The sequence below is a fragment of the Sciurus vulgaris genome, assembly GCF_902686455.1.
Source record: "Sciurus vulgaris genome assembly, chromosome: 5".
Taxonomy (NCBI): domain Eukaryota; kingdom Metazoa; phylum Chordata; class Mammalia; order Rodentia; family Sciuridae; genus Sciurus; species Sciurus vulgaris.
The window spans coordinates 23,823,852-24,392,917 of record NC_136465.1 but is presented as its reverse complement, the minus strand read 5'-3'; the positions used below and the strand labels follow the sequence as shown (position 1 = coordinate 24,392,917).

The 569,066-nt window shown below is 36.9% G+C and overlaps 3 protein-coding genes, 1 long non-coding RNA gene and 1 pseudogene across 9 annotated transcripts; 3 read left to right on the top strand and 2 right to left on the bottom strand.

Annotated features, from left to right (window-relative positions):
* The first annotated feature begins 190,693 nt into the window (after positions 1-190,693).
* Positions 190,694-212,497, top strand: HPF1 (histone PARylation factor 1). Its single transcript, XM_079140599.1, is given in 9 exon segments — positions 190,694-190,759; positions 195,383-195,493; positions 195,495-195,543; positions 197,528-197,717; positions 198,860-198,958; positions 200,086-200,236; positions 205,586-205,673; positions 209,975-210,147; positions 212,215-212,497. Coding segments are annotated over 9 exon segments (1,044 nt in total). The 5' UTR covers positions 190,694-190,708; the 3' UTR covers positions 212,347-212,497.
* A 3,553-nt stretch (positions 212,498-216,050) lies between these two features.
* Positions 216,051-300,364, bottom strand: CLCN3 (chloride voltage-gated channel 3). 5 transcript variants are annotated; one of them, XM_079140594.1, is made up of 14 exons: positions 299,794-300,364; positions 288,141-288,316; positions 249,705-249,862; positions 244,223-244,322; positions 242,797-242,984; positions 241,542-241,664; positions 240,140-240,346; positions 236,642-236,722; positions 235,025-235,570; positions 232,167-232,353; positions 228,060-228,458; positions 225,263-225,479; positions 220,705-220,780; positions 216,051-219,025 (listed from the first exon to the last, which is right to left on the bottom strand). In XM_079140594.1, exons 2-14 carry the CDS (start codon positions 288,298-288,300, stop codon positions 218,867-218,869), a joined length of 2,601 nt encoding a protein of 866 aa, XP_078996720.1. In that variant the 5' UTR covers positions 288,301-288,316; positions 299,794-300,364; the 3' UTR covers positions 216,051-218,866. The 5 variants fall into 5 exon arrangements, with proteins under 5 accessions (XP_078996720.1, XP_078996723.1, XP_078996722.1 ...); XM_079140597.1 differs by lacking the exon at positions 220,705-220,780 and having other exon boundaries at positions 299,794-300,363; XM_079140596.1 differs by lacking the exons at positions 288,141-288,316; positions 299,794-300,364 and adding an exon at positions 266,115-266,615.
* On the bottom strand, positions 250,281-263,610 carry LOC306661575. Its single transcript, XR_013763901.1, has 2 exons — positions 262,598-263,610; positions 250,281-261,155 (listed from the first exon to the last, which is right to left on the bottom strand). It is a non-coding gene; the product is annotated as an uncharacterized lncRNA (long non-coding RNA).
* A 10,198-nt stretch (positions 300,365-310,562) lies between the features above and the next one.
* Positions 310,563-551,314, top strand: NEK1 (NIMA related kinase 1). Its single transcript, XM_079142970.1, is given in 39 exon segments — positions 310,563-310,822; positions 311,013-311,135; positions 319,736-319,884; positions 320,459-320,555; positions 328,925-328,981; positions 328,984-328,999; positions 329,001-329,019; positions 331,121-331,204; positions 346,847-346,879; positions 346,881-346,915; positions 347,048-347,134; positions 348,209-348,263; positions 350,296-350,496; positions 354,067-354,127; positions 357,479-357,630; positions 373,036-373,095; positions 373,325-373,384; positions 373,479-373,526; positions 373,772-373,846; positions 393,208-393,371; positions 393,452-393,583; positions 410,366-410,468; positions 443,213-443,296; positions 443,732-443,815; positions 444,563-444,640; positions 445,220-445,315; positions 456,462-456,593; positions 458,820-458,885; positions 459,143-459,371; positions 486,327-486,479; positions 507,552-507,728; positions 511,340-511,457; positions 512,332-512,420; positions 513,027-513,274; positions 532,572-532,723; positions 536,529-536,734; positions 537,685-537,815; positions 537,969-538,101; positions 550,107-551,314. Coding segments are annotated over 37 exon segments (3,846 nt in total). The 5' UTR covers positions 310,563-310,822; positions 311,013-311,135; positions 319,736-319,767; the 3' UTR covers positions 550,121-551,314.
* Positions 551,315-564,711: 13,397 nt separating this feature from the next.
* LOC306662819 (ribosome production factor 2 homolog) lies at positions 564,712-565,766 on the top strand (annotated as a pseudogene). Its single transcript, XR_013766647.1, has 3 exons — positions 564,712-564,871; positions 564,934-565,170; positions 565,241-565,766. The product of XR_013766647.1 is annotated as a ribosome production factor 2 homolog (transcript).
* The last annotated feature ends 3,300 nt before the right edge of the window (positions 565,767-569,066 follow it).

The window sequence follows — 569,066 nt, the reverse complement described above, 5'->3', positions numbered from 1 at the left end:
ACCCTGATCCAAACCCAAGGAAGGTGCAGGGGGCCTATTCCTGTACAGAATCACTGAGTAATGTTTTTATTATGCAAAGGACCTAGGCCTGTGATCACCATTAGCTCCTGTCATGAATTGTTAGCCCTTAGGATGAGTTGTTTTCATGTTAATATTCTACCTGACCCATTAAAATGTGAGCACTAGAGAGACAGGGCTGTTGAAGAGGGCAGCGAACAAGAGCACTATTGACTCCCAGCAGAGGGACAGGTCTGGCCCGCGGGGAGGTCCTGAGTGGCCAGAAACACCACAAGTGCTGGCTTCATGGAAGACTGAGGCAGGAGCTGCCCACTGGAGGCATGAGAAAATTGAAAGGAATCTTCTTCATACTGTTACCCAGGACCTGCCATGCCAGATATCAAGGAATTGGCAAACATGGCATTAGCGTATGTCAATTAATTACTAAAATCACAGTACTCATTACCTAATTTCTAGTTAAGAAATGTCTTCAGTCTTACTCATGGTTGTCTCCTCGATGCTCAAAGCATTTGGATCTAAGTTAATTGGTGTTCTGGTTTAAAAATCAAATTGTCCAATCGTTTTAGAGAAATAATTCCCACTAATAGTGAAAGGCAGACTTTCAGTGGAATAGCAATATTAAAGCATCTTTCAGATGCTCATTTATTCTGAGTATGATGAATTAATTAGGATACTTCATTTTCATCAGGTTCAAAAATGTTCTTTATTCATCACAGAATCAGTAACACGGCTATTCTATATTTTCCACTCAAATTAAACACAAAAATCTATACCATACTCCAACTAAGAGGTTCAATTTTCTGTTTATAGTCTAAGTTTTATGCTATTTTCCCTGCACATGATGTATTTCACAGTCTTACGAGATTGTTTCTACTCATCAATAGCAGCAGGAGGTAAATATCCCATTTTTTTCTCTTTTCTGTTTTTTTTTTTTTTTTTTTTGGGGGGGTACCAATGAATATTTAGATAAAAGTCTTTGATTCCCCTCCATAAAAATACTCACTCTTCTTCCTCCCTGTCTCACAGGCACTTTAATAACTCAAGAAACAGAAGTAATTTTCCCAAAACCATAACAGCAAGTCCACACAGATTCTACATGGACAAGACAGTGAGCTCTGTAAAGACCAGAATCATATCCACAGCTGCATAGTACTTCCCAGGAAACCCTAAAGACTACTGGCATTTACTAAATAATAATTAAATGAAAAAGGTGTATCTTCCAGCTAATTGGGATTTATTGGAATTAGATTAAACATTTGGTTCCAATGAAAGATCAAAGAGTACAATTTTTCTTTGTGCTGGCAATAGAACCAGGCCTCCTATATGCTAGACAAGCACTCTACCACTGAGCTCTACCACCTGTCCAAAAAGTACATGTTGAAGAATCTCTTCAAACCTGAAACCATACCTGTACAGAGCCCCGTTCCCAAGATGGGTGCTACAGCCAATGTTTCTGTCCTCCTAAAATTCATATGTTGAAAACTAATCCTCAGTGCAATCGTATTTGGAAGTGTGGCCTTGGGAAGTGATTAGGTTGAGGATGAAGCCCTCATAAGAGACCCAAGGGCAGGGCGCCATGGCCTTCAACTGTGATCCCAATAGCTCTGGAGGCTGAGGCAGGAGAATGGCAAGTTCAAAACCAGCCTCAACAACTTAGGGAGGCCCTAAGCAACTTAGACCCTGTCTCAGAATAAAAACTAAAAATGGCTGGGGTTGTGTGTGGCTCAGCATTTAAGTGCCCCTGGATTCAATCCCCAGTGCAATAAAAGGGGATGGGGGGCAAGAGAGTTCTTTTGCTCCTTTCACTGTGCAGGGACAATGTGAGAAGGTGCCATTTATGAGAAAGCAGACCCTCACCAAACACCAAATCTGCTGTAACCTTGATCTTGGACTTCCCAGGCTCCAGAATTGTAGAAAATAAATTTCTGTTGTTTATAAACTATCCAGTCTATAGTATTGTTATTACAGCAGCCCAAACAGTCAGAGACAATGATTTTTCTTGGTAGACTAGTTTTATTCAAGAATAGAATATAGAGGGAGATTCAAGATGGCGGACTAGCGGGTGGCTGCGTTTCATGTTGCTCCAGGACTCAGGACTCAAGAAGAGGAGATATTGAGAGACTTGGGACCAACTCAAAGCTGCTGGGTGAGTCTCTCCCATTGGGGAGGCATCCCGGATGGGGCAGTAGCCCCGAACGCAGGGAACTTTGTGAAGTAGATTTGCCCGACGAAGACACCCCTCCCCCCGCTGGAGCAGTGAACGCGAACAACTGGGAGCATCGGAGAGGAGGCCGCTGAGCACAGCGCTTGGACTCGGAGCAACCCACTGGGGCTCTGGGAGGCTGCCCAAAGGAGGAGGTGCGCGGTGAGCTGTTTGGACTCAAACGACCACTCCTGAACACCAGGCGCTGCCCAGAGGAGGAGGAGAGGCAGGGGCACAGCATGTTGCTTGGACTTGGAGCAGCCACACCAGGGCTCCGGGAGGCTGTCCGGAGGAGGAGCGTGGTGAGTGGTTTGGACTCAGAGCAACCACTCCTGAACACAGGGGGGCTGCCTGGAGGAGGAGGAGGAGCGCGGCAGGTCACTTGGACTTGGAGTGGCCACACCAGAGCTCCAGGCGGCTGTTGGGAGGAGGAGGAGGTACGTGGTGAGGTGTTTGGACTCAGATCGACTGCTCCTGAACACCAGGGGCTGCCTGGAGGAGGAGGAGGAGTGCGGCGGGGCGCTTGGGCTTGGAGTGACTGCACCAGGGCTACAGGTGGCAGTCGGGAGGAGGAGGTGCACAGTGAGTTGCTGGGACACGTGGCGAACGCACCAGAACTCTGGGTGACTGCCTGGAGGAGAAGGAGGTACGCGGTGGGTCACATGGACTCAGAGTGACCTCACGGAACACCAAGCGGCTGCCAAAGGAAGAGGCGTGTGGCGGGTCACTGGGACTCGGAGCGACTGTAAGGGGCTCCAGGTGGCTGCTCAGAGGAGGGGCCGCATAGCCAGGCGATTAGGTGAAGAGCAGGGTCCCAGGACCTAGGCGGCTTCTTGGTGGAAGAGCCGCACAGACTGAGGGGCGGAGCGAAGGTTCCAGGACTGCAGGCAGCTTCTCTGAGGAGAGGCAGCCTAAGGAGACTCGTCTGCAAAGGGCAAAGCTTCCAGGCCCAGGAGATAGGTCCGGGTCCCTGGGAACATTGCAGAAGAAGGCTGCCCAACCCAGGCGGTAGTTGTGAATTGAACAGAACCTCTACGAGAGGAACTGACCAGCGAGACCTCCCCACCAGGTGAGTCTTCCCTGCCGGGTGAGGTTCTCCCACAAGGACTGTAAAACCAGAGACACAGGCCCAAACTGGCCTTGCCTCAGCCTGTAGCCTAGTTCCCCTTTGGATGACCATTCGTCAGCAAGTGGAGGTGCCTCTGCCCACTAGCAGGGAATATACCCCACCAGAAGGCCACCACCCCTAGAGAGGCAGCTTCCTTGTGGAGCACCGCATTATCAACTTCCTCCAAGACTTCAGGCTACTGAAGGCTAAGAGGGGATATACTAGAAATCTTCAGGGACATTATAAGTCAATAGAGGAAATCTGCAATATCTCAGCAGTCCATTGATACCTGAACAGTATGAGAAAACAAGGGAAGAAAATGTTCCAAACAATCTAGATGCCACATCAATAAAATCCAATGAAAGCATGGCAGAAGAAATGACAGAAAGGGAGTTCAGAATGTACATAATGAAAATGATCAGGGAAGCAAAAGATGAGATGAAAGAGCAAATGCAGGCACTGAATAATTGCACCAATTGACAGTTAAAAGAGCAAACACAGTAAGCAAAAGATCATTTCAATAAAGAGTTAGAGATATTGAAAAAAAACCAAACAGAAATCCTTGAAATGAAGGAAACAATAAACCAAATTAAGAACTCCATAGAAAGCATAAGCAATAGGATAGAACACCTCGAAGACAGAACCTCAGATATTGAAGACAAAATATTTAACCTTGAAAAAAAAGTGGACCAAACAGAGAAGATGGTAAGAAATCATGAACAGAATCTACAAGAACTATGGGATATCATGAAAAGGCCAAATTTAAGAATTATTGGGATTGAGGAAGGCTTAGAGAAACAGACCAAAGGAATGAACAATCTATTCAATGAAATACTATCAGAAAATTTCCCAAATCTGAAGAATGAAATGGAAGATCAAGAACAAGAGGCTTATAGGACTCCAAATATACAAAATTACAACAGACCCACACCAAGGCACATTCTAATGAAAATACCTAACATACAAAATAAAGACAGAATTTTAAAGGCTGTGAGAGAAAAGAACCAAATTACATTCAGAAGGAAACCAATACGCATATCAGCAGATTTTTCAATCCAAACCCTGAAAGCTAGAAGGGCCTGGAACAACATTTTTCAAGCCCTGAAAGAAAATGGATGCCAGCCAAGAATCTTATACCCAGCAAAACTTACCTTCAAATTTGACGATGAAATAAAATCCTTCCATGATAAACAAAAGCTTAAAGAATTTACAAAAAGAAAGCCAGCATTACAGAACATTCTCAGCAAAATATTCCATGAGGAAGAGATGAAAAACAAAGAAGCAAATCAGCAACAGGAGGAACTATCTTAAAGGAATTGTCAAATAAAGAAGGAACCAAGTCGTGTCAAAATAAATAAATAAATAAAATGAGCCAAATGACCGGGAATACAAATCATATCTCAATAATAACCCTGAATATTAATGGCCTGAACTCATCAATCAAAAGACATAGACTGGCAGATTGGATTCAAAAGAAAGATCCAACAATATGTTGCCTGCAAGAGACTCACCTCATAGAAAGAGATACCCATAGACTAAAGGTGAAAGGATGGGGAAAAACATACCAGGCACATTGACTCAGCAAAAAAGCTGGAGTATCCATCCTCATTTCAGATAATGTGGACTTCAAGCCAAAGTTAGTCAGAAGGGATAAAGAAGGACATTACATATTGCTTAAGGGAACCATAAATCAGCAAGACATAACAATCATAAACATCTATGCCCCAAACATTGGCTCATCCATGTGTGTCAAACAAATCCTTCTCAATTTCAGAAACCAAATAGACCATAACACAATAATACTAGGTGATTTTAACACACCTCTCTCACCACTGGACAGATCTTCCAAACAAAAATTGAACAAAGAAACCATAGACCTCAATAACACAATTAATAATTTAGACTTAACGGACATTTATAGAATATATCATCCAACCAAGAGCGAATACACTTTCTTCTCAGCAACACATGGATCCTTCTCTAAAATAGACCATATATTATGCCACAAAGGTAATGTTAGCAAATACAAGAAGATAGAGACACTACCTTGTATTCTATCAGATCATAATGGATTGAAATTAGAAATAAATGAAAGAGTAAAAAACACAAACTACTACAACACCTGGAGATTAAACAATATGCTATTATATGATGAATGGATAACAGAAGATATTAGGAAGGAAATTAAAAAATTCTTAGAGGTAAATGAGAACAAAGAAACATCATATCAAAATCTCTGGGACACTATGAAAGCAGTACTTAGAGGAAAATTTATTTCATGGAGCACATTCAATAAAAGAAGTAAAAATCAACAAATAAACGACCTAACACTATAGCTCAAAAACCTAGAAAAAGAAGAACAGACCAGCACCAAAAGTAGTAGAAGACAGGAAATAGTTAAACTCAGAGCTGAAATCAACGAAATTGAAACAAAAGAAACAATACAAAAAATTGACAAAATAAATAGTTGGTTCTTTGAAAAACTAAACAAAATTGATAAACCCTTAGCCACTCTAACAAAGAGAAGACGAGAGAAAATCCGAATCACTAAAATTCGGAATAAACAAGGAAATATCACAACAGACACGATTGAAATACAAAACATAATTAGAAGCTATTTTGAAAATCTATATTCCAACAAAATAGAAAATTTCGAAGACATCAACAGGTTTCTAGAGAAATATGAATTACCTAAACTGAACGAGGAGGACATACACAATTTAAATAGACCAGTTTCAAGTACTGAAATAGAAGAAGTCATCAAAAGCCTACCAACAAAGAAAAGTCCGGGACCAGATGGGTTCTCAGCCGAGTTCTACAAAACCTTTAAGGAAGAGCTCATTCCAATACTTCTCAAAGTATTCCATGAAATAGAAGAGGAGGGAACCCTACCGAACTCATTCTATGAAGCCAATATCACCCTGATACCTAAACCAGACAGACACATCAAGGAAAGAAAATTTCAGACCAATATCCTTAATGAACATCGATGCAAAAATTCTCAACAAAATTTTAGCAAATCACATACAAAAACATATTAAAAAGATAGTGCACCATGATCAAGTGGGTTTCATCCCAGGGATGCAAGGTTGGTTCAACATCAGGAAATCAATAAATGTCATTCACCATATTAATAGACTTAAAGTCAAGAATCACATGATTATTTCAATAGATGCAGAAAAAGCATTTGATAAAATACAGCTCAAAACACTAGAAAAAATAGGGATAGTGGGAACATTCCTTAACATTGTAAAGGCCATCTACGCTAAGCCCATGGCTGATATCATTCTAAATGGTGAAAAACTGAAAGCATTCCCCCTGAAAACTGGTACAAGGCAGGGTTGCCCTCTTTCACCACTTCTATTCAACATCGTCCTTGAAACGCTAGCCAGAGCAATTAGACAGACCAAAGAAATTAAAGGAATACGAATAGGAAAAGAAGAACTCAAACTATCCCTATTTGCTGATGATATGATTATATACTTAGAGGAACCAGGAAATTCCACCAGAAAACTTTTAGAACTCATAAGTGAATTCAGTAAAGTAGCAGGTTACAAGATCAATGCTCATAAATCCAATGCATTTTTATACATAAGTGATGAATCTTCAGAAAGAGAAGTTAGGAAAACCACCCCATTCACAGTAGCATCGAAAAAAATAAAATACTTGGGAATCAATCTCACAGACGAGGTGAAAGACCTCTACAATGAGAACTACAGAACACTAAAGAAAGAAATTAAAGAAAACCTTAGAAGATGGAAAGATCTCCCATGTTCTTGGATAGGCAGAATTAATATTGTCAAAATGGCCATACTACCAAAAGTGCTATACAGATTCAATGCAATTCCAATTAAAATCCCAATGATGTACCTTACAGAAATAGAGCAAGCAATCATGAAATTCATCTGGAAGAATAAGATACCCAGAATAGCTAAAGCAATCCTTCGCAGGAAAAAATGAAGCTGGGGGTATCACAATACCCGAACTTCAACTTTACTACAAAGCAATAGTAACAAAGATGGCATGGTATTGGTACCAAAATAGAAAGGTAGATCAATGGTACAGAATAGAGGACATGGACACAAACCCAAATAAATACAATTTTTTCATACTAGACAAAGGTGCCAAAAATATGCAATGGAGAAAAGATAGCCTCTTCAACAAATGGTGCTGGGAAAATTGGAAATCCATATGCAACGGAATGAAACTAAACCCATATCTCTCACCCTGCACAAAACTCAACTCAAAATGGATTAAGGACCTTGGAATCAGACCAGAGACCCTGCAGATTATAGAAGAAAAAGTAGGTCCAGATCTTCAACATGTCGGCCTAGGACCAGACTTCCTCAACAGGACTCCCGTAGCACAAGAAATAAAAGCAAGAATCAATAACTGGGATAGATTCAAACTAAATAGCTTTCTCTCAGCAAAGGAAACTATCAGCAATGCGAAGAAAGAGCCTACAGAGTGGGAGAATATCTTTGCCAATCATACTTCAGATACAGCACTAATCTCCAGAATCTATAAAGAACTCAAAAAACTCTACACCAAGAATACAAATAATCCAATCAACAAATGGGCTAAGGAAATGAACAGACACTTCACAGAAGAAGATCTACAAGCAATCAACAAACATATGGAAAAATGTTCAACATCTCTAGTAATAAGAGAAATGCAAATCAAAACCACCCTAAGATTCCATCTCACCCCAATTAGAATGGCGATTATCAAAAATACAAACAACAACAGGTGTTGGCAAGGATGTGGGGAGAAAGGTACACTCATACATTGCTGGTGGGGCTGCAAATTAGTGCAGCCACTCTGGAAAGCAGTGTGGAGATTTCTTAGAAAACTTGGAATGGAACCACCATTTGACCCAGCTATCCCACTCCTTGGCCTATACCCAAAGGACTTAAAATCAGCATACTACAGAGATACAGCCACATCAATGTTCATAGCTGCTCAATTCACAATAGCCAGATTGTGGAACCAATCTAGATGCCCTTCAATTGATGAGTGGAAAAAGAAACTGTGGTGTATATATATATATATATATATATATATATATATATATATATATATATATATACACACACACAATGGAATATTACTCTGCCATAAAGAATGATAAAATCATGGCATTTGCAGGCAAATGGATGAAATTGGAGAATATCGTGCTAAGTGAGATTAGCCAGTCTCACAAAACTAAAGGACAAATGATCTCGCTGATAAGTGGATGATGACACATAAGGGGGGGTGGGAGGGGTTCGAGTTAGGGTTAGGGAGGGGGGCAAGAATGGAGGAAGGAAGGACTGTATAGAGGGAAAAGAGGAGTGGGAGGGAAGGGGGGGAAGGGAAAAAATAATAGAATGAATCAAACAATATTACCATATGTAAACTTATAATTACACAAATGGTATGCCTTTAACCCATGTACAAACAAACAACATGTATCCCATTTGTTTACAATAAAAAAAAAGAATCGAATATAACTTTAAATTTTTTTCCCCATTTTCTTTTCTTTGTCACTTAAACCCAATATGTGAAAAGGCTTTTGTCCACTCTAGTTCTAGCATGGTGAGACAATTTTCTACAGTGAGAAATCTGTGGTGAATTCAAGAGAAATAAATTGTGACATTAAAATTACTTCTATGCTATCACATGTCATGTTCTCTGCAAGTACTTAACAGTCACTGGAGGATCAAGCAGAGTAAAACCACCTCCTTTCTACAGCACTGACAGTAAATGCATCCCTGGTATAGGTGAACACACTAACTGTGTAGAGTGTCCTGGCTTTATTCCAACTTTCTTTTCCCTCAAAGGAAACAAACAAAAGGAATTCCAGTGAAAGACAATTGGAAAATCTGGTCTCTGGAACCTATGCTACCTTCTCTATAGTCATCACCAAAGTAAAATTTCCCCAAATGAAAATTTGCCCATGAGCAGTCAGTGAAGAGTTTAAATTTTCCTATCCTAAATGAGAAGGTGTGTTTATCTTCCCTGATTTGCTTGTAGGGTAGTGCTGCATATGAATCTTCTTGTTGCAGGAGCAGGAAAATATGACTCATGAAGGCGGGAATCGTTTCAAGATTGAGACTGGAGAGAATATAAACCTAAGTGGCTTGATACACCAGTTTACATTTGTATTGACTCTGAAGTCCCAGGCCTGCGCTTTGTGTGTGGCTCATATACATTTGCTTTTCCCAGCCCTGCCTGTATCTGTGAAGGACCACCATTCACTCCACTTGTGGAGAGATGAAAGACTTCTGCAGTTTGCTGCCACTTCATTTTTCCAAAGTCACCATTTCCTCTTTTTCCTCAGAGAAACCCAGGGTCTGGTTTCTCCTTGTCTTTCTGTGCCCCTGCATCTTGATCTTGTTATGGACAGGTTGAGCCAGTTACCAGGCTTCTGGGTAATGAGCACCTTGTTTTCCTCCAGTCTGAAAGTTAGCCAGATGCTTATGGGTAGACTGGTACTTGAATTTGCATAAGCAACCATACACCCCAGGGGGTATTGACTTTTATACAGGTTCTCATATTTCTGCCATTGTATTGTCAGGGTTCTTTAGAAGAGCAGAACAGATAGGATGTATACGTACTTATAGGAGGATATTTGTTAGATGGCGCACACAAAGGCCGGAGAGTTGCACAATGGCCATCTGACGGCTGAAGGGTCAGGCAAGCCAGTAGCTGCTCAACCCAAGAAGTTGGAGCCTCAGAACAAGGGGAACCAGTGTGCAGCCCCCGGTGAAGCCTGAAGGTCTGGAAACTCCCTGGAGAGTCGCTGGAATGAGTCCACATTCAAAGGCTGAAGAACCTAGAGTCTGGTGTCCACCAAAGAGGCCAGCAGCCAAAACTTACTGCTCAGGAAGAACGGCGCGTGCACAGGAAGCTTCCCCTCCTCTTCAGGTGCACCCAGCTCCCAGCCTATTGGACAGCGCTGCCCACATTCGGGTGTGTCCCCCACTCATTTTCCTGACACACATATCAACAGTCTCTGGAAACACACCCACAGACACACCTAGAACTGTGTTTTATCAAGTCTCTAGGCATCTCTCCATCCTGTCAAGTTGACAACCAGGATTTACCTACCATCTCAGCTCGGAATATCTCTGGTCACTTTCAGACATTTTTGGTCACAGTGCACATCCACCAACACACATAAATTACCCAAATATTAGTTGTTTTCAAGCTGGGGTTCACTCCCCACCCCTTATTTTATAAGGGTCACTGAAAAAGAAACATGTATACTTCCTTAATTCCACCTTTCTTTCCAAATAACAAAGTGGTCAGGACTGATTTATTTCCACTAACCTGACTCCTCCTTGCTACCCTGATCCCTGAATTTCACAAGTCCATTTTCATTCCCTCTCTTTGCGGCCACCCTCCACTGCCGCGGACCTGCCACTATTACCACCACCGGAATGTTATCTGCTCACCCTTGTTCTTCAGGACGCAGATCCAACTCATCTTAGAGGCCTCAAGCTGTTGGGTCAGGAATTGCTTCCCTATGTGACCAACTGCTCACACACCCTGCACCCCTCCCCATTCCACAGGCAACCAGAGGGGGGAAAGGAGGAAGAAGGGCCAACAGGGTCATGATCCTTTCTGATCATTCCCAGAAGCAGTAAGGATGGGAAAATCAAGACGGCTGATCTTCTACTGGCAGAACCACACCACCATGTGATCCACAGAGATCTTGCAATGGCAAAAATGACATTTGCAACCATGAAAATCTCCCTATCCTTCTCACATGCTCCTTGTCACCTTGCAGACAGAAATGCCCTCAAAACCAAAGCAGCCAGTTTTTTGTCTTGATCTAACACTACCATTCTTTCCTGAAGTTTAGTAATGTTCTAGAGACCATGGGTAGGATGGAACTCAGAGCCACATCCCAAACTTATTTCTGCCGGACGTTCATTTATGGCTTCTGTGTCAGACTCTCCTGGAAGGCTGAGCTCTGAAATCACTGCTTCACAAATCCGAGAATGACCCTGGATCCCAGAGCTCTCCACTGACCCCGTGTCTGGCAGTGAGGCCCAGCTGCTGCCTTCTTATGTAACAGCAGCTCTGTTCAGCCTCACCGTAAATCCTCTTTTCCAGGATTTGCACAATCATGAGAAGCTGGACTGTGGGTACTATTTAAGTGGTAGAAATCCTGTTGAACTCTCTTTGCAAATAACTTCTCCTGACTTATTTACTATGTTTTCCTGAGCACCTCTTGGCTTTTTTATCACAACCTGATAAAGGACCTGTTAGATCCAGATATGGGCAGAAAGTTGGCTCTCTTATTTTTTAACTTCAATAAAACACTGTGCAAATAAAATCTTCATTGTTCTTGCTAAATATTCTGAAACTTAATTTTACCAGTTATGAAAGTGTGTATTTTCTGATAAATTTCTCTGGTCAGAGTTCAGCCACAACCCTTTTCTTGCTTATAAAGACTGAGGGAAATCTTCCTGTCATGATAACCCCCAGGATGGCAGGTCTTGACATGCAACTAAAGCTTCTAGCTGTATTGTCTTAAATATGAAAGTATAATTTTGTTATAAAGTGGTTGGTTTTGTCTTTGGATGTTTTTTTCTGCAAAGTGCTCCACAGAGGCAGACGGGAAGAGAAAAGGATAGGAAAAGGAACATGATCAGTTTTTTGCAGACATAAAAAGTGATGAGCAGTGGTTCTTGAAAAATTACTCTTAGGACAAAGAAAGTAAACAGTGTGAAGTTTCTTCTTTCCATTGAAATTTTAAGTTTTTTTTTTTTTTTTTTTTTTGCAAAATATCCTTTTTCCTTGAGTGGGTAAAACTTTGAGTCATTATATGCATTGAACCAGTTGACCTCTAGTGTCTCTGAAGTATTGGAGCAGCCTAATTACTCCCTAAATAAGCCAATATGCCCTAGATGCAGAGAGGCATATCTGTATTTGCAAATTCCTGGGCGGATGAGGCAGGCTGATGTCAGGTTTCCAGTCAGCCAGGGAATATACAAACCTCCTGTCTCCAAATTTAAAAAAAGGTCTGGAATTTGCCATATATTCATGTCCCTGGGAATGAGCACCAGGCTGACACAAACAACAATAAAATATTTCAAACAGCATAAGCATTCACCAAAAATGAAGCTTAATTTAAAATTATAAAAAAAAAGAAAGTGTGTATTTTATAATCTGTCCTTAAACTAACCAAGTCAGAAGAAATCCCACTGCAGTATAGGGTTTATAATCTTCTTTCCCAGTAAGCAGTATGTTCATGCAAATGAATATGGCATGTTTTCCTAATCTAATAACCTCTGAGTTTACTTCTGTTTTACACTATGTATTAAATTTAAGATAAACAGATGGAAAAAAATTTAAAGATAAGAGAATGTGGAGCCAGGCATGGTGGCACTCACCTGTAATTCCAGCATCTTGGGAGGCTAAGGTAGGAGGATCATAAGTTCAAAGCAAGCCTCAGCAACTCAGCCCCGAGCAACTTAGTGAGACCCTGTCCAAAATGAAAAATAAAAAGGACTGGGTATGGCTTCATGATTAAGTGCCCCTGTGTTCAATCCCTGGTAAAAAGAGAGAGAAGGAAAGGAAGGAATGAAAGAAGGAGGAAAGGAGGGAGGGAGGGAAGAAGGAAATATGGAGAGTAATTCTAAGTATATCTCAGAATTCCTGCATACCTGAGTGTGTGTTGTACCGTTTATCTAAAGACCAGCTGATTTCAAGATTCCTGAGATTCGGGGCTGGGGAGATAGCTCAGTCGGTAGAGTGCTACCCAGCACCCGATCCCCAGCACCCGAAAAAAAAAAAAAAAAAAAAAGATTCCTGAGGTTCAACAGACTTCCCTATTTAACTGATAACAAGAGAATCATATGACTCATAAGGATTCCTCAAAGGAACAACCATGCATTAACCTTGATAAGTCAAGTCAACCAAGGGGAAAAAAATGACATTTGTTCTTATGAAAGTCTGTGTACTTTTGATAATAGTACATATAAAGTCTTGGTTCATCAACAAGTGGTAGCAAACTGAACAGACACTTTACAGAAGAAGTACAATCGATCAACAAATTTATGAAAAAATGTTCAACATCTCTAGCAATTAGAGAAATGCAAATCAAAACTACTCTAAGATTTCATTTCACTCCAGTCAGAATGGCAATTATCAAGAATACAAGTAACAATAAATGTTGGCGAGGATGCGGAGAAAAAGGTACACTCATACATTGCTGGGACTGCAAATTGGTGCAACCACTCTGGAAAGCATATGGAAAATTCCTCAGAAAACTTGAAATGGAACCACCATTTGACTCCAGTTATCCCACTCCTTGGTTTATACCCAAAGGACTTAAAATTGGCACGCTATAGGTACACAGCCACATCAATGTTTATAACAGCTCAGTTCACAATAGCTAAACTATAGAACCAGCCTTGGTGCCCTTCAACAGATGAATGGGTAAAGAAAATTTATGGTATATATACACAATAGAATATTACTCAGCCTTAAAGAAGAATGAAATTATGGCATTTGCCAGTAAAAAGATGGAACAAGAGACTATCATGCTAAGTGAAGTAAGACAATCCCAAAAAAACCAAAGGTTGAATGTTTTCTCTGATATGCAGATGCTAATTATAATAGTGTGTTGGGGAGAATGGAGTTACTTTGAATTAGGTAGAGAGGAGTGAAGAAAGGGAGGGGATATGGAGGTAGGAGGATAGTAGAACGAATCAGACATTATTACCCTATGTACATGTTTGATTACATGACCGGTGTGATTCTACATAATGAACAAGAAGAAGAATGAGAAGTTATACTCCATTTATATATTATGTGTCAAAGTGAATTCTTCTGTCATGTATAACTAATTAGAACAAATTAAAAAAAGAGAGAGAGAAGTGGTAGTGTTGAGTAAAGCAAAATAATCTTTTTTTTTTTTTTTTTTGTAAAGTTCAAGTAATAATCTTAAGGTGAAAGCCCAGAAAGAACTTATAAACTTAGATAATAATCCTGAAGCATTTGTTGGTTTTTCAAACTCCTTTTCACATTCAGGGTATTTCTTGAATAGATAATTTAAAAACCTATCCTATTTTGCAGTTGACATGATTCTGAATTCATCATCCCTTAAAGCCTTCTCCCTCAGGTGGTCTCTGACTAATCTGCTGAAACAAATGATTTCCCTTTTATTCCAAAATTTTATTACATTTAATTTAATCATAGGATGATAATGTTTGAACACAAAGAAGATCTAATGGCTAACACAGAGCTAGTCACACTTCAATAATTCAACTTTATGTTTTGGGTGTTTGTGATGTAGGTACCAAAGAGAACACAAAAATGGTTATCACCCTAGAGGGTACCACATTTATTTTGTTTTTGATTAATTAATTTATTTTTTTCAACTATACATGATAGTAGAATGAATTTTTTTATATATATTATTTTTTTGATTCATCATACACAAATGGGGTACAACTTTTCATTTCTCAAATTGTAAGTAGAATGTATTTTGACATATCACACATACATCATACATGGAGTATAACTTCCCATTCTTGTGGTTGTACATAATGTGGAGTTACCTTGGTCATGTTTTCATATATAACATAGGAAAAGTTATGTCCGATTCATTCTACTGTCTTTCCCATTCCTATCCCCCCGCCCATCCCCTAACTTCCCACTGTCCAATCCAGTGAACATTTACTCCCCTCTCCACCCACCTATTGTGAGTCGGCATCCACATATCAGAGAGAACATTTGGCCTTTGGTTTTGGGGAACTGGTTTATTTCACTTAGCATGATAGTCTCCCATTCCATCCATTTACCAGCAAATACCATAATTTCATTCTTCTTTATGGATGAGTGATATTCCACTGTATATATGTACCACCTTTTCTTTATCCATTCATCTGTTGAAGGGCACTGAGGCTGGATCCACAGATTTAGCGATTGTGAACTGAGCTAATATAAACATTGATGTGGCCATGTCATCTTAAGTTCTTTGGATATATGCCAGAGTGGGATAACTAGGTCAAATAGTGGTTCCATTCCAAGTTTCCTGAGGAATTTTCCATACTGCTTTCCAGAGTGGTTGCACCAATTTGCAGTCCCAACAGCAATGTATGAATGTACCTTTCTCCCCACATCCACGCCAACATTTATTGTTGCCGTATTCTTGATAATTGCCATTCTGACTGGAGTGAGATGAAGTCTCAGTGTAGTTTTGATTTGCATTTCTGTAATTGCTAGTGATGTTGAACACTTCTTCATATATTTGTTGATTATTCATATTTGACACCATGTTTTTGTAGCGTGCATAAGATAGTAATCAGTAAATGTTAAGGATGGTAAAAAAAAATGTTAAGGATGGTAAAAATGTTAAGGATAGTAAATGCCCTCATTGAAGAGATAAAATCCTATGTGAAATTTAAGGGAGAAACAGCATACTTTTGACTTGGAGGAAGGAGGAGAACTTCTATAACAAATTTCAGGTAAACTGTGAAGGGCTATCAATCAGCATGTGAACAGATAAAGGAAAGGAAGAAAGACTTTCCAAGAAAGAGACTGAATCTGAGATAAGGGGTCAGGACAATAAAGGACAAAGGTTACACAGAATGCAAGCCAGGTGACAGGAATCCTGGAGGCTGGAAGGTCCACAGGAGCCAGCTCATGGGACCTCGAATGCCTGTTCTGGTTGTGTCCTTGGACAACATGGCCTCACTAAAGAGAGGACAGACATGACAGGTTCTGCTTTGGAAAGATGAATGGAGAGGAAGTGGAGACACAGAGCAGTTCAGGGGCTTTTTTTTTTTTTTTTTTTAAGATTACTGGGCTATGAGAGTTACAGTTCATTAATGAGGGTCTGAACTTAGCAGAGCAAAAGGAAGGGATGTAAGAGACATTTCCAAGATGGCGTCATCAGGGGCCTGAGACACAGGGTTTCCAGAGCAGAGGGGGAGGAGCCAAAATTACACTGGGGATTTTAAGCCTGGAAGACTAAGAATGGGAGTGCCATTAGCAGAAATAGGGAGGAGAACACAAAGATGAGGAAACTTGTGGAACAATGATAAGTTATTGGTTTTGATTTTGAAAAATCCATCTTAGCTACACTAAAACTGGCATATATATGAATAAACATGCAATGCGATAGTAGTGTTTTGTTTGCTCTCAGTACATTTGGGATTGTGAAATATCTTCTCCCTGGACTCCTTCAAGAACTTTTAAAACCTCTTGAGATATAAAAATATGAAATGAAATTTTATATATTAAAAATAAAATATGAAAACACTGAAATTTCTAGCACTGAAAAATAGAATCGATCATCTTCTGTTGGAAATAGAGACTTGCCATCTTTGATATCATGGCACAGAAATTATTAGAAAGTCTAACTGTTGTTCAAAAGTCCCCAAACCAGCAAAGAGACAAGAATTATAGAGACTTCTTGGGCAAACCAATAGAATGGAAATGGCTTAATTAGAATGCTTCCAGCTGTCAGTCGGACAACCCAACTAAAAATGATTTCAATATATTAGGATTGTTTCAATCTTGCATAAGAACTCTGGAGGTGGAGAGGTTCCCAGTCTGGTTAAATCATCAGCATCATTAAGTCCCAAGGATGTCTCCAGTCTTGGACAGTCGCACTTGCTCCCTGGTCCTTCAAGTAGATTCCCTCAGGACCTCCAGATGGCAAAGCAACTGCACATCATCTGTTCACACAGGCCATTTGGAAACAGAAAACATGAGAGGGCTATTTCTTCTTGTTCTTGTTGGTTTGTTTGTCTCATTTTAAGGAAGGGAAATCTTTCTCCTGAGCACACCTAGCAGACTTCCCTTCACATCTCATTACCCCAACAGAGCAAAACACCCACCCCAGAATCAGTCACTGGATTATACCAATCATAATAAACATCCTGTGGTTAGAGTCAGTCTCCCCTGAAATCAATAGCTACTGAGAGGATGAACAAAACCAGGACTATATTAGAGAAGAAGACAGTAGGGATAAAAGAAAGTTGGGGACCAACCAGTGATACTGGCTATAATTCCAATGGTAGGAGAAAGGAAGACACACACAGAAAGAGAGAGAGAGAGAGGAATCAACTTGAGAATAAATTTAGAGCATGGATTTTTAAAAAAAACAAAACATTTCATATCAATGAATTCAGAAATAAAGAACAATCTACCCTTATTATCTGTCACTGTTTCAGGGCACTTTCATAGCCATAGAAACTAGGATTGATCAGCACAAAGTTCTTGGCCTCTCCAGCCACAGTCATCATTTGGAAGGGAATTCTAAGACACCAGCGAGCTAAGGCTTATTCTTGAGCAAATGTGAGAGCGAACCCTCCTCATGCTGCCAAACTGGCAGAGGATCACCAGCCACTCTGCAAATAAACAGGACCCGATAAAGGAGGCGAGGGAGAAAGCTGTAAATTCTAAATGCCCTCTCGAGGGAAGCGAGAAGGCAGTTCCTGGGGATAGTGAACAACTGCTGTCAGAAAACGGAATCATTGATTTCTATCTTGAATGATAATGATCATGATGGTGTGGTTTAGAACAGAAATACAGCTTCTGAAGCCCAGAGAACTGCTGGCCTTGTCTCCGGCGACATTCCATTTACACTTGCTTGATAAAAGCATCCTAATAAATTAGACCATCTTGGGTTTGTTTAAGCCCATCCATCTCAGATTCATGAAGTATTTACGCATGAATCCAATTTCCATGCCCATTTGTCATACCTCCAGGATTGGCTGATGCATGGCTAAAGTTGGGGTAAGAGAACTATTACACACACAGCAGAGCTTGGTATCTTCATGTCAGCAATGCATATGGTATTGTTGATGTGCCAATTTGATTGATTTGTGCATTTCCCATCACTAGGCAATGTAAGCACCTTGACAAAAACCATGCCAAAATATCTAAAGCCAACTGATCGTCCATCCATCCTTATCCAGAAAATGGACAGGCCATCTCATTCTGGATTCTCAATTCGCTGTGCCATATGCAAGCACTATCACAGCCAGGCAGTCAAGGGCACCTTGGACCATTTTAGCATTGTTATCCATTCTCCTCTATCCATATTCCTGCAAATCAATACGAAGGATGTGTGTGTGTGTGTGTGTGTATAGACAGAGAGAGAGGGAGACATATATACACTATCATAGCAAATGATAATACTGATGATGAATAAAATCATTATTCATTTGTTGTTGATGGCTTACTTATGTACATGCTAGGTACCACCCAGGTACCACTCTGGTTGCTGGAAATGCAGCAGTGAACAAGGCAGAGTCCCTGCCTTTATGGAGCTTATGATAGTCAACATAGTAAACACATAACCAACTAAAAAGATAAGTTTAGAAAGTGATAAGTGCTATGGAGAAAACCAATCAGTAATGCGGTGTAGGGATTTATAATAATAACCGTGGCATAACCTGTTGTGGGTGTGTGTGTCTTGTGTCTCTTCTTCACCTCACACATAACACACACAGACTTGTTTAGAAATTCTTACTAGCGACCCTGTATCCATCCACACAGAAGCCTCCCACGTTAGCCACAGGCCAAGGCCTTCTTTTACAATGATAACAAGTTGCACCAGAACAAAGGCATTAAGGCTAAGGATTCTTAAACTCAGTCAATAAGTATTTACTCACTGTTTTGGCACTAGAGATAGTGTCTGGCAAAAAAAGTCCCTCCCCTCAAGTAGCTAATAATTCTAGGAGGATTCTAGCTAATTCTAGGAAGAGGAAACAGACAATAAGCAAACAGATAAACATGTAATATATTGATTGGTGGTAAGTGCTAGGGCCAATCATGATGCAGGGCTAAGAGAAAAGGTTGCAGGGGTGGCCTGTGTAGTGTCTTATTTGAAGGCCTCCATAATAGGAATAAATAAAAAAATCCCTAGAGAGGAGAATTCTTGGGATTTGTCAAGAACAGCAAAGATCCAGTGCAAGTTAGGGAGAGAAAAGCAGCAGAGATAAGGCAGGGGGTGGGAGAGAGGTTGATCTTTGGGGCAAGGTCAGCACTGTTAAGAACTGAGCCATCAAATTGAGAGGAGCAACCTTTTAGAGGGTTTTGGTCATGAGAATGACATGATCTAGAAAATCTGCAAAATGGAGAAGCTTAAGTACTAAGTCCAAGGATTGAAATGGGATGGGGTGGGGTAAGGACCCCGAAGTCTTGCCTTCGTTACACTGGCCCTGTAAGAGGATAGCCCCTCCTTCCTGGGACTCCATCCCTTTGGATCAGTCCTCAGTCTGTGCCATCTGAAGAGTCTTGCCAGGAGCAGTGCCCATTTCCACACTGGCTTTGGCAGTGCACCCTGTGATGGACATTTGCCACTCTTTTAGGCAGCTCAGTATCTAAAACCCTTTCCCATGTTTGAGAAACCCCCTCTCCCATGAGACAGAGCCTATTTCTCACTGAGAATGCCAAATATTCCAAAAGTTTCCCTTGCAGCTCAGACAAGGCTCCACAAATAAAGCACACCCTCCTCAGAGGTTGACCAGGAGGACGGTGACCTGGGAAGCAGGGGCCATGCACATCCATTCTGCCAAGGGGGTGGATTGTCAGTGCCTCCATTGCTCCTGGGCCAGCAGTGGTAGTGATTCTGTCATCTGGGCTGGCATACGTGGTTACGGTGGGACTAGCGCAGGGTCTGTAGCCAGCCACTGAGGCAGCGCAGAGTTCTGGTTTCCTATTGCTGTATAAAAAAACACCTGTATCAACTATTTTATGATATCCACAGATTCTGTGGGTCAGGAAATTGGACAGAGCCCAATAAGGATGAACTTTTGAACAGGATTCTAAACTGGGGATAACTAATGTCTGTGGATTGGAATCATCTGGAAGTTTTTTCATTCACATGCCTGAGGCTGGGTGGGATGAGTCAAAAACTAAGAATTCATGGAACATAGTTCTCTGCATAATCACAGGACCTCTCCTTATGATCTCTGCAAAACTGGGGAAGGTGGACCTTGTTCATGGTAGCTCAGGGCTCGAAGACTTAGCCTAGAAGTCACAGAGCGCTACCCCTGCCATATTCTATTTTTCAAAGTAGGAACAAGCCCACCCAATTCAAGGGGAGGGGACACTTCAATTCTTAATAGTGAGTGTGTCAAACAATTTTCAGCCATCCCAGGTCTGGACAAGACAAAGAACTTTTTAGGAAGGAAGGGAAAGGAAAGGTACTGGGGAATGAAACTGATCAAAATGGGGCTATGTGCATGAATGAATATGGCATGATGAATCCCACTGTTCTGTAGAATTATGATGCACAAAAATGTGTGTATTTTATGTGACCAAATATACACATATATGAAAATGTATATATTTATGTACTTACGTGCATATATGTGTGTGCGTGTGTGTATGAATTTGCAGCCATGTTTTAAATTCACTACAGATGTTTTTACGAAACCGTGAGGTTGTCCTTGGCTGAGCAGTCCCCAAGCCTCTAAGCTGGCTATTTGGCCATCCTTAGAAAGTCTACAAGCTACCCAATATCCATTAAAAAACTCTATGGTGAGATTATCCAGTGTTTGTTTCTATTTCTAACTTCTAACAATTCTGATGGGTACAAACATCAACCTCACCTGAAGATTTATTCTCCACCCCCGACAATTCCATAAAATGAAAAATTAGCAAATGACCTGAAGGCAATGAATCATAGCCTACCCCCTCATGTCGGGAAGATGAGCGTGCACGCGAGCCAATCTGACACCTTTTCCTTTTCCTTCTATTTCCTAAGTGTAGCCCCTCTCTTCTCTTAGCTCCCTGCTTATCATCTTGAACCTTTCGATTCTGTTCTCCAACTTGCTCTCAAAAGATCTACCAGTTGGCTCATCTGCCATGTTTTCCTCTACTTGAAACCCCCCTTACCTGGCCCTACAACGCGTCCAAGCTCTGGTCTACAGGCACATCTCCTTCCCCATGCTATCTCAGTCTCACCAAGCTTCTCTCCCTCTCTCTCTCCTTAGCCTTATGCATTGCCATTCCTTATCAGTTTTATGCTTCAAGAACAACAAATAATTTCCTGCTTGTTCCGTTCATGTCTTTGCTTAAGGGAATCTATTGGAATGTCTTTCTTCCCCCATTCCTTTTGAACCTTCCCCTACAAATTCCTGCCTAACTGCTATTCATTCTGGATCACCTCTGGAATCCTTTGCCTTCTTTCCACATCTGCCCCACCTCTGTTGCATATTCCTGCTGCTGCAATTAGCATATTGAATCTGTCCATAAGTCTGGCTCACAGCATTGTAAATCTATGAAGATAAGAGGTGGACTTTGGGTGTCTATGGGTGCTCAGGTGTTAGGGCTCATATCAGCTCACGGTAAATTAATTTTGATTAAATAAATGAAATAAGTAGGCCATGAGGGTTGTTTTTTTTTTAAATTGAATTTGTGCTCAATTATCTCAGATTCCTTTATGATTAAACAGAAGCAAAACACGGTGAAACTACCAAAGTCCTTGTGTCTTAGTCTTTTTTTTTTTTTTTGAAAGATAGAATATGATAATGACAGACAGAGTGAGATTCTACTAAGCAACAGAATGTTCCTTATATGCGGAAACCTTTGCTAAGGCATACAAGGGATTCATTTCATTCCACTGACTTTCTGCTATGTACTTGAAAAGACTCAAGTTCTCTCAACCCAAAGCATTTCTGTTGTGATTGTCATTTCTGAAATCACCTTATGTGTTCTGTACCCCTACAGCTTTGGGCACATTAAAATTATATGTCCATTTTTCCTTTTCTCTGATCTAGCATTTTGACTGCTTCAGTTGCTGTGATGGAGAAAAAAATTTCCGTAAGTCTCTGCCAGATTTGAAACCTCCATCCATCTTCAGTTGGTTCAGCCACATAAGCAAGACTTCTCACCAGCGCTGTCAAACAACAATTATTTTCCAGGCTACTAAGTCTAAGGGCATGGAAACTGACAATTATTAGCTGAAATAACAGGTCTATGCTGCTGCACATTGTGACCATTCATGGAATTTACAAGTTGAGAGTCGCCCACATAAAAAGCAACGTTTTACAGGGAGACAGGATTTTAGATCTTGCCTACCTACAGACTTATTATTTATGAATACCTTTCCACTTAAATGGTCCATGTTTTGTCTGGGAATAGCATCTTGCCATCATCTCTTACTTCTCAAGAATAGTGACCTTAAGATCAGTGAGCATACCACACTCAATCATCATGAGCTCCCCAGAATATTACAGGTATAAAGCATTATCAACCCCAATTGAGGCCATCAATATAAAATGCTGGAAACATGCTCTTTGTTGGTTTCTTTCTGTGTTTTCCAATGAAACATATAAATGTAGAATAACAGGGCAAAATGTACTGATTCACCAGGTTGAAATTTCTCAAAGGTAAAATACATTTCCAATGGTTTCCCATGTAACTATTTTAGACCATAGTATTTGTCATAGATTGGACTCATGCCTAATCACACAATCAGATTGCTTCAACCACTCAGATGCATAGGGGCAAAAATAGTAATTCCACCCAGTGTTATTATTAGCTTTTGCTGCCTGAATCATGGCTAAAACCTATTTGTTTTTGGAGGTGATATTGACATAATCAAATTATGATCAATTTGAATACTTTTTCCCTAGTCCATGCCCCTTTTTAACTGCTCCCGGTTAAAATCCTCTAATAAATGAAGTTCCCTTCCCTGAGCCTTGTCAGTTTACCCATAAAACTTGGAACTGGAGATCTAGTCTGATCTCCTCTGTGTTATAGTAATGTGATTTTCCTTGGCATCAGACAAAGCCACTGTTTATTATTTTAGGTCTTGGGCTCTGAAGTTAAAGCCAATCACCCAGCAGGGTAAGAGATTCTGAAATGGTAAGCATGACATATTGTGCAAAGCACTAGAGTTGGAAGAGTCAAATCCATAGTGATAACATGGAGATGCCTTTTATCTCTCAGGGAGCATGAAGAACAGGAATCACTACCTAAATGTGAGTGTGTGTGTGTGTGTGTGTGTGTGTGTGTGTGTGTGTGTGTGTTTGTGAGTGTGTGTGTGTGTACAGTTGAACAACTGCAGTGATCAGCTGGGAAGTTTTGTGTCGCACTGGTTTTTGTGCTTCATTATCTCAGACTCCTTTATGATTGAATGGACACAGAACACAGCAAAACCACCAAAGTCCATCTAGTCATTAGGTCTTTGTCTTTTTTTATATATAGAGGAAATTTATTAAATAATGACAATGAGTTTATAACACAATGCCACCTTCCTTATATGGGGAAACTCTGCTAGAGTACATGAGGGGTTCATAATTTCAATTGGTTTGAGATTGTAGGACCCCCAAAAAGGAGACCCCAACTCTATCCCTTGGATCGACGGCAACCCCAATCAACCACAGGAGGCGTCACTTGATGCAAACCGCAAGAGGTGTTTATTCCAGCGTGCTGGGACCCAACTCGTGACTCACGCAGGAGTCGAGGAGTCGAGTCCCTAGCAGAAAATCTTGTAGGTTTATAAAGGCAGAAACCACACATCGGGAGGGGTTGCACGTGAAAGGGAGAAAAAGGGGGAAAAAAAGAAAAAAAGGAGAACAAAGCTGCCAGGAAATTTCAAAGGGGGTCTGGGTTTGCTGATAACATACAACATGTTTCACAATGTTTTACAACAGGGCGTAGATTCTGGTCAATAGTTTCTGGTAATCCTACTGTTTGAGCACTATCTAGCTATCTGGCCCAATTTACTCTTTTACTCTCTGTTTGGGGCTGTTTCCTGGAACAGCTTTAGGGGCTTTGTCCCCATTACTGGGAGGGAGACCTTAGGGAGTTGAGATAAAACAGCTTAAAAAAAATGTCCATTCTTTCAAGATAATCTTCAAGATCTAATGTAGCGATCTTAAGATACCTACTAGTAGACATACTACAAGTGTATTAATTAGAAATATAGCTATAATATCAGTAGGTACTGCTTTATAAGAAAGGTATGAACTGGGTTCTACTTTTTTTTAATTTACCAGGGACTGAACTCAGGGTTGCTTTACCACTATGCTACCTTCCCAGTTCTTTTTATTTTTTTATTTTGAGATAGGGTCCTGCTAAGTTGCTGAGAGACTCACTAAATTCCTGAGACTGGCTTCAAATTTGCAAGTCTCCTGCCTCAGCCTCCCAAGTCACTGGGATTCCAGGGGTGTACCACCATGCCCAGCATGGGTGTTAACTTTTACAAACAACATTTGATGCTTTCCCAGACCAGCAGTTCAGGTTTAACTAAATGACTAACCTAATTAATCCCTTGTTTTGAGGCAGCTCTTCATGGAAATCAGGACTAATCTAAAGAAAGAGAGAGAGAGAGAGCAGTGAAAACTACGTAATTGAATTCATAGTTCAACATTCAGGGATTTTGTGAATTTTATTGAGCAACTACTGCAAAAAAAATACTGTCTACATGAGAAGAATAGAATCTAGTTACTCTATTTACTGTTTTCCAACCTCGCCCCATGGGATGTGTGATGGTAAGCAGAAGTCATCCAAGGCTCAAGTAGATTTAACTTTTCTCCCTTCCTTTTCTTTTTTGATTTTTTGATTCATTGTACACAAAAGGGGTGCAACTTTTCATTTCTCTGGTTGTACACAAAGTAGAGTCTCACCGTTTGTGTAGTCATACTTGTACATAGGGTAATGAAGTTTGTCTCGTTCCATTAGCTTTCCTTCCCCCCGCCCCCACCCCACTCCTCATTTCCCTCTACACAATCCATCCTTCCTCCCTTCTTCCCTTACCCTTACTCTCCATTATGTATCATCATCCACTTATCAGAGAAAACATTGGTTTTGGGGAATTGGCTTATTTCTCTTAGCATGATATTCTCCAACTCCATCCATTTGCCTGCAAATGCCATAATTTTATTCTTCTTTATGGTTGAATAATATTCCATTGTGTATGTATATATATACATATATATACACATTTTATATATATATATACACACACACACACACACACACACACACACACACACCGCAGTTTCTTTATCCATTCATCTGTTGAAGGGTATCTAGGTTGGTTCCACCATCTAGCTATTGTGAACTGAGCTGCTATAAACATTGATGTGGCTGCATTACTATAGTGTGCCTTTTCTTGAAGCCAATTATTCCCTAGCCTGAGGACCAAGTCTGAGGGGCAGTAGGAGGAGGGAAGGAGTGTTTGGTTTTGCCTGTTTTCACCCTCCCTTTCATTGCTCTCCTGAACCCCACTTCTACTGAGTCTCATACTCACCTAAGTACTGATCCCTAAGTAAGTTTGAATCTGATGACTTATTAGCATGATGAAGGGGATATCCCTGAGGGTGGAATTTCAGGTGATGGTGATAAGCAACTGAATGCAGAAGGGATGTCTGGGGGAAATTTGGGAAAGAAGTTTTAACGCTTACCATTCTTCATTTGCCTTCTCTCAGCTAGTTCTAAGAGTCAAAGGTGAAGAACATCTTAAAAATCTCTTGGTTCCTGTTTTTGCCATTATAAACTTCCACTACACCAACCCCCACCCCATGCCCTTAAAATAGATAAGCCAGACATTGGCTCACGCTGATCTATCGTTCTTCTGTCAATAAAACATTTTTAATAACTATAAATAACTTAGAACACAGTTACTGGAAAACGGCAAAGAGCTCATTTTACAGTGACAGATAAAAGTCACATTTTAAATCAGATCAGATTGAAGCACTGACAACATTTAATAAAATGTTTCTAAGCAACAGGATAGAAGAATCAAAGAGTTTCAATAGAGCTGACATTAATAGAATTTTTAAAAATCCAAAAATAGCCTCTTTTTCTTATAAGCAATTCTCTGGAAGGTAAAATAAACTCTTTTCCCAAACTCCTTCTCTTGAATAATAATGTTTTTCCAAACACTCCATGTATGGTCTCAGCATGGAAGACCATTGTAGTAGCCAAGGTTTGATACTCAGGACACACTGGGAAAGTAAGTGCTCAGAAACAGTGACAACTGAATATCTTGGCCATGGGACACACCCTTCTTCAACCCTTGGCATCAATGTAACTTACAAATAGAAAGGAATTCTCAATATTCCCTTTTTGTATGCTTTGGGCCTATGTAAGTAGAAGTTTTCTTATCCTATTGCCAGTGACATACTTGCTTTAGCCGGAAAGACTTTTTAAAGAGAAATGAGTGTCCATAATAGACTCAAATAAGTATTTAGTAGATTCTGGTCTAGAAGAGAATATGGGATCTTTTGATGTCAACTTAATGCCACAAAACCAAACACCCTTTAATACTTGTAGGAGGCATGCCGAGCATTTCATCAGAGAAAAAGAAGTTCGTGTAAAATACATAGGTAATTCAAATATACATACATTCAGGAAGACTTTAATATATACACATATATATTAAAGATAATACATATATGCATATGATATCTATTAAAGATATTATGTATAAATATATGATAAAGATATTACAGATACAAATATATATTAAAGATAAAGATATATATATCTCTTAAATATATTTGCACACTTCCTGCCAAAATCCTCCCAGGCGGTGTCTTTATGTACTGCGTATCTCAATTCTAGAAGTACTGCTTTGCTCTTTAAACCACCCTCAGTTCCATGAGCGATCCACTTAACCCACTTCAATCTTTTTTCCTGAGTTAGCTTGATGGGCATTTCTGAGACAAGGGTCATTATCGTTTTCATTATTTCTCCTATCTCTAGTCCTCCCACTTTCTAACATGTCTTAGTGAGAGTGCAAAGTCATCCCAAAGGAAAAGGTTTACATTTTTTATGGAAAACCACTAGCACGATGTCCATTTAACATTACTTCCCCCAAACCCAAAATTAAGCTGCCAACCGTCCCTTTTATTTTTCTGATGCAGCCCCTCCCCTGTCCACACACACTGTCTTTTAACCATATGGCTCTTAGGTTTCATGATAAGTGCACACAGGAGTGTGAGACCTGAGGCGGCGACTGGATGGGAGGTTAATGTTCCTTTGCTCGCGCTCCCTCCCCTGTGCTTCATCTGCTGACACAGCCATCTCGTACTTGGATAATGGTGTTTCCGTCAGTCTTATTGCTGCATTAACCCGTCTGTCCTGACTGGGTGTCAGCTTGTGTGTTTAAATGGCACCGCACCGTGCAGCAAAATATTACATCAGCTACAGCTCCCGGCAGTGAAAAACAAGTTGGATTGATGGAGAAGTTAAGTTGCTTCTAATTACCTACCGTGTTTCATCTTGAAAGTCAAACTGCAGCAGTAAGCCTTGCCTGTTTCTAGCTTAGCATTGAAACAATTCTGTACGTAGGGCAACTAATTTGGCTTAACTGATTTTGGAGGACCCTGCAGATAAAACCGAAGGGGCAGGCCATGAGTTACCTCCACTGCTTGATTTTTTTCAAGAGTCCAGGTCTTATATCATTATTGAAGAGATTCAGAAATGGTATAAAACCAGAAATACTATCCAGGAATGAGAGAGTCAGGGACTAGTGAAGGACACTGAACCAAGAAGCCGGAGACTAGTTTTCTTTTTTGTTGGAACCCAGAGACATTTAACCACTGAGCCACATCCCCAGTCCTTTTTCATATTTTATTTAGAGACAGGATCTCACTGAGTTGCTTAGCACCTCGCTTTTGCTGAGGCTGGCTTTGAACTCAGATCCTTCTGTCTCAGCCTCCAGAGCTACTAGGATTACAGGCGCGTGCCACAGCGTCCAGCCAGAGACTGGTTTTCTTACCTGGCTCGGCCAATAACTAGCCACTTGAACACAATTTAGAGTACACTAATTACTATTTGAGGTGCAATCAGTGACTCCCAACTGTCACATAGATCAAATTCAAGGTCCCAGTGTTGCCTTCCAGTTCAGCCACTGTTCTGTTCCAGTTGTCTGAGGGTAAAGTATGGCATTTGTGTGAGGCCTAGACTCAGAAGCGAGACTACGTGCCTTTGAATCCTAGATCTGCCACTAACCAGCTGTGTGACTTTAGGCAAGTTACTTAATCTCTCTGGGACTCAATTTCTTAATCTGCAATTGAACAATAACAATAGCTACCTGTAGGACTGAGTTGAAATTGTCTTGGGTTTATAGATGTTTGTTAAAGAAAAAGTAGTTCTTTCACTTTTAGGACCAATTTTAAACCTATGTGCTTCACAATGCTCTCCCAAATAGATACAGTTATGCATTTCTTAGTGATAGGGATCCGTTCAGAAAATTTCATCATTAGGTGATTTCACCATTGTGTGAACATCAGAGAAAACGTACACAAACTTAGATGGTATAGCCTCCCACACCCCTAAGCTATGTACCAGAACCTATTTGCTTCTAGCAATACTATAGCAATTGTAACAAAATGGCAAGTATTCATGTAGCTAATATCTAAACATAGAAAGGGACAATAAGAATACAGTATAAACAGGCATGTAGCACACACCTGTGAGCCCAGTGACTCAGGAGGTTGAGACATAAGGATCGCAAGTTCAAGGCCAGCCTCAGTAATTTAGAAAGACACTCAGCAATGTAGGGAGACCCAGTCTCAAAATAAAATTTAAAAAGGGCAGAGGATGTAGCTCGCTGGTAGAGTGCTTATCTAATATGCAATCCTTAGTACCACAAAAGAAAAACAAAAAGGAAGACAAGAATACAGTACGAAAGATAAACAAAGGTTCACTCATGTGGGGCACTTGCCTTGAATGAACCTTGCAAGACTGGAAGCTGCTTTGGTGAGTCATCGAGTCAGCAGGGGGAAGGTGGAGGCCAAGGACAGACTGCACTGTGGTAGACTTTATGACATTCTATACTTAGTTTACACTAAATTTATTAAAATTTTTTTTCTTTCTTCAATAATAAAATAAACGGCTTATTTCATAAGCTTTATAATTATTTAAAACTTCTTACTCTTTTGTAATAACAGGTTAAAACACGAACTCTGTGCAATTGTACAAACATTCTTTCTTTAGATTCATATTCTATAAGCATTTTATATTTAAATTTTCTATTTTGACTTTTTAAAAATTTGTGTTAGAGACTAACACCGAGGCTGGTCTCAGAGTCTCTGCACACCTTTCCTCTTGTAGCTTGAATATCAGCCTACGCCAACCAAAAAGGTGGGGTGGATACCTTTCCAGATACTTGGACAGTGGGCAGCAAGAATTTTGATGACTACCTGAAGTCACTCAGTGTTGGCATTACTACCAGGCAGGTGGCCAAGCTTACCCAATCATCAAGAAGAATGGGGACACAGACTCCATAAAACCACAGAGCATCTTCAACAACATGCAGATTACCAGGCATGGTGGTACATGCCTGTAATCCCAGCTTCTCTGGAGGCCATGGTAGAAAGAATGCAAGTTCAAGGCCAACCTGGGCAACTTAGCAAGCTTTTGCCTCAAAATAAAATTTAAAAAGGGCTGGGGACATATCTCAGTGGTAGAGTCCCCTGGGTTTAATCCCCAGTACTGCAAAAAAGAAAAAGAGGAAACATGAGGATCGGCTTTCAGTCGGAGGTGGAGCTGAATGAAATAACTGCATGTGACAGGAGCAGCAAGTCCCCTGTGACGCTTGATGGACTCAAACGTGTCGATGTGCAGAAGTGAAAGGGCAAGAGACAAGAACTGTGTGGGAAGTAGGTGATGGGAAGCTCACTCCGACACTCAGCCACCTCAGGGCAATTAGCACTTGCACTTAGGAGAAAGACACGACCCGCAGGCTCTGTCGTTCCGGGCTCCTCTACCAACAGGCTACCCCTGGACTCAGCTCCACGTTGCCTCATTTTGTTTTAATAACAGTGCATTTCCTGGGATGCCTCTTGAAGGGCCAGCCTGAGGCTGTTTTACAGTTAACCTTTAAAAATACAAGTAGAAACAAAAAATAAAAAGGCCTGGGGATGTAGCTCAGCAGTAAAGTGCCCCTAGGTTCAATCCGCAGATAAAAAATAGTGTGTGTGTGTGTGTGTGTGTGTGTGTGTGTATGTGTGTCCACGGACAGTTGATGAGATGAGTTAGTGGCTCAGACATGTTAATGCATTCAAGGTGTCTGGAAGCAGTGAGACAGACGGGCTTTCCTTTGATGCGTGATCCACTTCAAGTCCCCGTGGTTTCCTTCCTCTTGTATTTCTCTATTCCCTATGTGTGTGCGTGTGAGCCTACAATGTATTTTTTCCCATGAAGAATCATTTTTCTCCCACCTGATTTCTCCCCTTAAACTTCTCTTCCTTTTTCAAGATGCATCCCAAATAGCACCTCTTGTGCGAAGCCCCGCTGAGCCCAAGCTAGGAAAGCACTCTGTTTTCAGGGTGGCCACAAAATTCTTTGACATTCTGCCCCATAAGACTTCGGGTCTTTGTCCCCTTCCTTTCCAGGTTGGGCCTGAGGCTGCTTCATCCAATTGAGTGTGGCAAAAGTGAAGCTAGTGTCTGAAGGAGCTGGGTCATAAAGGGTGATGTGGCTTTCACCTTGCTTGCTGGAACCTGCTCATTTGGAGCTTGAGACGCCATGTTGAGAGGAAGCCCAGCTCTAAGGAGAGGCCATGTGTTTGTGCTGTGGTCCAGAGTTGGAGTCATCACGTCTTCCCAGATATTGTGCAACAAGGACAAGCCATTTCTTCTCTCTCTCTTCTGTGTCCTCACCAAGTTCTGAACCCACCAAACCTGCAAGAATAATAAAGCAGTTCCTTTGTGCCAGTAAGTCCTGGCTAATTGATTACACAGTAAAAGTAACTGGAACGATTTTCTCTAATTCCCAGATCCTTTATGCATAGCAGCATTACAGCTCTCAGTCACATTGCGGAACCATAATGTGCAGTGGTCATACTTGCTGGATGAGCAGGACCACAAAGGTAAGAGCTCTGCTTTATTCATCTTTGAATGTCAAGTCCCAAATATGGTACCTGGCACATGATAGATGCTCCGTGTATGTTTGTAGAATAAATTATTTCTTTGAGGGTACAGACATCAAATAAAGTCAGATTAAGTTATAATAAATGATAATAAAATTATAATAAAATTTAATTATAATAAAATTTAATTATAATATGTATTTGTAATCCCCAGAAAGTTTCATCCAATGCCTCAAACACTATGAACTTTCAAAAATATGTGTAATGGATGACAGGGCTTGCATATCTGCATATAAATTTAACACTTTTAAAAATTTTTTACAGACTGCATTTTGATTCATTGTACACAAATGGGGTACACCATTTTGTTTCTATGGTTGTACACGATGTAGATTCACACCATTCATGTAATCCTACAGGTACATAGGGTAATGATGTCTGTCTTATTCCATGATTTTTCATACCTCCTCTCTCTCATTTCCCTCTATATAATCTAAAGTTCCTCCATTCTTTTCTCACCCCTAACCCCCAACTCCCATTATATATCAGCATCTACTTATCAGGGAAAACATTTGACCTTTGGTTTTTTGGGATTGACTTATTTCACTTAGCATGATATTCTCCAATTTCATGCATTTATTTGCAAATGCCATAATATTATTATTCCTTATGGCTGAATAATATTCCATTGTGTATATATACCACAGTTTCTTTATCCATTCATCTGTTGAAGGGCATCTAGGTTGGTTCCACAATCTAGCTATTGTAAACTGAGCTGCTATAAACATTGATGTGGCTGCATTACTGTAGTATGCTAATTTTAAATCCTTTGGATATAAACCAAGGAGTAGATAACCCAATCAATAAATGGACCAAGGAACTGGACAGACACTCTACAGAAGAAGACTTACAGATGATCAATAAATATATGAAAAAGTGTTCAACAGTTCTAGTAATTAGAGAAATGCAAATTAAAACAACTCTAAGATTTCATCTTGCTCCAATTAGAATGGCTATTATCACGAGCACAAGCAATAATAGGTGTTGCATGGATGTGGGGAAAAAGGCACACTTGTACATTGCTGGTGGAGTTGCAAATTGGTGCAGCCACTCTGGAAAGCAGTGTGGAGATTCCTCAGAAAACTTGGAATGGACCCGCCTTTTGACCCAGTTGTCCCACTCCTTGGTTTATAACACATTCAACATACACAGTCTGTGTGTGTTTGTTCCTCACAGATACCCTGCCCCAGCCTCACTGGCACCTACCGTATATTGGGCTCATCACTTCAAGAAATCACCTCACTTGAACTAGGTCAGAGAAAGCTCCCCTTTCTTCCCTGCCACATAAGTCATGCTTGAGCATAAAACCCTCCTTGAAATTATCCCTGTTATATTATCACAGAACATGGCAAAGAGCTGGACTGTGGCTTCTGAACCCAGCAAGTAGCCAGACCGTAAAGACATTTAACAGATTCTTTCAGAAGACGAGCACACAGCCTTTAGCTAGCAAAGGTTTGCACATTGTTCCTTTGATTGTCAAGCACTCTATTTTTATGCAGTTTGAGTAAGCCGAGAAAGTAGAGAGTTCTTGTTTTCATTGCCAGCTTTCGCTGACTATATATAGATGCATATTATCCGCTCACATAGATATGTAACACATATATGTATATTCACACCAAGTTTCCTCCAACGTGTTAGCAGCCTGCTTTGGCTCCACCCTGCAGCCTGGAGCTCCTGGTAATGTTTCAGGGAATGCTGTGCACTTGCTCTTCCAAGTGCTGTGGAGGAGGACTTCGCCAGCCCTCCTAGATGCCAAGCAGAAGCTTCATCCTGACTTCATCTATTTTGCTGGGTTTCAGGTAAATCTTTGATTCAGCGTCTATGTGCAAACCAATTATGCTACTTCTTGGATGTCTAACTCTGTAAACAGCATTTCAAGAAACCACATAAGCCAGCAAGCTATGCAAAGGGGCTCAAAGTCTACACGAAATTTACCCAGAACTTAAATCAGAGTCTCCGTGAATGATAAAAGTGGGATATGGGATTTTCTGAGATTGAGAGGTACCTGTGAGGCCATTTGAGGATGGCAGTGGGCCAAGGGGAACAGGGGAAAGAACACATGGACAGAACAGCCATTGACGTGTGGGCACTGGCTTGAGAAAAGTCCATACTTGGGGATCTAGTAAATTCCATTCAGAAATATTAAGAGGTCAAACATTTGCTGAGTACCAACTAATTAGATTCGGGAATCTGCAGGTGTTTCACATGTTGCCTGTGCACTCTGCACCACCTTCCAGGCCTGGGCACCTGTTTCCTCCTCAGCGGTGACAGTACTCCCTACCAAGGCTGTTCTACTGTCACTTTGAACAACAGTCTCTTCTCCCTGCACTGAGAGCTGAACTCACTCTACCTCCAAATTCCTCACTGCCTTCACTTATCTTTGTTGTTTTTTTTCTTTTCTGACTTCAGAAAAACTTTCCACGTTTCCAGCTTGATCACAGTCTTTCTTTCTTATATGTTCATACATTGACTCTGAATTGGACCTTTTCTCTCAGTCCACAAATGTCCTCAGAGTTGGAAACATCTCAATTAACTGCCTTCTCCTCCAGAAACTCTCTTCTTTGTCTACTTCAAGAGACGGTGAGCCCCAGAGTGTGATACTCCAGTTCAAGTTCTTGTAAATATGCTTGAAAGAATTTCCCCAGTCATTTCCTCTACTTCCCTCCATTCATACCATCATTTCTGGGTCAGATTCTGTATATTGCACCCCAAAACTGCCTGAATTTCTCTGCGTCTTCCCTTTGCATATATGCACTCTTCCCTTTGCCTTCTCTGTCCACTGGAATCCTACTTAGTCCTCAAAGTAAATCTTAAATAACCCTCCCCACCAGAATATTTATTCACAATTGACAGTAAAATGAAATGTCTCTCCTCCATGAATCAATCTATTTCCGTACAATAACAAATGACTGCCCAAATCTCAGTTGCTTATTATAAAATTTATTTCTTACTCTTATTACATGTAGATCATGGATCCTTTTATTCTGGGACCCAGGCCAAAGTAGCAGCACAATCCAGGTCATTCTGGTGGCCGAGAAGAGGAACAAGGGAGGTCATGGAAATTCACACTGACTCTTACAGCTTCTGCCTGGCAGCCACACCTGTCTGGTTCTCTCACCTTCTGTTGGCCTGAGTAGAGCTGGGGATGTAGCTCAGTGTAGAACATTTGTGTGAGGCCCTGGGTTCAATCCCTGGTACTGTCGGGGAAAAATAGCAATTAAAAAAATACATGTCCCTGTTAGCCAGAGTACTTCATTTGGTCAAGTCTGAAGTCTGATGTCTAATTCTCTTCCAGAAAAGGGAGAAGTAAATAATTGCAAATATTATCTGATAGTACTTTGCTGATATGTTAATTATACCATGAAAAGTAGCATGCTCTAATACATGCTATAACATGGATGGACCTTAACAACATTATACTAAGTTAAAGAAGTCAGACACAGGCACTACCTTTTGTATTAATCCATTGCCATCAAGGGTCCAGAACAGGCAAACTCATATAGACTGAGTAGATTAGTGCTCTCCAGTGACTGCAGGATGGTTGAGAAGTAATAATTAGTAGGTAGCTTCTTTTCAGGGGCTAGGATAATGTTCTTTAATTAGAGAATTGTGTTAGTCAGCATTGTGTTGCTGTGACCAAAATACCTGATTATTCTGGCTCATGATTCAGAGGTTAGTCCTTGGTGAGCTGACTCCATTGCTCTGGGCCCAACCGAGGAAGAACATTATGGCAGAAGGGCATGGTGGAAGTAAGCTGTTTCATTCATGGTGGCCAGGTAGCAGAGAAAGGGGAAGGGACCCCAGGGGAAATGCCCTTTCCAGGACTTGACTCCAGTGACCCACGTCCTCTAGCCAAGCCCTACCTACCCAGTTAGTCATTCAAACTAGAATGGACTGATTAGATTATGGTTCTCATAATCCGATCATTTCACCTCTGAATATTCCTGCAATAGCCAAGGAGCTCCTGGCAGGGGCACCTCATATCTAAACCACAACAAGAATGGAGGTGATTTGAGGATGCCTCAACTGAGCGAGAGTTGCAGGACAGGTCTGAGGGTCAGAGCATCATCCACTGGGCTCCAGATGACCTTGCCCTCACCATTTGTAGGCTAGACATGGAAATCAGTCTGAACCTTCCTGCTCCAAACATTCACAGACATTTCTATAAAACCTTTGCTCATCATGCTTCCAATAGCCAAAGTTCTATCAGGTTCCATTTCAAGGAGATAGCTCAAAAATCTTCCTAGATTTTAGGATTTTAACAGGAAAGAAAGATCTATAAAACTAATCTGGGTAGAATTCCAGTTCGATGAGATAAGATACTTAGAGGCACATTGACACTCCTGTGAAGCTTATTTTTACTTCCAAATCAATGCTAGAGATAAAAATGCCATAATAACATGCATAAAGAATTAAGGAGGTTACATATTGTTACAATGTTGGTTGTGACCATAAAAACCACTTATTTCTATAAATCATTTGTTCAAATATAAATATTTTTTCCAGTTCATATCCCAATCTAAACACTAAAATTTGGATACTAACCCAAATAGGCAAATGAAACTATTCTTGATGTGGTCATTTAAAACACTGATTATACCAAAATATTTAAGAGTAATAGAGGCCTCACAGTAATATTCCGGAAAATGACCCACTTCTGTTTACAGCAACTTTTGCTCTGTTCCCTATGTGTTAGTCACCTTTGCATTGCTGCAACAAAACACCTGAGAAAATCAACTGAGAAGAAATACTTATCTTGGCTCATGGTTTCAGAGGTTTCAGTCCATGGTCACCTGGTTCCACTGCTTCTGGGCCTGTGGTGAGGCACAACATCATGGCAAAAGGGCATAACCATGAAATGCTGCTCACCTCATGGAGGCACAGAAGAAGAGAGAGAGAGAAGAGAGAGAGAAGAAGGGGCCCGAACAAGATAAAGTTCTCAAGGGCATGCACCAAGAACCTACTCCCTTCCATGAGTTTCTACCTCTTACCATTTCTCTTATTTTTCTTTTTCCTTTGGTGGTACTGGGGATGGAACCTAGGAGAGCTCTAACCACCGAGCTACATGCCCAGTCCTTTTTTATTTTATTTTGAGATGGAATCTCACTAAGTTGCCAAGACAGGTCTCAAACTTGCCATCCCTTGCCTCAGCCTCCCAAGTCACTGAGGTGCGAAAGAAGGATCCATGTACTAACCTGAGTAAGAACTCCAGTTCCGTGAGATAAGGTACTTAGAGGCATGCTAACACTCATGTGAAGTTTATTTTTACTTCCTGCTAAGATCCTAGAAACCAGGAAAATACTTGAGATCTCTCCTTGAAATGTAACCTGACAGAACTTTGGCTGTCTCCCATAGTTTCTACCACCTTCCAATAACCCCCGGGCTACAACTTCCCCAATGAATCAGGCTACCGAAGAGGCCAGAGTCCTCCTGGGCCAATCACTTCACCCGAAAAGTCCTACCACTGGACATGGCTGCAATGGCGACCAAACCTCCAACACATCAACCTTTGGGGACATTCCAGATCCAGATCATATTACCCTGTATTCTAGCTCACCACACGGATGTTAAATATTCTTTTTTTAAGCCTTTCTTCAATTTTATTTTTTTAAAACTGCATTTTGATTCATTGTACACAAATGGGGTACAACTTTTCATTTCTGTGGTTGTGCACAATGTAGACTCACACCATTCATGTAATCATACATGTACATAGGGTAAGATACACTATCTTCCTTTTCCCCTGCCCCCTCCCCTCCCCTCATTTTCCTCTACACAATCCAAAATTCCTCCATTATTCTCTAACCCTCCCCCATTATGTATCATCATCCACTTATCAGAGAAAACATTTGGTCTTTTTTTTTGGGGGGTTGGCTTATTTCACTTAGCATGATAGTCTCCAACCCCATCCACTTATTTGCAAATGCCATAATATTATTCTTCTTTATGGCTGAATAATATTCCATTGTGTATATATACCACAGTTTCTTTATCCATTCATCTGTTGAAGGGCATCTAGGTTGGTTCCACAATCTAGCTATTGTGAACTGAGCTGCTATAAATATTGATGTAGCTGTGTTACTGTAGTATGCTGATTTTAAGTCCTTTGGGTGTAAACCGAGAAGTGGGATAATTGGGTCAAATTGTGGGTCCATTCTAAGTTTTCTGAGGAATCTCCATAATGCTTTCCCCATGTGAAATATTCTTAAAATACCTTTCCCTTTTCATCCAAAAGCCTTTGCTCAGGGTGTCCCCTTTACCTGACATTCCCTTCTTCCATCAACATGCCTGTTGGAGTCAGGGTGCAGTACCGATGCTACTTCCTTTCTGTACCTTTCCCTATTTGATTCTCCCGCACCCTATTAATCGCTCTTTATGTATGCTTCCTGTATTTTAGACATACCTTTGTGATAACTATTCATATTGCACTTTTACTTTTTATATATATTTCTTCTCACATAAAATAATGGCTAATAGCTGTTGAATTCATGACAGTTTCCTTTTGGGTAAAAGTAGCTGTCCCCACTTATCCATTATCCCCTCCTCTCCAGTCTCAATAGGAAAGACAATGCAGGGTGAGCCCCAGAGCAAACACGTAGTTGCACCTTAATCTCCAGCTGTGGGAGCAGAGATGCTGGCAGAAAGGATGCTCTGGGGCTTAGAGGGAACCCAGACTCTTACTGAGGCTCATGTGACTGATCACTGTGAATGTAAAAAGGACATGGGATTTTATATCCTTTACTAGATAAACAATGGCGGTAGCCCAAGATGTGGGGTGGTGAAGGTGGGAGGTACCTCAGCCCTGCTCTGCTTCAGGAGCTTTCTGGAATCACATGAACCCAACCCCTTTCGAAGAAAAGCCTAGTTGGCAGCCATTGTTTTATAAGGCTGCTATTCAGGATCCTCAAGATACTTTTTTCCTTAGTCATTGTTTAAAGTATGTACCTTCTGTCCTGGTATTGTGATTGAACCCAGGGGTGCTTTACCACTGAGCTATCATCCTCAGCTCTTTTCACTTATTTACTTTTTTAAAATTTTGAGACAGGGTCTAAGTTCTGAGGCTGGCCTCAAACTTGCCATCCTCCTGCCTCAGCCTCCTGAGTCACTGTGACTACAGAAATGAGCCACCACGCCCAGCTAAAACTCTGTCTTGTAAAGTTATCTCAATAGAGAACCTTTTGTTAGACAACTAGAAAATTAATCTTAAGTGCCTATCACCTGTGGTTACTAAACTACTCAAAATTAAAAAAAAAAAAAAAATAAGAGTCTGGAGATGTATCTCAGGGATAAAGTGCCCCTGGAATCAATCCCCAGTATCACAAAAAATAAAAGAGATGGACTTATGAAAAAAGGGCATTGTACAGTGAAGTGCCACATCACATTGTTCCAGTCAGCCACTAACAACAGTGGTCTTATAAGATCATAAAGGTGCTGAAAAATTCCTATTCCCAGGTCACTGTACCTTTCCTATGTTCAGATATACCAGTATCACTGTGTGACAACTACCTCGAGTGTTCAGGACAGTAGCAGGCTGTACAGGGTTATAGCCCAGGACAGATCTATAATAAACCACACCCTGTAGGCTTGTGTAAGTCTTCTCTGTGACGTCCCCACCATAACGCCATCATCTGACAATGCATTGCTCAGAACATGTCCCCGCCATTAACTAACACGTGACTATACACTTAATGTTAAGAAAGAAAAAAAAAGTAGAAATCCCCTGCGTTCTGTCACACCAAAGTAAGTATTCTCTTGGTGGGTGGGGGGAGAGGCATGCCTTGCCTTTAAAGGTCCTCCACAAAAGCCTAAAACACTGACCTAACTTGAAGAAGTTCTACTTGGTTCTTCCCCCAAGTATATTGTCTCTAATCTGTTTTGCTGACCCTTCCTTCCCCTCTCTTCTATTCCTCCATGTAGCTACAAATCATGCTGAACGGCAGTCATGATCAATATTAGTGATAAGAGTAATCATAGACCTTTGACTTTTACAGTTGAGGAACAACTGGGCTTACTTTGTGCCTTGAAATTCAGATAAAATTGGCTCAAATCCCCTGTTTTTTATATTGTGGGAAATCATTTGACCAGACTTTCAGGACTTAGGTTTTTGTCTGGTTGCCCCTAGTGACTATTTCCTCTTCTACTCAATTCTAGCTCTCTCATTCTTTGTTCTTGAATTTGACACTTCATCTACACAGTCCAGTCACCCAAGTGGGGAATATGGCTGTTGAAGATATATTTCTTCCCCAACATTACTCTTTCAAGGCTATTTGTATTGGGGGGCCCTCCTGAGGATTTGTGGGGGACAGTAGGAGATTATGTAACCTCCTAGCATAATATAGTTGAATATTAAACATCAATTTTTTTTAAAAAAATTTATATCATTCTCCAATTATCAGGGAAAACATTCAGCCTTTGGTTTTGGGGGATTGGCTTATTTCACTTAGCATGATATTCTCCAATTCCATCCATTTATTAGCAAATGCCATAATATTATTCTTCTTTATGGCTGAATAATATTCCATTGTGTATATATACCACAGTTTCTTTATCCATTCATCTGTTGAAGGGCATCTAGGTTGGTTCCACAATCTAGCTATTGTGAACTGAGCTGCTTTAAACATTGATGTAGCTGTGTTACTGTAGTATGCTGATTTTAAGTCCTTTGGGTATAGACCAAGGAGTGGGATAACTGGGTCAAAAGGTGGGTGCATTCCAAGTTTTCTGAGAAATCTCCACACTGCTTTCCAGAGTGGCTGCACCAATTTCCAAACTCCACGAGCAATGTACAATTGTGCCTTTTCCCTACATCCATGCCAACATCTATTATTGTGTTCTTGATAATAGCCATTCTCATTGGAGTAAGATAAAATCTTAGAGTTGTTTTAATTTACATTTCTCTAATTACTAGAGATGTTGAACACTTTTTCATATATTTATTAATTGCCTGTATGTCTTCTGTAAAGTGTCTGTCCAGTTCCTCAGCCCATTTATTGATTTGGTTCTTTGTATTTTTAGTGTAAAGTTTTGTAACTTCTTTATAAATTTTGGAGATAAGTGCTCTATCTGAAGTGCATATGGAAAATATCTTCTCCCACTCTGTAGGCTCTCTCTTCACATTCTTGATTGTAGTGGAGAATGATATATAATGGGGATGGGGGATGGGGAGTGAGAGAAGAATAGGAGAACTTTAGAATATGTAGAAGGAAATGAGAGGGAGGGTGGTATGAAAAATGGTGGAATAAGACAGACATCATTACCCATGTACATGTATGATTACATGAATGGTGTGAATCTACATTGTGCACAACCATAGAAATGAAATGATGCACCCCATTTGTGTATGATGAATCAAAATGCAGTCTGTAAAAAAATTTAAAAAGGGGTTAATGGAACCACATACAATGGCACACACAAACTTAATGTTCAGTGAAAGAAGTTAGATAAAAGAGGGTAAATACTATGTGATTCTATCTATATAAAAAAAAACAAACACCTAGAAAATTAATGGATACTCTTAGAAGTCATAACTTTTGATGGGATTGTGACTGGAAGGGTTGAAAAAGGACATCTGAATTGCAGATTATGATGTTGTATAGATGTGTCCCGTGTGTATTTTTTGTTTTTTTTTTTTGTTTTGTTTTGTTTTGTTTTTGTGGTACTGAGGAATGAAGCCAGGAATACTCTAAAACTGAACTAGTTCCCAGCCCTTCCCCCTTCCTTCATCCCTTCCTTTCATGAAGTTCTAAGTTGCCAAGGCTAGCCTTGAACCTGTAATCCTTTTGCCTCCGTCTTCCAAATTGCTGGGTTTACAGGCATTTGCTACCATGTCTGGTTAATAAACTGTTTCTTCTTTTAAAAATATTTTTAGTTGTAGATGGAGAGAATACTTTTATTAATTTTTATAATGTGGTGCTGAGGATCAAACCGAGTGCCTCACGTGTGCTAGGCAAGGTGGACACTGAGCGACAACCCCAGCCCCAATATTCTGTTTTTTAATCTGAGCAACGGTTAAGAAGGGTTATTCACTTTGTGAAAATTCATGGAGAGTTTTGTACTGTTTTGCATGAATGGAAAGCTTTTTAAACGTTTCTAGGTTGGGGAGTATGGCTCAGTAGTAGAGTATTTGCCTACTCTTCAAGGTCCTGTGTTCAAACCCCAGCACAATACACACACAAAAGTTTCCATTAAAAAAATGTACACTTAAAAAAAATTTTTTTAGTTGTCAATGGACACAGTACCTATATTTATTTTTTTTAATATGGTGCTGAGGATAGAACCCAGTGCCTCCCACAAGCTTAGCAAGCGCTCTACCACTAAGCCACAACCCCAGCCCTAGACATCAATTTTTTAAATGTGAAAAAAAATTCTCAACATGAAAAAAATAAAAATAGGGAAAGGTGTGGAGCCACACAAAGAGTCACTTCTTTGAATTCCATCAATTCTTGGAATAGTTTTACAGCCAAGATTCATTCATTCATTCAACAAATATTTATTGACCAATATACCGTAGGAGGTACTTAAAAGACGTTGCAGGTACAATCGCTAAGAAGGCACAGTAGTGTTGCAGACAGACAAACGACAGGGGAACAGCATAGACTGTGAGAGGACTGTGTTTCCTAAGAGAAGTTGAAGCTGGGATAAAAATTTTCCAGCAGATTTTCCAGCGGATAAAAACTGTGAGCAGATTCTTGAAGACTGAGTTGGAATGAGCCAGGCGACGGGGGAGGAATAGGCCTGGATGAGAGCACAAAGTTCTCCAGGACCAGGTAATGATTGTCCTGAAATAGCAGGCTAACGGACTCATCATTTAACATGTAAGAAGGGAAGCATGGTGCCAGCACAAAATAGAGTCTTAATAAAACTTGTCCTCTCTGGTTTACTCTATGGGCAAAAGGAAGTCAATGATGAATTTTAAGTGGGGTGTATGTCACGGTGGGAGGAAGGGTGTTGACAGCATGAGATTTACACTGCAAGCTCCCTTTGTCTATAGGGAGGGAAAAGAAAGATTGCAGGGGATCTGTCTGAGGAGCTGGCAGAGCAGGGTGCGGTGCTTCACGTCTGTGATCCCAGTGGCTCAGGAGGCTGAGGCAGGAGGATGATGAGTTCAAAGCCAGCCTCTGCAAAAGCAAGGCCCTGAACAACTCAGTGAGACCCTGTCTCTAAATAAAATACAAAATAGGACTGAGGATGTGGCTCAGCAGGCAAGTGCCCCAGAGTTCAATCCCTGGTACCAGAAAAAAAAAAAAAAAAAACAAGGACAGTGGAAGAGAAATGGTGATAGAGTGGAAGAGCAAGACTAGACAGAGAGGGTGGTGAGGTGTTATGTAAATGGGGATGGGTGAAGGAAAAGGAGAGGTGGCATCAGAGGTGACATCCGGTCTCCCGGTTGGGCCAATGAGTAAATTGTGGTGCATTCCTAGAAATAGGGAGCTCTAGGGCAGGGGAGGGGCCAGAGGAGGGAGAAATGATGCTTTCTGGCTTTTGACATGTCCAGCTCTAAGGCCTGTGTGTCATGCAAGCAGCTGGTCATACAGTGAATCTAAAGAGAAAATCTGGACGAGAAATACAACTTTCAGAATTTGGATGCCTTTAATTAAATCCATGGGGGTGGTGAAATCACCCTGAAGCAGACTGAAGGGAAAACCCCGATGATCACCTTTAGTTGAAGGATGAACAGAAGAACAAGATGTACTGAAAAAGAGCAAAATTTCAGACAAGTGAGGAGAAAAAAAAAAAAAAAAACAAGAGTTCATGTTATGGAAGCCAAAGAAGAGAAAAAATTTAAGGAGGTAGTGTTTAATTTTCTGCTGGAAATGCAAATAAGATTAGTTTTTTAAAAATTTTATTTGTTCTAATTAGTTATGCATGACAGTAGAATGTATTTATGCACTTTGATATATCATATAGAAATGAGGTATGATTTTTTTTTTTTTTTTTTTGCAGTGCTGGGGATTGAACCCAGGGTGTTGTGCATGCAAGGTAGGCACTCTACCAACTGAGCTATATCCCCAGCCCAATTTCTCATTTTTCTGATTGTACATGTTGTAGAATCACATTGGTCATGCAGTCATACGTGTACATAAGGTAATATTGTCTGTTTCATCCTACTATCCTACCTATCCCCATACCCCTCCCCTCTCTTCACTCCTCTCTACCTAATATAAAGTAACTCTCTATTCTTCCCTAGTGAATTAGCATCCACATAACAGAGAAAACATTCAACCTTTGATTTTGGGGTATTGGCTTATTTCACTTAGCATGATATTCTCCAATTCCATCCATTTACCTGCAAATTCCATAATTTCATTCTTCTTTAAGACTGAGTAATATTCCATCTAAAATATATATACCACATTTTCTTTATCCATTTATCTGTTGAAGGATACCTAGATTGGTTCCATAGTTTAGCTATTATGAATTGAGTTGCTATAAACATTGATGTGGCTGTGTCCCTGTAGTATGCCAATTTTAAGTCCTTTGGGTATAAACCAAGGAGTGGGATAGCTGAGTCAAATGGTGGTTCCATTCCAAGTTTTCTGAGAAACTTCCATACTGCTTTCTAGAGTGGTTGCACCAATTTGCAGTCCCAACAGCAATGTGTGAGTGTACCTTTTTCCCCACATGCTTGCCAACATTTATTGTTGCCTATATTCTTGATAATTGCCATTCTGACTGGAGTGAGATGAAATCTTAGAGTTTTTGATTTGCATTTCTCTAATTGCTAGAGATGTTGAACATTTCTTCATATATTTGTTGATTGATTGTATTTCTTCTGTGAAGTATCTGTTCAGTTCCTTAGCCCACTTATTGATTGGGTTATTTGGTTTTTTGGTTCTCTCACCCTGAACCAAACTCAACTCAAAAAGTGGATCAAAGACTTAGGCACTAGAACAGAGACCCTGCGCCTATTAGAAGAAAAAGCAGACCCAAATCCCCATCATGTCAACCTAGGATCTGACTTCCTTAAAAAGACCCCTAAAGCGCAAGAAGTAAAATCAAGAATCAATAAATGGGATGGATTCAAACTAAAAAGCTTCTTCTCAGCAAAGGAAACAATAATGTAAAGAAAGCCTACAGATGGGAGAAAATCTTTAAAGCATACACCTCAGATAAAGCATTAATCTCTAGGATATATAAAGAATTCAAAAAGATTAATTTTTTAAAAATTCTCTCTCATTCACTTAGTCTTATTGAAACAACTGTCTGTCCTCATGGGAATCTGCCCTTTAAATTCTCTGTTCTTACATATGATCTTATTTCCTTCCTGACTAGCTTAGATATAATAATCAGACATTTTTGCATCCAACCTTCATTACTGACAGACAATTCTAACACAACTCATGTTAAACAATCTAAACTGAATCTGCTTTTTATTTTCCTTTTATCTCCCTATTTCCACTTATTTTTAATGTCTACCACATTTTCCACAGTACCTGCCTCAAATTTTCCTTGAAGCAAGAATCCCCCTTTAATCTCAGATTCAGCAAACAGCTCCCATCTCCTACTGGAAACATAGAGGTCCATGGACGTGAGCTCTCTTGGGAACTTTCTTCCACATCAACATTTTTCCCATGGGCTGAAACTATAGCTCAGAGATAGGGCACCTGCCTAGTGTGCATGAGACCCAGAGTTTAATCCCCAACAAAAACAAACAAAATAGTGTGAGGGGACCATTTCTCCCATTCACTCCCTTTTCCTTTATGTTGAAAGTTTAAAAAGTCCTCCTCTCCAAATTCAACCTACTCACCTAGAACCTGAACCTAAACCTAAACCCTTGTCTATCAATTGTCCCTGATCTCTCTCTCTCTCTCTCTCTCTCTCTCTCCTCTCATTTTGGTACTGGAGATTGAACCCAGGGATATTCTACTCCCAGTCATTTTTATCTTATTTTGAGACAAGGTCTTGCTAGGTTTCCCAGGCTGAGCTCAAACTGGTGATCCTCCTGTCTCAGCCTCCTGGGTCACTGGGATTATAGGTCGTGCCACTGCACCTGGCCCTGACCTCTAAGATTGATTTTGCTTCTCTAGTAGCTATTGCCTTCTAAACTTAGTACCAAATTTAAGTCCTCTGTGGTAGATAGCCAAGATGGTCCCCATAGTGCCTGGTATTCATGATTTTGTGTTTCCTCTCCCTTGAATATGGGAGGGATATGACTTGCTTCTAATAATTAGAATACAGCAATGGTGACAATGTATACCTGATTACATGTATGTCATTAAGATACAAAATGCCTGTCTCGATGGGACATTCTTTCCCCTCAATGACTTTGAGAACGTGGCCATGTTGGGAAAGCTCATGGGGTAAGGAGTGACCTCCAGCCTACAGTCATCAAAACTGTGGTCCTTGGTCAAACAGTCCACAGGAAACTAAATGCTGTAACAGCCACGTACACCTGGAAGTCAATCCTCCCCAAGTTCAGCATCAGATGAGACCACAGCTATAGAGGCACCTAGATGACAACCTTATGAGACACTGAAGCAGAGGACTCGGCTAAGCCATGTCTGGACCCCACAGAAACTGTCAGATCACGACTGAGTGTTGTAAGAAGCAAATGTGTAGTAATGTTTCATATAGCAATGAAACATTAACTCATCTTCTATGCCCCCCTGCAAACAAAAACAAACACAAAAAGCTTCCCTAGAATCTCTCTGCTCTCAAATAATCAATACTGTTCACCTTTCCCCTTTGTTACAATATTTCTTATATTGGTGCATGTGCATTCTTATCCCCCATTAAAAATGACCTCAAATTCATGACCACATCTCCCACTGAGAAATGGAGGCAATTTCACCTCCCCTTGAATCTGGGTTTCCTTTTACTAACAGAATGTGGTTGAAATGATACTACGTAACATTAGAGACTGGAACTTCAGAGATCTACAGCTTTGACTTTTAAGCCCTTGGAACACCCCCCCCCCCCTTGAGATCTCACTGCCATGCTCTGAGAAGCCCAAACCTCATGCATAAAATATGCAGGGATGACCAGGTCCTCTGGCCAACAGCCCCAGAGAAGTCCCCAGCCAACACCAGCACTGACTGCCAGTCTTGTAAATGAGCTTTTTTGTACATTTCTGTCCCATCCAGCCTCCAGATGACTAAACTCCAAGTGCCCAGGCACACCAGCCAACACCACTGGGAGCTGAAGAACCACCCATCTGAACTCACGTAACCCACAGAAATGTGAGAACAAAGAAATGCTGCTATTATTTCTTGACCCTTTGTCTGGGGTTGTTAAATAGCAATGGATAACTAAAACATGGGGCTTTTTGTCTTCACCTCTCTGGTCTCAAATAAAAATTCTAGGAGCTTTGGTATGGATTGAGCTCCTGCACTAGGCCCCACAGACCAAACCAAAATGGAGTTGCTCATGCTAGGGTTGCACATCACCAACCAAACAACTCATCTACTTGGTTCCAATCCACTGGGAAGTCAGGAGGGCAAGAGATAATAGCCAGCTCCCCAAACAAGCCAGTTTCAGCCTGCATGAGAGGAAAGGCCCCTCAGAGTCAAACCTTTCAAGAAAAGTAACTTTGAGGCACCAGTCTGCATTTCATTTTCTGTTTCTGCTTTCCTCAGCCTTTTTCTGGCTATAAATCCCATCTCTGCTCCACTCATTTTACTTAATAGAATGGGGTATTGCCAGATTCTAGAATCACAAATAAAAGCCAATTAAGATCTTTAAACTAAATTCGTGGTAATTTTGTCATTTGACACTGGTGAAGCAGTTCTTTCAAGAACATTGACAGTGGCTCCAAATTCAGTAGCCTCCTTTCTCTGTTCCGCAGCATGTGACACAACTAAAGCCCTTTCTCTTCCTCAATGCTGCCTTCTCTTTTCTTTTCTGTGACATAGTCTAGGACTCAATTTCTTCTTCTGGTGCCTTCAATGGAGATGTTGGCTGTTTCCTTTCTATTCTCTTGATCCATTCTCGTTGTTTTAAATACCACCTCTTATGTAGATAAGGCTCAATTCCTTGAAAGGCAGAATAATTAGAAGCTGAAGGTCTGGGAATGGGCCAGGCAGGGTTTACTGCCTGGATCTGCAGATCACCAGCCATTTGAGTGAGCAATGGGTCTGACCTCTCTAAACTTCCCCTTTACCCTCTTATGACGCTGGATAACAGGATTTCTTTCATGAGGGTATCACTTCAGCCTGCAACAGAATGAGTACTCAGTAAATCAGTGCTTTTCAACATTTTCCCACTAGGTCAGATAATCCAGTAGAACAGTTTTGGCTTTATCTAAGCATATGCCAATGCGTGTGTGCACTCTGCTGTAAATGGAAGAGGCTGCTCTGGTCCAAAGACGATTGGCCTGAGTACTCTGGCCTCTCCCACCCTGGCCAAGCCACCATCCCTACAGGATGATCAATACTTAGGCCCATCAGCCAGCGAGAAGCTTTACCAAAAAATGCAATTATCCTTATAACCAATTGTTGTGCCCAGATCGCGAATCCCCAAAGACCACTAGGGAGCCGTCTCCGATGCAAAAGCAAAAGGGTCTTTATTGCAAGCTCGAGCTCGGACTCACAGCGTTCACTGACACAGCAGGTACTGGCTGAGAGTCCCGTCTCGATTCAGTGGGATTTTTATGAGCTCCACAGTAGAGCGGGAAATTTGAACAAAGCAAAGTACACAGTTGGCTGATATTCCAACATGTGAGGTTTGGCATGTTTCCATTGGCTTAGGGTACCCAGGTCTTAACATATTGACATATATGGTTTGGAATGTTAGGCATTGGCTTGTTAGCTCCCGATTGGTTGTTTGCCAAAGGCCAGTCCTAATCTAGTAGCCTTCCTGGAATCGGCGATCTAGGCCTGAAATCTCTCATGCCCTAAACGTAGCCTGTCATGGCCGCAGGTTAGCTCCCTTTTCACAATTCCATCCCCAAACCTGGTGGTGGTTTTTTTTTTTTTTTTTTTTTTTTTTTGTATTTTTTTTTTTTTTTATTGTAAACAAATGGGATACATGTTGTTTCTCTGTTTGTACATGGCGTAAAGGCATACCATTTGTGTAATCATAAATTTACATAGAGCAATGTTGTTTGATTCATTCTGTTATTTTTTCCCTTCCCCCCACCCCTCCCACCCCTCTTTACCCTCTATACAGTACTTCCTTCCTCCATACTTGCCCCCCTCCCTAACCCTAACTCTAACCCTTCCCTCCCCCCCATTATGTGTCAACCTCCACTTATTAGCGATATCATTCGTCCTTTGGCTTTTTGAGATTGGCTTATCTCACTTAGCATGATATTCTCCAATTTCATCCATTTGATTGCAAATGTCATAATTTTATCATTCTTTATGGCTGAGTAATATTCCATAGTATATATATACCACAGTTTCTTTATCCACTCATCAATTGAAGGGCATCTAGGTTGGTTCCACAGTCTGGCTATTGTGAATTGAGCAGCTATGAACATTGATGTGGCTGTATTTCTGTAGTATGCAGATTTTAAGTCCTTTGGGTATAGGCCAAGGAGTGGGATAGCTGGGTCAAATGGTGGTTCCATTCCAAGTTTTCTAAGGAATCTCCACACTGCTTTCCATAGTGGCTGCACTAATTTGCAGCCCCACCAGCAGTGTATGAGTGTACCTTTCTCCCCACATCCTCGCCAACACCTGTTGTTGCTCGTATTCTTGAAAATTGCCATTCTAATTGGGGTGAGATGGAATCTTAGGGTGGTTTTGATTTGCATTTCTCTTATTACTAGAGATGTTGAACATTTTTCCATATGTTTGTTGATTGCTTGTAGATCTTCTTCTGTGAAGTGTCTATTCATTTCCTTAGCCCATTTGTTGACTGGACTGTTTGAATTCTTGGAGTAGAGTTTTTTGAGTTCTTTATAGATTCTGGAGATTAGTGCTCTATCTGAAGTATGATTGGCAAAGATATTCTCCCACTCTGTAGGCTCTTTCTTCGCATTGCTGATAGTTTCCTTTGCTGAGAGAAAGCTTTTTAGTTTGAATCTATCCCAGTGGTTGATTCTAGCTTTTATTTCTTGTGCTATGGGAGTCCTGTTAAGGAAGTCTGGTCCTAGACCAACAAGGTGAAGATTTGGACCTACTTTTTCTTCTATGATCTGCAGGGTCTCTGGTCTGATTCCGAGGTCCTTAATCCATTTTGAGTTTAGTTTCGTGCATGGTGAGAGATATGGGTTTAGTTTCATTCTGTTGCATATGGATTTCCAATTCTCCCAGCACCATTTGTTGAAGAGGCTATCTTTTCTCCATTGCATATTTTTGGCCCCTTTGTCTAGTATGAGAAAATTGTATTTATTTGGGTTTGTGTCCGTGTCCTCTATTCTGTACCATTGATCTACCTTTCTATTTTGGTACCAATACCATGCCGTTTTTGTTGCTTTGTAGTAGAGTTGAAGATCTGGTATTGCAATACCCCCTGTTTCACTCTTCCTGCTAAGGATTGCTTTAGCTATTCTGGGTTTCTTATTCTTCCAGATGAATTTCATAATTGCCTGCTCTATTTCTGTAAGGTACGTCATTGGGATTTTAATTGGAATTGCATTGAATTTGTATAGCACTTTAGGTAGTATGGCCATTTTGACAATATTAATTCTTCCTATCCAAGAACATGGAAGATCTTTCCATCTTCTAAGGTGTTCTTTAATTTCTTTCTTTAGTGTTGTATAGTTCTCATTGTAGAGGTCTTTCACCTCTTTTGTGAGATTGATTCCCAAGTATTTTATTTTTTTCGAGGCTATTGTGAATGGGGTAGTTTTCCTAATTTCTCTTTCTGAAGATTCATCACTTATGTATAAAAATGTGTTAGATTTATGGGCATTGATCTTGTAACCTGCTACTTTACTGAAATCACTTATGAGTTCTAAGAGTTTTCTGGTGGAATTTCCAGGTTCCTCTAAATATATAATCATGTCATCAGCGAACAGGGATAGTTTGAGTTCTTCTTTTCCAATTCGTATCCCTTTAATTTCTTTGGTTTGTCTAATTGCTCTGGCCAGAGTCTCAAGAACGATGTTGAATAGAAGTGGTGAAAGAGGGCATCCTTGCCTTGTTCCAGTTTTTAGGGGGAATGCTTTCAGTTTTTCACCATTTAGAATGATATTAGCCATGGGCTTAGCATAAATGGCCTTTACAATATTAAGAAATGTTCCCACTATCCCTATTTTTTCTAGTGTTTTGAGCATGAAGGGGTGCTGTATTTTATCAAATGCTTTTTCTGCATCTATTGAAATAATCATGTGATTCTTGACTTTAAGTCTATTAATATGGTGAATTACGTTTATTGATTTCCTGATGTTGAACCAACCTTGCATCCCTGGGATGAAACCCACTTGATCATGGTGCACTATCTTTTTAATATGTTTTTGTATGCGATTTGCTAAAATTTTGTTGAGAATTTTTGCGTCGATGTTCATTAAGGATATTGGTCTGAAATTTTCTTTCCTTGATGAGTCTCTGTCTGGTTTAGGTATCAGTGTGATATTGGCTTCATAGAATGAGTTTGGGAGGGTTCCCTCCTCTTCTATTTTATGGAATACTTTGAGAAGTATTGGAATGAGCTCTTCCTTAAAGGTTTTGTAGAACTCGGCTGAGAACCCATCTGGTCCCGGACTTTTCTTTGTTGGTAGGCTTTTGATGACTTCTTCTATTTCAGTACTTGAAATTGGTCTATTTAAATTGTTTATGTCCTCCTCATTCAGTTTAGGCAATTCATATGTCTCTAGAAACCTGTTGATTTCTTCGAAATTTTCTATTTTGTTGGAGTATAGATTTTCAAAATAGCTTCTAATTATGTTTTGTATTTCCATCCTGTCTGTTGTGATATTTCCTTGTTCATTCCGAATTTTAGTGATTTGGGTTTTCTCTCGTCTTCTCTTTGTTAGTGTGGCTAAAGGTTTATCAATTTTGTTTATTTTTCAAAGAACCAACTATTTATTTTGTCAATTTTTTGTATTGTTTCTTTTGTTTCAATTTCATTGATTTCAGCTCTGAGTTTAACTATTTCCTATCTTCTACTACTTTTGGTGCTGTTCTGTTCTTCTTTTTCTAAGGCTTTGAGCTGTAGTGTTAGGTTGTTTATTTGTTGAGTTTTACTTCTTTTATTAAATGCGCTCCATGAAATAAATTTCCCTCTAAGTACTGCTTTCATAGTGTCCCAGAGATTTTGATATGATGTTTCTTTGTTCTCATTTACCTCTAAGAATTTTTTAATTTCCTTCCTAATATCTTCTGTTATCCATTCATCATATAATAGCATATTGTTTAATCTCCAGATGTTGGAATAGTTTCTGTGTTTTACTCTTTCATTTATTTCTAACTTCAATCCATTATGATCTGATAGAATACATGCTAGTGTCTCTATCTTCTTGTATTTGCTAACATTAGCTTTGTGGCATAATATATGGTCTATTTTAGAGAAGGATCCATGTGCTGCTGAGAAGAAAGTGTATTCACTCTTGGTTGGATGGAATATTCTATAAATGTCCGTTAAGTCTAAATTATTGATTGTGTTATTGAGATCTATGGTTTCTTTGCTCAATTTTTGTCTGGAAGATCTGTCCAGTGGTGAGAGCGGCGTGTTAAAATCACCTAGTATTATTGTGTTGTGGTCTATTTGGTTTCTGAAATTGAGAAGGATTTGTTTGACATACATAGATGAGCCACTGTTTGGGGCATAGATGTTTATGATTGTTATATCTTGCTGATTTATGCTTCCCTTAAGCAGTATGAAATGACCTTCTTTATCCCTTCTGACTAACTTTGGCTTGAAATCCACATTATCGGAAATGAGGATGGATACTCCAGCTTTTTTGCTGAGTCCATGTGCATGGTATGTTTTTCCCCATCCTTTCACCTTTAATCTATGGGTATCTTTTTCTATGAGGTGAGTCTCTTGCAGGCAACATATTGTTGGATCTTTCTTTTTAATCCAGTCTGCCAGTCTATGTCTTTTGATTGATGAATTCAGGCCATTAACATTCAGGGTTATTATAGAGAAATGATTTGGTTTCCCGGTCATTTGGTTCATTTTTAAAATTTTGTTTATTTATTTGTTTGACACAACTTGTTTCCTCCTTTATTTGACAACTCCTTTAGGATAATTCCTCCCTTTGCTGATTTGCTTCTTTGTTTTTCATCTCTTCCTCATGGAATATTTTGTTGAGAATGTTCTGTAATGCTGGCTTTCTTTTTGTAAATTCTTTTAGCTTTTGTTTATCATGGAAGGATTTTATTTCATCGTCAAATTTGAAGGTAAGTTTTGCTGGGTATAAGATTCTTGGTTGGCATCCATTTTCTTTCAGGGCTTGAAAAATGTTGTTCCAGGACCTTCTAGCTTTTAGGGTCTGGATTGAAAAATCTGCTGATATGCGTATTGGTTTCCCCCTGAATGTAATTTGGTTCTTTTCTCTCACAGCCTTTAAAATTCTGTCTTTATTTTGTATGTTAGGTATTTTCATTATAATGTGCCTTGGTGTGGGTCTGTTGTAATTTTGTGTATTTGGAGTCCTGTAAGCCTCTTGAACTTGATTTTCCATTTCATTCTTCAGATTTGGGAAATTTTCTGATATTATTTCATTGAATAGGTTGTTCATTCCTTTGGCTTGTTTCTCTAGGCCTTCCTCAATCCCAATAATTCTTAAATTTGGCCTTTTCATGATATCCCATAGTTCTTGTAGATTCTGTTCATGATTTCTTACCATCTTCTCTGTTTGTTCAACTTTGTTTTCAAGGTTAAATATTTTGTCTTCAATGTCTGAGGTTCTGTCTTCCAGGTGTTCTATCCTATTGGATATGCTTTCTATGGAGTTCTTAATTTGGTTTATTGTTTCCTTCATGTCAAGGATTTCTGTTTGGTTTTTTTTCAATATCTCTAACTCTTTATTGAAATGATCTTTTGCTTCCTGTATTTGCTCTTTTAACTGTCGATTGGTGCGATCAATCAATGCTTGCATTTGCTCTTTCATCTCATCATTCAATGCTTGCATTTGCTCTTTCATCTCCTCGTTTGCTTCTCTGATCATTTTAATTATGTACATTCTGAACTCCTTTTCTGTCATTTCTTCTGCCATGCTGTCATTGGGTTTTATTGATGTAACATCTAGATTTGTTTGCAGCATTTTCTTTCCTTGTTTTCTCATGTTGTTCAGATATCAGTGGACCGCTGAGATATTGCAGATTTCCTCTGTTGATTTACAATGACCCTGAAGATTTCTATATATATCCCCTCTTAGCCTTCAGTAGGCTGAAGTCTTGGAGGAGGTTGATAATGCGGTGCTCCACAAGGAAGCTGCCTCTCTAGGAGTGGTGGCCTTCAGGTGGGGTATATTCCCTGCTAGTGGGCAGAGGTGCCTCCACTTGTTGACCAATGGTCATCCAAAGGGGACCTAGGCTGTGGGCTGAGGCAAGGCCTGTTTGGGCCTGTGTCTCTGGTTTTACCGTCCTTGTGGGGAAACCTCACCAGGCAGGGAAGACTCACCCAGTGGGGAGGTCTCGCTGGTCAGTTTCCTCCTAGAGGTTCCCCTCAATTTACAGCTACTGCCTGGGCTGGGCTGCCTTCCTCTGCAACGTTTCCAGGGGCCCGGCCCTACCTCCTGGGCCTGGGAGCCTCACCCTTCGCAGATGAATCTCCTTAGGCTGCCCCTCCTCAGAGAATTTGCCCATAGGCCTGGAACCTTCACTCCGCCCTAAGCCTGTCTCTGTGCGGCTCTTCCACCCAGAAGCCTCCTAGATCCTGGGACCCTGTTCTGCACCTAATCGCCTGGCTGCGTGGCCCCTCCTCTGAGCAGCCACCTGTGGCCCCGAACAATCGCTCTGAGTCCCAGAGACCCGCCACAGGCCTCTTCCTCCAGACAGCCGCCCAGTATGCCGGTGCGGTCACTAGGAGTCCAAGAAACTCACTTCGTGCCTCCTCCTCCCACCAACCACCCGTAGCCCCGGGCAATCAATCACTCCGAGTCGAAGTGACCCTCCCCGTTCCTCCTCCTTCTCCAGATAACCCCCCGGGTGTTCAGGAGCAGTCCCTCTGAGTGGCTCTGAATCCACGTGACCCGCTGCACGGGTCCTCTGGGCACCGCCCGGAGCTCTGGTGTGGCCCCTCAAGACCAAGCGTCCCACCACGCTTCTCCTCCAGGCAGCCCCCCTGTGTTCAGGAGCTGTCACTTTAAGACCAAACAACTCACCACTCGCCTTCTCCTCTGAGCAGCCGCCTGGAGCGCTAATGCAGTCACTGCGAGTCCAAAGGACCCGCCGCGCTCCTCCTCCTCCTCCTCCTCCTCCGGGCAGGCCCCGGGGTTCAGAAGTGGTCAGAGTCCAAACAGCTCGCCACGCAGCCCCTTCTCTGGCAACCGCCTGTAGTTCCCGTATAGTCACCCGAATCCAAGCGGCTGCTCCTCTTCCTCCTCGTCCTCAGGGCAGGCCCCGGTGTTCAGAAGCGTCGTTCTGATTCCAAACAGCTCGCCGCGCGGCTTCTCCTCTGGCAACCGCCTGCAGCTCTGGCGCAGTCTCTCCGAATCCAAGTGGCCACGCTCCTCTCCTCCTCCTCAGGGCAGGCCCCGGTGTCCTGAGTCCACACAGTTCTCCCCGCCACTCCTCCCCCGGGCAGCCGCCGGAGCCCCAGTGGCTGCTCCGAGTCCCAGCGCTGTGCCGAGCGGCCTCCAGGTGGTGGTTCTTGAAGTGAGGTCCCCAAGTAAGAGACATCACTTGAGAACTTGTTAGAAATAGAGTGGCAAGCCCCAACCCCAAACTCCTGAATCAGCAGCTCTGGGGATGGCCCAACAATGCTTATTTGAACAAACCCCTCAGGTCATTCTGCCGCAAGTTAAAGTCTGGGAACTGGTGACCCACCCTGATTTCAACTTTCCAAGCCTTCTCCCCCCAACTTGGCTACATATTTGGGTTACCCTCCCCACTACCATCCCAGCTACCGGGGCTCAAAACCTCCACCTCCATCCTACCTCTCTTCTGAATCTAAGCAGTCACCAATCCTGTCTTTGTGTCCCCAACCAGGTAATTTGTCATTCATGTCTCTTCCTTTCTAGGCTTTGTTCCCACAACCACTCCCCAGAGGGAGGAGTCAGCCAATGTCTCCCAAACCAATTCACTTAAAAGCCAATTTGCCTACGACCGCTTTCACTAACAGCCCGTTAGAATAAAACAAATTCATTTAAAAATTAATTCCATGCAGTCGAATCTGCCCACTATTTAGTAAACTCATAGATTTATTCAGCCCTCCAGATGTTTGACAAATGTCTAAATACTATTTTTCAAACATTTTATACTGTGATTCTATTTCATTTAACTCTTGAATTGTTTGGAGTTTGTTTTGGCTCTGGGGATAAAGTGAAGGTCAAATTGCCTTCCTGCTTACTAGGCAAAGAAGAAAAGCTCCTCATTTACAATTCTAAGTTCCCACTTACAACTTTATTTATTCCCCTTCAGGCCAAGCAGAAAGATCAAAGACAATAACCAGGAAGTATGAAGTGCCCAGTTGTTGCTTCACAAGGGGTGATTGTCCCACTTTTCACATTTGACTGACTTTCTCTGAAGGACCTCATTCTCTTATTAGTAGCTTGAAAAGGGCTTATTCGCTAGAAACTAAGGCAGAAGTGTTCTCAGACAAATTAGCTTGAAAATCTTTAAATCTTAAAAATTAGTATAGTTGGCCCTCCAGATCTGCAAGTTAGATATTTGCAGATTCAACCAAGAGAGGGTCAAAGTTTTTCACACACAAAAAAATTTGTTTTAAATGTTAGTAATATGTACTAAGTATTTAGGCCTGTGATATTTGCATCTGTACTGAATATGTGCTTATTTTTTCCTTATTATTATTCCCAAAACATTACAGTATCACACTATTAACTTTGCATTTATACATTACATATTGTAAGTAATCTAGAGATGATTTAAAGCTTACAATGAGGATGTGCTTAGGTTATATGCAAATATTATCATAACAGGGACTCCTTAAAATTGTTCTCTGCTTCTCCCTTCTGTTTGCCATTCTCCTCTCCCCAATCCTTTGGCTAAAGAGAAGCCCCACATGGCTGGTTAGAGTGTGGCCTGCTAAATCTCTCCTAGAGTCACAGAACCCAGACAGTCTTTGGAACACACTTCCTTAGTAACTAGGCACAGGAGGTCCAAGTCCATTGGGAAATTCTAGAGAAGCCACAACAGCTGACAAAGACCCCACCAGCGGTGGCCTTGCTGTACCATCTTTCCCTCCCCATAAAAGTCCTTCATGCCACTGAGTCCCCCAAGATAGGATTTTGAGGTGGAAAGACCCTCTATCTTCTCAAGATGGCCAGCTCTTGAATAAAACTGATTTCTTTCTACCAACACTTGTCCCCAGAATACTGGTTTCACCAAGCAGCGGGCACCCCAGACACTCGATCCTGGTAACACCACGGTATTCCACATAAGGCACGAGCATCTGAGGATTTTGGTCCCTGGCGGTGGGTGGGTCCTGGAAAAATCACCCTCTACTGAGAGAGGGGCGGGAAGGCTGTATAGAGACAAGACCTTCTGGGTCTTCCCTTATTCTGAAGCAGTTTCCTTCCCTGCTCCACATGGCCATTATGTCCCTAGGAAAGAAGGCAGGATGAAGAAGGAACCAGGGTAGAAGGAACTCTAGCAGATGAGAGACCACGGCAGGCCCACCCCTCTGTTCTTGTGGAATGCATAAAGGAGGAAGCAGGGACTGGGGAGAAAAACGAATAAATTTGCTTCATCTGTCGTTTAGTCCATGACTGAGACCCCTATAACAAAAAACAAACTAACGAAAGAAAACTCATACAAAATTTATTTAATATCAGTTTTACATGAAATGGGACCTTTTAGAAATGAAAGTCTATCACCAGAGTACTAGGCCAGAGGCTTGACTCTGGGAATCCAACAAATTAGATCTGGCCATTGCCCAAAAACCAAACAGAAAAGGTAATGGTGACAAACGTGAAAGGAAGTTTAAACAGTGTAGCTGCGCCCACCGGGAAGACAAGAGGACCCACATCCTTAGCCCTCCCTGGGGGGCTAAAAATGGCCCTGAGGATTTATCAGAAGGGAAATGAGAGCAAGCGTGGGGAATTTGCATAGCTGGAGGCTTTTCACAGCTGCCAAAGTGGGTGATCTATCCATCATTATCCCAGGATTGGTCAGGGGTCCTTGTCCAGAATTTAAAAAAAAAAAAAAATTACTGTTGCCAGGGGGGTAATTTCAGCTCATCACAAGATGTTGATGTGATTGGACTTCCTTTCTGGAATCCAAGGTGCCTCTGAGCAAAGAAAATGGATGCAAATAGAGGAAGAGATGCCAAGTCTTTAATCCTGCTCTGAACCACCCATAGGACATTTGCAGGTACAAGTAAGGCAAGAGTCTAAGGCCTTGTTACAGTTTGAAAGAAACAGAAATATCTGAGTTTTCTTATGGAGGATGATGCAAAAGTATGACTGGCAGAAAAAAAGGGCCAGGATTTTTTTTTTTTTTTAATTTCAAGAATGTTTTATAAATGGGATCATACAGCATGCAACATTTTAGGATTTGCTTTTTTGATTCGGTATACTTCCCTTGAGATCCATCCAGGTTGTATGCATGCCTTCTGCTTTATGGTTGAGTAGCATGCCCTGTACTACCATTTATTTAACCATTCACCCATTTTTGGTGATCTGAGTTGTTTCCAGTTTGGGGCTATTACAACTAAAGCTGTTGTAAACTTCTATGAACAGGTTTTGTGTCAATTCTTGTTATATTTTTAAGATGAATTTCAAACAGTGCACACCTGTAATTTCAGTGGTGCGCACCTGTAATTTCAGCTATTCAGAAGACTGAGGGAGGAGGATCACAATTTCAAGACCAGCATGGGCAACTTAGTGAGACCCTGTCACAAAATAAAAATTAAAAAGGGCTGGGGGTGTAACTCAGTGATAGAGTGCTAGCTTTGCAAGCCTAAGACACTAGGTTCAATTCCCAACATTGGAAAAAAAAAAAAAAAAAGAAAAATGAATTTCCCTATAAACTCAAGTTAAACACCTTTTAATTTTATAGTTATCCAGTGGCTGAGCAGCACTAATGGAATTTCATTACTCCCGTAAGAAATTCTAAACAACTCAGCCTGGATGCTGTAGCTCAAATCTGCAGTGATGTTGTCCCTCCCACCAGCGCTTTGATGGATAGAATGGCCCCTGCCCCCAATGTCCACACCCTAATCCTGGAGCCTGTGAATAAGTTACTATCATTGGAGAAGAGAATGCTCCAGAAAAGGGTCCCAAGGAGGTTCCAGAGGACTCGACTCAGGACTAACAGGGTCCTTGACATACTTGTTAGAAAAGTTTCAGCTCATGTCAGTAGAGGCATGGAGATCTACGTAGAAAAGCAAGGAATATACATATAAGGAAGAATTCAGGTCACGTGGAGAATGAGAGATGCATTTCCTGAATTCCAATTCTTCTTCTAAAGGAAATTTGGTGAGGGCTGGACTTGGGAAGGTGTGTGGGGATGACATTGATCTCTTCATACTCCAGAGCCTTGGGTTGACACCGTCTCTATTATCTGATCAGTAGATTAACACTGGAAAGTCCCCTAAATTGTAGACTTCTTAAAATGTCATATTTTTTACTTAATCTATTTATTGGTAGGCTAATTAACAGTGCACGGGGTAATTTTTCTAAGTTGGTGAATTTATGGTAACTCCAAGATTTACTGATTTCCCAGAAATTTGGGAGTGACAGGCCTGTAAGAGAGACTGGTTGGTGGAGTGATAGCCCTGAAAATGTATGCAGAACCTCAGATTAAAATTATATTGATCCCACAATATGTATAATCAGAAGAATGAGAGATTACACTCCCTTTATGTATCAAAATGTATAAATGCATTCTACTGTCATGTACAACTAATTAGAACAAATAAAATTTAAAAATTAAAAATTAAATTGCATTGCCCTCCTTTGAGGTCTCCCTTCTCCTCTTCCTCCTCCTCTTCCTCCTCCTCCTTTCCTATCTCATTACCTTCCATGGCAAAAATGACTTTACAAAATGTAACTTGAACTATGGACTTAAAATAGAAAGATTATCATGGATTATCAGGTAAGCCTTAAAAGAACAAAAACACTTCCATCTTAAAACAGAAGAAATAATGCAGAATGGGAGGTGAGACAGATACAAAGAGTAGGAAGGACTTGCCCTGCTACTGCTGGCTGTGAAGATGGTAGGTACAGCAAACCAGAGCATGCATGCAGCTCCTAGAAGCTGTAAATGGCCTTCAGATTACCTCAGTCTTACAAAGGCATGGAACTGAATCCTGTCAACAATCCAAAGAAACTGAAGGCAGCTTCTCTCCCTGCCTCCCGGCAGTTGCCAAATCCAGCCAGCATCTTGATTTCAGTCTTGTTAGAGCCAGAGCAGAATATCAGTGGAGCCCACCCACCGGTTCTAACCTGAAGAACTGGGAGCTAATAAATCTGTGTTTAAAGCCTCTCGGTTTTTGGTAGTTTGTTAACAGCAACACAGAAAATAACCCAACTCCCTGTGAGTGGAAAGACAGTGGAGTCAGGCAGGTGTGCTCCGACCTCTTTGTCACTTATGAGCTTTTCAACCTCTCTGAGCTTTTGTGTCCTAGTTGTTAAAAAAGACTGTAAATTCCTGTGTGATTTAGCTTACAGCCACTCTAGAGAAATTCCGTGTGAGAGTGTATATAAAATGCCTCATGTACAATAGACTAACCAGAAAAAACACACGGGCCACCCTCTCCCAGTCTATGCCTTTGTCTTGCCTCTGATGTTCTTACTCCTTCTACCTGCTGCCCAGTCTCCAAGGCCCAGCAGGAATGTCACCTTTCATACAAAGCTTTTGTGACCCACCAAATACATTCTTGCAGTGTGTCATCTTTATCTCTCTAAGTCTGCATAAGATTAGGGCTCCGTTTCCTGCTTTCTATGAATTCTCAAGAAAAAACAGGAGGGAAACCCAGAACTGGTAGTCATGGCTCTCAGGACCAAAAACTGTATATTAGGATTAGGAAGTGTTTATGGGGTGAATTACTTTCCCCCAAAAATGTGTATGTTGAAGCCCTAATCTCTAGTACCTCAAAATGTGACTGTATTGGAAGAAAAGGTTTTTGGAGAAATGAAATGAGGGTGATCCCAAATCCAATCTAACTGGTATAAGAGAAGGCTATTTGGAAACACAGAAACAAGAAGAATGTGTACATGGAGGAAAGACCGTATGAAGACGCAGCAAGAAGATGACCATCTGACACCTAAGAAACATCGAGAGAAACCAAACCTGCCAACACCTTAATCTTGGACTTACAGCATCCAAAACTGTAAAAAAAAAGAAATTAATTTCTGTTGTTGAAGCCATGTGTGTGTTATTTCATTATGGCAACCCATGTAGGTTAAGACTGGAAAGGATATAATTATGGAATAGACATCTTACAATGGATACTTTCTCAATTTATGAGGTATGTCTTGCCTTTGTTAGAGCTGATTTTACACTTAATTTATATTTTAGCCAGGCATGGTGGTACGCACCTGTAATCCTACCAGCTCAGGAGCCTGAGGCAGGCGAATGGCAACTTCAAGCCCAGTCTCAGCAAGTTAATGAGACCCTGCCCCTCAAATTAAAAAAAAAAAAAAAAAAAAAACACATAATAAGTTATATTTTAGTATAATATTTTTATATATTATATATCTAAAAATATATATAAATGAATATATATGTATATGATATATAATATATACATATATAAATATATATAATGTGTGTATACATATACACACATATATATATATACAGATATATACATATATATATCTTCAAGAACTACACTGAAGATTTTAAGATAATATTCCAGGATAAAACAATCTATATAAACAAATGAGGTTTGAATCTGTATCTCTTCACAGAAGAATTCCAAACCACAAGGTAGAGACCTAAGTATAAGTTAGGACATCCCATAATTCTCTAAGACATTTCTGTTTTTCAGAACCAGATCATTGATCATTGAGTAATTGCCTGTGACTGGAACTCTCTTGGAGGAGGCTGCGGATGCTCCTGTTTAAAAGTCCCTGTTAGTCTAACGATGGAAGCTACAGAATGACCATTCCGTACCTCTTCAGACTACATGTGGAGATCTCCCTGATACCTGCCCTCTAACATGGGAACAGTCGTTTGCACCTACTACCAGGCACCCTAATAGCACACATTGCCAATGGGCATGTGTTTGCCAGACGTTGTTTTTAGGTGATACATATTTCCACCACTGTGAATAAATTGACAGCAATATCTAAAAGGTGAAAGGGAGGAAATGAAAAAGAGAAAGAGGGAGAAGAGTCTCTTTGGACCATTTATGCTTCCACAGCTGGAGCTTTATGCTATGTCCAGGAGGCAAAAGGACACAGTCACATTGCTGTCCTTTTAAACATCCTGTGGTACAAATAGCTTTGCAAAATAACCCATAAGTAGTGTCCCCTCCTCTGCAAACCTTCCTCTTTCTCTGTCTCTGCCCTCATCACTAGTGTAAAAGAATTTGCCTGAAATGCATAATTTATAAATTATGCTTAAATATGATTATGAATTTATTCATGTATTATTTACCTCCTTGGAGATACTGCAAGCTCCTAGGACAGGGATGGTGATCTCTTATTTACTGTGGAATTCCAGCAATAAGCACAGTGCCTGGTACATAGTAGACAGTAACAAATATTTGTTTAATGAATAAAATCCAGTTCCCCAGGAAAATCCCACCAGATCCTTAGAGAAGAAAGGAATGCCTTTATAAATCTTCCACTTACTTCTGTAGGCACTGCTTGAATTCTTTTGGACTTTACATTTTTGAGCATTCTAAATATGCATGATGTGAGCAGAATCTAATCCAGCTTCATCCTGGCTCTCAGAGGGCAAAAATTTGACTGAAATCAATACTTGTATGCCCCCCAACTTTTCCTCTGTCCATGCCCATTCAGCTGTCTATGAAGCCCTTCTCCTCTTCTATGTCTTTTTAGATTTTCTGACCCCAGGTGTCACTTCTTCCATGAAGCTTAGCCCAACTATTGCATTTCATACTGGTCATTCCCTTCTTTAAATTCCTATTGCATTTAATTCACATAATCCTCTTGTTTGAGTCATATCATACCTCCCCACTCCCACTTTCAGGCAATATGTCTGATATTTGACACATCTTAATGGCACCTAACACATTCTTCTTAATGCATTGTAGAAAATCAACACTTGCTTATTAACTGCTTTGCCTAAAGGGAAAGGCAAGTGTTCATTCATTGCTCACACCTCTGCCTACTTTCCTCCTTATTTCTCTCCAAAAGGCAAAGATGCCAATTTAATTGGTCCTATTGCAGAACATTGAATGGGCCACAATTACCTTTGAGAAGATGAGTGTTAAAAATCATTCTTCTATTCAAGCACTATATATTGAGGAACTGCTGGATAAAGCAAACACTATGTTGGGCTCTGGGATCTAGCAGTGAGTAGACTCTGGAGCTTCCAGAGTAGAGGATGATAAGTATATTTACAAATGAATGAAATTATTTTAGCTATTCTTGGGAACCAGAGACCATTTCTTTTTTGCATGGCCACCTAAGCTGGGTGATCATCTCTCAGGTTTCATATAGCTATCCAGAGGTAAAGATTGCAGGGTTTCAATTGCTAAGACAACAAATAAGTAAAAGCCATACATTGGCCTCTAGCTTAAGCCACATTCTCCATTCTAGAAGTATGGATAATAATGAAGTGTCACTTTGATTGGATCATGTTTTAGTCAACTTTTTCGCTGCTGTGACTAAAAGACCCAACCAGAACAATCATAGAGGAGGAAAAAATTATTTGATGGCTCATGGTTTCAGAGGTCTCAGTCCACAGAGAGCAAACTCCATTCCTTGGGGCTGGAGGTAAGGCAGAACATCATGGTGGAAGAAGGTGGCAGAGGGAAGTGGCTCAAGACATCACACCAGGAGGCAGAGAGACTCATTCACCAGGTACAAAATATATACCCAAAGGCACATCCCCAGGGACCCACCTTCTCCAGTCACACCCTGCATTCCTCCCAGTACCACTCAGTGAATCCCTATCAGGAGATTAATTCACTGATCAGGTTAAGGCGTTCACAACCCAATCATTTCCCTCTAAACCATTTTGTATTGTCTCACATGTAAGTTTTTGGGGGACACCTCACATCCAAACCATAACAATCAGACCAAAAAATGTGATCCTAGAGTTCAGGTTTTCTACACTTCTGTCATAGCCACTGACTAAAGGGTTTATTTTTTTCAATTTTTTCACTGTGTGTGGTATACCACAGGAAGAACTGGAAAACATCTGTTGGTCCAACAACTCTCTCTTGAGGATTTTTTCAATATTGTCTCACTCTTTGAGTTTATGACCTTGGGACCTTCTGGTAATAACTGTTTTTTAGATAAGAACCTCTAAAGTTACCTGAATCCTTTGTACTATACTTCTAAACAAAATAACAAAAAAGAAAACTTCTATTGAATGATATTATTTGTGTGGCTGTGTATAGGGGACAGGTGCCATTTTTAGATCAGACCCAAAAAAAAAATTTTTAAAGCAACTATACTATTTCTTATTGAATATTGCTCTGTGTATGAGTAGCTCTCTTGAAACCCTCATAGGATACATCTAGCTAAACACCATCTACAGTTAGTTCTTAATCCTGTTTTATTATAGAGCTGATATTACTTTAGTATAAAATTGCACAATGTTTTTTTTCTTTTTTTGCAGGACTAGGAGTTGAACACAGTGACAATCTACCACTGAGCTACAACCCCAGCTCTTTCTATTTTTTTAGTTTGAGACAGGGCTATCCAAGAACTTGTGATCCTCCTGTCCCCAGCCTCCCTCCTTGCTGGAATTACAGACACGTGTTACCAAACCTGGTTGAACTATTTTTATTAACATGTCATGGCTAAAAGTCTCAGAAAACAAAAGAAGTCTAAAATTGGACCTGTAGTAAAACTAGTTGCAAAATAACTTTAAAATGGCTTTCTGATTTTTAAAATGACCTCACCATTAATTCAGATTGGAGAAAATAGACACAAACATAATTATCAATTTGAGATATCCTACTAACCCTTTGTAAAATATCACATTAATTTATGAACACACTAGATTAAGAATAGAAATATCATCTAGGTGCAGTTGTGCAAGCCTATAATAACAGCTATTTAGGAGGCTGAGGCAGAAGGATCACCAAGTTTGAGGCCAGTCTGGGCAATTTAGAGAGATGCTGTCTCGGAATAAAAAATTTAAAAAGGCTGGGGTTGTGGTTTAGTGGTACAGTGCCCCTGAATTTACCTACCTACCCCACAAAAAGTGAGAAATGTCAAACCAAACACAATCGTTTCTTGGTTATTAAAAATCATTAGGTCAAACACTCACAAATGCAGTTACCTCACAAAGGGACCATAAACATACATTGGATAAAAGACAGCCTCTTCAAGAAATGGCACTGGGAAAACTGGAAATCCGTATGTTGCAAAATGAAATTGAACCCCTATCTCTCACCCTGAACAAAACCCAACTCAAAGTAGATCAAGGACCAAGGGATTAGATAAGAGACCCTGTGCCAACAGGAGAAACAGTAGGCCCAAATCTCCATAAGGTAGGCTTAGGAACCAAATTCCTTAACAAGATTCTTCAAGCTTAAGAAGTAAAATCAAGAATCAATAAATGAGGATGGTATCAAACTAAAAAGCTTCTTCACAGCAAAATAAACAATCAAGAACATGAAGAGAGCCTACAAAATGGGAGAAAATCTTTACCACCTGCACCTCAGATACAGCATTAATCTCCAGGATATATAAAGATCTCAAAACTTAACACCAAAAAAAAAAAAAAAAAGAAAAAGAAAAAAGAAACACAAAAAACCCAATCAATAAATGAGCTAAGGAATGGAACAGACACTTCACAGGAAGAAATATTATCAGTCAACAAATATATGAAAAAATGATCAACATAGAAGAAAATCATCAGTATATTGTAAGAAAGAAGAGGAAATGAAATAAGAGAAGCAAGATCATGAGACAGTGTTTGGCCAAAGAGGTGAGGGCTGTCCCAAAATCCCAGTGGGAGAACTGTCCAGGTCAGCTGAGAAGAAACTTGAGTGAGAGGGTCAGTCCAGGTGAAAGCAAAGAGATCCTGCAAGTAAGGATGAAAAGGGACAGTGAAAAAGGCATCCTTCAAATCCAACACAGAAAAGTATGTGGTGGAGGAGGGATAGAGGAAAGAGAAGTGTGGGGATTGGGCACAATGGGGAAGATGGGGACAACTGCCCAGTTGTTGTGGAGATCTTACACCAAAGGGTAAGATCCATTAGGCTCTTTACCAGCCAGGATAGGAGTGTTATAAGGTGAGTTGGTGGGGCAGAGGAAGCCTTTCTGCCTTAAATCCTAGATGACTGGTTGGAACCCTAAGAGGCTCCTTTGGGGAAGAGGATATTGGGCCTGGGTTGGGTAGGATGTTGGGGCCTTCAGGCAAATGAGTACAGGCAAGCATGTGGCTACAGAGGGTGTGTGGGTGTCCCAGACCTTGGGGTCAACAAGGGAGGGAAGAAGGGGATATGAAGACTCAGGTTGAGTTATATGTTCCTGCAAGGTCATGAGAAGAAGAAAACCAGAGGAGTCTTGAAGGAGGCACATGGTGGGTGAGAAGAAAATAGAGGCACCAAATTTGATTAGCATGTCCTTCCCAAGAGGGAAATGGGGAACAGGAATTATCAAAAAAGAATGAGTGAAGCAGATTTGTCTGATATGGCAACTTATTGGAGGGGTTTGTAGTGGGTGGCACGGTTTTCCCTCTACTTGATAATAGATGATTTGGCAGGACCCCAAGACTCCTGCAGCACTGAAAAGGTGACTCCAGTATCTATAAGGAAAGGGAGCTGCCTCCCTGCCTGCCACCCTAAGGGTCACCCGGGGCTCCTGAGCAGTGATGGTTGTCAGGTGTAAAAGTCCCAGTCCCCTTCAGTCATCCATTGCCAATCCCAGTAAGTCACCAGGGGAAGGGGGCAATGGTGACCTGGCACTTCTCTGAGCACCGGGACAATCCACTGCCCAGTGTCCTGGTTGGTAGCATTTTGGACAAGGACCTAGGGGCTTCCGGGGTTTGGGGCAGGCTTGTGTCCAGTGGCCCTCTTTACCACACTTGAGGCATGGGCCTGGAAGTCTTCTGGGTGCTCGGGTACCCCTAGTAGTGGCCAGCTGGGCAGGTCTAGCTGACTGAAAGGCTTTGGCTAGCATTAGGTATTTTGTTTTTGTTTTTTGTTTTCTGCCCTTCCATTTTACACACTGAATACCACTGCTAGAACCTCTGGCTGTGGGGCTAGAGGTCCCCTATCCAACTGCCTCAACTTAGCCTTTATGTCCAGGTAACTTGGAGGAAAAAAAAAATAAGTCAGGAATAACTGTCATCCTACGGAGTTTCAGGGTCCTGGTTAGTATGTATGAGCATGGCCTCTGTGAGGTGACTCAGAAAGGCAGATGGGTTTTCAGTCTTGTCCCGTATTATTTCCTGAAGTTTATCATAATTAATAGGTATAATGGCGGCCTTATGGAGACCTGTAAGGATGCACATTTGGAACTTGTTCCGCCACAGACACCCAATCCCCATGTTATAGTCCCACTGGGACTTCCTACCTGGTACTGCTTCAGCCCCAATGGGATGGATCAGGGTCGATTGGTAAACCTCATCTGCATAATTGTGACCCTGTTCCCAGACTCTCCTGCACTCCTCAGGGGCCAAGGTGTTGGACATGATCATATAAATATCATGCCAGATAAGGTCATAAGACTGAGTGAGATACTGAAATTCTTTGATATTGTTTGCAGAGTTGGAGGTGAATGAGCCTAGTCACTTCTTTATCTGGGAAAGATCAAAAAGCGAAAAAGGAACGTGAACTCTGATCACTCCCTCCACACCAGCTACATCCCATGTGGGGGCTCGAACATGTGCATGAGACTGTGTGATGGGAGGACTAGGCAGGATGACAGCAGGGAGGGGGCGGCAGGAGCAGAAACAGAGCAGGGCAAAGGAGATGGAGGAGCAGGGGCCAGAAAGGCTCTGCCACAGGAGACTGGTATAGGGGTGGTTTGTTAGCTGGGTTGAAATCAGAGAAGGAGTAGGAATTTGGAGAGGGAGAAGAAGCCAAAAGGAGGTGTTCAGGTTTGCAGGAAGAGCAAAAATCAAGTTGAGTACACAAGAAAGAGAAAGCTTGAAAGTAAAGAATTTCTTTCCACTTGCTCACTTGTTCACAGAAGTTGTACAAATCGCTCAAAATGTTAGTATCCAAAGTGCCATAACCAGCCACCTAGATTGATTATCCAAAGGATAATGTGGCCAAATATCATTACACAAGCAAATAAGTTTTGATGGCTCTAGTTCAGGGATCAGGTGAAGGGACTTAAGATTTTCTAGTAAATATCCCAATGGTGAGTCTGCCAGAACGGAAGACCTAGATCCCATAGTGGAGACTGGAAACAGCCAAGTCAGTGTCCAAGGCATCCCCAGGCCACAGACTAATTGGCTAGAGATGAGAAGGCCGCACAATGAGGGGAGTCGTCACCCCCATCAATGTGTACCATGCAAAAGCCAAGAAGAGTTGAGGACCTGACACGTCAGTATTTTCAAGAGAGAGGAGCCTCAACCCTAAGAGAGAATCTTTACCATAAAGATTGGGGACCCACCCATCAGACAAGGTCAACTAAGGGGGCCAGTGGTAACTGTAAAAGTTGTGACTGGGGGAACTCCCACTCCTCAACCGCCTTGAGGGTGCCAATCAATGGTCACTTTTCAGGTCAGCAAGGAGTGTTTAAGTTGACCTAGGGGAAAACTCACCAATCTGAAGCTGGCGGGGGATATACAGCTGAGTGTCCAGGCAAATGGAAAGTGAGACCAACGTCCAGGGTTCTGAGGAGTCAGATGGGATTCCACCCACCTAAGTGGTGGTAGAAGAACCCATCTGAGTCACAGCACCAATGAAAACACCCAGAAACCGCTCCGGAAACTCACACAAGAAACTTTATTAGCAGACAGAGTGTCTGCTCTTAAGAGCAGAAGAGAAAGGAAGAGAGAGAGAGCAAGTGTGAAAGTGAGAGAGAAAAGAGAGCAAACAGTAGGGGAAATACCCTTAAATAGTGGAAGCCCACAAGCTAATTGGACCAATGACTGACGAGAAAGTTAACAATCTAGATTACAATATGGTGTGTGGGGAGGGGCGGAATCAGGGGAGAAATAGCTGCAGACTTGTTTCTTACAAAGGCCATGTTTGAATCAAAACTATCAGAGATTTAATGAGCACGGTTAACCAGACCAAAAAAAAAGAGGCCAGCATCTTCCTCTTCCCCCTTGAAAATGAATCAGTATTGAAGTCTTCCCTAAAGGCTTCAACAGCAGGAAGATTCCTCCTGTTCTTTTCTTATCAGCAGTTTGTGCAGCAACTCTACCTTGTATCTCAAGAAACTGGAGATTGTTCTGTTTTAAAACCTGGGCACAAAAGATTTGGCATGAATCCTCAGAGGAGTAAAACTGTCTTCTTGGTTTAGCTTAACTAGTTCCCCTGGGCAGAGCAGGTCTCCTCTTATGACCTGGAGGCTGTTCCTTCAATATGATGACAGAAGCTCATAAAGATTTAAGGGCTCTGCCAAGGCCAGTCCTTAGAGCTTACACCAACCCCATCTGAATCTGAACTACCTTGGTTGACCCAGATGTTTCTTCTCTCTGTTACCAGACACTGGTCCATGTGTTTTATATCCTATATTTTTCCTTAATGTGGCATTTCCCACTCAGTATTTAAATGGTGGAGGAATTCATTCAACAGTGTCAGCATTTAAGATGCAGACCCATGACGGTTACACCTTCCACATGTCATGCTACCTAAGGTGCTTCTGTCTGCCCCCAAAAATATCCCACCTCTTGTGTGACTTTCAGATTAAAGCTTCATTCAAGGAACGTGAAAAAAGAATGAAGAGCTCCTCTGTGTTTGTGGCTTTAGTATTTACAACTCACTGTGCAGCTTGAAGGAACAGGTGTCAAGCAGGAAGCAGAGCGTTGCTTGCCCCTGTTTTTTGTTGACGTTTCAGTTCACAGGGAGACAGCGGGATTGCCCCCATCATCTCTTTCTCTCCACCCTCTCAACTACAAATAACTTCTCCAAAAGCCAGCCCGGCCTAGCAGGGGTTACAAAATGTTGTTTTTAATGTAATTTTTGTGGAAGGCTGATTATGTAGTGGCCATCAACCTGATTTCACGGTAATTCATCATAATTGAGTATTTGTTGGTGATAATGTGCTACTGGAGACATAGGGAATTTCTATGGAAATTTCCATATGGAAGAAGAATTTATGGAAGTCCCCTCGCAACCCCGATTTTGAAGTATAGGTCTATATGCCATCATAATGGGCCATAAAGTTACCCCAGGGGAAAACAAAACAAACATACAAGAGCAACTATAAAACATTCCTTAGTGTTTATGCTATTAATAGAGTCTTCTACTTGTATAGGCACTTTACCATTAGGAAGAGATTTTTCTTCCATTCTGTATTCTTGCCAACATCTTGCCTAAGAAAAGTTAGGATTATTTTTTTATTTTCCATGAGATACAAGTATGGTTTAGAGACTGAAGGTCATATAACTGGTGAGCAGCAAGATCTGGAACCTCGGGTGGCACTTTCTCCCTGTATTAACAATGTGGTCCTCCTTCAAACTCAATGCCAAGATCTTTGCATTGCTTTTCCCAGCATTTGTTATGGGGACTGTAAGCCATGAGCATTTTGTAACTCAGTCATCCTATGTCTGGTGATGCACATCATTTAAAAGGACAGTCTCCCAGTTGGAGATTCAGTCTGTAAATGTGAACTGAACTTTTTATTTAATTGGCCTTTGTGATATCAAAACTAGGATATGGGTTATATTTGGCATGTTTTAACCAAAAATTTTTTTCCAATAATGGTAAAATAGTTGTATAGGTATCTATATACACTCCTGCTGTGATGCAAAATTTTAACAAGAACAAAAGTATAATCTCTGACCAGAATGGAGATGGCATTTCACTGGTCACAATTGTTAAATATTGGTTGTATTTTGTTGCGAGTGGGGTTCTCATGGCACTACACTCTTGTCTTGTCACCATTCATATTAGCCAAAGTATTTTATGACCACACTGTGCATTTGAACAGTCCACAGGGGGAGGATGGATTGATTTGTACTGCCCTTAAAAGGATGGTAATTGGGGGCTGGGGAGATAGCTCAGTTGGTAGAGTGCTTGCCTCACAAGCACTAAGGCCCTGAGTTCAATCCCCAGCCCCCCAAAGTTAAAAAAAAGAAAGAAAAAAAAGGATGGTAATTGATGGAATTGGGGATAAGCCATGCTCGCCCAGATTACAGAGCTGATTTACCTCCCTGGATGGTAATTTTCATTTGCTAGTGTTATGTGTTTCCTCTCACCAGATAGGTTATCACTTGCATTTCATTTTTACTTAGAATACTGACTTCCAATTTTCTCCCACTTTATATGTAGGATTTATGTGATTTGGGTATTTGTCTCATTCTAGTTGACCTTTAGGGATAAAATCTATGGATCCAAATGATACCTTTGATAACAAGATTTCTTGAACATTCCTTGGATGCCTGGAGAAGAAGGGAAGGTTACAGAATACAACATCTGGCTGCTAATTTCTCCCATCTATTTTGATACTGACTTGATTTTTATGGTGGTAGAATGAGAGAACTGTGGATGGGGAGGATGGAGAGAAAAAGTTGAAGTTTAGAAAATGTCAGAATGTATTCCTTTGACCTGGTTGTGCGATTTTACATGCTGCTCAGGTGATTCGGGGAACATGAGAAAGTCAACCACTGTTTCTAAGCATTCAAAAGCCTAGAATCCCACAAGGGTTACAGCAAAGAAAGGAGAGTTTTCAGGGATGGAAACTCAATTCCAATTTCTTCATAGTATAATAGTAGGAGAGAGAAAATAGAGAATTGTAGTAGAAAAGAAGAATTTGGGGGAAATGTAGAAAGATTCAGTACCATCTGAAAGCAAATCAAAACCAGAGCCACCACTTTGTAGCTCTGAATGTGGGAAAGAACCCATGAACCATTAAAACTCATCTTCCTTCTCCCTACATTAATATTCAGAATTATAGCTAATATGCTCCCAGCAGTTACTACATGCCCCATGCAAAATGTGTCACATTCATTTCACTGAATCTGCACAAGACTTCTCTTAGGTATCCTCACTGCCCTCATTTTAACAATGAGGAGGTGATGTTTAAAGAAACGAAGTAACTTTCCCAAGTGAACTTCTAGCAAGTTCAACAGTCCATTAGGAAGCCTATGTCTCCTGGATTCTGGAGGCTGTATCAACTACCACAAGACTTTTGCCAGAGCAAAGATGTTTCTGCTTCTGTTCCGTGGGGTTTGCCCTAATTTGCCCTAAATATTAAGGCAATTGCCCATTCTTTAACCCTTTTCAGGGAATTGGATGAAAACGAAATGTAACCCAGAAAAGGTTGAACTAAGGGTCAAAACCTTCTTTTCCAGCAGTTGCATTACTAGTCACATGAGCCTGAGCTAATCATGTGATCTGTCAGAAACTCAGATATAAGGTGGGAATATTTTCTCTTCTACTATTGTGCTAAGCGAAATGAGTCAATCCCCAAAACCAAAGGTCAAATGTTCTTTCTGATATGTGGATGCTAACACCAACAAGGGCAGGGGGAGGGGAAAAAGGGAGGTTCAGTAGATTAGATAAAGGGAGATGGAAGGGAGGGGGACGGGAATAGGAAAGACAGTGGAACAAACCTGACTTAACTTTCCTATGTACACATATAAATACACCACAGTGACTCTCCACATCATGTACAATCACAAGACTGGGATCCTGATTAGAATAAGATGTGCTCCATGTTTGTAAAAATATGTTATATTTGTCTAAAAATAACAAATATATATATTATTCCTAAAATTCCATAGCAAATATCTAACTAATGTTTCATGTAACGATATTCTCGTAACAATACACACAAATAGCTAGTTGCACATTACTATACAACCTATAACATTACAACTTATCCTGGATCCTGTCTTCCCTGCCATATTATAAACCTTTTGAGGATAGAAAAAAATGTACTTTCTCCTCCAATCTGACATGGTTGTTGAAAAGAGCAGGTGAGAGGATAGTGTGTATGTGAACAATCTGCAAAACTATGAAGTGCTACTAACCCTGTTAGTGTGAGAGTCAGAGTGGCCTTGAGGGGTGTGGCCTATTAGGTAATCTGACAGGTCATCCCTGTTGAGTGGGCAGTTTCTAGGTATTTCAAGGTCAAAACAGATTGAATCAGGAAGTAGTTTCAGAACACTAATGCACCCAACCCTCTTATCTTCCTTCTTTTCCTTAATCTTTCCTTAATCAAAATTGGTTGAAAATATATTTGAATGCTACCTTGGGCTTCTCAGCTTCTTTCCCTAATTCCCTTATCTGCCAAATAAGCATAATATTCTACATCCGAATTGTCCACACAGCATGGGCCATGTGTGCCACTTAACTGAAAAATTAAATTAAAATTTTTGTTCCTCTATCACACCACCTACATTTCAAGTGGTTACATGAGGCCAACAGCTACTGAGAGTATTTTCATCTCAAGATGTATTGTACAGCACTGGGCTAGATCATGTGTAAAGACCAGCCAGCTCTAACTCCCAATGAATTGTTTAACCTCATTCATTGTTTCTTATATGCTTTGAGCTAGGTCCTCTTGCACTAGAATGTGAATATATGTGCACGCCATGTCAAAGAAAGTATTGCTTTAGTGAACAAAATATGTAACAACCTTGGTGCATTAAAGACGTTGAATATTTTTAAAACGTATAATTAAAACAATTCCTAGGGCAAAATATTTACAATAAAACTCTGAAAGAGGGAGTCTTTAATATGTTCAGGAAGAGGATCCTTATTGATAACAACTTTTTCTCACTTCCTTTTGAACACAGAAGCTTTCTCTTGCCTCTCTCTCTCTCTCTCTCTCTCTCTCTCTCCCTCCATCTCTTCGTGTGTGTGTGTGTGTGTGTGTGTGCGTGTGTGTGTGTGTGTGTGTGTGTGTGTGTGTATTGCTAGGGATAGAAGCCAGGGCCTTGCACATGCTAGGTAAGCACTCTCTTATCTATTCTCTCCTATCTTGATTATTCATGGAACCTAATTCCATTTTAGACAAATAGGTAAAATGGACACATCTGCTAAATAGGCTTGCAGTCAGTTCTTGTATCAGTTCTCCTCTCCAAGAAGCAGGTGCTTCATCCCTGGGGGTATCTGGCATTTCAAACAGTTATGTTGAAGAAAAAAGAGTACATTAGTTTCTGTTCTTTTCCACATCAGTCATTCTTAAACTGAAAATAAGCACAAAAATCCCCTAGTACTGCAAGACAAAAAAAATTTAAAGTTTCAAGATAGGTATATCAGGTTTTATTTTTTCCTAACAATCTGACAATCCCTGAGAATATCTAAGTTCGCTTTTCCTTTATCTTCCCTCTGACTTTCTTCCTCTCTTTCTGCCCCTCCCTTCCCTTACCTCTTCTCTACTATTATTATTTTTCATTTTTATTTTTTCTTTTCCTTTCCCTTTTTATTGGTAGTCCATTGTTAGGTACCCACAATGTAACAATATAACCTGGTCAATATCATCTCTGCTGCTTCCTCATTCCCTCCCCTTCGCCCCTCCTCCTTCCCAATGGTGCCTCTCCTCTACTCTGCTGTTTCTCCCTCTGTCCTCATGAAATCACCTCCACCTTTATCCCCCACTTTGTCCTCTCTAGCTTCCACATACAGGAGAAAACATATGACCCTTGACTTTCTGAGTTTGACTTACTTAGCATTAAAGTTCTACAGATGCATCCATTATCCAGCAAATGGCATAATTTCATTCTTTATGGCTTAATAAAATTCCACCATATATATATATATGTATATGTATACATATATATACATATATTTATTTATAGATACATAAATCACATTTCTTTATCAATTCACCCATTGACAGACACCTAGGCTGGTTCCACAGTTTGGCTATTGTGAATTGTGCTGCTATAAATATGGGTATGCATGTATTGCTATAGTACGATGGATGTGAGGGCGATCTGGCTGCGACGTCTGTCACCCATTGATCGCCAGGGTTGATTCGGCTGGTCTGGCTGGCTAGGGGGTGTCTCCTTCCTCCCTCACCGCTCCATGTGCGTCCCTCCCGAAGCTGCGCGCTCGGTGGAGGAGGACGACCTTCTCCAATAAAGGAGCACCGTTCGTCGGTCAAGGGTATACGAGTAGCTGCGCTCCCCTGCTAGAACTTCTAAACAAGCTATAGTATGATGGCTTTAACACTTTAGAATAAATACTGAGGAGTGGTATGGCTGGTTTCATTCCTAGTTTCTTGAGGAAACTCCTTACTGATTTCTATAGTGATTGTACCACCTTATAATTCCACCAACAATATAAAATTGTTCCTTTCTCCCCACATCCTCTCCAGCATTTATTGTTATTCGTATTCTTGATGCCAATCTAAATGGACTGAGATGAAATCTCACTGTGGTTTTGATTTGCATTTCCATGATTGCTAAAGGTCTTAAACATTTTCTTTCATATATATGTTGGATATTTGTACTTCTTTTGAGAAATCAGTTTAGGTCATTTGCCCTATTACTGATTGGCTTATTTGTTGTTTTTTGGTGTTAACGTTTTTTGAGTTCTTTTTATTTTATGGATATTAATTCTCAGTCAGAAGAGTAGCTAGCAAAGATTTTCTCCCATCCTGTAGGGTCTCTCTTCATGCTCTTAATTGTTTGCTGTGCTGAAGGTTTTTAATTTAACACCATCTCATTTATTCATTCTTGACATTATTTCCTGAGTCTTATTGAAGAGGACTTTGTCTGCAGCTGAATGTTGGCGTATTGACCATACATTTCCTTCCAGCCATTGGAAAGTTTCTGGTCTAATTCTAAGTCTTTGATCTATTTTGAGTTGACTTGTGTGCAGCGTGTGAGACAGGGATCTAGTTTAGTTTCATTCTTCTACATGTAGATATTTAGTTTTTCCAGCGCCATTTGTTAAAAATGCTGTCCTTTCTCCAAGGTACGTTTTTGGCACTTTATCAAGGATCAGATGACTGTACGTGTGGGGGGTTGTCTCTTTGTCTTCTATTCTGTTCCATTGTTCTATGTGTCTGTTTTTATGCCGGTGCTATACAGTTTTTATTACTATACCTCTGTTGTATAGTTTGAAGTTAAGTTACGTATTATGATAACTCCAGCATTGCTTTTTTAGCTTACAAGTTCTTTGGCTATTCTGGACCTTTTATGATTCCAAATGAATTTTAGGATTTTTTTCTAGTTCTGTGAAGAACATCACTGGTATTTTGATGGGGATTGCATTGAATCTGTAGATTGCTTTTAGTAACATGGCATTTTAACATATTAATTCTATCTATTCCTAAACATGGGATGTCTTTCCATCTTACAGTATCTTCTTCAATTTCTTTCATTAGTGTTCTATAATTTTTGTTGTCGAGATCCTTCACATCCCTAGTTAGATTTTTTTTCTAGACTTTTTTTAGGCTATTGTGAATGGTCTTTTTATTTTTTATTTCAAAGTGGATTTGATGTATTTACTTATTCTCCCTGAGTTCTAGTCTTTTAAAGATTAATATAGATATACTAATACCACATTATGGAAATTTTGAAATCTGAAGGAAATTATTGGGGGGAGCATCTATAATCCTGCTACTCTTTCACAACAATTTTTATCACTTTGATCTATTTCCTTTTAAATCATTTTACATAAATACTTGTTTTATTTTTATTATACAGGTATCACTATGATATATATGCAGCTGCATACTGGTTTTGAAAAATTGCATTTCTACACATTGTAACATTTACAAACATTAGTGCTTTAGAGTATTATTATTGTTGTTGTTGTTGTTGTTATTATTTATTTTATTCATTCCTTCCAAAACTAACTATGACAGCATAATGGTTAATGAAGGAAACAAGAAGCACTCTTTCCATTTAAAATGACATTTTAGCTAAACTTGGTCAAAGTCATTAAATGAGTTTTCTATAAAGATAGAGAAGGAATTTTGTGCACAAAGGAAAGCCTAATGAAAGTTAGGAGTGGTCAAAATTCCCTACCCACATTTAAGAAAACACAAGACTGGTTAAAGACTGTGTTTATTCAGGTTCCTCCTGGGTTAATACAAATTCCATAACTGCCTAAGATGTGTGGACTGCTACTCTTGATTTTAAGAATCCTTAAAATTTTCAGTGGTTATCACTTAGAGTCTAAAACAGGATAGTCTACTCGCCTACCCCAAAGACTTCTATTATTAAGGTTTGTGGGGTTGCAAAGAACTCAATTCTGTCTACCCTAAGGGAGAAGAGAGGTGAGGAGTGGAGAGTTATTGGAATGATACTGGAGCAGCCTACATAACTCCAAGATGAGTTAAAGTCCATGGTCCTCCTCTTTTGAAAGTTGCCATCAATGTGACTCAGCTCCCAAAACTTCCACACTCTGTGCCTCTTGGGTCCAAATTTCAAATTCCAAGTTGGGAAATTGAAAAAGTTCTGTTGGATCAAGCATTAATTTGTACAACAGCTTGGGCCAGGTCATGTCACATGGGGCAGCCCTGGATGCTAGATGCTTCTCAGTATAAGCTAGACAGGGACCCACGGCATCAGCAACCATCTAGCCTCAGGAAAGAGTTCCATCTCGCCCTGGGCAACACATTTTATATTGAGTTCTTTTCACTATACCATTTCCTTAGGCTAAATGTAAGTATGATGGGGGACTGTGTGGGGGGGAGGTGGAGGTACTGCTTTAAGAGTTGAAAACCTATTTGGGGTGCAAATGCTATTCAGGAAGAAGTTAACATAAGCCTTACAGAGTTCCGGATGGAGGAATTCTTCATGATCCAGTGAAGAGTTCCCTCAGCCTCCAGCTAGACATAAAATCCTTTCTCAAAACTTTGTAGGAGCTTTTGTTCTATAGAGTCCGACATTACAGGATAGTAGTTTGTGAATCAACATGCTCCCCCTCACGATCATTAAGCCAAATGATTTTGTGTTAGTTTTCCATTGATATGACAAAATATATGCAACAATAACCTTACAAGGAGGAAAGATTTATTTTGGCTAATGGTTTCAGTTTGTGGTCCATTGGCTCTATTGCTTTTCTGCCTGTAGCAAGGCAGAAAAACATGGTAGGCCCACACTCTGCAGAAGAGCTGCTCACTCACTGTCGCTAGGAAATAAAGAGAGGTGGGGGTTCAATATCCCTGCAATGTCCTAGCTTCCTTTCACTAGGTCCCCTTCAAACATTTCACCATCTCCCAAAAGTGCCATGGGGTATGGACCAAGCCTTTAATACTTTGAGGTTTGGGGGAAACTCAAGTTTCAAACCATAGCAGATATGTGTTACTCATACATTTTCTACTACTTTCAAATATACGTCATTGTTTTGATCAAGAAAAGCATTCTTGGCTTCATAACAGATTTACATAAGTATCTATTTTCTCAGTTAAAAAATCATTCAAGTAACGATTACGTGAGGATCTCCCTAAGTTCTGATGTTAAAAAGGGGTCACTCAACGTGTTATGTGACAGGTAACAGTAGAAAATATCAGAAAATGTCACATTGCCAGCAGGACAAAAGGAACTGAGGACACAAATAGGGATGAGGCAGACTTGATTTTCTTAGCAACATCTGGCTAAGGTTTTACAAAGATAATTTATGCTGACTCTAGAACCATCCTCATATTAACTGCAGTAGGTGATATAAAGACCATGTCATATAAAACCATGTAATGGTTTATTAAAGAAATATATGCATTTGCATAGGTAGTTTAACTTTATTAATTAGTATGTTAATACATTTGATACAGTTGAATTAATAAAGTTAAATGCAACAGGACAATAAATGTGACTCATGCTCAAAAATATTTGAAAGCACTTTACTGTGTACCATTCCTGTGAAGAATATGACCTTGTAAGTCATTAATGTACATATTTTCCTTCTTATTATTCCTGGTTGCCTCTCTTTGTCTCTGTTTTGCACATAAGAAGTGCTTGATAAATATTTGCTTCTGAAAGTTTATAGCTCCCTAGGGCAAAATGAAGTAGTTGGGCAGAGCCATTGCAGGATTCCATGGTCTGGCCAGTTCTTTCTTCCCACTGTGCCTGGCCCTGCTTGGGGGATTAGCCAACGTGGGCCTCTCTGCGCTGGGCCACACCCTTCTCACCATTCCTCCTGCTCCTTCCTGCCCCACCCACTGTGAGGACTGCTCCTTCCTCCCCCTCATGAGAACATAATTTTCCAGGCTAAGACCAGTAAAACAGTGTTTCTCTGAATCCAGTTGTGGGAAACACTGAAACTCATCTCTATTTATAAAAATTTAATACACAAGGAAAGAAAAACACTAACAAGACTCTTTGCTGACCACTCTACTTCAGATTTAACCAGACATAAAGGAGATTATTCATCATCCACTGAACTAGAGGTTAAGATTGGCTTCGAGTATGTTTGGCTTTGAAGGTGGATTCAGGCTTGCCTTCCCTTTAGCTGAATTTGTTGTTTCCCATGTGGTGAGTGGTGCTAATCTGAAATTTGATTTTGCTAAGTCATTTTTTCCCCAACATGAGTCTCAAAGGATAGTTCAAATTTTGCCTAAATGCCCCAGTTGCTGAACCAAAAAACTGGCAGGGTTGTAAAGCTATTTTGCAGACAAATGACTATGCAGTGCAATGTGTGGCTGTCACCGTCTAGAGTCAAGGTGGCAGAACAGAGAGTCAGATCTTTGCCAACTGAAACACCGGCACCTAGGCTGTGCTGTTCTGCAGCACGCTGTGTTCCCGGGGGATGTCACAATTACATTTCAGGAACAACTCAAGGATCCAGCAGCACCAGGACCATCTCATTTCCTATTTCCTAACTCACAGCCTTGATGTATTGTTAAAGCTTCGGTTTCCTTTTGTGCTTCAGAAGAGAAATTACAGCCTGGTGTCATCATGGTGATTACCTGGCCAAAATGGAATTACACTACAGACTGGTAAAGCTGTACCTTCTGATTCCAGGCAACGATGACGTCAGTCCCTTCTGTACTTCCCTTCCTGGATGGCTGCATTATCTTCAGACTCAATAGAGAGATAGATGACAGAGAGAAAAATCTCCGTCTCCATCTCCTTCTGTCTCCCCTCTCTTCCTAATGCAATTCACACCGACAGGCCTGCAGGCTTCCTGGAACTCAACAATCTAAGTGAATAGTGAAAAGATGCTGGAAAACCCACTCGGAGTCAGGCATAGCTAATTGTATGCAGTACCACCATCACCCACCAAAGAAAAGACAACAAATTCAGGAAACTTCAGAGAGAAAACCAAAGGGTTTTTGTTTGCTTGCTTGCTTGTTTTTCTTTGTTTTTACTCTGGGCCTGTGAATAATGTCTTAGAATGGTGTTTGATTTTTGTTTTTTTTTTAAGTGCTTGTTATTTCAGCTCTAAAATGTTCTGCCTGTCCAATTGAAATTAAGTCACCAATCAGGTGAATGATGAAGCAGTCTGCATTGTAGTTAGGGCACACTGTCATAAATAACAACGATGATAACAGTGAACTTCCCCATTCACACTCAGCACAATGCAGTGTGCACTGTACTCTCCACCCCCCACCCAGCAGATCTGCTGTTTCTCATGCTGCCTAGCATGCAAACATATTCACTGCATCCTGTAATGTGGTTGTAGATATTGGGGAGGGGAAAAGGGAAAGAATAGAGGTGGGAGAATGATGAATAGAAAAAGATAAGAGAGGAAGCAGAGAAGCAGAGAGAAATGTGTATACAAATATACATTCTGAGTTTCAAGACGAAGCAAGCTGTACTAGCTGTGCTCTCCCTAACACAATCTCCAGGCATAGATACAGCTGTCACAGACTTTGTATTGGGTCACTTCAAAGGGTTCCCAAATTTGTTCATCCAGGAAGTAGGAAAATTCTATCAAACATTTGCAGATAAATGGATGGAATTGGAGAATATCATGCTAAGTGAAATAAGCCAATCCCAAAAAACCAAAGGCTGAATGTTTTCCCTGATAAGTGGATGATGATATATAATGGGGTTGGGGGTGGGGAATGAGAGAAGAATGGAGGAACTTTAGATTATGGAGAAGGAAATGGAGGGAGGGGGTATGAAAAATGGTGAAATAAGACAGACATCATTACCCTATGTACAGGTATGATTACATGAATGGTATGAATCTACAGCGTGCACAACCATTGAAACGAAATGATGTATCCCATTTGTGTACAATGAATCAAAATGCAGTCTGTAAAAATTAAAAAAAAATTAGAAAAAAAAAGATTGAAAGAGAATAATGAGTACTTCCAAGGCACCACCTGGGTCCTCTCAACATCCTCTGCCCAAGCTCAGGAGGGGAAGAACTAAAGAAGCCAGCAAGTGCTACTTAAAACTGTGGTGGGAGGGGAGGACACCCAACCCAGGATGTCCCAACAGACAACCATCTTGCTAACTAACACACCCTGGATAACTCTTGCATTTGCACTGAATAGAAGTTGCAGGATCCAAACTCTTTTTTTTTTTTTTTTTTTTTTTTTTTTTTTTTTTTTTTTGATAGTACGTTGGTGTATTCTCAGCTTAGGAGCCAGAGTGCTATGTGACAACCAGCAACACAGTAAAAGTAATGGAGAGGCATCTCTTTCCCCAGTCTGAACTTCGGTTCTACTCTGGAGACAGACTGCCCACACTGGCCATCACAGCTGTCTTCCCTGTCCTTCACACCACCTGCCATTCAGCACACTCAAGCAGAAAGAAGTACGGCTTTACATTGGCTGTTAAATGTAATCAGAGCCTGTCTTCATGAGTGTTCTGTACCATTAGCATCAGTATAACTATCACCTTTAGAGAACATAATCACACAGATATATGCTAGATATTCAGGGAGTAAAATGCAGAAATGTAGAAAAGACAGGTTTGCCTATTAATATTGTATGGAAGTTGTAATTAATATGGAAAATTAACTTTATGTGGGATATGGTTAGCTCGACAGATTCAACAAAGTAGAAAAACTGATGGAAAAAAAATTTATTCAATACATTGATGCCTAAAATTAAAAATTAGAAGTAATCTATATTTTTCAGGTTTAAGAGTCATTTCTAGCTGGGCACTGTGGTGCACACCTGGAATCCCAGTGACTCAAGGGACTGAAGCAGGAGGATCACAAATTCTAGACCAATCTCAACAACTTAGCAAGACCCTGCCTCAAAATCAAAAATAAATGGGGCCAGGGATGTAGGTCAGTGGTACACCCCTGAGTTCAATCCCCAGAACTAAGAAGAAGAAGAAGGAGAAGAAGGAGGAGGAGGAGGAGGAGGAGGAGGAGGAGGAGGAGGGGGAAGAGGGGGAGGAGGAGGAGGAGGAGGAGGAGGAGGAGGAGGAGGGGGAGGAGGGGGAGGAGGGGGAGGAGGGGGAGGAGGAGGAGGAGGAGGAGGAGGGGGAGGAGAAAGGAGGAAGAGGAGGAGTATGTTTAGTCAAAATATTCTAGTTAAGATATAATATCTTTGGATGAGGATGTTTATTGACTCAAAGTCAATAACTGTGTAAATATCTAAGTATATCCATTTATTTTGTAAAAGAAAGATGATATGTTGAGACCAGTGCTAATTTTTATCCTTACTCTCCATATGACATTTCCCCTCATCAACCAGAGGACCCCATTTGCCTTAGAAAGAATTAAAATTACTTAGCACGCAAAGAGGAAGAAAGTTTTTGACTTTTAGAAACCCAAGAAACACAATAGTCTTAAAAACCCGCACGTTTTAGAAAGGGATTTCTAAAGCTTTAAATATTTCCTTAATATCTATCAATCAATTCAAACTCCAAAATTGTGAAGGTGAAAAAAAAAAAACAAAACAACCTTTATTTGGGGGTCTTAGGAATTGCAATTTAGGAGACACAGGTTTAGATAGCTCCAGATCAGTGTTCTGAGGTAGGTAGGTAAAGTGGGAGCTTATATGCACTATTAAACACAGAGGAAAAAAAGGGGCTACTTGAGGAGAGAAGATAAAGAAAGAAAAGGATGTACTTAGCAAAGATGTGCACGAAACAAGAGTCTGATAACCTCTTGATCTGCATCTTCAGTCTTTGGGCACCATGTCATCATTTGGCTGCTTCAGATACCTACAGTAAAAGGTGAAGGTGACCGATGTTCACATTCCAGTCAGCAGCTTGAGACATGTATAAGTCCTGTTTTCTCAACCACCTCTTCACTATGTTTTGTTTTATTTTATTATTTATTGACTGACTTTGTGCTACTGGGGATTGTCCCCAGAGGAGCTCTACCACTGAGCTAAAATCCCTCAAATTTATGATCCTCCTTCCTTAGTCGCCCAAGTCACTGGGATTATAGGCGTGCACCACCATAACCCCACTTTAGAAGCTCTCTTAATGTTGCTTTCATTTATTTCACATATTTCACAAAAAGACTAGCAAGGCTGGTCAGAAATGTGCTGTAAATCATTGACAGAAAGAACTTAGGTGGTACCATAAAGAAAGTTCCAACCAGAAAGAAGAGTTTGCACTTAACCTCTTAAGTCTTGTGGTTCCTGATGTGGGACACATGTAAAAACTTATATTGAACAATATTCCACTTACAGTAACTTTTGGAATAATGTTTCTATTCTTAGAGTTCCATTCTTTTTTTTTTTTTTTTTTTTATTGCAAACAAATAGGGTACAACTTGTTTCTCTGTACATAAGTACAGGCATACCATTTGTGTAATCATACATTTACATAGGGTAATGGTATTTGATTCATTATGTTTTTTTTTTCCTTTTCCCTTCCCCCCCACCCCTCCCACCCCTAAAGTTCCATATTTTGGAGAAAAGTAAAGGTAAATGATAGGTGCATTTGAACTTATATGAAAAATGTATAAGCTCTGGATTATGATTTCCAACCTATTTTAATGTACCCATGGCAATTTCATTGAAATATGTGCAGAATTGAAAATTTGGCTGGGTGCAGTAGTGCACACCTGTAATCCCAGTGGCTCAGAGGCTGTCAGGAGGATGGCAAGTTCAAAGCCAGCCTCAGCATTTGACAAGGCCCTAAGCAACTGAGCGAGACCCTGTGTCAAAATAAAAAATAAAAAGGACTGGGGATGTGATTAAAGTGGTGTAGGGCCCCTGGGTTCAATCCCCAGTACCAAAAATTTTTTTTTAAAAATTAAACAAAAATTTGGAAATTAATGGATTAAGGGGAGTTTCTGATGGGGGAGTTGTGAGTATCAATGAGATAACATGCCTGAAGCATCTAGCACAATTCCAGCCTGTGAGCAATTGCCACCCTACCTAGAAATAGTCTCTCTCTCAAGACATCTGCTCCCCGCTGTTGGACTTCCTAAATGGGCTGAAGGCACAGATTCCATTTTATCCATTGCTTCACCCTCAGCTCCTGTCACAGAGCTTCATGTTCAGTAGGTATTTGTAGAGAATGTGGACCCCATGGAACTCCTAGCCAAAGAAGATGTGCAGGAAGAGGGAAAAACTGGCCTCAATCTTTGTAATTCATCTTCTTGATGCCACTACCTCAAGCACTAGGCTGCAGTTAGTTGTATAAAAGAAAATAAGAATCTAAAATTAATCACCTGAGTTTTAGACAAGGTTTTCCCAGTGAGTTTCTTTCTTTCTTGTTCATCCCTTTTCTTTTCTTTTTTACTCCTCGGATGATTAAACAATCAGATAGGCTACCAAAAAGGTGGAGGACTCTATCCTTTGTGAGCACTTGGAAGCATAAATGACACCTGTCCACCATGATTTAGACGTTCCCTTGCCTGAAGACGAATAGTTGGTCCAGATCATCTCTGAAAGCGACTTCATCTCTTTTGATTCTATTAACCAGTTAATATTTTCCTGTAATATACTCTTAGCAACCATCTAATAACATTATAGCTTCTCCCATACCATGTAATGATGTGACATTGATCTAATATCACATATTCACTCTGTTCCATCAACATCATTCACTGAGACATTGACCATTTATTCATTTATTCAAAGACACATTCTTACCTTTTTTTTGTTTTTGTTTTTGGTACTGAAGATTGAACCCAGTGGTGCTTTACCACTGGGCTACATTCCCAGTCCTTTTATTTTTAATTTTAACATAGAATTTTACTAAGTTGCTTAAAGTCCCACTAAATTACTGAGGCTGGCTTCAAACTTGTGATCCTCCTGTCTCAGCCTCCTGAGTTGCCATCATGCCTGACTACTGTTCAGATTTTACCAGCGCAACTCCTACTTAACACTCTTAAACTTAAAAAAAAAAAAAAAAAAAAAAAAAAAAAAACTTACATTCTTACCTTTTGTACAACCAAAGACAATCCTTAGGGCTTTAGAACCAATTCTTGTCATAGTACTCACTAAAAATCTACTTGTTGTTTCAGACATGTGATTCACCAGGTCTTAAACTCATCTGTTTCTTTCTTTAATCCCATTCAAATTATGTACTTTTTTGTTGCAAGCTAAGTCTATTTCTTGCAACAAGTCTATTAAAAATATGGGTGTCATCTCATTCCAAAATGTCTGAAAGTGTCCCAAACACACTGCAAACCCATATTCATCTTTCCTCAGTAGTACTGTCCAAAATCACAAAACTTCAAGGACAGGCCAGAAAAGAATCCCTAGGGTCAGAGAATCAGGATGATTAGTAGCTCATTTCACTTTCACCTACCAAACTCTTTATCATAAGAAAGAGAGATTAGAATTGATTACTTAAAGGAAATTTACTGATATAACAAATGCCATAGCATCATAATATAGTTGACTTGTTCCTTGGGAAATTTAGGACCTGTCCTTGGAGGCTTGAGTCAGTTTTTAAAAACACATAGGGTGATATCATCATCTTCATTTACAGATGCAGAGAAAGGGTCATCAGAGTAACAACTGGCCAGGGTCATACAAGTAGTAAAGAACAGAACTGGATTTAAAACTCAAAGCTGGCTATGCTCAAGAATTCTGCTCCCTGTGGTAGATTTCAAAAGTGAGCAAGTCTCCTGGACTTTAAAGTCCCAGAAATATGGTTGGAAAAAACAAGACAGAGTCATGTAAAATTAAATAGCAATGAAATATTGAAATAATGGCTCACGTCAAAAGAGTAAGTTTATCACAAGGCAAACGTGATTCATTGCTAAATGGACTATCAGGCAAAGGGGAAAGGGGGATCTATAAATATTTATAAGCTTTGGTAAATGCAGTTCATATCCTGGGAATTTCTTTCTTTTGGGGGAAGGGCGTGGTACTGGGGATTGAACTCAGGGGCACTCCACCACTGAGCCACACCCTAGCCCTATTTTGTATTTTATTTAGAGACGGTCTCACTGAGTTGCTTAGTACCTTGCTTTTGCTAAGGCTGGCTTTGAACTCTATCTTCCTGCCTCAGCTTCCCAAGCGACTGGGATTACGGGCCTGTGCCACTGCGCCCAGCTATATTGGGAATTTCTAAGTGAGTACTAAAACTAGAGGTAGCACAAAGACTAGCATTAAGAGAAAAATATGATCTTGCTTCTACTACAAAAAGCAGTAGTGGAAGAAAAGCCAGAAGTCAAATGTAGGGAAGGAGGAAGATCAAGGTAAAAATTTCAGGATTCTATAAGAATGATTTGATGTAATTTGTTTTCTTTAAAAAGGTGTGACTTCAAATTTAGTTTAAGGCCCTGGGAGCTCAATATTTTAAATATATGAATGATACTATTTAAAATGAAAATGTGATATCTGTTCTAGGTTAAATTCTATAATTTAATATAAAATAAGCTTAAAGAGCTATAGTTTTTAAAATGGAAACTTAAAGGATTTATTCTTAAGTTTAAGAGCATTATATAGGAGTTGCACTGGCAAAATATGAACAGTATTCAGGTATGGTGGCACATGCCTGCAATTTCAGCAGCTCAGGGGACTGAGGGGGAGAATCGCAGGTTCAAAGCCAGCCTCAGCAACTTAGCAGGGCTCTAAGCAACTTAGTGGAGACCCTGTGTCAAAATAAAAAATAGAAAGAGCTAGGGATGTGACCCAGTGGTTAAGCATCCTTGGGTTCAATCCCTTGTACCAAAAACAAAAACAAACAACAACAACAAAAAAAACACCAATCTGAATTAAACTTCCATTCTAGTTCTACTGGATGGACAACAATTTAAGCAACAAGTTCTTCCAAGTTCCAATCATTTGTGTGCAGGACAGACTGAAAAATACTACAGTTTTCTCTTTTAAATCTGTATTGCAGGTAACAGTCAGGTGCACTTTTGATTAGGACCAAATAAACTAAGATTTATAGAATCCCAAGAACAGAATGTCAAATTTAGATCTGGCTTCTGATTCCTTCCAATGCCCAAGTGAGGGTACTTCCTTTAAATAGTTAGTCAAGTGGTTTGTTAAGGAAACCATGATAAAGTCATGGTCAAAACCATGAGAACAGAAGAGAGTGTCCCTACATAGTTACATATGACCAAAGAAGAAAGACTAGTCCTTTATAGACCTTAGCATGTGAATCATTTTTACATGCATGTAATCTTGGAAACCACCCCAGAAGTAAATATTATTGTTTCTCATTTTATAGATAAGGAATTGAGCTCAGTGAATTTAAATTATTTGCTTTGTAATATGTGTAAATACATGTATAACAATTCTGACTCCAGGAGTTCACAAGAAACCCCTGAAGGAGACTTACTATTTTAGTCATATGTCACCATTATCACCACTGTAACTGAAGGACCCCACCAGAACAACTGTAGAGGAGGAAGAGTTTATTTGAGGGCTCATGGTTTTAGAGGTCCCAATCCACAAACAGCAGGCTCTATTCCCTGGGGCTCAAGGTAACACAGAACATCATGGAGGAGGGAAGCAGAGTCACGATAAGGAAGCAGAGAAACTTCACTGCCAGATACAAAATACATACCCCCAAAGCCAAACCCCCCATTCCCACCTCCTCCAGCCACTCCCTACCACTTCAGTTACCACTCAGTTAATCCCTATCATGGAATTTGTTCACTGATTGGGTTAAGGCTCTTACAACCCATTCATTTCTTCTCTGAACCTTCTTGCATTGTCTCATATGTGAGCGCCTTTGGGGGACACCTCACATCCAAACCATAACACTTACCCTCTTAAAAATACAAATGCCCTTTCTTCATTTCTACTTACTACTGTGGGAAACTTGAGTAACTCTTCTAAACCAATATGTCCTCATCATTTAAGACGTACAGGGCTCCAAAATGTGACTGTATCTTAATACACATAAAAAGTCAAAAGGAATGAAATTAGAGACAAGTCATTAGTGGTTTAAAAACAGTGGCTTTGGAATCATACTCCAAAATGCCAACATCGAACACTAACACTATCTTCCCACTTTTAGAAGGCATGTGACCTTCAGGAAGTTGGTTGACTTCTTTTGGTCTTGGTTACCTCATTTGTAATACAGGGATACAAGACCTAGCTGGCAGGTTAGTTGTGGTCATTAAGGAAGATATTACTTATCCAGGTGTAATGGCACAGTCTGTGGTCCCAGCTACTATAGAGACCAAGACAGGCGAACCTGGAGTTAAGTCCAGGAGTTTAAAGCCAGTGGGACATCATAGCAAAACTCTTCTTAAAAATTAGAAGACAGAGAAAGGAGAAGGAGGAGGAGGATCTGTTGGTATTGTGAACACTTAGTGAACACCTGAAATATACATGCTTAATAAGTGTTATAATTCTGCTACCATCATCTTTTTAAAATATACTATATTGATTATGTATTATGTGATGGGAATATAGGAGAGAAAATGCTTACCCTCATAAATATTATATTTTAATCCCAGTTGCCTCCACAGTTTTTATCATGAAGATCATTTTTTAAAAAGTCTGAGCTTCATTCCTAATATATGTATGTACTAATCTATAAATCATAGGCACACACTTCTGTACTGAAATTTATATACTTTATAAGACATACACAATAAATGACTGAAAAAGACTAAATAATTAAGATCCCAGCAGATTATCTTGTACACTACTTGGAATACGCACACCACTCTTTGGAGACTATTATTTTCAATCAGGAATCAGTCAAATTTTCTGTAAAGAGCCATACAATAAATATTTAGGGTTTTACAGATCACAAAGCTTATGTCACATGTTTTTTCTTTACTTCTAAAAAAATTTAGACAACTCTTTAAAAACATAAAGTGAGACTTAGCTCCAAGGCCATTCAAAAAGAAGACTGGAGCTGCAATTGCTCAACCTTGAATTAGATTGTACACTATTCTAGAATAAATTATTCCAGAAAATGAACTAGAAAATACACACATACAACAGTATGCCCTGAAAGAAATAACTTCTTAATGCAACGGAGAGGACAGGGGTCAACTCTAGCTAAGGTGGTCAGCAAAGTCTGTATGTAAACTGAGACCTAAGAATGGGCAATGAGCCAATCACAGACAAGAAGAAAATCTTCCAGGCAGAAAGAAGAAACAGAACTTTGAGATCCTGAGATGGAAAAGATCATGCTTGTTCAAGGGGTGATGAAATCTGTGTGCCTGGAACTCAGCAAGAGGGAGAAGAGTGCAACAAGAAGCTGGGCACAGTGGTGACTCGGGAGGCTGAGGCAGGAGGATCACAAGTTTGAGGCCAGCCTCAGCAATTTAGCCCTAAACAACTCAGGGAGACCCTGTCTCAAAATAAAAAATTAAAAGGGCAGGGACATGGATCAGTGGTAAATGCCCCTGGGTTTAATCCCCAGTACACTCCCTACAATATACAATGCACGCAAAAGCAACATGTGAGAGGAGGTTTGGGAAGGGTGCCAGTCTTTGAGAGTTTTGAAGATGATTTCCGTAAAGTAAGGCATTGAAGCAGAAATGTAGTTAGAGAAGATAAAATCAGCAGATTATACGTCTTCAAAATGTGGACAAAGTGTAATAACGAGCACAAAGTGGTGGGTCAAGGATTGATTTCTCAAGCAAAAATAAAAGTTAAGAAAAAGCAGTCTGTTTTGATTATATATCTAAGATACTTAAGACAATTATTAAACCTCTAAGTTCTTTATTGCCATTCAACCTTGAAATAAAGTCATCATTGAGGCTTATGCTGTGCCGATTTTCATTAGCCAAACCAACCAAGTTTAGAGCAAAGTGCTTGTGTTCTGTTGTACTCTTTTTTAAAAAGTTATTCTCTTCAAATTAAAATCCATCTTCTGTGGACGCCTACGTCAGACATAGGTAACACTGCCCACAGGGAGGGAAACTCGCGTCCTAGCAGAGGTGGGAGGGAGACACGCCATGTATCTTATGAAGTACTTCTAGAATTTTGAACCACATGACTCTTACCTATTTAAAAGGCAAATTAAAAAAAAAGTTAAAAAAAATAAAAGATACAAGAAAAAAGCAAATAAAATAAAAATTAAATTAAACATTTTAAACTATACTAATTTTGTGTCATGTCAGGAAAACGAAACAGTTCTCTAGAGATTCTTTTGACTGAGAAAAACAGACAACTTTGCCATTCTAATATTTTTTGAAACACGATTAAGGTGAGAATTTTGCAAAGAGTGTGTGTGTTCACGAAACAAAAATATGTTATTGAGAAATGTAGAAATTAATGACAAACTATAAGAGAGAATGGAAGCATTACAGGGTAGCTTTTTCGGGGTGGGGGAGCAGGGTTCTGGGGATCCAACCCAGGGCCTTGTACATGCCAGGCAAGCACTTCACCACTGAGCTACCCCTCTGACCCTCTTTATTTTTTGTTTTGAGACAGGATCTTGCTAAATTGCCCAGGCTGGCCTCCAACTTGTGATCCTCCTACCTCATCCTCCTTAGTAGCTAGAACTATAGTCATGCAAAACACACCTGGCAGTATAGGTAAGATTTTTTAAAAGTCAACTTATACTTTGGAAAATAGTTTAACAATTCCTCTAAAAATTAGTTGCCATATGACCTAGGAATTCTGCTCCTAGGTATACTCCCAAGAGAAATGATAACAAATGGATCCATATAAATTACATACAGATATTGCACACAAATATTTATAGTAGCATTACTCATGATAGGAAATCATACAATTATCCATCAACTGTTAAATAGATTTAACAAAAGGTGGTATATCCTGTAATGGAATATTATTCAGCAATAACATAAGACAAAGAACTGATAGATGCTACGGTATGTTTTTGTTTGTGTTTTTGCAGCAAATGAGATGGAACTCAAGGCCTCCTACACGCCAGGCAAGTGCTCTCCCACTGAGGGATCCACATCCCCAATCCCAGTGCTACAATAAGAATGAACCTTGAAAACATTATACTAGGTGGAAAAAGCTAGTGGCAGAAGACCACGTTGTACAATTCCATTTATTGAAATACACAGAATAGGTCAAGGTACATTCCTAGAAACAGAAAGTAGATTAGTAGTGGCTAGGGCTGATTCAGGGAAGGGAGGCTAGGGAGTAACCACTAGTGGATGTGGGGTTTCCTTTAGGGGGAGATGAAAATGTTCTGGGAATATACTAAAGACCATTGGATTTTAAATGGGTAGATTGTATGGCATGTAAATTATATCTCAATAAAATTAGCTTTGAAATATTTATTTGTAGTACTAAGGATTGAACCAAGGGGTGCTTTCTACCACTGAGCTACATCGCCAGCCTTTCTTATTTTTATATTAAGACAGGGTCTCCTAAATTGCTTAGACTGACCTTGAACTTGCAATCCTCCTGCCTCAGCCTCCTGAGTCTCTTGGATTATAGATGTGTACCACCGTGTCCAGCTAAAGCTTTTCTTTTTTTCAGGTTGACTAAGGACTACTTACATACCACATTATAATTTGAGGTATAGGTGAACTGTCACTGAAAATAAAGAGAATAATGATGTTAGTCAATATATGAACACTTGGATTCATAAAAATGAAAACCAGCCAGGCATAGTGGCACACACCTGTAAGCCCAGTGGCTCAAGGAGCTGAGGCAGGAGGATGGCAAGTTCAAAGCCAGCTCCTGCAACTCAGTGAGGCCCTGTCTCAAAATTAAAAAATTAAAAACGGTTGGGAATGTAGCTCAGTAGTAAAGCACTTCTGGGTTCAGTCCCCAGTACCAAAATAAAAATTTTTTAAATTTTTTAAAATAAAAGAATACCAAAAGGTTTTTTGTTTGTTTGTTGTTTTTACAAAAATTAATTTGGCCAAGAACAGTAATGCATGCCTGCCTGAAATCCCAGTCACTCAGGAGGGTGAGGCAGGAGGATCACAAGTTCAAGGCCAGTCTGGGCAACTTAGCAAGACCCTGTCACAAAATAAAAAATGAAATGAGCTGGGAATATAGCTCAGTGGTAAAGCAACCTCAGGTTCCATGCCCAGCATTGCAAAGAAAAAGAAAAATACATATTTGCCAACACTGTCATCCACTAAAATGTAAACTATGCCTCAAAATAGCTCTCATCAAATAACATAATTTCTATCTTCGGCCTGGACGGTTTCTGCACTCCAGACCCATTTATCCAGCTGCCTTTGTGACATCTCCACATGGCTGCCTGGCAGACATCTCTGTTAGTGCCTCACAAAGCAGCTGGATGGCAGGGTATCAGGCAGCTTACGCATGTGCCAAGGAACAAGGCAGCAGGCGCATGCGCCAAGGAACAAGGCAGCAGGCGCATGCGCCAAGGAACAAGGCAGCAGGCGCATGCGCCGGGAACAACCAACCAGGCGCTGACAGATAAACCCTAATGGCACCTAGCAATCACCTGTCAGTCAGTGGAGTCGACCAATCCCAGGAGGCCATGAGGTCCTCGGGCTTCACCTGCCCACCCCGGGCTACAAACTTCCCCAGCCCTCCACTCCCGCCTTCACCCTGGAGGACCGGTGAACCTCACCTGAGAGCTGTCCCAATAAAATTCTTTTTTTAATTACATCTGGTCTATCTGTCCTCCGGTCCATCTGATCTTACAATCTCGACCTTCACATGCCCAAAGCTCTGCTCCTACACCAGCCCTGCTGAGGCTTTCCTGCCTCAGTGAAGGACAGCTCAATTCTTCTGGTTGCTTAGGCAGAAGTTCATAGCAATTGTGACTGTACTTTTTCTGTGACATCCCACATCCAATCCATAGCAAATTCTTTCAACTCTTATCAAAATATATACAGAATTTAAACCAGATGTTGCACCACTCCCACTTCCATTTTCCCAATTCAAGCTACCATCATCTTTTACCTGAATGTCTAGACTAAATTTCTAACAGGCTCTCTTATTACTAATAGTCCTACCATTAACTCATAGAGTGTCTTTGTGCAAATTAAAAAAGACACCCTTTCCCAAGGACATCTGCAAGGACACTATAGAAATAAATGCACAAAGCTGATGTTTATGATATCATGCCTTCCTTTAGACTGTGGCACCCTGTGCAGTGTACAACCTACATAACTGTACAAAATGCCTTTCTTCTTAGCACACTATCTTTTTACTTATTTACTGTCTGCTTCTCTCCCTTTGTGAAGGCAGAGATTTCAGTGTTTTGCTCACTGTTGTAGCCCCAGGATATAAGCCATATCCAGCAAATAATATGTACTCCATCAGCAGATGTTGAGCCCAAATGTTCAAAGAACAAAAGAGCCCCTGGAAAAGGGCAGCCATTAGGATAATCTACATACTTTTTCTGAAATTGCTTGTTGGATATGCACATCCAAGTACTATTTATGTGGAAAGACTATTCAAAAACAAAATCTCTTTGGGTTGTTAGTTTTCATTGTAACAAGCATTGCTATGAAGAAAATCTTGGGTAACATATAAGCTCTGACTGTAGACTGCAAGGCATAACTGAAAGAGAACTGCCTTGGAAGCTTAATGACAGGGTCTCCAAGACCCTAAATAAGGGTGTTGTGTTGGGTGGAAATCCAATTGTTCTGGATGTGGAGGAGCAGGAAAATATGAAGACTGTTGAGGCTTCTGCCATCTCTTCTCTGTCCTTGAGAAGAGCTATCATACCTAACCTTGATCCTTAACAAATCTTTGCTGAAGGTTTCAAAATTAAGGTAGGAAAAAAAGTGCAATTAACAGTTTTACTTATGATTGCTAACAGGAAGATTTGATCTTGCAGTCCAGTAGCCCAACACAATCCTTAAACCTCTACTGAGGTCTCAGAGGCCAGCTAATTTAGCCTCACCAAAGGAATGCCCCCAAATCTCCATGTATATGTGTCTAGGTTCAACTTCCAGTCTCCTCCCAGATAAAAAGTTGCCTTATCCATTCAAATGCCCATTTTTGGATTATCTTCCACAAAATGATTGATAGTGGAAATAATCAATACCTACAAACAAAATCCTACCACTTACTCTCAAAAATGTCAAATCAGATGGGATCAAATAACATGGACATGAGTGTCCACAGGAAACTTCTCAATATTTGAGCTACCCATGCTTAAACAACACCAGTGTGTTACTTATTCTTGCTGTACTGTATTTTTCCAGTGCTTCCTCCAAAGTAACTTGAGGAGACTGAGGCAGCTTAGTTCTCCAGTCATGCCCTGGCTTCGGATTCCACATTCCCAGTACTTAGGCACACCGTCCATCAGATAGCCATATCTGATAGGTGGGAAGGAGGTCTCTCACTGCAGCGATGTAAACCCTGCTGACGTAGCAGAGGAGGTGTAACATGGTACATAAGTGGGGGGCTTTAGAGTTAGGCTGCTTGGATTCAAGTCTCAACTGTACCAGGAGCAAATATCATCTGTTAGTTTACCTTTTGTGAATACCTTTGCCTTTTCATAATGACATCACCCCAGAATAAAATTTAGCACTTAACATTGAGAATTATTGTACTTGATGTCAAGACACCTTCCTTCCTGAAAACTCTCAGGACCTGGGCAGGTGGCCAAAAGGCCAGGAGTCTACACTTGCTAATCAGACACATTCTCTGAAGGCCAGCAGGTTGAGGGGCTTGGAGGGCCAAAGGCCTCAGTGAGAAAGCCCCCTTGTGCTGGGTCCATGGCACCCATTTTAATTTTCTGAGGGCTCCAGGATTTAGCCTGACAGCTGCCCTTTTATCATAGAACCGAATCCAATTTGTGATTCTTTCTCTTAACCTCTTTCTCTAAAACATATACTAAATCAAGAATCATCTCTTCTATAATTTGCTGCCTTAGCATCATATCGTTTTTGGCCACACAAATGCTTTTTAATGTATAATTTCATTAGCAATAATCTTATTCCTGTAAAACAAGAGAAGAGCAGTGTCTTACCCAAAGTCACACTGCATCCAACCAGACTCAGCCAACGTCACACCTCGTTCACTGAGTAGATGCTTAGGGAATAACTGAATTTCAACCCGGGACTCTACCCACATACTGTTTTCATAACAGAAGAAAAAGTAAAATAAATAAATTAGACAACATGAAGAGAAAAATAAGTAAAAATGTTATTCATCAAGTCCAGAAAACCGTTATTCATTCATGTGCAAATACTATTAGCATATAATATACTCACTTATTTTTTTTTAAATAAAGCATGAATCTCATGTACGGTCATTTCTCTAGTTCCAAGTTTTTCAAGCCTGGCACAGTGGTGCACACCTGTAGTCCCAGCAACTTGGAAGGCCAAGGCAGAAAGATCCTGTCTGAAAATAAAATAAAAAGGACTGGGGAATGTAGCTCAGTGGTAGAAAGTCCCTGGTTTAGCCGAAAGAAAAAAAAAAAAAAAAAGTTTTGCAGTTCAATTATTTATAAAGTAACGTTTTATTTTGTCTTTGTTTTTCTCAAAACTACCTCACTAAAGATTTCCTTTTTATCATTTATGCTAAAAGAAAGCAGTAACTCTTATGACTGATGTGCTAGTGTCCAAAGAGCTACACGCTCACATAAACAAACACAAAGTATGCAACTCTACATGATTTTTTCAGGAAAAACAATTAATCTTATCTGGCACATACTGGTACATTTAGGGACATAAATTTTGCTTTATTTATCCATTACACTTTCTTCATGAACCTTTTTTTAAAATAGAGAAATGGTGGTTTACATAACGTAGGTCTCCACAATCATGATTTCAAGCACTGTCTCTCTAGAAAAAAGTACCCTACTATTGATTAGTTATTTTTCTTCTTAGATGTTTTTCCTTCATACTACCCAACTGTCACCATCCTCCAACCCAACCAAGAATCAAGTAAGACAGAAAATACATGTCCAAATGCATTTCCCGGGAAGGGCTGGCTCTCAGAAGGACAAGGTGTACCACAGGCCAGCATCCTCCAGAGGCTGATTAGAGACGAGTTTGCAATACCCTTACACAAACACACACTACATGTTCTTTCCATAACTGAAACAGTAAGGAAACAGGTCAAAACAACTCATCTCCTCCAGAAAAAAAAAAAAAAAAAAAAAAGAGGTGCTATTGTTAAAGAAAACCAGAGTCTTGGTTTTACTATTGTCATTGTTTTGTTCTCTGAGTATCTTACCCAAACTGGCATTTCCATCATCCTTGTGAATGGCAGATCACTACATCCTGCACTCCTGGCTCAGAAAAAAAGACCCAGAATAGGCTTCAGGCTGGAAAACCCTTCAGAATTATAGAAAGCAAGGAGCAAGTGTTTTAAAATCCTAAAACAAGCCAAAAAGCATAACCATCATTTATTGAACATCTACTGTGTGCCAGGCAGTATTCCAGTGGCTTATACATACAATATTCTTGCTATGACCTGTTGCGACAGGTTTAACAACTCAGTTTACAGACAACAAATTAGGAAGACTACGTAATCTCCCCAAGAAAGCACAGCTAATAAACAGTCAGACCTCGATTTAAAACTATATCTGTTTTGGCCATTTGTCCTACAAACACTTAATACAAGCCTGCTTGAGCCAGGCACTAACATTCCAGTAGAAGAAAAACAACAGACAGACAAAGACATGTCTATATGCACAGTCATGCACCACATAGTGAGGTTTTGGTCAACAACGGGTAGCATTTCTGAAGATCCCAGAAGATTATAATGGGGCTGAAAAATTACTATCATCTAGCATTTTACTGTACCTCATCTAGCCTTATGTAGGCTTAGACACACACGCTCACCATGGGGTTCAATGGCCTACTATATTTAGTATAGTCACACATGGTACAAATTTGTAGCTTAGGAGCATGTCGCATAGGCATGTCGTGGTCTCAGCTTCCAGGCTCACATAAGTACACTCTACGCTCTGTGATGTTCACACAATGACTCGATCTCCTAATGACCAAGTTCTCAGGCTGTGTCCCTGTCAGGAAGAGATACTGACTGTGTGCACGTGTATTATGTGTAGGTAGGTAGATAGATAGATAGATTGATTGATTGATATAGATAGATAATAGAGATAGATAATAGATAAATAGATAATGATAGATATAGATAGATAGTAGATAAATAGATAATAGATATAGATAGATAGACCAATAATAGAGATAGATAGATAGATAGATAATATAGATAGATGATAGATAGATAGATAATATAGATAGATAGATAGATAGATAGATAGATAGACAGATAGATAATTAGAAATATAGATGATTCATGGTCAGGGAGTGAGAATTAGCACAAAGAAAAATAGAAGACTGAGAGGATAATAGAAAAAGAGGAGTGGCTTGGGTGGGGTACCCAGGGAAGACCTTTCTGGGAAGGTGACATCCGTCTAATCAAGGCTCAGAACGAAGTGAATGAGAATTCAAGCAGCTGTCTGGGGAAGGAGCTTTCGGAGCAGAGGGAGCTGCAGAAGCAAGGGCCATGAGGTGGTAGGGATCCAGTGTCTTCAATCAGCAGGACAGACCTGGTTGGAACCCAAACAGAGGGAGAATGTAAGATGAGGCTGGAGGCAGGGCCAGCTGGAAGAACTCTGGATTCCAATGTAAGGAGATGAGAAGTGAGTGGAAATATTTTGAGCAGAGGCACAGATGATGTATTTCACCCCAAAATCATGACCTCTGCTTCACTTCCATCCCACAGTAGACATTTCCCCTCTTGCTTGCCCCGTACCTGACTCTGAAACCTCACCTGTTCTCTGACCACAGTCCTACAGCTACGTGGCCATTGATGGCTCGTTCCTGTTACCCTCCCTCCTGCTCTCTGCAAACGTATGGAATTCATACCGCATCTGCCAAGGGAAGTTTTCCAAGTCCAACCTGGGAAACACCAACCTGCACAGACTAGAATAGACTTTCTAAGACAAGGCTCCTCCTCACCGCTTCTGCTTCTCTGCATTTAAAGTATAACGATCTGTCCCTTGATTTTTTTCATCATGTTGCAAGATAAATTCAGAGTCACAGTCACAACCTGATCATCCAGGACAAAGAACAAACGGGATCCCCTACTAGGCTCCAGATACTTCCAGGAGTTGGGGAAACAAGATAAAGTCCCTCCCCACATACAGCATTCCACATGGTTCTCAGTGAGAAAATAGTGTGGGCATGAAGAGATTGAAATAAAAGAATGGTTTTGTTTTCTTTTCAAATATTTCAAATAGATAATATTTGAGAATTAAGTTAGGAAAAAATAGGCTCTAAAAGCCTGAGAAACAATAGAATAGAGGGCTTTAGTAATACCTTTCCTTTTTTTTTTTTTTAAAATCAATGCTTGTAATCCTCTAAAAGGGGAAATTCAAATGACAAAACAAGGGAGGAAGTGTCATGAAATATGGCCAGAGGGAGGAACTTGCATGATCAGAACTATTAGATATTCCCAGAAGATCTATTCAGCCTTTTTATCAAAACCTAATGTGAAAGGCAGGGCAACCTGGACACTTGCAGGTCATCCAGGAGAGATGTCAAAATTACCAATTGATTCATTTCCTCCTCTCCTACCTAACTTCCTATAGGCCTCTGTGTGCGTGTGATGTGTCATATAATATATACATATGGAATATTTCAGTTACATATATATACATATTTATGTACATGTGTACACATATACATTCACCTACATCTCTTATATCCTATAACAGCTATTTTTGCTGGACATATGATTTTATCTTCTGATACTGCTCATCATCATTCCCACAGATTTTTGTGCCTGGGTTCTTGTCATCATGGGACAAGATTCATTCACTGTCAAAGGCACAGTTTTAAGGACAAAGGACAGTGTTCAGACCACTGTTTCTCAGTCACTCCTTTGGGTAACAATGTGTCTCTTGGATGTTAACTCTGAATTTTGCTTCCTTGCTTCCTTTCAGAAACAAAATATTGTGAAGGAAGACATATCAATCCCCCAATCCCTGAGAGGAGTTGAGGAGCCTCTGACACTTGCCTTTAGGGGGACGATTGTGGAGAACTACCATTCCACTGGAGGAGCACAAGAGTCCCCAGCCTACTCCTGAGAGAACTCAGCCTGAAAGAAGACAGCCCAAATGGTCAAAGACCAGACTGACACTTGACAAAGAGGTTTCCGCTAGGGTATTTTTGTCCTTCAGCTGTTGGTCATAGAAGAAATCCACATTCCTCTCGCTTTCAAAACAGGTGAAGACATTTCATAAGCAAATGGTCACTGGACAGCCTTGGGCTGAATTTCTCCAACTTTTCTACATTCCTGCTTCCCCCTCCTCCTATCTAGCAATAAGTTTTTAACCCTAATTGTTCTCAGTGACTCACACCTTCCACCAGTGTTTACTGGAGAGCCCACTGTGTGGACTGTGCTTGCTGTCGTGTGACTATAAGGCATTTACCAAAGATATGGTCCTAACTTGGAATTGCCTTCATTCTAGGTGGAAAATAAAAACAGATAAGAAATATATATATGGAGTCTATACATAGGGACAGAAAGAGTTCAAAAGGTCAGGCAGCTTTGTGGAGGACAGGGACCGAAGCTGAACTTGGGATGTTTGTGTTGGTGTACCAAGTGGCTCAGAAGTTCATTTCCAATGTGTGTGCAAAGTGAGTGGAAAGGTCAGTGAACAGACTCCTGATTTCATCAGTTAAGCATGAATGATCATATTATTATATAATATTATGATATGTGATATATTAAATATTATTCTTTTGCTCCTCTCTCTCAAGAGTAAATGAATGGAAGAACACAGGCAGAATGATTCACATCTTCTCAGGGAGGGGCTGGAACAATTTAACTTTGGAGAGAGACCCCAAACCAGTATTATCACTCTCCCATAGAAAAACACAGAAACTCCTCAAAGTGAAAGACAAATCCAACTAGAAGTACATTTTACTGATTTATATCCCCACTGGTTTATTTTCCCATTTGGGCCTGCGTTTGTGGATGTCACTCTGTCCACGAAACAACCAGAGGAAATTCTCAAGATGTTCATATTTCCTCCTCTCTCCTTTCTCCCACATTCCCTGAGGTGTGGGGGGGATGTTTGACTGCTCTTTGCACCTGCTTTCTGTTTTTGTATGCCACCTGTTCCTGGGGCGTTTCAATGAAGGCACATAAACCTTGACTCATAAGACTAAAATGAGTGCCATTCCAAGAACCCAAATGCACCACGGAGATTCACAGCCAGGATGTGTAGGCTGTGCTGAAAGCAAGAACGAGTTTCTTTTGTGATCCCATTTAACACCTACATCTTCTCAACCCATAAAGGACTATTGTGCTTTTCTGGGCTCCATGACTCACCAGTCTGCACATCATGCAGATAGAGGGAGTTGGTTCATTTGTAAGGGATTTTTAGGGGTGGAGGGTCCAAAAAACCCAGGCAATTAAGGAACTGCAAAAGCTGTACAATATTCTGAAGGAAAGAGCAGCTGCCTTTACTCCCCCAACCCTAAAATTCAGCTGTTGGCAGCACCACATGGATTTCAGCCACCTTGCTCTGCTAGTAAATGATGACTGGATCAGCCGTGGCTTACACCTCCCTGACAGCAATCAGTTCTAGGCTGAGAGAGGAGGAATCGAGCTCTACAGGTAATTAAGAAAATTGACGGGAAATAGCACTTGGCCTCTTTGAAGGTGAACTACAGATTGTAAAAGATGATCTAAATCTAATTTACCAAAACCAGATGGCAAAGCTCGGAATAGCATTGTCAATGCATGAGGCTTGTATTGAATTAATCTTTCTTTACTTTTACTGATCTTCAAATTTTAACTCTAACATAAAGAGGGAAGGACTAAAATTCTGTAGAGCCTGAATTGGGGACATAGCAATTTCTGGGTCACCACTGAATATAAGATATAGAAATGCTGATTGGGAATGCATGCTGATTGGGAACGCACACTGCTCAGACTATTTCAGACTGGACTGACCAATGTCAAAAAAAAAAAAGAAAAAGAACATTTGGGGCTGGGGTTATGGCTTAGTGTTACAGTGCTTGCCTAACACGTGTGAGGCACTGAATTTCATCCTCAGCACCACATAAAAATAATTAAATAAAATAAAGGTATTGTGTCCATCTGAAACTAAAAATATTTTTTTTAAAAAACTGAGCATTCACTCACAATGCTGAAGAGTGACGTTTCTTCAAAGCAACATGCACTAAGTTCAGAAAAAGAAATAAAATTTGATTTAAGAATTTACCCCCAGTCTCCAGCCACAGGGAAAGAAAGCAAGCTACCGACCCCATCTGCAAACATCTATGGGGAGTGATTTTGTGCCTTAACACTGTTAGGGTCCAAGAAAGAATCTCATGCTCCTATGTAAGTGCTGTGGCCTGGATGTGGCTTGAGTGTCCCCCAGGGCTTCACGGGTAGAAATTTCATTTCCATGATGAGGTGCTAAGGGTCAAAACTCAAATCAACGGTGGAGTTTAGAGGTGGGTTCTTTAGGAGATGATACACATGAGATACCACACTAGATATGGTGGTCTTTATATGAGAGAGCAGAACCACACACACACACACTTCCCTGTCTCTTGCCATGTGAACTCTTGCACCACCATAAGACCAAACATTGCCCCCCAACCTTGTTCCTCCAGAACTATGAGCCAAAATAAAGCTCTTTTCATTAAAACCGATTCAGTATATGATATTTTGTGATTGGCAATAGAAAATGGATTCATACAGAATAGGGGTTACTTCTCAAAAGTCTGATCTCTATACAAGTTTGGGAATCACAAGGTTAGATTTTGCAGAAGGGTGTCAATTTCAAATATTCAGATCGAGTCCAGGCTAGGAAGGGGAAAGAGTCATCTGGTAACTACGATTACTGAAACTAGTCTCTCCACACTCCACATACACAACCTAGAACTCTCTCGTTAAAACCTGCCTCCATAGAAATGTCTTTCTGTTCTCTGCAAGGTTCAGGAGAGACTATTGAGAGCAGAGATTAGGAATCAGCCCTGAAAGACCTTCCCTTTACTAGGGTCAGGAAAGATGGGTGGGGAGAATTTACATCATTATTTCTAGGAACCAAGAGGACAGATGCACATTTACATCTTTGTGGAAGGGAAGGAGAGATGTGATTGGAATTTTGGAGGTGGCCTCTCAGGTGTTCATTTATGTATGACATTTTGGGAGCAGCAAGTAGGGAGGTGGCTCTCTTTAGCGTGCTGCTGATTGGAGCTGTCACCATCCTGGTGGGGAATGAAGGCTAAGCCTATCAGCGCGGCAAAGCTCAGATGCCTCAGCACACCGCCCTCCAAATTCTTGGCCCCTTCATAAAAAAGCAAATAGATCAGCAGGAGAAAAGAAAGAAGCAAACCCAAAGTACCTCCTCTCCACCTCCTCTGCCTCATGGAAGGCTGCGATGACATTCTCTGCACCTCTGAAGGCCATGCCCCAATTCTCCTTGTAAGTAGGTGGCACATGGGATTTTCCTTTAGGAAATGATTCGCGAACCACCTCTGATTGTACCATTCAAAGCCCATTTCTTTGAATGTTAGGAACCTCTTCTTCCAGATCTGTCTGTTAAAACTCAGAACCCTCTAGGAAAGATATCCTAAATTATCATCAGCAATTATCTTCAATGCTAGCAAGGAAAGAGTCAGTTGAAAGTAAGGAGCCGTGACACGGAAGAAAGTGTTGGAAAGTGAAGAAAGTGACCTGTAGAAGCTGGAGGAAGGCATCAGGCCCTGCAGAAGGAAGAAGCTGTAAACTCAGAACCTGACAGGCAACTGTAAAATGTTGGTGATATTTATAGTTCTTACAAAATCATTGAGAAGAAGGAATGGGATAAAATTATTTTAAGCACCTTGAATTGTGATGCTATATCTGTATTGGGGTGATTATGTTTAACTCCGAGATTGGCCTTTGTCATCTTACCTGTCTTTGTCCATCTTTAACTTTTTGGAGAAAAGATGGTGAATAAATCCAAATACTTGTGATGTATATATTGAAATATTTCATTTTAGCACATGATCCTTTGGATTAAGTTTCAATCTAATTATTACTACTTCAGGATATGTGATGATAAAACACGTAACTATTTCTTGTCTAAGTATTATAATTTTTTAACTAGATGGTTGAAAAAATGGCAACTCATCCTATTCAGGATATTTTCACCAACCATTAAAAAGGCATCTGTACAATCCCACTCTGGTGAGTGGTCATCGTTCATTCAGCATGGTCTTTCATCAGTACCATCTCAGCTGATCATTGACTTCTCACCGTAGGCAATAGCACCTACCCTGATTTCTAACAGGAATCTGGCCTGTTCAATCCCCATGGCCTCCACTACACTCTGATTCTTCCTGTGCACTTTTTATATTTTTTCAGAAATTAATAACTCCAAACATTTCTGCTTCCCTGACATTTCTCCATCATCTCTCCTACACTGAACTCTTTCCCACTCCTATTGTTCCTATAATTAAAAGAGCATGAGCTTTAGATTTTAGATAAAACTGGGTTTGAATGTCAGCATGTTTAAAACTTGTATCTATGATTTCTTAGTCAGAGCTGTGCCTTTGTGTCCCTTACCTACAAAATGCTGTTAGCGTGAGATAAGGGAGGGGAGATAGAAATAAGAGAACAATGCAAAGCTTTGGGTAACATAACTGAACAGCAGAGAAGAGCCAATACAGTTTAATTCCCTTGGTTTTCTCTGCAGCAGGCAAAGAGATATTGCCAATTGCTCCACTTAAAACTTTCTCTCCTCCTAAGCTCCTCTATCCTATACCATCTGTCTGCTCAACTCCATTCTAAGTACTTTGAGGTACAAGAAATACGTCTTGCAGTTCTTCAGGACTCTGGTTGGCACCTTACACACAGTAAACCTTCGACAACTGACTTTTGTTCTTAATGAAATAAGTCATAGGGCTGGTCTTTCTGTCCTTATTTTCTAAAGGTTGTCTTTCTCCCTGTATGGTCCCACAAAATACCACAAATGGCAACAGATGGACCGGTTAGAATCAGACCAGGAAGTAGAATGTAACTCAAGTCATCTAAAAATCTTTTTTCCCCAGTAGAAAACATTTTTAATTGTTCCTATAATTCTTCTGTGTCACTAGATAGTCTTTTTGTTTTTAATTCATTTATTTATTATATCTTTCCCCCTAAAGCTTAGTATAAAATTTCCAAACATATCTAAAAGGTGAAAATAATATCTTAGTGAACATTCATTAACACACAACCTAAATTCTACCGTTAAATTTATAATCCTTACTTTAGTATATTTCTAACCATCCATCCACCTCTCTTTGTACCTAACTCATCTTATTTTTGTATGCATTTCAAAATAAGTTGTGATATTAAATATACCATCCCCCAAATACTTTAAGATGCAACATTAATTAGAGTTTTACATTTTTGGTTCATTTTTGGCTCTTTTGAGGTAAAATTTACATAAAACAAAATGCACAAACATAAGTATGCCATTCCATGAGGTCTAGCAAATATGTACATACATACAAACTAAACCATGAAGACATTGAACACGTTCACAACCCACAGGAAATTCCCTCATTTCTCTTCCAACAAATCTCTTCCCTCAAACTCCCAGAGACAATAATTGTTCTGTTTCTACCATGATTACTTTAGTCTATTCTAGAACCACATATCGATGGAATAATACAGCATATGCTTTTTTAAATTTATTTTATTTTATTTGTTCTAATTAGTTGTGCATGACAGTAGAATGCATTTACCTTTTAAGTAAGGTTTCTTCTATCCAATATAATGTTTAGGGATTCATTCACATTGTGTCTATCAATAGTTTGTTTCTATTTATTTATGAATAGTAGTTCATTGTGTAAAGAATACAATTTGTTATTTATTCTTCCAACTGATAGACAGCTGGGCTATTTCCAGCTTGGAGCTCATATGAACAAAGCTTCTATGAATGTTGTTTGACAAGTCATTTTGTGGACCCTTGTTTTTCTTTACCTTGGGTGAAACCTGTGCTTTCCTCATGTATCCAAAGACCCTTCAAGCTGTTCAGGAGGTGCAGCAGGATGACCAGGTAAAGGATACACACTCAGTTCACTATAAACAGCATTCTGACATTTCTTCTCCACCCTGATATTTTAAAGAACTCCTTAATGTCTTAGAAACTCAAATTTAATCTGAGGTCTCTGAAGGCTGGTCCAGACCTGCTGTTCCAGCTGAGCCCTTAAGGTTTTGGACTATATGGGCAACAATAAAAAATGTATCTGACTCCTGCAACATGTCCCCTGCCCTAGCCCACCACAAGCCACAGGAACACACTGGCACCCAAAGAATGGGATATCAGGTCCCACTCATGGTGGGTGACACTTTCCTGGGAGCTTATAGAACGCCTCCAGAAGAATTACCGTAACTGTGGGCCATGTGTTTGTCCCTTTCTGGTTCCCTCCATGCCTAAAGACCCCAACACCAGCATTCCACTGGGAGTCAAAGATATCAATCCACAGATGACTGACCCCATTACTCTGGGCCTGAAGTAAGGCAGAATATCAGGGCAGCAGGGTGTGGAGGGGGGAAGCAGCTCAGGACATGGCACCAGGGAGCAGAGAGACATCTAAGAATCTTTTATAAAAGACTGCTTCTGGATGTGTGGGCAGAGCTAAGGGAACTAAGAAAGCACATTGAGATACCTAGACACTAGCAACAGCAGGTAGCCACCACACCCCTGGGGCTGAGAAGACAAGTCACACTGAAAGAAAGCAGGAGTGTGGCCATGAAAAGACACAGACACCACCAAGGACCCGGGGCTAGAGCAAAGTAGTGAGAGTCTCGGGGGAACATCTTGTCTGAACTCTCTCTCCTCCTATACTTGGTCTCCTGCTGGTATATCCTATCTGCTGAATCTATTCAGAAGCCCAGGTGATTCAATTCCCAGGGATCTGCCTCTCAACATGTGGAAAAAGAAAAAGGAGGGGAAAAAATAAATCTAAATCTAGGGTGGGAGGCAGAAGAATAACCAATGCAGAGCCACCTTCAATTTGTGGGTCTCAAAAAGTATGATGTTGCCTCACACCACAAAGTAGAAGTTAGGATTTCAAAAGGCTACTCAAAGCTAACAGCGCCAGTGTTGGAACAAACCAGCATCAAGTTCCTTCTGATACACTGCATGAAGGAGGATGTAGCATCACTTCTATGATATGCCTACCAAAATTAGAATCACAACCTAAACCCTATCAGACAAACCCAAACTGAAATACAACCTACAAAGTATTCTTCAAAATTGTCCAGGTCATGAGAAGGAAAGACTGACAGAAGAACAGTCCACATTCAAGGAGACTAAAAAGAACTGAAAACTAACTAGAACATGCCGTCCTGGACTGGATGCTGCATCAGAAATGTTTTTTTTTTCTTCTACTATAAAGGACATGAGTCAGACAATTGACAAATTTGAATAGGAGCTATAGATTAGAAAAGTGTAGTGTCATTGTTAATCTCGACTGGTAATTGTACCATGATTATGCGAGAGAATGTCCTTTTCTTGTTGGAAGGAAATCCACTTGGAAGTATTTCAGAGTAAAAATGCTTATCTCCAATTTACTCTAACATGGTTTTTAAAAAGTGGGGGTGCGGAGGCCAGGGAATATAGCTCAGTTCGCAGAGTGCTTGCCTGTCAAGCACAAGACCCTGGGTTCAATCCCCAGAATGGAAAAAAAGAAAAGGAAGAAAGAGAAAGAGAAAGAAAACAGTGGTTGCAGAATGTTCAAGCAAACAAATGCAGAAAGAATATAAAAACCTATTCAGGAGTTCATGTTCCAATCTTCCAACAACAGTAAAGGACTGTTTTCAATGGTATAGGACTACATGAGGTTATATTTTAAGGGAGAGGCAGAGTTAGCCAAAAATGAGATGCTGCTGACAGGGACTTCTCACATACATTTTGAGTGGCTCGATCCGCACAGTTTCACCAGAGCCTCATTAAACGGACGCTACTCAGACGGTCTGAGCACCCAGTGACTTCTCTCATTATAGGACTCCTATAGGGAATTCTAGTCCTTTCATTAGGATTTGTTCTGTTTTTATTTTTAAATGTCTGAACTCAATGTTTAAACATTGGAAGCTGCCTCTAATTCTTTGCAGAAGTAAAAATTATCACTTTACAATAGGAAGAAACCAAATAAATCAAAAAGCTATGGCCTGTCTTTTTTGGAGGGCTTGGCATGAAATTACAGAATTTTCTGCCACTTATGTAAGGAAGGGAGTGAATGATGAGTATAATACTTATGCCAACCTTGAAACTGGATTATTTTCCTCCTCCAAAATAGAACTGCTAATATAACACTAGCTTTCTGGGGGAACGGTAGCAATTTGCTTATTTCCCCACTGCCTCATCCTGTCCCCTGTGCAGTAGTTTGAAAAGACTATGATTACACATATGGTACAATGTACATCTTTCTGGAAGTCTTGGAAAAACCAATAACTGCAATGGTTTTTAGCACAGGGAAGGCACAACTAACCCTATTACAGCTTCAAGGCAAGTTAGAATATGGATCCAGTTGCAGAAAAATTTCAATTGTTTTGGTGGTGATCATTCTTTGTTTGGGGAATTTCAGGATGGAGAAATATACATTTTTTTTAACATGCTATCTATTTTAGCCTAGCTGATGTTGACAGAGGACTCTTAAGAAAAATGAAGGGATTCTATGATGTCATCACAAGATTATAAAAAGGAAATTTTGATCCCAAGCATCGGCATAATTGCTTTTAAGATTTAAACTGCCAGTCATATCTCATTAGCTTAAGTGGTTTTTTTTTTTTTTCCTGACACCAGAATTTCAAAATGTCCTTAATTCAACAAACAGGTGTAGGTACCTACTGCACATCAGATATCATGGGAAAGGAGGTTAAATAAGAGGACTTTCGCAGTCTGTGATTGCCTGAAGACCGTGGAGACACAAAATACTCTGGTACAACATCTCTCTAACCTCATAATTTTATAATACCCTTGTATGTGATGGATTTCAAAGCTTACAACAATATAATGCAATCATTAAAATAAGATTATCGGACACATTTTACAGTGTGGTAAAATACACAATAGAATGTTATGTGATAGCCAACCTCCCAGGGAGTCCCCAGTGCTTCCTGGTATTCACACCCTTGTGTCATCTCCCACAATGACCAGTAGTAAGACTAATAGAATGTATAGTGGACACAGTGATGACCACTTTTGAAATCAAATTCTAAAAGACTGTAGCTTCTGTCTTGGTTCATTCTCTCCCTCTCCCCACTCCAACCCACTCCCCATTCCATTCATGTGTGTGTGTGTATGTATGTGTGTGTGTGTGTGTGTGTGTGTGTGTGTTCTCTCTCTCTCTCTCTCTCTCTCTCTCTTTCTCTCTCTCTCTCTCTCTCTCTTCATAGAAGTTCGGCTTCCATGTCATATGATCAGCTCTATGGAGAGATAAGCCTGAAGAGGAACTGAAAAATCTTTGCTAACAGCTACATGAACAAAATTGGAAGCCAATTCTCCAGTCCCATTATATGACTTCAACCACAGCTCACAATGTGACTACACCAGAACCAGGTAAGCCACTCCCAGACTCTTGACCCTGCATAAGTATTTTGTTTGTTTGTTTGTTTGTTTTTGCAGTAGTGGGAATTAAATCCAGGGATGCTCTACATCCCCAGTCTTTTTTATTTTTTTATTTTAAATCAGGGTCTTGGTAAGTTGCCAAGGCTGGTCTTGTACTCGGGATCCTCCTACCACAGCCTTCCAACTAGCTGGGATTATAGGAGTATGCCATTGTACCTGGCTATGTTTATTGTTTTAAGCAGCCAAGTTTCAAGTTAATTTGCTACACACAACTGCTAAATTAAAAACAAAAATGCATGATGGGAAATTTGCCAAAATGTTAATGGCGACTGAAAAGTTATGAAAATTTTTCATTTTTTACTGTAATACACTGTTATATCACTCTTTCAAAATAGAAAAGGGGGAGGGTATTTTTGCCTTTTGCACAATTTAAAATGGATTTTCAAAATAAATAAATGAAAAGTAATTTTGATGTATTTTTAATTTTTTTTGATGTAACTTCATACCTTCAGAAAAACTGTAAGAATAGATACAAAGAATTGCTACATACTATCATACATAACAACATGTATGCCAGCATTCTTCTATAAATGGATGCTAGACATAATGTGTGTATCCTCTTAGCATTTATCACCACTGTAATTTTATATTTATTAATATAATTATTGGAGTAATTTTGTCTTTTCAGCTAGAATATAATTTCCATGACTCTTAGGTTTCTATTATATCCTGACAGTTAAAATTGGCTTGTAACAAATGTTCATTATTTTGTTTCTGAATGAAGAAATAAAGAAATAGAAGGAGCAAATAAAGGGACATAAAAAAATATGCCTTAACTCTTACACAATATTGTTCTTCTTTTCCATTTTCTCTGATACTTTTTTTGGGGGGGGGGCAGTACTAGAATTGAATTCAGGGCACTCAACCACAGAGCCACATTCCCAGCCCTATATTGTATTTTATTTAGAGACAGTCTCACTGAATTGCTTGGCACCACACTTTTGCTGAGTCTGGGTTTGAACTTGGGATCCTCCTGCCTCAGCCTCCTGAGCCACTGGGATTATAGGTATATACCACCACACCTGGCTTCATTTTCTCTGATCCTTTTCCATAAGAACTTTTCACCCTTTTATTATCCTTCTAGAATAAACTTAAAGTTATAAAAATCATTATAAAAATTATTAAAGTGTCTATTGGCTGGGAAAGGCAATAAGATTTAATATACAATGCTGAAGTGAAATTCAAATATTGGTGGGGAGTTATAAGATGCAGGAGAGAGAGTTGGATGCCAGAGAATAGGATCTGGAAATGGCATGCAAAGCAAGGAATTAAAATAAAGTTTTCCTTAACATAGTCTATTTAAAGTCTATGTATCAGACAGGATGGGCTAAGTTATGCCCCAGTAACAATCTATCCTATATCTCAGTGTCTTCAAAAAAGAAAGATTTGTTTCTGATTCACAATGTATGATGAACACATGATCCATGGTGTTGACTGGGAACTCTACTCTATCCACCTTACTCCAGGACCTTACTCCAGGACCTGTCTGTGGAGGAGACACCATTGAGAAAACTGACAGTCAAATACCGAGAGAAAAGGGAACTCTGAGAGGTCTCACATCACTAATGAGTTTCTCTGGTTTATCCAGATTATGACATTTGTCATTTCTGCTTTCAATTAGCCCCAAGTAGTCACATAGCGCCATAGAACCACAAGGGTATCAGGAACTTGATTCCCATCAGAAGCCTGAATGACACAGAACTGATAATATTGGTGAATAGCAACCAATGACTTTTGACTTTGATGCAACTATTACACTTCCTGCTCAGCAATCTCTACTACAAATTATTTTTTATAGAATGGAAAAATCGTAAACAATGAGACTATTACAGATGGTCAGCATAACGTCATTGCTTATATTTATCCAGCCAAATATTTTCTGCTCTTCCCATCCTTTCCCTTCTTGTTCTGTTTCTTCAGTGAGATTCCTATTCATCCCAGAAATAACAATTTAATAACAAAAATGCAAAGCATAGTCATTTGTTTGAACTCTTCTTAGTAGTTATTTATATTAATCCATGCATTTGATAAATTTATAGTATATCTACTATGTCCCAACAGAATAAAATTTTCTAATTGCAAAAGTTTAGTCACAACATTTTATAATCAAGATAATGCTGTAGTAAAGCAAACACCCAGTGTTTAAAATTCAGGTTTCTAGTCTTGCCCATATGTTCCAGGTATGATAGCTGAAGAAAATGGTCTTCAATTAGTATTAGATTTCTGAGGGTAACTTCTATTGCCAAAACCTGGTTACGCTGGCCAACCAAATCATATTGCACTAAACCGCTAACAAAAACAGATCCATTTACAATTGTAATCTTGTTATCTGTAGAATCATATTTGCAAGACATAACAAAAGCCACTTTCAATATTCTCTGGCTACGTGACTAAGCAGTAAACAGAAATAAGAACGAGATAATGTTTCAGATAATTTAAATAATGTGAAAACAGGAAAAGGGAGTTCTAACAAATACTCCAGGGATTTTTGTGAACTTTATTAAATCAACTGAATAAAATTCAGTTCTTCTCTGTGGTAGAATTCCTTTTACTTCATTCTGTGAGTATGCATTGCCCTCCTGCGTGTGTGTGTGTGTGTGTGTGTGTGTGTGTGTGTGTGTGTTTACTTCTTACCAAAAGCCTCAAGGTAGGCCAAAAATACCAATGGCAGTGTCAGGAAGTTAGAATACCAAATAGAGAAAGAGGATTGATCACATGGAAAATCTTTTAGAAAATTCTAGAAAGAGGAAAAGCAGCTTCTGACATTTCATATTTTTTCTCTTTCATTCATTCAGCCCCTCCTCTATACTAGGTATTATGATAGGAGCCAAAGATGTCACAGAAAGACAGGAAAGATCTCTGCCCTCATGGTGTTTATATTCTGGCAGGAGAGAAAAGACAATCAGCACATATAATTAAATATGATAATATCAGACCATGATAAATGCTGAGCAAAAAATAAAACAGGATAATAAATGTGACAGAGAATGACAATGCTTGGGGATATTTTAAGAGATGATGACCAGAGAAGAATCTGATGGATTGGAATTGAGATCTAGAGACTGGGAAGGGGCAGCTTGGGAAAAGGAGTGGAGAAAAGAAGAGCTTCTGTAAAGACTCAGAGGCAGGAATGAGTTTGACATGACAACACATACCTTGTCATATTATGATAGAAAATGTTAATTCAAATAATAAATAGAAAATCTTATAAGCTTCCCAATAAACAGGCTATCTCATGGAAAAGATACTGGGGCTGACCCTGAAGGTGGCGTTTGCTATTGAAATGCTGAAGAACTGGGGGCAACTTGCAGCGTTCTGAGGTTAAAGGCCCACGCTTCTGTGCGGACAAGCAAAAGCCATTTCAGCTCTGGAGGACTCAGAAAGCCTCTCACCTACACATGCTTTATTAGCAAAATTGCTCAAGGAGGTGTCTGGTGAAGTAGCAAATGCACGGGAATAAAGAGCTCAAGAAGTAGAAAGATATGGACTAGAAGAAAACCAGGGAGCTGTGAAAGCAGTAAAACTTCCTGTTCAGAAGGAAAGATGATGTCCTCGTGACATCCAAAACAATCGTGGTGGAAGGATTCTGAGGCAGAAGAGACCATGTTTCAACAATTTATTTTCAAACTGGAAGTAGAAATTCAGATCACTTCAACTAAACCCGGACAGTGAGACAGAAAAAGTTAGACATAAGTAATTAAAATTAAAACTCTTCTCTTTATAGCACTAGGGGAGGTTTCAGATGTAGCTTAAATTTTTACTTCACTCAAAAAATGTGTTCTAAAATTATTATTTAAGTATGTATCTATCCACTAGTGGAATAGATTTAGAATACGTAATTTCCAAACATTTAGAGGAGAAAAAAGCAAAGCATAATATAGGATACAAACTGTACGACATTCTAAAAAGGAAAAACTATAGAGAAAGAAAAAAAAAAATTCAGTGGTTGCCAGTGTCTGTCTGAGTGTGGAGGATGGATGGATGAGTACGTGAAAAAGGAGGGATTTTTTTTTTTTTTTTGGTGGATCTGACTTTATTTATTTATTTTTATGAGGGATTTTTAAAGGCAGTAAAACAATGGTACAAGACAGTGTAGCAAAGAATATGTAACATTATATGTTTTTCAAAACCTATAGAACTGACCAGGCACGGCAGTGCATACCTGTAACCTCAGCAGCTGGGGAGGCTGAGGCAGGAGGATTGCAAGTTCAAAGCCAGCCTGAGCAAAAGCGAGGCACTAAGCAGCCTAGTAAGACCCTGTCTCTAAATAAAATACAAAATAGGGCTGGAGATGTGGCTCAGTAGCTGATACTCACTTCTCAAAAAAAAAAAAAAATCCCAAAATCAAAAAACCTATAGAACTGTACAACATATGTGAACCTTAATGTAAATTATAGACTTTAGTTAATAATAATGTAACAATATTCACTCATCAATTTTAGAAAACATAATATACTAACAACAGATGTTAAAACTTGTTAAACTTCATATAGACAAGGAAAGTGGAGGAAAGCAGATATATAAGAGTTCTCTGTACTTTGCTCATAATTTCTGTAAATCTTAAATTTCTCTAAAAAGTCTGCTAATTAAAAGCAAGCAAGCAAGCAAAAAAAGAAAGTATAATACCCCAACAAAGAGCGGGGTAGGGGTGGGGGGACAGAGAGCATCATAAACAAAAAACCAAAAGTATAAAACAAAATGGAATAAGACCAATCACATCAGCTGAATCAGTATTAAAAGATTTAATAAAACCCAATTAGATTTATAAGAGGTACCTAAATGAGTTAGATATTAATACAGGGTAATAAATAAAAACATAAATGGATGCAAAGAGAAAGGAAGCAGAAGTTATTATATTAATATCGAAGTGCACTTCAAGGAAAAAACCGAATGGTTTTAAAGTGATAGCTATTATAGAGCATTAAACTCTAGGATATATAAATAACTCAAAAAACTTAACACCAAAAAAAAAAAAAAACCCCGTTTAATAAATGGGGCTAAGGAACTGAACAGACACTTCACAGAAAAAGAAATATAACTGATCAACAAACATGAAAAAAGTCACCATCTCTTGCAATTAGAGAAATGCAAATCAAAACTAAGATTTCATCTCACTGTCAGAGTGGCAATTATCAAGAATACAAGCAATAATAAGTATTGGCAAGGATGTGAGGAAAAAGGTGCACTCATTCATCGCTGGTGGGACTGCAGATTGGTGCAACCACTATGGAAAGCAGCATGGGGATTCCTAAGAAAACTTGTAATGGAATCACCATTTGACCCAGCTATCCCACTCCTTGGTTTATATACAAAGAACTTAAAATCAGCATACTATAGTGATGCAGTCACATCAATGTTTATAGCAGCTCAGTTCACAATAGCTACACTGTGCGACCAACCTAGATGCCCTTCAACAGATGAATGGATAAAGAAAATGTGGTACATACACACAATGGAATATTACTCAATCTTAAAGAAAATGAAATTATGGCATTTGCAGGTAAATGGATGGAACTAGAGAATATCATGCTAAGTGAAGTAAGCCAAACACAAAAAAACCAAAGGCTAAATGTTTTCTTTGATAAACTGATGGTGATCTATAGTGAGGGGTGGATAGTGAAGAATGAAGGAAATTTGGATTATGCAGAGGGGCATGAGGGGAGGGCTGGCGTAGTGGGGATGGGAAGAACAATAGAATGAGACAGACATTATTACCCTATATACATGTATGAAAAAAAATTTAAAATCTTAAAAAACTTAAAAATAAAGTGATTGTTATTGATGAGTTATATTTACACCAAAGTAGCAAAAGATTAATAAACTTTTTTTGCACCAAATGATACTGTATTTAATTGAAAAACTGGCAGAATGAAGATTGTGACATACCCAACTTTGTAGTTAGAGATTTTAACATGTCTCTCTCAAAGTTTGAATGAGCATTCAGATATTAATTCTGCCTATCCAAGAAGATGGGAGATCTTTCCATCTTCTAAGGTTTTCTTTAATTTCTTTCTTTAGTGTTCTGTAGTTCTCATTGCAGACGTCTTTTACTTCTTTTGTTAGATTGATTCCCAAGTATTTTTTTTTTTGAGGCTATTGTGAATGGGGTAGTTTTCCTAACTTCTCTTTCTGAGGCTTAATCAGACACAAACCCTATAAATACTAGACAAAGGTGCCAAAAATATGCAATGGAGAAAAGATAGCCTCTTCAACAAATGGTGCTGGGGAAACTGGAAAACCATATGCAACAGAATGAAACTAAACCCCTATCTCTCACCCTGCACAAAATTCAACTCAAAATGGATCAAGGACCTTGGAATCAGACCAGAGACCCTGCATCTTATAGAAGAAAAAGTAGGTCCAAATCTTAAACTTGTTGGCTTAGGATCAGACTTCCTTAACAGGACTCCCACAGCACAAGAAATAAAAGCAAGAATCAATAACTGCGATAGATTCAAACTAAAAAGCTTTCTCTCAGCAAAGGAAACTATCAGCAATGTGAAGAGAGATCCTACAGAGTGGGAGAAAAATTTTGCCACTCATACTTCTGATAGAGCACTAATTTCCAGAATACATAAGGGACTCAAAAAACTCTACATCAAGAATACAAATAACCTAATCAACAAATGGGCTAAGGAAATGAACAGACACTTCACAGAAGAATATCTATAAGCAATCAACAGATATATGAAAAAAGTTCAACATCTCTAGTAATAAGAGAAATGCAAATCAAAACTACCCTAAGATTTCATCTTGCCCCAATTAGAATGGCGATTATCAAGAATACAAGCAACAACAGGTGTTGGCAAGGATGTGGGGGAAAGGTACACTCATACATTGCTGGTGGGGTTGAAAATTAGTGCAGCCACTCTGGAAAGCAGTGTGCAGATTCCTTAGAAAACTTGGAATGGAACCACCATTTGACCCAGCTATCCCACTCCTTGGCCTATACCCAAAGGACTTAAAATCAGCATAGTACAGTGATGCAGCCACATCAGTGTTCATAGCTGCTCAATTCACAATAGGTTGGTTGTGGAACCAACGTAGATGCCCTTCAGTTGATGAATAGATAAAGAAACTGTGGCATATATATACAATGGAATATTACTCAGCCATAAAGAATAATAAAATTATGGCATTTGCAGGCAAATAGATGAAATTGGAGAATATCATGCTAAGTGAGATTAGCCACTCTCAAAAACCAAAGGACAAATGATCTCTCTGATAAGCTGATGATGATACATACTGGGGGGGGTGGAAGGGAGACAAGAATGGAGGAAGGAGGGACTGTATAAAGGGAAAAGAGGGGTGTGAGGGTGGGGGGAAGGAAAACGTAACAATGAATCAAACATATGTAAATGTATGATTACACAAATGGCATGCCTCAACCTCATGTACAAACAGAGGAACAAGTTGTACCCCAATTGTTTACAATAAAAAATACAATAAAATAAAAATTCTGGGTTCTCTTCCTCTAATTCCTCACCATCTTCATTGCTGTTCAGTGATTATGGGGAGAGATTTTCTATGTTGTATACAGATTATTTATCTCCAAAAGAGGTTTGGTCTGAAGGACCTCATCTGAAACTCTTGAAAGCAAAAGTTGCACTCCATCCTTCAACATTTTCCTGGAAGTTCTGACCAATGAAATAAAACAAGAAAAGAGTTTTTTGTGTGTTCATTTTTCATATATATAAATACATATATATGCATATTTATATATATACAAACATTTATAATCTGTCATATTTTCCCATATATATTTTACATAAAAAATACATGACATCAAAATATTATTCTTGTTTGAAATAGGCAAACCCCTCCCCGACTATTAATTACAATAAAAACATAGGTAGGCAGAAGACACAAGAGAAAACCATATTTTTTGTGTTAAGGAGTTGAATCCAGAGGCATTTGACCACTGAGCTACATTCCCAGCTCTTTTTTGAAAAATTTTTGAGACAGGGTCTCACTAAGTTGGCCTGACTGGCTTCAAACTTGTGATCCTCTTGCCTCAGGCTCCCTTATCACTGGAATTACAGACACGCACCACCCAACTGACTAGAAAAAGAATTTATTTAATTCACTAGCTTTTCTATTGAAAATCAATTATTAAAAAAATTATGAAAAACATAGAAAAGAACAAATTCTAACCTAGGTATTTCTGTGAAGTTGGCTTTTAGATGTGATTAAAATCAGTTGACCTTAACTATGGAATTGATGATTTGGGTGAACCTCATTCAACACATTGAAAGACTTTGAAAGCAGGACTGAGACTTCCAGGAAGAAGGAATTTCAGCTATGGACAGTAGTTTTGGCCCATGTTCACGTGTTCAAGTCTGCTCTTCTTGGTGGCAGTGAAGACTTAGATTGGCCTAGCCGGCCCCTATGATTGCATAATTGTTACATAATTTGGGGTAACAAAGATGTTAATATGAACCTCCTAATGGCTATCCTAATGTTGAATTCTGACATACAAAATAGATAATAAACATCAGAATTTGTGTGAAAACTTTATAAGAAAAAAATGCCAGATACTGCTGAAAGGCTGAAGAGTAGGTGAAGAAACTTGCCAAATTTCTGTACTACAAATTCAGAATATTCCAAAATGTATTGCATTTCAGAATGAAAACCCAAAAAGGCTTTTAGGAGAATTTGACAAGTTATTTCTGAAAAGCAGAAAATAGTCATAGTATGGTGGTGAGGAGGGGTGAGGTGAGGATTGACCTACAAAATAGTAAAACATGTTGCAAAGTTACAATAATTTTAATTTTACAAGTATGAAGTTAGCAGAGAAAAAGATATCAGAAAAACAGAATGAGGAACTCAGAAAGAAATACATGTAAATGAGTATTATTGGAATTTGATATTGATAAATATGGCATTCAAATCAATGCAGGGAATATGACGGACCAGTTATCTTAATTCAGAGGGCTGAAATAAGAGGCATTTATTTGGTTCATGATTTTGTGATATGACAATTGGGCAAGGGTAAACTGGGGAATCTGAAGTCTCCATGCCTGGCTGATCTTAGCTGAGCTTTCATATGTCTATAGTCAGCTACTCAATCAACTGGAGTTGATTTATTTTGAATGATCTTTGCTGTGTGTCATGATTGGGAGATTCACTGGAGATAAACCCACCTGTCTCTTATTATCCAGCAAGCCAACCTGAGCCTATTTATATAGCACCCAAATTGTAAGCACAGCAAATGGGCAAGCTCCAAAGGGTAAGTATGTCTACTGCATCGTAGCAACTGTTCCATTGACCAATATGAGTCATATGCCCAAGCTCAGGGTCAGTGGTAACTCTATTTTGGATATGGTTGAATGGTACCTTACAAGGCTTCCTGTGTTGAGAATTAATCCCCATTGTAAGGTATTAAGAGGAAAGTAGTTGGGCCCAGGGCCACATGCCTGCAGTCCTAGCACTAAGAAGACAAAGGCAGAAAGGTCATTTGAACCCAGGAGTTTGAGATCAGCCTGGGTAACAGAGAAAGACTGCATTAAAAAAAAAAAAAGAGTGAAAACTTACACTATGGTATTCGAGGTCCTTGGGAGATAGCTAGGATTAATAAAATTATCAGGGAATACAGTCCTGTGGTTGAATACCAGTGTGTTTTAGTCAGCTTTTTTGTTGCTGTGACCAAGACATGACAAGAACAAGGTAGAGGAAATGTTTATCTGGGGTTTATGGTTTCTGAGGTCTCAGTCCATAGATGGTGCATCTATTGCTCTGGGCCCAAGGTAAGGCAGAACATCACAGCAGAAGGGCATGGTGGAGGAAAGCAGCTCAGGACATAGCAATCAGGAAGCAAACAGAGAACTCTTCTCAGCAGGGACAAAATATAAACCCCCAAAGCATGCTCCCAGTGACTTGTCTCCTCCAGTCATACCCTACCTGCCTACGGTTACAACCCAGTTAATTGATATCAGTGGATTATTTCACTGATTGGGTTACATTCTCATAATCTAATCATTTCATTTCTGAAAATTCTTCTATTGTCTAACACATGAACTTTTGGGGGACACCTCATATCTAAACCTATCGTCATGTGATACCCCTCTTGGCTGCCTGGGACTCTGCCAGCAAGAAGGTCATCAACAGATGTAGCCCCTTGACACTGCAACTCTAGAACCATGAGCCCAGATAAATTCCTTTTCTTTCTAACTTATTCAGTCTGTGATACTGTGTTATTAACAACAGAAAATTGACTCGTACAGTGGGGGAAGGGCACTACCAAAGGACACGATACAAGGAGAATAAGCAAACTGGCCATTACTGCAGTCAATCCAACACCATGAATTATTCAATAAATCATGCTTGGAAATTGAACCACTTGGGAGTGAAATAGGATAGACTCCTATAGTACACCAAAACAAATTCCAGATGTATTAAAAATTAAATGTAACCGTGACCATATTTCAATAACAAAGTGAACAAACAATATTATGGAGGAAATACTTATAACATCTATATAGCAATGGATTAAAGACTATAATATTTAAAGAGATTTTGGAATAAATAAGAAAAAGATAAAGCAATAGGAAAAGAATACAAAGACAATTCATAGAAGTATAGACTTTAAACAAAGGAAAATATGCTCAACATTGACAATGATCAAAGCAATGCCAATGAAAACAAAACTGAGTTATCAATTTTTACCAATTTATTTGACAAAAATGTATTAACATCAAATGCTACAGAGTGAGTAGGAAGGAGCTGGGGATATAGCTCAGTCACAGATCACTTTCCAAACATGCACAAAACCCTGGGTTGAATTCCTAGCATGAGAAAGAGAGAGAGAGAGAGAGAGAGAGAGAGAGAGAGAGAGAGAGAGAGAGAAAGGAAATAGGCAACCTCATAACATAAACTAGCATAAAATTTCCAGAGGGCAAGTTAACACTACATATTAAAAATGTTAATGAGTATATCCTTTGACCCACCATTCAATTTCTGGAAATTTATCTAAAAGATTCAAGTTCAAAGCCATCCCCAGCAATTTAGCAAGGCCCTAAACAACTCAGCAAGATCCTGTCTCTAAATAAAATATAAAAAGGGCTGGGGATGTGGCTCAGTGGTTAAGTGTCCCTAGGTTCAAACCCTGGTATCAAATTAAAAAAGAGAGAGAGAAAGAAGCAACCAGATTTCCCATCATTATACATACTTATGATGGAATGTTATGCAGCTTTCATACGTATAAAACACATCTTCATGTATTGTTACAAAGAAGATGTCCATGAAAAATAGAAACACATGTAAGTTAAAAAAAAAAATTATGGCCTCTTTTATGTACAAAGTTTTGTCATGTTCAAAAAAATATGTAGGGAGAATATTTATCAAACTTTAAAAAGGATTACAGGACTTTGGATCTGTTTTGTTTCTCACATTCTTCTTCCTGTTCTTTCATTTTTTCAACAATAATATTTCAACAGAAATGTTTATGTTGTGATTAAATTAATTCTATTAATTTTTTCTTTGACAATTAATATTTTTATGCCAGCCATTAGAATTCTGGCAAGTTTTGGTCTTGTTTTTTTAGTGTTGGGGATGAAACCCAGGGACCCTCATGTTAGGAAAGTGCTCCACCACTTCATTCTGGTGATTTTAAACAAGTAGTTACAAACTTTATGAATTCTGCAGATAGAAAGTACAATCCTGGACTAGTGCAATATGCTACACAGAGCATTTTGAGAAGGTGCGTTTCTGAAGGTCTGAGAGTGACTTCATTAAAAGGAAAGGAATTTATAGCAGGTATAAACATAAGTCCCATAGGAAGCCTTTGTATCACAGAGCAGGAGTCAAATTGTCATTAATGAGAATCAAAGATGAATCAAAGATGGCTACCCATTAAGATGGTAAAGAAGAGACATCATAGAATCTGGTCTTTCCGTGAAGTTTGTATTCTTTAAATCTCTGTGGCATCTTTGGATCTCCAATTTCCATCAATTTCTAAATAGTATTGTCAGTTAAGAGTTACATATAGGAGCTAAACCAAAATTTATAGTCCCAGATAGTTGCTTAAAATAATTCAGCACTTCCATTAATGCAGAGGCAATCAGGGCTATGGGTGAGACATGTCTTCTCTCTCTTTTCAGGAAGATACAGTGAGCATGTCACAGGAAGGTGAGGGTTTTCACCAGAGACCAATTTCTGTAATTGCTTAGGCACAGGCCTACATTGAACAGATTATTAATTCATAAATTTGGAAATAACTGCCATTGAGGAAACAAAGACCTCAGAAATCAAGTTAACAAAAGTCCAAATTCAAAGATATTTCCTAAACATGAATATGATTTTATATATAAGGAAGATATATAAGGAAGGTGAGTTTCTTGGTCATCTGGATGAATTGATAGTGACGGCAAGTGGCTATTTCATTTTGAAGATGCATATGATTCCTTGTTCTTCTGTGTTACCATCTATCAAATGAGGATGTTGTTCATTTTCAATCTTCACAACAAATTTAGGGAAAACTAACCCAACTGTAGAGCTGTCACAGAGGAAATGTGCACCAGAAGGAGGTAAGATTGTGGAATCTGGGTCACACTTGTTTTCTCTTCTGAAAAGTGGGCAGAGTTTGATTCACTTCACAGGGTGCGGTGAGGACAAATGAGCCGATGCACAGCTGGGCTCAAGGCCCATGTCTGCAATCCCAGCCACTTCACAGACTGGGGCAGGAGGATCACAAGTTCAAGGTCAGCCTCAACAATTTAGGGAGATGCTGTTTAAAAACTAAAAAAGGGGCTGGGGCTGTAGCTCAGTGGCAGAGGGCTTGCTTAGCAGGTGTGAGGCACTGGGTTTGATCCTTAGTACCACATAAAAATATAACAAATAAATAAAGGCATGCTGTCCATCTACTACTACAAAAATAAAATGATATAAAAGGGTTAGGGATCAACTCAGTGGTCAAAGGCACCTGAACTCAACCCCTGGTACTGAAAAAATAAATACATAGGAGACAATATACACACAGGATCTGCAATATTATAAATATTTCCTGACTGGTTTTCTTTCTTTTCCCTTCCTCTGGCCATCCCCACTTTCTCCTGATGAGGTTCTTCTCTTGCCATTCACATCCTCCCTCTTCTTCCCCATCACTCCATCTCACTCCTACACAAAGTTACTCTTCCTTCTCAAGTAATATCTGCACCACATGAGTTACTCATGAGTGGAGGTGGGGAAGCTCTTTGGTTCACTTAACAGATAGGCAATGAGCTCTTCTTACTCTGCTGTCACTGTGGCTTTATCTCTTGGTTAGTATTTTCTCATGCTCTTGAGCTTTGCCTTAACTTTCTTGATTCCCCCAAAAACACCTAGAATAGAGTGATATTTACTAATTACTTGTGGGATTCTGTTGCTTAATTGACAGAGATTTTACACAAGGCAGCTAAAACATTTGGGTAAATATTTTAAAGGTGATTCATCCATCCATAATGCCATTGTCAATCACAAGCCCAACAGCTTGTGAAAGAAGAAGCCCATTTTCAATCTGTTCTCATGAAATGATATTTGTATCATTATCTTCCAAAGCTTTTTTTTTCAATATAATTTAATGTCTCAAAAAATCTTTAACATGTTTCTGAGATTTGAAATCCAATTCCATGCAGTTTACTCAAAAGGTCAATGTAATAATACTTGTTTTTCAAGTGATGTGTTGGGTATTTTTTTATGTAATTGAAATATCTGTTTTTGAACATAACATTGGAAATATTAACTTAAAAATGATTGATACAGGACAAAGTTTTTTAAAATTTATTTTCAATTATATTTTGTTACTACTACCCTAGGTAAATGTATGATTACAAAAACGGTATGACTCTACTTCATGTACAAACAGAGAAACAAGATGTATCCCATTTGTTTACAATAAAAATGAATTTTAAAAAAAAGAGAAAAAATCATATTTTGTATGAAAATTTTGTTTATGATCCAGAAATCTTTGTTTTCCATTAACTTAATGAAAAAAGCAAAAAAAAAAAAAAAAAATGAGTAGCTGAGCCAGATATAGTGTTAAGCACCTGTGGTCCCAGCTACTAGGGAAGATGGGGCAGGAGGATCACTTGAATTCAGGAGTTTGAGACCAAGCTGGGCACCATTGAAAGACTACTTGCTGAAAGAAGGAAAGAAGGTAGGAAGAAGGGAGGGAGGGAAGGAAGAAGGAAGGAAGGAAGGAGGGAGGGAGGAAGAGAAAGAAAGGCAAAGAGGGAAAGGAAAATCAGATTAACTCTGGATGGAATATTCTGGAGAGCGTCAGAAATTCGGAAAATGGAGTAGGAAAGAAGGAATGTATAAAAATGCATTACAAACACAATAATCTCACTGGAATTACCTAGATTTTGTATCAAAAGAATTAGGCTTAAGACCTCACCCTGGTCTTGCCTCTGAGGCTCTTTTTCTTCTGTAAAATGAGGGAAATAATATCTGAAGCACTGACATGAGAGGAGAGCACATCAACCCTTGTAGAAATCCATTATATACTCTAAAATATCTGTATAAAGCATCTTTGGGCTCCTAACTTCCCCTCCTATCCCTTCCTCCCTCCTCTAATAAGGGTCAAGATTAAGGACAAGAGCATTTGATTGGCTCTTGGTGCTAAGAGATGGGCTTTCCTATGAGAAAGAGAAGGACTAAAGCTGGATCAACATGAGTACAGTGAAGTGGCTACCTCCATTGATCTGAACACCATAATTCCAATTACGCATCTGAAATTTTCATTAGCTTTTTAAGTAGATAAATCAGCTTAATAGCTTATATTGAACTTGCATTCATCTAATGGCTTTCCTTTTTCTAAAAATAACTAATTCTCATTCTATAATTGTGCTACAGGTATTTAAAACCAATATGCAATCTTTTTATTCCTGTTAAATCATATCCTGTGACTGCACCTTTTAGGTTCATCCGGTTGAGATCAGGCATCCTAAGGATTAGCTTTCTCCCACAGATTTGCAATATTATCCAGTGAGAAGCAGCATCTGCCCTGAAGCAGTTTTAAAATCAAATCAAAGCAAGTGATAAACTTAAGTTTGCACAACACTCCATCCTGGATAGCAATCTTAGATATTTACAATATATATGACAATTCTGAAGGCTCAGATAATCTACAATATAGAAACCTAGTTAAATGCATTTAACCTTGTATTTCCTAATTTCTTTCAAGCATATAACACATCTTAGGAAATTTTGGTATTAATAGGGACATGGAATACTAGGTTGCAATTAAAAAGAATGAGTTAGACCTGTTTAAACTGACATGTAAACATCTTCAAGAAGTAATAAGTGAGGCATCAATGTTTATAGTAGCACAACTCACAGTAGTCAAATTATAGAATCAGCCTAGATGCCTGTCAATAGATGAATGGATTGAGAAAATGTGTTATATCTACACATGACGATTTACTCAGCATAAAGAATGAAATTATGGCATTTGCTGTTAAATGGATGGAAATGGAAAACATCATGCTGAGTGAAAGAAGCCAGACTCAGAAAATCAAGCATTGAAAATTTTCTCTCACATGCAAAAGCTAGAGCAAAATAAGGGGGAAAATTGGGGATGGGATAGATATCATAAAGATATAGGGAAGATCAGTGGAGTAGAAGGAGAACATCAAGAAGGAGAGAGGCAGGATGGGAAAGGGGGAGGAAATGTGGAATGAATTTAATAAAATCACACTATGTGCCTCTATAAATATACCTCAGGGAATTCCACCTTTACATATGGAAGACGCCAATCAAAAAATAAAATAAATGAATAAGTGAAAGAAAGATCAGTAGAGCAGAGAAAGGAGGTTGTGGACAGGGAGAGGAAGGGTGAAGGGAGAACAGAGACTGGAATGAAGTAAATCAAAGTCCATGCATACGTGACTTTGTAAAATGAAGCCAATTACTAAGTATAACACTCTGAAAGGAAAAATAAAAGAACTATTAAGTGAGAAAAAGCAAGTCCAAAGTAAGCACGGTCTAACTGTATGTCATGGTTTGAATATTATTTGGGTCCCCCAAGAGCTCCTGTGCTGGAAGCCATGGTCCCATTGTGTGCTCTTGAAAGCTGGCCAAACCTTTGAGAGGCGGAGTCTAGGAGGGGATGGAATAAGTGCTGCTCCCTCAGGAATGGCTTAGGTCTTTGAGGAATGGCTTAGTCAGTTTCCACAAGAGCAGGCTGTTACAAAAGAGGGCTCCTGGCCCCTTCTGCTCTCTTGCTTCCTTGCTCAAACCACTTGAACTCTTTCCACACTCGCCTCTCGCACACACCCTCTTGCCCGCTAATTCTATCCACTCTGGGGCTCTCACTAAAACCAATGCCATTGTCATGCTCTTGGACCTTCAGAACTGTGGACTAAATAAACCTCTTTTCTTTATAAAGTACAGTCTCAGGTATTAGTATCACAATACAAAACAAACTAAGGCACTATACTCTTAAACAAATGAGTAAGTAAATTAATGTAGTATATATGGGCATACATATATATAAACACCTAAGCTTATGCATAGAAAGGCCAGAATGATAAATACCTTTGTACTTTTCATGGTTGCATTTGAGATAGGCACAAGACCTAATGGAATGGTGAGGAAAGGAGACTTTTGTATTTTTCTCTCATATTGCCTGAATTCTTTAACATTGAGACTATATGATAAAGTTGTTTATAGTTTTTACAATTACAGGAATTCAGATGAAATGGGCCAATAGTTTAGTCAGTGGCTATATATAACAACATTTTTATTTAGTAACTACCCAAATATGGCAATAGAAATCAAATCAACATGTACTTTTTATTTTTATTTTGTAGAAAGTTTTGCTTCCTCCCTAAATTCTGAAAGTCAGTAAACAAAGCTTTATGAGACAAGTTGAACAGATTTGAAACATTTGGTGGAAAATATTTCCCACACAGTTTTATTAATACTGGCAGCTAGGGTTGTTATTGAGTCCTGAGAGGAAGAGGTCCTTACAGGGGAATTCACAACTGCTCTGTAGTCTTGATTAGAACCACTGAATCCTGAGAGAGGTAGCTGAGCTTTGGGGGCCCAGAAATGCTAATCCCAGTTCAAGTAAAATAAGAACCAAAGATTTTACACCCCCAGCAACTACAACAGGTGCATCAGTTAAGGACATCATGTCTTAAAGGATTCTTCGGAAACACACAGTATCTTCCCAGGCTTTTAGGAAAGTAACGAAATTAGTCATTGAACCAGAAGAGTGAGAAAGAATCTAAGGGGAGAAAAGGGCAAGTTTAAGACTGAGCTAAGAAGGCACAGGAGCAACACGACATAGAGGAAAATGGTCAAGGGTTCCTGATGTCAGGAGCACAAGACAAATATCACAAGGAAAAAATATTAAGGTTTCAGGAGAGGAAATAAGAATCAAAAGTTTTAAGTGCTAACTTATCAGAAGCAAGGGATTCACCTCAATTAGTGTCAAGCAAAAAGGTTGTGTCACCATGGACAGACTTGACCTTTCTGTGCTTTGTATCAGCCCCTTCCACCTTACTGCAGTCTCCTTAAAAATGTCACCCTGGGGCAATATCGAGTCTCACAGCAAGGTAAGGCACATGCAGTTTCTCCTCCTCAAAGGGACAATGGGCTTGGGAAACTTGCCTTTTGGAGTTGCAGAGAGGTAGAGCCAGGTTGCCAGGGAGACAGAGTGGCAGGGGAAGAGCCCTCCTCATCAGCCTCTGTAAATGCCTCTTGTGATGAGGTGGCGGAGCTGCCAGCACCAGGAATTCCAGCGAGGCCATCCGGGTATAAATTACCCAGGTGGAGGATTTTTCACAGCATGTTTTCAAGTGGCGTAGTCCCTCTTACATACACTTAAGCACCTGTCATCTGTGGTCAGTGCTGCCAAGGGGAAATCTCTGGGATCACCTGATTTCCATGAGCAGGGATTTTCTCCAGCCTCTCTCTACCACTTACTCCCTCTGCCCTTGGGAGCTGAGGGGATTTAACTGATTGATTAATTTATACCTATCGATATCTTAATTCCACTCCCTCCTTTCTCTCAGAGAAGCTCTTCCTTCAAGAATGTGACTTCCCCCTCATCTTTTCCCTCCGACAGTACTTATCCTGGCAGAAATCACAGCTAGAGACTCCAGTCTGGTCCAGGTTGCCAGGATCTGACTTGGTAGATCAGGCTAATCCTGCGGTTCACTTAGGACAACCATTTGGCTTCCTACTTAATTCATATCCTACAACTTGGCCTCTAGTTTATCACCAGCAGAATAGTTTTTAGATATTACATGATTTTTTTAAAAATGAATCAAATTGTTGAGAGACTGAGAGGACAGGTGCTACTAATTGTGATCCCTCTCAGATACCTAGTAAGGGTGCTCAGATATGACAAATTCATTTTAACTCTAGCCCAAATACCACAAAATTCAAAGAATCTTAACTTGAAATCTTCACATGGGTTCCAAGAAACCCATGAACACCCTGGAAATGTCTGGAAATCTTTGCATATAAGTGCAAAGATTTTCTGCCCCTAAGTAAGATTTAATAATACCCATCTAATCCAGGTGTGGTGATATACACCTATAATCCCAGTTACTCAGGAGGCTGAATTAAGGGGTTCTCAAGTTCAAGGCCAGTCTGGGCATCTTAGCTAGAACCTGTCTCAAAACTTTAAAAAAAAAGGGGGGGTGGGATGCTGGTAATATAGCTTAGTGATTGAACCCCCTGGGTTCAATTCCCAGTACCACAAAACACATACATACAACTTGGGGGGGACATTAATTATTTTCAGGGGAAAATAAAAAAATCTAAATGAGTTAAGATGTCAGACATTGTCAGCAAACATGCCCTTTTAGATTATTCTCAAAGTTCTAAATATATATAAAATTTAAAAATGTGATTCTGTTTACACTGATTATAAATGCAAATTTTAACCAAGTGCCTCTATAAGAAAGTCTCCTTCCTATTACATTCAAGCTATAACAGTCAATTTGTTGGTTTTATTTTTTAGCAATGGCTATGCGGCCAATTCATTACTATCCTAAGAATAAATACAAACTCCTTAAAAGGAGTTTCTCCTTTTAAAAGTTTGTTGGGTTTTGTTTGTTGGTGTTGTAAAGAAAGACCAAATATTGAACAGTTGAGCAGCATGCTAAAATTTTCCCATGCCAACCTGAGAATACAGGACTCCAAATCCTGCAAAATTTTGAGTAAGGGTTAACACAGAGCCTTTCTGCTATGAATACAAAAAACACTGGGTAAGGTATAGTTACATAAATGTGTGTGCCTGTATACAAAAACTGCAAACAAAAATCTAAAGTCTTCCTTAAAACACTGCAGGTTTGCACTGTTGGGCAGTCTAGATTCTACAACTGAGAAATTGATATAAAAAGTTATCCCAAATCAGAACCAGATATAGCAGCACAGGCCTATAGCTCCAGCAACTGAGGAAGCTGAGGCAAGAGGATCACTTGTGTCCAGGAGTTTAAGACCAGCCTGGGCAACACAGTGAGACCCTGTCTCAAAAAGTGAACAAAAATACTTATCCCAAACCAATGATAACTCAAGCAGAACCATTAGAATAAAACCTGTTATTCAATGAACCCACATAAAACCAAAACTAGTTTTAAAAAAGCTGAACATGAAAAAAAAAAAAAAAATGCATACCTTACAGAGCAGGAATTCACCCCAGACAGCGGATGTAACCAACAGAAGGATTATCATCTCCAAGAACTGAAGTCACCAGAACAAGCTGAGAAAGACTATGCAGTCAGTATGTTTAGAATTATTCGGGGAAAAATAACAAAAGCCAACATTTATTTAATGCTCAATTTGTAAAAATATAATCAGTGACATTAATGGAGAGATTAAATAGCTCAGATAGATTTGAAGACATTTACTATAATTTAGCACAGTAAAACAAAGTATAAGAAGTATTTTAGAAGAGTTTAACAATTGAAGTATAGAATTGGAAATTCTAATATGTATACTTATGTATTTAATTTGAGCTTCAGGAGAAAAAAGTATTCAAAATAAAGAAACACCTACTCCTCAGCTTTCAAGGGCTCTCCAAGTGCAAAACAGGATAAATACAAGTAACCCCACACCTAGACAAATGGTGAAAGTGCACCTCACCATAGACAAGTAACCAAAGAGCAAAAGACAGATTACCTGCAAAAGGAAAATTTGTCTCCCACAGAAATATTCATAATATTTTCAAAGTGTTAAAACTAGACATACCTAAATGTTCATTCAAGAATCAGAGTACAATAATAAACACTTTTGAAACAACAAAAGTGAATGAATTTATCACTTGTAGGTCTTAAAGAACAGAAAGATGAAGAAAAGTGAAGCAAGAGGGAAAGACTAAGCTGAAGGAAAAACAAAATAGATAAGAGGAATAAGTTTGAGGTATCTACGAAGTAACATGGTGACCTTGGTTAGTAACAACATATTTTTAATTGCTGAGAAAATAGTTTTAAGTGTTCTCACCATGAAAAATAATAAGTATGTGAAGTAATGCATATGGTGTATACTTCAATTTAGCCATTTGCCAACATGTTCATATTTCAAATCATGGAGTTGTACATGTAAATATGTAATACTTATTTGGCAGTTAAAATGAATAAAAGAAAATAAAATTGATGGCAAAGGTACACTATGGTTTCTCTCTGTCAGATTTCTGGTAAGAACAGGAATTGTTCTTGAGTCCCAAGGCGGGCCATCTGATGAAGGAAGATAATGGTCAAGTTCTTGGAGGAGGTCTCTTTTCTTTCCTTCCTTGACTTCTTCCTGGGGTCTTCTCTTGAGAATGAGGTCTTATAAATGGCATCCGTTCAGAGACATGAAGAGGGTGACTAGCAATCAGTTTCAAGATATTGAGTGCTCCAAGGAAGCCCTAACTAATATTCACGATCCCATCACCTAGGTAAGACATCCATCACCTCTTTGAGGCAAAACTATTAGGGAAACAAATAAGCTGACCTCACTCTCTCCTTGCAAAGCGCCTGCCTGGGGGCCGTGGCTCTGTGCTTACGCATCTGAGCTGCCTTCTCATTAGGGACATTTTCACTGTCCTTCTGCCTAACAGGCTGCCGCTAACGGATGGTCCTGATACTGATTGCTGCCACTCTGGATAACTTAGCTATTACAGTTTGTACATACAGTGCTCCCCAAAAACTCCTGTGCTAATGCAAGAGTACTCAGAAGTGAAAGGACTGATGTGAGCTGTCATCTAATCAGTCCATCCTACTTTGAATGGACAGATTGAGTGGTAACTGTAGGCCGGTGGGGAGTAGCTAGAGGAGGTGGGTCACTGGGAGCATGCCATGGAAGCCTTCATCTTCCCTCTCTCCCTCTCCCTCTCTCTCTCTGTTTCCTGATCCTACCAGGAGCTGAGCAGCTTTCCTCCACTGGGCTTTTCCCTCATGATGTACTGCCTCACTTTAGAGCCAAAGCAATGGAGTGAGCTGTCTATGAACCGTGAACTGACTTTTTTTTTTTTTTTTTTTGCGGTGCTGGGGATTGAACCCAGGGCCTTGTGGTTGCAAGGCAAGCACTCTACTGACTGAGCTATCTCCCCAGTCCATGAACTGAGACTTCTGAAACTGGGAGCCCCAAACAAACTTTTCCTCCTCTAAGTTATTCTTGCCCTGTGTTTAAGATACAGCAATGAAAAAGGTAACTAAAACATTGGGTAAAGTCACCTGAATGCCATCAGCAAGGCACAGCTGTCTCACATTGGCTTCTGAGAAGAGTCTCAATCTCCTGATCAGGAAATCCTTGATCATCTTAAGACCAGGGGTTCATTACAGAGAATTCAGGATCCTGATGTGGCTCGCAGCAAAATAAAATGAATTATATCTAAGCAGGTGAAAACTAGCTATATTAAGTTCAGACAAAAAAAAAAAAAAAAGAAACTAGTAGAAAAATAAAGGTTAAACCATAATGTTGGGCTGGAGTTGTAGCTCATTGGTAGAGCATTTGCTTAGCATGTGTGAGGCATTGGGTTTGATCCTCAGTACCGCATGTAAAATAACTAAATAAAATAAAGGTCTATTCAAAACTAAAAAAAATTTTTAAAAAACATAATGCTAATTTTTTAATCAGGAAGATATAATAATCCTAAGCCTGTATGCACATTCCTTTAAATTTTTTAAAACAAAAATTGGCCCAATTGCAAAAAGAAATTGGCTGGTTCATGGTCTCGTAGAAATTTAACACACCTCTCCAGCAACAAATAAACCAAGCAAAGTAAATGATATCTAAAAATTGAAAAACACTGAACTAACCCCCTAGGGAGAATAGCCTAATTTCTCTTCTTGCCTTAACGAAGAAACTTGCCTGAACGAGAACTGAGAAATTGCTGGACTCCACAGGGATCAGTCAAAGGATGTCAGATTTTCTTCATGTCCGAGAAAAAGCCAGACTAGAAATCTGTTCAGGGTTTAAGATACAACCTTAAAAAAAGAGAACTCCAGAACCCAGCTTGGCCCTACCAAGAAAGAACAGTGACCTCCACACTCACAAAGGGAGGTCTTGAGCTAAGTGCCCACAGACTCCAGAGAACTTAGCTTCCAGTCTCCCCAGAGCAGGATAGCTACAGGTCAAGGCCATGTGCCTCAGGCTAACTGGTCCTGCCCTCTAGGAGTCTGAACAGAAAGACCAGCTGGGGCAATCTGGACAGTGAAGACACTGGTGGGTCATCTGAGTAGAGTGGATTCTTCTGCAAAGGAGAGTTCGGAACTTCTGCGGATCTAACTGAAGCTCCCTGTCCCATTTCTTTTCCCTAACCAGGCTTGCTGGGAACAACAGTCTCTCACATTGGACAGATTTTGGTACTTAGCACACTACGACCTCCCTCTTGCCTGTTTCACCCCTTGCTATGGTTTGGATCTAAAATGTCCCCAAAAGCTCTCTATTAAAGGCTTCATCTCCTTTGAGAGGTGGCAGAACTTTTAAGAAGTGGAGCCTAGTGGAAAAGCGGAAAGAAGTTAGGTCACTGGGGGGCGTGCCCTTGGAAGGGTATTGGGATCTTGGCCCCTCCCCCACTCCCTTTCTGTTTCCCAGCTGCTATGAGGTAAACAGGCTTCCTCTAACATGCACTGTTGTCATGATTTACAAGCCCAAAGCAACAGGGCCAAGTGACCAGAGATTAAAACCTCTAAAATTATGAATCAAAATAAACCTTTTCTCCTTATAAGTTGATTGTCTCAGGTATTTTCTCCCAGTTTCAGAAAACTGACCAATGTACTTCCAGAACACCTCATTTTTACAGCCAGGAAGAGGCTGCTAAACTTTTAGAATAGTCTCTACATGCGCTGAAATTAATGACTCCACCAGTTAATTCTGTTGCCAAGGATCCCAAGGATATGGGAGGTGAGATAGACTTTCCGATGGAGGAAAGTTAGGAATTTAGGTTGAAGGCCCTACTCCCACGCACACAAAGCTGTGTCTACAAACTCGGGTTACAGGAAATGAGGGCAGAGAGAGATTTGATGTTTGGATGAGCCTGTGAGCTGCTCAGTCACGACTGGAACTCCAGGCTCCCAAGGCACTTCCTCCATGCCACCCTGCAGCCTCTTCCTGTTTTTCTACTCCAGCTATTCACCACACAAAATTTGAAAACCAGTCACCAGGCCAAAGAATGTAAAGCCTTCAGGTAATTAAGGTCGGATGTTTATAAAGAGCCAAGAGTATTTCCTCATATGTGAGATGAATAGACGTGAACTCCAGCTCTTAGGATTAATATCCTGCTTCACCTTGCATTCAAATGAGAAATTCATCAAAATTACAGATATTTTGAGCAAAGCTTGCTGAAATTTTTTTTAAATTTTAACTCTCAAAAAAAGCCACTGCTTAAAGTGTCCAGAAATGAATGAACGACATATTTTTGTCATTCAAAAATATGAATGGCATTGTAATTTTAATAACATATAATAGAAATAAGATTTTCTTTTGTAAGAACCAAGGCATTCATTTCTTCTTTTACAGACTAGATGAGATGTGTTCATTATGGCAGATGGTTTGTTCTGCTATATATTCATTTGTCCTATGTGCATTTCTGCTATTTGTTCTTTTTATGGTCTACAGCAGAGATTGTCAGACTTCGTCTATAAAGAGCCAGAGAGTAAATATTTTCAACTTTATGAGCCATACGCTCTCTGTCACAATTACTCAGCTCTGCCACTGTGGAAAAAAGCAGACATGGACAGTTGAAAACAAATGAGCTTATCCGGATTTGGCCCTGGGCTGCAGCTGGCCACCTCTCTGCTGTGCAGTAGAAGCCACACTGTATGGAGCACGGGATTGCTGGCCAAATGAGGTACCTGGTCCAGACCAATGGAGTGACATTTTTGTACCCAATTCAATTTAATGTATTTTCTGTATAACTTATTTGTATACCTTATGTCACCAAGGAGAATATCAGCTTTTTTTATGCTGGGAACAATACTTCTTCATTTCATGCTCTTTTCAGAACTTTTTGCCAGCCAGCATGTCCCTGAGGAAAGAGCAGGGGCTAAATGTCAAACAGACTGGAATTCAAATCCTGGTCTTGCTATTTTCTAGCCCTGTGACACTGAACAGAGTGATTATTCGGAGTCTCTATTTCCTCATCTGTGAAAAGGGAGATAATATCCACTTCACAGGATTGTGGTGAGAATGACACAAGATCCTATATGGAAACCACCCAGCAAGTGAGGAGTCCACTCCAGGCCAAAATCGTGTGTGACCTTTGGCCACCTGGCAGGTCTCTGGGGGAAAGCCACCCTCCCCGCACCAGACTCTTACACAGCCAGTGCTCTGTAACTGCCCAGAAGGAGTTAGGGTCGAGGACTTACTCCCCACCACCAGGCCAGTCATGCATGGGTGCTCATCTGCTTGCTGCTTCTCCTCTGGGACGTCTCTTCATTACTTCCCTGCTCCTTCCCGGCAGGAAGCCTGGGTTAGGCACTCCTCTCCACTTTGCTTCTCCGCTTCTAACCCTTCCCTCTCTCCCTTCTCCAGGCCCTCCTGGACCCACAAAAAGTTTTCTATTCCAGATTCTTCCATGGGAATGCAATCCCCCACCCCCCATGCATTGTGCCACCTGACCCTCCATTGCTGTTTTGTGAGGAAGGCTTGGGAGCCAGCACCTTCTTCTTGCTTCTTACTCACTCCACTGCACTCAGTGAATAAAACCCTCATGTGTTACTTTCAGTTTGGCTCATTATCTTCTTCGGCCACCTCAACACCTGGCAGCTCAAGAGTATCTGGAAACAAAAATTCTCAACATATCACTCTTAGAACTAGGGAAGTGGGCCCTGTATGCCACCCACATACAAAAAAGATGGGGAGGTACAATAGTTCCCACCCACAGTGTGTATAAAGGGTGTATTAAAGAGTGTTTGACGACTGTCACTCAGGACTTAGGACTCAGTGTCGGCACAGTGGGACCTGTGACCCTGAATTTCTACTTTTATCTTTACATAAACATAAATCTACTTCAAAATAGCATGTATCTATTTTCTTCCTTCTCTTTATCTTCCAATTTACAGGTTTAGAAGTCTACATGAATTAACGCAGTATGTGTATCAGTTGTACCTGGAGACTGAGGGACATTTACCATGTTAAAGAATTCATACTGCTCTAGCCAGGCATGGTGGCACACACCTGTAATCTCAGTGGCTCAGGAGGCTGAGGCAGGAGGATCAGGAGTTCACAGGCAGCCTCAGCAAAAGCAAGGCACTGAGCAACTCAGTGAGACCCTGTCTCTAAATAAAATATAAAATAGGGCTGGGGATGTAGCTCAGTGGTCAAGTGCCCCTGAGTTACAATCCCCAGTACCATACCACCACCCCTCAAAATTCATACTACTCTATAATTTTTCTATATAAATATAGATGAAAGTCTAACATACATGAAGCATGATACTGATTGTTTACTATCTGGTTCTAGAAATTGCTTTAAAAGAGTGAAAATCACAGTGTACATGACAGCATTATATGCTGAATTTAAAATATTTTGTTTTCTGCACTAATGACAATTTGTCACGTGACCCTTTTATAATATCTGAAAGCATTATATGAAATTCATAATCTATTTCTGAATCTGTGTATACTACTGAAAGATATCATTGCAAATTCTAATTGCTGTAATTTCAGAACAACAAAGTTTTTCTAAAGTGAATGAAAATTGACTAATGTGTTGCCCTCTGTGCTTCAGATACTTTATAATTTTATTTCCAATCTTTAAGAAAAGAAAAAAGTAAGAAGAGAAACCTTTTTTTTTTTTTTTTTGCCCTCTTACAGAGAGGCTAAATTTGTGTGAGTCCCACAATTAGAAGTTAGAGCCCAAACCCAAACCCAGCCTCACTCCAAACTTTGTTGCATTAGTCTGTCTCCATACCTCCTTTCCAATCCTACCAGTCTCCTCAGGTCCCAGGGAGACGATTACCTTCCTTCTCCATGCTCCCCACTTCCAGGATGGTAGGAGAATGGCTGAAACGTTATGGACAGGCAAATCATGAGATAGCAAGGTGGGAGGAGAACCCAGAACAAAGGCTGCACCTGGCAGGTGGTCAGGTGCTCAGTGAGGAACAAAGCACCTTTGTTAGTACTTTGGCCTTGAAAGTGGCTGTTGGGCCATAGAACCATCATCCAAGGAGACATATTCTGATGGCTTCACCTCCTAATTTTATTTGTGTTCCCTTTGTGCTTCTCAACCAGAGTTTCTACATCGATATTTTCAGGGTTCAGAAAGTTCTAAGAAATTTTTTTACTTTGAGCCGGGTGTGATGGTGAGGGCGAAACCCATGATGAGGAGACCAAAGGAGGAGGAGGATCACAAGTTTGAGGCCAGCCCAGGTGATTTAGTGAGACCCTATCTCAAAATGGGAAAGAAAAAAAAAAAGAGTTGAGGGATATAGCTCGGTGGTAGAGTGCCCATGGGCTCAATCCCAGTGTTTTAGTCAGCTTTTTTATTTCTGTGACCAAAAGACCTAACAAGAACAATTTTAGAGGCAGAAAAGTTTTGGGGGGGCTCACAGTTTCAGAGGTCTCAGCCCATAGAAGCCAGCTCCATTCCTCAGGGCCTGAGAGGAGGAAAAACATCATGGCAGAAGTGTGTGCCAGAGAAAAGCAGTTGAGAACACGGCACCAGGAAGCAGAGTCAGCTCTGCTCAACAAAGACTAACTATATAACCCAAAGGCACACCCCCATAGACCCGCCTCCAGCCACACCCCACCTCCTACATTTGTCCCCAAGTTATCAGGGAATTAATGCACTGATTGGGTTAAGTCATCCACTCGTTTGGTATCTAAACCCTCTTGCATTGTCTTATGCGGAAAACCATGGCTGCTTGCTGACAGGGCTGCTTCAAGCGGCTCGCCGCTTGGCTTCTTTGTCTTTTTGCTTACCAAAAAACCGCTTGCGGAAAACTGCCGCTCCTCGAGCTTATGGCCTGACCAGCGGGACAGAAGACATGTACTCTTTAGAAGTTCATGAAGCAGCTTCCCCTTTATTCCAATAACACCCTCAATATATAAGCAGTCTCACGCATAAGCAATTGTAACCAGATATGTCCATCCAATCCTGTTAAAGGTCAAGCAGTCACTCGCTGGAGCATACGTGTAAAGTATATCTGTCCCTGCGCTAGGCGGCTGAACTGATTATCATACAGCCAATTGTAAACACATTCTGCCTTTCTCCATGCATATTCAGAACGCCATTTGCTCTCTACCAGTCGCCATCTTCGAATGCACGTGGCATAACCCTGGGCCCCGGTTCCGCCCGCAACAGTCTTACACATGAGTTTTAGCAGGGACACATATCTAATCATAACACAGGTACCACAAAAAATAGAATTTTTTTACTTCATTTTTCCATTTTGATTTGACTAAAAATCTTACGTTTTTACATAAGCATATTCTGGATCATTTGGATAAGCATATTATGGTCAAATACTCCATGAGATTTTTCAGGCGTGGGTGTGTGTTCACAGTCCCATTTGTGTTGCTAAGTGATTGTCCAGTGACAACATTTAGGGCTAAATGCACTGCTTCCCAAGCCATGGGGCCCGCTGACATTTATTCTCAGACTTTTTTAAATTCTCACATGAGCCTGTCAGTTTTCTTCTCTATCTGGAGGCAAGAACGATAATGATTCTCACCTCAGAAGCATGAGCAACATCAAAATTCTTTAAAGGTTTCTACAGGATCTTACAAACACAGTAGCACTCTCTCCCTGTATCATACACATTCTCTATTTTAAAACTACATGAATATTTTTCATTGTCTGGGGAAAGGTAAAGTTTAAGAGGTGCCAAATTAACTGCCATGAATCTAACTCTTATGAAGGAGTTAACCACTGCGGGTGCAGGAAAGATTTTTCTCTGGTTCTGAAATTTCCCTCTAAGTGGAGAGCAGAGGGAACTTCACTGGAGAAGGACCCTGGGCCTGTGTGGGTCACATGGAAGGAGCCCTGTGCTACCCCCTCCTTCCTACTCCGGCCCATCTTCAGAGAATTGGGTTGTGTTCTATTCCTCCTTTATGAGGCAAGGCCTGGAATAGGGTGCTTAGGTCCAATCATCATGGTCTCACTATTATTTACTTATTTACTTTTGAATCCAGGGCCTTACACATGCTAGACAAGTGCTCTACCATTGAGCTACACCCTCAGGGGGACTAACTACTATTAAGTCCACAGATATAAGATACATTCTCTGCTACCAGTAGATATCCAGAACTCCCATCTGCCTTATTCTTTTATGTTTCTCTGTTGAGAAGGGGGCAGCCTTTTTTTCAAACCCTCTCACAACCTAATAGTCACCATTTTAAACTCAAATAATATTTATTTTAGAGATACTTTTATTAATACTTATTAAAATAATATTCTAAATAAATTTTTGAATATTTATCTTAAAGTATTTTAAATAAGATTCTTATTTAAAATAGCGTTTTAGGTTAATGAATATTATTGCACTTAACAAAAATGTTCAGTGTAATATAGATTATTTTAATAAAATATCAAAATATCAAAAATCACTAAACGAGTGCACTCGGCCAATTACAGGCCTCATGTTTTCTCCACCTAACTCTGCTAGGGATGATGCATGAGAAATGCTACAGCCCTGTTCACAGAGGATGGCAGAACAAGTTCTTGTCTCCATTCATTTCCATACAAGGCATTTGTTTGATTGCTGAGATGACATGACAGATACAACCTGTCACTTTTGTGTAAATCGCTTGTTCAACGTGGGCTCCAAGGGTTGATACAAGCTTAAAACCTTACTAGTCTGGGATGCACGTGCTTAGCAATCCAGAGTTGAGGGGAATTTGCCCAGTGGTGATTACTGTGCTTTATAGGATGTTGCCAGTGTGTTTCATAGAGTTTATGACCTCAGTTTTATAAGGTAGGAAGCAAGCAATGGTTGATCCAAGCTTTATTTGTGCGCTTGCTGACTAATAAGATTAAAGGGCATTATGTAGCTAATATTTCTTCCACTTAAAATAAAAACAAACAAGGTACCCTCTAATATCTAAAGCATGAGAGGGATATTAGTTTGGTTATGACAATGATGATCTAAACATCAGGTCACATAGCGGAGATCAGAGGTCATACAGCCAAGAAGCAAAAGTGAAGTCATTTTAAAAGGACGCTTGATCGATGCAAGCACTCTGCCAGAGTTTCATTTTTCTTCTGGATGTTATAGAAGAGATAAAGTGAAATCTGAGAAAACCGAATCTCCTGGTGCCTATGGAAGAGATACAATATGCTCTATAACTTTAAAGGGACTCATTTATGTCACTGCAATTTGTAAGCAATCAGAGGGAGAAAACTTATTTCAGTCCCACTGAGATGACAGAGCACATGAGGACTAAAAGTGAGCGATAAACACCTACAGAAAAAATGTTTCCAAAGGACTTCTTCTTTATAGATAATCAGTTTGGAGGGGAGAGGGTGTCAGTCTCACTGTGGCTGAATTTCCTGAACACGATTATTTATGGACTGTTCAGAATGCTTCAGGGCTGCCATCCTTGTCAAACAGGCCATCAGGGATTGCTAGGAAGGATAATAATTGTAGCCAGAGTGACAGGTAATTAGCAAGGTAAATTGGCTTGAGGAATGATACAATGAATTCTACATAAAATATAATTGATTCTTATAACATATATGCCATTGTATTCATTTGCCAACTCTAGCTTGAGAACTTCCAATCCTTATATAAATAAATATTGCTTCTGTCAGAAATCTACTCATAAATAATGTCTGCTGTTCATTGAACACATTGGCACTTTTATTTATCTCATTTCATCTTCATCACAGTAGCACAAGGTAGATTCTCTGTCCAGTAAGTAAATGAGGAAAGTGAGCCTCTGAGAGATTTGGAAAGATGACTAAAGACACGGAAGTAGCAAACCATAGAAACAGGATTCAAGACCCAGGCTATTGACCCAGAGTTTATGGAGTTTCAACTGTCCCAAACCACCATAATGTGAGCTAGTTCAGAGTGATTTGGACTTCTTGATAAGAAATATGCAACAGGTACATACCTATCAGATACATATTGAATCCAAAAGAAAATTTCAGTCCCAAATTATAAATATTGTATGAGAAATCCTCAAATAGTTTGCATCTGTGAAATGCATAAAAAATGCATAGAAAAAAAAGGAAACCAAGTAACTAGTGTTTTGTGCTATATTTCCTTTAGGAGAATCAGGACAATCACTGAATTTTCTTTCTTGTCATCTTCCCCATTTCCTCTCCCCAGAACTGCCTTCTACCCTCTGGTCACAGTTGGAGAAGCCTCTCCCAACTCAGGGAGATCAGTTCTAGAGGATCATTCTAGAATTTCCTCAGTTTCCCTAGAATTTCCTCAGTCCCTGTCTAGGGCAGAGTTTGTATTCTGGAAAAAAAGAGCTTAGACTAAGGCAGCAACCTCATCTGAGAGTGAGAAGTGAATCACCAGTTTACCACACTCTACACAGGAGGGAAAACACACTATTGTTTACACCACAAAGAAGGGTTAAGACCCACTTCCCAGTCTCCTTCCTGGAGGACCCCAGCTCTCACCTCCGCTCCCCTTCCTTCCTTCACCTGCAGCATCCTATCCTTTGCTCAGGACCTGACTTGTTTTTCTTGCTCAGCTATGTACAGTCCCAGACTTGTTGAGTTGTTGAGAGAAAACGAGGTCAGAGTATGTCCAGGCCCCACCCTAGGCCCCACCCTGACTTTTCTCAAAAACAGCAGCTCACCCTGAATCTAGAGAAGGAGTCATCTATTTTATTTGTTCCTCTTTAGCCTTATTTGAAATCTTTATTATCACTGCAGCTACCACAATCCCTGCCTCTTCTGTCCTCAGCTTATATATGACACAGGTGAAACACCACCAATCCGAAATCCAAACGTGAAATGCTCCAAAACCCAAAACTTTCTGAGTGTAGACATGATGCCACAAGAGGAAAATTCCAAACCTGATCTCATGTGAAAACAGATCACAATCCAAATGCAGGTGATTCAAAATGTGACATAAAATAAATTTCAGGCTATGTTTATGAGGTGTATATGAAATAAAAATGAAATTCTTGTTTGGACTTGAGTCCCATCTCCAATCCATATATCTCACATATATATATATATATATATATATATATATATATATATATACACACACACATATATAAAAAGTTATGTATCATAAATATATAAAAATTTATGTATCTCATTTTATATATATCCTATTTTATGTCTCATATATATAAAAATTGTATTATATATTTTAATATTTTAGAATACATATGAATACATATATTCACATCTGAAACACTTTGGGGCCCAAGCATTTCAGATAAGAGATGCTGAATGTGTGATGTGGAAGGCAGTGATTCGGACTCTTCTCTACCACCACACGGCAGGCCTGAGCAAGAGACTGCAGCCAGCCTGCCCGCCTCCACATAGCAGCCATGTGACCTTGACCAAACAACTGAGCTCCAGGCCTCAGTGGCCCTTCCATCAAAGGAGAATACTAATCATCCCTGCCTTACAGAGTTGCTATAAGGATGATACATAGCTCAGTACCCAGCATCCCTAGGTGTTCAAGAGATGACTGCAGCTGTCACTACTCCCAAATGACTTGTTTCTAAAGTCTGCTTGTGAGAAGCCTCAGCATCGTGGTGCTCAGGTTTTAAGGAACGTCCAACCATAACTGAGGTCTTTGGTGAGCATGAGCTGGTTTCCAAAACAAAGATGCTTTCTTTTGGGGCCTTCAGCAACAGGCTCTTCTTAGCCTCACACAGATGACCATCTTCAGCTCATAGAGATCTCCCAGTCACAATGAATCCCATTATATCCACTTATAATGCACCAATAAAAAATATGCCAACAAAAAGATCTCCCAGTCTCATGAAAGTCAATCTTCCACCTACTTTGACCCCTGAACACCCTTCATATGATGACAGAGTCCCTAATCTTCTAAGTGGAGAAAGTGCTTAAATTGCAAAAGCCTCCTTTCTTCCCCAGCAATCTGAACACTGGTGATGTTTTCCTTTCCTCCTAAAATTAGTCTCAGGACCACTAGGGTAAATGAGGAGATAGAAGCCTAAAGGGGAACAAATAGCCTCCTGCACATTCTTATCTCTCTGATTAGGCAAAGGTGATGGCATCTCTCTTCTTTGTCATCCCCCCTAAGTTAGAAGAATATCCTCCTCTTCCCTCTGTCATGGTGAACCTTCATAGAACACAAACTAGAAGTGAGACTGAATTCAAGAAGGGTGGAGCAAAGCCTTGCTTTGTCTCAGTGAAAGATCCAAGATATTCTCCAAGCCAACACTAAAAGTTCTCCATGTCAGTGAACCAGTATTGACTGGAACAGAGATTAAAAGCAGAAAGAGCCTGAGGCCGAGATGCAGGAGCCGCCTGGGCAGGTGCGGCAGGGTGGGGCAGCCCAGGAGGAAGAAAACCAGGCAACAGGGAAACAGGAGGGACAGACTCCAGGGACTCCGCCAACTCTGCACCCTGCAGATCACCACACAATCCCCGTCTCCACAAGCACACATTCTGGCAGGGTCTGATAAAGCTGCTTGAAAAGTAACTCAACTACAGAGTCCTGATCATCCACAAAAGCCAAGAGACTAGCTAGAAAGGAACAGTTGAAAGAGGTTCAGGAACCAGAACAACTGAGGTAAATGTGTACTTCTCATTATTTTTCATGTGTAATTCTTAACAGCTTTTTAACAAGGGTTTCACCTACTGGTAAAATTCCAGACACCATCTGCACCGAGGCAATGAGGCTTAAAATTTCATTGAGAGAATATTATTCTCTACCCTCTATACTTTTTTTAATTATTTTTTGCTATGAAAGAATGCATCCTGCATAGACAAAAGAATGTCCAGTGTTAAATAACAGGAAAAAGTAACAATTCCAGAGCATCTGCAGGTACAGTACAAATTTAATTAGCAAACCCTGAAACAGTCCAACCTCTAATTGTAGTTACTTCCTCTGGTTCCTTTACTGCTGCCCTTCTGCCCCGCCCGTCACCAATTTCCCTGTAGTAAAGATTATAAGTAACCGTTTTTTAGCATAAACGTTCTCTATCCTATTTATTAGATCTACTTTGCACTGGTTAAGAATTATAAAGCAATGTCAAGCTTCATTTTTTAATAAAAAGTACATTTAAATTCATTTGTCTTTAGATTTTACTACTTTGAGATAACTTTTGTTCACAGAACCATCCTGGGAATCACTGGCAGAGTGTATATTTGCTGGATTCGTTTCTAAATTTCTTCTTACAAAGGAAATTACTTTCAGAGGAACATTGTTACAGTTAGACAATCCTTGATCCACAATTTCAAAACCCCCAAATCTCTGGAAAAAGATTTATCACAACATAATTAGCAGCAAAACCTGACAGAGCTGAACTCATGTAAAGGTAAAAACCTAACCTGAACTCTCAAACGCCTCTTTACAATTTTTGTTTATCCCACAACATAACACACATGTAAATACGTTTCCTGCAGAAACATTAACAAGCCTTATTACATGGTGTTGCCCTAGACCCCATTTTACATACTATGTGGTATATATCCATTCTAAAATCTGGAAAGAATAATAATCTGAATTCTAAAATACGTCTGGCTTCAAGGGTTTCAGATTAGGAATTGCAGTTCAATAAATATTCATTGAATAAATAGACAAGTAAACTAAGGACCCAAGGAAACCATGCTTTACTATGATAACCTGTCACTTTATGGTCTTCTGAGCAGTGGCCATAAACCTTTGTCATCTCATTAGCCCACCCTACTAAATAGAGGAATTCTGAGTCTGGCATTGCCTAGAGCTACCTGGGTTTCTTGTCAGTAGAGTGATGAATGGAACTGAGCTCTGGACATCTACTGGATCGTCACCACACAGCATTTATTCACTCACCCCTCCATTTATCCGCTAAGCATTTATTAAATGTTACTACCGGGCACTCCGTTAGCACAAGAAATACAAAGATGAATGAGAGTTAGCTTCTGTGCTCCAAAAACTCCTATTTGTAATATTGTTATTATGAAATGGAATATTCTAAATCTAAAATTTTCTCACTTAGAAAATTGTCTTTCATTATTTCTAATACAGATTGACTAAATTCTACTCTGTGCCAGGCACTAAGGAAAACAAAATTCAATAGATCTTGTTAAAGTGCGCAGTCTGGAGCAGAGTGTCAGAGGCTGACACTCGAGGAAATCTTGACCTTTCCCAGCCACTCTGGCATAGTGGTGAGAAAAATGCCCATCTCGGGCTGAGCAGGTCAAATGGTTTCCCGAAGGTAGTAGTCTCTGAGCTACAGTGGATGCTTATGTAGGGAGGCATCAAGAGGAAGGATAGTCTAAAGAGAAGGCTTGACCTGCGCAAAGGTACTGAGACTAGAAACAGCTTGGCACATGGAAGAGTAGCTTCCATTTGGAATGGCCAGAGTCCAGGATGCACATGGAAATAGAGCATTTTAAAAAGGGGAGGAGAGCCAGACTACATTCCCAGCTAAGGACTGTACAGTTTCCTTCTAGACAGTGAGAGACACCTCAAGAATATTAAAGCAGTCAATTGACATGATCAGATTTTCACATGAGGAGGGTCCCTTGGAGAGGGAATAGGTTTGAAGGAGAACAAAGAAGATATTGAATTTCTGTTTCCAGAAAGTTGAGCTTAGAATACATAAGTAAGGAATCATTGTGTCTTGCATGACTTGGGCCAAGTGGAAGCAGGAAGAAAGCAAAATGGGCTCCCCGAATCTCCCACCACCCCATTTCCCTGTGCCTCACTGGCCCACAGAGGTTCACAGGTGACAGTGGGAAGCCCAAACTGATCAAGTCTCACTGAGAAAAAATGGTCTTACCTTTCCTTTAAAAAGAAGGTAATGTAGTAGGAAATAATTTACCCCGCAAATTTTTGTTCTTTTTTTTTTTTTGCAAAGAGAGAAGAGTAGATAACTCACACAACAAAAAACTCCTTTTCTCCTCACTTTTTCCTAAGTAACTGTGTTGCATGTCATACAATCTGAAAGGTAAGGGGCATCCCAAGAGACAAAGTAGTAACTCTGGATCGTTCGTATGCAGCCCCTAGAGTCAGCATGATGCGGCAGACAGTTCCTGTGGATGCTGACTGAATTAATAGAATCTAAGTAAAGGCAACAGGATAGCAATTCAATTCTTTTATTTAAAATATGGAGTAAATGTGTGTTCCTTAAGTCTTCTTCTTTTTTTTTTTTTTTTTTACTGCATGCACCTAAGGTGTGCAATATGATGTCTTCACACACAAAATCAAATGAGTGCTATTCTGGGTAGATCTCAGAAGCACTCGGGGAAAAAATGCATCCTTTGATAGGACAGTGTTCAGTAATGATTTTTCTTATTCCTTTAGTTTGAAAACTCTCTCTAGCCTGTTGCCAGCTACAAAGGATGGGGCATGATTGATAGAATGTTCCATGTCATGTAGCGTGCCCGCAGTTACACGCACATCTTAATAAATGAAGTAATAAATTGATATGGTTAGATTCGAGATATTTGCTATTTTGAATGATCTCCTGCATCTGTGTGTCCTTGAGCTCTACTGATGATAGAATCTTGTTTTCCTCATATCCTCTCTTTAAATTTAAATGCCTTAGAAGGAGTCCTACATGAAGCCTCATCCAGAGAGGTTAAGTAGGTTAAAGTAACACAGCCAGCTTGGAAAAGGCTAGAATCTAGTCTTGATTTCTGATTTTTCATTCATCCACACATTTCCTTTTGCCTGATTATAACCTCAGAAGGAAGCCAGGATAGGAAGATTTTTTTCATACAAAATCGTCCAGATGAGAAAATACTTGAGTGCCTCATTGAATACTAAGCACTATTAGGCGTGGCTGTTCCTCTCACAGACCTTTAAACACAACTACCAAATGCCAACAGCCTGAATATAATTCTGAGCTCTAGTCAGAAATCGCTCACCACCCAGTAAGAACCTGGAGAGCTCATTCGGCTGGCCAAGCCTCTGTCTCCTCATTTGCAAAAGTAAAACAAAAAGATGGAATAAACAACTTGTCAACTTTTCAGGATGATTTCATGGTTCAGACAGGGCAAATTGCAGTCCACAGTCTCGATCTGGGCCACCACCTGTTTTTTGTAAGTAAAATGTTGTTGGAAGGTAGCCACATCCATTTGTTTATAATTTGTCTATGGCTGCTTTCATACAGAATTGAGTGTTTGCCAGAGATCTTATGGCCCCAAAGCATACAATATTGACTAACTGATCTTTTACAGAAAAAGTTCGCCAACCCTTGGCTTAGATGACTGTTGTATACATGCAAGAATTTGCAATATGGCACGTGAACTTTATATCTTGTGTAGGAACAGATGTCAAGTTGGACCATACTGGAGTTTGGGATGCCTAAAACACTAACCTTTGATTCGCCTGGTAAACACTCAAGAATACATCAGGGCCATCACCCTAGACCTGGCAAGTCTTTCACACTATTCCGGTGAGTACCCACAGCATCAAAAGGGACCAGGAAGGTGTCCAGTATCAATAAGTAAATAAAAAATATTTTAAAGTGAACTTGAAAACTGTAGTGCATGAGCATTTTGTCCAACATGACACAAACTTTCACTCAGGTGGGTGCGTATCCTATGAGAATCAGGTACCTGTTGCTGAGTCAAGTGCTTGGAGAAGTTATCTGTGTGCGTATATATCAAGAGAATACTGTCTTTTAAAATTGAGAATTAATAAAGAGCACTCAAAAGTACATACTTCAATGAATCTTTGTGCATGTATATACCTGAGTAACCCATACCTACATCAAAGTATAGGACATTTCCAACAGCCCAGAGAGCTCCCCTGAGCCTTAATTCAGTTGACAACCTTTGAATAACTCACTAAATATTCTGATACTTATCACCATAAATTAGTCATGCCTGAGGTTTTTGTTTGTTTTTGGTACCAGGGAGTGAACCCAGGGGGCACTTAACCACTAAGTCACATCCCCAACCCTTTTTAGTTTTTATTTAGAGATAGGGTCTTGCTAAGCTTCTTAGGGTCTCACTAAGTTTCTGAAGCTGGCTTTGAACTTGTGATCCTCCTGCCTCAGCCCCCTGGGCCCCTGGTATGCAGGTAAGCGCCACCACACCTGGCATGCCTGAGATTTAAACATTGCATAAATGGAATCAGGCACTTGAGAGGTTTTGTGCCTTGCTTGTTTTGCTGTGGACAAGCCACATGAATTTAAAATTAGTCCATCTTTCCTTGGCTATGGAGGCAGTCAAAAAAAAAAAAAAAAAAAAAAAAAAAAAAAAAAAAATCCCGAAGGAAAAAGCAGAAATTGGGCAGCCAATCCACGGGGCCTGCTCAGATCCGGCACTGTTGATTAAAGGTACAATCTCACGGGTTCTTTCTAACCCATGCAAAAATCAGCTGCTGTCAGTTTTAAAATAAGAAATACTGTCCTGCACGCCAAGAACTAAAGACCATGGGGCTATGTTGCCGCCCGCAGCAACAATCTCGCGGTAATTTATCGGAGGTGTACTGGAACTGATCTACTTCTATTATCTTTATCTGGGCAACTTCCTTGCTTATTTGCTTGTTCGCTAGTTTATAGAGGAAGAAAGGCTTTGCTTACTTTTAGTTTTAGAGGAAGAGAGGTTTTGAGAAGAAGAAAGACTTTGCTTAGAGGAAGAGAGAATTTGCTTAGAGGAAAAGAGACTTTGCTTAATTTTAGAGAATGCTACTCTTTCAGAGAGGCTACGCTTATCAAAGGTCTACTGCTTCTTAAAGGTGGGTTGCTTCTTGGAGGTGCGGCATGGGGCCTACGTCCTACAACCTGCGACCTAGAGGTATGGCTTTAGTTCTCCATCCTGCGATCTCTCAGAGGTGCTGCTTATCAGAGGTGCTTCTTGGTGGTGCGTCCTGTGACCTACAACCTAGAGTTGTCTGCTTAGTCCTGCGATCTGCGACCCCTGCATTCTACCATCTGCGATCTTCATTCTGCGATCTCCTCCCAGGCGAAGAGAATGTCTTATATACCCTAAGGCAGCCAATCAGTTTAGGATTAAGTAGCACGGTTGGAGCATGCGCCACGGTACCAATCAAGAAAGAATGAGAAATATCTGTTGACCACTAGCACAAAGGAGACGTTAACTAATCAGGCAAAAGTAGATCACGCCGTGTTAACACTAATTATGCACCACCTCTTGGCCCAACGCCAGCCGCCATCCTAGGGCTACCCAAACATGTCTCTGTAGGGCAAGACTCTTTCCTAAGATCAACTGCTTGCCTCAGCTTTGCCTGCTTAGAGTGAAAAACACACCTTCAGCGTCTGTTGTCTACAGTCTCTGCAGATCTGATGAGGCTTGAGCATTAGCTTACACCCTGGCACCAACACCTCTGCCTCTAGAGAAACTTGACCACCTATATAAGAACAGACCTTTGCCCGTGGACAAAGCTGGCAAAAGCTGCAACCCACTATGGTAAAAATCGAACATGTTTAGTACCTGGAATGGAACTGCCAAAGCTAAAGGCAACTGCCAAGGCAGAAACCTCAGTCTTCCCATGATACTTTGCTCTCACAAACGGCACTTCTTTTCAATGACCTAAGACTCACAGCCCATGGACTCAGAGATGATTGGGTCTGTGAGAAGACCCGATAACTGAGGCCTGTCTTTCACACTGAGTCCTGAAGCAGGTGAGAAAAAGACAAGAGGCAGCTGATGGAGAGCTGAAATATCACAGGCTGCTTTGAGAAAGTTCAGGTTGAAAGTAGAGTCTCTCTGCAGGTAAACAGACTCCCTTATTTGGAGGCCTAGAATGAGACACTCACCCAGCCAGTCCCAGGCAGAGCTGCTCACCGCAGGCTTGTCCTGACAGCGTGGAGAAGCTGGGGGAATGTGTGCTCCCTACCACCAGCTTTCTCCTCTGAGGAACGGGAGAGGAAGCACCTGGTGGCACATGCTCTGTCTCTCCTTCCAAACTCACCAAGCAATTTGGATCTTTCTTTCTCCCTAAATAAGAGTGAATGAGAAAGTGTAGAAAAGGTCTCTCTTCTGAGCTTCCTCCTCATAAGAAGGAGATATCAGGAAAAAAGTATTCCTTCAACAGAAATGTAAACTATCAACAAATTTAGTTCATAGTTACTGTTAATAATTTTAAATGTTAAACAACACTAATACCATGGGGTGAATGTTAGCCAAAATGTTATTAGCTAATTGAAACCCTCTTCACTGAACACTGAGATATGAAATGTAATAAGTTTATAAATTTCACAAATGACAGGAGAGGGCAGACCAATAAAATAGCTTGCAAATGTGGCATCCGTATTTGAAATTAACTCTATTCATTTTCTGGATCCACTTTAAAAGCATAACTTTTCTTTATAAGTAACTACTGCAGAATAGGACATAGAAGCTTTCTCACAGAGAAGTTGAAAGAACCAAACTTATTACCTACAGCTTTTAATCACCAACTGTTATCTTATGCTAAGACGATGTCATCACCAATTATTATGGGCCAGAAGTAAAATCTCTAATCAAAATATCTTTTGGAAGAAAGCACTATTTCAACAAATTGACACTCCGTATCACAATGTCACCTAAATACATTGAAGAGAACTGTAATTTTACTGTCCCTAGGATCTTGTTTCACATATAGAACACTGATTATTCAAATGATACTTAAAAGACACGAATTACCTTTGTTCAAGATCAATCTCACATAGTAAATTTCAATGATTATTTTACCTTATTTATTAGCCTATTAGTCATACATATTAATAGGATTTATTGTGATATTTTCATACATGCATATAGTCTGTGGGCTGATCAAATCCAATCCCGGGCTGGGATGTGGCTCAATGGTAAAGCATTTGTCTGGCATGTATGAGGCACTGGGTTCAGTTCTCAGCACTGCATATAAATAAATGAATAAAACAAAGGTTCATCAACAACTAAAATAATTTTTAAAAATTAAACCTCCCATTAGCCACACTCTACCCCAAATCCTCACACACTACCCAAACTCTATTAATCACTATTAAATACTCAGGTTGACTTTATTTTTAGCTTCCACGCATAAGAAAGAATATACTGTACCTGTATTTCTGTGTCTGGCTTATTTTACTTAACACAATGTCCTCCACTTCCACCCATTTTTCTACAGATGACACTGTATCATTCTTCTTTATGACTGGATAATATTTCACTACATATATTTTTCTTTATTCATCTGTTTATGGGCACCTAGGCTGGTTCCATATTTGAACTAATATGAATAGTGCCACAATAAACATGGGCATGGAGGTATCCCTTCAGGATGCTGATTTCCTCTGGATATATACCCAGTAATGGAATTGTTGGATCATACAAAAGACCTCATTTTAGTTTCTCAAAGAACCTCTATAGCAATCCTCCATAATGTCTGTACTAATTTACATTCCCACCAATAGCATATATGATTTCCTTTTTTTCAACATCCTTGCCAGCATTTGTTGTTTTTTGTTTTTGCTGATAATAGCTATTCTAACTAGGCTGAGATGGTATCTCATTATAGCTTTTATCTGCATTTCCCTGAGAGCTAATGATACTGAGCATGTTTTCATATATTTATTGACTACTTCTAGTTGAAAAGGAAATTTTAAGAGCAGAGAAGAAAAGGAAAAATCCAAAATGTCTAAAATGAGGTATTAATGCTCCATGGTCAAGAGTGTCGGGAGCTGTGCCATGTTGGCGGCGCCGGGATGGCGCCTGATCACATCGGCAGCGAGGAGGTTAATAGACATAAGCACACTCAGGTGATTTTCTCGTCCACGCACACAATGTATGTGCATGTGTTCTCGAGCACTAATTGCCTGCTCGGAGCCTCTCGCCTAATCTTTGCATAAGAGGCGTGGCCCTGCTCTCCGCGTCCTGGAGGTGATATAAGCATAGGCAGAGCGAGACAGAGACACAGCAGCCATTAGCAGAAAAACAGCAGAAGAAGACACGCCACAGCAGCCATTAGCAAAAAAGCCAGAAGAAAGAACATAGCAGCGAGTAGGGGCAGCGGCGGAAGGCAGATCACGGAACGGAGAACTGAGACGCATCACTAGGGCACCTTAGGTGGACGTATGCAGGACTTTAAGGCGTAGCAAGTTTCTCTCTTAAGCAAAGTCTCTCTCTCTGATAAGCGGGGTCTCTCTCTCTCCTCTCAAAGCAAGTAAACCTCATTTCCTCTATCCTCTATAAACAAGCAAGAAAGCAGTGCACTAAAGAGAAAGATAGAAGTGCCTCAGTTTCCACTCCACCACCCATAAGACCCGTGCAAGTTGTTGCTGCAGGCGATGACAAATATCCATGGATTTTGGAACTGCAAAGAGCCAGCAACGAAGAGAATGCTGTTCTGTGGCTCCAACTGTGCCACTGACCAGTAGTGGGCTTTCAGATGAGTCACCCTCTCTTCTGGCCCCCAGTGTTCTCATCAGTAACATGAAGTGATGCCAACAAGTCATTTTAAATCCTTTATAGTTAACTTGGCAGAACCAGTTGATTATAGTAAAGTAATTCAGTTTTGAGTCCTGGCTTTAGCTATCAGTGAGCTGTGGAGTTTTGTGCAAGTTATTAAACCTCTCGACATCATTAGTTTTGATATTATTAATATGGTGGCAAAGAGCCATATTACACATAATATGGAGATATATAATGGGATTTTGGAGGTATGGACTATGGAGATACAATGACACTTTCCAAACTGAGTTCGCTAGAAGATGAGTGAGAGCAATAATTATTTTCACTCTGATTTCTCTTTTCTGCTAACCCTTGTTTGTCATAAAATCAATTTTCTGCTCTGTGGATTATCTGAGGAAATTCAGCACTTTATGCCTACCACACAATTAAGCTATGAGTCACCAACAGAGACATTAAGTTAGGAAGGTAGTGTGGGAAACGTGGAGAGCTATGAAAAAGCAGACACTTATTTCCTGAAAGCTACTACTGGACATGTATTTTTCATTAGCCCTTCTGGGAGAAAAGAGAAAGATGTTGTCAGATACAAGAGACCCCTACTAGAAACAGCCTTCATTTGGAGGATACCATTTATTGATTGACATCTGAAGGATTTAAAGTACTTTGAAGGGATCCCTCAACACCTTTCTCCTTGACCTGGTTGTTAACCACACACTTTAAGGACTTCCTGAATGGCAAGCATGGTGGTTCTTCCCTCCCAGCTTCAAAACTCTAACTGGAGGCTGCCAATGAGGCTCAGTGATGGAGCAGTTGCTTAGCATGAGTGAGGCCCTGAGTTTGATCCCCAGCACTACAAGGGAGAGAAAAAAATCAATTCTAAGAGGAAGTACCCTTTTTAAAATGTAGATTCTGTAAATTTATCCTCTTAATACAATTAATTTCAATTAAATAAGGCTGTTAAGAATTCTGGTTTATACTAGGTTACCTCTTAATGAATTAAGAAATTAATCATTCTTCTGAGCAATAACATGTCTGTATGCATAAATCTTTCTATGTGTGTGTATAAATATATATATATATATATCATGTATAGATATAAAGACAGTCATACATTCCTTGCTATGATGATGTGCTGTTTACAAGTTACAGATACAGCTTCTACTAATATCAGTTTTACTTGAACTCTATAAACAAACTTTAGCAGTAGGTATAATTGTTGTCATTTTATAGATTAGAAAACAGATCAGAAAGGCCAGGAGGTCCAAAGTCAACCATCTATGGAAACGTGTCTCAAAAACCAAGACTGTCTAGCTCCAGAACTTCTGCCTTCTCCACTCTACCAAACTGCTCCTACCATGTAGAGGTGACATAGTGTAACCTCCTGTCATTTCATAAAATCCTTGCCCTTGTGCAAAAGGCATGCATATAAAGAGGCGGATCTATTCATTCGTTGAACATAGAGTTTTGATTAAATCCAAATGTGAGCCAGACATTATTCCAGAAAATGGGTATAAACAGGTGAATAACAAACAAAAACTTATTATCTGGAGCTTATATTTCAGTGGGGAATGTTAGGCACTGAACTAAGAAACATGATTATACATCCTTTAAATTTAAAAAAGCATATTTTTGTATTCTTTGTCTTAATGAGTATTGCTGACTTTGTATGTTTCATGCTCCACAAAACCTGAATCTGCTTCTAAGAAGAACTTGTAGAAATCTTCCAGAGGAAGATGACAATAGGTTGGGTCCTACCGGAGGGAGAGGTGGGATTGATTGGAGGCAAATTAAGGATGGTGTTATGATTTGGATGTGAGGTATCCCCCCAAAACTTATATGTGAGACAATGCAAGAACATTGGGAGAAGAAATGATTGGGTTATGAGAACCTTAGCTCAATCAGTGAATTAGTCTCTTGATGGGATTAGCTGAGTGGTAACTGAAGGCAGGTAGGTTGTGACTGGAGGAGGTGGGTCATTGGGAGTGTGCCTTTGCGGTACGTATTTTGCATCTGGAGAGTGAAGTTTCTCTGTCTGCTTTCTGATCATCATGTGAGCTGCCTTCCTCTGTCACTCTCTTCTACCATGATGTTCTGCCTCACCTTCAGTCCTGAGAAATAAAGCCAGCTACCTATGGACTGAGACCTCTGAAACTGTGAACCCCAAATAAAATTTTCCTCCTCTACAATTGTTCTGGTCAAGTCTTATAGTCACAGAAGCAAAAACGCCAACTAAAACAGAGTGTCATTGGCCTATAAAGGATGCTGGTCCCAACACAGAAGGCAGCACCTGCAAAGGCTTGAAGGTGAGGGCCCATGGCCCAAATGGGACGTCTGAGAGCTGCTGGTGTTCCACAGGGCTGGCCAGCTGCAGGATGGCAACTTGAAGGGAGGCTACAAAAGTAAGCAGGGGCTGGATGGTGAAGGGCCTCACTTGCTATGCTAAGGAGTTTAGAGTTCATTCTGAGGTTTCATCGAAGGTCTTAAACAAAGGAAGAAGTCCAATCACTCTGGCAGCAGGTCAGAGAACAGGTTGAAAGAGAGCAAGAATGGAGAGCGGTAGTGAGGGCAAAGAGGATGTTGTATAATTAGATTGAGAATAAATGATGGATAACTCACAGGTTTCTGTTTGGGCCTAACTGATGAGAAAGTGATTCATAGTGATTCTGAATTTAGGAAAAGGATGTTGGAGGGTGTGAGGGAGACAGACACGAGTTCCAAACTGGAAGTGATGGTTTCCATATTCAGCTAATAAGACGTAACACACAGGCTTCTGGAGTTTAGGGGATGACTCTTGCAAGAGCAAACAGAACATGGGAGCTATCATCACATGGATGATAAATGAAGTCATGGGAGTATACATCTTGCCAATAGGACAGTGTAAGCCTGGAGCCATCAAACTTGGGCCCTCAGATCAAATTTGTCCCACTGCCTGTTTTTTGTGATATAAAGATCTATAGGAACATGGCCACACCTATAAAGCTGAATTGTTCCAACAGAGACCATATGGAAAACAAAGCCTAAAATATTTACCATCTGGTCCTTTACTGAAAATAATTTGCCAATCCTTTATGTAGAATAATAAAAAACCATAGTGAAATCCAAATCTGGAAAACACCCACAGTTAAATGGAAGTCAGAGAAAGAAGAATCTTGAAGGATGCTGAGAAGGAAAGGAAGTAAAAAAACAAAAACAAAACAGTGACATTAAGAGAGTACAAAGTAGAGGCAGTGCATCAAAAATTGCCCAGAAATTTTAAATAGTAACTGTAGGATTTAACCAAAATTAAAGCTTGATTAACTTTGCTACAGTGGTTCTGTTATACATGCTATAAACATCTATTTTACTGTATATATACCACTGAAATTGTTGGTACCACTACTCTTTCAACTATAATCCGGAACCTTGGAGTCATCTTTGGCTTGCTTTTATGTTCAGCTATTATTCATTCTTCCATTTTCTTGTGACTACCCATGAATTTGCTCCATCTCTTTTTTCTTAATTCCTTCTGTGTTCTGCCTCAGTTACCTAAGCTTCTGGCTATCTTGACTCTTCTCCATCTTCCCTTCCTACCTTGATTTTTTTCTCTAATCTTTCTTACTTATTTAAAAATGATTTTATCTTACTACCTCCTTCATATCTTTGTGGGCTACTTCACAGAAAAATAAATGATTATCTTCTAGCACACTTTCAGCTAATCGCCATGCCTATAGTTTCTTTCTCTTTTAGGGTAGGCCAAACAACAGAGGTTTATTTTTCAATCACACCAACTGTCTGAAAAAGGGCTGGGAATGTGGCTCAGTGATTTAGTGTCCCTGGATTTAATTCATAGTAACCGCCTCCCACATGTTTAAAGCCATTTTCAAGTTTGTAAGGTAATAGAAATTTTGCCAAGTCTCTGTGATACTCTTTTGAATTTGATTTTCATGTGTTCTACTATTCTGGTGAAGTGAATTTCAGTTCACTAGTTGGTTTGTTTTGTTTTGTTTTATTTGGTCAAATTCATGATCTAGAAGGGTTTGCTCTAGTATGGAGACAATTTGGGATCATCAAAAATTGTTAGATAGAAGACGTTAAAAACCTTATTGTCTTCAAGAAACCCATGAAAGATTTACAAGAAATACTTGGGAAGCAAAAAAGATACAAATAAACTTCAAAGTCTCTCACTCCGTCTCATTCTTTCATATCTCATCAGTCTAAGGCAGAACTAGAAAGAGCTTGATATTAATAGTAAGAAATCACTTTCATCTCTCAGACAAGCATCAGACGAGTGAAGGATCACATCATAGTTGGAGGTAGATCTTCTGCAACCAGCGTTCTCCAAGCCGTCCCAAGTACTTTGGAATAGATGTTCTCTTCATCTTAGACATGGGCTTTTTCCGTCTCTATCCCCAGGAACTATTTATAGCCAACTCTGAGGAGTTGCAAACCCAAAACAAAGGTTCATGTGAGCTCTAAGGTAGGCTTAGTGGGGAAAAGGTCAAATCTAATCAAGAATATGTGGACTTCCTGAAATGCTCCAAGAGGAAAGTTAGATCATTTCTTATTAAAATAATTTTCCCATTGCATTTTCTTATGTATTAAACACGAGTGGTTAATAGTGACCCAGTGAACTTTACATTATGCTGCCAAAAGCTCTCCCAACTCTGTACACTGTCATCGCTTAAACTGAGAACTAAATGTGTTTCAGTGAGCTGGAGCAGCAGCACATGCCTTGTAATCCCAGCTACTCAGGAGATTGAGGCAGGAGGATTGCAAGTTGGAAGCCAGACTGGGCAACTTAGAAGATCCTGCCCCAAAATATAAAGAGAATGTAGTGGGATGTAGCTCCATGCTCAGCAGCAAAGTGCTCACCTAGCCCACACAAAGTTCTGGATTCCATCTCCAGCACCAAATATGTGCATGCACACCCACGCACGTGTGTACATTTTAATGAAATAAAATAATCGCTACAAAATTTAAAATACTACAAAATTTAAAATAAGTTAATTCAACATCTGACCCAGAGAAATGAGTCCTTAAGAATTCCCTAAGGTCTGCATATGGATAACATCTCTAGAGACAGTCCTTTCCTATAAGGACACTCAAAGATCCTGCTAATAGAAGCATTAAATAAAATTTTACTAACAAGGGAAAAAAGTGTGAAATCTAAGGTAACTAGACCCCAGAAAATATATGGATCTTATTAAGCAATTTATTCATACTACTAGAACTAGTAGTTCTAGTTTTAATTGTTTAAAGAATCACATTTTCAACAGAATATGGATTTTTAAATATACTTATCCAATTACCCCTCTGAAAGAATATTTATTTTTACTTTTAATTGTAACAGTTTTATTGCATATACTTTACATACAACAATTAGAAAATGATTAAAGAGTCCAATTCCATGTATACACTCACAAAATCATGACCACATCAAAGGAAATGAAAGTACCCAGGACAGAGTTGGGGTTTGGTTCAGTGGTGGAGCACTTGCCTATCGTTTGTGAGGAACTGGGTTCAATCCTCAGCACCACATAAAAATAAATAAAATAAAATAGTTATTATGTCCATGTACATCTAAAAAACTTTTTTAAAAATTACCCAGGACACACCAAGCCCTCTTGTGTCCCTGCCTACCACCCCTCTCCCTAGGCTTTATATTACTATGAATTTCATTTCCTACAATGCTATATAAATTGAACAATGTTGTACATATGCTTTTTGTTTGACTTCTTTCAATGTAATTATTTTGGGATTCACTTATGTTGTAGAGTGTTCAACAGTTCACACCTTTCCAAAGCTGGACAGCATCCCATTGCCTGTGTGTGTGTGTGTGTGTGTGTGTGTGTGTGTGTGTGTCAGTTATTTTATCCATTCTGAAAACTTTTGGTACTACAGTTTACTTTCCATTAGTGCAAGAGAAAAACAAGAAAGTTTAGATCCAACTCTGGAAGGAAACATGATAAGAGAACCAAGACATTCATCTAAGACAGTGGTCCCTAAATTCCTAGACCTCACTTCCAGAGATTCTGATTCACGTTCAAAGTTCCCACTAACCCTGAAGTGGTACCAATTTGTGAACAATTAGTCTAGGGGAAAACCAGGGCAACTGTCACAGTAGACAGTGTTCCAGCCACAACAGGTGAGGGGAGGCATAGAGGTTAGGTAAGGCAAGGCCAGGTAAAGGTCAGACCAGGTTAAGTAGGATAGAAATTGGTTCAAGCAATAAGAATGGACTTCTTTCTGACAAAATGGCAAGTGTCAAAACAAGCAGAGCAACATCACAAGTATAGTGGGGTCAGACCTCCATGGCCAGCATATGATGATGGAAGAGTCCAGTACCCTGGATAGCTCCCTATTGGCAAAATCCATTCAAGCAAGCCTGAGGTCTTTTACTGTCAGAAACCTGGGATTGAGTGATAAATTCCACCCCCAGGACACCTTGCTTGTAAAAAGAACTTCATATGGCAGACATATTTCCTGTTGTATAAGAAAATTATGCTTATTCCACACCACCAAAACCAGTTGATTTATCAAATGGAAGGACTCACAGGATGCCATTGGATGATGGTACCCTTGGGAATTAAAACAGATAGTATGGGGCTCTACACAGGAAACTGATCTTCCCTAAACTGTATTCTCCTTGGTGAATGCCAAACCCTTCCAGATCATCCCTCTAGGGATTTTTAACACAGTCTGAAATATTGAAAACAGCTGCTAACTGAAGGACCAATATGGATGAATTGATAACTGGACACTTTGAGGAAAATTGATGATCATGGCCAATGATACCTTCATTTCAATGGCAGGGCTCCAACTAAATGAAAGACATCATGGCACTGAACTGATTCAATAAACATGAAGGCTACTTTTATGATCCTCCCAAGAGAAAAAAGAAAGTCCAGTTTCAGAAGGATATTGACATGGAAGCTCAAAAAAGAGGCACTTTTATAAGCAAAAGTGTTATCTTAGAATCTAAGCCTTCAAAAAGAAATGAATCATTGAGCAAAGATATTCACAATGACAGTTCAAATATGGCCTTTTATGTCATCTTGGTTCTTTTAATAGGTTGTAACTCAACCTACAACCAGCAGGCTACTTGAGAAAAATTGGATGCTGAGTCCTAGAATAGAATTATTAGTGCTAAGGGCTGACAAACACATAGTCGTTTTCACGAAATCTCTGAAGCAATAATTACTACATGGAATTTAGCTTGGAGGTAGTGAATTGATTTCTTTAAAGATGCTTAATTTAAATAAGGTGGTAATTTTCCCAGATAGTTACAATATAAAATGTTCTCAGAAAGACCTCAGAACCAAGAAAACACATTTATAACACTTTTTTAAAAACTTATAATGAAAAAACAGACCAGTCGGAAGCAGCACATTCCCTCAGTCACATTCTTTTTCTTCCATTATCCTATTAAAGTAAAAGCCCAGGGGATCCAACCAGCCTTGGGTTTTGGCTCAAGTGGAAAAAACTTAAAGAGTGAAAACTGTAATCTTTTGCATTGACTTTATTTCTTTTTACATTTCCTATGAATCAGCATCATCTGATTTGAGATCTGGCTATCATATTAAAAACTGTAAAAAAGGGCTGGGGAGGTAGCTCAGTCAGTAGAGTGCTTGCTTGCCTTGTAAGCATAAGGCCCTGGGTTTGATCCCCAGCACCAAAAAATAAAAAATAAAGAAAAACGTACAAAACCACTCTGACCCTGCCTAAAACACACCAGTATGTGTGCCAAAAATGATAATAGAATTGTAATTTTCAAGGAGAATTATGTGTATCTCTGCTACTCATGTTGTTGAGGGAGAAAGGGATAGACTTGTGTTTCCTATAAAAGATTAGTTTGGAAAAACTAGTCTTTTGTATCGTAACTGGTTTACACATTCTTACCAACATTCATTTGTTTCCTAATTTAAACATCACAGATTTATTTACTACGTACATAAGAATTCCAACTGAATTTTATATATCTAAATTTAATAAATAGCATTTTCAAATATTTTGACATCTTAATTACAACTCAGTTTTAACAGGTTTATTTTTAAGTTTTTAAGGTTGTAAACCTGTTTCCAATGTGGCTGTATTAAATTTGTTCACCATATCCAAACAGCTCTCATGAATGCAGTTGTTTGTTAATACAATCTCAGGCAGGTTTCATGTGAAATCATTATTCCACAGAGCATTTCTCAAAGAGTAACCCATGAACACTTGCATCAAAATCAACCATGACGCTCATTACGCAATGCACATTCTTGGCCACTGTCCCAAATGGTATGAAATTAGTGTTTCTGAGAATGGAGCCACATGTTTAGAAGACTCCCAGGGTGATGTATGTACACAGTAATATCTGTGATCCTTTGATCTCAGCTTCTGTAACTTCTCATTTTACTACTTTAGTTACTCAATAGCATTAACTAAAAATACTTGTAAACTGTACTTTAAGTCATATTTACCTTGGTTTTTTTTTATCTATTCAACAAATATTACATCGTTACCCTACATGCATGTATGATTTCATGAATAGTATGAATCTCTATTGTACACAACCATGGAAATGAAATGATGTATCCTTTTTGTGTACGATGAATCAAAATGCAGTCTGTAAAAATTTTTTAAAAACCACAAATAAATTAAATAAATAAATAAATAAAATTTGAATATAATAAATAAATAAAAACAAGTCTAACAACATACATTTCCCTATATAATCAGCGACAGAAATTCAAGAGAATGAAACTAAAAACACCAATGCACATCCAAATTGTTCGTTGCATCCCATATCACAAAAGGACTTTACATAGTTCGTACCTGCAGCTCTGTCTCTCAGAGAGGAGTCACTGTAATCACGGTGGCCTTGAGGAACAGAACACTCAGACCAGGGAACCTATTATTCCACGGAGTTAAACACAGGTTTAAGTGAAAAGGCAATGTGTTATTTTAAAAGAATCATCAACCGTCATTTTAGACGAATGCACACAATAAGAGTAACTAGAAAACACTTCAAAGAAAACATGGAATGAAATCATTTTGGAACTTCTGATCTATAATAGGTCAGTCCCTATTTTTATTCTGGGCTATAATAAACAACAAAGCCCTTTCCTTTCCATCCTCAGGGCTTTGATGATGTGGTCTGAAACCCTGATTTGGATTATATGCTGCAATAGCTACACTTTGAAAAAACACTGTCAACTATCACTGAGAAGCTTTGCTGAGAGGGAAGTATTTTTTAAGGACCAGATTTCAAAAACTAACTTCACTTCTTTGTTAGATCCAAATTGGATTTCAGGTTTACACTTAATGTAATTATAACAAAAAACTTTATTTAAAAAAAACTAACACAAGCTAGAAGGGAAATATATGTTAAAAAAAAAAAGTTATCACAGAATACAAAATAGTGCAAGAGTAGTCACTGTAAAAACGATTCATATACTATTCACATGCACCTTATTGTATACAACAGAGCCAAGGGGGTGTCCAATGATGCCCCCAAACTTTTCAAAAATATGCTTCTTCTTATTGCCACAGTAGATAATTTGTTATTACATTGTTACATAAAACATATATATACACATGTATACATCACACACACACACACACACACACACACAGAGTTGGCCCTCCTTATCCACAGGTTCTATATCCAAGGATTCAACCATTACAATTTGGAAATTTGGGGTAAAATTTTGTTTGTACTAAACATATACTTAACTTTTTTTCTTCTCATTACTCCCTAAACAATACAGTATAACAACTTTTTATATAACATTGACATTGCATTAGGTATTATACTTAATCTAGTTATGACTTAAAATATGCAGGACTTATAATTGCAGCTATTTGGGAGGCAGAAGCAGAAGGATCATGAATTAGAAGCCAACCTGGGCCAAACAGTGATAATCCATCTCACACACACAAAAAATAAATAAAAGGAAGGAAGGAAGAAAAAGAAAGAAAGAAAGAAAGAAAGAAAGAAAGAAAGAAAGAAAGAAAGAAAGAAAGAAAGAAAGAAAGAAAGAAAGAAAGAAAATTTTTTAGAAATATACTAAGGTATGCAGGAGAATATGCATAGGATATATGTAAATACTATGCCACTTTATATAAAGGACTTGACAATTCATGGATCTTGATACCTGGGGAGTGTGGGGGTCCTAGAACCAGTTCCCAATGGATAAGGAAGGATGACTTCATACATATATACATACATGCATGCATATATATGTATGGTACATATTTTTATTTATACACACACATTTGCCATGTATAATACAAAGAAATCACCAGTTTTTGAATAATTGAACAGTTAAAAAATTATTTCCAGAAAATTACATAAATATAATCAATTCTTCTCCTTCTCCTTCTTCCTTTTTTTCAGTACTGGGGTTGAAATCAGGGGCATTGTACCCACTGAGCTACATCCCCAATCTTTTTATCTTTTCCTCGAGATAGGGTTTACGTGGCCAAGGCTGGCCTCAAACTTGAGATCCTCCTGCCTCAGTGTCCCAAGTAACTAGGATGATAGGCGTGCACCACCACATGCTCAGATCTTATTATTTTTGTTGATGTTTTAAATAGTAAAATTTTTGATGTTCAAGTCTATAAACTGTAACATAGGCATAGATTCCTATGACTGCCATCATAAGCAAGATTTAAAAAAAACTCCAAAATTCCAAAGAACTCTGTCATTTTGATCCTTTTGCAATCAGACCACCCAGTTTCTAACCCCTGGCAATCCCTGGTCTATCCTGTCTGTCTATCATTTTGCCTTTTTCAGAATGCCATATAACTAGATCCATACAGCATTTAATCTTTTGAATCTGGCTCTTTCGCATGGCACAAAGCCTTTGGGATTCATCCATGTTGAATCCCTAAGTAGTGTTTCTGATGTCGTTTGAGGCTTCCTTCAGCAGTGTTTATAGCTCCTCATGTCACTGATAGGAACAACATTTACACATAAAGTCAAAAACATGTACACAGCATGGGAGATAGGGTACAGTTCGTTCTGTGACACCACACAGTCGTTCTTTACATGAGCTTTATATCAGCTGACTTCTCTGCCATTTGTCTCTTTCTTTAAAATGTGTTTAAAATGTGTCACATGGAAAAATGATGAGTTGTTAGACTGTCACTCCACTGCTCCACAATTTTCAAAGCTTCCGCATTGCTTATCAACTGCAGTTCAAACTCCTTCTCAACCAAAGTTCTCTCTGAGTCTTTTTTTCAGTCTTATCTCTACCAGCTCCCTCGAGTAACCTCCTTCCCAGCCAAACTGGGCTATTTGTGCACTCCTGATAAACACTTGCCAGTTTCACAGCATAGTGCCTTCTGTTCCTCAAGGACCAACTCAAATGCCACTTTCTACACCTCTTCTTTTCTAATCGCTCCCTTTCTTTCTGGAAGGCTGCCCCCAAAGTGGATTAAACCTCCAGACATATAGCATGTTTGGATACCTATCTTGTGGAGCTATTTATAGGTCACCTTGAGATGAAGGAATCTGTGTGCCTGTGTTACCCCTCCTCCCCCTACCCTCCCCACCTCTCTCCCCTCCCATGTCCCCTGCACCGTATGCTCCTTCAGCAAAAAGCTGCCTGTCTCCTCTTTGTAAAGCACAGAGAACACAGCAGAACATCTTGAGCTATTTTTAAGAAGACGCTAAAGGGTTACATTACAAATAAATGTCTGACCCTGGAAGATGAGAGAGAGAAGAGCAGACATATAAAAACTGACTAAAAAAGGAAAAAATGACAATCATAACTACAGTGTCACCAGCAAAATATTTTGCAGCCTATTCCTGGTATGACAATCACATGGTAGCAATTTCTGGACAAAAATTCTAAAATTGTGGAAAGCTGACTGTAGAGTACTAGAGTTTTGTCTTCTAGTCAATAGGAAGCCTATAGATGTAAGACTCCTAGTTTCCTCAGAAACCACACATGCCACCCCGAGGGCACAAAACAGTTTTTCTTGCCAGAGTGACTCACAGAAGCTGGTTCACCTGAGAAACAGAAAAGAAGAGCTCTGCTTCAGCTTCTGCAGCGCCACCTCGCGTGGTTCCGTGTTCGGTTGCTCTGTCTTTTCCACCTGGTTTATAAACACTGTGCAGACAGGAATCACAGCCAAGGCTTCTCCTTTATCCTGAACCATGTTACTGAAACCCTCCCTGCCCCAACCTCTTCTAACCTTGTCCATCACCCACACATACCCTCTTCATAATAGGGATCAACTGAATATCCAAATTACTGTGACTCCCAAGACAGGTCTGCATTGGAAACCATCCCAGCTATTTCCCATTGCCCCGAAAGGTGTATTTATCCCTGCAATGGTGACACATCCTTCCTCTAGCTCCTCGTCCCCAACAGACTTCAGTGCCCAGCAATTTTCAGCTTGGCACTTGTGCAAGGACAGCCACAGTCCTTTCGCAAAACCAATGATAATTAGGAGAACAAGCTTATGAATCCAGTTCCACGACTAACCAGACAGGTAGCCTTGTGGAATTCCCCAGAATGTTCTCGGCTTTGGCTTTTATGCCTGTAAACTACCAGGTTGCATTAGATACATTAGATATCGATGCCTCATTCCAGTTCTGATATCTTCTGGTTTCAACCTTGAGGCACTTACGTGCTTAAGGGGCAGATGGATATTCCTATGTAACCTTGCTCTTCATCTCCATCTGGTTTTCTATGAAGACAAAAGCCAAATCCAAAGCTCAGAGCTTTCTTCTCTTTTCTCTGGTTGTTGTTGAAATAGAACTCTAGTTCTCCACCATCATGGCCCCATGGAGCAATCTTTGGAGTACATAATAGCATGAAAAGAAAAGCCCTATTTCTTTTTGTCCTGTTTTTAGAGATTTTCAAGTTAGAAAATTGATGATAGGATAAAAGCCTCATCAATATTGCAGGCACATAGCTCTCAGTAGCTGCAGATTTCAGTTTGCACAGGTCTTCAGTAGCTCAGCCATTAATAGATAATATAAATTATTAGACCTTGAATTTATACTCAACTGCCCCTCTGACATAGCTGACGCTATGCATGAATAACTATTGTCTCCTGTACTCAAGTCCTTCCCTGGGGACTGAATGAGCCTCTTGGGAAGATTCACTGGCTCCGAAAGGGGCATCTGGGGAGCTATTCAGCTGGTGGCCATGCTCACCCCAGTGAGGGAGTACCACTCCCTCCCTTTCACACCGTCTCCTGTGAGTAGCAAGAGCTTCCATCACTCTAGAGAGCAGCCGGGGCACAGACATATAACCCAGTCAAATGTCCCAGGCAAGGAGAGACTTTTCACCCCATGCCTCAGGAGCCCTCAAGCCCAAACACCCAGGAATAAGTCTATGACATAACATGAAGTGGTTTGCCCTTGGCCAAATCATTTACTCTCCCAGGATGTAGTACCTTTGAATAAATGTATAAGCTCAATCACAAGTGTTCAAAATCAGTGTTGAGAAGAAACCTACATGCTAAACCCTATCTCTCTCCCCCGACACAGGTACCTTTCAAAAAACTATCTTCAGTAGTTGTAAGACAAGGGACCATATCTTCACCTCTACAATCTTTGAAAATTGATGAAAGTAAGAGTTTGATGACATACAAATTACAATTATCCCCAATTTTAGGTATGAAGAACATCTCAGAAAGTACCAATACCATTAATGACTAACACTGTTAAGTATTTACTTGATTACTTCTGTGCTTTGAAGATATGTGTCCATCCACAGGTTGAAACCTAATTCTCAACATGATAGTACAGGTTGAGCATTCCCAATCCTAAATCCAACACACTCCAAAATCCAAAACTTTTTGAGTGACAACATGACATCCCAAGTGGAAATTCCACATCTGACCCCATGTAACCAATCACAGTCCAAATTTTATGCAAAAAATTCAGGCTATGTGTACAATGTGTCTATGAAACATAAATGAATTTCATGTTTAGACTTAACTCTCCCCCCACCAGCTATATAATGTATACACAAATATTCCAAAATTTTAAAAGTAACAAAACCTCAAACTCTTTTAGCCCCAAACATTTCTGATAAGGGATACTCAACCTGTGTTATGCACTGATTAAGGGGAGTGATTAAGCCATGAGTACTCTGCCCTTCTGAATGAGGTGAGTTACTTTTATCAAAGAGGTTGAAGGAAGCACCCCAGTCCCTTTTCCCTTCTGCCTTTTCAGTCATGTCAGGATGCTACCAGTAGACACCATTTATGGGCAGACCCTCACCAAACACTGGATCTACTGGTGCTGGAGTCATGGACTTTCCAGCTTCCAGAACTGTGAGAAATAAATTTCCATTGTTTATGAACTACATGGCATATATATATATATATAATTATATAATTTATGAACTACATGATATATATATATTTTATATATATTGTTATACAGACCTGTACTAAGACAATGACGAAAGGCTTAATTGCATTAAATAAATGCATTAATTCATTTAATCCTGTCAATGGACCTATGAGAAAGGTAGATTCTATTAGGACCCTCATTTTACAAATGAGAAGCTAAAACACAGAGAAACTTGCTGAAATTCTTGCAGCTAGTTAGTCTTGCCAATGTCTGGTTCCATGGCCTATACTCTTAACCATTAAGTTCCAACCAATCTGTGAAGGGGGAGAGCAGTGGCAGGTGGACTTAGCAAATACAGACACAAGATAATCCCTTATATTTGAACCTCAGATAAAAAGTGAATAATTTTTTTTTCTTTTGTACTAAGGATTGAACCCAAGGGCTCTTTACCACTGAACTACATCTCCAGCCCCTTTTATTTTTTGAGACAGGCTTTTGCTAAGTTGCTTAGTGCTTCCCTAAGTTGCTGAGGTGGCCTTGAATGGTGATCCTCTTGCCTCAGCCTCCTGACCTGCTAGGATTACTGGCGTTAGCCACTGTGCCCAGCTAACAGTGAATAATGTTTAATGCAAATATCTACCATGTAATATTTGAAACATACTTACTTTGTTAAAATTATTTCTTGTTTATCAAAAATTCAAATTTAATTGAACAGTGTATATTTAAACTGACCATCTTGTGGGAAGGGATCTCTAAGATCAGAAGCTAAGCCTACTTCACTGAACCTTCTTGTTCTTTCCTCCACATTGGAACACATGTCTCTAAGGTCAAAATTATGTTGCGGTTTTAGTTCTGGTGCTGGACTTGGTTAACCACTGAAATTTAAAGGGTAACCTGAATAGCGGGATAACTATGGTTGACAATAATTAATTGTTTATTTCAAAATAGCTAATGGAGAGGATTTTGAGCAACAAAAGAAATCATCAATATAGGTAGCGATGGATATGCCAATTACCCTGATCTGATTATGACACATACACTCATGTATTGCATTATCACATTGTACCCCATAAATATGTACATTTATTAAGTGTCAATTAAAATTTTTAAAAAAAAACCACCTTTTAACCCAGTTATCCCACTCCTCAGTTTATACCCAAAGGACCAAAAATTAGCATACTAGAGTAATGCAGTCACATCAATGTTTATAGCAGCTTGATTCACAATAGCTAGATTGTGGAACCAACCTAGATGCCCTTCAACAGATGAAACTGTGGTATAATACAAATTTAAATTTAAAAAGGGAAAACAAGAAACTGTGGTATATATACACAATGGAATATTATTCAGCCATAAAGAAGAATAATACTATGAAAAATGGTGGAATGAGACAGACATCATTACCCTGTGTACATGTATGATTACATGAATGGTATGAATCTACATTGTGCACAACCATAGAAATGAAAAGATGTACCCCATTTGTGTACAATGAATCAAAATGCATTATGTAAAAATAAAAAAATAATTTAAAAAATAAAAAAACTTCCAGATTCCAAAAAAAAAAAAATTTTTTTTAATTTTTAAAGTGCAAACAACCATGATTTAATCAGCTTTTAATCATTATAATGAAATGTCTGAAACAGGCTACTTACAAAGAAAAAAGGTTTGTTTAGCTGGGTTTTAAAGGCTCAAAGTTCAAATGGCAAGGCAGAGAAAGACTCTGGCTCTGCAGAAGGGCCTATGGTCAATGGAGAAGGAAATATCACAAGTCAAGGCAGGAAGCAGAAAAAGCAATTGGGGTCCCACAGTCCCATTCACAGGCATGCCTCTAATGGAGCTAAGGATCCACCATATAAAGATCTGTGCCATATCCCAACACCAACACCCGGGACGAAGTTCCCAGCACATGAACCTTTGAGGAGACACAGACCACACTGACATCACGGCAAACGGGAAATGCAGGAATCATAAGCACTGTGATTTTTGGTTCTTCTTAAAAATTCTTTCAAGTTCTGAGCCTGGTTCATAAGAAAACCTTCAGTAGGGGCCTGACGAGACATTACCGAAGATGAAAGGATGAGAATTGGGTTGTTTATTTTTATATTTGGGAATGACATTTTCTCATAAATACTCTAATAAGAAATATCAGCAAAGTTTGCTAAGAAGACCCCAGTTGAGAGTAGGGTTAAGGAGAAGATAGAGGAAGACTGTAGACAATCGTCAGCAGGAGGATTCTGAAACCTCTGTCTCTCCATAACATATGGGCCACAGCCTCACTCTGAGCCAGAAAGATGATATTTAGAATTCTGCTAAAGAACATATTTGAATACTTACTCAAAACACACTCCCGGTCCAGGACCACTATAGTAAAATGTAGAAATTTTTAAAAAGTCATGTGTCTTAGAACATTTTGGTGGCTTCTCTTTTAACACTAAATGACGTCTGTTCTTTATGATTCAGATAAGTGTGTGTTCCCATAAGGTTTGACATCACACAAGTGAGTCAGCAGAAAACCATCATCTTTCCCACATTTCCTATTTACTGACAATCATCCTCAATAGAGCTGCCCATTATACAACTACAAAACCTTTTCTCTCCCTTCTCAGGACAAATCATTTTATGGGAAGAAGAGAATCTTGGCAGAATCCTTGTTCAAAATAAGGATTGCCATGTACAGTTTTGGCACATCACAAGGAGAGAAACATTGGGCCCAGAGGCCCCATGATTTGACTCACGGTCAAATTTGCCAATTGAAGAGAATTACATTTAGCAGCCTTCCCCTGGAGGGGGTCCAAATCCTGGCTACATCACTTAATAGCTTTTAATCTTGTGCAAGTCACTTAACCTTTCTGTTTTCTCATCTCTAAAATGAAAACAATAATAGTAGCTACCCCACGGGGTTGGAAGGAATTAATGAACTAGTTCATGTAAGGTGCTTCAAGCACAGAGCTTGGCCTATGTAAAGACACAGTGGATATTACTACTTTGGTGTCTGTTGGTCATTTGAGTCCAAACAACCTGCCCCATCACTAGCCTCTCCATAGGAAAACGCACTACTGTCCTTGGGTCATGTCCCTTCAGACAGATTAACTGCAACTCAGGGTGACCAGGAGGACTAGCAGGTTTGGCTACTATATAATTGGATTCAGAGTATGTAAATGTGCCTATAATTGTACTTCAATTTTCTTAAGAAGAGTTCTCAAGTCATTATTTTACACTCTTAAAAATATGATGATTGCAGATATTTAACCATTTAAAATCTGTTCATTAATATGTATTTAGGAAATTGATTTTGTTTGAAAGGGATTCGCATCTCTTTTTCACCTAATTGGATACTTACATTTTCCACGCTAATTAAATAAAACTTAAAGTCAAATTTTAGAGTAAAACCAATTCTCTGCCTTTAATAACACTGTTTAAAATGTAAATCACACTGCAGATAAGAAGAATTGAAATTTTTGCAGCATAAAAATAAATGGAATTCCGCAGTCAATAACATATAAATAGGTGTCCATCTGGCCAATCTTATGATTGCCAAATCTTCTCTTTCAATTGTTTCCTTGTGTAACAAGAATTTAAACAGCTCCCTCTTGTGGTCCAAGAGGTCATTAAGCAATCCAAAATTTGTTCAGCTGAATCTGTCATTTTATTTGCTGCTCATTTACTTTTTACACTATGTTATGCATTTGCTAGGATGGTGTAGAGAAGAACAGTAATGAGGGCTGGGATTAATATCATTGCCTGTGGGTTATGTGGGATGTAGCCAGCTTTGAAGTGTCAAAGAGTGCCTGGTGTGGGGCTTATCCTGCTTCTAATTCAGGGGCTTTATTTCTCTACAATGAAAGAATGAGTTTTGGCCAGAGTAGGTCATTAAGTGAATGTCTGCTACGAACATGGATTGACTGAGCTGCAAGGTGCTAAGAAATCCTGATGCCCATCTACCTATTTTCCGTTGAAAAGCTTCAGATCCAAAAGGCATGAAAGTTCCTTTTATTTATATTTCATTTACACTTTCTATTAAACTCTGACAAAGTCCTGAAAACTCTTACTTTCTTTTTTTTTTTTTTTTTTTTTTTGCTCCAGAAATATTTTTTGAGTAGTCATTAGTACCAGCGATTGTGCTAAACAGTGTAGTTTCACAGCCTAGTGGGAAGAGAAGCGTGAAACACACAGGAACCGTGGCGTTGGCAAATGCAGCGAAGAGGATGTTGAAGGTGGCGATCACCATCAATGAAAACGACAGTGAGATTAATATAGACAACTGTATCAGGGAGGTGGCTTCTATAAGTGACTGAGAAGGAATTTCCCGGATTAAGGAAGGGTGGGAAATTACTTCCAGTAGGAAAAATAAAATATGCCCAAAGTTGAGAACAGGTAAGAACTCGATCCTTTTGAGCAGCTGAAAGTACACCATGGAGCGGGGGAAGGTGTCCCAAGAGGGAGGCGGATTCTGGTAGGCATACGCCAGGTCATGCAGGACTTTGCAGGCCATGCGTGGGCTTTGGACAATATCCTAACTGTGTTGGGAGCTAAGACACGTGTCAAGGACTTGACTGAGGTGATATAACCTGTTTGTTTTGTTAAAGGTTACACTGCATGTGTAGACAAGTTTGGAGGGAAGCACGAATGGAAGTGAGGTCATCATCCAAAGACTACGGGAACATTCTAGCAAGAAGTGACACCACCAGGACCTGGGTAACACCTGAGGAGATGGCAGGGGGAGGTTAGACATTAGACATATTGGAGGACTACATCAGCAAGATTTGATGGCAAAATATAAGAAAGGGGGAGGGGGAGGAGTTTCAAAGATGACTCCCAGCCCAACAAAGACGATGAACAATTTTCATCTCTATCTCACAAATAAGGTTGAATCTCAAAGACAGTGGGAGGAGGGGAGTCAACTCCAGAAAAATGCATCCTGGTGGCATCCAGGGCCTCCCCTCCCTGAAACCACTGGGCCTGGGGTAGGGACCCAGTCTACCTCTACAGTCATGCCAAGCAGAACCACCATGGAAAAATCAAAGCCTAAGGTATAACAGGAGACAAGTACCCAAGGAAGAAAGTTATGTTGAGCACCTTGAAGTTCCAAGGAACTGCTTAAACTCAGGGCAGGGCTTAAACGAAGCACATATTTCTAAGTATTCTCTTTAATGTAACAATCTGAGCATGCTAGTCAACAGATTAAGAGAAGTAAAAAACAGAATTCGTGTATTTTCTGTAAAGGAATAACTTCTTACTGTGAAATACACTGAAAGATCTTCTATGCCACATGAAACCGTGAGAAATATTACTTTGAATTTCCTGCTTATTGTATGCCCTGTGTAGCATAAATTTCTCAGTCAGTGGTATGAAATCAAAATAGATTTTTCTGGCCTCAAAGCAGAAACCATCTTCTACTCAGTAAAACACCAGCCTTTTAAATTGTCTGAGTTAAAATTAGTTTGAATAAGGAGCCTAAGTCTTTCAGCTGAGGAAAACATATTTGAATGTGGGAGATCATCTGAGGACATTATTGAAGAATTTCCATAGAAGTATCTCACAGGAAGGAGGGAAAAAGCCTAATTTCCATTTCAACAGGAAACAAATGGAAGGAAGAGAACAAGGAGTGAAGGGGATACTTTTGTGGCTTCATTCCTTCCAAAGGTAGATGAGAGGATGGTGTTTAAATTGTTTTATTTGTTCTGTCAGTTCCACACTGAGACAGAAATCTTTATCACCTCAGTCCCAGAAACAGGAACGATTCTCTTCATTAGGACAGGAAATAAATGTTCATCTATCTGCTTTAGATGCAGTATTGACTATTTTCAGGTTTTGGTGCATTTCTCTCATTCTTCAGGTCTCCAGGTCAAAAGGAAAAGGAAGACTGGAAATCCTCAAAGAAAAGATAAGAAGACCCCCACGAGTCAGAGAGAGACTAACAAAATCATGACCCCATTTTATTTAGAACATTTACCATCACAAGCTTGAATCTATTGTGCAGTTGCTGACTTTAAAGCAGAATCACAGAAAAGCAGATCTGACACTGTGGGAAGCACCCAAACCCCCCGTCAGGACCACAGGCTTCACCCCATACCCCCAACCCCAGCAGCTAGGAGGGCTTACAGTTCACAGTTCTCATTTGACTTCCTCTCTGGAAATCATTCTCACTTAAAAAAAAAAAAAAAACGAACTAATTCAAGGTCACACCCTCTGGGAAGGTTAGAATGGGCAGTCTGCATCCAATGACTGGCCAATGTATGGTATAAAGTCAAGCATACATCCCTGCAAATGGGAAATTCAGAAGGACATTGGTTTCAGTATTTTCCAAGGGATCAGTTGAGGTCTGTCAAGACTTCTATGCAGCCTGATTTTTTTTTTTTTTCTTTACCCAATTTTTCTTCCATTCCTTCTCTTCTTCTTTTCAGGTGTAAATTCTGAAAATGCTCACTGATAAAACTTCCTGCCTGTTGAACTCCATCCCAGTCCGCTTCCCAGGAGACACAGTGAGATTACCAAACTGTTGTGCTTTGTTTATTTTCCTAGACAGAGAGCTGAGGAACAGGAGATTCTTAGTTCTGACTCCTAATCATCCTTCATCTTTCCATCCTTTGAGAATATGAAGGGGTGGGAATACAAGAGGTTCTGTTAGGTAGGAGTTCAGAGAAATCAAGATGGTGGAGGCAGGGGATAAGAAAGAAGCCACGCAACTGGGCATCCCAATGAAAACAGTTCCACTTAGAAAAATATTCAGAACCAAGCTCATGTGATTATAAACCAAAGGTAATCCTCTAATTAATCTCTATGAAAAATAAGAAGTTGAGGCATATGATGCTGTCTTCTTCCTGAAATTTCTTTCTTCCTTTGTCCAGTCCCCTAATCATTTCATGATCTTTCTGGATGAAACCACCAGTCACCTTGTCAGCATACAAAGGACACTTTTATCACTCCTGAGATTTCAAGGGTCTTAGGAGCTCTTACATCAGCAACCAGATACAGAGGCCAAATATTATAACAAAAGATGCTTCCATCGTTCAGGAAATTACAAGGGTTTCAGTGAGCTCCATCCCAGGAACTGTGGATAAAGACCAAAAATATATGGTTCTTATTATATCACCATATAACAAAGTTGTAATTTTGAAAAATGTAGTTCGACATGTGGGTGCTACAAAAATAGTCAGAAGCTTATGCTTTACGTAGTGGCCTACTTCAATCACTGTGACAAACAGAAACTAGCAGGTTTCTAAAATGCTTTTTGGCAAACAGTGCAATTCTGCCTTTGTTGAAAACCACTGATTTAATTATTTTAGAAAAGAGAAGGAGATTATTTTCTTTTTTTTTTTTTTTTTTCTTTTCTTTTTGGTGGTGCTGGGGATTGAACCCAGAACCTTATGCTTGCTGCTTGCTAGGCAAGCACTCTGCCAACTGAGCTATATCCCCAGCCCCAGGAAATCATTTTCTATGTGTTTGAAAGTGCCATCCATTTCTAATATTTTAAGATTTATGCTTAGAGTTTACAAATATTTGTTCTGAATAAAACAAAACAATTCATGGCCAAATAAGAGATTAGGACACAGAAACTGCATGAACATGTGAGGACACAATAAGAGGGCAACTATCTGCAAGCCAAGGAGAAAGGTCTCAGAAGAAACTGTAACAGGGGTCCCTTTCATGTAGAGGGGTCCACTTCAAACCTTAAACAAACTTCACACTTGACCACTGGTGGTTTATTTTAAAACTAACATGTTTCTCTTTTTTCCTCCTCCCTCTCTCCAACAGCCTAAGGGGGAAGCAAGATTCACAATCTTCCTATCCTAGGCTGGGATTCTTGTGTCCTGCAGCTAACTGATCACAGGCATGAGTGAAAAAATCCAGACTTGGGAGTTGGTACCAGTGGATCTTAGAAATGGCTGCCTCTCAAGGCTACCACCTGGATATGAATTACATCACCTGAGAAGCACACCTGGAGCTCAGCCCTTGTATCCCCCTTTTGAAAAGCCCTCTGTTCCTGGTGGCAGTTAGAATCAAGACCTCTAAGACCTGAGTCCACTGCTATCCTCATCTGCTAGCAAATCCATAAAACTTCTTTTTCCTGTTTTCTCATGATTAGATTGGCAGTGAGGACAAGGACCAAACTCGGTATCAAAACCAAACGACTGACAGCTTGATCTTGGACTGCTAGCTCCAGAATTGGGGGAAGATAAATTTCTGTTGTTTAACCCACCGTCTGTGGTGCTTTGTTCTGGCAGGCCTGGTAGAATAATGTGTACCCCTAGGTGGAAAATGGGAGGTTCCTATGGCCCTAGATCTCCTGCTCTGGACAATATAAAGTGAGAAGGAACAACACTGAGAAGGAGCACTTGAAAGGAAGGGGAGAACTAGGAGGGCTGAAGAGCTTTTGTGTTTAAGTAATCGCATTGCCTGCTTATTTAATTTAGCATTGAGTTCAACACTTGGGAAAAGGAAAGGCACAATCCTCAAAGAGAAGTCACTGTTCACAATAATTTCTATGTTGAGGCAGTACAAGGGAGCAATTGTGAACAAAAATCCAACTCTCAACTGTGTTCTTAAAATATAATGTATGTGAAAATATACAAGAGCAAATACGCGAGTAAATGTCTAATATCCACATGATTGGCAAAAGTTTGCTCCCAACGAAATGGGATAAAACGAGGTATGTTATTGTATAAATTAATAAGAATCCCAGTATAAGAACTTAGTTTGAATTTCTGCTTTCTGTTCTACCACACATTAATGGCGATGCATTAGTCTGATGTTACTTTGTCACATTAGATTATTATTGCCATTCTCCATATTTTACCATCATTGCTGACTCACACTGTATCTAAATTTAGAAAACAAAAAGCTTGCTTTCTTGCATTCGATTTTCATAAATCTTCACCCCTTATTTCAGTAGTAATGACATGGCAGCCATGTTTATCCTAGTATGTAGAAGTTCTATACCAATCCCATCCTTATGGGAGGTATGGAGAAGTGAGGATAGTATGTGGATAATCCCTCCTTAAGATTGAAACAGTGTAGGAGCAAGAAGAATGTGGAAGCTGTGTGATGTGAAAGGAGAAAACATTTATTCCCTTGCTCTATTTTTTTACATAACTAATGAACTACTAAGTTTTTATTATGTTCTAGCTTCTGCTAAACATTGCAGAAATACCAAAGAAATGCGAGACAGCCCTTGCCCCAAGAAATGATCGTCTCTCTTGAAAGACAACACTGACACATAAGAAGCAGTTGTTGTAGAGAGAAAGTAAGTGCCAAATTCTAAGATGCTGACTATAGTCAGCAGCAGTCTGCCATAGCTGACCATAGCGGCTCAGTCTATCCTGACTAAGCAGATCAATCATCAAAGGCCAAGGTTTATTCAAAAAGAAGCACATGAGGGAGACATGCCTGGGTCTCCTCATGCTTACCTAGCAATGAGATGACACCTATTGAAGTAAATTACATCATCAGCAAGTACAAAGGTGCCAATCATTGCTCTGGCATTATCTCAGCTTTCCTAGCAATATTTGCATCAGCATTCACAATAACTTTATTGTTCATGAATAACACAGAACATGGAGGACAAGAGAGGCAGATTTGAGGCAGCACCCACAAGAAAGAACCCCGAGCCCTGAGTAGTGTCAATTAGTAATGACTTCCCAGTCTGGTTCCTGGGTTTCCTGGAGGAGACCAATAATATGTTTAAAACCTAGACCTTCAGGGAACAGTCATGTGGTCCTGAAAGAAGGTAAAGAATAGCTAACAAGAAAAGAAGAAGTGAGACCCCAGGAGACTTCCTCAGAGTTAGTGGATTTCTCAACATCTCTTTTATTAGTTTAATTGAGGTTTCCCAAGGCCTTGCCAGCTTTAGCATAATGATGGAGCCTAAGGATTAAAACTCAGGTTAAACTTATTCCTACTCCTGCCTTTCAGGGTTTGCATCCCCTGAAGAGACCCTCTTAAGTATTTCTGAGAACTGTGTGCACCAACAGGCTTCTCATATTGTTTCATCTGGTTACCTTCCCAGGTACTGGCTGCCATACCAGTGGCATGGACGCTGGTCCCTCTCTCTCCATGAAATCTATACTACTTCCTGATGTTCCAAAAGAGGGAAATCCTGAAGATCCTTCACCATGCCAATGTCATGCGCACTCCTCAAGGTAACAGGCAGACATTTTCCATATGGAGGGTAGGGGGATGATTGTGGAGGGCAGGTCTGACCAGAAAACAGATTGGGGATCCCTGCAGGTGGAAGAAGATGCAAAACACAGCTGGGATAGTAGACATTGTTTATTTGGGAGAGGCAATAGGCCTTAGCCAGCCCCCAGCTCCATCTTCAGCCCCAGCCAGTCCCATAGGCCCCCAAGCCATTTCCATAGGCCTTTGTCATATCCAGGCCAGACAAAGAAGGCAACGTGTTACATCAGTGTGCACACACTCACAAGCAAATGTTTATGACCTTGAGCATATATGCTGAGTCAGGGTATTTATGACCTTGACTACACACTGACCATAACATGGCCAATTCATGGCCTTGGTTACACACTAAAAATGTAATACAACCTGCCAGGTGCTTTGTCAAAGAGAGTCTAAGTATAGCCATTAGGGGTCTGCCCCAATACCACTCTTCGGCCTTGTCTGGTTCACACATTTTCAATTAAGAATAAACACAGTGCTCCCCACGTCCCTGGATCTCAGAGTCCTTCCTATAGACCTTCTCCTCACCCATCTCAGAAAGAATTCCATCAAGAAGGGCTGAGAAACAGAATAATATTAATACCTGGCATTTACATACCACATGTGCACTACTCTAAGTAGATTAAACAAATTAACTCAAAGCATCTCTGACCATTGTATAACTGCAAATATCCCCATTTCACAAATAAAAGTTGGGGACAGGAGATTAAGCAACTTCTCCAATTCTGACCAGCAACTAAGTGGTAGAACTAGGTCTGACCCCAGACCCTTGGGTTGCAGAATCTACATGCTGAAACGCTACTGCTTTGCAAACACCAACCTATTCCTTGGCAGTCTATCTTTCCCTCAGGCACCCACAAAGAAACCACTCTCCTCCAGTCCAATACCCAAAAAGGATAAATTTCTTGGAGTTCTGGCTCAAGCTGGGAACTGTACTGAACAAAGATCTTCCGAAGTTTGTTTTCCCCAATGCAATTTAGAAATAGTTCTCTCAAGCCCCAAAAGGCATTCATTTCACCATTAACGCCAACAACTTGATTTGCATGTCATATTTCCTAGCTGTTCTCTTAGCAAGGGATGTTATAATGGAAAAACAGAAAGTCTGGGATAGGGATAGCCAGAAGAGGGAAAGAGCAGAAAAGTGGGCCAGGGCCAAGATATCCCCTTCAATGTACTTACCCCCAGTGATCTATTTCTTCCAAACAGGCCCACCTCCAAAAGTTCCCACCACCTCCAAATAGGGTCAACAACTGGGGACCAAGCCACATGAGTCTTTGGAGGATATTCTAGATCCAAACCAAAACAGGCTCAAAAATGAGGACTAACGGGATGCAGCAGGGACCAAAGGCAATAATACGCACAGAGAAGAGGGAAGACAGAGAGATGACAAAGTGCACATCCCAACGTATTTTCTAAAACTGGCCATAGAACCAGTTTTGTTGTTCTGGTACAACAACCAACCTGATTTTGTGAGTATTACCCTAAATCCTTGGGTATTAACAGAAAACAAGTCTACCCATCTTCACCGGCCCTCAAATTGCATGTTTCTCTCCCCAAGATAATCTCAGTGAATGCTAAAGTGTGAACTCATGATTTCACATGTAATGATTCGCAAGTGCCAGTTTCAAGTGGATCTCAGGTGCAGCTAATATAAATGGTAAAAGTTCAAGGACCCCAGCTAGAGGTGTAGCCTGTGAACAAACTGGTCATCAGAGCAATTTATTCCTGGATAGATACTGTGTGATGACTTCTCTGAAAGAATACTGTAGAATAAAAGGTCTTCTGTTTGCACAGAATACCATGGCAACTGACAAGTACATCCCAATAGAAACATTAAAAAAAAAAAAAATCTGATAGAGAGTTGAAAGAATCAGAACTCTCCTGAGAGCCTGGTAAATAGAGGTGCTTGCTGGTGCTATGGGATCCAGAAGCCAAACCTGGGTAGTTGCTCAGGGTGGCAGTTTTACAAAGGAGATGGGGGTGGTCTCCCACTTGGTAGGTGAGGAAGGGAAGTAAAGATGGTGGTAGAACCATCCACAGCTACACAGCAGTCAAGATGGTTGCAGAGGTGTGAGTATCCCTTTCCCTTTCTATGAGGGGCAGGTCAGTCTCTCATGACCTATACTTTCCTCTGATGGCTACTATCTCTCTCCCTGCTGTCCAGGGAGAAAGATGGACACTTAAGTCTATCTCCACAAAACCATTAGCTTAGCAGTAGGGCATCTGGGGTGAAATTAGAAAACAACTTTGTTTCCCCTCTTGACTGTCCAAATCCACTCATTTGGTCTAGGTTTTCTTCTTGTGTTTAGCTAAAAACTAGACTGGATCACATAGCTCTTAGTCACTCTCAAATAACAGAATGTCTTCTGTTAAATCATTAGGAATGAGTCTTGGTTCAGTGATGAATATGTCCAGTCTGGTACAATAATTAAAATTTCAATCTTTGGAAACTGGGGGCGGGGGGGTAGTTCAGTGGTAGAGCATGTGCTGAGCATGTGAGAGGTCCTGAGCACCAGGGGGAAATATTCAATCTTTTCAAAGCCTTCCCTCAACTGAAGCCAGCCATGGGAAAGTGGAGTTTTGAACTTCCTGATCCTTTCCGGCCTCCCATTCCCCTATCAGGCCCCTGCTCACTAAAACCCTAAAGTATTCTCCTAAAACCCTCTTTAGGCCTCCTAATCTTCTGTGCCAGACATTTGTATGCTTTTCCTGTGGGTAATGGATTCAGAATTGAAAAACTGGTGATTGTCCACTTAAATCATTAATTCATGCAACCAATTTCAATCTCATAATTATTTATGGGATATCTCCTCCATACAGAACACTATGCTAGACACTGCAATAAGACAAACTCTCTTCTATCTAAAAAGTTTCCTCCTAGTTCAGTTGGGAAAACAGAAACACAAGTCACCAGACCACAAGACCATGTATACTGAGCCTATTGTCATAAGGATAGAAAGCGCTGCTACAAATCATCAAAGGAGACTATCCTTTCCAATAAGGGTGATTGAAGATGACTTTGTGAGGAAGTGGGATTTGAATTTGAAACTTAAAAAATGTTTCTAATTGGATGCATCACAGTGGTAGAGCGCCTCCAGTCTCAAGTTCCAGTACTGCAGAAACAAAACAAAACAAAGCAACCATTCATGGATACTTCTCCTCTTTGTCTTCTCCCACCTGTCCTGGTGGTCACCAAGTGGCATGGTTTTCATGAGCTCAAGTTGCCTTATTTCACCTCTTTATTTCTTTATTATGGCAGCAGAAGTTGCCCTGATAGCTTCCTTATGAGAAGGGTCTCTATGCAGTCTTGTGGTCAGGTACCTGGGCAGATCTCCTTTACCGTAACTCAGATAAATAAAAATGCCAGTCAGTAGTCTCCATCGGGGAATGCTGCTTTGGTTTAACCTTGTGATGGGTGTGCTGGGTTGGGGAGCATGGGGGAGAGGAGGAATAGTAGTCAATACTAGGGAATAAAATACGAAGATGACCTAGATGGTAAACTTGTCAAAACACAGAAAAATTAATTTATCTGCTCAGAGAAAGAAAACTGCTTGTGATTTTCAGTGGGGTCTTATTAAGAAGTGTGATCTAAACTACCATTTAGCCACGAGAATGCACTGCTATTTAAAAGAAAATTGCATACTGCTGGTTCTCTTTGGTGACTCACAGAGTGATGTCCTTATAAAATGATGAGAATTAATGATTTTTCTTCAAAACTCAACAGGTCAGCTGGGTGTGGTGGCACACACCTGAAATCCCAGGGGCTTGGGAGGGTGAAGCAGGAGGATCACAGGTTCAAAACCAGCCTCAGCAACTTAGCAAAGCTCTAAGTAATTTAGCAAGACCCTGTCTCAAAATAAAAAATAAAGTTGGGGGCAGGAGGCTGGAGATATGGCTGATTGTTTAAATGCCCCTGGTTCAATCCCCAGTATCAAAAAAAAAAAAAAAAAAAAAAAAAAAAAAAAAAAAAAAAGAAAGAAAGAAAAGAAAACAAACACAAAAACAAAAACAAAAAAAATAGAAGAAGATATGAAATGCCACTCTAGGAGCTCACAGTGAATTGCTGATAAGTTCTACAGTAAAAACTTGTATTAATTTTGTTTCGTCTGGAAGCTCCATACTTTTATTCCTATAATAGTTACTATCCTGTAGACACATTGGGAAACACTGTTACAGATGAAAATAAAGACTTACAACATCTGGACTGTCAGATTTGATTATAATAAGTCTTTCTGGTTGACAGGAAGAAAAATAATGGATAATATAAAACTGTAAGTATACTAGATACCTGTAAGTTGCAAATTCTGAATATAAGGTGTAGCTGTGAATTTTTAAATGTTTGAGATAAAAATAAAATGGATAAATCATAGTTTATCATTTTAAGTCTATCTCTTTAAGTATGAGGGATTGAACCCAGGAATGTTCTACCACTGGGCTACATCTCCAGCCCTTTTAATTTGTTAAAATTAACAAATTTAGGTTGCTGAGGCTGCCCTTGAACTTGTAATCCTCCTGCCTCAGCCTCCTAAATAGCTGGGATTATAGGTGTGTGCCACAGAACAGGGCTCAAGCCTCAGTTTCATTCTATTTCCCACAGAAATGTACTTTAAGTTTCCGAGAAATTCTCTGGAATTTTTCTAATGCCTCTTCTAAATGTACCTGAGATACATGTTCTGGCCGTCTACTTGACTGTTATAAATAGAAAATAGTTTTCCATTGAAAACTGCAGAGATGAAAATATGTGCCAGGAAAGTACAACTGCAGAAGTATTTTTTCCCCCAGAAACTGCAGTGGAGCCCTCCTGTGGATAATTTAATCCAGCAAATTTTCCCTGATCTAAGCAGAAAAATATAAAGAAGCAGCTTTACTGCAGCTGTAACAATGACAATATGCTTTGTGTCTAAGAGTCCTGGGAATAAACAGTCCTATGAAAAATATATATTTCCTTAGAGAGGAAAAATAATGCCTAAGGATGGAAGGAACAGAGTTTGCTCTTTATTTTGCAGATAACATCTAAAGCCATTTTTATCAATTTCACAGTGTTAGTTTACCAAAGGAAATGGCCTAGGGCTCTGTTACCAATGGGAAAATAGACAGATCTTAAAAAAAAGAAAAAAAGGAAAACTGTCTTTTCGGTGACACAAATTTCCCAAAATGTTAAATGAAAAATGATTCTTCCATTTATCTAGAAATAATTTATCTGGCAGGTCTCAGTTTAGCCATAGATCAAAACTAAGAAAGTAAGAACAGAAAAAAAAAAAAAAAATACTGTTCTTACTGGACTTTTTAAATTGACGGTTGCTCCTTGTTAAGATCCAGAGGTTTCTTACATCTCACCTGGTGAGGATTTGAGGATCTACACATACATTTGCAGTGGAACTACAGTGACCAACTTCTCCCCTAACTTTCCACACATCTTTCAATCTTGGCCACTTCCTACTGACATTTTCTTATCTTCACTCTCTCAAAACTTTCAAGGACCATGCTGATAACGTCCCAGTTCTTTCCTGCCTGTGTGACCCTCTTCCCATACACTGCCCTCACATGTAATTGCCACCCTCTCTCCTGCCCTGATATAACCTGTATAAAGGTGCAAAACTGAATAATCTTGAATTTTCACCTCCTTCCTAGGGAAAGAGCTCCTGAGAAGTTGTCTTGGATGGACTGTCACTGATTCTAGATAGGGTTCTACATGGTAGCTAAATGACTTGGGGGCAACTTGGAATTCACAGTGACCTACCCTCAGGGACATACATGTAAGTGACCCCCAATGAACACATGTTAAGTGATAGCTGGATGAGTAGATGGATGAAATGTGCTGACTCGTGTTAATCATCTATTTGACTCTTATTTTTAAGCAATATCTTAAGTCATTGTGACATGCTTTTTTTTCCCATCAGCAACAGTTTATCACGTAGCCAAACCAGAATGAGAGGTGGGCTGAAAAGGAAGTTCTACCTGGTCAATTGCCTCTTGCCTACATAAATTCATGCTAAGGAAAGGTAAACACAAGTCTTTGGTGAATAGCTAGCTATTTTTTTGTTTTGTTTTGTTTTGTTTTGCAAGTTCAACCTCAAATGAAATACAAAACCGAACAATTATTTAGTTAGCAAAGGTATTTAATGGAAATTCCTGAAGTTGTTTTGAAAAGTATACCCTCACATACTGATTTTAATTGATAAAACATTTTTGTTCTAATTTTTGCCCCCCTGAAACATCTTTATTTTATAGTTTGAGGAACCACATTTTTTCAAAACATAAATGACTGATTTTTTAAGATTTCTGAGCAGAAAAATGGCACATACGGGACTAGAATCCAAGTTTGCCGATCACTTGTCCAATATGTTTTTTAAAATATGATCTTTTAGTTATAACTCTGAAGCAAGTAAAGAAAGACAAATGGACAAAGCCAGACAAGTACCTACTTTATCATCCCATCCCGTGTAGTGTCAGATGCATTTTATGTGAGAACACAGTTTTGGACCAGCTTGTTGCTCCAGGCCTCGGCAGACCACACACAGGTCCCATGGAATCAAACTGCATATTGAAGTGGGCCAGTTTTCCAGAGAAAATCCAGTCTATCTTTGTCAGTATAATAAGGAAGTCCCCTCTCTTTTAATCCTATGAGGGATGTAACTTTGAAAGAACCAATCTGCTCTTTGTTCCCTATTTCTTCTTGGGCCCTTTTCTGTCTATAAAGCCATTTCTGTTCAGCTCCTTGGAACACTCATTCTATTTTGTAGAATGAGGTGCTTCCTGATCTAGAATCACAAATAAGATTAAATCTTTAAGTTAAATTTGTGGTAATTTCATTTTTTGACAATAGGACCTTTCCAAGTAGTAGTGATATTATTGCATGTTAGTAAGAAAATAATGTGCTCTTTTTATTCATTTACTGATCTTAATGTCTTTATTTTACTCTTCTTTTTAACCAACTTTGAGAAATTAAAATTGTATATACTTAAGGTGTTCTACTTGATGTTTTCATATACACAGACCTTGCTAAATAATCACTATAATCATTGTCTTACAGTTCCCTTTTATGATAAGAAAACTTAAGATCTTCTCTTTTAGCAAATTGAAAGTGCACAATTATAGCCATATTGCTATATATTATTTTCTTCCAACTTACAACTGCCTCACTTACCAAGCAATTTGGCAATACATATCAGGACACTGTTTTTTTTTTTTTTTTTTTTTTTTTTTTTTTCTTCTTCCTGTTTTTGGACCCTGTAATTTTTCTGAGAATCCAAACACAGGTAAAGTTCCAAAATATTTTTTTAGAAATCTTTATATATAAAGATGTTGATCACAGTTTTTTATAGGAATGAATAATTAGAGAATAATGAAAACTTATCACTAAAAGAACAGTTAATTACATTATTAAAACACCTATCCAATAGTGTTGGATTTTTGGAGCTGCTGAAATATTGATGAAGTATTTCAACAATGTTTATTTGTTGCAAAGCTTGCTTTTTTTAAAGTCAACTACAAAATTGTATTTGTAGTATTATCTCAAGTATGTAAACAATATACAAGAAACACATAGAAAAATACTGATTATACCAAATAATATCTGAGGTTACTTCTAGGTGATGGGAGATTATAATTAATTTCCTTATTTTTATTTTTCCATACTATTTCAATGTTTTAAAATCAATGTATATTATAACATCTTATTCAGAAGAAAAAGGAAAAAAACAAAAAGCCTTGGAGAAGGAGGTGAGCGACCTTGACAACACCACTATTACTCAGCAGAGTATCTTTTTGGATCCTTCTCATAGAAACTGCTCCCTGCAAGCCCGTCTTCTATTCCCTTGGCTCTCTTCCCAGTTCTTGATCTTGGCTGCTGCCTTTGATGCTCCCTCTGTCATCAACTAGTAAACTCCTTCTATGAGCCCAGCTTGCTCTGCACGACCTGGCGCTTTGCTGTTGTGTCACTTTTTATTTCCTGGTATTAATGCTGTTTTCTCAGAATTCTAGGTCTGGACAACTCGGGGATGGTCAAGGAGTGACATGATTACAGCAGTTCTTTTAGGAAGTCTGCTGGAGCAATGTGTCTCGGAGATTGGAGTGTGATAAGGACGCATACTCTTATTCCTCTTTTATGTGAGTAACAGGAATAAAGACTACACACTACATTTACAGGTCTCTTTTGTCCACTGTTATTTCTTGGAATATAGCAACTGTATCTTCTTGGTCTTTCTGGTGCCTAACATAGTTCTGATACATAGCTGGCACTTAATGAGTGTTTTAAATAAATGACTGAATGGATGGAAGGGCGGGTGGGTTTATGCTTAGAACTAAATTACAAGAAATTGTGATAGAAAAAAATGAATTGGCAAATCAGCTATACTTTCCACCCAGTGTAAATCTGAAGATTTGGAAACATTTGGAGCCTTTTAAAGATGTGTTTGGATCACCCACATAGTGCTAACTAAAGGTTACGTGATCCCAGGGTTATTGATCTAGATTATACATACTTGGGCAAAACAGTTTGGTTACTGTTTAGTTGAATAAATTTTCAGGATCAAACGGTCATAGATAAGTTCAAAGTATGGCATCAAATGTTAGTTAGTGCTTGAAGATCTTCTGACTCTTAATATGGCAATTTCGACAAAAGTTTACCCTTCCTTCACAATCTTCCTTTCCTCTGGACATAACACTATCACCTGTATCTTTCAAATTAGATCTCCCTCTCTCAATAGCCTCTAAAGGGAAGTCCTATTTTACAGGATTGGTTGGGTATCTGAATGCCCTCGGGGTTCCTGGGCCTTCCAGAAGCTAAGGTTATCCTCGAGGGATGGTCTGTGGCCTCAGTAACAGGGACTTGTCTCACACCTAATTGCTAGGAGGAATGCTTTCTACCATCAAGAGCCTTATGAATTGAACTGTCTGAGTCTGTAATTCCTTACACATGTGTCACCGCATGTGGCCATCTTGCCTTGAATACACTTCAATGCTGAGAGTCTGGCTGCACGCCAAGATCTGAAATCCTAAGTGGCATCCTGTCTTGCCTTGAATTTTCAACAGCTCTCCTAACAAATGCAAAAAGAAGTGTTTGTTTAAGATGCTCCATGTGATGTCTGTGTTCTTAAAAGGATACCAAAGATTGGAAAGAAGTATTTCTTTTTAAAAAAGAAATCTCTGATCAGAACTTAAAGCTAAACAAATACTAGAATCAAACACTCTTCTGAAGACTACACAGGAGTCCTGCTTTCATTTTCTGTCTTTTATTAATCCATGTTTCATTAATATCCTGCCACCTACATATTAAATCCAGTAGCTTTTAGATCTAAAAGATACATTTCATAGCTTCATTGTTGCTGTGTGTTTGTAAATTCGTACTGTGGTTAGGATCCTTTTCTGTGCTAGCATTGTATTTGGTTTGAGAATCTTGAATCATGTCATCTTAACATTTCTTATTCTTGTCACTCTAGTTTTGGTAGCCAATGGCAGGATTCTTGTTCATTAGAATTCTACAGAATAACATTCTATGTATCTTCTTTGATGTATATTTTGATAAATATCATACTATAATCTTTTAAGGGAAAATCAGAGGCCCTAGAAATCACCAATGAATTCTCCTGTTTTCATACAGAAATTTTTTTCTACTATTCATTAGCATTATCCCTAACAATTACATCTATTTTAAAATATGTTGGTGATAATTGTGTCACCCCATATTTGGCTAAAAAGAAAAATAATCCCCAAATATTATTTTCTCCCTAGCAAAGTCAACAATCTTATACAAAGCTATGTGTATACTACAACTTAATTCTAGGAAAATATTAATTTGTATCACTGAAGAACATTTAAAAAAGTCTTTCAAATTGAAAAAGGATATCATTTATGACCAATTCACTAGAGGAAAATAGAATTGAGAAGTTAAAAATTTTTTAACTTCAAATCATTTCCTCTGAATTTTGTTTGAGAATTCTAGCAATCATATAGACATGAGAAAAGTACCAATTAGCCCTGGTGAACAAAGAGGTAAGTTTTCCCCAAAGTAATTACAAAGAAATCCAAGATCAACTAAAAGAGGCCTATAGGAAATAATAAATTGTTGCATATCCCCTTTTACTCTTTGACCATTTTGAAAATGAGAGACCCATCATTTTGTCTACCCTCTTGATTAAAGGAAGGTTCAGAGGATACAGAAGAGATGTATCCTTTAGAAATGAATTTCTTAATTAAAATAGGATTTGAAAATCATTCTCTAAATTACAGACCTTATCCAGTGTATTATGCTGACTGCTGACAGAATTCCATAGTTTCAGGAGTACTCTGGACTGTCAGATTATTCAGGTTTGACTCCTACTTCAAATGTTTGCTGTGTGACCTTGGAAAATTCATTTAACCTCTGTGACTTAGCTGCCTTAACTATAAAAATGGGATAAAAATAGAAATTACCTCATAGGATTAAATGAGTTCATTTATGTAAAGCAGTAAGAATAATGCTATTGTGTTTTATGAAAAATGTTCAACATCATTAATCAAGAGGGAAATACACATTAAAACCATAATGAGATATCACCTCACACCTGTTAGAAAGGTCATTATCAGAAAGAAATGATAAGAAGTTTGGCAAGGAAGAGGAAAAAAGGAAACCCTAGTACGCTGTTGGTAAGAATGTAAATTAGTATAACCAATTTGGAATATAGTATGAGAGTCCCTCAAAAAATTAAAAATAGAACTACCATATGTTCTAACAATGCCACTTTGTGGTATATAGCTGAAGGAACTGAAGTCAGTATATCAAATATATATATATATATATATATATATATATATATATGTATATTTGCATTCCCATGCTTATTGTGGTGGAATCCACAGTAACTAAGATATGGAGTCAAGATAAGTATCCATCAGCAAAAAAAAAAAAAAAAAAGAAAAGATAAAAACAGGTTTATTTTCCTTTAAAAAGAAGGAAAGTATTATTTGTGAAAACATTAGTGGAATTGGAAAACATTATGCTAAATAAAAAGGCCAGGCATAGAGAGACAAATGATGCATCAACTCATTTTTCCAGGGAATCTAAAAGAGTTGAATTTATAGAAGAGTAGAGGAGGGGTTCCCAGGGGCTGAGTCTTGAAGGTAGGAAAGGGGGAGATGCTGACCAAAAGGTACAAAATTTCAGTTAAACTGGAGGAATAAATTTTCAAGATCTATTGCACAGCATGGTGACCATAGTTAATAATGATGTGTTGTGCATTTCAGAATTGCTAACAGTAGATCTGAAATGTTCTCAAAGCAACAACAAAAATAAATATATGAAGTGATGGATGATCACTGGCTTGATCTAATCAGTCCACAGTATATAAAACAGCCCTCTGTATTCACAGGATCCACATCTGCAGAGGCAACTATTTGTAGCCAGGCATGTTGGTGAGGTTGAGGCAGGAAGATCACGAATTTAAAGCTAACCTCAGCAACTTAAAACATAAAAAAGAACTGGGGATGTGGCACAGTGATTAAGCACCCCTGCTTTCAATCCCTGGTACAAAAAAAAAAAAAAAAAAAAAAAAACCTTCAGGGAAAAAGTGCATCTGTACTGAACATGTGCAGAACTTTTAATTGTTATTATTCCCCAAATAATACAGTACAAACAACAATTTATATTGCACTTATGTTGTATTAGGTATTATAAGTAATCTCAGAAAACTGGAAGGATACTGAAAGATGTAGATAGGTTGTCTGCAGACATTAAAGTGTTTTATACAATGGACTTGAGCATCTGAGATGATGGTATGGGAGATACTAGAATCAATCCCTGTGACTACCAAGGAATGGCTGTATATCAAGAAACATCTGACTGCACCCCATAAATATATAAAATTATTTGTGATTTTAAAATATAATACTTTTACTTATTAAGTAATATATTATCAATATACCAGTTTAGTAAGCTTTAGGGTTGCTGGAACCAAGATACCTAACAAGAACAACTTAGAGGAGGGAAAGTTTATTTGGGGCTTGTGGTCAGAGGGCTCAGTCCACAGACAGCCTAGTCCATTGCTCTGGGCCCAGGGTGAGGTAGCATTTTAGGGGTAAGGGCCCAGCAGAGGAAAACTGCTCAGTTCATGGCAGGGTTCAGAATGAAAAGAGGCAGAGTGGAGAGAGAGGGAGAAAAAAGAAGAGAGAAGAGAGGAGAGAGGAGAGAGAGAGAGCAAGAGAGAGAGTGAGTGAGCAGTGAAAAGGCTACGGGGAAGATGAATCCTCCCAGAACATGCTCCCAGTGACCCACCTCCTCCAGTCACAGCCCACCTGCCTACAGTTACCACCCAGTCAGTCCATTCAAACTAGGATGAACTATTTAGGTTACAGCTCTCATAATCTAATCATTTATCTCGGAATTTTCCTACTTCAGCAGGAGCCGTTATCCAAACCATAACAATTATCAATACTGATATATATATATACGTATATATATATATATACACATATATATACACTGTCACTGGATTCAATGGAAAAGTGCCATACCTTTGTGTGTTAGTTATTTTCTGTCTTGTGACAAAATACCTGAGATAATCATCTTAAAGGAGAAAACTGGTACAGCAGATCAGAGTAAACTGAAACCCAAATGTTTTCAGAGGTGAGGTCTGTGAGAAAGCAGATTAACATAGCAAAACCTCACAAAGGTGCGTGAATTTCCAGCACCCTATCACAAAAATATGGGGTGTAAAAAGGTTTTTTGGAGTCCCAGAAGTAGTTAGACTCCTAGATTACCCCTCCTGGCAAAGTTGGAGAAACACTCTCTATCCCCTATTCCCAGCCTGGAACCTGCAAAAATATTTCCTTTTGGAAATACTAAATCAGGAAGACATGGATTCAGAGAAAACAGACACAGCTGAAGGCAAAAATGCCGTAACTGAAGAGTGGTTAAGTGAAAATCTACATGAGGGTTAATTTATGTGTCAACCTGACTAGATCAAAAGATGACCAAATAGCTGGGTAAACATTACTTCTGAGCATATCCGTGAGGGTGCCAAATAAAGCAGGCTCTTGGCATCCAGATGGGTAAGGATCATCTAATCCATTCAAGGTCTGAATAAAACAAAAATAAGGAGGAAGGAAGGATTCATTCTCTCTGCCAGACTCCTTGAGCTGGACCATATTTTCTTGCCCTTAGTGATTCTGTCCCAGGAGAAGAGTGGTCTCCAAAGAAGGGTTCCAGGAGTTCCAAGAGAGAAGGGGGAATCTACTCAGGAATAGTAGGGCTCTTTGCACTTAATGGAAAAGAATTTCACTGTCTATGCCAGTTAGAGGCACAGACAGAGACTTACTGAAAATAGATACATATTTAAAGGAGAATGCAAGCCCTCTCAAGAGTGAAAGATGCGATTTGGGGGTTCCTGGCTCTCCTTTCAAAGGAAACTTGGGGAAGAATGATTACTGGAAGGCATGCAGGAATGATATTAGTCCAGTGATCTCAAGACAGTTTCTCATGGTCTGGTCAATCTCATGATCATCAAAGTTGATGTGATCTTTGTTAGCTTACCAATAGAGAGTGCTAAGAAGTCCCCAAATTATGGGCTCCTCCAGATATAGTATTTCAGTGGTGTGTGGAGGTTCACATCTGTAATCCCTGCAGCTCAGGCAGTTAAGGAACAGTAGGCCAACGCAAGAGGATTTCAAGTTCAAAGTCAGCAACTTAGCAAGGCCCTAAGCAACTTAGCAGGATACGGTCACTAAATAGAATATTTTTAAAAGGGCTGAAGATGTGGCTCAGTGGTTGAGTGCCCCTGGGTTCAATTGCTAGTACCAAAACCAAAATCATATCTCTCTTTATTTAATCTATTTATGGAGGAGTGGGTGTTTGTTAGCTTTTCATGACTGTAACCAAAATACCTGATAAGAACAACTTAGAGAAGGGAAAGTTTACTCTGCCACACAATTTCTGAGGTTCAATCCACAGTCAACTTCACAGCTCTGGGCCCAAGGTGAGGCAGAAGATCATGGTGAAAGGCATGGCAGCCAGGAAGCAAAGGGGGTGTGGGGGAGGGGCCTCAGGGAAGATGTACCCTTCCAGGGCCTACCCCCAGTGACCCACCTCCTCCAGTCAAACCTCACCCACTTATCACCCCATTAGTCCACTCAAATTAGGATGGACTGATTAGGTTATAACTCACAATCCAATCATTTCACATTTGAATATTCCTCTGTTAACACAGGAGCTTTTGGGGGACACCTCATAGCCAAACCATAGTCAGGGGTTTTAGTAGTGCACAGGGAAATTTACAGATTTATTAGGATTTAGGAGTAACAGACCTGAGAGAAAGACTGGCTTGAGGAGAGACAGGCCTGGAAAAGTATATGGAACATCTGAATTAAAATCTTTTCTCCTTGTCCTTCCTTTATGCCTCCTTTCTACCTATTTCTTATTCCTTCTATCCTGCCTCAACCCTAGCTCACAGTCCTCCTGACTGGGACTAGAATCTGCACCACCATCAGTTCCTCAACAGCAACCTGGCTCTCAGAGCTTCAAACCATAGCACGTGCTTTCCTGGATATTCAGCTTGCAAACAAGCCTGTAGGATTTTGTGGGACTTTACAGATCCTCCTGTCCCACACCAGTCACATGAACTGATAATAGATAAATAACCTATTGCTTCTGTTTCTCTGGGGAAACTTAATACCATGTATATACTACAATTATTAAGATTCCCAGTTTCCTTTCCCATGGAGCTTCAAGGAAGTCATATATTCTCGAAGCAAGCAATTAGAAGAGTAATCTCTGGAAGAAAACAAACAGGCCCTTCCCCACCCCTCCATTCATCTTGCCTACCAGTTGACAAGCCTTTCCTAAGTCCACAAAGCACTGTTTCAGAGCAACACTTTTACATGTGAATTGACAGTGAAATCATCATACAAGTTGAGGAAAGACTTTAGCTTTAAGGACAGAGATCAAATATAAACCGACAGTCAATCAAAAGAAACTCAAAAGAATCAAAGCCAATGCAGTTATGTAGAAAGCATTTTAAAAACCCTGCAATTTATGTCTCTGTAGATAAAAGAAGCCACATCCATGAAAAAAGCATGTGATGATCTAAAAAGAACAGAATGAAAAGAACTCTCAAATATTGAAATATAACATTCAGATACATTTGTCTAATTAAATTGAAAAAGTACACAGAAAGAAGATATGAAGAGAAACAATAGAACAAAGAAATAACAGTCAAGGAGGTCTGACGTCTGAATAACTGATTCCTTAAAAAAGAAAAGCTTCAAAGCTGGGGACAGGATAGAGGCACTTACCAAATAACTAATAGCACAAAAGTTCCCGGAAATAAAGAACACGGTGTTTCAAGGCTGAAAACAGTCAACCAAGTGTGAACTCAATAAAAACAAGAAAAGACCCTTAATCAAGATATACACAATTTTCTTAGAACACTGGGTATTAAGAGGAGATCCTAACACTTCTTGAGGCAAAACACAGGGTATTTCTAGTATGGCAATGATGGAGTAGTGCTTCTCCAACTTTGAGGTGTGAAGGAATCAGATTCTGAGTCAATAAATCTGGAGAGGACCTGCGATTCTACTTTTTAAGACCTACCTTAAAGATGCCGATGCCGCATCACTTTAGATAGTCGGGATTTAGAGAACGAACTGTACTAAAAACGCCTGGAGGGGGTAGGGAGGGTAGAGAAAAGGGGAGAGATTGAATTATTTCTGGGAGATAATCGGGAATAAATTACTGAGAGGCAATATAGTATAGTAGGGGAAGGAGAAGATAAAGGAAAATAAAAGGTTAGTGTTTTAAATAAATATAAATGCAGGGGAAAATAACGAAAGGGCTCAAGTGAGGACAGGGTCATACACTCAACCTTGTCAGCAGTAAACATCTCAGGTCCACCTTTACCTTTTTTATTTATCTACTTATTTTTACTTTGAGACAGGGTCTTGCCAAATTGCTAGGGCTGGCCTCGACCTTGCAATCCTCCAGAGTACCTAGGGTTACAGGCACGGGCATGGGCCACCGCAACCCACTTCAGGTCCACGTCACGGGGACACAAACTCTGTAGTCTGGAGAATCCTGGAAGGTGCTGCGGCGGGCGGAGTGAAACCTGACGACGATCAGGCTCCGGTGGCAGAGTGGGCGGGGCCGTGGCCGGCGCCGGCTCCGGGCCTCCGAGGGCGGGGCATGGGCGGAGCCTTGGCTCTAAATTGGCGCGCCCGGGGCAGTGCTGGGATTCGGATTGGTGACTTTTGAACCCGGAAGCAGTCGGCCACCTTCGGAAGCAGCCGGACCTCGGGGCTCCGCTGGCGCTGCGGTTGCAGAATGGCCGGCGGCGGCGGCGGGAAGCGCAGGCCCGCTGGGGAGGGGCAGCAGGTACTGCCTGAAAGGTTGTGCGGGCTCTGCGGGGAGCTTTGGGGGTAGCCGGGTCATTTGGGGGCAGCACATTTAGTTCATCCCGTAATCATTGAGCGCCTGCTGTGTGCCCGGGAGCAGCGGTCTGCTGCAGGGCCGCTCTTTCCCGCCCTCCAGGGGATTGGACCTGGAAAGTAGTGCCTTTAGGTCTGCTGCCCGACTTTCCTTGGCTCAGTTCCTGGGGAAGCGGATTAAACCAACCAACGGTTCATGCATTCACCCAGCCACGTTGATTGGAAACCGACGGCGTCCCAGACCCTATGTGGGGTGCCACGGGTTCAGCATGAGCCTGGCGACCCCTGCCACATGTAGAGCCCCCAGCCTGGGAAGACCGGGCACAAGTGAATAAACGCTCTACGGTAACTGTTTTGCTTGAGATCATAACGCTGGCGTGTAGAAAGTGCTGTGGAAACCCTGGAGGATTTAACACGTTCCAGGAGATTGCTAAAGAAGACTTTTAAGACAACTGGTGTTTGAAAATGTTTCTTCAAGGCAGAGAAGAAAAACAAGGGATCCTTTGACATAAAAGTGTAGGGGATTTGGGGCCACATAGGAGCATTCTACCTGGCAAGAGCCTGGGAGATGGGAAAGTGAGAAGGACTGATCATAAAGGCACTATTGAGGTCGGACAGAAAGTATGGATTCTCTTACACAATTTCAGTAAGCACTGCAATAGTAACAAGGGAATTAGGAAAGAAGCGTCATTGTGATATCTAAAGTTTTACAAAAATTAATTTGAAGCTGGTTAAGGACATTGTTTGAAAGCTTAATTAACTGTTGAGAGGGCTATGGTTACAGGCATTCTTCATGTTGAGGCATGCTTTTAGGAATACCAGGCTAAGTGTGCAGTCTGAATAGGACAGCTGTCTCAGATTGTTAGTTGTTAAGGATTTGGAGATGCTGAACTAGTGTGTGATTAAGGTAAAGCTGAAAAATCCTCTTTGAAACTGGAGTGAAGAGCTGCTTTGGCTTGATCAAAAATGAAATAACAGGTGAAGATGATCCTATAGAGACTTTCAGTACTAACAAAAGAGCTAGCTAAGATTATTCAGCTTGTTTTTAAATATAACTTATTCTTCCTAACAATCCTGTGATACAGGTATTACGTATTCCTTTATTATAGATGAGAGAACAAGGCACTGAGAAGTAACTTGCCCAAGGTGACAGCTGGAAATCAGTGGAGTCAAGTCAACCCAGAAAAATCAATCATTATGCAAAATTGCCTGTCAGCAAGGCACATTAAGGCTTTTTAACATCTTAAAATTGAGCCAAAGACAGTTAAAGAAGCAGGTATCAGTCAGGACTTCTTGTTTCTACTGTTTTTATTTGTAGTTGGAGAAACAACATGATGAGGTAGTTAAGAATCTGTTCTGGAGCCAGGTTTAAACCTTGGGTTAAATCTTTGCTCTTCAATCTTCTGGTTAGGGACGTTCGGAAAGTTACGTAACTGCAAAGTCCTTGTTTGCAAAGTGTGGATGCTAGTATTAGCTCATAAGCTAGTAGTGAAGATTAAAGGAGATAATCTGTAGAAAGTCCTTAGAATGGTGGTAAGACACAAGTTCACAATAAATATTACTCCTTTTTATAATTATTACTATAAGTGTTATTGTTGACTTCATTATTGTTTTTGATTCATATTTCAATATTTTTGTTCAATTTAATAATTTAATGTCCTTGGACAGAAGCATTATAAATCTGGCTGTAATAAACTTATTGGTCAATTTCTGGTCCTCTTTTACCTTGTTTATTTAATAATATAACAACTGGAAACCCAATGCCCAGCCCAAGAACTGAAACACTGACAGTAGTGCCACATGTACATATGTTCCTCCCCATCCTTCCTGCCTAACTTGTAGTCCCTATTCAGTATAGCTAGCATCTGGAACTTTCTTTTTCTTTGCCTTTGTTTTATAGTTTATCACCTGTGAGCATATATATAATGTCTTTTTAGTTTGTGAATATTATAAAAAGGCTATCATGCATATAAAATGTTTTTTGGTGCTGGGTTTGAACCTAGGGACTTGCTAAGCAAGTGCTGTACCACTGAACTATGACCCAGTCCTTTTTATTTTTTATTTTGAGACATTGTCTCAAGTTGCCAGGCTGACCCTGTTATAGTCCTTCTGCCACTGTCTCCAGTAGCTGGGATTACAGGCATGTACCACACACCAGCATCAAACTGCATGTAATCTGGATGACTTTTTTTCTTCATTTAATTCTGTATTAAGATAGGTCCCTATTGCCATGTAACTGCATTTCCTTTTCACTAAGTGTAACATTCCATTGTTTGAAAGCCTTATAACTGCCGATTCTCCTGTCAATAGGCATTCCCTTTGTTCTGGTGTTTTGTTCTTGGAACAGTGCCATCCTGAACATTGTATCATTTAATTCATAAACATGTTATAGACTTTGATACATAAAATAACATCAGTAAACTTCTTGAACCTGTGGGAAAGTGGAAGAATATAAATATGTGAAACATCTAGGTCAGAATTTTCAACTGTAGCACTATTTACATTTGTAGCCAGATAAATCTTTGATGAGGAGATCTATCCTATGGATTGAAGAACTAGAGCAGCATCTATGACTTCTACCTCATTAAATGCTGCTAGAACCCTCCCCCCTAACTTATGGCAACCAAAAAGTTCTCCAGACATGTTAAATGTCCTTTGGCCGGAGGCAGGTAGGGGAGATGCCCCTATATGGGAAGCACTGATTTAGGTAGAATAAAATGGAAAGAACTTAATCCAGAAAGAAAAGATCTAGGTTCTTATAAAGAAAAAAATGTTTGCTACTTAGAAAACTAAAGATGGGTATCCCTCAACTAAGCATATTATCTTTGTAGAAATCAGATATCAGATATCTAATAGGCTTTGGAAAATCTAGTCTACTTCCGTTGCAAAGGCTCTAGGGAGATGTTTTTTTTAACCTACTTCTGGCATTAAAAGGCCTTTCCTGAAATAATTAAATTTTGCACCCAGAGTTTAGTGCTATTCTAACTTTGTTAGAGACTATTGATGCTTAACCTTGTTGCTCACCTTCCCTCTATTTGGAATGTCAGGAGAAAATTGTTCTAAAATGAAAGGCTTACTAATGCACTAAATAACCCTGAGGCAACTCTGGTTACACTTTGCTGAAGAAACATGTTTTTAACTGATTAATTCCCTTATATTCAGTTATTCATAGTTATTTATGATAATTTGCTTTTGATATGATAACTTTTTTATTCTTTGATACCAGGGAATGAACCCAGGGTCCAGGGCATTTGACTACTGAGCCACACATCCTCAGCCCATTTTTTATTTTTTGAGATGATCTCACAAAGTTGCTTAGGGCCTCCTAGATTGTTGAGGCTGCTCTTGAACTTGCAATCCTCCAGCCTCAGCCTTCTGAGTCTGTGGGATTATAGGCATGTGCCACCATGCCCAGTAGTGAAAAGTGCCTTGTTAAACAAAAGGCGTAATGACATTTTGATAACCAAAAGAGGCCATATTTCCATTTTTCTGCCTTTTATCCATTTTTTACTTTTATTTTTTTGTTTTCTGTTTCCATTATCTCAGAAAAATGTACTTAAAGACTTACTGTGTGGATTCCTCTTGACAACTATATAAACTGTTCTTTTTTTTTAATCTTTTTTATTTTTACAGACTACATTTTGACTCATTGTACACAAATGGGGTACAACTTTTCATTTCTATGGTTGTACACAATGTAGATGCACACCATTCATGTAATCATACATATACATAGGGTAATACTGTTTCATCCTACAATCTTTCTGTCCTCCACCCCCTTCCACCCCATTTTCCTCTACACCATCCAAAGTTCCTTCATTCTTCTCTTCCCACCTGCCACCCCACCTCGTTATATATTGTCATACACTTATCAGAGAAAACATTTGGCCTTTGGTTTTTTGGGCTTGGCCTATTTCACGTAGCATGATATTTTCCAACTTCATTCATTTGCCAGCAAATGCTACAATTTTATTCTTTATAGCTGAGTAGTATTCCATTGTGTATATATACCAGTTTCTTCATCCATTCGTCAATTGAAGGGCATCTAGGTTGGTTTCACAATCTAGCTATTGTGAATTGAGCTGCTAGGAACATTGATGTGGCTGCATCACTGTAGTATGCTGATTTTAAGTCCTTTGGGTATGAACTGAGGAGTGGGAGAGCTGGGTCAAATGTTCCTTTTTCTTGGTTCAAAAGAATTCCCAGGCTTTTACTCAGAAATACTGCTTAAAGAGTGTTTAGCAGGGGTGGGAGGGTAACACCTGTGACTCAGGAGGCTGAGGCAAGGAGGATCACCAAGTTCAAGGCCAGACCTGAGGAACTTTCACAAGATTCTGTCTGAAACAAACAAAACAAACCAAAAAATGGGACCCGGGAATGTAGCTCAGTGGTAGAATGTCATCGTCCCTGGATTCAATCCCCAGTAGCAAAACCAAAAAAAAAGTGTTTAAAAGCACATTTACACAGAGAACCCAGAGAGATGGGTGAATAAGAATGAGCAATGGTGTTATGCAGGAAAATTGCTGAAATTGCTTTTGGAGAACACAAAGTTGTATATGCCAATTTTCAGTGTGAAAAGGCAGTTGATGTGAAGAAGAGTAAATCCTGTGAAGCTGATGTCTCCAGTGACCTTCGCAAAGAAGTAGAAAATCATTATAAGCTTTCCCTACCTGAAGATTTCTAACCACTTCTGGAAGTTCTGTGAAGAACTTGATCCTGAAAAGCCAGCTGGGTGTAGTTGCTCCAGAAATTCGGCTTTCCTACAAATGAAAAGGATAATAGAACTTGGACAAGGATAAAAATAGTTCATAGAAAAAAAATATTTCCAATGTTGTTTCTGATAAGTGTTAGTACTATAATACTATGCTACTGTCACCTATTATACTAGGAGAGGCAATTTCGTGACATTCTTTCATATAAATGTGAAAGAAAACAAGCACTTTCACTTGTCTTATGAATTAGGTGAACTCAGAATTATGTTCAAAGATTTATTGAAATAAATGTGAAATAGCTAAATGTCCATCAACTATATATCTACTCAGTATATATTAATAGTTCAAAAGAATGAGGCAGATTTATATGAAATGATAAAGTATCATGCCAAAAATACATTAAATAAAAAAGTATAAATTATGCTACCATTAATTTTTTTTAAAGGTCAGGGACATACCCTCATGTACCTATGTACTTTTCATGTGCTTACTGTTTCTGAAAGGCTATACAAAAGATTCACACTGGTTTGCATTGGATCCACTTTTCACTGTACACTTTTGTACAGCTTAAATTTTTAAATTAGCACTTTCATACAATATGTGGGTAAATGTATATTGGTACATGCCCTGAAATTTGGCAATATATCAGAACATTTAAACTATGTAGCATTTTCTCTTAAAAATGGTCATGGTAGTGTGCAAACATTAGCACAGATGTTCGCTGAAGCTATTTTGGAATAGAAAAAAATTAGAAATAGTACATGCCCTTTAGTAGGAGAATAGATGGATATTTACTATTCTATGCATACTGTATTAAATCATAACATTAAACAGCATGAGAAAATACTCAAAATTTAAATGGGGACAATATGGAGGACAAAAAGCAGATTATAAAATGGCATGTTCTCACTTTTAAAATATTTATATCTGTTTGCAGTAGGGGAAAGTGTGAAAAGTTATTACTATATACCAGGCTGCTAACCTTGTTGTCTCTGGTGAGTGAGATGGGTGGTTTTGGTTTTCTTGTTGCTTTAAAAATGACATATGCTACCTCATGCTCCAGCTAAGCTGAACTTTCTCCCCACTCAGACTGTTTCCATGCTTTTAGTCACATTGTTGTCTCCTAAGGATTTTCTTTCTCTTTTGCATCCTCTCCTTATGTAACTAGATCCTGCCTGGAGTGCTTACCTCCTCTCAGAGAAATAGCAGGGGCCCATCTAAAGTTAAAAGTTGTACCTTTGCATAGACTTCATGACTTTGTGGTTTTCTTTAGCACTGTACCCCTGTGGTCTGTGAATGGAGAAAGAATGAAATCATGGAGGATTAGGGTTGGCCAAATAGATTATCAGGGAGTTAAGGGAATTTGAAGTGATAATTAACTGAGGTAAAGCAAGAAAAAAAAAAAAAAAAAAAAAAAAAAAAAAGAAAGAAATGTTTTACCATTCTTTTGTTTTTTAATATTATTTTTAGTTGCAGATGGACACAATACCTTTATTTTATTTATTCATTTTATGTGATTCTGAGGATGGAACCCAGTGCCTTACACGTGCGAGGCAAGCACTCCACCACTGAGCTACAGCCCAGCCCCTGTTTTACCATTCTTAATCTGCACCATTTGCTATCTGTTGTCTCTCCCTTAATCTATGTATTTGGAGCTGACAGCAGTGTAGTCAGGAGCAAGGTGTTTCTGGCTCTGTTTTGCCTATAGCAATTTAGAAGTCTTACTTTGGTTGAAATAAGAACCAACAGGAATACTTGAAGTACTAATCTAATTCATTGTAAATTTAAGAGGAAATCCTAAAACTCTTAATGATAATGCCTGATTTCTTTACCATGGAAATTTTTACAAGTAACATCCTTCATATATGACTGAAGCTTTTTGTTTTTGTTTGTGTTTTGTTTTACTTTAGAAGCTCTTTAAAGAAATAATCTATTTAGAAGTAGTTTTACGAATAAAAGGGCTGTATTTCCTGTTTGCCTAAATAAACTTTTTTTCTCTATAGATTCACTTTCCACAAGTCTTGGACTTCGGTTAGTGGGTCCTTATGATATCCTGGCTGGAAAACATAAAATGAAGAAAAAATCAGTAGTCTTGAACTTTAATCTTCACTGGAGGTTTTACTATGATCCTCCTGAATTCCAGACCATTATTATTGGTGATAATAAAACTCAGTACCACATGGGGTACTTCAGGTAAAGGGTCTTTTCTTTTTCTCCTCTAAAATATGGCTACTACTGTCCTGCTAATGAGTATAAATAGACATTCACTGGCATTACCAAGGTGAAAGACTTATTTCCCCCTTGTTGGTCATTATATGAACCAACTGTTTTTCTTGCTATTGTAACTTTTTAACCTACTCTAGGATAATGACTCTTCAGGCTAACACTCATGGGTTTTTCCTTTGTGGTATAAACCGCTTTTCCCTTTTGGGTTCAGAAAAATTCCTTTAGCAAAAGAACAACTGCTTTGATTTAAATAAGCCAGGTGCTTTCAGGGGACATGTTGGCAGCTGGTAGTTTAGAGTGGGCTGTAGAATTGGAAAGATTGGTTCTACTATTAATTATCTTGGTGAGTCTTTAGTGACTATGATTTTCTGTGACTCAGTTTCCACTCCTGAAACAATGGGCATAGTAGTTGTATGTACTTGATAGGAATGTTATGAGGATTAAATGAATATGTGCAGATGCTTTAGAATGTTAAGAAATAAAAGTAGCTTGAGGTGGAAAATACCTTGTCCACCTGTACCAATAGAGATCCTTTAGAGATTAAATATAAGATAAATAGAGGAAAAGATAAAATGTGCCCAGGAAGAAGTAAACAGAAGAATGCTCATGAGGCTAGAAATTGGGTCATTTGGATTCTGTTTCTGACTTTGACATTAACTTGCTAGGACCTAGGACAAGTAACCTAACATCTCTCTGTTGGTTTCCTCAATTTTACAATAAAATAATTCAATTACATACATGAATAGAATAGTGTCATCTCTAATGTTTATAATCCTCTGTCCTGTTTTTTAGTTTTCCCACCATTTTCTTAGCCTCTAAAATAGTGGCGATCAATGATTGTGTATATTTTGTGTATAATTTTCCCTATTACTTTTGACAGACCTATTCCCCCTTTCTTTGTGTTTGGGTATAAAAGTAGGAACTAAAAATCTTAATTTTAGTTTCTGTTGTGTAAATAAGATTTGTCAAAGATATTCCTAAGAAACTTGGAGCTAAAACCTAGAGTGTTTGTTTTTACAGGTAAAAATTGTTATCTGTGTACCTAAAATTCTAGTTAACTGATAATGTAAATTATGGGCAACTGAATTTTTAATCTTTTCTTAAAACAGGGATTCTCCTGATGAACTTCCTGTATATGTTGGTACAAATGAAGCCAAGAAAAATTGTACAATTGTTCAAAATGGGGATAATGTGTTTGCTGCAGTCAAGTAAGAAAATATTTTATTTCAATTCTATTCGTAATTATCTGTTAGCACATTTACACTATTGTAAAGGGGAATTATGGTAACCCAAAGTTGTAGACTACTAGGGAGCATTTCCATGACTTTTGCTTTTTATTGTTAATATAAATATATTATCTTGGAATATAGCTGCTGATCGTTGAAGGTAGGATTTAGTGTAACTGTGTGTCACAGTCAGGAGGCAGTGGTTTGGGTGGTTTGGTTTTCTTTGGCACTTGAGTCCACACACCTAGTAGCTCTTTGAACTAAGTAAGTTGATTATCCTTTATGTCTCAGTTTCCTGATATATAAAAAGGAGTGAAGAATAGCACCACTAGAAATGTTCTCTAAGCCTTTTCTAATGCTCTACCCATGGCATTGTTATAGTGAACACTATAAACTTAAAAGTAGGTAACAAATAAAAGTGTTTCCTCCTGGGACCTGGCACTGGCTACAAAGAGAGGGATCAACAAGTGTGTTCAGGTACCACTGCAGCTGTTCCTTTTACTCTTGACCTTCTACCCTGCTGATAAAAATCTTAACCTGCTTATGATAAATATAAAATTATTTTGGGCATTAACATATTGTACTATTTACAGTCTTTTTAAAACTGCTTTGGATTGTGCTTTTGTATAAACTTTCCTCCCATGTTCTCTAAATTCATCTTAATACAGATTTGAAATGAACATTTTAAAAAATCTGTTGACCCTAAGTATATAACAGTGTCATCTGACTCTAAAAATAAAAAATCCTTTTTGGCATCTATATGCTGCTTTGACCTCTTATGCCAGACTTCTCTAAGGCAGCATGCCAAGTGTTAATATTCAAGCAGTGTTTAAAACCTGACCTAATTGTGGCTTTTTAAGCAATTCTTACTTCTCTAATATCTATAATTAAGACATACTACAAACTTAAATCGTATTTGTTCTTTTTGTGACTGACATTTTATTAATATTACTTTTCTCTTGTTTGAAGAAAACTCTTAGGAATTTTGAGAGAACCATTGGTAATGATTCTGAAGACTTTGTCTCATGGAATTTGGTGTTTTTATCTTAGCTTCTTTGTACTTAGTATAGTGATCAGCAATATAATGTGGACTTTTACTTCTTTTCCAGATTATTTTTGATGAAAAAACTTAAAGAAGTAACAGATAAAAAGAAAGCTAGTCTGTTGAAAAACATAGATGAAAAACTCACAGAAGCAGCCAGAAAACTGGGGTACTCCCTTGAACAGAGAACCCTGAAGATGAAACAGAGAGATAAGAAAGTATGATTTCAATCTGTTAATCTCTGACTGCTATACTGTTAGGCAGATATTTTCCTTGGTTCTTTCCCCCCTGCACCTTCTCTTCTCTAGCCCTATCCTAAAAATGTTGGATGCCATCCTTAAGAGACTCTCTGAATGGCCTTCCAGGGATCTCCAGGAGGAGAGCACTAGGCCAGGGGTCATATGGCTCCTGTAGGTAGGTACACAGGCTAAGTACATAAGCTAAGTCACTTAACTTGTGCCAATATCTACTACTCTTTTAATCTTGTCATATTCGTTAATTATTTCTTGAAGTTAAGTGAAAGCAGCTTTGTACATAATAATATTTACTTAAATTTCTTTTTTTAATGGCTAAGGTGTGTTGATTAGTACCAGGTTTTGTTTTATTTTTGGAGGAGGCTAGTTTTATTTGCAAAGTTAGGCTTTAGAGTGACTTGGTTAAGGACCTCGAAGATAGTTGTGTTTTGAGAGAGTGTGTGTTAAGATTTGTTAGTTTTCTCCAGTTAACATCTACACGCAGTCCTTCCTCTTTCCTTATTCATCCCATCACCATTTCCTTCTGCATTACCTGCAGTGTGAGGAAAGTGTGTGTAAAGAAACAAGCACCTCTGGGGTTCTGGCCCTTTTGGTTTTTCAGTTGTAAATTTCAGGGTAAGCTAACAGATAAGCTAGCAGAATTATGCCTTCTGTAAAAAGATTCTCTGGGAGTTTCTTCTTATAACCTCTGAGGAGGAAAGACCTTTGTCACTGGAATGCACACTTTCCATTCTCCTCGGCCTCTCACTGTTGTCTACTGGAGCTGGTTCACTGAACATTCTAAGCCAAATGAAGTACTTGTTATTGGTAAATAAACTAGTACTGGTGACAAGTGTGTACTTAGTTATTAGAAATCTGCTTCACTTCTTTAAACTACAGGGGTAGTGATATTCTAAGTTGTAGACACTAAATTACAGTCTTAGCAATTCTCTCTTTGGTCCTAAAGACCAAAAATAGTTTGCTAAAATTATATTGTAATGAAACTCATTACAATATGGTGTTTTTAATTACTTTAAGATTTTATGTTGCTCTTTCACCTTTCTAATTATTGTAGGAAGTTTCTTTCACCCCCTTTATTTTGTATAAGAATTGAATCCAGGGTTGCTTTACCACTGACCTTACGTCCCAACCCTTTTTATTTTTATTCTTATTCTGAGATAGTTTCAGTAAGTTGCCCAGGCTGGCCTTGAACTTGCGATCCACCTGCTTCAGCTTCCCAAATTGCTGGGATTGCAGGAATAGGAATGTGCCACATTGCCCCGCTTCTTCCACCTTATGACTTTAAGAAGGGTAGCAATTCTGGTCTTGTTATTTTGTATTATTAATTTGTCTTGACTAAAGATAGTATCTGTGGATGTAATAGTTGTTAGCAAATTCTCCTTTCCATATATATATATATATATATATTTGGTACCAGGGATTGAACCCAGGGGCTCTTAACCACTGAGCCATATTTTTATTGGTGCATTATAAATGTACATAAAGGTGGGATTCATTGTTACGTATTTGTACATCCACACACTATAACAATATAATTTGACCAATTTCATTTCCCAGTTTTTCCCCATTCCCTCCCCTTCGTCTCCCTGGTCCCTATCCTCTATACCATTCCTCTCCCTTTGATTTTCATGAGATGCCCCTCAATCAGCTTTCTTCTCCTTTTTCCTCTCTAGCTTCTGCATATGAGAGAAAACAGAGAACTCTTGATTTTCTTAGTTTGGCTTACTTTGCTTAACCTAATGTTCGCAAGTTCCATCCATTTTCCTGTAGATGCTATCATTTTATTTTTCTTTATGACCACATAAAACTCTATTGTGTATCAATACCACATTTTCTTTTCCATTTTCCAATCTTCCATTGATGGACATTCTGGCTGGTTCCAAAGTTTGGCTATTGTGAATTGTGCTGCTATAAACATGGGTCTGCATGTGTTGCTATAGTGTGCTAATTTTATTCTTTAGGATAAACACCAAGGAGTGGTATGTATTAGCAGGTTCCTTAGAGCCTTTTTTTTTTTTTTTTTTTTTTTTTTTCTGCCATTAACTGTAATTCTTTCCTGTAACTTTAAATAAGACATGATTGGGATCTAAATTTCATGTTTATACTGGTCCCCTTGCTCATGAGATTTCTTTTTACTATTTCTTTTTTACACATAGATAGTAAAAACATAAGTACAAAGGAAAAAAAAAGAACTTACAAGAAAACCCTGATTTTATCCTCCCTGTTGGTAAATATGTTTTTATATCCTTTTTTATTACATGTATGCTTGTTTTTTAAATGCTATTAGGAGATCTTAAATTCATATTTTAAAAAAAATCCTTAAAAGTGTAGTTCCACTCTTACGTGTTAATGACTTTGTCCTTAAGTATGAGAGTAATAAGAGAACCATTTTAGTATAATACAGCACTATGTAAATGCTCTTACACTGACAGTACCTTATGGTACTTTGGAATGCAAGTCTTGATATGAGTCACCTCATTTACCCCCACAAAAAAATCTGCAAACAGTAGGAATTACCCTGTTTTACAGATAAGCACACTGAGGTTTATAGAGGCTTTTGCTTTGTCCAAAGTACTGAGAGATAAGTTTAGACTTAAGTTCACACCTTCCTTGCTGGTATTCTTTCCATTCTATCTTCTTACAAATTAACTGTATGCCACTTTACATTTTTAATGCCTAGATTTCTTCATTTTAAAAAATGGACATTTGTTAAATAATGCTATAAAATGAAGGCATCTCATTCTGTCCACATATGACCTAATGCCTAGGAATTTCACCTACCTTATACAGGGTATCTATATAGGGTTATTCCTCATAACATTAGGATTCTGATATTTGCCAATAGTTGATACCTCTTTATGGATAATTAGGTCAGTTAATCATTTGTGAAAGTATGTGTATATAATGGTTTAGTTGTGCGTCATTCAGTCTGAGTGGGAAAGAAAAGTCAGTACCACCATCATCTTTTTCTTTCATTATCACTGTTTTATGGCCTGCTTTTTACACATATAAATATATTATGAATATCACTTATAATTTTGAATGGTTGCTGAGTATGGTATTTAAATCCAAGTTTAGGTCTCTGGAAATTTTTCATGATTGCAGACAACCATGCAGTAGATACCCTTTTTATATCTTTGCACACTTATCTGATTATTTCCTTAGAAGCAAGTTCTACACATAGGACTGCCAGGTCCAAAGTATTTTAAGGTAGTTATGTGTCTGGTTTTTCTTGGCTTGTTTTGTAGGGTTTTTCTTTTCTTTTTTTTCAATCCTTTTAGCTTTTTCCATGCTGATAGTTATACTTCATTGTTTTAATTAGCATTTCTTTAATTATAAAGAAGTATTTTTTACCTCTGTCTTGCAGTTGTCTTTTTTTTTGTGACCTGCCTGACTTTGCCCATTTTTCTATCAGGGTTAGGATTATTCTTATCCTTTTGTTTTAATTTGAGTGTTCGTCTTTTTCAAGGCTCTCTTATAGTTTAGAGACACTAATTTTATTTTATTTCTTTTCTTGGTACTAGGAGTTGAACCCAGGGACTCAACCACTGAGCCACATCCCCAGCCCTTTTTATATTTTATTTAGAGACACGGTCTCATTGAGTTGCTCAGGGCTTCGCTAAGTTGCTGAGGCTGGCTTTGAACTCAGGATCCTCCTGCTTCAGCCTCCGGAGCCACTGGGATTACAGGCATGCGCCACCATGCCTGGTTATTAATTTTACTGTTTTATGTTTTGCAGTTATTTTCCATCAGTTAATTTGTCTAAATTCTTTTATGATTTAACTTGATATTTTTTTAATATGGTCAGTCAATTCTTTTCCTTCTCCAACACAATATTAGAAAAAATATTTACCTCACAGTAGTTTACTTATAGGTTTGTTGTTATATCAATCCTAAAATTCCAGCTGCAATTTTTTGAGAGGTATAAGGCCATAACTTTGTTTTTTTCCCCAAATAGTGAGCAGTTGTCTGAAAATGTCCTGGGCAAAAGCTATTCTTATTGGTGGCTTAATAAAACACAGTGTCATATTTTTTAGGGGAATTTTTTTTTTTGTCCTGGGGATTGAATTCAGGAGTGCTTTCACTGAGCTACATCCCAAGTCCTTGGTTTGTTGTTGTTTTGTTTGTTAGTTTGTTTTGAGACAGGGTCTTACTGGCCTGGGACTTGGAATCCTCTTGCCTCAGGCTCCTGAGTTGTTGGCTTACAGGCTATGCCTGGCAATAAAACAAAGCAGCAAAGTGGGCATAGGTGAATGAAGTAACATACAGAGACATAAATGAGAAGATTTTAAAATTAGAGTTTATTTGCTGGGTATTGTGGTATACATGTGTAATCTCAGCTACTCAGGAAGCTGAGGCAAAGAATGGCAAATTCAAGGCTAGCCTGGACAACACAGCAAGACCCTGTCTCAAAACAAAACAGAAAGGAATGGGGATATAGGTTTGTGATAGAGTGCTTCCTAGCACGCACGAGACCCTGGGTTTGATCTCAGTACTGAAAAAAACGTTTACTTTCGAAACATGGCCTTCTTCTGTCTTGGAAGCTCTCCCTGGACTGCACAAAGAAGTAGAATATTGAAGCAGATGTTTTAGTAAAGGAACAACCTAAAACTAACACCACTGGTGTGAATTAGAAGAAGAATGTTGATTGGAAGGATGATGATGGTGGTGGTCCTACTCGGGCCTGTTTTTCTCTCTGATGATTACCAGTTAACAAAAGCAAAGGTTATATGATTTGCCTGCAGAGAGCACCACATAATTAGAAACTGCCCTGTTTTGGGGAAGCTTGTAAACAAGCCTAAATTTTCCAGGTAAAAATAGGGAGTGATTTTTGGCAGGATACATGAGAGAAATGCTATTCTCTACCTCTCACTAAAAGAACCCTGTTCCTTCTGTCTTCCTTTTAAACCCAGGTTCTTATGCTTTCTACCTGGAAGATACATTGACCTTAGGGGAAACCCATATTCTGACCTGCTTCCTGTTAATAGAAAGCACTCGGGTTCCTTCCTAACAAATCAGATACAGATTTAAAATGACCAGCACAATTAATAAAAGTCGTTTATTTCATTCTTTTATAATTGTTTACACTTATAAAACAAGTTTTTGACTTTCAGTTAATTCTAAAGGAGACAGTATTGAATTTTCACCTGAGTCCAAATTTTCTGAAGTAAAGTATCATGAAATGTTACATTTCAATAGAAATATTCAGGGTTTGTGTGCTTATTTTAGGTTTTTCTCTTTTTCCTGTTGTTTGGTTTGATTTGGTCTGTTTGCCATGATTTAATTTCCTGTTTATCTTTTTCTTTGATTTAGGTTGTGACAAAGACCTTTCACAGTGCAGGCTTGGTTGTTCCAGTAGATAAAAATGATGTTGGGTACAGAGAGCTCCCTGAAACAGACGGTAATACGTTTTATATGTAAACATATGCAAATATGTTAATATATATGGAAGAAGGTTTTTCCTTATATTTAGAAATTAGGTAGTCATAAAGAGCAGACTCAGGTTTTAGTCAGTCATGCCTGACTTAAAACTAGGTTCACAGCAAATTATTTAACCTCACTAAACCTTGTCTTTTTCATCTGTAAAATGAGATTAATGACGTTCACTTCATAGAGGTATTTAAGTAAGAGTATAAAGTGTTTGCATATAGTGCTTGCCTCGTAGTGCTTAAAGTACGCTAATATGTTTAAGAATTTAAAGAATTTTAACCTGTCACTTATATTACTTTTTCTTAGCTCTTTCAGAACCTTTGACATTAACTTGCAAAATAGTGATTTTTGAAATAGTATGCATTTGTATAGTTCATTGTAAACATTTCATAATCTGCATGTAAAACTTTTTAACTTTCATAAACCCAAGATCCTGAACTACTCATACATAAGTAGAAAGCCACTTTAAAAGTGAACTGCTACACAAAATCTAATTATTGCTGTTTAAAAAAAGAATTGAAATCACTTCTCAGCTCTTTTTTCTTCCCCTTCACTCACTTCTTATGAGCATCCCCGTTGGTATTCTTTTATTTATCATCCTGTTTCAGAAACCATATAACTTAACAGGAAGTAAAAATTAGCACCTTCTCAAGTGAAAACAAGTGTTCTTGCCTAGCACACATATTTGACCATCCATTTTTCAGAACTAATTTACATTGGTAATTCTAGTCTCTGGTGATGGACCTGGGAGTCTGCTTTTTTTTTTTTTTTTTTTTTTTTTTTGGGTGCTGGGGAGTGAACCCAGGGACTTGTGTACCAACTGAGCTATCTCCCTGGCCCCGGGAGTCTGCATTTTAACCAGGTCTCTAGAGGAGCTGTTCTTAGACTTTGAGATTGAGATGTCTTATATGACAGGTATTCATTTGTAATCATTTTTTTCTGTACTCGTACCACGTTAGAGGAATTGATGGGGGAAATGAATGTGGCTGAGCTGTTGAGTACGGTGACCACTAGCCACCTGTGACCACCAGCACTTCAAATGTGGCTGCTGTGACAGGGACAGAATTTTTAGTTTTATTTTAATGTAAATTTATAAGTTGAACTGGCATTAGAAGTTTTTATATTGAATATATATTTAAATACTATTTTAGAAATACTAGATTAAATATTTTTAATTTCACTTTTTTCTTTAATGTGGATATTAGAAAAATATCAATTGTATAATTAGTCTGTTTTATATTTATTTCCTTAGACAAGCTGATCTGTCCCATATCTCCTCCCGGAAGCCAAAAATAATTGTTCTCTGATGGGGAAGGAGTGTGGTCCCTATCTCCTGTTGTACAGTCTCTTTCTTGTATCCTAAGTGACCTTCTCTTCTGCTTCTCTGGTCACTAGTCCACTCACAGCTTTAAAAAGCATCATTACCATTTCATTTGGGCAAAGTTGAGAGTGTTCATTATAGAGACAGCAGTACAAAACTTTTGGGGAGATTTTAAATCTTGGTGCCCTGGAATAAAACCTGTTGTCTTACCTTAGTTGTGGTTCTGGAATTTTATGTTCAATATTAAACCTGCTGTTGTAGGTATTAGGTTATTTTGTGTCTTAATTATTTTTTAATGAAAAGTAGTAGAAAATATAAAATTAAGGATCTAATATCTTCTTGTCTTGCCAAGTGTTGCTTGCCAGGAGGTGAAATTGATTGGCAGTTTAATGTGTAACAGGAACCAGCAAGTCACAATTAAATTTTTTGCTCACCAGTATTCTCTTTGAAGCTTCCTACATTATTATTTTAACCTGGCAAATAAGATGCCCTTTAATGTACATTTTTTTTTTCAGTACTGGGGATTAAATTCAGGGATGCTCTACCATGGAGCTACAATTTTATTAATTTTGAGACGGTCTCCCTAAGTTGCTGAGGCTGGGCCTTGAACTTTTGAACCCACTGCCTCAGTCTCCCAAGTCCCAGGGATTACAGGTGTTTACCAGCATGCCCAGTTTATGGCAAAATCTTAAATGTTGTTAATTCACTACACAAAATGCTATATACATATTATGTAATCCTCACCCAACTCTTTAGATTTTATTTCCATTTTCAGAAGGGAAATAGGTCCACAGTGTTTATTTGTACTAGCAAATGAGGGAATTAGATCTCCTACTTGGTCTTTCTGTTGTGTTTATACTGTTACCCAAAGTGAGAATAATTGCTTAGACAGTTACCTGAATCTTTCTCAGACAAAACCACTGTGGCTTAGCGTAAGTATTCCAGTTGGTAGCAGTGACAGAGTGCAATAGGAATTAAGTATTAGACCTCCCAGATCATTAAATCAAGTGTTTTGAGTAGTAACATTTAAGCCTTCGTTTTTGAGTCATTTAAATATTCACGTAATTAAAATTGGTCTTCTGTTCAGTGAATTTCTGTAGAATGTTTTATTGGTGAAAGAGCATGTTTTATCCTTATATTGATACTGAGCTGAATATTTTCATCTCTGTTCTTCAGTATTTTTCTAGCCTAGTAATTCTTATAAGTTGCTTCCCTTTTCCCAGCCCATATGATTTGCCAGGGACAAAAACTGAAAATACAATATCAATAAACTGTTGGTTAAAACAAATAGATCTTTACTTCCATACCAACCCTAATTGATTGCCTGGAGCACTGTGGCGAGATAGATTCTAAGGGTCCTGATCAATTAGCTGTATCTTATGAGGACAGGAAGGAACCACCTATTTTTAATCCTTAAGAAAGGGTTCTGAAGGAAGCTTATGCTTTTCCTTGAAATTATTGGCGCTGATTTTTCTGAAGAAAAAAAGATTGTGAAACTTATTTAAAATGTATTTAACTTTAAAAAGGTTTCAAACCAATAAATATCACTACCATTTTTAACTAGATAGTGAGGAATATAGGTAATAAAGGTCATTTATCCAGTGTGATACTAGATAGCAAAGGTGAGAAAGGGAACAAAGCACATTATGTCACCTCATATAACAGCATGTATTCTGCATGGTCATCATGACAGTCAAATGATATTCATATGCAGGTTAAAAATCCTGGTATATCTTCACTTCCCTCAATAATCACCATATTTTTTTAGCCAGTATTATCAGAATATTGTGCCTTATAACTTTAAATCACATGTCATTCTTAAGTGCAATTATTAATGTTTGAACCATTTCTTGTATCTCCTTGTTTAGAGATGGGTTGATTTCAGTAATCCATGCATTACTGGGTTATCCTCAAGGAAGTGCAATTTGTCAAAGTACTACAGTTTAACAAAAGGAAGTCTGATTAGATATTTAGTACATTCAGTCTCATTTGCATCCTGAGATCTGATGTACATTGGCATTCAGAAAATAATGAAAATGTTGAAAAAGCCAAAATAGAAATGTGAGGCCACTGATTTTTTTCTTATTCTTGAAATTTTTATTAGAGATTTTCTTTTCTTACTGCAAATTACACTTTCTCCATGGCTGTACTTTCCCATTTTGGTAAACATTTTGGTGAAGATTTAATTCTGCAATAATTTCTTGTCTTTTACATAGTTGTCTTTTTGTTGTTTTTTTATTCAAAAATCACTAGTTTTTAAAAAAATATATAATAATTAGGACAGGGTATTTTCTTCTTTTAATCTAGCTCCTAACACAATGCATGGCCTGGTCTGGAGCTTGTCAAGTTTTCTGTCTGGGGCTCCACAGCAAATGTTTTACATTTTGTGGGCTACAGTGTCTGCTGCATACTCCTGTTCTGGTTTTGTTTTCCAACCACTTAAAAAGGCAAATTTAAACTAACTGCCTAGTTTGAGGGCAATTAGAAGTGAGATGAAGCTGGGCATGATGGTATACACCTATAATCCTGGTGCTCAGGAGGCTGAGGCAGGAGGATCACGAGTTCAAAGCCACCCTCAGCAGAAGCAAGACGCTAAGCAACTCGGTGAGACCCTGTCTCTAAATAAAACACAAAATAGGGCTGGGGATGTGGCCCTGAGTTCAATCCCCAGTAACCGCGACCCCCTCCCCCGCAAAAAAAAAACCCTCCATTGTGAAAGTCACACTTTGCTAAAACAAGAAGTCTTTTCTCCTAAGCCATTTTGAATCCCAAGTAGAAAAATTTTAAGATTGCCATTCTAAACTGAAGCATGGCAAATTACTTAAGTGGCATCAACAGGACCAGTGTGAAGTCACGTGACAAAAAACCTCACATCCAGTCTTTTTACCTTTAAAAATGTTTATAATCTTTATAATTGTATAGATGATCTCTGAATCATTGATTTCTTTCAGCTGACCTTAAGAGAATTTGCAAGACAATTGTTGAGGCCACAAGTGATGAAGAGAGACTGAAAGCATTTGCTCCCATTCAGGAAATGATGACTTTCGTGCAGTTTGCCAATGACGAGTGTGATTATGGCATGGGGCTAGAGCTGGGAATGGACCTCTTTTGCTATGGTTCACATGTGAGTAAAACTCCACCTGCCACTCACGACTACAGACACATTTATATCCCCAAGTTCCAGCAGAGGTTGGGTATGGATTCAGCTTGTATATCAAAATGAACTTTTTGAAGTGATTTTTAAGCAGACATTCTGAAAGTATTTTTTTGAAATCTATCTTGTATTCTGGTGAAGGCAAATATCCAACATGATTTCTTTCAGATTAATATTACCTATTAGACAAATTTTAGGGGTATGCCGTTAAGTTTGGTAAGTGTGTTAGTGTGCATATGAGAGTAGGTACACACACCTTTCCTTGAGGGGTATCTGCTATCATACTTAAATTCTTAGATTTTTTTTTTTTTTTGTGTGTGTGTGTGTGTGTGTGGTAGTACTGAGGACTGAATCTAGGAGTGCTCCACCAGCTACATCCTCAGCCCTTATAACTTCTTGTTTTGAGACAGGGTCTTCCTAAATTGCCCATACTGGCCTCAAACTTGCAATCCTCTAGCCTCAGCCTCCAGTTTTGGGATTATAGGCGTGCACCATGCTATTACTATTATGAACATCAAGTATGATGTAAATATACTTTTTAGGCTAAAATATAGGAGATATCATTAATCATTAGATATCAATTATTTACTAATTAAATAAAAATTACTTCATAGCTAAATCAGTGCTTACTCAGCTATATTTGTCTCTAGGTTAAAAAAAAAAGACAGTGTGTAGTAGCTATTTCATGCTTCTGGGGCTAAACTGGATTTAAGTCATATCTTCCCAAGCTGTGTAATATTCGGCCATTTTTTCCAGCAATTTTGTATCTATTATATATAACATTTATCTGCCCATGTGTGCGTGCACACTACACACAGGCCGTTTCTTTCTCATTTAACCTCCTCTGTAACCTAGTCATAGAGGTAAAGCAGCTTGCCTGAGTTCACACAGGCAGTCTAGTTTCAAAGTCAGTGTCTGAACTGTAAGGCTCTTCATCATCTAGATATATTGTTAAAATGCAAAGTGTTTCAGTAGGTCTGGGATGAGACCTGAGATTACACACTTCTGACAGGTGATGGTAATGCTGCTCAAGGAGCAAGACTAAACCAATAGCTAACTTTAGCATGCATCAGAATCATCTAGAGGACTTGTTCATGGATTGGTGCTTCCCCATTCCCTCCCCAGGTTTGACACTGCTCTTGGGTGGGTCTTGATAATTTGCATTTTAGAAGTTATCAGGTGGAGTTGATGCCACTGATTAGAAGAGTGTATCCTGAGCACCCTGCTAAAATCGTATTATACTGCCTTTTTTTTGCCTATCTCATATGTGGTGGTTATCAATAAAAGTCATCAAAATGTTCAACAGCCAAAATGACAGTCACTGATCAACGAGGATGGTACTTAATCTGCCAGAAAGGACCTAGTCATAAATAAGTAGAGCTGTAAGATGTGACTCAGCTAAATAGCACACTTGTGAAAATAATACACAAGTAATGAAAAGGTTTAGCACAGTACTTAACTTCATGTGAAGTGCTAAATATTTGTTTACAAGTTATCAACAAAAGAATATAGCATTGCTAGTTTTTCTTTTGTATATATGTAAAAGCAGTACTGTAAAATAATTCAGGAAACCTGACTATAACTCTTAACAGGGATGAAGGCTTTTATTTGGTGGGGGTGGAAGAGTTTGAGGATAAAAGGGAGAGTGATTTGTAACCCTGTATTCGGCACACCTGTTCTTACTGAAGCTACAAAAGAAAAGAAAGCTTAATATCTTGACTGCTGAGAATACCCTGAAGAGAAGGAAAAAGGATTTAAGGGCACAGCTGGGGATGCAAAATTTTGATAAAACCTAAGGGGCTAGGGAAGCTTTTAACTTGGTTTTCTTCTGAATTTCCTTCAAGACATGTCATTAGTTTTAAGAGAGACATAATTGCTTCTTGGACAAAATGCCAGGTACCTGTCCTCGGATTCACTGTTCACTAATTGAGAGAGCAGTTCGTTATTCACTTTGGAAGTAGGCTTTGCTGAACAAGTGCTCTTTCATTGTATTGTCTGCTACTCTGAGTTTTAATGTTATATTCTTTTGTTTTTCAGTATTTTCATAAAGTAGCTGGCCAGCTTTTACCTCTTGCATATAATCTGTTGAAGAGGAATCTGTTTGCAGAAATTATTGAAGATCATCTGGCAAACAGAAGTAAAGAGAACATAGACCAACTTGCAGGATGAGTCAGTTTGCTTTGTTTGGTGTACAGTTTTTGTTTTGTTTTTAAGGAATTCAGAAAATAAATTGATGGAAAAATTAAACTTTTACGAGGCTTTTCTGGCCTACTTTTCTTTCACATGCAAATAATCGGCAGTCAGAGTGCCTAATTGGTGACACCCTAATTATATTTTGGAAGACAGCTAAAGTCATCCTCTGAATGTCACAGGAAGTCACTGTGTCCAATGTCTCTGGATGACTAGACTATCCTCTTACAGGAAATTCATTTTTAATACTGGTTGAGCATCTCTCACCCAAAACTCTGAAGTCTGAAAGTTCTTGAATGCTGACATGACACTGAAAAAGTTTTGTATTTTGGAACATTTTGGTTTGGGGTTAGTATGCTTAACTGGCAAAGCTTTATGCAGACATTACAAAATCTGAGAGACTGAAACCTGAAACACTTCTGGTCTAAATTATTTTACATATGAATTAGTTGCATGGGCAACTAAGAATTTGTTTCTTCTGAGTCCTGAGTTAATAACAGCTACAGCTTCAAGGACTGGGTTTTTGAGGGTAAGGAGAGACACAAGAGAAATAAACCAACAAAAGGCAACTTAGGACTCCTTCTGGAGTACCTGGCCTCAGGCCTAGTAAAGCTATATTTTAACAAGATCTCCATGAGTCGTGTTCTCCCAACAAGTAGTCTGGGTATCCCACTGTATGGGACTGAAAGGGGTCTCTACTGAAACTCAGACACCCTGGGCACTTAGGGGTAAGAAACGAAGGCTTTCTTTTCACTCTTTTGTTGGCCAGGTCTTCCCCACTGAAAGTTGAAAGGCTCCTGGCTACAGCAAGACCCTAGTAGAAACTGAAGTCCAGGATTTTAACTGAATTTAACGCCAGGGCCTGTTGGGGTAAAAAGACCTCTTTCCCTTCCTCTACTCTTATAGTTGCTTCTAAAGGGCACCTCCCTACCTCTGTTCTCTGTTCACTCTTTGTGTAAGCTTTCATGAATGAAACACTCTGACCCAACCTGGATTTAATAGAAAATCACTACCCGACTCAAATTTACTTAATGTGAACCTCTTGGAGGTCAACAGTGGAGTTCTACATATACTTGCAAACATGTATGTAGAATACAACCAAGGAAAGATTAAACTTATAAAGTTATCTGGGAGATAATATACATATTACTTGGCACTGACAAGACCAAGTTCAAACATTTACCTACTGGCTTAACTCATTTTGTGTAGACTACACTACTATTTTTAGTACTGATCTAGGCGATTCCTTTAATACACTGACTCAGTTCTTTGACTTACTCTTTCAATGATTTTACTAGGGTTGGACAAACACCTTGTCAGTACCAATAATGAAAACCTCCCCAATCTCAATTCCAAGCATCCTATCTAAACATCATTACCCATCTTCCCACCTTTTTTCCTCTAGTACCCCAGTAGTTTCTCAACCTGACCATACCCCATGATTCACTAATCTCATCTCCTTTTTCATTGTACCCACTCCATTCTGCTTCCTTCTTCACCCAGCCTTTAAGGTCAATCCCCTGTCATCCTATCATAGTCACACCTACAGCCTCAACTCCGTTTGATTGATACATACACACACGTGTGTGTGTTGTGTGAGAATCCTAAGCCAAATACGGAACTGCCCACTCCTTACTTGAATCTGCTCAGAATCAAGGAGCTGGAGAAAAATAACCATGCCAGCTGGTCTTATTTTAACCTCAAGGTGGCCATGCTAGATGGTGTTGATCCTGCTACTTTCTCATCTTTGCTCAAGCTTCCAACACTTCAGTTATTTTCACTGGGAAAACAGGAGCAATCAGAATAACCTCAATAAAATCTCAAGACCCATTATACTCTGCCCTCCTACATTTCTGTGAATGTCGTTTCGTGTCCTGCGTGTCGAAGATGTGTCCTCTCATCTACTCAAGGACCTCTTTCAGATCATTAGTTTTCCCTCTCAAATAGTCCCATAATTAGCAACAAAAGAAACTAAATTATCCTTAAAAATCTGATTTGTCTCAGGTTGTAAATTTTCTCTCCATTTCCATCAACAACGGCAACAAAAAAAAGCTGTAACAAAACTCTTTATAACATTCCTTTTCTAAATGCTTCACAGGAAGAATTATAGCTGTCTTTGATTCCTCACCTCCTAAGCTCTGTCACACCCAATCCAGAGAGTACGTTGCTTGCCGCCATCCCATGGACTCTGCTCTGGTCCAAGTTACGAGTCATGTTCACAATGGTCAACTTTCAGCCCTCCTTTACTTCTCTGAGCAACTCCTGAGGGTTGATGACTCCTTGAAATGGCTGTTCCCTGGGTTTAGATCACCGTTCCTTTCATGGCACGGTTCGCCACCCTCCCTCACTGGTGCCTCTCTTTCCTGGCTCTCCTCTCACCATATCTACACATAAATACATGTCAGTGCTCAGTCCTGGGACCTCTTCTCTGTCCTAATCTCATACTGTCTCTGGAAGATAATTCTCCTGTCTAGCTTTCAGGCTGGACCTTTCTGAATTTCATTCTCAAGTATACTGGTGCCTAATGACTCCCACTTGGAAGTCTAAAAGGCATTTCATATTTCACCGGATTATTCTAAGAGCCTTCTAATTGGTTTTCCTGCTTCCATCCCTGCCGCCTTATAGTCTATTCCCAAGAACAGAGAGATCATCTTGTCAGATTCCATCACTTCTGCCTCAATGGCTTCTCATTTTATTTAGAATGAAAGTCAAATTCCTATGCCTCCTACCTCAGGTTTTCACCTCTTTTCCTCCTGCCCTACCCCAACCACAGTGACTAACTTGGTACTTCTGGAAACTGGCAGGCATATTCTGCCTCAGAATGTTGGTACATAGTATTTTCTCTTCTTGGAACACTTTTCTCACAGATGCCATCCCCTCACTCTCTTTTAGATTTTTGCTGAAATGTTATTTTATCCCCGAGGCCCCTGCCTGATCACCCTCTATAAAAGTGGGGTGCATGCATGCAAAGATGCACATACCTTTTTCTCCATTAGAAAAACTAGTTAAGATGCAAATTTTTGCCCGCTTTTGTCCACATAATAATGTGTGGCATGTAGGAATCATTTTAAGTTGATGAACTACTAGTATTCTTCACCATATGACATACTATATATTTCTTTTCCTACTGGAATGTAAACTCCAAGAACACAGAATACTTCCTGGAACACATTAAGTTCAATAAACAATGAACACATAAGTGAATGATAAAAGAGCAATCCTAGACTCTTGGTGTTTTCCTTTGTACTGGAAAGTTTAATATGTTAGAAGACTACTGAAATCTCATTCAAATGTTTCTTACCACTCCCTTTTAAGACAGTTCAATTAGCAAATTTCCAAGGTAACTTTTTAAAAGCATGTAAATCATTTTACCTGTTTTCTTTTCATGCATACAGCATGATTTTTCTTAAATAATGACATTTTTTAGAGCTAAATGAAACCTTTCTGCAGAACTGCGACTTTCACTCACAATTGGGGGGAGTGCTAGCCTACTAGTAGCATGTGCTCCTGCTTTTCAGGCCAGCATCTACCCTTCTCCAGCCCCTTGCTTACAAAGCACAGAAATGGCTTTGTAACCTGAGAGAAGCATTGAGGCTGCCTGGACCAGGCGTACTGGCCTACACGGCATGGTGCAGCAGTACAGAGGGAGGACTGTCACAGGTGTAATTAAAGGCCAAACCACACGTTGTCATAGAGATTTTAATAGATTTTCTGATTAACTCATCACAGTAATCATTTCTACTGTAATGATATGCAGCTTTACTACACTAGTATAAATAAAAACAGATAAATACAGCTCTAGGCAACATCACAGATTAACAAACTAAGCATTCTTCATGAACCAAAACTGAAAACAATTATTAATTAAGAAGAGATGCTGACACCCTTGCCCATTCTCATCATACCTTCTCAAAAAGGGTACTCAAATAAGGCGCTACACTTATATTGGTCAATTAATTTGCCAATTAGCTAGGCACATGTATTTCATGGTCTCCACTATTTCATCGTTTGGTTGAAAAGCAGACAAACCTCAATGAATCAAAAAGAAAAATGGAACAGATAATACCAAAGAAAACCACTGAATGCATTAAAAGCACGGCACTTTTCCTGTACTTCAGCAGTGAGACACACCAGAGAGAGAAATATATCAAAGAAGAAAACTTAGGCTTCAATATCCACCCTGAAATGTCAGTCTCTGAAGCAAGATGAGCAATGAAAGCAGGACCTGAAATCAAAAAGGGAAATGTGGAAAATAAAATCCATATGCAGTTTAATGTACAACACTATCTGGAAAAACAAAAACAAAACAAAACTGGTTTCTCCTTCGAAGGCTTGTAACCCAGAACAAGCAAGTCATCCATTAGCCATGCAGAGGGTCCATACTCCAGCAGTGCCGTCCACACTGCAAATACACTTGAGACCACATGAAGACATACAGAACTATCATTCAGAAATGACTTCACTCTGGAGAGCTAAAAGAACTCTGAAGGGGCTATGAATAAAATTTGGAAGTCTGCCAAAGGGACAAAGTAATGAAGACAAAATACTAATTTTTGGCAGATAGCACAGCTAAGAACGTTTCATGAAATTCCTAAAATTTTTCTCAACTTTCAATCATCATCCTAATATGGCTTCATGATCTTATAAGTCTTCAAGATCATACAGATCTTAGTGATCTTACAGATCTTACAGGTATATTATTAAGAACTAGGAAGTGAAGAATCACTTTCAAAATGTAAAATGGCTCATTGCCAGTTGTGTTTCAGAGAATGTCTGTCTCCAAAAATTCACTTGCTATCAAAAATGCATAATCATGGGATATTTAGGCTAGTCCTTTGAGTAAACTGCCTTTGCCAATAGTGAATCAAGATCATGATTAAAACAGACATTTCCAAAGCCAAAAATTCCAAGCATACTCCAGTACATTTAACTCAGCCTGCAAAACTGTGCACTGTGGCTATTCAAACATTACTGAACCCTTCAAATATGGATGTGACTAACCCACAGATTCAAAGGTTATGCTCAGATTCTAATTTTCAATGCTACCTTTGAAATTTTGTTTTCATTTTAGGGTTTGAGTTTCTTAAAAAGGCTAACACTTTTGGTTTTAATCCACAAAGCAATCTGTAGTGTTTTTAATTTTCCAGTTTGTGGGTCAAAATAGGTCAGAAGACATAATCAAGAGATGGCAGTGGAAGATCAGAAAAAGGTTTATGTATGCACTGGATCACAGAGAAGTAACCACAACCTCTTTTTAACCCTTGCTCCCATTGTAAACTTTGTTCATATATCCATATTTGTAAGTCTGAATTAGTCTATAAAAATCACATTAAAAAGGTAAAATTATTTAAGTGCGATATTAACTGATCTGTATTTTATAAATTTTAATCCATAAAAATATAAATAAGAATGGTAAATTTTTAAGAAAAGAAATATACATTTAGTGCAAGTTATGAATTACATTTCATCTTCAGTGTCAGCAGTGAGATAGCTCAAGGAAAGAAAAGAATGACTGATCTAATTTCAAGAAAAAAAATTCCAGTGTTTTAACATGCAATTAATTCCAGATACAGCTAAACAGAACACTTCCTCCTTTTTACTGTCAAAGCAGCAGCATTTTGTTTAATTATGCTGAACAGCACTTGTATATTATAGAAGTAGTTTTAGAAATAGAAAATTTGCATAAGACCAGGTCACATTATCCATAAAGTCTGAGAGGAAAAAAATAAAAGAAAACTGCTTTATCCTTTAAAGTCAAGTTTCATTGTTTTTGATTCTGAACCACACAGCACACAAGCCAGGAGATTTCGTTCATGCTTCATTTGTGGAGATTTTACCTATCTGGCAGCCTTTGGTGTGGTGTGTGGGCACTGCTCCAAGCCTTTAGTGATGGTACAAACTACATGGTAATGGCACAAGAAACACTCCCTTCTTGTGATGAAACCTCAGTAAAATCACAGTACATCTCAATATGAGAAAGGACTGCTTCAAAAGGGTACACCAATTTAAAGAGGCTTTGTTACAGCTCGGGAGAGAGAGAGAAAGAAGAAATAAAAGGTCTTCTGGAATGTAGAAAGGTAATGCTTAGCTATACGATTCATGAATGAAACAGAACAGTTCTGATAAAAAAGGGCAAGACCTCGCAGTCTTACAGATGGCTCAATTCAAAGTAATCCCTGGAGGAACAGGGACCGATAGCACGTCTTCGCAACGCTGGAGTAACAGGCCAGGTGCTCCAGGGCTCCAGTGGGGTCTGGTTGAGACTCCAGCCTGCACTATCACAGCACGTCCTCAGCTGAATGCATCCAGTGCAGAACAGGAGTCAGATGCTGCTCTCCAGGTAGACAGGGGAACCTCACTCCTCTCCTTCTCTTTCTCCTCTCTCTCCCCTGACGATGCCTCCTTTCCACCAGCATTATTTGCAAACCATGTTGCAAAAGCCGGCTTTTATATTTCCTTTTTTTTTAAAGGAGAAAAAAAAGTGGACGACTCCCTCAGGTTAAAGAGTTGTGCTATTCAACAAATGAACTTCCTCTTCTGTTTCCTCTCTCTCCTCATCTATGGGATTCAGTTGAACATTATTGAAGCGGGGTCTTGGTTTGCCGTCTGGGCCATATGACGGAGGATATCTTTTTTTGTTATAATGCCAAGGAGGCGCCTGAAAAGGATAAACAGAAGAGTGCTATTAAAATAAAAGGGAAAAAGAAAAAGAAAAGCTAAGTCTATACCTAAATCCTTTTTGTTGACAGGAATAGAGCAAAGCAAGCAGCCTGATTTTGTGTTTTCAAAAGTATTTTGCTGATACAGATGATAAAATTATCTAGCAACCATCCTTTGATATAAAAAGTATTATGGCCACTCATAGTATGAGGTCCTTTCCACTGAGACTCTGAGGACTGGACGCCTCTTTGAAGTAAAGCAAATCTGGTTAACGTATGCCAACAAAAAAGTAACAAAAAAATGGTGTAGGAAAGGGAAATGATACTGATCCCATTTGAGAAGGAAAATTCATTCCCATCACATCACGACAGTAATAATAAAAAAGCCCATATCCCCTCAATACTTAATTTTGTTTAACTAAAATTAACCAATTTTAAAGAAATAATTCAAGTATTGCCCAGTTGTATGTAGAAGCTTCATGAAAGCACATACAATTGAGATAAAATACATATAAGATGATCAACACAAAACTTCACTCCCAAACTTCAGAATCCCAAGAACAAATCTATAATATGAGCCACGTTTCTAGTATACTTAGCAATGCTTTCCTTTTTTGATTTTGGCCCCAATAAATAAGATACAGTGCTTTTATGAAAGTCTTGGGTGTTAATGCTTACATTAAAAAATAGGTGAAAAATCAAGAAGCAGTCCTAACAGCTTATTACAGGTGAAGCAGAAAGCATGAATAAGTAGCTACTATATTATTCTGGTTAGTAGTTTTTTTAAAAAAGGATGCATGAAACACTTGTGAAATATTAGCATACAACAGAAATACATAATCAGTTGTGTACTAAAGCAAACGGGGACAGGTTTCATAGGACAATTGCAGGCCAAAATAATTTCAGGCATTAATTGCTAAAGCCAGACAATTTTTGTTAAATGGTAAGATAATTCAAAATTTATCTGTAGTCATGAAACCACTAGGACATAAAGCCTGTTAAAACAAATGACTCCCAAAAGCTGCTTACAGCATTCTAGAGACATCACAAAAGGGGCACATACATATCTACATACAATTCACTAATGAAATGGCAGGACACACACTCTGGGATGCAGGGTACAGCAGAAAAAGAACTGATGTTATGATTGCAAATATATACACATTATGCTATAGTTAGTGTGCCCATTTAAAAATCCATTTAACCATCAGCAATTCTAATTGCTAGGCTCAATTAAAATCACTTAGGAACTTAGATTTACCACAAGACTACCACGGACTAGGAAACATAAAAAAGAAAAAGGGTTTGGGGGGGATGGGGCAGACATTTTTAACGAGTCAGGACTCTTCTAAGGCCAGTGAATCTCCTACAATCGACAGATTTGTCAGGTTTATTTTAAGCATGTCCAATAATATTTCCTCATTCTACTACCAAACTGCAGTCTTTAAATTGTAACTAATGATTCTGATGAGCAATACTAACTTTTGCTTACTTTCTATGAATGGAATTTTACACATATCTAATTTATCTTACAGATGTGATTAGATACAAATGTAACTGGCAGCATGGTAGGATTTTTTTGTTCGGCAGGTATCTGGGAGAGAACTGAACAGTTCACAAGTTTCATGCCTCCTGACTTCTAAGGTGTCTAGTGAGGAGATCTGACACATCTAATCACCAAGGGGTCCACGTGCTGCTTTAGTTGCTCGAGATGCTCTAAAATGTTCTTCTTTGTGATGATCCCCAAGACAATCCTGAAACAGATTATTATGCTAATAACTGTGTGAGAAATTAAATTAAAAGAGGTTCCAATCATAAAGAATGAGAGAAGAAAATAAAAACATGAACCACAGGAATGCTTCTCATGAACTTTAGAAAAATAAAAAATGAAAATGATTAAAAAACCCAAGGAAATGAAAATGATTAAAAAACCCAAGTTCCTTTTGCATAAATTCTGTCTTTCAAAAGTGACACAATATTGTTTTAAAATATTGGTGGCTTATTTTCCTTTCCATATTAAAGTCAAAATTATGAAAGCTCAGAATGAAGATGACCACACAAAAGAAAAATGCTAAAGAAACTTGATGAGACACAGCTACATACTCTTCAGATTTAAAGATTCATTTCAATGTTCTCTCCTTAGAGAAACATATTCTTCTAACTTCTGAGTAAGGCAGCCCACCAGTTAATCTACCCCACCAGTGAAGGAAGGCTTAGCTTTTAAAGACTCTGAGGAGACTGAAGGAGGAGCTAAAATTAAGGCATTGTTTACTAAAAAATTAATGCTGACCAACAAAAAGTCTTCCTAATTTATAGGAACTGAATGCCACTTATTAACCCAATAAAACACATTTACAAGTAGGGATCAAAATGATATTTACTTTATAAAATATTTTCCAAAAATAGATTATCAGTTATCCTGTCATCATTATCACATCAAAGTGATAGACATGAACTCTCATAATGAGGCTATCTGAAAACTAATTAGACTGTTTTAATTATTAAAACAAAAGTCTAGTTACTGGTTTTATAATGAAAAATTATAAATTCTACTGCAATATATGGCAACACAAATAGCAAAAGTCAAAAAATAAAAACTTAAGACTTGAAATTCTGGAAGCCTACCCAAAATGCCCATCGGGATAATTAGGCATTTCCTTGGTGATAGGGTTAAATCAACTTTTCTGTTAAATAGTCTTTGAACATTCTATTTTGACTTCTTGAAGAACATCACCTTCAAAGCCATCTGGTCTAATGTCGCTTATAAAACAGTAACTTAAAATGATGGCTAGTGTTGAGGAATCAGGGGGAGTAGAGAATTTGAAAGGCAGAAATAGGTTTTCTGCTCATGTTTCCTCATTGTTTAATAAAAAATTATGGACTGATCCTTAACAATAAAAATAAAATGAAAAATTCTCACAGCATGGGAACAACTTCCCCCACCCCAAAGCTCAGAAAATACACTCTATAAAATAAGAATTCGGGCACTAAGTAGATGATCTTTCACTAAATGTTTGAAGTTTATAACGAAAAAAAAAAAAAAGCTGTCAATTCACTTGATTTTATTGTTGGAGTAAGGAAATGTGAAAATGTGACGATCTTGGGTATTTAAATAGAATAACACCAGTTTAACTCTCACTTATGCTTTTCTACCCCATTAAGTAGTTAACTGGTTAATTGCAGTTAATGTCATTTATATTAGTAAATTCTCACAAACACAAGGCACACAATAAAGAGAATTACAAATTTATAAGGACTAAGTGGCAAAGTACTTACAAAATAATCTCTGTATTTACAAAGAAATATCCGTAAAAAGGGAGAGATTCACATAGTTCCTCTCTTTAGTTAACAAAGTTGATTTGAGACTAGTAAAGCCAGGTTTGGTGCTCTTTATTAATTTTAGGAAGTAGAGGGAAGATCAATGCAAAATGCTGTTTCTTTTTGTGCTAACAAGTAACGATATAAGAGTGGCATAAACCAGCATTTCCCAAAGTATGTTCTTCTGCTCATTTTGCCCCACCAAAAACTGACTGCATTTTCAAATAAACTTGGAAAAATATGGTTCCTCTTATCCTCTATCTGGGAATCAAAGAAATCAGTATTTTTAAATTTCTGAGGAGTTTTACAATAAAGAAACCTCACCTTTTAAACTTATATGGTCACAAAGCTTTTTTTTTTTTTTTTTTTTTTTTTTAGTAACTCCTAGTAACATCCTGCTAGTCCACCAAGACTAAAAAATTTTTTAGAAATTCTGCTAAATTAAAATATAAAATGTGGGTCATCAATATTTCACTGGTATGTTCACAATTTATGGACACATTTCCCCTTGGTTCTATATTCCTTTCCCCCTTGCATCCAAGGTCCAAGATTTGTTGTGTCTCTTCCCCCAAATAACTACTTTCTACTTCTAGTTTCCACTATCAACTTTCAAACATCAAAAGCAACCAAAGCTCAAGCTCTCCACTAAAAACCAGAAGACAGGATTTCTTTTCTGGGTTTAAATCATTTAACTTTGAGAATAAAACATCCTACCATTCTGATGAAGTCCCAAAAGCTACCTCCCCAAATGATTTCTTTTCTTTCCATATATATAAATCTATTTTCTGTGAAGGACAGAAATAAGGAAAATATAATCAAGGTATCTGAATATATTACCTTAGAAAAAAATTCAACCATTTTTCATAGAAACAAGCAGCCTCAGATAAATGTTGAATTATCTACCTCTACTGACTTCACTGTTTTACACTTTCCTTTAAACATTTTTCTTTCTAAATCTACGCTGCCAAAATTCTGGGAATTAATCAACATGGCCTAATATGAAAATCAGGCCATGTAGCAGCTTTTTGCTCATAGTTAATCATAACTTAGAGAATAACATTTATATTTGTTAGTACAGCAATTGACAAATTATGTGAGGTACAGAGAATAGCTCAAAAAAATAATTTCTTGTAACAATTCAGCTTAGATTCCAACTGAGTCATTTAATAATTAAAAGGGCCCAAGGACAAGCTGTATGAAAAGTTACCCATTTAATTAATATTTATTAAGGTCTTAAATAATAAAGTTTGGTGCCATTATTTTTTAATTAAACAATTTAAGCAAAAATAGTAAAAGTAATATTGTATTACATACATCTCTTCTGTTGTATCAATATTTAATAATTCTAAACTCCCTGCCCTTAATTAAGAGTTTTATTCCTTAATGATTTATTTCATTATTGAAGTTATTTTAATTAGCACAGTGGAAAACACTAAGTGTAGATCTAATTCTCCATCTTTCTATTTATACAAATATAAATATTATTATAATATTTCTATTTCTAATCAATATGGTCTAGTGTATTGGCCAAGACAACATTTAGTAGTTTAAGAAATCACAGAGAAAGAGGGTAAATTCTATTAGTAAATTAGCGTGTAAAATAGTAGCAAGAGATTCGATTCTGTGTTAAACCTCTCTGAGCTCTAATCACTACATCTATAAAGCAGGGTTATGACAATCTACTTTGCAAAGTTAAATGTGAAAATATGAAGGTGGTCAATAAATAATTCACTTCCTGAATTGTTCTTTTTCTCTCCTTTCTCTAGACAGAGGTCACATGTTGTGCACATGCTTTGTATAAAATGTTATTAAAACAAACGCTGTGATTTTTTTTAGAAAACATTTTTTAGATGTTGGCATACCTTTATTTATTCATTTACTTATATGTGGTGCTGAGAATCGAACCCAGTGCCTCACATATACTAGGCAAGCACCCTACCACTGAGCCATAACCCCAGCCCCTGCTGTGATTTTCTAAGTGTCTAATACAATGTCAACCAGCTTATACTGATCAGGGCCATACATCATCCTGTTCATACATAATCCTAGGATACCCTTTGTTTCCCCTTTCTAGTCTTTCTATTACCTGCTTTCATGTGAAACAATGTTCTTAAGACTTCTAACGAGGATTACGAATAAAGGAAATTCAAAGGCCTAAAGAAAGAATGGTTGCAGACACAGACCCCAGGCCCAGGAAAAGAGGAGAGCAGTGACAATGAAGCGGGTGGTTTGCTGAGCCACCCTGTGCACAAAGGCCCCACAGCCCTTTGACATCTGTCATGGACAAACACTGGCAGCTTAAGCATAAAAGGCAGAAAAATAAATCACCAATGTATACATTATAAAATACCTGAGTGTGTGAGTCATTAGCAGTTTATGCACAAGGTTTGTGGATGGAGGAGGTGGACAGGAAGGAACAAAGCATTTGTCAAAGGACATTTTTAGCTTAATTTATAACTTTCATTTATGTTCTTTCATTACATGATAAATCAAATATTGGCTGAAAGAGTAAGCAGCAAATATCTAGAAGCTTATAATTGTACTAAAATCTATACACTAAAAATGAAATATTCACAAAAAGAAAATATGTTTCTACAGTGCTCCACACAGGTTAGGCACACTACTCCTTCAAGAAAGGAAATGTTCTATGCTCATGTTGGAGATGTTTCAGCATCTTTCCAATTATGAAGTACAGAATTCTTGACAAAATTTACTTTATGTTTTGGCAAATTGCAGGCAGCTGACATGTTACTTTTTGATAAGTGTGAAACTGAACTGACTGATTCTGTTTTTATAACCATACTAAGTCACAGACTTTCCCATTTGGGAGCTGCTTCACACTCTCCCCTAAGAGCATCCCACTCATATGGATTATAAATTCTGGTTAAGTGAACTGACTTCTGTGGTGCCAGACTTACCCATTGTGAGTTACAAGGCACTGCCTCAGACCCAGCTTTCGGAAGATATCCACCACAATTTCCATTGGGGTGTGGTCTGTCACTGTAAAAGGACTCATGTCAAGGATACTTCGAAGTTTTAATGGCCGAGGACTCTCTGCTGGAAGAGATGGGGTGTGTTGTGCAAAACACACCCGAGAACTGCCAACGATACCTTCTTGTTTTTTTCTGGCACTTTCTAAAAGGAGAGAAGACAAAAAATTCTAAATTGATGGGTTTTGTGTTTTTATAGACAACTCATTTATTTGGAGATAAGTAATAAGTGTATTTTATGACTTAACATTTTTGTGTCTTCTCCTTAATCAAGGAAGGAACCAACTGAAAAATTTCTTTTCAAATCAGGATCTATTCATGACCAACGATCTTCAAGTAACTCAGATATTTTTGGCATAATTATATCATGACACAATTTTCTTTCTTTTTTTTTTTTGGGGGGGGGTGCTGGGGATCCAACCCAGGGCCTTGTGCTTGCAAAGGCAAGCACTCTACCTACTGAGCTATCTCCCCAGCCCCACACAATTTTCTTTACTGAAGCTAAAGCTGTTTTCCAACCTTGGAAAACAAGGACACATGTTTGAAATATGGAATTTTAAAACCTGTACACATTCTGAGAGAAGTTCATTATAGGAATCCGTCGTTGAATCAAGTCTATGTATGCTGAATATCACTTACTCTGTATTGGAGATAAGACCAACGAGTTTCTTCCTTCCTTTGACTCTGTTATACTATCTACTCTTTCTCTTTTCTGATGTTAAAGTGTAATTTTCCAGATGACTCATAAGCATTACAGATGGGTTGAAACCATAATTATGCTTGCAATGGGTACAGACTGACTTTTGGGATGTCTTATTTGTAAATGTTCTGTTGATTTCTCTACCTATCTAGCATGTACTGCTTCCAATTCTTCTGTCCTATGGGCTTCTTCCACTCCCACCTTTGAAAGTGCTATACAAGTAGTAGCAAAAATGGAGAGAACTATAGAGACTACAAGAAGGAAACCCCAAAATGTACAGAATATGCAAAATCATTCAGCTTCATGTGTCTATTTTAAGGCAGCATTATTCCACACTGTATGTGTGTAAACATGGTATTTGTTTTAGTGAAAACATTTTGAACATGAATTTTGCTGCGAAAATATTTAAGCCAAAATACCATTGGTCTTAGATTTAGCAGCTGATACTACCATTCACAAACACTGAAATACGTTTTACTCCTTCTGATGACTAAAGGCCTTTATTTAACTGTGCCGTAATATGTCCAAGTAGCCAGGCACTAAGTGAGGAGGTTCTAATGGCCAGTACTTAAGAGGACACCTTGAAAGCATCATCATAGTATGTAAAAGGAAATGACATATCTACAAAACTTAGTGTATGGATCTGTTTTTCCAGCAAAATGTTTAAAACTTTACCAAAATAATGCTGGTAAATATTTAGGGTATGTTCTAAAAGTCATGTGACTAACATTTCTGATGGCATGTCTTGGTATCTCATATTTCTAAAGTGCCTCTACTCCCTAAAATCAACATTATCTCTCATCCAATATTTTTTTTCTCTAAAGACAATGATAAGACTTTAAAACATATTTTGACACAGTCAGCAGGGATATCAATTATTCTTAATTTTAGCACTTCTTTACCTTTTAGAAACCTGGATTTTTTTCCTTTAAATTTCCATATTAATTCTCATCTTTCTTTTCTTTAACTATCAGTAAAACCCAGAGAATGAGAAGTTAAACAACAAAGTTCTTTCCTGACTAGGTTTTGTCACCAAAAGGTTTGAAGCTAAAACATTTGAATATAGTTAGGTCTGAAAGCATATTTTGTCATCTGTGACAATAACTATTCTATTACTCAAGCAAAAGCAAAATCTTTGGAGTTACGGATTGCAAGTCTTTGAAAAATTCTTGCAAATATGTAGGCTTTTCCTAAATATGCACGTTTTCTGTAGGATCTTTTTTCCCCCTTTCCTCCCTCCTCTCTCCAATAGCTGCTACAAATTGAGTTTCCAGTATGAGTTAACAATCCCCCCGCCTACACTATCTAGTCTTCTTTTTCAAATGGCAAGAGAATTATTTTATAGTCCTTTTGCAGGGACCACAGAGACAAACTGGACAGGAGGTGACATGCACCTCACAGGGATTACGACTGAGGAAATACCAAATGCTCAACATCTCCAGGTCAGGATACTAAATAAGCAACTGGGGTATAGCAAAGCAATAGCTTAGGGTTTCCAGTCTTTATCACTTTTGGGTGTCAGGGGGAATAGGGTTTAGATGGTGTTGAAAAGATCAAAAGTCTTAGCCAGGAGCATATCTGTAATCCCAGCAGCTTGGGAAGCTGAGGCAGGAAGATTGAGAGTTCAAAGTCAGTCTCAGCAAAAGCGTGGCACTAAGAAACTCAGTGAGACCCTGTCTCTAAATAAAATACAAAACAGGGCTGGGGAAGTGGCTCAGTGGTCAACTGTCCCTGAGTTCAATCCCCAGTACTCAAAAAAAAAAAAAAAAGATTTAAAGTCTTACTGGCCTCATCAATATTGCAAAACTATATCCTTTCATTTAAATTGAAAGATAAAACCATATTTAGCAGAAATACAATCCATTAAGGCATAAATTCATTTCCTGCAGAACATGAGACTTTAAGGGATATAAATTTATACCCTTTACCCATTGCAAGCCCAACCAATTAAACTTTAGTGCTTTCCTTTCTTCAAATCTATTGCATACACAGACAGACAGACACATGTATTTCATAAAAGGGTACCTATTGCAATTGTCAAGTCTCTTCTGAGGGCAAATCCCACTAATCTCTGAGATTCTTTTGACATTATGACAGGAAAGCCATTGTAGCTAGTTTCATTAATCATATTTTCTATATCGTCCACTGTCATATTATCCTGTGTGAGGACAGCTAGAGGAGGATCATTCCTTCGAGGTCTCATGACATCCGCAGCCAGGGTGGTATGAGTGAATTCTTCTTTCGCATCCAAGAAAGGGTATCCGTTTAATCGGATGTGAGCTTCATAAATGCCTTCTCTACCAAAGGCATCTCCAACCCATTTACTGGTCATAACTGCAGCCATAAGGGGAACAATATATTCCAAGCCTCCAGTAAGCTCAAAAACAATAACCACCAGGGAGACAGTCATCCTTGTGACACCACCTGAAAAAAATGAGTACCACTGTTCAGAAAAGACAGGATCCTCACCATTGCATGTGACTAGAATTTTGCACTAGATAGTGGACACAAAATTGTAGCTAGAACTTAATGAAAAGCATCATCATCAAAAACTACTACTCTCTTAGGAAAATAATCACTACTTTTAATAAGATGTAGAGAAAAAACAATCTTTGTTTATAACACAGAAGCCTATTCAAATTACATTTTAAAACCTGTTCACCTAATATATATATAAAAAAATCGCAGATGACCGACTAAAACAATGTTGCCACTTTGGTCTACTGCTGTAGCAAAAACACAAGTTCACCCTTAGGACCATTTACAATTAACATTAATTTTTTTTTTTTTTTTTTTTTTTTTTTTTTGCAGTGCTGGGGATTGAACCCGGGGCCTTGTGCTTGCAAGGCAAGCAATCTACCAACTGAGCTATCTCCCCACTCCCTACATTTAATTTTTAAAAGAATTCGGTGAAACACATCACAGTTTCCTTATTTGTTACCAACTACAGATTAAGCTCCTTTATGGGTAGAATATCAATTTTTAATAAATTTCTCTCCTCTAAATTTTTTCAAAATTAGTAAAATATTTTGATGCCTTGGGATCTGTATTCACAAATATGCCCCCTGTAGGAAATCACCTATTCATTTACTCAAATCACCATTCTTCACTATCATCCTGATGTTGATGCTTCCCTAACCCACATCTTTCTATTTACTGTGCCTTTGTTCCACATATTTCAAATTCTGCATACCATATCTTACTGTTTGTCTTGTTTTTCAACTGTGAAGGCTCTGGATGACCCACTGTCACAGAAAACACTACACACATAATACCAAACTCCTCTTCTTCCTCAAATATCCTCATTTAAACTTCCTCACCCCAATTCCTGGCACCACATTCTTCTTAGCAACCTAAGTAGTCATTCTTGGCTTGTCCCTTTATTTCAATATCTAGACTGCCACCCAGTCCTAATTTCACCTATGAAATATCCATTTATTGGTTTCTTTTTTAGTATTGTCACTGTTACCAGCCTAGCCTAGACCCTCAAGACTTTGCTCCTTAATTTTAATGACTTTATGTTACTTCCTTTACTTCAAGCCCCATTACCTTCAATCCACTGTATAAACCACGTTCCCAAGATAGTCTTTCCTAAGTACTACTTTATACAATTGTTTCTTTGCTCAAAAACCTACGTGGGACTAACCGAGTCACACTGTACTAAATTTAAACTCCTTCTCCTCCTCTTCTTTTCTTTTTTACCCTACAAATAGAAGGAAGAAAGAACCTTCTATATATTATGTATCTGTATGTATCTGCTCTGTACCAGGCATGTCCTACACAGTTTACAAGGGTTTTTTGTTGTTGTTGTTGTTTTTTTAACTAAGCATTTAACTTATCACGCACCATTCTAATTACGTTACATGTTTTTCTTTGTTTTGTTTTGATGCTGGGATTAAACCCAAGGTCTCACATTTGCGTTCATTTAATTTCATATAATCCTCAAAATAATCATAGGAGATAAACAGCTATTATTTCCATTTTATAGATGAGAAAATTAAAAATCAAAGAAGAAACTTACTCAAGTTGAAAATGGCAAAGCCAGAGTTCTGCCACAAATCTAACCAATTCCAGATACAAATTCATCCTGACATAAATCTGGGTCCTCGTCTTTTTATAATATGTTCCTTCTCACAATCCACCTTTGTTTCCCCAGAAGTATCAAAAATGTACTCAGAGGGGCATGGTGGCACACACCTCTAATCCCAGTGGCTCAGGAGGCTGAGGAAGGAGGATCGTGAGTTTGAAGCCAGCCTCAGCAACATAGAGGCACCAAGCAACTCAGTGAGACCCTGTCTCTAAATAAAATAGAAAAATAGGGCTGGGGATGTGGCTCAGTGGCCGAGTGCCCCAGAGTTCAATCCCTGGTACCCTCCCCCAAGGAAAAAAAAGTACTCAAATATATTTAGTTTCTTCAAAGCCCCATAAACATACTAAAACTATTCCCACCCCAAGTCCTTTGTCTTTACATTATGATCTTCAAAAAAATTCTCTTTTATAAAAAATTTTACTGATCTTTTAAAATAAAGCTCAAGTGAAGATTCATCCTGATGGGGCCTTTCCTACAGCCATGTATCACTATTAATACCTGATAGAGTAACTATGGTTTTTGTTTACTCACAGAACTATTCATTAGTTCTATGAGAAAGAACTAAAAGATACTTACTAAAAGCCTGAAAAATGTAATAATAAACTTTTTACCTTAGGTATTGGTATATCCCACAGATCTATACCAAATATAATTTGACCACATTTAGGCTTAGCGATAATATCAATAATTGAGAACCAGGCAGGTCTGGCTACTCTAAAAATGATCCTAAAGTAAATTGCTTGAAGAAATTAAATCACAAAGATTCGAGGAAGGAAATTTTGAAGTTGTTATCATATGTCCATAATTCAAGTGGAGACAAGCAGCCCATATAAAAGGATTGTGGCCTGATATTATTACAACTGTGGACAGAGCACCAGTGGTTTTTGTTTTGTTTTGTTTTTTAAAGAGCTACCGTGGAGATAACTCTTGACTCAAGAAGAATGAAAGTGACCTGGATGGGTAATGGAAGGAATCACAACATGTGAAATTCCTCAAACAAAAATGTATTGACTTTAAAAATAATAATAATAAAATACAGCTCAGGTTCTATCCTTCCTGAACTACTTCAGGTCTTTGTTCCTCTAGATTCCTACAATATTTATTCTCCTTTAGCACTGCATATAACAATTATCATTGCTCACTCTTCTTTTCTCAGTGTTAGTCTTCTCTTCCCCAACTTGATTGTAGTTGAGGCTGGGCCCATGTTTTATACTTCCTTTTGTATCACTCACTGTACCTAGCACAGTGCTAAAAAGAAAATGGAGGCTTAATAAATACTTGCTACTTTAATGAAAATTATTCTGTCCTTCATTTTCATCTGATATTACATTTTTGAGAATCAAAATTATATAATTTTAACTCATTAAGCAAAAATTTTAAAAAACATTAAATATTATAATCAGTTTAACTACATTTTAAATATAAAAATAACCTATTTTTTCATGCCAAAGAAGAAAACAGTCTCAAGTATTCAATGAAGACAGTTTGTTTTTATTTTCATTAAAATTCAAAGTTATCTTTTTTTCTTTTACTATAAATGCACCTTAGATGGTGGTGGGCTAATAAACCAATGTTTTACTAAGGTTAACAATAAATTACTTACAGAGCTTAAAATAAAACTTCTGAAATTTTGTTAGAATGCTAATCTTAGGAACAATGCTATAATTGTTAGAGGGAAGCCAAGAGCCTTAGTAATGAGAAAAACAAAAATCTCCTTGGACAGGATTTGAATTAAGCCTATGGCTTGTAGTGAGATGATTTCTGTTATATCACAGCATTATGTGATATAACAAATATGCTAATTACTATCATATTTCTGCAATGACAAATGTTCTCACACAGGTAACATGAAAACCAGTACTATATGGTACCATAAAAGCATTACTGTTTCTTTTGTTGAAATATTCCCTCCCTCTATACTACACCCTCTGTTTCCCACCAACTCACACATCAATTAATTAAGTGTGAGCACACTACACTACTGGCTCTTTTCTCTCTCAGACTTGCAAACATCCAAACACAGGCAAGCAGAGATGTATTACCTAAGCATGCAGCAGCACCAACCATGGCATAAAGACCAGGTGTAATGCAATCAGCCCCAACCTCACACCACTCCTTAAAGATGAACCAATCGTGGTGATAGTAGGCAAGCTGTTCCACTGCGATCCCCACAATCCTTCCAGCTATCGCTCCAATGGCCATGCTGGGGATGAATAAGCCTGAGGGAACCTAAAACAAAAACAGAACTCTTGATGAGGCAGAGATCCTCTTATTACATGCTCAAACCTACATTCTGAGGTTTTGTTTCTAACATTTTTGATTCTTTTCACATTTTAATGATAAAGCAAAATTTTAGTACAAATACAATATAGCAAAATCTTGTTTAACAATACTTTAACAATTCTATGAATTCAGTTACAGTAACAAGCCACATTCTCTAGGCTAAAGAGAAAATAACTCAAGTATTAAATACTTTTATCTAAGGGATTTCCTAATGCTAGCCCCAAACAAAATTTCATTAGTCCACATGAAATGAAAGCAAAAAGGACAATAAGTATTCAGTTTGAAGCATTATACTTTCCTCCAAGATAAAGTCCTTTCTACATATGTACAAATGACAAACAGATGCTATTCCTCTTAAGGTATGATACAAAGTGGACAATCTTATCAGAATCTCCCAATATTTTGAGTGGAATATACATATTGGGAGACTCTGATACATGTGTGTGTATACACACACACACACACACACACACACACACACACACATATTTACTCAAAAATATTTACTGACTAAATTTAAAAAGGATAACAAATAATAAATATCTTAAGATTATTTAAAGACCACTGAAAGGTTAATTGCTCTAAGCTGTTATGAATATGAAACAAGCTGAGCACAAAACAATGACAAGATGGAGAGCATGAGGGTCACACAACAGAACAGATCAAAGTGCCTTTTAAAATCTCCTAATGGTTACACTCCTTCAGCTGAAGCGAATGTAAAGTGGGTCTTAACTGCTAACTGCCTCCAGCTTCCTTAACTTCCAGTTAACTCTAGTGGCTGATGAAGTTGGAATTTATGGAAAACAGCTTATTGTAGTAAAAGGAGCTTTAACAGCTCCTTTAACTTGACTTACTAAGAAAAAAGTAAAACTTTAAAGCTTTTCTGTTATGTAACTCTTGATACTCATTGGACTAAACAGGGACAACAGAAATAGAGATCTTCAAAAATTACAACAACTATAATTTCATAGAAATAAAGCTGCTATTCTACATAATTTACATCTGTGAAAGCATACTATCACTAGTAAATACTATTATGTAAATTCTGACAATTTAAAGAAAAAGGACAAGCCAACATCTGCTTCCCCATATATAATCACTGGCAATCATAAGAAAGTTATATTTATGGCACATGTGGTAATTCCAGTGACTTAGGAGGCTGAGGACCAAGATCCTAAGTTTGAAGTCATCCTCACAACTTAATGAAACTTTGTCTCAAAAAAATAAAAATGGCTGGGGATATAGCTCAGTGAAAAGTGCCCCTGGGTCTGAAAGACAAAGCAAGCTAGCTAGCTAACTATATTTACTGACAGATCACTAATCAATGAATAAGTTATGCTCTCTTTTGTTAAGTCCAAGAGAAACAACATTCCACAGCCTTAGGCCTAACTGTTTTAAGTCCTTGATATAAAAAGGCATAGTACTCACAGACCCAGTAATTCAATTCTGAAGTGTCTTTCAAAATAATACCCTATAGCGCTATGACAGGCAGAATGAGGACTCCCCAGAGATGTCCCAATCCTAATTCCCAGAACCTGTGAATGTTATGTTACATGGCAAGGAGACATTAAAGTTAGACAATTAAGATTGCTAATCAGTGGATCCTAACACAGACAATTATCTGGATTGTTTGCCTGAGTCAAAAGTAATCACTAGGGTTTTGTTAAATGTGGAAGAGAGAAGCTAATGTCAGATTGACGGGACCAGAGAAAGACTTGACCAACTGGTTTTGAAGATGAAAGAAGGGGACATGAGCCAAGTAATGTGCACAGCCTCTAAAAGCTGGAAAAGGCAAAACTCAGACTCCTATAGCCTCCAGAATGCCCTGTGAACACCTTGATTTTAGCCCAGTGAAACCCTTTCAGACATCTGACCTCACAAGTGTAAAATAAAAAAAAAAATTGTGTAGTTTTAAAGCCATGCTTGTTGAAATTTATTACAGCAACCATAGGATACTAATACAAGTGGTTTTAAAACATGATCAGGAATAATGACACTCCCCCTACTAAGTACTTGTCTTTCCTCCTGAATCTGGGTGGTTTTCTGTCACTACCTTAGTGTGACTTCTTTGGCTGGTTTACAGAGCTTTCTTGGAACACTTGCTTTTGGAACACTGAGCTATCACATATGAAATTCAACTATACTATGCTGTAAAAACCATAGAGAGAAAGCAAGACGTGTATGTCCCAGGAGACTAGATGTTCCAGTACCAGTTGTCTGAATCTTCTCAGCCCAGGTGCCAGACATATGAATGAAATCTGAGATGATCATTCCTAGTCACGTCTGATAACACTTGTATAAAAGTCCATCAGAAAACAACTGTAGAAGAGCCCACAAGCACAAAAATGCCCAACTGAGCTCTTCCCAACTCAAGAATAAAATAGGTAGTTATCTTAAGATGCCAAGTTTTGGGGTAATTTGCTACACCGTAACAAATAACAGGCTTAATAATTTATCCTAAGGAATTATTTTTTTCCCTCTTTAAAACTAAACCCAAAAGATGTGCTTTTTCAGCCTTCATTTATGAAGCAATAACCTTTATATACAAATTTCATTTCTCATTCCATATACAAGTTTTGAACATGCCAAGATCCCCTCACCTCATATTAGCACTTACCTTTATGCCAAAAGTGAATACTGTCATTATGATTTTAAATATGAGTGCTAAGCATAACTGCCATATAGCTGAATAGACTCCAATGCCTGCTGGACGATCAGGAATATCATCAACAATTTTACTGGCATTCATGTCATTTCTGTAGTCACAAAGAGAAGAGGATTCCAAGGGGCCACAGTCTGTAAAAAGCTCCTTAATCAGCTCACTGGTGTTGAGCCTTGTGTATGGATTGGGGAAGGCTATCACTGCAGTAATGGCTGCAACAATAATGACTTCTAGAACAGGGTACTTTCCAAATTTGGTGGATTTGCGTCGACGACACCAGGCAATATTTGCCCTAATAAAAAAAGCTCCCCACAGCCCTCCAAATACGCCTAGGAGAATAAAAGGAAACAGTTCAAAAAGGTACCATGGTGTATGATACTCCACATAAAAAAGGACCAGACGGCTGTTACCAAATGGATTGATGGATCTCAAAACAAATGCAGCCACTAAGGCAGCAAAAAATGATCTCCATAAAGTTTTGAGAGGAAAATAATAGCTAACCTAAAAAAAAAAAAAAAAGAGGAAAAGAAAAATTAATGTTATCATCTTAAAAGATGCTTCTGATATTTTATAATTTGAATGGGAAGTATCTCTAAGTTTTAATGCAGCTAACTAAATTCTGTTGCAGCTAGAGTTTACATGTTTTATGCTAATGAAAATGTTTTCTCTTTGGCTACCAAATTATTACATCATTTAAAATAACTGATGATAAATGTCTAATAATTATTTAGAATATGTAGCATTGTTTAATTTTTAAAACAAATGACACATTCAATTTAATCATGGTAGTTAAGAGTAATGTACCATCAATAGCTCATAAGGATGTACTTGATTTGACTCTTCTACATTAAAAAAAGAACACACACTAGAAGAAAAAAATTTAAATACACTCCTAGTCACATTTTGTAAAAGGAAAGTTTTAAAATAATAATATGTGTGTATATAAATATATATATAAATATTCCACTGAAGCAACTAAAAATTATTTCCTTAAACATTAGTAACTGTTTAAGAAATAATCATATAAGAAAAACTTAAAAGTTAATTTAGGAACTGACTTAAAATTATAAAATAAAAATATGGATTACACTTCAGCCAAGGATAGGTTATTTTAAATGACTTCTATTAAGTCAAATTTACATTTTCTTGCATTTAATTATGTCAACAAAGTTCAGTTTTAAATAATTACTAATTTATAAATGAGTTATAGACAAGATGCTTTTCTATAGGCATGGAACATGTATAGCATATTACTTTTAATGTAAGAACTAGTGAAAACTTTCTAAAAATAAATCTGAAAACTTAAAAACACACTCTTTACCTATTATGTCAGCTATAAAACTGAAATGTTGGGACAGGGGCAGGGAGGATGAGAGGGAAATGGGAGTTGCTAGGGAACAAAACTGATGAAATTATATCGCTTTTTTGTGTACATGTCCAAATATGTAACAAGTCCCACTATTTATTACATATAATTCACCAATAAGAAACTGTTTTGATTTGAAATGTGTGCTAAGATATATTTGCAATGGTAATTACATATAATTTTAATGGTTGTATTTTTGTACCTACCTCTTCCAGGCTAAAAAGAACTCCTCCAATCGGTGCACCAAAAGCTACAGAAACACCTGCAGCTGAGGCAGCTGATAGCACCTAGAAAGAGGATGTGGCTTATTGCTTATTTTCTTATAAATTTGAATATGCCAAATAAAAACTCCTATTACCTGAATTTCCCTCTTTTGCATTTAACTCAAATGTCCTCCTCCCCCAAAGGGCAAGTATTCATTTCTTCTAAAAAGTTTTTTTTTTCCTCTTCTGCTTTAAAAGTTCATTCACATATTCACTACTCAGTCAAAAACATTTGTGCCAGAAATACTAATGTGAATATGTTGTTTAAGAAAGAGAAGGCAATGAATACAGACAACTTTCAATACATATGCTTCGTGCAGACAAGAGGAAAGAGCAATAAATGGAATGGGGAGGTCTTTCTTGACTTTTAAATAGGATATAATAGCTCCAGATTTAAGAGTTAACTGCTTCATCACGAATAATTACTCTATTCTAAATCCTGGCAAGATAGCAAGAAAACGTCAAACCTATTAAAGAGCTTCCCTATGTTTTTACTACCCTAAGTCTCCTGAACATCCTGCTAACCTCCATGTAGATAGTCTCATTCTGAAAGCACAAACAGCTTTATTATAGTTACAGTCTCTCTAACCAGAACCCCCAGTATAAAGTTAAAGGAAGAGAACAATCTACACACATTCTTCTGGAACCCCAGTCCAACTAACTGGTCCATCAACTGATCACTCCCTGGTTCATCAACTGATCATGTAAAAGAACAATTGCAAATATAATTTCTTGGGGCATTTACTTGTAATTATTCTTCTAGGAGTCTTTATTTCTTTCATTACTGTAATCCAGAAAATGAAACATTTCCCCAAATAACTAATGTTGGAAGAGAAATTAGAAATAAAAATTAAGTTGTAATTGGTCGAGAGCACAAACTCCAGTCATGCTTCTAGGCTAAAAAATTCTTGTGTGTGATGCTATTTACTGGCTACATGACCATGGATAAGTAACTTAACCTCCATCTATCTACCTCAGTTTTCTCTTCTCTAAAATGAGAATATGATAACATTACATAACTCATAAGGATTAACTGAATAAAGTATACAGACTAGCACCTGGCATTCTGTAAGCACTTTATGTAAGTTTGACAAATTACAAATAAACAAATATTTGCTTTAATTACATTGTATTTAACTTTAGAATGTAGAATTTGCTTACTTGGGAGAAGAAAGAGAGCAAATTCAGCTTCCAATTTTTTTCCACTAATAGGACTGTAGACAACACATTAATTCTTGTAACTAATAAGAGAATTCTTACTATGTATACATAAAGGTAATAGAATGGTATCATAAATATTAACTAATAACCCCAGTGTTGACATTAAAATGTAGGTGAATTAAATTCAAATACTATATTCCAATAAACTACATTTTTTGAACTTATAATGACTAAAAATCTTACCAAAAAAAGTGTGTGTCAACCCACAACAGAAAGTAAGGATATTAAATTGGGGAGACAAATGCTACAGCTCCATCTTAGTTCCTAGGTTTACATGCTATAATATAGTTTGGGTTTTGTTTTGTTTTTAACACACACAAACATATACCCACACAGTGATAGAGGTAGCACAATAATTAAGAGCACAATCTTCAAAATCAGAGAAAAATGAATTTAATCCACATTCTGCCACTATGTGGTCTTGAATAAGTCAATTGGCTATGTTAGGCCCTAGTTTCCTGATCTATAGATAGGAAAACAGTGCCACGTTACTAGGATTACTGTGGAATAAATTTTAAAATGCAAGTAAATTATTTGCTACAGTGTCATATATACATACAGTAAGTAATCAATAATGTTAGCAATTTTTGTTATATAGTGAAGTATACACTTGCTATATATTATTCAATAAGTCACAATCATTATTTAGAGATGAAATACTATGCTTATAAGTGTTCCATTTTTGGAATATCTACTATTAATGCAAGAATATTTTAATGCTGATATTAGAAAGTACTAAAATTATCTCAATTATAGAACTAAATAGCCTGATAAAGTATTCTACTTTTGTTATACTACATAGACATGGATGAGGCTGGTGGTATAGCTCAGTGGTATAGCACTTGCCTAGCATGTACAATGTCCTGGGTTTGAGAATTTCTAGCACCACCAAAAAATAATTTTTTTTAAAAACTCAGCAGGATGAAAAGGCCTGTGGTAAAGTCAGAGACACCTGAGTTTTCAGTATTTGATGACGTGTAAAAAAAAAAAAAATCATACCTTAAGGACTCTAATTGAATTATTACAGGGGACTGAATTATTACAGGGGACTGGAAAGGAAATTTGGGAGGAAGGCAGGACAGCGTGTAAGGGAGGGTGGACATGATCAATGTACAATATATGAAGGCATGGAAACGTCATAGTGAAATCCATGAATCTGTATATTAAAATGTGCAAATAAATAAAAGCTAAGGAAAGAACAACAACAACAAAACAACTCTTAAGATCTCTGTCCCGGGCTGGGGAGATAGTTCAGTCAGTAGAGTGCAGGCCCTGGGTTCAATCCCCAGCACCAAAAAAAAAAAGATCTCTGTCCCACCTAGAACTGTGGATTTGGATTTGGAAGCAAGGCAAAGTCTCAGGAGCCCACTTTTCTTCCAGAAAATACCCATAACAAAAAACTTGTGGGAAAGTCTATAGTTGAAAGCCCACTGGAAGAGCTCATGCGCTTCTAAAGAAATGGCAAAGGAATGCGCTTCCAAAGAAATGGCAAGGAATATGCCTTAAAACAGCCGAATATAAAAAAACTTCCCACATCCCCTTTAAGTGAATTTCTGGCTTTTTGGCAAAAGCAAAATCTGGCCCTGCAGAGGACATCAGCTTTCATTGCCCTTTTCAGTGCTTCTTCAGTACTTACTCCTTACCTCTAATGCCCTCACAAAAATGATCTGAGCCCCCATTCAAATAAATAAATAAAATGAATTTCTAATTTAAACCGGGAAGTCCTCAAGGTCTTCAGAACTTCCCCAGCAGGTTAGAAAGTTTTCTACATATTACACACCACTTCCAATGGCATTAGACACTGACTGCCTCCAAGAAGAAAACACAGCAATTGAGCTTTCCCAACCCTAATAAATCAATGTTGTGAAATAAGAGTTAAAACAATGTTATGTTTGGAAACACTTCCATAGCGTTAGGCAGAGTGAAAACAACTAAGCAAGATTTTTGTGTAATTCAACTGAAACCCAATGAACACCAGCTAGTCTATCTAAAGCATTCTAAAACACAGGAGTGACTGAACAGCAACAGAATGAATTCTAAAAAGATGCTAGATATTCAGAAAATCGAAAAGAAGCACAAACTAATCTCAAATAAAAAAATTTAATCTAAAAAACAGAATTTATCCAAACACAGTAAAATATGATCTTTAGTTAATTCCCAACTGATATCAAGTCTACAAAACAGATATTTTTCTGTCAAATAATCACAGAAAACACTTACCTCCCGTTTTTTAGCTTCATTTGTGCTATACTTTGGAAAGAGGTAGGAAAAGATATTTCCACAGCAACAGGCCACATGTACCAGAGGACCTTCTTTTCCTAAACTCAAACCTGATGCCACAGCCAGTACTAAAGTGATGGTTTTAATCATTAAAGTCCATTTTCCCAAGTAACCTCTAATGATGAATCCACTCAAAATTGTCTTAATCTATTAAAAAAAAAAAAAAAAAGTTAAGGCAGCTTAATTTCCTTTAAAAAACAGGAGAATATAACTAATATAAAAATATTCTTATCTTACAAAATCTTGGAAACCATTTGGTCAACTACACAATAATCTACAATTAATTTTTCAAAAACTGTATTATGTATATGATAAACCTATATTATATTCTAATTCTCTACTCAAGCAAGGTTAAAAGATAACCGTACCTCATGAAAAAAATAAAAATTACAAGCTATGTTAAAGTAAATACAGATCTTAAGTACAAGGGTTATAACTACAGAAACAAAAAAATAGCAAATCTGAATATCTCTGATGTAGAAATAATCACAGCATATTTAGATACATTTCAGACTTTCTGTCAGAAATAAAGACATTACGCTTTCTCAGAGTAATTCGATTTTGTGGAATGTTCTTTACTGTGTACAAGGAGTAATGATAACTTTTAACAACTACATGATGCTGTTTCTTATTAAAGATATTCTTAATTATCCTTTAAAAATCACTATAATTTAGCTTAAAAAATACATTAAGAAAAGCTGATGCAGAAAAATTAAAAAGGGAAAGAAATGAGTTCAAGCCTAAGTCTAATTCTCCTTTCAATTATAGTTGATGAAAGTTAAAACTCTGGTGATGCAGTTCAGTGGTAGAGCCTTTGCCTACATGTACAAGGTCCTGGCTTCAATTCCCAGGACTGCAAAAAAAAAAAAATAGAACTCCTAAATTTATACTATTGACCTACTGTGATCAAATGTTTTCTCAAAGTATAAAACAGCCAAATTCAAGAATTGTTAACTTATTTAATTTAATGAAAAGACAGTTATAAAAAAAGTAAATTAATATATTAGACGCAAGGTCATAACCGAAAAACACCATTTATCAAAGAGCCTTAGATCACAAAATATTTTTCCAGTCTCTTGATGTTTGACTAAGTTTCTTGACAATTTGCTTAGTCATGTGCTAAATTAGTGGTGAGAAGAAGGAAAAAACATCAACCTCTATAGTAAATGAGGAAATGATTATGGGAAAGAAGTTCTTCAATAATATCTGCAATCAGATTACACTATTGAAATTTTCTTTATAATAATAAATACACCAACATCAAAAATCCCCCAAATTGCTCTCCTTAAAAGCAAGAGGCATCATAACAATTACTACCTAATGATATTGTTACATGGCTTACCTCTGGAATTCCAGAGCCACAGGCATATGGAGCAAATACCTTGACCAGGGAAACTGCAAGGAAGGCAAAACTCAAGGCCCAAAAGATGTACATTATGTAGTTCATGATGTAAGAACCGGGACCCTAAAAAGCAAAAATAGTTCAAGAGTATGAACTTAATTTACAGTGCACCTCTAATGCAAATGGCTTGCCACATAAGAAACTTGAGTAAACTTTTTTTTTTTAAATTTTTGAAACAGTATCACTATGTTGCCCAAGCTGGCCTTGAACTTCTGAGCTCAAATGAGTCTCCTGCCTCAGTTTCCTAAGCATCTGGGAATGCAGACACATGCTACTATGCCAAGATGGGTAAAACTTTTAGAAGTCTCCTGGTTTATTTTCACAATAATACAAACTTTATATGAACAGAATATTTAGGCATAATTTAAAAACTAATTCTTGTATATACTAAGGAGGCTTAATCCCATTAATCCTGATCTTTAAGGTCTTGTTACCAAGATATTTCAGTTATATTTTAACTTCTGCCTACCCACAATTTTTTTGGAAATAGCTAGTAGAGACAAAACTGAACTGTCACTCAAGATTACATTCTGTTCCAATTCTCTTAAACATCATTAAACTGAATTCAATCAAGTCAGGCAAGAAACAGCATTCAATGCACATCTTACCAGCCAAAATATTCTTTATAGCTCTGAAGTTCAACTATAACAAAAATGTTAAAATACATTTGTATGTGAATATATTTAATATATGATATGCTAAGTTCCACAATGCTCTTTATTACAGAACATAAAGGTAGTAAGATAACAATTTAAATACTGTAATGCCACACACAAAAAAAAAACACTGAATTTCCTCAAGTTATCTCCACTTAGAAGGCTTATTTTATTTATTTTTTTTTTAAAAATTTAATTTTCATAATTCGCAATTCCCAATCTTCGTGATGTAATGTGTCAAATCATTTTAATAACTTCAAAGTAACTTTACACAGATTGTATTGCAATTAGTATCATTTATACTCCAATTCACAATAAATAATTAGTACCATACTCCAGGTGGCTTGTTAAATAATACAAAAGCTGCTAGAAGCAATCTTTAGTTCTTTCCTGATGTAATATATTCTTATATTTTCCATTCTACTCTATTACATATTTTTTCTTTTGGATGAATGCACATTGCAATCATCCAATATATCATTAATTCTATAACTTCACTGTATCAATGATTAACTCATGTTGAGCAAAGCAAAACATACCTCTGCTTGACCTATGATTAGTTCTGCCCATGTTTTCCACTGTGGACATTTATCTCTCTCTTCAAATGTTGTTTCATTAGATCCCCAACAACACTGTTCATGGTTATACCACAATGCACTAAGGCATATGCCCTCTTTCAGGTCAGTCATCCAATCAGCAGCAATGTCTATCAATCCAGCCAATGCCCCTGTAAAAACATGTTGGAGATGGTCAAAACAACATATCAACATATCCATATTTCTGGGAGTCAAGATCTATCTAGTTAAGAGTTTAGTGGAAAACAGGAGATTTCCTGTAAATAATGGTTCACTAAGGAACTATCCATGAATTTAAGATTTTCAAATTTTATCTATAAATGCACATATATTACTTTTTAAAAAACTATAATACTATTCTTTCGGCTGTTCTTTGCGATAAAATTCAATTGCATCATGCAAATTAATTATAATTACAAAAAACTGCTTGGCAGGAGGTTCATAAATCTGGCTATTGAAGTCAGATGTATTAGCTAGCATGTTTCAATCCAAAACTTCATTAACAAATAATGTCAACCTCATTAAAACTTAACATTAGAAATAATTAGTGAAATTCATTCATGAATTACTGTGGCAGATTTATAATTTTTTTCTTAAAAAATAGAGAAACCACATATAGAGAGATTATTTTACTGACGGAATATCAAAATACACAAATTCGTGGTCAAATATTGGTCATTCTTATCATATAAAAAGATCAATGGGTCACACACACAGAGGCCACTAAATTTTTGTGCATGCCAATTAGTGTTAATACTTCTCTCTGTTCTCCACAACAACTTTAATTTTTCATGTTTTCTGGACACAATCTTTCATAATGGAAGCTGAAAGTGATTAAAAGTTTTTAATTTTTTTTCATATACTCGTTATTTCTTAACACCTCTCACCTAGGGGCCTTGTGGCCATTCTATACAGCATGATAATTAAAAGGTCAGTCTCTTGAGCTAAACTGCTGAAGTTTGGCTAAGCCACTTACTGACTGTATGACCTCAGTCAACTTCCTTAATTTCTCTTGTGCTTCAGTTTCTTGATCTGTATCATGGTTATAATCACAGTAATTATGTCATTTTTAGAACACTGCATGACACACAGAGCACTCAATAAATATAATTATTAATTATGATATTAAAATAAGAGATACCTTATTGATCATTTAGTTCAAGCCACTTATGTTACAGAGATGGAAACTGAGCACAGAAAGATCAACCAAGTTAGATAGACCCTTTAAGTGACAGAGCCAAGACAAGACCCAGAAGTCTCTTGCCTCCTATTCTTTTGAAAGACAGTAACACATGCTTTTAAAAATTCAATAGTATCCGAAAAAATTTTTTTGAGGTAAGGAGGGGAGAAGTATTCAAAGTTCTGTTAATCTTTTAAAGATTTTCTTTACCTGATGCCAATCCTGTTAGTGTTACTACTAGCCATCCTGACCACGCATCATATAAACTTTTTGTCATTTCCCATGCTGATTCTTTCTTTTTGCTGTTGATCTGAAATTAGAAATGTTTATGCTTCATTTTTTCAAACTCTGAATAGAAAATAGAATTCTAGTATCTAGCAATTTTTCTCAGTTATCATAATCAGAACAGTATCTTCTAAATTAAATAATGGGAAAGGTGAGTTTGGGGGAAAAAATCACTGTCAGATAGTCATTACACCTGTAAGGCGGATGACAAGCATTTATCCAGCATTTTAATAAGAACCTCAGGATTTAAGTGCAATGGGAAAACAAACCACATAAAAGTCTAATTTAGATCATTTTAAGATGAATCAAACTCAATTTTGAATTTATATTTGGTACACATAGGCATCTTTTATATTAATGGAAGACATTTGTCTGTCATTCCCCTGGTACTAGAAGTTAACTGAGTTATAACTGTCTAAAAGATAATATTAGTATGTGACAATAAACGCCCATAAATACAACACAGAAAAGGCACATGGATAAACAGATCCCCCAAACCTACAAGCCTGTAAATATACAGGTGTGGAAAGCTCCAATCCCACTGGTAGGGAATAGAGGCTCTTTCATTAGTGTAAGGCAAAAGAAAAGAGTCTTTCACTGAACATAGTATAGGCAGGTAGGAGATGAACAAGAAGGTTAGAGATTTGATCCAAATCTCATTCTACTAAAACACAAGAAGGCAGATCTCCCAGTAAGAATGTATTTCTAAAGTTATCTCTTAAGAGTGCAAAACTCTTCTGTCCTATAAGGGTTGTTGTTTTATATTCTCCACTTAGGACGTTAGTGCTCAACCATCCCATAGGAGGGCTTCAATGACTTGGTTTATTTCAAGCCTATGGCCAATTAGAAGCCAGAAGGCCCCATGAAAAAAGACAAAGGAAGGCTGGGGGTATAGCTCAGTGGTAGAGCACTTGCTTAGCATATCTGAGGTCCTGAATTTGATCCCCAGTACAACACACACACACAATAAAGTTCTAAGTTGAATGAGGCAATTTTACTCCTATCTATAAGCATCCAACACAGATATTAACTACATTTAGAATAGGAGGTAGGTCATTTTTTTAAAATAATCACTAAATTTTATGTTGATTTTCCTCAATAAAAATAAATGTCTAATAAAATATTATTTTCAGACTGAGTCAGACATTCTTCTTGTACCACTGCTTGCACACCACCATAGTCACTTAACAAACATTTGCTTGACAACGTATACCAAACACAAAAAGATACTATAGGTGCAAGAGTGTACCCTCATCACTACTTCTAACAAAATACGGAAATCATTTGTTTATTAATATGTAATACAGCTGAATGAACTGTAACACATCTGTGTAATGAAAAGTACTTCAGCAGTTAAAAAGGGGACAGAAGCAGTGAGATAAAGGACAAAAGCAAGGTGGCTACAAGTACGCTGTTCATCTGAGATACGTATATATACTGGTATTTTTTAAATAAAGGGATAAATCATAAAATTGAAAATGGAAAACATTATTTATAAGGGGAGGAAGACAATAAGGTAGAAGGAACAGAGAAAGAAACTAGACTTCTTTGACTATACCCATTTTGGACATATAACTTTGGAATCATGAGAATATTTTACATAACTGGTGTGTTCCATGTGTATGTGGTAAATTAAATGATTATGTTTGTAATGTTGAGACTTTTAGCCTGCTTTAAATGAGACACGGATTTAAGAAATAGAGATTAAGCCCTGTGGTAATAATTTTAAATTAGAAGACTAGTATAAACTTAGGAGGCTAGAAATAATGGCCAACTCAGATTAGAGATCTCCTCTATGTATCATCCGCCTTCAATGGGACTGAGCTCCTTGGAGAAATGGCTGACTTTAGGTTTGCTGCTGGAAATGTGTAACATAAACTAACATTATCTTGTAGAATGCATCACATCTAAACCGAAGTTAGAAAACACAGACACCAATATGAATACACTCCCACTGGTCAAAAGAGGAACATGGCCAAGCTTGGTGGCACAGATCAGTAATTCCAGCAACCAGGGAGGCTGAGGCAGGAGGATCACAAGTTCAAAGCCAACTCGATCAACTGATGAGGCCCTGAGCAACTCAGCAAGACGGTCTTAAACAATAAAAAGGGCTGAGGATGTGGATCAGTGATTAAGCAACCCAGGGTTCAATTCCCAGAACCAAAAACAAACAAAAAAGATTAAAAGAAAAAAAAAAAAGTGGAACATGGACCTCAATGAAAAGAGTAACTGTGATAATGAGACACATAAAATGAAATTCATGAGTTCGTGAAGATACAGAAAATAAATACCAACAAACAAAAATCTCATTGGCCAATTTTCAGGATCCTAAGGAACCACATTATTTCAAACTCTCCCTTTGCCATACAGTCAGTACCTCAGAGAATCCAATCAGTTTATGAGGGGAGAGTTCTCTTTATAGAAGTATTTAAGCTAATAATTTTTAAGAAATTTGATTACCACCTTACTGTAAAATATTGAAACAGTAATATTTGATCAGATAATGTTGACCATGTTCATAACCTGGAATAAGAGGTCTTCCAGTAAAATAAAAAGATTGACAACAAAGAATTAAGTGCTTATGTACACTGACATGGTAAGATTTTTTTAGTTTAATGTTTTAAAATTGACAGTAAAAACATAAATGTGTTTAATCTCCCAGCTTTAAAAAAAAATTGTATAAGAATGGATCCGAAAATTGCAACACATTTGACTAGGAAAAGATGATTAGCTAGGATACATATCAGCTCCTTCATATATTGCTACATTATTTGAAATGTTTTCAAGGACTAGAGACTATTCACATATCAGAGGAAAAAGAGTTTGTTTTGGTTTCTTTTAGTCTTCATTTTTGCTAAAAGTTTAAGAACATGGTGTCTTAGGAACACTGTCAGGGTGCCAAACTTTAGAACACATTTAAACCCCAACCTGAATACTGTTAATAACTCTGAATGTGTACTTCTCAGTAAAACTGTACTTACCCCATAATTATATATGATAGGATTTATAATGTGTCTGACTTAGGAGCAAAGGATTAAAACAGAGGTTCTCAAACTGTGATCCACTAACACTCTAAACGGTTCCTAAGACCTTCTTAAGGGGTCTCCAAGATCAAACTTATTTTCATAATAATATTAAAATTTTATGTGCCTTTTTGATTTTTTTTCCATGCTGGCATTTTTAATGGTAATGCAATGCAAAAACAACTGCTGGTTCCTTAGAATGAATCAGGCAGTGTCACCTGTCACTGGTATGCATCACATTTAATTGCCAAGCATCCCAGTAAAAAATAAATAAATGCCATTTTAAGAACATATCAAGAAGTTACTATGTGTTATGTATTATATTCTGTGTGATCAAATAACTGCATAAAGCATTTCTGCCACATACTGAATGAGGCTACATTCTGAGGAAAAGCACTTGTGTGATTTGAGCTACAAAATAAATTAAACCTTATATGAAATGCCATTTTTACTTGAAATAAACACTGACACCAATCTATGGTTTTTCAGATTTCTGAATTTACAGGTATTTTTTTCAATAAAGAATCAAGTAGGCCAGGCATGGAGTTACACACCTGTAATTCCGGCAACTGGGGAGGCTGAGGCAGGAGGACTGCAAGTTCAAGCCAGCCTCAGCAACTTGGTGAGACCCTAAACAACTTAGCAAGACCCTGTTTCAAAATAAAAAATAAAAAGGACTGGGGATGTGACATAGTGTTACGTGATCCTAAGAGTTTAATTCCAGGTAACAACAACAACAACAACAACAACAAAAGAATCGAGTAGTCCTGTCATTTCATTTCCAATGATAAAATGTGCACTTTGAAGCAAACATTAGAATTTAGAAAATTAGTATCTACCACTGTGAGCATGATAGGGGATATTATAAAATTAATATTAAAATCAGTGACTTTTTGATACAGTATTATGGCATTGTATAACGAAAAGTGTCAACATTTGAAAAGAGTTGCATAAGTCAATGTATCATTTTCCAAATGATCACTGCATGATGTTACAAAATCATATGCTAAAATTTCAAAGTTTAAAGTGAATCAATGGAAAACAAAGTTCACTAGTACAATTTCAGAGAACACGTTACTGGTTTTAGAAACCAGTACTTGTCATTTTGTATAGTATCGAAGAATACCCATAATAATCTTTAAAAGCTTATTAAAATACTTGTAGTCTTTTCAACTACATTATCTGTGTGAGGTTGGATTTTGTTTATACACTTCAATGAAAAGAACATATCACAATGTCTGAAAGAAGTCAAGGGCAGTGGTGTGCATCTGTAACCCCAGCTACTTAAGAGGTTAAAGCACGAGGTTCTCCAGTTTGAGGTCAGTTCAGTACAGTGCCCCTGGGTTCAATACCCAGTACTACAAATGATGATGATGATACTAACAATAATAATCATATAACGTTTGAATGCAAAAGCAGATATGAGAATCCAGCAGTCTTTTATTAAGCCAGTCAACAATAGGAGTTTAAAAAATGTAATACAATACCTTGGTAAATATCTTTTATTTTAGAAAATAGTTCCTTTTTATATAATTTTATTTATGTTAACAAGTAATAGGTTTTATTTTCAATGAATTAATGAATATTTTAAAAATTTATCAGTTGCTAATATAGTAAACATCTACTAACATAACTTACATTTTTAAAAGTTCCTTGAGGGTCCTCAACACTTTTTATAGCTTAAAGGGAATCTGAGACCAAAGCATTTAAGAATCACTGGCTTAGAATACTGATGTCATGTAGTATGTATTTCCTCAGATATGCCCTGAAGGTAAATACTGTCTGATAAATCTCAGAGGTCAACATAATTCCAATTTCACATTTCATACACATGTACTGTTTTGAAATCAATTTTTTTTATTATAGTGATTTATTATGGCACACAAAAAGCCTTACAACAGGATCCAATTTGAGAAATATTTCAGAATTCAGTATTGGCAAAAGGAATCAAAGAAAACTGCAAAACCCCACAAAATGACTTCCCAGTACATAGCTTCTTTTTTTTTTTTTTAAGACAAGTTTCTTCTTTGGCTTTAGCTTGCTGAGTTGCTCAAGACCAAAAATCATGCTTACTTCTAAATCTTAAATGTGACTTGATCAACCCCCAACTCCTGTGCTGTGCTTTCCCCTTTCCTTCCTATTGTGTCCTTCAATTATATTTCTTTGTTTTTGAGCTACCTCAAATTCTGTCTGGAAAGATATGGACATAAATAAACTGAAAAAAAGGGCACACACACAGAAAACAGAAAACAGCATTTATCAAATAGGTACTTAAATTTATTTTAAAGTTTAACATATTTTGGTGGCTGAAGATCACTGGCAGCAAAACATTATTAAATGATTTATTATACACTATATTTTTAAAAATTGTTGTAAACACTTACCCGTCTATGCCTTTCTCTGTCTTTACATTTCTCTCGAACCCAATCAATAGTATGGAAATCATCATATGTACCAACACCCGGAATTGGTTCATCCAAAAGATCCAGTAAGTGGGTAGAACTATTAATGCTGCCTCCATTTGTCATTGTATAATGAGTTCCTACAGAGCAGAAAAGGAAAAATGAGTATGTTTTTTAAAAGAGACAACAGTGAGTTTTATAACTTTCTTACCAGGTGGGTAAGCCATACAGAAACAGTATCACTTGAAATAATTTCAATAAAATACAGGAAATGTTCAGAAAAATTACACAAAACTTAGAAATAAGGCAAAAAGATTCATGTCCTTTCACAGTCATATCATAGTTATCAAACGGTAGCCTGCCTAACAGACATCTGATGTTCTGGAGAAGAGAATTCTGGGTGTCTAAAGGAATAGACTGTAAAGTTAGAACATGACCTGGAGAAGACTGATGAATTGAATATGATGATTCTCATCTAGTGAAATGCACATGGATTCTTTCCAATTGGAAAAATAACCCTTGGAGTTGTAGTTTTGTGTGTGTGTGTGTGTGTGTGTGTGTGTGTGTGTGTGTGTGCACTGTAAGAAATTTCTTTCCTTCACTGACTGTAGCTCCAGTCTCACACATCCTCCTCTGAATCAGCTTTGTTGTAATGCTAGTTCCTTCACTAGAGGCAAATACAACTATAGTGAACTTGTGTTCCCTATATATTTTATATTAGTATAATGAACGTAAAGAATGTTCTAGGACAGACTAAAAGATAATTCAAGAGGGCTGGGCTTGTGGCTCAGTGGCAGAGCACTTGCTTAGCATGTGTGAGGCACTGGGTTCAATTCTCAGCATCGCATATAAATAAATAAAGATCCATCAACAATTAAAAAAGAAAAGAAAGTAGAAGCACAATTTAAAAAAAAAAAAAAAGATAATTCAAGAAAAAGAAATATGGGTTGACATGTAACTCAGTGGTAGTACAAGACCTACACTGTGGATGGATCTGTGGCACTGCAATCAATCAATGAATAAACAAATAAGAGAGAGAAACAGATGGCTTTTAAATATGAAATTAAGTTCAATCTAACACATAAAAAGAAATGAAAATCAAATAGACTATATCATTTTTCATCATGAGACTGGTAAAGATAAAAAGAAAGTGTGTGAAGACACCGAATGAGCAAAGTTACGAAAAGGCCATTAGTAATTTAAATATAATTAGTCACAAAATTGATAATTTAAGTATAAACTGGTACCCTTTGGGAAGGAAAAAGCTGTCCAAATTTAATACACACAGATAATACCCAATTTGGTATACACAGCAAACTCACTCCTATAAACTTTTCCCACAGTTATACTCCCAAAATCTTTAAATAAATCCATAAATTATGCACAGTATGGGTAGAACATTGCACTATTCACTATAAAAAGAAAAATATATGTACATTAAGGCTAAAGTGCTTATAATCTAATACAGGGGCCAGCCAAGGCTCTGGGAATAAATATTTTAGGTTCTGAAGTTCACATAGTTGCAACTACTCAACTCTACAATGGAAGCACAAAATAAATCAGAAATATGTCAGTGAGTAGGCATGAATGCATTCCAATAAAACTTATTTGCAGGCTGGGGATATAGCTCAGTTGGTAGAGTGCTTGCCTTGCAATCCCCGGCACCGTGGGGAAAAAAAAAAAAAAAGAACTTATTTACAAAACAGATGAAGGGTAAGATTAGACATTGGGGTTATAGTTTGTCAACCCCTGTCCTAAAGTTTGCAAAGCACAAACCAAACTCAACTGAAGACATTTATTAACTTTTTATATAAATGGCACTCACCTACACATTGTAGATGTGTGGAAAAAATCTACATATTCTAGATGGGTGGGAAAAATCCCTCATTTCAAGGTATAATCCAATTCATATTTTAAAGTTCCAATATCAAAGCACTATAAAAATGAATTTTAATCATATTAACTATTTTAAATTTGTTATTAAAAATGAGGGACTATAGTGTCTCAAACTAGGTGGGATTAATTTAAGAAAATGTCATACAGAATATGAATTTTAGATGGTAATATGAAGTAATTATAATTAGGCTTTGGTTTCATGATGAGAATTATAAATATACATTTTGGGTTACATACTTTTATTCCTACTTCTTAAAAGAAGAAACAGATGATGTGAATATGGTCTGTAAGAGATAGTTAAACATCACTGTTAGAAAAAGAGTTTGGAGATAAAAATGGGGTAAGAAATATCATAATTCAAGAGTGAAAATTATTGGATTTGACAGTGAAAGGAAAGACTGATATGACCATTTGCAGGGTCAATCTGGAAGTGCCTATCAAAATACAAGATTCCTACTTCTAGGAATTAATTCAACAAGTGCACAAAGACTTAACATTTCTTGAAGGGCAACAAGGTTGGTTCCACAGTTTAGCTATTGTGAAATGAACTGCTATAAAAACTGATGTGGCTGTATCACTGTAGTATGCTGATTTTAAGTCCTCTGGGTACAGACCAAGGAGTGAGATAGCTGGGCCAAATGGTGGTTCCATTCCAAGTTCTCTAAGGAAACGCCATACTGCTTTCCAAAGTGGTTGCACCAATTTGCAGTCCCACCAGCAAGGAATGAGTGTATCTTTTCCCCACATCCTCACCAACACTTATTGTTGCTTGTATTCTTGATAATTGCCATTCTGACTGGAGTGACATGAAATCTTAGAGTAGTTTTGATTTGCATTTCTTTGTTAGAGATGTTGAACATTTTTTCATATATTTGTTGATAGACTGTATATCTTCTTTTGTGAAGTGTCTGTTCAGTTTCACTTACTGATCGGGTTATTTGTTGTTTTGGTGTTTTTTTGTGTTCTTTATATAACCTGGAGATTAGTGCTCTATAGATAAATGGATAAAGAAACTGTGGTATATATATATAACTGAATATTACTCAGCCTTAAAGAAGAATGAAATCATGGCATTTGCCAGTAAATGGATGCAGTTGGAGAATATCATACTAAGCAAAATAAGCCAATCTCCAAAAACCAAAGGCCCAATGTTTTCTCTGATATGTGGATGCTATCCATAATGGGGAGTGGGGCAAGGGAAGAACAGAGGAAATATAGATTGGGCAGAGGGGAGTGAGGGGAGGGGATGGGGGAGGAAAGATGGTGGAATGAGATGGACATTATTACCTATGTACATGTATGAGACTGCATGAATGGTGTAACTGCAACGTGTGCAACCAGAGAAATGAAAAGTCGTGCTCCATTTGTGTACTATGAGTCACAATGCATTCTGCTATCATGTATAACTAATGAGAACAAATTTTAAAAAGGGAAATAAAAAGACAACATTTCATTGAAAGTGAATACTGTACTAGTAAACTTAAATATCTATTTGCTTTTATCTAACAGGGTTTTCTTATCTCCCTATTTACACATTTGAATGTTTGCCTTGGAAAGATATAAGACTTCTAAAAGGAGAACAGTATATTGATTTCAGGGTTCTGGCAGAAGTACTCTAGGAATAAATAATTCACCATTCTTGGCTGAGGGTTTAAAGGCCCAATCCCTGCATTGCATTGCCCATGTTCGTTACATGAAACATACACTCAAACCTATACTTAAAGCTTTAAACTCTTCCCCCACCCCATCCCATCCTGATTTCATTCAATAATTTCCACTTGGTAAAAGCTACTTTAAAGGCTACAAATTTTCTTAAGAAAAAGCAACTGGAAAATAAATATAATAGGAAGACATAAAATATTGACAAATTTGCAAATCTGTTTTCCACATGATAATATGAAATTGGTAACTTTAAAATACTTTTGGAAGAAAAAAATCAAGAGCCTCTTATGGTTTTCTGTTAGGATTAAAGTACTTCTGTGGTATTCTGGTCAAAATATACATAAGCTCAATCTTGGAAAAAAACAGATGTATCCAAACTGAAACTGAGGAAAATTCTACAAAATAAGTGCTTTTCTGCAAAAATGTCAAAGTTATGAAAGATAAAGAATAACTGAGGAACAGTTCTAGATTAAAGAAGACTAAAAGAGACATGACAACTAACTATAACATGTGTTCCAGAATTAGATCCTGGACCAGGAAAAAAACCTGTCTTTCCTTTCAAACTAAAAGAGACATGGTGGTACAACTGAAATATTGGAAAAGGTCTAAACATCAAATATAGTAGTGTATCAATGTCAATTTTCTGATTTTGAAATGTGTACAGTGGCTAAAGACATTGTCTTTCATTGTGGAAATATACACTTAAATATGTAGAGAGAAACATGTATTAAATATGCAGAGGTACTGTTTACCTCTTTGCATTTTAACTCTTTACATGATGATGAAAAAAAAATGTAGTGAAAAAATATATAATTGTAGATGCACTATTATCTATACAAAATGCTATATACTACACATGATAGCATAGATAATACTGAAAGAAAGAAAAAGAGAATGAACAAATGTGGTAAAATATTAACATTTTGGAATCAGGGTGACGGGCATATGAGAAACTATTATTTTTCAATCCTCCTAAGTCTGAAAATACCTTTTTTTTTCCCAACGGTGGTGATTGTGCATGCTTAGCAAGCACTCTACCACTGAACTATATTCCCAACCCTGAAATTACCTTTTTAAAGTCTCTCATGAAATGTTTTGCAAATTTCAACATTTCCCCTGCTTCATTCTGCTTATTGAGGAAGCACAGACTTCTGATCCTTTTACTCTTCCATGCAAAATACTAAAAAGCAAAACTTCTATACTTCTCAACATGCACCCACAATACATGGCCATATTATATACAAGTTAAAATAAGCAACAGTTTAAGATACTAATTACCCAACTTCTCAACTTCAATATGCATGAAGCCTATCTTCTAGGTAGTGTCATATGCACAAATTGAAATTCTCTCATATATAACATACACCTTTCCTTATTTCCTAAAATAATATTTCAAGATTTGGTTAATTAGGAAATGATATGGCTTTTCTAAAACTGATATATGGAAGGGATCTCTGGCAAGAGGTCTTCAAGAGGATATACAGGTTTTGAGATCACTGCTTCCCTGATAATGACTTTCTTTGTCCTCAGTTAAAGTTCTTACAGTTGGATTTTATTAACCTAAATGTCAGGATTACCCCAGGATTGTCCATGTTTTGATACATACATAACTCTCACTTACCTGTGATGACAATAGTGGACATGTAGTAGAACTTTTGGAAATACAATTAAAGGTTCCTGAGCCCACATCCCCTAACCAATTCCACATCTCCCAACCAATTTAGTACAAGACACCAATTATCATAGGTAAAGTTCAATGCAGACTATGGAGAAAAAGATTTAGTATTATCATTTCCACATTTCAAATTAAGGCTTCTGAAACCCAAAAAAGACAAAAATTGTCAAAGCAAGTACTTTTGAGTTATAGGACATGGGTTTCTGGTTTTCAAAAGGTTTCAAGTAAAAGGCTTTAAGTTTCTGCAATAAATCAGATGTAGAAACAATTTTACCCAGCTACATAAAGTTTGCTGGGAAAGAAAGGAGAGAAAATCGACAAATTAGAGATATGATCATTTAACTGGTGATTGGCTTCAGTCTTCCACATTTTCCCTAAGTAAAATACATGAGACCATATTATATTATTAGTCACAGTTGTTTATAAGTTGTTTTGTTTTTTTCACTCATACCACAAAGTTACATCCCCAGTCCCTTTTGTATTTTAAGTTGTTGATGATCTCCTTATCTCACTGAGGCTAGCCTTGAACTTGTGATCCTCCCTATTCATCCACCTGAGTCCTTAGGATTACAGGTGTGCACCACCGTGCCGAGCTTCTAAAAGTCATTTCATGTCATTAAATGTATGTGCCCATCATTTTTGGTGATTTCAAATTACTATATTCAATTGTTTTGACACACTATAATTTAGTAAATGAATCTTTAGGGTTAGTTTGTCACTATAAACAATACCTGAAATATGTGTATTTGCTTAGTCATCCTCTTTTCCAATTAATTTTTAACATCTTAAGTCTTTTGCTGTTGTTCTTAATAGTTTTTACCATCCCACTATCAGGTATTCAATATTAATAATTAGGTATATCATTAATAATTAGGTATATCTCCAAAAAACCACAGTATCCAGTAATTAGCCTCACATTAGTTATTATTTGTGTAATGGGCTCTTATCTTTCTTGCCTACCTGGATTCCCTAGCCGTTCTTTATACAACAGAACTCAATTATTTCAAAGAAATTTCTACTCCTAACTACATGCAGTCTTGGTGAGGGGATGAAGTCTTGGTGAGGGGATGAATCAAGGGACCCCAGACAGCCAAGGAAAGAGTACATGATTCAAGTTAGACCAATCAAACCTCTAGTTCCTATATATATAAATCCCAAGATAGAGTAATATAAAGACAGTTGGAGACAATTAATTTTAACAATTTAAACTTCAAAAGGATACAAGGAGTCGTCTATTCTGTTAGGATTAACCACAACTGGCAATAAGCCTTTTAAGCAAAAAATGACCTCCACATTTTCATGAAAACCTAATTTCTGTAACTTATTATGAGTGTGTGACATTGGCCAAGTTACTTAATGTTGGTTAACTAAGCCTCAGTTTTTTGTCTGTTAAATAGAGTTAATACTAATACCATTTTTTAGGTTCATGCACACTCAAAAACTTCAGCATTTGTTAGTTCCTGTTATTAGATGTGATCCTGCTGTTCACCTTGCCTCTGGAATCAATATAATTTTGTTTATTCCTAGTCAGAGAATAAACCCAGAACCAAAATATGTAAGTCCTAATAGTTAAGTGCCCTAAAAGAAGGGAACCATCTACCAAAATATATATTGCTCACTCCCTTCCATTTATGTCCCATCCTCCTACCTGATGCCTAAGTCCCCTTTTAGGATTTATAATCTTGTTCTAAGCATTTATGTTTTCCTAAAGAGGTCCTAAAATGTAAATGATCAAGGAAAGATTAAAGTTGTTATCTCTTTGTAAGGAAAAAAAAAGATATAGGACAGTTCAAGTTACCTAGATCCCCACATCTTAAACTATACGAAAGTTTGATATTGTACAAATTCACTCCTAAACTTAAAAAAAATTTCTCAAGAGCTGACTTCCAAGATGCCAGCAACTGCCATCCTACTATCTAATTTTACTTCTACCAGCTGAAAAACATGAACAAAAAAGACTAGAAAAAAGATCACTTTTCCTTCAGGAGCGGCCTAGTAGAGAAATTCCATGACTTCAGTGCACTTTCAGATTGGAAAGATCTAGAGTCAAATTCCAGCTCTGTAAGCCAGTACCAATTACTTACCAACCTGTATGACATACTTTCATTTTGTCACCTGTCTCTGTAGTGTGCAGACTAATATTTTACAAGGTAAAATATTTAATATCTTATTTGATAGATAATAGGAAATCAATAAACAAGCTATTATTTCTGCTCAAATACTTTGATATTTAAAATCTTATCAGGCTGCATTATATTACTCATGATATTAATCTTAACCAAAAATTTGACAATATGACAGAAAAAATTCTCATGAATTTGGACAAAAAGTTCTTCAGCTTTACATTAAGCAAAAATTTCATAGATTTCTAACAATTTAATTCATTATGTCATATGGACATAGAAACAAATTCCTAAAATGTATGATCAATGACCAAGTTTTCCATAAATAGTGGACATTTTCATAGTCCGAATATTAAAAACACTGAAATGTTTTAGGTAGGAAAAATTATCCAATGAATGAATTATAAATGGCTTGCAATTTGTCTGTCAAAAAAAATTGCACCAAGAAGACTTTTAGACTTATTTTTCCACAAACAGAACTTGACAAAATTCAAGAATACCTAGAAACACAAAAATCTATTATTTACTAACATCTGTAATCTAAATAGAAGGATGAAAATTATTTTAAAAATTTAAAATTATTCAAAGCTCTTTGTAACAATAATTTGCTAATGTAGAAAGAACAAATGCTGCTGGGACAGACTATACACATGATAAAAAAATGAAAGTGGGGCTGGGGAGATAGCTCAGTTGGCAGAGTGCTTGCCTTGGAAGCACAAGGCCCTGGGTTCAATCCCCAGCACCGGAAAAAAAAAAAAAAAAAAGAGAGAGAATGAAAGTGGAACCATTCCTCACACATAAATGAAGAATAACTCAAAATGGATGCTTGATCCAAATATAAGAGCCAAAACTATAAACCCTTAAAAGAAAATACAAGAGCAGATATTTAAAGCCTTGAGTTAGGTAATGGTCTCAGATATATCACCAAAGTATAAATGATAGTCAGGCACAGTGTTGCATACCTGTGATCCCAGCTACTCAAGAGACTAGGTGAGAGGATTATAATTTGAGACTAGCTTGGCCAACTTAGATCCCATCTCAAAATTTAAAAAGGGTTGGGGGTATAACTCAGTGGTAGAGTGCCTGCCTAGCATGCATGAGGCCCTCCTGAGTTCACTTTTCAGAACTAAAAATCAAAAGAATTAATTTTTTGGTCCTGGGTGAAATCCTCAGAACACCAAAACAAACAACCATAATAAACCCCACAAACGATGAAGGAAAAGATAGATAAATGAGACTATATCAGAATTAAAATAATCTTTCCAACACAGAGGCTGACAACGTTAACTAGCTTGTGTCTAAAGATAACAATAAAACAACGAGCTTCACTGGGTACTAGTAATTACATACAATGGTTCATCTGATACAACATGCAAGATAGGTCTTATTATCTCTATTTTTCTATTTGAAAAACATGACAGAATATTAGGAAATAAACTCAAGATCACACTACTAATAAAGTAGAGAACTGGGATTCAAACTCGGTTTGATTCCAAAGTCATTACCACTACCCAATACTGCCTAAAAAATAATTTAAGGGTGATTCACTTGTATATTTTAAGATAAATGTATACTCTTCCCTCAGAGTAGGTTAAGAACTATTAGTATTGCCCTCTCCCAAAACACATGTGCAGACACACTTGGCCTCTGGATGAGATATAGACCTATCCTTCACCATCACCCTTGCTCCTCTGTCTTTGTTTCCAGGTTCCAGCCCACTTTTTCCTATAGTACTTTAAATGTTGCAGTTTAAAAAATGTTGTAATCATAGTCATAGGGTGGTGTTTTATTCCCATGCTTCAGCAGAAGTCTTTGATAGTAATGCATCCTGTTTTACCATCAGGTTGTTCCAGATCCATCTTATGCCGCAAGAAGGCTTTACTCGAGACAGAGCTAACTATCCTTCCAGGTGAATACTTAGAAACTGGTTCTCCAACTTTAACAGATATGTACCTAAGTAAAACCAAAAGTTAGTAATGAATGTCTACTCCTACATATAGTGATATTTCACTTTCTATTTTCTTCCTTTTTTAAAATACTGGCTACAATCCAATTAATTTTGTGCTCAACACATTAACCTATACTTTAACAAATGCTAAACTAGAAAAAAAACAAGTATTAATTAAATTATCTGCTTTCTCTCTCTCTCTCTCTCTCACACACACACACACACACACACACACACAAAAGCTGCTGCACCTTATACTGAGTTCAGTAGTAAAGTTCACAGTCACATCAACAGCAGCCTAAGATTCTTCTCAAAACCGAACAGTCTCCCTTGAAAAGGTAGGCATATAGCTACTTACTAAGATGTTACTTCCTACCTCTGAGATCCATCTCCAAAGATGTGAGAATAGTAAGACTTGTCATTTAAGCTCATAATACAGATTATTATTGTATCAGACAAACATAAAACATATACTTTTTAAAAATACGGAAGAAAGGAAGCAGAAATCCAACATTCTATGTATTCCCTGACAACAGAATTACTTCTGTATTAGCCGAAAGTCTAGTCTCCCTTCACTACCTACCATCCCCCTCTCATGTATGAAATGTGTTTTTTTCCTCTCCCTCTGTAATGTTACTGATAAGAAATGGTCACCCTGGTAAGGGAGGGGAAAGTAGTGTTTTAAGTGATAGTAGAAGTAAAGAAAGTTATTGGTACTAGAATAGTAGAGTCTCAAATCAATGACTGAAAATGTCATGGTAAAGCACAGTGTCCTGCACTTAGTAGGTGGTTGATTAAATATTGGATGGATAAATGAACAGTATAAATAAAGAATATGCTCTTAAAAATCTGTACAGTCATCCACAGTCATACATAACTAAACTGCAAAGACTTGGAAATTAACTGCAAACCTCAATAAAGCTGACCAAAGAGACACAACCAGTCGGTAGCAATGCTAAACTCATTACCCAATTCCATTCACTATTTTCTTCTCTGTTTTGCCACCACTTCAGAATAAAAAGCAACATTCTTACGTAGAGTGGATATTAGGATATATGTACACTTGGAAGCAAATTTCATGTTCATGAATTATCTCTACATACTAGGTGATTAAAAAAATATGAACTTACAAAAGAAACTAGATCTATTTTTTGACCTTATTGAAGTGGTAAAGGACTACGAAAAACTACAAATTAAACATGTTAATTATAAAAATACAAAAGTATAATTTAGCAACTAATCTCCTGTACAGGTACAAAGTAGAGTTCTTAATGATTGGAAAACAGCCAAAACTATAAACTTAATCAATATGGTAAGAAATCTGCTCACATTTTTTGTTTGTTTTAGTACTGGGGATTGAACACAGGTGCATTTTACCAATGAGCTACATCCCCAGTCTTTATTTTTTGAGGCAGGGTCTTGATAAGTTACTGAGACTGGCCTGAAACTTGCAATTCTCCAGCCTCAGTCTCCCCAGTCACTGAGATTCCAGGTGTGTGCCACCATGTCCAGCAACATTTTGAAATCTTGATATAAATAGTATTTCTGATGTACAAGCCTGAGATGATATGAAATTAATCATAGTAAAGGGTCAGTTATTTTTAGAAAATAGGGCTACAGGTAGTAACATGATCCAGATTTTATTGAAGATTTAAAATTCAAATATTGTAGGCAAAATAAAATTTAAGACTATTCTAAAACAACAGTATAAAACAGTTTCTAACACCAAAGACTCTTCATTTGTTCTTTTAATTTACAGACATGTAGATGAATTAATTTTTAATTTTCTTGTTGAATAAAAACTTAGGGGTAATAAAAAAGCAGCAAGTGCTTGAATCCTAAAATCATTTTACAAGGAACCTACACAATGTCCCTTTGGCAATAAGCATATCTTTTTTGGATTTAAAAATGAGGTGCAAAAAATGCTAATTACTGATACTTTCAGGAGGGAAAAAATGAACAGATTCATCTATTATAATAGGAAAAAAGACTATTTAATACATCTACCTTTCTTTACTATTCCTTCTACTGACTCAACAAAAAAGCAAGTATATTAGTTTTGATACAACAAAACCAATCAGGGTAGCAACATACTGGGCATTCTCTCCTGTTACAGCATTTTACTCACTCTATTTTCTCCACCAAGATATATCCTATCAAACGGCATGGTATTGGTACCAAAATAGAAAGGTAGATCAATGGTACAGAATAGAGGACACGGACACAAACCCAAATAAATACAATTTTCTCATACTAGACAAAGGTGCCAAAAATATGCAATGGAGAAAAGATAGCCTCTTCAACAAATGGTGCTGGGAGAATTGGAAATCCATATGCAACAGAATGAAACTAAACCCATATCTCTCACCATGCACGAAACTAAACTCAAAATGGATTAAGGACCTCGGAATCAGACCAGAGACCCTGCAGATTATAGAAGAAAAAGTAGGTCCAAATCTTCACCTTGTTGGTCTAGGACCAGACTTCCTTAACAGGACTCCCATAGCACAAGAAATAAAAGCTAGAATCAACCACTGGGATAGATTCAAACTAAAAAGCTTTCTCTCGGCAAAGGAAACTATCAGCAATGCGAAGAAAGAGCCTACAGAGTGGGAGAATATCTTTGCCAATCATACTTCAGATAGAGCACTAATCTCCAGAATCTATAAAGAACTCAAAAAACTCTACTCCAAGAATTCAAATAATCCAGTCAACAAATGGGCTAAGAAATGAATAGACACTTCACAGAAGAAGATCTACAAGCAATCAACAAACATATGGAAAAATGTTCAACATCTCTAGTAATAAGAGAAATGCAAATCAAAACCACCCTAAGATTCCATCTCACCCCAATTAGAATGGCGATTATCAAGAATACGAGCAACAACAGGTGTTGGCGAGGATGTGGGGAGAAAGGTACACTCATACACTGCTGGTGGGGCTGCAAATTAGTGCAGCCACTCTGGAAAGCAGTGTGGAGATTCCTTAGAAAACTTGGAATGGACCCTCCATTTGACCCAGCTATCCCACTCCTTGGCCTATACCCAAAGGACTTAAAATCTGCATACTACAGAGATACAGCCACATCAATGTTCATAGCTGCTCAATTCACAATAGCCAGACTGTGGAACCAACCTAGATGCCCCTCAATTGATGAGTGGATAAAGAAACTGTGGTATATATATACAATGGAATATTACTCAGCCATAAAGAATGATAAAATTATGGCATTTGCAGGCAAATGGATGAAATTGGAGAATATCATGCTAAGTGAGATAAGCCAATCTCAAAAAGCAAAGGACGAATGATATCGCTAATAAGTGGAGGATGACACATAATGGGGGGGAGGGACGGGTTAGTGTTAGGGTTAGAGTTAGGGTTAGGGAGGGGGGCAAGTATGGAGGAAGGAAGTACTATATAGAGGGTAAAGAGGGGTGGGAGGGGTGGGGGGAAGGGAAAAAATAACAGAATGAATCAAACAACATTACTCTATGTAAATTTATGATTACACAAATGGTATGCCTTTACGCCATGTACAAACAGAGAAACAACATGTATCCCATTTGTTTACAATAAAAAAAAAAAAGATATATCCTATCAAATTCTCTGTGTACTTGAAGACAGCCTACTTAAGTACACTTGTGAAAAGCAGACTTCTCTCTTCCTCCACCAAGGCCCACAGAAAATGCTGTCTACACTATTCACTAGAAATGGGTTAACTTCCTTGGGGGGTTGTTTCCTTGTTTTCAATTTAGGAAGCCTTCTTATGCCCCTTACCAGCCCAACCTTACCAGGCAGGTCATTGAAGATAGATACAGTGAGCAGCATATGTCCTTAGGAGTAGAGGATGAGCCAAATATCTGCATCAAATGCTGACTTTTTCTTAGCATTTCTTACCTCAGTTTTGTCAACTGGAAAAATAGAGACTCTAACAGTACCTACTTCACAAAGTTGTGATAAGGACTAAAATTATTTGATACGTGTAAAGCACATGGAACAGTATATGGCAAGCAGTAAATTCTGTAAGTATTAACTATCATTAATATTGCTATTATTACCACCACCATTCTCCACAGCAACTGGTTATGCTTTATATATCAATAAGAGTTTAATAAATACTATGAATAAAAAAATTCAAATAATTTTTAAAGACTTTGTTTAGGCCTGTTGGTTTATCTCAGCAGTAGAGTACTTGCCTAGCATGTGTAAGGCCAAGTTCAATTCTCAGGACCACCAAAAAAATAAAAAACAGCTCTTCATGGAGTAGAGAGCCAAAGACCCATTATAAGGACCTGGTAAAAGATAGGAATTCAATCCCCAAAACTACTTAAAACTTCATGAAAAAAAAGAAGAAAGCCAAAGTACTAAATAAAACTAACAGTCCAAAAAAATTAAGGGTTTTTTTGGTTTGTTTGTTTGGTTGTTTGATAAAAAAGGAAGAGGTAATTTATGAGACAGCTTCATTGCTTCTATTTCTAAAATGTAATGTTAATTTCTAATCTATCAATAACAATCCTATTTTGATACTACTTATACATCTAGCTTATATATATTATTCACTTGAAAAGAAGTTTCATTATTTATCATCTCACCTTGAAAACTGGTACAGGCTGGGCACAGTGGCACAAGCCTATAATCCCCAAGACTCGGGAGGCTGAGGCAAGAGGATCGCAAGTTCATGGCCAGCCTCGGCAACTTGGTGAGGCCCTAAGCAATTTAGTGAGACCCTGTCTCAAAATAAAAAATAAAAAGAGCTGGGGATGTAGCTCAGAGGCAAAGCATCCCAGGGCTCAATCCCCAGTACAAACAAACAAACAAAAAAAAAAACCACAAAAAGAAAAAACTGGTGCAGTACTAATTTACCAAATAAAAGTAATCCTTAGATTTAGCATACAGGTTTTTAGTTAACAGATTCATGTTTAATTTATTTGATATCCTTTGCAAATTTATACTTTAACTGCCTCTTCACGTTTTATCAGTCTGAAGATCTGTTTCTAATCATTGCAGTTTTGTCCTCACAGGGAATCTGATTCGTTTTCTTAACTCATGTTAGCTGCCAATCTGCACATCACCAGTTCCTCTGTGCTGACCCATGGTGACAATAGGTCATACGTTACAGACAACAACCTCTTACCCATAGAAACTAGGATACTATGGTATGCTTTAGGTAACACAGTGTAGTCAAACAAACCTAATAACTGACTGATCTGTTCCTCAAGTACATGTTGCTTTCCCCCAAAAAAGCCACTGCCCTGTATTGATAGAGCATATCTCATAAAGGAATGAGGAACCTATTTGATCAGTGGGATCAATTTAGATCTTAAGTATGATTCTTAAAAGAATTATTTATGAAAATATAATAGAAATAAAAACTTTCATTATGGCAATGACTAGGCTCTCTCTCACATGTTTTGACTTATTTTTCATTATTTGTATATTTTACAGAGTCTAATAGCAAGTTCTATTAATGACTACCAGAGTTCACACAGGGAATTTAAATTTCTCAAGCCAAGCCTTCTAGTTTATCAACATTAACAAAGGGATGTTGTAACAGTGCAGAGAAAACTTGCCTGTCTGCTTTTACAGTTGAATTACTGATTAGCAAATAATGTGACATTTAAACAATCATTATTCATTCACCTTGTTTCCTGTTTAAAGAAACTCTTAACAGAAAAGGGAACAGATCATGGGAACATAGGGTAAAGAAAAACATATCATCATCACATTATGAATTACAACAGAAAAAAAATCTCCAGGTGGTGAGATTAGCAGAAATTATTTTTTCTTTTATACTTGCAAGTATTTCCTTAAGTGTTTTAACATATTTACATATACACTGAAATTTTATAAAGAAGGCAACTATTTAAGAGAAGGCACAATACATGTAAAGTGATCTCTACAGAGTTTTTCTCAAAATATAAAAGAGCAGTCTTTTATTAACTACGGAATTCTACAGGATAAATAATGCTCCAACTGTTCAGAGCATAAAATAGTATCTAGCACACAAAACGCCACCAATAAATATTTGTAGAAAATATCATCAATTTTAAGTTCTAGTAGGATTTAAAAGCATATTTTAAATAGAACAGGCTAACAAGAAAATCAAGACTTCTTTATTTCTTCATAAATAAAAGTTTGGGTTAAACCATGAAGTAAGTTTATAAGGTCATACAGTAATTCAAACTAAATAGGTCTCATAAATGAAGTCATCTAGCTAAGAGATTTTTTTTAAAGTTCATTTTTCTTCTAGAACAAGAAATGTCAAACAATTTTTAGAATGACCAATTTAAGAAAAATGAACGAAAGAGCAATTTAATTAACATGCAATTAGTTTTAAGGAGAAGGAAGCAGTGTCTGCCAAGAGATTTACACAATCACCGGGTGCTTTTCTGGTTTATACAAATGCTATAAAAACTGCAAAGGATATCAATAAAGGAAACATGGATCTCTTTACTAACTAGAGGTGGAAAAAAATCACCCTAAATGTTTTTTATTCATATCAAATTGTATAAGATACCTGTGGAAGACAAGGCAGTATATGTACGTTACCTAAATACATATTAAATGAAAAATGTTAATATAAAAATTTCTTCATCTTTATTACCATTTTTAAATGTTCTGAACTATATGCGTTTTTACTATAATTTTACTTTGTGGTAAATCTATATGGTAATTGGCAGCAGCTGAAATTTAGTTGTACACAGACACTTCATTTCTCTGTGTAAATTAAAGGAAACAAGTTTTCTGAAGGAAGAAAAACATTACTTTTAGGTGGCAACCAATGTGACGTTAGCTGTAAAAGCGGCTTAATTCATTTTCATAGTTAAACAGAAAGCGGATTTTCAGTCAGAAGATGGAGTCGGAGCCCGATGTGATCTGAAGCAGTACTAATCTGCACAGAGAAAACAATCGGGGACGACCACAGAACCCTTGGGTAGGCTGCATTTTCCCCTTACTAACAACCCTGGGCAACTAAACAACACACTGCAGTATCCAAAGGACGAAGGAGAACCTGTTTAAACTAGAGAACCGCCCAGCCACATGCAAAACATACCAACAGAGGATTCGGAGCAAGGGGATGGCATTACCTCTTTTATGTAATTCCCTCAGGGGAATATTGTCTCCTCCCCCGTCATAAGGCAAATAGGGATCAGAAGAAGCATCCATGATTAGAATTTTTAAAAAGAAGAAAAAAAAAGAAAAAGAAAAAGAAAAAAAAGCTTGCTAGCTTAAAAAGACAGTGGCATTTTCCCCACCCCTGCTGCAGCAGGGAAGGGAGATGCCATATTTGATGAGGGTTTAGAACTGTAGTTCGACTGGCTGAAGCAACTGGGTTCTTCCACAGTGGATGATGTCATCAAAGGGAAATTATTGCAGCCTGGTTGCTAGTGGCTACAATCTAGCAAGGCTTAGAGGCGGAACAGCCTTCTTAATCAGGTCCTGCTACGTGTGCTGATGACTAAGCGCCAAGTATAACAGACAAAACTGGTCTGAGAATTTGAAAGCACTCACAATATAGCTTCGATAGCATCAGTCCCAACTGCAGGAAGACAATAGAAACATTATTTCTTTTTCATTTTAAGATAAACATAAGGGGAACAAAGTCTTTAATACAGACATAAAAAGGAGATGCTAGGTGAAGACAATGCCCCTTTTCATTTCCAGTGCAGAAAGCTGGGAGGGACACTGCGATAATGTACACTTTTATAAATGTAGTAATTTTATTCAGTAATGTTATAAGAGTCATAACAATAAAAAACTAAAACATACCAAAAGTTTCTCAAGACTTTTGGTTTTAAGTGTATTCGTAATTGTCTAAAATGTACTATAATCATCTAATTAAGATTTAAAAAACCAACTAACTGAAAATTGAGTGTTTTATCTCACTTACTAATCCCTCCAGCAGCCTCTGGTTACCTTCAAAAAACTAACCAGTAGGAGGAGAAAGAAGAAACTTCTTATCAACATACTAAGTAACTTAAAATATGCAAAATATGCGGAAAATATGCAAATAGAGATTTACTAAGCAAGAGATTTTCCGCTCTCTCTTACCTACCCATTTTGTTCCTATCTCACAAAGAGTTTGTGCTTTTAAAAAGGCTTTTGGTAGAATGCATTTCAAAGTTAAGTACTCCAATTTTTCTGTTAGATATTTTTATAAAATTCACAAAATAACTAAGAAAGTTTTATTTAAAACTATTCCAAACAAAATTTCAAACAAAACTGATGCTCATTTGCAATCACAGTTCAAAAATGTATAGCTACCTCTAAGGTGATTCCTTCAAAATGTCATATTCTCTTTGTGAAATGCCCGTTATGTAGTGATACTAAATTTAAGAGGATTGTCCATTAGAGAGAATTTCATAGGACTGGGGAGGTTTCTGAAAATTTTGTTTTCTTTGATATTGAATAAGACAACCTCTAAGGTTCATTCCAACTCAACAAGAATATAGGAAAATTGCAGGTGAGGAAAGGAAAGGCAGATTTCAGAAAGCAATAAAGAGAAAAGTTCTATCCAATTTGTCTAGTACATTTTAATTATTTGGGGTCTTTTTAAAACTTTTCTTTCAATTTTATAAACTAAACAGGTTTCTATATTTAAAAAAGTATGAACCTCAGATAAATAGAACTTCTTGAAAAGTCCCACTAGAGATTTGAGAGACAGGGTTCCAGGAAAGGAATAGAGACTAGAATTATTGCCACAGGAATATTCCATTTAATCTAGATGCTAGCTATTAACATTTATAATAGGAAAGAAGGTAGTGGAATCCCCTATGGTTTTCAAATTTTCTTGGAAACAGTTTTTTGTTTTGTTTGGACAGGGTAAGCTTTGACAGAGTTAATTTTACTGAATTACCTCAATATAAACTTGGTCATTTGGGGTTCTTTGTTGTGTTCTATTGCCACAAGATTTTTCTAAAAATATACACTGTATGACACTTATAAATGATTTAGTTTTTATGACATTATTTACATTCTTACATGTCTTTACATAAAATGAAAAACCTACCCACAAGTTTTCCTGGTATTGGTAGGTACTATCCAAACTTGTTTTTCCTGATTTACAACTTGGTCATAAAAATGAAAATGACAGCTAGTGCTAACTTAAAGGAGAATATCCTCCCTGTAAAATCTTTGACAACGATACATAAGTACAAGTTTTGCAAACATTTATTTTTAAGGATAAAAACTTGTGTGTACATGTAATATAGGTAATTTTGCCTGTATTTGTATAGAGTTAATTTTTTAATGAGACAAGCAAACTTCATAATTGTTATCATGAGAAATGAGGAAGAAGTAGGGAGGTGGGGTTACATTCAGTGTTTAATTCCACATCACTTTAATTTTGTAAAACAAATATATTACTTTGTAACAAGAACTGTGAAATTTTTAAAAATTTATGAGTTCACAAATTTCTCATGTTTGTGGGGTCTATAGATACCATCTTCCCTCAGAGTAAAAGAATCATGACAGGTTAAAAGGCTATCCAGTCACACTTTAGAAAAGTACAAGGTACACTGGAAGGTGTGGCAAAGAGGACTCTGATACAGAGTAGATATTACCAGAATAACAGGAATTACAATAAGGTGAGGCTAAAGTAGGAGAGCAGAAGACAAATTCATGAATTTCTATGCATAGCTTGGGGAAAATGCTCAGGATTAACACCTAATGAATCAAAAATATTGAAGTGGTAGCACATGTAGGACTTAAAGATTCAGAAGAAAAGAATATTTCTATTTTCAAAAGAACCCTAGATTCTAACTTAACCTCCACTAGACAAGGGATTCTACACACACCACGACATCTCCAGGATGTTACTACTATCTAAAAACCAGCGGGGAGGGAAGGACAGATGACAAGAGCATCGCAATGATTCCACCTAAAGCCCCTTATAATTCTAAAGAGTCAAGAAATCTATCACCTTAGTTTTAAGAGATACTTATATTTAAAAACATTTTTTTCTTTTTTTCCTTTTAGCTCTGACTACCAATTTGCAGAAAATACAGGGACAGACAAACATGTTAAATGACAGCCCAGAAATGCAATCAGGAAAACTCAAAACAAGGAAACAAATAAATAGTGAGGGAAAAAGGAAGGGAACTTATAAAGTTTAGAAACAAAACCAAAAAAGACTGAAGGATATATCGATTTTGACATATAATTTTTAATGCAGCAATTGGAGAAATGTGAAACATATTTGATTTTAAGGAACCATTCTTATTTTAGATAATAGTTTTTAAAAGAACCTTGCTCTCTTAGAAATACATAATGAAATACATGTGTGCATACATCCACCTATATAAAATATTTCAGGTTTAATTAAAAATAAACAAGGATAGAGTAGAGATGAAACAAAATTGGCATGAATTACTATTAAAACTAAGTGATGGAGACAAGAGAATAACACTACTTCATCTATATACTTTAAGATTTTGAATAATGAAAATATTTAAATGGCTTTATAAATCAAATAAAAGCACTTGTATGAGATAAATATTAGTTAAAAATTATATCCTTCACTCCTGAAACTAAAAGCATTACTGGAAGCAGCAGGTGAAAAGAACACGGGTCACAATGGTTAGTGGGTACTGCAAATTTACATCTGCACACCTAATGTGGCAATATACTTTAACCTGTGTTGTCAAGTCCTCTTCCCTAAGCATCAAAAAACTAAAAAAGTTGGTGGGGGGTAGACAAAGCAAAGCCCATAAGGAGGAAAATCAATTCAAGCTACACACATAGCTATAAAATTATTATAGCATGAAAGAAAAAACAGTTGAGAATTCTAACAGACAAGTCAGAAAATTCAAGCATCAAAAAAAAAAAAAAGTTTTGAAATATTCATTCCCCATAAACATAAAAGATTTTAATTCTTAACACAGCTATTTGGTTACTCAAATAACTTATCAGAGAACTAAAAACATGAAGTTTTCTTTCACAAACATCACATAAAAATCACTTTCAAAATCAGAACCAAAAAAATAGTATTTTTATACCTCAACGATTCATTTTCAAGGACTTTGCCAAATATACTCACACATGAACTCAAGCTAGTTCGAGGACTAAGCAAAAAAAGATTGAAGAGTTCTAATTTTCAGAAATACTTAAACTCACACACCAATATTTACATTAAGTATAAATGGCATAAATGCTCCAATTAAAAGATAAATATTATCTAAATGGAGTTTTAAAATCCAACTATGTGATTTTAAGTGTATCAACTAAACAAGGATGCTAAAAGTAAAAGGATTTCTAAGAAGTATAGCATGCAAACATTAATTCAAAGAAAATCAGGGAGTGATATCAAAGTAAACATTAAAGGGGAAAATGTAACTGGAAATAAAGGAAGTCATTTAAAAAATAAAAAAGTACATAAAGCAAAAACTGACAAAATGACAAGTATCAGTAGGCAAATGTGTAAATAGAGTGAAAATTCTTAACACATCACTAGCAAATACTTAATATTGAAACCAGGAAAAAAATCAGGAAGGAAAAACAGATGATTTCAACAGACTGTAACAAACTTTACCCAATGGAAATTAAGACAACATAATAACCAAAAAAAAAAAAAAATACGCATTCATTCTTTCTTTCTGTTTCTCTCTCTCACAGTGGACAGGGAATATTTATAAAAAAATTAACTTTTTCCTGAGCCACCACGCAAGCTGAAAAAAAATTTCAACCTATTAAAAATATACAATGTATATTCTGTGACCACAATGTAATAATATTATAAATCAATTAAAAACTTAACCAGCCAGCTGCAGACCTACTCCTTGTAATTCCATTTACTTGGGAGGGTAAGGAAAGAAGATTTCAAGTTAAATAACAGCCTGGAACAGCCATGTACTAAAAATAAAATATTTAAAAGAGCTGGGGATATAGGGAGATGGGAAGGGAAAGGAAAAGGAAGAAGGAAAAGGAAAAGGAGGGGTGGTGGAGGAAGAAGGGAGAAAAGGGGTATTAGGATCAGCCACAGCACAAGACACAAATAATGATTATTGGGACAAAAAAATAAACTTAATAGTACAGAATAAGGGAGTATAGAAATAGATCATCCTATATTTGGGTCCTTCATACAGATCGGAGGTAATACTGTAAAAGACTGGGAAAAAAATGGTTTTCTTAGTAATTGATAAAAGGATAACTGGGTATATGCAAAAAAAATTAAATACACCCTAATACACACGCGCACGCCACATACACATTCAGATGATTATTGACCTAAATGTACAATGCAAATAAAGTTCTTACAAAATAATAAAGGAAAATATCTTCATGACTTTAAGGTATGAATTTTTTTTTTTGTAATTAAAACATAAAAGTGGTAGGCACACACACAGAAATGCAAATTAAAACAACTCTAAGATTTCATCTTACTCTAATTAGAATGGCTATTAGGAACATAAACAATAATAGGTATTGGTGTGGATGTGGGGGAAAAGGCATACTTGTACATTGCTGGTGGAGTTGCAAATTGGTGCAGCCACTCTGAAAAGCAGTGTAGAGAAACCTCACAAAACTTGGAATGGATCCACCTTTTAACACAGTTATCCCACTTCTCAGTTTATATCCAAAGGACTTAAAATTAGCATACTACAGTAATACAGCCACATCAATGTTTATAGCAGCTCAATTCACAATAGCTAGATTAAGTAACCAACCTACATGCCTTTCAATAGATGAATGGATAAAGAAAAAGTATATATACACAATGGAATATTATTTAGTCATAAAGAAGAATAAAATTATGGCATTTGCAGATAAATGGATGAAACTGTAGAATATCATGCTAAGTGAAATAAGCCAATCCCAAAAAACCAGAGGCTGAATGTTTTCCCTGATAAATGGATGATGATACATAATGGGGGAGGGGGGCAGTAAGAGAGGAATGGAAGAACTTTAGATTATGTAGAGGAACACGAGAGGAGGGAGGGGGCGGTGTATGAAAGATGGTGGAATGAGACACCATTACCCTATGTATATGTATGATTACATGAATGGTGTGAATCTATATCATGTACCATAGAAATGAAAAGTTGTATCACATTTGTGTACAAAGAATGAAAATGCAGTCTGTAAAAAAAAAAAAAAAAAAAAAAAAAACGGTGGTGGGCACAGGGCACATGCCTAAAATTCCCTGTGATTTGGGAAGTTAGGGCAGAAAGATCACGTTAAAGAACGGCCTCAGACAATTTAGCAAGACCCTGTATCAAATGAAAAAATTAGGCTATCTTTTCTCCAATGTATATTTTTGGTAGCTTTGTCTAGTATGAGATAATCATATTATGTGGGTTTGTCTCTGTGTCTTCTATTTTGTACCTTTGGTCTACATGTCTATTTTGGTGCCAATACCATGGCTACTATTTCTGCTACTATTGCTCTGTAGTGTAGTTTAAGGTGTGGTAGTGTGATGCTTCCTGCTTCACTCTTCTTCCTAAGAATTGTCTTGGCTATTCTGGGTCTCTTATATTTCCAAATGAATTTCTGACTGATTTTTCTATTTGTATAAAGAATGTCACTGGAATTCCAATAAGAATTGCACTCAATCTGTATAACACTTTCAACAGTATGGCCATTTTGACAATATTAATTCTGCCTATCCAAGAATATGGGAGATTTTTCCATCTTCTAAAGTCTTCTTCAATTTCTTTCTCAGTGTTCTGTAATTTTCATTGTAGAGGTCTTTCATCTCTTTTGTTAGATTGATTTCCAAGTATTTTACTTTTGTTGAGGCTATTGTGAATGGGGTAGTTTTCCTAATTTCTCTGTCAGGGATTTGTTGCTTATATACAGAAATGCATTTGATTTTTGAGTATTTTCCTACTCTGCTGAATTCATTTATGAGTTCTAGAAAGTTTTCTGGTGGAATTTTTTAGATCTTCTAATAGAGAATCATGTTGTTGGCAAATACTGATACTTTGAGTTCTTCTTTTCCTATTTGTATCCCTTTAATTTCTTTCATCTGTCTGATTGCTCTGGATAGGGTTTCAAGGATGATGTTGAATAGAAGTGGTAAAAAAGAGCATCCCTGGGGCTGGGGATGTAGCTCAGTTGGTAGAGTGCTTGTTTTGCAAGCACAAAGCCCTGGGTTCAATCCCCAGCACCGCAAAAAAAAAAAAGAGCATCCCTGCCTTCTTCCAGTTTTTAGGGGGAAGCCTTTCAATTTTCCTCCATTTCGAATGATGCTGACTATGTTTATAGCAGCTCAATTCACGAAAGCAAAACTATGGAATCAACCTAGATGCCCGTCAGCAGATGAATGGATAAAGAAAATGTGGTACATACACACAATGGAATATTACTCAGCCTTAAAGAAGAATGAAATTATGGCATTTGCAGGTAAATGATGGAACTGGAGAATATCATGCTAAGTGAAATAAGCCAATCTCAAAAAACCAGGCTGTATGTTTTCTCTGATAAGCAGATGCTGATCCATAGTGGGGGGTGGACAGGAAAGAATGAAGGAACTTTGGTTTGTACAGAGGGGAGGAAGGGGCGAAGGGTGGGTGGGGATGGGAAGGACTGTAGATTGAGATAGACATTATTACTCTACATACATGTATGAAAAAAATTTTAAATAAAAAAATGAAAAAAATAATAAAAAGGACTTCTAAGGAAGCTCAGTGATAAAAACATCCCTAGGTTCAATCCCAGGTACCGAAAAAAAAGAAAAAAAAAAAAAAAACACAAAATGCATAAACCAAAGCAAGAGATTAATACATAGGACCACATTACAATTAAGAACATCTGTTCACAGAATATCCATTAGCAGAGTAAAGTGTAACCCACAGCATAGAAGATTATATACAGCACCATTACTTAATAAAAGGTTTGTGTTTATAAAACAAAGAACTACAAATCTTTAAAAACAAAAGATACACCAACATAAAATGGGCAAATGTCTTCTTAGAAATATCAAAGAGGATTTCCAAACGGTCAGGTAAGCAAGAAAAGATGTTCAACTTCTTTGGCTACCAAGAAGATGAAAATTAAAACCACAATCAGAATCCGTGACAAAATTAAATGACAATATTAAGTGGTTGGTGAACGTGGAGCAATGAACGCTTTCATACATTCTTGGTCTAAGTGTATTCTGGAATATCACTATGGAAAACAATGTATGACCCAATTAGTTCACGCCCAGGACAAATGAAATTTTTTGCACCTATACACCAGGATACATGCATAATTTACAAAATAGCATTGTTTGTAACTCCCCAAAATTGTTAAGAACTTGAAGATACATCAAAAATATAATCAATGGGTAAAATGCAGCATATTCATTTTAAAATGATACACTCTAGAACAAAATCATAGATGGCAATACCTGCAACAAGGATGATTTTTGAAAACCACATTGCATAAAAACAAGGAAAAAAAAGACATACACATCAAATGATTCCATTTATTTAAGCTTCAAAACCTGGTAATACTAAATTACATTCTTTGAGATGCACAGATAATCAAATCTTAAAGTAAAGCAATAAAACAATTAGAGTAGCTACCTCTAGAGACAAAGGAAGGTGTCATGATCAAAGAGGCACATGCAGGAAGCTTTTGGAAGATGGTTATGCTTTATTATCTGGGAGGGCTGCAAAGATGCTTGTTTTATAATAACGCATTAAACTGTAAAATTATGTTTTGTGGATTTTCAGATGTGTGCTATGTCACAATTCAAGTCTTTGAGTTAGAAACTTCTCCCACTCACTTTTTTTTTTTCCCTACCTCACCCCTTTAGCTTAATCTTATTTATAGTCTCAATCAGTTTCAGGTAACAAGTCAGCATCTATACTGACTTTGAATTTCTTCTAAACACTGCTTCTAAGAAATTTCCTCTAAGTGGTAACTCTTTCAAGGTAAGTTCTTAGGTATTGTCCTATGTAATAGTGTACATGCACCAAGAAAAAGGTTAATTCATTACATCATGACATTCAAGGGAGACAGGTAGAGTGAACAAAACTCGTGTACACACACACACACACACACACACACACACACACACACACACACCCACACACAAAACTCATTTACTTAATTTTAGTCAGCTTTCTTTGGACCTTTTTAATATTTTTCTGTTTTTTTTCCAGTGTAATGGCAATAACTGCAGATGATATTTGAGGTACAAATCATCAGGTTCTGCATAGACTTAATAAAAATTAAGCTCACTTCTTTCCAATGACTTCAGCTGACACTCACAGAGCACTTGATTAGCTTCCCACTGCAATCTCTAGCTGATTTTATGAAGGCACCAGTTTATTAATATTAAGTCTCATTTTCTTTTTCCTAGTGCATTTGAAACATCCTGAATCACAGCATTTCACAAGTTTAGTATGGGCTAATTTTCCCTAAATGCATTACCTTACTCACATCAGCACACAACTTTGGGCAGTCTCCTACTTCCACAAACATTAAGCAGGTTAAGTAGGCAGCCACTGAAATAGTCTGAAGATGCCAGTGCAGGAAATGCTTATAAGTAGTTGGCAAAAGAATGTAAAAGGTATCAAATGTATGAAGAACACAGCCTTGCTTAGAATAAGTACCAGATGAACTTTGGAATTATTTATTTCTAAAAATAACCCTGAGTAGACCATTTGAAATAGTTTTGACCTTTTCCCAACAGACAGCTATTAAATGGTAGCAGTGGTGTTTTCATTTTAAGAATTTCCTAAAACACCCTTTACCAAAGATTCACAATGTATTGATTTCATACTTTCTAAAAGGCTTAAGAGTTTAGAATCTGACATGTTGCCAAATATCTCACTCATCAGAACAATACAACCAATGTTATTGGTAGATACCAGATAAAATAATACAACTAAAATCAGTTGTCATCTACTGAAGACAAAATGCACAAATATAATCTCTGAAACACTGGAACAAAATCAAATTATTCTAACTCAGAATTCCTTTCTTGAATTTCTGAGCTATGCCACAACTTTATACTATCAGAATTTTTTTTAATAAATCCACGTAAGGACACTACGTTTACTAAAAAGCTAGTCTTGGGTTATTTTATTAGTCTTTTAAACTGAATTGATACCAAAGAGCTTCCTTATTCATAGAAAGCAATCAACTCCAACAGTTTTAGCAACATTTAAACTTTTTATCTTTAGCAATAATTCTACCATGGATTTTCAAAACACTAGATCATTGTCTCTCTTCATAATTATTACATTTACCTCCATAGTCTCAGTGATTCCCATTACTCTCAGAAAAAAGGTGCCAAAACTAATCTACATGATCTGGACCTTGTTTAACTACCTCTTCAGCCTCAATCCCTTCCTTTCAGTTCTGGCTCTCTGCACTCCAGCCACCATTCTCTCAGCCTCAACCCTTCCTACCTGAGTGCCTCCTCACTAGAGCTCCCTGTGCCTGCACACTGCTCTTTGCAGACCCGGGTCCCAGTGCCTCCACTCCACTGCTTCCCTCATTCTGTCTGAATTGCACTCATTTTTCAGCTCTCACCTTAAATATCATATCCTAGGTTCCCCCACTTACTGGCTCTCACATTAAACATTTTACATATCACAATTATAACTGTGGGGCTTTTTTGTAGGATTATTTACTTATTGTAATGGTTTTCTCTCATTACAGTGTGAGTTCCCTAAGACAAAGACCCACATCATTCTTCTTCACTGCTCTCTCCCAAGCACTTATCTCGGGATAAGTATACTAAAAGTTATTTGTTGACTGGAATATGCACAGAATTGAGTCTTTAAAAAAAAAAAACTGGTTACCCCTGCATTGTAGGATTATTTTCTAACCTTATATTTTTCTTTATCACCAATACTTTCTAAAATAAGTACATTTTGCTTATTATATAAAAGCTCCATTTTTAAAAAATAAACTTTAGATCTTCAAAAAATTGCAAAGGTAGTACAGAAAGATCCTGAATACCTCACTGATTTTCCCCAATTAACATCTTTTATTTCCATGGCACATCTGTCAAAATTAAAATACTAACAGTGGAATATTATTATGATGTAAACCCTAGACTTTATCTGGATTTCAGCAGCTTTTCTACTAATGTTCCTTGTCTTCCAGGCTCCAATTCAGGATGCCACATTGTACTTAGCTATCATGTCTTCCTAAACTCCTTGGTCTCTGACGTTTTTACAGGCTGCACTTTTTCTGGAAGGCTCAAGAAAAATGGCTTCCTTGCTTTTTCCAGCTTCCAGAGGCTTGACTCAGTATCTTCCTGGTATCACTTTAATCACTTGCTTCCTTCACAGTGTCTAGCACTCACCTGGATCCTCCTGCCTCCCTCTTTGAGGGCCTTTGTGATTGCATTAGCACCACCCATGCAAGCCATGTAATCTCTCCATCTCAAACTTTGATCGAATCTCAAGGAAGTGCTTCTTATCACATTTGCTAGCAGTTCCAGGAATTAGGGTGTGGGAAGAGCCATTACTCAGCCAACCACAACATTGTCTTTTTCATGACCTTTGCAACTGTGTTACAAAAGCAATAGTGGCTCAAACAGCTGTCACCTAGCACAACTCAAAGCAGAGGCACCAGAATGTACTAGAAGTCATTGTATTTTTCACCATCATGTACTTGGAAAAAAAAAAAGAAAGTCAGTTTCTCTTCCAAATGACCTTGGTGAAACTATAAATAATATTCATTTTATTAAGTTATAACTCTTAAGAAAACTATCCTTTTAATAGTCTATGTGACAATATACTGTTGTGCAAAGATTCCATGCTAAGGAAAAGCATTTGTGTAATGTTTGAATTGTGAGCTGAACTTTTTTTCAGGGACCAGTCTTTGTTTGTTCTGTGTGTAGTTTTGTTTTGTTTGAAACAGGGTCTTGCTATGTTGCCCAGGCAGGCCTCAAAGTTGAAATCCTTCTGCCTCAGTCTCCCAAACAGCTGGAATTACAGGTGTGTGTCACATACAGTTTACCATTTTCATTGAAAGAATGCTAACTATAGCTATTTAGATCTAGAGCTCTGGCAGACATTTTCTCAGCACAAATAAAATGAGCCTGTCTCTTCAAGTAAAAAAAACTGACAGTATTTGTTGTCAATAACAAAATTTAAGCTTTCAAGCAAAAATTAAATTTTAGAAACTTACATTCACCTCTGTAAGTCAAGTATCTTCCCAATATTTAAAGACTTTTCTGATGGGATTGATGGTGATAGTAAAATACATGTCTTCTTGATTTGGTGAAATATGTGAACACTCGCAAGTTCTACACAGATCATCTTTGTATATTGACTTGTGTTCCCCCAAAATTCATATCTTAAAGTCCTAGCCCCCATCTCTCAGGAAATGCCTACACTTGGTGATAAGGTCCAAATGATCTCTTTAAAGCGGTAAATAAGATCATTGTGGTGGGTAAAAATCCAATGTGATTGGTCTCTTTAGAAGAAAAGATTAGGATATAAATAGAGAGAAAGATCATATGAAGACAGAGTAGATGACTATCTATAAACTAAGGAAAGGCCTCAGAAGAAAATCATCCCTGCCAACTCCAGAAGAGAGAGAAAATAAATATGTGGTTTAAATGAGATAAAATAAATACGTGGTTTAAAGCTACTCAGTCTGTGGTACTTTGTTATATAAGCCTTAGACAAACTAATATATCAATGAATCAATTTTCCAAATGATTAATACATATTATAAAGTCATGAATGGGTAATAGATTCATTAGAAGCGCAAGATGAGCCAATGGATTTTACTTTAATAAAACAAAATGTTCATTAATATGGTTTTCACATTGTAATTAACCCTTAAGAAATTTTCACTTGTCAAGTTCTGATATGATTTCAAAGAAGAATATTTACAACAATCTGAAAACGCTATTAAATTATTTTTTCCAACTTCATATTTATAAAAGGTTGGATCTTATTATCTAATGTTTTTGGTAATTTTAACCAAAACATTAGAAGAGATTAAAGAACATATGAGAATCTAGCTATCTTCTCTTACACCAAACATTAGAAATTACCCTCCCACACACACCCAGACTAGGGACGGAACCCAGGGCCCCATCCGGTCTAGACAGGTAATCTACCACTGAGTTACTCCCTAGCCCTCCCCAGTCCTGAGCATACTTTGTCATAGGTAAAACAATGCCATTCTTCTAAGTTTAATTTTGGAAAATATGTTTTTTATTAAAACCTTATTAATGTTAAAATGTGATTAGTTTATAATTGCTTTTTGTGGGGGTAGTTTGTTGTGTTTCTATGTTGAGGGGTTTGCTGGGGCCCCATGCAGGCTCGGCAAGAACTTTCACTGAGTTGCAACTCCAGCCCTATTGTTATTTTTAAATGAATTGAAGGTTTTCAAATTCTTCTGTTTTAGTTTCGACTATGGTAAACATTGATCATTATAACCTACACTTTTAAAAAAGCTATCAGGGGACAACAATAGTAGAAAGGGAGTTTTGGAATAAAAAGTTAGGGAACTGCTGCCTAAAAGAAGAAATGTTCCTCACAGCCTCTTATTTTGTGAATAACATGGGAGAATACTTAGCTTTGTTTTAGTTTTTAAAATGTTTGTAGTACAGACCAACAGCCATCTGACACTTGACAAAGGTGCCAAAAATATATGTGAAAGAAAAGACAGTCTTTTTAATAAATGGTGCTGGGAAAATTGGATATCCATATGTAAAAGAATGATCCCTATCTCTCCCCCTGCACAAAACTCAAATTGAGGGCCCATGGTTATAGCTCAGTGCTTGCCTAGAACGCGTGAGGCACTGGGTTCGATTCTCAGCACCACATAAAAATAAATAAATAAAGGTACTGTGTCCATCTACAACTAAGTATCTATTTTTAAAAAAACTCAAATCAAGCTGGGCATGGTGGTACATGCCTATAATCCCAGAGGCTCAGGGGGCTGAGGCAGGGGAATCACAAGTTCAAAGCCACCCTCAACAAAATCAAGGTGCTAAGCAACTCAGTGAGACTCTGTCTCTAAATAAAACACAAAATAGGGCTGGGGATGTGGCTCAGTGGATGAGTATCCTTAAGTTCAATCCCCGATGCCCCCCCCCCCAAAAAAACAAAACAAAACAAAAAAACCTCAAATCAAAATGGATCAAAGATTTAGGAATTAGACCAGAAACTTGCAAGTGCTAGAAGAAAACATAGGCTCAACACTCCATCATATTGATGCTGGCACCAACTTCCTCAAAAGACCCCGAAAGCACAAGAACTAAAACCAATAATCAATACACAGAATGCCATCAAATTAAAAAGCTCTGTACAGCAAAGGAAATGATTAAGAGTAGAAGACAGCCTACAGAATAGGAAAATAAAAACCTCTGTCTGATTCTCCTCTGACAGGGGATTAATATCCAAAATATGTAAAGAACTCAAAAAACACTAAAAAAATAAAAAACACAAAAAACAAAAAGCATGACTAACCCAATTAATAACTGGGCAAATGAATTCAACAGATACTTCTCAGAAGAAGAAATACATATGGTCAAAAAAATATATGAAAATATGTTCAACATCTCTAGCAATTAGGAAAATGCAAATCAAAACTACAGTAAGATTTCACCTCACTCCAGTTAGAATGGTAATGATCGAGAATACAAACAATAAAAAATGCTGGTGAGGATGTGGGTAAAAACTGGCCTATGGATACTCTTTACTTCATTAAGAGAACATCTAGTAAAACTGAACCCAGGGTCTTTGACATGTTAAACAAGTACTCTACCACTGAGGGACATACCCAGCCCTTTATTTTATTTTGAGACAGGGTCTTACTAAGTTTCCCAGGCTGGCCTAGAACTTGCAATCTTCCTATGTCAGCCTCCTAAAGTAGCTGGGATTAGAAACATGCACCACTGTGCCTGGCCTGTTTTCTTTCATAAGGGAAGTTAGCTAAACAAATACTTCAGATATCATTCTAAAATCCCTATCAAATCTCAGGGAAAAAAATACATATTGATAACTTTCCAAAATTCTATATAGTTCATCTATTCCAAGGTACTCTAAAATACATTTATGAATTCTGCCATAGTGTCACAACTAATCAATGCCATCGAGGTTGAGCATCCATTATTCAACATGCTTGGGACTAGAATGTTCTAAATTTCTGATTCAGATTTTAGAATATTTTCCTATATATAAAATGAAAAATCTTGGGGATGAGACCCAATTCTAAATACAAAATTCAATTATGTTTTAAACATACCTCAAATACAAAGCCTGAAGGCAATTTTAATCAACATTTGAAATATTTTGTGCATGAAATAGTTTTATTTTATGGAATTTTTCACTGGTAGCATCATTTTTGAGCTCACAGAGTTTCAGATTTTGGAGCATTTTGGATTTCTAATTTTTGGATTTGGGATGCTCAACTGGTACCCTTGTAGAAACAGATCCTGTGATAAAATTAGGAGACATCAATAGATATTATAACAGAAGCCTTGTGAAAATCGTTGCTGTTTACTCCAAGCATATTCCTCAAAAAATCATTAGTTTATACATTATGTAGTAACCACTTTGAAATGTCACCAGAAAAAAAGAAAAGAAGGTCACTCAGTGTAGGGTGTCTCAGTAATAGGGTGTGAGCTACTGGTTAGTATTTTCTCTTATAAACACTATGACTCATTGAAACCAAACAGGTGCTTTTATTCACTGTTGCTATAAAACTTAAGAGACAAATTTGTAGTCTCTCCTTAGAAAATACATTGGTAACATTTTGTGTGTGTGTATTGTGGTAATGGGGATTGAACCCAAGGGGATTCTACTGTTAAACTACATCCCCAGTTCTTTGTGTTTTTTATTTTGAGACAGGGTCTCACTAAATTGCTGAGGGTAACCTCAAACTTGTGATCCTCCTGACTCATCCTCCCAAGTCGCTGAGATTACAGACATATGCCACCATGCCTGGCTTAATAACATCTTTTAATTGGTCTCATCTCTACATTTTAGGTCATCTCAAGTTTCTGACCCGTGGCTTCATCATTGTCAAATACATTAAAAATGAAATTTTATAAAATTTTTATAAGCTGCTTTACATCCTTTTTTGGACTAAAATAGCATATTAGTATATTTATCACTATAACTTTGCATTGTGGTTTAAACCACAGATATTTAAAACCTTGGTTAATATAAATTCACTTCTTACAACTCAAGTTTCATGATAATGGTACCATGCTTCTTTGTCTGTAGGACCAAAGACTGGATCCCAGACTGTGAAGTGTTCTCATCCTAAGAGGTGTCTTGTTAAGGGCAGCCAGCTTTTGGAACAGTCATTCTGTATCTACTTCGCCAGGTCTTTTCTTCTGAAATACTTCTCATAGAGATAGTATTTATAAATATCCCACCAAAAAGGGATATGATTTAAATAAAATTATAAACATTTTGAATAAAAATAAATCTAATAATAGATATTTGAATATGAATGCTGGAAGCTCAAAAAATAAATTTTAGAATAGATGGTAGGGTCACAAGACCTTAGGCAGAAAATCTACTTCTGAGTCTTGTATACTCTATGGTTTCCGAGTTCTGAGGCTCAAGAAGTATTAGCTTGAGCTTACATAGTCTACCTAATCTAAAAATCCAAAATCTAAGATTTTCCAAAACGTAAACTCTTTGAGCTCTAACATGACACCAGAAGTGGAAAATTCTATAACTTCATGTGATAGACACACTAAAAATACTGTACAGTATCACCTCCTGGCTATGAATATAAATTAATTTCATGTTTCAACTTCGGTCCCATGCCCAAAACACTTCATATGTAGACACGATTATCACAAAATGTGAAAAATCCAAAACCCAAAGCATTTCTGGTCCCAAGCATTTCAAACATATACTTGTATGGAAAACAAAATAAAATAATTCATATAATATCTCAGTATTCCATTACCAGTATCACATGCCCCAAGATTTTCCAGAACTCTGAACATTTGTCCTTTACTAATTCTGAAGTGTTTTTTTTTAAGGTTATAGGAAATTGAAGTAATTAGGAGTGAATCTTCTCAACTCTATATTTCTGTCTATACAAAATCTAGAAACCTGGGAATTATCCTTTATACTGGCAAGTAAACATTTCAGACAATATAAAAAGCAAATAGGTGCTTAATTTTAAACTTAGTAGCATAACTATGTTATCAACAAATTAACCACTGAAAATTAATTTGCTTAAACATGTAGTTGAATACAGTTTTTGCTCCATAACTTATTTTACTTCAACTCAAGACAGTATCTTGGAAGAATAATTCTAAAGTTGTATTTATGAAACAGTCATGTGCTTAATTTCAATGAGGCAAGAGCCAGACAGTTCTCTTTAATGAATATGTCTCCGATAGCAAAATCTTGGACCTCCCTCCCTATTACTTACAATGAAAATGTTTGCATTTTCCAAAGATTTTGAATTATGAACTAAAATGACTCATTCCAATTTTATTTGTGTGTGTGTGTGTGTGTGTGTATACAATATATATATATCAAGACTACTTTTTCAGGTTTTCACAAGCTTTAATTTTTAACTGATAATTATAATTAGTCATTAAGGATAATTTCTATTGTTTTGTATTTTTTAATAAGTGTTCCCCAAATTATTTATTTTCACTCTCAGTGGGCTTATTCCACCTTTTTGAGATTAGTAAGTACACATCTTATAGATTTTTTAAAGCAAGACCTATGAACAAACAACTACCTACTTAAATCAGCAGAGTCCAAAGCAGTTTCTAACAACCTAAATCCTAATCTAGATGACATGTCTGAATTTTATAGCTATATCTTTTTCATTAATAGTATTGGAAATGCTACTGACATCTCACTTGAATGTTAACACAAAAGGAATTGTTTATGTTGCAGGGGATAGAGTCCTAACATATCCAAAAGGGAAGTAACACAGGACATTAACAGCTACTGGGTCCCTATTGTTAGTCAGTCAGTCACTCTGTTAAGAATTCTACATATATCATTTATATGTTAAGCTCTCTACATACACTCAATTTTCTCAGAGTAATCGCTTAAAGAATATTACTATTTTTCACAAAGGAAAAACCAGAGGTAAATAACTTGCCGGGGGGTACAGAGCTAGCAACTAGAAGAGTCAGGATATAAATTCGTGTCTTCAACTTGAAAGTCACTGAACATTACAGACTTTCCTTCAGCATGTACATTAAAAACACTATCAGTATTTTCTAGTAAGGATGGGGGGGTATCCTCTACAGATTTCATCAAGAAAGAATATTAAATACCAACTTATCCTACTGTCCATTTCCATACTCAGATACTAAACACAAACAAACAAGCTTTTTCCTCTGAACATTTGTCTGAGATCATCATGGCAAATCTGATCTCTGGCCCCGCTACTTATACAACATTCCCCTTCCTGCTGCTGTTAACAGGACCACATCAGCTATGATGAAAAGAACATTAATTATCTAACAAACACATATGTATTTCTATTGTTGGGCATTCCTGGATTATCTCCACCTGTACAATAATCTTCCCAAATCTAAAGGGTTATCAAAATAAAAGACTTTTTTTTTTTTTTTTTTTTTTTTTTTTTTGAGATGTAATTTTTAGAATTTGAATCACTCAATTTAAAATTTACGTAATTATTATCAACTGCTGTTCCATATCTTGTACCTTCAACTACACTGACTTTGAGAACAGAATCTGTATAGAAAACACCAACAGGTTGCCTACCCACAGTCATACCAACTTCTTCCTTGCTAACAGAACTTCAATTTTATTTGATTGATAACAGGTCTAATTCCAGTAATGTCCTAGCCAACCAGTAACTTCATTTTCCTGTGCCAGCAGCCCATCCAAGCATGACTGAGTATGTGACCCAAAGCTGGGCAGTGCTATTAGAGGAAACCTACTTGCACCTTTCTGCTTGGCACTCTCTTCTACTAAAGTCCATGAACAGAGACATCACCAACACTTAATGGCAGTGTGAAGGATGGAAAGAGCTAGATCCTCCTATCTTTTTGTTTTCCTATATTAATTTTGTCTCATAAAAGTGTTATTTAGAGACAGAAAAATGAGTTCAAATTATGAATACACACATTTTTCTAGTTTATAACCTTGTCATTAAAAATTGCTTATGTTGGAAATTTGGAAAAAGCATATGACTAAAAAAAAAAAAAAAATCGATGATGAAGACAGCAAATAACTAATTATAGCAAAATTCTGCCTTCATTTTTTTAAAATCAAAGAACATCCAAGGCAGCCATACTTAAGGTGTCAAGATTCTGGTAGTGAAACAAAGAGAAGCAAACTCAACCGTCTCAACCATTTTGTCTTAAGTCATTTCCTGATTCATAAACAGAATAACTGAGAGGCCCGGGAGAAAGTGAAGGTTCGGAGTCTTTCAGGGTCTCAATGGGTCAAGGGGAGAAATTTGAGGGACAGAACTACAAAGAAAATGTGGAATTGCATAGGCCAATATCTGGTGGAAGAAGACAAAAGTTCATGTTAAGTGACTTTTCTCCTAAAAATAATTGATTCCTAAACTTCATGGGCAAGAGTTAAAAGCATGTGGTTAAGAGATAGAATATAAGCAGAGCTATTAGCTGTCTCAAATGCCAGAGACAAAACGTGAGCATCAGTGCCCACCAAAGAAGAGTTTTAGCAAACAGACTAGGTTTTCTACTAAATTCCAAGGACTATTTCCTTAAAAATAAAGTAATTCAAAAATAGGGTAACTTTCAGAAAGTCTGAAACCATGTTGCAAATTCTTTGGATCCTCAATGGATCTTATACTACCTGTCTGCCAAAAACAAAAAACAAAAAAAAAAACACTCCCGAGAAGATATCATCATTCAGATTCCACAAATTTTATAATATTCAGCACTCAGTCAACAATTTATTTATAAACGGTACCAGGAGTTTTGGGGGAAAAAAATCAAACACCAAAAGAAAAAAATTAGCAACAGAAGCAGATCCAAAGGTGAGCCAGATATCAAAATTCTCAGACATGAACTTTAAATGAGATTAGTATGCTCAAAAAAGCAGATAATATGGGGAATTTCTCCCAGAGGATTAAAATCAATAAAAACAATCAAAAGGAAATTCACCTGAAAAATAACTGAAATTCAAAAGTCAATAGTAAATAATGAAATACCATTACACACAACTTTAAAAAAACTGATAATGTCAATTATTGGTGAAGATGTGAAATGACTTGAACTTTAAAACACCACAGGTAGAAATGCATGTGCTACAATCGCTCTGAAAGTATCTTTGAAAATACCTGATAATGCTGGAATAAAAATACTCTATGCTCCAAAATTTACAAAGAGCTTAAAAAACTTTATACCAAAAATACAAAGAATTCAATCAATAAACGGGCTAAGGAACCTGGGCAGACACTTCGTAGAAGAAGATATACAGGCGATAAACAAATATATGAAAAAGTGCTCATCATCTCTAGTAATTAGAGAAATGCGAATTAAAACCACCCTAACTCCAATTTGAATGGCTATTATCAAGAACACAAGCAATAATAAGTGTTGGCATGGATGTGGGGAAAAAGGCATGCTCATACATTGCTGGTGTAATTGCAAAGTGGTGTAGCCACTCTGGAAAGCAGTATGGAGATTCCTCAGAGAACTTGGAATGGATCCACCATTTGACCCAATTATCCCACTCCTCAGTTATACTCAAAGGCTTTAAAATCAGCAAACTACAGTGATGCAGCCACATCAATGTTCACAGCTGCTGAATTCACAATAGCTAGATTGTGGACCCAACCTACATGTTCTTCAACAGATGAATGGATAAAGAAATTGTGGTATATATACACGATGGAATATTACTCAGTCATAAAGAAGAATAAAATTATGGCATTTGCTGGTAAATGGATGGAGTTGGAGAATATCATGCTAAGTGAAATAAACCAAGCCCAAAAAACCAAAGGCTGAACGTTTTCCCTGATAAGTAGATGAGGATACATAACAGAGGAAAGGGCAAGAAAAGAATGGAGGAACTCTGGATGGTGTAGAGGGAAATGGGGCGGGAGCAGGTGGAGGAAGGAGATAGTGGACTGAGACAGACATTATTACCATAGGTACATGTATGATTACATAGTGTGAATCTACATTCTGTCAACCACAGAAATGAAAAGCTGTACCCCATTTGTGCACAATGAATCAAAATGCAGACTGTAAAAATAAAAATTAAAAAAAACTCTACAATCTAAGCTTTCCGAGTATTAATCACACAGAACTATGTACATAATGTGCAGTAAAACATGTACATGAAAACTTATAGCAGCACTATTAGCAATAGCCAAAATCTACAAAGAAAAAAGTTAATATATATTAGAACTACTGAATAAACTGCAGTGTATTTACACAATGATATATCACATGGCAATGAAAATAAATTAACAGTATATGCAACAACATAGATGATCTCAATGCAAGGAAAAGAAACCAGACACAAAAGAGTACATACGATTCTATTTATACAAAGTTTAATATTATCTCTTTTGTTTCCTGCATTATATATCCACACCTAGCCCATACAAAGCATACAATATATATTGAGAGAACGGATAAGGTGACTTGCAGGAGATCCCTGAGGTAAGGGACTCTGCAACCTCACCAACAACTCTTTGTCTGTCTGTCTATTTCTTTGCAGTGCTGGGGACTGAACCCAGTGCCTAACAGGCAAGTGCTCTATCCCTGAACTACACCTCCCAGCCCCTCTATTTATGCAAAATTTAAATGCCTACAAAGCTAATCTGAACAGAAATCAAAATAATAGTTACCTTTGAAATTTAAAAGGAACCAAAAGCGGGTTCTGGGATTATTGGTAATATTTTTTTTTCTTGATTGCGGGATAATTACATGAGTTGTGTTTACAGATATACCTATGACTTAGTGATTGTATACCTCTTCGCATTACACTATATTTCAATTTAAAAATTTACCCAAACATAGGATTTTGATTTGGGTGAAGAAAATGTTTCGGGACTACAGAGTAGTGGTAGCTGTTTAACACTGTGAATGTGCTGAATGCCACTGAAATGTATGCTTTGAAAAGGTTGTTTATGTTATGTGTATTCACCTCAACTTTGAAAAGTTATCCAAAGAGTCAGTCTCACAAAACAATGTATATATTTATTGGAAGATATTCATGAACATAAATATTAAGTAATAATGCTGCACTTACCAACTGCTGTGTCACCATCTAACAAATTGTCATCTTCAGACGTTTGAAAGTCCATAATAACACCTGCTCCATCTAAGAGCTCCTCATCACTACTTGCACTTGTTATACTGTTGTAGCTGTTTCTATAATAGCCTCTATGGAACAGCTGCTCAGACTCCATTTAGCTGTCTGATTATCTAGAAAAAAACAGGGGGTGAAATAGTTTTTTCATTTTCCCAATAAAAATACCTAGTTTAACATCACATAAAGATATACTTGTATTAAAAATATTAACTTAATTCACTGTAACAAATATTATGTTTTTATTGTTCTTAATATGTTCTAAAAATAATACTGCTGCTACAAGGTTTAGTTTTATAATATATTTGTATACTCACTCAACATCATAGTAAGATATCAACATAATTGTACAGACATTAGTAATAGACTTGAAAAGTACATATGTGGCACTTGAAAGACAATCATAAAAGAAGTCAAACCAGTAAGGTTTGTAAAATGAGACTGGTTAGGTAAGGTCACAGTGTTTAAAGATGAAAGATAAGAAATGAAAGTAAATATATTCCAATTTTAGCGCTAAATTCTAATAGTGAATTCTAGTCCTAAAGACTGGAGTTTGTTTTAAGGCAATCTCATTTTCAGTAAGTTTTCCTTCTGTTCATGGAAAAATAAATAACCTCAAAGAGTTTTAATAATAAAGCATTTACAGTACAAAGTACAATTCTCTTTTAGAAAAATATCACTAGTAACACCCATATTTTAAAGAGATTTAAAATATAAATTCCCTACCTTATAGATCATTTTAAAGAAGGTGATATTTTGAGAGATCTTGAGAGCATAGCCCTAGTCACAGCATTAAAAAATTAACTTCCTAACACCTTTGAGTCATGGAGACTCTAGACCCCTCTTTATAACAAGAACATCCAACTTAGTTCCAAATGAACTAATGATTGACATATATATGGACAATAAATTTCAAACTGTTTATTCACTCAATCAATGGAGTCCAAAAGAGAAATGTATTCAGTTTTCAATAAACAAATCTCTGCAACTGTATTAAACTGGTCTTGGAGGAATGACCAAAAACTAGCACATAAATTAAAAATAAAAACTTAAATATTTGCTGCTTTGCAACTTTATGAATGTCTTATAGCTACTTTCACCAAAGATGGTTTATTATACTGAGATTGTCAGAATGTATTAAAGCAAGTTTTATAGTAGAATATTAAAATAGGAAAATAACTGCTTATGCTAAGAATTTTGTAGTTCCTTCAAGACAATCAAAATAAACATTGTGACTCCTGCATAAATAATCAAAAGGCTTTAAAAAACATTAATACTTCAAGAATCATTTTAATTTTGATGTATCAAAACAAGCATGCTTAGATTTTGCAAAGAACACAGAAGTTCTATTCTTCACTTCTTTACGTGACAAAGGAAAGGGGCTTTTGTAATAAGGTATTTTAGTGAATACTACAGGCTCCACAGCACCAGGAAATCTATTTAAAATAAACAAACTTTTCTTTGTAGTGGGACTTCAATCAGAAACTTCCAACATACTTCTCCATATTATCCCTAAATGTCCCTTAAAAACTACTAAGTAATAATTAGAAACTTTACTCTTTTAAATGCAAAAAAATATTCCTCTTATTAGCCCAGAAACCTACAGAACTGTAACTATCTGCAGGCAGAAGCATGGCCACACCTGCTACTGAGCCCTTGAAACATGACAAGTCAAATAGAGATGACCTCTAAGTGCAAAATAAATAGATTTCAAAGACAATATGAAAAATGCCATGTATCTTATTAATAATTTATATGATTACAGAATTAAAATGTCAGACATTGGATTAATACAATATATCATTAAACTAATATTATTAATCTACCTCTTTTTAAGTGGCTACTAAATTTTTTTTAATTACATATGTGGTTCATGCTAGCAGCACAAATATTTTTACTGAACAGTACTGCTATAAAATATTTATAATTGTAGGTCAGCATAAAGGAAATAGAAGGAAATCTGAATACCAGCATTAAATCTTTTTAGGTTCTAACCCAGTTCCCAGATATATAATCACAAAAAGCTATATAAAAATGATAACAAAGCAGCTGAAATTCTGCACATAAAAATAACGCAAAGTTACCTTCTCTTTTTTAATTGTAAAGATTAATATTTAAAATAAAATTGACAACATCATACTAGATACAAGTAGCTTGCAAACATATTCTTTGGTTATATGAAGATCAGTGATAACCTATGAAAAATCCCCAGGGATTAAGCCAGGTTTACTATAATAATTCCTTAATGATCTATATACAATCCATTGCTACCATCTAATTTAATTTCTACACTGCATCCAGCAGTTATTTTCAAAAAATAAGTATGATCAGTAATCTCTCCCTAGTCTATGGATTCAAATCTTTCATCATCTCCCCCACCCTTAGGAGATACAAATCCTTAGGAGCAAAGTCCTATGCTGCCTGGCCAGTGCCCAGTTTCTTTTTTCCTTTCCTTTCTTTTTTTTGGGGGGGAGGGGAGGGGTTTGTGTGAATTTGTGTATTTGTGTGTGGTGTGTGTGTGTGTGTGTGTGTGTGTGTGGAATCCAGGGCCTCACACATGCTAGGCCAATGTTCTATCACTCTGCTACTTCTCAAGTCTTTTTCTTTAGTTGCCCAGGCTGGCCTCAAACATGCTATTCTCCTGCCTCAGACTCTTGAGCAGCTGAGATTACAAGCCTGCACCACCACCCGGGCTTCATTTAGTAGTGTCTATTTCTTGTGGTACTCTAAACTCACTGATCTTTCAATCTCAGTCCTACCGGGATCTTTCCTGCCTCCTGCCCAAGTGCCTTTTTTACCCCCTTTACCTGAAACATACCATCTCCTCTTCATCTAATTAACTCTCCTACTCATTCTTCAGATCTCACATTAAATACCCCTTTATTTAATACTATGCTAGCACTGTCCTAAGCACTTTACAAATCATTCAATATTTATGTTAACTATTTAAATATTTACATTTAATATTTAAATTAAATATAATCACAACTCTAAAGCTTAGGTGCTATTATTATCCCCACATAAGAGAAGAAGAAATAGAGACACAAAAAGGTTTAACTTTTACAAAGTCATGAGGCTTGTACATAAGAGCCTCTCTGACCTATTTACTACCTAGATCAAATCTTCCCTAAGTCAAATTTTCTCATAATTAGTCCTCAGAGCTCTCCTTTATAGCACTTAACTTTGGCTGTATTATTTTACTTGTCTATGTGATTATTTTATTAATACGTCTGTTTTCCCTTCTCATGTGTCATGAGATCTGGCACTCTGTCAATTTTTGCTCAACATTGCATATTCAATGGTTAGCATAGTATCTGGCACATATTTGGTATCGCTCAATTTAAATAATGGAATAATCTTCACTGGAGGAAGTAAAAAATGGAAAACCCTAAGACTTTAGAACAAAACGCAGAAGGCAGTCTTTTAGAGGAAGGGATAGGCAAAGATTTCTTTGAGTTGACACCCACAGCAAAGTCCATGGAGTAAAAACTGATAAAGTGAATTAAATACTTTTGCTTTGTCTTAGAGCCTTTTAAAGAATGGGAAGACAGGGTACAGAATAGGAGGAAATATTTGTAAACAGTGTCTGACAAATAACTAGTATCTACTATTTTTACACTTCTGTCTGTGATCAATTGTATCTTTGAATAAGGTGTGAAACACAGTTTGAAGGTTTGGCGTTTTTGTTGTTTGCATGTGGATATCCAATTGCTCCAGCAACATCGGATGTCGGATGAAAAAGGTATCTTCCCTCCACTGAACTATTTTGTGCCTTTGTCAAAAATTAGTTGGTTTGTGCTGAGAATGTAGCTCAGTGGCAGAGCACTTACTAGCACATGTGAGGCCCTGGGTTCAATCCCCAGCATTAAAAAAAAAATTAGCTTGGGCGGGGGTTGTGGCTCTGTGGTAGAGTGCCTGCCTAGAACACGTGAGGCACTAGGTTCAATCCTCAGCACCATATAAAAATAAATAAACAACCTAAGGATATTACATCCATCTACAACTAAAAATACTTTTAAATAATTAGCAAAGCATATGTGTGTTAGTTTCCGAGTACTCTGCTGTCTCATTGACCTATGTGTCTATAGGTATACCCATACCATATAGTATTGATTATTGAAGCTATACAAGTCCTAAAATCGGGTACATTGATTTCTAACACTTTTGCTTTTCCACATGAATTTCAGCGTAGTTTTGTATATATCAAACAAAAAAAAATCTCATTGGGTCAATTTATGTATTTATAAATTTGTGATTTATATATACATATATATACATCATTAATGAATAACAAGTACATAATGAATGATATATCTCTACTGATGGTTGTACAATAACTCAAATTCAACATGACTTAAACTAAATAAATATTTGCCCTAAACCTGCTTGTCCTCCTACTTTCCCTGTCTTAGTTTGCAGGATCACCATTTATCTAGTAGTGAACACTAGTTTACAGAATCATTTATTAATTTTTTTCCAACAACTAATTACTGAGCACCTAGTATATCCAGGAATGAAATCAGGTGCTGGGGTAATGAATAAGATACAGTTCCTTTTCCCAAGTCAGTGGGAAGTCAGATAACTACCCTATGGTATAACAAGCATCACGGAAAAGGTATCTGATGACACTGAGAAGTAAGCATGCCAGCTGGGAAAGAGTGAGTAACTAGATAAATAGACACATGCTGGACCTTGAAGGGAGGGGCCCATAATTTTATGCTAAGAAACCTTCATACCCACCTACACACATGGGAAACCATTATAAGTTTTAAAAAGAGAAACCATATGATCAGACATGAATTTTATCAAGTCAATACTAGCAGCAGTGTAGAAGACAAATTAGAAGGGCAAAAAAAAATTGATGGACTAATGATAGAAGAGTCAGATGCAAACAGACCTTTGAATAATTCTAAACATGAGATAGTGAGGGCATAAATGAACTAAGCCAGAAACATGGAGAAGCAGAGTTTTAGTAAATATTTTAAGAGGACCTGGTAAATAATAAAATGTATGGAATGGTAAAGAAGAAGAAATCTAAAATATTGACCAACTTTCTGGCTTGAGTACTAATTTTAAAACAGATAACAAACAAATTTCATCCTTCTCTAAATCACAGGACTCAAGACTAGAGTGTTCTAGTCAACTTTAGTATTATACATCTGATCCTCATTTTCTGCTTAAGGTCAGATTAAAATGAAGGACATGGTTACCTTCAGTACAATAATATAGCTCCCAAACTGAAAATTCCATAAAGTATACCACCTAAATTTGGTGGTGGGTAGAAGCAGGCGTCTTAAGGGGTCCAAAATCTGAGATAATCACAGTACTATTTTCATGACTCCCCACAAACTTCTGTCTCTTTCATAAAGTACAACGGGCAGAGCTGAGGATCATGGCTAAGTACCAAAGGTGTGTCTGTCAATCATCTGAACAGTAAGCTAAACAGAAAAGTAGGTCACAATCTGGGTGAAAGAATTAATGAAAATCCTCAATGTCAGCAACTAGAAACATAGAACAAAAGTCTCAAGAGCAGAGATGGCAGGAAAGTGAAACCCTGATTAAGCCATTTCTATATATAAGAAATATTCTCATTGTAAATTTTTAAAAAGTTTGTATGAGGCACTGGCCACACATTAAAGTATGACAACTGTTAGAAATTTCAAAATAATTACATTCATTGACTAATGTTTATAGAAGAGTTATCAAAGTAGCAGAAATTGCAGCAAATTAAAACACAATTTTTATCATCTTAATAACAGTATTTGTATAGGCCTTACCACTTTCACCAAACTTCAGTGTAAATTACATTATATACTGTCCTTGAGGGGGATGCTGTTACATTTTCCTCCACATTAGTATACATGCTAATAATAAAAAAGCAATACATTATAGATGTCACAGAAGACACAAGAATTGTTATCAAACTCAGAAAAGACCAAATTTCACTGTGATTAATAACTTAAAAAAAACCTTTATTGGAAGACACACACCTGAATCAGACCTTAAAAAGTAAGTAGGAATTTTATGGGTCAGAGATGGGAGAAATTATCTGAAGCAAAATGAATGGCATGAGTCAAGCCATGGAGAAAGCAACGAAAACACTTGTAAATTGAGTACATTCACTGAGTCCTAGTCCTATAAAAGGTTTCCTTACTCTCATCTAAAATTGTAATGCTAAAAGCAAAGTTCTTAAAGCCAGGTACGAGCACACTCATGTAATCCCAATTACCCAAGAGGCTGTGGCAGGAAGATGGCAGGTTCAAAGCCACTACGGGCAATTTAGTCAGACCCTATTTCCAAAAAATGGGCCAGGGATGTAACTCCACGGTAGAGTACCTGTCTAGGATGTGTGAGGCCCTGGGTTTAATTTCTAGTAACACCTAAAAAGGTATTCCTTACAGTGTTTGGGAATGGAATGGTGGTCTCATTACACAAGGCACTAAAGTTCAGGTAAGCATGGAAAAAGAATAAGCTAGAAAAAGAAATACAAGCCTAAGTATGAGAAAACTAGATTAAATGGAGGTGGAAGAGCTGAACAAAGGAATGATCCAAAACTGGCTTCTCTGAAGAATAAAATAGCATTTGTGTAAGAAATGTACCAGCAAGAGGAGACTGAAGGCAGGCATACCACTTAGGATGTTTCGGAACCATTCTGATAAGAGATAATAAATGGACTGGGAGTAAACCTCAGGGGAAGAACACCTGCCCAAAATACAGGAGTCCCTGAGTTTGATCTCCAGAGCCACAAAAATCATCAAGAATCTAAAGTCACAATGAAAACAGAAAAGAACAGATATTCGGGTGTCACAAAGAAGAAAAATCAAGAAATCTGGACTTATGGGAACTAGGAAAAGGTAAGCATAATGACCCACAAGTTTATGTTTCTTCCTCTATTTTTAATGAAAAGACGTGTCTTTATAGAAATTGAAACGTTAATAGAAAAAAGTAGTTGGAGAAGAAAGCAGAGGGAAAAGTTGGGGGACATGTTGCATATGTAATGATCTCAGGATATCTGAATAGGAATATCTATCTAGTGGGCAGGTGGATCCACTGAATTCTGAGAATTTGTGCCATATTCTTTTTTCCCATCTGATTTCATATTGAGGAAGAGAACCTTTCTCTTTTACCTAACCAAGTAATTACAAAACGAGAAAAAAAGTAGCATATTAAAATTAGGCAGAGCTAGTTATTAACTAATACTAATTAATTCTACACATAAAAATCATACTTTTATTTTAAAATCACTGGAAATGAAACTTAGATGTAAAATACAAATATTTTTGAATATCCCAGATAACTGAGATGTATATGTCAATAAGACATTAAGAATAGTATTTACATAGTCAAAGGCACCATTCTTTTAAAGTATGTATATAAATGTGAAGAAATTTAATGCAATAGTTCAGATATCTCAGTGATGGTCTAATAATTTTTTCAAGAAAATTCAGGGCTGGGGATATAGCTCAGTTGGTAGAGTGCTTGCCTTGCCTTGGGTTCAAACCCTAGTACCGCAAAAAAAAAAAAGGGAAATTCAGATCTAAAAACATCAGAAAAGAATAAAGGTAACTATTATATAATAGGAATTAAGCATGATTGACCAGACTCAATTTAAAACAAACCCTCAAAGTACTAAAAGTAAAGTCAACATAACTTATTGCTACTGATCTGATAATTGTTTTTATAGGATTATTTTTTCTTGAGATATGATTAATCTTCCACTGCATTTATGATTGACACTAGAGATCCTCTAAAGGATTCACTATATATTATCAGTGTCACTGAATATTGAATGAATATTGTCTCATTTTAGTAATATAAAACGTAAAAATACAAAAATTGCATTATTGGTAGAAATAAGCAAATTATCAAAGTCCATCTACATCCACGAATCAGGTACAGCAACACAATAAGACACACACAGAAAGACTTACTCAAAAAAAAGATGGGGTATAAAAAAGAAAGATAAGGGGCTGGGAAGATAGCTCAGTTGGTAGAGTGCTTGCCTTGTAAGCACAAGGCCCTGGGTTCGATCCCCAGCACCCCCCCCCCCAAAAAAAAGCAAGATAAGACAAAGGAAAGGACAGAAATATTTGTTAATTACATTCACAGTGTCCTGAAACAAAGAATATGTTCTGATAAATTGTTAACACATACAAGATATAATAACACTAATCAGCCTGATTTCTCCCCAAAGTAATATTACTTGATATTTTGTCCTTGGTGTTCATTTAGTTAGGTACGTGTCAAACTGTGCCTTATATATTTTCTTCAAAAAAATAAATGAAGAACTTGCTAAATGAATTAGCTTTCTGGAGAAAATCTCTTAAACTTATAAAACCTTTTAAATTAATCAGCATGGTGGCACATGCCTGTAATTCCAGCAATTCAGGAGGCTGAGACAGGAGGATTGCAAGTTCAAGGGCAGTTTCAGCAATTTAGCAGAATCCTAAGCAACTTAACGAGACCCTGTCTCAAAATAAAAAGTAAAAAGGGCCGAGGATGTAACTCAGTGACAAAGTGCTCCTGGGTTTGATCCCCAGTACCAAAACACAAAATCTTTTAAATTAAATGCAATTATTCACAAAAGCCAAGATATGGAACCAACCTAAGTGTCCAGCAATGGATGAATAAAACAGACAAAGAACAAATATTGCCTGATCTCACTTACTTGTGGACTCTAAGAGTCAAACTCAAAAGCACAGAATAGAATGGTGATTACCAGAGCTGAAGGAGGTTAGTTAGGGAAAGAGAAGAGGTCGTTCAAAAGGTACAAAGTTTCAGTTAGACAAGAGGATCAAGTTCAGTGATCTACTGCACAGTAAAGTGACCATGGTTACAAATACTGTATTACATATCTCAAAATTGCTATTTTAAGTGTTTTCAGGGCCACACCCACACACATAAATGACAAGAAAGTGAGGTGATGGATATGTTAGCTTTATCTTTCTACAATTGTATAGATTTATCAAAATATCACATTATACTCCACAAATACATACACAAAATTATTTGCCAATTAAAAATACATAAAAAGAAACAAATTCTGGGCTGGGGTTGTATGTAGCTCAGTGGTAGAACACTTGCCTAGCATGTGTCAGGCACTGGGTTCAATCCTCAGCAAGACATTTAAATAAATAAACAAACAAAGGTATTGTATCCATCTACAACTAAAAAAAATTTAAGAAACAAATTCAAGGAGGAGTTAAATACTTGATAATTTTAAAAGGGCAAATGAAACACACATGAATAAAAAGGTCAGATTAAAAAAGGAAGAAAGGTAAAACAATCCAATAAAAAAATACTGTGGAAGACTGAGGCTTTGAAAACTAGTTTACATGTTGATTTTAAAAGACAGAAATTGTTCAACTACTTCCTATGAGAAGGATGAGAAATATATTTATTTGGTTCCATTCACAGCTCCTGATCAAATCTCTGTATTTCATCAATGCAAATGAAGTTGTTATGGTTGTAGTATATTTATACTTAACAAAATATTTTTAAGAATCAAAGTAATCATAGTTACATTGTTTATGTCCAGATGAGAATGTGTACATAAAAATGCCACAAAAAGGGGGGGTTCATTTGTTTTCTTTTTTTGTGGTACTGGGGATTGAACTTAGGAACACTCTATCACTGAGATACATTTTCAGACCTTTTTAATTTTTATTCTGAGACAGGGTCTCACTAAGTTGCCCAAGCTTACCTGGAACTTGAGACCACCATGCTTCATTTTCTGAACAGCTAGGATTATAGGCATCCTACCACCACACCCAGCTCACAAAAGTTTATTAAATTAGTAGGTTTATGAGTGTTTTTCTTTTAAAACCACTATTTTCTACAGTGTCTCTTTTTATAAATAAAAATAAGTGGTCCCATGCGTCTCTCATTCTTTTTCTCTAAAATTTAGACCAGCAGAAATTGCAGGACAACACAGTCATTCCTGCAGTATAGTACAGTGTGAGCTCTCAAATCATACTACTGGGATTCAGTCTCAATTCTGACACTATTGTGGAGACTTTAAATCCTTAGTGTCTCAGTTTCCACATCTGTAAAATGGGGATAGTGAAAAGTACCTACAGCATTCATGGGTTTGGTGTAAAAATTGAGATAACCCACAAAAACACTTAGAAAAGAGCCTGAACCATAGAATATGCTCATTATTAATACTTATTATATTGTACTATATTATATATTTATGAGGCCTGCTGACAAGTCTGACTACAAAGTAAGCTGGAGGTTCTACAAAGCTATGATAGTTGCCAAGCCCTACAGGATACTGCTTTGATATATGACCCACCACAGAGATCAAATCTGGCTTCCTGAGTGGTCTGAAAATTAGTCCCAACATGTCACAACAGGAAATGGAAAGCCTATCACCAACATGATCTGGACAATTGCCAATTTTCTAACATAAACCCAAAACCTCAACAAATCTGTTCTCTTGAACTGTATGTATCCAAAATTTTAAGCTAAGTATTTACATTCCTAATGAGTTATATATGACTGACAACACATGTTAAAGCACAATTTTCAAGTAAAGATATAAATACTATACATTCGTAGTGACCTCTTAAAATAATTTGACCTGTGGTTCAAGGAACCAGTCTTTTAGGCAGGAAATGGGGAAAAAGAGGTGGAAGAGGAATGCAATCTCTGAAAGATTCTGCCAACAGTAACTGCCTCTAATAACTAGAGGTCATGTAAGTATATTCAATTTGAGAAAATAGCTATAGGTCACACACATAGTTTTTAAGCCATACTACTGTAGTAGCAGCAGTAGCACCTTTTAAGATGAAAGTCAACAATCACACATAAGCAAACTTCCATTTGTACTCTTGAACTAAACAAATACTATTATATTGTAGTGACTTACAAAGGCAGGTAGAACTGACAAATTATTTCCATACTGACTTCATCAAGAAAATAAACTTCTAAATTAACTCTTTATGGATAAAAGGAAAAGCATTTCTGGAGTCAACAAACAATCATATAAGCCACAGTGATGCTGCAGGAACTGAACTGCATGGCTCAAAAAGTTTGTTTGTACAACTGAACTTTTGAATCTCATATGTGTACATTCCTGGTCACTACTGATTCAGTTATAAACAGGAATTTTTTCAAAGGAACAGAAATGTCAGCCTTTCATATGCATCATGTATATGTAATTATCTCCTATGTGCTCCACAGTTCTAAAATGCCATACAAGTAAAGAATACCACAGAACCACAGTGTATTGGTTTCTGTGGTCCAACAAATTTAACATCAAAACACAAATATGTTTTTATATACACAAGTCTAAAACAGGAAAACTGAATATGATTTTTAAAATTGGGTCAATTTAGCGAAAGGAAAATCCACTCAGTTCAAAATTAATCTTTTCCTGGTTCATACTTCCATTCTACTCAGGTCCTTCGACGGTTCCTGAAGAAAAAGGGTGAAATTTCAAATAATGAATGAGGAACCAGGATGAGTTTAACATCACGTAGGTCCATCTGTTGTAAAATAAACCAACATGAGAGCCCTAGCCTCACAGTTGACCCAAAATCCGTCAACATGACAACTAACGAATCTTCGCTGGCACAATTCAACTCACCTCGCAGCTCAGAGGCATAGCAAAATCGGTGGCTGTGTTTTGGGCTGCCTTTGGATTCTGCATCTGTTTCAAACCTAAACCTACCCGGGGAGTTTCACCTGCAGAAACCCTGACCACGAAAGCTATCGCGATGGAAAAGATACCTGGTGTTTTCTACTGAAGAGATTACGTAAATTTTGCCAGGTGGGACTTTTTTTTGTCCTCCTTCAAACACGGGAGCAGCATTAAGTTAAATCCTCTTGCTTTGCAGGGCCCCAGAGTCAACCTGCTTCTGTCCAAAATTAAAAGGAAAAAAAAAAAAAAAAAAAAAAAAAAAAAACCTCCAATCACACTCCCCTCTTAAGAGACTAAAATTGAATCCAGGCTCCAATTCGGGGGTAAAATAGGACAGCTTTCAGGCCACCACACCCTCCTTCCTCATTATCCAGCCCGATTCCAGGCCGAGGGCGAACTAGGACTCTGAGGAAGGGACTGCGGGTTCCGGACCGGACCGGCCCTGACCCACGGAAGGGGAAGAGAAGCGGCAGGAGTCCGGAGCCAGACAGGTACGTCCCCAGCGTCGACGCGTGACGTCACCGCGTTGACGCGAACGGCCGTTCAGCGTCCGGCCGCCCCTGAACCTCCTCCTCCGGCCACCCGCGGAGCCTCGTCGGCGCCTATTGGGCGCGTGGGAACAGTGGGCGGGCTGGGGCTGGGTCGCGAGGAGGGCGAGGAGGAGGAGGAGGAGGAGGAGCGCGCGAGCTGGCTGCGCCCAGGGCCGCGCTCGCCGCCGAGCCCTGGCTTGGCGATCACCTCACGTCACTCACGCATTCTTGCTTGCCCCTTCGGTGACCTCGGAAAAGGACAGGAGGTGGCCTCCGTGGGGAGGCATCTTCGGAAGGCTGCCGGCGCGCTCTGCTCCAGCGTCATTGCGAAGCTGGCATTCCACTCCGGCGAGAGACCGCAGTGCCCGGGAGCAGTGCCCGGGAGCAGCGCGCGGGACACCAGCGAGCCCCGGACCCAGCCGTGAAAAGCCACAGCGGCCTTCAGCGAGCTCTAGTTCTCAAACAGAGATGTGGGCCTTGGAATTTAGAACAGTACCCAGTGTCTGTGCCTATAGTTCGCGGACAGAGTATGCAACGGTGTCATCTCGCCTTGTACATCGTCGCCGGTTTTGCGCCCAACATACATGGGAAGAAAACTGATAAACCCGAATTTAGCAATCACTCACTTTCAGAACTAACGTTCGAAAGTTATCTTGGGGGAATATATCATCTGAGTTCGTTCCCTGTACATTTATTCTGTCCTATCGTGTCACAGAATTCAATGTGCCAGCTCCCCGTGCTCTGGGAGCTAAATTCCGGTGCACGGCTAGGAAATGCAGGGGAAGAACGCCTTGGCCACAGCTGTAGCTTGCCAGTTAGCTTGGTGAGCAGGTACAGACTTTGCACGTCTTGAGCAATGGGTGGCAGAATTAAGATCTGTGAATGTTGAGTGGCTCATGTATAATTAATGTTATGAATATATATAGTAGTACTGACTGCCTGTTGTAGTAGTAACTTATTAATTCTAGGCATGTCTTAGTCTTTATAAATTTTCTATATTCACATATATATCCTCCATCAAGTTTGTGTCATAGGTTAGCTATTTGTGTTTAGCAAGAGAGTTTTGTCCATCCGTTTTGCTGGGGGTGGGGCAAGAGGATTGTGGGCCTGGGCTTCAAAGCGTTAGTGTCCGTGGTGATGATGGGGGTGTCCACAAGGCAGTCAAGCTGCTTATGACTACTTTCATGACTTCTATTAAGGTAGAATTTGTAGAACCATCATACTATGGAAGCATACTTTTCTTTCACTTTAAACATTGTTACGTAAATTTCTTAGCTTCTTTTTAGAAATCAAGGGAAATCAAGCAAAATTTTTTCTACACAAAGAGAAATTTTTCACAAGAGATTTGCAGATGTTTTATGTTTTCTTTTCTCATTGTAGATATGTAGCCTAGTTTTGGAAAGAGGCATCTAGATTTTGATTATAGTAGACAGTCATCAGTCATCTATCTTCTTTCTTTAAAGATGAAAAAAATTTTTCACTAGTGTTTGTTCCTTCTGGTGGATTATACCAAGGTCACTTTTATGTGGACTAAAACAAGTCTACTTGTATATTTAGTAATATTGTTTATATTATGTATACTTTATTCACCTCTGAGAACTTGTTTTAAAATTCATAATTTCTGGTATCTAAAACCATCACACCAGAAGTTCCCAATCTTCACTTTGCATCAGACCTTTTAGGAAGTTAAAAAAAAAAAAATCTTTACTTAGGCCCCATTCCCAGAAATTCTGTTTTGTTTGATTTTGGTATTGGGAATTGAACCCAGGGTGTTCGACCACTGAGCCACATCTCCAGCCCTTTGCCCGTTTTATTTTTTATTTTGAGACAGTCTCATTAAATTACTGCCACTGGCCTTGAACTTATGATCCTCCTGCGACAGCCTCTTGAATTCCTGGGATTATAGTTGATATGCGTGCACTGGATACAATGCCTAACTTTAATACGCATTTTTAAATACTTATGCAAGAAGTATTTGAAAACAGCAAAATAAGTTATCCAAATAAGGTCAGATTATTCTATTTTAAATCAATGTTTGTTGTTATTGTTAGGACTGACATTAAGCAGTAATAAGAAAAACTCTACCAATATTCAAATTAGCTTTATGCCTTCCAGACTGCCCCCATACACAGCCCCAACCAACCAAATCCTTAAGACCTCAAGTAAGAAAAAAAGAAGAAAAGTATTTGACTTACAATAAAATTTAGCAATTTTAACCAGGTCCAGGATAACCTGTAACGTAGTCTTGCTGGTAACATGGCAGATACAAAGAGAAATGAATGATGGACATGGTCAGTGAGTGAAAGTGGGTTAAACCTTACCTCTTGTCAGTAATTCTACTCTGAAAATGGTGGGTTGGATTTTTTTAGAACAGGGAAAAGAAGTCTAAAAGAGCACTGGGAATCATATCTGTTTCTCCTAGATTCTTCTTAGGAGCTCTGAACTTTTCTTCAAGTGAAAAACCAATAGATGAGATTATTTCCCATAATAACAATACATTTTTAAAAGTTCAACAGGAAACCAGGGAAACAAGCAAGGCTATATAGATCTGCCTCATATATTGTGAATTTTTCAGAACAAGAATTTTTACTGCTTATGTTTCATACACATTGGAAAGGGGGAATAGGAAAGATAAAGATACTCTATTAGGAGCCGAATGAGGTGCTGTGTGCCTATAATTCTGGATGCTAAGGCAGGAAGATCACATAAGCCTACTGGGCAACAAAGTGAGACCCTGTTAAAATAAAAACAAACAAAAAAGCCTCTATTAATGAAATAGCAAAGTTCTAATCTAGATTTTCCTCCTGATTCTACCAGCCTCAGGGAAGTAGTTGAAAATGACCTTCTCATCCTTTGTCTCTTTTCCAAAGATAATATCAAGGTATCTTGAATAGCTTTGCACTCCTGTTTATATTGGAGGCCTTTGACATGGCAAACAGTTTTCCAGTTTCATGTGATTCCTGTCTGTAAAATCCTGCCTGAGCCTCAGGTGGAGACTCATATCCTCAAGACATTCTCTCAAAGTGACACCCTTTCTCATGTTCTGCACAGCTAAAGATTCAGTGTTTCATTTTATTCTTCCTAGAAATATATTATGATAACCCTCTCCAGATAGCTGACTCTCCTCACCATGAGACCTTGCAGGTGACCCAATCCAGAAAGTAAGAAACTCAAGAGCTGACTAATGTTTTTTGTTTGTTTGTTTGTTTGTTTTGGTGTTCCAGGGCCCTGTTTTAACACAATTAGCATATTATTTTATTTGTAAATAAGCACCAGCTAACTATTCCTCTAGAAACCTTAGGTAAACTAATAATGTCTTGAGCAAACTCTTTCTTCATTGTGCTAAAACTATTGCCAGCCCAGCCCAAGTCAGTTTTTCACAGAATCTAAGATTAGAAACTGAGGTCTTGAGGTCAAAAACCCTTTCAAGAGCAGTGACTGGGTGAGTCCACTATACAACCACGACCTGCAGCAGAGTTCAAAGCCAGAAGAGGTTATAATGAAAGTGCTTAGTCTAAGTGTAGTCGCCTGCCAGCCTCTACTCTTTCCTCAGAAATACCACCTTGCTTCCCATCACAGGTGAGCACCCCAGCACTCCTTGCCTGAGGAAAGGGGACCTGGCTTGATGGCCCACCCAGAAGCACCCAGACACTGACTTGGGTCCAGTGAGTGTCTACAACCTCAGCTGAACCATAGGGTTAACACCTTCAAGCCAGGTTTGGATACCAGCACCTCTTGCTCTTATTCATAGGTCCCCCACGTCAACCACTCTTCTCCTAAATGAAGGGCTATGCCCAGAATTGGGTCAGCTCCAAGTACAGTCTGGGCTGATGAGGCAGATAATCCAGTCATAGACAAAGTTGCTTGGTCTTTTCTTGGGAATGGCCTCCATCAGGTCGCCACTCACTCAGGCCCCAAAGTCAGGGCTCCCTCAGGGGTGTCTCAAAATACCATTGAGTCTGTTCCAAGTATTGTGGTTGTTTCAGGGCCCCTTGGAATGTAGGGCCAGAGTCGTTGTAGCCACATGCCACGGGAGGAATGGATATGTGGTTGTTGGTGTCACAAAAGTTAATTCACAGCTTTACAGTTAAAGTTAAGCCATCGAATCCTGCAGCAAGGATGCATTGGGTGTGGCCCTTCTCCTCCAGCAGCTCTATTAAGACCCCCAATCTAGCGGGTGTTGCGGGTTGAATGGGTCCCGTTTTGTATGAGGAGATGGGTCTAGGCCTCCAGAGTCCTCGGGTATGAGTTGTGTGCATGAGAGAGTGGGAGGCTCTGACCCATGTTCTTAGAGCCATAAACTGCACCAGGGGAGCCATACTTGTATGTTGTACGATGGGCTCTGTACAGAAGAGCAGGTACAAGGTCATCTGAGGGTCCTGGGTTATCATCAAGCATGCCAGGTGGGTAGCAGGAGAGAACCAAGACACCAATGGCAGCTTCCTTGAGTTCCCTTGAGTTCTTTGTGCTCCGGTAGCACGTCAGGGATCCAGGAGCTGTAGGGCCCCAGCTCTAGGTAGAAGCTGGAGCACAAGCCATTGGTCGCGGCGGGGGTGGTGGTGGGGGAGTAGTGGATGGAGATCTCAGACACCAGTGCGGCACCATGATGTGGTGGCCCGGAATGCGGTGGCCCTACCACGTCGGGCTCGTGTACCAGGAGCAGTGGAAGTCACACAGGTCTCAGTAGACACGCAGAGTCTGCTCTGGGGCGTGCTTGGCCTCCGCGGGAACCTGCCCTTGCGACTTGCTGGAGTCCGCGGCACTGGGGTTCAGCGGAGGTCGCTCAAAGGGCGCCTGCTTCCGGCCTCTGCCCAGAATCCAGGGCTGACTAATATTTTATCTTTGCATATTGAACTCGGCCTAGCAGATTAAAATCCAGAAATTCATCAGGTGGCTACTGTTTAAGTCCCGGGTACATAGTTAACGGTTAGTTTAAACTACATAAGGTTAGAGGAGACTTTCAGGAACCTAGCTTAAAACTAAAAAATTCTTCTGGAGGAAGATGGAGCAGTAAATGAAAAGACACCAATTTTTTCCCTTGGACTTGAAGATTGTGTGTCTGTAAGAGATCTGAATTTTAGAGAATGCTTTTCTTCATATTTAAAGTCTTAGGTCCTTCTTGCCTCCAATCACAAATGATTGCTTCTTGATCAGGGCAGGTCAGGACAGTTTATTCAAACACATCAACCTACACATATCTGTTTTTTTTTTTTTTAATAAAATTATCATTTACATAGTGATATTACAAAGGGAAAACATTCAGTGTAGTTCTGACAATGTTTTGCATTCTGGAAAGAAAGAATGACAACACCCTGGGCTTGAATGTTTGTCCCCATCATCTAGCATAGGACTCAATTAATTATGAATGCATGACAATATATTTCTAATAGAAAATTCTTTAGATGCCAGTAGTCCCTTTCCCCTTGCCATATTATACTACCACTATTAATAAAGATTAATGGAATTTCATATTTTTTCTATCAGAAAAGAAGCATGTAAGTATAATTCACAACTACTTTTAGTATCTGGAGTCCATTATAATTATCAGAATTTTTTAAAAAGTTAGTTTATGTTGGCATTTCCTTACATTAAAATATTATAGCAGCATTTCTTGATTAAAACAAACATTTTTTTCAAATGACAAAAAGTAGGAGATTGCTGTGGTTTGACTGTAATTTGTCCCCATCAAAGCTCATTTTGGAATTTGTTCCCCAATATAACTGTGTTAAGGGGTGGAGGCACCTTTAAGAGGTGTTTAGGTCATGAGAGACTAGATTAACCACTTCCAGGGCAGGTTGTTAAAAAGCAAGCCCACTCCTCATGTTTTGTCTCTTCTGCACATACCCACTTACCATTTTGCTTTTCTGCCGTGTTTGTGACACCACACAAGGCACTCACCAGATGCTTCTGCCTGACCTTGGACTTCTAGCCTCCAGAACCATGAGTTAAATAAACTTCTTTCCTTTATAAATTACCCAGTCTCAGGTGTTCCATTAAAGCAACAGAAAAGGAGGAAGGCAGAGACCAATAAGTATACAGAAGAGAAATCTAGAAATAGATACAAATACAAATATTATATTGAATATATGATAAAGGTTACATTGCAAATCACTGGAAAAGGAAATAATACTTAACAATTGATTCTGGTATAACTCTAGCCTTCCCCCTAAAGGATACAAAGCTGGTTTCCCTAAATTAATTACGGAAAAATAAATAAATGTCAAATGTATCAAAGATATTAAAGCAAAAGAAATTTTAGTTTATTTAGATAATCACATGGGCAAAGGAGTATCTTCTTGGCAAGATGGGAAACCTGGATGTCAACATTGACCACATAGAAATTTACAAATTTTTGTATGTACAATAATACCGTAAAACAAAACAGTAGAGGTTGGCAGAAAACATTTGTTCCACAATATGACAAACAGGTAGTTTCCAAGGGCTGTAGACAGAGCTCAGTTGGTAGAGTGCTTGCCTCACATGCACAAGACCCTGGGTTTAATTTCTGGCACTACAAAAAACAAACAAACAAACAAACAAACAAAAAAACCCAGGTAGTTTCCATATTTTATAAAAGCTCCTACCAATTAATAAAAAAGATAACATAATAGAAAAGGAGTAAAGGATTTGAAAGGCAATCACAGGAAGAAGTTCAAAATTTTTGCAAAATTAAGCCAGGCATGTGACATATGCCTGTAATCCCAACAACTCAGGAGGCTGAGGTGGGAGGATCACAAATTCCAGGCCAACCTGGGCAACTCTGTCATACCCTGTATCAATTTTTAAAAAAGGGTTTGGCGGTATAGTTCAGTCTCTTGGATTCGATCCTCAATACCACAAAATAATAAAGAAAGAAATAAAATTGCAAAATTAAGAGAAACAACAAGTGCTTGTGGAAATAGGCACTTTTTTGTATAAACTTATTGGGAGTGCAAGTTTATTAAACTTGTAATAACCCAGAGTGTGGTAGATCATTTCCAAATATGGCTGCCATTGATTTTTTTGCCCTCCTTATAAATTTTGCCTGAATGTGAGCCTTATTTTTGCCAAGAATGTGTCAAAAGTAGTGCCACACTTGTTCGTGGCCTAGCTTTCAAAAAGATAGGCAGCTTTATGTCCTCCTAATTTGAAGCTAGCTGCTATGTAAGAAGTATGACTGTGTGGAGACCCCAATGTTGTGAGCAATCCCAGTTAGCATGTAGCATTATGGAGGAACACCAAGGCTCTAGACAGGGGAATGAAGCTTCTTCTCTTTTAAAGTGTTTTTTTAAAATGTTTTAGTTGTCAATGGGTCTTTATTTTATTTATTTATATGTGGTGCTAAGAACCGAACCCAGTGCATCGCACATGCCAGGCAAGCACTCTACCACTGAGCTACAACCCCAACCTGAGTGAATCTTCTTGAACCATCCTGTCCAGCAAAGTTGCTAGCTGAATGGAGATAAGTCAGTTGAAGCCAAGGGAACAAAAGAACTCTCCCTGATTTCCTGCTCACAAAACTGTGAGAAATAATAAATTGTTGCCACTACGTTTTAGAGAGGTTTCTTACACAACAGTATATATCCAATACACAAAAGTATTTATTAAAATGGAAATATGAATACTTTGTCAAAATTTATCTATATACTGGGCTGGGGTACTGGCTCAGTGGTAGAGCGCTTGCCTGGCATGTGTGAGGCCCTGGGTTCGATCCTCAGCACTGCATATAAATAAATAAATAAAATAAAGGTCCATCAACAACTAAAAAAATATTTAAAAAAAAATTTATCTGTATACCTACTTTTAGGAATCTCCGCCTTAGAAATAGCAATACCATTGGAAACAGTTTCTGTTTACTGAGTGACTAGATTTTGGTACATCCATATCATGGAATAGTAATATCATTGACAAGAATTAGGTGATTTCTGAAGAGATGTTCATGATCCACTGTTAAAAATGCAGGTTGCAAAATAATATGTAAACTAAAAATACATTTTAAAGGATTAAGACTAAAATACATAAATACATGCTTATTTATATTCTTATGAACTTAGAGAAAAATGTAGATGATATCTGTTAAACTGTTAATATTGATTCATGGGGGGAGTGTACACAGAGGTAAGCTCTGAATATGGAGACTGCAGTTTTATTTTTACTTTTGCAGTTGGATTGTTTGGTAGGAGCACAAGCTTCTTTTGTTTGAAAGAAAAATCCAATAAAATATTTAAAGAAAAGGAAATAAACCCCAAACCATTTTTGTTGTAAAAAGTTAAAAAAAAAAAAAATTAAACTACATAAAGGTATGTAAAACAGAAGGGAAAATCTTCACATAATCCTCTGAACCTTGGTAAAGTAACCTGCTTTATTTACTCAACAATATACCAAGGATATATTTCTATGTTAATAAAAATAGATCCTGCTTATCCTTTGTAATGGCTTTAGACTATTCCATTGTTTGAGTATATTATAACTTAATCAATTCTTTATTAGACATTTCCATTTCTAATTTTTCCTGGTTATAAACAATAATAGTTATCCTTGAATGTATATCTTGGCATTTTGGTTCTAAAAGTGAAATTGCTGAGTTCAAGGATAACTGTATTACTAGCATGATTTCTAGAAAGATTGTAGCAGTTTATATTCTCACCAACAGTTTATGACAGGAGCCTAAAGAATTATCTAAGAACCTATCTACTACCTACTCCTGTAAGCAACAAAAAAGAATCTGCTTAGATTAGCAATTGGCAATGTTTTCAAGTCATTTCACTGTGCAGAGGGTAGGACTACTGTATGTGGGTAGAACTATAAGTTATTGTGTATTCAGATATCTAAATTCCAAAGGACTAACCAAGGGTGGGAGGAGCCACAAGGCCTAGAAAAGGAAAGAATAGGGAAAATAAGTCCTTGTAACCGCATGGAAGTTGGAGAGAGAAATCCAGGCAGAATTTCTCCAGCGTGCCAGTTTGGGTGACTTATAGTGCCATCTTCTGGCAAAACTTTGTATTTGCATGCTAGCAAAAACATTTCTTAAAAGCACCACCAAACTAAAGACTGTCCCGAGAACCCAGAGAAGTTGTCTTGGGGTCTCTGGTGTGGGTGAGAGGATGGAAAAGAAAGTGATGGATTTCTTTGAAACAAAGATCTGAATCATTAGAACTAGGTCTCTGGCATTCTGTGATCTCTTCGTGGTGGCCACATACAGCACTGGGGAGAAATTAATATAGTATAAAAAGCCACTACCCTCTTCAAGTTCGTTTTCTCCAATATCTCCAGGTTACTCTAGGCGAGGCAGCCTAGAAGCCTGCGGGATTACTGAGTTGGACTACTCGGGAAAACATTAGATTTGATTTCAGGGGAATCTGTTCCCAGGTATTTTTGCAAATCCTGCAGTGAATAAAGGTACTTAATACAACACTGCAAAATCCTTCAACATACATAATGATGTAAAGGCACACCTTTTTTTTTTTTTAATTTCAAGGCTTAAAAATGCGTCCTTGTTGTAATCAGCCAAAATGTATTTTGGGGAAAAAAAAACTTGCTCTTTTTAAAAAACAACCAATTACTTTTAAAATGTAACATCTCTGCTTGATGAGATGGCACATGCCCGTAATCTCAGTGGCTGGGGAGGCTGAGGCAGGAGGATCTCAAGTTCAAAGCCAGCCTCGGCAGCCTATCGAGGCGCTAAGCAACTTAACTAGACCCTTTCTCAAAAAAAAAAAAAAAAAAAAAATTAAAAATTAAAAAAAGCGGGTAGGGGCTGGGGATGGCTTAGCTGTTGGGTACCACTGGGTTCAATCCCCGGTAAAAAAAAAAGTGAGAGCCCTAAGGAGGAAACCCTTAAGATGAAAACAAAAACCCTTTCTCTGTGTGTACTATATGCAGGAAAAATTCATAAAAAGCTTTATTCCACATTAGCTTCTATTAATGAACTCTTCCCCTCATTTCTGCCCTGACCTTCCTTTTCACGGTCAGCCACATCCTTCACCCTCCCTCCACCCCGGCTCCCGCCGCAGTGCCCTAGCGCAGGCTCGCTCGGGCCCGCCCCTCCCGTCCCTCCCGCCCCGCCCAGGCCCCGCCCAGGCCCCGCCCAGCTCCGCCCCGGCACCGCCCAGTGCCGCCTCGCGCGAGGCCGCTGCACCCAGCCACCTCCGCTGCGCGCCGGATTCCGCGCGCTGACGTCACACGCCAGCGCCGGTGACGCGCCGGCCGCTCCCCCTTCTGCGTTCGCTCCAGGTTTTGGGGCGGCAGGGTGCGTTGTCTTTACCCTGGAGTCCGGAGCAGTTGTCCCCATATCCCGGAATCTAGAGCCACTATAGCCAGGCAGGAGGACGTGGCAGTCAGGTCGCCTCCCAGTCCTAGACGCTGCCCGCGCCCTACCCCTCTTGGCCACTAGCAGCGACCTCTGCGAAGTTGGACGGGCGGTAACGGAGGCACTCCCCCTGCTGCCACCCGCCGTTTCCAAGGGGGTCAGAAACCAGTTTGTTTATTTCCTCGGGGTAGTGTGGGCCGGTGTCAGTCAAGTTGTGCGAGGAGGGACGGAGGAGGCAAGCCTGAGGTGTCAACCAAAGGCGGGTATCAGGTGTGGGGGTCTCAGTGCCCCCTTTCAATCTGGGCTGTGAGCTCCCGCTGGTTAGGCAGATTTGGTTTCTCTTTCAGGATGTCATTTTCAAAATTCAGGATGGTGCCTCTGTCTCATTAAGCCCCTTAGGAGGACTACCACATCTAGACCGATGCTTTTGATCTGCACCGTTATTCCTACTAAATTCCTGTGACATTGAGGTGAGTTGCACTTGGGGGAAGCAGTGATGTGCAAAACAGTAAAATCATACTGGAAACGAGGAGACCTGTTTACATTTGCTTATGTAGAGATTGCATGGATACTCACCTTAAGTCTTTGCAGGGATATAAAATGGTAATTCTCAGAAGGAACTGTAAGTACTTCAAAACGGTCCTTTCAAACATTTTTGAAAAGGTAGAATTATAATGGAATTAAATAATAGAAATCTTAGTATGGAAAAACGATAATTTAAATTGCTTATGTTAGATAGCTCCAATCTTAAATTACCTACATTTTAATTAGAAGGAGATAATAGTAGTTAACTGTTGATCCCAGAATCTTACTTTTTTATTTCCATGATTTGACAGTTTCCATATGTAAAGTATTAAAAGTTCTGTTACTCTAAGAGTTAATCATAACTTCCGTGTGTGTGTGTGTGTGTGGAGGGGGTGCTGGGGCCTTGTGCATGCTGGACAAGGTCTCTCCACTGAGCTCTAGCCCCAGCCTCCATAACCCTTTTTTATGCAGGTCTTAATTTTATTTTCTCATGTAAGTTCTGCCCCAAGAAGCAGATTTTTTTTTTATTGTCCGAGTAAATTACATCAAAAATATTTATGAAGGATTTAAAGTAGTATCCAACCTAAGCTAATAATGGCCTTTTCTTATGATGCAGCAGTATTGTAGAGATAATGGAGGGGAGCCAAAAAGGAAGAGAAGTAGTTCTTTGTTTCTAGTTTGTCTGGTTTTAGAGGATCTACAGATCTAGTTCATTTAAAATTGTCCGTTGTTCTCACTGAAAAGTAAGGAGCCTATTTTGTAGGAAAACAGGTTTTTGCATAAAAAAAAGTCACTGTCAGAAATTTGGTAAAGGTTATGGAACTTGACCACAGAAGTTCTTTTGAAGTCATGTTAATAATACATTGACATTGTATTCCAAGTAAATTTTACTCTTGTCTAATCTGTCATGAACATGACACCTTTTCCCAAATATAAAAGCTTTATTTACATGTGGATAGTTTCCACTGCAGGCCCTCCTGAGTGTTATCTGAATAGACTTAAGAGAAAAAAACAAGTTTTTAGGAGGTAAAAAGTCCAGTAGTAATCCCATTTTTACTTTCTGCTTTTTTAAGTAATGAGAAATAAGGAGGGGACTTTTCCTCCTTGAGAAGACCCTCTCCCACGATTCAAATTGGTATTTATTATTTTGGGAATACAGTATGTATGGATTGTAGTTGCAGACAGTATCAAAAGACTTTGAAATCTGTTGCTCTTCCATTACTAATGCTTTACTTCAGGACAACTTGTCCATCAAAAATCTGAAACGGCTGATGAGGACTTACGTGCATGTGTACGTATATATATACACATATGTGTATAAATATATGTGTGTTTACTTTTACTATATAAATAATAGTGTAGTAGTCTTCCCTTATCCAGTTTCAGTTACCCATAATTAACTGTGGTCTAAAAATATCAAATGAGAAATTCCAGAAATGAACAATTCATAAAATTTTAAATTAACATGCCATTCTGAGTAGCATGAGGAGATCTCAAGCAGTCCTGCCCAAGACTTGAATCATTCCTTTGTACAGCATATTCACACACCATATGTACTGCCTGCCTGTGGGTTATCAGATTGACTGTCACTGCTTGTATTCAGGTACTCCTTATTTTACTTAATAATCCCCAAAGAGCAAGAGTGATGCTGGCAATTTGGATATGCCAAACAGAAGCTATAAAATGTTTCCTTTAAGTGAAAAGGTAATAGTACAATACAATATTTTGAGTGAGAGATCATGTAATTTTTATTATGGTGTGTTGTTAAAATTGTTTTATTGTTAATCCATTGTGCTTAATTTATAAACTAAACTTTATCATAGATATGAAAGTATAAGGAAAACGTAGTATGTTTAAGGGCAGGTCCTATCTGTGGTTTCAGGAATCACTGGGGATCTTGAAACATGTCCTCTGTGGATAAGGGAGGTGTACTATATACCACATTTATTATTTTGATCTTTTTAAAATTTAATACTTAGATATTTGTCCATATAATATAAATGCTGCAACTTTATGGTTATTTAAATTTTGCTATAAGAAACTGCTGCAGAGGATAACTATGTAAATATTTTCAGTACATTTGGAAGTATTTATAGTGTGAATTCTTAGAAATGGAATCATTGTATCAAAGCGTACATTTATAGATTTGGGATCATTTTTCCTTAGCAGGTGGACTAGATTATACTACTACCATATTGTATCACCATATCGTTTGCTTCCATTTCCCTCAAAACAGTACGATAATTTTTTTGAATTTTGCCAATCTAGATGGGTGAAAAATGCTCTTTCGAATTTTTTTTTCTTATTGTAAAATATACATAGAATAGAAGTTTTCTCTTCTTTCAAATTTGGTTGTTCTTTACAGAAGATTGAATATCTTTGTACTTTTTTTCTGGAGACAAAGTCATGCTAAATTGCCTAGGCTGGCCCGGAACTTTCAATTCTCCTGCCTCGACCTCTCAAGTCACTGGGGTACAGGAATTACATGCATGAGCCAAAGTGCCTGGCTACCTTTGTGCATTTTAATATAATTCATATATAATATATTATTATTATTATTGTTGTTGTTGTGTACTGGGGATCAAACCTAGGGAAACTCTACTGCTGAGTTAAATCCCCAGCCCTTTTTACTTTTTTTTCTGTCTTCAAACTTTCAATCCTGCTGCCTGCCTCAGCCTCCTGAGTTTCTGGGATTACAGGTGTGTGCCATTGTGCTCAGCTTTGTTGTTAACTTTTTTGGTGGTGAGGATTGAAATCAGGATCTCGTGCATGCTAGACAAGGTGTTGAACTACATCCCCAGCACCACTGGGTTATCTTTTAACTTTGATCACTTTTCTGTTGGTTTTTGTTTTGTTTTGTTTTGTTTTGTTGTTTTTGCTTTTTATTTAGCTTTTTATTTATTAAAAGTGATCCTTTGGTGATACGACCTAAAACGTATTTTTTGTCATTCATGTTTGACTTATACTAGTTTATGCTAGTAGTCATTAATCCGTTAATACTTTTTGCTTTTATGTTGTACTTAGGCTACCCACTCAATGATTTTAAAGAAAGTCATTCTCTTATGTTTATTTTATTATTATGGTTTTATTTTTTCTATTTTAGTATTTAACACCTAGAATTTAGATTGATGTGAAAAATGGATTTATCTCCTACCCCATATGGCTATTTATGTTTTCTTTGAACTGTTTAGTTCAAAATTTACATTTTTCCTACTCATTTGAAAGGTCATGATCATTCACCAAGTTTTTAAACTTTTTTGATTTCTTGATTTTTTGTGATTTACTTGCTTTATTTCATAAATATTGTAACTTTATAATAGATTTTGATATAGTGTAGAACAACTTTTCTTTCATTGTTTTTCTTTTTCAGTATTTCTCTGGCTATTCTTGTTTCTTTTTTAATGTAAACTTTAAAATCAGTTTGTTTAATCACCGCCAACCCCAAAGCTTATGTTTTTATTAGTACAGCATTCAATTTAGAGATTTAAGAATTAAAATTTTCATATTTCTTTTTTCCTTCTGTGTATGTTTTATTCTTTTTTCTCTATGTTCTTTGGTTAAATATTTTCTGTTGGTCCCTTTTCCATATTACTAATACTGTCTCCTGTGTCCTAACTACTCTAAAAACCCATGAATGAGTTCTTAATTTTAGATAATCTTATATTTTAGTTCTAGAATGTCCACTTAATTTTCAAAAATAAATTCTAATTCTATGTTGAAATTGTCCATTTTTTAAAAAATCTTTTGTTCATCTTTTCCTTTTATTTTCTTGAACATATTAAACATAGTTGTTTTAAAGTCCTTTATTGACAACTTCATGTTTCAGATATTTGTGAGGCTCTTGTTTTTTGTTTTATATCTTAAACATGCCATATAAGTTTTGATTGGTTGCTTGATGTTGTGAATGAAAAGTCATAGTGGTTCTGGAACAAAAAGGGTTGGTTTTGTTTTGGAAAGCTGATGGAGTATCATTGAATAACCTTGGTCCTATCAATGGTTGCTCTAAGGTTTTGTTAGGACTAGTCCGTCTCAGTTTTTTCAAGTGCAAGCACAGCTTAGAAACTAGAAACGGATTGACACAAGTGGAATTTACTTGCAGATTTTTGGACTCCTATTTTTTTTTTCCTTTCTAGGATTTTGGAAGCTCTGAAAACTGATTCATCTCTCCCCTCAGCCCAGAAAGACTGCTTCCTTATACTTGAGCTCTATTTTACTGTGGCACTATTTGGAAGACTTCTTCAGGGGAAGAAAGGCTAGGGTGAATGTAGAACTTATTAATATGTTGCCACCTCTCAATAATTATACATTATCATACATTTTCTTAGGTTTTAAATTGGTTTTGGAGGTGTGATGGTCTGAAACTTATACCCTCTTGTCTAGTTTCATCATTTATTCTGTGGTCTTTCATTTAATCTCCCAGATCATAAGTGGTCTTCTCAGCTGTGTCTGGTGTTCCCAATCTAGAGACATGCAGTTTTCTACTAAGATGGAAGAAGTGTAGTTCACTGACTGGGAGAGATGAAGGAGGCACATTATATGTGTGGCTGCTGCTTTTAGCCTTTCAATCAATCCTATTTTAATCTTAGTATTAGCCTGACATTCAGGTGCACCTGGTTATTGAGCTATTTTAGGAGGGAATTGACTTGTTTTGACTTATTTCCCACTGCTGGCTTAAAGTACAGCTTTCTTTTGGCTCCTGTCAGTTGCTGCTGCCTTGTGTTTGTTATGTTTGCCAGTTTCCAGAATTGTTTTGCTGTTGCCATCTTGAAATCCTGTTCTGCCTTTTTGACTCCTTCAAAGTCCTCTTAGGTGTGGGGAAGAAGTTGTATGTTCAACCTTACATGTTTCGTGGTAAGTTGTGGTTTTATGTGAGCATAGAGATGAACATTTATTTAGAATTCAGTTTATTAAAATAATGAAGTAAGAACAGGATTCTGTGTTCCATCAGCTACATGTTATAATGTAGACAGTGCATTTTATTTCATTTGGTTGGGAAAAATTTTCTAGGATTATAATTCAGTTGAGAAGTCTCACCACAAGGAAATAAATAGCTCAATTAAGTATGAGACATGAAAGTAACCTATTTTTTCATGGTTTTACTTTTATTTCCTCTTATGTATGTTAACTGCAGAAAAGGAGAGCTTGTCATTTATTCTGGAACTCACCTGCCACAAGTCTTTTATTACTTGAACAGGTGTTTATGCTTGACATTATTTTGATAGCAATTAGAGTCATCTTTTATCAATATCAGGGCAGTAGATTCTCTTCTGTTTTACTGAATGAATTATAACCAAGATGCCCAGTATATGTTTGGCAGTAGAATGCAGTGCTAGGAACTCTTGGAGCTTCCATGTTGTTTGTGTAATTCCTAGAAAGGAATTGGCAACTAAACTTTAAGAAAGACCACATTGACTAGTTTTATGTTTCCTTTCTTGGCAAACAGTCACTTAGTAATGATTGTTGTGAAATAATCCTATGTGGTTAGTATGTATTATAGTTTGTTTTATGAAGTTTAGTTTTTTAAGATAAGTATATCTTGATTTTTTAATTTTCCTAAGTCTCAGCCATGTCCTGTGTGGGGAGGGAATAAGTAACCCAGGGAAGTGTGGGCTGGCTGAAAATAAAAGACTGAAAAAGTAGCATTGAGAAATAAAAACAAAGGATACAAGAAATATATATATTGAGCAGGGGCTTTATGGGTAGAAAAGACCTGATGGATCTGATCCTAACAAAAGGGAAAAAGCCTGTAAATGCTTCATAGTGAAACACACCAAAGGAATTTACTGTGAGGAGGGCTTCTTCAAGGTAAATGAGAAGAGAGAGACTGTGTGGAAATTGTCCTGATTGGGGACTTCTCACTTGCACCGTAATTCTTCCTCTTCCAGGCATCTGGTGCCACAAGGCTAGTTGGGGCACACTGGTTTCTCTTTCCACCTCTGGGGAGTTGCCTTTGAACCTCAGGCTGTCTAAGCCAAGAAATTCCATGGTATCACAGAATTCTCTTTGAGCAGAACGTTTGCCAGGGGAACGAAGCAGCCTCAAATTAGTGAGATTACACTGAGTTCTCCGAGGGGCTTACCTCCGCTTAGAGATGGCTCAGACACGCCCACAGTTCACTCTGGGCTTCTAACACTTAAGTAGCACAGTAATATAGCATATTGAACTTTCCCATCTTGGAGAATTCATCAATCCATGAAACCCCAAGTTTTCAATTCCATGACTATTTCAGTGAAGTTGACAGGTGTGTTAAAATAGGTTGGAAATCTTAATCTATAGCTTATATAAAATTTATTATCACTAATGATATTAATGAATATTATCAGTTGTTATTCATGTCTTTCCTCAAAAGAATACAATTCTAAAAGCATAACTGTTGATTTCAAAGTTACCGTAAGTGGTATATTTTTTGCTCAGTTTAAGTTTTTTAGGTGTTCCATAAGTGGGACAATGGGACAAAATTGTTTAAATTTTGAATGGTTCCCAGATAGCCATTGTATTACGCCAGTTGATAAAACTTGGATTTAATATGTTTGGAATGATTTTCCCTCTTTAACTCACTGATGATGCTGATATGCTATGATAATGTTTCTTTTCTTGTTTCTCTTAAAGTTGCTAAAAACATTTTTGTTTCCTGTAGAAATTTGAAATGGAATATGGCTATAATGTTTTCTAAGGTAGAGGAAAACCCCAATAAAACTTCATAAAACATAATTATCCCATCAATTTTTACCACAGGTTGCGTTCTAGTCTTTGGTTTTATAGGCCCAGAATATGAATTTTGTTACTGACATTGAGTCTTTCTTTTTTTAGAAGCAAAATAAAATTAAACAAATTTAGTATTGATGGATGAAATGACAGCATAAATTTATTAATTTACAATGAGAAAGAAACATGGTAAACTGTCCAGAAATGTTAAAATAGTTTCTCCACAAGCTCATTTTCTCCTAGAAGGGAGTCATATACTGGAAACCTGTTTGCTATGAATGGAAGTAGAAGAGAGCTAGTTGGATGAATGAAATGTTTAGGAGTTTCAGATAAACATAGTGAATTCATATATATACACATTAAAGGTAATCTTGCCAGTAGACTGTGCTGATTATTGCTTTTATGACTCCCTGACTCTACCTCTAACCCCGCCCGCCTTCACACACAATGCACTTTCTTTTTCTTTAAGCTTTTATAATCTAGTGTATTGTACTTGGACTTTTCCTGAAATTACCAGTCTTGAAATTACCATTGCTAAAGCTACTGATGACCCTAATTACCTTGGTATGGTAAGGGTCTAACTATGATATCAAAAGTAGAAATATAAAGATTAGTACATTTGTTCACATCAAAATAAGCTTTTATATTTAGGTAAAATGGAAAGATAAGCTATAAGGAGAAATCACTTGTGACAGATAAGGGCTTGATTAATTAGATTTTTTTGCAAATTAATAAAAAAAAATCCTAGTAGAAAATGGATAAAGAAAATAGATGAGTAGTCCAAAGAGAAGAAATACAAATCTTCCATAAATGTGGAAGAATTTTTCAAGTTTACCAGTTAAGCATTGTTTTATTCAAATAAAAATGAAACACCATTTTCCTCATCAAACAAGAGTAACAATAAGTTGTGACATAGCATTCACCATATGCCAGGCACTGTGCTTCATAGATGACTTATATTAACTAGTGGTTAATACTCCCAGTAGTTCTGTAAGTACATACTATGGTATATGCGTTTTACAGATGAACAAACAGAGGCATGTAAAGATAGGTCAGTTGTCTCAGGCTATGTAGTATGTGATAAAGCCAGAGTTTAAACATGAACTCTCTTCAGTGCTCTTTAACTACTGCTCTTTATTGCCTCTCACGGATTTTAATAATGAATAACCAGTGTTAATGAGGGTACGTAAGAACAGACATTTTTATATACTACAAACTAGAATATAAATTAGTAGACATTTCTGTAAGACACTGAAAGTTTTCATATGAATATATTCTTTGAACTCATAATTTATCCTAAGGATATCCTTATAAGTACACTAAAATATATGTACATAAATTTTATCTGAAGTTGTTTTATAGTAGTAAGATAGCTTTGGTAGACAGTATCATATTAAGCTTGCATTCTTATTAGATGTAATAAAATATTGCTACTAATTCATTTATGTAGGAAAAAGTTTGCTGTTCTCTGCACATATTTTAAGTATGTAAAATATTTGAAATTCCAAAGCATTCTTATGAAATTGAAATGTCACTGTCTGGCTTTTGGTTGTAATTAGATTACAAGAAGGAAACTGAGATGAAGTTTATTTAACTTTCAGCAAAGATGTTAGCCTTTTTTTTTAAGATAGGAAATTCCGGGCTGGGGATATAGCTCAGTTGGTAGAGTGCCTGCCTTGCAAGCACAAGGCCCTGGGTTCAATCCCCAGCACTGAAAAAAAAAAAAAAAAAAAAAGGAAATTCCTAAGGAATTAGAATTGGTATTAAACATCATAATTGTATAGAAGACTTACTTTCTCTCTTTAAACTGTTTTTTTTTTAATTCTTTTTAAATATCTAGCATACCCATAAGAATGCCTTAGAAAAAGAACCATGGAGAAGTATGCTAGAGTGCAAAAAATTGGAGAAGGTTCATTTGGAAAGGCCATTCTTGTTGAATCTACAGAGGATGGCAGACAATATGTTATCAAGGAAATTAACATCTCAAGAGTAAGTATATTTTCAGTTTGATTACACAAGTAATGATTTGGTTACATAAAGCTCCTTAGAGGACTTGAAAAAAGAATAGCAATGTATACCCTAAAGTGAAAGGCTGCCATAATCCCAGAGTACTACTAATTTCAGAATAGTCTGGATATCCTTTCAGATCTTTATGTCCTTGTGTTTTTGTGTTTAGAAAAATACACTTATTGTTCTCAACTTAATCTATCTTAGACATCTTAAAATGTTTTAAATATAGATTCAACTCATTCTTTTTATTTTTTAAAATTTATTATTATTATTATTTTTATTGTCCTTTTGTATATTTTTATTTTGAGACAGGGTCTAGCTAAATTGCTTAGGTCTTCGATAAGTTGCTGAGGCTGGCTTTGAACTGGAGAATCTCCTACCTCAGCCTCCCAAGCCACTGGGATTACAGGCATGTGCCACCATGCTTGGCAGCTCATTCTTTTTAACTCCTTGCTATGTTTTGTTGATTGGATTATATTAATGCTATTATTTTCTAAATTAGCTCTCTTACTAATGATTTAATTTGCAGTTTTCTTTTTTTCTCCCACTTAAGATGTCCAGTAAAGAAAGGGAAGAATCAAGGAGAGAAGTTGCTGTCTTGGCAAACATGAAGCATCCAAATATTGTCCAGTATAGAGAATCATTTGAAGGTTAGAAAAATTTTGCAAGACAATTCAAAATAAGTCCTAAGCCATTGATAATTTTGGATATTTTCCTTATAAGGAATCATTTTTGTGAATGTATTCTCAGGTGAAAAAAATAGATTATATTTTTTGCTTCATCTCATATGCATATAAATATCAATTTGATTCTAGGGTAATACTGACACCATACCATATCCCCGGTAGTTTAATTCTGCTTGCTGTTATTAGTGATTGCTTAAAAAGGAGCAGTGTAGTAAGTACAAGAATTTGGAAAAGCAAAATCAGTAATTAACGTTTTTAAAAATTTTGCTGAGTATTGAACCCAGGCCTAGATGAGACTAGGCAAGTGCTCTATCACTGAGTGATAGCCCGAGCCCTAATTAACATATTTTTAATCTAAACTGCCTTTAAATAAATACTGCAAACACTATCACTGAGAAAACTTACTTTAGAAAGTACCCTTTGTATTTGTATGTTCCTCTATACCTCATTATAATATTGAAATATATTGAAAGTTTTCTCAGATTCTTAAAATATAATAGCTATAATGGCTGTTTTAGAGCTATATGCTATTATGTTTGATAATGTAGGAAGTAAGCTAAGGCAAAGCTTCTTTAAAGGCAATTCAAGGTGATTCATTGAAGTCCTACTCAAATATCACTCCCATTATTATCATAAATCCCTGTAAATTACAAACACAATTGAAATGACTTTCAAGGTTATATCACATACCAGTTTCAGAGTCTGAATTACAGCTAAAATAACTTTGTTCCTAGATAAACTTAACATCTACTAAATGAAAACATACTTTTAAAAAATATTGTTAAATTAACACATTATATACTGTTAACTTTTATGATGGCAGTGAATTACAGATTTTTATCTTATGTGAAAGTAAAATGTTAGCCATACTTTCTTCTCAGGACCTTTAGATTCCCTTATTTATTTCCTCCCACCATCTGTCTTTTAATTTTTTTCTTTTAGCTCCACGATTTTATTTTATTTTCTAATTTTGTTTATTTTTTTGGTACCAGGGGTTGAACCCAAAGGCACTTAACCACTGAGCCCATCCCCAGTCCCTTTTATTTTTGGATGGGGTCTCACTGAGTTGCTTAGAGCCTTTTTAATTGCTGAGTCTGGCTTTGAACTTGTGATCCTACTGCCTCAGCCTCCTAAGTTGCTGGGAATACTTGCGTGAGCCATTGCACCTGTCTTAGTGCCACAATTTAATCAAGTTAAAAGGTTTTGAGTGTATGTTGACAAGTTTCCAGCAGATATTTTGTATTTATATTGTTGCTACAAGAAGAAATATCTGAATGATTAAAAAGGATGACACATTCTTCAAAGTTTTATTATTACTATTAAGTTTAAAGGAATACATGTTCATGATAAACATATTAAAAAAGCATAGACATGCATGACTAGAAGTTAAGTACTCTGTTTCTATAACTGCATCCTCATTCCCACTCCCTAGGAATAAGTGCTATTAACAATTCAGTGTTTATTCTTTATTTTCTATGCCTGTGCAAAATGCATTGTATTAGGAAAAATAAAGTGCCTTATTTTTTCCTCTGCTCTTGTGCCGCAATACAGAAAACTTCTCTGACCTCAAAAGATTAATCCAATTCAAGATTGAGGGCTCAGTCCCCAAGATTGTCTCCATTTCAACCCATTCATAAGTCCAGACCTCTGGAACTTTTGCCTAACTGGCTACGAAGGGAGGTCTGCCCACCTCCCCACCCCCACAGTTTCATTTAATTTTCTAAAGTGGCTCACAGAATGCAGGGGAAAATATTTACCGATTTACTATAAAGGATAGTTTAAGGGATACAAATAAGTGGCCAGATAAAGAGGTACATAGGACAAGGTCTGGAAATACTCTGAGCTGAAGTTGGGGTGCATTACCCTCCTGGCTCATGGATGAGTCTTGGTCATCTTCCTGCAAGCCTTCATATGGTCAGCTATCCAGAAGCTCTCAGAACCATGTCCTTTGGAATTTTGTAGTCTCTCTCTTAGGTATCCATGATGAAGCATAGACAACTGTATTGAAATGCGGTAGGGCAAAAAGGGTGTATTCTAATGCCAGTGGACGGAGAGAAGGGAGACAGCATGATCTGTCTGTTGAGATTATTCTTGGCCTGTCTGTGCATCTTTCTTTCCTGGTTATGGGTAGGAATCCTTCTGCGATATTTTTTTGCCAGGGGGCAGGGAAGGTTCTTTGTTTGCTTGTTTGTTTTGCAGTACTGGAGATTGAACCCAGGGCACTTTACCACTGAGCTACACCCCCAGTCATTTTTATTTTGACACATGATCTTGTTAAATTGCTGAGGGTCTCACTTAATTGCTGACACTTGTCTTGAACTTGATCCTCCTGCCTTAGCCTCTGGAGTTGCTGGGATTACAGGTTTGTGCCACCATGTCTGGAGCAAATAGAGTTTTTATTAGAGAATTTACTAATGGTGGTTCAAAGACAGCAAAACAGGAAGATTAGAGTATATTTTTGGTTTCTGTGACCTGTCTTGGGAAGAGAAATTCTGGTTTCTATTACCTGCCTTAGAGAGAAAAAGGAACAGGTAAAAGAAGAACAGAGAAAAAAGAGACTTTCCTAAAGCACCCCAACATTATTCTAGTCACTTAGGAAATACTTTGTACAGGAACCATCGATGAGCTCCCCTACACACAAGCATACACAGAAAATCATACATATTCACATAGCTTTAATGGTTTTTAAGTGAATATACATGTATTTCTGTTTTTTGTTGTTATTTTGTTTTTCTGGTAATGGGTATCAGACACAAGCCTATGTGCATTCTGGACAAGTACCATACTACAAAACTATGGCCCCAGCCCTAATTCTGTATCATTTTCCTTTCACTTTATATCTCATGGATGCTGTTACCTTTTAATAACTGCAGTGTATTCCATCATATGCATTGTATGGCTCTATCACAATTTATTTAGCTATTTTTCTGTTCCAGATACTTAGGTGGCTTTTGGGTTTTCGCTGTTACAGATAATGTTGCACTGAACATGCTTGTACAGGTGTCTTTGTGTACTACAGCATATTTTTGTATGAGTGGAATCGTTAAGCTAAAGAGAGTTTCTATGCCTCACAAACTCACCAACCCTGACTTCCAAGTTCATTCTGAAAATTATGTAGTGTAGTTTTTATCTGCACATTCTGTATATTTGATCAAGTCCATATTTTCGCTTTACAAAATCATCTTCTCATTTTATTCCACATAGCCCTTTGGACTTCATTTTCTCTCAGAGCTTTTGGGAACTTTCAAATACAAATAATTATTGTTTAATAGTTAAGAATTTACATATGCAAACATTTTGTCATTTTTAAAAATAAGCAAGTTGGCTAAAAAATGCCAAGTTTGACATTTTGAATGTCTTGTCATGAAAGATGAGGAAATTAGGAAATTTACAGTTCATCCCCATTGATTTTTGTTTATATTGACATGGTAAAAAAATAATTTACTTCATTCTGAAATAATAATTCTTACAATTATTTAACTTGGGATCTATATTTAAACATTTAATTCCCACTGTTCTTTTATAGTTTGGTGTTCCCATTCCTGAGTTATTTGTACTCATCTCTTGGTTGGTTCAATTTATCAGATTTTTCTCATGAAGAGTTTATGAATACTATATTCCGTTAGTGCCATTAATATTTATTTCTGAGAATATCTGACTGATATTCTGAGAATATCCAATTCCATACTCACTTATAATGGAGTATGAAATATTATGGCAATCACACATACAGCCTCCTTGATTTGTGTGTGTATGTATACATACTAAGCACACTACCCCTGAGATACCATACTAGACCCAAGAGTGATTTATTTAAAATCTCAATATTATGCACCTGGGAATTAGTGTATGAGAAAAACAGATTTAAAAATTATCTTTTTTCTGTTAAGTGCAGATCATGTGTACTGGAAAAACAGATAGATGAATCAGTAAAAGGCACTGATTCAAAGATAAACTGGAATAGTTTGGATAAAATTGTTTCGTTAAACTTGAAAGTGGCAAAAAGGCAATATTTCCGTGTGTGTGTGCGCGCGCGCGTGTGTGTATAATTTAAAATATAAATGTATAAATAGATTCTAATATTAACTATTGTAGGCATTTGAGTATTTCATCTGATTTCCTCACATTTATAAATGCATATAAGTAAAAATTTTGATCTTATGATTAGGAAAATGGTGGATTGCCTTGTACAACCAAATATTTAAGTGTATATTTATATATGGTATAGTTTTTTTTTCTGCTTTCATTATTTATATGTAATTCTCTTTTTGCTTGCCTTTGTCATCTTCTAATTGCTTTCATTTATTGTATTTATCATCTTGATTTCTTATTTCTAGTTTTTATATCTTTATGAAAGCACGCCAATCTCATGTTGAGATAGAGTTTGGCATTCTACTTGTTCCCCATTGCTGCTGCCAATACCTAATTAACCCGCATTAAAAAAAAAAAAAAAAAAAAAAAAAAAAAAAAACTTCTCATAGGAGTTAAATTTGGAATACTTTGGCTGCAGGTAATAGAAAATCTGACTACTGTTGGTTTAAGTGAGAAAGATACTCTCACCTAACAAGTCTTAAGATAAGCAGACCTATGGCAGGGCATATATGGCAGCTCATCTGTGTTACCATAGTCCAGGCTGTGAGTCTACGCTGCTATCCCTAGTATATGTTTTTTAGCTTCATGCTTTCTTGTCCCAAGACAGCTTTTGCAATTACAGGCACATGTCTGCATCCAAGGCCAAAGAAGAGTAAATGGTAGCAACAGCCACTCTTCAGAATTACTTTTGATTTTACTGATCCAAACAGAGTCAAATGACTATCGCTAACTTGATGGAAATGGGAATTAAAGCATCTGACTTTTTTTGTTTTTTTGTTTTTTTAGCTTCTAAATTGAGGAATGGTGAAGTGGAAAGAGTGCTCTAATTGGCTATTGAGTTTGCCAGCCAAGGGTGCATGCTTTACTGATTATAACTCACTCCCCATTACCATTTTTCTCTGAATTTTTCTTTAACATTCATTAGGGTTTTTTCACTTGACTTATAAGCCTTTTGGCTCTAGCTTCAAGTCGTTTCTAGGTGGAAATTTTGGTTTGACCTCAGGGAGGGCCTTTACTAGTGTACAAGCTTATTGGTGATAAAGTTGTGTCTTGTATTTGTGTATCCCTGGCAAAATGCCTGGCAAAAAGTTGGTGGTAAGATGTTGGAATAAAGAATAGATTAGTATTTGCTTTACAGAGAAGACATTTCTGTTAAACTTACATTTAAAATAAGTATTAATCTAAAAAATAATACTATCTAGTGGCAGAATGTATTACTGAGTTCATGTTTTAAAGCTCCATTCCTTTAAAGGGAGGATTGCTTCTCCATCCCTCTTTCAGGTCCTATTAACACCCCCTACAGATATATTTTTGTTTTTATCTTTTTATTATTTTTATCTTTTATTACATACATATCATACAAAATTCAGATATTACAGAATAGTAGAAAGCTTGTCTTCTTTCGCTATACTTGGCATACCTTTGTTCTTTCCTTGAAGTTAACACTATTACCCCATCTTGTTTCCTTCCAAAACAGTCTAAGCATTAATAAGCACATATAAAGGATAACATACTGTATGTAATTTTTGCTTCTTATGCTACATAAATAGTAACATTTTATATATATAATATTTATATATATGTAATACTGAATTATACATTTTTGTTTTCTTTTTCACATTGTAATTTCTTACATGTATATTTGTATGATCTTTCCATGTAAATCATAGAGTTATGCATATTCTTAGCTTATTAATAGAAGTTCTCATTTTTTTTTTTCTTGGTTCCAGGGATTGAACTTAACCCCAGAGCCACATCTCCAACCCATTTTTATATTTTATTTTGAGACACAGTCTTTCTAAGTTGCTAAGAGCCTCACTAAGTTGCTGAGGCTGGCTTTGAACTACTGCCTCAGCCTCGTACACTCCTGGAATTACAAGTGTGTTCCACCATGCCCGGCTCCAAGTTCTCAATTCTAATGCTGTATTACAAGCAGAGTAGCAAAATAAGGTGGATATGAGACCATGAAAACACCACCACAAAGTGTAAAGTATTACTAAGAATAAGACCGTATTACAGATAGTGAGGAAATCAGAAGTGGGAAATGATTCTTTGAATTATGATAGTTTCACTAGTAAGTAGTGGTTTAGTAAATGTTAGAAGTGATATTGGGATGAGTCTCAGTACCCCTCTCAGAGAGACTATGGCCCTCAACAAGGGCCACTCGGAGGGTGGCTGAGTGATTGTCAACAACACTGAGAGCATCCTAATGTCCTATGATCATGTGGAACTTGCATTTAATGACATGAAGAATGTTCCAGAAACCTTCAAAGGGACCAAGAAGGGCACTGTCCACCTTACCCCTTACCAGGTCATCTTTCTGTCCAAGGGGAAGGATGCCATTTTATCTCATGAAGAACTGGAGATCAAGCAGCCTGTGTTTGGTACAAACTACATCAAGGGAATGGTGAAGAAGGCTAAAGCAGGAGGTGGCTGGGAAGGCTCTGCTTCATATTAGATGACCTTCACGGCAGGGGGTGCCATCGAGTTTGGTCAGTGCATGCTCCGGGTGGCATCTGAAGCCTCCAGAGGTGAAGCCCCTGGCCTCTGGAGGGGTGTCCCCCCAGCTTCACACACTAGCTCAGCCCATAGTACCCCTCTTACCATTTCTGGGGCTGTCCTTGGGAGCATGGGGTGTTCCGCCTTGTTCCTGTTTCACCCTAGTAGCTCCTTCCCACAGGGACTTTCTGGTCACCTCCTTTACTGCAGTCCAGCCATTCTGCACACAGTCTTGTGAGCTCAGTCTGACCAACCACTTGTCTTCCCAGTGGGCCAAGAGGCCCTACCAGGCCTGACTTAACCCCTGACTTCAGGTTCCTTCCCTTAGTCTGTGGTTAGCCCTGGAAGGCCACTGTCACACCTGTCAGCCCACATTTCATTCAGCCAGGACTGCCTTCCTTGTCCTTGGTCATTCTGTTGCCACTTCTGACTTCAGGAGCCTAACAGCAGGCCTCCAGGATTTGGTGGCTTCAGGGAAAGCCCACTGCTGCTGGGGCTTCAGGGAGGAAGCCCCTGTGTTCTCTTGCTAGTGTTTCTGGAATTTGTTTTCCCTCAAGTCTCTCTTCGAGCGGCTTCTCAACATGAGCTGTCCATACCCTCATGCCATTTGGGGGCTGCAGGGTGGACTGAGAACAAAGGGCCCCCAGCTCTGCATGCTGATCATAGCCTGCTTCTGGCCCTTCACTCTGCCCCTCCCTTTTAAGCATCATGCCCCCTGAATGCATGAAGATTTGCTCATTTGTTCCTGAACCAGCCACAAAGTGAGGAGAGATGGTTGTTTAAAGAGAATGCCCTATTTATTTGACACACAAAAAAATCCAGTTATTATATTATTGTGAAATACACCCTATTTGTACTTTGGAAAAAAAAAAGAAGAGGAGGAGGAGATATTGGCTACTCTTATGGAAAGACATAGGAGTGAAAAGAATGATTTAAAGTGTTTTTCTAGTCCCTTCCAATTTTGGAAGAGGCATGAAAGTCTCTTTCTTCATGGATCAGGATGTAAAGGTGGAATAGGGCAGTGCCCCTTCTTTATTTTCATTCACAAGTTATACATAGTTTTTTTAAAAAGAGTAAAAATATAAGAAAACTCAGATTTATCACAATTATACTTGCATTTATTATAAGTAATTGATTCAAGTGGATAAAACTGAAAGTGGTTGTTTTGGAAACTAAAATAATTCATATCTGACAAATAGGTAAAAAGTATGATTTGCATATACATTTTAAAAGAATTTTTTAGTTGATGTTGATGAATCATTTATTTATTTATTTATTTATTTATTTATTTATTTATTTATTTATTTATGTGTGGTGCTGAGAATCGAACCCAGTGCCTCATGCATGCTAGGCAAGCGCTCTACCACTGAACCATAGCCCAGCCCTGCATATGACATTTAAGGAGCTTATTTTATTCATTATTGAATGAAATCAAATATCTGCATTTTATCTGTATTCTAGATATGTTAATGTCACTGTGAATCTTTCTTCAATATGATAGTGTATTGTTGGTTTAAAAAAAAACATAATGGAGTGCCAATAACTTGTCATTGTACAATCTTTATAACAGTTGTACCTGGAACTTGCAGCTTAATTCTTTTGAGTGTGGTTCTGTATTTTTTTTTTTTTTTTTTTTTTGCTGAACAGCTACTTTTTTGTAGACTTTTAAGTACTTTTAAGTTAGTTGAGCCATTGATATACATTTTTAAAAAATGGAATATAAATGTTATATTTTGTAGTAGAAAATGGCTCTCTCTACATAGTGATGGATTACTGTGAAGGAGGAGATCTGTTTAAGAGATAAATGCTCCGAAAGGCTTTTGTTCAAGAGGATCAGGTAGTTCATATGTAAGAGCTTGATTCCCACTCCATTTTTGAAAATAGCTCAACGTTGGTTATTTATGTGTGTATCGATTTCTAACTACAAATGTTAATTGTAATAACTGGGGCAGTCTGATATATCCCAATACCTTTGACTCATTTCTATTTACCTCCTACCTTTGTATAGTTTTCTATCTCATTTCTAGTCTGTAACAATATATTTTTGTATGTTATTATGTTATATCCTATGTGTGTATATATATTTATGTGTATCCTGTGTGTATATGTATATTTGTATAATTTTTTTTCCTTCTTTGTGTTAATCGGGTATTGAACCCAGGGCCTCTCACATGAGAGGCAAACCACTTACCACTGAGCTACAACCCCAGCCCTTTTGATTTTTTTATTTTGAGATACGATCTTACTAAGTCGCCCAGGCTGACCTCAAACTTGTGATCCTCCTGAATCAGCTTCCTGACTAGCTGGCATTACAGGCATGTGTTACCATTCCTGGTTGTGTGTATATAACAGTTACTCATTTTAAGTGTTTTATTTTTCAAGATCCTAACAATATGGTTTACTGCTGCTTGGTCATAGCTTTGTAAAAGGCAGCTTTGCTAGATAACTCTAGCTCTGGAAGCTTTGCATTGGCACTGTTAAATCTAATCTCTATTTTGATTTCTAAGATCAATAAAATATGACCCTACCCTACCTAAGCAGCTTTACATTTTTCTATTATTTCCTAAATTTCCACCTTTTTTGTTTAATTTAGGAGACACTTATTGAGCATGTACTTTGGTTTTTATTTATCTCTTTCATTGTCATTTATAGTTCTGATTACTTATTTTATTTTGGTAATGTCTTTCCCCCAACTCTCTGTTATTCATAAGCTACGTTTTTTGTTTTTTTTTTTTCCAGGCTCAGCCCAAGTCCCAGCTTCTTTAAATGTTCTCCAACTGTGTTCTGTGGTCTTTTCCTTCTCTAAGTTCCCGTTCTCATCTCTCATCCCTTTTTAATTTTAATTGTGCTTTTCTATTGCCTATGCTGATTTTTATTTATCCTTAATTACTATAAAACGTCATGATATTCTATCTTAAAATATAGATTTGATTTTACTGTTAGATAAAATTTTTGGGGGGTGGTACCACGGATTGAACTCAGGGACACTCTACCACTGAGCCACATCCTCAGCCCTATTTTGTGTTTTATTTAGAGACAGGGTCTCAGTGAGTTGCTTAGCTCCTCATTTTTGCTGAGGCTTTCTTTGAATTCTCTATCCTCCTGCCTCAGCCTCCTGAGCCGCTGGGGTTACAGGCATGCCCCACTGCATCCAGCAAGATAAATATTTTTAGTACATAATGATGTGTGTGTACACATGTGTTTGTATCTTCTCATTTTAGAATTTTTGTGGGATATAACTACTTTCTGGGCATTGAGCAAGAAAAAATAAAGGCCAGAGGCCAGCTTGTTAGGATAACATAGGTCTGAGATTTAGACATTTTGTCACTTTTAGAAGGAAAGTAGGGAACAGGAAGACCTGTGAAATACAGTGGTTCTCAACCATTCTCTTTAGTGATACTTCCTTATTTGCACTTAACTGGATAAAAATTTGTCAAGTTAAGAAGTAACCTAAGTCTGTGATAAAGTATATTCTCTTGAATAATTATTGGTGACCTTTGTCCACAAAGATTTTAAAAGGTCATGCCCCTATTTTTACCTTATTACCAACTATTTTCTAATGATCTCCCTCTTCATGATCATAAATAAATTTCATATATATTTATGTTTTTATGTGTGTGTATATATGTATATATGTTTTATATGTATCTTTTATATATATAAAAATTTTGGCAGAAGTGGGGGAATCCGTGCTGGGGATTGAACCTAGGGCCTCTCATGTTAGGCAAGTTCTATACTTATATTCTGTAAGTTGGCCTTCTTGAATAGCTACTTAATGTTTAGTGTCTATAAAATAAAAAGAAATTGTAGCCTAAAATTTTTTTAAGCAATTCAGTTTTCCTTAACCCCATATGTTCCTGAATCCTTTTACTGGTCAAAGAAAGATAACATGAAATGTAAATTTTAAAAGATATGATAGATTCGATTTTTCTCCCTAGATTTTGGACTGGTTTGTACAGATATGTTTAGCTCTCAAACATGTACATGACAGAAAAATTCTTCATCGAGACATAAAATCACAGGTATGTTTATTCTGTTACTAGTAACTTCTGAATGGATAAGGACATGGAACCTGTACTGAGCCTGATTTTGAGCCCTGTTCACTGTGCATTAGATTGTCTCTCTTTCTTCATTGTTTCCCCTTCAGTCTAGTTCTAGAAATCCTCCTCTGGGATTAATAATTCTCTGTTAGATCACCTGCTTACTTTTCATATCTTCCTCTTTCTTGATTTTCTCTCTCCCTATCATGGAACAAATATCAAAAATTAATGTGTGGAAGGTAGAATTTTTGAGATGTTGCGTGTCTGAAGATTACTTTATTCCATTCGTTCCCATTAATGGATATAAATTTCCAGTTAAGGGACTAGGTGTGATGGTGGCACACACTAGGCTGAACCAAGAGGGCCAGCCTCAGCGTTTTAGTGAGACGCTCTCAAAAAATAAAAAGGGAGTGTGGCTTGGGAGTGTGGCTTTGTGATAGAACAACAACAACAACAAAAATTCCTGGTAGGGAATTATTTTCCTACAGAATATTATTATTTATTTTTACAGACTGCATTTTGATTCATTGTACACATATGGGGTACAACTTTTCATTACTGTGGTTGTATACAATGTATATTCATATCATTCATGTAATCATACAAGTATATAGGGTAATAATATCTGTCTCAGTCCACCATCTTTCCTTCCCCCACTCCTCCTGCCCCATTTCCATCTACACAATCCACAGTTCCTCCATTCTTCTCTTACCCCCCCCACCACCCTCCATTTTTTTAAAATTTATTTTTATTCTAAACAAATGGAATACATTTTGTTTCTCTGTACATGAAGTAGAGGCATACCATTTGTGTAATCGTACATTTACCTAGGGTAATAGTTTTTGATTCATTCTGTTATTTTTTTTCTTCTACCAACCCCTCCCACCGCTCTTATCCCTCTAATAGACTCCCTCCTTCCTCCATTATTGCCCCCTTCCCATCCCCTATATGTGTCCTCATCCGCTTATCAGTGAGATCATTCGTCCTTTGGTTTTTTGAGATTGGCTTATCTCACTTAGCATGATATTCTCCAATTTCATCCATTTGCCTGCAAATGCCATAATTTTATTATTCTTTATAGCTGAGTAATATTCCATTGTATATGCATACCACAGTTTCTTTATCCATTCATCAATTGAAGGGCATCTAGGTTGGTTCCACAATCTGGCTATTGTGAATTGAGCAGCTATGAACATTGATGTGGCTGTATCTCTGTAGTATGCTGATTTTAAGTCCTTTGAGTATAGGCCGAGGAGTGGGATAGCTGGGTCAAATGGTGGTTCCATTCCAAGCTTTCTAAGGAATCTGCACACTGCATTCCAGAGTGGCTGCACTAATTTGCAGCCCCACCAGCAATGTATGAGTGTACCTTTTTCCCCACATTCTCTCCAACACCTATTGTTGCTTGTATTCTTGATAATCACCTTTCTAATTGGGGTGAGATGGAATCTTAGGGTAGTTTTGATTTGTATTTCTCTTATTACTAGAGATGTTGAACATTTTTTCATGTATCTGTTGATTGCTTGTAGATCTTCTTCTGTGAAGTATCTGTTCATATCCTTAGTCCATTTGTTGATTGGGTTATTTGTATTCTTGGTGTAGAGTTTTTTGAGTTCTTTATATATTCTGGAAATTAGTGCTCTATCTGAAGTATGAGTGGCAAAGATATTCTCCCACTCTGTAGGCTCTCTCTTCGCATTGCTGATAGTTTCCTTTGCTGAGTGAAAGCTATTTTGTTTGAATCTATCCCAGTTATTGATTCTTGCTTTTATTTCTTGTGCTATGGAAGTCGTGTTGAGGAAGTCTGATCCTAAGCCAACAAGTTAAAGATTTGGACCTACTTTTTCTTCCATAAGATGCAGGGTCTCTGGTCTGATTCCAAGGTCCTTGATTGATTGTGAGTTGATTTTTGTGCAGGGTGAGAGATAGGGGTTTAGTTTCATTCTGTTGCATATGGATTTCCAGTTTTCCCAGCACCATTTGTTGAAGAGGCTATCTTTTCTCCATTGCATATTTTTGGCCCCTTTGTCTAGTATGAGAAAATTGTATTTATTTGGGTTTGTGTCCATGTCCGCTATTCTGTACCATTGATCTACCTATTTTGGTGCCACTACCATGCTGTTTTTGTTACTATTGCTTTGTGGTATAGTTGAAGGTCTGGTATTGCAGTACCCCCTGCTTCACTCTTCCTGCTATTGCTTTAGCTCTTCTGGGTTTCTTATTCTTCCAGATGAATTTCATGATTGCTTGCTCTATTTCCGTAAGGCACGTCATTGGGATTTTAATTGGAATTGCATTGAATCTGTATAGCGCTTTTGGTAGTATGGCCATTTTGACAATATTTGTTCTGTCTATCCAAGAACATGGGAGATCTTCCACCTTCTAATGTTTTTTTAAATTTCTTTCTTAATTGTTCTTTAGTTCTCATTGTAGAGGTCTTTCACCTCTTTTGTGAGATTGATTCCCAAGTATTTTATTTTTTTCGAAGCTATTGTGAATGGGGTATTTTTCCTAACTTCTCTTTCTGAAGATTCATCATTATGTATAAAAATGCATTGGATTTATGAGCATTAATATTATATCCTGCTACTTTACTGAATTCACTTATGAGTTCTGAAGTTTCCTGGTGGAATTTTCTGGTTCCTCTAAATATATAATCATGTTATCAACAAATACAGATAGTTTGAGATCTTCTTTTCCTATTCGTATCCCTTTAATTTCCTAGGTCTGTCTAATTGCTCTGGCTAGAGTTTTGAGGACAGTGTTGAATAGAAGTGGTGAAAGAGGACATCCCTGCCTTGTTCCAGTTTTTAGGGGGAATGCTTTAGTTTTTCACCATTTAGAATGATATTGGCCATGGGCTTAGCGTAGATGGCCTTTACAATGTTAAGGAATGTTCCCACTATCCCTGTTTTTTCCAGTGTATTGAGCATGAAGGGATGCTGTATTTTATCAAATGCTTTTTCTGCATCTTTCGCAATAATCGTGTGATTCTTGACTTTTAAGTCTATTGATATGGTGAATTACATTTATTGATTTCCTGATGTTGAACCAACCTTGCATCCCTGGGGTAAAAACCACTTGATCATGGTACACTATCTTTTTAATATGTTTTTGTATGCGATTTGCTAAGATTTTGTTGAGAATTTTTGCATCAATGTTCATTAAGGATATTGGTCTGAAATTTTCTTTCCTTGATGAGTCTCTGTCTGGTTTAGGTATTAGTGTGATATTGGCTTCATAGAATGAGTTTGGGAGGGTTCCCTCCTCTTCTATTTTATGGAATAATTTGAGAAGTATTGGAATGAGCTCTTCTTTAAAGGTTTTGTAGAACTCGGCTGAGAACCCATTTGGTCCTGGAGTTTTCTTTGTTGGTAGGCTTTTGATGACTTCTGTTTCATTACTTGAAATTGATCTATTTAAATTGTGTATGTCCTCCTCGTTCAGTTTAGGTAATTAATACGTCTCTAGGAACCTGTTGATGTCTTCGAGATTTTCTATTTTGTTGGAGTATAGATTTTCAAAATAGCTTCTAATTATGTTTTGTATTTCACTCATGTCTGTTGTGATATTTCCTTGTTCATTCCAAATTTTAGTAACTTGGGTTTTCTCTCTCCTTCTCTTTGTTAGTGTGGCTAAGGGTTTATCAATTTTGTTTATTTTTTCAAAGAACCAACTATTTATTTTGTCAATTTTTTCGACTGTTTCTTTTGTTTCAATATCGTTGATTTCGGCTCTGATTTTAACTATTTCCTGCCTTCTACTACTTTTGGTGTTGCTCTGTTCTTTTTCTAGGGCTTTGAGCTGTAATGTTAGGTCATTTAGTTGCTGACTTTTCATTCTTTTCTGAAATGCACTCCATGCAATGAATTTTCCTCTTAGTACCGCTTTCATAATGTCCCAGAGATTTTGATATGTTGTATCTTCATTCTTCTTGACCTCTAAGAATTTTTTTATCTCTTCCCTGATGTTTTCTGTTATCCATTCATCATATAATAGCGTATTATTTAATCTCCAGGTGTTGGAGTAGTTTCTGTTTTTTATTCTGTCATTTATTTCTAATTTCAATCCATTATGATCTGATAGAATACAAGGTAGTATCTCTATCTTCTTGTATTTGCTAACAGTAGCTTTGTGGCATAATATATGGTCTATTTTAGAGAAGGATCCACGTGCTGCTGAGACGAAAGTGTATTCGCTCTTTGTTGGATGGTGTATTCTATAAATGTCCATCAAGTCTAAATTATTGATTGTATTATTGAGATCTATGGTTTCTTTGTTCAATTTTTGTTTTGGGGGACCTGTCCAGTGGTGAAAGAGGTGTGTTAAAATCACCTAGTATTTTTGTTTGTGGTCTATTTGATTTCTGACATTGAGAAGGATTTGTTTGACATATATGGGTGAGCCACTATTTGGGGCATAGATATTTATGATTGTTAAGTCTTACTGATTTATGGTTCCCTTAAGCAGTATGAAATGTCCTTCTTTAGCCCTTCTGACTAACTTTGGCTTGAAGTTCACATTATCTGATATGAGGATGGATACTCCAGCTTTTTTGCTGTGTCCATGTGCATGGTATGTTTTTCCCCATCCTTTCACCTTTAGTCTGTGGGAATCTCTTTCTATGAGATGAGTCTCTTGCAGGCAGCATATTGTTGGATCTTTCTTTTCAATCCAATCTGCCAGTCTATGTCTTTTGATTGATGAGTTCAGGCCATTAACATTCAGGGTTATTATTGAGATATGATTTGTATTCCCAGTCATTTGGCTCTTTTTTTTTTTGACACTACTTGATTTCTCCTTTATTTGGTTGTTCCTTTAGGGTATTTCCTCCCTTTGCTGATTTATATCATTGTTTTTCATCTCTTCCTCATGGAATATTTTGCTGAGAATGTTCTGTAATACTCTGGCTTTCTTTTTGTAAAATTCTTTAGCTTTTGTTTATCATGGACGGATTTTATTTCATCATCAAATCTGAAGGTAAGTTTGCTGGGTATAAGATTCTTGGTTGGCATCCGTTTTCTTTCAGAGCTTGAAAAATGTTGTTCCAGGCCCTTCTAGCTTTTAGGGTCTGGATTGAAAAATCTGCTGATATCCGTATTGGTTTCCTTCTGAATGTAATTTGATTCTTTTCTCTTGCAGCCTTTAAAATTCTGTCTTTATTTTGTATGTTAGGTATTTTCATTATAATGTGCCTTGGTGTGGGTCTGTTGTAATTTTGTATATTTGGAGTCCTATAAGCCTCTTGAACTTGATTTTCCATTTCATTCTTCAGATTTGGGAAATTTTCTGATATTATTTCATTGAATAGATTGTTCATTCCTTTGGTTTGTTTCTCTAAGCCTTCCTCAATCCCAATAATTCTTAAATTTGGCCTTTTCATGATATCCCATAGTTCTTGTAGATTCTGTTCATGATTTCTTACCATCTTCTCTGTTTCGTCAACTTTGTTTTCAAGATTAAATATTTTGTCTTCGATATCTGAGGTTCTGTCTTCCGGGTATTCTATCTAAGGAGTTTTTAATTTGGTTTATTGCTTCCTTCATTTCAAGAGTTTGTTTGTTTTTTTTTTTTTCAATATCTCTAACTCTTTTTTGAAATGATCTTTTGCTTCCTGTATTTGCTCTTTCAACTGTCAATGTGTGATCATTCAATGCCTGCATTTGCTCTTTCATCTCTTCGTTTGCTTCCCTGATCGTCTGATTATGTACATTCTGAACTCCCCTTTCTGATATTTCTTCTGCATGCTGTCTTTGGATATTATTGCTATACCCTCTAGGTTTGTTTGGGACTTTTTTCTTGCCCTTGTTTTCTCATATTGTTCAGATATCTACCCCTCTAGTTGTGAAACTCTGGCATATTGCAGATTTCCTCTATTGACCAAAATTGTCTCTGTAGATTTCCAATAACTCACCTCTTAGCCTTCAGTAGCCTAAAGTCTTGGAAGAACTTGATAATGTGGTGGGCCATTAGGAAGCTGGCCTTCTAGGGGTGGTGGTCTTCAGGTGGGGTATATTCCCTGGTGGCTCTGATTGGTCCCGATTCTCTCAATACCTCCTCTTCTTGCTCCTGGGTCTTGTCAGAGGTCCTCTATCCTCCTATAGGTGGTCTCAGGAAGGGATTGCCCTTCAATGATGATGGCCACGCCCTCAGGGTAATTCAAAAATGCTGCACCAGCCTATATAGAGAGCTCTGGCTAACTCTGTGATGGCAACAAACGCGTGGTTGTCGGGTGGGGTTTTTCAGTGATGGCATTTGTCTTTGTCCTGGTGGTTGGGTGGTTGGCTACCCCACCATCCCGCTCCGCAAGGCAGGCAAGTTGGCTGCCCGCCTGCATACCTCCACGATGCAAGCGGCCTGACTTCGCCGGTCAGCTAACTCCGTAACTATGACCAACCAGTGATGGCACCAACTAGGTGGCAGGGGTCAGGCGGGGGTCGATCAGTTATGATGTCTCTCCTTGGCCTGCTGGCTGGTCAGGATAGCTCCCCGCCTAGCCTCTTGCGATGTAGGTGGCACTGACTCACCTGCCAGCTCACTCCACGACTCGCGACCAACCAGTGATGGCACCAACCGAGATCTCCATTTGTGTATACATCATCATCCACTTAATCAGAGAAAACATGTGACCTTTGGTTTTTTTTTTTTGGGCTTGATTTATTTCACTTAGCATGATATTCTCCAATTCCATTCATTTACCAGCTAGTGTCATAATTTTTGTTCTTATGACTGAGTAATATTCCATTTTGTATATATACAACAGTTTCTTTATCCATTTATCAATAGAAGGGCATCTAGATTGTTTCCACAATCTAGCTATTGTGAATTGATCTGCTGTGAACATTGATGTCGCTGTATTACTGTAGTATGCTGATTTTAAGTCCTTTGGGTATAAACATAGTAGTGGGATGACTAGGTCAGTGGGATAACCGGATCAAAAGGTCAGTCCTTTCCATGTTTTCTGAGGAATCTCCATACTTCTTTCCAGGGTGGTTACACCAATGTGCACCTCCACCAGCAATGTCTGAGTGCACGTTTTTCAGGCTGGCTCTGAACTCATGATCCTCCTGCCTCAGTCTCCCTAGACACTGGCATTACATGCGTGTGCTACCATGCCCTGCAATGCTGTACATTTTTAAATTGTAGATGAACCAAATACCTTTATTTTATTTATTTTTTTAATGTGGTGCTGAGGTTTGAACCCAGTGCCTCAAACATGCTGAGCGAGTCCTCTACCACTGAGCCACAACCCGAGCCCTGCTGTACATTTTTTTTTTTTTTTTTTTTATTGTAAACAAATGGGATACATGTTGTTTCTCTGTTTGTACATGGCGTAAAGGCATACTATTTGTGTAATCATAAATTTACATAGAGCAATGTTGTTTGATTCATTCTGTTATTTTTTTTCCCTTCCCCCCACCCCTCCCACCCCTCTTTACCCTCTATACAGTAGTTCCTTCCTCCATACTTGCCCCCCTCCCTAACCCTAACTCTAACCCTTCCCCCCCCCCCATTATGTGTCAACCTCCACTTATTAGCGATATCATTCGTCCTTTGGCTTTTTGAGATTGGCTTATCTCACTTAGCATGATATTCTCCAATTTCATCCATATGCCTGCAAATGCCATAATTTTATCATTCTTTATGGCTGAGTAATATTCCATTGTATATATATACCACAGTTTCTTTATCCACTCATCAATTGAAGGGCATCTAGGTTGGTTCCACAGTCTGGCTATTGTGAATTGAGCAGCTATGAACATTGATGTGGCTATATCTCTGTAGTATGCTGATTTTAAGTCCTTTGGGTATAGGCCAAGGAGTGGGATAGCTGGGTCAAATGGAGGGTCCATTCCAAGTTTTCTAAGGAATCTGCACACTGCTTTCCAGAGTGGCTGCACTAATTTGCAGCCCCACCAGCAATGTATGAGTATACCTTTTTCCCCACATCCTCGCCAACACCTGTTGTTGCTCGTATTCTTGATAATCGCCATTCTAATTGGGGTGAGATGGAATCTTAGGGTGGTTTTGATTTGCATTTCTCTTATTACTAGAGATGTTGAGCATTTTTCCATATGTTTGTTGATTGCTTGTAGATCTTCTTCTGTGAAGTGTCTATTCATTTCCTTAGCCCATTGTCGACTGGATTATTTGAATTCTTGGAGTAGAGTTTTTTGAGTTCTTTATAGATTCTGGAGATTAGTGCTCTATCTGAAGTATGATTGGCAAAGATATTCTCCCACTCTGTAGGCTCTTTCTTCGCATTGCTGATAGTTTCCTTTGCTGAGAGAAAGCTTTTTAGTTTGAATCTATCCCAGTGGTTGATTCTTGCTTTTATTTCTTGTGCTATGGGAGTCCTGTTAAGGAAGTCTGATCCTCGACCAACAGGGTGAAGATTTGGACCTACTTTTTCTTCTATAATCTGCAGGGTCTCTGGTCTGATTCCGAGGTCCTTAATCCATTTTGAGTTGAGTTTCGTGCATGGTGAGAGATATGGGTTTAGTTTCATTCTGTTGCATATGGATTTCCAATTCTCCCAGCACCATTTGTTGAAGAGGCTTTCTTTTCTCCATTGCATTTTTTTGGCACCTTTGTCTAGTGTGAGAAAATTGTATTTATTTGGGTTTGTGTCCATGTCCTCTATTCTGTACCATTGATCTATCTTTCTCTTTTGGTACCAATACCATGCTGTTTTTGTTACTATTGCTTTGTACTAGAGTTGAAGATCTGGTATTGCAATACCCCCTGTTTCACTCTTCCTGCTAAGGATTGCTTTAGCTATTCTGGGTTTCTTATTCTTCCATATGAATTTCATAATTGCTTGCTCTATTTCTGTAAGGTACGTCATTGGGATTTTAATTGGAATTGCATTGAATTTGTATAGCACTTTAGGTAGTATGGCCATTTTGACAATATTAATTCTTCCTATCCAAGAACATGGAAGATCTTTCCATCTTCTAAGGTGTTCTTTAATTTCTTTCTTTAGTGTTCTGTAGTTCTCATTGTAGAGGTCTTTCACCTCTTTTGTGAGATTGATTCCCAAGTATTTTATTTTTTTCGAGGCTATTGTGAATGGGGTAGTTTTCCTAATTTCTCTTTCTGAAGATTCATCACTTATGTATAAAAATGCGTTGGATTTATGGGCATTGATCTTGTAACCTGCTACTTTACTGAATTCACTTATGAGTTCTAAGAGTTTTCTGGTGGAATTTCCAGGTTCCTCTAAATATATAATCATGTCATCAGCGAACAGGGATAGTTTGAGTTCTTCTTTTCCAATTCGTATCCCTTTAATTTCTTTGGTTTGTCTAATTGCTCTGGCCAGAGTCTCAAGAACGATGTTGAATAGAAGTGGTGAAAGAGGGCATCCCTGCCTTGTTCCAGTTTTTAGGGTGAATGCTTTCAGTTTTTCACCATTTAGAATGATATTAGCCATGGGCTTAGCATAAATGGCCTTTACAATGTTAAGGAATGTTCCCACTATCCCTATTTTTTCTAGTGTTTTGAGCATGAAGGGGTGCTGTATTTTATCAAATGCTTTTTCTGCATCTAATGAAAAAATCATGTGATTCTTGACTTTAAGTCTATTAATATGGTGAATTACGTTTATTGATTTCCTGATGTTGAACCAACCTTGCATCCCTGGGATGAAACCCACTTGATCATGGTGCACTATCTTTTTAATATGTTTTTGTATGCGATTTGCTAAAATTTTGTTGAGAATTTTCGCGTCGATGTTCATTAAGAATATTGGTCTGAAATTTTCTTTCCTTGATGAGTCTCTGTCTGGTTTAGGTATTAGTGTGATATTGGCTTCATAGAATGAGTTTGGGAGGGTTCCCTCCTCTTCTATTTTATGGAATACTTTGAGAAGTATTGGAATGAGCTCTTCTTTAAAGGTTTTGTAGAACTCGGCTGAGAACCCATCTGGTCCCGGACTTTTCTTTGTTGGTAGGCTTTTGATGACTTCTTCTATTTCAGTACTTGAAATTGGTCTATTTAAATTGTGTATGTCCTCCTCGTTCAGTTTAGGCAATTCATATGTCTCTAGAAAACCTGTTGATGTCTTCGAATTTTCTATTTGTTGGAGTATAGATTTTCAAAATAGCTTCTAATTATGTTTTGTATTTCAATCGTGTCTGTTGTGATAGTTGCTTGTTCATTCCGAATTTTAGTGATTTGGGTTTTCTCTCGTCTTCTCTTTCTTAGTGTGGCTAAAGGTTTATCAATTTTGTTTATTTTTTCAAAGAACCAACTATTTATTTTGTCAATTTTTTGTATTGTTTCTTTTGTTTCAATTTCATTGATTTCAGCTCTGAGTTTAACTATTTCCTGTCTTCTACTACTTTTGGTGCTGTTCTGTCCTTCTTTTTCTAGGGCTTTGAGCTGTAGTGTTAGGTCGTTTATTTGTTGAGTTTTACTTCTTTTATTAAATGTGCTCCATGAAATAAATTTCCCTCTTAGTACTGGTTTCATAGTGTCCCAGAGATTTTGATATGATGTTTCTTTGTTCTCATTTACCTCTAAGAATTTTTTAATTTCCTTCCTAATATCTTCTGTTATCCATTCATCATATAATAGCATATTGTTTAATCTCCAGATGTTGGAATAGTTTCTGTGTTTTACTCTTTCATTTATTTCTAACTTCAATCCATTATGATCTGATAGAATACAAGGTAGTGTCTCTATCTTCTTGTATTTGCTAACATTAGCTTTGTGGCATAAAATATGATCTATTTTAGAGAAGGATCCATGTGCTGCTGAGAAGAAAGTGTATTCGCTCTTGGTTGGATGGTATATTCTATAAATGTCCGTTAAGTCTAAATTATTGATTGTGTTATTGAGATCTATGGTTTCTTTGTTCAATTTTTGTCTGGAAGATCTGTGCAGTGGTGAGAGAGGCGTGTTAAAATCACCTAGTATTATTGTGTTATGGTCTATTTGGTTTCTGAAATTGAGAAGGATTTGTTTGACATACATGGATGAGCCACTGTTTGGGGCATAGATGTTTATGATTGTTATATCTTGCTGATTTATGCTTCCCTTAAGCAGTATGAAATGACCTTCTTTATCCCTTCTAACTTTGGCTTGAAGTCCACATTATCGGAAATGAGGATGGATACTCCAGCTTTTTTGCTGAGTCCATGTGCATGGTATGTTTTTCCCCATCCTTTCACCTTTAGTCTATGGGTATCTTTTTCTATGAGGTGAGTCTCTTGCAGGCAACATATTGTTGGATCTTTCTTTTTAATCCAATCTGCCAGTCTATGTCTTTTGATTGATGAATTCAGGCCATTAACATTCAGGGTTATTATAGAGATATGATTTGGTTTCCCGGTCATTTGGTTCATTTTTTAAATTTTATTTATTTATTTGTTTGACACAACTTGTTTCCTCCTTTATTTGACAATTCCTTTAGGATAATTCCTCCCTTTGCTGATTTGCTTCTTTGTTTTTCATCTCTTCCTCATGGAATATTTTGCTGAGAATATTCTGTAATGCTGGCTTTCTTTTTGTAAATTCTTTTAGCTTTTGTTTATCATGGAAGGATTTTATTTCATCGTCAAATTTGAAGGTAAGTTTTGCTGGGTATAAGATTCTTGGTTGGCATCCATTTTCTTTCAGGGCTTGAAAAATGTTGTTCCAGGCCCTGCTAGCTTTTAGGGTCTGGATTGAAAAATCTGCTGATATCCGTATTGGTTTCCCCCTGAATGTAATTGGTTCTTTCTCTCACAGCCTTTAAAATTCTGTCTTTATTTTGTATGTTAGTTATTTTCATTATAATGTGCCTTGGTGTGGGTCTGTTGTAATTTTGTGTATTTGGAGTCCTATAAGCCTCTTGTACTTGATTTTCCATTTCATTCTTCAGATTTGGGAAATTTTCTGATATTATTTCATTGAATAGATTGTTCATTCCTTAGGCTTGTTTCTCTAGGCCTTCCTCAATCCCAATAATTCTTAAATTTGGCCTTTTCATGATATCCCATAGTTCTTGTAGATTCTGTTCATGATTTCTTACCATCTTCTCTGTTTGTTCAACTTTGTTTTCAAGGTTAAATATTTTGTCTTCAATGTCTGAGGTTCTGTCTTCCAGGTGTTCTATCCTATTGGATATGCTTTCTATGGGGTTCTTACTTTGGTTTATTGTTTCCTTCATGTCAAGGATTTTTGTTCGTTTTTTTTTCAATATCTCTAACTCTTTTTTGAAATGATCTTTTGCTTCCTGTATTTGCTCTTTTAACTGTCGATTGGTGCGATCATTCCATGCTTGCATTTGCTCTTTCATCTCATCGTTTGCTTCTCTGATCATTTTAATTATGTACATTCTGAACTCCTTTTCTGTCATTTCTTCTGCCATGCTGTCATTTAGTTTTATTGATTTAACATCTAGATTTGTTTGCAACATTTTCTTTCCTTGTTTTCTCATATTGTTCAGTGGACCACTGAGATATTGCAGATTTCCTCTGTTGAGTTACAGTGTCCCTGAAGATTTCTATATATATCCCCCCTTAGCCTTCAGTAGGCTGAAGTCTTGGAGGAAGTTGATAATGCGGTGCTCCACAAGGAGGCTGCCTCTCTAGGAGTGGTGTCCTTCAGGTGGGGTATAATCCCTGCTAGTGGGCAGAGGTGCCTCCACTTGTTGACCAATAGTCATCCAAAGGGGACCTAGGCTGCGGGCTGAGGCAAGGCCTGTTTGGTCCTGAGTCTCTGGTTTTACCGTCCTTGTGAGGAAACCTCACCCGGCAGGGAAGACTCACCCGGTGGGGAGGTCTCGCTGGCCAGTTCCCTTCTAGAGGTTCCCCTCAATTTACAGCTACCGCCTGGGCTGGGCTGCCTTCCTCTGCAAAGTTCCCAGGGGCCCGGCCCTACCTCCTGGGCCTGGGAGCCTCACCCTTCGCAGATGAATCTCCTTAGGCTGCCCGTCCTCAGAGAATCTGCCCGGAGGCCTGGAACCTTCGCTCCGCCCTAAGCGTGTTTCTGTGCGGCTCTTCCACCAAGAAGCCTCCTAGATCCTGGGACCCTGCTCTGCACCTAATCACCTGGCTATGCAGCCCCTCCTCTGAGCAGCCACCTGGGGCCCCATACAATCGCTCTGAGTCCCAGACACCCGCCACACGCCTCTTCCTCCAGACAGCTGCCCAGTATTCTGGTGCGGTCACTAGGAGTCCAAGAAACTCACTGCGTGCCTCCACCTCCCACCAACCACCCGTAGCCCTGGGCAATCAATCACTCTGAGTCGAAGTGACCCTCCCCGTTCCTCCTCCTTCTCCTGATAACCCCCCGAGTGTTCAGGAGCGATCGCTCTGAGTGACTCTGAATCCACGTGACCCGCTGCACGGTTCCTCTGGGCAACCGCCCGGAGCTCTGGTGCGGCCACTCAAGACCACGTGACCCACCACGCTTCTCCTCCAGGCAGCCCCCCGTGTCAGGAGCGGTCGCTTTAAGTCCAAACAACTCACCACTCGCCTTCTCCTCTGAGCAGCCGCCTGGAGCGCTAATGCAGTCACTGCGAGTCCAAACGACCCGCCGCACTCCTCTTCCTCCTCCTCCTCCTCCTCCTCCTCCTCCTAGTCCTCCGGGCTGGCCCCGGTGTTCAGAAGTGGTCTGAGTCCAAACAGCTCACCACGCAGCCCCTCCTGTGGCAACCGCCTGTAGCTCTGGTGTAGTCACTCTGAATCCAAGCGGCCGTGCTCCTCTTCCTCCTCCTCATCCTCAGGGCAGGCCCTGGTGTTCAGAAGCAGTCGTTCTGAGTCCAAACAGCTCACCGCGGAGCTTCTCCTCTGGCAACCGCCTGTAGCTCTGGTGCAGTCACTCCGAATCCCAGCGGCCACGTTCCTCCTCCTCCTCCTCAGGGCAGGCCCCGGTGTTCTGAGTCCACACAGCTCTCCTCGCCACTCCTCCCCTGGGCAGCCGCCGGAGCCCCAGTGGTTGTTCCGAGTCCCAGCGCTGTGCCGAGCAGCCTCCTTTACGGCGCTCCCAGTTCTCTCTCTTATTTTTGTGGCAGTGTTGGGGATCCAGCCCAGAACCGTGATCATGCTAGTCAAGTGCTCCACCACTTAACTACTTCCCTAACCCCAAACCCCTTTATAATTTTTTAAAACTATTGCTTATCCCATCTATTTGCTCTTTCATTATAATGCCTATGTTTTCTTTACAATCTTTCTTATTGCTTTTTTTCCTCTGTCCTTATTTCTGCTTTCTTTGTTTCAGTATCTTTTTCTTTTTTAATAGATATTCATCCCTTCATTTATCCTTTGAAATTTTCTAAGCATATTTAAAGTTTTTGTTGGACTGTTTTATTAAATTTATTCTGTTTGAAGTGAATTCTTTTACTAATGATTTTCTTGAATCCTTCTCTTTTCATTAGGTTTCTTTACATCTATTGAATTTTTCCCTCATACTCTTTTATGGGAAATGTTTGTCTTCTCTGCTCCCTCATTGTCTTCGTGATTGTCTTACTTGAGCCCTCTGTTTCCAGAGGGAGCGCATAGAGGAGGTTGAATTTCTTATAGCAAAGCCAGGTGTCTGTCTGCTTAACTCCTTAGCCTACAGATTCTTATGAAGCCTGATAGTGCCAGTTGGAAACAAGGGGAACTACAGTGGAAACTCCATACTCCATCTTTCCAATTCCACAATCTTCTGCCACCTGATCCCATTTTGCTAACTTACTTCATCCCAGTCAACTCCACTATCATTTTGGCTTTGAGTCTCTTTGACTGCATATGAAATTTAATATCCGTTACCAAACTCCTGACTTCATTATTTCATAGTACATTAGAATTCTGTATTTATGAATGCAAAATAGTTGGGTAAATTATTGGAAACTCTTAAGGTTGACTTGTTATGTTTAGACTAGTTAGAATATTTTAGGCAGGTTTTTTTGGGGGTGGAATGTTTCCAGGGTATGTATATTTTACATACCATAAAATTCAAGTATTTAAAACGTACAGTTTAATGATTTGTAATATATTCATAAAGTTGTGAAACCATTACTAGTCTCTAATTCCCAAACATTTTTATCACTCCAAAGAGAAACTGCATACCACTTAGTAGTCACGATTCATTTCTTCTCCATCTGGACCCTGACAACCACAAATGTATGTTCTGTCTCTATGGGTTTGTGTTCTGTATATTTTATTTAAATGGAACTCATATATTTGCCTTTGCCTGTTTTTAAATAGGATTTTTTTGTCTTTTTTTATTGACTTTAAGGGTTCTTTTCAGATATGTAATGTGCAAGTATATTTCTCTCATTCTGTGGGTTGTCCACTTTCTTGATGGTGTCCTTTGATGGACAAAAAGTTTTAGTTTTGATTTATTACTTTTTCTTTTTTTGCTTCTGCTTTTGGTGGCATGTAAGAAACCATTGCCTATCCCAAAAGCATGAAAATTTGCTCCTACATTTTTCTCTGGCAGTTTTATGTTTTTTGTTCTTTTATGTCTAGTGACCACTTGGAGTTGATTTTATGTATGGTATGAGATAGGGGACTACATTTATTCTTTTACATGTTAATATCCAGATGTTTGCATTTGTTTTACTGACATTTTATGAAAAATTGTTGACTCAGAAAATGAACTGGACTGTAACAATATTTGGGTGTTTTATTTTTCTTTCCTTTACAGAACATATTTCTAACCAAGATGGGGACAGTACAAACTTGGAGATTTCGGAATTGCTAGAGTTCTCAATAGGTAACTTACCAATTTTATACTTTGTTTCGATATAATATCTTTAGTGAAAATTCAATCAATGATTATGTATACGTGGAACTTTATTATATCTTTTAATATTTTCTTCAATAACTTTTGTTGTTGTTGTTCTAGTACTGTAGAGCTGGCTCGAACTTGCATAGGAACCCCATACTACCTGTCACCTGAAATCTGTGAAAACAAACCTTATAATAATAAAAGGTACTTTAAAATGATATGCTGTCCTTCCTTTAAAAACTTATTATACTCTATTTGTTCACCTTGAGATTTATTCTAAAATCAATAATATACATATGTAAACATATATATATATAAATATATGATGAAGGAAATTGCAAAAAAAAATCCTACTATCTTGCTAAAGGAACTATAAGTAGAATCACTTTGTGTTATTTAAGTTATAATTGGAAATAGAATATTTTCAATAGTTACTTCCTATTGAATTATAGCTAATATTTTATGAACATTCTGTATTCAGGTATTGCTTGAATGCTTTCTGTATATTGTTTTGAATGCTTTCTGTATAAAGAAACCAAGTTCTGAAAGATAGACTAAATTCTTTGAAATTACTCAGCCTAGTAAGTGGTGGGACCAGTATCAAAACTAATTATCTGGTGCCCAAGCCCATATCCCTGATTACTGAGCTGAACTATGACTTACAGATCATGTAATATGTGAATGGGAAGAGCTGCCCTGCCATTGAATTTTAGTCACCCTTTATTTTCTGTCCCTCTTTCTAATTGAAAAGTCCCAACCAAGCAATGTTAGTTAGTTGACTTTTCATATATTTCATAGATAGACTTTCTTTTAGATTTAATTTTAGTAAATTAATCTTTTTTCATGTTAGTAGTATTTTTTTAAAAATCATGACATTTTGCAAACAAAGCCATTTGACTTTTGCAAAATAAAAATATATGAAATATATGTGAAACTTTTTGATATTCTTTTAAATCTTTAATTCTTTAATGAAACTTCAAAATGATTATTTAAGGGACTGGGGAGATAGCTCAGTCGGTAGATTGCTTGCCTTGTAAGCACAAGGCCCTGGGTTCGATCCCCAGCACCCAAAAAAAAAAAAGTCAAAATGATTATTTAAGACAACCATTATTTTCATTTCATTTCATTTAGTGATGGTTGCAATTTCCAGTTTTAAAGGAAGTGTTTTATGTAGTATATCTTTTTCCAAAACATTTCTATGCTGCTTATGTTCCTTTAAATGAAAAAAAGTTTTAAGTATCCTACTAAGAAGAAATTTCTCATTTTTGTCTTCTATAGTGACATTTGGGCTTTGGGCTGTGTCCTTTATGAGATGTGTACACTTAAACATGCAGTAAGTAAAAGTTTCTGAAGTATTTTTAAATTGTGTCATCTTTCAGATGACCCTCATGTAACTAGAAATTTTTTTCTAAATCAGTTGTTTGTCAGATCTTCTAAATAAGAATCTAAATTGATTTACCCTTAGTATATATGCATATGTCATATATTTGCTGTTATTTATTTCATACTTTTTTCTGTTATTTCTGATGATAGAAATATGTTTTGTTCTCAGTGTTAAAAATGTATTATAAAGTTGAAGCTTTAGCTTATATTTTTTAGTTTCATTTTAGCAGGTTCTTTCAAAGCACCCAATTTATTTGCGTTTAGAATCACTTAAATTACCTAAGTAAAAGAACTTCATTTAACATATTTGTCAAGGAATTTTATCAATTTAAATACTCCTTAATTTAGTGTATTTATAATTATTGTCTTTTTTTAAAGCAGCACAAAACACACCAAAAAGCGAGAGTACTCTTCATAGATTTAATATTAATTACTTTTCATTTCAAAATCATTTTAAACATGTTTCTCCCACTGATTAAACAATACTGTTTTCTCATTGCTGAAAATTTAAGAAAATACATACAAATATAAAGAAGTCAATAAATGTCATAAGCAATTCTTCCAACCAGTAATAAGTACCTGTAATATTTTATTTCCCTCTAGATTTTATTCTAGATTATTAAGTGAATTTGGGGGTTTTTTTTCTCCCTAAAAGTTTGGTTATATTGCTTAAGCAGTTTAGAGCCTATTTTTGTTATTTGGGATCTATTTTTCTTTCTTATTCTTTTTAATAGTTGTGTACACTTCTACACTTTCCTTCTTAAGGAAAAAAAAAAAGCAGAAGCTGCTAAAGTGATGTGGAATAGTGTTTATTAGATATGTGTTTAAAGGAATTGGTTAGTATTTCTGTGATATCATCATGTTGGGTTTAACCATTAAATATTTATCTGTTTAAATCTTTCATTTATATATATATATATAATATACACACACACACACACACACACACACTCTTAAGTGGGTGCCTGGGGCTAAGTAATTCACCAATCTTTATTTATGAAGAGTTTGTCAGTTGAGAGATAAAGGAAAGTGGAAAGTTCATTGGCACAGAGGAATGGAAGATCATATCTTTTATGCATTTAGGATTCCTTTTTAGGTGTACAGATATTTCTACAAAATTGAACTTACACTTAAATTTTTATGAACTGAGTGATATTAAAATGTGCTGGGAGAGCTTAGCACTTATTAGAACTCTTATAATTGGTATAAGTGCTGCTGCGTAATTTTTGGCACATTTAACTCAATGTATATTTTAACATATCAGTACTATACAACTGTTCTATTAGTAGAGGAATCAAAAGTGTAATTTTGCATTTTTTTCAAAATGGAATCTTTAGACCTTATACGGCCTTCTGTTTTCCTTATACTTCAGTTTATACTGTGTTTAATCCTAAAATATATATTACTATTAAACATAGCTTGTATTCCATGTTGGAATGTTTGCCATATTGCTGATTCTATAACTTGGGGAGCATCACAAACAAAAATAATAAAAACAGACGCTGCCTAATAGGTTTATTTGTTATATTTTGCCCAAATACTTTTAGTATTATAGTTAATTTCTGTTCTGGATATTACAACAGAATCACAGGAAGGAAGATTTTAAATGAAGGTTTAAAAGATTCCCCCCTTTGTGGTTCTTTGACCCAAATTTTCCTACCCCAAAGGCACAACTTTTTTTACCATCTTGATTATTGTCATGGTTCATAAAGTCTTTAATTAATTACTCTATCTCATTTCTTAGCATTTTAAATAAGTAAAAATTACTCATATAGTAAATTATCACATTTTGTTTTTTGAAAACTAATGTCCTGTTTGAAATAAATTTATAGATATGCAGAACATTTGGTGATTAAGTTATTTGGAAGAGAGTTGAATTTCTATTCTGTTAATAGGAAAAAAACTATTTCTCCTTACTGATATATACCCAGTTTTAGTTTCTGTATGTTTTATATATGTTGATTTATTTTGTGGATTTTTAGTTTGAAGCTGGCAATATGAAAAACCTGGTACTGAAGATAATATCTGGATCTTTTCCACCTGTGTCTTTGCATTATTCCTATGATCTCCGCAGTTTGCTCTCTCAGTTATTTAAAAGAAATCCTAGGGATAGACCATCAGTCAACTCCATATTGGAGAAAGGTTTTATAGCCAAGCGCATTGAAAAGTTTCTCTCACCTCAGGTATGTTTTTTTTTTAGTAATTAAAATTATACAGTAGAGTTATGGTATTTAATAAGAATCTGCCCTCTGTTTTTGTGGAAAGCATATCAGAACCTTGGGGAGTGGGGTGCTTTTTCAAACTACATTGGCTTCACTTTCCATCTTACATAACTCCATTTCTTTCTGTTTTCTTTCCAGTTGTGCATGATTTCTCCATTCCTATCTGTAAAATTATTAAACCTTTCTTTGCTTTGTTTTTCTTACGTATAAGCAGTGGGATTATAAATATTTCTATATTGTAAGATTGTTATGAGAAAGAGTACATATAAAGTGCTCAATGTCTAGCATGTCAGTGATCAAAATATTCAATATGTATTAGATACCATCAATATATCAATCTGCTATATAAATATATTACCAGCATGATTTATATGGTTAAAATTATATTTTATTTGACAAAAAAATGATTGGAAATGATTTGTAGGCATTTTTATGTATGCATACTAGATTATTGACTCAAGATTTTTCCTCTAGTATCCAAATATATAAATATTTGTTGAGTTGAACTGAATTTTAATGTGACCAGTTTTATAAATCAATCTACATCAAATCAGCTAGCATAAATTACAAAAATGTGATCACTTGAAATTGGAATTATTTTATTTTTCTTGTTTAGTTTAACCTTTTTTAGTTTAAATAATCACCATTAAGTGCTTTTGTAAATATGTAGCAGAGTTATAGTTGTATTATTTGATATCCCTCTGGCTTAACAGAACATTCCTGTGAACAAATATTCCTTAGAAAACAGATTTGAATTTCACTATTAATACTAAAAGAATGCATTAGTAAGCAAGAAAGCCAATTAAAATTTGGAGGTTAAAGTTTACTTGCATAGAACATAGCAGAAACCTCTGACATGTGGGTGTCTTATAAGAGTTCTTTGTTATAAATAACATTTATAAGGACAGCTTTATGAGGTGGTATATTGTTTGGGGGGCAGCTACAAGAGAAGAAACAATGACTTCATTTAATCTTGCTAAAAGTTTCTGATCCCTGTTCAAGCAATTAGGACACTCAGTCCAGGGCCAAAACACTGGAATTCAACTAGCTAGCAATGAAAGGGAAAATGTTAAAGCCTGAAATATGCAAAACTTATAGGAGGAAAGGGCAGATTGTGATAATTAACAAATGGAATTTTTGATGACCCTCCATGTTGCTTTTTAATAATCTCTTAGATTTCATTTTTCAGGAGAACTTATATCTTTGGTTCTTCAGGTTTATTTTCTATTATATTTTACTTGTTCAGTGTTCAGGAGAAGAAGTTTGTGACTTTTTTTTTTCCTTCTTTTATGGTACTAGTGATTAAACCAGAGATGTTCTACCACTGAGTTGATCCCCAGCCCTTTTTATTTTTTTATTTTGAGACAGGGTCTTGCTAAGTTGCTGAGGGTGGTCTTGAACTTGTGATCCTCCTGCCTCAGGCTCCTCAATAGCTGGAATTACAGACTTGTGCCACTGTTGCCAGCATGTACTTTTTTTAAGGCTATAACTTTGACACAACTTATGATTTTTTTTTCTTTTTTTTTTTTGTGCTGGGCCATGTGCATGGAGGCAAGCACTCTACCAACTGAGTTATATCCCCAGCCCTACAACTTATGATTTTACTATAACATTTGCACTATTGTTTTCAGTATTTTTATAATGGTCTTTACAGTTTTAATCTTTAAAAAATATTTTTTAGATGTTGATAGACCTTTATTTTATTCATTTATTTATATGTGGTGCTGAGAATCGAACCCTGTGCCTCATACATGCTAGGCAAGTGCTCTACCTCTGAGCCACAACCCCAGCCCCCAGTTTTAATTTTTAACACCTAAATTTTCTCAGTGCTATAAGCCGAGGTCGTTATGTCATTATTCTCAGTCTTTTACCCCCAGAACTTCTTCCTGGATGTGACTTGACAAATAATGGATATAAGCTCTAATTTATTAAGACTATAGGTGCTGTCCAATAGAGCACTCTGTGAAGATGAAACTTCCATATCTGTATTTTCAAACATCATAGCCACTAACCACATGAGGTTGTTGAGCACTGAAACATGACTGGTGTGATTGAGGGACTGAGTTTTAAATTTTAACTTTAAGAGATACACATGAATAGTGGCTGTTATGTTGGACAGTGTAGCGTAGGGAATCCAGGATCATCTTCGATTCTCTGCATTTCATCTCTCAATTCCCATGAGCTTTTAAACAAGAGAAAAGACTCACGTTCAACAATGGAAAAAAATTATTCAATTTTGGGGCAAGGTGGAGGTCATAAAACACCCATTTTCTTCCAAAAAGGAAAACAAATGCATATGTTCAGAAGAGAAAACATTCACATACTTGCTCTGAATTACCTGTGAACCAGACTTTCACTTACATTTATCCTTTAAGTACTGGTTCTCAGAGTTTAGCACACATTATAATCCCCCGGAGGGTTTTTCTAGATTCATCCACCACAGTCTCTGATTACATAATTCTAAGGTAAAGTTTTAGAATTTGCATAACTAGCTAATCCAGTTGTTACTGATACTATTGGTTTGAGACCTATAGGTGATCTTTAATGGGAAAGAAAACCACCTCAGGTCATGGTTTTCTCCTGATTATAGTGTCTGGTCCATTGTTACTATAGGAATATTCTTTCTACTAGGCTTTACTTCTCTTGGAAAAAGAGAAAATTCATTTGTCTTTCTTGTCTCCACCCAGTCAACAACAACAAAAGCAGACTTATGAAGTTAAATCTTTGTTGGTTTTATAGTTTTACACTTTAAAAAAAATGGAATAGGGAGAGAAACTTACTTCCAGGAAATGTAAATGATTTTAGCTCCTTTTTTTTTTTTTTTTTTTTTTGGGTGCTGGGGATCAAGCCCAGGGCCTTGTGCTTACAAGGCAAGCACTCTACCGACTGAGCCATCTCCCCAGCCCCCAATTTTAGCTTCTTGAAATGTTTGCAAATGCTGAGGAACAAGTAATAAAATGTTTTAAGTAACACCAAAAAGAGACACTTTTAAATTATGTAAGAATATAGATCCAATAACATGTTTACAATTTTGATATGCAGCTGAGTGAGTTTCTTTAGGTAAGACATGATTCTCAAAAATTTTTTTTTTTTTTTTTTGGGTGCTGGGGATCGAACCCAGGGCCTTGTGCTTGCAAGGCAAGCACTCTACCAACTGAGCTATCTCCCCAGCCCCTCGAAATTTTGAAGTAAATGATGGATATGGATTCATATAGAATATAGAGATTATTCCAGTTAGGTAGTTTAATTTAAGTATTTACATATGAAGCAGGCAAGTAGTAAATGGGAATCTAAATTGTACAATATATTAGTTTGAGAAGAAACCTTGTCTGGAGAAGTAATAAAAATAAATTGTTAAGATAGGAAAAGAGCTTGAGAATTTGCTGAATGGATTATTTGGTTTTAATTTGAACAGTTTATTTGGCAGCATATTATGACTGATAAAGGAAACTGTATAGTGATTAATGGGTAGGTCTTTTTATTTTAGAAATTTAATATCTTTTTAACTTTTTCTCCCTTTCTTAATCTAAGCTTATTGCAGAAGAATTTTGTCTAAAAACATTTTCAAAGTTTGGAGCACAGCCTGTAACAGGTAAATGGGCTTTTCATCTGTTTGTGACAATCAAACCTAATTGTATTAGAAATATATGTAGCTATATAGATGAAAAGAAAGACTAAATTGGGATGATTGTAGACTAAATGTAATCTAGAGGAAATATGCCTTAAAATTGCTTACAATATATGGTAATGTACAATACTTTTTGATAAATTAATTAAAAAATTGTTTCTTATCTGTCTTAATTAAATGAAACCTGGCCTGAAATTTTATATCTTTATTAAATGATGAGCTAAGAACATTGTTAGAGAATTTTATGGACTATGCAGTTTAGTTATAAATCTCAATATAAGTTATTTTTCTTTAAATACTTCATACTCCAAAATTTTCTTTAATTATATGAAGTCAAGTACTTTATTAAGCATAGGTTTTCTTTTAAATGTGACTACTGGCATTAAAATATTTATAGGATTGAAGATGTGATTATTAACTGTACATACCTATATAAATGCATGGATATAGATAAACATACACACATAGACTCACATATATACACATCTGTGTGAGAAGGAAACTGTTTCTTCCTACATATAATCAATTCAAAATAGATTTCTGAAATCATCGAAAGTTATGTAACATGTGAGGAATATAATTTTGAGTTTGGGTAGATTAATACAAGTAAATGCCATATGATAACCTGAGTCCATATAGACTAGAAATGGTATGATAGTTTGTTCTCAAGAAGGCCAGCTGTTCTATTGTGTTGTTGTTTTGTTTTATTTTAATGTGATGCTGGGGACACATGGCCTCCTGCATGCTAGGCAAGTGTCCTGCCCCTGACCGATATCCCCAACTCCTTTTATCTCCTTTTAATGACCCTTGGACTTATCTTCTCATTGTGTAGACTATAGGTTCCTATGAAATCGACTCACTCTACACAGAATTTCACAAGAGACTAAGAATCACAAAATCGGCACAGTCTCTCCTCTCAGTCAAGCTTCATAAGTCAAATCTTAATCAAAAACCTCCTTGTCACAAAAGTCAGAAACACCCAGCATCAGTCAAGATATTCTTTTCATGTGGATAAATCTATGTAGAAATTTGAAAGAGAAAGTCATTTGTTTTAAGAACAGTTGAATAAAGGAAATTTTCAGTAGTATGGGACTAAAATAAGGTGGTATTGCTAATGGGCTTATAAATATTTTATGGGCTCCAGCCCCCTACATTGTTTCTTGCTAAAGGCAACCTTAACACTAAACCTGAGAAATGCTCAAAAATCAGATGAGTATTTCTCCCTCATCTCTGGAACATGAATGGGAACTATTCATATCTGTCTCTTGGGAATCTTCTTTTATGCATTTGTGCCTACAAGTCCCTTTTCTGGCATACACATTTCTGTGGTTGTTTTAGTACAATTAGCCAAGTTACAATATTGTGACTTTGTATATCTGTGTTTAATTTGATCATATGGTTTAACCTCTAATTTGATCATGTGGTTGAATTTCTCACTAGTTTCTGGGTCAGGATATGTGTAAATATGTATTTAGAAAATCTTACCCCAACACACTGTGTAACACATCATCAACATAAATTACTTGAGTCTCTAATATACCAACCAAATTGCTAACATTATTTTTTGTTTTTTAAAAAGTGTACTAAATTATAAGGATATGTATTCATTATTAAAAATTTTAAAGAGAAAAAATACCCCAATTTTAATATATACTGTCATATTTGACATATTTTTCAGTGATGACATTCATAATGACTTTGAATTGGGATTATGTTATAAGGAAAGTTTTATTTATTTTAGTTCATATTATTATGATGAACATTTTCTAATGCCATTAACTTTTTCTTTGACGAACTGAGTTTAATGGTAGTATTTCATTGTAAATTACCCGTTAATTTTTTTTCTCCTTTCACCTCCTGAAAAGGAAGAATACGTTCTGGAAAAGATTGATTTAAATTGATTTAGCACATGATAAAATCCTGAGCTAGAGAGTGGGCTGGAAGAGGGAGAAAAAAAGCTCCTACTCAGGCTGTGGGGGAGTTTGAGCACAGAGGTACCTTGGCAGATGTGGAAAATAGAAGAGGAAAGAGGGTTTGGGTAAGGGTGATGTAGCGCATACTATTTGACTTCATTTAATATCCTTGACAGATGTGAATAAATTGTAGAATTTCCTTAGTTTATTTTTCTTTAACTTATTGTTCTTAGATTGAACCTCATCTTGGCTTCAATAAGGATTAAATATATAATGCCATAAAGTTTATCCTCCTGCATAAATATTTTTATGTTTCTCTGATTATTTCTTTAAAGTCAGTTTATAAATAGTGGTTTTGATATGGATTGCCCTTCAGAAAGTTTGGCTAATTTATTATTCTACCAACAATGTATAAAGATACCCATTTTGTGGTGCCTTAAGCAAATTAATGTTTTAAGTCTTTCTTCTTCAGTAAGTCTATAGGTGTTAACACTATTCAGACCATATATTTGGCGGGGGGGGGATTGCTCATAGTGATAGAATGAATGTTTACCAATTACTCTTGAAGTTTATGGTTTGATTTTTTAATATAATTTTTCTTTTACTCTTTTTTTTTTTTTTTTGAGGTACTGGGAATTGAACACAGGGCACTCTACCCACTGAGCTACACCCTACCCCTTTTTATCTTTTTTTTTTTTTTTACTTTGAGACAAGGTCTCACAAAGTTGCCCAGACTAGTTTTGAATTTCAGTTCTCTTGCCTCAGTAGCTGAGTAGCTGGAATTATAGGAATGCATCACTCTGCTTGGCTTGAAAGTAATTTTTAAAAGAAGTTTTAAAAAATTGTTTTGAGCAGTTTCATTGATGTGTAATTCGCCTTCTTACAATTTACCGATTTGGAATCTACAATTCAATGGGGTTTTTTTTTAGTGTACTCACAGATACATACAACCCCCCACAGTCAATTTTAGATTGGTTCTTTTTTGTTGTTATTGTTGTTGTTGTTGGTACTGGGGATTGAACTCAGGGGCAGTCGACTACTAAGCCACATCCCTACCCCTATTTTGTATTTTATTTAGAGACAGGGTCTCACTGAGTTGCTTAGTACCTTGCTTTTGCTGAGGCTGTCTTTGAACTCAGCGATCCTCATGCCTCGCCTCCCAGAGGATGGTTCTTTTTTAATATGAGAAATTTCAACATCTTAGGGGAGCTTTTCTCTTTGCTTCTTTCCAAAAATGGCTTTAGTTGAGCTATTAATGTATGCTCAGGAATAAATGAGGTATTTTATAGAAAGTTTCAAATGTTATAATGGATTATGAAAATGAAAAAGTACCATCTTGAAGAATTTTGAATAAAAATTTAATATAAAAAAACATGAAAAAATTCTTTGTCTTTTTATGTAGCTAAAAGACCAGCTTCAGGCCAAAACTTGGTTTCTGTTATGCCTGCTCAGAAAATCACAAAGCCTGCTGCTAAATATGGAGTACCTTTAATATATAAGAAACATGGAGATAAAAAATTACTTGAAAAGAAACCACTTCAAAAACATAAACAGGTATGATCATGTTACAAACTCTTGATTAGTAACACATCATTTTGATCTTATTTTATAGTAGCTCAATTGAGTTGTCTTGATATTCATAGGATTGTTTTTATTGAGTTTCTAAGGAACATTACTATTCTCTGCTTTACTAGTCTTCTAAAACTAAGGAGTCTTACAGAAGTCATGCAGAAACTTTTAGTATATATTAAGTAACTAGTTGGTGCAATAAAAATAAAGCAGTATTTTAAATGTAATCACTTTTGAATGACTTAAGTAGAACCATTTGATTTGTACATGAAAACTGTAAATACCTGTGATATATTTAATAAACATTTGGGGAAATTTTGTAAATCATAACTCACAAAATCATATAGATGGAAAGAATGCAGTCATACAGTCTACTCTATCATATTTCAGATGAAAACATTTAAGTTATATACCTAAGAACACAGTGTTAGTTGTAGGAAATTTAACAGTTTTTACATGTCAGTATTGCAATTGCTGTGATATATGGGACCTGTTTTGGACTACATATACATGCATACACATGTGTGTATATATATGAACATGCATACCTGCTTAGGTTTATATGTATATACTATTCTACAATAAACTTCATAATCATAATGATCCATCACTTTGGTTAAAATCTATCACAAAATAATTCCAAATGATTACTGTAAATCAGTCTTGAAATAAGTCATGTAAGTCAGCACAGAGTCAGGAGACAAAAACTACACAATAATTTGAACAGGGAAAATAAAATTAATTATTAACTACTTTTAGGGAAGTAGCTTTTTAATGAGGTAAAGACAACTAAAGAATATATTATGGGGATAGCAGACACTATTCCAAATGCTGAGACTCAGAATACCTAAAGAAGAAATATATTTTTGAACATTCCCGACCCCATCTTTATGGCCTTACTGGGTCAGGTATGGCTGTAGCTTACTAGATGCTGGGGTTCACTGAGGTGCCACAGTCTGGGACTGGCAAACAGGAAACTGTTCACCATTAAGCTGATGAAACTCCCTGAGAAACTGCCTAGTGTGTTGGTAAAACGTGCTTGGACACCACTTGTGGAGCTGTTGAACTCACCAAGAAGCCTACTGAAACACGTGTGGGTGCTTCTGAGCTTTCTGGGAAGCAGGCTGGAATGCTGGCTAGGGCCCCAGTGGAACTCTGTAGGAAGCTCTCCTTGGAATTAGTGCTGAAACCCATGGAAGCTGTTAGGGGCATGGGCAGAACTTTCCTGGAAGCTTCCTACAGAATTGAGTGCCACTCATTATGTCCACATGCTGCAGTAACACAAAAGAAACACATTCAACAGGAGGAAAAGTTCTTCCTTCTGCAGTGTCCCTCCCACATCATCTGCTGACAAAGCTTCCTACTGTGTCAACAAGCAAAGAAGTGTTTATGAGGTCCGGCTCCAGTAGCACAAGCAGGCAATGAAAAAGGACACTCTAACTGCTCCATCAGCTTTATCTTTTATTTATATATTTATTTATTTGGCATTACATTTACTCTTGTCAATGTGGACCAGTGCCATCATTCCCCTATCTCTCTCTTTACTTTAATTACCACAAGAAACTTTCATTTCCAGGCTTTCTCTCATTTCCTAGTCTCTCAAGTCCCATAAGACTCTGATCAGATCCTGATCACCTCTAAACCTCCTGCATAGTTTTCTAAATTTTTCCCAAAGCCCTCTTATAATTTATCAGCAAAATCTGTCATATACTAAACTTCTAAAGACTATCTTCACTTGTTTTGCTCTTGAATACTCTGCTCTCTAGTTCTCTACATAATGACTGTTTTCTCTCTGATGCCATAGTACCACTGGGTCTCAAGATAGGATGAAAGCTTTTTTCTTTCTTGTCAGACATTCCCTGCTCCCTAGCTTAATCCCATCCCTAGTTTTGTTGCTTTTGCTACCATACGTTAATCACCTGTTACCCCTGTATATTAGGGTCATCTGCAATATACTCATTTTTTGAGGAGTTTTACCCTGACTGACTGCTGCTCTTCCAAATATTGTCATATTTCTAGGTGATTTCATTATCCCAAAAAAATGATACTATAGTACTTGGCTTTTTATTTTCTCATTCATTCTTATTTAGTTATCTTTGTCTCCTGCCTTAGAACTTTCACCTATAGTCATGCCATTGAACTTGTCATTATCAATAAGAGCAGCTTTTCCTCAGTCTCATTTATAAGCACCTCACTTCTTGACTCCTACTTCCTGTTTCTAGCTCATTCCTCTGGGAGTCTGTCTCCAAAACTTCTTTGTCCCATTTGGATACATGAATCCTACTATTATTTTCATCTTCTTTCTCCTTATTTTTCTTATTTCCCTTAAATCCCATATTCTTGCATTATAATCATTTCTAAAACCTCAACTTTCTTTTTTCTTTTCTTCCATTATTTCAAATAACCTGACAGAGACTTGGTGACATCCAATTCCTCATTTTCTTTGTGCCTGAACCTAGGTAGTGGAATGTAGCTAAGAAAACATGTGACTATTCTAACTAGAATACCTTTTAAAACAATAACAAAGTCAAATTAACAGGTTCCTGCCACCCTGTAATAGTTCCTCAGTCTATTTAATTTCTTGTTTTTGAAATGGTTATTTCTTTCATCCTTCCTCCTCCTCCTCTTCTTCCTCCTCCTCTTTTTTTTTTTTTTGTTTCAGAGATTGAACCCAAGTGTGTTTAAAGCCACATCCTCAGCCCATTTTTTATTTTGAGACAAAATCTTGCTTAGTTACTTAGGGTCTTGCTAAGTTTCTGAGGCTGGCTTTAAACTTGTGATCCTCTTGTCTCTGCCTACTGAACTGCTGGGATTACAGTTTCACGCCACTGTGCCTGGCATTTCTTAATTTTCTTCTTGCTCTTCATAAGGACCAATACTGTCTTCTTGCTCCACTAATAAAATAGAAATTGGAAGAAAACTTTCCCACATTCTATCACTTCTGCCAATCAGTTGTACCTGAATAATCTCCCTTGCTTCCTATTGCCTCGTATAACCTTTCTGTTCCCATCTAGATTCAACTGTATCATTGGTGTACTTATTATTATTTTTTGCTTACTAAAGAACTTTTTTATCCCTCTTGCATCTTTATATTTTCCCCTCTACTGAATCATTCCTGTTAGCAAACAAATAAATGCATTATATCTTGTCTTAGAAAAGTTCTGGTATCTCATTTTAGCTACTTCCCTTTATCTGTAATCCCTTTAACAGCACACTTTCCTAAAGTACTGTCTAGACTGTCTCCAGTTCTTCTCTCATTTGTTCTTGAACCCAGTTTACTGAAGGCTTTCTTTGTCACAGCTGCTATGAAACAGCTGTTGCAAAGATACGAGTGACATTCATATTACTAATTCTGATTCACTTTTCTTCTTTCTTGATTTTTGATTTACTTAGTTAGTTTCTCCTTTAAACATTTCCTTCACAAGTCTAAACTATTGCATTATTTTGATTTTCTCCCTGTCTCATTTACTGCTTCTACTCAGACTCCTTTGTAAGTTCCTCCTCACCTCCTTGACAATCCAAATGCAAAAGTAAAGGGCTCATTCTTTGAATATCTTCCTTCTTATTATCCTGGCTCATTCTAGTTGACAACATCTAGAAGCTGACTCAAATTTTTTTCAGCTTGAATTTCTTTCCTGAACTCCAGACCCAAATCATCTTAATATTTCTAGTTAGAGTTCTAAAAGCCCTAGGAATTAATATATGTACAACTGACCTGAGTCCATCTTGTCCCCAAATTGATCTTCCTTAATTCAGTAAATAGCAATTCCATCCTTCCATTTGTTCTTATCAAAAACTTTTAGAATCATTATACTTTCAGTATCACATGCTATCAACCCTGCCTTCAAAACATATTCACATCTAAAATGTGGTGTATATATATATGATGGAATATTACTCAGCTTTAGAGAAGAATGAAATTCTGGCATTTGCTGGTAAATGGATAGAGTTAGAGAATATCATGCTAAGTGAAATAAGCCAAACCCAAAAAACCAAAGGCTGAATGTTTTCTCTTATATGTGCAAGCTAATTCACAATAAGGCAGAGGGGGAGGTTGATAGGGAATAGAGTTACTTTATATTAGGTAGAGGTGAGTGAAGAGAGGGGAAGGAGTATGGAGGAAGGAATGATAGAATGAAACAGACATTATCACCTCAAGTACATGTGTAACTACATGACCATGTGATCCTATAATATGTATAATCAGAAAAATGAGATCTTATACTCTATTTATGATCTATTAAAATGTATAAATGCATTCTGTCATGTACAACTAATTAGAACAAATAAAATTTTAAAATTAAAAAAATATATTCTCATCTACTACTTTTTTCTACTACCACATTAATTCTTACTGCCCTCATTTTTCTTATAGTTGTAGTACTAATCTCCTGACTAGTTTCATTGCTTTCAAACCTGCCCCCCTCATCTTCTTCTGACCTGAGCAGCCTCGGCATTCTTTTACAACACAGGTCAGATTGTTGTACTCTCCTGCTTAAAACTCCCCAGTGATTTTCATCTCACTCAAAAACCTGAGTTCTTAGGATGGCCTGCAAAACCCGTTGGTAACCTCATTACCTCCCCAAGCCTCATTTTTCACCTCTTCATTTCTAGTCCCAGAATAGCCACACTAAACCTTGTCTTCAAACTTGTCAACTACTTACCTGCAAGAATGTGTTTGTGCTTGTTGTTTACCTTCAGGTCTCTGCTCAAAACCTGCTTTCTGAATAGAGCCTTCCTTGACCACACTATCAAATAACAGCCATTCCTTCACCCACACTTGTGATCTATTTTATTTTTCTCTACAACATTGTCACTATTTAACATAGATATCATTTATTTAGGTAAAAACCCATTTCCTCCATTACAGGGTATAAGCCCCAAATGGGTGAAGGTTTTTGTTGTTCACTGACAGATTGTGTCTGACCAGTATTTCATGGCAAGTAATAAGCACTCAGTAAATATTTACTGAATTTATACAAGAATAAATGAGTGATAACTGAGATAGAAAGTTACTCCTAAACATTAGTTCTTGAGAAAGAAAAACAATCAAGTATTTTAGTGAAACTCAGTTTAAAAAATTTTTGGTATTGTTTTTAGCAAATTGATAACTATAGAAATAAAACCTGGAGAGAAAATGATAGTGGTCAACTTTCTATTTTTTTTTTTTAATTTTTTAAAATTTTTTAAAATTTATTTTTATTGTAAACAAATGGGATACATGTTGTTTCAGTTTGTACATGGAATAACAGCATACCATTTGCATATTCATATATTTACATAGAGTAATGATGTTTGATTCATTCCGTTATTTTTTTCCCTTTCCCCCCACACCCCTCCCACCTCTCTTTTCCCTCTACACAGTCCCTCCTTCCTCCATTCTTGTCCCCCTCCCACCCCCCATTAAGTGTCATCATCCGCTTATCAGTGAGATCATTCCTCTTATGGATTTTTGAGATTGGCTTATCTTACTTAACATGATATTCTTCAGTTTCATCCATTTGCCTGCAAATGCCATAATTTTATTATTCTTTATAGCTGAGTAATATTCCAGTGTATATATATACCACAGTTAACTTTCTTGAGCTTATTGGAGTTGTATGTTTTCCATAGGACAATTGTAGGGGAAAAAGTAGTTTTAATAAATATTTTCTTTAGTTAAAAAGGCAAATAGTTTGTTAAGATAAACAGTTGTTCTGAAAACATTTATACCAAAAGTTAGTGTAATTCCTTTAACTTCCTGTTGTAACATAATATTCAAATCTGAGAATTCTTTGAATTAGACTTATCAGAATTAAAAAAAAGTGTACAGTATGTTCATGCAGAAAACATTAAGTGGCAGATTACTGCTTTATTTACCACATGAATGTCATATTCATGTTGGGTATTGAAGATCTCAGGGTTGAATTCTGTATTCACTGTACCAATGTCCTATGAGCTCCTAAATTCTTAGTCTTAGCTCAGTTGAACTTCTTACTAATTACTAACTATACCCTTGATGCACTTATTTTCTTTTTGTTCATTCTTTAACCCTTCATTTTTAAATGCTCTTTTATTTGCCACTTCTGTGTAGGCACAGGTCACAGTGATACTGTACTATTTTATAAGTCTATGGTGAGTAATATGGAGAACATAACTTCTACCCTCAAATATTATAGTCCAAATAGGAAGACAAAGCCTTGAAAAAAAGGCAAAAGGAGCAAGTTATGTAATGAGTATAAATTAGAAAATAGAATATTGTCACCATGGCTTGGGCCTCTGCCACATTGACAGTGGTGGCATTCATTAATGTTCAATTTTCCTTACCTGAGTCAGGTAGGTAACATCCCAAATACTTTCTTCCTCATGGCCCTTTCTTCTTTATTTCCCAGTTTTCACTTTTTCCTCACCTACCAAAAAGCAGGAAAATAATTTCTTCCATATCTGAAATCCTTCAGCACCTTATATGTGTCTTTTAAATATTATTTTTATTAGAATGTCAGTTCTCTGAAATTAGGACATGTTTTACACATCTCTGCACAAAGTGGCCAGTAAGTTTCTGTGTTTTTAAGAATTGAATAAATTATAGAAAAAATTCCAGTTAACAAAATAATATATTTTACATTTAAACAGCACTAAATAAAGTAAAAGACCAAATAAAAACCTTGCTTTTAGGCACAGGTAAAAGGTCAATGTCTTCAAGATTTTATTCTTAATGCTTCCAGGTAATTACTTCAATGTGAGGTAACAAAGAGAAAGCTGTAGACTTTTAAACCCAATTCTTATATACATGTCCATTTCTTGAAATAAAAATTGATTTCTATTAAAGTTACTTGGTTCTTTGAAATAATTTAAATAGTATGACCATGTTGTATAATTTTTCTGTAAATGTGCTATAGTTTTAATACACTTTGGTAGCTTATGTAATTAAAGAGAAAAGAAACATACTCCTGGTATCCAAGCAGTACACTTATTTTAATTTTGTTGTAGGGTCTTTTAATTTTTCTTCAAATATATCTTGCTTGTGTTTTTAATACAGCTCTAAGTTTATAGATAACCTTGTGTTCCAGTGTTTTTACCTAATATTATATGTGCTTTCTGTAAAGCTTTGTGGTTTTCTGTGGTTGTATTATATATTGTCGACATGAAATCACTTAGGTTGGTTGTATTCTTACAAATGTCCTTTCAAAAAAATAAGGTCCTGGATCCTAATTTCCTTGGAATATGTTCTTCTAAATAGAGTTCAGTGAAATATAATTTCTCAGTAAATTTATTTCATGGTTAATTTTTGAGATGTTTATTTATTGCAAATGATGTTTACAGATGTAATCCATCTTAACATTTGGAATGCATGAATGTATAATCTACCCTCCCAGGGAATAAAACTACCATTGGTGAAGGGGAATGCAGGTATATTTACCTTTATGTCATTACATCAATGAGTAATACACACTTGGATGGACATGTAGAGCTGTCTTATCTCTCAATGGACATGTATTAGTCTGAGAGAACTGAGAGACCAGAATCTTGGTGAGCTGAACTAATGATATAACAGAAGGCCCCTCATCTTTGAGCAGTATTGGAGTCAAATATATAATTGTTTTTTCATATGTCTTATATAATCAAATAATGTTAGTTTTCTTAATGTTTCCCTAATTTTCAATTAATATTTATTCATTATTCAAGAACGGCATGCTTTGGAACTTTGAGATTCCTGTTCCTAATGTTCTGCATAATTGATGCTATCTGTCAAATATTCTGAATGATAGACAAGTGATTCAGATGATAGTTATAAATGTTTTGGGCTTCAGGTAAAGTCATTGCTCTCAAACTTTTTTAGGCAGATAAGTATTATTTTCTTAACCCTGATCATTGAAAACTAAATAATATCTGTTCTTGGAATATATAACTTATGTTAAGAACACAAAACTAAATTTCTTTGCACCATAATGTGAATATACTTAATGCCACAGAATTTATGTTTAAAAATGGTTAGAATGGGAAGTTTTGTTATATATTTTACCACAATGAAAAAATAGAAAAAAATTTAAGGAAAATAAACAGAAAAAACAAGAAAACATGACAGTTAAATGTGTGAAAAAGATTTCAAGCATCTTAACAATGAAAACAATTAAACGGGGAGGGATCAATTACCAGTTTCAAAAATATTTTAAATATGATTCTTCAGGGTTTTTTCCCTTGATTTTTACAGGATTTGTATTTGTTTAAAAGACTTCTTTTTCCCCCAGCAATTACAAAGTATCTTTTACATTCAGATTTACAGTGACTTGCTGGAATTTTTAAATTTTAAGGTTAAAAATGAGAAATTTATAAGTAAAACCATAACCACTTAATCAACAGATATAAACTTAAGTATACTATTGAATTACTCAGCATGTCATCAAAATATTTGAGTATCAGAAGACTTTATTTGCTTTAGTTCTATAATCAGATTGTTAAAAAACAGCAAAAATAATAGTGGTTAATTAAACCACCAGAGGGAGCTCCATGAACACATTTCAGTAATTTGGTTCTGATTTTTAAGTGTAGATATTTTATGTTATTATATTTTTCTCTTCATTGTAGAAATAGTGTTCTGAAAATACTACGTGATCTCAGAGAAACAGTGGTATTTTTATTTCACAAATATTTGAATGCTTTGTATGTACAAAAAAAGATGAACTTGTCTGCCTTTATGTAACTTACCCAAGGGTGTATAGGTATCTTAGGGAAGACTTTCCTTCTAGTCCCACACTAGTATAAAAGCTAGTCTTTTATATCAAACTGCTATATTACTCAAATTCATAATTTTAATTATATGGCATTTTTTAATTATTTGGTATTAGATTGGCTACATGAGTTAACCTTTAGAACTTGTCGAAATATATAATGTAAAGCTCTGTGTCCAAAGAAACTCTTAGAAATTATGTACTTTTTACTTTGTTTTTGTTTGTTGATTGTGTGTGTGTGTGTGTGTGTGTGTGTGTTCATGCACATGTGCATACCCAGTTACACGGGATTAAACCCAGGGGCACTTTACCACTGAGCTACATCCCCAGCCCATTTTATGTTTATCTGTCTATCTATCTGTCTATTTTTAAATTTTATAACAAGATCTTGCTAAATCACCCAGGCAACCTTTAATCCTTTGAACTTTCAATCCTCCTGCGTCAGCCTCTCGAGTTGCTGGATTACACATGTGCACCAGTGTGCCCAGCAGATATGTATTTTTTTTTAAAAGGGGATTTATTGAGATATAATTCACATACTATATAATTTGCCCACTAACAGTTTGCAGTTAAATGATTTGTAGCATATTCCCAGATTTGGGTAGCCATTTCCCCAATTTTAGCATATATGTATCTCCCCTCAAAGAAATCCTTTTCCCATTAGCAGTTAACTTCTCACCTGACCCCTGCCACAACCCTAGGCAATAACTAATCTATTTTCTGTCCCTATATATATATATATTTGCTTATTCTGGATATTCCATATAAATTAAATAATACAATAGGTGGTCTTTTGTGCTGGCATCTTTTACTCAGATTGATCCATGTTGTAGCATGTTCTATTGTTTTTTGCCAAATAATACGCCTTTGTATGAAACATTTCTGTTTTAATCAGTTGTTTCGCTGATGTGACTAAATGTCCCGACCGCACAACTGTTAAGGAGGAAAGGTTTATTCCAGGGCTTGTGGTTTCAGAGGTCTTAGTTCATAGATGGCTGGCTCCATTCCTTGGGGCTCAAGGTGACGCTGAACATCATGGTGGGAGAGGGTGGTGGAGGGAAGCAACTTACATCACAGTGCTCAGGAAGCAGAGAGAGACTCCACTTGCCAGCTGTAAATAAATAAATATATATATATATGAATATATATATATATATATCCCAAAGCCTTGCCCCAATTACCACCTCCTCCAGCCACACCCTACCTGCCTTCAGTTACCACTCAGTTAATCCCATCAGGGATTAGTTCACTGATTAGGTTAAGACTCTAAAAACCCAATCATTTCTCCTCTGAACCTTCTTACCTTGTCTCACATGTGAGCTTCTGGGGGACACCTCACGTCCAAACCATAACAATTTATATATATTTTTCTTTTTACATAAAGTGTTTATATGAGAGTTTTTTGAAGTTTATAGAAATAAACCTGTAAAAAACATAACATTTCAAAAGATTTGCTGATGTTTCAGTGTTTTAAGGTAATTTGAACAGTGTGCAGTGCCACATTTGTGGCCAGTGATGTTATATAATTATTGTGTTTACCTAAATCTGAAATTCACCAAAATCAAGATAATCAGTTATATATTATTTTTAAAAGACAACCAAAAAGTTTTTGTGAGTATTCATAGTAACAAAGGAGGAAAATCAGATCAGAAAACCATAGGTGATTATTGGAACCTAATAGCATTTTCTAACAATGAAAATCAACTTTAGTGCTCAGGTAATGTAGTGGCTCTATATTTATATAAAGTTTTTCTTTTTAATAAAGCTCCTGAGTAACACTGTCACTAGTTTATTTCCCTGCTACTTTTGATGCTGGGGTTTTAACACAGGGTCTCACATATGGTAGGACAGCATTCTACTACTGGTCTATAACTCTACCTGCTGTATCCGCTAATTTAAATTCTATATACATAGAACATGCCTGAAAATGTTAACTGTGTTTGTAATATCATGAAGAACCATATCTACAATTTTTATTTCTTGTGTTTCAAGAATAGCGTTCCCAGAGATCTCTCATATCTATTTTAAAACGGGGTTGCTATCCACTAATTGTGGCAGAACCATTTTAGTGAATAAACTGCATGACTTTTTATGAAACTTTGGACTTTGTGTATGCGTGCATACATACCTTCTCTAAGTTCAGATGGGAACATATTTCTTACTGTGGGTTGCTTGTAGAAAAAGTTTGAAAGCCACTATTCTTTAAATCTTTCAGTATTCATTTAATCAACTCTAGTGTCTTTTTCTGGGGTTAAGTGGTTAGTTTAAGTGGAAGCTGAATTGAAATAACTAACCAAAATTGGAAGTTAGAAGTTAGGAACTAGTAATACAGTGAAGTGGTGTGGTGTGATAGTTCTGGCAATCCACTGCTTGGATTATTTTGTCAGGCAGTCTTGAGAGTGGAATCAGGTTTGACATTTAATACTGTTTATTACAGTATGGCTTTGAGGTAAAAGAGATTGGTTTATGATGGGCATTTAGTAAAAATGCCAAAGCATATTAGAATCGTTATTCTCTTCTTATAAGTTTATCAACCAACTGGATGGTGTTATATATTTTATCATTTTCTTTTAAATAATACTGGACTCATTAAATAATATATTCATTGAAGCAAAATGGTTTCATTTCATAAAATGAAAAATATAGTCAGCCCTTGGTATATCTTCTGAGAATTGGTTTCAGGACCCCCTGCAAATACTCAAATCCACAGATGATTCAAGTCCTTCATATAAAATGACATAGTGTTTGCATATAACATCTATACAGCCTTCCGTGTATTTAATTTTTAAATTTTTTTAGTTGTAGATGGATACAATACCTTTATTTATTTTTATGTGGTGCTGAGGAATGAACCGAGTGCCTCACGCATGCTAGGCAAGTGCTCTACCCCTGAGATACAACCCCAGCCCTTGTTCCATGTATTTTAAATCATTTTTAAATTACTTATAATACCTAATACAATGCAAGTGCTAATGTAAATAGTTGTTACACTGTATTGTTTAGGGAATAATAACAAGAAAAAAACATTTGGACATATTCAGTATGAATACATTTTTAAAAAATGTTTTGGATCTGTGGTTGGTTGAATGTGCAGATATGGAACCCACAGATGTGGAGGATGTGCTCTATATAGTTTACATTATTTATCATGCTGCACTTTTAAGCAGAAAATTTAAATATCTTTTTGAATTTTTTTCACTACAAGTAAACTTTTGTGTCTTTGCAGGTTGGTTGGTTGGTTGGTTGGTTTTTTGGTACCAGGAATTGAACTCAGGATTGCTTTATCACTGAGACATATCCCTATCCCTTTAGTTTTTGTTTTGAAAGAGGGTCCCCACTAAGTTGCTATGACTGGCTTTGAATATATGATCCTTTTGCCTTAGTCTCCCAAGCTGCTAGGATAAAAGTTGTGGGTCACCACACCTGGCTGTAGTTATTTTTTATATATTGTAAGCAATATAATTTAACAGATATAGTTTCAAAATTAACCTTATTAATTTTGTAACGTATGGGTGTCATTTTTATTTTGTAATAGTCTGAATTTGCTTTTCAGAATTTTAGTGACTACCTGCGTTTGTCATTCTACAAAATTTAGAATGAATACAATGAATAGTATTTAAAAGTATTTTTTCTTTTTCTTTTCTTTTCTTTTCTTTTTTTTTTTTTTTTTTTTTTTTTTTGCGGTACTGGGGATCAAACCCAGGGCTTTGTGCTTGTAAGGCAAGCACTCTACCAACTGAGCTATCTCCCTAGCCCCAAAAAGTATTTTTTCATAACATTAACTTTTGCTAAAATATAGCTCCTATTAAAAGAGTTTTTACTGCATGATTTAATCAAATGTTGGATTGTCTGAATAATAATGTAAATGACCATGAAGAATCTTTTAGCCAAAGTAATTTTTTAAAATAGCATTTGCTTTCCTTTGTTCTGAAACCCAACACAGATAAAAATTTTTGTATGGTATTCTTCTTAAATACCATTTCTTCTGTAACCAAGAAATGTAAAACTGGTATATGATAGATAAATTTTTCCATAAAAAAGTTTATCTTATTTGGTATATAGAATTGTATGAATCATATTTTGAATTGTTGGGAAAATGGATTATACATTAATGACTTAACCTTTATTACAAAATTGGATAGTTAACAGAATAAAAACAAAAGAAAATCATAAGTCTGTTATGCTTATGAGCACACATGAAGAAATCTTAAAGAATTAAAAATGACAACTAAAACCAAGCAAGTTATCAAATGAGTAATGAGTATAAGATAGGACTTATTTTAGAAATATAAGGATGAATCAGCAATAGGAAACTTGATTATTAGAATTTTACTGCGTTACTAGAGGAGAAAACCTTATATCTTTATTTTGAAAACTTCTTTGATTTAAAAGACAAAACTCAAGCTAATACAGTGTTAAACACACACACACACAAACAAGCAATCTATAAAAGGCATTATATATAATGATGAGAAATTGGAAACATTAAAGTCAGGAATAAGACACAGGTGTTTTTATTATCATTGTCATCATTAAATGTTTTGCCAAAGGTCTTAGTCAATGAAATTACAAGGAAAAATTAGAAACATAAATATTAGAAGAGAGAGCATAGACATTATTTGTAGAAAATATGATTACCATTTAGAAATTTTTAATGAAACAGCAGAAAACTCAATGAATTCAATGAAGTGGGCAGATAGAAGATCAACATTCAAAAATGAATAATTGGCTAGAAAATGAAAAGAAATAGTAACCCCTGTACCATACTTCAGACTAGACCTTATAAGAAAGGTACAAGATAATTGTGAAAGAAAAGAATCTATATCATTATACCATATGTCAATGAAGAAAACAAATGTTGATACAAACAACACAGGGCAAATCTTGAAAACAATGTTGATCAAAAGAAGCAAGAGCTGAAAGAATATGTATTATATGATTCCATTTTTGTAAAACAAAAAAACTATATTACATTTTTTAGTCGGGCTTAAAATAATATGGGAAACCAAGAGAATGGTAATAGCAGAAGTCACAATAGCAGCCACCTCAGTAGGAAAGGTAGGAAGGGCACTGGAAGGGCACTTAGAGGACTTCTGAGTTTTGGCAGTATTCTGTTTCCTGCCTTGGATGGTGATTACATGGATATTTCCTTTGATATGAACTAAATCTCTGTCTTTTATCTGCTTTTCTACGGGTGACTTTATGTCACAGTTAAAAAGAAGAAGGGAAAAGAGGAGATGGATAAGTGAACAGAATAGAAAATTCCATAAACTGATATGTGTTTGTGGTGTGTGTGTGTGTGTGTGTGTGTGTGTGTGTGTGTGTGTGTGGTGGTGGTGGTGGTGGTGTTATTGTATGATAAATTAGGCCTTTCAAATCAGTGGGGAAAGAGATTTCTCAGTAAATGGTTGAGATTATTGGACTTTCTGAAGGAAAAAAAAAAGATTCCTACTCATTCCGTGATCAAAATGTATTTCAAATAAAGATCTAAATATAAAAAGGATTAAAATTTACAATGTCTTCCTATGAAGATAGACTAGACATATGCCATAAAGAGAAAGATAGGTGGATTTAACTATATTTAAATTATTAACTTTTGTGCAGTAAAAGAATAGACAGGCCTTAAAATAAAGAAGTGAGAAAAATATTTTAAAACATCTATAATAGACAGTCTTACTTTCCATAATATAGCCTCCTATAATTGTACAGCCCCCAAATTAGGTCAATAATTCATACATATAAGAAGAAATGAACATTATCTAATATACTAGAAAATATTCTTAGCCTTTTCAAGAAGCAGAATTTCAAGACAGTCTGAAAATTCAATGTGTATGAGAATGTGGAGAAATGTATGGAAGTATAAATTGGTACAACATCTTGGGAGGCCAGTTGTTTTCAACATTGAAATTATGCTTTTTATACTATATTTCCGTTTCTAAAAACATTGTCCTTTAAAAGATACAACAAGAAGATGTATGTACAAAGAAGTTCCTTTTGGCATATAAGGAAGGAGAATTTCAGAACCAGCCCAATGGCTATTGCTTAGAGGAATGGTGAAATAACTTAGAGCCACATGTGGAATATTGCCATTGTTAGTTTGCTTACCATGATGTAGAACTGCACATTGTTCTTTAACAAATTTTTCAATATAATAATACATTTTATTACATTTATGTGAAAATCATAAAAAGCTAAAATTCTGTATATGTGCATAGCTATATATATTTAAATACATAAAAAATGAAATGTACTCATGAAAATATTGGAATGGGAAGTGAAGTAGACTTTGAATTTTGATTCTTATTTGAATTTTATTAGTGAACATACACTATTGTGAAATTTCCAAAGAAAACTATTATTGGCCTTTTTGTGATTATTGAACTTTTAAAATAATGTTTTATCATAATGTTAGAAAATTTACAATTAATATCCATATGCGAAGACAAAACTAATTGATAAATGGGGAAGAACTCTTTTCCACAGTATCTTTAAATCTACCATTTCTCTGTTTAGCAGAAAGGATTTCAAATACAGTGTGTTTCTTTTTTGTAAACATAATTTTTGAGAAAGTTATGTCAGTATTAATATTACCTGTTTCTTATTTTAAATTTTCTTAAGTTTGGAATTTTCAAATGAGTGTCTCAAAGTCTTTATCTAATTTGTAGTTTTACTTTTTGTCCAGACACATCCAACTCCAGTGAAGAAAGTAAATCCTGGAGAAGAAAGGAAGAAAATGTTTGAGGTATAAAGACATCTGTCTGCTTATTTTAAAGCTTTGCAAAAGTAATTATTAAAAAAAAAGAAACAAAATCTTACAATATAAAACCTCTAAACCTTTCCTCCTTATTCTTTCAAACAAAATAAGCATTTTTTTTTTTAATTTCCTTGGGCTTGCCCCTGCCATTGGCATATTAACTTTCCTGAAGAAAGTAGGAATTATTATCAGTAAAACTTATTATTTTTTCTTTAAGGAAGCAGCAAGAAAGAGAAGGCTGGAATGTATTGAAAAAGAGAAAAAGCAAAAGGATCAGGTAGTTTTTTTTTTTTTCTTATTTTTCTTCCTTTGCCATCTTGTAGATGAAAATAATTTTGAGTTCTAAGAAGTATGTCTTTAAATTATTACAGATTAGTTTAATGAAGGCTGAACAAATGAAAAGACAAGAAAAGGAAAGGGTAAGGGGGTAATTCATTTTTCTATGGTACATTTCTTCCTCTCCTCCACATATTTTTTTAAAGAAGTGCACTGAGCATGTACATGTATGTAACAACAAATCTTACCATCACGTATAATTATAATGTAGTAATAAAAAATAAGAGAAAAAATATACTGATTTCCATTTTATTGCTAAATATATTTCAGGTATTTATATTAAATACTTGAAATGGTGTTTTGTTTGTTTGTTTCTTTTCCCCAAAAGTTGGAGAGAATAAATAGGGCCAGGGAACAAGGATGGAAAAATGTGCTAAGTGCTGGTGGAAGCGGTGAAGTAAAGGTAGGTATTTAATACCAATATAGTTATATACTACTATTGTTATTTTCTCCAGTTTCACCTTCCTCTTTAAAATGCCTGTACTGGTTGCTCTTTTTTTTGTGTGCAAAGTTAATTTATATCTTGAAGCCTCCAACATTTATTACTTCTTAGCTTTCCTGTATTTATTTGATATGTAACTGATATTAACTCATATGTGATACTGAAAATGGCTTTAAAAAGTTTCATTTGAAGACTGATAATCCATTCCTGTTGGAGGAATCACAAATACAAATCAAATGAAAATGAAAGTTTGTCACTGTTTTTCATCTAGCCTTAGGAATTAACTTCTCAGAAGATCCTTATTAAATGTAGCCCCTGCCAGTCTCCAAATTTGTCTCCATCTCTTCCTTTCCATAACATTTAATGCAGTTTATGTGGAGCTTCTTTGTATGTAGCCTGCTGAATCTCTGGTTTTACCCTTGTGTTTTTCTTTCTGTCTGTCTCTCTTTTTGAGACAGGGCTAAGTTGCTGAGGCTGGCCTTGAACTTGTGACCCTCCTGCCTCAGCCTCCCTAGTTGCTGGGATTAAAGGTGTGCACCACCATGCCCATCTTGTGTTTCTCTTTACTAGATGGCACCCTTCCTTTCTTCCTTGAACTCATTCTTGCTCCTGTTCATTATTTAGTCAACTGAAAACTAGATTTATTTATTCAAACATTTCATTTGGGTGAATATAGACCATATAACACTGGGCAAGTTACTTAACTTTTCTGACCTACAGTTTCTTCATTAACTCTCCCCTACTTGAAACCCCCAGAGCTTGGCTAGCAAGGGCTCAGACAGTAATTTCCTTTTCCTATCTTTATTCTGTCAGTTTGAGCCTCGTTCATACTTCCTCTTTTGCTCACAGACCATCCCACCCAGTCTATTTATCTGTTTATGATAGGCCAGATTCTAAGATGGTTTCCAAGACTTCAAACCCATGGTGTACACACCTTGTATTCCCTCCCTTTGAATTATGAATGGAATCTGTTGCAGCTCCTTTGATTCAGTTTTGTAACAGGGGCAATGGTTATGGGATACTTGGTCCCATTGTTCTATTAATCTGTAAGACTCCCTCACAGCAGACTGGAAAGAAAAAAGAAGTCTGGAGAGATACTTCTGTTAGCTTGGAAGAGAGCAAATATTGATATGGCAAGAAAGTATAGGTAGTCTCTAGATGCTGATACTGGTCTCTGATAACTGGGAAGAAAATGGTATCCTTAGTTATAGGGCCACAGAGAAATGAATTCTGCCAAGAACCAGTGAACTTGGAAAAGATCTGAGCCTCAGATGGAAATTGCAACCCTGGCTGACATTTTGATTTCTGCCTGGTGAGATCCTGAGCTAAGTGTACCTATACTCCTGAGGCAGGGAAAATACTAAATGAATATTGTTTAAGCTGGTAAGTTTGTAATAATTTGTTGTTACACAGCAATATAAAGTGAATACACTGTTATTTCTCTATTATTTTATTTTCTGTAATTGAATTAACATGTCTTTAAATTCACCAGAACCATGCCCAGGTATATAGTATATAGGTACACAGTAGCTATTAATCAAGTTGACTTGACTACCATTCTTCTTTCTTTCCCCCAAAAGTTATGATTTAAATAAAAGTTTGCTTTCTTTGTTTTATCCACACATACGGTGCTGAATTTACATGTTTTTCAGTCTCTTGAGGTGCAGTTTTTCATATAACATATCAATAGTTCAGTGATAGTCATCCTTTCCAATTCTATATTAATGTAGACTTATACCATGTTTTCAGTAATTCAGTGTTGTCTAATTAAACAGAACTTACTATTTCCTGAATGATACCGAATGACTCACACAGAATTTGGTCCATTCTAAAATCAGCTCACCCTTTGTCTTACCTAATTAGGAAGTGAAAACTTAACCAAAGTGTAGGACTTTGTTCAAGTCCATGGTAAGTGCTGAGGTGTTTAGGATTTTTCTCCTCCTCACGTATCTTTGTAATTAAGTGGGTTTTTTTCCCTGTAATGTCTAAAACAATATTTAATCCTGAAAGTTCAGTTTTATCAGTCTTTTTTTATTTGTTCTATTTAGTTATACATGACAGCTGAATGCATTTTGATTCATTGTATACACATGGAGTACAACTTTTCATTTGTCTGGTTATACACAATGTAGAGTCACACCTTTCACGCAATCATGCATGTTCATCGGGTAATGATGTCTGTCTCTTTCCACCATCTTTCCCATCCCCTTACCTCCCCCACTTCCCCTCATTCCCCTCTGCCTAATCCAAAGTTCCTCCATTCTTCCCTTACCGTCTCCCACATTATGTATCAGCAACCACAAATGAGAGAAAACATTTGGCCTTTGTTTTGGGGGATTGACTTATTTTGCTTAACATGATATTCTCCAACTCCATCTATTTACCTGCAAATGCAATAATTTTATTCTCCTTTAAGACTGAGTAATATTTTATTGTGTATGTATACCACAATTTCTTTATCCATTCATCTCTTGAAGGGCATCTGGGTTGGTTCCACAATTTAGCTATTGTGAATTGAGCTGCTGTAAACATTGATGTGGCTGCATCACTGTAGTATGCTGATTTTAAGTGCTTTGGGTATAAACCAAGGAGTGGGTTAGCTGGGTCAAATGGTGGTTCCATTCCAAGTTTTCTAAGGAATCTCCTTACTCCTCTCTAGAGAGGTACCAGTTTGCAATCCCACCAGCAGTGTATGAGTGTACCTTTTCCCCACATCCTCCCCAACACTTATTGTTGCTTATATTCTTGATAATTGCCATTCTAATTGGAGTGAGATGAAACCTTTGGGTAGTTTTGATTTGCATTTCTCTAATTACTAGAGATGTTGAACATTTTTTCATATATTTGTTGATGGATTGTATTTCTTCTGTGAAGTGTCTGCTCAGTTCTTTAGCCCATTTACTGATTGGGTTATATGTATTTTTGGTGTTAAGTTTTTTTGAGTTCTTTATAAATCCTAGGGATTAGTGCTCTATCTGAACTGCATGTGGTAAAGATTTTTTCCCACTCTGTAGGCTCTCTCTTCAATTTATTAATTGTTTCCTTTGCTGAGAAAAGCTTTTTAGTTTGAGTCCATCCCATTTATTGATTGTTGATTTTGTTTCTTGCACTTTGGGAATCTTGTTAAGGAAGTCTTGTCCTAAGCTAACATGATGAAGATTTGGGCCCACTTTTTCTTCTGTTTGGTGCAGGGTTTCTGGTCTGATTTCAAGGTCCTTGATCCATTTTGAGTTGAGTTTTGTGCAATGTGAGAGATAGGGGTTTAATTTCATTTTGCTGCATATGGATTTCCAGTTTTCCCAGCACCATTTGTTGAAGAGGCTATCTTTTCTCCATTGAATGTTTTTGGCACCTTTGTCTAGTATGAGATACCTGTACTTATGTGGGTTTGTCTCGATGTCCTCTACTCTGTACCATTGGTCTACCTGTCTACTTTGGTGCCAATATCATGCCATTTTTGTTAATATAGCTCCGTAGTATAGTTTAAGTACTGGTATTGCGATGCCTCCTACTTCACTCTTCTTGATAAGTATTGCTTTAGCTACTCTGGGTCTCTTATTTTTCCAAATGAATTTCATGATTGCTTGCTATATTTCTATGAGGAAAGATGTTGGGATTTCAATGGAATTGCACTGAATCTGTATAATACTTTTGGTAGTATGGCCATTTTGACAATATTAGTTCTGCCTATCCAAGAACATGGGAGATCTTTCTATCTTCTAAGGTTTTCTTTAATTTATTTCTTTAGTGTTTTGTAGTTTTCATTGTAGAGGTCTTTCACTTCTTTTGTTAGATTGATTCCCAAGTGGTTTTTTTTTTTTTTTTTTTTTTGAGGCTTTTGTGAATGGGGTAATAAAACAGTTTTTTGATAGCCATTTTGTGCATAATAGATTTTTGCTTCACTTTATACACTTCTGTAATGCTGTCCTTGAGAATTAATAAGCAGTTTATTTTCCATGAATTAAACAAATTCTACGCTTCTGTACTTATTCCTTAATTTGAAATATTAATCTCGTTAAGCTGTTTGATTTCTGCATTATTGCTAAGAAACTGGAGGCTCAATATATTATGAATCAAATTAAGGAAATTGCCCAAAGAAAGATGAAATCAAAAGTAAATATTAAGAGAAGTATTTCAAGATCAATATGATTCTTATACACTTTTTGGAAGTGGGGAGTACTGGGCATTGAATCCAAGGGAATTTTATCTTTAAGCTACATCTCCAGCCCTTTTTATTTTTCATTTTAAGACAGGGTCTTATTAAGTTGGAATTTGGAATCTTCCTGCCTCAACTTCATAAGTAGCCGAGATGACAGGCAGGTGCCACCATGACCAGCCAGTTACTACACATGTCTAAATAAGCATTGATATTCACAGTATAAATATTTAACTGACTTTATTTGATATTTACAAAATCTAGTATTTCTTTACATTACGTGTTTTTATTATTTTTCTTATGAATGTGTTTTTAGAAAATTGTGATATGTTCCACATGTATATTTTTAAATATCTGGTAATCATAATATCTAAGAGGTTTAAGATATATTATCATATTATTCACAGCATTAAAAAAGAATAGTGTGTTTATACATGTAACAACATGAATCCATCTCAAAAATATACCATGTTAAGGAAACCAGACAAAAGAATATATATTGTATGATTGTGTTTATATGAAATTATAGAAAAGGCAAATCCAAAATAGTGTCACCAAATGGGTCATTGGTTTCTGGCAGTAAGAGATCATTGACTGCAAAGTATATGAAGAAATTTTCTGGGATAATTGTCACTGGCAGTGTTTACATACCTGTATCCATTATCAAAATTCTTCAATCTGTGCTTAAAATTGGTGAATTGTATTATGTATAAGTCATGCCTTAATAAAGTTTATTTTTAAAAGATCACATTGCTTTAATATTCTAGTACAATATTTTCAGTTTTGTTTAGCATATAAGCCTTTTTTTAAAATTTTAATTTATTTTTATTATAAACAAATGGAATACATGTTGTTTCTGTTTATACATGGAGTAACAGCATACCATTTGTGTAATCATACATTTAGGTAGGATAATGATGTTTGATTCATTCTGTTATTTTTTCCTTCCCCCCCACCCCTCCCACTCCTCTTTTCCCTCTATACAGACCCTCCTTCCTCCATTCTTGCCCCCCTCCTATCCCCCATTATGTGTCATCATCCACTTATCAGTGAGATCACTGTCCTTTCGTTTTTTGAGATTGCCTTATCTCACTTAGCATGATATTCTCCAATTTCATCCATTTGCCTGCAAATGCCATAATTTTATTATTCTTTATAGCTGAGTAATATTCCATTGTATATATATACCACAGTTTCTTTATCCATTCATCAATTGAAGGACATCTAGGTTGGTTCCACAGTCTGGCTGTGGTGAATTGAGCACCTATGAACATTGATGTGGCTATATCTCTGTAGTATGCTGATTTTAAGTCCTTTGGGTATAGGCCGAGGAGTGGGATAGCTGGGTCAAATGGTGGTCCCATTCCAAGTTTTCTAAGGAATCTGCACACTGTTTTCCAGAGTGGCTGCACTAATTTGCAGCCCCACCAGCAATGTATGAGTGTACCTTTTTCCCCGCATCCTCTCCAACACCTATTGTTGCTTGTATTCTTGATAATCACCTTTCTAATTGGGGTGAGATGGAATCTTAGTGTAGTTTTGATTTGCATTTCTCTTATTACTAAAGATGGTGAACATATTTTCATATGTTTGTTGATTGCTTGTAGATCTTATGTGAAGTCTCTGTTCATATCCTTAGCCCATTTGTTGATTGGGTTATTTGTATTCTTGGTATAGAGTTTTTTGAGTTCTTTATATATTCTGGAAATTAGTGCTCTATCTGAAGTATCAGTGGCAAAGATATTCTCCCACTCTGTAGGCTCTCTCTTCGCATTACTGATAGTTTCCTTTGCTGACTGAAAGCTATTTAGTTTGAATCCATCCCAGTTATTGATTCTTGCTTTTATTTCTTGTGCTATGGGAGTCCTATTAAGGAAGTCTGATCCTAAGCCAACAAGGTGAAGATTTGGACCTACTTTTTCTTCTATAAGATGCAGGGTCTCTGGTCTGATTCCAAGGTCCTTGATTGATTGTGAGTTGATTTTTGTGCAGGGTGGGAGATAGGGGTTTAGTTTCATTCTGTGCATATGGATTTCCAGTTTTCCCAGCACCATTTGTTGAAGAGGCTATCTTTTCTCCATTGCATATTTTTGGCCCCTTTGTCTAGTATGAGAAAATTGTATTTATTTGGGTTTATGTCCATGTCCTCTATTCTGTACCATTGATCTACCTGTCTATTTTGGTGCCAATACCATGCCGTTTTTGTTACTATTCCTTTGTAGTAGAGTTAAAGTTCTACTATTGTCAAACCCCTGCTTCACTCTTCCTGCTAGGGATTGTTTTAGCTATTCTGGGTTTCTTATTTATTTGGGTTTGTCTTTGTGCCCTCTCTGTAACACTGATCTACCTGTCTATTTTGGTGCCAATACCATGCCTTCTTTGTTACTACTGCTTTGTAGTATAGTTGAAGATCTGGTATTGCGATACCTCCTGCTTCACTCTTTCTGCTAAGGATTGCTTTAGCTATTCTGGGTCTCTTATACTTCCAGATGAATTTCATGATTGCTATTTCTGTGAAGTATGCCATTGGGATTTTAATTGGAATTGCATTGATCTGCATAGCACTTTTGGTAGTATGGTCATTTTGACAATATTAATTCTGCCTATCCAAGAACATGGGAGATCTTTCCATCTTCTAAGGTCTTTCTCAATTTCTTTCATCAGTGTTTTGTAGTTTTCATTGTAGAGATCTTTTACCTCTTTTGATAGATTGAGTCCCAAGTATTTTTTTTTTTTTGAGGCTACTGCAAATGGAGTTGTTTTCCTCATTTCCCTTTCAGCTGTTTCGTCTCTCACATATAAAAATGCTTTAGATTTATGCGTGTTGATTTTATAGCCTGCTATTTTGCTGAATTCATTGATGAGGTCTAGAAGTTTTCTGGAGGAGTTTTTTGGATCCTCTAAATATAGAATCATGTCATCAGTAAATAGTGACAGCTTAAGTTCCTTTTTTCCTATTCATATCCCTTTAATATCTTTAGTCTGCCTAATTGCTCTGGCTAGAGTTTCGAGGACAGTGTTGAATAGAAGTGGTGAAAGAGGACATCCCTGTCTTGTTCCCATTTTTAAAGGGAATGCTTTCAGTTTTTCTCAATTAAGAATGACGTTGGCCATGGGCTTCACATAAATAGCCTTTACAATGTTCAGGTATGTTCCTACTATCCCTATTTTTTCTAGTGTTTTGAGAATGAAGGGTGTTGTATTTTGTTTAATGCTTTTTCTGTGTCAATTGAAATAACCATATGATTCTTATCCTTAAGTCTGTTGACATGATGGATTACATTTATTGATTCATGGATGTTAAACCATCCTTGCATTCCAGGGATGAACCCCACTTGATCGTGGTGCACAATGTTCTTAATATGCTTTTGGATACGGATTGCCAATATTTTGTTAAGGATCTTTGCATCTATATTGATCAAGGATATTTGTCTAGAGATCGAAGATGGCGGAATAGAGGTTGACTGCATCTCCCGTTGCTCCAGAACCCAGGATTCAAGAAGGGGAGGCAGTGAGAGACTCGGAATAACATATAGCCACGGGGTGAGTCTCTCCCATCAGGTGAAGCTCAGCCCAGGCAGCAGGCCCGGACAGGGGTGGCTTCTCACAGCAGGGAAGAGCAGCTAGAGTCTTCCCCAGGCACCCCTGCTCCCTCCTGTGGCAGGTTCCTTCCACAGCCAGCTTCTCAGAGCAGGCCGCCCAGTAAGAGCCTTTCCACACAGAGCTAGCTCCAACACCCAGACCCAGCGGCGGGCCCCGGCCCGCAGGCAGCTTCTGGGGCCAGGGCAGGGCAGCCAGAGACTTTCCCAATCAGCCCTGCTCCCTTTGGCAGCAGGCTCCTTCCACAGCCAGCTTCTTGGAGCAGGCCCCCCAGTGACAGCCTTTCCCCACAGAGCCAGCCCCAGCCCTGGAACCAGTAGCGGGCTAGGGGCAGCTTTCTTCAGAAGCACTGCATTATCAAGTTCCTCCAAGACTTCAGGCAACTGAAGGCTGGGAGGTGATATACTGGAAATCTACAGGGACACTATAAGCCAAAAGAGGAAATCTGCAATATCTCAGAGTCCCACTAATATCTGACCAATGTGAGAAAACAAGGGAAGAAAATGTCACAAACAAACCTAGAACTATAGCAATAAAACCCAATGAGAGCACAACAGAAAAAATGTCAGAAAAGTAGTTTAGAATGTACATAATTAAAACAATCAGAGAAGCAAACAAGGAGATGAAAGAGCAAATGCAGGCATTAAATGACAGCACCAATCAACAGTGAAAAGAGCAGATATGGGAAGCAAGAGATCATTTCAATAAAGAGTTAGAGATACTGAAAAAAAACAAACAAACAAACAGAAATCCTTGAAATGAAAGAAACAATAAACCAAGTTAAAAGCTCCATAGAAAGCATAACCAATAGGATAGAACACCTGGAAGACAGAACCTCAGACATTGAAGACAGAATATTTAATCTTGAAAACAAAGTTGACCAGAGAAGATGATAAGAAATCATGAACAGAAACTACAAGAATTATGGGATATCATGAAAAGGCCAAATTTAAGAATTATTGGGATTGAGGAAGGCTTAGAGAAACAAACCAAAGGAATGAACAATCTATTCAATGAAATAATATCAGAGAATTTCCCAGATCTGAAGAATGAAATGGAAAACCAGATAAAGGAGAAGCTTATAGGACTCCAAATATACAAAATTACAACAGATCCACACCAAAGCACATTATTATGAAAATATCTAACATACAAAATAAAGACAGAAATTTAAAGGCTGTGAGAGAAAAGAATCAAATTCATTCAGGGGGAAACCAATAAGAATATTAGCAGATTTTTCAATCCGGACCATAAATGCTAGAAGGGCCGGGAACAACATTTATCAAGCCCTGAAAGAAAACGGATGCCAACCAAGAATTTTATACCCAGCAAAACTTACTTTCAGATTTGACGACGAAATAAAATCCTTCCATGATAAAGAAAAGCTAAACGAATTTACAAAAAGAAAGCCGGCATTACAGAACATTCTCAGCAAAATATTCCATGAGGAAGAGATGAAAAACAATGATGCAAATCAGCAATGGGAGGAACTAGCCTAAAGGAATAGCCAAATAAAGGAGAAACGTAATCATGTCAAAAAACAAAAATGAGTCAAATGACTGGGAATACAAATCATATCACAATAATAACCCTGAATGTTAATAGCCTGAATTCATCAATCAAAAGACATATACTGGCAAGATTGGATTAAAAGGAAAAATCCAACAATATGCTGCCTGCAAGAGACTCATCTCATAGAAAGAGATACCCATAGACTGAAGGTGAAAGGATGGGAAAAAACATACCATGCTCATGGACACAGCAAAAAAGCTGGAGTATTCATTCTCATTTCAGATAATGTGGACTTCAAGCCAAAACTAGTCAGAAGGGATAAAGAAGGACATTACATACTGCTTAAGGGAAGCATAAATCAGCAAGACATAACAATCATAAATATCTATGCCCCGAACAATGGCTCATCCATGTACATGAAACAAATCCTTCTCAATTCCAGAAATCAAATAGACCACAACACAATAATACTAGGCAATTTTAACAGACCTGTCTCACCACTGGATAGATCTTCCAAACAAAAATTGAATAAAGAAATTATAGATTTCAATAACACAATCAACAATTTAGACTTAACCAACATATATAGAATATACCATCCAACAAAGAACAAATACACTTTCTTCTAGCAGCACATGAATCCTTCTCTAAAATAGGCCATATTTTATGCCACAAAGCTACTGTTAGCATATACAAGAAGATATAGTACCTTGTATCTATCAGATCATAATGGATTGAAATTAGAAATAAATGACAAAATAAAAAACAAACTTCTCCAATTCCTGGAGATTAAATAATACACTACTATATGATAAATGGATTACAGAAGACATCAGGAGGGAAATAAAAAAATTCTTAGAAGTAAACGAGAACAAAGACATTATATCAAAATCACTGGGACACCGTGAAAGCAGTACTTAGAGGAAGATTTATTTCATGGGGCGCATTCAAAAAAAGAAGTAAAAAACAAATAAACGACGTAACACTACAGCTCAAAGCCTAGAAAAAGAAGAGCACACCAACACCAAAAGTAGTAGAAGGCAGGAAATAGTTAAAATCAGAGCCGAAATCAACGAAAATGAAACAAAAGAAACAATAGGAAAATTAACAAAATAAATACTTGGTTCTCTGAAAAAATAAACAAAATTGATAAACCCTTAGCCACACTAACAAAGAGGGAGAAAACTGATATTAGTAAAATTCAGAATGAACAAGGAAATATCACAATAGACACGAGTGAAATACAAAACATAATTAGAAGCTATTTTGAAAATCTATATTCCAACAAAACAAAACCTGGAAGACATCAGGTTTCTAGAGACATATGAATTACGTACACTAAATGAGGAGGACATACACAACTTAGATAAATCAATTTCTAGCAAAGAAATAGAAGAGGTCATCAAAAGCCTACCAAAAAAGAAAAGTCCAGGACCAGATGGGTTCTCAGCCGAGTTCTACAAAACCTTTAAAGAAGAGCTCATTCCAATACTTCTCAAAGTATTCCATAAAATAGAAGAGGAGGGAACCCTCCCAAACTCATTCTATGAAGCCAATAACACCCTGATACCAAAACCAGACAGAGACACATCGAGGAAAGAAAATTTCAGACCAATATCTTTAATGAACATCAACGCAAAAATTTTCAACAGTATTTTAGCAAATTGCATCCAAAAATATATTAAAAATATAGTGTGCCATGATCAAGTGGGTTTTATCCCAGGAATGCAAGGTTGGTTCAACATCAGGAAATCAATAAATGTAATTCACCATATCAAACTTAAAGTCAAGAATCACATGATTATTTCAATAGGTGCAGAAAAAGCATTTGATAAAATACAGCACCCCTTCATGCTCAAAACACTAGAAAAAATAGGGATAGTGGGAACATTCCTTAACATTGTAAAGGCTATCTATGCTAAGCCCATGGCCAATATCATTCTAAATGGTGAAAAACTGAAAACATTCCCCCTAAAAACTGGAACAAGGCAGGGATGCCCTCTTTCACCACTTCTATTTAACATCGTCCTTGAAACTCTAGCCAGAGCAATTAGACGAACCAAAGAAATTAAAGGGATATGAATAGGAAAAGAAGAACTCAAACTATCCCTGTTCGCTGATGACATGATTATATATTCAGAGGAACCAGAAAATTCCACCAGAAAACTTTTAGAACTTGTAAATGAATTCAGTAAAGTAGCAGGTTACAAGATCAATGCTCATAAATCCAATGCATTTTTGTACATAAGTGATGAATCTTCAGAAAGAAAAGTTAGGAAAACTACCCCATTCACAATAGCCTTGAAAAAAATAAAATACTTGGGAATCAATCTAACAAAAGAGGTGAAAGACCTCTACAGTGAGAACTACAGAACACTAAAGAAAGAAATTAAAGAAAACCTTAGAAGATGGAAAGATCTCCCATGTTCTTGGATAGGCAGAATTAATATTGTCAAAATGGCCATACTACCTAATGTGCTATACAGATTCAGTGCAATTCCATTTAAAATTCCAATGATGTACCTTGCAGAAATAGAGCAAGCAATTATGAAATTCATCTGGAAGAATAAGAAACCCAGAATAGCTAAAGCAATCCTTAGCAGGAAGAGTGAAACAGGGGGTATTGCAATACCAGATCTTCAACTCCACTACAAAGCAATAGTAACAAAAATGGCATGATATTGGTACCAAAATAGAAAGATAGATCAATGGTACAGAATAGAGGACATGGACACAAACCCAAATAAATAAAATTTTCTCATACTAGACAAAGGTGCCAAATATGCAATGGAGAAAAGATAGCCTCTTCAACAAATGGTACTGGGAAAACTGGAAATCCATATGCAACAGTATGAAACTAAACCCCTATCTCTCACCCTGCACAAAACTCAACTCAAAATGGATCAAGGACCTCGGAATCAGACCAGAGACCCTGCATTTTACAGAATAAAAAGTAGGTCCAAATCTTCAACATGTCGGCTTAGGATCAGACTTCCTTATGGGACCCCCTTAGCACAAGAAATAAAAGCAAGAATCAATAAGTAGGATAGAGTCAAACTAAAAAGCTTTCAGTCAGCAAAGGAAACTATGAGTAATGTGAAGAGAGAGCCTACAGAGTGGGAGAATATCTTTGCCACTTGTACTACAGATAGAGCACTAATTTCCAGAATATATAAAGAACTCAGAAACTCTACACCAAGAATACAAATAACCCAATCAACAAATGGGCTAATGAAATGAACAGACACTTCACAGAAGAAGATGTACAAGCAATCAACAGATATATGAAAAAATATTCACCATCTTTAGTAATGAGAGAAATGCAAATCAAAACTACACTAAGATTCCATCTCACCCCAATTAGAATGGCGATTATCAAGAACACAAGCAACAATAGGTGTTGGCGAGGATGTGGGGGAAAAGGTACACTCATACATTGCTGGTGAGATTGCAAATTAGTGCAGCCACTCTGGAAAGCAGTGTGGAGATTCCTCAGAGAGCTTGGAATGGAACCACCATTTGACCCAGCTATCCCACTCCTTGGCCTATACCCAAAGGACTTAAAATCAGTATACTACAGCCACATCAATGTTCATTGCTGCTTAATTCACCATAGCCAGATTGTGGAACCTAGATGCCCTTCAGTTGATGAATGGATAAAGAAACTGTGGCATATATATACAATGGAATATTACTCCACCATAAAGAATGATAAAATTATGGCATTTGCAGGAAAATGGATGAAATTGGAGAATATCATGCTAAGTGGGATAAGCCAATCTCAAAAAACCAAAGGACAAATGATCTCACTGATAAGTGGGTGATGACATATAATGGGGGGTGGGAGGGTTTAGCGTTAGGGTTAGGGTTAAGTTTAGGGTTAGGGTTAGGGAGGGGGGCAAGGATGGAAGAAGAAAGGACTGTATAGAGGGAAAAGAAGGGTGGGTGGGGTTGGGAGGAAGGGGGAAAAATGGCAGAATGAATCAGACAAGATTGCCCTGTGTAAATTTATGATTACAGGAATGGTATGCCTTTACTCCATGTACAGAGAATCAAAATGTATCCCATTTGTTTACAATTAAAAAAAAAAAAAAAAGAAAAGAATATTGGTCTAAAATTTTCTTTCCTTGATGTGTCTTTTCCTGGTTTGGGTATGAGGGTGATATTAGCTTCAGAGAATGAGTTTAGTAGGGTACCCTCCTTTTCTATTTCCTGGAATACTTTGAAAAGTATTGGAATGAGATCTTCTTTGAAGGTCTTGTAGAACTCAGCTGAGAATCCGTCTGGTCCTGGGCTTTTCTTGGATGGTAGGTTTTTAATGGTTTCTTCTATTTCATTGCTTGATATTGATCTGTTTAAATTGTGTATGTCCTCCTGGTTCAGTTTGGGAGGAGGATATGTCTCTAGAAATTTGTCAATGTCTTCGGTAGATTCTGTTTTGTTGGAATACAGATTTTCAACGTAGCTTCTAATTATGTTATGTATCTCAGTGGTGTCTGTTGTGATATTTCCTTTTTCATCATGAATTTTAGTAATTTTAGTATCCTCTCTCCTTCTCTTTGTTAGTGTGGCTAAGGGTTTGTCTATTTTGTTTACTTTTTCAAGAAACCAACTTTTTGTTTTCTCAATTTTTTCGACTGTTTCTTTTGTTTCAATTGCATTAATTTGAGCTCTGATTTTAATTATTTCCCGTCTTCTACTACTTTTGCTGTTATTCTGTTCTTCTTTTCCTAGGGCTTTGAGCTGTAATGTTAGGTCATTTAGTTGTTGACTTTTCATTCACTTCTGGAATGCACTCTGTGCAATGAATTTTCCTCTTAGTCCTGCTTTCATAGGGTCCCAGAATTTTTGATGTTGTATCATCATTCTCATTGACCTCTAAGAATTTTTTTTATCTCCTTCCTGATGTTTTCTGTTATCCATGTTTCATTCAGTAGCATATTATTTAGTCTCCAGGAGTTGGAGTAATTTGTTTTTTATTTTGTCATTGATTTCTACTCTCAGTCCATTATGATCTGATAGAACACAAGGCACTATCTCTATTTTTTTGCATTTCCTAAGGGCTGCTTTGTGGCATAACATATGGTCTATTTTCGAGAAGGTTCCATGTGCTGCTGAGAAGAAAGTGAATCCACTCTTTGATGGATGGAACGTTCTATATATGTCTATTAAGTCTAGGTTATTGATTGTGTTATTGCGTTCTATGGTTTCTTTCGTTGGTTTTTGTTTGGAATATCTATCTAGTGGTGACAGCAGTGCGTTAAAGTCACCCAGAATTATTGTGTTATGGTCTGTGTGATTCCTGAAATTGAGAAGGATTTGTTTGATGAACAGGGATGCACCATTGTTTGGGGCATAAATATTTACTATCGTTATGTCTTCCTGATTTATGGTTCCCTTAAGCAGTATGCAATGTCCTTCTTTATCCCTTCTGACTAACTTTGGCTTTAAGTCCACTTTATCTGATATAAGGATGGAAACCCCCGCTTTTTTACTGAGTCCATGTGCATAGTAGGTTTTTTCCCATCCTTTCACCTTTAGTCTGTGGATGTCTTTTTCTATGAGATGAGGCTCTTGCAGGCAGCATATTGTTGGATCTTTCTTTTTAATCCATTCTTCCAGTCTGTGTCTTTTGATTGATGCGTTTAGGCCATTAACGTTCAGGATTATTATTGAGATATAATTTGTATTCCCAGTCATTTGGCTTATTTTTGGTTTTTAAGTTGGCTTGGTTTCTTCTTTGAGTGGTTTTTCTCTAAGGTAGCTCCTCCCTTTGTTGACCTACATTGTTGTTTTTCATTTCCTCCTCATGGAATATTTTGTTGAGAACATTCTGTAGTACAGGCTTTCTATTTGTAAATTCTTTTAACTTTTGTTTATCATGGAAAGATTTTATTTCATCTTCAAATCTGAAGGTTAGTTTTGCTGGGTACAGGATTCTTGGTTGGCAGCCATGTTCTTTCAGAGCTTGAAAAATGTTGTTCCAGGCCCTTCTAGCTTTTAGAGTCTGGATTGAGAAGTCGGCTGCTATCTGTATTGGTTTCCCCCTGAATGTAATCTGATGCTTTTCTCTCGCAGCCTTCGAAATTGTATCTTTATTTTGAATGTTAGGCATTTTCATTATAATGTGCCTTGGTGTGGATCTGTTGTGATTCTGTGCATTTGGTGTTCTGTAAGCCTCTTGTATTTGATTTTCCATTTCATTCTTCAGGTTTGGGAAATTTTCTGATACTGTTTCATTGAATAGGTTGTTCATTCCTTTGGTTTGTATCTCTGTGCCTTCCTCAATCCCAAGAATTCTTAAATTTGGTCTTTTCATGATGTCCCATAGTTCTTGGAGATTCTATTCATGATTTCTTACCATCTTCTCTGTTTGGGCAACTTTATTTTCAAGATTAAATATCTTGTCTTCATTGTCTGAGGTTTGTCTTCCAAGTGGTCTAGTCTTTTGGTGATGCTTTCTATTGAGTTTTTTATTTGGTTTATTGTTTACTTCATTTCAAGGATTTCCATTTGTTTTTTTTTTGGAGAATCTCTATCTTTTGGTTGAAATGATCTTTTGCTTCCTGCAGTTGCTCTTTCAACTGCTTATTGGTATTATCATTCATTGCCTGCTTTTGCTCCCTTCACTCATCCTTTGCTTCGCAAATCATCTTAATTATGTATAATCTGAAGTCCTTTTCTGACATTTCTTCTACCATACTGTTAGTGGATTCCATTAATATAGAATCTAGATTTGTTTGGATCATTTTCTTCCCTTGTTTTTTCATGTTGTTCATGTATCTTCCCCTCTAGCAGTGCAGATCTGGGGTATTGCAGATTTCCCCATATAGGCTTATAGTGGCCCTATAGGTTTCCAAAACCTTTTCTTTAAGGGGAGATCAATATTAGCAGTGCCCAATTCAGACACTATGCAATCCTAGACGAAATAGCCCCTATGAGGACAATAACAAAATTGTCATAATAAACAGAATGAGTTCAAGTATTATCTTCAATAAAACAAACAGATTTGCAATAAGGTCTGCAGTTTCTAGTGGAGGACAAAGAGGATGCAGAGGGATGTAGAATGTGGCTGTTAATGGGATAATAAAAGATTTTACAGAAGTTCTAGAACATAGAAAGGATGAGAGTGTCATCAAAAGAAATTGGATGTTAGCATGCAAAAAAGGGAGAAAGAAACTCTGAGGGAACAGGTAAACAAAAGGAAAAGAGAGCAAGAAAAGTAAAGAAATAAAAACTTAAATTTTTCTATAAGGAGAAAAAAGAAAACCTGCAGTATAACAGTCATATAGTAATGAAACCTCCCAGTATTCAGTAGCCTGATGCATGAGAGGTACCTGACAATGAGCTTCAAGCCTCCAGCAGGCGTCTCAGGATGGAATTTGCCCCACCTAAAGATTGGAGCTATGGCTTCCAGGATTATCCAAGATGGCCGCTCTGGCTTCGAAATGTGTTGGCAAATGGGGAGCTGCAGCTCAGGGTCTGGACGTGGTCAGCTGGAGGTCCTGGAGGCGGGATGCGGTTGGTCAGGCAGGGGTCCTAGAGGTCTGGTGTGTTTGGTGTGGTTGTGGGATCCTGGAGGCCGAGTGCAATCATTCGGTCTGGGGTCCCAGTGACAGGTCTCAGTCGTTGGTCTGGGGGTCCTGGCGGCAGGGAGCAGTCAGTGGATGTGAGTGTCCCAGAGGCACGGAGTGATCGGTGATCGGTCGGGCTGAGGGATCCTGGAGATGTGGCTCATCAGTCCAGCCAGGGGTCCTCCAGGGTTTGGCTGTTGTCTCAAAATGGCGGCAGCCACGTGCAATCAAACCTGCAAGTACTGTCACAGTGAACTTCCAGGCAACATCAGGCAGCTCGTCCTCCACTGGCGGTTGGCGATCAGTTTGCTGACTGTTGTTGGATGATCGGGAGGTGAACCTCGTGCTTTGGGTGATGGATAGGTGTAAGGCAGGCGATGGACCGGCCAGAGGCAGGCAAATGGTGGATGATAGGCGCTTGACAGTGAGCAATCTGCCTGTATAAGCCTTTTGAGAGATGTTTGCCTGCTTTTGCTTTTGCTAATTTGAAAAATGGAACACTCAAAAACCAGGATATTAGTAGAGGACTGCAAGAGTAGTCAGTTTCACAGGAAATATGGCCATCTTTTTACAGAATCATTCTTCTGATTCTTAACTTGAAATGTATGTTTTGAGGATATATATGAGGACCTCCTTGATGGAGTTTCCTGCCTAATTATGTATCTTTTTCTAGCAACTTCCATTTCTTGTTATTTGAACATCTATAATTATCTATACAAATCTTAAAATGATTTTTAAAAATTCATATTTTCTCATAAAATTGTGTGCTTACTGTACCAAGATGTTGAAACAAATTTCTTATTGGGTTACATGGAAGTTTCTTTTATTTGGTTCTAATATTTTTCTTTGTATCTTTTCTTACCAGACTTCTTACATAAAATGTTACCAGGGAAATTTTTCCTCCTTAACTCTCTGTGTTCTGGCTTCTGTTCTCACCATTTCTCTCTCTCTCCCTCTCTCTCCCTCTCCCTCTCCCTCTCCCTCTCCCCCTCCCTCTCCCCCTCTCTCCCTCTCTCCCTCTCTCTCCCTCTCCCTCTCCCTCTCCCTCTCTCTCTCTCACACACACACACGCTCACACACTCACACACACAAAGTGGTTTTTTAAAGGTTACCACTCAACTTCACCATAACTATCTTATTTGCAATGCTTTTGACCTCAGCATTTAAGATCATTGATTTCTTCTTTTCAATTAAATTCTTCCACCCTAACTTCTATAGCATTGTACTGTTTATTTACTTTTAACTCCTACCTATTTCTAACATCTCTGTTTTCTGACTGTGGGGTTTCCATGTGGGTGAATTTTTATGTCTCTGTGACTGGGTCTTTATATCTTTACCTTTATCCTTTGTTATTTCCACAGAGAATCCACAGGTCCATTCAGCATTTACTTTTTCATTGATTCTCTTTTTTACCGATTGTCTTCTTGGCTTGGTGTCAGGGCAACACAACTTCAGTTAGTTTCTTTGCTTTGACCTCTTTCTTATTTCTGCTTATAATGCATAATATTGAACTTGTTAGAGGATGTTTTAGAGTATACTACTACTGCTAGAAAGTAGAGAAATTATTTCTGTTGTTTTTATGTGAATACTTATACCCAGGGCCAATAGCCCTTACCTTATACCAACCAACCTTTTGCAGTCAAGCTTAGTTTTCCCTGAGCTTTCTTCTTCCCCCTATTTCTGGCATCCAGATATATACATCTATTGCTTATTTTTGCTCTAATACCTAGATTCATATCAGATCTCTTTCTGTTATATTGCTATCACAAGGCCAAGTTAAATAATATCTCTAAGACTTTTTTAAATAGTGATTTTGCTTTTGATTTTTTTTTTTTTTCATTTTGTGACTTTGCTTAGTATTTATTACTTTGGATTGTCCCTATTAGCATTCATTTACCACAAGATTAAAATGTTTCTCCAGTTTTGTGTTTTCTTTCCCAACTTTTTTGAAAACTATTTATGGATAGATATGATGTTTTGGCTCTTCAATGTATACATAGAATATGTTTCAGTAATGTTTATACGTTCACATTTACTTGGCGAATAGGTTCGAAGTATATTAAAAGCCATATTTAAATGTTTTTGTTAAATGTAATTTTAAGTGTTAGGTAAGCATGCTCTGCTTTACTTACAAAGGTCTTACATATTTAAAGGTCATAGAACAGAATCACATGAAGTGTATACTCTAAGCTTGTTTCAAAACTTGCCAAGTAAGACCAGATTTTTCCATATTTAAAAGAATGTAGTAACATTTTGAAGTTTTTTGTCACATTAATTTATGCTTCATTTTTAATTAACAAAAATACTGTTTCTCTATTGTTGATTATTATATGCTTTTGACCATGTTAATTAATTTGCTCAAATTTTAGGTATTTGCTTTTTTTAAAGTTAAGCATTGAAATCTAGTTTTTATTTTGAGGATAGTATAGAAATTTGGGCTTTATAAGATAAACTGTGAGAGCTCTTTGTTTAATCCCTAGGCTCCCTTTTTTGGCAGTGGAGGGGCTGTAGCTCCATCATCTTGTTCTTCTCGAGGGCAGTATGAACATTACCATGCCATTTTTGATCAAATGCAACAACAAAGAGCAGAAGAAAATGAAGTGAAATGGAAAGGAGAAATACGTAGTCGAGGACTTCCAGAAAGGTACGACTATGTTCTGCAGAAATTGCTTATGCTTTACTTCAGAGAAAGCAATGAAAGTCACTGTGCATATTTATCTACAGAAGAATTCCACCTGGAGTTCGTCCAGGATTTCCTAATGGGGCTGCAGGTCATCACCATTTCCCTGATGCTGATGCTATTAGAAAAACTTTGAAAAGATTGAAGGCCGTGTCTAAACAAGCCAATGCAAACAGGTTGGACTGTGATGATCCATGAATTCATCCTTGTGTGTGATTTTGTCTTTTGTCCCAACTTAGTACCTTCACTTGTTGATTGCTTTCTCCATTGTTTACATGGAATATTTTTTTGTTTCCTGGATGCAGTAATTTTCTCAGATATGAAATTGGTCTGTGATTATATTATGACAAACACGTAGCTCTTCAGTTCAGCCTGATTTTTGTGGCTTATTTGTATGAACATACTATTTAAAGGAACATGTGATAACTTTCAGCCAACATATGGTTGTAATAATTTCAACCTCTTTGCTTTGAGTAAATCAGAATATAAATTTAAATGTAATCACACTTTATGCAAAACTCAACGCATTTTTTTTTTGTCTTTTGCACATCCCTGAGAAGTAGACTTTTCTCTTTGTTGTCTTATCTTAGCATGTTCCTCTTCATCCATCTCTGATTTGTGATTCTTTTCACCAGATTTTCCTATCCTTCTATTGAGTTAATTAAATAATGGTAACTAACATAGCTAAAATTCACACAGTTCTTTTTTCTTAAGTATGCATGTGTGTTTTCTTAGGTAGTTCCATTTCACTTATAAAACATAGTGATGAGTTATGGAAGAACAGGTAATGTTTTGTGAAATTTTAGTTACATCATCTTGCATTCTTAAGGAGTTATTATGGTCCTCCCATTATAAAAGATGATTAAAGTGTACTTGAGCAAATTTTAAAACTAAATGTAATTGAGTATAATAAATAATTGAGTAAGTGTAAAATAACATTATGAGTACGTTGCATATTATATACAGAAACCTGAATTGTGAAACTAATTATAGTTCCCTTTGCATTTTTAGAATGGAAGGCTACAAACTCACATATGTGCTTATTTTTGCTGAATGATGAAGCAAATTTTCTGTGAGGTTTTTATCTTCCTGTATTGTTGATCTTTCTAGTATATATACATTCTTAATAAACTTTATTTTTAGAGCAATTTTAGGTTTGCAGCAAAATTGAGTGGAAAAATTTGGAGTTCCCATACACCCCTTCTCTGCACATGCGCAACCTCTCTGTTGCCATCCTAGCCAGAGTGAAAACATTTGTTACCATCAGTAAGCCCACACTGACCCATTACCACCCAAAGTTCATCTTTTATTTTAGGGCTCACTCTTGTTGCACTGTGGGTTTTGACAAAAGTATAATAGAATGTGTTCACAATTGTGATATTATATTTTTAAATGTTACTACTCTCAAAATCCTCTGTGCTCTACCTACTTTTACCTCTCTCCCTCCCTTCTAACCTCTGGTAATCTTGTAATTATTTTGCTGTCCCTGTAGTTTTACTTTTTCTAGAATGTTATCTAGTTGGAATCATATATGCAGCCTTTTCAGGTTGGTTTCTCTCATTTAGTAATATTCACTTAAGGTATCTTTTTATGACTTAATAGCTCATTTCTTTTTTGGGGGGTAGGTCACTGGGGATTGAACTCAGGAGCACTCAACCACTGAGCCAGATCCCCAGCCCTATTTTGTATTTTATTTAGAAACAGGGTCTCCCTTAGTTGCTTAGCACCTCGCTTTTGCTTAGGCTGGCTTTTTTACTCATGCTCTTCCTGCTTCAGCCTCCTGAGCCGCTGGGATTACAAGCATGCACTACTGCACCTGGCCTTAATAGCTCATTTCGTACTATAACTAAATGATACTTCATTGTATGGATTCACAGTTTATCCATTAACTTACTAAAGAATATCTTCATTGCATACAAAAGTTGCAATTGTGAATAAGTCTGCTACAAATATCTGCATGCAAGTTTTTGTGTGGACATAATTTCTCAAATCATTTGGATAAATACATCAAGGATCAGATTGCTGTATCCTATGTTAAGAATACATTTAGGGATAGGGACATAGTTCAGATGGTAGAGTGCTTGCCTCAAATGCACAAGGCCCGGGGTTCAATCCCCAGTACCCCCCCCCCACACACACACAAAGAGTACATTTAGTTTTAGAAGAAACAACCAAAGTTTCTTCCAAAGTGGTTGTCCCATTTTGCTTTCCCAGAAGCAGTGAATGAAAGTTTTTTTTTTTTTTTTTTTTTTTTTTGCTCCACATTGTCTGTAGCATTTGGTGTTGTCCCTGTTTTGGATTTTGGTCATTTTAATTGGTGTATTATAGTATCTCTGGTGTTTTAATTATAATTCCCTAATGACATATGATGTTGAACATCTTTTCACATACTTCTTGCCATCTGTGTATCTTTTTTAGTGAGTTTTCTGTTAAGGTTTTTTGCCCATTTTTTAAATTGGGTTGTTCATTTTCTTTTTGTTGAGTTTTAAGAGTTCTTTGTGTATTTTGGATAATTCTTTATCAGATCAGATCATCGTTATCATCTCCTCCTCCTCCTCCTCCCCCTCTTTCTTCTCCTCATTTTGCAGTGCTAGGCATTGAACTTAGGGCCTTGGGCATGCTAGGCAAGCACTCTACCTCTGAGGTATGTCCCACTCCAGATAATGTCTCTTGCGGATATTTTCCTCCAGTATGTGGCTTGTGTTCTTATTCTTTGGTATTATCTTTCACAGAGCAGAATTTGTAATTTTAATGAAGTCCCTCTTACCATTTTTTTCATGGGTTGTGCCTTTTAGCCTTGTATCTAAGAAGTTATCACCATAGCCAAGTTCATCTAGGTTTTCTCCTGAGTATCTTCTAGAAATCTTATGCTTTTGTCTTTAAGACAATAATTCATTTTGAGTTAATTTTTATGAAGGTTATAAGGTTTGTGTTTTTAGATTCATTTTTTTTGCCTGTGGATGTTCAGTTGATCCATAGCAGTTCTTTTTTTTTTTTAATTTTAATTAAAAATCATAAATTTACATAGGGCAATGTTGTTTGATTCATTCTGTTATTTTTTCCCTTTCCCCCTCCCCTCCCACCCCTCTTTTCCCTCTATACATTCCTTTCTTCCTCTATTCTTACCACCCTCCTTATCCCTAACCCTAAACCTAACCCTAACCCTAACACTAACACCAACACCTCCTACCTCCCCGCCATATGTCCTCATCCGCCTATCAGTGACATCATTCGTCCTTTAGTTTTTTTAGATTGGCTTATCTCACTTAGCATGATATCCTCCAATTTCATACATTTGCCTGCGAATGCCATAATTTTGTCATTCCTCATGGCAGAGTAATATTCCATTGTATATATATGCCACAGTTTCTTTATCCATTCATCAACTGAAGGGCATCTGGGTTGGTTCCACAATCTGGCTATGGTGAATTGAGCAGCTATGAACATTGATGTGGCTGTATCTCTGTAGTATGCTGATTTTAAGTCCTTTGGGTATAGGCCAAGGAGTGGGATAGCTGGGTCAAATGGTGGTTCCATTCCAAGCTTTCTGAGGAATCTCCATACTGTTTTCCAGAGTGGCTGCACTAGTTTGCAACCCCACCAGCAATGTATGAGTGTACCTTTTCCCCCACATCCTCGCCAACACCTATTGTTGCTTGTGTTCTTGATAATCGCCATTCTAATTGGGGTGAGATGAAATCTTAGGGTAGTTTTGATTTGCATTTCTCTTATTACTAGAGATGTTGAACATTTTTTCATATATCTGTTGATTGCTTGCACATCTTCTGTGAAGTGTCTGTTCATTTCCTTAGCCCATTTGTTGATTGGATTATTTGTATTCTTGGTGTAGAGTTTTTTGAGTTCTTTATAGATTCGGGATATTAGCGCTCTATCTGAAGTATGAGTGGCAAAGATATTCTCCCACTCTGTAGGCGCTCTCTTCACATTACTGATAGTTTCCTTTGCTGAGAGAAAGCTTTTTAGTTTGAATCTATCCCAGTTGTTGATTCTTGCTTTTATTTCTTGTGCTATGGGAGTCCTGTTAAGGAAGTCTGCTCCTAAGCCAACAAGTTGAAAGTTTGGACCTACTTTTTCTTCTATAAGATGCAGGGTCTCTGGTCTGATTCCGAGGTCCTTGATCCATTGTGAGTTGAGTTTTGTGCAGGGTGAGAGATAGGGGTTTAATTTTATTCTGTTGCATATGGTTTCCCAGTTTTCCCAGCACCATTTGTTGAAGAGGCTATCTTTTCTCCATTGCATATTTTTGGCCCCTTTGTCTAGTATGAGAAAATTGTATTTATTTGGGTTTGTGTCCATGTCCTCTATTCTGTACCATTGATCTACCTGTCTATTTTGGTACTAATACCATGCCGTTTTTGTTACTATTGCTTTGTAATAGAGTTGAAGATCTGGTATTGCAATATCCCCTGCTTCGATCTTTCTACTGAGGATTGCTTTAGCTATTCTGGGTTTCTTATTCTCCCAGATGAATTTCATAATTGCTTGCTCTATTTCTGTAAGGTACATCATTGGGATTTTAATTGGAATTGCATTGAATCTATATAGCACTTTTGGTAGTATGGCCATTTTGACAATATTAATTCTTCCTATCCATGAACATGGGAGATCTTTCCATCTTCTAAGGTTTTCTTTAATTTCTTTCTTTAGTGTTCTGTAGTTCTCATTGTAGAGGTCTTTCACCTCTTTTGTGAGATTGATTCCCAAGTATTTTATTTTTTTTGATGCTATTGTGAATGGGGTAGTTTTCCTAATTTCTCTTTCTGAAGATTCATCACTTACGTATAGAAATGCATTGGATTTATGAGCATTGATCTTGTAACCTGCTACTTTACTGAATTCACTTATGAGTTCTAAGAGTTTTCTGGTGGAATTTCCTGGTTCCTCTCAATATATAATCATGTCATCAGCGAACAGGGATAGTTTGAGTTCTTCTTTTCCAATTCGTATCCCTTTAATTTCTTTGGTTTGTCTAATTGCTCTGGCCAGAGTCTCAAGAACGATGTTGAATAGAAGTGGTGAAAGAGGGCATCCCTGCCTTGTTCCAGTTTTTAGGGGGAATGCTTTCAGTTTTTCACCATTTAGAATGATATTGGCCATGGGCTTAGCGTAGATGGCCTTCACAATGTTAAGGAATGTTCCCACTACCCCAATTTTTTCTAGTGTTTTGAGCATGAAGGGGTGCTGTATTTTATCAAATGCTTTTTCTGCATCTATTGAAATAATCATGTGATTCTTGACTTTAAGTCTATTGATATGGTGAATTACATTTATTGATTTCCTGATGTTGAACCAACCTTGCATCCCTGGGATGAAACCCACTTGATCGTGGTATACTATCTTTTTAATATGTTTTTGTATGCGATTTGTTAAAATTTTGTTGAGAATTTTTGCATCAATGTTCATTAAGGATATTGGTCTGAAATTTTCTTTCCTTGATGAGTCTCTGTCTGGTTTAGGTATCAGGGTGATATTGGTTTCATAGAATGAGTTTGGGAAGGTTCCCTCCTCTTCTATTTTATGGAATACTTTGAGAAATATTGGAATGAGCTCTTCTTTAAAGGTTTTGTAGAACTCGGCTGAGAACCCATCTGGTCCCGGACTTTTCTTTGTTGGTAGGCTTTTGATGTACTTGAAATTGGTCTATTTAAATTGTGTATGTCCTCCTCGTTCAGTTTAGGCAATTCATATGTCTCTAGAAATCTGTTGATGTCTTCGAAATTTTCTATTTTGTTGGAGTATAGATTTTCAAAGTAGCTTCTAATTATGTTTTGTATTTCAATCATGTGTGTTGTGATATTTCCTTGTTCATTCCGAATTCTAGTGATTTGGGTTTTCTCTCTTCTTCTCTTTGTTAGTGTGGCTAAAGGTTTATCAATTGTATTTTTTTGAAGAACCAACTATTTATTTTGTCAATTTTTTGTATTGTTTCTTTTGTTTCAATTTCATTGATTTCAGCTCTGAGTTTAACTATTTCCTGTCTTCTACTACTTTTGGTGCCGGTCTGTTCTTCTTTTTCTAGGGCTTTGAGCTGTAGTGTTAGGTCGTTTATTTGTTGAGTCTTACTTCTTTTATTAAATGCGCTCCATGAAATAAATTTCCCTCTAAGTACTGCTTTCATAGTGTCCCAGAGATTTTGATATGATGTTTCTTTGTTATCATTTACTTCTAAGAATTTTTTAATTTTCCTCCTGATGTCTTCTGTTATCCATTCATCGTATAATAGTGTATTATTTAATCTCCAAGTATTGGAGAAGTTTCTGTGTTTTACTCTTTCATTTATTTCTAATTTCAATCCATTATGATCTGATAGAGTACAAGGTAGTATCTCTATCTTCTTGTATTTGCTAACAGTAGCTTTGTGGCATAAAACATGGTCTATTTTAGAGAAGGATCTATGTGCTGCTGAGAAGAAAGTGTATTCATTCTTTGTTGGATGGTATATTCTATATAAGTCGGTTAGGTCTAAATTGTTGATTGTGTTATTGAGATCTATGGTTTCTTTATTCAATTTTTGTTTGGACGATCTATCCACCGGTGAGAGAGGTGTGTTAAAATCACCTCGTATTATGTGTTGTGGTCTATTTGATTTCTGGAATTGAGAAGGATTTGTTTGACGTATATGGATGAGCCAATGTTCGGGGCATAGATATTTATGATTGTTATGTCTTGCTGATTTATGCTTCCCTTAAGCAGTATGTAATGTCCTTCTTTATCCCTTCTGACTAGTTTTGGCTTGAAGTCCACATTATCTGAAATGAGGGTGGATACTCCAGCTTTTTTGCTGTGTCCGTGTGCATGGTATGTTTTTTCCCATCCTTTCACCTTTAGTCTATGGGTATCTCTTTCTCTGAGATGGGTCTCTTGCAGGCAGCATATTGTTGGATTTTTCTTTTTAATCCAATCTGCCAGTCTATGTCTTTTGATTGATGAGTTCAGCCATTAACATTCCCAGTTATTATTGTGATATGATTTGTGTTCCTAGTCATTGGACTCATTTTTGTTTTTTGACATGATTTGGTTTCTCCTTTATTTGGCTATTCCTTTAGGCTAGTTCCTCCCATTGCTGATTTACATCGTTGTTTTTCATCTCTTCCTCATGGAATATTTTGCTGAGCATGTTCTGTAATGCTGGCTTTCTTTTTGTAAATTCCTTTAGCTTTTGTTTATCATGGAAGGATCTTATCTCATCGTCAAATCTGAAAGTAAGTTTTGCTGGGTATAAAATTCTTGGTTGGCATCCATTTTCTTTCAGGGCTTGGTAAATGTTGTTCCAGGCCCTTCTAGCTTTTAGGGTCTGGCTTGAAAAATCTGCTGATATTCTTATTGGTTTCCCCCTGAATGTAATCTGATTCTTTTCTCCCATGGCCTTTAAAATTCTGTCTTTATTTTGAATGTTAGGTATTTTCATAATAATGTGCCTTGGTGTAGGTCTTTGTAATTTTGCATGTTTGGAGTCCTATAAGCCTCTTGTACTTGGTTTTCCATTTCATTCTTCAGATTTGGGAAATTTTCTGATATTATTTCATTGAATAGATTGTTCATTCCTTTGGTTTGTTTCTCTAAGCCTTCCTCAATCCCAATAATTCTTAAATTTGGCCTTTTCATGATATCCCATAATTCTTGTAGATTCTGTTCATGATTTCTTACCATCTTCTGTTTGGTCAACCTTGTTTTCAAGATTAAATATTTTGTCTTCAATATCTGAGGTTCTGTCTTCCAGGTGATCTATCCTATTGGTTATGCTTTCTATGGCGTTTTTAACTTGGTTTATTGTTTCCTTCATTTCAAGGATTTCTGTTTGTTTGTTTTTTTTTTTTTTTCAGTATCTCTAACTCTTTATTGAAATGCTCTTTTGCTTCCCTTATTTGCTCTTTTAACTGTTGATTGGTGCTGTCATTTAATGCCTGCATTTGTTCTTTCATCTCCTTGTTTGCTTCCCTGATTGTTTTAATTATGTACATTCTGAACTCCCTTTCGGACATTTCTTCTGCTGTGCTGTCATTGGGTTTTATTGATATAGTATCTCGGTTTGTTTCGGACATTTTCTTCCCTTGTTTTCTCATATTGATCAGATGTCAGTGGGACTCTGTGATATTGTAGATTTCCTCTATTGGCTTATAGTGTCCCTGTAGATTTCCAGTGTATCACTTACCAGCCTTCAGTAGCCAGAAGTCTTGGATTAATTTGATAATGCAGTGCTTCCGAAGAACGGTGCCCCTAGCCCGCTACTGGTTCCAGGGAGAGAGACCTGGAGAGGTCTCTTGCTGCCCACCCCTGGTCCCAGAGGCTGATTGTAGGTCGGAGGTCTCCACTGGCTTGTGGACTTGTGGCTGGCTCTGTGTAGACAGGCTGTCACTGGGCAGTTTGCCCCAAGAAGCTAGCCTAGAGAGGCGCTTCCTGCCAGAGGGGGCTGGGCTGCTTGGGGAAGTCCCTGGCGCCCTGTGCTGGTCACTGAAGCAACCTGCGGGCAGGCCAGAGCTGGCAACGGGGCGGGCCGGAGCTGGCCGTGCTGCTTCTGTGCAGAAGGGCTCTCACTGGAGGATCTGCCAGTTACCTCCACAATGAAGCGACCTGACTCACCCGTCAGCTCGCTCCATGACTATGACCAACCAGTGATGGCAGCAACCTAGGTGCAGGGATTGCATTCTATATATTTTTGTCATTAGGTCTCAGTCTTTATGGAGAGTTGTGCCCCCAGGCCGTGGACTTTACCAATGATTTTTCAGGTTTTTATGCCCTGAAGTAGGACAGGATGGCTGGAAAGGGCTGGGGTTGAATGTTTTTTCCCCCCTTTGGAAGGGCAGAGATGAGTAGAGTTGACCATTTCCCCTCCCCTGTATAAGTTAATCTGATAAATATCTTCTGAGGGCAGACAGTGTTACAAAGATCACTGCTCTGCCATGTTTAAGAATGGTTGCTTTTTCCTTCCTTCTGCTATAAATAAAAGGGGGGTTTGCTCTGACATTTACTTTGAGGAAGTGGTGGAGTTTCTAGAAGTAAGTCATAAAAGTGTGAAAGTCCTCCTATATTGGAGCCCCCTGGAGTTTTTGTTTGTTTGTTTGTTTTTGTTTTTGTTACCAGAGATTGACCTGGGTTGCTAACCACTGAGCCACATCCCAAGCCCCTTTTTTTGTGGGGGGCAGTCTCTGTAAATTTCTGAGGCTGGTCTTGAACTTGTGATCCTCCTACCTCAGCCTCCCAGGCTGCTGGGATTACAGGCTTGTGCCCACCACTTCTGGCTTCCTTGGATTTTTTTGTCTCTCAGACTTTTTAATATGGAACCTTGAGCATTTATAGTTAATGTTTTTCTGTTCTGACATGGTTTCCCATGGAGGTTTCTACTCCAATAAGTCATGGTTCTCTGAATCTGCCTATCTCTTCAGTTTTGAGGCAGCAATTTGCCCTTTTACTCTAACTTCTCTGATGGAGCTAAGAAGAGTAATTGATTTTTCAATTTCTTGAGCTTTTTATTTGTTGGTAGGACAGAGTGATTACTTCTAATCTTCCATGCCATACTAGAAACCTGGAGATGTGGCATGAATTTATCATCCAAATAAAAGTTTCAGAGGCTTGTTCTCTCTAAAATTAATCTTTGCAAATTGTAGCCCCACAATAACATACGGATTCTCTTATAGGCTTATGTACTTCCAGGTCATTGTCTTACTAATACCTTTTTCTACATTTCTAGGAGTGGGAAGGTAATAGAAATGGACTTTTTTTTATTTCTTTGTACGTGCTTTTCCTCTTACTTAGTATTCCTTTGCCTCTGCTGTTTTTGCCTGGCTAATGTCTACTCATTATTCTGGCCTTGGTTTAGTTTGGGTCATTTATTCTGTTTGTAAATTAAAAATTAAATTAGGGACTTAATGGAGGATATCCAACTTCTAATTTTGTCATGTAAACTGAAACTGTAAAAGTTATTATCCTTAATTTACAACCTTTGATAAGATTGACCATTTCAGTGTAAAAAAGTACAATGATATAATCTTAATATACAAATAATACTTTTGAATTGAATAAATTTGAATTTATACAAATTATATAGTTTATATTATTGAGAGTTGTTGAAATTTAGTTATGAACTAGCACTAGTCAAAGTTCCAAGAGTGGTTTCTGTACCTGATGTTCTAAGTCTGAGTTAATTGGTCCTCCCTGAGGCTCTCATGTTTTTAGTGTGCTTTCATATAGTAGAAATAAAGCTGTTGGAAGAGTCTTTGAAGCAGTGAGTTTTGCATCCTCTCCCTTGATCCTTTTTCAGATAGCATTGCCCAAAGGGATTTGTCTGGTGTCCTTCATCATTCTCACCATTACCACTATTATTATCCTAAGATGGTTTTCAAGTAATATATTAATAATGATCAGATTTCAGCCAAACCTTTATCTTTTCCAGCAGACCATTCTGTTTCATTAGGGTGAGTGTAACAGTTTTTTTTTTTTTTTGTTTTGTTTTGTTTTTTTTTTTTCACTTTGTTGGTTTTACCTTTTAATATTAAGAAGTCAAAAATTTTTTTCTCGTATCATTGTGGAGTTAATATTCCAATAGGTTAATTTTGGAAAAAATAATATCATACATTAGCAAGCTGAAACATATCAAAAATATTTGCTTCTTCCTGAAAACTTATAAATGAAAAAGTAGAAAATCCTTCAAACTAGTTCATTATTTTCTTGCTATAAAATATCCTTATCACTCATACCTTGTAATAATTGGTAAGAAAATGATTAACTATATATGTATATGATTTTTTATCTCATACTTACTAATATTTATTGTCTCATATATACATACACAGTGTAATTCTTTTTGACTGTCATGGATCAGTAATTTTCACTACTCTAAACTTAAGCTATTGTCTTGTTCCTTAGTATTTTGTTTTATTCAGAGGCATTTTATCTTATTTTTCATTCTCTCATCCTCAAGTTTCCTTTTAATATTATTTTCTTTGCCAAGTTCAAGAATGTTCATGTGTTTCTCTTTTTAAAATGTCATTATCTGACTACTTTGTCATTACTCTTAGAATTCTTAGCCAAATGTTCATTTAAGTTGAGCATGCCTAATCTGAAAATCCAAAATCTGAAATGACCCCAAATCTGAAACTTTTGTGGGGAGTGGGGGGTGGGTGGGTAGGTTACTGGGGATTGAACTCAGGGGTACCCAACCACTGAACCACATCCCCAGCCCTACTTCGTATGTTATTTAGAGACAGGGTCTCACTGAGTTGCTGAGGCTAGCTTTCAACTCATGATCCTCCTGTCTTAGCTCCCTGAGCTGTTGAGATTACAGGCATGTACCACCGCACCTGGCTTTTTTAAGTGCCAACATGATGTTACAAGTGTAAAACTCCAAAGCTGACATCATGTGACAAGTCACAGACACACTAAAAAAATTGTATGCAGTTATCTTCAGACTATGTGTATAAAGAATATCCGAAACAAATGCATTTGTATTTAGACTTGGATCTTATTCCAAACATCTCATGTATAAACTAATATTCCAAATTTGAAAAGATCCAATATCTGAAACATTTCTCTTACCAGACATTTCAGATAAGGACTACTCAACCTGTACCTCTTTTTTCTCTCCCTTTTGTCCAAGGAAAAAGAAAATCCAAAGGAAAGACATAAGTGACTTTTTAATCTTGTTTTTCTGTTTGCCAAAGTGATACAAGATAGTTCTAAAAAAATTGGAATGTGTAGGGAAGATATTAGGAAATAAGCAAGAATATCATTCCTGACCTCTACAGAGACAACCACTGAAGGACTTTGGTCTGTTTATTTGCATTCTTTTTTATGTGTTTCTCCCCCATAGTGGAAATCAAATTATATGTTATTTTGTATCTTTTTAAATTTAGCATTCAGGTTACCATATTTATTTCTCTTGTTAAAAATTGTTTTCAAGGTATTAATTTCTGTGTAAGATCCCAGTTTCTGAAGGTACTGTGAATTAGCTAACAAATCCCCTAGTATAACAAGTTGAAGATATTTCACTTTTTGAATATTTTTCTGCCTTATTTTATTCTTCAATTTTCATTACTTCTCTGTAATAGAATATTAGAAGTATGGTCATTGGATTAGAGAATTGGTTCAATTATGTTCTTAATGAAGATTCTAGAAAGAAATGTTGCTATATGTGTCCGTTTATGCTCAATCTAACCATTTATGTATGATAGTGCCCACTTTGTTACCATCCGACCAGTACGAAAAACTTTTTAGGAACTAAAGTTTTTTGAAAGTATGAAATTTAAATGCAAAGTAGAACAGAAAATGAAGTTTTCTTTGCAGTCTGTACATGTTACACAGTAGAATAATGACAAACCAGACACCTGTTAAGAATAGTGAATAGTGATGATGGGAATGATGATAATAGTAAAAAACAGCAGCTCTTTAATCAGGCACCCAAGGCAGGACCTGTTCTATGTAATTTATATATATATAGCCAATACTGATTATGCATGGATTTCATGTCTGTGAATTTGCTTACTAGCTAAAATTTTTTTCTAACCCTAAAATCAGTGCTCACAGAACTTTCATAGTCATTTGGGCATGTGCAGAACTTCAGTAAACTTGAATGACCCAGTTCTCATGTTCCCAGTTAAGGTTTACCTAACACGGTGTACTCAGCCTCCTTGTTTCAGCTCTCATACGAAAACAATTGTCCTTTTTGTCATCTGCTTAGTACACAAGTGGAAAAATTGGGTGGCTTATCACATAGAAGAGGAATTAGACTTCTTTGTATTTCTTCAAGGTAGAATAAATATGACTAAAGAAGATGAGAAATAGGTTTCAATCTTTATGAAGACTATTCAGGACCTTTATGGAATTTAATGTTCAAACTGGAAACATTAACCAGAGGTTTAAATGACAGTGAGTTCAGGATATTTAGATGGGAATATGGGAATACTTTATTCAATGTAAAGTTGGACTGGTTAATACCTAAGGTTTCCTCCAATCTGAGTATTATGACTCTTTGATCTTTGTTTTTTTTTTTAAAAAACCCAATCTTGCTAGTTTGCCCAGGCTGGCTTTAACTCCCGGATAGAAGCAATCCTCCTTCCTCAGCCTTCCAAATAGCTGTGATGACAGGTGTATGCCACAACATCCAACATCTTTTCTACTTTTTGTGGCCATTTTTCCATACTATCACAATTGGTTCCTGTTGTAATTTTTATGCCATTGTCATTCCTGGTCATTTCTTTTCCTTGATTCAAGCTGAATCAGCAAACTGAAATCTGCAGTCATTTAGGATTCTTAGAATTATCTTCCCTCACAATTTCAGATCCCTTACATTTACTTATTCCTTCTTTGTGTTGTTATTTATTTTCTTCTTCCTTTTTTTCAGTAACTCTGGCTAGTGTGGCTTTGTTTTTATCCATGACTTAAAGATAAAGATCTCTTCTATTAGCTTTTTAACATTGGGACCTCAAACCACATAAGACTACTTTATAATAAATTTTTAAGTGCCTCTTAACATTTGTTTTTCTAGCATTTTTACTTTCCCAAGTCTTAATGTCTTAGAATTGAAATTGCTTCTTGTCTTGAAATTGCTGACTATTACATTCCATCTGATAGACATATGTCCCTTACACAGAAGAGGAAGCTCAGTGAATAAACCCTCTGCATCATTTTGTCTTCACTGTTAACCCTAAATCACCCAGTTTTTCTATATTAACCATATTTACTCATTTTCCCCCTCTGATTATCTGTTACCCAGACTGCTGCCTATTTTTATGTTATTTTTTACCTCTTAAAATGCTCACTTATGGACTGGGGATGTGGCTCAGTGGTAAAGTGCTTGCCTAGGACATGTGAGGCCCTGAGTTCAATCCCCAGCACTGCAAAACAAACAAACAACAACAAAAAAAAGTTGACTTATAATCATCTTTCAAAAGTTCTGCATTTCCCTTATCAGTAAAAATTTGCACCATGAATATGAGGTATAAAATTTCCACCCAGATCTTGATATTTCTTAAACTTGCAGTGAGAAAAAGAAAAAAATTTTTTCTCTTTTCAGGGGAAAAAAATTTTTTTGTCTTAGAATAATTATTTCTCCATAGAATACCATAGTTCAGTTACCTCATTGTTTTATATCCCTTTTCCTGTTTATGACATTTTTAGCCCATTTTGATGTCTTTGTATTTTACTTTCCAAATTCCTAATTTCTTACTATATATTCATTTTATATAATGTTTATCATTCTTTTATTAATTCAGGTCAATGTTTTGCTGATATTAAAAGCTATAATTTTGGAACTGAAAGGATATACTCTAATTTTTGTAAAAGCATTTGCATATGAATTCTTAATAGTTTTTAATGAAGAAAATGACTATTACTAAGTAAATTGACTCTTTTTATCTTCATGAATCTAGCACATGCATAATTTATGCCCACAGTTTAGCACAGTTTTACTATTATGTTCTGCCTTGCTCTTCTGCCAGCCAGCTTTATCATTGTGAAGTGGCTTCATTTTATCAATAAACATTTGTTGACTCAGAAAAAAAAATAAAATAAAGAATAGTGAGAATATGAGAGTATATAAGAATATGAGCTGAGCTGTAAGTTCTTTTTGGTGTTTATGGAGCAGTAATCAATAATGAAAAAGACATTTACTTTATAAGTTTTTAAACATAAATAGTCACAGAATTGGTTAAACCCTGGTTGGTTTTCATTTGTTGAACTAACCATGCTTCCTAGAACTGTTTTGTTAGTCTTTATATCTTCAAAGACTAATATATAGCATGGCACATAGTTGACACTTAATAAATTTGTCGAATAAATGAAAGTTAAAAAGAAAAGTGTCAAAAGAATCATTACACATTTTACATTTGTATTTGAAAGCAACCTGTAATATAAACCCACTTATTTGAACTAGTTTAGGAAATGACTGTTCAATGAAATAACACTTAAAAATCGTATAAATATATAAAGCAGGTTAGTACTATGTGTATATAAATGGTATGAAAATCTATAAGTCAAAGCCAATACATGTGTGTCCTGGTTCTTGGTAAAGTAATTTTGTGCAACTGCTATATTAACAAGTGCCAGTTGGAGTTTCAGACTGACAAAAGCCATAAACAGACAATATCTTAGGATGGGAAATCAAATGTTTTACTTCTTTAAAGGTTAAGAAAGGAAGTCATTACAGTTAGGATACATAGCAGAGATATCAGCTATTTTATCTAATTGTAGATGTTGGTCTAAGATTCCAGGACCACCAAAAAGAGACTTACTAGTAATCATACCATTTTAGATGACATGTCTGCACATGACACCTAATAGTTTATCTGCACTCTTTAGACTCAGGCTTGTATAAGTGATACTGTGGCAAAGCAGAATACAGTCTTGCCTGGATATATGCAGAGATATGTTGCATTCAGCCCAGATGTGCCTTGTTAATCTCAGAGTATACAGTGTATAATACAACTGCTAGAGGACAGCACCTGTACATTTCAGAGGCATGAACAAATTTCTCAGCTTAAGTTGTGATGGCTTCGATGAAATGCATTTCTGATTTTATTAATGTGAAACTAGAGTAACTATAGAGACACATCTGAGAGTCATAGTAATGCGATCTTAAAACCAACTATAGAGATTATCTAATCCTAGAAAATTCCTATGATGGAAATTTCACAAGAACTCTAAGTACCACATAAAGTAAATGAACCTTAGACCACTTATCATTCATAGCTATGTTAGTAGAATTTTAAGTTTTTACAGCTTAATATCATATTTAAAATATTTTTTATGTTTCATTTAGAAGTTGTTGCCAAAAATGATGCTAAAGAAATTATTACTTGAGGCATGAAAATCAGAAGTGTTTAAATATTATGGAAATACAGAAAAAGGCATGGTTTCATATCTCTCAGATCATAACTTAGTTATGGTCCCCAAAAGAGACTATAGGAAGTTTATGTGCTGTCCTTCAGAATCCGAGTAGAAGCACAGCCAGTAATTTACTCACCTTTCTTCCTCATCTCCAAAATTAATCACAGTTGATGCTGTGCTATGAGTTCTCAGATTACTGGGCTGGGTTTTATTCATTTATGTGTCTCACATACTTCGCATGATAACTGGTATCATGTAGTAGGTATTCAGTAAATGTTTGTCATTAATATTTTTATTTGTAGTCTATAAGTTTAGCATGTTTGTGTTCTTATAATTATCTAAAGGAAGACATGTAGAAATAAAACTAGAGAAGACTGAAACAAATAAATATGCTGTTAATTTTTTCCTTAATTCATTTTGCTTTTTTTATTTTTTTGTGTGCTGGGGATTGAACCCAGGGCCTTGTGCTTGCAAGGTGAGCACTCTCCCAAGTGAGCTATCTCCTCAGTCCTTCATTTTGCTTTTTAATACTTAATATTCATAGAATTCAGATATAGCTTTTGCTATATTTTTGAAAACACATTTAAATAAACCTTTTTTTTTAAATTACTACTATGGTACTTTAATTTGACTTCACTATTGATTAAAGAAAATTCTAATTATGTTTGACAGAATTCTGAAATAAACTTGGAAACTTGAAGAGTCTTCTATAATATAGTCTAAAGTAATTGATGTGTGTAAGTAGAATAGATAAATGTAAAAGAAACCTGGTCAGACTGGGAACATAGCTCAGTGGTAGAGTGCTTGCCTAGCATGCAACAAGGTCTCGGTTTCAAGTCCCAATAACTGAAAAAAGAAAAAAGAAAGAAATCTTGTCAAGATGTGGAATGGTATTATAGCTATTATTTCTGTTCAAAATAGTAGAGACTGTGTTGAGGTCGGAGCTATCAATATATATACAATAGTGATTTCTTCATTACCGAGAGAATTTTTATTTTGTATTAACCTTTTCATATTCTACAATGAAATAAAAAGGTATTTAAAATAAGTATAAATTTTAGTGATTCAAAATGTTTATATTGTTCTCGATTGCTGACTTTGTGATTTGTCCAAATTAGGCAAAAAGGGCAGCTAGATATAGAAAGAGCTAAGCAAGTGGAAGAATTTCTACAGCGAAAACGGGAAGCTATGCAGAATAAAGCCCGAGCTGAAGGACATATGGTATGATAATTTTTTTGAAATTTTGAACTTATTAATATTCAAAGTAAAGTTCTGGAATAATGTAAGTATAAATAAAGATTATAATCTAGCAATAATAATAGGAAAGATGTTTGAAAGTAATTTGCAGAGTATAAAGTTCTGATATATCTTATTTTAACCTATCTTAATGCTATGTCTTTTAAATGAAGAGTGGTATTCTGTTGTTATTCTGTTTTCTATTCTTTAAGAAGAATGGAAGTGAGTATAATAACCCACATATTCATATTAGAGAAGTAAGTTCTTTTAATTGCTGGATTTTCCTCCCCAATATGGAGTTTAAAATACTTTTTAGTAGCAAAGAATTGTTAGAAGAACAATGGGAAATAAATATTTGGGTAAATATATGTTTAACTATTATTTGCCCAAAAGCAAATTAGAAATAAAACCATCTTGAAGCCTTCACTTATGCTAGTTAATTAAATTAAATCATGTGTCCAAAAAATATTAAGTTTTGGGATAATCATTTCAGTAGTTGCACCTGTTTTTAGTTTTGACTTGTAGAAGTGCAGGAGAGCCTTTTGACCTTTTGTTCATAAAAAAAAATCATTGAATGTTTCTTTTTTTTCCAATTATTATTTCTATCAACTCAGCACCCCATGAAGCATTACACTCATATAAGAAATGGGCTCATTATTTGATAATATATTTTGATTATACTTATTACATCCCAATTATAAGTTTATATTTGGTAACTTTGTAAACTTATTAGTATATTTATTCAGTTTAAATTTTTTTCTTTGAAATCATATCCTAAGAAGATTGTTAAATTGTTAATGGTTACCCTTTCTATTTTTAATACACATACTTCAGTTTGTTTTCCTAATGTCTGGAATTAATCTGTATTTGTATCCTTCATCTAGATAGTAGAAGAGAACCCCCTGCCTTTTTCCTTTCTACCTCCTGGTTAATAACATCTGGAATTTGATTACAAATTTTTATTTAAAATATTTTAAAATAGTTATGAGACTTATCAAGGTTTAATCATTTCTTTCATCAGTAATTTCTTCGCTGCTGCTATTCTGCTCTCGGTTTTTTTCATGATTTGTGTCTAAAAAAGTATTTTGCCTTTATTTTTGATAAATGTTTTTTCTGGATGTAGTTTTTAAAAGTACATTAGATGTGTACCCCAATTTATCTTCTGGCACACCCTGTTTCTAACAAAAAGTCTGCTGTCATTTTTCTTTCCTCTGTATGTAATATGCCCTTTTCTTTAACTATTTTGACCTTTTTTTTTTATTCTGTTTAGCATTGGAAGCAATTTGATTATGATGTAGCTTGTGTAGTTTTATTTTTATTTATTTTGTATTGGAGTTCATTGAGCTTCTCAAATCTTTGGATTTAAATTTTTCTTCAAAGAACTGGGCATGTTGGCACATACCTTTAATCCCAGTGAGAAGGATGGCCAAGGCAGTAGTATTGCAAATGTGAGGCCAGACTGGGCCAAACTTTTAGACTCTATCTCAAAATTTAAAAAAAATATAATAAGGGCTGGAGATAGAGCTCAGTGGCAGAGCACCCTGGGTTCAATCCCTAGTACAACACCCCCCCCCCCCCAAAAAAAAAAAAAGAAAAAGAAAAAAGAGGAAGGGAGTGAGGGAAAGAGATAGAGAGAAAGGAAGGAAAGAAAAAGAAAAAAGAAAATTTTTTCATCAAATAAAAATTTTTTCATTTTTTTTTTTCAGTTTTCCTCTTTCCCTCTTCCTCTAGAACTTCATTACACATTAGACTACTAGTTGTTCTCCCAATTGCTCACTGATCCTCTTTTTTTAAAAAAAAATTTTTCTCTGTGCGCATTTTTAATTTTCTCTATTACTGTCTTTAAGTACATTAATCTTCTGCTCTGTGTATCATGCAGTTAATCTCATCCAGGCATTGTGTATTTTTCATCTTAGATACTGCATTTTACGAGGAGTTGTTTTGTTTTGTTTTGTTTTGTTTTGTTTTCACAGTGCTGAGTTTTGAACCCAGGACCTTGAACATGCTAGGCAAGTGCTCTGCCACTAAAATACAACTCCAGCCCAGATACTGTAACTTTAATCTCTTCAGTTTGATTTGGGTTGTACTTTCCATGTCTTTCTTTATTATGCTTATGTTTTTCTGTGTGTATTTGAACATATGTAGTATAATTATAATAGCTGTTTTAACATTTTACTAATTCTGTCTTTGTTATTTCTATTGGTTCATTGTTTTTTCCCCTCGTTAGAATATTTTTCTACTTCCTAACATGCCTAGTAATTAGTGATAGAATGCCATGCATTGGGTAGTTTTTTTCTTGATTTTTGTACTCTTTAAATACTTGGGAGCTTGATTCTGGAACATGGTTAAGTTACTTGGAAATAATTTGAATCTTTTAAGGCTTGCTTTTAATTTCTTGCTAGGCAGTACAGAATCGTTTTTAGTCTGAGGCTAATTTGACCCTACTGTTATTGCAGTACTCTTTTGAGTGTCCAGTCTCTTAAGGGTTTTGGAATTCTTTGCACTGTGGATGTTGGGAACATGAAACATTGACAAATCTGATTGAGCCTCAGGTACTGTTAACAATATGCTCATTTGTCTTTCACCAGGAGACCCCATCCTCCTGTTTTCAGCATTCTCTGTGCTATTCTCTTTACTTTGCTACTCTGACCTGCAAATTCTGGGGGTCCTTAACCTTCCAAGCTTAGAAAACTATTTCCTCAATTCAGAGAGACTGCCAAGCTCTATTGGAGTACATCACTCCCTGTGCTGCAACCTGGAAACTTGCCAGGCATGAAATTAATTAATGTTGGATTTACCCCTACCCCTTTCCACTCTCTCAAAGATCACTGCCCTGTGCTGCCTATTGTCCAGTGTTTAAAAATTGTTGTTTCATATATTTTGTGCAGGCTTTTATTTGTGTAAGGTAGGTGGGATCTGGTCCCTGTTTTTCCATTATGACTGCAAGCAAGTCTTGAAAGACAATTTGGTTGAGATAAAGGAGTCCAAATTTGAAGGTTTTTGTTGTTTTTTCCCACAGCACTTTGAAGAGTCTGCTTTATCATCTCACTTTTATTGTTGCTAATGAGACATGATGTTCTAGATCATAATTTGTTTAAGAATTTTTTTTTCCTTTCTGATAACTCTTAGGACTATTTTCTATCCTTGATATTCTGAACCTTTCACTTGAATATTGCTCAACTTTTTCTTCATTGAGTTCACATTAGTTCTCACTTGATACTTTAGTGTGAGTACGTATCTTCAATTCTGGGGATGTTTCTCATTTATCATTTCTTCAAATATTGCCTGTTCTTTTTTTCTTCATTGAAACTCCTATTGTTGATAGATTTTAAACTCTGTCTGTAATGTCTTTTTTTTTTTTTTTTTTTTTTTCCTGTACTTTTATTTATCCCTTTTACCTTTCAATCTTTTACTATTCTGGAAGGATTCCTAGACCTGATATCCCAGCTCACTGATATATTCTTTAGTTTCATTTACTTGGATATTCAACCCATCTAATGAGTTTCTTTTTACTTCAAAAATATGTGTTTTCATACCTATAAATTTTAATTTTCTCCTAAAAATTCTTGTTTATGTTCTCATATCCTTAATATTATAGTTGTTGTAGTCTAGTTCTTAGTGAGCTGTTGGCTGCATTAGCTTGACTTCTTTGGTTTTTGTTAGTTATTTAATAGTGTTGGCACTCCTCAGATGTTTATTGTTCTTGATAGTGTGTTCATGTTTGGAAATGTCAGTTTGCTCCAGTATGCTGCTGCTGTGGCCTGTCCTCTGTAATCTTCAGTGAGAGTAGAGAATGGGTGGGGCATATGGATATTCTATCATTACAAATACCTTCTTTGATTATTTTCTGAGCTCAAAAGACTCTCGTTCTTCCTAGGTTTCACCAATCACCCAGACCATCAGCCTGTCCTTTCACTTCAAGCTCTCTCTTACTGCTCCTCTCTCAAGTTAACTGGCACTGCTTCCTGGCTTGTGGAGAAGGGTAGTGTCCTAGAGGTAACCCTCTTACTATATACTGTTGTCTGCTGTTAGACCTTCTTGTACTCTTGGCTTCTAACATGTCATGGAGTATGCTTCATGCTGCTCACATCTTCTATTGTAGCAGTCGTCCCGACATGCTTTTGCTTTTGTAAGTTTCACACTTTAAACTGATTTTGTGCATTTTTCTTGTCTTTGGATTCCTTTTCATCTTGGTACTACCAGGAGTTTTGCTTTATATGTACTTAAGACTTACTTATATGTACTTACTTTACAAAAAAAAAAAACACAACAACCTAGCATCACAAATAGCAAAAGCAAAAACAAAAAGTACCCACAGTAATTTTATTCTAGAAATTTGCAGGAAGGGCAGTTGAACTGTTCACTGTGTCATCTTGCAGTCAAAAATTAGTATTTTTCAGGCTGGGGGTTGTAACTTTGTGGTAGAACACTTGCGTAGCATGCAAGAATTGCTAGGTTCAGTCCCCAGGACTGCATAATAAAAAAAAAAAAAAAAGAAGGAAATATTTTTCCCTTGCCCGGGTGAGATGCTGCAATACAAATGAAGGGTGCCTCCAGGTGTATTCCTGGTTAACTAGTAATTTCTCTCTCTCTCTTTCTCGCTCTCTTTCTCTCAATACAAAGTGAAGGGTGCCTCCAGGTGTATTCTTAGTTAGCTAGTAATTTCTCTCTCTCTCTTTCCCTCCCTCCCTGCCCCCCCACACCTTTTTCTTTCTCCCTTTCTCTCAATGAACTGTATCTACACATTCCTCCAGTGCTACAGGCACTTGCTTTATTTCATTTTATTATTGTGTTCTCATTTTAGCAGTGCATTTTTATAATGATTATATGTCCAAATTCATTCTGTTCAGCTGGATTTCTTCATTCCCTGGATGACTAAATCTATACGTAAACTTTTGCCTTAGAAAGATGTGGCTCAAAGGGAAGAATCTATGCTTTTTAATGTGCTTGGGTATATGTATCATATTACCTGTTTTGCTGATTTACTAATTTAGCAAAACAATTTGATAAGCACTTTGGGAGTATTAGGGATATAAAACTTAATAAAAGTTTAATATAAAACTTACTCTAGTTTATCTCTAGAATAATTTATGATCTAATGTTGCACAAGAATGTACACACTATCGTATTAGTTAGGGTTCTCTAGAAAAACAGATCCAATAGATGATATATTTATGTAAGAGGGAATTTATGAGATTGGCTTCCATAATCACAGAGGTTAAAAAGTTCTCGGTGGCCATGTGAGAGCTGGAGAAACTGGTAGTTGGTCTATCCAGGAAGCCAGAAACCTCAGAACAAGAAAGGTTGATAGTCCAGTCCTGAGTCTGAGGCCAAAAGCCTGAGAGTGCCTTGGGGAGTTACTGCTGTGAGTTCAAAGTCTCCTTGACCCCCCTAACTCAGCATCCTGTATTCCTGCAGAACCACGTGGTTGACATCAAAGTCTGCCACCATCTCACAAAGTAGCCAAGTCTCTGGGACTGTGATTACAGCACCTCTGTGTGCCTGGGAAGCTGAGCATGGTGAAAAAACTTCTAGGCCCTGCTGTGCAAGCAGGGTGCTCCCTTGACCTCTTCTCAAAGGGAGTTTTTCTTTTACACCCTTGAGTCTGAGATGGATGTGGTCTTGCCAATTCATGAGATGCCTGCAAGCCATCTTTTCTATTTCTGGGTAAAGTGCTTAGCATTTCTTTAATGGCTATAATCTCTTTAACAACCACACAGTTTTGCTTGCGGTTTTCTGGCGGTACTCCCAAGTTTTTCAAATCTTTCTACTTTGCTTTCTATTCCTTATTATCACAGTAAACTTGTCTAAAAGCCACCAGTAATATCCATTTTACCCCCTGAATACTGTGCTGCCTTGAAATTTCCTCCATCGGATTAATTAGTCCATCACCTTTAAATTCAGCCTCAGAGAAAGTCTCCCAGGTACTAACATTGTCCTCCTCTGGTACTTCATGAGTCCATTCTTTATTGTCCACAGTCCTATCAGCATTCTACTTCTTTTGAGCTCCCACTAGAATTGTCCATTAAGCTCTTCTTACAATATTCTAAAGCTTTTCCAGTTTACATATCTATAAACTTTTTCAAAATTCTTCTCATAAACTTCAAAAGGCTCCAAAAGCTTGTGAACCACATGTTCAGGTTAGTCACAATGATTCTGCATCTCAATTCTGCAATTTCTTTTTAGTCGGCTTTTTCATCACTGCGACCAAAAAAAATCTAACAAAAGCAATGTAGAGGAGGAAAAGTTTATTTTAGTTCACATTAGTTCTGGCTCAAAATGGGCCAGAACATCATGGCAGAGGGGCATGGTGGAGGAAAGCAGCTCGGGATGTGGCAATCAGGGAGCAGAGAGAGAGAAAGAGCCATGATTTTTCCTTTATCCTTATTCTGCTCATTAGGTCCGTACAGGGAATGTTTTATTTTGGTAATCATATTTTTTCATTTATTATATTTTATCTCTATTTCTTTGCTTATGATACCTTATTGAATCTTTTTTCAAGAGTGTTCATGATTGTTTTGTTCAAGCATTCTTATAATAGTGTCTTTGAAGTTTTTGTCAGATAATTGTATAATCTGGGTCATCTAATCAGTCTCTATCGTGTTCCCATGTATGTTAAGATTTTTGTGTTTCTTCATATGCTGATCAATTGTCAATTATATCCTGAACATTTAGAATATTATATTATTAGAATGCTGGACTTTGTTTGAATTTTATGGATATTGTTGATTGTATTCACTTTAGCAGACAAACAATCACGCTTAGGCTACATGTTTATTTTCCTTCTGTGGGCTGTGGTTCCAGTTTTACTGCTTCTCTCAAAACCTAGTACTACTCTTCAGATCTATCCTGCGTGTGCCACCCAGTGTGATCACATTGAGATCTAGGTGGAAATCTGTTAGCTCAGTACTCAAAGTCTGCAGTATGCCCAGTAGGATTACATCCCTTCACCACACACATTGTAGGTGAGCCTAGTACCTTAGGAACAGGATATAGGGTTATTTTCCTGAACTCCTTCCTGTCTTTCCTCTCCTTGATGATTTCCCATTGCCTGGGACTCCACTTCCATTCTCCTAGCTTTAAACCTCCCAGTCTACAATTTCATCATCTCTGGAAGCAAGCAGCAGGAGGACAGAAAGAGAGAGAAACCATGAGTTTTGGCCCTGCCCTTTTGGAACATCAATGTTATAAAAGACAAAGGTGCCTTTCCTCAGAATTTTGGTTCCTGCAAGCATTTATTGCAGTTGGCATCTCAGCAGCCCTCACAACAGTGAGATTTCCTGAGTGCTGGAGCACAAAAGAAAGGGGAAAAAGGAAAGGAGAAGAAAGAAAAAAATGGAGATTTCCTCCCTTGTCCTTCAGTTTTAGGCATTCCCTTCCCTACTCCTTGAGCTAGAACTGGAGAGTTTCTCTTGTATCTGCCATCTCCAGAGTACTCAGTTCCAAGTTATCAGCCAAGTTCAGTTCATATCATGGGAGATAGCATCAATTTTAGAAAGTGGGATACTCACTGCATGTTGGGTAGTACTTTTAGTTCTGCTGTTCTCTAATGTAACCACTATTTACTTTCCAGAGTCTGCAAAAGTTCTGTCCAGGTTTTAGAGTTGTACTCAGTGGGAAAGAAGGGTGTCACGTGCTTATTCTGTATTACCTAGAACCAGAATTTTCTCATACATCTTTATTAACATTTTCAAAACTAAATTCATTGCATTTTTTAAAAATTTGCTGTCCTCCTTGTATTACCTATCTCACTGTGCATCACCATCAAAGATGGCTTGTTTTGAGGTGTAGCTAGTTTGAGTTCCAATAGGAAATTCAGCCCACCTTTTATTATTACCTTCTGTCAGTATTCAATTCAACTTATATATAATCCCTGATCAAATTCTGTTTTCTTAGATCCTTTTAATGCATCTCTTACTGAAGCTGCAAAAAATGATCCTTCTAAATAAAATCAAACACATTTTCTGTTTAAAGCTATTCAGTGGTTCTTTATTGCTTAAAGGATAAATTAAAAACGCTTCAGGTTAGCAAAAAGTTTTATCCTTTGGTTCTCTTACCTCTCTTGATTTTCCTCTCTTTTACCTTTTTCATCCCTCAAACTTGAGTAATACCTATTTGTAGTTCTTGTTCTTACCTGAAATTCCATTGCTCTTCTTGGAGAGAGTTTGTGGTAATTTTGTGTTGCTTTCCTGGCTTTGGGGTTACTGCAGAAGATGTGGGACAGAGAGGCAACAAAGTAAATATATATTCAGTACTACTGAATTTCTTTTTTTTTTTTTCTTTTTTTTTTAACTGTAAACAAATGGGATACATGTTGTTTCTCTATTTGTACATGGAGTCAAGGCATACCATTTGCGTAATCATAAATTTACATAGGGTAATGTTGTTTGATTCATTGTTATTTTTTTCCCTTCCCCCCCACCTCTCCCACCCCTCTTTTCTTTTCCCTCTATACAGTCCTTCCTTCCTCCATTCTTACCACACTCCTTATCCCTAACCCTAAAACAAACCCTAACCCTAACTCTAACCCCTCTCACCCCCCATTATATGTCCTCATCCGCTTATCAGAGAGATCATTCGTCCTTTAGTTTTTTGAGATTGGCTTATCTCACTTAGCATGATATTCTCCAATTTCATCCATTTGCCTGCAAATGCCATAATTTTATCATTCTTCATGGTGGAGTAATATTCCATTGTATATATATGCCACAGTTTTTTTTAATTTATTTATTTTTATTAAAAATCATAAATTTACATAGGGCAATCTTATTTGATTCATTGTTATTTTTTCCCTCCCCCTCCATCCCTCCCACCCCTCTTTTCCCTCTATACTGTCCTTCCTTCCTCCATTCTTACCACCCTCCTTATCCCTAACCCTAACCCTAACCCCCCTTATATGTCTTATATGTCTTATCATTCTTCATGGCGGAGTAATATTCCATTGTATATATATGCCACAGTTTCTTTATCCATTCATCAACTGAAAGGCATCTAGGTTGGTTCCACAATCTGGCTATAGTGAATTGAGCAGCTATGAACATTGATGTGGGTGTATCTCTGTAGTATGCTGATTTTAAGTCCTTTGGGTATAGGCCGAGGAGTGGGATAGCTGGGTCAAATGGTGGTTCCATTCCAAGCTTTCTGAGGAATCTCCATACTGCTTTCCAGAGTGGCTGCACTAGTTTGCAACCCCACCAGCAATATATGAGTGTACCTTTTTCCCCACATCCTCGCCAACACCTATTGTTGCTTGTGTTCTTGATAATCGCCATTCTAATTGGGATGAGATGGAATCTTAGTAGTTTTGATTTGCATTTCTCTTATTACTAGAGATGTTGAACATTTTTTCATATAGCTGTTGATTGCTTGTACATCTTCTTCTGTGAAGTGTCTGTTCATTTCATTAGCCCATTTGTTGATTAGATTATTTGTATTCTTGGTGTAGAGGTTTTTGAGTTCTTTATAGATTCTGGAAATTAGCGCTCTATCTGAAGTACGAGTGGCAAAGATATTCTCCCATTCTGTAGGCTCTCTCTTCACATTACTGATAGTTTCCTTTGCTGAGAGAAAGCTTTTTAGTTTGACTCTATCCCAGTTGTTGATTTTTGCTTTTATTTCTTGTGCTATGGGAGTCCTGTTGAGGAAGTCTGATCCTAAGCCAACAAGTTGAAGGTTAGGACCTACTTTTTCTTCCATAAGATGCAGGGTCTCTGGTCTGATTCTGAGGTCCTTGATCCATTTTGAGTTGAGTTTTGTGCAGGGTGAGAGATAGGGGTTTAATTTCATTCTGTTGCATATGGATTTCCAGTTTTCCCAGCACCATGTGTTGAAGAGGCTATCTTTTCTCCATTGCATATTTTTGGCCCCTTTGTCTAGTATGAGAAAATTGTATTTATTTGGGTTTGTGTCCATGTCCTCTATTCTGTACCATTGATCTACCTGTCTATCTTGGTACCAATATCATGCCATTTTTGTTACTATTGCTTTGTAGTGGAGTTGAAGATCTGGTATTGCAATACCCCCTGCTTCGCTCTTTCTACTGAGGATTGCTTTAGCTATTCTGGGTTTATTATTCTTCCAGATGAATTTCATAATTGCTTGCTCTATTTCTGTAAGGTACATCATTGGGATTTTAATTGGAATTGCATTGAATCTATATAGCACTTTTGGTAGTATGGCCATTTTGACAACATTAATTCTTCCTATCCATGAACATGGGAGATTTTTCCATCTTCTAAGGTTTTCTTTAATTTCTTTCTTTAGTGTTGTATAGTTCTCATTGTAGAGGTCTTTCACCTCTTTTGTGAGATTGATTCCCAAGTATTTTATTTTTTTCGAGGCTATTTTGAATGGGGTAGTTTTCCTAATTTCTCTTTCTGAGATTCATCACTTATGTATAAAAATGCATTGGATTTATGAGCATTGATCTTGTAACCTGCTACTTTACTGAATTCACTTATGAGTTCTAAAAGTTTTCTGGTGGAATTTCCAGGTTCCTCTAAATACATGTCATCAGCGAACAGGGATAGTTTTAGTTCCTCTTTTCCAATTTGTATCCCTTTAATTTCTTTGGTTTGTCTAATTTCTATGGCTAGAGTTTCAAGGACAATGTTGAATAGAAGTGGTGAAAGAGGGCATCCCTGCCTTGTTCCAGTTTTTAGGGTGAATGCTTTCAGTTTTTCACCATTTAGCATGATATTGGCCATGGGTTAGTGTAGATGGCCTTTACAATGTTAAGAAATATTCCCACTACCCCAGTTTTTTCTAGTCTTTTGAGCATGAAGGGATGCTGTATTTTATCGAATGCTTTTTCTGCATATATCGAAATAATCATGTGATTCTTAACTTTAAGTCTATTGATATGGTGAATGACATTTATTGATTTCCTAATGTTGAAACAACCTTACATCCTTGGGATAAAACCCACTTGATCATGGTGCACTATCTTTTTAATATGTTTTTGCATGCAATTTGCTAAAATTTTGTTGAGAATTTTTGCGTTGATGTTCATTAAGGATATTGGTCTGAAATTTTCTTTCCTCGATATGTCTCTGTCTGGTTTAGGTATCAGGGTGATATTGGCTTCATAGAATGAGTTTGGGAGGGTTCCTTCCTCTTCTGTTTCATGGAATACTTTGAGGAGTATTGGAATGAGCTCTTCTTTAAAGGATTTGAACTCGGCTGAGAACCCATCTGGTTCCTGACTTTTCTTTGTTGGTAGGCTTTTGATGACCTCTTCTATTTCATTGCTTGAAATTGATTTATTTAAGTTGTGTATGTCCTCCTGGTTCAGTTTAGGTAATTCATATGTCTCTAGAAACTTGTTGATGTCTTCGAGGTTTTCTGTTTCGTTGGAGTATAGGTTTTCAAAATAGCTTCTAATTATGTTTTGTATTTCACTCGTGTCTGTTGTGGTATTGCCTTGTTCATTCCGAATTTTAGTAATTTGAGTTTTCTCCCTCTTTCTCTTTGTTAGTGTCGCTAAGGGTTTATCAATTTTGTTTATTTTTTCAAAGAACCAACTCTTTATTTTGTTAATTTTTTAAATTGTTTCTTTTGTTTCAATTTCGTTGATTTCGGCTCTGATTTTAACTATTTCCTCTCTTCTACTACTTTTGGTTTAGGTCTGCTCTTCTTTTTCTAGGGCTTTGAGCTGTAGTGTTAAGTCGTTTATTTGTTGATTTCTATTTCTTTTGTTGAATGCACCCCATGAAATAAATCTTCCTCTAAGTACTGCTTTCATAGTGTCCCAGTGATTTTGATATGACGTATCTTTGTTCTCGTTTACTTCTAAGAATTTTTTTATTTCCCTCCTGATGTCTTCTGTTATCCATTCATCATATAATAGTGTATTATTTAATCTCCAAGTATTGGAGAAGTTTCTGTTTTTTATTCTGTCATTTATTTCTAATTTCAATCCAATATGAGCTGATAAGAGTACAAGGTAGTATCTCTTCTTGTATTTGCTAACAGTAGCTTTGTGGCACAATATATCATCTATTTTAGAGAAGGATCCATGTGCTGCTGAGAAGAAAGTGTATTCGTTCTTTGTTGGATGGTATATTCTATATATGTTGGTTAAGTCTAAATTGTTGATTGTGTTATTGAGATCTATGGTTTCTTTATTCAATTTTTGTTTGGAAGATCTACCCAGTGGTGAGAGAGGTGTGTTAAAGTCACCTAGTATTATTGTGTTTTGGTCTATTTGATTTCTGGAATCGAGAAGGATTTGTTTGACATACATGGAGGAGCCAGTGTTCGGGGCATAGATATTTATGATTGTTATGTCTTGCTGATTTATGCTTCCCTTAAGCAGTATGTAATGTCCTTCTTTATCCCTTCTGACTAGTTTTGGCTTGAAGTCCACATTATCTGAAATGAAGATGGATACTCCAGCTTTTTTGCTGTGTCCATGTGCATGGTATGTTTTTCCCCATCCTTTCACCTTTAGTCTGTGGGTATCTCTTTCTATGAGATGAGTCTCTTGTAGGCAGCATATTGTTGGATTTTTCTTTTTAATCCAATCTGCCAGTCTGTGTCTTTTGATTGATGAGTTCAGGCCATTAACATTCAGGATTATTATTGAGGTATGATTTGTATTCCCAGTCATTTGACTCATTTGACATGAATTGGTTTCTCCTTTATTTGGCTATTCCTTTAGGCTAGTTCCTCATGTTGCTGATTTGCATCATTGTTTTTCATCTCTTCCTCATGGAATATTTTGCTGAGAATGTTCTGTAATGCTGGCTTTTTGTAAATTCCTTTAGCTTTTGTTTATCATGGAAGGATCTTATTTTGTTGTCAAATCTGAAAGTCAGTTTTGCTGAGTATAAAATTCTTGGTTGGCATTCATTTTCTTTCAGGGCTTGGTAAATGTTGTTCCAGGCCCTTCTAGCTTTTAGGGTCTGGATTGAAAAATCTGCTGATATCCGTATTGGTTTCCCCCTGAATGTAATTTGATTCTTTTCTCTCACGGCCCTTAAAATTCTGTCTTTATTTTGAATGTTAGCTATTTTCATAATAATGTGCCTTGGTGTGGGTCTGTTGTAATTTTGTATATTTGGAGTCCTATAAGCCTCTTGTACTTGGTTTTCCATTTCATACTTCAGATTTGGGAAATTTTATAATATTGTTTCATTGATTAGATTGTTCATTCCTTTGGTTTGTTTCTCTAGGCCTTCCTCAATCCCAATAATTCTTAAATTTGGCCTTTTCATGATATCCCATAATTCTTATAGATTCTGTTCATGATTTCTTACCATCTTCTCTGTTTGGTCAACTTTGTTTTCAAGATTAAATATTTTCTTTTCAATGTCTGAGGTTCTGTCTTCCAGGTATTCTATCCTATTGGTTATGCTTTCTATGGAGTTTTTAACTTGGTTTCTTGTTTCCTTCATTTCAAGGATTTCTGTTTGGTTTTTTTTCAGTATCTCTAACTCTTTATTGAAATGATCTGTTGCTTCTCATATCTGCTCTTTTAACTGCTGATTGGTGCGATTATTTAATGCCTGCATGTGCTCTTTCATCTCTTCGTTTGCTTCCCTGATTGTTTTAATTATGTACATTCTAAACTCCCTTTCTGACATTTTTTTGCTGTGCTGTCATTGGGTTTTTTTGCTATAGTGTCTAGGTTTGTTTGTGACATTTTCTTCCCTTGTTTTCTCATATTGGTCAGATGTCAGTGGGACTCTGGGACTCTGAGATATTGCAGATTTTCTCTATTGGCTTATAGTGTCCCTGTAGATTTCCAGTGTATCTCCTCCCAGCCTTCAGTAGCCAGAAGTCTTGGAGGATCTTGATAATGTAGTGCTTCTGAAGAAAGCTGCCCCTAGCCCGCTACTGGTTCCTGGGCTTGGAGCTTGCTCTGTGCAGAGAGGTTCTCACTGGGCAGTCTGCTCCAGGAACCTCACCTTGAAAGGCGCCTCACATTGGAGTGAGCCGGGCTGCTTGGGGAAGTCCCTGGCTGCCCTGTCCTGGTACCTGAAGCTGTCTGTGGTCCGGAGCTCGCTGCTGGCGGGACTTGGAGCTGGTTCTGTGCAGAAAGGCTCTCACTGGGTGGCCTGCTTCAAGAAGCTGGCCGTGTGGGAGGAGCCCACCGCTGGAGTGAGCTGGGCTACCTGGGGAAGACTCTAGCTGCCCTGCCCTGCTCTGATAAGCTGCCCCTATCCGGGCCTGCTGCCCAGGCTGAGCTTCACCCAGTGGGGGAAACTCACCCCGTGGCTCTATTTTAGTCCGAGTCTCTCAATGCCTCCCCTTCTTGAATCCTGGGTTCTGGAGCGACTGGAGATGCAGTCACCCTCTAGTCTGCCATGTTGGATCGCCCCGTGGAAAGAGCCTGCAGCCGGAGGGGTAGGGCTGCCTGGAGAGGTCTCTGGCTGCCCTGCCCTGGTCCCAGAGGCTGCCTGTGGGTCGGAGCTCTCCACTGGCTCCGGGACTTGTGACTGGCTCTGTGTAGAAAGGCTCTCACTGGGCGGTCTGCTCCAAGAAGCTAGCCTTGAAAGGTGCCTCCCGCTGGAGGGAGCCGGGCTGCTTGGGGAAGTCCCTGGCTGCCCTGTCCTGGTCCCTGAAGCCGCCTATGGGCTGGAGCTCACCTCTCTGGCTTCGGGACTTTGAACTGGTTCTGTGCAGAAAGGCTCTCATTGGGTGGCCTGCTCCGAGAAGCTGGCCGTGTGGGAGGAGCCCACCACAGGAGTGAGCCAGGCTACCTGGGGAAGACTCTAGCTGCCCTGCCCTGCTCTGATAAGCCGCCCGAATTCAGTCCTGCTGCCCAGGCCAAGCTTCACCTGGTGGGGGAGACTCACCCCGTGGCTCTATTTTTGTCCGAGTTCTCAATGCCTCCCCTTCTTGAATCCTGGGTTCTGAAGCGACTAGAGATGCAGTCACCCTCTAGTCCGCCATCTTGTATCCACTACTGAATTTCTAATGCAGTAGAACAGATGACAGTTTCCTGTAGAAATTATTGTTAATATATATAGTGTGTTCTGTAATTTACAAAAAGTCTTTTGTTTCATTTATCTTCATAGCACCTTCATAATACAAATGTTATATTCTCACCATAAGAAAAGAATTGATCTTATAAAACAAGTGTGTCTTGCCCATCTGTGTTGTACAGGCATTAGATCTTGAGGATATAAGAATAAGACGTAACCTTTCTAAGAGTGTATTGGCTCTTAGTTGGGGAGAAGAATATGGAGAGTTTCAGAATCTACTTTGAAAACAAATCAGATATCTGTAGGAACAGTCTTTCATAGTGATATAGTGTTCTTCAACCCCATGTAATGTCTGTAAGATCCTCCTCAATTATTGATACTAGAAAGAGATCAGTTGTAATAAATTCAGCTAAAACATGGTTCTACATTTTGAGGAAAGAGTGGGGATATTTAATTGGGATTTTACCTTGAAAATGCAATTTAATTATTTTATCTTTATCAGAGTGTGGGTTATGTTTGTTTTAATTCTGAAATTTAGTAATCTGCAGAATATTTTAATTTTTCTGATACCATTAAATAAGTTCTGTCTATGTTTTATCAACTATAAAGATGAGGTCTGGGCATGTATCTCAGTGAGCACTTGCCTAGCATGTGTGACTCTGGGTTCAATCTCCAGCACCATAAAAAAAAAAAAAAAAAAAAAAAAATTGAAGAGGACACAGATGTAGGGCACATTTTATTTTACTAAAGTTATTTTATGACTAAAAGAGAACAAAAATGCTAATTGAGCTGATACAGTGCTTTTTATCACTCAACCTTTTTATTTCATACTTGATGATATACCTATTTTAGATTTTTTATTATACCATTATTGTGCATCTCTAAAAAGGAAACTGTGAATTAAGTCGATTGATAAATATATTCATTCCTAAATATGCTTCACATTTGTAATTTGATTTTTCAGTCTTTTTAAAATCAGGGTCACATGATGTTCATGTATTCTCACAAAATATTTTCCTCTATGCTTCCAAGTACACTGAAATGATAATGTTTTCTAACAGATTGCTCCTATTTTTCTCTCAAGGAGTCAACACTAACCTGAAAGTTTTAATGCTAGCACTTTCTTGCTTCTAACTGAAGGTATTAATGAAATGTTTCAATAACTACCAGGGTTGTGTTTCTTCTTGAAATAACCCATAAGTGATTTATCAATTGAAAGTTTAAAGGACTGCAGTTGTCTTGTTCATACACACATACACACACACACACAAAACTGATACAGTACTGTAAAACTGATGCATTACTCAGGTAATAACATTTACTTGTTAAATGCTGCCTGGTCAACAATGACTGTCAGATACCTTTGACTGTAATGATCCCACCCCCATTTCAGAGATGGTAAAATGTAAAAAAATGTTTGTATTATGGCAATGAAATATGGCACATTTTTTACTTCGTGTTTTATTTCTACAGCTATATTATAAAAGAGAGCCAGTTTTCCAAAGATCATGTCTTACTATCTTGATACTCCCACAATTCTAAGTCACCAACATCAAAATTCTTTGCAATTTTCTTTAACTTGGTTATTAATTTATCTATCTTTCATTTTTGTAGATGAATTTATATGGTTTCCAATAACACTATCATCATTTCATGAAATTCTTCATTTTTTGGAAAGATTTTCAATTTTGTTAATCAGTGGATTTGTTTTTGATTTTTGTTTTTCCACCACTGGAGATCATTCCAAGGACCTAGTGCATGCTAGGCAAGTACCAAAATACTATATCCCAGCCTTATCAGTGAATTCGAATTAGATGTGCATTATATTATCACATATTTAAAACATTCAACACCCAGGGAGATATTAACCAACAGAGACCTTGATGTGAAGAGTATGAATAGAAGCTGATGTTGACGAATGGAGGGATGTGAAGGGACTGACTTTATAGTGGTCACTAAGGTATGTTTCTAGTCATTTGTGCATGTTTTGGGGCCATGGCAACTGTTGCTTCTCAATTCAACATTATAACTGCTGAGTTCTTCATGGAATAGCTGTATCTGTAGCACAATTCAAAACTGGATATTTATGATAATGACCCAACTCCTCAGGAAGAAATATTAACATCATCGATTTAAGGCAATATATATTAAATATTTTTCCATTAATAAATATAAATATCTATAATTTGTTTCAATAACTTGGAAATATATGTGAAATTACATTGGTTTATTTTTATAGTTACTTATAAATTTTTTGTTACTGATGAAAAGACACAGTCTTAGATAATAACAGTTTCAGGTATTAAATCTAATATTTTCTGGTACTTTTAATATCATATTATGAATAAACCTAAACAGGTAAGACTAGTTTTTTAATATATATTTTTTAGTTATAGATGGACACAGTACCTTTATTTATTTGTTTTTATGTGGTGCTAAAAATCGAACTAAGTGCTGCACACGTGCTACCACTCCAACCCAAGACTAAACTTTTTGAGTCTTAAGGATTAGCCCTCTGGAATAAAATGCTGCCATAAATCATTTGATCAGTACCTTTTATTAACCTCTTTGGGAAACCACAGTGAATTAGAACCTAATTTCTATAGCAAAATAAAGTCCCTGACCTATGAACAAGCATTTGGAACATCAGTGATTTTTAAATTAAATTTTTAAGAAATCATGGTTTTTAAAAATAATTTTATATGCTTTTATGTGAATTCAAACTTTTTTCTGCATGGCCAGCTGAAATGCAGATTAGTAAAATTCTGGCAAAGAATACACAGGCCAGCTGTTTCTTAGTGGTAGTGGTGCTGGTGGTGGGATTTTTGTGGTTTTATTTATTTTGCTATAAAATTATTTATAAAAGTTAATATTACTGAGAGTCTAATCCTAATAACAGTTCTCTGTGGCAAAGATTTTTTAAATATATTTTTCAATTTGTTCTAATTAGTTGTATATGGCAGTAGAAATCATTTTGACACATCATACATGAATGGAGTATAATTTCTCATTTGTCTGGTTGTACATGAGGTAGAATTACACAGGTCACATAGTCATACATGTACATAGGGTAATAATGTCCAGTTCTTTATATTATCATTCCCCATGCTCCCTCCCCTCCCTTCACTCCCCTCTGTGTAGTCCAAAATACCTCTGTTTTTCCCACCCCCTTATTGTGAACTAGCATCTGCGTATCAGAGAAAACATTTGGCTTTTGGTTCTTTGGGATTAACTCGTTTTGCTTAGTGTAACATTCTCCACTTCCATCCATTTACCAGCAAATTCCATAATTTTGTTCTTCTTTAAGGCTGAATAATATTCTATTGTGTACAAATAACACAGTTTCTTTATCCATTTATCTGTTGAAGGGCTCTGTAGGTTGGTTCCATAGGTTAGCTTTTGTGAATTGAGCTGCCATAAACATTGATGTGGCTGTTACACTGTAGTTTGGTATTTTAATTCCTTTGGGTATAAACCTAGGAGGGGATGACTTGGTCAGTGCTTCCATTTCAAGTTTTCTTAGGAATTTCCATACTGCTTTCCATAGTGGTTGCACCAATTTGCAGTCCCATGGTGGAGATTTTTATTCCAGCATTATAGGTTGATGACCCAGAATCATTAGTACTTTACCCAGTGTCACATAATATGTCTGACTTTCAAGATTATGCTTTTAACTATTTTACTGTTATTTATTCCTTTTTAAATTCCATATTAGTATTTGCTTTAATTTAGATAAAACTTGTAGATATGATGATACTGTAGAGGCAGGATAGGCAGATCTTTTCTTTAAAATATTAGATAGTAAATATATTAGGCTTTATAGTTCGTTTGGTGTCTTACACAATTACTCAAACTTACCACAATAGTGAAAAACTAACACATTGGTGTGGCTATGTTCTAGAAAAGCTTTATTTTGGAAATTAGGCAGCAGGCTAGATTTGACCTATTGACTATAGGTTGCAGGTTCTTGTTATAGGGTATCTTATATAGTAAATTAGTTCTTCAACATTGTTGTTTATTTTTCCAGATCTTTAAAAGTATTTTTAATTCTTGTAAAATAACACTGGTTACATAGAAAAGAATATATGTAATATATGTGTAAATTAGGAAGCTAAATAGTATACCCTAGAGTAGAGCACTTAGTTCAGTTTATGTATTCTTCTCTACCTTAAGGATTGGCAGATGTTTTTATGGAAAGTGCTAGATAGTAAATATTCTTGGTTTTGCTGGATCATAAGTTCTCTGTTATAGCTACTGAACTTTGTATTGCAGCACAAAACAGAATTAACAAAGACAATATAATAGTGAATGAACATGCATATGTTCTGATAATGCTTTATCTATGAACACTGAAATTAAAATTTCATATAATTTTCTTGTGTCTAAAATATCCTTCATTTATTTTTTCCCACCATTCTTAGCTTATGGGCAATAGAAAAAGAAATGGTGAACTGGATTTTGGCCCATGGGCTGTGGTTTGCCAACTGCATCCTAACTTGTTCCTTTGCCTTTGCTGCATCATTATCCTGGATTTTGGATTTACCATTCCTTTGGATTTCTTAAAACACTTTTTTCACACATGTATATGTGCCTAAGCAATATATTGTTCTCTTTTGCTTATTTTGGGGCATTATAAATATGATATATAAATTAAGACTTTCTTTTTTTATTCAACATTTTTCTAAGATTTATTCATGTAATCAAGTATAGCTGTATAATATTCCATTGTGTGATCAACTGTACCACAATTATTCTCTTGATGATATTCATTGACGTCGACTGTAATTCTATTTTGAGTATTCTTATGGATGTCTTCTACTGTTGTAAGAGATTGTCTTGGATATCAGTTTGTTTTGTTTTTTGTTTTTGTGGCATTACTTAGCAGAAGAATCTCTGAATTTAATAAAAAAATCATGAAGCAGTATTATTTCCCTTGAAAAATGTTACTTACATATGACCTTATCTTAAATCATGCTATATTTCTTTATACTAATGGCAGTTTACTTATACTAATGAGTTTATTAAAAACTTAAAATGTTAGTTATTATGTTAAGGAGTTTACATGCATTATCTCTGTATTAGTCTTCTAGGGATACTGTAATCAAATACCATAAACTAAGTGGCTTAAATAATAGAAATTTACTATCTCACAGTCTGGAGACAAGAAGACTAAGATCAATGTGTCGACAGGATTGTTTACTTTTGAAAGCTGTGAGGAAGAATCTGCTCCACCCCTTTTTCCTACCTTCTGGTAGTTGTTGACTGTCTCTGGCTTTCCTTAGTGTCTAGAATCATTATTCTGACCTTTTCCTTCATCTTTCCATGGTGTTCTCCCCATGCGTGAATCTATCTCCAAATTTTCCCTTTAGCATACCAGTCATGTTACATAAATGCCTATCCTTTTAACCTCAGATTTAAATTGGTAAAGTTTTTATCTCCAAATAAGATCAGTGAGGTACCAGGTGTTAAGATGTCAACATACAAATTTGTGGAGGGTTACAATTCAACTCATTAAAATCTCTTTTAGTCTTTACAACAATCCTGTATTATTCTGTTGAACTCTGATGTACTGTTCATACCATAGAGTATTTTGCAATGTTAAAACCTTAACTCAAAAAGCAGTTTCTGGGCTGAGGTTGTGGCTCAGTGGTAGAGCGCTTGCCTAGCATGTGTGAGGCACTGGGTTCAATTCTCAGCACCACATATTAATAAATGAATAAAATAAAGGTTTATCAGCATATAAAAAAATTAAAAAAAAAAAAAAGAAAGCAGTTTCTTCCCAGTTCCAGCAGATGGCATAGGCTCACTTTTCCATCATTAGAGGGGGCTCACTTCCCCTCTAAATACAGTTAAATAACTTAACACTTATTTAGCATACAATGATAATGTAATTCTAAATGTTGGCAAGAAGGTGAACTTAGCTAGGAACTTCAGGACTTGAGGAATAACAGTAAGGTTCTCTGGATTTCTTTTCATCTTTCTTATATTCAATACTGGTACCGTCCTATATCTTAGAATATATCCCAGATTTACAGACAGACCGGAAACAAAAACAAAACAAACAATAAAAACCACCAAGAAACAAAAGCTAGCTTTCACTCATCACTCATCACCAAAGTTTTAGTAAAGTAGAATTCCAACAGAAATGGTGATCCCATCACCTTCCACACACCAGAGCCCTGGTGAGTAGTTCAAGCTAAGGGCAGCAGTAAAGTCTCAAGTGGTCCCAACTCCACTTCACAATGGGGGCATAGACATTATACTTGAAGGCCAGCTTAATCCATAATCAGTGACAAAGCCCTGGAACATTCTATCTCAACAAGTAGAATGCTAACAAATGATTCCATCTACCCACAGTAGCATTGGGTACAAAACTGTGTGTCTCCATATGTTCCATCTAGTTACATTAGGAGAACAGACCCAATGGCATTTGCCACCATCTTCAGGAATTCTCCCAGCAACAGCATATGGCCTGGGATTGAGCAAGAGAAGGATCTGGCTACCTCTGGACCTCAAGCCCAGAGAAAGTAGTCCAGAACCTAAATGCTGAATCTAGGACAGGCTACTTTCTACTAAAATAGAAGATTTAAATGAGTCTTCTAATAGAATAACCAAAATATTAAAGATGCAATGAAAAAGCATTTGTTACACCAAGAATAAGGAAAAACAATTTGAGTGAGAAAAAGCATTGATCTGACTTGAATCAAATGTTGGAATTATCTGGCAAAGGTCTTACAGCTACTGTCATAAAACTGCTGTAATAATTAATGATTATTATCCTCTTGGAAAAAAAAAGGGGGGAGATCAGCAAAGAAGTAGAAGTTTAAAGAAGAACCAACTGGGAATTATAGAACTGAAAAGTAGAATAACCAAAATTTTAAATTCACAAGACAGTAGTATAGTGGAAATGACAGAAGACAGAATCAGTGAACTTGAAGACAGATTGATTAAATTTATTTCATCTGGACAACAAAGGGAAAAATAATTGAAAAAAATCATAGTCTCAAGAAGTTATGGAACAATGGAATATTTTTTTTTTATTGTAAGCAAATGGGATACATGTTGTTTCTCTGTTTGTACACGGTGTAAAGGCATACCATTTGTGTAATCATAAATTTACATAGAGTAATGTTGTTTGATTCATTCTGTTATTTTTTCCCTTCCCCCCACCCCTCCCACCCCTCTTTACCCTCTATACAGTAGTTCCTTCCTCCATACTTGCCCCCCTCCCTAACCCTAACTCTAACCCTAACACTAACCCTTCCCTCCCCCCCATTATGTGTCATCCTCCACTTATTAGCGATATCATTCGTCCTTTGGCTTTTTGAGATTGGCTTATCTCACTTAGCATGATATTCTCCAATTTCATCCATGTGCCTGCAAATGCCATAATTTTATCATTCTTTATGGCTGAGTAATATTCCATTGTATATATATATACCACAGTTTCTTTATCCACTCATCAATTGAAGGGCATCTAGGTTGGTTCCACAGTCTGGCTATTGTGAATTGAGCAGCTATGAACATTGATGTGGCTGTATCTCTGCAGTATGCTGATTTCAAGTCCTTTGGGTATAGGCCAAGGAGTGGGATAGCTGGGTCAAATGGAGGGTCCATTCCAAGTTTTCTAAGGAATCGCCACACTGCTTTCCAGAGTGGCTGCACTAATTTGCAGCCCCACCAGCAATGTATGAGTGTACCTTTCTCCCCACATCCTCGCCAACACCTGTTGTTGCTCGTATTCTTGATAATCGCCATTCTAATTGGGGTGAGATGGAATCTTAGGGTGGTTTTGATTTGCATTTCTCTTATTACTAGAGATGTTGAGCATTTTTCCATATGTTTGTTGATTGCTTGTAGATCTTCTTCTGTGAAGTGTCTATATTCATTTCCTTAGCCCATTTGTCGACTGGATTATTTGAATTCTTGGAGTAGAGGTTTTTGAGTTCTTTATAGATTCTGGAGATTAGTGCTCTATCTGAAGTATGATTGGCAAAGATATTCTCCCACTCTGTAGGCTCTTTCTTCGCATTGCTGATAGTTTCCTTTGCTGAGAGAAAGCTTTTTAGTTTGAATCTATCCCAGTGGTTGATTCTAGCTTTTATTTCTTGTGCTATGGGAGTCCTGTTAAGGAAGTCTGATCCTAGACCAACAAGGTGAAGATTTGGACCTACTTTTTCTTCTATAATCTGCCGGGTCTCTGGTCTGATTCCGAGGTCCTTAATCCATTTTGAGTTTAGTTTCGTGCATGGTGAGAGATATGGGTTTAGTTTCATTCTGTTGCATATGGATTTCCAATTCTCCCAGCACCATTTGTTGAAGAGGCTATCTTTTCTCCATTGCATATTTTTGGCCCCTTTGTCTAGTATGAGAAAATTGTATTTATTTGGGTTTGTGTCCGTGTCCTCTATTCTGTACCATTGATCTACCTTTCTATTTTGGTACCAATACCATGCCGTTTTTGTTACTATTGCTTTGTAGTAGAATTGAAGATCTGGTATTGCAATACCCCCTGTTTCACTCTTCCTGCTAAGGATTGCTTTAGCTATTCTGGGTTTCTTATTCTTCCAGATGAATTTCATAATTGCTTGCTCTATTTCTGTAAGGTACGTCATTGGGATTTTAATTGGAATTGCATTGAATTTGTATAGCACTTTAGGTAGTATGGCCATTTTGACAATATTAATTCTGCCTATCCAAGAACATGGAAGATCTTTCCATCTTCTAAGGTGTTCTTTAATTTCTTTCTTTAGTGTTGTATAGTTCTCATTGTAGAGGTCTTTCACCTCTTTTGTGAGATTGATTCCCAAGTATTTTATTTTTTTCGAGGCTATTTTGAATGGGGTAGTTTTCCTAATTTCTCTTTCTGAAGATTCATCACTTATGTATAAAAATGCGTTGGATTTATGGGCATTGATCTTGTAACCTGCTACTTTACTGAATTCACTTGTGAGTTCTAAGAGTTTTCTGGTGGAATTTCCAGGTTCCTCTAAATATATAATCATGTCATCAGCGAACAGGGATAGTTTGAGTTCTTCTTTTCCAATTCGTATCCCTTTAATTTCTTTGGTTTGTCTAATTGCTCTGGCCAGAGTCTCAAGAACGATGTTGAATAGAAGTGGTGAAAGAGGGCATCCCTGCCTTGTTCCAGTTTTTAGGGGGAATGCTTTCAGTTTTTCACCATTTAGAATGATATTAGCCATGGGCTTAGCATAAATGGCCTTTACAATGTTAAGGAATGTTCCCACTATCCCTATTTTTTCTAGTGTTTTGAGCATGAAGGGGTGCTGTATTTTATCAAATGCTTTTTCTGCATCTATTGAAATAATCATGTGATTCTTGACTTTAAGTCTATTAATGTGGTGAATTACGTTTATTGATTTCCTGATGTTGAACCAACCTTGCATGCCTGGGATGAAACCCACTTGATCATGGTGCACTATCTTTTTAATATGTTTTTGTATGCGATTTGCTAAAATTTTGTTGAGAATTTTTGCGTCAATGTTCATTAAGGATATTGGTCTGAAATTTTCTTTCCTTGATGAGTCTTTGTCTGGTTTAGGTATCAGTGTGATATTGGCTTCATAGAATGAGTTTGGGAGGGTTCCCTCCTCTTCTATTTTATGGAATACTTTGAGAAGTATTGGAATGAGCTCTTCCTTAAAGGTTTTGTAGAACTCGGCTGAGAACCCATCTGGTCCCGGACTTTTCTTTGTTGGTAGGCTTTTGATGACTTCTTCTATTTCAGTACTTGAAATTGGTCTATTTAAATTGTTTATGTCCTCCTCGTTCAGTTTAGGCAATTCACATGTCTCTAGAAACCTGTTGATGTCTTCGAAATTTTCTATTTTGTTGGAGTATAGATTTTCAAAATAGCTTCTAATTATGTTTTGTATTTCAATCGTGTCTGTTGTGATATTTCCTTGTTCATTCCGAATTTTAGTGATTTGGGTTTTCTCTCGTCTTCTCTTTCTTAGTGTGGCTAAAGGTTTATCAATTTTGTTTATTTTTTCAAAGAACCAACTATTTATTTTCTCAATTTTTTGTATTACTTCTTTTGTTTCAATTTCATTGATTTCAGCTCTGAGTTTAACTATTTCCTGTCTTCTACTACTTTTGGTGCTGTTCTGTTCTTCTTTTTCTAGGGCTTTGAGTTGTAGTGTTAGGTCGTTTATTTGTTGAGTTTTACTTCTTTTATTAAATGCGCTCCATGAAATAAATTTCCCTCTAAGTACTGCTATCATAGTGTCCCAGAGATTTTGATATGATGTTTCTTTCTTCTCATTTACCTCTAAGAATTTTTTAATTTCCTTCCTATTATCTTCTGTTATCCATTCATCATATAATAGCATATTGTTTAATCTCCAGATGTTGGAATAGTTTCTGTGTTTTACTCTTTCATTTATTTCTAACATCAATCCATTATGATCTGATAGAATACATGCTAGTGTCTCTATCTTCTTGTATTTCTAACATTAGCTTTGTGGCATAATATATGGTCTATTTTAGAGAAGGATCCATGTGCTGCTGAGAAGAAAGTGTATTCGCTCTTGGTTGGGTGGTATATTCTATAAATGTCTGTTAAGTCTAAATTATTGATTGTGTTATTGAGATCTATGGTTTCTTTGTTCAATTTTTGTCTGGAAGATCTGTCCAGTGGTGAGAGAGGCGTGTTAAAATCACCTAGTATTATTGTGTTATGGTCTATTTGGTTTCTGAAATTGAGAAGGATTTGTTTGACATACATGGATGAGCCACTGTTTGGGGCATAGATGTTTATGATTGTTATATCTTGCTGATTTATGCTTCCCTTAAGCAGTATGAAATGACCTTCTTTATCCCTTCTGACTAACTTTGGCTTGAAGTCCACATTATCGGAAATGAGGATGGATACTCCAGCTTTTTTGCTGAGTCCATGTGCATGGTATGTTTTTCCCCATCCTTTCACCTTTAGTCTATGGGTATCTTTTTCTATGAGGTGAGTCTCTTGCAGGCAACATATTGTTGGATCTTTCTTTTTAATCCAATCTGCCAGTCTATGTCTTTTGATTGATGAATTCAGGCCATTAACATTCAGGGTTATTATAGAGAAATGATTTGGTTTCCCAGTCATTTGGTTCATTTTTAAAATTTTGTTTATTTATTTGTTTGACACAACTTGTTTCCTCCTTTATTTGACAATTCCTTTAGGATAATTCCTCCCTTTGCTGATTTGCTTCTTTGTTTTTCATCTCTTCCTCATGGAATATTTTGCTGAGAATGTACTGTAATGCTGGCTTTCTTTTTGTAAATTCTTTTAGCTTTTGTTTATCATGGAAGGATTTTATTTCATCGTCAAATTTGAAGGTAAGTTTTGCTGGGTATAAGATTCTTGGTTGGCATCCATTTTCTTTCAGGGCTTGAAAAATGTTGTTCTAGGCCCTTCTAGCTTTTAGGGTCTGGATTGAAAAATCTGCTGATATTCTTATTGGTTTCCCCCTGAATGTAATTTGGTTCTTTTCTCTCACAGCCTTTAAAATTCTGTCTTTATTTTGTATGTTAGTTATTTTCATTATAATGTGCCTTGGTGTGGGTCTGTTGTAATTTTGTGTATTTGGAGTCCTATAAGCCTCTTGAACTTGATTTTCCATTTCATTCTTCAGATTTGGGAAATTTTCTGATATTATTTCATTGAATAGATTGTTCATTCCTTTGGCTTGTTTCTCTAAGCCTTCCTCAATCCCAATAATTCTTAAATTTGGCCTTTTCATGATATCCCATAGTTCTTGTAGATTCTGTTCATGATTTCTTACCATCTTCTCTGTTTGTTCAACTTTGTTTTCAAGGTTAAATATTTTGTCTTCAATGTCTGAGGTTCTGTCTTCCAGGTGTTCTTATCCTATTGGATATGCTTTCTATGGAGTTCTTAATTTGGTTTATTGTTTCCTTCATGTCAAGGGTTTCTGTTTGGTTTTTTTTCAATATCTCTAACTCTTTATTGAAATGATCTTTTGCTTCCTGTATTTGCTCTTTTAACTGTCGATTGGTGCGATCATTCAATGCTTGCATTTGCTCTTTCATCTCATCGTTTGCTTCTCTGATCATTTTAATTATGTGCATTCTGAACTCCATTTCTGTCATTTCTTCTGCCATGCTGTCATTGGGTTTTATTGATGTAACATCTAGATTTGTTTGCAGCATTTTCTTTCCTTGTTTTCTCATATTGTTCAGGTATCAGTGGTCCGCTGAGATATTGCAGATTTCCTCTATTGACTTACAATGTCCCTGAAGATTTCTATATATATCCCCCCTTAGCCTTCAGTAGCCTGAAGTCTTGGAGGAAGTTGATAATGCGGTGCTCCACAAGGAAGCTGCCTCTCTAGGAGTGGTGGCCTTCAGGTGGGGTATAATCCCTGCTAGTGGGCAGAGGTGCCTCCACTTGTTGACCAATGGTCATCCAAAGGGGACCTAGGCTGCGGGCTGAGGCCAGGCCTGTTTGGGCCTGAGTCTCTGGTTTTATCGTCCTTGTGGGGAAACCTCACCCAGCAGGGAAGAGTCACCCAGTGGGGAGGTCTCGCTGGTCAGTTCCCTCCTAGAGGTTCCCCTCAATTTTCAGCTACCACCTGGGCTGGGCTGCCTTCCTCTGCAAAGTTCCCAGGGGCCCGGCCCTACCTCCTGGGCCTGGGAGCCTCACCCTTCGCAGATGAATCTCCTTAGGCTGCCCCTCCTCAGAGAATCTGCCCGCAGGTCTGGAACCTTCACTCCGCCCTAAGCCTGTCTCTGTGCGGCTCTTCCACCCAGAAGCCTCCTAAATCCTGGGACCCTGCTCTGCACCTAATCGCCTGGCTATGCGGCCCCTCCTCTGAGCAGCCACCTGGGGTCCCGAACAATCGCTCTGAGTCCCAGAGACCCGCCACAGGCCTCTTCCTCCAGACAGCCGCCCAGTATTCCGGTGCGGTCACTAGGAGTCCAAGAAACTCACTTCGTGCCTCCTCCTCCCACCAACCACCCGTAGCCCTGGGCAATCAGTCACTCTGAGTCGAAGTGACCCTCCCCGTTCCTCCTCCTTCTCCAGATAACCCCCCGGGTGTTCAGGAGCGGTCATTCTGAGTGGCTCTGAATCCACATGACCCGCTGCATTGTTCCTCTGGGCAACCGCCCGGAGCTCTGGTGCGGCCACTCAAGACCAAACGCCCCACCGCGCTTCTCCTCCAGGCAGCCCCCCTGTGTTCAGGAGCTGTCACTTTAAGTCCAAACAACTCACCACTCGCCTTCTCCTCTGAGCAGCCGCCTGGAGCTCCAATGCAGTCACTGCGAGTCCAAACGACCCGCCGCGCTCCTCCTCCTCCTCCTCCTACTCCTCCGGGCAGGCTCCGGGGTTCAGAAGTGGTCTGAGTCCAAACAGCTCGCCACGCAGCCCCTGCTCTGGCAACCGCCTGTAGCTCTGGTGTAGTCACCCCAAATCCAAGCGGCCGCGCTCCTCTTCCTCCTCCTCGTCCTCAGGGCAGGCCCCGGGGTTCAGAAGCGTCGTTCTGAGTCCAAACAGCTCGCCGCGTGGCTTCTCCTCTGGCAACCGCCTGTAGCTCTGGTGCAGTCACTCTGAATCCAAGTGGCCACGCTCCTCCTCCTCCTCCTCCTCAGGGCAGGCCCCGGTGTCGGAACAATGGAATATTACTCAGCCATAAAGAATGATAAAATTATGGCATTTGCAGGCACATGGATGAAATTGGAGAATATCATGCTAAGTGAGATAAGCCAATCTCAGAAAGCCAAAGGACGAATGATATCACTAATAAATGGATGATGATACATAATGGGGGGGAGGGATGGGTTAGTGTTAGGGTTAGAGTTAGGGTTAGGGAAGGGGCAAGTATGGAGGAAGGAAGCACTGTATAGAGGGAAAAGAGGGGTGGGAGGGGTGGGGGGAAGGGAAAAAATAACAGAATGAATCAAACAACACTGCTCTATGTAAATTTATGATTACACAAATGGTATGCCTTTACGCCATGTACAAACAGAGAAACAACGTATTCCATTTGTGTACAATAAAATAAAATAAAAAAAATGTCATGGAACAATACAAAAGATTTAGTATTTGTTTCACTGGAACTGAAAAACCAAGAGAAATTAGTAATTGTGACTGGAAAATATATTTGAAAAAATAATGGCTGAAAACTTTGTTTTTGGTGAAAGATGGAAACCTAGATGAAAGAGACCTATATATTTAAGGAGCTAGGCAAACCCCACAATAAGATAAACTCAAAGTAATACTAAATTTCTGAAAGTAAAAGATGAAGAGAACTAATCTTTTAAAATACCAGAAAGGGTAGCAGGGATATAGCTCAGTGATTCACTTGTCTAGCTTACACGAAGCCCTGGGATCAATCCCTAGTACTGTGAAAAAATATAAAAGTAGCCAGAGTGAAAGGACACCAAATTGATAGCAAAATTTTCATTTGAAGCCAAGAAGATCAGAAGGAAGTGACACAACATATTTCAAGTGCTGAAGGAAAACTACTGTCCATCCCAAATTCTGTATTTCATTTTAAGTGTCCCTTAAGAATAAAGGGTAAGTAAAACTATACTCAAATGAAGAAAACTAAAAGAATTTGCTAGTAACAGAACAACATAAAGATACGAAGAAAACATGAAGAGACATTACATAATAAAAAAGTCAGTGCACTAAAAAGTCACTGCAATCCTAAATGTATACTCCAAACACCCAGGCTTCAAAGTATATAAAGCAGAAACGAATAGAGCTGAAAGGAGAAATAAATTCCTAATTACAGTTGGAGACTTTCACACCCTACTGTCAAAAGTCGATAGAACTAGACAGAAAATCAGCAAGGATGTAAAATAGCTAAATCCTACCAATAACCACGAAGCTCTAACTTGCAGAATATTCCTCCCAGCAATAGAGGAATACTCATTTTTTGAAGCACTCATGGAAAAATCCCTATGATAGACAAAAAGCTGAATGCACTCAGCGGTAAAGTGCCACTGAGTTCAATCTCCAGTGCTCCCCAAATAAAATTATTATGAAATTAATTTAGCCTTAAAATGACAAAAAACAATTATGAAGAAAAAAGGAATAATTCTGTTAAGGCTGACTTCTAGCTATAGTAATCAGTATAATGTAATAGTAGTGAAGGCATAGGCATGTAGATCAGTGGAACAACTTAGTGTATATCCATACAAATATGCCTGATTTGCTCTTGACAAAGAAAGAAAAGCAGTTCAGTGAGTGAATGACAACCTTTCCAGTATTATTGCTGAAGGAGTTGAACATCCATAGCCAAAAACACCTGTATCTCCAAAGCTCAAGTAACTAATAAGCTGATTCCAGGACCTTCTTGAAAAAGAGAAGAAACTGGATGAGTAAAAGCATTTTCTCAGGAGGAGAAAGGCAGGGCATGCTCATACATGTTTTTTGCTCTGTCTTGTCCTTGAAGTAGGTGCCCAGATCTAGCAAGTTTAAGTTATTTTGCTGAAGGTTGGCATTGGCAAAAACATGAACTAATAGACTTCATAGTCTGCAGGCCATGTTCTTAACTGTTGTTAACTTCACCAGAATATACTCTAATGAGCACTGCCGTGAGAGGCCTGCATGAACATAGGCATGGTAAGTCAGAAGAGGCAACTGAACTCACTACAGAAAGCTCTGGCAAAACTTTCCAGGGGGATATTTGATTTAAGTTTTGTAAGATGAGTAGAGTTAATAATTTTAAAACGACCAGTGAGATTATATGTATGTATGTATGTATATGTATGTATGTGTGTATTCTTTTTGACTAGAATGTGGGATTTATGGTTGAGTGGAGGCAGAGATGAATCTGCCATTGAACAGAATGGATTAAAATCTGAAAATAATGGGAACCATTGAAAGATTTATTAGAGATTTGGGGTGAAAAATTATTTTAGAAAGGTAACTTCAAGTACCTTGTAAAAAATAGATGGGAGATGGGAGAGTAGAAGTAAAATTAAGTTAGGAAAATTTTTTATAAATTCAGGAGTCAAAAGAAGAAAGCCAGAGCTAAGGCAGAAATTAAAGGCATAAATTAAAACGATTAGGAGATAGGATTAGAAATCTGGCAGTCATTTGTATATGGTTGAGAGAGGCAAAAATAACTCCCAGCTTGCTGATTTAGGTGGTTTATCATAAGCTAGTAATACAATAATGTACTTTTAAAAAATGGTTTAAAAAGTCAGTTTTGTAAATTGTTTGAGTAGCTTTGCTACATAAAAGTGGAATGTCCAGATGACAATTTAATAAACTCCAAGTTTATAATTCAAAAGAAAAAACACTATGAGGGTTTGTTTTGGTGGTGGTGTTTTGAGACAGGGTCTTCTGTGTTCCCCAGGGACCTCGACCTGCCTGAGCCTCTGGAGTGGCTAGGTGGGAGATTGATTTAGATCTGGGAATCAGCAACATATGTCAAAGTCTGGGGATGAGAAGAGAAGGGCCGCAGAGTGAAACTCAAGAAAACAGTGACATTTAGCAAGGAACCAAGGAAGAAAAACACACCTGTGAAAAGTAGCAAAGATCAGAACAACCTAGGAGAGAGTATTGTTATAAATACTGAAAGAAAAGAGACTTTTTCTTTAAAAAAGTTTGAATTACAGAATGTTTATTTAGTAGAATATTATGAATAGTGTTGAGTCATTTAAGAGTGATGTTTATAAAAGAAGTATTAATTGAATATGGGAAAACACAGAATATAACATTGAGAAAAATAGAACAGTAGTAGTAAAATCGTAGTTTTTATAAAAATAAACATGTTTACATTCATAGGTATGAATAAAAGGAAATTTAGAAGATCATACCCTTAAATTACATATTCTCAGTATTAGAATTATAAGTGATTAACATTTTCCTTATTTTATAAATTTTCTGTAGTGAACATATTGTTATAGGAGAAAAGTATTATACATAAATTAAGTGGAGTCAAACAGTTTTTCAGTGGAAATAAGTGCAAAAATTTCTCAACAGGCTCTATTTGAATCACTTCTGAGGTCATTGGTGATCTTAAATTTTTTCAGAATCATGGATAAGAAACCAGATTCTAGGCGGGTTAAAATAGAATGGCCATCAAGAAAAGGGAGATGGTAAACATTAAAAAGTATATTTTCGACAAGCTAATGAAAAGACTAAGAATTTGGGGAGAGAATCTTGAAGCATGTTTCCATGCTAAAGAAAAAGAGAGTAAACAATTTGACAATCTGATGGTTTTACTGAAGGATATTAATAATTTCTACAAAGATAATTCCACATTAGTGGTAAATATGTCCAAAAGTGAGTCAGCTTATGCCTAGGTATGATCATTTCTGTAATAGTAACAAGATATGCCTGAGAGCAAGGAGTTTGACTTAACTAGATTTCATTATTAACCAGATTTCAGAAATTTTATTTCTTAATATTCAAACACATTTGTTGAATTCAAGAGCAGTAAGCTCAAATATTTGTGCATGTGTGAGAGAGATTGATTCACAGACATGAAGAAATGAATTGGGCCTTTTTAGAAGCAAAAAAAATTGATTTGGGGTTTATCTAACCTCTAAAGCAGTTACAAAACCCTTTTTACTTAAATGACTAGTAAAACAACTGGTCTCTGTTTTGAATTATTATATTTGAGACTTAATTGCTTTCTTCACTTCTCACTAAATGTATTTGCTAAATTGATACAGGAAAATGCCACAGTTTGTTATTAGAAATGGTCAGTATTTGCCCAAAAGAAATAAAGTGGCACATGGCTATTCATAGATAAGATGATGACATAGCCGTAGTCATTCTTTAAACTTAGTACATTAAATGATAAACAGGGAATCCTGCAAAACCTGGCAGCTATGTATGGAGGCAGGTCCAGCTCTTCAAGAGGAGGGAAGCGAAGAAACAAAGAGGAAGAGGTATGCTTCCCGCATGTTCGCTACCTCCATCACACAGCCATTTTTTGAGTTTATTGCCTCCTTTTCTTGCATGGTTTAAATTCTTAATAATTGTTTAAAGATTTTGTAAGTTTATAGGGACCTGTTACTATAATTTGACTGACATGCTTTGTCATAATTTTGCCTCATAACTGTTACTCAGTCTTCTAAGTTCAATTTCTTTTCTTTCAATTAAAAATTAAAAATTTATAATTATATTTCTTTCTTTTCAGAAATAAATTGCTCTAAATTGATCACTTGAAAGCTAATATTACATTTCCGTTAACCAGCTTTCAGAACTTTTATTTCTTATATTCAGATTAACACTTTTCCTTGAATTATACGTTTTTTAGCAGTATAAAGGTTGATACTTTTTCTGTCATGTGAATATGTTGTGTGTTTTTTTCTTCTTTGTAGGTTTATTTGGCAAGACTGAGGCAAATAAGACTACAGAATTTCAATGAGCGCCAGCAGATTAAAGCCAGACTTCGTGGTGAAAAGGTAGTTTGAGAATTTTTAAAGAGTAATCGAGGGATGGGAACCTAGCCCAGTGGCAGCACACTTGCCTAGCTTGCTTGAGGCCCTGGGTTCAAATCCTAGCACTGCCATAAAGGAAATAAATAAAAAGGAACTGAATGATATTCTAATAGATTAAGATTAAAAATGCTTTGCCAGTCAGGTGTGGTGGTGCATGCCCGTAATCCCAGCAGCTCAGGAGGCTGAGGCAGGAGGATCACAAGTTCAAAGCCAGCCTCAGAATCTTAAAGAGGCACTTAGCAACTCAGCAAGACCCTGTTTCTAAATAAAATAAAAGGCCTGGGGATGTGGCTCAGTGGTTAAGCACCCCTGGGTTCAGTCCTCAGTACCAAAAAAAAAAAAAAGAAAAAAAAATGCTCTGGCAATAACAAAAACAAAACTGAACTGATGAAGTGTTCAGGGAATAACATTTAAGTCTTATTTATAAATGATTTTAAGTTGGTAAGATCATTTTGCAGAGGAATTCTGAGAAAACAGTATAACTAGTATCCTTGGATTAAAGTACAGCTTATGTCATTCTCTTTTTAACTTTTTGTTCAGTTATTCATGGGGTTGATAGTTGTAAGAATTCAATTGCAGCTTTGGGAGCAAATTAACAGCATTGAATGATTTCCCATTTTTAAATTTAGTATTCATATTATCTGTCATGGAGCTCTTCACTGAACTTGGTGATTCTGTCCTAAGTGGTATGCTTATCTACTTATTTTGTAGAAAGAAACGGATAGTTCCAAAGGACAAGAAGGAAGTGAGGAAGCAGATTTGAGGCGCAAAAAAAATGAATCACTTAAGGTATAGACTAGAAATAATACGGAACTTCATAGAAAATATTGAAAATTGAAATAGAAAGTTATATTAAGTTTTGCATAATTAGATTGCTTTATTCTCTTGTTTTAATTTTTTTTCCACTTCGTCTTTCACTTGTTGGTTTTTGAAAAGTAGTGGTGTTCTGTGCATTTCATATTTATAAAGAATAGTCGATCACAATCACGACCTAAATATGTAAAACTACGGCACAAGTAATCCTAAAAAGAAAAAACAGTGACCTTAAAAATGAAATATGCAGTTATCCATTTCTCTGAAGATAAATGAAGTTTTATATAATAACTATATTTTTACATTTTAATTTCCATTCAAATATCCTTGCATTTATTTTAATTCAGTAAATATTTAATGAGCACCTGCTATTTGACAGGCTTGCTCTATGTCAAGTGTGATTCAAAGTGTTGGGGATATAGAGTGGGCTTATATTTTTATTTTGGAATTATACATACTTTTCTTTGTGGCTAATAAGTCAGTATCTTTATAGACCTGGGTGGGAAGGAAACCAAACGTCCTCTTCCTGATAACTAATTTTGTTCTTATTTTCAGGCCCAAGCAAATGCGCGTGCTGCTGTACTAAAAGAACAACTAGAGCGAAAGAGAAAGGAAGCATATGAGAGAGAAAAGAAAGTGTGGGAAGAGCATGTAAGATTTAACTCATAATCTTAATCCTGTTTATATTAATGTTCTTTAGTTTCTTACTGTGTTGGAAATCAGTATTAGAATTTTGTAATTCTTTGTTTTTCTATTTTTTAAATTCTCATTCTCATCTTTTATTTTTCTCTCATATTTATGGAAAATCTTTTGGAAAATTATTTTAGGTTTTGATTTGAGGGGACAATTTTATTTAATTTTTTTTTTTTTTACATATTTCCAAGTAGCCAATAAAGTCCCATCATCATGTAATAATGACACCTTCTTTCTGCCAGTTATTTAGAATGCTACCTTCTGATCTATTAGATTCTCATATATGCTAGAAAATGAACTCATAGTATATGTGCACCAAGCTGTATTTTTCTCTGGGCTTTCTCTTTACTTTATTGTTCTATTTGCATGTTCAGTCAGTACCTTATTGTATTAAAGATTCAGAATAGAGTTATTTGTCTATTTTTTGGCTTTTTTTTCTTTCCACATTTTTATTGGTGCATTATAGTTGTACATGTTGAGATTTGTTGTTACTTATTCATACATGCATGCAATATAACAATATAATTTGGTCAGAATCACTCCCTAACACTTCCCCCTTCCCCCTGGTCCCTTTCCTCTATTTTGCTGATCTCCCTTTGATTTTCAAGAGAGCCCAGCCCACCCACCATCTTTCTTTTCCTCTTTCCTCTCTAGCTTTTACATTTTAGAGAAAATATATACCCTTGACCTTTTGACTTTGGCTTATTTCACTTAACATAATGGTCTCTTATACCATCCATTTTCCTACAAATGACATGATTTCATTTTTCTTTATGGCTGAATAAAACTCTGTGTTTATACCACTTTTTTTTTATCCACAATTTGGCTGTTGTGAATTGTGCTGCTGTAAATGTGAATATACATACACATATCACTATAGTATGATGATTTTAAATTTTTAGGATAAATAGGAGTGATATGACTGGGTCATATGGTGGTTCTATGACTAGTCTTTTGAGGAACTGTCAAACTGATTTCCATAGTGGTTGTACTCATTTACAGTCCCACTGACAGCATAAAAATGTTCCTTTTTATCCATATTTTCTCCAGCTTTGTTATTGTTTGTATTTTTGATGACTATTCTGACTGGTGTGAGATGAAATCTTGGCATTGTTTTGATTTGCATTTCCCTAATTGCTAATAATGTTGAGCATTTTTCATATATTTGTTAGCCATGTGTATTTCTTATTTTGAGAAGGATTTGTTTAACTCATTTGCCCACTTATTAATTGGATTATTTGGGTGTTTGGTGTTTTTTGAATTCTTTATATCATTTAGTATTAATCCACTATCAGATGAGTAGCTAGCCAGTATTTTCTCCCATTCTGTCAATTCTGTCTTTTCCTAATTGTTTTCTTTTGTGTGCAGAAACTCTTTTAACTTGATGCAATCCCATTTATCAACTCTTGACATTATTTCCCGAGCTTTAGTGTCCTATTGAGAAAGTTGTTGCCTGTAACTATATGCTAGAGGGTTGACTCTCTGTTCTTCTAGGAGTAATATAGTTTCTGTTCTAATTCCTAAATCTTTGATTCATTCTGATTTGAATTTTGTGTGGGGTGAGAGATAGGGTCCAGTTTCATTATTCTACATGTGGATAACCAGTTGTACCAGTATCATTTGTTTAAAACACTGTGTTTTCTCTAGTGTATGTTTTTGGTACCTTTGTCAAGGATCAGATAACTATAGATGTATGGGTTTGTCTCTGGGTCTTCTCAGAATATGCTTTAATTTCTCATATTTTTTTAAAAAATTTTATTCATTTTTTAAAAATACTTTTGAAATTTTTATTGGTATTTTAACATACATTAATAAGTATTGATATGTTTATAATAGTTTATCCAGAAACACATTAAATTTTTACATTTACTCATTGTTTCTTTTATGTCAACACAATTTTGGTCATTTTATACATATCTGTTCTATTTCTTACAAAGGTTATTTGTAAATAGTTTATAATTCCATGTCTGTTTTTAAAGTTTTTTTTTCTTTCCAGGAGAATAGTGCTAATTTTTAGAGAAATTTTAGGTTTTTGCTTATCTTTTATAACTGTGAGTTTTCCTCTTCTACCAGTTTTTGAATTAATTTTCTGATTCTTCAGCATGCAGTTATGTCATTAGCAGATAATCATGATAGATGTGAGAATAACAATTCCTCCAGTTTATTATTTATAGTATTCTAGGTTCATTATAATCACCATATTACTTTTTTTAATCTTTACAACTTTACAGAACAGATATATAAAACATAAAATGATAATATGAAATTACATTTCCAGTAAGGGTAGATGAAGGATTTAAACCTGGTCTGCCCAATGTCAAAGTCTTATGGAATTTTCCCTGCTTTCTATAAGGTGTATCTTTTATTACCATTTTGTTTCTTACTGAATTGGCCCGAATTTCTAGGATAATATTATATAGTAATGGGGATAATATTTTATTCCTGTCTTTAATGGAAATTGTTCATAATAGCATTATTTGAACTAAGATAATAAGGAAGTTTATGTCATATTCTGACAGTTTTTATCAAAGTGTGTTTTGTAATCTTATCAAGTAATTTTTTATACCTGTTAAATGAATGTTTCATCTTAATCTACTCATTGATGTATCTTCTCTTATGAAATTTCCAAAGAAAAAGAATCTGTTACTTATAAAAAGTGACATATGTGAAAGAATCAGAACTCCAGAAGTGAGAAATAAGGCTAAAATTTTTTCAATCAATTCTTTTATTTCTATTCAAAGTAATTTTAGGTGATAACCATTCTGGGTTCTCCATCCTCTGCTAGTTATATTTTCTCTCTGGTTTTAATAGTCCAACAGTGGAGAACTCCCTTTCAATTTATCCCCTTTTTATTTCCTCAGCTTTTAGACTTGGCATGAACAAAGCTGAATAATTAAATAATGCAACAAGTGTCTCATCTTCCTCAAATGTGACTAGTGATTATTTCCTTGCTTGTTTACCATAATTTTACATGACTTTAGATTCTGGTGCTGTTAGAACCATGTTTTTAGTCCAGTGCTTCTCATTTTTCCTTTCCTTTTTTCAGACATAACATGAATAGGGCATTAGTATGAAACAATAAATGTGATAAATTATCGCTTTTTTTCAAAGAGAAAATTATAGCAACCAGTGTATCAGAGGTAGAAATAATTCCTTCATAGTCAGAGCAGCGACTGTTCCTGTTATCCAAATCCCTTTTAAACTTGACCTGATATGGAAGATAATTATGGATCCAGCTCTGGTGACATACATATACAGCAGTTGGAAACAATCTGCTTTAATTCTCTTGGAATTATATGTTAAGCACAAGAAACAGAAACATCCCAGCCCATGCTAATTTGCACAGTGGACAAGGACTGTTACCAGGTTTTATCAGTATAAAACTCTGTGTGTGTGTGTGTGTGTGTGTGTGTGTGTGTTAGCTTTACTCATGGTAAGCCTGCTGCTATCATCCTTGTGTGGATCTACAATACCACAATCTCAAAGCCTGCTGCTATCTTTGTGTTCAGATACAATACCATAGTTGCAAACTTTGAGGGCTAGTGCCCCTTCTTTGTTTTTTGTCTGTTTGTTTGTTGTTTTTGTGATACTGGAATTGCATAACCAGTGAGCCACACCCCAGTCCTTTTTCTTATTAATTTTTAAGTTTTTGAGTCAAGGTCTTGCTAAGTTTCCCAGGCTGGCCTCAAACTTGCAATCCTCCTGGCTCAAACTTCCAGATAGCTGGTATTGGTGTATACCATGGTGCCCAACTCCCCTTTGTAGATTTTAGTTTAGTCTTTAATAATCCACTCTCACATTCTAGATAGCCTACGTGAAGGAGGTTGGGATATCACTTTATCCATTTAAATATGATGAGCTTATGCTTAGTGCAGTTCAATCTTATTTTTAAAATGTGAACTCTTATGCAAAATGACCGTGGAATATCAAAGTATTGGGTAATAGTCCGCATGTCTTTGATTACGTGATCCTATAGTCTTAGAGACTGAATCAGCCATTCCGTCTACTCCCAACATTGTGCATGCACAGGCCCTGGTTAGGCAGCAGACCTATATACTCTACTTGGCTTACTGTGTTACCTGTATGCCCTGAAAGTAAAATGAATGGCTGCATCTTAGTTCTTTCTGTGATTGGCATGTGGCATATTGGTTTGGCACATTTGTCAAAGGGAGTTGTTTCCTTTTCTCCAGTCCTGTAGGATCCACTCACTGGAATGACTCAGAACATTATACTGCATGAACTTTGTCATTATGTTTCTTTCATAAAATCTGCTCTTGGTAGGCAGAAACATTGCCCACAAACACATTTAAGTATAGTTTCAAGTGTATCTTGTATAATGGTTCTCTAAAGAGCAGTTCACTAAGCAGGGTTCCTTTTTATAGCTTGTCTCTCATTTTCCTGCTCATTCAACAATATCCTAAGTACTGTGTAAGGGTAAGCATATATGTGTTCATTTAGCCATGTACATAATATTTTGGGTTGGCTTCCTCATTTCTTTACCTTCTTGTTCTTATTGGTGCTCACCACTTCCATCAGCTTCCCTAGATTGTAGTTCTGCATCTGTAAATAGATGTCTTTTACCTTGTTTTTCATCTAAGTTATCATAGCATGGGGCCAAATCTGCATATTTCTTAGCATCAATTCAGGCAACATATCTGTAGAAGTCTGTTCCTTCATTAGGTTAGAAACTATACTTTGAATATGGGAAGTTCTCTCTTTATTTAACTTTTTTGCTTATTTCATTTCTATTTATATGTGTACCATTCCTTAGACTTCCCATTTATATCTGTAAGAATTTTTTCAGGATGAACAGCCTCCTCTTTCCTGGCTACCTCAGAATACTGTTATCCTTAGTTTTTTCATCATTCTGATTCACTTAAAGAGAAACATCATGAGTTCAACTAGCAACCATGCTCCTTATATCAACTGTTACTGGGTGATAATGTAGTACCAGAGATATCTACAGTATATGTTTATTTAACACCAAGGGATTCAAGTACAGGTGTGCACCACTGCACCTGGCTTAGTGGTGCCTTTCTTAGCTAGTGTGCATGCTCATATTGTAAGTAGTACATGTAAGGAAGATAGATTCAGTTTTTTGAAAGGTAGCAATACAGTGGTAGAGCACTAGGCTAGCATGTGCAAGGCCTCTGTAGTTCAATCCCTGTTAAAATAAACAAACAAAGAGAAATGTATTTTGAAATTAAAACTCAGTGAAAAGTAGAATTAAGGAAATACTATTTTGGTTAGTTCAGAGACTATTTTGAATATGATAAATTCTTTTATAATTGCATTTACCTCTTTCTTGTGCATTTCATTTCTAGTTCTCATGACCTCTAAGGCTTCCCTTATGGTGGACATACTTTTCACTTATGTCTAATATAAATTATTCTTGGATATTCTTATAAAGTGTTGTAGAAATGCTAATTCAGAATAATTGTTCACTTACAAATACTTTTTTACTATAGGTTGAGTATCCTTTATCCAAAATACTTGGGACAGGAAGTATTTCAGATTTCAAATTATAGGGGATTTTAGAATATTTGTATATATATGATGAGATATCTTAGGATAGAACCAAGTCTAAACACAAATTCATTTACATTTCACATACATCTTATACCTGATGGTAATTTAATACAATATTTCTTAATAATGTAGTATATTTGACTGTAATCCATTCCATAAGGTCAGGTGTGGAATTTTTTTACTTGTGGTATCATGTCAGCACTCTAAACGTTTTGTATTCTGGATTTTGAATTTTCAGATTTGGAATGTTCAACCTGAATTGGTTCTTCACAGAGAGGGTTTTGAGACATAAAATATCAATTTGATAAAATTTGGCTGACAGTTTTAGGCTGCATAAGACTATGTGTGAAATTATTCTAAATTCAAAATATGAAATCAGGCCATTTTAATATTTTTTCTAACATTATTAAATACTTAAATAAGTCAGCATATAAAGATGAAATAGTGTTTATGGTTTCATGCTTCAAGGGTAAATAAACTGATAGTATTATGTGTTATAAACCTGACCCCACTTTTTGGTGAAATTTTACATTTATCATTTGGTGGCACTGGTGATTAATTTTTCAGCGCATTGTAAAAGTGACACATGAAATAGAAACAGTTTATAGTGATAATTAGAAACCTTCTGTGTAGATACAAACAGTATGGAAATGTCTTAAATTTATTGTTGGAACCTGTTGGAAGATTGGTAAAAAATGAAAAAGCAATCTAAAGCATTTTTTTAAAACCTGATATATTTCCCAGGAGGCTGAAGCAGGAGGATCATGCATTTAAGAACAATCTCAGCAACTTAGTGAGACCCTTTCACAAAATAAAAAGGGCTTGGATGGTGGTTAAGTGTCCCTGGTTCAATCCCCAATAAAACCTGATTGATGAAACTTTCAGATCAATATTTTGTTCCTTTTACAAGTTTTGATATTTAAAAATGAGTTTTGAAACACTGTGCTTAGAAGGGAATATATATAGATTTAGCTGTGTGATCAGTTTTGTAAAAAACTGTAAAAAAAATATAGTTCTTTTTTCAGTTATGTTTTTATCTTATGCGAAACTGTTTTGCTAGTTTAGTTAATATAATGTTTACTTTTTTTCATGTTTGATCAGCCTTCTAAATGAAGGTCTAATATTTTCTTCTTTGACAATTAACAGTACATTATTGTCTTCTGTCTCAAGATTTAGTTAACACTCTTACGGTTGTGGTTATAAATGAAATATTCATGATATTAACACAGAAAGCCCAAGTTCTAATAAGTTAGTGATGTGGGTGATGTTGGCTTATAATGAGGTCACCATGTCTTGGTAGCTACTCTGAACTACCTTTAAATTTTCAAAAGCTGACCAAGTTTTATTATTAAGTGATTACAATAGTTAGTACAATGACCTGTTTGTTGCCGCTTGCTGGTTTAGATTTCATGTCTGAATTTCTTTGCCCCTTCATTAATTCAGGTTCTTCTCATCTGTTTAGTCGAGTTGACCCAGATAAATCTGATGAATAGAGGATAAGCATTTGTTGTAAGCTGCTGGAAATCAATCATTTTTATAAAGTACCAATAAATTGGTCTTACACATTGGATCAGATACCTTGGATCATAGACTACTAGTCATTACATTATATTTGGAAGCCAAGTAACTTTTATAACAATGTAAATTTTTAATGGTAATATGTGAACATTTTCTTCCTTTAAAAATATTTTTATTGATTAAAAGAAAAGGTGTGTTTTTATAGGTGCAATGATAGTGTGAAGAAAATGTAATAGAAACCTTTCTTCAGATCACACTTGTACCAAATCTGATTATTTTTGGTTTTATACCCTGTTTAACTCATAGCAGTCTCAATAATAAACAGATTTTTGTCTCTGCCATGTTGGGTTTCTCTTAAGATTCAGATTAATGCAGAAATACCTCTACTCAGTATAACTTATAGCTTACTTAAGAATATAAGGTCTAGATAAAGAATTTTTAAGCCCCTTATGTGATTTATACTATTCTTTAAATTAGGATAAATTCTGCTAAGTATTCCGTAGAGATTTTAAAAATTCTTCTCAGGCCATAAGCCTACAATTTCAGAGTTGTGTTAATGCCTTGATTAAATTGTATAAGAATTGTGTGTATAGATGATAAAAGAATTTTTTTTGCAGTTTTGTTGATCAAATCTGGGGTCTTCATCATGCTAAACAAACATTCTACCTCTGAGCCATATCCCTAGCATAAACAATTTTAAGGAATATGTATAAATGAAATATAATTAGTTGGAGCAGTAGATGTATGGGTGATTTTTTTTTTCTTTTCTTTTTTTGGTTTTATTTAGTTATACATGACAACAGAATGCATTTTGATTCATTATACAAAAATGGAGTACAACTTTTCATTTCTCTAGTTGTACACAATGTAGAGTCACACCAGTCATGCAGTCATGCATGTGCATAGGTCATTAACATTCAGGGTTATTATTGAGATATGTATTCAAGGTCATTTTGTCTTATTTTTTTATTTTTAACTTGACTTTATTTCTCCTTTGATTGGCTTTTCCTTTAGTGTAGTCCTCCCTATGCTGACTTTCATTGTTTTTCATTTCCTCCTCAAAATATTTTGCTCAGAATGTTCTGTAGGGCAGGCTTTCTATTTGTAAATTCTTTTAACTTATGTTTATCATGAAAGAATTTTATTTTGTCATCAAATCTGAAGGTTAGTTTTGTTGGCTATAGGATTCTTGGTTGGCATCCATTTTCTTTCAGAGCTTGGTATATATTGTTCCAGGACCTTCTAGCTTTTAGGGTCTGGGTTGAGAAATCTGCTGATATCTGTATTGGTTTCCCCCTATATGTAATCCAATACTTTCTCTTGTGGCCTTTAAGATTCTATCTTTATTTTGTATGCTGGGCATTTTCATTATAATGTGCCTTGGTATGGATCTGTTGTAATTTTGTTTATTTGGTGTTCTGTAAGCCTCTTGTATTTGATTTTCCACACCATTCTTCAGGTTTGGGAAATTTTCTGATATTATTTCATTGAATAGATTGTTCATTTTTTATTTATATCTCTGTGCCTTCCTCAATCCCAATTCTTAAATTTGGTCTTTTCATTTTACCCCATAATTCTTGGAGGTTCTGTTCATGATTTCTTACCATCTTCTCTATGTGGTTAACTTTATTTTCAAGATTAAATATTTTGTCTTTAAAGGTAAGAAATTTACTTTCTTCAAGTTAATTCATTTCATCAGAGACTAAAGCCAAACTTTTGGTTTTTAAGTCAAATAACCTAATTTAATATAAACCAAATAAGTAAAGATTTCTACCATTTATTAGATCCACAGCTAGGTGCTTTACACAAATTGTTTTATTTAATCCCTACAACAAGGAGACAATGAGTACAGCATTCTCATTTTAAAGATAAAAAAAGAATTTGAGGTTCAGAGAAGATAAGAAATAATGAAAAAGTTCCATTACTAGTAAATGAGAATTTTGGGATTTGACTATAGAAGTATCCTACTTTGACTGTTTGAGGGTCTTCTTGAAATGAATGGCTATTCACGCATTGGTGACTCGATGAAGGCTGCTCTCATTAACCCTGCTCCTGGCTTTAACACATTTAGTTCTTTCTTTGTTTTCTTTTGTTTTACTTCAGATCATTTGACACACATCTTACTTTTATTTGTCTGATTAAGTTATATATTCCCTTTTCTTTCTAATTTAAAATCCTGTGAGAGAAAACATTGCATCTTACTCATTTTAGACATTCATTTTCTAGAACTGTCTTTGTCACTAATAGGTACTTAATACATCTTTTAATATGTTTGTAAGTTGATTTTATGAAGTATTGTGAATTTTTCTCATAAATATCCACATCTAATTCATGTATTGAAATAGCAGAAATAAAGAGAATTGATATAATGCAGTTGAGGTTCTAAAAATGATGCTAATGTTCAGAACAGCAGTGTTGTATTAGTCAACTTCGCACTGCTGTGACCAAAATACCAGAGAAGAAAAACTTGGAGAAAGGAAGGTTTATTTTGACTCACATTTCTAGAGGGTTTGTTCATGGTTGACCAAGTACATTGCTCTGGGCCCTGATGAGGGGGTCATGGAGGAAAGGTGTGATGCAGAGAAACTTCTCCATGCATGGCAACTAGGAAGCAAAGAGAGGGAGAAGTGGGGAAAGACGTCAGGCTGCAGGGAAGATGAACCCTTCCAAGGTCATGGCCCCAGTGACCCATCTCCTCCAGCTACACTTCATCTGCCTATAAAGTTACCACCCAGTAAGTTCATTCAAACTAGTATGGATTAATCAGGTTACAGCTCTTACAATCCAATCATTTCTGTATTAACATAGGAGCCTATGAGGGACACCTCATATCCAAACCATAACAAATATATTGAGTCTTCTTAATTAATGATTCTGTTGTAAGTATCTGCCCAGTTTTTTTTAAGAAATGATTTTTAACTTTAAGAATAACCTTTAATATGTTCTAAAAGTGCTGCTATTGTTGAGAACACTTTGGAGTTTTTTTTTTTTTTTTCCTTCAGAATTTTTGAAACCTTTGAATCTATATCCATTTGTAAAACAGTCGTAAGAAAGTTTCAAAATATTTCAATATAATTTTTCAAGGTGAGACTACTTGGTTGTGTGAGCAATAGATACTCTAAAATTTTGGGGGCTGGGGATATAGCTCACTTGGTAGAGTGCTTGCTTCGCAAGCACAAAACATTTTATATTTGTGTCTTAAAAATCAGTATACCTTTTCAATAATGTTGAACTGTGAGATTAAAGTAACATTTCTATTTTTTTTTAAACAAAAAAGATATTGGTATAAAGAGAAAATCAGGAAGCCTAAATAATAGAATGATATTCTATAATATTGTGTTTGAACTGTATAGTTTTCAGAAAATCTTGTTTACTGATTTGAGGAAGAAGAGAAATATAGAACATACTTCCTGCCATGTTACTGTTAGCATACCTGCAAATGTCATTTCCTCTTAATTATTAAAGGTTCAGAATCTTAACTTCGTATTGTTTAGAGTTTAAATGATAAGATAAAAACAAACACAGATAAGTGTATATAGCATTTTCAATGAAGTAGATCTTATATCATCTGCACCTATTACTCCTTCCATTCTTGTTTATGTTGACATTTTTAAAATTACGGGTCTTATGTTGGGTGATTCATGTTTAATCTTTAAGGAGCTCCTACCAAAACTTGCAGAAGTTACAGAAGCATTTCTTTTTGAAGTATACAATCAGTAAATAAAGTAGTTTTCTTCCCACTAAATGTTGTGATGTATTAAAATTAAAGGACTAAAAGTGAGTATTTTAGCAGCCTGCTTTTAAAGAACATTTTGTGCAACATTGATAGTACAGTAGAATCAAGTTATGATGCATGACTATGTTTCCATATGAGGCTAGAGGTCTTTCTTCTCACTGTTTTATCCCTAGAACCTATCATAGTGCCTTGCTTAATGAACAATTTAGGAATGAGAAAGTACTTGTATATAGAGAGTCAATAAACATTGATCTAGTAGGTTTTTAAATTTTTGTGTAAATATAAAATTTCCAGTGTATTTGATTACATTCTTTTTCATAGTTGGTGGCTAAAGGAATAAAGAGTTCTGATGTTTCTCCACCTTTGGGACAGCATGAAGCAGGTGGCTCTCCATCAAAGCATCAGATGAAATCTGTTATTTCTGTGTCTTCAGCTTTGAAAGAAGTGGGTATGGTAAGTTTCCTAAAATATAAGGCTCTTCCAAGTCCAAAAATTATTTAAAAGATAATTAAATCTAAAAAAATTACAGTAATTTCCCAATGTTCCCCCCTTTTTTTCCTAGGGAAAAAACTACTTAGGATTTTTTTGGTTTACTATGAATATTGGAACCTTTCTGCTCATAGATTTTTGTACCTAGGACTACATGGTAAATAACAATACAGTCAACCCTCTGTTTCCAAGGGTTCTACATCCATAGAGTCATCCAAACACCAATCAAAAATACCTTTTTAAAAAAATCAGTGTTAAGTTTTGCTGATATGTACTATGTGGTTAGGCCTATGATTGCATTTGTATTGAAAATGTTCAAACTTATTCTTGTCAAATTCCCTAAACAGCATAGAATAGTAACTATTTAGCATTCATACTCTATTAGGTATTATAAGTAATCTAGAGATGATTTAAAGTGTATGGAAGGTGTGTGTAGGTTATGTGCAAATACTACACCATTTTGTATAAAGTGCTTGCATCTGTGGATTTTGGTATCTGTATGGATGGGAAGGTCCTAGAACCCATCCCTCACAGATACCGAAGATAATTCTCTCTTTTCTACTTTAAAAGAATATTGAATAAATAAAATATACATAGGAATGTACGAAAACAGCGCAACAAATATTTTTATATTCCAACCCTCATGATTAACAAATGTTCACATTTAAACATATATATGTATGTATCTTTAGTACTTTAAAGTAACTAACTCTAGGAATTGAGTCTAACATGTTTACATTTTTTTAAAATGTTATTTAGCAAATGATAGAGAATTCATTGTAATTACACTTAATTCATCATTTATTTCACCTTCAACTTCTGAATCTTCACATGCTATACAGATAGTGAAACAAAGAAATGGGACAATTAAAAATTTGAACTTAGAAGTATGTATCAGGTATTGATTTAACATAAGAAGGCTCTGTTCTGGGCTTAAGAGAAAACAGGCTCAAAATGTACAGTTTCTGTCTAGATTTCAACTGATGGAAAAAATTTACTGAATCATATAACACATTAACCTCATTTGCTCCTTTCCTAATAATCAGTGTCTGTGCCTTTTATTTTTTTGAGTTTCATAAGTTGTTGCAGACTTCCAAGGTTTTTGATTGGTACGCTAATTTTTTACAGCCTTTGTGCTTATATTGAAAATAAGACTGAGTAGAAAAATCTGTTTCTTGACCACTCTTCAGACCTTCATATAAGAAACTATTGTTCTTCAAGTAGGTTTTATCTCTTTTTCTTTCTGATAACAACTTTGCATGTGCTACATTGTTCACTTCAACTTTAGATATCACTGTGTGGTTTCCTTCCTGGTACCCAGTCTCACATCTCAAGTAGCTGTTCAGCTCTCTCTGATTGTAGCGACTGCTAATTCCTGACTACTTTACTGGGTAAAATGTTCCTTGTCTCATTTACATATTAATTTAATACTGACCACTTCATTGTTTTATATTTTTTTCAAATATTATAAATGTGAGGTAATACATGTAACTAGATGGTTATTCTTACAATAATAAATTAGCATTGCTTGTTTAAGACTTTGAAAATCATTCTTAGTGACTCTGAGTCTTCCATCTGAGTCTATCAGATATCTTTGCTTTCATAATTTTTATCACTACTAGTTCTCCTTTTCATATATTTTAAAATTCTAGGTGATCTAGATTGCTTTCTTTATTAATCATAAGACTATTCATATTATTAATAGTATAAATGACTAAAAACTTATTACCCTCTTAGGGAAGAAAGCCAATTCTCAGTTGTATTTGGTATTATTATTTAACAAAAGTGTGTGTGTGTGTGTGTGTGTGTGTGTGAATTATATTGTCCATCAAATTTTTTTCTACTTTTAATTTTTAAAATATGAATTAATTTTCTGTTTATTCCTAACATTGAATTTAATGACCAAAAATGACATGTCAAAGAGGAAGAAATATAAATATGTGAACAGTAATCTGAAAATATTACAAATAATTGAGAATTGGCCTTTCTAGTCTACATTAAGCCTATCAGTTGATAATATTTAAATGTTTATTTTTTTTCTGATAATGAAGAAGTCTGTGTTAACATTTTACAGGGAAAAAAGTTAACAAGGAGCAATTTGATGAAAAACCAAAAATAAACAAAAACAATATTTCATAAGGCAGACTTTTAGGATAACATTATTTCTTATTCTGTAACTGTGTTTTAAAGGACATAAGTTTAACTGATACCCTGGAAACTTCAGGAGAAATGCAAAAGAACAACAGTGCTATTTCAGTAAGTGCTGTTTTCAGTGTTTCTGTCAGTCATTCTACTTAATAATATATGCATTAAAATTTGACTTAAGGGGTTGGGGTAGTGGCGGTGATAGAGTGCCTACATGTTAGGCACTGGGCTCCACCCTCAGCACCACATAAAAATAAATAAATAAAAATAAAGGTATTGTGTTCATCTACAACTAAAAGGCTTTAAGGATAAAATAAATTTTAAAAATTCTACTTAATATTCACTTAAAAATATTATAATTGTTTCAGAGTAAACGAGAAATACTGCGCAGGTTAAATGAAAACCTTAAAGCTCAAGAAGATGAAAAAGAAAAGGAGCATCAGTCTGATACTTGTGCGATCATCATTCATGAAGATACCAAAGAGTACGAAAAAGAAAAAACAGTGTCATCTGATCGCAAGAAGTGGGAGGTGGGAGGTCAACTTGTGATTCCCCTGGATGAGTTAACACTAGATACATCCTTCTCTGCAACTGAAAGTATGTATAAACATATTAATGACCTATTTTGTTTAGCATACACATAAATAGAATTTTTTGTAGATTGGCCATCTGAAGGAACCAGCACTTAGAGGGATTAAGAGAGGCTGGAAGAATTCTATTTTATTCTCCTCTAAGAGAAGTATCTCCTTCTTTAAAAGCAGTGTGAAGAATTTTAAAAATGATCCAGCCTTAAGAATAATAAGGATTTAAAAAAATAATAAGGTCTTTATTCAAAAGTATATAGTTGTGAGAGGGAACTAATGATATTTCTTTATCCCTTTTTACCATGATAGATTAATTTGTTACTAGGAATAATTAATAGTGCTAGAATAGTGAACTTTGGTAAAAATCTCAGAAAGGTCCCTTGGGCACTTATCAGGGACATGGAAAAGGTCTGACTTAATGATTCATTTATCCAGGAATAATTCCTGAGTACCTACTCTTTTGTTAAATTGTCCTGGGTACCAGAGATACAGCAGTGAACAAAATAGAAACATGAGTGCACTTGTGGTTCTTATATTCTAAAAGGGCATGGACGATCCTAATTTTAAGAAAAAAAAAATTAATGGACTATTTTTGCCAGTCTTTCTCACAATGGAGATAATCTCAAAGATTCAATAACATTTGTTTAGTAGCTTCTTTATCTAATAGTTCTTTACTGAGTACTTACATATGCCACACGCTCTTAAGCCATTGGGATACAATAATGGTTAAGACAGTCCCTGTTCTTAAGGAGGCTGATGTCTAGTGATAAGGATAGAAAGAGAGGTAATTACAGCTGATAAACAATATAAATAATACACCAGGAATAATAATAGACTACTGTAAGAATACTTATAAGGATGTATGTCAGTCTTGGGGGTACCAAGGAAGTGATTTCCAGAAAATGTTAAATGTTGAGGAAAGAAGTAATTAGCTAAACCAAAACCATGCAGAGGGTTTTGGACAGAGAATGGTTAGGACTCAGGGTAAGACAGGAGAAGCTCAGAGAAGTAAATGGAATTCAACATGGATGTCTCATGTTCAAAATTCATGACAAAGCATGGGAAACAAGAAGACTTGGAAGGGTAACCAGAGCCAGATAACGAAGGGTCCTACATGTTGACACCATAATTTTTGTCAAATTTATAAGTTTTCAGCCATTATTTCCTCGAATATTTTTCCTACACCTCTTCCCTTTCTCTTCTTTGGGGACTCCAGTTTCTCTTGTTCACTCAAACTTCCCCTGCAGAGGGGAGACTTTAAAACAGGAGTCAGCAAATGCCTTCTCTAAATCACTATATCGTAAATGTTAGGTTTTGCATGTGTTATGGTGTCTGTTAAAACTTCTTGACTTTGACATGTGCACCCATACTTGACTAGTCTGGGACCTAGAGTGTAATCTATTAGTTCAGTTCCCAAAGTCTTTTGATATGCCAAAAGGGATCAGATTCATGCATATGCATATGAAGTGTGAGTCAAAGTAATAAAAAATAGCTTTATGGGGTCACTTTCTTGAATTTTGTTGTCTTCACTATCTCCTGTATTTTCTAGTTTCCTGGAATTCTTTTCATTCCTCATCTGGCCCGAAAGCTGGGATTTTAATTACTTAGCTCTGTTCGTATTCTTGGAACCAAGTGGCCAGAAGTTAGAGGAAATAGCAATGGGGTTTGGCCCTGTCCTCTCTATACCACACCTCCACTGAACTAAAAAGAAGTTTCTTCTCCCTCATTTTTGACTCTCCTGGGTGGGTTCCCATTATCAACTGCTCCTCCCACTACCATGGAATTGTATAGGATTTCGGATAAGAGATGAAGGAATAAAGAAATTTCAAAAAATGTTGGGGACTTTTGCATTCTGTCAGAGCTTTAGGATATATATCCCTTTCCCTTTGCTTAGTCTAGAACAGGAGAGCCTCTTGTCTGCCATCTGGTGACCACTTCTGGGGTTCTGGTGCGTTGAATCTTGACTGGGAAACACTGGGTACTTCACCAATGGTTTAGGGTGCTTTGAATCTTTGTCTTCCCCAACACAGCTGGTTTTCCTTTTCAGAGTTCTCAAATGCTTTATGCATTTTGTCCTTTTTAGCTATATTTAATGTGAGATACAGGTTGATGTGTGCCTTTTCCATCTTACCAGGAATCAGAACTGTGTCTTTTAAAGAGATTTAAATTTTCAAAACTCTTTCTGTGTTTCCCTATTCAGTTACCATTTCTGGTGCTCCTGATATTTTTGTTTCAGTTTGTATTTCCATATTATTTCCTTCTGCCTGAATGACTTTTTTAAAACAAAACTTGTAAAACAAAGAGATTTTCAAAACTTTTGTATCCTGAGATAGTATTTCACCTTAATTTTTTTCCACATTCTTATTGGCACATTATACTGGGACTTTCATAACCTTGGGACTTGCTGTTACATATTTGTACATGCTCACGATATAAAAATATAATTTGGCCAGCATATTTCCACAGTACTTCCTCCCTTCCTCCTACCTACCTTTCCTGTACTGATCACCCTTTGATTTCCAGGAGATCCCAGCCTGCCCCCCATCTTTCTTTTCCTTTTTCCTCTCTAGCTTTCACATTTGAGAGAAAACAATAACCCTTGACCTTTTGAGTTTGGCTTATTTCACTTAACATAATGGTCTCTAGGTACCATCCATTTTCCTACAAATGACATGATTTCATTTTTCTTTATGGCTGAATAAAACTCTCTTGTGTGTGTATACTACTTTTTCTTTATCCATAGTTTGGTCATTGTGAATTGTGCTGCTGTAAACATTGGGTGTACATACATGTATCACTATAGTATGATAATTTTAAGTTTTTAGGATGAATACTGAGGAGTGATATAGCTCGGTCATGTGGTGGTTCCAGGCCTAGTCTTTTGAGGAACCTTCATACTGATTTCCGTAGTGGTTGTACTCATTTACAATCCTACTGACAGCATAAAAATGTTTCTCTTTTTTTTTTTTTTTTTGCGGTACTGGGGATCGAACTCAGGGCCTTGTGCTTGCAAGGCAAGCACTCTACCAGCTGAGCTATCTCCCCAGCCCTAAAAATGTTTCTTTTTATCCATATCTTCTCCAGCATTGTTATTGTTTGTATTTTTTGTGGGCTTTTTTATTTATTCTTTATAGATATGCATGAGAGAAGAGTGTATTTTTTTTAAGTGCTTATTTTTTTTTTTTTTTGTAGTTGTAGATGGACAGAATGCCTTTATTTTGTTTATTTTTATGTGGTGCTAAGGATCAAACCCAGTGCCTCACACGTTAGGCAAGCACTCTGCCACTGAGCTATAGCCCCAGACCCAGTAGAGTGTATTTTGATATATACATATATGGAATAAGTACAACTTGTTCCAATTAGGATCCCATTATTGTGGTTGTACATGATGTGGAGTTACATTGGTTGTGTATTCATATATAAGGATAGAAAATATATGTCTGATTCATTCTATTGTCTGTTCTATTCTCATCCTCCCTCCATTCCCTTTATTCTCCTTTGACTAATCCACTGAACTGCTCTTTCCTTCCCTTGTTGTGGGTCAGCATCCACATATCAGAGACAATATTCTACCTTTGTTTTTTTGGGATTAGCTTATTTTACTTAGCATGATATTCTCCAGTTTCATCCATTTACTGGCAAATGCCATAATCTCATTCTTCTTTATGGCTGAGTAATATTTCATTGTGAATATATATATATATATATATATATATATATGATACCACATTTGCCTAATCTATTCATCTGTTGTAGAGCACCTAGATTGGCACCTTGACTACTGTGAATTAATCTGCTATAAACTTGAAGTGATTGTGTTACCATAGTATGCTGATTTTAAGTTTTTTGGGTATAAACCAAGAAGTGGGATAACTGAGTCAAATGGTGGTTCCATTGTAGGTTTTTTGAGGAATTTCCATACTACTTTCCAGAGTGGTTGCCCAATATGCAGTTCCACAAGCAGTGTATAAGTGAACCTTTTCCCCCACATCCTCACCAACACTTATTGTTACTTAGATTCTTGATAATTGCCATTCTAACTGGGGTGAGATAGAATTCAGTGTAGTTTTGATTTTTATTTCTCTAATCGCTAGAGAGAGATGTTGAACTTTTTTGTGTATATTTTTGCCCTTTCTTATTTCTTCTTCTGTATAGTGCATGTTCAGTTCCTTTACCTACTTATTGATTGGGTTGTTTGTTTGTTTTTGGTGTTTTTTGAGTTCTTTGTATATCCTGGAGATTAATGCTCTATTAGAGGCATTGGTGGCAAGATTTTCTCCCATTCCGTAGGAACTCTGTTCACATTCTTGAATGTTTCCTTAGCTATGAAGAAGCTTTTTAGTTTGATACTGTACCACTTATTGATTCTAGATTTTACTTATTGTACTTTAGGTATCGAAGAAGTCAGTTCTAAACTGATATGGTGGACAGATGGGCCTACTTTTTCTTCTAGTAGTAGTTGGTCTAATGCCTAGGTTCTTAATCTACTTTGAATTGAGTTTTGTGCATAGTAAGAGACAAAGGTTCAATTTCATGCTACTATGTAAGAATTTCTACTTTCCCCAGGCTACCTTTTCTGCAAAATATGTTTATGGCACCTTTGTCTAGTATGAGATAACTGTATTTATGCAGGTGTGACTCTGTGTCTTCAATTCTGTTCCCTTGGTCTTCATGTCTTGTTTTGGTGCCAATACCAGGCCATTTTTGTTACTGTAGCTCTGTACTATAATTTAAGGTCTGCTATTGTGATACCTCTGACTTCACTTTTCTTGCTAAGGATTGCTTTGGCTAGTCTGGGCCTCTTATTTTTCCTGAACAATTTCATGACCATTTTTTTCTATTTCTATGAAGAAAAAATTAGAATATAAATAGGAATTGCATTAAATCTGGATAGCACTTTTGATACTATGGCCATTTTGACAATATTAATTTAGCCTATCCAAAAACATGGAAGATCTTTCCATCTTCTAAGGTCTTCTTCAATTTCTTTCTTTAGTGTTCTGTACTTTTCTTTGTAGAGATCTTTCACCTCTTTTGTTAGATTGATTCCCCAATTTTTTTTTTCAAGGCTATTTTGAATGGGATGGTTTTCCTGATTTCTCTTTCAGCTGATTCATCTCTGGTGTATAGGAACGCAATTGATTTATGGGTGTTAATTTTATATCCTGCTACTTTGCTGAATTCACTTATGAGTTCTAGAAGCTTTCTGGTGGATTTTTTTTTTTTTTTTTTTTGTCTTCTAAATATAGAATCATGGCACCGGCAAATAGGTATAGTTTGAGTTCTTCTTTTCCAATTTGTTTGGAAAAACAAATACTTTCTTTCTTTGTTTAGTTGCTCTGATAGGGTTTCACGGAGTATGTTGAATAGAAGTAGTGAAAGAGGGCATCCCCTGTCTTGTTCCCATTTTAGAGGGAAAGTTTTCAATTTTTTTTCATTTAGAATGATGTTGGCCTTGGGGTTTAACATATATAGTTTTTACAATGCTGAGGTATATCCCTACTATCCATAGTTTTTCTAGTGTTTTGAGCATGAATGGATGTTGAATTTTGTCAGATGCTTTTCCTGCATCTATTGAGATAATCACGTGATTCTTGTCTGTTGATATGATGAATTACATTCATTGATTTCCATATGTTGAACCAGCCATGATCCCTGGAATGAACCCTACTTGATCATGGTGCCCTAACTTTTTAATATGTTTTCGTATGCAGTTTGCTGGTATTTTCTTAGGAATTTTTGCATCCAAGTTCATCAGGGATATTGGTTGAAATTTTCTTTCTTTGATGTGTCTTTGTTTGGTTTTGCTATCAGGGTGATACTAGCCTCATAGAATGGGTTTGGAGGGGTTTCCTCCTTTTCTATTTCATGGAATAATTTAAGGAGAGTTGGTTTTAGTTCTTTGATGTTCATGTAGATCAGCTGAGACTCCATTAGATCCTGGGCTTTTCTTTATTGGTAGGCTTTTGATGACATCTTCAGTCTTGACATCTTTCATTGTTTGAGATTGATCTGTTTAAATTTTCTATATCCTCCTGATTCCATTCAGGTAGGATATATGTCTCTAGAAATTTGTCTATGTCTTCACAATTTTCTATTTCATTGGAGTATAGGTTTTCAAAGTAGTTTCTGATTATAATTTGTATTTCATTGATATCTGTGGTATTGTTTCCTTTTTCATCACAGATTTTAATAATTTGAGATTTCTCTCTTTCATTTTGACCTGGCTAAGGGTTTGTCAGTTTTATTTATTTTTTCAATGAATTAACTCATTGGTCAATTTTTTAAATTGTTTTTGTTTGTGTGTTTGTTTCAAGTTCATCAATTTAAGCTCTGATTTTATTTCCTGTCTTCTATTGCTTTTGGTATTGATTTGTTCTTGTTTTTCTAGGGATTTGAATTGTAAAGTTAGGTAAATTGATGTCTTTCTATTCTTTTAATGAACAAACTCAATGCAGTGAGCTTTCCCCTTAGAACTGCCTTGATAGTGTCCCAGAGATTTTTGATAAGTTGTGTCATTATTCTCATTTACCTCTAAGTATTTTTTTATTTCTTCTGGTATCCACTGGTCACTCAATAGCATATTATTTTGTCTCCAGATGTTAGAGTAACTTCTATTTTTTATTTTATCTTTGATTTCTAATTTCATTCCATTATGATCATTTAAAATACAAGTTAGTATCTCAGTTTTTTTTATATTTCCTAAGAGTTGTTTTGTGGAACTGTTTTATGGAATGATTTTTTACGGAATGATATGATCTGTTTTACGGAAGAATTTGTGTGCTGCCAAGAAGAAAGTATATTCAGTCATCATTGATGAATGAAATATTCTACATGTGTCTGTTAAGTCTAAATTATTAATTGTATTTTTTAGTTATATAGCTTCTTAATTTAGTTTTTGTTTGGAGGATCTATCCAATGATGACAGAGGTACATTAAAGTCACCCAGTATTATTGTGTCATGGTCTATTTTATTCTTGAAATTAAGGAGAGTTTGTTTGATGTACATAGATTCTCCATTGTTTGGGGCATAAATATTTATGATTGTTATGGTTTATAGTTCCTTTCAGCAGTATGAAATGTCCTTCTTTGACCCTTCTGATTAATTTTGACTTGAAGTTCACTGTATCTGATGTGAGACTAGAAACCTCTGCTTGTTTAGAAGTACCATGTGAATGGTAAGGTTTTTATCCATCCTTTTACAACAGTCTGTGGATGTCTTCCTAGGAGGTGAGTCTCTTGGAGACAGTATATTGTTGACTCTTGTTTTTTAATCAATTCTGCCAGTCTATCTTTTGATTGATGAGTTCAGACCATTCACATTCAATGTTATTACTCAAAAATGGTTTTATTCCCTGTCAAGTTTATTTCTGGCTTTTAATTTGAATTAGTTTCTCCTTCAATTAACTGTTCATTTAGTGTAGTTCCTTCTTTTGCTGGTGTTTTATTTTTCATTTCTTCTTCATGAAATATTGAGAATGTTTTGTAGTACAGGCTTTTTATTTGTGAATTCTTTTAACTTTTGTTTATCATGGAAGGTTTTTATTTCATCATCAAATTTGAAGCTTCATTTTGCAGTATATGATATTCTTGGTTGACATCAATTTTCTTACAGAACTTGGTATATGTTATTCCATGACTTCCTAGCTTTGGAAATCAGTTGAGATCAGATTTGTTTCCTTCTAAAAGTAACCCATTCTATTTCTCTGGGAGCCTTTAAAATTCTGTCCTTATTCTGTATGTTCCACATTTTCATAGGAATGTGTATTGGTATGGGTCTATTGTAATTTTGCGTATTTGGGGTCCTGTATGCCCCCTATATTTGAATTTCCATTTCATTCTTAAGATTTTGGAAATTTTCAGGTATTATTTCATTGAAAAGTTTATTCATTCCTTTGAGTTGTATCTTCAGGCCTTCATCTATCCCAGTAAATCTTAAATTTTGTCTTTTCATGTTATCCCATATTTCTTGCAATTTCTGTTCATGGTCTGCTAACATATTTTCTCCATGGTCAACTTTATTTTCTAGAGTATATATTTTTTTCTTCATTGCCTAAAACTCTGGCTTGCAATTTATCTAGTCTGCTGGTGATGCCTTGCAATAAATTTTTTTTAACTTTTCTTGTAGTTGTAATATGACCAGAATACCTTTATTTTGTTTATTTTTTATGTGGTACTGAGGATCAAACCCAGTACTTCACATATGCTCAGCAAATGCTCTGCCACTGAGCTACAGCCTCAGCCCCTTCCAGTAAATTTTTAATGTGTTTTTTTGATTTCTTCTTTCTGAAAATTTCTGCTTGTTTTTTTTTTCCAGAATCTCTTTTTATTGAAGTTATCTTTTGCTTCCTGTATTTTCTCCTTTACATCATCTTTTACCTCTCAGATCATTTCAACTATGAACATTCTAAACTTCTCTTTCATTTCTTCCACTGTGGTGTGAATTATATTGGTTTGTTTGAGACACAAGTTGTGTGTCTGCCCATTTAACAGTATATATTTGAAGCAGGAGAGATGCTACACTGTGGTCTTATACGGATTCTCAAGGTTTCCAGTACCTCACAGTTTAGGTAGAGACAGTAACAACAACCAATGCATACAATTTTCAGCATCAAACCAAATAGTTCTTGTTTTGGCATCTACTATGTTAATTGTCAAAATAAACAGAGAAGATATAATCAATCATTGCCCACAATCACAACAGTAACTTTAGCCCAGTGCAGTGATGCACACCTCTGCTGGGAGGCTAAGGCAGAAAGATCATGAGTTCTAGGCCAACCTCAGCAATTAGCAAGCCCCTAAGCAACTCAGCAAGACCCTGTCCCTAAATAAAATATAAAAAAGGGCTGGAAATGTGGCTCAGTGGTTAAGTGCCTCTGAGTTCAACCTCGGGTACCAAAAAACAAAAAAACAGTAAATTTACCTGTGGATTTATGATTTTATGTTATAAACAGAAAAGAAGTAGAGTAGGATATGATGTTTTTGTGGGAAGAGGAGAGAAAATAGAGGTAGAAAATAGAGGATGAATGACAGTTCAATAAAGGTTGGCCTTTAGCAGAGGAAAAGGGAGAAAGAGAATCTAGGGACACAGATAAGTGAGAGATAAGAAGAGTATAGAACAAAAATTTTAAAAATAACAATAACAGTAAATGAGTATAAGTTCAAAACTGATATAATCAAACATCTTCGTCCTAAAAATATTGATAAATGAGAAATAAGTGCCTTAAAAATGGTAGGAATGATTAACAAACAAACAAGAAAAAAATGGGGGGCTGGGGGGATAGCTCAGTCTGTAGAGTGCTTGCCTTGCAAGCACAAAGCCCTGCGTTTGATCCCCAGCACCAAAAAAAAAAAAAAAAAAATGGGTATGAATATGTATATGTGTCCATGAACCATTCAGGTCACAATTGAACAGTGAGTGGGGAAAAAAATAAATAAAAATCCTTAAAATAAAGCCGAGGATCTTGATGAAAAAGTTTCCACTGGAGTTCCAAATATTCTTCTCAGATGTGTCAGATGGAGTTGCTGGAGTGATGGGAGATCCCATATCCCCATTTTTCAGGACGCCTGGGGGCAGGCTTTGGTCTTAGTCTCCAAGTTCTTCCTTGCATTGATTTGAAAATTTTAAATCAGAGCACCTCCTTGGTAGGATAGTTGCTGGACCAAGCTAAGAGACTGTAACCCAGGAAAATCCCCTGAGTTTCACTCCTGTGGTGGAGGGGCCAATTCTCATTCCCTTCAGACACACATGGATTTGAGTTCAGTCTCCAAACTGACTCAGTTCCTCCCACACCCTTTCAGATTCTGGGTCTGAGGCAACTTTCCCAGCTGAACTTTCAAGCAGCCATTCTGGAGGGGGAAGGGGGAAAGCCAGTTGTGTTTTCCCCTATATAAAATGCCACTCCACTTTTGATTTTCTTGGGGTCTTTTAGACACACACTATGTTGTATGTTGTGGGTTTCCCAAACTTGTTTTTTGGGGTTAGGCACATTCATCATTATTCAGATGCCCTGCCTGCTGTTCCCCGATCCTGTAGCTGCAAAATGTTTCCTTCCTTTGACTCCCTTGATAACTGGGAGAGAGGTGGTTTCTTTTTTTCTATCCTTTCCCACAATATTGTCGTGCAAGATAGGTTAGTCATACAGTGTCTCTGTGTATCCCTGCACACCTCAGACCTCAAAAATTAGGGGGTCTTGTAATTGATGTATTACTCCACTATTTAGTGCAGGGGAGATGGCACCCACCAGGGCCACTGGCAGCTCCAGCTGCACTGGAGATTTCTTTATTTAGTTATGTCCAACAGCCTGAGTCCCCAATCTGCTTTGAATGTCCAGAGTTAACTCCCAAAAAAGTTCCCCTCTCTCACCTTGCTGGAAACTGTGTGTCTGAATTCTTGGCTTTCCACCATAGAGCGACCAGGAAAGTGACCTTCTCTAATCTGACATTTTGAAGGGACTTGTTTGTATTCTTGATGACTACCATTCTGCTTGGTGTGAGATAAAATCTTAGTGTGGTTTTGATTTTCATTTCCCTAATTGCTTATGATGAACATTTTTTCATATATTTGTTGACCATTTGTAATTCTTTTGAGGAGTGTCTAATTCATTTACCCACTTATTAATCGAGTTATTTGGGTATTTGGTGTTAAGTTTTTTGAGTTCTTAATATCATCTAGTATGTCTGATGAGTAGCTAGCAAAGATTTTTTTCCCATTCTGTAAATTCTGCCTTCACATTCCTAATTGTTTTCTGTGCAGAAGCTTTTTTAACTTGATGCAATCCCACTTATTAACTCTTGGCATTATTTCCTGAACTTTAGGTATCCTGTTGAGAAAGTTGTTACCTGTGACTATATGCTGGACTGCATAACCTATGTTTTCTTCTAGGAGTAGTATAGTTTCTGTTCTAATTCCTAGATCTTTAATTCATTTTGATTTGAATTTTGTGTGGGATGAGAGATAGGGTCTAGTTTCATTCACATGTGGATAACCAAATGTCCTAGTACCATTTGCTTAAAAGATTGTCTTTTCTCTTGTGTATGATTTTGGCACCTTTGTCAAGGATCACTTAACTGTAGTTGTATGAGTTTCTCTTTGGGTCTTCTATTCTGTACCTTTGGTCTATGTCTGTTTTTATGTCAGTACCATGCAGTTTTTGTTACTATAACTCTGTAGCATAATATGAAGTCATGTATTCTGATACCTCTACCATTGCTTTTTTGATTTAGAATTGCTTTGGCTGCTCTTAGTTATTTATTCTTCCAAATTAATTTTAGAACTATTTTTCTTCCTAGTTCTATGAGGAATGTCACTGGCATTTTGATAGGGATTGCATCAAATCTGTATATTGGTTTTGGTAGTATGGTCATTTTAACAATATTAATTCTGCCTGTCTATGAACATGGGAGATCTTTTTCATTTTCTCTCTTCAGTGTTCTATAGTTTTCATTGTAAAGCTTATAGAGGTCTTTTGGATAGAGGCAAATGAAGAAAATCTCTTCCTTATTTTCTTAATGAAGTAAGAAAAACGATCATGAATAAACCAAAAACACAAATATTGGGAAATCAATCTATTTCTTCCTTAGAAATAAACAGTAGTTTCCAAGAATCTTGAGTGTTGACACAGGCTTATCTTACACAACTGTTAAGACCTATTTATCAGATGACTGCTAATATAAGTTTTTTGTTCATCTTTTCAGAACTCATTCATATACGTATGTGTACATAGATATTTGTATATATGTGAGCAAAGTTACATGGTTTTCTCCCTTTTACATTATTAGATAAAATATTTATATTATTTTCACATTTCTGTACTTTATTTTTACTAACAAGTATGTCTTATAGTTATTTTAATATCACAACATTAAAAATTCCTTTGTTCTAATATTAACAAGTTTTTCTTTCTCATAAAGGTGAATGGTATGAGGCTTGGCTGAAGTGATTACAGTAAATAGGGTTCAGTGGCATCTGTCAAAATGTTCTGAGATATTGGGATCAGCAGAAGTCACACATTGACTTAAAGATCAATTTTTAGATATTTGCCCAGCACAGGACTTTCAATGAAGCTCACAAAGTAGTCCATTACTTAAAAGAAGTGATAACTGTCCCAATAGATTGGTAGACATACAAACAATATGTAAAAGCAAGGGAACTAACCATCCCAAATAGCCAGTAATACTTCAACAACTGACTCCATTGACACCACAGTGGAGGAAATGTCAGAGAAATGTCAGAAAGCTCATAGTTAAAATGTTCTGTGAACTAAAAGGAGATGTAAGGAGTGAAATTAGAAAATACAGGAAGTGAAAGATCACTTTAATAAAGAAATAGAAATTCTGAAAAAGAGCCAAATGGAAATCCTGAAAATGAATGACTCAATAAACCAAACTAAAAATTCAATGGAAACCATCACCAGTAGATTATACCACTTTGAAGACAGATTGTCAGGCCTTGAAGACAAGCTGTATAATCTTGAAAAGAAAGTTGACCATAAATAAAAGATGTTGGGCTGGGGATATAGCTCAGTTGGTAGAGTGTTTGCCTTGCAAGCACAAGGCCCTGGGTTCAATCCCCAGCACTGCAAAAAATAAAAATAAAAAATAAAATAAAATAAAAGATGTTAAGAGGCCATGACTAGAATATTCAACAAATCTGGAATAATACCATGAGGCCACATTGAAGAATGGGGGTGGATGAAGGCTCTGAATACAAGCTAAAGGGATGTAAAATATTTTCAATGAAATAATACCAGAAAAATTTTCAGACCTTAAGTATGAGACAGAAATTCAAATACAAAGTCATATAGGACTCCATATATACAAAAATCACTCCTAGATTCATTATAATGAAAACATATAACATATAGGATAAGGATAGAATTTTAAAAGCTGCACAAAAAAAGCAGTTGCTCCCATTTAGAGGTAAATCAATCCAGATTTCAACTGATTTCTCAAACCAGACACTAAAAGCCAGGAGGGCTTGGAATACTATATACCAAGATTTGAAAGAAAATAGATGCCAACCAAGAATATTAGGCTCAGCAAAATTAAACTCCAGAATTGACAATGAAATAAAAACTCTCCATGATAAATAGAACCTAAAAGAATTTATAACAGAAAGCCTATACTATAAAACATACTCAGTGCAATATTCAATGAAGAAAAAATAAAATGAAATGAAAGCCAGCATAGGGAGGAATTTCAGCAGAGTAGTAGTCAAAGAAGAATCAAGTCCAATTCAAACATTATAAACAAAATGGCAGGAAATAAAAATCATCTCTATAACATTGAATGTAAATGATCTAAAGTATTCAATCAAAAGACATATGTTGGCAGATTGGATTTAAAAACAAGACCCAACAATAGGCTGCCTGCAAGAGACTCACCTCACAGGCAAAGACACCCACAGACTGAAAGTGAAAGAATGAGAAAAAACATACTATTGAAATAGTATTCATAAACAAGCAGGGGCAGCTATATCAAATAAAGTGGACTTCAAGCCAAAATTAATCAGAAGACACAAGGTCACTTTGAACTGCTTAAGAGAATCATACAACAAGATATAATGATTGTAAATATTTATGCCCCAAACACTGGTTCATCTACATACATAAAACAAACCCTTTTCAATATTAAGAATCAAATAGACCACAGTTCAATAATATTGGGTAACTTTAACACATCTCTCTCACCAGTGAATTGATCATCCAGACATAAACTAAGTAAAGATTCTGCAGAACTAAAAAAATGCTACTAATAATATGAAACTAACACACATCTATAAAATATTTAATCCATCAACAAATGGATTCACTTTGTTCTCAGCAGCACATGGAACATTTTTTAAAATATGTCACAAAACATATCTCAGCAAATACAAAAAAAAGTTGATATTCTTTCAGATCATAATGGAAAGATATTAGAAATCAATGATAAAATACAAAACACAAACAGCTCTAACACCTGGAGATTAAATAATACTTTTGAGTGAGGAATGGATAGCAGAAGAAATCAGGGGAGAAATTTAAAAATTCTTAGAAGTAAATAAGAATAGTAATGAAACATAGCAAGATCTCCGGTATCTCAAATTATTTGTTTGCTGATGACATGATCCTGTATTTAGAAGACCCAAAAAAACTCCTACAGAAGTTTCTAGAACTCATAAGTGAATTCAACAAAATAGGATGTAAGATCAACACTAATAAATCAATCATGTTCCTATACTCCAATGACAAATCTGCTGAAAAAGAAATGAGGAAAACTGACCCATTCACAATAACCTCAAAAAAGAAATAAAATACTTAAGAGTCAATCTAACAAAAGATATTTAGGCATGGTGTCAAGTATACTCTCAGCAGCTTGGGAGGCTGAGGCAGGAGGACTCCAACTTCAAAGTCAGCCTCAGCAATTTATCGAGGTTTAGTGAGGCCCTAACACAACTTAGCAAGATCCTTTCTCTAAATAAAATATAAAAAAGTGCTGGGGAAGTGCCTCAGTGGTTAAACACCCCTGGGTTCAATTCCTGGTACCAAAAATGAAAACATAAAATCTAACGAAAGGGGTGAAAGACCTCTATCTGCAATGAAAACTATAGAACACTAAAGAAAGAAATTGAAGAAAACTTTTTAGAAGATGGAAAGACCTCCCATGTTTTTGGATAGGCAGAATTAATATTGTTAAAATGACCTTACTACCAAAAGCACTATAATGATTCAACATTGCCCCCATTAGTTTTTTCAATGATATTCTTCACAGAACTAGAAAAAAGCTGTCCTGAAATTCATTTGGAATAAGAGACTCAGAATGGCTAAAGCGGTACATAACAAGAAAAGTGAAGCAGGAGGCATCTCAATACCAGACCTCAAATTACACTATAGAACTATAGTAACAAAACCAGCATGGTACTGGCACCAAAACAATCATGAAGACCACTAGAAGACACAGAGACAAACCCACATAAATACAGTCATCTGATACTAGACAAAGGTGCCAAAAACATATGTTAGAGAAAAGATAGCCTCTTTAACAAATGGTCCTGGAAAACTGGAAATCCATATGTAAAAAAATAAAAAGATATTTAATCCCTATATCTGTCACCCTGTCCAAAGTCAATTCAGAGTGAATCAAAGACCTAGAAATTAGACCACAAACCCTGCAATTGCTAGGGGAAAAAAAAAAAAAAAGTAGGCCAAATTCTCCAACAGGAACCAACTTCCTTAACAAGACTCCTAAAGCACAAGAAATAAAATTAAAAACCAGTAAGTGGATAGCATCAAATTAAAAAGCTTCTGCATAGCAAAACACAAGAAATAAAATTAAAAACTACTAAGTGGATAGCATCAAATTAAAAATCTTCTGCACAGCAAATGAAACAAGAGTGAAAAAAGAGCCTGTACAATGGGTGAATATCTTTGCTACCTGCTCCTCAGGCCCTTAATATTCAGAATATACAAAGAACTCGAAAAACTTAAGATACACCCACACACACCCAAACCCCCAGCCCAGTCAATAAATGGGCAAAAGAACAGACACTTCTCAAATATATGTAAAAATGTTCAATAGCTCTAGAAATTAGTATAAATCAAAACTACACTGAGATTTCATCTCACTCCAGTAATAGTAATTATTAAGATAGTAATATTGGCAAGGAGGTGGGGGAAAAGGTACACGCAAACATTGTTGGCAGGAGTGCAAATTTGTGCAACCACTCTGGAAAGCAGCGTGGCAATTCCTCATAAAACTAAGACTGGAACCACCATGTGATCTAGCTATTTCACTCCTAGGTGTCTAGCCAAATGGTTTTAAATGAGCTCACTGTAATGTTGCACCCCTATTTAACGTTTATAGCAGCACAATTCACAATGACCAAGCTATGGAACCAACCTTGGTGCTTTTCAGCAGATGAATAGATAATGTGGTACATATACAATAGAGTATTACTCAGCCATAAAGAACAATGACATCATGGCATTTGGCAGTAAATGGATGAAACTGGAGACTATCATGTTAAATGAAGTAAACCAATTTGCAAAAGTCAAATTTTGAATGTTTTCTCTGATATGCAGAAGCTGATCTCAAAAGGGGGGGGGGGGTAATAAATAGAAAGGAAAAAAGGGAGAAGGCATTTCATCAAAGTAGAGCAAAGATCAGTAGAATAGACAGAAGGGATAGAGGAGGAGGATGAAGGTACAGAAAAAGGGAAAAACAGTGAGTAAATCCAACCAAACATCCGTATGCGCATGCACGGATGTGGTTTGGTGTATCCCAGAATTGAGGATATCCACAGGACACTGATTTTTAGAAGAAGAAACTGCAAATGAATTGAAGGGAGATCAATAGAGTGGAGGGAGGGAACCAGGCAGGGAAGGGGGAAGTGTTGAGGATTGAATTTGAGTGGGTTAATTTCCATACCTTTGTGATAATGTCAGGGTATTTCCTGGGGATGTATATAACTAAAAGGAATTTTTTAAAAATTCCCTTGTTTTTTTTACAACTGTGTAACATTTCATTTATATTGCCATACATAATTTACTTTTGCCAGCATTTTATTGTGAAAAATGTCAAACATATAGCAAAATTAAAATAATTTCACAATGAATGTCATATACCTTCCATTTAAATTCTATTATTAACATTTGACATTTACATTATCAATATCTATCCTTTTATCCATCAATGAGTCTTGTCATATTTTTTGATACAGTTTAGAGTAAACTGCCAACATTAGTACACTTTTCGCTAATTCCAATCATATATTTATTTATTGGAATTCAATATTTGTTCAGAAGTTTTTCTCTTTTTATGTTAAATTTGTGAACAATGAAATATATACATCATAAGTGTACACTTGCTGTTTCAACAAATGCTTAGAGATTCAAAATCTAAATCCCTATCAAGATAGAGAACGTGACCATCACAGCAAAATATTTCATGTCTCGTCCCAGTTGGTTTTTGCCCCTCGCCTCTCAGAGGCAACTTTTTTTCTGTAATTTTTTTCTACCTTAGATTAAATATTTTTGTTCTAGAATATCATAAACAGAACCTAAAAGTTTGTGTTCCTTTGTGTCCAACTTCTTTTACTCAGCAAGCATAATGATATTTGAGAATCATCTGTGTATCTATTGTTAATAGTTTTTAAAATGTTTTCTTTGATATTTATATAATCACTTCTGCTTTCTTTTGTTTAACATTAGTTGTTCATCTTTTTTTTTCTTTAGTATTGGGAAGTGAATCTAGGGGTACTCTATCACTGAGCTACATCCTCAGCCCTTTCTTTTATTTTTAAAATTTTGATACAGGGTCTCTAAATTTCCCAACCGGGCCTGCAATTTAGCAATCCTCCTTCCTCAGCCTCCAGAGTAGCTGGGATTATAGGCATGCACCCCAATGCCTGGCAGCAGGATGTACCTTTATCCTTACTTTTCCCTCTTAATCTGTTTGTGTCTATATTTAATGTGGGTTTCTTATATGCAGAATATTGTTGGGTTTGCTTTTAAAATATCATCTTAGAACCTTTTGCTGGTATTTTTACACCTCTTTCAAGCAATATAACTTCAAGTATACCATTTTGCTATTTGTTTTCTGTTGGTACCATCTGTTTTTCTTCCCTGTTCCCTTTCCATTTTCTTTGTGCATTTGTTGATTAGTTGAATATCTTTTATAATTCTATTTTATCTCTGACATTACTTCTAGTTCATTGTCCTATGTTAGGATTTGCTTTAGAGTTAATTGTATCTGTAATATCATGATCTATTTTTAAGTTATTTATTATACTTCAAATATAATGTAAGAACATTACAACAGTAATTATAACAGTATTTATTCCCTCCCAGCCTTTGGGCTTTTGTTTTGGGGTTTTGTTTCTGTTGTTGTTTTTACTTATAGTATAAATCCCATATCTCATAGTCATCTATCCTTTAAAGTGATTTAAATAATAAGACAAAGGTTTGTCTCTATCATGTTCTCTCCATTTCCAGTGTTATTTATTCTTTTGTGTAGAGCAAATTTCTGTCAGTCATTTTTCTTCTGCCTGTAGGACTCCCTTTAAGAGCTCTTACTGTGCAGCCCCGCTAGTGATGAATTGTTTGAGCTTTTATTATGTGTTTGTAAAAACTTTACATTTTGCCTTCCTTTTTTGCAAAATTCTAATTCGTTGGTATTGCTGTTGTTGTTTTTAGTACTTTAATGCTGTTTCCCACTGTCGTTTTACTTGTGATGGGAAGTCTGTAATTCTTATTCTTAGTTTTATTGCTCTGAGTTGTGTCTTTTTTTTTCGCTTGCTTTTCAGATTTTTCCCTATAACCTTGTTTGTAGTGAATTTGATCATGATGCTCTTGATGTCATTTTCATCATATTTCTTTTGCTTGAGTTTTGTTGTGCTTCTTGATTTATGAGTTTATAGTTTTCATCACATTTAGAAAATTCTTGGGCATTAGTTTTTTTCAGGTTTGGGTTTCTGTTGTTCTTGTTCTTGTTTGTTTTGGGGGGTGGTTCTTCCCTTCTTCACTATTGATCTTGTTAATATCTTCCTTACCTCTGATTACCATAGCCACTCTTTTCTCTAGGTTGTTAAATATATGAAATTCAGTTAATGACAATTACAAATGTTCTTGTCTATTAGTATGATTGGTTTCAATTGACCAATTTTTATTTTTTCATTTTATCATAGGTTGTATTTTGCTAGGATGATTTTGGGGGGGCCAAATATTGTAAATTTTAATTTGTGGGACTATGTATTTTTGTATTCCTGTAAATATTCTTGACCTTTGTTTGGGACAGAATTTAGTTACTTGTGAATAACTTGACCCTTTTAGGTCTTGCTTTTAAGCTCTGTTAAGTGGAACACAGAGCAGTGTTTATTTCTAATCTTGCCCCTTAGCTAAATCAGCAACCTTTCTGAATAATTTGCCTGAAGCCTTGTGAATTGTAAGTAATTCTTTTCCAGCTTAGAAATAGGAACTATTTCTGGCTCTGTAAACTCCCAATTATTATTCCCTCTACTATTATTGGGTAGTCTTTTCTCTAGATAACAGTAATTTCCTTACAGGTGATATACTGATGTGCTTATCACTGCTCAACTGAAAACTTGAAATGGCTTTTTACAATTTACCCGAGTTCCTCTTTTTTTTTTTTTTTTTTTTTAATTATTGTAAACAAATGGGATACATGTTGTTTCTCTGTACATGGCGTAAAGGCATACCATTTGTGTAATCATAAATTTACATAGGGTAATGTTGTTTGATTCATTCTGTTATTTTTTCCCTTCCTCTACCCCTCCCACCCCTCTTTTCCCTCTATACAATCCTTCCTTCCTCCATTCTTGCCCCCCTCCCTAACCCTAACTCTAACCCTAACACTAACCCCTCCTTCCCCCCATTATGTGTCATCATCCACTTATTAGCGATATCATTTGTCCTTTGGTTTTTTGACATTGGCTTATCTCACATAGCATGATATTCTCCAGTTTCATCCATTTACTTGCAAATGCCATAATTTTATCATTCTTTATGGCTGAGTAATATTTCATTGTATATATATATATATACCACAGTTTGTTTTTTTTTTAATTTATTTTTACTGTAAACAAATGGGATACATGTTGTTTCTGTTTGTACATGGAGTAACAGCATACCATTTGCATATTCATAAATGTATATAAAGTAATGATGTTTCATTCATTCCATTATTTTTTTGCTTCCCCCCCACCCCTCCCACCTCTCTTTTCCCTCTATACAGTCCCTCCTTCCTCCATTCTTGTCCCACTTCCACCCCCCATTAAATGTCATCATCTGCTTATCAGTCAGATCATTCCTCTTTTGGATTTTTGAGATTGGCTTATCTCACTTAACATGATATTCTCCAATTTCATCCATTTGCCTGCAAATGCCATAATTTTATTATTCTTTATAGCTGAGTAATATTCCATTGTATATATATACAACCACAGTTTCTTTATCCATTCATCAACTGAAGGACATCTAGGTTGGTTCCATAGTCTGGCTATTGTGAATTGAGCCGCTATGAACATTGATGTGGCTGTATCTCTGTAGTGTGCTGATTTTAAGTCCTTTGGGTATAGGCTGAGGAGTGAGATAGCTGGGTCAAATGGTAGGTCCATTCCAAGTTTTCTAAGGAATCTCCACACTGCTTTCCGGAGTGGCTGCACTAATTTGCAACCCCACCAGCAATGTATGCGTGTACCTTTCTCCCCACATCCTCGCCAACACCTGTTGTTGCTTGTGTTCTTGATAATCACCATTCTAATTGGGGTGAGATGGAATCTTAGGGTGGTTTTGATTTGCATTTCTCTTATTACTGGAGATGTTGAACATTTTTCCATATGTTTGTTGATTGCTTGTAGATCTTCTTCTGTGAAGTGTCTATTCATTTCCTTAGCCCATTTGTCGATTGGATTATTTGTATTCTTGGTGTAGAGTTTTTTGAGTTCTTTAGAGATTCTGGAAATTAGTGCTCTATCTGAAGTATGATTGGCAAAGATTTTCTCCCACTCTGTAGGCTCTCTCTTCACATTGCTGATAGTTTCCTTTGCTGAGTGAAAGCTTTTTAGTTTGAATCTATCCCAGTTATTGATTCTTGCTTTTATTTCTTGTGCTGTGGGGGTCCTATTGAGGAACTCTGGTCCTAAGCCAACATGTTAAAGATCTGGACCTACTTTTTCTTCTATAATCTGCAGGGTCTCTGGTCTGATTCCGAGGTCCTTAATCCATTGTGAGTTGAGTTTTGTGCAGGGTGAGAGATAGGGGTTTAATTTTATTCTGTTGCATATGGTTTCCCAGTTTTCCCAGCACCATTTGTTGAAGAGGCTATCTTTTCTCCATTGCATATTTTTGCCCCCTTTGTCTAGTATGAGAAAATTGTATTTATTTGGGTTTGTGTCCGTGTCCTCTATTCTGTACCATTGATCTACCTGTCTATTTTGGTACCAATACCATGCCGTTTTTGTTACTATTGCTTTGTAGTAGAGTTGAAGATCTGGTATTGCGATATCCCCTATTTCACTATTCCTGCTAAGGATTGCTTTAGCTATTCTGGGTTTCTTATTCTTCCAGATGAATTTCATGATTGCTTGCTCTATTTCTGTAAGGTATGTCATTGGGATTTTAATTGGAATTGCATTGAATCTGTATAGTACTTTTGGAAGTATGGCCATTTTGACAATATTAATTCTGCCTATCTAAGAACATGGGAGATTTTTCCATCTTCTAAGGTTTTCTTTGATTTCTTTCTTTAGTGTTCTGTAGTTCTCATTGTAGAGGTCTTTCACCTCTTTGTGAGATTGATTCCCAAGTATTTTATTTTTTTTGAGGCTTTTGTGAATGGGGTAGTTTTCCTAATTATTCTTTCCAAAGATTCATCACTTATGTAAAAAAAAGGAATTAGATTTACGTGTATTGATCTTATATATATCCCACTACTTTACTGAATTCACCTATGAGTTCTAAAAGTTTTCTACTGGAATTTCCTGGTTCCTCTAAGTATATAATCATGTCATCAGCAAATAGGGATAGTTTGAGTTCTTCTTTTCCAATTCGTATCCCTTTAATTTCTTTGGTCTGTCTAATTGCTCTGGCTAGAGTTTGAAGGACGATATTGAATAGAAGTGGTGAAAGAGGGCATCCCTGCCTTGTTCCAGTTTTCAGGGGGAATGCTTTCAGTTTTTCACCATTTAGAATGATATTAGCCATGGGCGTAGCATAAATGGCCTTTACAATGTTAAGGAATGTTTCCACTGTCCCTATTTTTTCTAGTGTTTTGAGCATGAAGGGGTGCTGTATTTTATCAAATGCTTTTTCTGCATCTATTGAAATAATCATGTGATTCTTGACTTTAAGTCTATTAATGTGGTGAATTACATTTATTGATTTCTGGATGTTGAACCAACCTTGCATCCCTGGAATGAAACCAACTTGATCATGGTGCACTATCTTTTTAATATATTTTTGGATGCGATTTGCTAAAATTTTGTTGAGAATTTTTGTGTTGATGTTCATTAAGGATATTGGTCTGAAATTTTCTTTCCTCGATGTGTATCTGTCTGGTTTACGTATCAGTGTGATATTGGCTTCATAGAATGAGTTTGGGAGGGTTCCCTGCTCTTCTATTTTATGGAATACTTTGAGAAGTATTGGAATGAGCTCTTCTTTAAAGGTTTTGTAGAACTCGGCTGAGAACCCATCTGGTCCCGGACTTTTCTTTGTTGGTAGGCTTTTGATGACTTCTTCTATTTCATTACTTGAAATTGGTCTATTTAAATTGTGTATGTCCTCCTCGTTCAGTTTAGGTAATTCATATGTCTTTAGAAACCTGTTGATGGCTTGGAAATTTTCTGTTTTGTTGGAGTATAGATTTTCAAAATAGCTTCTAATTATGTTTTGTATTTCAATCGTGTCTGTTGTGATATTTCCTTGTTCATTCCTAATTTTAGTGATTTGGGTTTTCTCTCGTCTTCTCTTTGTTAGTGTGGCTAAAGGTTTATCAATTTTGTTTATTTTTTTCAAAGAACCAACTATTTATTTTCTCAATTTTTTGTATTACTTCTTTTGTTTCAATTTCATTGATTTCAGCTCTGATTTTAACTATTTCCTGTCTTCTACTACTTTTGGTGCTGGTCTGTTCTTCTTTTTCTCGGGCTTTGAGCTGTAGTGTTAGGTCATTTATTTGTTGAGTTTTACTTCTTTTATTAAATGCGCTCCATGAAAAAAATTTTCCTCTAAGTACTGCTTTCATAGTGTCCCAGAGATTTTGATATGATGTTTCTTTGTTCTCATTTACCTTTAAGAATTTTTTAATTTCCTTCCTAATATCTTCTGTTATCCATTCATCATATAATAGCATATTGTTTAATCTCCAGGTGTTGGAGTAGTTTCTGTTTTTTACTCTTTCATTTATTTCTAACTTCAATCCATTATGATCTGATAGAATACAAGGTAGTGTCTCTATCTTCTTGTATTTGCTAACATTAGCTTTGTGGCATAATATATGGTCTGTTTTAGAGAAGGATCCATGTGCTGCTGAGAAGAAAGTGTATTTGCTCTTGGTTGGATGTTATACTCTATAAATGTCTGTTAAGTCTAAATTATTGATTGTGTTATTGAGATCTATGGTTTCTTTGTTCAATTTTTGTTTGGAAGATCTGTGCAGTGGTGAGAGAGGCATGTTAAAATCACCTAGTATTATTGTGTTATGGTCTATTTGGTTTCTGAAATTGAGAAGGATTTGTTTGACATACATGGATAAGCCAGTGTTCGGGGCATAGATGTTTATGATTGTTATATCTTGCTGATTTATGCTTTCCCTTAAGCAGTATGAAATGTCCTTCTTTATCCCTTCTGACTAACTTTGGCTTGAAGTCCACATTATCTGAAATGAGGATGGATACTCCAGCTTTTTTGCTGAGTCCTTGTGTATGTTATTCCCCATCCTTTCACCTTTAGTCTATGTGTATCTTTTTCTATGTGGGGAGTCTCTTGCAGGCAACATATTGTTGGATCTTTCTTTTTAATCCAATCTGCCAGTCTATGTCTTTTGATTGATGAATTCAGGCCATTAACATTCAGGGTTATTATTGAGATATGATTTGTATTCCCGGTCATTTGGTTCATTTATTTTATTTTATTTATTTATTTATTTGACATGACTTGGTTCCTCCTTTATTTGACAGTTCCTTTAGGATAATTCCTCCCTTTGCTGATTTGCTTCTTTGTTTTTCATCTCTTCCTCATGGAATATTTTGCTGAGAATGTTCTGTAATGCTGGCTTTAATTTTGTAAATTCTTTTAGCTTTTGTTTATCATGGAAGGATTTTATTTCATCGTCAAATTTGAAGGTAAGTTTGCTGGGTATAAGATTCTTGGTTGGCATCCATTTTCTTTCAGGGCTTGAAAAATGTTGTTCCAGGCCCTTCTAGATTTTAGGGTCTGGATTGAAAAATCTGCTGATATCCGTATTGGTTTCCCCCTGAATGTAATTTGGTTCTTTTCTCTCACACCCTTTAAAATTCTGTCTTTATTTTGTATGTTAGGTATTTTCATTATAATGTGCCTTGGTGTGGGTCTGTTGTAATTTTGTGTATTTGGAGTCCTATAAGCCTCTTGTACTTGATTTTCCATTTCATTCTTCAGATTTGGGAAATTTTCTGATATTATTTCATTGAATTGATTGTTCATTCCTTTGGCTTGTTTCTCTAAGCCTTCCTCAATCCCAATAATTCTTAAGTTTGGCCTTTTCATGATATCCCATAGTTCTTGTAGATTCTGTTCATGATTTCTTACCATCATCTCTGTTTGGTCAACTTTGTTTTCAAGGTTAAATATTTTGTCTTCACTGTCTGAGGTTCTGTCTTCCAGGTGTTCTATCCTACTGGATATGCTTTCTATGGAGTTCTTAATTTGGTTTATTGTTTCCTTCATTTCATGGATTTCTGTTTTTTTTTTTTTCAATATCTCTAACTCTTTATTGAAATGATCTTTTGCTTCCTGTATTTGCTCTTTTTACTGTCAATTGGTGCGATCATGCAATGCCTGCATTTGCTCTTTCATCTCATCATTCAGTGACTGCATTTGCTCTTGCATCTCATCGTTTGCTTCTCTGATCATTTTAATTATGTACATTCTGAACTCCCTTTCTGTCATTTCTTCTGCCATGCTGTCATTGGGTTTTATTGATGTAACATCTAGATTTGTTTGGGGCATTTTCTTCCCTTGTTTTCTCATATTGTTCAGGTATCAGTGGACCCCTGAGATATTGCAGATTTCCTCTATTGACTTATAATGTCCCTGAAGATTTCTAGTGTATCCCCTCTTAGCCTTCAGTAGGCTGAAGTCTTGGAGGAAGTTGATAGTGTGGTGTTCCACAAGGAAGCTGCCTCTCTAGGGGTGGTTGCCTTCAGGTGGGGTATATTCCCTGCTAGTGGGCAGAGGTGCCTCCACTTGTTGACCAGTGGTCATCCAAAGGGGAACTAGACTGCGGGCTGAGGCAAGGCCTGTTTGGGCCTGTGTCTCTGGTTTTACCATCCTTGTGGGAAAATCTCACCCGGCAGGGAAGACTCACCCGGTGGGGAGGTCTCGCTGGTCAGTTCCGATTCCAGAGGTTCCCCTCAATCCACAACTACCGCCTGGGCTGGGCTGCCTTCCTCTGCAATGTTCCCAGGGGCCTGGACCTACCTCCTGGGCCTGGGAGCCTCACCCTTCACACATGAGTCTCCTTAGGCTGCCTCTCCTCGGAGAATCTGCCCGCAGTCCTGGAACCTTCACTCTGCCCCTAAGCATGTCTCTGTGCGGCTCTTCCACCAAGAAGCCTCCTAGGTCCTGGGACCCTGCTCTGCACCTAATCGCCTGGCTATGCGGCCCCTCCTCTGAGCAGCCACCTGGAGCCCCGTACAATTGCTCCGAGACCCAGCAACCCACTGCACGCCTCTTCCTCCGGACAGCCGCCCGGTGTTCCGGTGCGGTCACTAGGAGTCCAAGCAACTCACTGTGCACCTCCACCTCCCACCATCCACCCGTAGCCCTGGGCAGTCACTCCAAGTGACCCGCCCGTTCCTCATCCTCTTCCAGGTAGCCCCCCGGGTGTTCAGGATCGGTTGCTCTGAGTCGCTCTGAGTCCAAGCGACCTGCTGCACGCCTCCTCCTGGCAGCCGTCCGGAGCTCTGGTGCGGCCACTCCGAGACCAAGCAACCCACCGTGCTCCTCCTCCAGGCTGCCCCCCGGTGTTCAGGAGTGGTCGCTCTGAGTCCAAACAGCTCTTCTCGCAGCCCCTCCTCTGGGCAGCCACCCCGAGCCCCAGTGGTTGCTCTGAGTCCAAGTGCTGTGCTGAGCGGCCTCCTCTTCAATGCTCCCAGTTGTCGGAGTTCACTGCTCCAGCGGGGGGAGGGGTGTCTCGCCGGGCAGCTCTACTTCACAAAGTTCCCTGCGTTCTGGGACTACCGCCCCATCTGGGACACCTCCCCAACGAGAGAGACTCACCCAGCTGCTTTGAGTTGGTCCCAAGTCTCTCAATATCTCCTCTTTTGAATCCTGAGTCCTGGAGCAACATGAAATGCAGCCACCCTCTAGTTCGCCATCTTGAAACACCCCCCCCCCGCCACCGAGTTCTCTTTATGTGTAACTTTCTACTTTTCAGTTCTCTTAATCCCATAAACTCTAGCCACTTTGGCCTCCCTAGGCTCTCAGTTGTGGCCTCCTCAGCTCAGAGAGACTATTGATTCCATTGGGTTTTCTCTCCCTGCATTTACGGGGTTGAACTTTATGGTTTTCTTTTCTTTTTTCTTATGGACATTCAGTTACATTGCTTCTTAAAGATTCTTTCCTCCCTATTGCATTGCTTTGCCACCTTTGTCAGATATCAGATGACTTTAAAGGTATGGTTCTGATTCTCTGTTTTGTTTAAAATTAATTTTAAAAACTTACCTTTTAAAAATTAGTTTCTAATTGAAGTCATGTTGATTGTACAAAACTGAATATTACCTGCTGTTTTGCATGTACTTATTTTCTTGGAAATGGTACAAAAAACAGTATCGACCTTTATAGGTTACAATTATACAGCCTGTATAACTTATGCCCCACAATATTTTATATTCTGTGTGTTACTTCTAGATAACTATATACTTCATATTTTACTACTAAATGTTCCAGTGACTCAAACTTCAATAGATTTTCTATAGTTTGCATCACTAAATTTTGTTAAATTAATTTACCCAAAATTGTTATTGTCAAAAAATGTTCATTGCCTACCTATGGTATATAAAATAAGACAAATTTTATTAGAAATACTTTTTCTACTCTTAATCCATAAGCATATGTATCTTACGATTCATTCTTTATCTGATGTCTTTTTGATTTAATTTTTTTCTCTTTATGCAGTCACTTAGATAAAAGATCCCAAAATCTGCCAGTGCAGATTTATTATTTTTATCATTGAAAATTACTTCTTTCTATCTTTTTTTAAATAGAGCATACAGTGGGAGAAGTTATTAAATTAGATCCTAGCGGATCTCCAAGAAAAGTCTGGGGGAAAAGCCCTACAGATTCGGTTCTGAAGATACTTGGAGAAGCAGAACTGCAACTCCAAACAGAATTATTGGAAAATACAACTATTAAAAGTGGTAAGTAGAAAGTAGTTGTTTTTCTATACTAGAAGAAATATGAAAATTTATGTGTTTTAAAATGTTGCCATTTAAAGTGAATTACTTAAATATTAGAATATTATTATAATCACTTTTTGGATATAATTATATTCCATTAAGATGAAGAATTTTTATTTAATTTTCTGGGGAGTCAATGTTCTACATGATAGTCTCATGAGTTTTGATTTCTATAGCCTGAACATGATCTAAAGATAAAAGAAATAAGAAACTGGGCACACAGTGGTGCATGCCTGTTGATCCAGCTACTCAGGAGGATTGTGTATTTGAGACGAGCCTGGGCAACATAGCGAGATATGTCTCTCAACAAAAAAAAAAAAGGAATAGAAAATTTACATGGGTGTTATGGGGTGCAACTTAAGAACAGACCCATCACCACTGAGAAGTCCAAATTTGAGAGTCTTTATTAAGTCGGCCGGCTGACTGTCTTACACAATGCCCTAAAAAATGGCTATTGGGAGAACAGCCCGGACCATAGGGTTGTAGGGTTCTTATACCAAAAATCACATCAGTCATAAGTGTTTGTTGCTATGATTTGAAATTACAAACTAACATCATGAGATCATCAACAAAGGGAGAAGTGGGTCAAAATGATCCTTACCTAGGTACAAACTAAAGAATGGTTTCTAATATCCACACAGTCACTGTTCACATGATACATTGGTTAAGAGCAATAGAGATCAAAAGAGCAATTTTTCATTACATGAGAATTGTCATTTTTATTGCTAAACATGTCACACTAAGTAACTGAGGATGGGTACAGAGGTGGGGTGTTCCCTTGGGAGAAGCTTATTTCCTACGTAACATGGAGTCTCAAAGAAAAATGGAGTCTGTTTAGTCATTTCCCTTATAGTCTGGCCTATAACATTCTCATGGAACCAGATCTGTCAGCCCATCACATAGGGAAGCTGGAAATATCAGAACAACTTTTTCCATGAAGAAAAATGTGGGAGCTTTCTAAGATGAATGTTTTATATTTTGATTTAGATTCAGGAATTAAGTTGATGAAAAGATATCAGTAGTAGTTATGACAGATGTTATTCTGGGAGTCGGGAGGGAGAGTTGTCATGAGGCAGAAGGAAAACATTCATGATCCATGAGGGCTTTGGTATTACAACTACACATAAGAGTGAGTCTCCATATATAAAACAGGTGTTTCAAATTAAACAGCTTGTCCACATGATAAGGAAATTGAATGTAGTTTTCATCTTTGGAGAAGCATGTCCAGATGTGTCTACGCACGCGCGTGTGTGTGTGTGTGTGTGTTGGGGGGAGAGAGTGTATGTGTGTTTGTGTGTGTATGACATTTTGTGCTCTTTTTCTCTGTTGATCTTTGTCTTTCCCTAAAGCTTAGAGTGAAACTCATTACTGAAGCTGAAGGAGATGAGGCTATTGACATGTTCTATAATGGAATTAGCCAGATGCTGAGAATTAGTGAAATGAGCCTGTGCACATGTTACTGAAGGGGCAAAAGTAGGTTACTATTTCCTTATTAAGGCTGTATCTCTTAACCATTACTCATTTTATTTTTTATATTAAGGGAAAAACAATTTGAATAAAGAAGTATAATTTTTTGGATATAGGGCAGAAGTTTAAAGTGTATAGATCTATAATTAATTTGTAATTAATTTGTTCACATTCATCAGGAAAATGTGCAACTGTATGCTAACCCTATTAAAAACAAAAATTCTAATAACTTAATTAAGTTATTAGAACCTATTTTCATAATGCCTCAGGCTTTCTTCAAGCATAGAAATGTCTCCAGGCTCTAAAATATTTTTTTAAATAATGATAAAAATGTCAGATCATTTTATAGTCTAAAAGTCCTGTGTATGTTCATGCACTTTAGAAATACTTCTTTAAAAAATCAGATTCTGATTCCTCATATATAAATTTTTATAACTTAAGTATATATAATTTGATATACAATAAAACTTAAGCAGCATAAAATAGGATTTTCATTCTCTGTATTCATCATAATCTATCTACAGAGAATTGGAACTGAGAAATAACTTACTATTTGTCTGACTTTTTAAAATTACACTCACCAACTGTTTATTGAACACTTATTAGCTGTCCACACTATTATGTGTGATATGATAAGTTTACAAATTTGTTCTAATTAGTTGTACATGACAGTAGAATGCATTTATGCATTTTTATAGATCATACATAAATAGAGGGTAATCTCTGATTTTTTTGATTATACATATTGTAGGATCACATCAGTCATGCAGTCATATATGTACATGAGGTAATAATGTCTGTTTCACTCTATTGTAATTCCTACCAACATACCCTTCCCCCCTTCACTCCTCTATACCTAATATAAAATTGACAATTCTTGATGTCATTAATTCACATGTCAGAATCTGTTTTAGAGGTGTTATGTGTGCCACTAAGGAAGAGCTTTACTTTAATACAGTTTGACTAAAAATGATATATTGGCCCTTTTGGGTTAGGAAAAACCCCAGAGAATGCCAGTTATTTTGAGCGAGGTCAAAGAATTAAAAAAAAAAAGAAAGAAAAGAAAAGAAAGAGAGAACATTTTTAAAGAGAGCGATATTTAGCTCCCGTATATGCAAAGACAAAAAGGTGTGGTTAATGCATTTGTGAGTGCAGCAGCTTTCTCAGCTTTGTGGGGAAAAAGTATTGACTGTGGTTCTGATTCTGGCTCTGTCACTTAATAAGCAATCATGGGTAAGTTCTTGTAACACAGACATTCTTCTTGTGTAGAATAAAACACTTTTATCAAAGATTATTTCATGGAATAAAAGACTGTGATATTGCATAGTCTTCTAATTTATGTCAGTGTCTTTAGTCATTTTGATTGTCTGCTCCCACAATCAACACACCAGAATGGTACATGTATTACATTTGATGAGCCAATATTGGCATATTTATTGTCAGAATGCACAGTTTACGTTAGGACTTGCTTTTTGTGTTTTAGTTTCAATGGGTTTTGACTAATGAACAATGCCATATATCCTCCATTATAGAATCATACAAAATTGTTTACTGCTCTAAAACTCCAGTGTTCTACCTGTTTATATCTGACCTCTGCCCTGGCATCCATCAATCATTTTACTAGCTCTCCATAGTATTGTCTCTTCCAGAATGTCATCTAGTTGGAATCATGAAATATGTAGCCTTTTCAGAATGAATTCTCTCAAAAATATGCACTGAAGTTCCTTCCATCTTTTTGTGTCTTATAGTTCATTTCTTTATGACATTGAATAGATGTGCTACAATTTACTTATCCATTCACCTACAGAAGGACATCTTGGTTGATTCCAAGTTTGGACATTATTTTCCTTTTAGCTTTAGACCTGCCAGTTTACCTGAGGATTTTTCTACATAGTCTAAAGGAGACATTTTATTTTATTGTTGGCTATTTAATATCTAGTTTATCCTATATAATTTATTAAAGACCTTTCTTTACCCACTGCTGTATAGTGCTATTTTTATTGTAAATGAAGTATATTTGTTTGTGTTTCTGGATTCTTTATATTGTTCCATTGATCTCTGGCTATATTTGCGTCAGTATGAAACTATCTTAATTATTAAAGTTTTTAAGTCTTTATATCAGTAAATCAAGTCTTCCCACCTTGTTCTTTAAGAAAAATCTGGCCAATTCCTACCACATATTTTTTTCCATATGCATTTTAGAATGTTATTCTCAGATATACCAAGAATTTTTTTTTAATTTATTTTTATTGTAAACAAATGGGATACATCTGGTTTCTGTTTGTACATGGAGTAACAGCATAACATTTGCTTAATCATACATTTACATAGGGTAATGGTGTTTGATTTGTTCTTTTTTCCTCCCCCCACCCCTCTTTTCCCTCTATAGAATCATTCCTTCCTCCATTCTTCCCCCCCTTCCACCCCCCATTATGTGTCATCATCCGCTTATCAGCGAGATCATTCGTCCTTTGGTTTTTTGAGCTTGGCTTATCTCACTTAGCATGATATTCTCCAAATTCATCAATTTGCCTGCAAATGCCATAATTTTATTATTCTTTATAGCTGAGTAATATTCCATTGTGTATATACATACACCACAGTTTCTTTATCCATTCATCAACAGAAGGGCATCTAGGTTGGTTCCACACACTGGCTATTGTGAATTGAGCAGCTGTGAACATTGATGTGGCTGTATCTCTGCAGTATGCTGATTTTAAGTCCTATGGATACAGGCCAAGGAGTGGGATAGCTGGGTCAAATGGTGGGTCCAATCCAAGTTTTCTAAGGAATCTCCACACTGCTTTCCAGAATGGCTGCATTAATTTGCAGCCCCACCAGCAATATATGCGTGTACCTTTTTCCCCACATCCTTTCCAACACCTATTGTTGCTTGTATTCTTGATAATCACCATTTTAATTGGGGTGCGATGGAATCTCAGAGTAGTTTTGATTTGCATTTCTCTTATTACTAGAGATGTTGAACATTTTTTCATATATCTGTTGACTGCTTGTACATCTTCTTCTGTGAAGTGTCTGTTCATTTCCTTAGCCCATTTGTTGATTAGATTATTTGTATTCTTGGTGTAGAGGTTTTTGAGTTCTTTATATATTCTGGAAATTAGTGCTCTATCTGAAGTATGAGTGGCAAAGAAATTCTCCCACTCTGTAGGCTCTCTCTTCGCATTGCTGATCATTTCCTTTGCTGAGAGAAAGCTATTTAGTTTGAATTTGTCCCAGTTATTGATTCTTGCTTTTATTTCTTGTGCTATGGGAGTCCTGTTAAGGAAGTCTGCTCCTAAGCCACCAAGTTGAAGATTTGGACCTACTTTTTCTTCTATAAGATGAAGGGTGTCTGGTCTGATTTCAAGGTCCTTGATCCATTGTGAGTTGATTTTTGTGCAGGGTGAGAGATAGGGGTTTAGTTTCATTCTGTTGCGTATGGATTTCCAGTTTTCCCAGCACCATTTGTTGAAGAGGCTATCTTTTCTCCATTGCATATTTTTGGCCCCTTTGTCTAGTATGAGAAAATTGTAATTATTGGGGTTTGTGTCCGTGTCCTCTATTCTGTACCACTGATCTGCCTGTCTACTTTGGTGCCAGTATCATGCCTTTTTTGTTACTATTGCTTTGTAGTATAGTTGAAGTTCTGGTATTGCGATACCCCCTGTTTCATTCTTCCTGCTAAGGATTGTTTTAGCTCTTCTGGGTTTCTTATTCTTCCAGATGAATTTCATGATTGCTTGCTCTATTTCTGTGAGGTATGCCATTGGGATTTTAATTGGAATTGCATTGAATCTGTATAGCACTTTTGGTAGTATGACCATTTTGACAATATTAATTCTGCCTATCCAAGAACATGGGAGATCTATCCATCTTCTAAGGTCTTCCTCAATTTCTTTCTTCAATGTTTTGTAGTTTTCATTGTAGAGATCTTTTACCTCTTTGGTTAGATTGATTCCCAAGTATTTTATTTTTTTTGAAGCTCTTGCAAATGAAGTTGTTTTCTTCATTTCCCTTTCAGATGTTTCATGGCTTGCATATAAAAATGTTTTAGATTTATGCATGTTGATTTTATAGCCTGCTATTTTGCTGAATTCATTGATGAGATCTTGTATTTTGTCAAACGCTTTTTCTGTGTTGATTAAAATAACCATATGATTTCTTATCCTTAAGTCTATTGACATGATGGATTATGTTTTTTGACTTACGGATATTAAACCATCCTTGCATTCCAGGGATGAACCCCACTTGATTGTGGTGCTCAATTTTCTTAATATGTTTTTGGATATGGTTTGCCAATATTTTGTTAAGGATCTTTGCATCTATATTCATCAAGGATATTGGTCTAAAATTTTCTTCCCTTTATGTGTCTTTTCCTGGTTTGGGTATAAGGGTGATATTAGCTTCATAGAGTGGGTTTGGTAGAGTTTGATTTCTATTTCCTGGAATACTTTCAGAAGTATTGGAATGAGTTCTTCTTTGAAGGTCTTGTAGAACTTGGCTGAGAATCTGTCTGGTCCTGGGCTTTTCTTGGATAGTAGGTTTTTAATGGCTTCTTCTATTTCATTGCTTGTTATTGATCTGTTTAAATTGTGTATGTCCTCCTGGTTCAGTTTTGGAGGAGCATATGTCTCTAGAAATTTCTCAGTGTCTTTCGTATTTTCTGTTTTGTTGGAATACAGATTTCAAAGTAGCTTCTCAGTATGTTATGTATCTCAGTGGTGTCTTTCATGATATTTCCTTTTTCATCACAAATTTTAATAATTTGAGTTTTCTCTCCTCTTTGTTAGTGTGGCTAAGGATTTGTCTATTTTGTTTACTTTCTCAAAGAACCAACTTTTCGTTTTGTCAGTTTTTTAAATTGTTTCTTTTGTTTCAATTTTATTAATTTCAGCTCTGATTTTAATTATTTCCTGTCTTCTACTCCTTTTGCTGTTATTCTGTTCTTTTTTTTCTAGGGCTTTGAGCTGTAATTTTAGGTGATTTAGTTGTTGACTTTTCATTCTTTTCTGGAATGCCCTCCATGCAATGAATTTTCCTCTAAGTACCGCTTTCATAGTGTCTCAGAGATTTTGATATGTTGTATCGTCATTCTCATTGACCTCTAAGAATTTTTTTATCTCCTCCCTGATATTTTCTGTTATCCATGTTTCATTCAATAGCATATTATTTAGTCTCCAGGTGTTGGAGTAATTTCTGTTTTTTATTTTGTCATTGATTTCTACTCTCAGTCCATTAGGATCTGATAGAACACAAGGCAGTTTTTCTATTTTTTTCTGTTATTCATGTTTCATTCAATAGCATATTATTTAGTCTCCAGGTGTTGGAGTAATTTCTGTTTTTTATTTTGTCATTGATTTCTACTCTCAGTCCATTAGGATCTGATAGAACACAAGGCAGTTTTTCTATTTTTTTGCATTTCCTAAGGGCTGTTTTGTGGCATAACATATGATCTGTTTTCGAGAAGGTTCCATGTGCTGCTGAGAAGAAGGTGAATCCGCTCGTTGATGGATGGAATATTCTATATATGTCTATTAAGTCTAGGTTATTGATTGTGTTATTGAGTTCTATGGTTTCTTTGGTTGGTTTTTGTTTGGAAGATCTATCTAGTGGTGACAGTGGTGTGTTAAAGTCACCCAGAATTATTGTGTTGTGATCTATGTGATTCCTGAAATTGAGAAGGATTTGTTTGATGTACAGGGATGCACCATTGTTTGGGGCATAAATTTTTACTATTGTTATGCCTTCCTGATTTATGGTTCCCTTAAGCAGTACGAAATGTCCTTCTTTATCCCATCTAACTTTGGCTTGAAGTCCACTTTATCTGATATAAGGATGGAAACCCCGGCTTTTTTACTGAGTCCATGTGCGTGGTAGGTTTTTTTCCCATCCTTTCACCTTTAGTCTGTGGATGTCTTTTTCTATGAGATGAGTCTCTTGCAGGCAGCATATTGTTGGGTCTTTCTTTTTAATCCATTCTGCCAGTCTGTGTCTTTTGATTGATGAGTTTAGACCATTAACGTTCAGGGTTATTATTGAGATATGATTTGTATTCCTAGTCATTTGGGCTTTTGTTTTTTATTTGGCTCGGTTTCTTCTTTGAGTGGTTTTTCTCTAAGGTAGTTCCTCCCTTTGCTGACCTACATTGTTTTTTTCATTTCCTCCTCATGGAATATTTTGTTGAGAACATTCTGTAGCATAGGCTTTCTATTTGTAAATTCTTTTAACTTTTGTCTATCATGGAAGGATTTTATTTCATCTTCAAATCTGAAGGTTAGTTTTGCTGGCTATAGGATTCTTGGTTGGCAACCATGTTCTTTCAGAGCTTGAAATATGTTGGTCCAGGCCCTTCTAGCTTTTAGAGTCTGGGTTGAGAAGTTGGCTGCTATCCATATTGGTCTTCCCCTATATGTAATCTGATGCTTTTCTCTCGCAGCCTTCAAAATGCTATCTTTATTTTAAATGTTAGGCATTTTCGTTATAATGTGCCTTGGTGTGGATCTGTTGTGATTCTGTGCATTTGGTGTTCTGTAAGCCTCTTGTATTTGATTTTCCATTTCATTCTTCAGGTTTGGGAAATTTTCTGATACTGTTTCATTGAATAGGTTGTTCATTCCTTTGGTTTGTATCTCTGTGCCTTCCTCAATCCCAAGAATTCTTAAATTTGGTCTTTTCATGATGTCCCATAGTTCTTGGAGATTCTGTTCATGATTTCTTACACATCTTCTCTATTTGGGCAGCTTTATTTTCAAGATTAAATATTTTGTCTTCGTTGTCTGAGGTTCTGTCTTCCGAGTGGTCTAGTCTTTTGGTGATGCTTTCCATTAAGTTTTTTATGTGGTTTATTGTTTCCTTCATTTCAAGGATTTCCGTTTGGTTTATTTTATTTTATTTTATTTTTTGAGAATCTCTATCTCTTTGTTAAAATGATGTTTTGCTTCCTGCAGTTGCTCTTTCAACTGCTTATTGGTATTATCATTCATTGCCTGCATTTGCTCTCTTAAGTCATCCTTTGCTTCATGAATCATCTTAATCATGTATAATCTGAAGTCCTTTTCTGACATTTCTTCTACCATACTGTTAGTGGATTCCATTAATATAGAATCTAGATTTGTTTGGATCATTTTCTCCCCTTGTTTTTTCATGTTGTTCATGTATCTTCCCCTCTAGCAGTGCAGATCTGGGGTATTGCACATTTCCCCCTATAGGCTTATAGTGGCCCTACAGGTTTCCAAAACCTTTTCTTTAAGGGGAGATCAATATTAGCAGTGCCCAATTCAGACACTGTGCAATCATAGACCAAATAGCCCTTATGAGGACAATAACAAAATTGTCATAATAAACAGAATGAGTTCAAATATTATCTTTAGTAGAACAAACAGATTTGCAATAAGGTGCAGTTTATAATGAGGACAAAGAGGATGCAGAGGGATGTAGGATGTAGCTGTGAATGGGATAAGAAATCAATATACAGAAGTTCTAGAAAATAGAAAGGGTGAGAGTGTAATCGAAAGAAATTGGATGTTAGCATGCAAAAAGGGAGAAAGAGACTCTGAGGGAACAGGTAAACAAAAGGAAAAGAGAGCAAGAAAAGTAAAGAAATAAAAACTTAAAATTGTTCAATAAGGATAAGAAAGAAAATCTATACTATAACAGTCATATAGTATTCAAACTTCCCAGTCTTCAGTAGCCTGATTCATGAGAGGTACCTGAAAATGAGCTTCAAGTCTCTCCAGGCTTCTCAGGATGGGAGTTGCCCCACCTAACGATCGGAGCTACCGCTTCCAGGATTATGCAAGATGGCTGCTCTGGCTTCTAAATGTGTTGGCAAATGGAGAGCTGCAGCTCAGAGTGTGGACGTGGTCAGCTGGAGGAGGTCCTAGAGGTGGGATGCAGTTTTTTAGGCCGGGGTCCTGGAGGTCAGGTGTGTATGGTGTGGTTGCGGGATCCTGGAGGCTAGGTGCAATCAGTTGGTCTGGGGTCCCGGTGATCGGATGCAGTCAGTTGGTCTGGGGGTCCTGGTGGCAAGGAGCAGTCAGTCGATGTGAGGGCCCCGGAGGCAGGGAGTGATCAGTCGGGCTGAGGGATCCTGGAGACGGCGCTCAGTCAGTCCAGCCAGGGGTCCTACAGGGCCTGACTGTTGTCTCAAAATGGTGGCAGCCACATGTAACCAAACCTGCAGGTACTGTGGCAGAGAACTTCCAGGCAACTGCAGGCAGCTGGTGCTCCACTGGCGGTCTGTGTTCAGTCTGCTGACAGCTGTCGGACAATTGGGCAGTGAACATCGGGTGGTGGGTGATGGGTAGATGAAAGGCAGGTGATGGACAGGCAAGAGGCTGGCAAATGGCAGATGATAGGCACTTGGCAGTGAGCAATCTGCACTCAAGAAAGGTGTCGATATGCTGGCAGACTACAGGTGATCACAGTAGACAAATGGGTTAAACAGCAGGAGATCGATAAGCAGCAAAAACTGCCTCACCAGAAAACAGATATCCTCTGCTTGAAATCTGAGTTATGGAGCAAGAAGGAACACAGCCTCCCTCCGGTCCATCCACTATCTTGGATCTCTAGCCTCAAATCTTATCAAGAATTTTTGTTGACTTGTTGGGATTATATTTTATCTATAATTTGGGGAGAATTGATATCTTTATAATATTGATTCTACCAAGTCATGAATATGTGTATCCTCCCATTTAGAATTTCATCTCTCATAAATGGTTATAGCTTTCCTATAGAGGTCTTTTATATACATTGTTAAATAATTTCAGATGTTTTATATTTTTGGTGCTATTGTTTTATTTACTTTTTCTAATATTTCATTTTATAAATGTTACTGACTTATAAAAATAGAGATATTAATTCTGATAAGTTGACTTCGTATTCTGCAAACCAGTTCAGCTGCTTACAGGATTTGCTGGGAGAGACATGTCTGGCCAGGAATTTAAAAGAAAAGAGGCAGGAGAGTTTGAGTTTGGAGACTGAACCCAAAACTAGGCAACATGGGGTTCACAGGTGACATAGTGCACTAAGAATTGACTTCTCCACAGAGAGTGGCATCCAGGAGAGATCGCTGGAGTGCAGTATTCCAGTGTGAACCAGCAATTGCTGGGCCCTGGAGGTGTGCCAATTTAAGATCTCCAAACCAGTAGGCATTCAGGGGAACCTGGAGCATACCTTAGACTAATCTCTACCTCCAGGAGTTCTGCCTACTGGAGTATCTCTCTCACTCTAGAAAACCCACCCTGAGGGTGAAGCAAGCATCATGCTCCATAGGACCCACCTAACACTGCTGAGAAGGGAAGCTGAGAATCTTTTGAACTCCAGTAGAAGCAATTCTTTAACTTTTCATCAAGAACTGTTTTTTCTTTTCTCTTTTCTCTATTTGATTGTGACCTTAATAGTTCATGGACATTTATATATATTCATATTTTTTTCTCATTTTTAGCATTTTTAAGACAGTTATTTTTCATGGATTGATATTTTGAAGACTAGGATGTTTGATTAGTATATTTCAGTTTTCTTTTTGTATACCTTTTATTTTTTAATTGTTATATTATATATATAATATATATATATATATATTTGTCTCTCACTTGTCTATTTCCCTTGATTCTCTTTCTCTCTTTTCTTCTGCTAACAGCCCGTCTCTGTTGTTTTCTCTTTCACTCTTTAACTTTTCTATCTTCTCTCCTCCTCCCCCATAATCATTACATCCTACATCACTTCTGTTCTTTCCCTGTCCACCATTTGAAATTATAAACCCTTTTGCAAACTTTTTATTGTAGGAAATAACTGACCATATTATTTCCATTTATTGTGACTACATTGTAGACATCATAGCAGGAACTGTTTGGTTTGATGCTCTATATTGTTTGCATTGGTTATTGTTATTACTTGTCTCCCCTATAGTGAGGTATTGGAAACCTTCAGGGATGCTGTTAAGTCCACAGGGTAGAAACTCCACTGCCTCAGATCCATACTGTTAGATGAATAGACATACAAACAACATGAAAAAACAAGGGACCAAATTGCCCCAAACAAACCAAGATACTTCATTAACAGTAGACCCCACAGTGGAAGAAATGTCAGAGGAGTTTAGAATGTACATGGTTAAACTGCTCTGTGAGATAAAGGACAATGTAAGAGGGAAATCAGAAAATAAAAGAAGTGAAAGATCACTTTAATAAAGAGATATTCTGAAAAAACATGAAACAGAAAATTTGAAGGAATCAATAAACCAAAATAAAAATTCAGTGGAAAGATTCAGTAACATATTAGACCACTTGGAAGACAGAGTTTGAGGCAAAGTAGACAAAATGTATAATCTTGAAAATAAAGTTGACCATAGAGAATAGATGTTAGGAGACCATGAACACAACTTCCAATAAATATGGGATAACCTGAAAAGACCAAATTTAAGATTTATCAGGATAGATGAAGTCTCAGAGATACAGACCAAAGTAATGCACAATCCTTTTAATAAAATAATACCAGAAAATTTCCTAAACCTTAAAAATGCAAAGGAAAATCAAACACAGGAGGCATATAGGACCCAAATACAGAAGATTTCAGCAGATCCATATCAAGGCACTTTATTATGAAAATACCTAACACAGAGAAGAAGGATAGAGAAAAACGGCAGGATACATTTGGAGGGAAACCAGTCTGGATCTCAGCTGATTTCTCAAGCCAGACTGAAAGCTAGGAGGTCTTGAAATAATATATACCAAGCTCTGAAAGAAAATGGAAGCCAGTCCAAAATACTAACTATATCCTGAAAAAAGTAAGCTTAAAATTGAAATCAAAACTTTCCATGATAAACAAAAGTTAAAAGATTTCAAAAATAGAAACCCTGCACTATAGAACATTCTCAGAAAAATATTTCATGAAGAAGAAATTAAAAATAAGAGAAAACCAACAAAGGAAGAAACTATCCTAGAAGAATACTCAATCAAAGGATAAGCTAATTTAAATAAAACCAGAAATAAATCAACACGACAGGGAATAAAAACCATTTTTCAATACTGTCATTGAACATAAATGATCTAAACTCATCAATCAAAAAACATAGACTAGCAGATTGAATTTTTAAAAAATTAATTAATTAATTAGAAGACCCAAAAATAAGCAGTCTCCAAGACAATCACCTCATAGGCAAAGACAACCACAGACTGAAAGTAAAAGGATGGGAAAAAATAAATTACTGATATGGATCTCATAAACAAGCAAAGTTTTCTATCCTCATATTACATAGAGTGAATTTCAAGCCGAAGTTAATCAGAAGAGACAAAGGGGCCGTTTCATACTGCTTATAGGAATGTACATGAACAAGATGTGACAATTGTAAATATCTATGCCCCAAACAATGGAGAATCTACATATATCAAACAGATCCTTCTCAATTTAAGAATCAAGTAGACACAATAATAAGTGGTGACTTTAATGCTCCTCTCTCATCACTGGATAGATCCTCCAAACAGAAACTAAACAAAGAATCTATAGAGCTAAAAAACACAATAATTTAAACTATTTGACATATATAGAATATATATATTCATTAATGACTGAATACACTTTCTTCTCAGCAGCACACAAATTCTTCTCTAAAATAGATCAAATCTTGGGTCACAAAGCAACTCTAAGGAAATTTTTAAAAATAGAGATAATACCTTGTGTTTTATATAAACATAATGGAACAAAATTAGAGATCAACAAAAAATAAAAAATAGAAGCTCCTCTACACCCAGAAACTAAATAATATGCTATTCAAATGACCAATGGATATCAGAAGATATCAAGGATGAAATAAAAAAAAATACTTAGAGGTAAATTAGAATAGCAAAAAACATCAAAATCTTTGGGAATATGTGAAGGCAATTCTAAGAGCAAAGGTCATTGCATTGAGCTCATTCATTAAAAGAACAGAAAATCACCAAATAAATAACCTAAAATTACATATCAAAGCTCTACAAAAAGAACAACAAATCAACACCAAAAGTAGTATAAGACAGGAAATAATTAAAATCAGAGCTGAATTCAGTAAATTTGAAACAAATTAGAAAATTGGCAAAACAGAAAGTTGGTTCTTTGAAAAAATAAATATAATTGATAAATCCTTAGCCAAACTAACAGAGAAATAGAGATAAAATCTCAAATTACTAAAATTCATGATAAAAAAGCAAATATCACGACAGACACTCCTAAAATACAGACACTAATCAGAATTTTTTGAAAATTTATACTCTTAATAAAATAGAAAATCTTGCCAATTTCACCAAATTTCTAGAGACAGATGACATACCTAAATTGAATCAGGAGGATATGGAAAATTTTATCAGATCAATTCCAAACAATGACAGTAAAGATACCATCAGAAGCTTATCAACAAAGAAAAGCCCGAGACCAGACTCTCAGCCAAGTTCTACGAGACCTTCAGAGAACTAACATCAATCCTCCCTAAATTAGTCCATGAAATGGAAAAGGAGGGAATCATTCCAAGCTCTTTTTACAAAGCTATTATCACCCTGATACCAAAACCAAAGACATCAAGTAAAGAAAACTTCAGACTATCCCTGATGAATGTAGATACAAAAATTCTCAAGAAAAATACTTGCAAATCACATACAAAAACCTATTTAAAAGATAAGATAGTGCACCATGATTAAGTGGGGTTCATCCCAGGGAAGCAAGGTTGATTCAACATATGGAAATCAATAAATGAAATTCATCACATCAGTAGACATAAGACAAGAATCACATGATTATCTCAATATAAAGAAAATTTGTTTAACAAAATACAGCATTCAAACCCATTTGATTGTGGTGCACTATCTTTTTAATATATTTTTGTATGCAATTTGCTAAAATTTTGTTGAGAATTTTTGCATCAATGTTCATTAAGGATATTGCTCTGAAATTTTCTTTCCTCGATGTATCTATCTGGTTTAGGTATCAGGGTGATATTGGCTTCATAGAATGAGTTTGGAAGGGTTCCCTCCTCTTCTATTTCATGGAATACTTTGAGGAGTATTGGAATGAGCTCTTCTTTAAAAGTTTTGTACAACTCCGCTGAGAATCCATCTGGTCCTGGACTTTTCTTTGTTGGTAGGTTTTTGATGACTTCTATTTCACTACTTGAAATTGATCTATTTAAATAGTGTGTCCCCTCCTGATTCAGTTTGGGTGAATCATATGTCTCTAGAAACCTGTTGATGTCTTCAGGATTTTCTATTTTTTTGGAGTATAGGTTTTCAAAATAGCTCCTAATTATGTTTTATAGTTCAATTGTATCTGTTGTGATATTTCTTTGTTCATCCTGAATTTTAGTAATTTGAGTTTTCTCTCTCCTTCTCTTTGTTAGTGTGGCTAAGGGTTTATCAATTTTGTTTATTTTTTCAAAGAACCAACTTTTTATTTTGTCAATTTTTTCAATTGTTTCTTTTGTTTCAATTTCATTGATTTCAGCTCTGATTTTAACTATTTCCTGTCTTCTTCTACTTTTAGTGTTGATCTGTTCTTTTTCTAGGGCTTTGAGCTGTAGTGTTAAGTCGTTTATTTGTTGTTTTTTTTTTCTTTTTATTGAATGCGCTCCATGAAATAAATTTTCCTCTAAGTACTGCTTTCATAGTGTCCCAGAGATTTTGATATGTATCTTTGTTCTCGTATACCTCTAAGAATTTTTTTGTTTTCCCCCTGATGTTTTCTGTTATCCATTCATCATTCAAGAGCATATTATCTAATATCCAGGTGTTGGAGTAGTTTCTGTTTTTTATTCTTTCATTTATTTCTAATTTCAATCCATTATGATCTGATAGAATACAAGGTAGTATCTCTATCTTCTTGTATTTGCTAACAGTAGCTTTGTGGCATAACATATGGTCTATTTTAGAAAGGATCCATGTGCTGCTGAGAAGAAAGTGTATTCATTCTTTGTTGGATGGAATATTCTATATATGTCCATTAAGTCTAAATTATTGATTGTGTTATTGAAATCAATATATGTAGTTCACCATATCAACAGACTTAAAGTCAAGAATCTCATGATTATTTCGATAGATGCAGAAAAAGCATTCAATAAAATACAACACCCCTTCATGCTAAAAACACTAGAAAAAATAGGGATTGTAGGAACATTCCGTAACATTGTTAAGGCTGTCTATGCTAAGCCCATGGCCAATGTCATTCTAAATGGCGAAAACTGAAAGTATTTCCCCTAAAAACTGGAACAAGGCAGGGATGCCCTCTTTCATCACTTCTACTCAACATTATCCTCGAAACTCTAGCCAAAGCAATTAGACAGACCAGAGAAATTAAAGGTTTACGAACAGGAAAAGAAGAACTCAAACTATCCCTATTTGCTGATAACATGATTACATATGTAGAGGAACCAGGAAATTCCACCAGAAGACTTCTAGAACTCTTAAATGAATTCAGTAAAGTAGCAGGATATAAGATCAATGCTCATAAATCCAGTGCATTTTTATTCATAAGTGATGGATCCTCAGAAAGAGAATCTAGGAAAACTACCAGATTCACAATAGCCTCGAAACAAAATAAAATACTTGGGCATCAATCATTGTAGAGGTGAAAGACCTCTACAATGAGAACTACATAACACTAAAGAAAGAAATTAAAGAAAACCTTAGAAGATGGAAAGATCTCCCATGTTCTTGGATAGGCAGAATTAATATTGTCAAAATGACCATCCTACCAAAAGTGCTATGCAGATCAATGCAATTCCAATTAAAATCCCAATGGCATACTTCACAGAAATAGCAATCATGAAATTCATCTGGAAGTATAAGAGACCCAGAATAGCTAAAGCAATCCTTAGCAGAAAGAGTGAAGCAGGAGGTTTCGCAATACCAGATCTTCAACTATACTACAAAGCAGTAGTAACAAAGAAGGCATGGTATTGGCACCAAAATAGACAGGTAGATCAGTGTTACAGAGAGGGCACAAAGACAAACCCAAATAAATACAGGTATCTCATACTAGTCAAAGGTGCCATAAACATGCAGTGGAGAAAAGACAGTCTGTTCAACAAATGGTGCTGGGAAAACTGGAAATCCATATGCAACAGAATGAAACTAAACCCCTATCTCTCACCATGCACAAAACTCAACTCACAGTGGATCAAGGACCTTGAAATCAGACCAGACACCCTTCATCTTATAGAAGAAAAAGTAGGTCCAAATCTTCAACTTGTTGGCTTAGGATCAGATTTTCTTAACAGGACTCCCATGGCACAAGAAATAAAAGCAAGAATCAATAACTGGGACAGATTCAAACTAAATAGCTTTCTCTCAGCAAAGGGAACTATCAGCAATGCGAAGAGAGAGCCTACAGAGTGGGAGAATGTCTTTGCCACTCATACTTCAGATAGAGCACTAATTTCCAGAATATATAAAGAACTCAAAAAACTTTACACCAAGAATACAAATAACCCAATAAACAAATGGGCTAAGGAAATGAACAGACACTTCACAGAAGAAGATGTACAAGCAGTCAACAGATATATGAAAAAATGTTCAACATCTCTAGTAATAAGAGAAATGCAAATCAAAACTACTCTAAGATTCCATCTCACCCCAGTTAGAATGGCGATTAAGAATACAAGCAACAATAGGTGTTGGAGAGGATGTGGGGAAAAAGGTACATTCATACATTGCTGGTGGGGCTGCAAATTAGTGCAGCCACTCTGGAAAGCAGTGTGGCGATTCCTTAGAAAACTTGGAATGGACCCACCATTTGACCCAGCTATCCCACTCTTCAGCCTATCCCCAAAGGACTTAAAATCAGCATACTACAGAGATACAGCCACATCAATGTTCATAGCTGCTCAATTCACAATAGCCAGACTGTGGAACCAGCCTAGATGCCCTTCTGTTGATAAATGGATAAAGAAACTGTGATACACACACACACACACACACACACACACACACACACTGGAATATTACTCAGCCATAAAGAAGAATAAAACTATGGCATTTGCAGGTAAATGAATGAAGTTGGAGAATATCATGCTAAGTGAGATTAAGCCAATCCCAAAAACCAAAGGACAAATGATCTTGCTGATAAGTGGATGATGATACATAATGGGTGGTCGGAGGGAGGCAAGAATGGATGAAGGAGGGACTTCATAGACGAAAAAGAGGGGTGGTGGGGAAGGAAAAAGAACAGAATGAATCAAAATCATTACCCTATGTAAATGTATGATTACAGAAATGGTATGCCTCTACTTCATGTACAACCAGAGAAACAAGTTGTATCCTATGTTTTTATGATTAAAAAAAATATATATAAATACAGCATTTATTCACGTTCAAAACACTAGAAAAACTAGGGATGTAGAAGCAAACCTCAACATTGTAAAGCTGTATATATATTAAACCCAAGGCCAACATCATTCTAAATGAAAAACAAAAAGTTGAAAGCATTCCCTTTGAAAACTGGAACTAGACAGGGATACCCTCTTTCTTCACTTCTATTCAGCATAGTCCTTGAAACCCTAGCCAGAGCAATTAGATAATAGAAAGAAATCAAAGGGCTGTAAATCGGAAAAGAACAATTCAAACTATCCCTATTTGCTGATGACATGATTCTATATTTAGAAGACATAAAAAATCCAGAAAGCTTCTGGAATCCATAAGTACATTCAGCAAAGTAGTAGGATGTAAAATTAACACCCATAAATCAACTGTGTTCCTATACATCATTGATGTATCAACTGAAAGAGAAATTAGGAAAACTACCCCATTCAAAATAGCCTCAAAAAAAAAAAAAAAAATGGGAATCAGTCTAACAAAGAGGTGAGAGATCTCTACAATGAACACTACAGAATGCTAAAGAAAGACAGTGAAGAAGACCTTAGAAGATGGAAAGATCTCATATGTTCTTGGATAAGCAGAATTAATATTGTCAAAATGCCTGTACTACCAAAAACCCTGTGAAGATTTATTACAATTCCTATTAAAATACCAGTGATATTTTTCATAGAAATAAAGAAAAACAGTCATGAAATTTATTTGAAAAAATAAGAGGCCTCAGCAATCCTTAGCAAGAAGAATGAGGCAGGAAGCATCACAGGACCTTAAATTATACTGCCAAACTATAGTAACAAAAATGGCGTTGTATTGGCACCAAAACAGATATGAAGACCAGTGAAACAGAATAGAAGACACGGAGTCATACCCACACAAATAGTTATCTCTTACTAGACAAAGGTGCCATAAACATTTTGGAGAAAAGATAGCCTCTTCAACAAATGGTACTGGGGAAACTGGAAATTCATAGGTAGCAAAATGAAATTAGACCCCTCTTTCTCACTCTGCACAAAACTCAACTCAAAATAGATTTAGGACCTAGGCATTAGATCAGATGCTGTGCCTACTAGAAGAAAATATAGGCCCAACTTTCCATCATATCAGCTTAGGAACTGACTTCTCAACAAGACTCCTAATGTATAAGAGGTAAAAATCAAGAATCAGTAAGTGGGATGTTATCAAACTAAAAAGCTTCTTTACAGCAAAGGTAGCAATCAACAGCATGACAAGAGAGTCTCCAGAATGGCAGAAAATACTTGCCACCTAAACCTTAGATGGAGCTTTAATCTCCAGAATATTTAGAGGACTCAAAAAACCTAACACCATGGATGGAATTGGAGAATGCATGCTAAGTGAAATAAGCCAAGCCCAAAAAACCAAAGGCTGAATGTTTTCCCTGATAAGTGGAGAATGATATATAATGGGGGCGGGGGGTGGGGAATGAGAGAAGAATGGGGGAACTTTAGAATATGTAGAAGGAAATGAGAGGGAGGATGGTATGAAAAATGGTGGAATGATACAAACATCATTACCCTATGTACATGTATGATTGCACAACTGGTATGAATCTACATTGTGTACAACCATAGAAATGAAGTGATGTACCCCATTTGTGTACACTGAATCAACATGCAGTCTGTAAAAAATTAAAAGCTAAATTAAAAAAATAATTTAAAAAAGATAGGATTATTGGTTCTAACAACTGAAACATAGTTGGCTTCTATTCACTTTCTCCTTAATTTCTAGATTTATTTTAAATGTGAAGTCAGGCATGTTTAATATTCTCATTTAAGAAAATAAAAGTGTATCACATAAAAAAAAAGTAATACCAGAAAAACAAATAACCCAATCAATAAATGAACAAGGGAACTGAACAGACATCTCACAGAAGAAGAAATAAAGTCAGTCAATAAATATATGAAAAAAGTGTTCAACTTCTCTAGCAATTATAGAAATGCAGATTTAAACAACACTGAGATTCCATCTCACTCCAGTTAGAATGCCAACAATCAAGAATACAAGCAACATGGGACTGAGGTTGTAGCTCAGTGGTGGGGCACTATCTTGACCTGGATTTCAGGCATACTATAATCAACTCCTTCCAGAGACAGCACCCTCAGTGACCTCCCCTTAGGCTTATAGGTCCTACCACCACTTAACATTTAACCACTTTAACACTTAACTCTAAACCAGGTTTTCAGTACTTGAAACTTTGGGGGATATACTGAACCAAACCACATGAAGAAATAATAAGTTGAAGCTGAGACCAATGATTATGGATTTCTGTTTTCTGTTTTCTCCTAGCATTTCAGCCAGGCAGGTATATGCAGATATGGTAGGCACACAATTGCATATATATGCAGGAATGGGTTTTTGCTACTTGAGTACAATAAAGTGACTACAGTGAATTGAGGATATATGCAAAAGAATAATTGTAATGATGACCTTTAATTGGATTTTAATGGGGGAGATGGAGGAGGACAGTATGTTTGGATCAGCACATGGTAGGCAGTTGCAGGGTAAAAATGTTTACAGAGTTGGAGTAGTTGAAGAAGATAACTAGAAAAATGGAATATTTGAGATTGGAGAGTTTAGTACTTAAAACTAGAAATTCTGACGAACTTTATGATAAAATCTCTTTGATGTAACCATTGGTGTGCCCAAGCTAGAGGGAAGACAGAAATACAGTGAAATTCAACAAACTATGTCTAGATATTGGAAGGATTGTTGATGTGTGAATGTAGAAATTATTAATTAGTTATGACAGAATTAGTATGGGGAAGATGGTGAGGCAGAAAGGAAAATGTTCAATAAATGAACAAAAATGCCCTGAGGGTAGATAACTGAAATAAGTTATTATGTGGTAAATCCATTCTCCTTCCACCAGTAACAGTATGAGGAGCTCCAGAGCAATTAGAAGTAACGAGTAGTTCTACATATGAACAAAAACAATTAGTTAATAATTGTTAAAATGCTGTTCTGCTACACATGTATTAACTTTACCCAAAAAGAAAAAAAAAAGTCAATCTTGTTAACCACCCTAGAAATCATATACAAATGAAATTAAATTTATCATATATCTTAATCATTGATTAATTTCCAATCTGTAGCAGAGCTTATCTAGTAAGTACCTGTTGGAAGAATGCGTTTTTTTTTTTAACTTAGCTCTTAAAGTCATAACAAATAAAATTTAAGTCATTTCAGGAGCATGATTTTTCATTTTTTGTTTCTACAGAAATTTCTTCTGAAGGAATGAAGTACACACCCTTAATCATTGAAGAGGAAACAATACAGTGTGTTGCACATGAAATAAACCCGTCAGCTTCTGTTGACTCTTCCATTGATACAAAAAGTCCAAAGTTTAATGAGGCAACTCCACAGACTTCAGTGAAACCAGAGGAAAATTTAGAAGGTATGTTTTAATGACTCAAAATAAACTATAAATTTGATTTACTCATACTTAAGTTTCTAAATTTGTTTATATGTTTGGATAATTCATCTCAAATTAGGTTCACTAGTTTTGTACTTTTATTAACTGGCCATGGCTTATCATCTTATGTGCCAGGGATTGAATCAAAGCTTGGCTGATGTGATTTTTCTAATTCATTTGTCTTTATCTCAGTGATCACTTGGTTTGGTATTCAGCTGGCAGTGAGGCCATCTGAAAGATCCAAGATGGCTTTACTACTGTTTTGTAAAGTGCAACTAGAAGGCTGATGGGCCTCTCTCCCTCTCCATGGAGTCTCAGGGCCATTCTGTGAACTCCTTTCTAGCAGGGTAATCTGACTTCTTTACAAGGGCCCAGAGCTAGATTCAGAGAGAAGTGCGGCCCACTTCCCAAGGGGAATAAATGTGTTTAAGAATGTACAGCCATCTCACGGACACCGAGGTGAAAGCTGCTAGTGCTCTGAAAAGCTAGTTGGAGAATTGGCACAGCATCAACTTGTCATGCTCCCTTGGTCATAACCAGCACAGGCCAGTCTACATTCAAAGTGAGGGGAAATAGGACTCACTTCTCAGAGGGAAGAGCGTTAAAGAATTTGCAGCCATGTTTATCTGCCATGGCCTGCCCTCTGCCTCCAAATTTTCATATTCTTCCCATATGCAAAATATACTTAGCTCTCTCAAAGCCTCATCTCATTATGACAGTAGCTCAGAGCCTAGGATGATGTTATCAGAGTCAGGCTGGTATGTTGAGTTTTCTTGGGTACAATTCTTCAAGTACTCAGGCTGGAGACCTATGAGTTGAAAAGTTGACTCCCTTCTACATAGTCAACATACAATGGTGAGAGAGGCCTAAAGACTTCTTTTCAAAATCAAGGAAGATGGGAAGCACATAGCTGCCATTGGCTGATGAAAATTCTGACATCCAGCCAGGAGCATTGTCAGCCTGCTTCTGTGGCACCAAACACTGTCCTTAAGGACTGTTTTCTGAATGACTCTCCCTTTCAGTCTGAGCTGGTGTGCATACACAAGTAGAATTTCTAGATAATTTTGTGAGTCTTTGTGAATGTTACTGATATTCACTACATTAAAAAAAAAAGCCACTTGTTTTTTGAGTCAGGACCTTGTCTGCCTTGAGTTGTCTATGGAATTGCTCTGAGACAGTACTCTTTAGTCCTTAGAAATCCTTTTGCCTAGCAAAAAGGGTCTGTAAGGTATGTCTTTTAATATTCCTGTGCCTAAACAGAAGAGCTTATGGTCATACCCTTGACTTCTTCTTTGCCCTGAGGCCACATTTTACTGTCCTGTATTAACTCTTCATCTTGATATGTCTTCCTTTGAGATGCTTTTGCTACCTGGAAGGAATCGTCCTGGGCCCTCTGTATCTCTTCTAAATTCTGTTTATAATTTAAAGAGTTTTTCCTTCAGTTAAGCCATGTTATCTTGTACTCCCATGAGGCTGCTAGAACAAGATAGCTAGTGTACCTTCAGTGTTCAGCCTTGATAACTAGCTCCATAACTAGGTCACTAAATCCACAAAGTACATTTTCTATCTTCCTTATTATTGCAGGTACCAAATTTCCTGCTTCTGTGTAGCAAGAATCCCTTTTTCTCCAGCCTCCAATAGCTTTTTTTCACTGGCCAGTCTCCTATCAGCAGTCTTTGTGAATCCCTTCCAACTTGTGCCTGCCACTTGGCCCCAAAGCCAGTGTACGTGTTTTAGGCTTTTATATCACACCCTACTTTTAGATATAAAATTTTTTCAAGTTATCTATCAATTTTTTTAACCCAAATTACTCCTAAAACTTAGTAGCTTGAAATGTCTATTTTATTTTATCTCATACATTTATGAGTCAGGAATTGGGAAGGTTCTTCTGCTCCATGTGGCATCAGCTAATATCATTCACTGGTGTTAAGCTATCACCTGGGCTTATCTAACTCTTGTGCCTGTCTTCTTGGTGGGACTCAGCTGGGTTCCTTTCCTGCATTTTAATCTCAGAGGATTGCCATGTGTTTTTTCCAAAGTAGTTGAATTTCTTTCATGATGGCTCAGGCTTCCAGATACCACACAGAAGCTGCCATTTCTCTTAAAGGTTTAGCCTGAAATTGGCACAGTGTCACTTCCACTGTATTCAATTAGTCAAGGCAATCATAGAGCCAATTGAAATTAAAGAGGAGGAGAAACAGCTCCCTCTAGATAGGAAGAATGTTAAAGACCTTGCATCCTGTGGCCATCTTTAATTCACCACACAAGAATTTAAATACTTTTATTTTATTCATTAGCATAATAGTTACTAATACCTATTACAGAATAAGTGTGTTCCTCAAAAAGTCATGTTGAAATCTAATCCCCAATGTGATGGTGTTTAGAGGTGCAGCCTTTGGGAGGTAATTAGGTCATATGGGTGGAGTGTCAAGATGGCCTAAGTGTCATAAGAAGAGGCCTGAGTACCTGTATCCATGTGAGGACACATAGAGGAAAAGGCTGTTGGCACACCAAGAAAAAACTCTCCAGCACTGACCATGTTGGCACCTGACTTTGGATTCTCTAGCCTCTGGGAATAGGAGAAATAAATTTCTCTCTCTCTCTCTCTCTCTCTCTCTCGATCTCTCTCTCTCTGTCTCTTTTTATAGACTTCATTTTGATTCACTTCACTGTACACAAATGGGGTGCAACTTTTTGTTTCTGTGGTTGTACACAATGTAGATTGACACCATTCATGTAATCATACATGTACATAGGGTAATGATGTCTGCCTCATTCCACCATCTTTCATACCCCACCCCCTGACCAAAAAATTCACTTGAGTTAAGATAAAAACTATGAAGATTTATACAATATCAATTGTCTTTCAAAACAGGACAAAGAATTTGAAGTTTTAAAAATAAAGAAGGAAAGTGTGTCTGGACTCCAGGGCAGGGGGAAAGAGATAGTATATAATTTTAATTAGAAAAGAAAAAATAAGGTAAATAAAGAAAGAAACTCTGATCACTTTTTACTTTCAGAAAATATTGACTTGATTAAAAAATGAGTCACTGTCAGAACAACAGAAGCAGCACCCTAGTTATTAATTATTTGCAAGTATAGGAAGATATTCCAGTTATATTCTCAGTGTCTTTAGGAAGTCCAAGTAATTGTTCTACTTTTTTTTTTTCTGTTTTGTTTGAAATATTTTGAAGATTAAAATTTCTTCTGTAATATCTTGGTCTATTCTTACATACTTACAATCACAGATATCCATTTTCTTCCAATTAGTTTTTATACCTTCTTTACACCAATTTACATAGTACTAAAATTTTAATAAAGAGAAAATTTTATGTAACAGCAAAAAATACAATGTAAAATATTTTTTGGAGTATTTTTATTACAGTTAAAAGACAGAAAGATTGGTGTGTCTTTCAGAAATAAGTGGAGAGTTAACACAATAACAAAAATAAAGACCGATAGATAAAAGATAAAATATTTTATTTTTCTATTATAATTATTAGTCTAAAACTAGTAATAATTTATAAAATGTTTATTCATTTTCTTTCAACACATTGTACTTTGACCCATTTCTTGTTCTTTTTCCTGTGCAGAACCTGATTTGGAAATAGAAGTTTTACAAGAACCAAGTAAGGAAAACAAAGATGGGAACTTGCCTTGTATTGTTACTGATGTGTGGATTAGTGAAGAAAAAGGAGCAAAGGAAACTAAGTATGTTTTACCTTTTTTCTTACATTTCAAGATCTAGATTCCTTTTATAATACTTTTTTTAAAAAAATTACTGTAATGACCTAATATTATAATTTAATATCCTAATATTATAATACCCCATAAAATAATTTAATTTCTTAATGGATATTCACATGGTTCAGAAATCAACAAGCGCATAAAGTATTTTAAGAAATATAGTAAAATGTCTTGACTGCCTCCATTTTCATTCAAACCATTTCCAATCTATCCTTCTTTCAGATAATTTTTAGTATGTATAAACAAAAATAAATATACATTCTTCCTTCCTTTTTAAATATAGTTATGAGTATAAGGTAATATTTTTTACCTTGTTTATTTTTAGTCAATAATACATGTGAGAAATTTTTTCGTATTAGTACATAAAAGTCTTCCTCTTATTTTGTGTTTCATTGTATGGATAATATAACTTATGTGTCCAGCTTGATGGACAGTCAGCAATATTACAGATGATGTTGCAATGAATAACATTTTACATAACGCCATTTTTTGTGTATTTGTAAGATAAAAATGTAGGAATATAATTGCTGGGTAATTGTACTTCTACAGAAGTACATTTGTATTTGTAATTGTAATTTGTATTTGCATTTGTAATTCAGTTATTTTTCTTCCCAGGAGTAATATCAATTTGAATTCTGAGTGTATGAATGATTAATGATTGATAAGTTTGAACGAAGTGAAAAAAATGATGTGCTTATAAGAGAAAATATATATAAAAGTGAAAAAATATTTGAAAGAGATCATAGGATGTTAATGAACTTGTATCCCATTTTCTTTATATTAGAATACTTTTATTTCCAGTAAACTGTTTTTTAACTGTTGTACCTGTCTGTGGCAGATTGGAAGATAGGGATGCCATTCAGCAAAATGAGGTTTCTGAAGATGGAGTCCTGAGGAATGTGGACCACCTCCGTGAGGGTCGCGTAGGTAAGCATCATTGCAGCAGTCCAGTTTCTTTCTGAAAGGTTAACACCAACTTGTGTCATTTGGGCAATATATACATACAGAATATTCCTCATTAGTCATCATACTCATTTTTAAAATGTAATATGTGTAGAGCACTGGAATCTGCATTAATAAACCTGAATTTTATAGCAAAATAGGCAGTAAAAATTGTTAAATTATTTTATTGTGTGTTCAAAATGGAAAGAATTCCTTGCCAAAACAACCAATATACTAAGGACATTAAATAAATTTTCCTCTTTTTAAAATAGTATTACTTAAAATATGAGGAATGTAATTTTCTTCTATAAGAACAAAGAAACACTGAAAAAATATGAATACCTAATCCATTGTTCAGTGTGTTTTTCATATTTGCTTGGATTTGTGTCTATATTTTAGAACTTCCAATATAATAATAATAAAGATTATTTAGAAGTTAGCATACTCATGTATATTTTGATTTTCCTTTCCCAGTAGATGTGAGAGTTTGTTTATATAATTCATGTTAAATACTATGCCTTGTCAAAATCATTTAAAGCTTTATTTAAATACTGTTTAGACTTATCACATAATCTCTCCTTTGTACCACAGAACCTGGAATAGATGATTCTCAGCACTCTAATTTTAATATAGATAAATCTATACAACCAGAGCCATGTTTCCATAAAGTGATTCATCCTGAACAATTGAATTTACTCTCTCAAGTTCAGTCACTTCAGTTTTCACCAGAAGAATCCATTCCACTTCGATCTCACTCTGATTCACCACCAAAAAATAAAAATAAGAATTCCTTGCTGATTGGACTTTCAACAGGTCTTTTTGATGCAAACAATCCAAAGGCAAGTATGGTCTTCAAAAGGAAAATGTTATCTGGTTGGTAATATTTCTTATTGATTGCTTTTCTTTGATAAACCATAATGTTGATTTTTTTAAATATATATTTTTAGTTGTAGATTCACATATCTTTATTTTTATGTGGTGCTGAGGATCGAACCCAGTGCCTCACAGGTATAAGGCAGCCCCCATAATGTTGATTTTTAATCTCTTAAAAACATATACAAACAAGCATATATGTAGAATTATGTTATCTTCTGAGTTGTATTATTTATGACAAGAAATTTGTGACTCTTTTTTTTGGTACTGGGTTTGAACCCAGGGCTACTTAACTACTGAACCACATCCCCAGCCCTTGTTTATAATTTATTTGGAGACGGTCTCACTGAGTTGCTTAGAGCCTCCCTAAGTTGCTGAGACTGGCTCTGAACTCAGTGCCTCAGATTCTCAAGCTGCTGGGTTAACAGGCATGGGCCACCATGCCCAGTTTGTGATTCTTTTTATTTTCCCTTGTATGTAATGTTTCTTTTTTCCTCTGACTTCTTTTTAAACTTTTTCTCATTAGTTTATAGCAATTTGACTCTGAAACACTTTGGTAAGGTGTTTTATTGGTGGGGTGAATTTTTATCCTGCTTGGGGTCCGGTGGGCCCATTGATGACCTCGGCCTTATGGGTCATAGTTTTTATCAAATGGAAAAATTTGGGGCTAGTCCTTCTTTTCTTTTTCGGCAGTACTGGAGATTGAACTGAAGGTCACTCCACCACTGAGTCACATCCATGTGCCACCACACCCAGCTTTGCTTTCCTGGGAGTATTCCATAGATGTTAGACTGCTTGGTCTTATTCCATAGTTTTTTGAGATTGTGGTCATTTTGTTGTTAGTCTTTTATCTCTTTGTGTTTCATTGTAGGTCTATTCTATTTTTTTTTATTGTAAACATGGGATACATGTTGTTTCTCGGTTTGTACATGGAGTAAAGGCATACCATTTGTGTAATCATAAATTTACATAGGGTAATATTGTTTGATTCATTCTGTTATTTTTTTCCCTTCCCCCCACCCCTCCCACTCCTCTTTTTCCTCTATACAGTCCTTCCTTCTTCCATTCTTGCCACCTCCCTAAACCTAACCTTAAACCTAACCCTAACCCTAACACTAACCCCTCCCACCCCCCATTATGTGTCATTATCCGCTTATCAGCGAGATCATTCTTCCTTTGGTTTTTTGAGATTGACTTATCTCACTTAGCGTGATATTCTCCAATTTCATCCATTTGCCTGCAAATGCCATAATTTTATCACTCTTTATGGCAGAGTAATATTCCATTGTACATATATACCATAGTTTCTTTATCCATTCATCAATTGAAGGGCATCTGGATTGGTTCCACAATCTGGCTATTGTGAATTGAGCAACTGTGAACATTGATGTGGCTGTATCTCTGTAGTATGTTGATTTTAAGTCCTATGGGTATAGGCCAAGGAGTGGGATAGCTGGGTCAAATGGTAGGGCCATTCCAAGTTTTCTAAGGAATCTCCACACTGCTTTCCAGAGTGGCTGCACTAATTTGCAACCCCACCAGCAATGTCTGAGTGTACCTTTTTCCCCACATCCTCGCCAACACCTATTGTTGCTTGTGTTCTTGATAATCACCATTCTAATTGGGGTGAGATGGAATCTTAGAGTAGTTTTGATTTGTATTTCTCTTATTACTAGAGATGTTGAACGTTTTTTCATATAGCTGTTGATTGCTTCTACATCTTCTTCTGTGAAGTGTCTGTTCATATCCTTAGCCCATTTGTTGATTGGATTATTTGTTTTCTTGGTGCAGAGTTTTTTGAGTTCTTTATGTATCTGGAAATTAGTGCTCTATCTGAAGTATGAGTGGCAAAGATTTTCTCCCACTCTGTAGGCTCTCTCTTCACATTGCTGATAGTTTCCTTTGCTGAATGAAAGGTTTTTATTTTGAATCTATCCCAGTTGTTGATTCTTGCTTTTATTTCTTGTGCTATGGGAGTCCTGTTAGGAAGTCTCATCCTAGGCTGACATGTTGAAGATTTGGACCTATTTTTTCTTCTATAAGATGCAGGGTCTCTGGTCTGATTCCGAGGTCCTTGATCCATTTTGAGTTGAGTTTTGTGCAGGGTGAGAGATAGGGGTTTAATTTCGTTCTGTTGCATATGGATTTCCAGTTTTCCCAGCACCATTTGTTGAAGAGGCTATCTTTTCAACATTGCATATTTTTGGTCTCTTGGTCTAATATGAGAAAATTGTATTTATTTGGATTTGTGTCCATTCCTCAATTCTGTACCATTGATCTACCTGTCTATTTTGGTACCAATACCATGCCGTTTTTGTTACTATTGCTTTGTAATAGAGTTGAAGACCTGGTATTGCGATACCCCCTGCTTCGCTCTTTCTGCTAAGGATTGCTTTAGCTATTCTGGGTTTCTTATTCTTCCAGATAAATTTCATAATTGCTTGCTCTATTTCTGTAAGGTATGTCATTGGGCTTTTAATTGGAATTGCATTGAATCTGTATAGCACTTTTGGTCATATGGCTATTTTGACAATATTAATTCTGCCTATCCAAGAACATGGGAGATCTTTCCATCTTCTAAGATTTTCTTTAATTTCTTTCTTTAGTGTTCTGTAATTCTCATTGTAGAGGTCTTTCACCTCTTTTGTGAGATTGATTCCCAAGTATTTTATTTTTTTTGAGGCTATTGTGAATGGGGTAGTTTTCCTAATTTCTCTTTCTGAAGATTCATCACTTACGTATAGAAATGCATTGGATTTATGAGCATTGATCTTGTAACCCACTACTACTGAATTCACTTATGAGTTCTAAAAGTTTTCTGGTGAAATTTCCAGGTTCCTCTAAATATATAATCATGTTATCAACAAATAGGGATAGTTTGAGTTCTTCTTTTCCTATTTGTATCCCTTTAATTTCCTGTCAATTGCTCTGGCTAGAGTTTCGAGGACAATGTTGAATAGAAGTGGTGAAAGAAGACATCCCTGCCTTGTTCCAATTTTTAAGGGGAATGCTTTCAGTTTTTCACCATTTAGAATGATATTGGCCATGGGCTTAGTGTACATGGCCTTTACAATATTGAGGAATGTTCCCACTATCTCTATTTTTTCTAGTGTTTTGAGCATGAAGGGATGCTGTATTTTATCAAATGATTTTTCTGCATCTATCGAAATAATCATGTGATTCTTAACTTTAAGTCTGTTGATATAGTGAATGACATTTATTGATTTCCTGATGTTGAACCAACCTTGCATCCCTGGGATAAAACCCACTTGATCGTGGTGCACTATCTTTGTAATATATTTTTGTATGCGATTTGCTAAAATTTTGTTGAGAATTTTTGCATCGATGTTCATTAAGGATATTGGTCTGAAATTTTCTTTCCTCGATGTGTCTCTGTCTGGTTTGGGGGCGTGATATTGGCTTCATAGAATGAGTTTGGGAGGGTTCCCTCCTCTTCTATTTCATGGAATATTTGTGGAATATTGGAATGAGCTCTTCTTTAAAGGTTTTGTAGAACTTGGCCGAGAACCCATCTGGTTCGGGACTTTTCTTTGTTGGTAGGCTTCTGATGACCTGTTCTATTTCACTCCTTGAAATTGACTTATTTAAGTTGTGTATGTCCTCCTGGTTCAGTTTAGGTAATTCATATGTCTCTAAAACCTTATTGATGTCTTCGAGGTTTTCTGTTTTGTTGGAGTATAGATTTTCAAAATACCTTCTAATTATGTTTTGTATTTCACTCACGTCTGTAGTGATATTTCCTCGCACTTTCCGCATTTTATTAATTTGAGTTTTCTCTCTCCTCTTTGTTAGTGTGGCTAAGGGTTTATCAGTTTTGTTTATTTTTTCAAAGAACCAACTCTTTATTTTGTTAATTTTTTCAATTGTTTCTTTTGTTTCAATTTCGTTGATTTCAGATCTGATTTTAACTATTTCCTGTCTTCTACTACTTTTGGTGTTGGTCTGCTCTTCTTTTTCTAGGGCTTTGAGCTGTAGTGTTAAGTCGTTTATTTGTTGACTTCTTCTTCTTTTGTTGAATGCGCCCCATGAAATAAATCTTCCTCTAAGTACTGCTTTCATAGTGTCCCAGTGATTTTGATATGATGTGTCTTTGTTCTCGTTTACTTCTAAGAATTTTTTTATTTCCCTCCTGATGTCTTCTGTTATCCATTCATCATATAATAACGTATTATTTAATCTCCAGGAATTGGAGAAGTTTCTGTTTTTTATTCTGTCATTTCTTTCTAATTTCAATCCATTATGATCTGATAGAATACAAGGTAGTGTCTCTATCTTCTTGTATTTGCTAACATTAGCTTTGTGGCATAATATATGGTCTGTTTTAGAGAAGGATCCATGTGCTGCTGAGAAGAAAGTGTATTTACTCTTGGTTGGATGTTATACTCTATAAATGTCTGTTAAGTCTAAATTATTGATTGTGTTATTGAGATCTATGGTTTCTTTATTCAATTTTTGTTTGGAAGATCTATCCAGTGGTGAGAGAGGTGTGTCAAAATCGCCTAGTATTATTGTATTGTGGTCCATTCGATTTCTGGAATTGAGAAGGATTTGTTTGATGTACATGGATGAGCCAGTGTTCGGGGCATAGATATTTATGATTGTTATGTCTTGCTGATTTATGCTTCCCTTAAGCAGTATGTAATGTCCTTCTTTATCCCTTCTGACTAGTTTTGGCTTGAAGTCCACATTATCTGAAATGAGGATGGATACTCCAGCTTTTTGGCTGTGTCCATGTGCATGGTATGTTTTTTCCCATCCTTTCACCTTTAGACTATGGGTATCTTTTTCTATGAGATGAGTCTCTTGCAGGCAGCATATTGTTGGATTTTTCTTTTTAATCCAGTCTGCCAGTCTATGTCTTTTGATTGATGAGTTCAGACCATTAACATTCAGGGTTATTATTGAGATATGATTTGTATTCCCAGTCATTTGACTCATTTTTGTTTTTTGACATGATTAGGTTTCTCCTTTATTTGGCTATTCCTTTAGGCTAGTTCCTCCTGTTGCTGATTTGCATCATTGTTTTTCATCTCTTCCTCATGGAATATTTTGCTGAGAATGTTCTGTAATGCCAGCTTTCTTTTTGTAAATTCTTTTAGCTTTTGTATATCATGGAAAGTTTTTATTTCGTCATCAAATCTGAAAGTCAGTTTTGCTGGGTATAAGATTCTTGGTTGGCATCCATTTTCTTTCAGGGCTTGGTAAATGTTGTTCCAGGCCCTTCTAGCTTTTAGGTCTGGCTTGAAAAATCTGCTGATATTCTTATTGGTTTCCCCCTGAATGTAATTTGATTCTTTTCTCTCGCAGCCTTTAAAATTCTGTCTTTATTATGTATGTTAGGTATTTTCATAATAATGTGCCTTGGTGTGGGTCTGTTGTAATTTTGTGTATTTGGAGTCCTATAAGCCTCTTGTGCCTGGTTTTCCATTTCATTCTTCAGATCTGGGAAATTTTATAATATTATTTCATTGAATAGATTGTTCATTCCATTGGTTTGTTTCTCTAAGCCTTCCTTAATCCCAATAATTCTTAAATTTGGGCTTTTCATGATATCCCACAATTCTTGTAGATTCTGTTCATGATTTCTTACCATCATCTCTGTTTGATCAATTTTGTTTTCAAGATTAAATATTTTGCCTTCAATGTCTGAGGTTCTGTTTTCCAGGTGTTCTATCCTATTGGTTATGCTTTCTATGGAGTTTTCAATTTGGTTTATTGTTTCCTTCATTTCAAGGATTTCTTTTTTTTTTTTTTTTTTTTTTCAGTATCTCTAACTCTTTATTTAAATGATCTCTTGCTTCCCGTATTTGCTCTTTTAACTGTTGATTGTTGTGATCATTTAATGCCTGCATTTGCTCTTTCATCTCTTCCTTCAGTGCCTGCATTTGATCTTTCATCTCCTCATTTGCTTCCCTGATTATTTTAATTATGTACATTCTGAACTCCCTTTCTGGCATTTTTTCTGCTGTGCTGTCATTGGGTTTTATTGATATAGTATCTAGGTTTGTTTGGGACATTTTCTTCCCTTGTTTTCTCATATTGGTCAGATATCAGTGGGACTCAGATATTACAGATTTCCTCTATTGGCTTATAGTGTCCCTGTAGATTTCCAGTATATCACCTCCCAGCCTTCAGTAGCCTGAAGTCTTGGAGTAACTTGATAATGCAGTGCTTCCAAAGAAAGCTGCCCCTAGCCTGCTACTGGGTCCAGGGCTTGGGGCTGGTTCTGTATGGAAATCCTCACACTAGGCGGTCCTGCTCCTAGATGCTGGCTATAGAGAGGGCCTGCCCCCGCCTGAGGGAGCCAGACTGCTCGGGAAAGCCTCTCCCTGACCTGCCTTGGTCCCAGAAGCCGCCTGCAGGCCGGGCCTTCCGTTGGGTCCAGGGCTTGGGGTTGGCTCTGTGCAGAAAAGCTCTCACTGGGCGGGCCTGTTCCAAGAAGCTGGCTGTGGGCCCCCCCTGCTGCCGGAGATAGCAGGGGTGCCTGGGGAAGTCTCGCTGCCCTGCCCTGGTCCCAGAAGCCGCCTGCAGGCCGGGGCCACCACTGGATCCAGGGCCGCCACTGGGTCCAGGGCTTAGGGTTGGCTGTGTGCGGAAAAGCTCTCACTGGGCGGGCCCGCTCCTAGAAGCTGGCTGTGGATTGAGCCTGCCGCCGGAGAGAGCAGGGCCGCTTGTGGAAGAGTCTCGCTGCCCTGCCCTGCTCCAAGAAGCTGCCCCTGTCTGGGCCTGCCGCCCTGGCCAAGCTTCACCTGGTGGGAGAGACTCACCCCGCGGCTCTATGTTGGTCCGAGTCTCTCAATACCTCCCCTTCTTGAATCCTGAGTTCTGGAGCTATGGGAGATGCAGTCACCCTCTCGTCTGCCATCTTGGATCTCCTCCGATTCTATTAATATGTGTTTAAGTTTACTTAACATTTTTTATGCAGTAATATACTATTAATCTGATTCAATAAAAAATTTCAGTATTCTTTGTTTTATTTCTAAAAACTATTTTTCTGTTCTATTTCTCTCAATGTATTTTTATATTCCCTTAAATACTCAGTTAACAAGTCCAGCATCCAGATCTGCTTTTTCTCTTATCTCTGTATCCATTTCTACTGACTATGGGTCAATAGATGATTTTTCTACTGGCTGTGGGTCATATTTTCCTGCATTGTGACATGTTCTGTAATTCTTTATTTGAGCTCAACCTTGTGAATATTATATTGCTGGGTTTTAAACTTCCTTTAAAGTATGTTGGGCTTTTTTAGACATCAAGTTACTTATGGATTAATTTTATACTTTCAAACTTTGTTTTTCAGCTTTGCTGGGACAGATATAGATTCATCTTTCCTCTAGAGCTATTACCCTATGACCCTCTGAGAACCACCAGTGTATACACCAGGTGATCACTGAGGAAGCTCCCTACTCTGGTCAGACTTGAATCATTTTCTCTAGCTGCATGAGTTCTGAACATCTTTCATTCTATAGCGCCCTAGTTATTTTTGCCTAACTCTGTAGAGTTCCAGGCAACTCTACACATACATGACCTGCTCTTCTTCAGCAACTCAGAAAAACTACCAATTACTTTGTAATGAGTTTTCTGCATGGTTTTTTGTTTGTTTTTCCTGAGTACTCAGGGCCTTACACTTGCTAGGAAAGTGCTCCAGCCTTTCTTTTTTTTCATTCATTCATTCACTTTTGAGACAGTCTCACCACATTGGCTGTCCTTGAACTTATATCTTCCCAAGCAGCTGGCATTACAGCCATGTGCCACAACATACGATTTCTTCTCCTCCTCTCCTCCTCTCCTCCTCTCCTCCTCCTCCTCTTCCTCTTCTTCTTCCTCCTCCTCCTCTCCTTCTTTTTCTTCCTCTCTCCTTAATCTAGTAAGGCTACACACGGAATTCAGATATTTTCCTCCAGAAAGGCAGCCAGTTTAGTGGTAAATTCACCTCATTTTTTTCCCTTCTGTAAGGGATCATTCTTGGCTGTCTGTTGTTCACTCTGAACTATGTTTCTTATATTTTGTCCAGCTTTCTCTTTTGGTGGAAGGTTGGGTCTAGTCCTTATTTCATTATGTGTAGAGCAGGAAATCTCTACATAGTTTCTGTTCCCCAGAAAATCCCTGACCTTAAATGTCGTTTAAATGCTAATAACTTCATTTCTCCTGCTCTTTCTTACAGATTACTTATCTATTCCATCAACCCACTAACCTTTCAACCAGTTATCTCTTAACTAGTTTCCCTCAGTTCATGCCTGTTTGAAATCCATTATCCAAATACAAACCAGAATTAATTTTAACATTACGAATCATTAATTCACTGTCATGTTAAGACTTCAGAGGTTTTCCACTGTTTTTATAATTACACTCAGAATCTTTCCCATGCTCTACAGGTTTGATATGGCTATCTGTGCCTCAACTCAGAACCTCTCTCTCTCTTCCTTTTTTTCCTCTGATACACCAAACCCTTTCCTGTGCTTCTGTATTCTTGGTCTGGAATGAACTTCTTTTTGTTCTCTCTTTTTAAAATTTGTTCTAATTAGTTATACATGACAGTAGAATGCATTTTGATACACTGTACACAAATGGAGCACAACTTCTCATTCCTCTGTCTGTACATGGTGCAGAGTCAACGCTGGTCATACATGTATATAGGGTAATAATGTCCATCTCATTCCACTGTCCTACCCAAACCACTTCCCTCTTTCACTCCCTTCTGCACAATCCAGTGTTCCTACCACTTACCTCCCCATTATGGATCAGCATCCACTTATCGGAGAAAACGTTTGATCTTTTTGGGTTTGTCTTATTTCGGTTAGCACAATATTCTCCAGCTCCATCCATTTACCTGCAAATGCGATAATTTCATTCTTCTTTAAAGCTGAGTAATATTCCATTGTGTATATACCACATTTTATTTATCCATTCATATGTTGAAGGGCATTTAGGTTGGTTCCCCAGTTTAGCTATTGTGAATTGAGCTGGCATAAACATTGATGTGGCAGTGTCACTGTAGAATACTGATTTTAAGTCCTTAGGGTATATGCCAAGTAGTGGGTTAACTGGGTCAAATGGCGATTTCATTCCAAGTTTTCTGAGGAATCTCTTTACTGCTTTCCAGAGTGGTTGTACCAGTTTGCATTCCCACCAACAATGAATGAGTATATCTTTTCCTCACATCCTTACCAATGCTTATTATTGCTTATATTCTTGATAATTACCATTCTGACTGGAGTGAGATGAAATGAGTAGTTTTGATTTGCCTTTCTCTAATTGCTAAAGATGTTGAACATTTTTTCATATGTCTGTTGATCGCTTATCTTTCTTTGTGAAGTGTCTGTTCAGTTCCTTAGCCCATTTATTGATTGGGTTATTTGGTTTTTCAGTGTTAAGTTTTTTTAGTTCTGGAGATAAGTGCCCTATCTGAGGTGCAAGTGATGAAGGTTTTTTCCCATTCTGTAGGCTCTCTCTTCACAGTATGGATTGTTTCCTTTGCTGGGAAGAAGCTTTTTAGTTTGAATTCATCCCATTTATTGATTATTGATTTTACTGCTTACACGTTAGAAGTCTTGTTAAGAAAGTCAGGTTCTAAGCCAATGTGAGAAGAATTGGGTCTACTTTTTCTTGTGTTACACACAGGGTCTCTCTGAAGTACCTGTGTCACATTTGGAATTACTTAAGGGCTCAGTAAAAGTTAGATGCCATCATCATGGTTGTCAGGTTGGAAAATTAGTTATAGGACATGCTATTTTAGTAGATGAAGAGACTCAGATATAGTATTTATTAACTTTTCAGCTTCACTTATTCTATATTCTTATAAATAATAATTTATAAGAATACATTTAATAATTTATAATAGTACATTTATAATAGAGTATTATACAATTCAAAAAGCTAGAATAGAGCCAGGCATGATGGTGCATACCTGTAATCCCTACGACTCAGGAGACTAAGGCAAGAGGATTGCAAGTTTGAGGCTAGCCTCAGCAACTTAAGCAACATAGTGAGACTCTGTCTCAAAATAAAAAAATAAAAAGGACTGGGTATGCAGCTCAGTGGTAAAGAGCCCCTGGCTGGGTTCAAGGCCCAGTTCCTACCGCCACCTCAGCCCCCGAAATAAAGCTGGAAGAAAGGAGATTGAATGTTTTCACCTTAAAGAAATGGTAAACAGCCAGGTATAGTGGTGTACTACTGTAATACCAGCAACCAGGGAGGCTGAGGCAGCAGAATCACAAGTTGAGGCCAGCCTCAGCAACTTAGTGAGACCCTGTCTCAAAATTAAAAATAAAAAAGGCTTAGGATATACTTCAATGGTAAAGTGCCCCAATGCCCAGTAACCCTCCTTTACAAATAATGATAAATGTTTGAAGAGCTATGTTTAGCCTGATTTAAACATTACACAGTGTATACTCATTTTGAAACATTACATGGTCCCTCATTATATGTATAATTTTATGTTTTTATGTGTTTAAAAATAAATTTTCGGGGGATAGGAATAGGAAAGACAGTGGAATGAGTCAGACATAACTTTCCTCTGTGCATCTATGAATACACCCCAGTGAATCTCTACATCATGTACAACAACAAGACTGAGATCCTAATTAGAATAAGATGTACTCCCATGTTTATATAAATATGTTGAATTATAGTCTACTGTCAGGTATAAGTAAAAAGAATAAAATAAATATATTAAAAAATTATGGTTACAAAAACCTAAAAATGGGCTGGGGCTGTAGCTCAGTGGCAGAGTGCTTGCCTAGCATGTTTGAGGCACTGGGTTCGATCCTCAGCACCACATAAAAATTTTTAAAAAAAGGTATTCTGCACAACTATAAGATAAAGGTATTACACAACCATAAAAAAATTTTTTTAAGAAACCTAAAAATATTTCTTTGAATATGCTTATTAATCTCTGATTATTTGATATAGATGAAAAGTTGGTTTCTTAAAGGCATTATTTTGAAAAATCATATTTGGGCTAAAAGGTTTTACATCAAGAAATCTATTTATCTGTGACTTTTAATGTGAAAATTGTTATTTAGGACACAAAATATTTGTCTTAAATAAGATGTATATTGGTATGCCCTTCTGCCCTCAGTTTGCTTTTACAGATAATATAAGAAGTTCTTGGGGGCTGGGGAGATAGCTCATTTGGTAGAGTGCTTGCCTTGTAAGCACAAGGCCCTGGGTTTGATCCCCAGCACACACACACACACACACACACACACACACACACACACACATACACACACAAAAAAAGTTCTTCATTAAATCTTTTTTTTAACCTTAAGAATGCTGTTACAAATGTTGTCTACTACACTTTATTTCTATCAAGTGTTTATGGGTATAAGTAAATCATTAGCTTTAATTCAATCAATGTTTATCAAGTGCTGCTTTATGATAGGTGCTAAGTTTGCACTTATGATAAGGTGTTCATAGCCAAAAGAGAGAACAAAGTAGTGAAAACGCTTTTGGTAATTCCCGTAATGGAGAGGTGAATCATGTAATAGGGGGACCACTAAAGAGGTAATTATTATTTCTGTCTTAGAACAAAGAAAGATAGGGTTCTGAAGGAGAAGTGTGCATGTTGTGGGCATGGAGAACATTTAAAGCAAAAGAAACTGGCATGAATCATGGACCAGCATGGTGTATTTGAGGATCAACCCGTCTTTGTTACTAAAGTGTGAAAGGAGTGGAATTCCAGTCATTCTTGTTCTTAGGCAGTAGTTTTCAAATTTGTGGGATCCTTTCCTGCTCTTCAGAAGTCTTTTTCTCCAAAAATAAAGGAACTCAATGTTTTAAAGAGATAAAAGAGGAGCCGTTCTTACTCAGGTCCTCTCTGCACTCTTGCCTTTACCCCATTCTCCACCTCACAAGTGGCTCCTTAAACAAATCTATAGAATTCTAGGATTATGGAAATGTGCCTTGGATCATGATACATTCTTTTAATGGTTCTTTTTGCAGAAATCAAAATGTAATGATAGTAAACGGAATTACATGTCTGAGCACTGATAAAGATAGTAATTAGTGGTTTAGTTAATCATTCTGAGACAGACAATAAGAATAATGTTTTGACTGCCACCATCCATCAAAGGGTCTAAGTATAAACAATGGCCTGGAACAAAGACTGCTCTTTCCTTTTACATTATTTATACTCCAGACAAAAACAATTAAAGATTATATCCAAATATATAAATTGTAAGAATGAACATACATTAGAAATCAGTAAGGTATTAGCAACTATTATACATAGTAGTTAATGTCAGTGTAAGATTTATATGGTAACAAGTAAAAAGTGTTACAAACTCTGCCATATTTCTCAAAGGAGAGAAAATATGTCATTCATGAGGAGAACTTTGGATCTTCCCTCTATAAAAGATTTCTCTTTGGGGATTTTGTATAATTATTTAATATAACTTCAGTACCCGTTCTATAAATACAGTAGCTTATTTCTTAAGGTAGTATAACATTAAATGGAAATCCCTGAAAGTAAGTTAGCAAAAGGTCAAAATTTTTAAAAAAAATTTAAAGTTGTGTTTTTTCTCATGATCTTGCTTACATAAGGACAGAGTCTGTGTTACCAAATGAATAAGCTGCTTGTTTTTGAAATAATCACATTTTGCAGTGTGGCTTTTAACAACAATCACTCAGTGGATGGTGCTGCAAAGTCATGTATATTGCTGGTTGATAAAAGGTCTCTGTAACTTAGAATCAAATAAGGAAATGATAAGGTTCGTAACTATAGAAGAAAATGACTATAATTTAACTTAGACATTAGTCTGGATCGGTAGCAAGCCACTTTTATTCAATGTTTACCAATCAGAAATACAGCTTCTTCAAGAAAGCTTTTTTTTTTTTTTTTTTTTTTTTTTTGGTTCATTCCGCGGTGGTTAATTACCAATTTGTTTTGAACCATAAAGCATTAATCCTAAACTTTAACATGGGCATCATCTGGCATGTTTGTCTCAGATGTTTTGTTCTATACTCTACACTCAAGGGTGTCTCTTAATGTATCTGGAGCAGAGGTCAGAAATTGACATTATTGCCACCTACTGACTGATTCTGGATCTGGTGATCCACCTCTGCACTTGAGAAACATTGCCACAGAGCACAGTTAACCTAATTAGGGCCTGAAGTGTTTAAAGCATGGTAAGTGTCACCCTGCTTAGCTATTAAAAATACCAATAATGCTCCAAAGTGATGTCCAGTTTTGAATGTTAATGCCTTTCTGATGAATTGCCATGATGAACATCTTCTCAAATATATCCATAAATATTAAACAAGTTAATTTTCTATGTTGAATTATTGGATAGAAACCAATTTTAAATTGTGGCAAGAGGCTGCTAAGGTGATTTTTTTTTTTTTTTCTTCTCATTTGAGAGATCGGGGATTCGAACCGGGGTCCTTCCGCATGCTAGGCAAACGCTCTCCAAAAGGAGCTATTTCTTCAGCTCCTGCTAAGGTGATTTTTTACTTCACTGTCTGACAGCAACAGAACTAACAAATTATAATCATGTCCTTTACCAGTTTGTGAAGATAAGACCACATTATCTGAGTAATACAGACTATACTTAACTTTCTGTTGTTAGCAAAAGAGGTACATACTTCTAACTCACTAAAATTCAAGCAAAATACATAGACTTGAGATCAGAAAACAACTTTGCACTGTTTATCATTATTTTATCTTTTGGGAAATATCCTACTGGATTTTACAAAGGTACCAAATAAATATATAACACTATTTTTTTTATATACCATTCCTTTACTTATTTATAAGTGGTGCTGAGGATCAAACCCTTGGTCTCACAAGTGCTAGGCAAGTGCTGTACCACTGAACTACAGCCCCAGCCCAACACTAATTATTAATGTAATAGTAACTGACTACCAAGCATTTGTGGTATTCTAGCTACTGTTCTAACTTGCTTTACATATAATAATTTAATTCTTACAATTACCTTATGAGATAAGTGCTATTATTCCACTTTACACATGAGGAAATAAAAATGAAGAAGGGTCATGTCATACATAGGTCAGGGATAGATTTTGAGGGACATATTAATAACATGAAGTCAGTGTTAGATTAATCCAGTCTCTTTACACAGAGACAAAAATGGTTAAACATCACTTAAAAATGTACTTTCCTAACTGGTTTATCACAAATTTTGCCATAAAAATAACATTGGTTGATGGTGAAATAGTTCTTGCCATTGCTGCCTTATGTGAAAACTTGCCTGGGAAAGTGCTATAAAATTTGTGTGTAATGTTTAAAAAAGTAATAAATACAACTTGAAGGATAAGAGAGGATTTTTTAAAATAATGGAGTAGACTACATGCCGGTGGTATTAATTAAGGAGAACAGAACAGATTGGCAAAATTTTTAGCCCATAAACTAGAACAGTCTTGGAAAGTTTAGGTCCTTCTATTTGTTCACGTTCAGTGAGCACCATTGAAAAAAGACATTTCTCTGGCTTACTCACTCTCCTCCTCCTCCTTCACTCTTCTCACCTATCAGTCTCATTCCAGCAGAGAACTATGACTAGTGATATTTAGATAATGTTTTTAATCCTTTCTGCAGACGCAGATGTCCTTTGATCTCATGGGGACAGCTTCTCTAGATTCTTAATTCTCAGTCACGATATTTTTCTACACTGAAAATATCATAAGGCAATATCTGGATCTGTTTTCTACCACCGATGTTTGTTCAATGTCTAACACATGGTAATGCTGAATAAATATTTGCTGAAAAATCTGTGGATAGAATATATTCATCAGAGACTTTTTTTTTAACACATTATAACTTTATACCTTACCAAATACAACTTTTCTTTTAATAAAGATATAAGCTAAGGAGTCCAACCATAAAAGTTAATGCCAAAGCATTTCTAAAAGTTTATTCTCTACCAAACAACTTTCTTTTTCTCTGTCCCATTAAGGGAAATTCTTTAGTGGTGAGTTTTGATTAAAAGCCCACCTCCCTTTCTTTTTCTTGTATCAGGGATTGAACCCAGGACCTTGCACGTGCTAGGTAAATGCTCTACCACTAAGCTACCTCCCCAGTTCTGCTATGGGGAGTCTTTTAAATTTAAAATCAGTTTGGGGAAACTCCATCATACCTTCAGAAGGAACAAAAATTTAGTAAAGAGGTAATTACAGTTTAAAGCCAGTGAGTTTTATTCTCCTCTAAAGAACAGTTATTTATTTAAAAATACAAGCCTGGTGCAGTGGCGCATGCCCGTAATCCCAGAGACTCAGTGGGCTGAAGCAGGAGGATTGAGAATTCAAAGCCAGCTTCAGCAATTTAGCGAGGCCCTAAGCAACTTAGTGAGATGCTATCTCTAAATACAACAAAATATTTTTTTAAAAAGGGATGGGGATGTGGCTCAGTAGTTAAGTGCTCCTGGGTTCAATCCCTGGCACCAAAAGTTTAAGTATTTTTTAAAATAAAAATATAAACTGTTTAAGGATGTTAGGTTGTCCTTACAAGTAGATAAAGAATAAATTTGTGGAGTCGCCCTACCCTCCGTATCTAACTCTCTGACAGACTATTCTAAGCGGATTTATTTAGCCAACAAATATTTTATCAAAGATTACTATGCCAAGTACCATTCTGAATGCGGGGGTACAGTAGTGAATAAAAGAAACAAAAATCCTGGGCTTGTGAAACTTATATTCTAATTGTGGAATGTAGATGATAAAATATTGTATATTAGTACTGGTAAATAATTTGGAAAAAACTGAGGCAAGGCTGATGAACGGCGTTTATTTGCATGAACAGCACCCTTTCTCTTTCTCCATGAGCTTAGATTTGAGAGTTCTTCCTTGAGGTTGCTCCTGGCTGGAGGCGTTCTTTCATAATGTAGCCAAGGTCAGCTTATGCTTGTAAAGATATAAACCAGAACTTTGAATTTGTTATGATTTTATAAAGGAAATTATGAACATATTTCTTCCCATCAGTTTTTTAAAAATAGTAACAGTTTCAAGATTCTATTTGTAATCCCATGAAAACTGAGGGAGTTTGAGATAGATAATGACCTATTAGCTGCATTTCAAATTTGCAGCCAGGAAAGAAGACCCACATAAAAGTCAGATGAAGATCACAGTATAGGTTTTATTTCTGATCAAGCTAACCAGAAAATTTGGATTAGATTTTGTCCAAAATTGTGCTCCTCAGTATTTTTTCCAGTGATTAGCTAGTCCTGGAAACAACCTTAGAGTCTTCCTTAACCCCTAATGATCGTTTAAACCCATTAAGCAGGAGCTTAACGGGAGAAAAGGAAGTTTGGATCCATCTTGCCCCCAGAAGGCAGGCAGGCCTGACTTGTATGTGCTTACCATAAAGCAGCAGAAGGGAAGCAAGAAACATATCCTTCAAGGCAGACAGATCTAAGAATGAGCAGGAAGGGCGTGTGCTTTTATTTTATTTATTTATTTATTTTATCATTGCCTTCTCTTCCATTTGCCTTGAGCCAGTTCATTCTCACTTTAAGGGATAACTAATAGAAGTGGACAGTTGTGTTTTGCTGATAACTTTTACCTTCTGGGAACTGAAGTGGAAAACATCTCAATGAAAACTTGAGAATTCTTGTTATAGCAAATGCAGAAAAATGGAGGGGGAAAATTGGGGGGAAGATTAATATACAATTCATAAGTAGTGCTCATGCCTGAAATGTCAATTCTTTTTTTTTTTTTTTTATGGTAGTTATAGATGGACAGCATGCCTTTATTTTTATGCAGTGTTAATGATTGAACCCAGGGCCTCACACATGCTAGGCAAGTGCTCTGCCACTGAACTGCAGCCCCACCGCAAACATCAATTCTTTTGATTTGCTAAAGTATTCATTCTTAATAGCTGTGATTTTTGCCTTTGGTAAAGGTTAATACTTTTTAATTGTTTTAAATGTATTTATAGGTTGAAATTTATGGGTTTATGGGTTGAAGTAATGTGTGGAAGTTATTTTGAAAGAGCAGTGTTACAGTTTAATTGCACTGAACAGAGTTAAATAAATGTGCCCATTATTTGATTCATAATATGTCATTTCATAATATAACTAGAACAGTATTAATTCATAATGTTACATGAAAACCTCTATAGATGAAAAAGTGAGCTAACAGAATTCTTCTAAGTAGAATTTGATATGAAAATCTGTGAATAAAGCTAGTACTTAATTCATTTGCTATCTTGTGTGGTTCTCTATTTTTGAGAAAAATAAAACTAACCAACCAAACCTAAAGAAAACATACATTTTAAAAAAATAATTTGAAGATTTCCTAAAGCATTATTCTCCTGTTTGATTTTACAGTGGTTCCAAATGCTAACTCTGTAAATTATTGTGGTACAAAGAATCTAGGGGGAAAAAACTATAAACGAAGATCTCAAGCAGCATGTTATGAATGAGCTAACATTTTGGGGAGCACTCCTTTCTGTGGATGTTAAAACTATGGAATATTGTTTAAACAATGTGAAAAAATAGGAGAATCCAAATTATAAAACTTGAAAAGAGGCTGGGTGTGGCTCAGTGGTAGAGTTGTAGTTTGCAGGCCGGGGGCCAGGGAGGAGGGAGGGAGGGAAGGAAGGGAGGAAGGGAGGAAGAAAGGAAGGGAGGAAGGGAGGGAAGGGAAGGAGGGAAGGGAGGGAGGAAGGAAGGAAGGAAGGAAGGAGGGAGGGAGGGAGGGAGGGAGGGAGGGAGGAGTCCTTACATAAAATTTTTGTGACTAAAAATGAAGATCATATTTAAAACAAAGCATATCAAGGAGCGATGGAGAAATAAAGGATTTTTCCTACTGATGTCTCTTGGATTAGTGGGTTAATATTAACCTGTTCAAGAGGTAGGTTATCAAATTACATGACCACTTGAAACTGTTCTAACTATATTATTTTATGACAGGTTATGAAAGTTATTTTAATTAGTTAGAGGAAATTATTTTACCAGGGCTAGCTCAAATTTTTCTCGACTTAAAAAGTATCACATCCTTTCATGTAATCCCCTCAAATTTAGGTAGATAATGCATATGTGCTGCTTATTTTTGTTGATTAGCAGTTAGCCAAGGAAATTGTTACTGGGTGCCTGTCTTGCATACTGCTAGTTTATAATATACATGGTTCAAATCATAAAGTAAAAAAAAAAAAAAAGTCAAGTGTAAATTCTGCTGGCAGTGGGAAATCAGCAAAAAAAAAAAAAAAAAAACTTTCAGTACCATTATTAAGTGCTTTAGAAACAGTATATCATCTTCACCATCTTTGCCAATTTGTAGTTCAAAACCATTTTTCCCTTGAGTGCTATAATATGTAAATTATGTTCAAATAATGGAAATCTGTCCTTCATCATTCTCAAAAACAGATTGTACTAATAAAATTGGCCAAGTATATAAATTTTCATTAATATGCTAAACACTGTGTTTTCTTCAAAGTCTTCCATCTGGTGTAGAGTTCTTATCAGGACCTTAGTAGTCATATTTCAAATTTCACAAATTCCTTTAGTGCTGACCCAGTCCAGAGACTTACGTATGTGGTTATTTTATTTCATATCCCTGTCTGTTCATCACATTCTCATTGTTGAAAGGTTGGTGAACAGAGGCTATTCCTGTTATCCCTGGTCTTTTCTATCACAAATTTAAATTTTCAACACCATAAACTGTGCACTGTGTTTTTCTCAACACAGTTGGCTGAGTTCCTCCTCTGCTGTTACAAGTGACTCTCAACACTGACATCAAAGTGCTTGTTCTCCAGCCTTCCACTTGAGTAGGCAGGCTCCATTCACAGTCCCGTGTCCAGGCAAGCAGTGTTAGGCTTCTCTTGACACTGATTTGAGACTCCAGATTTAACCAATGTTAACTAGCCAGCAACTCTTATGATTAAGTGATACTATTATGTGTAATTGTGCTTATCCACCCTTAAGAGAATTTGCTGCAGAATTTCAGCAAGACAGTATGAGGAGAGTTGACCCTAGGAAGGTGAGAACTCCTAGAAATACTGTGAAAGAGGGGATAGTATAAGCCATGAGTGATAAAGAGAGAATGGGAAGTTTCTAGAACTGCCTGAATCCTGATAGATTTCCACTTGCAGTCCACTTACAGAACTAAATACCTTTCCCTGCCTTTTAAAGGTGATTTAAGTGAATTTCTGTGTATTAAAACTCAATCATAACTTATTTCCTCTGTGAAAAAGTATATGATTTATATATAAAATTATTATTAACTCTGATGTTGTCTCTCATTTCTAATTCTTTTACTTCAAATAAGTAATCTATCAACTTCTTTTAGATGTTGAGGACATGTTCACTGCCAGATCTCTCAAAGCTGTTCAGAACCCTAATGGATGTTCCCACTGTAGGAGATGTTCATCAAGACAATCTTGAGATAGAGGAAATTGAAGATGAGCATATTAAAGAAGGTCCTTCTGATTCTGAAGACATGTAAGCATAATGCCACTAATGAATATTAACATTAGTATAATTTCTGAATTGAGGGTTTTTAAAAAGTTCTAGAGAGGTTGACTAGACAGTTTAAGTGAGCTATAGCTGACTTTTACTACTTGTAACTTTTTATAACTTATTTAAAGTGTAGTCATGCAAATTTTGAGAATGTGTATCTGCCTCTGAATAGTATAGTAACTTTATAAGAATATGGTTTCAATTTTGTTCACTGTCTTCTATTCATCAAGTAGTATCCAGCACACTGCCTTGGATACAGTAAGTGCTTAATAAATATTGGTTAAATGAATAAATGTTAACAGGATAATGACTATTTAATAGTGGTATGCCACATGATACAAGGATTGCAAAGGGAAATTTTGAAGTAAATAATACTCTGTACTTCCCCAGGAAAATCATCAGAAAGCTTTACATCTATCTTTTACCATGTTTGATTTTAAGTCCATGTTAAAGGGAAATTGGAAGGGGGGAAAAGCACCTGCACAGATGTGTGGAGTGGGTGGGGGTGGAATATGTTCTGCATGTGATTTGATTGCTTTCACAAAATTATTTTCTTTGTGATTCATGGGGAATTTAGATTTCAAGAGGGAATTTAAGAGACAACACTTCTGAGCTGTGGAGAGTGGTGATCCCTTAGATAAAAATCCTCATACACTTTCTTCAATATTAATCAGACCTCTCAATAACTCAGACAGATGTTGTAAACTTAGAGGGAGTGAAATAAAACCAGAATATCCTGGAATAAAGTGTTTGAAAACATTCAGTATATTCAAATTACTCCAAGAATAAATTATGAAATACTAGAATTATATGATTTCTTTTGATTTTTTTAAACTTAAGTTTCAGCTTTTTACCTCTGCCTTAAATAGAAAAACTCTAGAACTTTTATCTGATTAAAAGTATTTTATTAGTGTCATAATTTTTCCTGCTATAACCCATGATCCAGGATCATTGCATATGACAAATTTTATTTTGTTTTTTGTTTTTCTTAAGTCTTTTCTTTACTTTTTCTTTTTTCGTACCAGGGATTGAACCCAGGGGCACTTAACCACTGAGCCACATCTGCACCCTTTTTATATTTTATTTTGAGGCAGGATCTTGCCAAGTTGCTTAGGGCCTTGCTAAGTTGCTGAGGCTGGCTTTTTGAATTTGCGATCCTACTGTCTCAGCCTCCCAAGCCAATGGAATTGCAGGCGTGCACCACAGTGCCAGGCCTGTCCTTTGTTTTTTAAACTTCTAATAAAACTTAATTTTTAAAAGATTAAAGTTTTTATATACTTTTTTTCAATTTTCATAGAGTACTACAGATTTTTACTAGACCTCACAATTTATAAGAAAAGTTACCTTTTATCTTTGACTCTTCTATTTGATCATGGTCATTAAGCACTTTTTTTTGTTTTTAATACCTCTGTTGGTGAACACAACTTTTAACACCTGTATGATTGACAAATTGCTAGGTAATGGAGTTTTTTCTTACCCAGAATTTTAATAAAACTATCAGTTTTTATCTAAGTGAACTATAGCATATGTATTACTTGTATTCTTTTACCAACTGATGACAGAATTTGATTTTAAAATATAAGTTCAAAGCCTTCAGTATTGTGATGGCCCACACCTGTAATCCCAGAGGCTCAGGAGAATGAGTCAGGAGGATATCAAGTCCAAGGCCAGCCTGAGCAATTTAGCAAAACCCTGTCTCGAAATAAAACATAAAAAGGGCTGGTGATGTAGCTCCTTGAAAAAGTCCCTTGGGTTTAATCTCCAGTACCACCCATATGTAGGTAGGTAGGTGGGTAAATAGATAGATGCCTTCAGTATTAGTTGAAAAATCCAAATACTTATTTTTAATGTTATTTAAAATGTAGGAAAATTTCACTTGACATTTGTCTTTGGAAGTTTTTTTGGTCCCCACTTTACTTAAGGTTTTTATAATAAGAAATTCAACTAAGCCAAATTCAGGACCAAATTCTAAAGTATCTTAAACCATTTTTTGAGCGCTCATTTCATAAAATTGTAATCTCCTCATGCTTTTCTAACAGTGGCAGCCTTAGCAGCCTCACTTACTTGACTCCCAGCTGCATTGGGCACCAGTTCCTCTAGGCTGGCCACTAGAAGATGCTATCAACAGGACAGTGTTTCATCATAGTAGCAATAGAACATAGCAGCTGTACGTGGTAAGCTGCTCTTATAAATACTGCTAAATGATATTAGTGGGATGATCAAAAAGATTAGGCACTCTCACTCTGATTAGAGTTTTGCTTTTCTATAGCTGCTATAAAGTCAAATTGCCTGAGTATATGTACATAAGTACAAAATAAAGATATTTCTACATAAGAAAAGACTATTTTCTTTTTCTATTAATGTAAGCTATATTCAAAATCTTGTATAAAATACTGATTATCTTTTAATTCTTCAGTAAATACTAGTTTGAGTCTGAACTTTTAGAAGGCCATTGTCAACCCTTGTGTCTTCTTTAGTATTATTTTTCTAGTAGGTGAAATCCTCAAGTTGGGTCCATAATCTCTCTCAAACATTTTCATATACCAAAAACCTCACTTAACTCACTTAGCATTCAAAATTTCCATGTATGCCACTTTAGGAGAAAGAAGCAAGTCATAAGAGACAAAAAGCCTTGAACTATGCTTCTTGAGTATTGTAGAAGTACTCAAGAGACTTAGATTTCAATCCTCTATCATTATTTATTATGTGGCCTTGAACAAACCATTTAAATTTTTAAATTACAGTTTCCATATCTCTTACATGAGTTTTGGTGTGGATAAAATTAAACTAATAGGGGCTGGGGAGATAGCTCAGTTGGTAGAGTGCTTGCCTTATAAGCACAAGGCCCTGGGTTCGATCCCCAGCACCCAAAAAAAAAAAAAAAAATTAAAATAATAGAATAAAACTGCTTAAGAAGCTAAAACACTTCATAAATTTGTATAAATTAGTCTATTCCAGCATTTATAATGCCTTGAACATAGGACTCTCCCGTGAAGATTGTGATAGTTTGTATGTTCTGTAATTACACATGAAAGTCTCCTTATTTTAGAAACATGTTCAAGAAAACACCTAATAATAAGGTTTCTGGTAAACGTTTTATTCAGTGATTATTCTGTTAACCTAAACATATAATTCCTTACTTATTTCCATTTCTAAAAATTCAAATACTTTGTGGGCATTTACATGAGAAGCCTTTCAGATGGTGTTAGAACTATTATATAGTCACACAAACATTTTAATGAACTTTCAAAATTACGTTTAAAATTTTTGGGTATTAAGTATTTATTGTGGAATACAGGTGAAAAACATCTTTTAGTCTGTCCTCTTAAAATAACAAAACATCGTTTCAAAATTTAAGCAGTAAATAATATTGAGTTATGTGATTCTTTTTGACAAATTGGTATCATTTCAAACAAATTGTCTTCTGGCTTATGTTTTCCAAATTTGTGTAATGTGCTATATTTATCAATTATATTCATTCCTTGACTAAAAACTGTATAGGATTTTAGGACTGGGATTGTGGCTCAGTGGTAGATGGCTTGCTGGCATGTGTGAGGCACTGGGTTTGAGTCTCAGCACTACATATATATTAATTAATAAATTAATTAATTAATTAAAGGTCCATTGGCAACTAAAAAAATTTACAAACTATACAGCATTTTAAAATTTCTTTTAATCTGTGATTAATATTTTTAAGTAGAAGGGGGCACATACATATTGAGGTGAAGTAGCATGTAAAAATAAGGTAAAGTTGCGATGATATTTAGTTTGATTTTTTTAATTTCAGTGTGTTTGAAGAAACTGACACAGACTTACAAGAACTTCAGGCCTCAATGGAGCAGTTACTGAGGGAACAACCTGGTGAAGAATACAGCGAGGAGGAAGAGTCCGTCCTGAAGAACAGTGATGTAGAGCAGACTGCAAATGGGACGGATCTGGCCGATGATGACAATCCCAGCAGTGAAAGTGCACTGAATGAGGAATGGCACTCAGGTGTGTGGCCCCAGTAGACCAAGCCCATCAAGATGGGCCTTTTCTTCTTCAGTGTGTGTGAACACTTCAAGTAGAGTGTATTTCTCTGATATCTGTTACAAGCCATTTCCACTTTTAAATAAAGCATCATGTTTCTGTGTGTCTGCCCTTGTTTCATTATTTTTCTTTTCACTCAAATGTATATCCACATTTATTCCATTTCTTCCTGATTAATTTATGTCAGGGATTTTTTTGACACATTTTATTCAGTTATTTGGTATTTTTTGACCTGTTTTCCAGTAGTAAAGATAATAACTTAGTTTTCTTAGCATTCTTTTTGTTTCTTTTCTTTTTGAAACTGTTTTTTGTTCATAGCATTACCCCTAAGGTGCATGATAAGTTTGTGTATTTTACCTCCTATATTTATTTGGGAAGAACTAAAGTGAAAAAAAAGTTTTTAAATAATTTTTTTTCCAAATATCTCTAGCACGTATGTGATAAAAATATCAGGTATTTGTAACTTTCTGGGAACTTTCCTAAAATGTTATGATGTGTGTCATAGGTCACCTGCCTTTTGCATCTGTGTGCCAAGTTTATCATCAACTTTTAAAACATAGTAATTAGGGTTGGTTGTTTCAATGCAAAACATAGAAGTATGTTTTTTTTCCTAAATTAAATTACATTTCGAGGAATTTTTTCTAATCCAATTCACTATAAAAAAAGATTCTATAAAATAAAAGATTAATTCTATTAAAAAAATCCCAAAGTAACATTTTCATTAAGTCAGATTTCTATATGCTTTGATTACCTATATAATTGACAAATATTATAACAGCAACTGTTTACATTGAAATTAGAAGTAGTGTAGTTCAGTGATATTATTCACTTGTCATGGAATTTTAGTTGATTTGGGTAAGAATTATTTTATTAAGTATTTTTAATCATAAAATGTATTATTTATGCTTTTTTAGATAACAGTGATGGTGAGACTACTAGTGAATGTGAATATGATAGTGTCTTTAACCATTTAGAGGAACTGAGACTTCATCTGGAGCAAGAAATGGGCTTTGAAAAGTTCTTTGAGGTTTATGAGAAAATAAAGGTAAATAAAATGTCATTTAAAATATTTACTTTTGACTGTTTGACTACTAGAGAATATTGAATATCTTTATTAGTCACTAGATTTGTTATATAATAAATGAAGCCTCCAATTAAAGAAAATTATTCAAATTTTAATGTTTGGAAATTTGATTAGGTTATTCATGAAGATGAAGATGAAAATATTGAGATTTGTTCAACAATAGTTCAGAATATTTTGGGAAATGAACATCAGCATCTTTATGCCAAGATTCTTCATTTAGTCATGGCAGACGGAGCCTATCAAGAAGGTAAGATTTTCTCACATGTCTTTGTATTTTTAAAAAATGTGAGGGCTGGGAATATAGCTTGGTGGTAGAGCTCAACATGCACCTGAACACTGGTTCAATCCCCAACACTGAAAAAAAAAAGAATGCTGATGTTTAAATGACATGAAAAATGTAAATTGATAAAAATTAGACCCTTTTAAGTAGTTAAAATTAACACTGTCTATACTTTTATTGTCTTAGATTCTTTAAGTCAGTATCTTTTTATTAATATATAGTAATATTTGAATGAAATTGCTTCCTAATTGGGCAACTCTAGAAATTAGAAAAATTCTTAACAATCTTTATGTGGAAACTTGTATACACATAAAGAAATAGGTAAAAATTTGAACAGGAATTCATTTCTAGAATGTCAAAAAAATTATCCTGTTTCTTTAAAGTTTAATTTGTAGACCAAAACAGAGGATTTTAAATGTTGATGCTTAGTTTTAGCAATATAAATTTTCATAGAATTTTATTTTCCATCTTATTACAAAAATGTTTCAGATTACATTTAAAAATATATACACGTATGAGATAAAATTAAATTTTAAAAGTATTTGTGTAAGTCAGCATTTTGGGCAAATGAGTACAACAATATATGAAGCCAGGAATGAAAAAGAATACAAAGTTTATTTTCAGGTCTCTACATTTTCTGAAAATAGAACACAAATCTTTCTAGCAAAGCAGGAAACTTAATTGAGTAAGTCACAGTGTTCATGGAACCAAGCATAGTCAATGCTCAGAGGGCAGCCATTTTGGGTATTGACCAATGAAAAAATATCCCATGATTCTTTTTTTTTTTTTTTTTTTTTTTTTTATTGTAAACAAATGGGATACATGTTGTTTCTCTGTTTGTACATGGCGTAAAGGCATACCATTTGTGTAATCATAAATTTACATAGAGCAATGTTGTTTGATTCATTCTGTTATTTTTTCCCTTCCCCCCACCCCTCCCACCCCTCTTTACCCTCTATACAGTAGTTCCTTCCTCCATACTTGTCCCCCTCCCTAACCCTAACTCTAACCCTTCCCTCCCCCCATTATGTGTCATCCTCCACTTATCAGCGATATCATTCGTCCTTTGGTTTTTTGAGATCGGCCTATCTCACTTAGAATGATATTCTCCAATTTCATCCATTTGCCTGCAAATGTCATAATTTTATCATTCTTTATGGCTGAGTAATATTCCATTGTATATATGTACCACAGTTTCTTTATCCACTCATCAATTGAAGGGCATCTAGGTTGGTTCCACAGTCTGGCTATTGTGAATTGAGCAGCTATGAACATTGATGTGGCTGTATCTCTGTAGTATGCTGATTTTAAGTCCTTTGGGTATAGGACATGGAGTGGGATAGCTGGGTCAAATGGTGGTTCCATTCCAAGCTTTCTGAGGAATCTCCATACTGCTTTCCAGAGTGGCTGCACTAATTTGCAACCCCACCAGCAATGGATGAGTGTACCTTTTCCCCCACATCCTCGCCAACACCTATTGTTGCTTGTATTCTTAATCGCCATTCTAACTGGGGTGAGATGGAATCTTAGAGTAGTTTTGATTTGCATTTCTCTTATTACTAGAGATGTTGAACATTTTTCCATATGTTTGTTGATTGCTTGTAGATCTTCTTCTGTGAAGTGTCTATTCATTTCCTTAGCCCATTTGTTGACTGGACTATTTGAATTCTTGGAGTAGAGTTTTTTGAGTTCTTTATAGATTCTGGAGATTAGTGCTCTATCTGAAGTATGATTGGCAAAGATATTCTCCCACTCTGTAGGCTCTTTCTTCGCATTGCTGATAGTTTCCTTTGCTGAGAGAAAGCTTTTTAGTTTGAATCTATCCCAGTGGTTGATTCTAGCTTTTATTTCTTGTGCTATGGGAGTCCTGTTAAGGAAGTCTGGTCCTAGACCAACAAGGTGAAGATTTGGACCTACTTTTTCTTCTATAATCTGCAGGGTCTCTGGTCTGATTCCGAGGTCCTTAATCCATTTTGAGTTTAGTTTCGTGCATGGTGAGAGATATGGGTTTAGTTTCATTCTGTTGCATATGGATTTCCAATTCTCCCAGCACCATTTGTTGAAGAGGCTATCTTTTCTCCATTGCATATTTTTGGCCCCTTTGTCTAGTATGAGAAAATTGTATTTATTTGGGTTTGTGTCCGTGTCCTCTATTCTGTACCATTGATCTACCTTTCTATTTTGGTACCAATACCATGCCGTTTTTGTTACTATTGCTTTGTAGTAGAGTTGAAGATCTGGTATTGCAATACCCCCTGTTTCACTCTTCCTGCTAAGGATTGCTTTAGCTATTCTGGGTTTCTTATTCTTCCAGATGAATTTCATAATTGCTTGCTCTATTTCTGTAAGGTACACAATTGGGATTTTAATTGGAATTGCATTGAATTTGTATAGCACTTTAGGTAGTATGGCCATTTTGACAATATTAATTCTTCCTATCCAAGAACATGGAAGATCTTTCCATCTTCTAAGGTGTTCTTTAATTTCTTTCTTTAGTGTTGTATAGTTCTCATTGTAGAGGTCTTTCACCTCTTTTGTGAGATTGATTCCCAAGTATTTTATTTTTTTCGAGGCTATTGTGAATGGGGTAGTTTTCCTAATTTCTCTTTCTGAAGATTCATCACTTATGTATAAAAATGCGTTGGATTTATGGGCATTGATCTTGTAACCTGCTACTTTACTGAATTCACTTATGAGTTCTAAGAGTTTTCTGGTGGAATTTCCTGGTTCCTGTAAATATATAATCATGTCATCAGCGAACAGGGATAGTTTGAGTTCTTCTTTTCCAATTCATATCCCTTTAATTTCTTTGGTTTGTCTAATTGCTCTGGCCAGAGTCTCAAGAACGATGTTGAATAGAAGTGGTGAAAGAGGGCATCCCTGCCTTGTTCCAGTTTTTAGGGGGAATGCTTTCAGTTTTTCACCATGTAGAATGATATTAGCCATGGACTTAGCATAAATGGCCTTTACAATGTTAAGGAATGTTCCCACTATCCCTATTTTTTCTAGTGTTTTGAGCATGAAGGGGTGCTGTATTTTATCAAATGCTTTTTCTGCATCTATTGAAATAATCATGTGATTCTTGACTTTAAGTCTATTAATATGGTGAATTACGTTTATTGATTTCCTGATGTTGAACCAACTTTGCATCCCTGGGATGAAACCCACTTGATCGTGGTGCACTATCTTTTTAATATGTTTTTGTATGCGATTTGCTAAAATTTTGTTGAGAATTTTTGCGTCGATGTTCATTAAGGATATTGGTCTGAAATTTTCTTTCCTTGTTGAGTCTCTGTCTGGTTTAGGTATCAGTGGATATTGGCTTCATAGAATGAGTTTGGGAGGGTTCCCTCCTCTTCTATTTTATGGAATACTTTGAGAAGTATTGGAATGAGCTCTTCCTTAAAGGTTTTGTAGAACTCGGCTGAGAACCCATCTGGTCCCGGACTTTTCTTTGTTGGTAGGCTTTTGATGACTTCTTCTATTTCAGTACTTGAAATTGGTCTATTTAAATTGTTTATGTCCTCCTCATTCAGTTTAGGCAATTCATATGTCTCTAGAAACCTGTTGATGTCTTCGAAATTTTCTATTTTGTTGGAGTATAGATTTTCAAAATAGCTTCTAATTATGTTTTGTATTTCAATCCTGTCTGTTGTGATATTTCCTTGTTCATTCCGAATTTTAGTGATTTGGGTTTTCTCTCGTCTTCTCTTTGTTAGTGTGGCTAAAGGTTTATCAATTTTGTTTATTTTTTCAAAGAACCAACTATTTATTTTGTCAATTTTTTGTATTGTTTCTTTTGTTTCAATTTCATTGATTTCAGCTCTGAGTTTAACTATTTCCTGTCTTCTACTACTTTTGGTGCTGTTCTGTTCTTCTTTTTCTAGGGCTTTGAGCTGTAGCGTTAGGTTGTTTATTTGTTGAGTTTTACTTCTTTTATTAAATGCGCTCCATGAAATAAATTTCCCTCTAAGTACTGCTTTCATAGTGTCCCAGAGATTTTGATATGATGTTTCTTTGTTCTCATTTACCTCTAAGAATTTTTTAATTTCCTTCCTAATATCTTCTGTTATCCATTCATCATATAATAGCATATTGTTTAATCTCCAGATGTTGGAATAGTTTCTGTGTTTTACTCTTTCATTTATTTCTAACTTCAATCCATTATGATCTGATAGAATACATGGTAGTGTCTCTATCTTCTTGTATTTGCTAACATTAGCTTTGTGGCATAATATATGGTCTATTTTAGAGAAGGATCCATGTGCTGCTGAGAAGAAAGTGTATTCACTCTTGGTTGGATGGTATATTCTATAAATGTCCGTTAAGTCTAAATTATTGATTGTGTTATTGAGATCTATGGTTTCTTTGTTCAATTTTTGTCTGGAAGATCTGTCCAGTGGTGAGAGCGGCTTGTTAAAATCACCTAGTATTATTGTGTTGTGGTCTATTTGGTTTCTGAAATTGAGAAGGATTTGTTTGACATACATAGATGAGCCACTGTTTGGGGCATAGATGTTTATGATTGTTATATCTTGCTGATTTATGCTTCCCTTAAGCAGTATGAAATGACCTTCTTTATCCCTTCTGACTAACTTTGGCTTGAAGTCCACATTATCGGAAATGAGGATGGATACTCCAGCTTTTTTGCTGAGTCCATGTGCATGGTATGTTTTTCCCCATCCTTTCACCTTTAATCTATGGGTATCTTTTTCTATGAGGTGAGTCTCTTGCAGGCAACATATTGTTGGATCTTTCTTTTTAATCCAGTCTGCCAGTCTATGTCTTTTGATTGATGAATTCAGGCCATTAACATTCAGGGTTATTATAGAGAAATGATTTGGTTTCCCAGTCATTTGGTTCATTTTTAAAATTTTGTTTATTTGTTTGACACAACTTGTTTCCTCCTTTATTTGACAATTCCTTTAGTATAATTCCTCCCTTTGCTGATTTGCTTCTTTGTTTTTCATCTCTTCCTCATGGAATATTTTGTTGAGAATGTTCTGTAATGCTGGCTTTCTTTTTGTAAATTCTTTTAGCTTTTGTTTATCATGGAAGGATTTTATTTCATCGTCAAATTTGAAGGTAAGTTTTGCTGGGTATAAGATTCTTGGTTGGCATCCATTTTCTTTCAGGGCTTGAAAAATGTTGTTCCAGGCCCTTCTAGCTTTTAGGGTCTGGATTGAAAAATCTGCTGATATGCGTATTGGTTTCCCCCTGAATGTAATTTGGTTCTTTTCTCTCACAGCCTTTAAAATTCTGTCCTTATTTTGTATGTTAGGTATTTTCATTATAATGTGCCTTGGTGTGGGTCTGTTGTAATTTTGTGTATTTGGAGTCCTATAAGCCTCTTGAACTTGATTTTCCATTTCATTCTTCAGATTTGGGAAATTTTCTGATATTATTTCATTGAATAGGTTGTTCATTCCTTTGGCTTGTTTCTCTAGACCTTCCTCAATCCCAGTAATTCTTAAATTTGGCCTTTTCATGATATCCCATAGTTCTTGTAGATTCTGTTCATGATTCCTTACCATTTTCTCTGTTTGTTCAACTTTGTTTTCAAGGTTAAATATTTTGTCTTCAATGTCTGAGGTTCTGTCTTCCAGGTGTTCTATCCTATTGGATATGCTTTCTATGGAGTTCTTAATTTGGTTTATTGTTTCCTTCATGTCAAGGATTTCTGTTTGGTTTTTTTTCAATATCTCTAACTCTTTATTGAAATGCTCTTTTGCTTCCTGTATTTGCTCTTTTAATTGTCGATTGGTGCGATCATTCAATGCTTGCATTTGCTCTTTCATCTCATCGTTTGCTTCTCTGATCATTTTAATTATGTACATTCTGAACTCCTTTTCTGTCATTTCTTCTGCCATGCTGTCATTGGGTTTTATTGATGTAACATCTAGATTTGTTTGCAGCATTTTCTTTCCTTGTTTTCTCATATTGTTCAGGTATCAGTGGACCGCTGAGATAGTGCAGATTTCCTCTGTTGATTTACAATGTCCCTGAAGATTTCTATATATATCCCCTCTTACCCTTCAGTAGGCTGAAGTCTTGGAGGAAGTTGATAATGCGGTGCTCCACAAGGAAGCTGCCTCTCTAGGAGTGGTGGCCTTCAGGTGGGGTATAATCCCTGCTAGTGGGCAGAGGTGCCTCCACTTGTTGACCAATGGTCATCCAAAGGGGACCTAGGCTGTGGGCTGAGGCAAGGCCTGTTTGGGCCTGTGTCTCTGGTTTTACCGTCCTTGTGGGGAAACCTCACCAGGCAGGGAAGACTCACCCAGTGGGGAGGTCTCGCTGGTCAGTTTCCTCCTAGAGGTTCCCCTCAATTTACAGCTACTGCCTGGGCTGGGCTGCCTTCCTCTGCAAAGTTTCCAGGGGCCCGGCCCTACCTCCTGGGCCTGGGAGCCTCACCCTTCGCAGATGAATCTCCTTAGGCTGCCCCTCCTCAGAGAATTTGCCCACAGGCCTGGAACCTTCGCTCCGCCCTAAGCCTGTCTCTGTGCGGCTCTTCCACCCAGAAGCCTCCTAGATCCTGGGACTCTGCTCTGCACCTAATCGCCTGGCTGCGTGGCCCCTCCTCTGAGCAGCCACCTGTGGCCCCGAACAATCGCTCTGAGTCCCAGAGACCCGCCACAGGCCTCTTCCTCCAGACAGCCGCCCAGTATGCCGGTGCGGTCACTAGGAGTCCAAGAAACTCACTTCGTGCCTCCTCCTCCCACCAACCACCCGTAGCCCGGGGCAATCAATCACTCCGAGTCGAAGTGACCCTCCCCGTTCCTCCTCCTTCTCCAGATAACCCCCCGGGTGTTCAGGAGCAGTCCCTCTGAGTGGCTCTGAATCCACGTGACCCGCTGCACGGGTCCTCTGGGCACCTCCCGGAGCTCAGGTGCGGCCACTCAAGACCAAGCGTCCCACCACGCTTCTCCTCCAGGCAGCCCCCCTGTGTTCAGGAGCTGTCACTTTAAGACCAAACAACTCACCACTCGCCTTCTCCTCTGAGCAGCCGCCTGGAGCGCTAATGCAGTCACTGCGAGTCCAAAGGACCCGCCGCGCTCCTCTTCCTCCTTCTCCTACTCCTCCGGGCAGGCCCCGGGGTTCAGAAGTGGTCAGAGTCCAAACAGCTCGCCACGCAGCCCCTTCTCTGGCAACCGCCTGTAGCTCTGGTGTAGTCACCCGAATCCAAGCGGCCGCTCCTCTTCCTCCTCGTCCTCAGGGCAGGCCCTGGTGTTCAGAAGCGTCGTTCTGATTCCAAACAGCTCGCCGCGCAGCTTCTCCTCTGGCAACCGCCTGTAGCTCTGGTGCAGTCTCTCCGAATCCAAGTGGCCACGCTCCTCTCCTCCTCCTCAGGGCAGGCCCCGGTGTCCTGAGTCCACACAGTTCTCCTCGCCACTCTTCCCCTGGGCAGCCGCCGGAGCCCCAGTGGCTGCTCCGAGTCCCAGTGCTGTGCCGAGCGGCCTCCTTTACGGCGCTCCCAGCTGTCCGAGTTCACTGCTCCAGCGGGGGGAGGGGCGTCTCGCCGGCAGTTCTACTTCACAAAGTTTCCTGCGTTCTGGGACCCCCGTCCCATCCGGGATGCCCCCCCAGGGGGTGAGAGTCACCCGGCTGCTTTGAGTTGGTCCCAAGCGTCTCAATATCTCCTCTTTTGAATCCTGAGTCCTGGAGCAACATGAAATGCAGCCACCCTTAGGCCGCCATCTTGAAAACCCCATGATTCTTAAAAACAGGGAACTATCGTATGATGTTCCTCAAATTAGAGTAACACATGGCTTCCTCTAAGGAGAAAGGGATTTTCCAGGCACAAGAATCCAAAGGTCCATAGACAGCAGTGCATACTCAACTGTTAGTCTTTGAAAATTCTGTCAGTTGTGAATTATAACTATAAAACAGATGTTTTATTTTTCCAAATATTAAAACATTATTTTGTCATCAAAATGATAATCTAAAATTTAAACATTATCAGGAACTTATAGATTCCTAATTTTTTTGAGATCTTGGACCCCTAAAATAGTGCTATAATTAAATGAAAAATATTCTCAATAATTTGTATATTTGGATGTCATGGAATTTCTTGTAATATGTTCATGGTATAATTTGATACCATGAGGCCAGAGAATGATGCCATTTAAGCAAATCTGTGTGGAGTATCAAACCAGTTCTGTTCATATATAGACTGTTCATCCTTCAAACACTTCATCATAAGTACTGTTGTAACAGAGCTTTTCACAGTAATCAGCAGCAATATGCTTGGCTTCATTTCATCCTGACAAGTATCTGAAGAGCTTTTATTTTACTTTGCCTCCTCAAGTGGAGAGCTATAACAATCAGCTGAGCCACAAGGAAAAATTGACACCCTCTCTAGACAGCTGAGTGGCTTCAAAAGGATGCATGCCTACATAAATCATTTGCCCTGAAGAAGGCAAGAATCAGGCCTCAAGAAGCAATATCAGACCACAAAACTGGGATCCTAATTAAAATATGATGTACTCCATGTTTGTACTAATATGTTAAAATATATTCTGTTATGTAAACTAAAAAGAACAAATAAGAAAACAGATGATTTAAAGTAAAAAAAAGAAGAAGAAGAAACAGCAGCAGCAATATCAGATCTTCTCTAGCACACAAATGCAAAGAAAACCAGAACCCTGGTGTTCTGTATCACAGGACCTGGCATAATTTCTTTAGCCTGGGGATGGGGGAAGTAAAATTACAAAAACCAAATGGCTACCTTTAAATACACACACACCCTGGCAACCTTTTTAAAAAAATCTTAGTATAGACCATAAAATGTTATAACATACCTATGTAGCCACTAAGTAAACTGGTGTAAAATGTATATTGCAGGGCTGGGGTTGTGGCTCAGGGGCAGAGTGCTTACCAAGCATGTGTGAGGCACTCGGTTCAATTCTCAGCACCACATATAAATAAATAAGATAAAGGTCCATTGGCAGCTAAAAAAATATTTTTAAAAATGTATATTGCATTATATGAATAAGTAAACTTGCTCTTTTGCATGTTAATTATCAGAAAGTTAATTGTTATACCAACTTATTTTCTCATTGGAGGTGTTAAGACCCCATATCTAGCTGCTTAGAGATCGTTGTCTTTTAGTTCATATTTAGGCAATAAGGATAAAACAATGTCACCTACATGTGGTGCCTACACAATTTTATTCTCTTGTGTTGGGTGTGTAGGTAGGGAGAGAAGGGAGGAGGTGGCAAAATCTTATCCAGCTCACTCAAAAGTGGTATCAAGTCATTAAGGAATATAGTAAAAAGAAGGTTGTCCAAATACATTTCTCTTTTATTTCTCTGGAAATTACCGGAGTTCTGAGAAAACAGCTTCATATTTAATTCCCCTGATCCTGTTACAGTGCAGGTTTGGTAAGCATCAATAACTGTTGCTATTGATAGAGCTAATAAAATTTGTAAACTGTTTAAAATATTTCCTAGTAAGCTCCTTCACAAGGGGAGGAGTATAACCGTGGCCAGTGGTAGAGTGACCGGGAGCATAAGTCCTTACACTGAGTATTAGCATTAGCATCCTAAGCTTACAGATTTTATTTTATTTTTTTATTTTTATTTTTTGGTATTAGGGATTGAATCTAGGGGCTTTTAAGCACTGAGCCACATCCCCAGCCCTTCCATTTTTTTATTTTGAGACAAGGTCTCACTAAGTTGCTGAGGCTGTCTGGCTTTGAACTAGTGATCCTCCTGCCTCAGTCTCCCAAGCTGTTGAGATTAGACCTGCACCACCATATCTGGTGCAAGCTTATAGATTCTTAAAAGGAAACACATACCTTCTCTCCACATTCATTTTGGATGGAACACTATGCTGTGTTTATGTAATGAAATCCTATACAGCAGTTAAAATTATTAAATCAGATTTCCAGCTTTCCATAAGAATATACCCATAAACACAATAAGTTGAATAAGTAACATGTGATACCATTTATATAATGCTTTAAAACAATTTTATTTACTTGTGAATGTATTTAATAAAAATGAAAGATATGAGAAGGAAGAATATACACTAATTTCAGGATACTGAAAGTGCTCCTGGGGAAGAAGAGAAGGCAATAAGGTTAGAAAATGGTACTCTCTGTTTCTCCTTAAATAGCCTAAACTAAGAGAGTCAAAGATAACTTATTAATTCTAGGTACCAAGTATATGTGTTTTGATTAATTTTCTGATGATTCTAAATGTTTTATAATTGTAAAAGTGGGTAAACTATACAGAGTGGTAAAAAACATTAGAAAATTTTTAAATGTATATAACTTGCATAAAACAATGATCCAGCCATTGGAAGAAATATAATGATGGCAGGGTAGGTCTTCCTAGGGAGAAGACATTAGAGTTGAATTTTCAAAGAGGAATGAAAATTTGACATGAATTCAGTATTAGTACTTATACATACAGGGATATAAAATGTTGTAGGGGAACTGTAAGCAATTCAATGTTACTAAAGAGTAAATTATGGGGGCAATTGGGGAAGATGGAGACTAAATGTTAAGACTAGAGTGGTGAAAAGCTTTGCAGTCCTCCTTAAGTAGTATGGATTCGGGCTGGAGTCGTAGCTCAGTGGAAGAGCGGTTGCCTGGCATGTGTGATGCCCTGGGTTTGATCCTCGGCACCACATAAAAATAAATAAAATAAAGGTCCATCAACAACTAAAAAAAAATTAAAAAAAAAAAAGAAAGAAAGAAGTATGGATTCATTCTATTCTGAGGCAGTAAGGAGCTAGCAAAGGGTTTTAAGCTATGCAGTGATATGACATGACACTTGAACTTTAATGAATATCACTCTTTCCAGAATGTAAGAGATAATGCTTGTTTTGAAAGATTACATTAAGAAATCTGTTTAATTCATTCAATCTTGCTTTAGAGAATAAAGAAAAGTCGAAGATAACCAAAACACATATGAATATGAATGGTCATTATGCCATATTCATAAAATAATATTATGCGGACATAAAAATCGATGTGGAATATATCCATAATTTATTTATTTATTTTCTGGTACTGGGTACAACACTTACCACTGAGCTATATCCCCAGCCCTTTTTTGTTTTTCAAGACAGGGTCTCACTTAAGTTGCCACAGCTAGCCTCAAACTTCCTATCCTCCTGCCTCAGCCCTGTGAATAGCTGGAATTACAGGCATTTGCCACTGTGTATGGCTCATTGACTTATTCTTTTACAATACTTTATTCATTTTATTCAAATTTTTTATGTATAACTAATTAAAACAAAAAAATTTTTAATTTTATCATGTGGAAAAGTTAAAAGAACTTTATAATGATTATCTGTATGCCCACCGCCTAGATTCTACCATTAACACTTTTATAATCTTTATCATTTTGCTTGCACTTATTTATCTATCTTTCCACGAATTATATATTGTAAGTACAAAAACTCATGTCTCAAAACTACATTTTGGTATGATTTTTTAAAAAGACATTTGTAAGGCTGGGGATATAGCTCAGTTGGTAGAGTGCTTGCCTTGCAAGCACAAGGCCCTGGGTTCAATCCCCAGCACCACAAAAAAAAAAAAAAAAAGAGTGAGAGACATTTGTGTAAAGCAATATCCTAGGAAAGCAATCTTGGAAAATTTATGTATAGTTCTTAACATTGATTGTCTTTTCTCTGATGATTTTTGCTTCCCCACTTTGTTCTCTGATATATTGTTTCAATATTTTACAGTGAGTATGTGCTATTACAATACAAATTACATTTAAAATGCATTAAGGGCTGGGTATGTGGTACAGCACTTGCCTAGCACATCAGACCCTGCATTCAGTCCCCAGGACTGCAAAAAAAAAAAAAAAAAAAAAAAGAAGAAGAAGAAAAACCTGCATTAAATCTCTTCTTTTAGTGTGCAAAAGAATGAATGTGGGAATTTGTTGATATTGTTGTACTGAGTAGACACAGCTTGATTTTAAATGAAGTGGATTAATTGTTTTTCCTTTTTTCTATAGATAATGATGAATAATCCTCAGGACATTCTTCAATCTTCAAGTGTATCAAAGCATTTGAATTTGGCTCAGCAGAATAACAAGCTTCAGTGGGAAATACAAAGGTTATTTATAAGAAATACCAGTTTTAAGATGGGCATGCTTAGTGCATGAAAAAGACAGAGAAACATGCAATTTTTCAGTTAAGATCCTAGCATTATATATTTTGTTTTGTTTTGTTTGAATTCTGTAGTCAAAATCTATAGAATGTATACTTGATTAAATCATCCAGCCAAAGCAAGGATCTAGAACTGGACTTGGTGGTTTTTAAGATTTACCATGCAGTAAGAACTTTGACTTTCAGCAAATGTCTTTAAATTGAAAAATTTCCAATGTCACAAAAGACCTACCTGAGGTTTTTTGTTTAAGTATTTAAGCATGACCTTTCTTTCTGTTTAAGGCTTGTTTTCATCCTGACCAGCAATGCTGCATTAAGTAACTTGTCAAGGGCTCTATTTAAATCTTTACATTTTCAAGTGATATTTTTAGCCTTGAAGTTGATATTCTTAAGCCATTTTTCAACCATTGTGTCTCCTGAACTAGCTCAGTGGAAACAGTCCTAGAAATCACTGAAAAGCTTGATTATGAAAAAATAGTAAAATTATATTTCCTGATATTTAAAAAGTTGGTTAATTACTTTTGTTTCTCTTTAGGGACTAGAAGCAGGAATATTATTTCTAAAAACAAGACTATGAATGACCTAGCATATATTATAAAGTTGCCCTTTGGTTTTTAACTTCTTCCATGCATGTACTTCAATAGCAATAAGAGATGAAAAAAAGGAGAAAGGAATCTTTTTTTTTTAACATTGTGATTGTTTTGGTAACTAGTATGGGGAACTTTTTGCCTCTTTACTTCTTTACATTGTGAGAGGAGTTAGGTCATTAAGATTAAGGTCACATGGCTTCAGGTACAATATGCCAAGTATTACATCATGGTATTAGTGATGGCTACAGTCCAGACGTTTTTAGTAATAGAAGCAGAACTTCTGAACCACTGAGTACAAAGCAGCCCAATTGGCATGATCTATAATTCAAAAAATAAAATCTTATCTTGCAGCACTCATACTATGTCAAATTTATTATGTATATTATTTCTAACATCCAAAAGTAAACAGTTAATTTTTGTATGTTTATTTTATATTACTATTAAATTTTTATTATCTACCTGAAGTATACTGTTGATTGTCTTTTGTTAGTATTCTCAATAAGATGCTTTTACACAGAGCTGAGAATAATTATTTGGTTTCATACCTGATAATTCCCACGCACACACTTTTTTTTAATGCAAGAATATTTGAATTCTGCACTTTAATTCTCTATAGTCCTGAAAGGTGGGAATGGTTTTGGGGGGAGGATTATTTGTTAATTCTTAAACTATTCCAACTACTAGAAAAGCAAATAGTGGTTTAACAATAGAAAAAGCTCTTGTACCCATATTTCAAAAGATGTCATACTTACAGGAATAGGAATGACAAGTGGGATTTGTTTCCTCTGTAGTCAGTTGGTAGTGAGTGACTGTGGAGTGTTGTTATGGAAAGGTTGTGTCAGTGGGCAACAGTATTATTGTTGAGGAAAGTCTATTATAGGTATTATTGTAAGCTGTGGAAACATTTTAGATTCATAGAATATTAGAGCTAATAAAGGGTTATGAGGATAATTGTATTATCTCCATTTAGCAGGCAAGGACATTGAGGTATAACATGAAATTAAGTCACTCACATTAAGGTCAGACACACGTCAGTTTCCCTGAGTGGGAGAGCACAGGACCAGGATCTGCACAGGCTTTAGATACTGGACATACTGTAAAACAGCTATGCCTGTGTTTAAAAAATGATCAACAAACTTGAAAATATTGTAGGGAAAGAAAAACTGAAGAATGATAGAACCAGGAGAGACTGATCATAAAAAGCCAGAGGTTTCCCCAAAACAGTAATACAAAGTTAGAGCTTAGTTAGAGTTGAAGCAGCCAGAATCCACAGAGTACATTTACCAAGATAGATCATGTTTTGAGCCTAAAAAATGTACTAAGAAATTTTAAATCATTCAAGTCATGCAAAGTATGTTTTCTGACCATGATGAAGTTTAAAAATCCCCAAGTATGTGAAAATCAAATATATTTCTAAAGGAGTTATGCATCAAATGAATAATCACACCAAAATTAGAAAATATTTTGAAATGAGTTAAAATATGATTCAAATTTATGAGATGTGTCTAAAGCAGAGATCAGTGAAATTTCTTACATTAAACACAATATTATAAAAAATTTCAAAAACGTGGGCTTCTATCTTAAAATGTGAAAGAAAACACAATCGAAATAGATAAAAAAGAGGAGATGATGTTTTTAAGTCACAAGAACCAATAAAGCGTGAGTTAGACAAGCCAAGAGCTTGTTCTTTCAGATCATCAATAAAACAGACAACTGTCCAACGTGACTGAAAAATACTTAAGAGACGGGGCTGTGGCGCACACCTATAATCCCAGCTACTTGGGAGACTGAGGCAGGAGGATCACACGTTCAAGAACAACCTTAGCAACTCAGGTAGAACCTACCTCAAAATAAGATAAAAAAAAAAGGACTGGGATATAGCTTAGTTGTAGAGTGCTTGCCTAGCATGTGCAAGACCCTGGATTTACTCCCCAGTACCACAGGGAGAGTAGGGAGGACAGACATAAGACATAATTAGAAACATCAGGAATGGGAGAGAGTTCGTCACTACAGATCTGAGAGACAGTAAATGGGTAATAAGAAAATGTGAATAATTTATGCCAATATATTTGAAAGTCTAGTTAAAGTGTATTTTTTCTAAGCCAAAAACTACCTGTGATCAGCTACCATAACAAAGATCATAGACTGAGTAACTGAACCATAAAAATCCATTTTCTCATTGTTCTAGTGGGTAGAATCTAACATTAACTTTCTGGCTGATTTGATTTCCATGGAGGATTCTCTTCCTGGCTTGTAGATGGCCACCTTCTCACTGCATGGTGCGTGGGAGGAGAGGTACGCTTTCTGCTGTCTCTCATAATGACACTGATCCTGTAGGATCAGGACCCCACTCTTAAGATGTCATTTAACTTTGATTACTTCCTTAGAAGCCCCTTCTCTCCCAGAGAGCCAAACTGGGGGATGAAAGCTTCAACATGAATCTGGGGGGAGCTTACCCAAAAGATAGAAAATCTGAATAGCCTTATATCAAACTATGAAATAGAAGTTTAAAGTCTTCTAACAAAGGTATCTTTGGGCCCAGATGGCTTCAATGATGAATTGTACTGAGTGATTTTGAAAGAAATAGTACCAATTTTATACAAGCTGTTCCAAAATATAGGACTGCAGGGAACATTTTCCCTCCATTCTGAGAGCATGACCTTATCTATTCCCAAACTCAGGAAAAAAAGGGGGATTATAATTCAAGAGAACTATAGACTCATCCAACCTCATGAACATTGATGAAAAAATTCTTAACAAAATTTTAGCAAGTTGAACCCAAAAATACATAAAAAGAACAATGCATGATAACCAAGTAGAATATATACCAGGAATGCAAGATTGGTTTAACATTCAAAAAAATCATTATAATTCATTATATTAGATTAAAAAAGAAAAAGCCCATGATCCTCTCTATTGGTGCAGAAAAAAAATTTTTTGATCCAATATCCATTTCCCATAAAAATCTCTGCAGACTGGGAATAGAAAGGAAACACATCAATCTGACAAAGGTCACCTAAAAAGCAAACAAACCTACATCTGGCATGCTTAATGACAAAAACAAAGTTTTCTCCCCAAACCGAAAAAGAACAAGGATATCTGCTTACACCACTTACATTACACTTTGTACCAGAGATTCTAGCCTTTGCAGTAATGCAAAAAAAGAAAAATAATAATAACATCAGTGCAAACAGATTGAAAAGAAAGAAAAACTTCACAAAGGACATAGTAGTCATAACATGTAGAAAATGCTAAGGAATCTACACAAATGCTGCAAGAACAAAAACATTAACATGATTGCAGGATACAAAGTCAGTGTGAAGCATTGATTTCTGTATTCAAGAATAAAACAAAATTTGAAGATATCATTTATAATAGCATCAAAAATACAAAAAAGGCATAAATTTGAAAAATTTGTGTAGAACTTGTACACTGAAGATTATAAGATATTGGTGAGAGTAATTAAAGAAAACTTACATGGGCATATATATATATATACCCTGTTTGTGAACCAAGATACAATGTTATTTACAAGAAAACATAGGTGAAATCTTGGTAATCTGAGGTTTGGGAAAAGTTCCCTAATCATGGGTTAAAAAGGTCAAACTACAAAAGAAAAAAAAATTGACTTCATCAAAATTACAAACTTTTCAAAAAATACTATTTAAAAAATAAAGAAGTCAAGCCACAGACTAGGTGATGTTTGTAAAATATGACAAAAATCTTACATATAATATATAAACAACACATATAACTCAACAATAAGACAACCCAGTTTGAAAATGGACAAAATATTTGGAAACATACTTAAGAAGACGAATGAATGTCAAGCTCATGGAAAGATACTCACTACAATAGTCGAAAACAGTAGTCCTTCCTTGTTATGACTTGGATATTAAATGTCCCCCCAAGGCCCATTTGCTAATGATTTAGTCAGCAGTCTGTGGCACTATTGGGAGTTGGTGGACTCAGTGGAAGGAAGTTGGGGATTGAGGGCATGCCCTTGAAGGTACGGGGACCACAGCCCCTTCCCTTTCTCTCTCTCTTTGCTTTCTGCCCATCATGCACTCCCTGCCATGATGTATGAACTCAACTGGAGGCCCAAAAGCAATAGAGCCAACAGACCATGGACTGAAACCTCTGAAAATGTCAGCCAAAGTATGTGTGTATGTGTGTGTGTGTGTGTGTGTAAATATATATATAATCCTTCTATATTGTCTCAGGTGTTCTGTCACAAGACCCCCCAAGGGATACCTGAAACCACAGATCGTACTGAACACTAGTTTTTCCTATAATACTTACCTATGATAAAATTTAGTTTATAAATTAGACATAATAACTAATAAGAAAATAACAATATAATAAAAGTTATATGAATGTGTTTTCTCTTATTACACTATTCTCACACCTATTCTTGTGGTGATATGAAATGATACAATGGTTATGTGATGAGGTAAAGCAAAGCAAAACATTCATTGCAACAGCATGAATAGTAGCAATAGTAGCATTTTTGACAGTATGTCAGAAGGATCATCTGCTTCTGGTGACCCTGGCTCCTTGAGCCATGATGAAGTCAATGGTGGGATGTTAGTAGTAGATGTCAACTGGGTTCCTCAGTAGTTGAAGCTTTTTTGCCAAAAACTTTTGAAGAGCATTGTATTTAGAAGCTGTCTCTCTAACTTACCAAAGTATTGCTGAAGAAATCCTTGGGTGTTCAGATGCTACATTCTGTCCAGGGATAATATTTCATAATTTTGTCCTTTAATGTTTATACAATTCAAAACACTTGGGCATCTTCAACAGGACTCCTAAAGCAAAAGAAGTAAATCAAGAATCAATAAATTGGACAGTATCCAACTAAAAAGCTTCTTCACAGCAAAGGAAACAATCAAGAATGTGAAGAGAGAACCTACAGAATGGTAGAAAATCTTTGCCACCTGCACCTCAGATAGAGCATTAATCTCCAGGATATATAGAGAATTCAAAGAACTTAACACCAAACAAACAAGTAACCCAATCAATAAATGGGCTAAGGAACTGAACAGATACTTCACAGAAAAAGAAATGCAATCAGTCAACAAATATATAGAAAAATGTTCAACAGCTCTAGTGGTTAGAGAAATGGAAACTGAAACTACACTGAGATTTCACCTCACTCCGGTCAGAATGGCAACAATCAAGAATCCAAGTAACAATAAACGTTGGTGAGGATGTGGGGAAAAGGGTACACTCATACATCGCTGGTGGGACTGCAAATTGGTGCAACCACTCTGGAAAGCAGTGTGGAGATTCCTCAAAAAACTAGGAATGCAACCATCATTTGACCTGGTTATCCACTCCTCGGTTTATACCCACAGGACTTAAAATCAGCATACTACAGTGACCAGCCATATCAATGTTTATAGTAGCTCAACTCAAAATAGCTAAGCTATGGAACCGACGTAGGTGCCCTTCAATGGAGATATATATATATATATATATATCTCACGTGTGTGTGTGTGTGTGTACACAATGGAACATTACTCAGCCATAAATATCCTGTGTCCTTCCAGCGGACATTCACAGTATCTGGTTTTAGTTGGTTCACTGCAGCTTTGATGAATGTTGTTGCATCAGCAATGGTGAATCATTTCCAGCACTGCATCATGTCTGGTGTAGGTTCTGCACCAATTGCTTATACAGTGTGATCAAGTCCCAAGTGGATGTATGTGACCTTGACTAACAATAATGCCACGGTCAAGGGACTGAAGCATTGAGGTTGTATTTGGAGGTAAAATTACAACTTCAACATTTTAATTTTCATATCAAACAAATTCAGAATGACCAGGCACATTATCTGTTACTAATAGGACTTTAAACTCCAATCCCTCCTTGTCAAAGTATTATTTCATTCTGGGATGAAGCACTGGTGAAACCATTCCATAAACAAGGTGGTTGTCACCCATGCTTTCTGGTTATGTTGCCAGAACATCATGAGGAGGCAATTTCTGGTTTGTTTGGTTTCTTTTTTTTTTTTTTTTTTTTTTTTTTTTTTTTTTTTTTGAGCACGTGCATTCTTCACTTTATAAACTCTGCCTGCCTTTATCTTGTGCCCTGCAGCATTGTCACATGGCTCCAGAGTTAATCTGCCTTTCCATGATTTCTGCTCTGGTACCTTCTTTCCACTTATGAAGTAGGTTCTATTGGGCATCTTCTTCCAGAACAGCCTACTGTCATAGCTGAAGACTTGTTTGGGATGATATCCTTTCCCCTTAACCAACTTCTTCCATGCTGCCAGAAATATGGCAGCAGCTTCTTCATCAGCAGATGCAGCCTTTCCAGTTTTTGCAGGGTAAAAAATTATTTTTAAAAAAATTCTTATTTTTTAATCCACACATAATTGTTGATATTTATGGGGTGCTGTGGTGAGAATATTCAAAATCTTCTCTTATAGTATTATAGTCATCTTACTGTATTAAAGAACAATAGAACTTATTTCCCCTACATAACTGAAATTTTGTGCCTGTTAACCAGACTCACTCCATCCACTCTCCCAATTCCCCTTTCCACCCGATGGTAAGCTCTCCAATTATTTTTATGTTTTAGGCCAAACCTATGACAGAATCTGTGAAACCATCCTTCACTTGCGTAGCAAATGGCTTACTGTCATGCATTTCAGAGGATCCTTTGCTTAAGTCTTCATATAGTCTCAATACTTTCTGGCACAAACCATTCTGTCTATCAGGATGCATATTGTGTTTCTTCCACCCAAAATTTAATGCCTCTTCCTTCTTAACTATGCATTATGTTCACAATATTGAATTTCCTTTTCTTCTTCACAATTTCACAGAAGATTCATTCTTCCTACAAACCTTAGCAACTAGCAGAGTATTTTTTTTTTCCTTATTAAGTCAAGACCTTTCACTTTTTCACTTAAAGGAAGCACTTTATGGCTTCCCTTTGGCATATCCAAGTTGTCAGCATCACTACTTCTGTGACTTGGGATCTTTATAAAGTAAAATAAAGGTTACTTGAACACATGGGCTGCATACAGCAAGAGTCAATCTGGTGACTATTTAGTGACTAATGGGTGGGTTGTATATACAGTGTGGACACATTGGACAAAGGGATGACTCACATCCCAGGGAGGACAGAGTAGGACCCAGCAGATGCATGAGACTTCATCGTGCTACTCAGGTATGCAATTAGAAACTTATGAATTGTTTATTTTTGGAATTTTCCATTTAATATCTTCAGACGTCATTTAAGCATGGGTAACTGAAGCTGTGAATCACAAAACCATGAACAAATGGAGACAACTGTATTCATTAGGAAATACAAATTACATTAGATATGATAATCTATAAAGTGACTAAAATGAAAGGCTATTGAGAATGTGGTATAACAGAAGCTCTCCTACACTGCTGGTGGAAATGAAAACTGATATAACCACTTTGGAAAAACACTTTGGCAATTTCCTAAAAAGTTTAATGTACACTATGCATACATCCCTCTTATATCTTTCCTAGGTATTTACTAGATAAGAATGAAAACATGTCCACATGAAGACTTACACATAAATGTTCATATCATGTTTATTCATAATAAACCAAATAACTGGAAATAACCCATATGTTCATCAACTGGAGAATAGATAAATCGTGGTACATCCATAAAATGGAATACTACTCAACAACAAACAAGAATGAGCAATTGATACATTATGTTTCAGTACAAAAATGTTCTATGTGAAAGTAGAAACAACTGTAGAATTGAACCAAACCTTTCATTTGACATTAGAAAAAACTAATCTATAGTAATAGAAAATAGACTAGTGATTGCCTAGAACTAAGTGGGAGAGGATGTTAAATAAGTGAGAAGAAAGAAAATGGAATTTATTTAGTTACACAAGAGTTTACCTTTGCCAAAATTTATTAAACTATACACTTAGAATTGTTCATTCCTTTGTCTGCAAATGGTATGTTTAGCTATTGAGATAGCATAGAATTCCAAAAGGTTAATTTTTCTACTACTCTTGTCATTACCTTCTTTCTAAAATGAAATCCACCACATTAATAGGGATATTTAAGCTTATAGGGATTAGCAAAAGAATGTTTGAAATATAAAAGGTATTAAAAGGATGGCATTGAGAAATAAGACTCATTATTGACACTGGGTATTAGGCCTATACATACAATAGGCACTAGATAAATGCCTTCTTTCAATATTTAAATAAAATGGCTTGGGTCCTCATTCCAGATGCTATGGAAAACTCAGCATGTGCCTTCTGGGATTTCTGGGGATATACATTTCTTCTGACCAACTCTTCCATTTAATTTCCTGTTTCGATCTATCTCAAATCTGTCATCACTTTTTCTGTGATTGCCTTCTTCCTCTCCTTGTTATTCTCAATATTTTTTTCACAAACAGAGAGGCAACATGTATCCCATTTGTTTACAATAAAATAAAAAAAAATATTTTTTTCTTCTTTCTTGGTAAAATATTCTGTGTAAAACCATTGTGTTAATACAGACTGTCAAAGTTCAAGAGAATAAACATCTTCAAGAGGGTACACATGTAACCTTAGGAAACAGGTTGCCTTAGTATTCTCTTGCTTGACATGAGCTAAGAACAATAGATGGTTCTATATTCACAGGTCACACTGGTGGAATGTGTAGTTCTGCTTGTTTAATTCATTTGAAGTTGGCTATAACTCTATTCTGGTCTGAAGTCACAAATACCAGATATATTCATATTAACGAGAAAACACAAGTGTTTGTATCAATCTATGTTTTCAAAATTATGAATTATCTGAAAATTATGAAATATATGTAAGTCATTTTTGAGACAGTGTCTCATTGTATTGTCCTGGCCTCCAACTTCTATCTCAGTCTCCTGAGAGCTAGGATAACAGGTGCACACCACTGTGGCTAGTTGCTTGTCATGCCATCATATATTGGGAGCACTGGAGCAGATGATTTGCCTCTTTAATTCTCGAACCTACAACAGATAAAGATAAATTGTGCCCTAAGAACTGTACTTAACAGGTTATACTCATGACCTCATCCATACCTGACTTTGATGGTGAAATTATTTTGACGGTGAGAATATGGATTTAGAGACTGATGCTAGAATGGGATGTGACTTTTGAGGACCTTGAAATAGAGGTAAGTGTATTTTAACGTGGGATGGTTGTAAGTCATTGAGAGTCCGAGGAAAGACTTATCGTAGACTGACTTCCATGATCCTCATCTTTGTATAATCCTTTCATCCCTTGAGTGTGGGTGGAACCGATGATATGAAGAAATGGCACTCTTATGATCATGTTACATTCCATAGAAAAATGGAGATTATCCAAGAGGAATCTGCTCTAACCACTTAAGCCTTTTAAAAAGAGAGAATTCTCTTTGGTCACAGAAGAAGAAATCAGGCTCCAAATGTGAGAAGAATTCAGTGTGCTTGAAGCCGGAGAGAGCCTGGTGATGAGGATTTGGGGTGGCCTTTGAGAAACTACAAGGGCCCCCGGCTGACAGCCAGTAATACAGGAACAGCAGTCCTAACAACTACAAATCGCCCCTCCCTGCCAACAACCCGAGTGAGCTTGGAAGTTCATTCTTTCCAGAGCTTCCAGAGAAGAGACCATGTGGGCCAAAAATGGTTTCAGCCTAGAAAAACCCTAAGCGGAGAACTCAGCCGTGCATTGCCAGACTTCTCACCTACTGAACTATGAGATAATAAGTGGATCGTGTTTTAAGGTGCTACATTGTGGTGATTTGTTATGTAGCAACAGAAAACTAATACACTATTATTTTGTATTTATTTCTCCTTGCAGTTATATTCATTTTCCTTTTATGTTTTTGAAGTTCTATTATTAGGTACATAAACATTTGAGAATCATTATATCCTTTTGATAAATTAATCCCTTTTTCATTACAAAATGACCCTTATTATCCCTAATATTTTTTGCTCTGATGTCTATTTTGTCTGATGTTAATAAAGCCATGCCAGTTTTCCTTCAGTTAGTGTAACTATGGATTATTTTCCATCCTTTTAATTTTAGCACAAAAGCAACCCTAGATAATAAGTGAACAAATGAACACAACTTTTTTCAACAAAATTTTACTTACAAAAGACAGTGGGCTGACTTTGGCCCCCTGCCTTTTTTTCTCCATATGATACCAATTAGTTGAAATTTGTTGAGGTGCATTCTTTCCTAAAATGATGTCCATTATGCAGAAGTGGGATGCAGGGTCTACATAGCCATTAGTAACATTTCAATTTAGTGTTATTCAATTGTTATTATCTATTGATTTTTATTGATTTTCTATCAATTACTGAAAAAGATGTATTAAAATGTCTCACTATGACTATGGATTTATATGCATTTTTTCTTGTACTTTTGTCCAATTTTTACTTTACATATTTCGATGCAGTATTATTAGGTGTATAACATTCTTATAAATTAAACTTTCGTGATAATAATTTTCTTTTGAGAACTATAATGCAGAAAGCATATTTAGAAATCAAAGAGCATTAGTTAACTGTAAGAGACAAGGCATTCCTAGAGTTAATTCTCTCAGCAGTTTGTCTACTTGGTGTGTTAGAACTGGTTTATTCCAGTGAGAGCTGACTGTTAAATATTCAGGACTTTAATGGGATAATTGTTAAATCATTGACAAGCTAAACATTGTAAGAGAAGTTACATAATAGAATTTGGCAAATGTTACAAATCAAGGCTTTTTTATGTTTTCCTGAAAACCAATTTACTCAGTCTGATGTACTCTTCATTTAATTGTTTCCTTCCATTTAATAGTTTCTCTTTTTAGTAAATTTGTTATTGAAATATAAACATAACTACAGAAAAATATCCAAGCATAATTGTTCAGCTCAGTTGCTTTTCAAAAAGAATATACTCATTGTTATGGTTTAGATATGAGGTGTCTGTCCCCTAAAACTCATGTGTGTGACAATGCAAGAAAGTTGAGAGCAGAAAGGATTGGGTTAGGAGGGGTTTAAGCTAATCAGTTCATTAACCACCCCCCCACACACAGGAAATAACTGGGTGATAACTGTAGGCAGGTAGGGTGTGGCTGGAGGAGGTGGGTCACTGGGGGCGAGGCTTCATGGTATGCATCTTGTCCCTCTGTCTCCTGAGCTGCTTTCCTCCACTGAGATGTTCTGCCTCACTTCAGGCCCAGAGCAATGGAGCCTACTGTCTATGAATTAAGACTTGTGAAACCATGACATCCAAATAAACTTTTCCTCCACTAAAATTGTTCCTGTCAGGTCTTTTGGTCACAGTGGTGAAAAAAGCTGACTAAAATACTGAAGCAGCCAGCACATGGGTAAAGACGGAGATCACCACAGCATCCAGAAATCTTTCTCTACCACATCCTTCAAGGAAAACTACTATCTTTTCTTTGAACACCATAGTTTTGTTTCAAAATATATATACTCAGAATTATATGGTCTGAAATTTTTGTGTTTGACTCCCTTTTGCCTGAAATTGTGTTTTTTGAGATCTGTTGATGTTGTTGTATTTAGTGTAGATTGTTTACTTGATTCATTCTCATTGGAAAAGATTCTACTATGTGTTCACTGTACTGTTGACAGTTTATTTCCAGTTTTTTAATATTTTTAATACAGCTGTGGTAAGTGTTCAACATATTTTTTAGTGAACATATACACGAGTTTCTGTTGAGTGTATAGTTAGAGAAGTTAGAGATGAATATTTTTGTTTTTGTTTTTGTTTTTGAACTCAAGATTGAACCCAGGGACACTTTATCACTGAGCCACATTCTTTTCTTTTTTTTTTTAATTTTGAGACAGGGTCTTGCTAAATTGCTGAGGCTGGCCTCAAACTTTCAATCCTCTTGCCTCAGCCTCCCAAGTTGTTGGGGTTATAGATGTGCACCACCACACCCAAGCTAGAAATGAAATTTTTGTCTTAAGATATGCATATGTTCCATTTGTGAACAGTTTTCAAAAGTGGTTGTACCAAATTCACACTTGCTACAATACTGAATAATTGTTCCAGTTGCTTTATATTCTCATCACTACTTGGTTGAAATTAGTTTTTAATTTTAATTAGTTATTATTTTCTTTAATAATACAGTTTCTACTTCTGTTTCGAATATATTTGCAAGTGGAAAGATATACATGAACTGAAGGCAGTTTGTGTATAAGACTCCAGAAAAAATGTACAATTATTAGTAGTTGTATAATACTAACAATTTGTGCCTGCTTTTATGTAAATTAACAAGATGATTATTATTATATTTTATAATACAGGAAATTAATCCTCAGAGTATGTGTGATATGCATAAGACTGAGGCAAATCTAGGCTCAAACATAAATCTTCTGAGAGGACACCTGTGGACTTTCCATTTCCTCTCCAATTATTCATATGGGACTACAGGACTATCGGATGTGCTAGAAGTGCAGACAACCTTGAGTCTGTTATCTGACCTTTTACTGGTGGTGAAATGGAATTATGTACATACAAATATTTTGAGTATAAAAGTTGATTTGTCAAAGATTTTAAATCCTCAGAAACATCTCCCTATTTTTTTAATCTAATGAAAGAGTCACAAGTCTACCTATACTAAGTTAATAGACATCTATAGGTATATTCAATAATCATAGGAAGAATTCTGATAGAAAATTAAGTTTGGAATTATTTTTTTTTTTAAACTCGACACAATTTTTATTTTTTTAAGTACTATTTTTTGTATGTGGTGCTGATGAGGGAACCCAGTGTCTCACACGTGCTCGGCAAGCACTCCACCACTCAGCCACAACCCCAGTCCTCCACACAATTTTTTTAAAAAATATTTTTGGTTCTTTTAAGATACACATGACAATAGAATATATTTTGAATATTATACATACATGGAGTATAACTTATTAGGATCCCATTCTTGTGGTTGTACATGGTGTGGAGTTTCACTGGTTGTGTATTCTTGTATGAACACAGGAAAGTTACATCCAATACATTCTATTCCCATCTCCCCTCCCTTCCCTTCATTCCACTTTGTCTAATCCATTGAATTTCTGTTCTTCCCTTTTCATGCCATATTGCGTGTTAGCATCCACATATCAGAGAGAATATTCAGTCTGCGTTCTTTATGATTGGTTTATTTCACTTAGCACAGTAGTCTCCAGATCCATCCATTTACTGAAAAATGCCATAATTTCGTTCTTCATTATATCTGAGTGATATTCCATTGTGTATATGTACCACATTTTCTTCATCCATTCGTCTGTTGAAGTGTACCTAGTTATTGTGAACTGAGCTGCTATAAACATTGATGTGGTTGTGTCACTGTAGTATGCTGATTTTAAGTCTTTTGGGTATATGCCGAGGAGTGGGATATCTGGGTCAGATGGTGGTTCCATTCCAAGTTTTCTGAGGAATCTCCATTCTGCTTTCCAGAGTGGTTATACCAATTTGCAGTCCCACCAGCAATGTATGAGTGGACATATTTCCCTACATCCTTGCAAACATTTATTGTTACTTGTATTCTTGATAATTGCCATTCTGACTGGTAAAATGCCACAAAATTTATAAAACAAATTTTTAAAAATTTTTGTGTGCTATGTCCCTTTACAAATTGGGTCATGTTCAGTACACAAAAATACTCAAAAAATTGTAATGTGTAACCCAAGTCCTACCCTTTGGAGCTTCATTTCCAAATGAAGTAGGGTCAAGAAGGAATAATCAAATAAATACAAATATATATTATAATGATTTCAGGTATCTGTAATCTGATTAACAAGAGTAATAAAAAATAATGCATAAGAGTTAATGAAGCGGGGTGCATGCACCCATCTGGCTTAACCGGGGGTTTCCACTTTTGACCAGTTTGGGGCTGTGGTAGCCATGGACACTTTGGATCGAGTTATGTAAAAAACCCAAAACGAAAAGGGCCAAGAGATTCCTTGAGAAGAGGGGACCAAAGCTCAGTGTAAATATTAAAAATGCCATGCTGATTAAAGGGGGAAATGCAAATGCAACAGTGACACAAGTACTTAAAGATGTGGGAAACATTTGGATAAGAAGAATCTTCAAGACTTTGGGTACTTCAGAAGGTCTATTTCACTGTATGCACTGAAAAAACCGTATGGCGCTCTATATGAAAAGAAAAATATTACAAGACCATTTGAGGATAAGACATCACTGGAATTCTTTTCAAAGAAGTCAGATTGTTCTTTATTCATGTTTGGCTCCCATAACAAGAAGCGGCCAAATAATCTAGTAATAGGTCGCATGTATGACTACCATGTGCTGGATATGATTGAATTAGGTATTGAGAAGTTTGTGTCTCTCAAAGATATTAAGGTCTCATGAAGTTGCTGGCCTTGAACTTGAAATCTTTCTGCCTCAGCCACCCTTGTAGCTGGGATTGCAGAATAGTCAATGTCCCAAGGGAACAAAACCCATGTTAATATTTGCTGGTGATGCTTTTGATGCAACTGAAGACTATAGAAGACTAAAAAGTCTTCTTATTGACTTTTCCGAGGCCCCACAGTATCAAATATTCACCTGGCTGGATTAGAGTATGTTTTGCATTTCACTGTACTGAAGGGGAAGATTTACTTTCGAAGCTATAAGTTGCTGTTAAAGAAATCTAGTTGCAGAACACCACGGATTGAATTGGAAGAGATGGGGCCTTCATTGGATCTGGTCGTGAGGAGGACACACCTGGCATCAGATGACCTTTATAAATTATCTGTGAAAATGCCAAAAGCCCTTAAGCCAAAGAAGAAGAAAAATAGCTCCCATGATACTTTGGTACAACTTATGGAAGGATTCATATGCAGAAACAAGACCTAAGCAAACTACAAACTAGGAAAACGAAGGGGTTAAGAAAGCGATCTGGAGGAAGGATAACTGAAGATCAAGAGAAAAAATCAAAGAAAATGAAAAGAAATTAGTGGAACTTAGCCAGCCCCTGCAGTTTTATTCTGATCTCTTTTTTTAAAATTTATTTTTATTGTAAACAAATGGGATACATGTTGTTTCAGTTTGTACATGGAGTAACAGCATACCATTTGCATATTCATATATTTACATAGAGTAATGATGTTTGATTCATTCCGTTATTTTTTTCCTTCCTCCCCACCCCTCCCACCTCTCTTTTCCCTCTATATAGTCCCTCCTTCCTCCATTCTTGTCCCCCTCCCACCCCCCATTAAGTGTCATCATCCGCTTATCAGTGAGATCATTCCTCTTTTGGATTTTTGAGATTGGCTTATCTCACTTAACATGATATTCTCCAGTTTCATCCATTAGCCTGCAAATGCCATAATTTTATTATTCTTTATAGCTGAGTAATATTCCATTGTATATATATATACCACAGTTTCTTTATCCATTCATCAATTGAAGGGCATCTAGGTTGGTTCCATAGTCTGGCTATTGTGAATTGAGCAGCTATGAACGTTGATGTGGCTGTCTCTCTATAGTATGCTGATTTTAAGTCCTTTGGGTATAGGCCGAGGAGTAGGATAGCTGGGTCAAATGGTAGGTCCATTCCAAGTTTTCTAAGGAATCTCCACACTGCTTTCCAGAGTGGCTGCACTAATTTGCAGTCCCACCAGCAATGTATGAGTGTACCTTTTTCCCCACATCCTTTCCAACACCTATTGTTGCTTGTATTCTTGATAATCACCATTCTAATTGGGGTGAGATGAAATCTTAGGGTAGTTTTGATTTGCATTTCTCTTATTACTAGAGATGTTGAACATTTTTTCATATATCTGTTGATTGCTTGTACATCTTCTTCTGTGAAGTATCTGTTCATTTCCTTAGCCCATTTGTTGATTAGATTATTTGTATTCTTGGTGTAGAGTTTTTTGAGTTCTTTATAGATTCTGGAGATTAGTGCTCTATCTGAAGTATGAGTGGCAAAGACATTCTCCCACTCTGTAGGCTCTTTCTTCCCATTGCTGATAGTTTCCTTTACTGAGAGAAAGCTATTTAGTTTGAATCTGTCCCAGTTATTGATTCTTGCTTTTATTTCTTGTGCTATGGGAGTCCTGTTAAGGAAGTCTGATCCTAAGCCAACAAGGTGAAGATTTGGACCTACTTTTTCTTCTATAAGATGCAGGGTGTCTGGTCTGATTTCAAGGTCCTTGATCCACTGTGAGTTGAGTTTTGTGCAGGGTGAGAGATAGGGGTTTAGTTTCATTCTGTTGCATATGGATTTCCAGTTTTCCCAGCACCATTTGTTGAAGAGGCTATCTTTTCTCCATTGCATATTTTTGCCCCCTTTGTCTAGTATGAGAAAATTGTATTTATTTGGGTTTGTGTCCGTGTCCTCTATTCTGTACCATTGATCTACCTGTCTATTTTGGTGCCAATACCATGCCGTTTTTGTTACTATTGCTTTGTAGTATAGTTGAAGTTCTGGTATTGCGATACCCCGTTTCATTCTTCCTGCTAAGGATTGCTTTAGCTATTCTGGGTTTCTTATTCTTCCAGATGAATTTCATGATTGCTTGCTCTATTTCTGTGAGGTACATCATTGGGATTTTAATTGGAATTGCATTGAATCTGTATAGCACTTTTGGTAGTATGGTCATTTTGACAATATTAATTCTGCCTATCCAAGAAGATGGGAGATCTTTCCATCTTCTAAGGTCTTTCTTAATTTCTTTCTTTAATGTTTTGTAGTTTTCATTGTAGAGATCTTTTACCTCTTTGGTTAGATTGATACCCAAGTATTTTATTTTTTTTGAGGCTATTGCAAATGGAGTTGTTTTCCTCATTTCCCTTTCAGCTGTTTCATCGCTTCCGCATAAAAATGCTATAGATTTATGCGTGTTGATTTTATAGCCTCCTATTTTGCTGAATTCATTGATGAGGTCTAGAAGTTTTCTGGAGGAGGTTTTTGGATCCTCTAAATATAGAATCATGTCATTCGCAAATAGTGGCAGCTTAAGTTCCTCTTTTCCTATTCATATCCCTTTAATTTCTTTAGTCTGCCTAATTGCTCTGGCTAGAGTTTTGAGGACAATGTTGAATAGAAGTGGTGAAAGAGGACATCCCTGTCTTGTTCCCGTTTTTAAAGGGAATGGTTTCAGTTTTTCTCCATTAAGAATGATGTTGGCCATGGGCTTATTATAAATAGCCTTTACAATGTTCAGGTATGTTCCTGCTATCCCTATTTTTTCTAGTGTTTTCAGCATGAAGGGGTGTTGTATATTGTCAAATGCTTTTTATGCGTCAATTGAAATAACCATATGATTCTTATCCTTAAGTCTATTGACATGATGGATTACATTTATTGATTTATGAATGTTGAACCATCCTTGCATTCCAGGAATGAACCCCAATTGATCGTGATGCACAATTTTCTTAATGTGTTTTTGGATACGGTTTGTCAATATTTTGTTAAGGATCTTTGCATCTATATTCATCAAGGATATTCGTCTAAAATTTTCTTTCCTTGTTGTGTCTTTTCCTGGTTTGGGTATGAGGGTGATATTAGCTTCATAGAATGAGTTCGGTAGGGTACCCTCCTTTTCTATTTCCTGGAATACTTTGAGAAGTATTGGAATGAGTTCTTCTTTGAAGGTCTTGTAGAACTTGGCTGAGAATCTGTCTGGTCCTGGGCTTTTCTTGGATGGTAGATTTTTAATGGCTTCTTCTATTTCATTGCTTGATATTGATCTGTTTAAATCGTGTATATCCTCCTGGTTCAGTTTGGGAGGAGCATATGTCTCTAGAAATTTGTCAATGTCTTCGGTACTTTCTATTTTGTTGGAATACAGATTTTCAAAGTAGCTTCTCATTATGTTCTGTATCTCAGTGGTGTCTGTCGTGATATTTCCTTTTGCATCATGTATTTTAGTAATTTGAGTCTTCTCTCTCCTTCTCTTTGTTAGTGTGGCTAAGGGTTTATCTATTTTGTTTACTTTCTCAAAGAACCAACTTTTTGTTATGTCAATTTTTTGAATAGTTTCTTTTGTTTCAATTTCATTGATTTCAGCTCTGATTTTAATTATTTCCTGTCTTCTACTTTTGCTGCTTTTCTGTTCTTCTTTTTCTAGGGCTTTGAGCTGTAATGTTAGGTCATTTAATTGTTGACTTTTCATTCTTTTCTGGAATGTGCTCCATGCAATGAATTTTCCTCTTAGTACCACTTTCATAGTGTCCCAGAGATTTTGATATGTTGTGTCATCTTTCTCATTGACCTCTAAGAATTTTTTAATCTCCTCCCTGATGTTTTT

Coding starts and splice junctions, on each gene's coding strand:
- CLCN3 (XM_079140594.1), bottom strand. CDS start 288,300: ATGGAGTCTGAGCAGCTGTTCCATAGAGGCTATTATAGAAACAGCTAC. Junction 236,723..240,139: donor ATGAAGCTAAAAAACGGGAG/GTAAGTGTTTTC, acceptor TCCTCTTTCTAG/GTGCTATCAGCTGCCTCAGC. Junction 232,354..235,024: donor TATTCACTTTTGGCATAAAG/GTAAGTGCTAAT, acceptor TTTTTGTTTTAG/GTTCCCTCAGGCTTATTCAT.